The sequence below is a fragment of the Centrocercus urophasianus genome, unplaced genomic scaffold, assembly GCF_019232065.1.
Source record: "Centrocercus urophasianus isolate 14NV4802_14NV808 unplaced genomic scaffold, USGS_Curo_1.0 seq_18, whole genome shotgun sequence".
In the NCBI taxonomy this organism is placed as follows: Eukaryota; Metazoa; Chordata; class Aves; order Galliformes; family Phasianidae; genus Centrocercus; species Centrocercus urophasianus.
In genome coordinates, this window is record NW_024884733.1 from 7,911,114 (window position 1) to 8,487,829 (window position 576,716).

The 576,716-nt window shown below is 40.2% G+C and overlaps 12 protein-coding genes and 1 long non-coding RNA gene across 30 annotated transcripts in view; 6 read left to right on the forward strand and 7 right to left on the reverse strand.

The window, feature by feature from the left end:
* CFH (complement factor H) overlaps nucleotides 1–9,045 on the forward strand; it is a 32,618-nt gene extending 23,573 nt beyond the window's left edge. Inside the window, exons 16-24 of the mRNA XM_042819766.1 lie at nucleotides 567–743; nucleotides 2,886–3,092; nucleotides 3,586–3,762; nucleotides 4,406–4,582; nucleotides 5,589–5,765; nucleotides 6,338–6,520; nucleotides 7,241–7,441; nucleotides 8,212–8,399; nucleotides 8,665–9,045. Of these exons, the coding sequence (XP_042675700.1) occupies nucleotides 567–743; nucleotides 2,886–3,092; nucleotides 3,586–3,762; nucleotides 4,406–4,582; nucleotides 5,589–5,765; nucleotides 6,338–6,520; nucleotides 7,241–7,441; nucleotides 8,212–8,399; nucleotides 8,665–8,688 (1,511 nt within the window). The 3' untranslated portion in view covers nucleotides 8,689–9,045. The remainder of the gene's footprint in view (nucleotides 1–566; nucleotides 744–2,885; nucleotides 3,093–3,585; nucleotides 3,763–4,405; nucleotides 4,583–5,588; nucleotides 5,766–6,337; nucleotides 6,521–7,240; nucleotides 7,442–8,211; nucleotides 8,400–8,664) is intronic.
* Nucleotides 9,046–9,635: 590 nt separating this feature from the next.
* Nucleotides 9,636–19,066, reverse strand: LOC122160841 (coagulation factor XIII B chain-like). Of its 3 annotated transcripts, none has more exons than XM_042819763.1 (12): nucleotides 18,757–19,066; nucleotides 17,600–17,800; nucleotides 16,965–17,150; nucleotides 16,367–16,543; nucleotides 16,073–16,249; nucleotides 14,234–14,413; nucleotides 13,872–13,961; nucleotides 13,062–13,244; nucleotides 12,400–12,603; nucleotides 11,721–11,903; nucleotides 11,167–11,378; nucleotides 9,636–10,128 (listed from the first exon to the last, which is right to left on the reverse strand). In XM_042819763.1, the coding sequence occupies exons 1-11, from the start codon at nucleotides 18,836–18,838 to the stop codon at nucleotides 11,167–11,169; spliced, it is 1,875 nt and encodes a 624-aa protein (XP_042675697.1). In that variant the 5' UTR covers nucleotides 18,839–19,066; the 3' UTR covers nucleotides 9,636–10,128. The 3 variants fall into 3 exon arrangements, with proteins under 3 accessions (XP_042675697.1, XP_042675696.1, XP_042675698.1); XM_042819762.1 differs by lacking the exon at nucleotides 9,636–10,128 and adding an exon at nucleotides 10,188–10,340 and having other exon boundaries at nucleotides 18,757–19,065; XM_042819764.1 differs by lacking the exons at nucleotides 9,636–10,128; nucleotides 13,872–13,961 and adding an exon at nucleotides 10,188–10,340.
* A 2,368-nt stretch (nucleotides 19,067–21,434) lies between these two features.
* On the forward strand, nucleotides 21,435–30,988 carry LOC122160542. Of its 5 annotated transcripts, none has more exons than XR_006168857.1 (5): nucleotides 21,435–21,488; nucleotides 23,642–23,826; nucleotides 27,827–28,705; nucleotides 28,829–28,925; nucleotides 29,375–30,988. It is a non-coding gene; the product is annotated as an uncharacterized LOC122160542 (long non-coding RNA). The 5 variants fall into 5 exon arrangements; XR_006168860.1 differs by having other exon boundaries at nucleotides 27,827–27,960; nucleotides 28,598–28,925; XR_006168859.1 differs by having other exon boundaries at nucleotides 27,827–27,960; nucleotides 28,605–28,925.
* LOC122160540 lies at nucleotides 27,569–31,444 on the reverse strand. Its single transcript, XM_042819141.1, has 11 exons — nucleotides 31,370–31,444; nucleotides 31,207–31,247; nucleotides 30,794–30,856; nucleotides 30,441–30,533; nucleotides 30,237–30,366; nucleotides 29,876–30,141; nucleotides 29,567–29,621; nucleotides 29,340–29,442; nucleotides 28,823–28,883; nucleotides 28,249–28,326; nucleotides 27,569–28,013 (listed from the first exon to the last, which is right to left on the reverse strand). Exons 5-11 carry the CDS (start codon nucleotides 30,247–30,249, stop codon nucleotides 27,981–27,983), a joined length of 609 nt encoding a protein of 202 aa, XP_042675075.1. The 5' UTR covers nucleotides 30,250–30,366; nucleotides 30,441–30,533; nucleotides 30,794–30,856; nucleotides 31,207–31,247; nucleotides 31,370–31,444; the 3' UTR covers nucleotides 27,569–27,980.
* A 3,575-nt stretch (nucleotides 31,445–35,019) lies between these two features.
* ASPM (assembly factor for spindle microtubules) lies at nucleotides 35,020–66,216 on the reverse strand. Its single transcript, XM_042819142.1, has 29 exons — nucleotides 65,914–66,216; nucleotides 62,839–62,982; nucleotides 60,519–61,872; nucleotides 58,815–58,916; nucleotides 58,030–58,176; nucleotides 57,618–57,863; nucleotides 57,394–57,461; nucleotides 56,745–56,886; nucleotides 56,537–56,667; nucleotides 55,837–56,012; nucleotides 55,592–55,737; nucleotides 55,430–55,515; nucleotides 54,469–54,687; nucleotides 53,286–53,502; nucleotides 53,054–53,199; nucleotides 52,834–52,962; nucleotides 51,261–51,455; nucleotides 45,756–50,381; nucleotides 44,260–44,409; nucleotides 43,779–43,945; nucleotides 42,104–42,263; nucleotides 41,491–41,700; nucleotides 40,973–41,122; nucleotides 39,101–39,292; nucleotides 38,464–38,656; nucleotides 37,541–37,695; nucleotides 36,520–36,696; nucleotides 35,374–35,546; nucleotides 35,020–35,294 (listed from the first exon to the last, which is right to left on the reverse strand). The coding sequence occupies exons 1-29, from the start codon at nucleotides 66,214–66,216 to the stop codon at nucleotides 35,189–35,191; spliced, it is 10,410 nt and encodes a 3,469-aa protein (XP_042675076.1). The 3' UTR covers nucleotides 35,020–35,188.
* Nucleotides 66,217–66,808: 592 nt separating this feature from the next.
* Nucleotides 66,809–85,076, reverse strand: ZBTB41 (zinc finger and BTB domain containing 41). 9 transcript variants are annotated; one of them, XR_006168973.1, is made up of 13 exons: nucleotides 85,019–85,076; nucleotides 83,143–84,378; nucleotides 81,640–81,847; nucleotides 80,856–80,925; nucleotides 78,541–78,688; nucleotides 77,765–77,894; nucleotides 75,831–75,926; nucleotides 75,164–75,270; nucleotides 73,633–73,738; nucleotides 72,443–72,531; nucleotides 70,724–71,767; nucleotides 69,806–69,860; nucleotides 66,809–69,301 (listed from the first exon to the last, which is right to left on the reverse strand). XR_006168973.1 is itself a non-coding variant. In XM_042819818.1 (11 exons), exons 2-11 carry the CDS (start codon nucleotides 84,260–84,262, stop codon nucleotides 71,127–71,129), a joined length of 2,715 nt encoding a protein of 904 aa, XP_042675752.1. In that variant the 5' UTR covers nucleotides 84,263–84,378; nucleotides 85,019–85,076; the 3' UTR covers nucleotides 66,809–71,126. The 9 variants fall into 9 exon arrangements, 1 of the variants encoding a protein (XP_042675752.1); XR_006168974.1 differs by having other exon boundaries at nucleotides 69,806–69,863; XR_006168975.1 differs by having other exon boundaries at nucleotides 66,809–68,374; nucleotides 69,245–69,301; nucleotides 69,806–71,767.
* Nucleotides 85,077–98,694: 13,618 nt separating this feature from the next.
* On the forward strand, nucleotides 98,695–190,887 carry CRB1 (crumbs cell polarity complex component 1). The gene is made up of 12 exons (XM_042819750.1): nucleotides 98,695–98,834; nucleotides 122,791–123,378; nucleotides 130,461–130,656; nucleotides 131,812–131,951; nucleotides 132,257–132,436; nucleotides 155,421–156,374; nucleotides 159,587–160,137; nucleotides 160,555–160,720; nucleotides 162,989–163,892; nucleotides 165,382–165,510; nucleotides 168,453–168,579; nucleotides 186,246–190,887. The coding sequence occupies exons 1-12, from the start codon at nucleotides 98,759–98,761 to the stop codon at nucleotides 186,456–186,458; spliced, it is 4,224 nt and encodes a 1,407-aa protein (XP_042675684.1). The 5' UTR covers nucleotides 98,695–98,758; the 3' UTR covers nucleotides 186,459–190,887.
* A 5,915-nt stretch (nucleotides 190,888–196,802) lies between these two features.
* DENND1B (DENN domain containing 1B) lies at nucleotides 196,803–341,124 on the reverse strand. The gene is made up of 22 exons (XM_042818985.1): nucleotides 341,029–341,124; nucleotides 338,699–338,763; nucleotides 308,596–308,639; nucleotides 293,068–293,117; nucleotides 285,040–285,159; nucleotides 278,126–278,195; nucleotides 276,542–276,622; nucleotides 272,790–272,843; nucleotides 269,650–269,760; nucleotides 256,212–256,312; nucleotides 250,511–250,556; nucleotides 248,920–249,021; nucleotides 240,856–240,981; nucleotides 232,146–232,247; nucleotides 228,081–228,171; nucleotides 224,749–224,789; nucleotides 223,988–224,056; nucleotides 221,494–221,550; nucleotides 220,578–220,688; nucleotides 206,347–206,426; nucleotides 205,409–205,625; nucleotides 196,803–204,277 (listed from the first exon to the last, which is right to left on the reverse strand). The coding sequence occupies exons 1-22, from the start codon at nucleotides 341,043–341,045 to the stop codon at nucleotides 203,729–203,731; spliced, it is 2,304 nt and encodes a 767-aa protein (XP_042674919.1). The 5' UTR covers nucleotides 341,046–341,124; the 3' UTR covers nucleotides 196,803–203,728.
* A 32,929-nt stretch (nucleotides 341,125–374,053) lies between these two features.
* CUNH1orf53 (chromosome unknown C1orf53 homolog) lies at nucleotides 374,054–376,637 on the forward strand. The gene is made up of 4 exons (XM_042819443.1): nucleotides 374,054–374,104; nucleotides 374,282–374,536; nucleotides 375,017–375,118; nucleotides 376,408–376,637. Exons 1-4 carry the CDS (start codon nucleotides 374,054–374,056, stop codon nucleotides 376,477–376,479), a joined length of 480 nt encoding a protein of 159 aa, XP_042675377.1. The 3' UTR covers nucleotides 376,480–376,637.
* Nucleotides 376,638–384,356: 7,719 nt separating this feature from the next.
* LHX9 (LIM homeobox 9) lies at nucleotides 384,357–396,857 on the forward strand. Of its 3 annotated transcripts, XM_042819815.1 has the most exons (6): nucleotides 384,414–384,530; nucleotides 386,022–386,224; nucleotides 387,016–387,371; nucleotides 391,353–391,358; nucleotides 392,236–392,438; nucleotides 393,565–393,822. In XM_042819815.1, the coding sequence occupies exons 1-6, from the start codon at nucleotides 384,414–384,416 to the stop codon at nucleotides 393,820–393,822; spliced, it is 1,143 nt and encodes a 380-aa protein (XP_042675749.1). The 3 variants fall into 3 exon arrangements, with proteins under 3 accessions (XP_042675750.1, XP_042675748.1, XP_042675749.1); XM_042819816.1 differs by lacking the exons at nucleotides 391,353–391,358; nucleotides 393,565–393,822 and adding an exon at nucleotides 396,801–396,857 and having other exon boundaries at nucleotides 384,357–384,530; XM_042819814.1 differs by lacking the exon at nucleotides 391,353–391,358 and having other exon boundaries at nucleotides 384,357–384,530.
* An 11,308-nt stretch (nucleotides 396,858–408,165) lies between these two features.
* Nucleotides 408,166–409,945, reverse strand: LOC122160472 (heat shock transcription factor, Y-linked-like). The gene is made up of 2 exons (XM_042818973.1): nucleotides 409,433–409,945; nucleotides 408,166–408,528 (listed from the first exon to the last, which is right to left on the reverse strand). The coding sequence occupies exons 1-2, from the start codon at nucleotides 409,943–409,945 to the stop codon at nucleotides 408,166–408,168; spliced, it is 876 nt and encodes a 291-aa protein (XP_042674907.1).
* Nucleotides 409,946–444,389: 34,444 nt separating this feature from the next.
* Nucleotides 444,390–506,370, forward strand: NEK7 (NIMA related kinase 7). Of its 2 annotated transcripts, none has more exons than XM_042819533.1 (10): nucleotides 444,390–444,475; nucleotides 456,260–456,344; nucleotides 459,841–459,981; nucleotides 469,294–469,356; nucleotides 469,888–469,998; nucleotides 483,536–483,644; nucleotides 485,745–485,852; nucleotides 493,470–493,564; nucleotides 497,714–497,827; nucleotides 503,518–506,370. In XM_042819533.1, the coding sequence occupies exons 2-10, from the start codon at nucleotides 456,288–456,290 to the stop codon at nucleotides 503,626–503,628; spliced, it is 909 nt and encodes a 302-aa protein (XP_042675467.1). In that variant the 5' UTR covers nucleotides 444,390–444,475; nucleotides 456,260–456,287; the 3' UTR covers nucleotides 503,629–506,370. The 2 variants fall into 2 exon arrangements, with proteins under 2 accessions (XP_042675467.1, XP_042675469.1); XM_042819535.1 differs by lacking the exon at nucleotides 444,390–444,475 and adding an exon at nucleotides 444,488–444,525.
* A 53,472-nt stretch (nucleotides 506,371–559,842) lies between these two features.
* On the reverse strand, nucleotides 559,843–571,328 carry ATP6V1G3 (ATPase H+ transporting V1 subunit G3). Its single transcript, XM_042820202.1, has 3 exons — nucleotides 571,084–571,328; nucleotides 563,599–563,699; nucleotides 559,843–560,404 (listed from the first exon to the last, which is right to left on the reverse strand). Exons 1-3 carry the CDS (start codon nucleotides 571,163–571,165, stop codon nucleotides 560,231–560,233), a joined length of 357 nt encoding a protein of 118 aa, XP_042676136.1. The 5' UTR covers nucleotides 571,166–571,328; the 3' UTR covers nucleotides 559,843–560,230.
* Between the last annotated feature and the right edge of the window lie 5,388 nt (nucleotides 571,329–576,716).

A 576,716-nucleotide genomic window follows, 5' to 3' on the forward strand; every position in this document is an offset into this window, starting at 1 on the left:
TATATGTATGTATATATATATATATGTATGTATATACATATATATATGTATATATATGTATATGTATGTATATATATATAATTACATAGTCATGTGAACTAATTAAGGAAATCCTCTGAACATCAAATTAAATTTAGAAACTCTATTTAGTGAAGCAGACTTAATAGTATCTACTCTGACAGTGGAATCATCATCACTGTCACTTTTGATGTGAGAAAAGTTCAAAGATCTTATATTACTGAGTTTTTTCCTTCCCCTTTCCCACTCCTTCCCCAGTGAAACGGAAAAGAGAGGTTACCGGTTTATGATAGGAAGGCAATTTTGAGATAGAAAAAGACAACCATGGTGTATATTTTTCTGAGCACGCTTTCTATGTAAGCATCTGAGAGCAGCTCTAGTGTTTTTCAAGCAGAGCAAAATGATCATGGTACTAATTAAAACTTGAGACAGCTACTGAAGAGATGTCTACTGCTATTGTTTTCTTAGCTGTTGGTTACTACTGCAATCTATGACGAACTGTTACGCTTCATCTTCTGTTCTGTTATGAAATGAATGCATATCTTTAGATGAGAATACATGCCCACCTCCACCACAGCTGCCTAATGCTAAGAAGATACCGATCGGAAGAAATTACAAGAATGGGAGTAAAATAGCTTTTTCATGTCTGGAGGGTTTCCATCTCATCGGTGCAAGTGAAATAATATGTATAAATGGGAAATGGCAGTCACCACCATACTGCGTTGGTCAGTAGTATTTGTTTTTCTCTTTATTTTATAATGAACTTCTGTGTTGTGTACTTGCACTCATCATTAGCAAAAAGATGCTGTTGTTTTTGTTAGGACTGTCACAAACAGGTAATTGTACAGATAAGCAACGGAATGTAAGTTGGTTGAAAAAAAATGGAGTTAAACTGTTAAGCTGTAGGCTTTTTTATTCAGACAGATGTATCTGAGATGGCACATAACATTTTCAGGCAATTCCTCAAGAGCTGTGTGTTTATTTGTGTAGCGTACTTCAGTGTGGAGTGTCTGTTGAGCAGGAGCTTTTAAATTGTGTCCTGGTGAATCAATTGAGAATTTTGGATGGAGTGGTAGCACTTTCTTTTTTTCTGTCTTTACTCTTGTTTTTTTATTCTATTTTTTGTGTCTTCTTCTTGAAATACAAGTATAAGCAATATGACATAACTCTGTATGTCTGTCCTTAGGAATCACAGAATGTTTTTTGTTGGAAGGGATCTTAAGAATCATCAAGTTTTAACTCCCTGCCGTGGGCAGACATATCACCCACTAAGTCAGGTTCCCCAAAGCCAAATCCAGCCTGGCCTTCAGCATTACTGAGAATAGGGCACCCACCGCTTCTCTGAGCAAACTGTACAGTATCTCATCACCTCTATTGTAAAGAATTTGTTTCTAATATCTGATCTAAATTTCCCCTCTTTTAGTTTAAAGCCATTACCGCACTTTCATTATCTCTCCATTCTCTGATAAAGAGCCCTTCCCCAGCTCCTCCTCTAAGAATTGGAAGGCCATACTGAGAGCTCCAAGGAGCTGAACAAGCCCAATTCCTTCAGCCTGTCTTCACAGGAGATGCTGCAGCCCTCTGATTATCCTTGTGGCCTCCTCTGGACCTGCTCCAACATGTTCATGTCCTTTTTGTGCTGGGGGCCTCAGAGCTGAATGCAGTGGGCTGAATGCAGTAACAGAGTAGAGCAGGACAATCACCTTCCTTGCCTTGCTGGCCATGCTTCTTTTGATGCAGCCCAGAATACTGTTGGCTGTCTGGACTTTAAGCGCACGTTGCCAAGTTTTTCATTAACCAGCACCTCCAATACTTCTCTTCAGGGCTGCTCTCAATCTGTTCTCCACTTAGCCTGTATTTGTGCTTCATATGCTGAGGAATTTGTAGGCCAATGGTTAAAACATTACCAATACAGATAATCTCTTACGAGCAGAAGTTCATTAAGAGATAGAAGAAAGTGTCTTCAGAAGTGGATAGGAAATAGAAATACGGGACAAATGAGGTGCAAGATAGTGACTCATGTGCACAACGTGCCAAGTGAGTCTTTAAACTGAAAAATTTTGGTGCATCGTGCTGGTTTTTTTTCTCTGTTCTTGCTTGTGAGTTTCCACTTCTGCTGCTAAGTGGCAGACATAGAGAAGAATAGAGAAAAATGTTTGAGCTGTTCATAAAATAAATGTTCTGCAATAAAATTTTCAGTCCCAGTTGCTGAACAGGAAGTTTGATTATTATTAGATCCTTGTCTCGTAGAATTGAGTAGAAATGTATGCTTTCAACTTGATGCATCAATTAATAAATCTAATTTACTGGTAACTGAAAATGGATAATTTATGTTCACTCTGCAAGTGAATGAAGTATGAGCACAATCTTGACTCAGGAAGGCTTAGTAGATGTTTGATCCATTGTATATCTGGGAAAGTAGGTTGCAGTTCTTAATAAGCTCTGATGCTCTCCTTTTTTTTTCCCCCTCTTCGGCAAGAAAATCTCCAGGATATTGGTACAGTTTTGTGAGTTGTGGACAAACTTAACTTAGTTAAAATTCTAGAAACACACATTCAGTATCCCAAAAATGTGACAGTTTCTTTTGCTTCTCTGCCTAAGATTTTTAACCTGTTCTTGTTACTAAGTTTTAACTGTATCTTCTTTGTATGAAGTGGCATATGGCTCTAACTTGGGTGAAATCAAAAGACAAAAAACCCTTGCAGGACGGAGAAAGGAAAGGAGTTTTGCTTTGTGAACCATTTATATTTATTTATCTGTCTTTCAAGACACTTCATTTTCATTTGGATTTTTTTTTCAGTCTTAGACTGCATATATCTTTGTAATATTAATTGTTTTATCTTATTGTTTATCTTTGTGTTTTAAAGAAAAACCCTGTTCACCACCACAACTTATAGAACATGCTGAAGATTTCAGGCTGGTAAATCAAAACTTAAAACTGGAAAAAGAAGGGAAAACAGTTTATCTGTCTGGTGCTATAGTGAAGTTCATTTGTCAATCTGGATTTGAGTTAGAAGGACCATCAGAGATAAGTTGTTCAATGGGAAACTGGAGTTCATCTCCTATGTGTTCAGGTAACGTCAAATAATACTTTTCCTTAAATGTGCTTAGCAGTGAATTTGAAATACTTTTAAACTGGAGTTGACTAGTAACAACAGTTTAGTATTTTAAGTACTCCTGTGGTATTTTTGCAATCTTTATTGTTTATCTCTACCAGATAAGTCATGGGCGCATCCTTATCACACAAGGACCTGTTTTCTACAGGGTCCACTAGTGACTGGGAGTTGCTTTGATGCTTCAGCGATGGATATCACTTCTGTGTAGCAAGGGACAGAAGACTTTACCAAACTTTTCTGGCAGTGATAGGAAGAGAATCTAAATCTTTACAGTGACTAAAGTGTATGCCTATTTAGGGGACTAACATGGAAGTTTCTTCATGCTCTCTTCTATACAAAATCTGCTGTTATTGACTGTGCTAGTTAGAAAAAGCATCTGTTTGGTCAGAAAAATAATCTCATCCTGTGTGTATCATATTACCATAAGCATCAGATTTGCATATCTTTTCAGAAATGTCCTGTGGAAGTATTCCAAATGTTCTAAATTCTGCAATTGAAGGCAGAAACAAGGAAGTGTATGAGCCTGGCGAAACAATTCGCTACCAGTGTGATGAAGGATTCGAGGCTGTTGGTCTCCCAGAAATTATTTGCAGAAAAGGAAATTGGTCAAGACCCCCATTATGTGAAGGTGCGTGTTCTATTTCTAAAGTCTGTAATCCTTTTAGTCTTTTAAGACATTCATTAAAATAATACCCACCCTCACTACAAGTGAGTCAAAACAATAGAGTCAATCACTGGATTGATTTGAATGGGATGGTACAACACCTTTTGTCTGGTTCCTGAGAACCATTGAGTAGAACTGAAATCTTTTCCCCTTCTGGGCTGAAGCTAGTAGATGCAACTGAACTCGTTTCTTAGATCTAACAGATAGAAGGTTATGGAGGAAAGGGTGCTAACTGCAAAGGGATAACTGGTAAGCTAACGTACTTATTTTTACATCGCTAGGAATGTGACTTTCATTATTAAAGTTACCTTCAAAATATTAAAAAGAACACTCTCTGATCCTTTGGTGCACTATGCTGTAGAGCACCAGCCTCCATGTTCAGCTAATCTCTACAACTCCTTTCTGCTTTTCAGTCACTTTAGGCAAAAAGTATACTGTCAGGTGAAGCACTGCAGAATAAAGACCACAGTATCTTTCTTTCCTACCTGTGGAAAACCTGCCTTATGCAAACTGCCTGTCCTCATCGTGAATAATGCTGCCTCTGAACGCAATATTCTACGGTCATACATTACTGCCCGAGTATTCTTAAATGTGCCTCTCTTTTCAGATGTTACCTGTGAAGCCCCACCTGAAATTAATAGCGCTAATATTATCAGCACTCAACAGCGGAAGTATCTGCCTGGTGCTCGGGTACAGTATGAATGTGACAGAAATTTTCAGATTACAGGTGTAAATTATGTCACTTGTACAAATGGACAATGGTCGCAAACACCAACTTGCAAAGGTAGGAATCCGTGCTTTCATCTTGCCCCTTAGTATAGAGGAGTCGGTCTGTTTACCTAAATACTTGAAAACTTGATATTTTAATTTTGTACCACAGCTTTGTACCTACTACTGCTTTCTTGCACAGCACTTGAACTTATTGCTTCTGGAAATACTATGTACATTTTCATTGAAAGCAAAAACCTCTTAAAGAAAAAGGGCATTAAAAAAAATGATGATTTTTCATTTTCCACTATGATACTTGTTATTCCCCAAAATACACTGTGTTATTGGCCTTCTCTAGAAAAATATAACTGTCTGAATGGAAGTAGTGGGGGAGAGATCCAGCCATTTTTTCTGAGGGTCAGCTCTAACTGATAGAGATTCCACTAGAATCTCAGGATGTAAAAACTGCAGATCTGCTAGAGTCTTGAAATGGCAAGAGCGTTCCCACAAAAAGGCAATGTGCTGTCTTCCTTTACCTGCCAAAATCTGTGGCTGGAGGGTGAACTGCTGCTATTTGGCTTTCACATACTTCTGAGGAGTTGACTGCACGTATCTGCCCATGCAGTGCAGGCTGACGACTTCTTCCAGGGCTCTGCAGTTCATCAGAGGGCCAGCTTGGCTGCTACATCTGTGATTTTTCAGAAATGCCGGGGTTCTCTGGGGAGGGCTGTGGCTTAACTAAAAGAACTTTTGTGCCATAAGGTGTAGCTACAGAAATGCTGGCTTTTTTTAGACTCTCTCATTGACACTGCCATCTTCTGAGAGTCCACAAATAAGCGTTCTGCTGCTTCTGTCATTTGAAGTAACACTCCTGCCCACATTCCTGGTGTTCACAGTGTTTTACCCCAGTACGCTCTTGTGGCCAGGAGGAAAAATATGAAAAAATTATTGTGAAGGCATTAGAAGCTCTGGACAGAAATTGTGTGAGCTAGGGAGTAACGAGATCAATTCCCTTACCTAAAATAGGCATAGAGAAACACCTCAATGACTATAACTGCAACTGTACAAGTATCTCTTTTCAGATATGAGGTGTGGACCTCCTCCAGAAATCGCTGGTGGTAAAGTTCAAGGTGTTAAGAAGTCCAAGTATTTGCCTGGGGAGACAGCTAAATATGAGTGCTGGAAAGGTTTTCGTATGACTGGAGCTTCCACCATAAGCTGTCAGAATGGGAACTGGACAGAGCTGCCCACGTGCAGAGGTACTTTTCCTGTCTTTCCATCCGGTAGCCTGTTGGTGAGACTGCTATCGAGCTGGCTCAGCGGTATTTACTTCTCCAAATTTCAGTCTCTGAGCTGCAAGCAAGTGCAATGCGATGCATCTGACACGTAAGGACTCCCCAGAGCCCGAGGTCTGCCCCACCATTAACTGAAATTGTATCGTCCAGTGACATTTGTTCTAGTTTACAGAGAGGTTCACACTTGTCCCTGCTCAGGCATTACAGAGAGCTGGTGGGCATGCAGTTCTGCAGAAAGAGCTGTGCCAAACATCCTGCACTATTGTGTAGGACCAGTGAAAGATTTCCAGAAAGCAGCAAATGCTCCAGAGATGACAGATGGATGAATTGGTAGTTATGAGTCCCAGCAGTGGAAAAATGAGAAACTGTCGCTCTTCTCCATCTGCCAGATATTTGGTGTCAAGGTGGCAATTTTCTCTGCTTTCCTCTGAGTGTCTCTAAGTATGGGCAAGGTAGTTTACCAAAATATTCAAGGCTAGGCTGCTCCTGCAATTAAACTCTGATGCATTTTTCTCTAAGCGTTAACGTTCTTCCAGGAAAGAGTGGAAAATGTGGCCCACCTCCAGATATTGAAAATGGAGATATTCTTTCCTTCCCAAAGTCAGAATATTCACAAGGTGAAACTCTGCAATATAAATGCCCGAATCTCTACATCCTGGAAGGATCTTCGCAGATCAGATGTATTAATGGGCAGTGGACAAATCCCCCGGTTTGCTTAGGTAGGTTTAAAGCATGTGCTGCATGGCCAACAGCTGTGTTACTGCTCACGCTGACTTTTTCTCAGATCCTGAAGGTGTTTCCAATGCACTTCCCTTGTGAAACAGCACTTCTGCTGTGGTTGACAGCAACAAGTCTTCCTTTTATCTAGAAGGAATTTCTTCTCAATGTCAGCTTGTGTGGTCCCCACTGCTGCCTGCAGTCTCTCCTTGCCTCCTCTCACCCACAGAAGGAGGGGAGTTTGGCTGAGCTGCCCATGTGAGGAGATCTCCATCAGTGTGCCGGGCTCCCACGTTGAGGACACTGCCACAGTCTGCAGGCTGCAATGGGGAGGTTGGGTCTGTCTGAATGCGGTAAATCCAGGGGTGATGTGACCATGAGAAAATGAATTTAAAGACATGCTGGGACAAGGAGGATTCTGAAAAAAGGTACAGGAAAGCTGAATGCTGCCTGCTGAGTTCCCCTGCCCGAGGCTCTGCTTCCCCTTTGCCCCGTGTGACTCTCAGACTGAAACGGCCTCTCCGCAGCACTGCACGTTGATTCAACCATCACCTTTTTTCCCCTTCATTTTTGATGAAGATATCTTTCCTGTTACAAAAAGCAGAGGCTCAGAGCAAAGTCCTGGAAACATTTTATGATGTGAAGAACCTCTGTAGGGAGAAAAAAATTACACGTGGTGCATCTGTATGAATTGGTGACAATGTTCTCTTTCCTTTTCCCAGCGGCCTGTACAGCGGCTGAAGAAGATATGAACAATAACAACATTGAGCTGAGATGGAGGAACAAGAAAAAGCTGTATTCCGAATCGGGTGATTTTATCGAATTTGATTGTAAAATAGGAAATGTGAAAGACCCAACTTCTTCTCCGTTCAGAGTACAATGTATTAATGGCACATTTAAATATCCACGGTGCAATCCAGGACGTAAGTCTTCTCCATTTGCCATTGTTTGGCTGCTGTTTTTTGCATAGTTAGTGCAGAAACTGAAAGAGAAGCCTTTAGCAAGTGTGCCTGGGGAAGTAATAACAGAGAACCAGGGTGTGGGAAATCCCATAAAGCTGTAGGCCATGGTGGATTGCGTTTCAGGTGCTGCTGACAGGAGTATCTGAGAGGAAGGGAATCACCAAGTTGCACGCTAGGGTAATTTGTTCTTTGACTGCCTGTCTAATTCCAGGGAGGACTGAAGGGCTCGTGAGTTCCCTGAAAGTGATATCCCTGAAATTGTTTCCCCGACCGTGGTGGGACAGCAAACAATTTCATTGCAGTCTCTCCCAAGCCTGCCTGTTTAGGCAGGGTTTTGCTCCAGTGAGCTTCTCTCCTGGGTTGCTGCCATGCCGTGACCCCCTTTGTACCTCTGTGGCCTTTTCAGCGCCTCTCTGCTCATACCATGTTCTGATATGTGTAGAGACAGCAGCTCATGCCCATTGCAAGCCTTTGTAGGCTTCTCAGAAGGGAAATCTCTGCTTGTCCCCTTCTACAGTTTCTATGAGCAGGCCTTACTGGATCATTGCTAAAGAGTATGAAATGAGCTTTTTTCCTTCACAGCCTGCATTATATTTCACAAAAGGGAAGCAGAATAGGTGTTTGAGGCACTAATTGGTACCAACTTCTTCAGAGACTTGGCTTCCAGTGTGAGATCTACAGGCAAATCGTGAGAATACTTCACGTGGTTAGTGGAGCTTTTTGTTTTCCAGGTGACTGCACAGTGCTTGAGTCAGAAATGGATAAGAACAACATTAAACTAGAATGGAGAAAGCCTTACACCTATCGCTCTAAGGAACGTATTTCCTTTACATGCAAGTGGCTTCATAGGGCAGTTTCAAGACCGGAGAAATTTAACCCACAGTGTCTGGATGGAGTAATTGAGTACCCTCAATGCACAGTAAGTAGCTCATATGGGAGGACACAGGGGGCTGTAAAAGAACTGTAAGCAACAGCCAAGAAGGACTGTTGTAAACAGAGGGTCAGATTCCTTTAATCCCATACCAGCCTGCATCTGTCATGGAGGAGCTGCTCCTGTTCCAAGGGACCTGGGGAATTGAATTCAAGCAGGGAGCGTGGTTGGCAACTGCTTTTCTCTGCTCTCGGGAAACGTGAAAATATGTCAGCCAGATCTCTATTTCCCCTTCTGTCTCTTTACAATGCAGGAGCATCTGGATATATGGAAATGACATGACTGAGTCCAGCTGGAGAAATGAACTCTCCTTCAACAAATCCAGTGATTTGAGCTCAAGTTTTCCCAGAGTTTCCTGCTTTATTGTGCTTTATAGCTTAGACAGTGTTCTCTGCTGGAATGTGCTAATTCATTTTCTTTATACTATTGGATGATTTTGTTTAAATTTAACCATTTTTTGTAAATTTATTTACATTCTGTAATTGTGTTTACATTTCATCCACCTGAGTGTACTTACTTGCCTCTTGCCTATTCTGCATTGATCCCTGTTACTTTTATTTACATTTTCATCCTGAAGTAGGCTGGCTTCGGTGGCATATTGAGTCAAGAATTAAAAAGCCTGCAGGTAATTTGATTATCAGTGTGTTTCGCCTCATCTGCTTCTAGCTTTTTCTCCATGAACATGCCTGGAACTTAGCCTGGGAATGACGGCAGAGGCAGGGTGAGTCAGGGTGAGTCTTTTTTAAACAACTCGGGGAATCTCTGGATCACAGAACCCAATTCTCCTACTCAGGACCTGAGCTTCCATGTTATTTGGTGGAAAGGCAAGATGCTGGGATGCAAGTGACTAACTGGGATTTCTGGATGTAGTTAGGCACAACTCCTTCAGTCCAGGTCCTGAAATGAGACCTGCCATCCTTTTCATTTTTTGGTGAGCTTGCGTTGCTGTCCTGATGGATCTGATACGCTTGCACTTTATTTATTTTTTTGGTAATTGATCCAATGGTGACATATTGCAGCTGATGGATAGGAACAGCTAGTGTGTTTATGTGGCATTGGTGCACTGCTCGCTGGGGAGCATTTTTACTGCCTTTCTTGATAGAGCTTCATAGAAGATACGCTCTTCATTTTTCTTGAAGTTCACTTTTCTAAGAATTTTTTGAAAGGTAGTGTGCACAGCACACGCAGCTCGGTGCGGCAAGGGATGATTCTTTGACCTTGAGATGCCTTCAGTACAGAGAGATTTTTATTTAACTTCACCGAATTCATTCAGCCAAGCTCATGAAAATTAACCAACGCAATATGCTGCATTTGTGTACTGTTAATGGAGTCTCACAGTCTCGGTATTCAAGAGGGGTATAAACATGAGTTGAGTTCTAAGAAAATAGAGCAAGTAAGTAGTGCCTGATTTTCCTGTTGTTGCTTTTGCTGATGAGGGAAATTACAGGACAGCTAAAACCTTGCTTTAGTCACCAAATAATTGGACATGATTTCTTGGGATAAGATCTCAAGGGAACAAAGGCCTGCTGACTCCCCTTGCACAGACAGGTCTTTTGTTGCAGGAACTTGGAGAAGAGGGAATCTTTCAGCTGAAGACTGGGATGAATCAATGCTGAAGGTCCAATAGAACAGTAGGGCTCCAGGGTAGGGTGCAAGTACCCCTGCACAAGATAAATCCATTGAGAGTAGCAAGAAGCTATTAAAGCTTCTGTTTAGACTATCAAAAAAAAAAAAAAAAGAAAAAGAAAAGGAAAAGGAAAAGAAAAAGAGAAGAAATTGAGCTTTAATGCCATTTAATGTACAGATTTGACAGCGGTGATCTCACTCAGTTACTCTGTTAGAGGACCACGGATCATATAAGGCAGGGAAGTGTCCTGGGGGAAGAGCTGGTGCTCCATATTGCGGAGGGGTTCCATTTAGCTGTCTGGACTGTGGGAATGAGAGAGATAGACAGTGTATTTTAAACGTTCATATTGAGAAGAAGTGCATGTTGGGCTTGTTTGTTTGTTTGTTTATCAACGTTGATGAAGCCTCTTGTTTCAAAACCTTATCCAGATGACAGGAAAAGCACTGCCAGTACTTTCAGTGCAAAGCGATAGGCTACTGCAGCGCATTATTATTTACTTTATGTGCTCATCTTCGCAGCCTTACAAAATGGCATTCATCTGCCATGTATTGTTACTAAAGGGGATCTCTTCCTCCCCCCTGGCTTCAGCCAGAGCTGAAGATCTGGTAGAAAAACAAATGCATAACGTTGAATGCAATGACAGCAACAGAATGAGAAGAAATCTTGGCAATATGTGAGCAACATTAATAATAGTAACCAGTATTATGAAAACAGTCCTAGTGAAAATGCAGCGATAAGCTGAATACAGTGATATACAATTCATCACCTGTACTGCCTACACAAAGTAACTAAAATCCAAGTTCCACAAACACAAATACTCCTTTTGACATTCTCTTGTGTACAGATGCATTGGCAGAAGCAATATAAGCCTCATAGAATTCTTCTTCCTAACATTTGCACACACGGTCTGTTAATATTGCATTGTACTGCTGTATACTCAGTCCTCAGTCTATAGAACATTTTCTCATTTCCCTCTCTTTTCGACTCAGATTCAACAATGCCACTGAACACTCCTTTCTCAAAGTCAACTGTAGTCATCTTGAAGGTAGGAGGCCACCTTAATCAACACTAGATAAAGAACACATACATACATATCTTTCCAATACATTTTTTTAAAGTCATACTTACCTATTCTCTCCTTTCAACACATCTTGGATACACTAGCTGTCCTCTCTTGCACTGCACTTGAAATAAAGTCGCACCAGATTCTGCTCCAACATGATTCTGTTTGCAGTAAAATCCGACATAATCTCCATGATAAAAGTAAACTTGGCTCTCATAAAAACTTTCCAGCAGCACGTTATTTTTTTCCATCTCATTCTTTGACAAAGTGCACGGCTCTAACGAATAGAGATATATTCAGTGTTAAGAAAGCAATTATTTTTGAAATCAGATTATTGTGACTAGAGTTGATGCTCAAAAGGCAGGTTATTCCCCATTCTCTTAAGATATTATACATGAAATCACTGTATTTTTGGACACAGCTGGCACGTAAGATGTACTTAAAAAAAGCTTGCTTCTATTAAAACAGGCCATTCCTCTCTAACTGAAAAATGCAGTTGAGATCTTAATAATGTTCCAGCTGATAACACTCAAAATCTATAAATACTGAGCATCAATCTATAAATGGTTCACATCTAACAACCAGAAATAAATGCTCATATATATCTTCTTGTGCCTACCTATACAAAGTGGTGGTGAAGTCCACCGGCCTTCGGAACAATAAATTCTTTCAGATCCTTGCAAGAAGTAATAATCAGAGCAACTATACTGAACTGAAGAGCCATTGTCATATTGGGTCAGAGGCGGGAGAGTAAGAGCTCCATTTGCAATAGACGGTGGAGAGTCACATTTTTCCGTGGGAACTGGAATAATGTCAAAAATCTTTGTGAAAAATTCAGCTACCAAAGAAACTAACAAGTCAGCAGCTTTAAATTGCTGTCAGCACTACATAAATATCAACCCAGTTTATTCTCAATACTTCTACATTACGTCTCAAATCGGAATGAAATCTGAGTTCTTTCTAAACCATGAGAAACCCCTTGTATGCGGTTCAGTGTTTACAGCTGTCTTTCTACAGCAGAGCTTTCACTTCCCTCAGCTTGAAGAACAGCTCCTCCCTCCCTTCTATTGCCTTCCCACCAGAGGAAGGCATATTGTTTTTATTATGCTTGTATATATTTAACAACTATATTCAACACAAATTTAACAATTTATCTGTATTGGGTAAAGATATCAGTCAGATACTAAACTTTTATTACTATTTATAATACTTTCTAGGCCTGTACTGCTGAAGCAAAAGTTTCTGAATAGGTCTGAGATTGATGAAATCAAAAAGACAAATGGAAAGGACGGTTTTACCTTGCAAAACACATTTGGGGTATTTCAGCCTTCCACGGTCACACCAAGTTCTCCCAGGGGATGGCATGGTAGCATGGGGAAATTTGTATCCTCGCTTACATTCAAACTCAATGAGATCACCGTGTAGGAAGACGAATTCTTCCTGTCTCCATTTCAACTCTATATTGTTACTATTCATATCAGTTACATTAAGAATGCATGGATCTAGGAAATAAAAACAATCAAGCGATTTCTTAACTCCTTTTTGTAGGAGTTGGGAAAAAAAAAGGAAATAAACCCATGGTACTAAAATATTTTGGAATTCTGTGAGAAATAACATTTTGAATATATTAAAAAAAGGAAAAGAATACAAAAGTAAAGAAATGGACCAAAGTAACAAAACTAATATGCAAAAAAAAAAAAACCAAAACAACTCAGAACAGTAATTCCCAGAAAACACAAACTTCTGATACGTTTTCTACAAATATTTTTAAACATCTGGCACGCTTCATTTTGAAATAAATAACTAAATCTTAGACACGTTATTTATTTGCGTTATCACAGTAGATTAAAAACCTAAAGTAAATACCTTTTAACAATGGATCCTAGTGGAAAAATGATCATTTTTTTTACAGGAAGGAAAGAAGGATACATCTATTGTATTTTTTTCCTGCAAGGCTTACCCAAGCAAGTAGGCCGTTCTGTCCAGTTTCCTTGTTCGCAGTAAACAGTACTGGGTCCATCCAAAAAATGGTAACGCTGGCAACTGTATTCTACTGAGCTGCCATTTTTGTAACTTGGTAATAAAGGGCCAAGGAGAACACCATTTTTAATCACAGGTGGAGAGGTACAGTTTTGCTGTGTTTCTAATACAAGGTAAGAAGATACGTAATTAAATCTTTAAAATGATGTCAGCACTGTGAAGTATTTGAATAGCTATGGAGTTTGATCCAAAATTTGCATACAAATAAAGTGTCTGACAAGGTCCACAATTCCCCTACTGAAGTGCAGGCAATTTTTATTCATTCTACACTTCTCATCTATGTCCATTCTTAACTCCTGCTGGTTTACAGTCGGTACGGACTAGCTGTTTGGGTGTGCTGAGACCGTCTTGATTTGTTGCTTGAAATGTTAAACCCACATGGAGTTCAAAATAAACCTCGGTGAACTGTTAAATAGGATCAGCAAAATACTCCTGAATTTGCACATTCAGACAATAGAAACAGAAGCAATGCAAAGTGATTGCAGTTAAATGCTAATGCATGTAAAAAAAATTACATATACAGCACTGAAATATCGTTTTAGTTCACAGTCTCTGGAAATAAGAATGTTCTTTCCTTCAGGCATACTGCTAAAACAACACACAAAGAATACGCAAACATCCTCAAGAGTAAGGAATGGTAGAGTAGCAAAAGAGTAATAAGGTTAGTCATAAAATACCTGTAACAGTACTAGAGAGCATTGGATTTCTTATTAAATAGAAAAGCACCTACTCATTTCTTTACTGTGATATGTTTTGCTTGCCCTTATCAATGCATCTGCCTCGAATGCTGGTGTCTCAGATTCCCTTTTATCCATAGATCCTAAAATCACAGCAGAAACTTAGAACTGGATTCCTTGAAAATAATTCATTTTCAATTATTAACAAACAAACAACAACAACAAAACAAAACAAAAACAGAAAAAAAAACACTAAGAAATAATCTAGCTCATCCTCTCTTAATGTGCAGCACTTAAACTCTCAAGCATTTATCAGAGGAGGACAAATAGCTTTGAAGGTATGGAAACTGTGACTATTAAGAACATTAAGATACTGTTTAAGAATTATTTCTCTTCAGCTGCCAGAGGTACTAACCCATACAGATAGGAGGTGACGTCCATTTTCCTTTTTCACACTGGATTTCCCCAGATCCTCTTATTTCATATTCACTCTGACACTGTATACGAACTCTGTCACCATTGCGATATGTTCTCCTAACTGCGACAGTATGGGCGTGAGGAGGCAGTGGTGGTGGAGGACATTTATTTCTTACATCTGAAAATAAAAAGCGCATTCTTTTTCCCACTAAGCAAACCTGTAAGCAGAGCAATTCATTTAACCATATAGTGTGCGAGTCTATGTTTTTAGAAGGCATTTCTGGTTAACCAGAGGAACCTCTTAGCTTCACAGCTCATTTTCTAAAATGAAGATTTACAACAAAAATGGGATTTTACTTTCAGCAAATATAAAAGAGAGGTATTATGATATTGCACTGTTATAAACAAACTAGTAATCTCTTGTGTACTCAGTAAAATGTCCTTTCAAAGTATGCAGGTAACAGAGATTTTCCACACCCTCCATTAATACAGTACTTAACACAGCCGATGTAGCAATTCTAATACTACACAAGCAGTGAAAGCAGTGACTCATTTCCTATCCTCACATGAAGTTTGTAATCAGTATTGCCTCAAAACTAGATTTAGGCCACATTTTCATTTCTTCTGAGCACTGCTCTTTCTTTGCGCTCACCCAGGAAACAGTTCTGAACAAATGCAGGGCTGAGGAATGTACTAAGATGTCATTTTTTTGAGAGAGATTTTATTGCATTTTAAACCCAAGCATAACTGCTAGGAAAGGAACATAAATTTCATTTTTGTACCAATCACATTACTTTCTACAAGATCGGCTACGAAGGAGTACTGTGCTCAGCTTTGGGCTCCTCACTACAAGAAGGATACTGAGTAAATGGAAAGCTGGTACAGAGACTGGGAAACAAGACATATGAGAAATGGCTGATGGAATTGGGGTTGTTTTCTGGAGAAGAGGAGGCTGAGGGGATACCTCATCACTCTGTACAACCACCTGAGAGCAGGCTACAGCAAAGACATTGTCCGTTTCTCTTCTCATGTGACAAGTGATAGAAAGTGAGAGAACAGCCTCGAGTTGCAGAAGAGGAGGTTTATATTGCACATCAAGAATAATTTCTTCATGGAAAGAGCAGTTAGGTTTTAGAAGACACTGCACCAGGGACGTGGTGGAGTCACAGCCCCTGGAGGTATTTGAGAGATGTGTGGGTGTGCTGCTTAGGGACACGGATGGACATGTAGCGTTAGGTGAACGGTTGGACTCAACGATCTTAAGGGTCTTTCTTCCAACCTAAATGATTCAAAAACATCAATTTTATTTAAAAATGCACTTAAGACAGTAGTGGGGTATTTTGGGTTTTTTTGTTTGTTTGTTTGTTTTTTTAAGGAGACATACTTATATATTCTTTCTTCCTCAAGCATCAGACAGAAATGCTGTAAAATAACTGTTCTTAGTACCTCGAGAGGCATGCTCTCATCTCAGGAAGCCATGCTCGAATAATTCTTCAAATAATCTGAACGCAGTTTACCTTGAACTCTAAGGCTGAGCAGCTTCCCCTCTATTGCTTCTTCCTGCTTTTCCAAGAAACAACACATGAAGAAGCAGCAGGTAACAGTACCCTCTCGATTGTTAGATTCCACCTAGAACAGGCGGAAGCAGCTTAATTCCAATCGCCATTTCCTCTTCCCCACCATTTAGGCTTCGTGCTCTTCTGCTAACGCTTTATTTCTACTCAGGTTGTAAAACTGGTACAAGAGCTTATTTTTATTTTGTGTTCATAAAGAAGGCATTTCATTTCATGAAAGCGCGGGAGAATTTTACATATCACAAATGTAAAAATAAGGGTACCTTCACACACTGGAGGATCTGGATACCATCCAAAGTAATAACATTGAATCAGGTCAAATTCACGAAAAGAATAATTTTCCTCACAGAAAAAATGAACAACATCTCCTTCTTCATAGATTTTCTTCGCAGGATAGAAACCTCCATGTTCTATTACACCCAAGGAGGGGCAGGTTTTTTCTAGGGAGAAAACATAAAAAACTTTTTTATCCCAACAGTTTAAAAAACATAAATTTTTTATTCAGTTGTAGGCTGTGTCACATTTCAAAAAGAATTCATTTCAAGTCCACTACGTACTCGAGCAGTTTGGAGTAAGGGACCATCCATGAGTGAGACAAACTGCTTCTTCAGTAGTGTTTCCTCCTGCAGTGTGGTATCCCTCATCGCATGTATATAGCAGCACTTGATTCACTCGGAGCTCTCGCTGGGTCGTTAGGTAGTTGCCATGATGTAACTCGGGTACTTGGCATGACTCTTAAATGAATAAGACGTGTAATATTGCCGTGGGTTTTTTTTTTCCCTGTAAGCTTACTTATCTAAAATTTCCCTTTAAAGTGATTGTATCTGAGGCAGTCTTTGGAAATAATGAACAATTAAAAACGCAACAGTTTACATAGGTTTTCTAGCGTTCATTTGGGTGCAAAGTTTGGACAGAAATGGGTTTATTTGAAACAAAATTATCTCACCTATACCGATTCCACAATTTTATCTATACCAATTCACAAAACAAGCAGCGTGAAACATCTGACAACTTCATCGTATGAGGTACAGCCGGGAACTTACTTCAAGAATATTCAAATAACCTAACAAAGGCAGTTTGACCTTACAGGTACGGGAAAGACAGCAGAATTTTATAAACATATATGAAATAAAAAGGAGAGAAACACAATCCTACCAACTTTCTTAATACAGCTTGCCTGGGAAGACCATCCATCTGATTGACATTGTACTGTATCTTCAGTGCCACCGCTGGGAGTGTGGTAACCTTGATTACATTTGTATTGTAATTTCTCATGTATTTTGAAGTACGTTTCTGTACCGTAAAAAATGCCATGTTCCAGAAGAGGCTTATTACATTTTTCTAAATGAAAAGAGACGGTTTGGTTAGGAATAAATAACTAAGGTAATATTGTCTCTGATGGGCAAGAAAGTGGGGTTTTTAAATAATCTCCATCTCATTTCATTTTCTCGTTTTACCGAAAAGCTACTGCGATCATTGAACAGACAGTAGTACCACGGAATATGTCAATCTGGAGCTAAGGAGGTTCAGATGTCAATTATTCTTCCCCGGTTAAGTTATGCTAGGCAGCTTTCTTGAAATTCTTAAAAAGCATATGTGGTAAGAGTCCTTAGAACATACATTAGTGTTAAACAGTTCAACGTATGAATATACATAGCGGACTTCACCTCGACCTAACTTAGGCATTTTTATCTCTACTATTCTGCACCTTTTGTCCCCATAATACTTAGGAAACTGAGCTAAAATAGTTTTCTGCTAGAGGCAGTAATGAAATGAAGAAGCGAGCTCACTGTAGCATTGTGGCACTGGAGACCATCCTTTTGCTGTACAAATTATTCTTCCGTCTTGAGTCCCGGTTTCAGTTGTATAACCAGCCACACAAGAATAGGAAAGGCTTTTTCCTTTACGCGTAGGGAAATAGTAATCTTTGAAGCTGTAATAATATGGGGCAATCCTTCCATTTTCTACATGTGGCAAATCACAGAGTTTATCTGCAAAGACATAACACGTGTATTGCTCACTAAAAATCTCACCCCATCTAAGAACGTATTTGTTTAAAAACAGTTGGAGTGATTCAGGGTTACAAAGGGAACGAAACACTACTTACAAGGTGCAAGCTGTGTATTTGCAGTCACTGTTAAATGAAAATAGTATTATTCTAAAGTTATCATACTTACTATGCGTTTTTACTAAATCTCATCCTTGGCATGAAGAGTCTTACAACACGCACTGAAATTACAATACATCGAAAATATATCTGACTACGTTCTTTAGGTTCACAGAAATGCAATCAGTGGAATGAAACGAGCACCTTCTACTGAAAAACCATTCTGATGCACAGACCGAAGTGAAATGGAAACAGCGTCAAGAATTAGCTATGCAATAGCTGCTCATTCAGCACGACAAACCAACAGGAGGTAACACAGAAGACGACTCGCTGAAGGAAGGGCGGTTAAGAACAGAAGTCGCAGTTCAAGCAGGACGCATTCTAGACAGACCCAGGAATTTCAAACGGTACTGAAAACAGGGATAGGAAATGTGAAACACCACCCAAGGCTAACCTCTGCAGGCACCATTTAACTTCTGCTCTTGTGCTTGATGGTTAGCCAGAACAGCCCAATTACTGAGACATGCCAGCGTACATAATGTCTAGGAGGGCAAATTTCCATTCGTATAATGCCCCAAAGTAGCTCAGATACATTTCCCGAGGAAACTTTTCTGAATAGAAAGCTGGATCTTTCCCTTATACAGCATCAACGTGTGAATCTGTAGCTCTGACAAGCAGCAACAACCGATCCACGATTATCGGCCATCTCGCAACAGAACAGTATTTAAAAAGCAGTCTTCATTCTTAGTCAAGATACGAAAGACACCCTGCCTTAGAAACCTAAACTGCACGTTCTACGTTCAATGCATATTAATCAGCAAAAGAATTTGGTGTTTTTACCTTCTACAAAGAGTTTGCCTGAATTCATCATAACTAGGAAGAAAAGACAGCTTTTAAATCTCATCTTCATTACCGTCCCCATCAATAGTTTCCATCATCTGCAAAAACTCCCCGACTATCACTTCTGTAAATGATTAACTGAATTTTCAGTGCTACTCACAAACGCTGTAATGCCCAGAGTGGTTTGTAACTCAAGTTACTTCCCCGAAAACTTTAATTTTGTTTTAATTCTCCACAAACCACAAATAGACGTGCAGAACTCTGCTCCCACTGGACATGCTGTATATCAGTAAATGGGACTGAACTTGTTATATAACAGTTAAACTAGGCGACAAACCGAATGGAAAAATTTTAACCAGTTGAACACTGTTCCCATTAGAACCGCTTGAATTCCAGGTTTAAAGGGCATTCTGTTATCAGCTTATTATTTACCTTGGCTGCAGCAAGAAGAAATAAAAAATTCCCTCCCACACACTCCTTTGCATTCTATCTGTAATTCATTCTGGAGGCCCTAATATTTATGAGAACATAACCACATAGCCTCTGCTCTTTCCTGTCCTTATGTTCCATAGCATAGCCATCCACCTTTCTTTCAAGCAAAGAAAAATGGAACAACACTGTTGTCCAAAGAAGTTAGATTAAATTAGTTAGATTAAATGAGTTGTTTTTACAGGCGTTCTGTACTGTTTGTTGAAAGCAGACGAATGAGCCTCGACTTTAAGCTGTTAGGAACAAGGGTGTGCAAAAGCGTTCCCTTCTTTTTCTTATTCCTTTTGGGGAAGATCTCATGCATTTTAGAGGCTGAATTAATCTATTGATTTAAAAAGTAGCACTTTTTCAAGGGAAAAAAAAAGAGGAGCTATCAATTGGGTGAGCAGTTGCAACGAGCGTTCCTGTTCCTAATCTGAAAAGGCAGCTTTCACCTTTCTCCTCAAAGGTCATATAATTCATTTAATTTTCGATACAATTCCTTAGCTTGTCTGAGCTAGAAGTGTTTCACAGATGTGTGTGGAGCTGTGCTGGGCTCACACTGAGGACGTCGTCCTTTTCTTTAAATAAACCATTAGAATAATATGTTGGTTTAAAATACGTCACAAAGCCATTATTAATGTTATTAAAGGCTGGATGTGTTTTTAGGATGTGTTTGATCACTGTTGTCCTACTGTATGAATTACAGAATCACAGAATCATTCAAAATAGAATGCATAGAATCAATCAAATGAGCAACTGTCTGTGTCGATTTTCTGTTTGTACATTTTTTTGTTTTTGAGCAGACCAAAATCCAACAGTGTCTCACAACGCAGGAACAGAGTTCAGAACGGAACTATTAGTCACTGTTACTTTTCTGTCGTTCTTTCCATCACTCTCTTCAATGAGGTAACGGCGACTTTTTGTGTGTGTGTGTGTGGATTTAGTATTACATTATCATTTTTCATTTATTATAATATAAAATTAATACAGCTTATACCCGCTGAGTTTTTTCTTCAGGTACTCAGAGATCTTATCACATTAACCATCTTCCAATTCGGTTGTCAAAAGAAAGCACTGCTAGGTTCTGGTTGTTCACGCTGGCAACACGCCTTTGTGTTGTTCCAGGTTCCTTTTTGCATTCCATCCCACACAAGAGTTCCCAAGCCTGGGGAGGAAGCAGTACCACCATCAGGACTCCGGAACTGTGTCTAGAGCATTTCTAAAGTATTTGAGGCAGAGTAGAAACTTCCTCATCTTAAAGACTCCACGTATGTTACGTAATGTGGTCAGAAGACTTACATGATACATGTATGTTAGTTTGCTTTTGAAATCTCTAATGAATCATTTCCTTTCTCTTAATGCTACGTTTTCCTGTTGTTATGAGGTTCGTGAACAGGAAGGAGGAGCAAGACACAAATATTTTGTTGCAATTCTTTGAGATTTAGGGCTTGTTTAGTTTTTTTTACCTTTTGCTCAACCTTCGCTGTCATTGTGGACAACGTGTTCGACCTGATTCGGGTCTGATGTTCGGCTCCTAATAGCTCGGGGTAAGATGGCAAGTAAATCCAAGGACAGTCTCATTTCAGTGTAAATGCTTTTACTTGTCTTGGAGACCAAACAGTACCAGTGCACCAGCATGAGTTTTTGCTGTATGATTCCGGTCTCCTTTGTAATTACCACCGCGGTTTACTCGGGACCACGTCCTAGGGGAGCCCATCTTTGCGGAGCAGCCCGCGGGACTGGGGCCACGTGCTGGGTGTGACTGACGGGTGGGTGCGGTACACGAAGGGCACTTACATTACATTTCGGGTAGCTCCCTAGATCGCCTGGCGGCAGATCGCCCGGTGGCCTTCCGCTGTCCCTGAGCAGGACACGGTTTAGTCTGTCACGTTCTCGGTCACGGGCGCCTTTGCATAAACCGCTTGTGCGAGCATGCTGCGCGAGCCTCGCCGCTGCCGCGTGCCCTACCTGCGGGGAGGAGCGCCGGACCGGGAGAAAAGGACGACGCTGCGAGACTCAAAAGCCGAAATACTTCATTTAAATTACAAAGGAACAAAAAGAACGCGCAGATGACCCGCCCTTCACACGCGCCCGCCGCCAGCCCGTTCCCGCCGCGGAGCAGCCCCTCAGGCACGCGCACGGCTACGGGGCGCGCTCGGCGCTGCGGCCGCTCGGAGTCGCGCGAGGGGCGGCGCCTCGCAGTTGCCGGGAGCGGCGCCGCGAGCCGGGCAGGAGAGCGTGGCAGCGTCCCGTACGGCCCGGTAAGCACCGCGGGGGAGCTGGGGGGTGGCTGCTGTTTCTCGACTTGTCTTGAAGCGTGGAAAATAACCGTTTGGAAGCTTCCGAGCGCGTGGGGGATTTCACGTGGCCCTTGCGTTGTTATTGCTCGCGCTGAAGCTGGAGCAGCCGCAAGCCTTATTTCAAAGGAATGAGACCCTGCATTCAGTCTTCGCCTTAAACGCTAGGCCTGACGCTGTTTGAGTCGAAATATATTATTCCTACCGCTTTGGGAAATTTATCTGACGCTTGATTTTCTTATTTGAGTAACCAAAGGCATGGAGCAGTTTCCCTGCCGGTAAGGCTCAGTGGCTTCATTACATTAGGAAAACGTAGCAAACCAGAGGGCGCTTTAAGCATTCACCAGAGCTATGTATGTTTCCCAGGCGAAACTGACCAGCGACCTCCTTATTCCCTCCTTGTCCTGTATCGTTTCTGAGTCGTGAGAGATTTTTACAATGAATGAGTACTTAGGGGGAAATAGTAATATTTTGTTCTGTTACTTGCTGAAAGTAATAGTTCGACCTTTTGTGTGTGGCAGATCCCTGTGGTAGCATTTCTTTATCATTCTGCTTTCTAAACATGAAGGGCACAAAATGAGATCCCAAGTAGCCTAACGTAAGCTTTGAAAGCTGCTCGACTTTGTTAATCTCCTTGATTTGGCCTTGGAGAAGAACTGCTTGCACTCCAGAATGGCAGAATACCTGAAGTACCCCGCAGACATTGGTGTGGCTGGGTTCCGGATCGACGCTGCCAAGCGTATGTAGCCAGGGCATGCGAAGGCAATTGTAGATGAGCTGAAAGATCTAAATACTGAATGGTTTTCTGCAGGAGCCAAGCCTTTCATTTATCAGGAGGCAATCTTTTTATTTTCTTGAGTTGACTTGACATGCATATTTTTACAGGGACACTCAGTTCTCAGCATACGCTCAGTCCTCCAACTTAAAGCAGCATTTTGCTTCGGGTAGTGCCGAGCACCCTGCAGCCTTGATATGAAATGCTGTCGAGATTCAGTAATTGTAACTTGAATATCTAATGTGACTGCGAGTGTTCACTGAAACGAAAAATGCCTCAGTTTTTTGGGCCTCGTGGCACTCATCCACCTGGAAATTTCATTTGGGATGCAATTTGCGGCATTGAAGTAAACATAAAAATTCCGTAGACTTTAAAAAGATAAGAATTCAGACTCTGATTTTGAAATTCGAAATGTCTAAATGGTAACGGGAGGTATAAATGATGATGATGGTCTGAAACTGCATAGCCAGTATGACGCGGACACTCCCAATTTTTTTTTAACATGTTCGAGTCACCAATCCTACAAGGACCTAAAAGAAAGATAGCAGTCTACGGAAGCTGAAGATGCTCCATACATTTTATCAAAAGTGTGCAACCTATAAGATCTAATGTCAATAGTAAGATGTTCTTTAGCTGCATTAGCTAAGCAAGAAATGAGCTCGACCGCGATTCTGTGCGCTGAAATCAGAGGCAGTGATAAAACATTATGTCTAATGTGGGGAAAGATACCAGCCTATCAGCGACAAGATCTGCAGTCGATCAGACAATGAAAAGGAGTTCAGAGTCAAGGTGACCAGAAGCAGCAGTGTTGGAGTAAGCGTCTGGAAAATCTGTAATTGATACACTGAGGTGTAGAGAAAAAACTAAGTCACAGCCTGAAGCAGTAATCGAGCACCTGGTGCTCAGCAGGGCAGATTCAGGGGTGCTCAGGTGCAAGCAATGCAGCTGAGAGGCCTGCAGGGGTGGAGCCAGGATCCACCCCTTCCCAGACCTCATTTAAGGGCCAGCAGGGGAGGTGAGGGCATCACTTTCCAGAGATTCCTGCCTGCCTGAGCTCTTCTAAAGCTGAGCAGCTCCCTTCCTTTCTGTGTCTGCTGCATTTGAGTTCATTCTTATCTGCTTTAACCAAAGACTTTGCCACCCTGCTATTATCACCCTATTCTAGCCTTACAAAAGGGCAGTTTCAGTGGAGGGCAGTTACTGCTCCTATTCTCAAAGCAGGATGAAATGGAGCATAAAGGGAGAGGGATGAAAGGTCAAAGTAACAGCGGTGCGTTAAAGCTCAGGCAGTTACTTCGACAGCATCACAGCACCCAGTGAAAGGCAATCACTGCTTTTTCAGGTTTGTATTTATGTGGATGCCATTGTCAAGCACAAGTGGGATCTGCGGCAGCTCAGGCACCTGCGGGAGCTGTCAACACAGGGAACAGAGGGTTTCCCACTGCGCCTTACTCTGCCTGGGATTTCGGTGGTGGCAAAGGTCATCCTGGAAGTGCAGACACTGAAAATCATGGGAACACGTATCAGGTAACTTTTTGTGGTAGCATTTTGATTTTTTTGTTTGTTTTTATTGTTTGTATTGTGTAAAGATTAGAGTAAAGCCAAAGAACGGGAGTAGTTCATTGCGGGTTGAACGCTTAGTCACCTCACGTGCTGCAGTGGACATTGTAGGCTTCCCTTCTGGAAAAGCACCCGTGCTGCACAGTACTGTAGGTACTGGGAAATCACCGACCCTCTCCACGTGTTTACTGTAGGCTTGTGAAGGAGAGCTGGCTTGAACCGACTGAGCCCAAGCCTCTCGGTCTGTCAGCGAGCTCTTTTTTACAGCTTATAAAATCAGTTGTTCTTAGTAAGGAGATGCACAGAAATTTGAGAGCAGTGCAGGATACTCCCCTGGTTGTGTCAGTCCATTTGGATGTGGCACAGGTGATGGTTCTTCATCGAGGTTACAGCTCTGCATTCATCTGCTTTGCTGTGATGTTCTTCCAGTCACCGGGGACTTGCCTGACAGCCCTGGCTTATCTAATATGCTGGAGAGTAGCACAGCAGTTGCATCAGGCAGTCCCCTCAGGACCCTGGGGTGCATATTATCGTGCTTCATGGACCTGTAGGCATTCAGTCTCTTCAGGTGGGCTTGGACTCGCTCTTCTCTTACGGCTGGAGGGATTAGGTCCCCCCTTCACCAGCCAGAGGTTTAGGGACCTGAGAGATACAGAAAGGCTGACTGCCATCCAAGATTGAGGCAAAGGACTCGCTGAGCACCTCAGCCTTCCTTACGTCTGTCGTTGCCTTTTCTCCCTTCTCGCTTATCAGAGGGAGTACGCTTCCCTTGGCTTTTGTCTTTCTGACACAAAGAAATTGCTTTTTGTTAAGTCTCCTGCCATGTTCAGTTTCATGTGCCTGTCAGTTTACTCATCTCCGCCCATCTGGAAAGCATCCGTGTATTCTTTCCAGGTTACACGTCCCTGTTTCCTCAGCCTGTTCATTTTGTTTTCCTTCTTTTGCCTTGTTTTTTCCCCAGAAGGTGATTGCTCTGTCACACCCTGGTCTTGTGCCCCCTCTGCTTGCTGTCTAGCGCAGGGGCTGGAGAACTCTAGCACTCTCAGAAAGGCATCCTTAAAGAGTTCCTCTTATGCTTCTTTCTATCTCAGCATTTGCTAATCTATATGTATTTTTTGTCTTCCACACATGGTCTGCTGTATTATTTTCTGTAGTAATTTCATAGCCTCCTCAGCGTGAGGTAACTGAAAGCTCTGAAACATATCCAGTGTTGCAGAAATGGAACCCGTCTGAAGTAACGCTGCTGGGCTGGCATTATTCCTTCTTGGTGTGGGGAAAAAAAGAGCCAAGGAGTGTTAGAATTTTGTTTTTTTGGTAGATTTCATAATGAAGGGGCTTTTAATATCAGAACTCAGTTTCTACTTAGGTGGTATTGCTGTTGTTTATTGTATTTAGGATTCTATGTGTGTACTGGATTTAAGAACAATTGCTCAGAGGAGCAGTTCTCTCCTTATGGGAGAATCTTTCATTCCCTGTGAAGTCTTGACAGATAAGTGCGGTGGTACCTGGTCCCTCTGCGGCCACTTCTGCCAGGCTTTGCACTTGTAGGGACTCAGTTTGTACTTAATCACCTCATTGAGATTAAGGACACTTCAGAGGGTAAGATTTGTCCTCCAAAGGTGAACGCTTTGTCCACTTGGTTGAAATTCCTATAAGTTACTGGGAAGGTAGATGAGGTATTCTTCTAGACAGGGGAAAAATGTAGATCTGACTGTCTTTAGCTTGATAGAGAACTAAGCTGATACGGTAAGTCAGCATTTGGAAAGCCCCATTCAGAGTGCTCGCTTCAGTCTCCTTGCCTTTTGCGAAACTGGAGGAGAGAGGCAGAGGTTTGCTTTCGACACAGAGACAAAAGGAACGTGTACAAGTGAGTGAGTTTTAGCACAGCGGTGAAACATGTTTATTTCCTTTCTTTGCTCAGCAGATTCAATTTTTAGCTCCCCCCATTCTGTAGTTGGCCAGTTGCCCGTTCATGAAGTTATCTGGGGGCCACAGAGAATGATGCGAATAGAATGTTAAGTTCTGCCCCTGTAGGATATACACCTGGAATCACAATTAGAGCAGTCTGTGGAAGACAGAAAATACTGGCAATCTGAGGGGCTTTACACCTCACAGAGAACTTAATCACTTCAACACAGGGCTTCTGAATTTGAAATTAAAAGAGCTCAAATGTTCTGCAAAAGCATGTGGGAAAGCAAAGAGCTGAAACATCTCTTCTTTCCCCGGGTGGTTATTTAATTGTTAGCAATGCACTCTGTTCTTAAAAGCTAACATTCTACAGAGTTACTGTTAGCAATAAATGCTGCCTGGAGAACACGGTAATTGCTTTGCAAAGTGAAGAAAGCACGTGGGGCATTGTGATGGCACAATGATGTCATTAAACAGCCACTTATCTGAGCGCATGGTTACTTCCAACATCATGGGAGAGCATCAGTCTAATTCTAAGACATTTAATAGGGAAAAAAATTTATTCTCACGATGCCTGGAAAATCTTAAAGATAAATCCACCTTTCTAAAAACTTCTGGAATTCTTGACAGGCTTTGGAGGCAGTTTGTTTTTAAGTACACAGTAATTAAATGCCTTTCACAAGATAGATTACGGCCCTGTCTTGGAATTGCTCAAAGTGGGCCTGCAGTTTTTATATGCAAAACCTCAGATTTGACATCCTAACTCACCGTAAATAACTGAGATGAGGGTTCAGCAAGTCACACAAGGACTTCATGCATGCACTTATCTCCTTGATCACTTGATTTTATTAAACTCCAGTTAAAAACAAAATTATGTAACAGCATGCCAGCCTGGCTTTCACCCCAGCAGTTCCATCCGCCAGGCTCATTCTTTTTTCCTCAGGAGTCATTAGGCCCATTCTTGTGCTTTTTTGCTAGGCTCACAGAGCTTACGGGATCTTGTCTCTTAGAAACATAGTTGGAAGGGTAAGCACTTCCACCTGACTTATCTGAGGTTAGTGTGCCTAAGTAGTATGAATAGCTCATAGCATAAACAGTAAGTTTTTTGAGACCCCCTCTGAAACCTTGCTCTTTTCTTCCTTCTACCACTGGTTTTTGTCACATCAAGTACTTTAGAACCTGCAAACCAAAGTTAGTGAAGTCAAAGCAACGTACATTGTTACTGTAGTTTATTTTTGTTTTTAAAAAAAACATAGTTTGACATGTATCATACAGGCTTACAGGGAGGGATTTATCTTTTCAGCACAGCAACCTGAGTCAATGCATAAGCGAGTTTACCGTGTACAATTACAACACTGAAATATGGTAAGTGAAGAAGGTTGGAGTTTTATCATGCACTGTGTGAGTGGAAATCAGTGCTATGTATAAACAAAAAAGGAACAAGGACCCACTCTTTGTCCCAGAGCCCACATAAATTTAAGATTAGGGCTCCTGTTTGATTTTTCCGTAAGAGTTAATCCAAAAAAGAAAACCTTTTCTACTATTCACCAATGGAGGAATGCACATATACAGAGAGCCTGGACCAACATTTAATGCAATGGCAGAATCCAAACGCAGTTCCATTTCTTCTTGTAAAAAGGTAAATGTGGAATAGGACAATGTTGTTTGCATTAGAGTTTGGACTCAGTATGGGATGAAGGTTTGCAGAAGCTAACTTACTAAGATTTGACACAAAGGCCTTCACCAAGAAACATTAGTTGGAGTTACCTAGCAAGAAACCAGATAAGTTTCAGTGAGCTGATTTTATAGAAAGGAAACAAGGTTTTATTGCAAGACACTCAATGCCACTCTATTTTTGAGACAGCACACCTGCCTTCAAGCTCAGTAAGACTCTACCAAATTTGAGAAACACTGATATTCTGAAATTCAGCTGTAACAATACAAACACTGGAAACATACTTATGATTGCAGTCAGCAAGTAAAGCAAGTCTGATGAATTGTGGCTTTGAAGTAGATAAGTAGAATTTGTAATCAAGTCTTGCTTTTGAATCTTTTACAGAACACTCAAGTGGCCAATTGCAAGAGAGGGACTTTTTCCTCCCCTTTCCTGTTCCCCGTGATTAATAAGCTAACATATGTGGCAAGGGAATAAGGCAGGAGCACATGAAGAGCAGGTACATCCCTTTCTTTGTGGTAAGTGAAGATTTTTTCAGTTACGTTGAAGACAGGCAGGTACCTACTTCACCCTAAAAAAAAAAAAAATAAATAAAAAAATTCAGCTAGTTCAGTCTAATCGTTCCATTTTATTCTTTGGCGTGCTCATGGCTACGTGTACCACAGAGCACTTCTGCCTTAGTCAGAACAGTCTTTATAAAAAAAGTAACCGTACTGAGCTAATCATTCCTCTGCAAAATTGATGCATCACTTGCTTCCCACCCCACAGAAGTAAACATGGTTGCTACCAGTATCTTTGGGACATACCTTGAAATGCAAACAGAGTCGGTTACAAGTCCTCCTACACAGTTTTGCTTCAGCAAGGTGATAAAGTGAAAGGCAGGTCTACAAAAGAGCCTATTTTACTAATATAATTTTAAAACATACCATTTAAGTTGCACCAAATTGAGTTAGTAGGTAGGCATGTTGAGGCATTGCCTTAAATACAAGCGAAGTAAAGCCCTATCCCCACAAGGAGATAGTTCTCTGCATTTCTATGAAAGTAAAAGCTAAGCATTTTCATTTGTTAGTTTCCTATTACACTTTCTCCCCCCATTAGTAATTGGCAAAGGTCACCAAGAGCACCAATGTTACTCCTTTTTGACTGTCTGTTGAGGTTGCAGGTACTGCAAAACAGCTCTAGCACATACAGGACACATACTTGGATGGACACTCACCACAGGAACATTTCACCTCCAGCTGCTTACCCAAGCCCTTTCAGAAGGTAAAACCCTTTACACTCTGTAGTGCACATTAAGTGACTGCACAGAGCAACTTAAGCCCCAGACAAAGGCTTCATTAAACACACTTTACCCAAGAGGTAAAGTGAACTGTACTTTACCTTTAGGCAGAACACAGGGCCAAGAAGAGCTGGCTTCGCTAGCTTCCACCTCTCTTCCAGCCTAGAAGGATCATTACCACACAGGAGCCACTCCAGCACCCAGGTAGGGTATCCCCCCACACCCCCCCTCAGGGGGAGCCCCACCAGCCAGGGGGGCTCTTCCATGCAGGGTGAACCACCACAAAAAAAAAAAAAAAAAAAAAAAACAACAAACAAACTCAGTAACAACTCACCATCACTTCACAGAAAAATAAGCAAAACTACTACAGCCACAAAAAAGTAAACCAAGTGAAGACCACAAATAAGCCACCACAAACAAAGAGCAAATAAACCAAGTGACACAGACCACAACTCAGGTCCACCTTAACCTCACTGGCCAATAAACCACACTGATACAAAATTACAATCTGCACCTCCAGAGAAACCGCAACTTATATCAGCGCTCAAAGAATCCAGTGGGGGGGGTGCTACAGCTAACACACAACCTACAGGGCACGCAGCAACACCCAAGGCTTACCTCTCAGGACAGCTTCTCTGCTTCCACCTCTGCAGCTTCACAAGAGCCCAGCTACCAACCAAGGATGTTGAATATCCTCCCAGAACACCAGCTGCACCAGGACCTGAAGAAAAAAAGAGCTCTGCAGTGTTGGAACTCACCAAGGCAGACAACAGGTTGCCCCAGTACAGGAAATAGAACTAGGGACTCCAGATTCCCCACACAGGAGGACAGGCAGAACTTCTCACCTCTCCCTCCGTCAATTCCATCCCTCCAGGAGAGCACCTGCCACACACCACCAGGCTGAAAGGAAAGCACAGTGAAGCTTCGTGTCAAGCAAGGACCCAAACAGAAGGGGCTTTTGTCTGTTAGCACCCAGTCCTACCCTTCAATTCCATCCCAGGAATACAGGTCAGACACAAAAGGACACAACTCACTTCAGTCCATCCCTCCATAGCACCCTTCTCCAGCCCTAAACATGCAGGAAGGGCACCAAGGGGCCACCCAGGTGGGAGGCCCCACACCAAGGCAGACAGCACTCAGGTTTGAAGGCTCACATCTTTCATTCCAACGCTGAAGAAACCGCTCGCATATTCAGGCCAATCGCCAGCAAAAACGGCTTCACTGCTGCCCTCACCCCACAGCAAGATCAGAACCAGAGCTGTAGGACTGAAAAGGGCTCTCCGGAGATCACCGTACTCCCAGAGAAGGATGCTAGGCAGTCGTTGATCTCTCATCTGTTCCTCAGAAAGAAGACGCTCCCGCACCCCCATCGTCTTCACCGCTCTCTGCCAGACTCCGCAAACGTCCTGTCTTCCTCGACCTGCAGAGTCCAGAAGCAGATACGGCCCCGCCGGGGCACGTGGAACAAGGACGGTCCCCTCCCTCGCCCTGCCGCCCGCGTTCCTTTTAACTCACCCCAGGATAACATCGGCCACGAGGCGCGCGGCCCGCCCGCAGTACCTCTCACCCGCCGGGAACGCACAGTCTTCTTCGGGTGCCGCGCCTGTCATACGGTTCTTCCCCGCAGCGGTGAGGCCAACTCCAGCTGCGTGAAGAAGGTCTTACCGACTTTCTCGTCCCGCTCTGTAACGGACGCCCCTAGGACGTTTGCCGCATTACCCGCTGCCGAGCGCTCCTCCGCTCGCCCCCGGGCTTCCTCGCGTGAACCGCCGCGTCTGTCTGTCCTGAAAAGAACATCGCCAGCCACACGAGCTGCCGCGAATGGTATTCCTGAAGTTACACGTAACTGGGGGAGAGGAAGGAGTGCACGCACGGCCCCGTCCTACTCGCTGCTAACACCGGACGCGGGATGTGCTGAAGTGCCCTCGAAACCCTCTGCGGGGACCGCGGCGGCCCAGTGCCGATCCTTCTAAAAGGCTGTGCGAGAGCCCGGCAACGGCCCCGTGCCGAGCCTAAGAAATTGAGGTAGCCGAACAGCTGCGCTACGCAAAACCCGAGCGCAGAGCGCTTACCTGGCACCCCGAGCGCTCGCCGGATCGGGCCGACAAGAGGCTCCGCCGCGGCCCTCGCTCCGCCTGCGAAAACGTAAACTTAAGTGTTAGCAGCCCTTCGCGTCGCGTGTCACCCTCACCAGCACAAAGGCTGGAACAGTACGGCCCCGTCCCGCTCGCTCCCGCCGATGACGGCGGAAGGAACCGAAGCGACCGCCCAAAAACCCGACGCGGCTGAGAGCGCCGCGTCGGGACTCGAGGAAGCGAGCGGCGGCACCTCCCGAAGGTGCGATGGAAACCGGACGGCGACGGTACTCCGGCTCTGAAAAGCTGGCAGAGCCCGGCGGCAGTCCTACGCCGGCCCCAAAAACAGCGTTAAGGGCAGCCGGACGGTTCGCCGCCTCCCTCGTCTCGCTACCTCCGGAACTGCTCACCGGGTCGGGCTGATCCTCAATGCGCGCGGTCTCGCTGCAACCTGAAACAAAACAACAGAGAACGTTATGTAGAATCCCAACGTTTCCTTCTAAAAGCAGCCCCTCGCGTAGCACGAGGGGGGGAGTAGCTCTCCCCCCCCCCCGCAGTACGAGGGAACGGAACCTGCTCTCGCTCCAACCCTCGTGGCGGAGGATCTCCGCGAAGCTCCTCGTGCCTCCCAGCCGACTCCGGCGGAGCTTAAGAGGCTTTGCGGCGGGCTCCGCCCCCGAGCTCCCGACGAGACGCGGCTGTGCGCTGGCGGGCGCGGCCCCGCGGCGCCTGGCGCTCGTTAGCGAGGCTGGGTTTCGTTAGGGCCGGCCCGGGGCTCTGACGGCTCGACACGTGCGTTCCAGATCTGAATCACGGACTTAATTTGTGCTTCAAATTGCAGTTTGTTACGCGCTTCTCCTCGCCTCGTTGTTGGGTTTGTTAATAAGTTCAGTAGTTGTACCTAATTCAAACGGCTCGCTTGGAATTTGACGTGAATGACGTGACAGAATGACGCTCCGCAGAACGCCCCGGCCGTGACGGTTTGCGCTCCGGTTTCTCTCGCCCCTCGTCCACAATAAATGGCAGTGGAAATAAGGGACCGGCAACGTGACCGGTGGCCGCATGGGTTAGCGAAAACAATTGCGGGCTGGTGGATTAGAAAGGGAGCGTTGCAAACAGTTCTGTGCTGCACTGCTCCGAGTTACGTTCCCGTGTCCTATAAATCGGCAGGATGACTTTCTGTGAGATTTTAGCTATCTCCAGTAATGGACACAAGCGCTACGAAAAGGCTTCAGTGATGAAGTTCACCTTATGTAGCAGTTTCATTCTTACGTTAAACCCCAAGAGTGGGACTTTGTTCATTTGTATTATTTATATTTGCAGAACTGCAGATGTTTTCACTGCACACTGTTATAGATGTATTTTCACAGCCAACAGCGACGTTGTGCCATGAGCGAGGTGAGAGATCTCGCTGAGTCTGTGCGATATGTTGCGACGTGCTCTGGGAGAAGGAGCAGGGTTCGGTGACGGGTCATCTTGCAGCTGTGCAAAAGGCTTCAATTTACTCAAATGTTATAAGGGAATTGCCCTGGGAGACAAAAAGCATCGTAGCACAGGGCTTACAACTATTTGTGTGAGTAAACAACACAACAAACTTCGTTGAACTAGCTGCAGTACGCTGTGAGAAGACCTGGTATTTCTTAGAGAGAGCCCTTTGCTGGACTCAAGATGCACCTCGCATCTCTTTTCTAACGGTCAGATTGTAAGAAGATAGGAGGAATGGAACTCTGAGTTACGATTAACGCATGCCGAGGGTGAGTCAACAAGTGCCTTTCGTGTAATAGGTTGGTAACAAAACTTTGCAGATCAGTTTCTTCTCTTTGAATTCTTTAAATCAGAACACTGCACTACTGAATGAAAAAGCATGTCCCTGTTTCGAGCAGCAAGCGCTCCAATACTCATTTTGGTTAAATGCTTAATGAGCTTTGCTGTTCGGTTTCAACTCGTTGAATTCTTTAAATCGGAACACTTCATTACTGAATGAAAAGGCGTGTCCCTCTGTTTCCAGAAGCAAGTGCTCATTTTTATGAAGGGCTTAATGACGCAGGCTATTGAAGTAATTTAACCTCAGCTTGTCTTGGGACGTGCAAAATAACCGGCTCTGTTCTTGCTTCTGCCTCAGTAAATCACAGCTGTGTTCAGGTTGAGGACAAAAAGTATAGAGGGGAAGAGTGTGGCTGTACCTAGGTTCATAAATTCGTGATGATGAAGGCATAAGCAATGTGATACGTAGACACTGGTCTTCCCTTAGCGGTCAAAAGCCGCTCGGAAGCGCTGAGCTAATCCAGCTGCTGAGGTAGCTGCTTTGAAGTCGGTAAAGGAGAAGCGGAGCGCTGCTTCCCTTCTCTTTCGTGCGGACTGTTTTCCTCCATGCAATCCAAACAATACCCTTACAGGTATCGTCTGTTATACTTCTAGCAAGAGGTGGGCATAAGGCTGCTGTGTTGTTAATACAGAAATGACCGTGCCGACGACAAATCTTGACCTGCGCCTCAGTCAAAATAGTGGATCTGGAATATGCAGCACAAAGTTTTGTACCTGTGCTCGCTATGCTTGAAGCATTATAAATGGTTTCATAAATCTGACCATTATCGGTCAGACTAGGAGTTTGAGTGCATCTAAGTAATATACTACCATCACTTCCTCAATTTGTTTCAATTTACATCTGATGATTTTTGGACTGTATAAAATGAGAACGAGCTTCTTTGTGATATCGTAGCGCTTGGACGCTCGTGTTCAATTCCCTGTCTAATTACACTGACCCTATAATTGGAGTTTCACTAATGTGCCTGCTTGTAACAAATAGTTAGGAAACTGTTTTCATTTCCCTTCTTCCCTTGGATAGCTGCATTTTGAAGTTTGTAACTAAAATGAGGCAGATTGCATTCAATTCCATGCAGGAGAGAGGCTTTTCTCTTAGCGCTCGTCTAAGCAGGGTACCAGCAGGCTGAAAATAGCTTTGGGAGACAGAAATGAAATGCCAAAGGAAAAGAAAGCTCCACACTACTATTTCACAGCTTTACATCAAAACAAGCAAGTTCATATCGACAATTAGTACCGATTTTAAATTTTCTAATACGCAGTACTAATTACACTTATGATGTAAGCTCCTAAATGAAAGCGCTTGAGTTTCCTGGTCTCGGCTCTCATTTCAGAGCCATTTTCTACAGTATTACTTCATCACGGTCATAGACGTGCACGCATTATCTGATGGCCTGGAAGCTGCTATTGCAATTATTTAGGCTGCGTTTACAGTTACTTCAGGAACACGTTAGAAGGACCGGAAAGTCTGTCTTAGTATCGATGAAATGCTTTTCATTGGACTTGTCTGCTTACTTGCAATGTGCCTCTTTTCCACCTTTGCGCTTTTCTGCTTGGAAGGAAATGTGGCTGCACTTGGTAGAAACGAGTGAAACATTAGTAGTGATGATATTCTCTGTTCTGCTCGTGAGGCCTAGGCGAGATAACTTTGAGAAACTACATTCAGTTATTTGGGTACAGTGTTTCCGTTACGCCCTCTAAGCGGAACGCTTTGGTGACACTGATGTACGTTTATCAGGAAATAGAAGGGAATACAAAAAGACCGTGAGTGCCGCTGCTCGGGAATCTTTAGCATCAACATTCCACAGTTGAATTTTCAGTGTTCGCTTCTCAGCGTGTCAAAACATGGAATGCATCCGTCTGGTAACAGAGTGGGAGGTTATTGGTTTATGGGTTTGGTTTTCTTGACCGTGCTCTAAGAAAACGCAATTGCCAGGCATGGCAGAACTGAATTTCAGGGAGATGCGGTGATGAACAGCGTCTGTTCAGCTGGACGGGATGCACGCTATTATGTAGTGATGATATGACAGTAAAATCTCACAAAACTACCTCCCTTAAAATAGCAGGTCAGAGTTTCTTATAAGATTCATCCTTATAAGAACCCTTTGTTCCATCATAATCCTGTAGTTTGAAAAACAAATTTTTTAAAGGTTTCCTACAGTTACGCGGGATCCCTCAAAGCTCGCCAGAAGGCGATCTCTAGCCCCAGGAAATCACGAGCCACTTTTCAAGTCGGCACCCTCTCTCTTCTTCCCACACCCTTCTACTTCAGGGAGGCCAACATAACTGTCGCATGCAAACAGCTACGCAACAGTTGGTCAGGGTGAGAAATACCGCGATACTGGTAAGATTCAGAGCAGTACAAGAATGACACATCAGTGCAACAGTAAAATAGACAAGGACATATGATTTTATTGTACAATTGATTTTGGCAGGATTTCAAAAGCTATACAATACCAAAAAGATAATTACAAAAACTTGTTCAAGGGCAGCTTAACAATTATTTGTTCCATTTTAAAATCATTCAGCTGCCTGCTGCATACCTACTGTACAAATACGTTAATTTACATTTCAGTAGCAGGCAATGCCAAGTGTATCCATCACCATCACGATGGCTTGGAGCGGATCCACAACTTCTTGCATGTTGTCTTTTCTCAAAACCCAATCCGGTTTAATTCTGCGGAAATAACAGTGGTTTATCATTACAACAGTGTATTGCCACTGTAAAAACTGCAGACTACTTTTTAGACACATACCTTGAAACTGTCTTTATTCTTAGAGGAGTTACTGGAATGAAGGAAATTCCGCTAATTAAAGTGTTTGTCTTCTGTTTCACAAGCGTTCTCTCTGCATCCATTTTGCACTTACGAGCCGTGAGCTTATAGAGGCTTTGAATGCATGTAACAACTCTTGGCATGCTTCGGATTTCCTGAGAAAAGGTGAAAACAATACGTTGTAAATACTGCAAACTTAAAACTACCTTAAACGCAGAAATCTTTTTCGAAAACCAAACTTCTACCTCAAAGTACGGCAATGCTTTTTTAAAACCAGCACGCTGACTACTACTGCTATCAAAATATATACATGGAACACTACCTGAGACTTCAGAACATTCTATAAGTGCAATTCAAATGGTAATAATTTCTCATTTCAGGTAGTTTTGTTATGTCAGAGGCGCGTGTCTCTAACAAGAGGTACAGAGAGACAAATCAGTGTTTTTGTGCATCTTCATATCAAAACAAACTAACACCGTGGTTGGAAGTGACTGAACAACCAAAGTGCTCATATCTGATGGATAAACCTGAATAAATCTGATGAAGCCTATTTATAGCATGGAACCCAGACTGCTCTTGTTGGCCATTCCATCCAGAAGAATGAACGAATACACGTTGGTTTTTTGTCAAAACCAGGCTGTTTCTGTTACGATAAAGTACGTCACACAAAGGCATACACAGTATTGCTATTTTTTACTGGCAATAAAGATTTTAACTTCATCTGAAAAGTAATGGCAACCTCTCAGAAGTAGGGGGAAAAAAGTAAATTAATGTCTTCTATTTTTTTTTTTAACAACTAAACTTCATGTACTGCAAAGAAACTGATAGAAATTCATCAAAAAACTTTTTCATGTAACAAACACGACCTCATCATCTTGTAGATGTTGTGGGATCAAAAACTCGGTGTCATACTCTGAGTGACAAAGTCAAACGCTGCTGGCTAATGACTGCTTTTACCACCTTGAAATGCATTTTCCTGCCAATGAAGTTTAGTTACAACAGCTAAAGGGTATTAGGCAAGATGGAGAAGAAAAAAATCACCCACAAATACAAATGACGCCAAAACGTACAAGAAAAGCAAAAGGCAAGTGTAAGTCAAACTATCAAAAAGAAGATGCTGGGTCTTACCAAAGCTCTCTTTGAGTCCTTTGAAAGGATGGCCAACAAACAACAAGTCTTCGTGAAAATACTTCCTCCTTTTTCCGAAATTTTGTCCCCAGCTTTCCCTCTGTACATTTGCAGTAGGTCTAGTAATGTATCTATACAATTATCTACTTCATATACCGCTTGAGTGGTTCTTTCATACTGTTATATCGGAAAGAAATAAGAGGTCTCATATACACCGATCCTCAAATTAATTTCCCAACTAGAGGAAAAAGCAAAATCCATATTCTTCCCTTGATTAAGTCTGTGGCTTGTCTGGCACCTAAGTGACAAAAATCACTTTTGCGCGTTACGCTATTCTAACAGGTCACAAAAAGCTGCACTTTTTGCTTCCCAGCCCCTTAAGTAAAAATCCCCAGAAATGGATTCTACGTTTGACATAATAACAACAACAAATCAGTGTGGGTATAGAATACTTTAGGAATAAGTTTAGCTGCAATATTCTATTTTGTCCTGAAATAAGAAAAAAAGAATTTGAACATAAATGTCTGTAGGATGGATATGAGATTGAAAACCTATATTTGACAAGTTTACTTTTAATTTCAAAATCGAAACTACTCCAGCTTTATTATTTATGAAAATAATCAGTTCTGTAAATTATCTATTCTGTGATGTGGACATAAAAAGGTAGTTAACCTTCTGCAACATACACTTTTTTCTTTAAAAATTACACAGTTCGTACAAATCCTATCCCATTTGTACAAAATTTTACACATTTCCAACGTTTCGTGCAAAGCAGGGGATATCCTGCCACGTAATCTCTTAAAAGTAAATTTCATTACTTTCTGCCCATGAAAACGTTTTCTGTTACCAGATGTAATTATTATGATTTAATTTTCTCCAGGAAGTAATTACAACTCGGATATTGTTTTGTTCTGCAAAATTATACATTTTATTTTAAATCATTCAGAAATTTTGCAGAAAAGTAAAAACTGCACTGAAGTAGGCTGCTGCTTATAAACCCGCAAAAGAAAAAAAAAATTACCTTCGAAACATTAAGTAGAACTTGAACTGAATATCTGATCACATCCATGCATGGAACACTCCGGTTGCAGCTTCGAATCAGAACAAAAATCGTGAAGATCGCTCTGCTCTGGGCCATATTTTCACAACAGAGAGGGGAGAGCCTGGTAACAACCTCTACAACAAATTGCAAAAAAAAAAAATCTACAAATAAATTGCAAAAGACTATGAAGCGCACGCGATTCGTTTTGTAAGTAACTGGGCTTTCTTTCTATGTTTAAATTGAACTTGCAAGGAAGTAAGAACCATAACTTTGATTTAAGCAAGTATTTCCAGAACAGTTTTAGCGTTCCAGACTAAAATTTAAGCACACAAAACAATCCAAACAGAACATTTACTGACAGTAAATACAACTGACTTTACAGTAACATGTTACAAGGACCGCCTGTAAATCAGAGCTATCGCACAGGACTTCCTTTTCCTACAAAAGCCTTTTAATATTGCTCATAACACAGTCATCTAATTTTAGTCTTGAAAAACAAATCGCATCTATTTTATCACATACAACTCACTCGCTTTTCAAAATTATACAGAAAGCATAAATGTCATTATGAACATCTCCCAGCAGAAAAATTCCTAACTGTCATCCTGGAAATCTATTGGTTACACCACAGGCTGTAGTGACAGGACAAGAGAATAACAGTTTCAAACTAAAAGTAAATAGGTTTAGATTAGAAATAAGGAAGAAAATCTTTACTGTGAGGCAATGGAACAGGTTGCCCAGAGATGTGGCTCGCCAGAAGTGGTCAAACTCAGATTAGATGGGATTGTGGCCCACCTAATCTAGAGGAAGATGACCCCGACCCACGGCAGTGGGATTGAAACTTTGAAGTTCACTTCCAACCCAGACCATCCTATGGTTCTGTAATAAAGTGAAATACTGACCTAGATGCTTTAATGCTGCAAGAATGTAAGAAATATGTTTGTATTTTAGAAGATATTCAATAGCAGTTGAGGTTCTGTTGCACAATTTGTTTTCTTCTTTGCTCTTTCTGTTAGCCTTTTCCAAGCTGAGCCTTAAAGCTTTAGTTTTCGCTGTGTCATTATTCTTTCTCCAAGAGTATCCTCTCCACAATGCCTACAGAAAAGGAATTTCACAAAGACCAAAAAAAAAATTGTAAGTAAGTAGAACGGATAATAGAACTTCTACTAGCGTTCCAAATCAATGTTACGTAAGTCTAATCAAGTATTTAAATACTTTGGTTCTTCATTTTTAGATAATTGCCTAATAATCACATTCAGTGTTTAGTCTTCCAAACACTTGATCTGCAAGATGGAAGAGCAAAGCATACCAGCAGCTATGCAATATACCCCCAAAAAACACTGCCTCCTAAGTTACCTCAGACGGTACCTGCTTAATATTACTTCATGGTCTGCTTGTATTTAATTGAATTGAAACTGATTTGGCTTGTAATTTAACTGACAAATTCACAAACCAAAGTAAACTTTTCTGAGAAAACGACAAGAACAACAAAAAAAACAACGACCAAAAGAGATCTGTTCTCTTGTAAGAGGTGTTCACCTGGAATTTAATTACTCCAACTGCGATTTTTCTCTTACGCCTGCAGGCAAGGAATCTCCGTACGTGTCGCTGGATTACAGTTGCCGCGTCATTTCTGCGATTTAGCCAGCCTCGGATCGTACGTTGACATTGAATGATTCTTTGCAAATCTCTTTGAAGTCTTTTCTGTTGCATTTTTGCTCGGAACCATTTCTGTTTAAAATTAAAATAGCTTCATATTTAGTTAAGACCTCTCCCTAAACCCCCATTTCTCTTCCAAAACAAGCACTGTTTATGAAGTGAAAAATTATTGTAACATAACTTTTGACAAATACAGGCTCTAGAAATCCCTAACATTCACAACACATCTCAGCTGTGACTGGCCTAGTGGATGCAGAAATGTGTGATAAAATATCCTTGACTAAATAGTAGCTATTTCAGGAATCACGTTTCAGACTCCCCATTTATTTAACCCTGCACTCCTTCCATCAGTGGAACTAAGTAAGTGACTGATTTGGAATCCTGAATGTAATTTTTACTACGTGGCTATGCTGCACTACAGATCTGATTTTTTAACACTGCTTTTTAGAAAAGTTAAACTTGCTTATATTACAGACACTGCAACTTAGGCATGTTTAGTTGCCACTGACAAGTCAGAAAAATCTGACCAAACAAAGCACTGCTGATGACACAAAACTAACTGGGAGTGATTAATTCATCAGAGGGTCATGCTGTCAGTCAAACAAGCCTGAGCAGGCTGGGGATGTGGGTTGACAGGAACCCCATGAAGTTCAACGAGGAGAAGTGAAAAGTCCTGGACTTGGGGAGGAGGGACTCAGGCACCAGTACATGCTGGGAGCCACTCAAGTGGAAAGCAGCTTTGCAGAAGGGGATCTAGGAGTGCCTCAGGACGCCTAGCTGAATGAACATCATTCGGCAACATGTCCTCGTTGCTATGAAAGCTAATAGCACTGCTGGCTGCATCAGGGAAAGTATCACCAGTAGGATGATCCTTCCTCTCTACTCAGCATTGCCAGCCCACATCTGGAGTACTGAGTCCTATTCTGCACCCCCCAGCAACAGAGAGACCCGGTCATGCTGGAGAGTCCACCATAAGACCACCAAGATGATAAAAGAACAGGAGCACATCTCCTACGAGAGGAAGCTTAGAGAGCTGGGATGTTCAGCCTAAGAAAAGTGGATGCTAAGGGGAGATCTTATCAGTGTCGACATAAAGCTAAAGGTAGGGCGCAAAGTAGACCGAGCCAGGCTCTTTTCTCTGCTGCCCAGTGACAGACAGGAGAAAATGAGCCCAGAGTGGAACAAAAGATGGTCACTCTGAATGTCATGAAACGCTACGTGCAGGTGACTACTCGTTGGAACAGGCTGCCCCAAGAGGCTGTAGATCTCCCTCCTCGGAGACTATCAAAAGCCAACTAGACATGCTCCTGGATGGACCTACTAGGTAGAGTTGGACTAGCTGACCTCCAGAGGTCCCTTGTAATTTCAACCACGCTACGGTCCTGCAAATCCATCCCGAGGGCTGTTTTTTTAAGTAGATGCACTTCATGAGCATTACAGGTGGTTGTGTCTGATCTTTCTTACTTCCACTACACTAAGACAGCACTTAGATTATCTTAGCAAGACTGGGGGACAAAAGAAAACAAACTTTCCTATCCACCGTCAGCTTTGAGCTGCTGAAGCCTCTACTGTCTGCTAACACCCACTCTATTATGCTTAGCTGAGTATAAGCAGCATTGTTTAATAAATTGTCATCTCTATATTGGCTTTATTACTACAAATTAAGGAACTACTGTGTTGCAGTGCTGCAGCTCAGCAGTCTACATTACACAAAACTATTCATCCATAATTAGATAAATTAATTAGACTAACCTGTATTATAAGAACTGATGAGATGTGGTTTTCTGCTAGCTTATAGGCGAGGTGCATCCTATAAGCCCTTTGAATTTTAATCGCAGAAACATGATGATATGCAGCTGCTATAAAATAAAGTAGTCTCTTCTTTTGCTTCTGTTCCAAAAACTGTCGGAAGAAAATAGATCAAAGAGTATCATTAATTTTCATACCCAGAGACAGCCGATTTATGCAGAGAACATAGCACACAGCAATGTATTCAATGCCCTCCGAAGTCAATACCTCAGAACTAAGTATGCCGCTACCTTTCCTCAGTCCTGGGTCTCTAATCTGAACTGAGGCACAGCAAAGTGCTTGCCAGAACAGTTTCATTGTAGGCAACAATAATCTGACCCCCGGCCCACATAATTCTCAAAGCAGTCAACAGGAATCAGAGTTTAATGATCTGAGCTCTTTTATTGCCAGCCAAAATTAATGCCAAAATTGCTCCGGAGATACTTTACATCAAGCGTAGTTTTAAAGTGAAGTATACTAACCTTTTTTCTGACTAAATAACCCCGTATAAACGCTTGCAGTTTAATGACAGCTCTTCTGACTTTGTTGTATTTCATAAATTGAAGCCTGCCCTCTTGCCAAGCCCTCAGATGTTTTTGGATAGTCACAGCGGCAGCTTTTTGTCGATCAAGTTTCCTCCTCTCCTTAAAACGCCTATATGTTGCTTGGATCAAACATGCAGCTTCGTGCTTCTAGAAAAGATTTTAAAGAGTTCGCTGATAATTGAAATGGGGTTCATTCCTGTTGCAATCCATATATGTCTTAGTTTTATCTTAGGATGGAAATTTTTTACTAGAAATGAAACTTAAAAGTAAACAAATAGGAAGTACAAGCAAACGAACATCGCAATACTCTACGAAAAAAACCACTTTCACAATTGGGAAGGTCTTTTCCCTTGCCTAAGTGAGGTCAAGCTATTGCTTTAACTTAATCCTTTGTAAGCAAGAAAGCCAGTAGATCATTTATACATTTCATTTCTTTGGCGTAAGTGGACAATTCAATTGCTCAAAACCATCAACCTATTGATGACAAAACTCACTCAAAAGCAATGCAAACTCAACACAGCCATGACATACAGTGCAAGTGAAAACATACCTTTCTTAAAAGTCTTCTAGCCCTGTACTGTCTGTATGCCGACTGAATCTTGACTACTGCATTCTTAGTTGCCAGAAACTGAAGCCGAACCATTCTTGCAACAAGGGTTGCTCTCCATCTTCTTTGAATAGTAAGTGCACAGAACTTCATTTTCAAAAACCTGACAAGAAAATGCATTTTAGGTTTTTCTAAAAGTTGAGAACGCTTACCTTTTTAAGTGGAACATGAAGCTTCTGGATACAGGAAGCGAGGCAATGAAAGAGACAGCTTATGTAAGACATTGTATTCAAAGAACATGCAGATGTTCATGCTCTATTAAAAAACATGCTCTATTAAAAAATCCAACAACTAAATAGCAATCACTCACATAATGTCTTAGAAAACTTAGAAACACTAAATGGAAGAGAAAAAAAAGTTCCCTACATCAGGTTAAATCTTTTTATTTTATGTCCCATGCACAATGGAAGCCAAAAACCGGTCGAGGCATCATGGTGAAAAACACCAAGAACAATTCAGAGGACATAATTTTGCTGCTACTTAAAATAATCATAAGGACAATACGCGATTCCGATCTCTACATTTCAGACAGGAAACAGCAAAGTCAGGGAAGAATGACTAAAACAGAGAAGATAGAGCGACAGAATTAGACAGTAAAACTTAGAAGAACTGGGTGCTTCAGATGAGAGGCCTAGAGCAGGTTCACAAAATCATTTAGATGTGCCAAAAGCAAAGCTGTTTTCAGCCTAATCCTGCAACGCAAAAACAACTGGTTTAGAATAGATAGGTTCTGTTTTCCCACAGTAGGCACTCCCAGAACTTGCTGCAAAATGAGTCTGTGGAGGCAGCAGTGGGTTTAAAAAGGCAAGTTGACCCTCAACAGGTCAGAAGAAGGATAACAAAGAGCAAGGATAGCAAGGATATAAGCTTTAACATTCATAGTCTAGTGAACACTGATGCTGAGGGAGGAACTCAGTAACTGCTCAGGTTCACATAACTGTTTTTCACTGTTTCTGACAGGACACAGATCTGAATGGGATCAAACAACAGTCTGATCTAGTAGAGTGTTTCTTGTCAAACCATTCCCGTAAAATAAATGAACAGCAGTTTAACTATTTCAACATGCATTATGAAGAAAAAGTCTGTCCTATTATCCTATCCTGTTATCTTCATGCTGGATTTTTCATAGAATCATAGAATCACCAAGGTTGTAAAAACCTTTAGGATCATCCAGTCCAACCGTCCACCAAACACCAACATCTCCTGCTAGACCACATCCCTCAGTACATCTGAACGTTTCTTGAACGTTTCCAGGAGCAGTGACTCCACCGCCTCCCTGGGCAGCCTCTTCCAGCACCGTTTAAATGACAAAAACAAATTGACAATAAAAAAGATAAATAAAAAAGATCAAGCCCTACTCCATCCAGATCCCTAATTCATAACATTTAGGATTACGCAGTAGCTTCTAGTCCAGAAAAATATTCAAACAAAAGAAAAATCCTTTGCAAAAGAATAATTCCACTGACATCAACACGATTACACTCAAGTACATTATATACACACTTGAGGGACAACGTCTGAGAATCTGTAAGTGTTTGCCAGAGTGCAAAGCAGTACAAAGTAATAAGACAACAACAGTTTTTAGAAGTAGAGAAAACTATGTCAAATTGAGCATTACCAGGTCCTCTGCCGTTTTGTTCTGAAGTGACTCTTAATAATGCGCACAGCTTCTACCATAGATGCATATTCCTTCCGTGCTTTGCAGCCTCGAAACCAGGCTTGAATTAGTTGGGCTGCTCTCACTTTGTTAGCCAACTGCCTGGCTTTAAATCTTCTATATGAGGCCTATTAAATATAAAAACCAAAAACAAAAATGTCACCTCTATTTCTTTTATAACGGAGCAAACCAATTTAAAAGACAAAGTCCCTTTAGCACAAAAGGATTCCTATCTGTACAATATTAGAAGTAGCTATGAGTTCCTCATATCTGGAAGTTGTTTTCTAAGAAACAGAAAAAGCAGCTAGAGAAATACTACAAATGCCACTCACACCTGTACAAATTGTTATGTCACAAAAAAATAAACGCAAGAAACATGAAGGAAAAAAAAAAACAAAACCAACTCCTCCTCCTCCAAAACCAAAATACCTTCCTGGATTACCTGAATTTTGATAGCAGCTCTTTTCTTTCGGTTGAATCTTTGTTGTTCAACATTTCGCATCTGATACGCTCTGTAGCGTTGCTGTATTACTATGGCAGCAAACCTGCACTGAAGGTATTGTTGTCTCTGAGGAAATCCACGAAAAAGTGCCTCGAAAGACAAAGACAAATTTCGGACTATTTCCGCACTTGCACAGTATTGACAGGAAACACGACTGCGTATTTTTAAGTACTGCTATAGTCACTAACCTGTTTTTAAAATTAACAATACAATTAATTTTAAAACAGCTTTGATTCCCCAGTTAATTCTTATTTCTACTTTTTAAGCAAAAATCATCACCTTGTTTTGGACACACAAAGATAAAGATAATCACTAAAAAGCCACCACTTGCACCCTCTCCTCAAAAAGGGAGGCAAGGAAGGCACAGCTGTTTTCTTGTCTGCAAACAGCAGTGAGGAATTACGAGAGATTATTTCCTTTTCTTTTCTGAATTGAAACTCCCTTCATTTCAGTCATACCCTGAAGAAAGACTCCTTTCGTTTTCCCTTAGGGTAAAATAACTAAGAACACCACGAGAAGTCATGTAAAGCTTTTCTCAGAAGGAAAGACAGTGTTCTCAGTATACATACAAATTGTAATCAATATAAATAACAGGGAGAAACTTTCCCTCCTTTACCCTCAAAAACAAGACAAAAAAAAACATGTCAGAGATGGAGAGCAATTCTAACTCTTGATTACTTATTGCCAACCCTGCTGATATTTTATCCAGTAAAGAAGGAAGGAAAAAGTGTCAAAACTTCGCCTTCCTAGAGCACGTCTGAGACATCACAGACTGCAGTTTCACACCCAGTGTACCAGCTGTGGCATGCAATAAGAATGAAATATGTCTCCTCATATTCCTCTTCAAAATATTTTTATCTAGGCACCAAAATTAGTCTGGAGCTATTTAACAGGTATAAACAAAAAAAGCAAGCACCCAAAATCTTAATGTGGAGTATTTAGGAAGGCACAGGTAAATCAAAGTCTTGCAAATCACAGCAGTCACACCCCTCCTCCTTTACTTCACCTGATATCCAGTACTTGAACTCACTTATTTCAACACATCTAAATGGCTTTCATTTGCATTCCAAAGAAAATATTCATTAAGCTATTAATATTTCAGCAGGTGAAAGCCAGTTAGGACAAAAAGGTTCTTAAAAGAACAACGGAAACACACACAAATATCAGAGATCAAATTTTAAACAGTACCATTTTAGGGGAAACATAAGGAAAAAAGGAATATGACTTTTCAGACGAATGCCTCAGCAAGGAAAGACAAAACGGAGTCAGATTCATTTCCGAGCCCTGCTGTGGTTACCTTTACACACTTAATACACTGCAGAACATGATTCTGTTCTAAGATATATGGTTTTAAACCATCGTTTGAAATCGTAGCAGTTCTCCAAAACAAATAAGTAAGCAGAGAAGAACAAACAATATCATGCGTGTATAAGTACCTGAATTTTTATTGCGCTTTCTTTCATTTTCTGGAACCTCTTCCTTACAATGAATTTTCTGACGACAGCCTGCACAAGGATAATTTTTTTCTGGGTTTGCAAGTAGGTCATTCTTTGGCGTTTTACAATCAAGTGGGATCGGTACCATCGCTGTAAGACAACAGCTGCTTTTTTATAGCTCACATACTGTGATTTAGCTTTGTGCATTAAGTAACAGGCTTGTAATGTAACAGCTGCTCTTTTAAGTTGAATAAATCTTCTACGTTGCACAGCCATCTGAAGAAAAGACTGAATCTTCCTTGTGGCACGTATCTGTCTTGCTAGTTTTCTTGCTTTCATACCACGGTAGGCAGACTGAATAATTATTATCGCTTGCCTTTGAAGAGAATACTCTGCTTTCTGTAAACGAGCAGCGTGACACGCTCTATACCACCTCTGAATAGCAACTATTGAATTCTGAACGGATTTATAGCGGGCCCTAGCTCTCTGGCATCGAAAAGCTGACTGGATCGTTATTGCTGCTGCTCTTTTCACAAGAAAATGCCTTCTTTCCACACGCATTCGTAAGAATGATTGGATGAATAGTGCAGCAGCATTGGTTTTATGCAATTGCCTTGCCTTTTTAGCACGAAAAGAAGACTGAAGGCAAACGATGGCCTTCCTTATTTTCGCATAGTTTTCCATATCAGTTTCTTTTGCTATTTTGGCTCTGAACCTTTGCTGTATAACTCTGGCGGCCCAGCACAACTGTTTATAATATTTGTGCTGTATGTACATTCGATAATTAGACTGTATTACAATTGCTGAAGCATGCATCATTTTCAACTTCTGTCGTTCCTTCATGCCTCTGTAAGATGCCTGAATAAGAAGAGCAGATTTCTTAATCATCAGATATTCCTTTTGTTGATTCTTTGCTTTAACGTAGGAACGGTAGTAGTACTGTATAACAATAGCCGCAGTTCTCATCTTTTGATAAGCGCTTCTATTTCTGTGCATTTTATAGGCTGATTGTATTGTACGAGCAGCTAAATGCATGTGCTCAATGCTCTTGCGCACTCTGATTCCTCTGTACACAGCCTGTAGACGAATAGCTGCTCTGCGAAGATACAGATACTCCTGAGCATGCTGCCTAGACAGAATCAAAGCTCTGTATCTGCTCTGAAAGACAAGAGCAGCTGCTTTAAGAGAGAGAAATCTTTGATGTTCTCGAAAAGCTTTATAATTTTTCTGAACCACAGTAGCGGCACGGTGCATTTCTTGATGTTGTTTTTTCAAGCGCATGTCCCGAAAAGCCCTCTGAATACAAATTGCTGCTCTCTTCAATGAGGAGTAACGCTGTACTGCAATATTCCTTAGGTTATTCGCTCTGAATTTCCTCTGTATTAGCTGGGTTGCCCACTGAACTCGTCTGTAGCGGTGGTACTGCCTGTACATTCGGTAGTTTCTCTGTATTATAAGCGCTGCCTCATGCCTTTTCTTCAAGAAGCATCTTGTTTTCATTCCTCTATAGGCAGCCTGAAGAACTAAAACAGATTTGTATGTTTTTAAGTACATTTCTCTGACACGCTTCCCTTCCCTGTAAGCACGATAACGTTGCTGTATGATTACTGAAGCAAGTCTGAGAACTTGGTAAGAAATGTAAATTTTTCGCATTCTTAGCGTTGCTTGGATGACCGTAGCAGCTTGATGCATCTGCCTCATTTTTTGCCTTGCCAAAAAGCCTCTATAGGCTGACTGGATGATAACAGCAGCATTAAACAACGAGAGATATTGTTGACGTTGAATTTTTGCTAGTTTTGTTGCTCGGTATCTTCTCTGAATTACAACAGTGGCTGTTCTAAGGGAAATAAAACGTTTTCTTTGGAGAAAAGTTCTGAATCTTCTTTGAATAAGCTCAGCAGATTGATTCATAGTTCTTAAATGTCTTCTTGTTTTCATGCCACGAAACGCAGCCTGGAGACAAAGCGCAGCACTTCTCACAGTCATATAGTTGTGAACTTGCCTATTTCTCTCCTTACAAGCACGATACCATTGCTGAATCTGTCTGGTTGCCAGCAACAAGTTTCTGAAATCCCTCTGTTGTTTGTGCACTCGATAATAAGACTGTATCAGTGCTGCTGACTGATGCATCATTTTTAAGTCTTGTCGAACTTTCATGCCTCTAAAAGCAGCCTGAAGGACAATGGAAGACTTCTTGAGCTCCAAGTACTTCTTACGTTCTACTCTGCCTAAACAAAATGCTCTATACTGTCTTTGAATTATAATTGCTGCCATTCTAATTGCCTGGTATCTAATATTTATGCGATGCATCTTAAACATGGCTTGAATACGAATAGCTGCTTGATGCATAGAATGAATTTCTTGTCTGACTTTTACGCCTCTGTAAATTGCTTGCATTTTGATTGCAGCTGTTTTTAAAGATAAGTACTTTTGCCTTTGCCATTTAGCGTGAATAACTGCACGATAGCGCCTCTGAATTACTACTGCTGCAGATCTCAGTCTTACATAGTCCTTCTTTACCAGGTACGATTTGAAGGCTGCTTGTATTGTTGTTGCAGCTTTGCTTAATTCCCTCAGTTGTTTCCTCACAGTCATTCCACGGTATGCAGACTGCAAGACTAGCACAGCTGCCTTTGTCTTTAGATAAAGTGCACGCTGTTTTTTTTTCATACGGTAAGCTCTAAAGTACCTCTGAATCACCAGAGTGGATCGCCTTAGTTTTTTAAATTTTAATTGATTGACGTGCATTCTGTAGTAGGACTGAATAATTGTGGCAAGACTGTGCCTCTTTTGAATCTTTTTTCTCGCTGCTTTTCCCCGCCATATCGCCTGAAGACGTACTACACAGTTCCGCAGCTCAACGTACTCCTGCCGTTGTTTTTGGCTTATGACGCTGGCTCTGTAACGCCTTTGGATAGTGAGTGCAGCATGGTTCATAAGTCTGAACGTTTTCAGAGCCATGAATTTCCTGAAGGCAGATTGTATTGCAGTCGCAGCAGCACATTGTCTTCGAATTTGCTTTCGAACCTGGTAACCGCGAAAAGCTGCTTGCAAAGTAAGCGCAGCTGCTCTTGTTTTCAGGAAGGCCAGTCTTTGCCTGTTACTAGTCTTGCAAGTTCTGTACCATCTCTGAATCACAAGAGAAGCTTGAATCATTGCCTGATATTTTTTTCTTGTAGCATGAGCTCTAAAAGCTGTCTGAATTTTGACAGCAGCTCTGTGTTCCAGCTTGAGCTTTTTGCGTGCCTTATAACCCCTGTAGCCTGCCTGTATGCACACTGCTGCTTTTCTAGCTTGCAGGAACTCCTGCCTCTGACAGAGTTGCTTGTGGTATGCACGATAGTGTTTCTGAATGACAACAGCAGCACTGTACATAATTAAATAACGTGCCCTGGTCCTCCTCATTCTGTACTGTGCCTGGAGAAATACTGCAGTCTCCCTCCACCTTTTTATTTGCTTCCTGACAAGATAGCCTCGAACTGCAGCTTGAATTCTTATGCAGGCTCCCTTCAATTTCCTATAATCTTCTTTAAGTTGAAGAGCACATCTACGAGACCGATACCTTTGCTGGACATAAAGCGTTGCTTCCCTTAAGGCACGGTAATACCTACGAGCTTGTCTCATCTTTACACAAGCTTGAATTTTCACTGTAGCATTTCTCAAGTCTTTAAATCTCTTTCGGATGACATAAGCGCGGAAACTTGACTGAATTTTTATCACAGATCTCAATATGTGAACTTCTTTCCTGGCTTTCTTTCCTCTATAGGCAGACTGAAGGACAACGGCAGCCAGACGCATCCTCTGGAAAGATAAGGCTGCTTTTTTAGAAGTGACACGTGCCCTATACCAAGCTTGAATTACAGAAGCAGCGTTTTTCATCTCTTTGTATTTTTTCACCTGTTGGTATTTTCTCACGTGCGATTGCAATAAAGTAACAGATTTTTTTAATAGTAGAAATCTTAGTTTTGCTTGTCTCATTCTCCACAGTGATTGAACAACACAAGCTGCTTTTGTTTGCCTGTATAGCATACGTGCTTTCTTGCCTCTAAAAGCAGCCTGGAGAACTACTACCGCTGCACGCTTTTGCAAATAGTTCTCTCTCTCTTTTTTTCCTAATTTATAAGCTCTGTAATACTGCTGAATGATCACTATTTGTGCCCTGTATTCCTGGTAAATACGTCTAGCTATCTGACACCTGCACCAAGCCTGAATCTTGACAACGCTTTGCTTAATACGTAGATACTGTTTCATATCTCTGTGCATCCTATACCAAGACTGAATGACAAGGGCAGCTCCCTCTCTTTTAGTCAGTTTTGAAGATTGCCATTTTCTGAAATACCTCTGGAGCACTAAAGCAGCTCTAATTCTCTCTTGAATTTTGCGTTTTCTCCATTTTCTGAAAGCAGACTGTATAGTAAGTACTGAAGACCGTAAGATTTCATATCTTTGCCGATGTTCCTTTGCCAGTTTAGTTGCACGCAGACGATTCTGAATTGTAACAGTAGCCCAAAGAATTCGCTTATATGCAGCAACGGATAACAACATCCTTATCCTTGCTTGTACAAAAATGACATAGTATCTTAGCTGTAAATAACTTTTCCTTGCAGAGTATCTCCTCCAATAAGCCTATAGGGAAAAAATAGAAAATTTAGCACATTCTTAGTGTATCAGTATAGTAAATTAGCTTAAGTCTAAATTTGATGACTCTTGACCTCAGATGTTTTAAAGTTTCTGTATTCCTACTTAACCCACATAGTACTGGAGCAAGCTGCCCAGTGGAGTTTCTCTCTATGGAGACATTCAAAATCCACCTGGATGCTTTTCTGTGCAACCTGCTCCAGGGAACATGTCTTAGCATGGCAGTTGGACTGGAGGATCAGGAATCTCCAGAGGTCACTTCCTATCCCCGTGATTCTCCAATGCCCAGATATGTATATTAAAAACAAGCAATTTTAAATAGCTAATTACTTCCATCTTCGCTATTTTAAGCGCTTTATATTCTGGGAGAAAAAAAAAATTAAAAAAATTGCCCTGTCAACGAAAGATTACGTGTTAAAATATGTAATGCATCAGTGACTCTTTAACATCCATTCCAAAGAACCTTAAGAATGCTTTGGGTAACAGTGGGGAACATATACTCAGAAATAACTATCCAATCACTAGCTATGAACTGGTAACTAATTTCCGCTATTCTGAAAGTGCCAACTGCAAGTGTCATAACATTAGGAGACAAACCATCTCTAGCTTCAACAGCTGCAGAAAAGCAAAGCAGAATTATCTGATAGGTCCTGTCTGGTTTAAGGCCCAGTGTGGGCTTATTTGTGATATACCGGTATAAAATATTTACTGAGAAGGAACAATGAGAGATTTAAAGCCATATTACCATTTTGCTCTGAAAAGATATCTGTTGCTGTAAGCAGAACAAATGACACTGAGCAATACTGTTTCTTCCAGGTTTCAGAGGGTTTCCTTGCTGCTGCGTAATCTCACTTTAAAACAAATTACCTGAATTACTGTGGCAGATTTACTTCTGGCTTCCTCCCATTTTGTCTTTTTTAGATTTAAAAAAATCATCCTTGCTAAGTGTCTTCTCCAGTGCTTCTGGATGATGAGTGCTGCGTTGTGTTTCTTCACGAGGCGTCGGTGAGACAAGAAGTTTATTGCGTATTTTTGAATTATCCGAGCAGCTCTGTCTCTTTCCTACAAAGAGTGAATTTGCACTGAACAGTCAGGACTGAGAATTCTGTTCATATTTTGGATGCGTTAAAAAACTATCTTATAAAAATTAGGCTTGTCGATTCCACTGCTTTTCTTTATCCTATTTCAAAAAATTTTCTGAGACAGAATGTTTACTTCAGCACCAAGTTTTTTGTACACATATCTTTCTGCCTTGACAGTACATCACGTCTGTCAGTTTTTTACTGCTCCTCAAGTAATCTGTTTTTAAGCCTCGATTTTAGTTCTCATTCACAAGAGTTCAAGATATTCATAATAATGGTATCCAGCTATACTTAAATAACATAAAATTACAAAACCGGCCTCACCAGATCATGTCCATCTAGCCAGAGTTTTGTCTGCATAGACCGAGCAGTGTTTTTACAGTACCCCAGTGACAGTAGTAACAGACTTGTATACATCAGGGCAACAAGAAAAGGAAGTTGTCAGTGTAATACCTAAGTAAAAAGCCCATACAGTCAGAATCCTAACTAGTAGCCTATCTGTACTGCACTACAACAGAGCAGAGTTGCTCATACTGCAAGATTAAATTCAAAATAACATCTGCAGTGCCTGTGGGTTTTGTTTTTGACACCGCCCGCCCACAATCAGCTTTGCTATAAAGTATTTTAAAAGTTATTTATAAAGGAAACTCTTCTATCTTAGCATCGAGATTGATTCTTTTAATAAGGTAAAGAAGTTGGAGATGAAAAATTCCCCATCATATGCCACAGATTCTTAAATTCGGACACTGCTCGATTTTCTAATATCGATCTCAGATACATGTAAGGTGTTTATCAACCTTAATGGTATCAATAGTTTCACGATCATCACAAGTTCTGGCATAACTACTAGAAAAGCAAGAAACAAAATAATACACAACTCGACTCAGAACACTGTGGGGAAGTCTAGCAGTTTAGCATCTACAGAAATAGTAAAACCATGTGGAAGTTTAATTTTACAAGCCGTAAAGCGTAATTAAACAAAATAACAATGAATAGAAATTTAAAAGGAACAGCTCTTTTCAGTTCAAGGAAGCAGTGCAGCAACTTCACACCTGACTTCGGAAAAGGATTTAAGGGGAACTGCTTTTCAGTTAGAACACAAAATAATTCCCGAAGGACATGAATTTTTAAGGAGCATCCACTTCACTTAACATGTAACTAATTTAGAATGGTTTTCAACTAATCTTTAGTAGATTATGCTACCAAGAAGTCCATATAATTTGATAATAATATTGCTTGTATGAATTTTAGTGCCAATATTATTCCAATAAACCTGTGTACTCTCTTAACAGTGAATTTATATTCTTTACTTAGTACTTCTCAAAGTACAAGTTCCACGCATTGCACAGATAGAGTACCTGAAAAAGTTTCAGTTCCCTTTTCAGCCTGAATTTCCTCCAAGCAGACTGAATTAAACGAGCGGCTCGAGTTTCCTGCCGTAGATCTAGAAGCCGTGAGCACAGAAACGACAGGTAGGTAATAACAACCTATTCAAACACAGAACATAGCCGAGTTAAGGACCGAGTAAAGAGAGCTGGGCACATTTACATCAACTCTAACTAAAGACAGCTATCTCACCTTCTCATCAGGAATTGTATTTGACATGTCTGAGTGATGAATCATTGCTGGTATTCCACCTAGGTCAGAAACTGCGTTATTGATCAGCTGGAAGTTCTTCTTTTCATTTTCCAGCAGTTCCTTGTACAAGACTGAAGCAGTTACAGCTTTGCAAAGAGAAAATATTTGTCAGATTAGATCGAGCATAAGAGTAATGGATTTTACAAGTGCTTCCGAACATTAAGTAACTTACTTTGGTCAAATGGTCCTTCCACAACATTTAGAGAAGTATCAGACTCTGAAGAGGATGAGGAGGAACAATTCAGTCCCACCTTATGAGTTCTTGAGCACTCTACTGTTTGAGTTGTACGCTGGCACACAGCTTCCAAAGGCACATAACACGGGTGGTAATGATGAATTAAATGACACAGCACTCTTCCATCTGAGAAACAGACTGTGAAATTTTCCACCTGTTTAATAAAATACAGTAAGATACAGTTTCCTTGTTTTTCAATACCATTTCATTGATAGAAAATCCTACACCCAGTTTATATCTTGTACTTTTGAAAGTAATCAATCACAGAATGGCCTGGATTAGAAGGACCGCAAAGATCATCTAGTTCCAACTCCCTGCTGTGGGTGGGGCTGCCAACCAGTACATCTGGCCCTAGATGAGACATGAATTCTGATCGCTTATTTTGAACAGAAACTATTGCTTCCTTTGAACATTCACTACACATTGTCATATAGCTGTAAGAAACCTGCAACAAGTGCGAATTACTGTACAGTGAAACTTCAAGGGAAATGCTTCAAAAAGAAAGCACTGTTTCTACAGGAGGATCTCTGGAAACTTCTACAGATGGCTTTCATGTAGGTCTTCAGAGCAGAAATCAGGAATGAACTTGCATGAGCTTCAAAGACTGTAATTTGCCCTTCAGAGAGATTATCAGGTGTGACAGGATTCGGAGTGAAGTCAAGTGTCTTAACAGGGCTTCTCAGAGAGTTGTTCTCAGAGAGAACAGCTGGTAACATAATCCTTCTAAACAGACACCTCTGAAGAGAGGAATCCTTCTTGGCCTAAACGTTAGTTTAATTCTCACAGTTACTGTGAACAGTAAAAAATTTATGCACAAATACATTTAGGATGAATACTCATTTAAAAAAAAACAGAAGATAATAACAAAAAAACCCACTGCAACTAAAATGTTATTTTCCTAAAAGGCATTTTTATGCATGAGACTAGCGAGAAGGCAGTATGCTTTCGCTCATATTTTTTAAAAAGGAGAGCTGAGCTGCAGGTCAATCCACAGACAGATGGTTATTCCCAATCAGACTATGTAAAGTTGAGAAGGATATTTAAAACTAATTAGTATTGCCTGTAACGACGTTATTCCATAGCTTAAAGAATTCTGCTCTCTAAAGAATAAGCATTTTACCTTGATACTGTAAAATCCACAAACAGCATTAACCCATGCCATCAGCAGCTTCACATTTTCACCGTGACTTTGAGGTGAGGGGCTACTGGTGTTATCTTCTTGTATTCTGCAACAACTTGAAAAAAGCTTGAGAGCACCCAGCTGCATTTTTATCTTATGCGCATTCTTTAAAAATTTGATTTCTTCTTTTAGCTGTTCCACGTTAAGAAGAATATCCACCTATTATGGAAGACAAAAAAAAAAGAATTTATTTATGTAATCATTAAAACAGCTGAATGGATGCGGAAGCTGTAGGTATTGCCTTTTAAAGAAAGAGAAACTACTCTACTACCTGCCACACTAAGTCAGTAGTGATTAATATGGACTTGCCAACATAGGTGGCAACATCCTCCACCAAGTAAAGAACTTAAGAAGCAGAGAACTTAAACCCACGCTCAGCCTTTTCATGGCAAAAGGTTACAGAGCAGTTTAGCAGAAGTGGGTGCTGGAGTCGGGCAATGGAGCAAGCAGAAGACAGTAGCGAACAATGTTTACAACTTCATTAAATATCATTAAATACTCTATACTGCCTGTCAGACTAACCTCAGAAGCTAATTGAAAATTCGATTCTCCTCTCACTTTCCAGTTAATAAGATCTTACCAGCTTTTGGAAACCAAAGTTATTTTAGTCTAATTATCAATTCCGACAGCCTAACACCATATGCTCAGAAGTATCTGTGTGGTTTTTTTTCCTCCAAAAACTTTTATGACTGTATACAAGAAAAAAAACGTGCATAAAAATGTTAAAATTTACCGTTAGGGCTATTAGATAGCATTTCTATGGCACTTAGAATTTACAATGTAAATAGTTCTATGGTCTGCCTACACAGACAACAAATAGTTGCTAAAGGACTGATATCTTCATTACCTTTCACCTCAAATTAGTGGAAAAAAAAACCCAACAAACACAAAGAAGTAATACCTGGAAAGCAAAGACAATTTTCCACAGCAGAGCTAATGTTCGTTCCCTGTGTCTGTCCACAATATCCCTACAGTCAATTGAAGCACCTATTAAATAAAAGAAAGAAATAAAACATGCACTACTCCTGCAATGGGCTTAGAATAACTGATTTCTAGGCCTTACCACTGTCATCTTTCAAGTGAATTCCTCGCTGTTTAAGAACACTGAGAACAATATCAACATTATGCATCTTCTGTAGACGACTAATTGCTGGAACTCTCAGCTGTTTTGAAAGATTCCAGTCTCTGGTTAGAAGTTCCATTGCTCTCCTAACAAAGGGAATTTCACAGTTTAATACCTTAACTTAGCTCAAATAAAGTGTTTTATAAGGAAAACGAACAGTTCAAAATAATACGGTATCAACATACACAAGACGAATGCCACACTGTAGGTCCACAGCCAGATTTGTTACAGCAAAATCAAATTCATCAAGTGGAGTTTGAATATGGCTGACGGGTAGTCCCAGGAAACCAAGATGGCGGGAAAGATCACCTTCACCACTCAGGAAGTCACGAGAAATAGCCAGCAGAATGTCTTTACTTGTCTTAAAATAAACAAACACAGATATACGTTAGATACAAATATTTAAAAAGATAAATGTCTTGCACAGCTTGTCTGCGCAGTACAAAACTACAGGAAATTAAACGTAGCAAAGACATTTATTAGAGTCTGTATGACAGATGTTGCATATTCCCTTATCACAGCAAAATAACAGAAGAAAAATCAGGAAACCCACAAACTGGTTTAAGACCAGCTGCAGTACAGTACGCTAGAGCAATACTTAAGAGCAGTGCAGCAGCTTAGCTTTAGAAAAGGAAGCAAGGTAATGCAACGTAACAAGAGTCCTTCCTAAAGAAGCGACACAAAACATTCATAGGAAATCTTTTTCAAAACCATGAAGTCATGCACTGAGAATAAGAGCATAGGTAAAAGCACAAGCACGAAGAGCCAAGACTCATTATAGAAAAATACATGATATTAAAAAAACCAAACAAACATACGTTCACTCACAGAATGTTCACGTGTAGAACAATGCTTGACTCAGACATCAAACCATATCTCTCTTACCTTGAATTCTGCGTCCTTACAAAAGAGGCAAGGGTCATGGCCAATCAATCTGGACTGTTTAGCACGATCCAGAAAGCAAACTAACAACAGCAATTTTTTCAGTGTAAATTTCGACAAGGCTTCTTCATGGCCTAAAATGACAGAACTAATTAAGTGGCAGTTCAAAAATTAATTGCTAAGATGGCCTATTTTTGGAAAGACTAGTTACCTTCTCGGTAAAGGTGAGGCACAGTGGGATGTCTATATTCAGCTGCAATGTCAGGGTTCCAAAGCAAGCGATTAAGAATAAATACTGCCAAACCCATAAAATCACTATTGCTCTCCAAAGTTATCAGTTCCCCATAAACAGTCTAATATAAAGGAAAGAAGAAAAAAAACAAAACCATTAAAAATGGCCTTAAACGCTATATGCTCTTGTGAATGTCATACACTATGGAAATAGTACTGGTATTCTGTAACAGTAAGTGGTAGCTAGTCTTTAAAAATCATTTTTTAAAACAGTGACTAAAAGATTAAACGAAAGGAAATTTCAGAACATTCTGTCTTATATAAAAACATGTTTGAGAATTTGCACTTAGAGGCATCTTCCTATAGGTCACTGAGGAGTGAAACTAACTGCAACCTGCTCTTCTGTAATTAGTTCAACTTTCCTTGATTAAATATTTTCCTTTTTAATAAACAACTTTTAATGCAAGTTGGTTATAGTAAAGCAAAGGGAAAGAAAATGTGCTATAACTTAATCAAATCCACTTAGACTAATAAAACAGAAAATAAAAGAGAAACCTGAAACACTCTCTTCTAGAAAGCTTGCTAGATTTTCTAAATATTTTGATTACAGATCGTAGTTCTGCACTTACCTCCAGCCCTATACGCAGCCACAAGGGATTGTAAGATAAAAGCCAGTTAAGGACTTTCTGCCTCTCTCCTGCGAAAGAGCATTTTCTGATATTACATTCAGTAAATACTTCATATTATAGAAAAACATACTAACAATTGCTTTTAGTTTAAACCAACTAAGATTATGAGCAATCATTTCCCTACTCACAAAACAGGAGAGTGTGAAAATTTATAGTATTCTTACCTACATCTTTCCAAAGATGCCTGTCTCGACGAACTAGCAAACGTCGAGTTTCAATCTCAACCTCCAGCTTCTTAATAGCTTTAACCATTGCGTCAGATGTAAACAGGCGACAAGCGTCCCGACGCAACTTGTTCAGTCTACGACGAGCAGTATATGCTTTTAGAGATGCTTCCTCTTTTGTTGGTGCTTTAGGAACACTGGTTTTATGATGGTTCTCTTCTCCCAAGATAAGAGCAGCTGCATTTACTGTTTAAAAAGCAGGTAAATATAAGAACTGTGAAATAACAAGATCTACTCTTTGTATAAGAGCTAAGGTAATGCAAAGTAAAATGACAAGTAAGACTAGTGTTAAGATATTCATTAATATGAACAAAAAATTTGAGAACTTTAAAAGTGAAAATCCTGCACTTACCTTGTGAGGTGTTTGTTTTTACACTGAAGTCATCAGGGGTGAGCACAAAATTTAACCACCAAGTGAAACCTCGTTGTTGCTTCTCCTTCCAGCGTTCATCGTAAAACATGTTTTGAGCAGCAAAAGGCATTGGGTGCCTAGGAATGACTTAAAAGAAATAAATAAAATCAAAACGTCAGTCTCTCCTTCGATCAATATTTAAAGAACAGCAGTTCTTGAAATGTATGACAAGCAAGTTATGGAAAAGATTAATGTCTGATACTCCATCTAGCACTACAGCAAAAAAAAACTAGGTTTTCAGAATCTCCAGTGACTTGTGAATCAGCCACCAGTGAATAAATTTCAGTCACAAAACATGGATAAAGTCAGAGCACTGTGACAAAAACATGACTTCTGGAACATAGGTCATTTTTGGCACATATCTCAGGACAAAATCCAGTTGAGTTGTATTACCTTCAGGAACAACCATTTCATACACACGTTTTTTTTCTGACCAGATCAACTTACTAGTACCAGATTTGCTAAATCAATACAGGGAACACACCCATAAAGTACCTTTTGCATTTACTTCTTGTATTCAAAACAGGAGGAAAGGACCATGTGTTACAACAGGTTTCCTATGAGATGCATCGTAAAAGGTACAAAATTTTCTACTAGTTATTTAATTGTGCGTACAATCTTCTATTTCATCCCAACTCTACCCAGTTGGTCTCAACTACAAGCAGCAGCAATTGAGCAATTAGTTCAATGAAAATGGATTTACTGAATATCAGAATTCTGTTTACCTGTTTTCAGCGGTTTCACAAATGTCAGGTGAGACTGAGCCAATCCAGCAATGGGCTTGTTAATTCTATTGGTAGTTTTTGATGCTTTCTGAAGGGAAGAACCTAAAAAGAGCACACAAATATCAATTAAAAATGTCAGTGAAACTTACCATATTAGGATTCATAATTCTTGTAACAGCACAGAACTGGAGTAATTTCCCCCCAACCCATATAAAATAGCAGTAATCTGTCGATGATGAAGAAAGTTAAGCAGAGTATCTAGTCTACAATCAATAAGGGAAGAACTGTTAAGAGCATGGAAGGGTGATTTGATTTCACAGTTCTTCAGAACATCAAAGAAATGTACTGTTAAAATTGATCCTAACGGATCCTGATGGAGCTTTGACAGATGAAGTGACCTAGGGTTAAGAGACCTAGATTTTCTGAACGTATGAAAACAAACACTTTCAGAGCTAACTCTTTGTCATGGTGACATCAAATGAAGGATTAAAAAAAGTATCACGCTGCAAATGGACTTTGGTTCCCGGTTTACACCCAATGACAAGGTGTTATCTTGGAAGAAAAAAAGAGGCTAGTTTACAGACTGTGTCAATATGTTTAGCTGAAGTGGGTTTTTTTTGTGCTTATTCCAACCTCTCCTATTATTCTGATAAGTTTTAAGCATATTTTGGTTGTTAAGAAAAATGGGTTTCACGTGGATTATTCTGAGGCTGGTTGCAAAGGTAACTTTTATAGTGAAATATGATTTTTCTTTGTGAAGCAGCACCTGCTACACTATCTACACGTGCAATTAAAATAACAGGCTATATTTTGAAATAAACTGTAGTAAAAAGAACGCAATTCAAAAAATATGTCATCTACAATTACACCTGTGGATGAACAGAAATAATCTGGTGGGTAGCTTTGCTTTTTCCTGCTGGATGTGAACCTGGTGGCTTTTTATGAAGGCTGTCTTAAAGAGCCTGAACTCAAACCACATTACTGAAAGCCTCAAACTAATTCCAGATCACAGAATGGGTCGTCTGAAGAACTGAAGAAAACAGCATATGCTATTTTAATCTCAAAGCCATGATAATTTTTTTTCCTGGTAGTTATATTACAGAGACTGCAGGAAGATTCGCAAATGAAATGCTTCTTTTAGTTACCACTCCTCTCATACTCCAAAACGTATCTGGGAGCGGAACCCTTTGAAACCATAAGAGCACACTGAAACACAAGAAGTCAGCTTGCTCTGATCTTCCAGCAACAACATTGGTAAGCTGCGGAGAAAGCTGATATCATACTCAGTGCAGACAGTAAAAAAACAGGCAGCACAAGTAAGACCTAGGAACTATTTGAAAGTGCATTACAGCAGAAAGGGATTCAAATATTCACACTGGTAAGCGTACACCTAACAGCAACGTTGCACAGTGAGCAAGTTTCTAGTAAATTTGAATTACCATGCTCAGGAATTGCCAAATACTTTTCCAGTTTTTGTCATTACCAAGATTTAGAAAAGAATGAAGTAAATTTGAATCCAATAGTATAATCAAAGATCTAGTTTTCAAATTTGTACAGTGCAGATAATTTCTCAGAAAGAAATTACAAAGACCCACATTTCAGAGATACGAAATATCCTTGACTGTTGCTAGACAATTCCGTTTGCTATGCAAATGTTATAAACAAAAGCATTTTCCAAAAGTGATAAATGAAAGTACAGCTCACCAGCTTTCTTGTTCTGCCCTATTCTCTCTCGGGTTGTATGTTTGAAGGCTGACGGTCTCACGGTAGCGTGCTTTTTACTGTCCATGCTGGATGTAAGAGCTCTTTTTCTTTCCACTTCTTCCACGTGCACCGGGCCTACAACTCTATTTTTTTCCATAGATGATTCATTTTTCCTTTTACGACACAAAGACGTTGATTCAGTAGATGAGCTTATTTTGTCGCTGGGACACTTATTTCCAGCTGAAACTGGACCTATGACTGGAAGGTGTTCAGATATTTCAGCCTTTGTGTATAATGGCGCCATATTTTCACATGTCATTATTGCGCTATTAAGACATTTCTTAGATTTGGGCGGAAGCATTCCCATTTTTTTCCTCTCATCAGCATTGGGCTTACTTTTGATGACAGTGGCAGACAGAACTGGGCGCTTTTTTGGTTGCTCTATCTGAGAAGAGTGTGTTTGAAATTCCCCTATAGAAGGACAAGTGGTGTGATTTTCTTTGGATTTGTTATGATGAAGCCCTCGGGAATCTATGCTATGCACCTCAACGGCTTCATTTAACACACGTTCTACATGAACCTCTGTTCTTGTCTGTCTGTCTCCATTTTTTTTCCATTTTGAGGGGACACATTGCTTCACAACATAAGTCTCTGTTGTACAAGATATTAAAGCTGCCTCTGGTTTGGGAGTTTTTGACTGCATATACAATTGCATGTCTTTCACAAACTGATCAGGTGACAGAATTGGAACGGGTGGCTCTACTATATCTCCATCAACTTGATAATTGTCATTTACAAAAGAATCTGGACTTAAAAATCTCCTTGTACTTAAAAAGGGCACAGATGATGAATGTTCTGGAGTACAAACAGGTGAGAGCGTGCAATTAAGAATTACTTCATCATTTGAAATCAGTGGTTTTCCTAATCCAGGAGAGCTGCATGCACTTCCAGATTTCAGTTCATTGTGGTCATCAACTGATTTATTGAAGTTATGGCTGTCCATAACAGGAAATAACCCCTCATTTACGGCAGCAGCAATATCTGAGAATGTAGTAGATCTCCTCATTGAAAGGGGTGTGCCAGCAGTAGTACGAAGTTCCTCTAGCACTGGTACAATAGGAGAGATAGGCAATTTATTTTCTGAGCCAACAGGAGATTCATTTACTGGCGATGTACTGTTTTGCACTGTATTCTGATTTTCACATGATTGAAGTGGGCTTCTCAGTCTATCTGCCTCCTGGGAAACTTGAAAGGTTTTATTAACGTTTTTAGCTTTTGAATTTCTTTTATTAATTTTCCTTGGAACGGATGTTTCTGAACTGTTCTTCTTTTTTATAGTATCCCAAAGACTCTTCTGAAAAAGAACCATAAATAAATGTTAGTATGCTGGCTTTCCGCATACATTTATGCATAGAAGTGAACATTAGTACCTTCTTTTAAAGTCTAAAATTACAAAAAAGAATACCTAGGCATATGACACAGACTTGATGAAAGGGGAACATTTAGGCTAGCAAGGAGAAAGCTTGAGGGATCTACTTGCAGTTTTCTAACACCTAAGAAGAAGGTATTACAGAAGCTGTGAATGCCCCATCCCTGGAAGCATTTAAGGCCAGGTTGGATGGGGCCATGGGCAGCCTGAGCCAGTGGCTGGCAACCCTGCACATGGCAGGCAAATTGGAGCTAGATGCTCTTTAAGGTCGCTTCTATCTCAAGATATTTCTATGATTCTGAGGTAAGAACCTACGGTAGTACAGCAAGAGGCAGCAGGCACAAGTTGCTTATGAGGAAGATTGAATCTGTTTATGTATATGTGTAGGGGAAAGCATGTATCTTCATGATGAAGAAAATTAAACATAGGAATAGGATGTCCACAGTAGAGCTACAATCTCCCTCACCGCAAATGCTCAAGGCTCAACACAAGCTAGACTAAAGCTTTCCTTTAGCAGAAGATTGGAACAGAAAATTTTCACCACTTCCAATCAAAACCTTTTTGTGATTGCCATAAAATAAGCAGCTAAATACATCACTGTACTAAAAGCACCAACAAGAAGATAGTCCAAAAAAGAAGGCAAAGTCAACACATTTAGTCCAGAATTCACTATAATTTATTTCCATGATCAAAAATAGGGTTTTATTCTCTAAAGAGCAATACATCAGTACCTATTTTTCAAACCTGCTGAAAAAAATGAAATACAATGTGGCCTCCCACAAACAACAATTAAGAATTTTTAATCCTTCATTGAATTTTGACTAATGAAAACAGTATGTTTCAGCTACATTAAAGTAATGAAATTAGATAAGACAATAAAAACATACTCACCTTTTTTTTCACAGGTTGTTCAGCAACGCCCAAAAGCACAGCCTGATGCTTTACAATGCCATTGACAACAAATGTTACCAGTTCTCTGACCTTGCCTTCTTCTGACGGGGTCCATGTTACACAAACAAATATTCTTTGTCCTGACTAATGGAAAGAAACGCTTGATGTAAAGCGCTTATGTAAATTTTTTATCATCAAATATAAGAAAAATCAAACCAAATGAAAGCACAATATAGAAGAAACACACGCTTTGACACTGTGAAGTGATAATCCATCTCTAAATGTCAGTTGCTCACCCTTATATATTCTAATATATTATATTAATTGAAGTAAACAACCAAAAAACGTCATTTTATTCAAGAGGCATATAATTCTTGAAGAAATTACAATGGAAAGCAAGCAAGAACACACATAAATGTAAAACACAATAGAAAGGATAATACTAGGGTAAAGGTAGATGGAAGAGATTACATGATGTTTTTGCACATATTAATCTAATAAGGCCATTTTCTGAGAATGGTATTTGGACTTGTAATCCGAGGCTAAGTTTGAGGACCTTAGCCGAATGTAAACACAATCATCATTTTTTTTAAGTCAAACGATCTGCAGAGATATGATTACACAGACAAGTTCATTGAATAATTCATTGAATAAAAGCAAAAACACTGAGGGTCTGATCTGCAAATAAAGAAGAAAGCCACAGAGCTCTGTGTGTGCTGTAAAGATTGCTCATGCAGAGTGCCCTACCAAATCACTTCTGTGCAGGTATCCATACAAACAGATCAAAACATTTTTATACCATTGTCAAATTCAAAAACAGTGTGAAAGCTACCAATCTTTAGAGCATTTGAACAAGGAGTTCTGCCTCTTTAAGCAGATCCATTTCCGGAAAACACACTAATTCAACACATGCTTATACTGCAAGATCTGTCAACAATATGGCTGACGTGGTTGCTGAGCAGCTGTCCATCATATTTGAAAAATCATGGCTGTCCAGTGAAGTCCCTGGTGATTGGAAAAAGGGAAATATTACTCCCATTTTTAAAAAAGGTAGAAAGGAAGACCAGGGGAACTACTGGTCTCTGTGCCTGGGAAAGAGCATGGAGCAGATCCTCCTAGAAGCTACATTAATGCACACATGAGATAGAGGTAATTCGAGACAGCCAACATGGCTTCACTAAGGGCATGCCTGTCCAATCTGATGGCCTTCTATGATGGAGTGACTGCATCAATGGACAGGGGAAGGGCGACAGATGTCATCTATTCTGGACTTACACAAAACCTCTGACATGGTCTCTCACCACATCCTTCTCTCTAATTTGGAGAGATGTGGATTTGAAGGATGAACTGTTCAATGGATTAGGAATTGGCTGTCTGGTTGCAGCTTAAGAGCTGTCATCAATGATTCTATGTCAGGGTGGAGGCCGGTCACAAGCAGTGTCCCTCAGAGGTCAGTCTTGGGACCAGTGCTCTTCAACATGTTCATCAATGACATAGAAGATGGCACCGAGTGACCCCTCAGCAAGTTTGCAGATGACACCATGCAGAGAAATGCAGCTGATACATTGGAAGAAAGAGAAGTCATCCAGAGAGACCTAGACAAGCTGGAGAAGTGGGCCCATGTAAACCTAATGATGGGGCCAGGGCAATCTCAGGTTTATGCAAACTGGGCGAAGAAGCCCTTGAGAGCAGCCCTGCGGAGAAGGACTTGGGGGTCCTGACAGACGAGAAGCTGGACATGAGCCAGCAGTGTGCGCGTGCAGACTGTAAGGCCTACTCTGTTCTGGGCTGCATTAAAAGAGGGGTGGCCAGCAGGGAGAGGGAGATGATTGTCTTTCTCTGCTTGGGGAGAGAGGCCGCATCTGCAGTACTGCATCCAGACCTGGAGCCTCCAGTACAAGAAAGATGCAGAGCTCTTGGAATGGGTCCAGAAGAGGACCACTAAGATGATCAGAGGGCTGGAGCACCTCTCCTATGAAGAAAGGTTGAGGGAACTGGGCACATCTGGCTTAGAGAAGGCTCCAGGGAAACCTCATTGCAGCCTTCCAATACTTAAAGGGAATATATAAACAGGAGAGGGAACGGATGTTTACGAGGGTGGATAGTGATAGGACAAGTGGAATGATTTTAAATGGAGACAGAGGATGTTTAGGTTAGAGATTAGAAGTTTTTCACTCAGAGGGTGGTGACACACTGGAACAGGTTGCCCAAGGAGGTTGTGGATGCCCCATCCCTGGCAGCATTCAAGGCCAGGCTGGATGTGGTTCTGAGCAGCCTGATGTGGTTGTTGGCACCCCTGCACATAGCAGGGGGTTGAAACTTGATTATCGTTATGGTCCTTTTCAACCCAGGCCATTCTATGATTCTATGAATAGTTAATACTTATTAATTTCAACAGGATCTTTTAAATACTTCACAGCAAGATTTCAGTCTGCTTTTGTAAGCTTCTTGTTGCAGGTGATCTTCAGAGAGCTACCTTCTTCCCTCACAAAGAGTGAGTGGGCAGGTACTGGAACAGACTCACCAGGGAAGTGGTGGAGTCACCATCCCTGGAGGCCTTCAAGAAACTTTTAGATGTGTACTAAAGGACATGGTTTAGTGAGGAAACATTGGTGATAGGTGGACATTTGGATGTGATGACGTTAGGGGTCTTTTCTGTCTTAAAAGCCACATTCTCTGAAATCAACTATCTGTGCATCTTGCAGACAGACAGAATACATCCTACATTTTGACATAGAATTACAGTGAGGCCCTGGCACAGGCTGCCCAGGGAAGCAATGGAAAACCCATCCCTGGAGCTGTTCAAGGTTGGATGGGGCCCTGGGCAGCCCGAGGGCTGGCAACCCTGCAGACGGCAAGCAGATCGGAGCTCGATACTCTTTAAGACCCCTTCCAATCGAACCCATTCTATGACGAGTGGGAAAAGAAGCTCTTCCCTGGGCAGCACGAGTCCACGACTCGCAGGAGCACCTCACGCCGACCGGAGGCTCCCGTGAAGAGAAGCCCGGCCCCCCCCGCCTGCAGCCGCCCGCGAGCACGGCTCGGAACCCCCGCGTGCCCCCCGCAGCCCCGTACCTCCACAGAGAAGCGGCGGCGCTCAAGGCTGAAGCCCGTGGCGGAGGCCGGGAAGCGATCGACGAGCACCTCGACGCGCTCCGCATTGGGGTTGTCGATCTCCAGGAGCCGAGTACGCGAGGAGCCGACGCGCAGACTGCCGAAACTGAGGTACGGCGGCCGCGAGAAGTGGCTGAGGACCAGCACGGCGGGCTCCTCGTCCGAGTCATCCTCGGGCCGCGGTACGGCCCAGCGCCGCCTCCGGGGGTTCCCGGCGGGGCTCAGCTGCCAAGCCGCCGCTTCGGGGAACGAGCGCGCGGCCATGCCCGGCGCGGGTCACGCAGCGGGACCGGGCTGCGGCTCCCCTCACAGCCGGGGACGGGACGCCGCGCTGCGTCACCACCCCAACCGCCGCACCTCCGCCCGCCGGTTCAAATCCGGCGCGTCAGCCAATCGCCGCCCTTCCCGCCGCTCCGCCAATGAGCGCCGGGCGTTTTATTTAAACGGCCGACAGCGCCGGTCAGCGCGGCCCGAGGGAGGCTCCTCAGGGCGCCGCCTCGTGGGGGCAGGGCGGACCCAGCACCGGGGGTTAATTAAAAATGGGACAGTAACAGAAATAAATCGACAAAACATTACATTAAAGTATTCCCCGCTTCCTCCATACGAACAAACAGAAGCTTTTTTTTTTTTTTTTTTTTAAATAAATTTAATTTACAAAATATTTTAAAATAAAAAGTAACACACACAAGAGTGACAAAAACGTTGCCTCATCTCTGTTCATCTTCCAGGAGTTGTAAAAGTAAAAAGACACGCAGAGTGTTGTTTCCACACTGTGTTCCTACGCTGCTCAAAGTGAAAAGGCAGAAAGCAAAACAGAGCAAGCACCACTGCAAGAAGCCCTGTGAAGCGAGCAATGTTAAGACAAAAGAACTTTACTTTTCCATAACAAACAAAATTACACGTTGGACTGAGTACCCCTACATTTACAGTACACTTTCTAACTTTTCCTTACAGCAAATAATTTCTCCTAAAAAGACAACTTTAAAGACTTCCACCTAAATTACCAACCTATACAGACCACATTTAAAACACAGTATTTCATATACCAGTGACAAAATATTGAGCTTCTTTCACCTTATTGTTTCATATAAAAGAACCAACATTTAAATATGAGCAAAATGGAACCAGGGGATTAAAAAAAAAAAAAGTCATTTAATGCTTCAAATCCCTTTATACCAAACCATTTCTTACGAACTATGCAAAGGATCGCTATGGGCTTAACACAGTGACTGCCCTGCACTATGTTCTGCAAGTTTCTTCTTTGATGCATATGATGAAACAACCGAATCACTGTGAGATGATAAAATAAAAAAAAAAAAAAAGGGACAATGCACTAATATGCTATGATAAATGTACTACGTGTGGAGTGCAATCTAGTATGTGTGTATGCTCAACATAGGAAAAAAAAAATAACATTTTTTGCAATTGTTTTCATGGGGCAAAAAAAAAAAAATCGCCACCATTAACCTTCTCAAAATTCAGTCATTTTGCTTTGTGCGAGTTCCTACACTGATATAACTATTACCATTTTTAATTGAACTGAAGAGTCATTCCTCAGCGTTCCAAATACTCTTTCATATTTATTACTATGAAAATAAGTTTAGCTCTTTAATGACGGCAAGTCCATCTTTTGCAGTAGTGTTTTGGCCTGACCCATCTTTAAAAATAGCTACCCAAATAACAATGCGGACTGAAGTAGCACTAAATATTTTAAGGAAACCAGAACCTTACAGAAGATGTATCATCACCATTACAATTACTGATGCTCAAAAAAACAAAAACAAGCCATGACAACGATACCTCTGTAGGAAAAGTGTCAGTGCTCAAGCAGTAAATTTCAATATAAATAAATAAAACTGAATAGACAAACCACTTTAAGAAAAGGACAGCAATCCAGTCAACAGCTAAAAATTACTAAATTTGTCTAGCAAAATGCACATAATTCAGTGTTTACAGAATGAGTGCAGTTAAGTTCTCAGAACTACGTACGAGTTTGGAGCACCGCTGTGGAGTCCAATCCCTCTCCCCAAAGGTCAGCACGTGGAAAAGACCAACATCTTTCAATGTGCCACTCATCATTCTTTAGACATTTTGAGAGACCTGCTTCCTTCTTTGGCAATTAACAGTGAACTGAATCAATTACTGTCAGATACAACACAGCTTGTATTGTAAAAATGCTCTCCGGGTTAATAGGATATGACCACTGTTAAGAGTACACACACGTATTAAAATGGAGGTACGACATACCTAAGGAGTTTTGACCCACACAGATGTGAAGTTCAGAGCTCTGTCCTTCAACTCCAGAACAAAAGGAACCATCTGCCATTAGAGGTCAGCTACTTCCATCCACCACATGAAGTACCAGTCCATGATAATTTACACAGCTTATACATGAATAGATGTAAAGCCGTAAGAGTTGCAGCTAATGATATTAAAAATAAAAACAATGTAATATTTCCTATTTTTATTCACTGTCAACTGGCAACAATCAGCCTGACCAGCAGGTTAAAACATTAACTAGTCTGATTATCTGCAAACAAAAGAATGTCAAAGAACTAGTATATTGTGTTGTTTTTTCTTTTCCAGGAATGACTAGTATTTCTGGCCATCCAAACAGTGAAGACAGAGCTCGTTTTTTCCTGAAAAGTCATTTTTATAATCTGTTCCTTGTTGGGCATCCAAAAACATGAAGCCCTTCAGAAGATATTGACCTTAACTCCTTCTGAATAATCAACTAATTACAGAAAAAAGCCATTATCAGAATATACGTAAAAGGCACAATCACCAAAAAACAAAACAAATTAAAAGGACATTATCAAGTAAACGTGCTCTAAATTCTCTTTTAATATTTTACTGGAACACCTTGCAAAAGAACTGGACTTCAAAAGAAAACAAATTAGTTACCAACCAATTTTAAGTCAGTTTTATCAAAATCCTACATACCTACTTCTATAGTAGGCCAGAAGAGACAAGAAATAATAAACAGGCTTCTAACTATGAGAACTGCACTGACCCCACTGATGTCAGTTTACTTTTAATCGTACAATTACAAATGATGGAACTCATGTTGCACAACACATGGTAATATGACATATACATGTAAACTTGAAAACTACAGATAAAACAGTAGTTTCCAAGTCATGGAGTGTAAAGATGAAAAATGATTTGTTTAGGAAAGGAGATAAAGGTGGAGTTAGAAAGCAGGAAGTATAGTACTTGATAGTGTCCTTTCAGAAAGTGGCATTCAAAGGCCTCATTATTGCTGTATATTTGCCAGTATTTCGATTCTTACCAGATATATTTACAGCACGTCAGTCTGAACATTCCCAGAGCACAGCTCCACATTTTACTTCAGAGATACAAACATAGAACAGTTAAACATACATAGTCCTGTTTCAAAAACTGAACTTTTTAAAGTTTAGGACTTTTATTGTGCTTCTTTGGCTAAGTCCTATTTAAGTATCGGTAACACTTAAAATACTATAACTCTGCCACTACTTAACAGCTAACAGAAATCTTTGGTGTGTTAAGAATCCGATAGGGCACAAGCTTCAAAGTATGAACATTCAGGCAGCTCTGGCCCCTCTCCTGCAAACTGCTCAACACTGAAGTAAATGGGAACTACAATAATCTCACACCAAAGTATTTAAATAGGACTTGAAAGGTTCAGTGTTTACAGTTTACAGAAAAGGGATGATAGAAGAGCTTTTCAACACAGACTGGTTGTGTTCAGGTCACTGGAAAAATCCAACAGTTACAATAATTCATATAGATCCAGTTACCCACTTTAAAGATACTTTAATATAATAATTTAATAATAGCAGATTACTGGGGAGGCTGGGGAAAAATTTACCTTAGACTGTAATTCTTGTGAGCAATAATGAAGGTTATAAAATGATATCCAATATCTTCTTTGGCATAATTTTCACAATACAAACAAAGAAGAAAGACTTAAATTAGGCTTAAAATAGAAAGCTTAATGATCTTAAATTACACTAGATTAAATTATACTAGATTTCACGGTAAATTACACTAGACTTTATAGTTAAAAATAGGTTTTTTTTTTTTAACCTTACTTCTAGTAAAGAAAAAGCTAAAAATAACTGAAGAAATAGCATACTCTCTAGAGCTTGATTTTGCTTTATAAACAACACAAGACAGTGGAAAAAAAATCACTAGCAACTCACAAAAGATTTATGATTAGTGATTATCTCTTTTTTAAAGAAAACAATTGAGTGCTGTACTGGAAATAACTGTCTTTAAACTTCTTCATCACAGATAATTTGAAAATGAACATGGGGGATCCTGGTACAACTGATGCTCTAACAAGGATAAGTCATGCCAGTTCTTTATGACTGTCTATTGGCTACATGACATTTCTTTCAAACTTAAGAGTGTGGGACACACTTTAGAAAACAAACATGACTGAAAAAGAAAAATGTATACTAAAATTGCATAGTGCTAACGGCAGAAAATTAGACAAAAGTATTGTCTAAATCTTCATACATAAGTCAATATTAAGACCAAGGAACAAGTAACAGACCAAATGTAGGTAGCCTAATTATACTTCTGGTGTTCTTTACAGTTCCATGTTTTGTGTTCTTGAAATATCTAAATCACTTTCCAGAATTATCTAGCTCCCTCCATTAACTTAAAGGCTGCAGAGTCTTTAGAAATTTAAAAAGTCTCCAAAGATGCCTGAGGATTCAATTTTAATTTACACGTGAAACATAATTTGAAGTTTGTGTTTTGTATTACTGCCTACGCTTACCATTTCTAATGAATTTGATACAATCCTTTTTCTTCCAGTATGCTTTCTATTACACTTATAACTTTAACTCAGTGAGATGCTGAAAGGCAAAAAAAAAAAAATTTAAATTAATAGGCAGGTACATAATTACATTTTCTCAGCAACTATCCTTAAAAGATATTTCAGAGCATAATTTTTAAAAGACCATCTATAATATTTTATAAACTCTTAAAATCACAAGAAACACTCTCTGTATACATCAGTGTGCCTAAATGTTCAAATATCATGTAAACAAACCTGTTTTTCCAAAAACTATGCAGAAGACTCACGAGTCCAAATAAAATACAAAATATAAATCTTAATTGCCATATCAGCCTCCTGTTGGCTAATGGCTTAGTAAATTAGGTGGAATGTTATGCTCTGATCACGAATGTTCATTGTTTGAAATGTTCTGTACAGTAGGAGCTGTATCCAGCCCCAGTAAAGTTCCAAGATATGACTGGTCTCTAGGATCCAACATTTGCTCAGGTCTTACAGGATGAACAATATTTGCAGGCTGTGGAGTAAGAGTATATTTCTCTAGAAATGACAGATCTGTCGCACGCTGATAATCTGCCTGCTCATGCTGTGGAGGAAGAATGCCATGTGACTGAGTAGTATGCTGTACTAGATCAGCTTGAGGATCAGGCATCTGAACCGGTACCAGAGTCACTGGCACACATACTTCTGTAGATACATTCTGTAACAAAGTTTTGGCTTCCGACTGATATGTTTTGGACTGTTCCACATACTGTTTAGCCTCAGTTTGATAAACTTTGTCATCGGAAGTGTACTGTACTGGCAAAGAGACTAGTTTTTCTTCTGAAGATGTCAGTGCCTCTTCTGCTGCCTTTGTTCCGTGAACGTGGTCAATATGGTATTTCAGCTTGTCTTTTCGCTTAAATGTTGCATTGCAGTGTTGGCAATTAAATGGTCGAGCATCTGAATGAATAACCATGTGCTTTGTTAACGTCTTCTTAATTCTAAAAGACTGATTACAGATTTGACATTTGTATGGTTTCTCACCTACAAAGAAGCAAAGAAAAGATGTAAAGATAATTGACTCTGAATAACTCCACCTTATACATAAATAGATGAGCTGTACGTAGCATAGGAACCCAGCATAAAATGAGCGTGCTGAAAACAAAGAGCATATTTCAACAATTCAGAAATCAAGGGAGCCCTTGAAAGTTTGGAAGTTATACTGACAAACCCTTCTCCCAATATTTGGGATTTCTGTCATAAAAACAATCCGAATATAAAGCAAACTACAAAAGAAAAAATAGAACAAGCCAAAAAACCTGTCTTTCAACAGTTATAGCACCACTACTAAATAAGCTTAGTTTATACTTCACATTTTGAAAGGACGATGACTTTCTCTGAAGACATAAACCCTTCCACAAACGGATTTCAGATCCTTGTTCAGATTACCAGTAGAAACACAGTATTCTCTGTACCTCTAAACTGATCAGGCAGTCTGGGTGTGGAGACATACCACAAACCTGTGCTGAGAATTCTCAATATTTCAAGTTACACGTATTCAGAAGGCAGTACTCAGAAAGAGCCAACACATATGATGAAGAATAAGTGCGGCAGCATTCTGCTACTCTTACTCTGAATGCTTAACAACTGTAGTAAGTTAAAGCAATACCATTAATTTTGAAGTACAAAAATAAGTTCCCATGCATTTTTGTTTTTTACCTGAATGTGTCCTAAAATGCATTTCCAAACTTGATTTTCCTTTAAAAACTTTCTTACAGACTTCACATTGGTGAAACGTTGCTTTATATCTTTAAAGAAAAATATATATTTCATGTTAGATAGCTTTACTGTTAGTAGTTCTGGAAAAAACTATGTGCACAGTCCTTTCTGAAGTCTTTAACTGCAAAACAGATGGAAATCCAGGTTTCCAAACTTCCTTACATTCATATTATGTTACATTCATATTTTTCATCACCTGAGTGACAGTAAAGCCAATTAGCTCTCCCAAACTAAAACTCATATTCTCTCCTGGGATTGACAACTAACATTCAAGGAGCAAAGACTACTAAAACTTTTTTCCTTTTCCCAAATACGTCCTTCAGTACCATTTTTGACTAAACCCACTCGAGGCTTTCACTCTGGTACAATTATGCCATAAATTAATTATTAGGAATGGTTCAGCCTACAGGCTACCAAGAAAAACAAAAAAAGACCAAAAAACTCCTCACAAAAAAAGCATAGAATGATAGGACAATTTAGTGTGCTTCCAACATAGACATAAAGGCTTCCACACACTGCTGAGTACAAGCAGTTGAAATACATTATTTGAAAAACAAATAACTTCTGTTTACTTGGACATCTCTGAAAAGCTCATTTTTGGAACTCAATAATAATTTAAAAACCCTGCTGCATTTTAAATGTATAGAAATATGTAGGTTTTCAAAGTATTTACCTCCTTTCAGAATCAACAGTCTACTTCCAGCTTCTTAGATAGGTCAGAGTGGAAGTTATCACAGTGCTTAAAGATGTCTAATAATTCACTCTTAATTAGTATGTAATGATAGTGAGAAATATTACAACAAACCACTCATTTAGAATTTAGAACAACACCAAAACAACAATTATCTGATACATTTCTATGGAATTATAGTTTGATTTTTAAAATTTTATTTATTTATTTATTTATTTTTTTAACACTTCATTACACTACAAAGAAAAGGACTCACTTCAATTGCAAAGGCAATTTTCTGACATCCATTTCAAACTATACTGGTATCTTTACCAAGGACAAAGGTAATGGCCATAACAGACACATAGATAACTACAGTTCTGCACAAACATGCAAGTCTTAACAAAACCAGTTATGTTGCAGAAGCGTTTATGCAGTTATTAGAATTGCCAACACTTACTTCTGCCAAACTTTTTCTCCTAGATGAACGCTTTTATAATGAACAGTGAGGTGATCTCTACGGCCAAAACATTTCCCACATTCTTCACACTGGTGTGCTTTTTCACCTTTAAAGGCAAAGTTCAATACATTTTGGTTAAACCTTCTGGAACTTACTGACTGTCCAAGAGTTATAGTTGTAACAAATAGACTAGATCCACATCAAACTCTTCCATACCTTCCTTGATTTTTATACCAAAGGATTATCTGTTACCAAAGAACAAAGTTCAAAAAGTAGGATATTTCTATCAGAGCAAAGATTTTTACCATTTCTTGTTTGTGAGTATAACTGACCATACCCTCATTCCTACATACAAATTCATTTTCATGAGTTAAGGGACACTTCACCTCACTGTACAAGACGTACGAACGAATGACTAGGAATCTACTCTCTTCTTTACAGTTGGAAATGTAGTATATTCAATACCTCAGAAGCTACAAAAGCTTATTTAAACATATTTTCAGCCGCTAATTTTCAGAACTTAGAATTGCTTCACAGCATTTATCTTATTATCCTGATTTACATAGTTACCTTTTTCTTTTATTCTGCTGCTTAAAAGAATCTTGATTCTTTTTAGTCATCTTGAGATCTTCCAAATAGTGGCAGAATGTTTCTTCTCATGTAAGTAGGAGGAGTGTGGACAGTCAAAGAATGTAACTTTCTAGAGGGGGAAAAAGCAAATAGAGTAGAAAAGAGGATTTTTTTTTTTTGTACTCGAGTTTTCAAAAAAGATTTCTTTATTTTATAGCAAACATTATGATTTTGAACACTAAAAAAGAAGCCGTCCTTCAAAGAAAAGGCTCAGGAAGCTTGGACTCTGATCACTTTCATATTTTCATGCTGCCTATGAATTATTTTGCCTAGTAGAAGGCCATGTTCCCTTTGGACTCCATTTTAAGAAAGTGCCTAGTGAATTTTTGCTCTGCCTATACATTCTGTAACATTTCCTGACTTAATACACTTGGGAGATATTTTTATTTTTATTTCTATTTCTTCCTTCAGATAATCTCTTTCTGGCCGTTCTCAGGGTTGACAACCACCACTTTCCTTTCTTCCTCCTTCTCCACAACAGAGAACTTTAGAAACACCTCTTGGATGCTTTTACATTAAAGTGATCAGCGTTCAAACTATGATAGAGACTGTGACAGCTTCTTTGTTGTGGTATTAAAGTTTCACAAAATTGCTATTAAAAAAAAGAAATCTGAACTCATTAAAAAAAAAAATCCTCCTTTTTCACTTTTGCTTTTTTTATTATTATTATAGTTTAAAGCAATTCGGTGTTACATGTTTTTGACTGTCCCTTGGCTTTCTAGGTTAACATGGAGGAAACATTTAGCATATAAACTTGGAGAACACGTAAGGTTAACCCTACTGAAGCAGACCTTAAAGGCACTTGGTCAAAACCACCACATAGATTTACACTGAAGAGAATCTGTAATACGTTCAGTTGAAAGTAGCTGTTTCTGAGACTATCTTCAAAGCACATGCCTACCTGAGTGTATTTTTTTGTGTTTTGTCAGATGGTCATGCCGAATAAATGTTTTCCCACATTCTTCACATTCATATCTCTTGTCATCGTGATGGACTCTTAGGTGAAGTCTGTATTACAACGGAGACAAATTTACTTTCACGTCGCTGCTCAAAATTAAGAAACTTATAGTCATACGGCCACCAAACACAACTTTGTTAATATAATCCGTCCTGCTACTTCAATGCAGAATTATCCGAAAATTCATTTTTTAAAGCTTCTCGCAAATACCAGGAAATAACATTTAGTTGAAATATTCTTAATGACTCTGAAAAAGCAACAGAGGACAGAGCTCAAGTCTCACATTCAAAATTAATTAACACAACATTTCAGTCCTCCACTTAATTTCTCTCCGATTAACAAAGATTCAAGTGTTTTCACAAATGCACAGTACTCAACTTTAATGCAAAATTCATATGGGATTCTGTGCTGAAACCACTCAGATGTTTTGTATTTTAAAAAATGAATGATTTCTCACATATTATTAATGCACACTCCAAATTTAAGCACAATTAAAGCATGTACTAATGCTCTTAGAATACATCAGAACACGGTATAAATTATTATGCTGACAAAGTGAATAAATCACCAGATTAGACACTTCAGCAATGTATCTGATAAAAATCTGTACCTGTAAGAGCTTCCATGACGAAAACTCTGCCCACAAATACTGCAAAGATGAGGCTTCTCTCCACTGTGAATTCTCAGATGCTCTTTCAAAGTTGTTCTGTTTTAAAAAGGCAGTGGAATTCAATTTTAAGCAATGTCACTGCCACTTTGAAGTAAAATAGGTCTTCATTTTCTCAGTTTAGTTCGGATAGATCAAAACATACCCAAATAACTGTCTCAATTTATGCAAATACATACACGCATACATCCAAAGATAGTATCCCAGACCTCTACAGTTTGCTGAAGCAGCTGAGTTTGGACACAATATCACCACAGAAACAAAACATCATCCCAGCATATGCTTGGGCAACATACTTTGAAAAAAACATCAATTCTGACAGTATCTTCTAAGTAATATGTCACTATGTATCTCTAAGCTTTATTATCAAAATGGAAGGACATCCAGATCATGGAAATCTATTAACTTAATTCTTCACAGCACTTGTTTAAACGTACAGAGTTACTCTGTGTATATAGGTAAGTACATATGTTTGCAGGTTTATTTTACTATTGCCTTTGCAAAGAGCAAAGAACTACAAGTGCATGCCAGTAGCAATCCTTCTTCAGCAAAGGAATTGAAAAATAAAATTCAGTATACAGAACTGGTACGTGTATGAATTAAACAAAAAAGAAAATTCTTCCATCTATTACAGTTCCTACTAAAAATGTTATTAGTCTAGGATATTCTACATTTTACACAAAAAAGTTATTTCTAATTAAAGCAGTAATGTTTCAATATTCAACTGCATTGCATAACTTAAATGAAACTTGAAATGTATAAATATATATTGACTTTTTTTTTTTAAAAAAAAAACCAAACTCTTGCAGTTCAAATTGAACTTCACAGAATTGTAAGACTGTCTTTCACAGTTTGTTCACTGTTTCATTATTGCATTAGAATTTTTTAACATGTGTATACCCTACTGATTAAAGTACTAGATAACACACACCATCACAAAAATCTGTTAGGGACAAACATTCTTCTTGTAATTATTCCAGACAACTTTATCAGACATTAAGAAAATAAATCAAGAAAACAGGCTCCAGCATAGATAAACTTCGATCTTTTCAACAGATATTCTCTATGGAAAACTCACTGGAATCTTATTCACTGACATGAAGCTCGCTTTTTTCAAATGAAAAAAACACCAGCTGACTGATTTCAGAACCCAAATAAGTCACTATTTGGAAACGTTTGAAGATGACATCCTTTCATAGAAAACTGCACTGATTAATACCTGCACTGAAGCAATGATAATGACTAATGAAAACTTACATTTTTAAATTCATATACCTGGAACAGAAATGCATGTTTAATTTCGATGGTTTCCAAGTGGAAACAAGGCACTGAGGGACTGCGCTGCATTTAAAAGTTTATGGCATTTGCTACTACATGCTACTTATACATGTGAACAAAAATAGAACTTATTAGTCAACGTTTGGGACTTTAGTGTTGCCAAACAGCCAAACTAACAACATTCTTCTCCATTGAAACAGTAGCAAAGGTTTTGCAGTTTATTATTCCATCTTCCTTGAAACTCTTTGCAGAAGTCCAATTCCTTCTCAGCCACTCTCACCAGTGCTCATTGCCTTCCTGTCCTCATCACTGCATTTACCAAGAGATCTATGGCAGAAAACTCTTCCCAAACAAATGCAAGATGTTCTGGCAAATACAGGATCCCTAACTGAAGTGGGTGACAGGTAAAACATCTTTAATAAAATTCTGCTTCATAACTACATTACGCACAGTTGTCACTGGTCATCAGTAAATCGTGTTACCTGTGCCTCTTACACTGAGTTTTGACCTACTAGCCCTCTGACATGGCTTCCTTTACATTAAAAAGTCAAAGCCAGAACTTACGCTGCGTATTTCTGTAATGTCATGCACTTCCTTACCGTTCCCTAACAGATTTCCCACAGATGAAACATGTCCATTTTCTCTTTCCTCCGTGAGTACATTCTATGTGGCGTTTCAGATTTCCTGTATCATTAAACTGTCGCCCACAAATGTCACAGGGAAAAGGCCCTAATGGTAAACAGACACACACAGTATTGTTATCTGTCAGTTAAACCAAACAAGATACACACATTAGTGATTCGTAAAAACCCTGATCAATTTACAAATCAAAGAAAAAAATTCTTTAATGAATTGACTGATGTTTAGCACAGTCAGTGCAGTTTAATTAAACTTCCTTGAATTACCCCTTTATTCCTAATACCAGTTATTTTGAAAGTATCATGACTGTAAAGCAAAAATTAGAATGATTAGTCAAAACATTCAAGCTCACTTTAACTGCTCCAAAACCCAAATTCCCATTGCTATCACCATGTATTCCCTAGTTCCTAGCTGATGTAAATATCTGGTAGTAAGAAGAAGGTCTCTGGAAAACTTCAGAGAGAATCTGACTCAGCAGCCGAGAACCAATATAAACAAAACGCTCTTAAAACACAGAAGAAAACTTAATCCTCCCCCCCAATAGAAATGATGTAGATACAATACAACATCTCAAAAAGACAGCTGAACAGAAAGTTAAAAAAATAAAATCCAAAAGAGAAGGAATTGGAAAAGAAAGGGGTGGATGAATTAGAAACCAAACTGATCAGGACATACAGTGGTGGAGGAAGTTTTACTTTAAATCTATTGTTTACATGTCAGAAGGAGGTTTCTATACCGAGATGGAATTTTTCTTGATGTTTCAGTCTTGCAAATCGGGATTTAAAGTGCTCTTCGCAGTAGGTACACTTAAATGGTTTATCCTGAGAGTGAAGGATCATATGCTCTTCTAAATGAGGTCTGCGAGTGAAGGACTTCTTACAAATCTAAAACGATAATATATTTTATCAAAAATTCTTCCACTATCATCAGGATTTTTCCTTATTTATCAACTTTTAACAGTTTACTCCACCTGCTCTCTGCAGAGAAAAACCTGAGTCTACATAAATCCTAATATATTACGCTATGCAAATTAGGACATAGATCAAATGAAATCAAACTAACATATTGGTATCCTGTAAACAGCCACACACTCAGCCCTCCCCTCTTTCTACCAACTCTAATGTTTAGCACTCTTTTTCCTGAAAAGAAATCAACTCTACTAAAAAAAAAATTATATATATATATATATATATATATATATATATATATATATACACAAAACAAACAGTTTTCGTTTGTTTTCAGACAATAAAACACACACCTATGTGGGACAGTGATAAAAGCTTCTTCTGCAGCATAAGCCACTGTAGAACTAGTGTCATACCTGTTCCCTATTTCGACTGGGAAATTATCTGATAGCATGTTTTTAAAGAGAGAACACAAATCCCAACAGAAAAATATAACCTCAAAACATGCATTAGAGACACAGAATATACGCAACTTTAAAATAATCAAAGCCTAAAGGAGTAAGAATTATTAGCTGTTATTAAAGTAAAACTCACAGAATCATAGAATAGAATTATAGAACGGTTTGGGTTCTAAGGCATCCCGAGGATCATTAAGTTTCAATCCCCTGCCGCAGGCAGGTCCACCAATGTCCAGATCTGGTGCAAGACCAGGCTGCCCTGGGCCCCATCCAACCTGGCCTTGAACACCTCCAGGGATGGGGCATCCACAGCCTCTCTGGGCAGCCTGTTCCAGCACCTCACCACTCCCACAGTAAAGAACTTCCCCAACATCTAATCTGAACCTTCCCTCCCTGAGCTTGAAACCATTCCCCCTTATCCTATCACTGACTACCCTAGTAAAAAGTTTATTTCCCTCCTTTCTATGATCCCCTTGTAAATACTAGAATGCAGCAGTGAGATCTCTCACAGCATTCTCTTCTCCAGGCTGAACAAACCCAGCTCCCTCAGCCTGTCATTTGCAGGAGAAGTGCTCCAGCCCTCTGATCATCTCCGTGGCCCTCCGCTGGACACTATCCAATAGCGCCACGTCTTTCCTGCACTGGGGGCCTCAGACCTTGACACAGTACTCCAGATGGGGGCTCACGAGGGCAGAGCAGAGATAGGCAGTCATCTCCCTGTACCCAGTTGTACGATTAATTCCTGCTCTTAAAACGTTTCTTATTTAGGAGCAAATGGAATCTGTAATATGTTCATACAACATAACTTCGTCTGGAAGAGCACACCCTCAGGCAGCCATGCAATACCTCCAACCATGCTGCAGTCACTAGCAGAATGAACACTACTCATCCTTACAGCTAACATCTCCCAACCTTCTCCAGTATGTTTATAAGCCAAAGTTCATAAACAAAGCAAGACTAGTAATTATATCGTGTTACAGCACCTAGTATTAGACATACAGATGCTTACAGCAGCTAGCTGGACAAAAACAACTGTCCTGACCAAAAATGAACGCATACTGATTACCTTAAATACAGAAAACCACATTTAAAACCTTAAAACGTTATCTGCAGCAGATAGAAAATGAATGGAAATTCTGCACTTTCCTTTTTACAGTAGATATCATTTCACATACACACACTTTTGCAGAAAATGATGGAAAGTATCCTATGATTTTAAATCTAGAAATAGATTTCACACAAATTTACAATTCTCTTGACATGCATGTGCAGCTAAATGAAAAAACATCTCATACTTAACGTACACCTTCAAAGCATTCCTAAAACATATACTTTAAGGTCAGTGCTTGAAGTGTGTAATTAACAGAAGAACAAATACTCCATTGTTTAAGTATTCATAACTCTCAAGTTTAATCATCCGCAAATTGATGCACTTCATAAAAGTAATAGCTAATCACATGAAAAAACAGGCCCTTCAAACTATTTTAGAATTCAGCTTGGTGCTCTATTTAGACACAAACTGAACACAAAGAACAAAATTCAGCCTTTAAATCCACACATAAGGAAGAAGCTTATACTTATAAAGCTTGCTGAAATTTCAGAGAAACATGTACCTTATTTTCACTTCAGCATTCAGGTCACAAAACAGCTTAGTACCTACAGGAAAAAACTACAGTACTACTTACATCGCATTTCCAACCTTCACTCTTAGTCTTTTTAATAGAAAGAAATTCTTGCACATTCTCTGGATGAAACCTAGGGAAAGGACAGCAGCAGAAAGCATTCTTAACTTTGTAAGATGAAGATCACCCAAGTACTAAATATCAATTCCTAAACTCTGTATGCCATAAAAGTTGACCAAACAGCAGAACAGGACAATCATAATTAAGCAGCTCTAAAAGCACAAGTATCTTGAAAACAGTGCTGGCCGTAGACTCCTTTAGAATCTCATAGGACAATTGGTGATACAAAGGACATCTAAACTAGAACACTTTGTGGATATTTACAAAGAAAGAGAAAAAAGTGATACATAAATATGAACACCTTTAATTAGACTTGTCATAAACAATTTATTAATCTAAAAGAATTTGGGGAGAAATTGTTTATCCACCTATTATCACCAACAGTACAGTATCAACATATAAAATCAATGGCCTTTCATCCTTCCTTCAAATTAAAAAAAAAAACCAAACAGATAATTATGAAGACTTGTGTTCTGACTGACTCTAATAGCTAATCTGAGCATTCTAATACTTACCTAAAAACCTATGGTACTGTAATAGTTACAGAACTGCTGTGGAACTGCTATTTAACCAGTTCTCATGCAGTCTACGTGGCAAGTTAGTTTGACATTGCTAATCCCTAGGGCCTTTGAAAAGATACTTAGAATCAATTATATAAATAAAGCAAAAAAATGCTGTTTGCACAAACAATTCCTCAGAAACATGTGTCAAATTAGCTCATACTTGCCTCTTCACGTGTTTTGCTAACGTCTTCTTGCTTGCATGCAGCTTATTGCAGTAGGGACACTTGTGCTCCTTTTTATGAAAGTCTGTATCACTAGAGTGTTTCTTTCTGTGCACCGTCAGGTTGGACTTCGTTGAATAGCGCTGATGACATATATCACACTCAAAAGGCTTCTCACCTGTGTGTACACGAGTATGGCTCTCATATTTGCCTACATAACAACAGAAAAAAAAAATATATTTATTAGCATAAATAGAAGAGGTATCATGTACAGTACAAAAGCTTGGGGGTTGATTCTAAATTCTAGAATAATTCAGTCAAGGTCTAGGTACCTCCACACACATCTACAGATTTCTATTGGTTTACGCCACTGAAAGCTGCACGATGATCACTTATGGATTTCATGCAAGGTTCCTCCGTACACTTCCATCATAGCTATTTGTAAAACTAAGAGTAAAAATACAATTGCTCTGTATTACTGTTAAACACGTGCAAGAATTTTGAATCCCACCAGTTCAACCCTACAGCCTACTCTACTCCCCAAGCACCAGACATACTCAGTACTTTCATTACACTGACTGTGAAGTGCCTTTTCAGAACAAGAAACACCTTACCAGCAAACTGGTATTTTTAAAAAAGATATTTTCAAATAATAAAACCTGTGGAAATACAAGCTTACAAAGAAATACTGCATATATCCCTTGAGTTAATGTTATTTCTCTTTTTTTTTTTTTTTTTTTGAGCAGAAAACCTAGAATTTTTAGTCACGAAAGGGCAGAAAGAGCCTCCAATGCACGAAAATTCAAAACACACAACACTACATCTTCACAAGCCATTTATTTCTGCACAATAGCTTCTGAGTATTTAAAGAAAACATGTCATCTCAAGAAATTTTCCTGATTTCCTTTAATTTTAAGACATGGCATTTGAAGTACAGGTTAAGTCTTGATGTTCTAATACTGAACAGCTATTATTACGTAACTTTGGATTTGGGAAATTAATTTCACCTCAGTTGCAGTATCCCCTCTATAAAATGTGGATAACACTAAAGACACAACTGTTTATAAACTCAACTAACCAAAGTACTTTCAAAATGACAAGTTGCACAGAAGAGTCAAAATAATTCACAAGTATGTTTTTTTATGCTATAGTCAATTACAAAGAAAATAAACAGATCAGGACAACAAATCAGTTCTAAGAGTTGTATCGAACAACTTTTAGAACAAGAGCAAGCTAAACACACTGCTCTAAGTAGGAACTAACACACACCACAAACCTCCCGTTGTATAAACTTTCAAAATGATGAAAGAAACAACGAGGCTATTATAAGAAAAAAAGTCCTGCTGCTAGGAGGAACGGTCCTTTTCCCACTTACTGTGATCTAAAGGGTGTCACCCAGAACTTCTGATCTTCACCCCCTGTGAAACAGCTCTGTTTATCCCCTGTACAATTAGCATTCCCACATGGAATAATGGAAAGAGAGCTACCCAACTTGCATGTTCTTACCTATTCGATCAAACTTTTTGTCACACTTGGGACACTGCAGCAGTTTTTTGTTACTGCTCTGAACGATGACCGGAGCTAAGCCTTCAGGAATACTTCCCACAGAATCAGCTACCTCGGAACCCTCCTCAGTATCATGTTCTTTTTCACTTTGCTCTTCAGTGTCTGAATCTTCACCTGACATTTCTTCCTCCTGTCCTTCTTCATCAGCATTGCATTCACTTCCACTGTCTTCAAATTCACTTCTATCAGATGTTTCCTTGTCAGAACTGACTTTTTCCAAATTGCTGTCAGATGCATCATCACTTTCACTATCGCTATCATCAAATTTAACCGGACACTTACGGTTTCTCGTGGACCGTCGAGTGGAAAAGCCTGCTTTCTCAACCATTTTTAGCCCATGTTTTCTCTCCAGTGAAAGGGATCTGTGGGCTTTAGCCAAATGATTTTCCAAAGACTTCTTGTAACAGAAACTTCGACCACAGAAAGTGCACTGATGACTATTCAACAGTTTACCAGTCAGCTCGGTTAGCGTTTCTACAGGTGTAGGTGTGTCAGTTACCACATCGGACTGTATGCTAGAAACACTCTCGTTATTCAGCAACTTCACTGCATCGATAATATCTAAAAATTTTGCCGCTTCCAGAACCAGCGGAATTTCATTTTTATATACAAAGAACTCAGAGGTGTACAGAAACTCCAACAAATGCTGAAAGACAGAATGAGTTACGTGATCTAACGTGACGACGTCAGTGCTTGGATTTTTGCTTAAGCAGGCGTGAAAATAACTACTCCCAACAGCCACTACAACTTTGTGAGCACTAAATTCTTTTCCTTCTACGATTATGAGCAAATCACAAAATGACGGACGCTTCTGTCTATCGTCATTTAGGTACTTGAGCAGGTTTTTGTTGTACTGTAAGGAGCTTAGGAGCTTCCTTTGTTCTGACGAGGGTGAAAGTTCTGGGGCAGATTCAAGCTGATCTGCAGGAGCTGTTTCTGCAGACTTGGAGACAATTTCCTGGGCACAGTCTACTACAAGAATCTGATCTGAAGCAACTTTCTCATGGCCGAGGCGAACCTTTTCGTTTACATTTGCAGCGAGCCGTCTCCTTTTCTTCATTGCAGAAGCACAACTTTAAAACCAGGAGCTTCATAGGTGACTGACAAAGAATTCCCCTGGAGACTTGCTTCCACGCCAGACCTCCTCGAGAAAATTCCTAACAGCAATTTCATAATCTGCAAAAGAATTACAACAACAACATTTGGCACTCAGCTATAACTCCCTTCAGGTTCAGACCCTCCACACCGCACTCAGCTCTAAATGCACTTGAAGCACTTTCGGAGCCCGGACGGCCCCATCCCACTGCAGGCCGCCACACCGCACGGCTCCGAGCGAGCGCGCTGCTGCCGCCTATTATTAGAAGCGGGAGGAGACGCGGCCAGCTCGCAGCCTCGCAGACGCTTATAGCCCGTGAAATACTGCGCGACGGCAGCGCGCTATTCTTACCGCACCAAGTGCGCTATTATTATTACAGCCCCGCACGGAGTGCAGCCTCCAACACCGTCCCGCCGGGCGCGGCCCCGTCCCCGCGCCTGTCACCGCCAACGCCAGGCCGCTCCCCGCCTCGCCCGGCCCCACCCGGCCCGCCGCCTTTGTTCCCCTCCGGCAAACCCGCAGCGAAGCCCCGGTTCGGGCCGAGGTTCCTCGCCCGAAGGACGGCGACGGGGCCCTAAGGCACCGCGCCCGGGAGCAAAGAGGGCGCTTCGGGCCCGCCCCCCTCACCGGCTCTCCCAGCCCGCCGAGCAAGGCACAAAATGGCCGCGCCCTCCCTCGCCCTCCGGCGCGCCCCCTCCGCGCCGCCGCGGCCCCACGCACCAGCGCGACGCCGGGCGCTCCGTGGACGCGCTCGGCCGCTGAACGCCGCTGCTCCCGCACCGCACCACCCCGCGACCGCTTCCGCCGCTTCCGGGTCCCGGCCCAGCGCGCAGCCGCGCTCCCCGCGCCAGCGGGCGGGAGGCAGCGACGCTGCCGCTATCGAGCGTGCGCCGATGCCATCTATCGCGCGGCGCCCCCTGCCGGCCGGGCTGCGGTGCGCGCTGCTGGCGGCGCTGGGTTGGTGGGCTGCTGTGGGCGCGGTGACATCTCAAACAGCTGCTCCGACAGCGGGGAGCCCCAGCGTTCAAACACCGTGAAAAAGCGAGTGGCGTTCTGCTTCAACAGCTGCCCCGCGCGCGTGACTTGAAACTTCCACACTACAAATAGCGTTTTCTCTGTAACATCACTTGGCGGCTACAGCGTCTCCTACGCGTTCCTAAGCACTCCTTCACGGCTCTCCTGGGCTAGAAGCGGCGGGCAGCGGCTGGCTGCAGCTTGTGGGAGCGGCACCGCTATCACGAGCTACCACGAAGGAGACGGGGGCGCGGGATCCGAACCTAGGGCCCAGCAGCTGTCCCGCTCCGCAGCAGCTGTTCATCAGCCGTGGGTGGCACCCAGGAGCTGTGCTTGACCTTCCTACACTGCTTTCTTTCTTCCAATATAAATACCGGACATTCTCAAAGTATTCGTCACCTCGTGGCTGTTGTGCTGTGCTCGCTTTGTTATTGAAGTCTAGAATTATCCAACACTCAAATTCGTTTTTCACTGTAATTGTACAGTAAAGTCAGTTTTTAAATTATTTCATCTGTCAGTTCTTTCAAAGGCTGCTTCTGAAGTGAATAAAAACAGGCATCGTTAAGTTGTAAGAGCAGCCAATAGCAGTATGTTTCCTTGAGGAGTAACCAGGCCGGAGACTTGTGCAGAGCAGGTCTGAGCTATGCTTGCTTGTCAGTGCCTGTGGTAGTGGGATTCTGGTGTTTTTCAGTCTTTACTGAATTATCAAGGACCAGAATTTTCCATTCCTGTTGCCTGGTGTGGAAATATTCATGCGGATAGTCAACATCCTTATTTCTACGTAAGATTTTATATTTCTGCGTAAACCTGGGAGATGTTCCAATGGCAAAAAGTCAGATTGTTACTGGAGGTCATTTACAGTAATATTCTCATTTGAAAGCAATACTAGTGCCTGGTTTGAGAGGTAAACATAAAGAATTATGGCCAACCAAAAATACTGTGGGTATGATTCCTTTCACCAGCAGAATTCAGAGTTGGCTTCCAGTGTTCTCCTAAAAACAGAAGTTGGACCTCTGACTTTGGCCTAAAGTCAGAAAAAGTTCTTCCCATTCCACTTTAATAATTAAATTCAATGCCTTTAGCATGTGCTTCTGCCTTGTTTTTCCTCTAGATAACTACCTTCTCAGATATTGGTTGCTAGTATTATTCATTTTGTGCTGAACACGATATGGGTTCTTGGAAGTCTGCAGAGCATCCAGACTAATTGTCAGCAGAAGTTATGACTTAGCTGAAATATAGATAACACTTTTTCTTTCTTCCTGTTTTATGCTACCTGAAGGATTTAGTTCAAAGAAAATTACGCAGTGCTAAGTGATCCATTACAGCGGCTGGCATTGCTACAGTAATTATCTTCTGGAAACAAAATGTTCTTGAACTTTCAGGTCATGGTGGTACTTTCAGCATGAATTCTTTTACAGTTAAAATGGTAAGGGCAAAATTTAACTGTATTAATCCTTTTTGTCCCAATACCTATTCATGCTGAATATTCTTGCTACTTACTGGAATATTCACGTAGACAAAAAGACTGGCTTTTATGTTAAATAAAGAGAAACAGTGTCAAAGAAAAAGCATTCGCTCACGTCTGTGAGGCTGCGATTTGCAAATACACGCATAGATTTCTCCAAGAAAATAGTATTTTAATCACAAACATTCTTAAAATATTGGAAATTGTGAAGTAGCTTTGTGCAAGACAGTTTGACGTTAGAAGATGAAATTTCAGCTTAAAATACCTGTTCTTCAGCTCAAAATCTTCATTTCTAAGATACGAAACTATGACAGATACTTGAATCAAGTGCATTTTAAACAACAAGCGTAAAGAGAATCATCTCTGATTTCAAGAATCTAGCTGCAAGTTTTAAGACCTCACTAAGAAATTCCCATTTATTTCCAACATATTCTTTAACAGCTATCCACTGCAAATACCCAGTTATAAATCTAGCAGCATAAACATTCTAAACTGCTGCCTTCACTTTGGCTGTGACATTTATTTAGGCAAGTGCCTATTTCACTGGGAATTTTAGAGCTACTTTGCTGTGGGTTCACTTCCTATGACATTACTGAAACATGACCCAGACTGTCAGTCATGCTTTTTGTACCCCAGAGATGTCTTCTCTCCCTTCCTTTCAGCAGTAATGTGTGGGCTACGGGAAACCCACAAAACCTATATTTCCTCTAGTCTGAAATTTTTCTGTATTTTATCGACAGCCACCACATACACACAAATGTTTTAAATTAGTCTTGAAGTGAAAGGGTTATGAGACTGTCTAGAGACTCCAAGAGTTTCTCTAGCCAACAGTGCTGAATAAAGCTGGAATCATTGCCAAGAAAGATCAAGTAGGCCATGAAACTACCACCCCAATCTCTCAATTCAGGTCTCTGTGGGGTGCTAATCAACTGGAGGCTTGTCATACTGTTAGAGGTGTTTGGAACGCAAATCCAGTTGATCAGGCTTCTCCTCATCTCCTCTTCAAAGAGCAACAACTGAAATGTGTAGAGGAGGAGGTCAGATTTGCCTCCTACTCTATTAGCCTGCCTCACTCCATCCAAGGAGCTGAATCAGAGAAGGGCAGAGCAGTACCCCTGTTTGGGCTCTCTCCAGATTCTGCTGAGAAGGGAGACTTCACTCTCAAATGTGTTAGCAAAAGTATGGATTTAATAACAACGGACTTGGCTTTTGCTGTCTTTTTTTCTTTTCCTTTCTTTCTTTTTCTTTTTTTTTTTTTTTTTTTTTTTTTTCTTGTGAGGGGTCAGTGCAGTATGGACGTGGCAGAAAGCTATTACAGACCCCACCAAGCAGACTTCCTCATGGAACTCTGATCCAGCACAGACCTTAGACCATTATTATGGAGAAGGAACAAGAAATTCAGAGCTGTCAGAATAAGGCTGAAGTTTAAAGTATGTACTGAAATGTTTCTCAACATTAGGCTTGTTCTCAGTTTCTGTTTAGAGCTATGCTGTGGAAGAATAGTAGTTGTATACGTCAATGCATGACTAGGACTCATCATCATCATAGCTCCACTGTTGTTTACACTTAAGATTTGTATGTGGAACTATGAAACTGAGAAAACCTAAAGTCAGCCCATTGGAAAACTAAGCAACCAATGGATTCAAAGTCTACAGGAAGATTTAAGGATTTGCTGCATTCCATTTGCACTTTGAAAAATAGAAGCCTTAAGATAAAGAGAAATTACCTGTATATGTACTTGTGGCACTGCTGCCTTTCCCTGCTCCGCCAGCTCCTCTGGTGCCTGACAGCCTACAGGAAAGGAGGAGAGTTTGTGAAAAGCTGAATGAGAGAAAATCTCAGCAGAAGAAATACCTGGTATTCTCCTCTGCTGATGGAAAACTTCAAGCACTGCTACAAAAATTGCCGTCGTTTAAGGCTGTGGTCCCCATTCTGAAGCCGTGAAAAGAAGCAAGGATTTACATCAATTGTTTTAACCATGTTTTCAAAAGAACAAATTAGAGCTTCTGTGCTAATTCATCACTAGTATCAAAGTCTTATTTTCCTATAAGCAAGGCAAGAATTGGGGAGAAATGCAACAACTTTTATTAGTTCAGATAGTATACGTGACCATCTGAAGTAAAACCAGACCAGCTTTGGGTATATGACCTCAGGAAGAGTTAATGTGCTCCAAATTATCTTTATTTTTCCAGTGATATCAGCTGGATTAATGGAAGGTATTGCCTCTCCCTATAAACTTTGCTTTGTTTATAGCCTTGGACTGTCACAGCTGCAACAGTACTATCAAATTTCCAGTAAAACAAGCAAAACCAGACTTCACTCTACAGAAACAATCTTGGCTCAAAAATCCTTGCATCATGAAAAACTATGTGGTAAACAGCTTAAAATGTTTTCTGCATGTCTGACATTGCTGTGTTTTCATTGCCCTGCACAACTAGGGACCTGTAAATGCTGCAGGAATGCCCTGTGTGGTGAGGCCCTGATATAGTACAAGAATTTCAGTAATGAAGGGAAGCAGAGAGCTGTTGTCACTGTCACTTTTTTCAGTCAACCAGAAACCAATTATCCCTAGTTGACAGGCCCAATTAAATCATTGGGTAGAAGTGCTAGGTAATTGGAGTGGTTTTTTTTGCAGTCAGACCTGGTGGTGTTTGTTGGGCCATAGAATAAGAGTCAGAGCCTTTCTGGTCTCTGTCTCTCCATGCTGTCCATAGACATTGCTTTTCATCCCTAAGAAAAGTAGTTGCTTTTCTTTAAAAATTAGTAATCTTTTAATATATATATTCTCTCTCATTGTGGAAACCTGAGGGTCAGACTAGCCCTTCAGATTTATAGAGAACATGAAGTTAGGAGTTCTGCCAGGAAAAGCCTCATGTGAAGGTCTTGTGCTGATTTACACTGAGGATCCCAGGTCCTTTATCTAGTACTCTTGCAAAGACATAGGGAGTTTCTTACGTTACTTTGAAACTTGAGGGCATATTTAACACAGAATTAGACTGATGCACCGAAGGATTAAATATTTTACTGTAAGGATTCAGAGCTGAATAATTGAGTGTGCCAAGGCCAATTCTTGTTCAGATTATTACCGAGTTGTGGCCCTCCAGGGTCTAAAGAGTGCATTGCTTATGATAGCAGAAGGAAAAGGTACAGAACTAATTTTGAATAACCAAGTTTACAATAAGATTAAATTAGCCCTGTCTTTAATGTTATAAGCAATCTATCCATGTTAATGCTAAGTTTCACGTGAGCTAAATACCCCACATCAGTTATCCAGCATAACTTGTTTAGAGAATGTAGCAACACACGCAGTTTACTTATGCCTGGACATAAACATGTTGAATTACAAATAAAATAGTAATGCTTCTTTCCACAAAGCAGCTCTTTCACATGCCTCTCCATGATATCAGAACAGAATTCCTTTACAGTCTCCAAAATGACTTTTGCTATACAAGTAACGCAGCACCTGTTGTGCAATGAGAGCCAGCTTGTGGCTGCTTGGCCTGGATGTGACAGATGCTTTGTGGTATTTGAACCACTCAGTCACACAGTTGCACCACACTTGCATTGCCTGGCAGAAAACAGAATTTGGGGCAAAAAAAAGAGAAGGACAACAGTGGTATGTTGTTAGAAGTGCAGCACGTGAAACTGACAAAATTACCAACATTATTTAAGCCCTTTTGTCCCCTGATAATGTCCAATATGTAATTACAAGGACAGCTAGAAGTAAAATGTAGTCAGACAGGCCTATCAGCTCAGTGCTGACTGGGGCTTTTCAGATCCCTTCTTGTTTCCTTTGTCTTGAGCCCTCACATGGTTACGGTTGTCAGGCAATCCAGATCCATCTCTGTTATAGAAGCAAGGTGTTTCAAGGTGTAGAAGGAGATTACAGTGCTATTCTGTACTCTCCCTAATCACGATCCATATAATTTTTAGATGTTTTTTATATTGAATTATAAAGTTAAGGCTATGTATAATTTACAACACATTTTTTTCCCCCAAGAGAGATCCAATTCTAAAAACTGAAGAATGTTTTAGGATTATATGAGTGTTTCTAGCTATGTGTGTTCATTCACCCGAGCCCAACTTACATAAGCTATGATGCACTGCCAGTGCATTTACAGTCAGGATGAAAGGCTGCTGTTAGAAAGGTTATGCCTTGTATTACTTTGCTCATTATGATTTAAAAAAAAAAAAAAAAAAAAAAAAGCGCCACATAATGAATGTATTACATTTGTTTTTGAAGCATCACTAGGGTATAAGTGAGGATCCAAAAATCTAAAAAAGCAAATCAGCTTTGAGTCAAAAAGGAGCAATTACCATATGCATTGTGCAAGCAAGCAGTATAGAAGAAAAATGTTAATTAATTCTGCTTAGATAGCAATCCAATATGCATCCAGTAGTCAAAGCAGTTTGCACACAAAATCTCAACAGAAAAGGTATTTTAAAAAATAACCTAAACAAGACACATAACAGCAGAGTTTGTAAAATGTGAAAATGGATGCAGTAGCAGTATAATGGCATCATTCTGTCATTCCAAAGCACAACACTATGGAACAGTTCAGTAAGAATCACCTTGTTACAGTGACATTCCGAAATTAAAATAAAAATAAGAATGAAACAAACAAGAATGTACCAACACGGCATGCTGAGTCTAAATCCATTTCAGTGCATTCTGGTTTTCAGGATAGCTGTACATGTCTCTTCCGCTGTGGCTACTTATTTTCCCAAGGTTGATGTTATTTCACTTCAGAAAGCACACTTCCCCAGTAAAAAAGCTGATGGGGACAACCAGGTTTTAGTTTTATTTTATTAGGAAAAATTCACACAGCACTGTATCACTTCTAAATAAAAGGCCAGCAACATTTCTTCTGGAAGAGTGAATGTGAATTCTCTCAGATCATTTTGAAGTGCAAAATTTTGTGCAACACTTCTGTTGTTAACAATAGTGCTGTGTCACCAGTCCCACTCACTATGACTATACATGCTGTTCTGGGGGTGAAAGGGCTCACAGATGCCTGGGTGCCTTTCTTAAAGACACACAGCTAACGCCTTTCTTCTTATGAGCATTTTTTAAATTTGGCTTACAGTAGAGCATTTGAAGCAAGACAGGGAGAAGATACTTCCAAATAAAAGTGAGATGCTTCTCTTTCTTTCTGAAAATACTTTCCTGTTGTTAAACCAAAGAGTGAAATCTTTATTACCCTGAAAATATTTCACATAAGAAGTGATTTGGATTAACTGAAAGGTTTGGTTGGAAGAATCTTAACTTAGTTTTCAAATTTTTGAAAGCACTTGAAAAATTATTTTACTTGCCCAAAAGGGAAAAAACAATGAGACAGAAGGTTATATTTTTAAAATTGCCAAAACATTTTCCCAGATAATTCTGAATAGAAGACAATTAAAACAAACAAGCAAAACCCACCTCTTCCTTCTAAAAGGCTCCAAAAATCCCTCATCAGCTCTGCTTCAAAGACTGTATTGTTGAGAGAGATGAGCATATGTTCATACTGCTGCTCAGTTTTTGGAAAACAGCTCCCATTTACAGTAGCATACAGCCCAAACTCCTTGTGCTTACTTTTGTGCATAAATGTGGGTGGATACATTTTACTTATTATCAGTAGAGAACCTGTGAGATTTGCATCTATTTTGCCCACGTACAAAAGTTGTTTTTTTTTTTTCCCCGTTTCGAATTACAAGTGAAACAACTACTTTCAGAATCAGTGGGACTTCTGAAACGTAGAAGAATATAGTCTTAGATAAATGCCAAATAGCTACAGAATCTCTTACAGAATCACGTTAATCGGTCACAAATGGTGCAGTCTATCAGACCACTGGTCTGCACAGCTGCTAATAAACAACATGTACGTTAAGTTCTGCATGCATGGCCCTCAGAAAATTAATTCCATAGCTTAACGAGTTAGCCAGCTGCGATGATCATATCAAAATGCAATTCAGAGTAATAATTTACTTTGAGATATTGATTTCTCACCTTACTTAAAGAGAGCATTGTGTACAGATATATTTTAATAATCTACTTCATTAAATTAATACTGCAGTCTGACTTGAGTGGAGTTGGTCAGGGTTGACACGGCTCATTTGACCCCTTCTTCAATGGTCAGATTCTGCCATTCATCACTCATTCTGATTAATCTTATTTAAGGAAAGAGAGAGCTGTATGAGCTGTGTCTTTAAGCTACAGTTCATTTCTATTCTTTAGCAACATTCAGGACAACATCTTCAGAAGAGCTCAGCACGGAATCACACAGAATCACAGAATCACAGAATCACCCGGGTTGGAAGGGACCTCAAGGATCATGTAGTTCCAACCCCCCTGCCTAGCAGGGCCACCAAACACACACATTCAGATCAGGTTGCCCAGGACCCCGTCCAACCTGGCCTTGAACACGTCCAAGGACGGGGCATCCACAACCTCCCTGGGCAGCCCGTTCCAGGGCCTAACCACTCTCCTTGTAAAGAACTTCCCCCTAAATTCAGCACCTACCATTATTTAAGCATGTGAGTTATTCCTGAAGGTTAGCTGAGGACCTGAGGCAAAAGTCTTCAGAAGTCCTGTAGGGAGAAGTCCGATTTCCACAAAGCAGTGTGTGGTGAACACAGCTGCTAAAGTCACGGATTCTAAGACAAAAAATCTCTCAGCAGCTATTGGTGGCACAAAAAAAACATAGTAACCACAGCTGTTTTGGAAGAAGTTACTAATAAAAATGGTTGTTTTGTTTTGTTTTGTTTTTTACCAAAAGAAATCTTGATACCTAAAACAAGATCAAGTTCAGCATGTGCAAAGATATCAGCATATCCTCCCTTCCCCCCCAGAAAATTTAAGATGCAGTTAAGGGACTCAAGTCAGCAGCAAACCGCCTGGTGATATAAGTTGGCCTCTGGATACTGCCAGAACATAGATAAATTATAACAGTAATACCCACTCTTTGCCCCATCACATTCAACATGATGCTCAGAGGTCCAGCTGTGCCATCTACATCCAGGGGATATTTTCCTTTGAGTGGTATGGGAACAGGGTGACATCATGTCACCTACATGTATGTCCTCGTCACTGAAGTCAGAGTCACACTTAGTGAATAAAATAGGTGTGAAATATTCTAAATCAACACAAGTTTGGAAGCCAGAATATTTCATTTTTACCTTGTGAACAATATAATTCAAACTGACAGTCTTTCAGAATGTAGTTTGGTACAGAAGTGCAGCCATATAAGAAGTGCATTGGCATTAAGATGAATGCTGTCTTAACCAATACTTAGTAGGAACTTGATATCCCTTTGGGGCACTTACTACTACCTACTGTTACTACAATATTCTCCAATGCTTTAGCACAGAGGCCAACATTTTCAAGAGGAATTTAATACTTGCCAAGACCCATGCTGAGATACTTCAGAGATGCCTGCAGGGAAGTTTTGCTTTGCACTTTCTGGAAGTCACATCCTTCAACTGGTAACCTGTAAATTAAAAAGCCTCAAATCATCAGACATTTTTAAAAACGTTGATGCAAATAGGCAATACAATAACTGAATGGAAAAAAAGGGGAAAAATTGATATTAGAGATTGGAAAAAATTAAGAAACTTCTCTATTTCCCTGTTACAACTGACTCTCTTTGATGAGTACTGTGTTCTGCATTTCCATTGCAAACTGCACTACCTGCAAATTGCAGTAGCCAACATATCTATTCTGCTAGAGTGAAAAGCACAGAGGTAAAATATAAATTTGCAAACTATTTAGCGCTTAATATATCAGTGCTGTTGTAAAAACACTGTTTGCTTCATTTTTCAAGTACTCCTGTAACCGTGGAGCTCACAGGAAGATTATTGGTACTGACAAACTTCCTGATTAGACGGTCCATTAGCAGTAAGATACAGAATACTAATTGCAAATTTTCATCTGCGTTGACAAGGCCCGACCTTGCATTCATCTGCCAGTGAAACTGCTTCCCTGGTGGTATTAGCCACACGCTATACAATAAATAGATGTTATTTGGCAAATTTCATCAAAGATGGAGGTAAGTGAATCACACGCTACAGAGCTCCGCAAGTCCCAGGAGAATCCTGCAGTTCCTTACAGAATCGTTTGTTTTGGCTTAGTGTAAAATACTCAGGAGAGGTTCTGTATGTAAACAAACGAACAAACCAACCCAAATAAAGCAGCTTAAAATCCTCTCCAGAAATGCAATGATTTGAACAGCAGGACCTGGACTAGTGGCTGACCCAGAGCATGTACCGCTGCCAGCAACCACAGCTTGTAGTTCTGTGGCTGAATGCACTGTTAGAGCAGTGGCTGGATCATTGCTCCCACCATTTCTGTCACAGCCCAAACAAGATTTATCTGAGTGAATTGGCTTGACAATTCTGTAATCTCCAGTTCATTCATGTTCTACGTTAGCAGGTAGAAATCCCAGATTACTTTGCTGGAAAATGGCTATGTGGAAAACAGAAAAGCAATAAAGTGCTCATAACATTAAAACGCATATTGTGTTTAAGGAAGCAAAAGGCTAGGCAGAGCTTGCAAAATAATTTTGCATTGTAAAATACAACCCTTTAGTTTCAGCAAGCCATTTATAGTCTGCAGATTGGTAAAACAGAAAGCCCATGCTCTGCCTGGGCCTTCTGGTAGGATGTGTTCTGCTCAGGCCAAGGAGGAGCAAAAGAGCAAAGCAAGACTTCACAAAGGGGATAGAAAATAATGGTACATGCTAACAACAGAGAAAGGGAAGCTCAAAGCTAATATTCACAAACTAACCTAAGGTAAATGTAATCATAAAGAATTTATCTGTGGAAAAGCTTCTATGGCCAAAGAAATTTCCTAATGTATCTTAAAGACAGTAAACTTCGAAAGTGTTATGTGAAATTCACACACATAGAATTGTTCTTGATGCAAGATGCCTAATTAAAATGCAAATGAATCTGTAGCAGTTTTGTTAATGAAGTAAACAACTTCCTATTACAATGCAACTCTCTCTTTAGCCTTATTCATGTTGGTTTGTCCATTCATAATCATCCTAAGAACTGCAATCTAAACATAATGTAAGCTGTGCTTATTAATGATGGTATCAATATCATGAACAGGAAGATGGACTGTCAGATCCATTGTTCTAACAGGCTCCATTATCCTGAGTTCCCAAGAAGTTCATAAGAAATATGTTCTAATGCCCCAATCATGATGACAGTATCTATGCATGCTGTTAAATTCATACAGGGGGCACCTGCATTTAGCTGGAGATAAATATAATTCTACTGCTTTTCTCTTAAAAATGTGTGGTTTAAAATGAATCTGTTACAATGTACCTTGGACACAGCTATCGTTCTATAGATCAAATTCTGCTCATTTTTCTCATACGAGCGTCAAAGCATCTTCCATATGTTTATCTGAATTCAACAGGACAGCTTGAATGAGAGAATCAGTGTAGGCTGAGAAGTCTGCTAGTGGTTTGAAGGCCCAAGGGACATTCACAACTGAGTTGTGAGATGATTTCATGCCTCATGTTTCATAGATTTTTCAGAAAGTGAAATTCTACAAAAGGTGAACAGCAGCACATAACTGTGATGAAATTTGTCAAGTACTTAACAGAAGATGAAAATAAAAAGTGTGGCTGAATACTAGCAAGAAAACCAAAGATTCTAGTAAAACAAACAAAAAAACAATGACAAGAGCATATTATAAAGCAGAAGATTTTCTACATTAGGAATACAAAACTGGGAACTGATCTAAAACAGGCTGGAGCTTGTGCAGAAAATCTAATGCTGAGAAAATCACGGGATGATATGCGTAGGAAAGGACCTCCAGAGATCTTTGGTCCATCCACTTGCTCAAAGTAGGCTCAGCTCAAACAGTCTGCCCAGGAAGGGCAGTGCCACCAAGTTTTGCATATCCACAGCGTCTCTCTAGGCAACATTATCTGTATCATGGTTTCACTCTTCCATGAAATCATCCATCTGCTTCTGACTATTTACCTGTGCTTTCATTGCCAATGACCAAAAAGCACCTACTAAAAAAAAGTTCAGATTAATCAGCTACAAATGATTTTTAAATTTGCATCAACTACTTTCAAGGGAATTTTTTCATTTTATATGGAATATTTAGCTTCACTAGTTCTGTTCACTTTAGAGTTTAGATTAAAAAATACTGCAGCATTTTGCAGACTAGAAAAGATTAATTACTTAAGAAAATCACCTGTAATTGTATTTGGCACAGAATCACATTAATAAAAATTGCACTTTAAATTGGATGAGTAAACAGTCTCACCATCTAGCAGTGACAGGCAAAAGACACGCCATTAATTAGTGCTGCTGTCATCTGAAAGTTGAAAACTGTGCTTGTATCAGGCAACAAAAGATGTTAGGTGATGAAGTTTGCCTGCCAGAGATGCAGCAAAATATTTTAGAGGACATGACACTGGTGTGTATAGTCTGATACCACAGTGCACTGCAATTATTGTAAAGGAGCAATCAGAACAGAAAGGACAGCACTTAGGTAAAGCAGAATGTTCAACACAAGACCTTTTCTCCGAGAAAGTGGCACAGCCTACAACTTATTTAACTGCAGAATCTCATCAAAATGAAGAGATACTGAGAAAGTATCAAAAATACATTCGGATGTTACATCTCACTGCATGCAAATGATGTTCACAAAGTACCAACACCACAGAAATTCAAACCTTTCTCTTTCAGCAACTTCTGGAGGAGTGGTAAGTTAATTTAATCTGCTCATCATTAAACGTTGGGATATGAATTGCTCATCAGAAAGAAGAAAAATTTGAAATAGGCATTGAGAAAGGCAGAATGAAGTTTCAAACAGGATGAAAAAGCATCTCTTTTGGCATCCTCTTTTGGCTATCCTAAAGGCAACTCAGACTATTGAACTTAAACATCAGCATACACATTTACACGATATTGTTGCGTTCTGTGAACAAAGCTGCAGGTCAGCTGATGAGCATCAGACATGGAGGCACCTTTGAGCAGAAAGGGCATTGCCTGTGCCTGTGCAGTGCAGCAAGGAAGGAATAGCAGCCTGGGGGGAGGCTCCTGCTGCATCACTGGGCTGACTGAAGGCAGATGTGGCCAGAAAGAAGTGGTCTGGCCCCTGGCACCATCCCCTTTTCTTATCCATCTAACTCCGTCTTTCCCTGACTTTGCAAATGAAAGGCCTTCCTACTTCAAAATTACAGTGAGAGAGCAGGTCCTGATAGCGCCTCCAAGTTTTTATATTATTTTGTTAAAAAAAAAAAAGATGACAGAAGTAACTAAAACCAGCTTAAAAGACAAAATAAACAAGAAAATCTCAACAAAACCCCTAAACAAACTAAAAGCAGTTTAAAAGACAAACAAGAAAACCACAACGACCCTTCCCCTCCTCCCCAACAAACAAACTAACTAAGTAGCTAAGATTCTGGAAGAGAATCAAGTAATAAATGACTACAAAAAGACTGAAAGTGGGAGTGTTTCATCTTTTTACTTCGTCTGCTAATGAGGTATGACACAGAAAAAAAAAATGCAGAAAACACAAAGTTTTTGTTAGCAGACTTCATGTGAAAAGGCACGAAGGGTTTATACTCTGAATCAGAAGGAACGTGATGTAATGGAGCTTCAGCAGAAGATGATGCAGGAGGCTCTTTATCTTTCCATGCACAGAGTGCTGCCTGCCCTGCCAGCCACACACCGCACAGACTGTGACACTCCCGCTGCTGACAGCCGGGCAAGACTCCAGTCCAGCTCACACACAAATCTGCACCAGGTTTGAAAAATCACTCGGACCTGCTGAAGTAAAACCTTAGCAAGAACAACTGCCTTCCAAATCAAAGTCTGCAGGGAGCGGGCTGCTGAGGGCCACGGGCAACGATGGGCTGTGGTGGGCTCGGTGCTGCTGGTGGCACCTTAGCGCTGGAGATGAGGAGAAAGCTGTGAGGATCAGCACCAGCCTTTTGGAGAAGAGACAACTTGTCAGAGGATGTCCTATCAGGATGAACATGGCTCACTCAAGAATTAACTCTCTATTCGTCTTCTACCTCAGTTTTTTCCTGCTCCTCCACTTAAAAAGTAAGATTGGTTCTTTTTCTTATTGTTCTGACGTGTCCTCTGGGTAGACTGGAAGATGTGCGCTTCCAGCAGGAAGCTTCTGTTGTCAGAAGACTTTAAACATTTGATGGAGATGCCAAAAAGATTTGGTTCTAGAAAGCTAAGTTGCATAAATTCACTGTGCGTTGGCTTTCCTGATTTTCATACTAATATTTTGCCTTAAAAGAAGAACGAAGGCATTTTTTATTATTTTGTTTCACATACTGAAAGCATGGCAGTAAAATGTTCTGATAAAATTTTAGCTATGAAGTCTGCATTTTGTTACCATTCACCCAGTATACGTAAACTTAGCTGTTTTAAATACATAATATTTTACTACATCTGTACAAGTTACGTATTTTAGCAGTACACATTATTTTATAATATAAATGTTGACTTTTTGATTAAAACTCCAAAGGAATCAGTTGCTAAACAACTAATATATTTGAGAGAGTATGAAAACTCAACTACTTTTAATAGAGAAAATATTTACAGCAAACTTCCACAAAAAGAGAAGCATGCAAAGTGCTGAGAATGGCAGTGGGTTTCTTTGGCAATTTTCTCAGAGGGCTGAGAGATGTTGGCTAAATCAAATCCAAGGAGGCTAAGTGGCCTCAGCTGGTGTATGTTTATGTAAAGCAGCAGCTCTTAAACATGCTTAAAATGAAGACAGGCGGGATGCGTGTCTGTCTGAGGAGGCTGTTTGATTTGTGTATGCTGAATGTGAATTGCAATAAGACAAAGCTTTGAGCAGCTGCCATTAGACAAGAAGACTTGGCATTAGCGTACAGTGTTGTGTAATCTGGGTCACCTTCTGTTGCTGCATCACTCAAATTGTTACTTGGACAGTTTACAGCCTGAGCTAAATTAGAGGATGAAAAGCAAACAGATGCAGTTAGATCAACAGGCACTGAAAAAATACCTACTTTAAAATGTAGTAAAAATGACATATGAGATGTCACAGAAAAATGGCTTTATTCTTGCACTTTTCTTTAGAGATATACTGATATGAATCTGTTAAGCCAAAATGTTCTGAGTTATCTCACAAGAGGATATTTTCTGGAAAGAGAGAATAGATCCTGCACTAATAAATAGCAATTTTAAAAATCAGTCTACTATAAGATGAACAACTGGAAAGTCTGAAGCAAATTCTGCTGTCTAATTACAAGCAGGAACGGTGATAATTAAATTACATTTATAAACGAGGCATGGAATTTTGAACAAAATAAAGGCCATGGGAAGGAAGGTAACAAATTAGATGTTTATAAAATTGAAAAGCTCGCATTGAAAACATCAGACACAAAGAAGACATTGCTAGGATGTAAACAAGAAAAAAGCCCCCCAGGCACCAGTGAACAAAAAATGGTAACTACAGGTCTTGGCTTTAGTTGAGCTTTGCTTAACACAGGATATCAAAGGAGAGAAAGTAATGATATGTTGTATTACGCCTTTTCCTTAACACAGGAGCTGGCTAGGTGACATTTCAGAGGTGGCATGAGTTTTGTCTCTGGTATATGGCCATATGGCCAGTCTCCAGCTACAGGCTTTTCACTCTTGAGGACTCACTTTTCCCTAGGTACATTCATGCCTGTTGCAAACTGATGTAATACAACTTGATATACCAGCATAGAGCAGCTACAGCAGCAGCCAGAATCAAGCTCAGGAGCATCTGTATCTGTGCAGTGCACATAATCACCTTGATAGGTATTCTCTCTCAAGAATCTGTATGTTACATGAAAGTGCTGAGTTTCTGCTAATAAAAATTTAATTGGGAACAGACCAAGCAGGTCTATGCAGAAGAATTGATTGTTATTACTTACTTATTTAGAAAATATTATTTGAGAAGCTGAGAAAGGCTGAGAAAGATGTGGAGCAGAACAGAGATGTTTTTATGATGTGTATAAACATCATATAAGCTGTTATTTTTTAGATTTTTTTTTTGGAAGTCAATTGACTGGACTAGTTTTTCCCCCAAAAAATTCTAATCACAGGTGCATCTTAAAGTCTCTCATCATAATCTATTTTAAATGACTCTGGAAATAAATGGCATTTAGAAGGCAAGACTATCTAAAACATTTTCATATAGGTTTATAACATTTCTTCCTTCTCATCCACACTCCTGAGATGAAAAATGGTACACAGAAATGAGGTGTCCCATACAGATAGGACACTACAGAGTGATAGGTCATTTCATAACAGTTGCAATGAAATTAAAGCATTTTGCGGGAAAGCTCTTACATTAAGCCAAAATATTCTAAGTAATATAGCAAAAATATAATAGGTTGAACTAAAGAAATTTGAACAAATTATCCAATCAGAATAGTTCATGTGTACCCAGGTGTATATTATGAGAAAATGTTCTTTAATTTCTGTACAATATTAAGCATTAAATAGACTATAAGCTTTTATTAGAGACTTCTGGTTGCAAATAATGCTTCTATAAATGCTTCTATAAGAGCGCTGTCACACATGGTTCCTTTTGAAACCACAAGTTGTGTAAAAATATCTTACATTTATGTGACACAACATCAAACTGTACAGTGACAGGATTTCAACCTGGAAATCAGTCTTCCAACAAGCAATACAGTTTTTTTTCTTTAATTCTAGTTATCTAAAATGCTTTTAGAAAGGCCGCTCGTTAAGTTTAGCCTCCCAGAGCCCCAGCATGATGCTGTCAGGTGCAACAAATATAAGTTCCCAGAAATACTTGTGCTTGACAAAATAGAATTTTGCAGGGATGGAACTAAAGTCAGCTGGTTCCAAACCCATTCCTCTAAGTGAAGTTATCAAAAAGGGAAAGCAATATGTCCTAAGAAATACATTAAGAAGAAAGTTTCAGGTTTTACTTGTTCTTGTTTTATTATAGAAGAGCTTTGAAGTATGCATAGGAAAACCCAAGACTGAATTCACATCTGGATGTAGGCTTTCATGACACTGACTTGTCCCAGGTACCCCCAACAACAGATTAATAGATGTGAGAAGTAAACTGCCTTGTTGCAACACCTTTATTAGAGAGAGACACTGGCCTTCTTGTCTCTTAAGGACAGTGTAACAATCATAACTGTGCTAGTGTTTCAAATGAAGTGTCAGGCATAAACCCAATGGTGTCTGAAAGCAGTAATTCCTCCTCCTTAATTATACATGTATTAAAACATTTGACATTTAATTGTGATGCAGAATTACATCCTGAAATATCAACCCACTTTCTAAGGTATCACTATAAGATTCCTGTTTGCTGTGGTGTTAAAGAAAATAGGTTCTGGCCATCTTAAATTTCATCTTGTTAGCTTCTTGGAAGTGAATTTACACCAGATACAATTCCTGCTGCCTGATGCACCAGAGAATTGATTTAATTTTGCCCCTTTTTTCAGCTGCTATTTTTGTCCACTTTTGACAATCAATAAATCAGATTTATGAAAAAAGGAAGTAATGGTCAACTTCTGGATTTAAGGAAGTAATAGTCAAGTCCTAGAGAACACCACAATGCTGACTTATCTCTAATAAGGTTTTTTAAAGGTTCTTGTAGAGGAGAATGCATCTTCCTGGAAGTTAAGGTTCTCAAGCATCTCTTACTTCAGTTGGAATACTGATTAGCGGTATGCCTGGAAAGACTTTACTTTCAGGTAATGTCTAAAATGGCCATTGTGAAGTAGTCCTTCCCATTCCCTTAGCGTCAGAACAATGCTACAACCCCATAAATTCATTTGTGCCTTGTTCCCATGGTTATGAGTTCTGGGTACTGGATGTAAGCCTTCAATACACGTTCATAATTTTTCCCCAAAATGTTAATAAATTAGGAATGGAATTTCATCTGAGATTAATGTGAAAAAAACATCCAAGCTTTCTCTGCAATTCTTTTCTGCTCCCCAGGGATGCTGGCACTATGCAATTTTTCCCCGTGGACAAGTTCTTTTAGTTTCCTGCAACTATTCCCATTACTCACTAAACTTCCAATTAATGCTTAATTACTATGTTCGGAATAAAGCTCTTCATATAAAGAGATTTGTGGTTTTGCTCATACCACTAGTCCCTCCTGCACAATCAATGATGCAAGTAGCTTTCCAATGGATTATTGTTAAGATGCAGTCAATGCATTCATAGCAGATGCTGTACTTCTGCAGGTCCTCATTATTGCGCTGAGGAGTGTTGCACCAGGGCCACAGCCTCTAATGTCTGAGCACCAGCAGCACTACAGCTTTCCCCCTGTTCTAGCTGTTGTACATTGTTCCCATATTATGTAAGAAAAGGAAATCTTATTTAGAGGCCTGCTATCATCCTAAGTGAGATTAATGCCCTATCATTTTTCAACAAGGAAGTAACTTCTTCAACCTTGTTTCACTTGCATAAACATGACCTTAAAAACCTCCCAACCACGCTCATTTTTAAGCCTTTTAATTCCAGTTCTTACAGGCATCCTTAAGGCTAGATCTACCATTTCAACAACAGAGCAGCTTCCAAGTTGAATGCTCCCTGTGACCGATCTACTAGGGAAGGGATAGATGGGAAAGAGAAGAGCTTGGGCAAAAGGGTGTGTGTCACTTGTGCTCAGCTAGCTGCACAGACTCCACAGCTGATCTCGAAACACTGATACAGCATCACTGTACAGGAGAAACTGGTGCCAGGCACTTCAAGTGCCATGTGAACAGAAGACATAAACAATGTTTTAATAGACACATAAACTATTCAAAAGGTCCGCCCAGCCAAATTTTACAGCTACAACTAGTTAGCCCCAGGAGCACTGGCATGGGGATTTGGTGACCTTTGGTTCCCAGTTTCTGTTGTTTTTTTTTAATAATTTAGAAAGTTCATTAAGGATGCAAATTCAGATTAGATGTTGGGTAAGTTTTTCACAGAGAGGGTGGTGAGGCCCTGGCACATGCTGCCCTGAGAGCTGTGGTTGACCCACCCCTGGAGGTGCCAAGGCCAGGTTGGATGCAGCCTGGGCAGCCTGATTTGATAGCTGGCAACAACCCCTCAGCTAGGGGTTTGTAACTAGGTGAACTTTGAAGTTCCTTCCAACCCAAGCTGTTCTTTAATTCATTCTACAGATGTCCCAGATGTTATTTTATTGTTTCTTTTTTTAAAAAAAAAGAAGAAAAAAAAAGCTATCCTTAAGAGGTGTAGAGGTCTCTAAATCCAGTGTTACCATAGACACATAAGGACAGATCTGTGCTGCAGACTGAGAAGTCAGCCAGACTCTTCCAGTTCTGCAGTGGGGCAGGTTTTAGCCATGACCAGAACACAGCTGCCCTCAATGAGCTTAAACAGCATGGCTCTGTTGGCATCTCTTATCTCAGTGGGAGCAAGAGTGAGCCAACATCAGTCTTGAGGCACTTGGTTTTCTAAAATTTTTTAGCTTTATTAGTTAATTTTGGGATTAAAGTGCATGTTTCTGGTATAGGTGGATTGCTTCTTTCCTGCCTATTACCTTGTCTCAGTTACAGAACTGAGAGACAGGAATCTGCAGTCATTAACTACTGTTAGATTTTGGAACTTTTCCACATCTGTAATGATAGTATTTCTTTAAAGTACTGCAAAACTGAATTGTTTGAACAAACAGTCTTTGTGACCACATCAAATACTTTCCTACTGAAAAACTGTATGAAAAGGCAAATATATTACCACTACGTGATAACAGGAAAATGACATGCAAGACAAGGGTGAGCAATCAGTGCACCCTTCAGTACTGACTACATCCAGCTTGTAAGAAAGAAAAGCAATTAGGGAAATGCTGAAGAGGGACAGCAGAAGTAGGGAGACATTTAGAAAGATGTCACCTGTAAGAAAGGGTCATAGCAAGAGAAGCCTGGCAGAGGGTGTGATTACAGTGTTTCCTACACCAAAGACAATAGTAATCAACATCTATCGGCTGCTGCCATGACCTTCCGAAGGGCAGGCACTCTGCAGCCATAGATTCCACAAGCAGTGGTGAGATTGCAGTGAACTTTTCCAATTGCAGGATAATCAAATCTCCCTATCAGAGCTTTTTGATGAATAGATTAGATAAATATCTGTCAGAGAGTGTCCAGACTGCTGATTAAAGCTGATGTGACACAGACGGGGCAGTCAGCACCAACTTGGGTGTCTATAGGAACCCAGTGCACTACAGCCCCAGGACACAAAAGCCGTGCCATGGCCAGACCCAGCTGGGCACAGCTCCTGGACAGGGTGAGCAGATGGCACTGCACCAAGGATTAGTGCTGATCCAAGCAGGGGCAGCCCTGTGCCAGCCTAGCTCAGTGCACGGTCTACAACATCACTTTGAAATTTCAGCAAGGAAATAGTTCACTCCCAGCCTTTGAGATAGCAAGTATCTACTCTTAATTTTCTGGTATTTAAACTGGCACTTCAAATATCAAAAGCACTCATTTCTATGGGGGTAGATAGCCTCGGTGCTAGAAACCATACACTGTGACTTCCAGATTTTTTAATCAAATTTTTTATCCTTTTACTTGCAATTTAAGGACACTGAATAAATTCACAATACCATGCAAGGAAAGACTAATAAATAGATTACCAATAGAACATTTTTTATGGCAAGAAGCCTATAGAGGAATAGAAAACTGACTGCCCTCTGAACCTTAATTTTGCAGCTCCTTATTCCTTATAAATACGTGATTCAAGACCAGAATCTACTGCAGCAAAACAGATACCAGGAATACTCCTAGGAAACTCAAATGGCATTTCCTGACATGCAATAATAAATAATCATTCTGGAATTCTTCACTATGATGTTTCATTTGAGAAAAGCTTAATTTTTAGACAATAAACTCATATTTTTAAAAACTGAAGTTTAGAAAACAAACAAACAAATATATCTATTGCATCAGCTACCAAGCAATACACATTAGACTGTTCTCCTAAACCCTGGATACACATCATATTCCCTCCAATAATACAACTGAGAAACAGCAGTCTAAGTGCCTTTGATCCTACCACAGGAGGTTGCGGCCAGGGACTCAAGAGTATTTCTTTTTGTTTCCTTTATAATTCACATCCCAGTATTAAAAAATAAATAAATAAATAAAAACAATTTGATTGCCTCCATCTCCAAGCAACCCTAATTATTCCTTTTACTCTTTGCGGTGCTAAGAAGAGAAAGAAAGGCCCTGGTATTAACATTACTTTCTACAGAAAGCCTTTAAATGTAATTGACTCATCTGGAGTCACAGAGGGTAGGCAGCAAACAGACAAGGTATGGATATTATTTTCTAGATTGATATTACAGATTAATCCGTTGGTTTTAGAAACCAACATGTTTCACCAATCAGTTCCCACTGTAGTTTTCTGTTGTCTTTCAGCCATTCACAGTGCGATAATACGTGAAAGTCGACAGTCCAGCAAACAGCAAAACACTCAGATAAACCTTTTCCCAACGAGACTCTTCTGTTTACTTCATATTGATTATATTTTGTTCACCCATAAAATGGGTCAGCAGAAACCGCCCCAGCCCTTTGACAAAGACGCCGAGCGACAAGGCACTCTGCGGGCAGCCTGGCAGGCGGTGACGCACCACGCAGCTGCCACTGCAGCTCCACGGGGCTCCTGGGGGCCGAGGCAGCACGCTCTCCTCTCCAGGCATCAACAAAACAAGTCTGCCACGGTGGCTGCTGCAACTTCAGGGTTAGGGCAGCTTCTGCCTGCCTGAAATCTCATCAACGGGGACAGAAAGCAAAATATTTCTAAGGCTAAATATTTCTGTGGGTAGAAAAGGGGCATGGGATGCTAACCCGCTGTGTGCGACGTCCCTGCTCCAGCAGACAAGGCTCAGAGGCAGTGCCCAGGCAGGGCTCTTGCCTGGTACAGCCTTTGTTGGGAAATGCTGTGCTGGAATAATTGTGGCCTGGATGGATGCTTTGGGGAGAAGTCCTTGTTTTTTTTTCACTGCTCTTGCTTGGCTGCCCAAGGCTCCGAATACTAGGATCCTATTCCCTTAACCTTTCCTGGAGTAGAGACAGACTAAGCATCTTCAATTGCATTATTCAGGAAGTCTGAAAACAGGATGCCTTCCTTTAAAGTGTTCTCAATCACAGTGATTGAGAGCAAGACTGTGGGAAGCACACTAACTGGCATAGCCCAGCCTAAGGACTTGGCTAGGGACAGCAAGGCTTGAAATTCCCCTTACTTTATTTCTCAGAGGTACTGCTGTGTTTTCTCTGTTGTGGGAATGCCACAACTGCTCTCTAAAGTAGTTAAGCTCAGAACAGCTCTGATTCACATCCAGGCTGCCCAGGGAGCTATAGGAGTAGATGAAAGGCAGTGTATATTGCTCACACTGTCCTTGACAGCTTCCCATTCTCCCTTGTTGACAATCCTAGCAGGGATAGTGCAGAGCACTTCACTAGCTCTCCTTCCACAAGGAAGCCCCAGAATTAGATTGTGACATGAAAACTTTGAAAACAACAATTTGACAGAGAGTCAAGGCAAGGATGGAGAAAACTAGACAGCCATCAGCCTGTAAGGATCCAATAACTGCAAGTTAAGTAACCTCCACTAGTAACCTCCACTGATGAACTAATCACAGCACGGAATCCAGAAGTTCCATTATAAAAATCTGCTCTTGAGAAGACATCTGTATGCAGCAATACCCTGAAATGTATTTTACTAAGCTTTGTTACAATTTGTAGGTGCAACTGTAGCAGCGTAGCTATAGCTGGCCATACCTAAACCTGAACTGATCATAGTCAAGTGCCCACACTGCAGAAAAAAGAGAACAGGGTCTGTTATCAGCAACAAGTCTGCAGAACTATGCATGTAACTCTCTTGATGGGATAAAGAAGTATAGCAAAGCTGAGGATTACATGCATAGTGTAGAATATGGGCCACATGAGATGCAATTTGATTGCAATGGACAAGTCTATAGGTCATGGGGCTCACAGTTCTCCTTAGAGTCAGCTGACTCCCATAATTGCAAGAAGGCCAAAAACACTGGAGATGTCTGATATAATGTACAGCAGTGCAACTGTAGCTGCTCTTCTCCAGCAGCCCCTTGCCTTCCTTGGGTAGCTATGGTGCAGAGAAAGGATGCACCAAGCCAGAGAATGACATCAATGTATGTGAGATTACATCAGAGATATCAAGTGAGAAGATGCATGTGGCTCCTGTAGGCTCTGTCCCTACAAAACAGTACAGCCTACAAAACAGTAATTAAAATGAAGTTGAAATTAAAGCTCCACATTGTTTCTATCCTAAAATATTGGAAAATGTAAGAAATGTGTTGGTAGGAACAATAATCCCAAAACTCTTTGCTCACTACCTGTGTAGTTATTTGGAACATATATCCCATGAGAGCTGAAAGAAAATAGGTTTCTCTACAAAGCAACTGCAAAAAGAAAATAGCTGGCACACGTTTTGCAAGAAACACCATTTCAGACTTTCCAGCTGAACACATCCCTTCTCTCACATTAAACACTGCTGACATTTGTATTTCTTTATTCACTACTAATGGTACTGAACATTTTGCATACCTCAGTGTGTGTAAAAACGCCCTCTGCTTGATGTGACTATCTGTACTGTTCTCTCTTAAGTATGTCTTAAATGTCTGATTCAATTTAGTCTTACATCTACGCATTCTGGAACACGTGGACAAGAGCAAGAAGAGCAAGATGCCTAAAACTATTTCCATTTCTGTATTCAATTGGCTGTTTCCAAAGAACACTGAATTTCCCAAAGAAAAAGTAGACATCCCAGACCTTCTGCCTTTGTCCATGATAGTGAAGAAACAGATGTGTTTAGAGGGAAGTCTTGAATAGGATTAAACATAAGAAATGATTGGCTCTAAAAACCTTAAAGGAATCCGGATAGAAATCTTTTCATCAGACTGACCTAGTGATCCAACAAGTAATGGAAAGAAGGAAGAGGTCGTAACTCTACACATGTAGCAGAATTAGACCAAATGAATCATTACAGTCTGCCAGCCATATAAGAACCTTCAGATATTGCACTTTGTCTGGGGAAACGCCTGATGACATTCACATGGGCACTTTCTGTTCTTGAAGACCTCTGCAAGCATTCTTGCTGCCCAGTGGAAATGGCTGACAGTGGAGCTGCTGTATCCCCCAACCTTCATCCCTGCCTCCCAGTCATCTTACTCCAGTAAGAGTTGCATATGTTTTCAGTACTTCTTATATTCCACGTACAGCATCCAACAGAGCTGATTACAGTTCTGATTATTCTAGCTTAACTTTAAAAGCCTTCTGGCTTCAGTATAGATGCTGCTGTGCTGTACAGTAGGGCCTGCATGGCTCTGCTTTACAGCACCAGGGATTTGTGGCTGCTGTCAAGAATGGCTTCACTTCAAGCTGACTGAGAATGGTGTTCTTTGAGATACCTGAGATCATAAACAGCACTACATTATTTAATCTTCACTAAGGCTTAACTTGCTTGTGACAATGAGGCTTTGTTCATTAGATCTCAGCTCTTAAATCTAACTTTGAGGGAAAAATCACCACTACTACTAAAATCAGGAAGACACTGTCATTGCAATTCACAGAGATTTCCATATAACATGCATAGCAACCAGTTGGAAACATGTTTGCATCCTGAGTTGCATCATTTCTTCTTTGGGTTTGCATAGAAACAAGCCATTCTAGCGGAAACCCACAGGACAACTTGCCAGTGCTATTTAATTATGCCTCCTTGAGACTCGTGGTGTCATCTTTACTACAGACAGAAGAACTCTTTCCTTACTTTTATTAACCATTAACATCCAGGCAACAGAGGAACAGATTCTCCTGTCTTCTTCTAGCCCTGCACATCTTTTATACTGTGCCTCTGAATCAGGCTAAGGAATGCTGGTTCCTCATGGATGACTGCATCTTTTCTGCAATCACTCACAAGCACCAGCACTTGCATTAACCACAGGCATGAGGTTACGCATGCTTACAGTAAGTCTGGCTTCCGAAAAATAAGGAATTTTTAAAGAAATCATTACGGAAAGCTCACGCTGAGCTTTCTGCTCTAGCTGATACTTCTTTGAGCAAGCAGGTTGAACCAGATGACCTCCAGAAGCCCCCTCCAATCTCATCTGTTCCATGATTCTGTTCTGTGAAATGTTCTCAGTTTATCTGAGCCTGTTATTACAGTAGTTGTGTGTCAGTCATTTACGGGACTACATCAGAAAATGCATCCAACCAATTCTGGAATGACAATTACCATTCAGTAATTAAGAGATTATTAGAGCTTGTAGGAAGCCAGTTAGTGACAGAAAGATTGAGAGATGGAAAGTAAGATGGGAAAAGAAGAATTCAGAGTATATTTCAGATCCCAACTTAAAAAAAAAAAATAGTGCAAGAAAAATCAGTTACTAGCTTCATATAAACATCTCAGATCTCCACTGTGTTACCAATCTAATACAGACTTGGTGACAATACCTCTTCAGATCCACTGGAGAGCAATAGGAATACAAATGTACACCTGAAATAAATCCCCACAGTCAGAAACATACCCTGACATCAAGGCTGGCAGAGTTGAGACAGGGGAAGTGCAGAACAGAGCAATGACTGTTCAGCTGCCTCGGGAACATCTGCAAAACTTGCCACTTGCCTTTGAAAAAAGTCTAGCATTCTTTAGATCTTAACCTTGATGAGAGGTCCAGCGAGTCAGCCTTTCATAGTGCAGTCATGCCCTATTCCAGCTATTACATGCCTCATTTCTGTTAATCTTCTCTAATTAGTTCTGCTTCTCAAGTGAAATCTTGGAATCTTAATGTTTTCCTGTGCTAATAGCGAGGGCTTTGCTTTCATGTTCAAGATTGGACTGCCATTTCACCCCGTAAAACTCATTTGTTCTCCCAGCACTTGCAGTTGTACATTGAGTTTTAAGCTTAAACTCTCTCAAAGAATTTTCCTAACTTTCAAGTTATTGAAGTTGTGAACATGCCAAAAGCCAACACGCTCATGAGAGGGCAGAGGAATAGGTTCCTTTCCTCTCCTTGCAAATGTGCTGAATTTTATTTTTTCCCAAAAAAGAGCACTTTCAGACTTCTCCTCATGAAGGGTTTCATGTGTTTTACAAAGCATAAGCAGATTGAGTGCCACTACATGTAAACTGGCAGCATCTCAATTTTAGGAACGGAAAAGCTGAGTTACAGAAGGGCAAGGCAAATACGTCTCCTGCAGTGGGACAGCTGAGTACGGTCTCCCTGTTCCATGCTCTACTAATGTAGACCTTACATTTTTCACTTCATGTTATACACACATACCTATACATACAGAGGAAGGAAGACACACTTTTCCAGATTTGTAAGGAGCCTGAGACATCCACAGCAAATATATATAAAATGATTATTTATTCATTCTTACATTTAATACAGGCAAACCTAGAGTAGATTTTCAGTTGCTAACCGGAAGGGCTTCCTTTGTACGTCACTTTATTTGATAACTTTCAGCCTTCTTCTACAAAAGGATCAACACACTCTCTGTAGTCACTAACATGCCATCCTATAGACTTTGGTCTGGGAGTATTAGACGCAGCAATTTCTAGAGGCACATGATGGCTGAGGTGTGAGCACTGGCAGGAGAAGGCATCTGAGCCTTAGGCAAGAAAAGCTCTTCTCCAGCTGTTGTTCAATTCAAGATAGCAGATTATTTTCAGGTTAAAGAAACTTGCATGGGCAAGGGGGAAAAGTCAACCTTCTGCAACACATAACTTAGACTAAAAGCAGAGTAAGCAGCTTACTTAGAGTGTTGCTTCTGTTGCTATAGTAAAATTTGTAATTCATCTCAATAAAGTCACACAAGGTTGATGTTTACAGATTTAAAGCTGTTACACATAGCAAATACACAACACAGGAATAGTGTGACTTTAAAATAGAAAGTTTTTCCATGACTATTTTCAGTTATTTCACAGGATACAAGTAAAATAAATCTAACTATTCAACCTCTTCTCTTGAAATAAAATAATAACATGTATATGAACATGCTATTTAGAAGATAGGAAGTACCGAGCATTTTCACCTTCAAATAGTTCACTACTAACTCTTATATCTGAAGACAACACCCAAAATATTTTGAAGGGTTTGTAGCACATTATTCCCTGGAAGCTACTTAGGAATTGTTTTTATTTTTTAAATACCTTCAGTGGGATTTATCAGTGGGATTAAGAAATCACTAAACGGCCTTTTTTTCCCCTCAGAACAGAAATGAGACAAAGCACAGCACACACACACTACAAATTCACAGGCTCACTGTGAGATCAGTGCTTAACTTGGAAACTGCCCTGAAGGTGAATTGCACCTCACCCTGAAGTCTTTCAGAATTCCTGTTCTCTGGCTTCTAATGAAGTGTGCTTGTTACAAATCAGTGCAGCACATGCTTATATCAGAATGGCATCCTATTGATAGGGTATTAGGAATTGGAATGTAGTCTAGAAGACATGGGACAAGACATCCTTACAAATTGTTTTTTTTCAGTTTAACTGCAGGTTGTCAACCAGACACATTCATAGTGCAATAATCTAGAGAGCTCCACTTGTTTTTGCTCAAGGTAGCAATGGTTTTATCACCTAAGCATTTTCACTGTGGAGCACTGACAGTGCTTTCCCACCTTCAAAGCATCACCTCTATATATTTGCCTTGACACTGTCTTCACATCATCTTGATATTGTTCTGACACTTACAAAAACTCAATCACTGTAGCCAGCTGCCAAGAGAAGCAGAGAAGCATTAAAAAGATTGTTAAAAAACTGTGAAAGACAGCAGCTTAGAGAAAACAAGACCTTGCTTTTTCAAATTCATATTCCGAGTAGGTTTTAATAAAAGCTGCTTTCTAAAAACTTCAGCCAAGTCTGGCAAAAGCCAGCTCAAAGAGTGATGGACTCTGCAGCTGAAGTTCAGGTATTCCAGTGACAGCCCTCTCAGTGCTGAGAGCTCAGGTCCTTTGAGTAGCATCGCCTGGCAAGCACAGTGTGTTGAGCACTGCAAGGTGTTGACATGAGGATCTCCCCAGAAACTAATTTGCAGCCTTTTTTTGAGACAGTCAGGAAAGAAAGATGACAGCAGAAGAGAGCCTGGAGCATTATTGCCCTTTGCTACAAATAAAGCAGAAACGCACATTGTTATTTCACAACTTACAGAAGCAGCCTAGAAAGAAAGCATCATCTAGCATTGATTTAACAAATGCTTAATATTATGGTAGCAGGATAACAACATGCATGGAGTTAGGTTCAGTAAGAGTTACATGCTGAATAATCCAGGAGAGGAGAAGAAAAGCAGTCTCTGCTTTTACTGAAACTACGTGCAAAGAAAAGAGAAAAAAAAAAATTGAAGGGTAGGCATATAACAAGCCCTCCAGTGTCTCAGCATCTTTTGTACTCACAGATAAAGCCCTCAACGCTCACAGAAGGCAATGCTTAACCTACACACCTTAAAAACAAAAAACAAAAAAATTGTCACTATAGCAACTCCAAATGCAGAGAACATTAACTGACTTCTGCCAGCTCACTCCAGAACCACGCCGCAGACAAGTCAGCCACCACAGGCATGTGCAAAACACTAGTGCTCCTGCAGTTGAGCTTCACAGCAACTTGTGAACTGCTTCAGAGTTAGTAGGGACATGTTTGAGGTACTTGTGATGGGCTTTGCAGCTGAAGTTCAGGTGTTCCAGTGACAGCCCTCTCAGTGCTGAGAGCTCAGGTCCACGTGTGTATTTGACAAATAAAGCTTTGCATATCAGCCATTTGGCAAAATAACTACTGATATGAATGGGAATTCTGATCAATAGGAATCACATTATTCCTCCCTTAAAAAAAAATCTCTGCACATGTGCAAATTTGATACTAATCCAAAGTATTCATTCTTAGAAGAACAACACCTAGGTAACAAATTTCACTTTATAAATCGATATTATACTTGCACATATTCATTTTGAACCTTACCTGAAAAGTGTAGTGAAAGCATATCCAAGGCAAAGCAGAGCAGAGCTCAGCTTGCCAACGGGGCAGACTGCATCACTCTGCAGGTGATGCGCTACGCTTCCTTGTGCTCAAGGGAGGACAGAGCTCTCTGTGTTCTGTTCCTTTATTGCATCTTGCCTTCTCACCTTAAGGGAACAAGGGAGGGAAAGCAGTCTGAAGCATCATCTCCTTTGCTGCAGAGCCTCAGGCCTTTACCAAAGAAGCACTGTGCCAGTCAGCCCAGGTGAACCAGAAGCAGCCATGTGTAGAGAATAGCACTACAACCCCTGGGACAGCAATACTGGCAGCTAGGTACTGACTTCTTACAGAGCACTGGTGCTTTACCAAAGCCTCCCAGTCTGCAGGACTAGCCTGACGACGGATGCCTAAATGATCTGATACAGGCTTAGGCTCCAGAGCTAGAAGAAAGCTCAGCCTCCACCTCATTAGCTTCCTAAAGAACCAAGGAGGAGCAAGGGACTGAAGGTGCTAATTTGTAATCTGCTGACTGCCCTGCAGCTGTCTCTGTGTAACCACCCCAACAGGAACCTGTCCTACCTTGCTTAGGAGCTAAGCTTTCTGTTTCACAGATGTAATTCATAATTGCTGTACGTGGAAAATATAGCAACTACTGCATCAAACTATAGCAGGAATATTCAATGTTGCAGGATAAGGGAAATGTTAATACAAGGTACTTGCAACAGAATTTACAGAAATAAACCTCTTCCAGTCAACAAATATAATTTATGTTGATAATAGATGACAGAAACAAATCAACACGTACTTACAGTCATACCATGCTAAGAGTAAACTAGGCGTGCATCTCTACAAGCTGATGATCATAAGTTTGTGCTCATCTGCCGCAACTGCCAGCAATTTTGTGGCAATCTGCATATGTTCAAACACAATGAGTAAAGCACAGTTCAGACAAAAACAGGGCAGAGGCAAAATTAGTCTAAATAGTTATTAGCAAGAACAATATGCTTCCATTTATCCAGAGGTAAAATTCAGCTTGAAATGCAGTTATTCACTTAGTTAAGTGAACAAGATGACTTTACTAAGCATGTATCCCATTGAGAAACATGGCACACAGGAGACAGCTACATGCAAACACAACAACTTTTGAACTATATGATCCATAGTCTGTATGGATGGTGATGATCCAACTGCCCTGGCAAGCTGAAGAATAAATGCTTTAGTGCTTCCTTCCTATGCTGTTCTGCTTATGAACTCCCTTGATTACTAATGGAAAGATATTTGTTACAGAGGGCTACCATCGTCCAATTAATATCAAATTGTCTTGAAAAGACACCACAGTTGACCCTCTAATTAATATATTTTATACATTTTAAATGAGACACTGTTTTAGGAGCTCAGTAACAGTGCCTTTTTCTGTTCAAGGCTATCCATAATTAATAATCTCTCTGACCAAAGGAAATGAATCCTAAGAGAAAATGGCTTTTCAGAATTCCCAGGTGCCAAGTACTGAGAATTACTTTCCAATCTGTTCTGCAGCCTCGCAGCACAGTACGCTGTATGGTGCCCTTTGGGATCATAAAGCAAGGCCTGTCATGGAGCTCTCTGCCAAAAATGCTCCCGGTGAGAGCAGATATCCAGTCACTAAATATTTATCACAATTATTGCCATCAAATCTGTCATGTTTTCTTTTTCTGGGCAGCTCTTTTATTCTAAAGCACACCACCACATTAGGTTTGTTTAAACAATTTGCCTTTTAGTGATATTCCTCCAATATGAGGGGCTTATTGGTTAGACCTCCCCACAGAAGGCTCCTGGTCATGCCCTGGCATTGATTAATCTTCTGTTTTTCCTTACTGTTACAATGCAGCATCTTGCAAAGGTTTCAGAGAAAGACATCCCTAAATGCTGAGAGGATTTTCAATTCCTATCCTTGCTATTGCTCTGGCTCATGCTCCTTCTGTGCACGTAAACTCTGAGCCCCAGCAGTCAGATTTCCAGCAGGGAGAGTAAGCTTGGGGCCCAGCAGACAACAAGTGGCAGAAAACATCTGCACTGTATGTTATCATGTAGGAGTGAAGCCAGGAGAACTGTCCTCTCAGTAGCATATCTGAAGCAGTGTGACATACACAGCCATGAACTCTGAGAACATCAGGTGACTCAGCCAGGCAGGCAAGTGCTACTGCACAGAAACAAGCCAGAGCTGATGAGAGCAGAGGCTGTAACTGGCCTGGCAGTGGCACAAGCTCATTGCACTTCGCTGTGAACATCACGACACAGAGCAGACATCATGCTCTGCTCTGAAGAAAAAGGCAGAATAATGAGCTGCACAAATAGCCATGTGATAAAGCCAGCTCTTTATCTGTATGGGATAGTAGATGTCAAGACAGGGATTTCAGTCTAGTAAGAATCCTAATTTTCCTTGCAGCCTCCAAAGTCTCATGCATCTCTCTCTGCAGGAAAGCAGTTCCTGTTCTCCCTCAACCACAATATGAGTTTTATTTAATTTGTATCATTCATTTTTTTTTTTAATTTAGTTTGTTCACATTGCCTTTCCAACAAGTCCTACTAAGACCTGATCCTCAAGGAAGAGCCTGGCCAGAACTCTCTAGGACTGTAGTGTGAACAAGAGAGGGTGGTTGCTTTTAGAGAAAGCTGGAACAACAGCCCTACGGACTACATGGGGGTCCATGTACAGTTTTACCCTTAATCAGCAAACAGTTCTTGAAACCAGAGAGGAAACCATGGTAGTCTGCACAGCTAGACTAACCTGAACTTCCATTTCACGTAGCTCCCAGCCTTCTTAATTTCCGTTTCTGAACCTACTCTGGAATTGAAATATTTGTTCCTCATACAAAGCCATAAACCAAATTCTTCCCCTGTTACAAGTCAGAAGACTTTCAGGATGCCACAATATTGTCTGTAGCCTGTTGCTCTTGCAGGCAGAAGTGACCATGGCGCAGCACCCATGGTGGAGCTTCATCGCTATGTGAAACTGTAGCATTCTCACTCACTGGAAGCCTCCTTATAGCATCCTTCTATTGGGTCTGTGACTGAGTTTTACCTGTGAGAGGTCAATGAGGGCAGCTGGTGCAGATGATGACCACGTTGTTGTTCTTCACCAATCTCAGTATTGTGGCTTCGGCTCCACCAGTTGCAGCCCTCAGCACCAGAGCTCTGCAGAAGCAGAGCAGGTGGAGCCTCTGGTTGCACCCTTTACACAACTGTCTCTAGCCTGGTCAGCAGTACAGGAGTTGCCATTTTCCCCACAGTTTCTAAATCCCTGTTGGTGATGAACTCACACAGGGAAGAAATAGCTGATTTCTGAACCAAAGGGTTCTTCAGTAAATAACAGAAAGGGCAGGAAAGTGAACTCCTCCACGAGTTCACCACTCTGAAAAAGACGAACCGATTTCCCTGTGCTCTGTATTGAAATCAGAGTGCACAATACATCTAGCAAAACAATGTCAATCTGCTACAGATCTGATTGTTTTTTTAAAGTCTGGCCAGACTGGAGAAGCAGCATCATGATTTTGATACAAAAGTACTGTTACACTGTATGAAACAAACTGTGTGAGAAAAGGACTGTGAACACAGGGAGCTCAGAGGGACAGCACACACAGTTGGAGCTGATCTTGCTGTTCTGCTGCATTTTGCTGGCTTCAGCAAAGTTTAATTCTCAGCTGTGTTATTGAGAACCTACTGGAGGCAATCCCAGCATCCGCACACATCACTACGCAGCTTTGCACTTACAAACTTTAAATCATTTGCTTCCTTACGGACTTCAAAGCGGAGCACAGTAAGCCAGAACTGGAGAAAGGAACAGATCTATGAAAGACTTATGCATTTTGTCATAGTTTTTGCCCCTGTTCTAGTGCATGTTAAAAAACATCATTTTCTAAATATGCATTTTGTTGCTGGAGGTTTGGCTGTGCGGAAAGGATATGGCATGTCTGATATAATGTGCCTTGATGGCATCTCCTGGTTATCAGACGCTACAAGACAAGTGCTTATGGAGACCACGTTGAACTGGGAATCATCAGCATATGCCTATGTGACACACCTGGCCACACCATCTTCCCCATGATTTATCACCATTGTATGTTTGAACAATGAGCTCATACATGTCTTCTTGAAGCCAAAATTTAACCAGGATGTAAAGAAATGAAAATCAAAGATTCTGAATTGGTGACTAACAAAGTGAATGTGAAAATGTTACTTGCATGAAAAAAAATTTTTGTCCTTTGTTACATATTGTTTTGATGCATTTCTTACACTAAGGGCTTTAAACATATCTAATTTTGACTTGGAAAAAGAAATCATACCTGTGTCACTGCTACAAACATTTGCAGTCACATTTCAAAATCACAGCACCTGTATATGTTAATGTGCATCAAAATCATTGCTGTATGCATTTCTCTTATTACAAATAAAACAAAATAAAATAAGGGGCAATGGATTGGATAGTAGAATCAAAGGTAAAGAAGATGCCTCCTAGTGGCTTTCAAAAGCAAACACACAGGGACAGAATTTGAACCTGAAGTCAATTTTGCAGTCTGTGTTTTGCAGGGAAGCATGACCATGCTTCCTGCAGCCCCTCTGGGTTCTGGTGCTGTTTCCCTTCTTAGTTTGCTCCATACTTGCTTCCAAGGTGTATGCTTTTGCCTTCTTTTTTTTTTTTTTTTTTTGAAAGTTGTGAATGCAGGTGAATGCAGCTGCAAACATTGCTCTCATTTTTCCCTGGTTCACAAGACAAGTTTGGAAACATACGGCTTTGTGTCTCAAGGCATATGCTGAGAATGTCCCCAGCTTTATTGAAGATCCAAAAGCACTGCAAGCAGGAAAGGCACTGATTTCATCCCTAGCATCTAGTTAAAATTGTTTTAGATTTTGAACACTCCTGATTATCTCTGTTTTTTGCCTCTGAAAAAATAATAGAAAAGCTGATCCAAAGCTGGCTGCTGGGTTCCCTCCATCATTTACTGAAGTTGTTCAACACCTGCCCACATATCCCCATGCCCTTGTATGAAGGAATCCAGCACTATTGTGTTAAGAATAAATTCTGCTACATGAATTAAACTAAAAAAAGGTTTTCATTACTTGGCCACAGACTTGAATTGCACACCCATCTTTACTCTTCTCTAGACTTAGGAGACAAGGGCTTGCAGATACACTTTGAAACCGTGAAAGAGGAATGTTATATTCAACAGTGTGTACAGCAACAGAGATTGCACAGCAGCAATAAACTCAGTTTCTAATCAATGCTAACATCGTTCAGGATAGAAGTGAAGAGGAGCTTTGAGAAGAAAACATTTATCTCATTTTGGAGATGATTGGTTTGCCTGTTGCTGACAACACCTCACCAGCTGATGGGCTGCAGCCACCCCTCTCTCACACTAGTTGGACAGTGTGCCAAGCCAGTGCCTTTGAGAGAACACACCTTGCTGTGGCAGTACAGCCTGCTAGAACATACAGCAAACAGACAAGCAAGTCTGGGCTGGCACAACAAGAACAAGATGGCAAGGAAAAATGACAGCAAATGGTAGCATCCTTTGTTCCTGGGGAGCAGCACAAATCAGCAAGCATGAGCTTGCAGAAGTGATCAGCACAGAGACACTCATGTAAATAACATTCTCTGTAATTTGAATCACAAATAGCTTCAATCTTAAAGTGCTTCCTAAACAACATTTTAAAATAGGCATAAGAATAACAACTGAATAGCATTACAATATGGAATACTTCTCCTTCAGATATGTTATTAATTTACTTTTCTTGGGTTTTAGATACAAACGTATCTGAAACATTTTCAATATAAAATAGAACATTTCAATTAACTGCCCTTTTTCTTTTGTGCCTGTGTGTGGTGGCGGTTACCATGGTTATAACCATGATTCAAGATTTAAAGCCTGAAAGCGGTTTCTATAACAACATGCTAGGACATTTTGGACACACAGCTGAAGTCAGGATTAACTCTTTATGGCCACAGTGACAAGCTCCTGCTTGTTTGTTACAGGTTCCCTCCTACTTTCCCAAGGTATCCTTTCTCACTGAGCAGATGGAGCCATAATTCTAACCATGGATAGCACAGGGGAAGTCCTAGAGAGTGGCATTTCCATCCCCAATGAAGTTTGACAAGGAGAAACACTATCACGGTATCTACAAGCTGCTCATTGCTTTCAATTATTAGGACAGCAGACAAGCATATTGGGAGATGGGCTGCATAGGAATGCAATAATGTCAGTGCAATGTTTTGGAAGTTTGAGATTTCAGTTTGTAAATCAGAATTGTGTGGAAAGAAAAAAAGTGACCTACTCACAATCTTGATGGAAATGCTATTTTGAGGGCTAAAACAGCCCCCTTACCTAGCAGTGCTTAATCCACAATGGCATGTTTTTATGTCCTTTTCTTCAATATTTGCCAAATGCTGATCCTTGAATGGCATCTCTGCTTTTCAGTCTACAATGAATGTATGTGAACCCAAACTCTTACTCTTTAGATTATGCAGATGCATTCTCCTCACTGTTAGTTCTTCAAGATGTAATATATATGCGTATCCACAATTTTCTAAGACTATCCTTGCAAGCAAGTTATTGTCATTGTGAACTGTATTTTCCATTTTACAGTATACTGTACATAAATGAAGATATGCTGAGTTACACCAGAGTCAAGTGCTATTCTATGCAGCACTCAATGCTTTGAAATACATTTAAATATTTCTAGTTACAAGCTAACTACTTCAACGCCACACTGAAGTTGCAGATCTTGATATTTCATCAAAAGATTAGTTTTAAAATCTCAAGGACAAATTTTAAACGAGAAAACAATACAAATATGTTAATCCAGACGTCGAACTATCTGAGCCCTTGCTACCCTCATGTTATATTCAAAACTTCTTTCTAAAAAACAGTCCTCCTCAAAGCCCAAAGCACAGTATATGTATTGTTGATGACTATGGACATCAAGAAGTTACCATCTCCTCGTAGTATTTTTGTTTTCCTCCTTAGAAAATTGACTGCCTCTGTTAAGAAGCTCAGAAAAATCTCTGCAGCGTATGTAAAAAAGGCCCTGAAGCTGTTAGTGCTGAGAGCCTCTGTACAGCTTTAGAGTCCTCCCTTCAGGGAAGAAAAGGCACATTTGAAGAACAGCCTTGCGAATCACTAGGAGCCCCCAGGCATGATGAGATGATTAGTGATGATTAGCAAAGTGCAGGCATAACCGCACTGAAGTGAACCCAAACTCATACCAATGTGATTGGTGGTGATTGAAATCTGATTTTAAATGACACTGCTGATTAACATGTTTCACTAACTTGTGGGAAGAGTCACCTGCAGGAAGAACAAACCTTTGCTGAAAGACATTTCTGCTAAAAACAGATCAACATAGTTTGCAAGGTTTTGTTGATGCAGACTGAATGGCTGATTGCTAATCTGATTCACAGAATAGGGAAAAACTGGTGATTTACTTTAAATTGCACCCATTTAAGAAAGCAGAGCGTTTTGAAAAGCATGCAAGAAGATTCTAGCTTTGATTCAAACAGAACCTAGAAAAAACTCCATCCAATCCTCAGGAAAAATTTGAGATCAGGCTCCTCAGTATCACTTGCTTAACTGAAGAGCATTAGTCTCCTTGACAAGAGAGTAAGGAGCCAAATAGTTTCAGCTTTCTCACAACTCTGGCCCTACTTATTTTACCTTTCCCCCTAACTTAATTTTGCCCTACTGTGTTCATTTCCATGCAGTTCCAACATCCCAAACCACTCTGTATTACATCATAGGGTCATTGCCACAGGAGGTGCTCAAGAAACATTTAGACGCTGCAATAAGGTAGATGACTTAGTGGGTGGTAGGTGGATGGTTGGACCTGATGATCTTGGAGTTCTTTTCCAACCTCGGGGATTCTATAATTCTATGATTCCTACAGTTTCTGGTGTCTAAGAAAAGAGCTGGGGAAAAAAAAACGAACAGCAAAATCGTGCTTTTAAAGTACTGACTGGTATACGAAAAATTGAGATTATATTATCAAGAGCATCACTAACTTAAGTAAACTTATTCAAGAGGAAAAAAGAAACTTTCTTTGTCTTTCTCAGCATTTCTTACGTTTAATAACTCCAGTATTTCTAAAAGATGGAAAGTACTGACACGTTTCTGGCAGTACTGGTGGTTTCCCAGTAGATGGCAAGCTTTACTGCAAGGAATTTTACTGCCAAATGCCTCAGCTACATGAAAAGGATTTAATCAGTGAAATGCTTGGCACAAATTCCTCTAGTAATTAGATTAATGTATCAATGTTTATGAAGAGACTGATAATTAACTCAAGTGTCAGTCAACGTAAATCCAAAGTGATCAGCATTTGGTTTCTATTTTTCTGATGCAACATACAAATTTTAAGAAAGTCTGTCAGAACAAGTCACAAAGTGATCTTAATTGCGTAAGAATGAAAATTACTTTTCTGCCTACCAGAGCCATCACACATCAGGCTTTCCTGATTAACCTCGTGCAACTTTATTAAAAAACAAGCCTTTACCAAAACATTTATTTCCCTTACAACCTCTTCCGCAAAAGCAGTGGAAAATATTCTTTAATTATTTGCTCAGAGTCAGACTTCACATCAGACACCAACACAGCCTGCCACATCACATCACAGAGGTGTTTGTTTCCAGATGTTTTTATCTTCTTCTTCTGCTGTTTCCGTGTGGCTCTCAGTAGCACTAGGTTTCCAAATCCATCCTTCCACATCACTCCATAACAGCAAGGAAACTGAGTGTCCGCAGGGGAGATAGGGAGGTGCTCTAAACAACCTGTTTGTCACAGAGGGGAAAACAGGTGGAAAATAGATTCTTGAACTATGAATCCAAGCTTCAAGGATTTTCTGAAGCACACATGATTTAGTAACATGACTTTGTTAAAAAATAGTAACACATAGGATGCCGTTGTAAACTTCATACCACTCAGTTTGATAATTGCATAGCCGTTGATGACCACTTCTACAAGATATAGATTTGTGGTAAGACTTGCAGTTCTTTCTGGTTTACTGGGGAAGTCCCTCAGGACCGTTTTTCTTTCCTTTCTAGAGTCACTTCCCCTGAGAAATGATTCCAGGTGCCCACCAAACTCCTGCCAAAAGAACTCCACATGCATTACTGGTCACAGAGACGATATTTGCCGTTGTGCGGACATGTCACTTGAGGAACGCTTGGAGGAACTCTGCAATAACACCTCTGATCCTTGCTTCTCAAACCCTTGTCTTCAAAATGCTACCTGTTCAAGTTCTGCTGGAAACCTCAATTTCACTTGCGAGTGCCCGGATGGGTACAATGGGACCACTTGTGAAATAGCCATCAGTATGTGTGACAGCAACCCCTGCGAACACGGAGGCACGTGCCTCGATGGCCTGGCCAGGCCCACCTGCCTCTGTCGCACAGGATTCACAGGTACACGCTGTGAAATGGATGTTGATGAGTGCAGCTCGGAACCGTGCCACAACGGAGCTGTGTGCAGGGATGGGATTGATGAATACTCCTGCTACTGTGTCCCAGGCTATCAAGGCAAGCACTGTGACCTGGAGGTGAATGAATGCGTGTCAGACCCATGCCTGAATGGGGCAACGTGTCTTAACCTTATAGGGAGGTATTACTGCATATGTCCACTTGGGTACACAGGTAAGCACTGTTTTAAACAACCATTTATTTGTGTCATGGAGAACTACCATACTCCATGTTCTAAGATCTATCCCTATACAAACGCACACAGACACACATTTAGTCATACCTATCTTACTACATGGCCTTCAGCCTCAGCACCAGCGGCTGCATCTTACAGGCTACACCTTATCATAGTTGACTAGTGATATTACATAAAGAAATTTCACATCTTCTACAAGCTACAGAGCACTCTAACAAACATCAAACATCACAGCCCCAGTTAACTTTTGTCTTAACAGAAATATTCTCAAAATACAAGTCCTTTTTCATCTACAGACAAAACTTATGTTTGATAGTGATAAAACTAGACTTAATTAGACTTGGTTGATTTGCTAATTACAACAAAGAGTATTCTTAAAATTAGGCATTTGCTTTGTGGGAGCCTTTTAAAACATTCTTCTTTCATTTTCCCCTGTTTTCTGAACAAAGGTATCTTTTTCAGCAACTTTCAAAAACATCCAATTCAGACTTTCTTTCTCTTCTAAAGGATTTCCCTTTTCCACCCTCGCTAACAGGCCTCTTTCTCTTCTTCTATTTTACTGGACCTCAAGGCCAAATAGATTATTCTATCACTTTCCCTCAACATCAATGCTCAGAATGGCTATGCCTTTCTGGTTTCATTCTGGTAAGTTTTCCTAAGCTATATGTCCTACTGATGTCACATATTATAACTCAAATTTTCCCCTTGCATTATTTTTCTGATTTAGCCTGGCTGAATCCACAGATAGATTTCTTTTCTTTTTGCCAGAGGAAAAGTTTCCAAAACTCATTTCAGGCTTCTTTTCTGAGAAGGAAAGCAGCAATACTGCAGTGAGTTCCAGGCATTCAAAAAAAAGTATGCCTTCCTCTATAGAGTACATCTGCTGACCACTTCACTTGATATAGAAAATTGCAGCTGGACATTCTAGAAGAATGGACATTTGTCAAGAAGGAAGTTTATCAGTTTGAATCAAGAAACAATTATCCTTAGACACAATTCCTACTGTTCAGATTTTTAGCAGTTCAAAGTTGATGAAATTTTACATGGCCATATAGTGGCCTTCCCAGTTGAGTGAGAAAGCTTGGTATCAATGTGAGCCATGAGCAATGCCGAAAGACAGGCAGACAGAAAGACAGGCAGAATACAAAAGCCTAGAAAGATTTGCAGGATCAGAAATTGGTAAGAAAGTGAGGACTAGGATAAAAATGTCTTGCTGACAGAGAAAAATAGATATTTTACAGCCAAATTTTAGCTTTCCAAACAGAATCAGGAAAATCAAAAAAGTGCCACTACATCTGCAACAGCCATCCCTCCCCGTGCCCATAAGTCATACATATCCTGAACTCACCACTTACCTTATGTAGACTTAACCTTGACTAATTGTATTGACTTTCTCGCCCCTGCCTTACCAGAAACAGAGGATTCCTGTAGAACTACAACATCACAGAAGTTTACACAGAAGAAAAAGTGTGACTAGGTTCCCAAACCTGGTGTGATCAGGTTTGGGATAAATTCCCATTTTATCTGGTCCCATTTTTAAGGTTTCGGTGTGATTTTTCTTGCCTACTTCCTCTACCGGAGAGCACAAAATAGCTGCAGGGGGCTGTTCCCTTCAAATTTCAAAGATGAATTCACAGATAGGATAGCAAGAGAGTGCACAGTGAATCATTAAAGAGCAAAAAGGGGATGTGTTTTAGCAATAGATTGCCAAATAGGTAAACAAAGAAAAAAAGAATCACACAGCAAAAGAAAGGGAAAAAGAATAGCTCTTGCTTCAAGTGATTCAAATGAATAAGAAATAAGAGATGCGGTTTACAGCTCCATCCCAAAATCCCCATGCAGGAAGGGAAGTCAGAGGTAAAAAGCAGCTTTCCAGCTCTGACGCAGCTCTTGTTGGAAGCCGGCCCTCAGTTAGCATCCCTCATGAGCAGGGTGAATGTTGTTTGAAGGAAGCTTGTTACCTTCCTGCCACCCTGCTGCTACCAGCGGGTGTCTGAGCCCGGGCCAGGCGAGGGGAAAACTGCATAACCAGGGGAAAGCAGGAGGAAGGAGAAGCCTATTAACAATCAGCATGGCTACTCTGCAATGATTAGACTCAGCCCAGACCTCCTGTGGTATTCAGGAAACTGTATTTGTTTAACCTGTGCTGTCAGTGAGGCCCAGGCCTGGATTCGTAGACCAAGAACTCAGCTTGAGAGACAGAATCTATACCTTAGAGACAGAGGGAGAAAACATAATAAAATAATAAAAGCCCAGACAGAGAAGTAAAGATTTAGACCAAAATAAACTGCTGGAGGGAGCTCATCCTGCTGGAGTTGCCCTGCTTTCATCAGAAAATTCTGCAGGTTTCTAGGTGGATGCTGTTAGGTCTTGCCAAAAACGAGCAGAGTCACTCTGAGTGCAGAGCACTCAGAATAAGCAGAGTTAGGAGATTAGAGAGCCAAGGAAGGAAAAGATGTCTAAAACACAAAGGAGAAGGAGCTGCAGTGCTTTGACACATGGCTCTGAAGTCCCTCTCAGCAGCTCAGAGATGAATCACCACTGCTCCATACAGAAGTGGCAGGCTGCTCCTTTAGCAGTAAAACAGCAGCTTTTAAAGGCTACTTAACCAAATGATTTATCAGAAGCACTCTTTTTTGTTGTTTTCTGCACCTTGCTGTGAGTTGTGCTAAATGCACAAGCCAGGGGGATTATTGGATGAAAGCCCCGAGGTGTCCCCACTGGTAATAAAAACCCTCATTTACTCCACCGGGGGATCTTGCCAACCATTAGTATCCCAGCCTGACACCATGAATTACTGCGGGAAGTCATCCAGCCTCATCTCATTTCCCTAAGATGTTAAAAAGGTGATATCTCCTGATATGGAGGTAGAGAATGCACAGTAAATTCTACAGCAGTAATGTTAACCAAATGCCTGAGTTACAGGCTGCAGTTGCTACTTGCTTCGTGGACTACGACTGGTATTCTGTACAATTGCTATGCTGCAGCACTTCCTAAAATAGCTGAGAAATGTCACACATAATTCTTACACAAATGGAAGAGGTTAGAACACACCAAGAGCCCAAGACTGGAAAATTTAGCATGAAATCTGCAGTTTCTATGATAATGTTCTACATGTGTGAAATTATTTACAAGACATGTGTCATGCAGCTGTTAAATAATGAAGCCCAATTGCCTCGTCGAAGTTTTGCTGGCTACCTTAATCAAATGCCTCTTTCCCTCCATTGGCCTAATTACACTTGCTTTAATTCACCCCAGCAGAGCCGGGCGATGGCGCCTGTTGGCTGCCCACAGCCGGGGATGCTAATTACCAAGCTGCACTCTGCTTAAGGAAGCCAGTCCTCTCAAATGCTTTGCTGCGAACTACCCAGGACCTCTGACTGCTCCAAAAACCAGCCCGAGCCCAAGACAGTTCCCTTTAGCATAGGGAATGTGCTTCAGGGTCAGATGAGATAGGTGCAACAGACTACATCCATTCTTCGTGCAAGAAATTTTACTATGACGCAACTGAAACAGACTCTGTACAATACGAGGAAATTATTAACTGATGAATCCTAGTTCTCACTCAGTATTCTTAGCAGTAAATATGCACCATGCAAATATTTACACCAGATGCACTGTATGCCTTAGGCACTAAAAGAAACACTCCCAAAGCCTTTAGGCACCCAGTTGTCAGACTACCAGCATGAAACATCTATCCCACAAGCTGGTTGTTGGTACAAATCATCACACTGCTATTCAAACCGGTGCCATGCCAAAAAACATAGGAAAACTGCTAAGTGGCAAAAAAAATCTTGTTGAATCAAAGTGCCACTGCTGCTGTCCTTGTGCCTGCCTGCGCTCAGCCTCGTTGTGCCGAAACATCACTTCACACCTCACCCCATAAAACCAAACACTTCCTTCCAAGTAGGGATTCTTCTATGAGTTCTGCTGAAGGGAAGGTGCGAGCTCTTTGCCTGCTCTTTTAAATCTAGTGATTAGGAAAAACAGGAAGGCTATCTAACACACCCCATCTGGGTGGTGGGACACAACTTCACTCCATACAGATAGAAGAATTCTAAGAAGCCCTCCCCTTCCCAGGGTGCCTGAGCTCCACAATGCAGTGCAGGAGGGGAGAGGGCCTGGATTCCCCCCTTTGGTCTGCACAGGGCCCACACATTCCTCTGTCCAACCCTGCCCACAGGCAGTGAGTTGGAAATAGGGGCCACACACCTTTCACCTTCACCTGCCTTTTTTTTTTTTATTATTATCAAAGAAGAGCATTGCAGGACTTAGCTAGAAAGCAAGCAGTATAAAGTAACTGAAGAAACCACAAAATTTATAAACATCACTTATATCCATCTTCCCAATCTCAAGCACCGGTGTGGCTAGGTACACATGGCACTGCCACCCCTCCCTAACTCCTGGCCCTGTGGAGTGGCCAAGGAGTGCCTGGCACTGCCCTCCTTTCCTGCCTTCTGGCACATGATGTTTGGCACTCAGCATATTCATGACAAAACATAAGACTGAGGTGCAAACGCAGATCCAATCTTTTCATCTCTCTTCCTCGCATCTGAGAAAATCTGACAGCAGACTCGCCTGGGCTGGGAAGGAATCCCCGTTCATGCGGCACATCACATCGGCTGGGCACATCAGGGAGGGAAGTTTTCTTCTGAGGCAGCATTGCCGAAGGCAGGTTGCTGGGCTGATAGATTAAAAGACGTGAAGCACAAAACAGCGTTGAGCTCTCCTGCTAATCGCCACGGTCTGAAAGCCGGCCGGGCCGCGGCTCTGCTGAGCGGGGCTTGTTTTGTCACATGGCTCACAGTGCTTGCTGTGAGCTGTTAACATGCTCTGGCAGATTTACGGTCACTAGACACACTTCTGCAAACACATTGCTTACAATTACAGTGGATTCACAGGGCAATGACTACAGAGGGATCACTCACTATGTCTGGATGCGATGCGCATTACCATAAATCCACGCAGGATCACTGCGGTGCTCCCACTGGCAGCCAAATCCCCGAGGCACAGGCTGGGGGTACAGACTGGGAACGTTACCTATCTCATGCTTTATGTGCAGCCTCAAAAAGTTTTAAGAGTACATTTCATAAAATTATGGTAATTGTGCTTTGTAACTACCCAGGAAGATTTAAAAAGTGCATGTATTTGGATGAGAATTAAGTTTAAAAGCAGTGAAAACAGTTATGAGCTAACACCTTTCCAATTTGTCTTGATATTTTAAGGTATTTTCAGATATTTATCCATTCTGTGGATTTTTATTCTTTTTTAGATGAGCATGCTACATTCAGAGGGACAAAATAAATGAGATATCAAGAAACAGTGCTAAATAACAGTAATATCAGTGTTTTCAGAAGAAACAAAAAGTTCCTAGTTAAATGTACTAATTTCAGAACAGTACAGGAAAAGCAGCATCAGGAAAGAGCTAAAGATGAGCTCTTAAATGAACTGCTAAGATAGCCTCAATAAACAACCTGTGTTCATTGCATCTTTTGGAAGCCTGCCCTTCACTCGAGAGGGATGAAGTTCCAGCCCCCAGAGGGCCCAAAGTCCCTGCAGTTTCTCCCCTGCTGAAGATTCCCTCCCAATCAGGAAATGCCCTTGAGAACTGTTCACAATATTGCTCCTCCTTTGCTGCTGAAGGACAGACAGGCAGGTCAGCTTAAAAGCAGCTTTTTCACTACGATGTGCCAATGTATTTTGAGGTTGATATGGCTGCTAAAATAAGCTGACTTGGCAGGTGGAAGTTATTAAAATAAAAATCATTTCTTTTTACCCAATGCATGAAATAAGTAGATAAACATGCAGAATGCTGGAATGACCGAAGTGGGAAATGCAGGACATTAACAGGCCTTTTTTTTTTTTTAATCTCCTGAACTATAGTAGAGATAAGGAAAAGGAGCATGCATGTAACCTGCCAGCAGTCATCAAGAGCTGTGAACTGCCATTAGCACTGCTGCGTTCTCATTGGTTATCTCTGCAGTGGAGCTCCAGGACCACAGCCTTCCCAGCACCCAAGGCTGGGCTGTTTGCACCTTACTACGAGGAGCAAACGCACACTAAGCATCAAAGCACAGCTGACCAGTCAGTAATCTTGGGTTCAGCTACTGGTGCAGCTTTGATGATATTAAGTTGCTAATCACATAAATATGATAGTAGCATAGTAGGTTTGAATGAGCAAAAATTTGTTTAACTTGTTTCTGTGTTTGCGCTAACAATAAAAGGTCTGCTCTTGTGAATTATCACAGAACCACAGAATGGCCAGGGTTGAAAGGGACGTCAAGGATCATGAATCTCCAACCCCTCTGCTACATGCAGGGCCACCAACCTCTACATTTAATACCAGGCTGCCCAGGGCCCCATCCAATCTGGCCTTGAACACCTCTAGGGATGGGGCATCCACAACCTCTCTGGGCAGCCTGTTCCAGCACCTCACCACTCTCAGAGTAAAGAACTTCCCCCTGACATCCAACCCAAATCTTTCCTCCCTCAACTTAAAGCCATTTCCCCTTGTCCTGTTGTTATCTAGCCTTTCAGAGAGTTGACTCCCTTCCTGTTTGTAGGCTCCCTTTAGGTACTAGAAAGCTGCAATCAGGTCACCCTGCAGCGTTTTTTTCTCCAGGCTGAACAAGGCAGCTTCCTCAACCTGTCTTTGTAAGGGAGGTGCTCAAGTGGCTCTCCTTTGGACCCTCTCCAACAGCTCCTTGTACTGGGGATTCCAGACCTGGACGCAGTACTTCAGATGGGGCCTCACAAGAGCAGAGTAGAGGTGGACATACACCTCCCTGTATTTGCTGGCCACCCCTCTTCTGATGGAGCACAGGATACCATTCGCTTTCCAAGCTAATTTCAGGTTTTGGTGAATTCCCCCAAGCCTTGCGAAAAAAAAAAAAAAAAAAAAAAAAAAAAAACAACCACAAAAAAACAAAAGGCCGCACACTGAGACACTTCCACGTGAAACCTGCCGTTTCTTGGGAGAAATGACCAACCAAACACACACCAAAACAACAAACCAGCTCGTGAGCCTCGCGCTTACCCTGCTCCCCCCCTCTCCCCGCAGGCGCCAACTGCGAGCTGGATGTGGACGAGTGCCAGTCTCTGCCGTGCCAGAACGGCGCCACCTGCCGCGACGCTCCGGCCGCCTTCTCCTGCTCCTGCCCGCCCGGTTTCCGCGGCGCCCTCTGCCAGACGGACGTGGACGAGTGCGCCAGCAGCCCCTGCCTGCACGGAGCGCGCTGCGCCGACCTGCCCGGGGGGTGCGCGTGGGGACGCGCGGAGAGCGGGGGGGGAGCGGGGTGGGTCAGGGGAGGCGACCGCGCAGCCCTTTGCTCACTGCCCCCTCCCCTCGCTGGCAGGGCGGCAAGAAGTTAAAATGCCCTTGGCTCTGCGCGGCACAGCTCAGCCACAGCTAAGGCATCTGCGCGTTACCAACAGTGCTGCTGTCCTACAGCCGCAACACAGCGTCGTGCCAGGCACTATGAAGAAAAAAAAAATCAATGATCTCCCAGCTGAAACCAGGACAAAACGGGATCTGCGAACAGCAGATAAGCAGACACATTGGAGAAGAGGCAGACTGATCAGAGTAGCCATAGCAATAGGATCCATTAGCCCACCTGTCTGATACTTAACAGGCATGTAGAGCAACAGCTCCTGATGCAAAAGTACCTGCAGTCAGTTCACAAAAGTGTAGTAAATGAAGAGAATTCAGGGCAAGGAAGCTGCTTTACCCAACGTGACCAGAAGTTCACCCTGCACAGAAGTTAAGCACAGCCCAGGCAGCCGGAGCTGTGGTTGGCCTTTGTTCATTGGGATCAGCATATGATTTTTAAAGTCTGAAAATGTAATGATGAGGATGTGAATCAGAAAAATAACTTTCATATTGATACATTTTATATCTTAGATCCAAATGCTACCTGGACTGTGTCACCTCTAAATTTAAGCACAATCCACACACAAGTGACACGCTGCCCTGCCATATGTTTTCGCCTACTTACACTTAAACAGGACACTGAAAAGTTTGTACTTGACTGCCAGACCCAGGGGCCAGCAAATCCCAGGCACTTCATCAAATCCAGCATGCAGCTCCCTTGATGCATTTACTGCAGGTTTGAGATTTAGGTACTAAACACAGAAATTACCAAAGAAGTATACTCTTGCCTGTTGCTCAGGAAGATTCCTCATGATTTCAGATGCACAATTTCTAGTATTTGTATATATATTACCCAGTTTGTTCATGTCTAAACCCATAGCAACAGCATTGCTATCAAAAAGAAGCTAACACTACTGTTACCATTGGAACTACACAAGTAATTGACATTTCCGTATTGAAACCTAAGAAAAGCATGCGAGCTCTGGGCATGTTTGGGAACAGAGACTGGGCTCCTGCAGTGACTGCTTTTTCCTGTGTACAGGTACAGCTGCAACTGCACTGGCACCGGGTTCATGGGCCTGCACTGTGAGACGCATGTACCCCCGTGCTGGTCACAGCCATGCTACAACAACGCCACATGTGAGGACAGTGCTGATGGAGTCATCTGTCACTGCTGGCCAGGTAAGCCCCAGGTTCTCCTGTAACACCCCCTTATCCCTCTCAGTTAGAAAAGTTCACCTTTTTTGCAGATATAAAGCGTGAAGCCACATGGCCATAAAAGCCATCCACGAGCTCAGTGCCCGCTAGGCTCCGTTCCTCACCGCGAGCCTGGGGGAGGTGCTTGCCCTGCCTAGAGCTGTGGTGCTGGAACAGGCTGCCCGGTGAGGTGGTGGGGTCATTGTCCCTGGAGGCGTTCAAGAACCGAGGAGAAGTGGCACTGAGGGACCTGACCGGTGGGTCTTTTCCTTCTCTGCTCGCCTTTGCAGGCTACACCGGCTCCCACTGCGAGACCGACATCAGCGAGTGCAGCAGCGCGCCGTGCACCTCGGGCCGCTGCCTGGAGCGCTCCTGGGCGGCCCGCTACGGCCACGAGCCCGAGCTGCCGCCGCCCTTCCGCCACGACCGCGCCGAGGGCTACGTGTGCGTCTGCCCGCCGGGCGTCCGCGGTGAGCGCTGCGAGATGGGGAGCCGGGGCGGGAGGTGCGGGACGCGTGTCCGGGCGGCGCGGGGGTCCCTCTGGCGGCCGTTCCATGGGGCTGTGGGACTGTTGTTGGTAACCACGTTTGGGTTAAAACACGAACTTCTGTTAGCGGCACAAGTTTGAAACTCAGTGTGCACGGTTGCTGTGTTGTACGCGTGAAAAAAAAAAAAAAAAAAAAAAAAAAAAAAAAAAAAAAACTACAGAAACAAGCAATAACCAGAGAACATTTACCGAGTGGTGGTACCCGGGACCCAGTGTTCTCATCCCTGCACTCCTCCCAACACTCTACAGAGATGCACTGGGACTGCAAGGAACATTTCTCCCTGGGAGCACAACACCCAGTTTCTTATAAACGCAGCCTGTTATGTGGTGATATGCTACAGCTGATATTAAAAATAAATGGTGCATACAGCCATGCTCCTAAGAAGAGAGACTCAATCCTACAAATGATGACTTGCTGAGGTCTGTGTCTAACACAGCTGTACTGTTCAGCACAGCCACTAACACGCAGGCTTTGAGTTGTGCAACTCTGGGCCTAAAGTCTGCTTCTGCCTTTCCATGCCCTTACTCTAAACAGAAAACATCTGTAGCTAAACTTATGGAACCAGGCTTCCCTTCCTCATTCACTGCCTGCGCAGTTCCCAACCCTCTGCGTCCCGCTGGCTCGCATCACTGATCGCTGCAGCTCAGCAGACACAGCAGCAGACGAAGAACACAACTCGCATTCGGAAATCCCAACGGCTTTCTCTCCGGAGAGGCAGCGGAGCTCTTGGCTCCGTTCCGCTCCCCCAAGCTGTCCTTCCACGTCCCGTCACTGCGCGCTGCTGTTGCACCGCTGTTCTGCAGCGCAGCGCGGCGCTCCCAGCCGTGCCGGTTACAGCCGTTACCTCTCCGCGCTCCCCTTTGGACGCTGCTTCGTGCTCTCTGCTTCCTTCCAGGGACGCCCAGCTGCCGGGCTTCTTTTGCTCCCTCTCCTGCTCTTTAACATTTCCCCTGCTCTGTGAGACAGCTAGGGAGGTGGGCACTTCGTTAGGCTTAGTCCTTTATCCTCCAACGGCCCCATCTATTGCCCTCACCTGCATCGTTCTGGTCTGGTTAGGGTTCCGCTGCTTTCAGTCACGCTAGGGACTCTCTCGCTCCCCAGGAGTCAATGGACCCACGTGCAGGCAGGCTCTGATCAGTCTGAAAGACAAAGAAGTGTCGGAATCTGTTAAATCTATCAGTCTTAAATCCATTTTGTCAATAGCTAACCTTCTAAATCAAGCTGCAAAGCTCTTTGGAGATAGCATTGCTCCAAGTCTTGAGGACTCTGACACTTCTGCTAATGCTTTGTGCAAATGATTTCACCTGAAGCCTTTGTGTAAGTTCAGTTATTGATATCCCTGTTGGATGCTCAGTGTACAATTAATTAGGAAAAACAAACAAATAAACACAAAGCAACAACCCCAAAATAATTATTCTTGGCAAACAGTGCACTCAGACAGCTAAGGTCAGGAGCAGCCTTTAATAGAGGTGGCTCTAAAAGCTGCTGGTGAAATGCCTTTCATCACCTGGCTGCAAACTGATGTCAGGACAAGGGTAATGTGCTAGTGGTCAGCTCACTCGCTGCCTGCATGCATCTGTATGGGTTAGATTTTTAACTGTTTTCTTCCTAACCTCTGTGAAGTATGAGGCACTCAGGTAACAGATATCTGTAGAGAAAACAGCAGCATTGCTCTAGTAGGTGGTGAGCATGCTTGGCACCCTGGGCTGTGCAGCTGGACATGACCTGGCTGCTGAAGCTGTGGCTTGAATTTGTGGGTATCCATGAAGTGGTCACATAGGTGGACTAGTCAGTCTTTGTATGTCCCTTCCAATTTAACTCTTCTATTTCTAAGCAAAGAGCCAGTAAGATGGAATGGAAACATTCACTTCTGATGCTGAAAAGTTCACTTTCTCCAATTATAGCCAAATTTGTGATAAATTAAGCACATTCTAATGGGAGTTAAGGAATACAAAGGACTGGAGTTGACTGCAGGAGTATGGCAGTAGTATGATTCTGGGTAGCAGATGAATCCCCGATCAGGATTACTGGGTTTATGGGTGCTTATCTTGTGTATACGAACTAAGCCAACTGCCCTTCTGCAAGACAAAAAGTCAGATCCTTTCACCTGGGTATCAGCACATCTCATCAATGCCAAAGTCTTGCATTTCTGCAGCCAAGGGCCAGTTCTTCTGGCCTCCACATGTGAACATCCATATGTGTTTTAGGTGTAAAACTTCAGGTTCCTGCTGAAACAAAGATTTTCTTTAATATATGGCATTCAATATTTTATTATGCTTCCTTCCTCAGTAAAGCATTAACAGAAGATTCTAAGCATACTACGCTGCTCTGAGTATTGTGAAGAAATAATAATCCATGTGGTCTGTGTCATGAGGGCCATATCCAGAAGTCGCTGAAATCAGTGGAAAGGTGTCATTACATCTGGGGATATTTGTCGATTTTTGTAACGAGTATAAAATGGCACCGTTGTCTTATTGGATAAGATGGCACATTACTGTAAGTCAGTTGAAAAACTGGGCTGCAGTCTTCAGCCCCAAAGGCAGGAGATAATGGAGCCTATGTCAGGCATAAAGTATTGCCCCACCCAGCTGGGAGAGGGGAAGAAATACCGTCTGCTATTTCTTGTTGCAGATGGTGATTATTCAGCTGAACTGAAAAATAATCAGTAGACTACTAGAAGTCCTGAGAGGATCAAATCTGCCCCATTTGGTAACTCAAATAACTCATTTGCAACCAGACTTATTCATGCAATTTGATTCTAAGGAACAAAAATCCTGGTGTGGCAAATTTTTCCCAGCCTGTGATTTTTGGAGCCCATTAGATATTTGCCTTGTCCCACATCAAAGACAGAAAATTTGTGAGCAGGTTCTACAAAGGGTTAAAGTTCTCCAGCTCCCTTCTAAGTCGGAGAGTCTGGGGACGCTCGGATTTCAAGAGGTCTCAGTACTCTGCAATAGTAAGCCCAACATTTTTGATATTACCTTGGTCTGCTGGCCCCCTAGCACAGAAGCACTTTTAATAGACTGGGCTTTCATTTAAAAGTCTTGTGATTTGTTACTGCTGGCTACAGGCAGCAGTTATCCTGGAACTTCATCCTTTCATATTGTGCATATATTGTATTGCTCTGGCATCACACTTTTTAAAAAGAGTGTTATTTGAAAGGTCCAGCTTCTCACTTTCCTCATGAAAACAAGTGGGAAAGGAGGAGAGCAGAGCTATGAATTTGGTAGTGATGCATTTCACCAGGTTGTAATAAACTTAACACCGTGTCAGAATTAAGGAGTCTTGAACCTGCAGGCTCTGTCAAATGTCACATTCCAGCGCTGACTGGAACCCGAGGAGGGAGAGGAAGTAGCATGGGCTGCCAGGGGACGTGCCACCAGCAGGGATAGAGCTGCCTATGTGGCTGTGGGCTGCCAGGGGACGTGCCACTAGCAGGGATGGGGCTGTTCATGCAGCTGAAGTAGCAGTATGAAGGAGCAAAGCCACCAACCAGCCTGTAGGCAGAGTGCCTACTGCCTGCTGACATGCAGAAATGTGCTGGCTGACGAGGTTCTGATCACTTCTGGTGTGTTGTTATCCACTGTGGGCCAGCTGTGCCAGCAGCACTGCTGCTCACTTTGGCATCGTGAGATCCTAAGTGGGTTTTTTTGGCCTTTTTATTTGTCATGTTTTCTGTTTTTCCCTTGTAAATCTCCTTGGCCTTTTTCCCAGCATTTTGGACTGCTGCAAGAGAAAATGATACGATCAGACTGGAGTCATATGTGTGTTGAATTTCTGGCATAGATGTGGGGGAAAGAAACTGTCTCCTGGAGCCTGAAGATGAGGCAGATAAATAGCCAGCCAGTGCAGTGCAGCCAGAATACTGAACACTCAACTAACTAAAGAAAACCTCAACCTGGACACATGGGACTCGTCTTAAAAATGGTTCATTTAAACTCTCAGTTTGCACAGCCAGGGTGTAAGAAGCACAGGCATACACAGAGCATTAGGCTTCCATTTCCCTGCACATCTTCAGATGCTGCTGGGGGCAGGGCACTCAGCAGGTACTAGGGCTGTCTGTGTCTCAGCCAGATATACTTCTCTAGCCTCCTTTCTATGTGTGACAGTATTACACAAAACATAAATGATGTGAGTCTTCCAAAAAGGAAATCAAGCAGATAAATAGCTGTGTTCTCATCTTGTCCCCAAACTCCAGTGTTTTTCTCTATTTCCTCATCTATCCTTCAGCTGTTCACACCACAGCAGTCAAGCCTTCCTCCATCACAGCAGGTTAATTAACTGTGTTTCATGGGCCATCATCACAGTTTAAAAGGTTATTTTCTCTTTATTCTGGAGACAGAAGACAAGACTATTCAAGGGGCATTCACCAGCTTTCTTTTTCTATGTCCAAGGAAAGGATCAGGAGAAAAAAGAAAATACAAAGAAAAAATGAGACTCTTTTTTCACTGCAAGGAGACAAAAGAAGAGAGAAGCTGGGCTGGCTTGAACTGGAAGGCTTTTTCTTCTCCCTTCCCAATCCTCCTTTGTGAAAATAATCTTTAGGATCCCTCCTAATGCAAAATTCTTCAAGGTCCTGGGGCAAAGGAGACGTCCTTCCTGATTACTGCAGTTCTTTGTCTCTGACAGGGCTTTTCCACTGATCAGGAAGGAAAGCTGTGGGCTGCACCTTCTCCCAGTCTTTTGTGGGCCAAAAATGGATAAAAGCAGTTACGCAAACCTGTTGGCACTACAGCAGGTTAGGCCAGATTCCTTCCTGTGCTGTGGTCAGTGCGCTTGGTCAGATCAGCTTTGCTTTATGCCTTGTCAAACAAAGAAATGGTCCTGGAGACCGAGGTGGCACTTTTCTGATGTGTCTCAGAATGGCTTGGCAGTGGGGTTGGCAAAGCAGAAAGTCAGCTGGAAGTGCTGATGGAGATGATGGCTGTGCATGCAGGTTTACAGACAGCTGTGGTTGGGTGGGTCACAGCAGCACACATTTCTTCCAGAGTGAGAAAGTCATGGTCAGCACATGGGTTCTGTGCACTGCATTCATGATCTCATCCCCAGTACAAAGTCAGGAAGGTACCATTCTGGAATTGTAGAGAGGCTGTAAAGGGAGTGCAAACGTACATATTTTTCACCCAGACACAATTCATTCACTCTAACTATACCATTAGATCGCTGTGAAAGGATCTCTAAAAAGTGAGACCTTTAGGGGGCTTGCTGGCATTGATCAGCTGTGCAGCAAAATGGGGAAATATACTGCCATTTTCTGAGCATGGGAAAGTAGTTCCTGTTTACCTAGACCTAACTGCAGTTCTGCCCCATCTCTGTTTCGGACTGTGAACTCCTTTCTACACTCCTGTGCTCAGAACCATAGGAAGGAGGGATTTTCCCTCTCTGCTCCCCATCGACCCCTACAGCCCCAGCACTACAGGACCAGTGTAGCAACCCTGTATCAACACAGGATGCCCTCAGGGCCTGGCAGGCACTTGCTGCCTGTGAAAACCCAACAGGGAAAAAGACAATTAGCACTTTAAAGTACTTTTTCAATCTCTCCTAAGTCTCTGATCTTGAAAGAACATTTGGACAGGCTTTAATGATCCTGTCCTCTAATACTTTGTAACCTTTCTTCAATCTACAGCATCCTGGCAAGTAGCTGTTCTCATTTTCGTCAGAATTGATCATTTGAGTTTCCCCTCTCCTCTACTTTTGTCACCGAGTTCTTCTATCACCCCTTTTTTCCTGGTGTTTGGAACTGGTCAGGATATTCTCTTGAATCACAGTATGTATCCTTTAGCCCTGTCCTGTGCACAGCTCCAGGGAAAGATGCAGAGCTTTGTAAACAGTTGCAGAATCCAGGACACAGCGCATTCACAGCATCCTCACACCTTGTTTCACTATTCATCAAGCTGTTCTCTTTGCAGTATGCACTATTCACTTTTCATGTGCTTAGCTTCCCGCCCCAACTCATTGCACATGTGATGTGATGAGCATCTCGCTGGATAGCCCCCAGAAGGAAGTCTGAGGCTGCACTTTCAGATTGCACACAGCACCATACTGGCTGTAAGATGGAAGCATACCTCAAAACATCCACAGCATACTGGAAGTTTGGTTATTATTGGAGAAAGTTATGAATTTGCCGTTCTCCAACCTGTTTCCAATCCAGAACTCATGGGATATTCCTATCTGTAGCTAGTGCTGCCCTTAAGTCACTGCAAGAAATACCATTTAGGGCACGCAAGCATAATTTCCACAAGCTCCAACCATATATACCACCAAAGCAGCTAAGACTGACTTGTTTACTCACATCAGCCTTTTCATTATAGACTTCCATCTAGAGATACTTTGTGAAGTACCTTTTTTTTTTTTTCCCAAAAATTCATTTTATTACTTAATTTGGCTCTCTGCATGGCAGCAGACTGAGCAGCTGTTTAAATGAAACTGTTTTTGTGATGGTTACTTAGAGATTGTCATAGGTTAAAAAATTCTGGTTTAGTGGAAGACTTTGCAGAAAACAGATTGTGTAAGTCTGTACATCATGTTGCTGTCACTTGATCATCTTTCTGCATTTATCTCAATAATCTGCAACTTGGGTTTCACCTCACTGAAGTCTGACCAGTTCCCAAACACAAGCAAATTCATTCGTACAATTTCTGTGAAGTTCATGAGTATTATCTCCACTTTAGAAATGTGGAAAAAAAAAAAAGGCTACAGTCCAATATGATCATAAGCATTCAAACAATGCATTAAGGATGTATTTGTGTATGAGTATCAGATCCAGCTACCATATTTGATGCTAAGTTGACAGTGAAATAGTTTCAGGTTCTAGATACACACTGTGAACTTACCATAGGCACCAGCCATGCAGAGGTCCCCTATTAATGAGATAAAATGAAGCTTTGTTGAAAGCTTTAGCTTGTTCCTATTCTTCCTGCTGTAGGAAGGAACCTTTTTGCAGAAGAGTATTTCTACTGGCTGTGATCTATTAATGAATAATCATAGAATCGTAAAGGAAGGAAAGACCACTAAGATCATCAACTATCAATCCATCTCCACCATACCCACTATTCCATATCCCTCAGTGCCATATCCACCCTTTTCTTGAACACCTCCAGGGATGGTGACTCCACCACCTCCACGGACAGACTGCCCATGCCCAACCACTCTTTCAGAGAATACATTTTTCCTAATATCCAACCTGAACCTCCCAAAATGTTAAAGCTAAACTATCATCATTAATAAATGAGCTCTGGAACACTTTGTGGCAAAAATTTCCAGAACTAGCCCCAAGATCTGACAATTTGTTTGCAACTCTGAGAGTTATTCTCAGCACCCTAATATAGTAACGCATATTTTTTCACGAGGAATGAAAAAGACTCTCAGAAATAACTCTCCTTGTTGCAAGTTGCATTGGAAATGCAAAAAGATTTCTGCATTATTCAGAACTGGAAGAACACACAAATATCAAGGGTTTGTCTGTTAGTTAGAAATATAGAAAATGAAGTGCTAGAAAGCATCTACCAATGCTATTTTCTGAACATGTATACAATTTTATACCTTGAAATTTCACAGCTGACCCTTCATTACTATGATCTATTTTCTCTGGTTACACCGATATGTTAAACTGTATAATGTAGTTGGACATGATTGATAGAGCCTGGGAGCAGTTGATATTTTGAAATCTGGCACATCTCTCTGCGTTAAACATTGTTGCACATAAACACTTTTTAGCATGAAGAGCTTTCTTCCTCGAAGGGGAGTAGGAGGGGACGGATGGATTTTCAGCCATAAGCTCCCAGGTCTTGCAGAAAGCATCCTTAGATTTAAGGAATACTTGCAGAAAGTGCTCTTACTTTAAAAAAAAAAGAAAAGAAAATTACATATATAGAAATATAGGTAAAGAGAAAAAGACAGTTGTGTATTATTTGGCAGCAGGGATAATGCTTTTCAAGCACTCATTATTTTTGTGGCACTTATTCCTAATGGGTCATTCTATTATAGGACTGCTAAAAATAGTCCAAATATTCAGTGAGAATTTTCCTTCTGGGGATTTGTGCCTACTTAGTTTCTTTCTGAATACTGAGAATAAATTCTTCCTAGCCTTTTTAATTGGTACATCTCTGATATTTATAGTCTCCTACAAGCCCGTTTAGCCACCTCTTGGGTGAGCTTATGAACTCGCTCAGTTCCATCTTTCCCTGCTGAAGTCCTTGAGTCTCTCCAGCCTTTTTGTTTCTTGCTTGCTTGGCCTGAGCATAACAGGCAATATCTTATGCAGCCTGGAACCAAACACAGTATTCCTTTTGCCATACCCTTTCTACTACTGAAAATGCAGTAATATTTCCCTGTTACAAACAGAAACTGCCATGTATCTCCTGCTCTGTGTGCTGATAGAATGTAGAATGTTCTACATGTCTTTCAATCACTGGCATTACAGTTAACCTTATATGCTTCCTCAAATGAGTTTTTTCTTGCATACACACATAGCTCCCCTGTGGATGTATGCAGAGTGGAGACAAACACAACCACTACTGAAAGCAGAGTTTCAAGTATGATCTGAGTTATAACTGTGCACAAACTCTGTGAAACTAAAGGAACTGGGCAGACTAAGCTAACAGCAGAACTTTATGCATCCTCCTAAAAATTTGACTCTCCATCTCAGGAACTACTTTTAAGCACTATTGAGAGACATCAATTTGGTCAAATTATACTTAAATTACAAAGTCAAGCAGATGCACAACTTGTTCTTCAAACTGGAACAAGCTCTAAATCTACATGTATAGTCCTCACTAACCTGGAGAAAGTGTTCAATGAGTAGATAGTACAGAGAAAATCTGTGTTAGGGGACTAATGTATTTTACTTCCTCAATATATTCTAATTAAAAGAACATTTAAGGTCAAATGTCAAGTGATAAACAAAATGAACCAATTTAATAGTTCAACGTTTTACTCAATAGATGATTTTGAAAACAGCCTTAATTATTTCACCATTGTGAAACCCGTTAAAATCTAGTTTATTGGAAATACAGTAAATTATACAGCCAAACATTTAAAAGACATTACTTCTCTTTCCCCCACAACAGAGAAAATCAAGAGTGACATTAAAGAAGCTGAAGGAGTTCCTTTAGAAATAGCACATGGGCAAGTAATTTTGAATCATATGCTTGTACATGTAACAACATATGCATGTACACATGCATGTATGCACTCATACACATATATATAATTCTGTAGAGGCATACATTACAGCTCTTCAGAGTACTTCATTGCTCTGCTTAGAGCAAGCCTTTCTTTGATCACTAATTTAAAAGGTCCACAACTTTCATCTTTTCTATTTTGAAGTGCACAGTTTTCCGGCTGGTTTGTTTTGCAGCAAGAATGAAAAATTTGTCTTTACTCCTTTCGTCAAGATTTGCAGCATGCATGTTTATTAACAAGCAGAGTTTATGTTGGTCTTCATTACTAATTAATTATTTTAACTGCATGTCTTCTGACAATAGGAAATGTGTAATGTTTGCATGCCAAACCTGTATATATTCAATATGCCAGCAATATTGGCCCATATTCGGGAAAAAAATCAAGATGCTTGAGTAAATTTATTTCAGATTAAAGTATGCAGGCTGCCATTGTCTTGCTATGGCATTAAATTTAAATGGTGCAAAACCATCCATCACTTAATTCTTGTCAAGGTCACGGGTTTTATACAGTTCAGCTTTTCTCTTTACATGCTTGTTTTACATGCCTTTGAAACACAGTTTCTTACATGTTAACATCTCCAAATAACTTGTAGCAGAGAGATGGTATTCCAGTCCACCCTCAGTAGAGAACGTTATTTGGTAAACTGTTCTATGTACTTCCCATAAAATGTGTAAGTTGCTCTACTGTGTGAAAGTATGCAGTTTATTTGGACTAGCATCAGCATTTTAGTACCAGTGTTGCTCTCTGTACTCTGCCTGTACCTCTTAGCCTAAAAGAGACCATGAAATACTGCATACATGTAGCATCTGCTACACATTAACAAAATACTGGGTTTAGTTGGTATTTCAACACAGTCACTAGAGCCTTCTCTGAGAGATGCTATTGCTCAAAGTATCTGTGATGAATCCCATCACGCAAAGTCCACTCAGAACTGTAAGAGTTATAGAGAGAACAAGCACCTGGGTATTAAATACAGAAAAATAATTTGGTGATGAAGATCAGGGCTACTCTTACTTAAAAATTGCCAGTGTCTTGGAGGATTGGCTTTCACACAAGAGTCACTACATAATTTTTCATCTCAAAGTTCTGGGTTTTGCTGATTGCAGTAGTGGTCCTGCTGATGGAGCAATTTAAGTGAAAGTAGGCAGAGGAATTCCTCTCCTGCTAAAGGTTAAACACTCACCATGAATTCTGCACCCTCCTTTGACAAAAAATACGTTTTACCCCAGTGTTGTGCAAAATATTCTTGTTTTCTTCTTTATCCTTAAAACACCAGCGAAAGACTTATAGACCCTTACATAAGGTTCCCATAATTCCAGTTGCCTAAATGAAATCAGTTTTTAAAGCATAAAAGGCACCTCATCTAGGCTCAGAAATGTCAGTAGTAATTACAAACTTTGTTTCCAAATATAATCAATTCTTTATTTATGGTGTGAAACGTTTTCTACCCTTTTGAACTTTCACTATTCTAAGCGAAGCTATATTGTTGGCATGTTCCTTTAGAAGTAATTGCTTCTGGACTGAGAAATTGAATGTCAAGTTCCAACTTGACGTAAATTAAATAGGTTACATTAATAGTCTGGCCCATGGTAGAAGTGAGTGTTTTGGTTCTGGGTTTGACTTCAGGACACGACCCCTTGATCACACAGGTCAGCACAGATGGGAAATATTGAACAGGTACCCTAGGTTGACATGGGAAAGAAAGTGTCTTGTACTGATGTATCACAAACTGTCTGATCCATTAAAAAGAAGCAGTGTCAGACTCCACAGAGAATAAAGCTTTCTTGTCATAGGTCATTACGCTCTTAAAAAAAAAAAAAAAAAAAAAAAAAGAAAAAAAGAGTATTTGGAAGGAAAATCACAGTGATGGAAATCCTCAGGGCTGTCATGCACATATAATCTTCTAAACCATCTTGATTTAACACTGACAAGCCTACATACAGGATGAAGGGATTAAAGAATCCAAACATTCTTATATTTTTACACTACAGCCATGTCTCAGATTTCTCACCTGTACCTGTTACATACAACATACAGCATTTTACATTTAAAAGAAGGTTATCACTGTAGCTGGGTCTCACACTTCCGTGATCTGGTCTTAAGTAGACTTCTATTGCAGGCAGCCATGCCAGCAAGATCAAGCATTCAATGGTTCTTCAACCATTCATGGATAAAAACCATGAGAAGGTTAAGAGAAGCTTTAATTTTTTCTTTTCTTCATTTAATTTTGAAACTGGAAGACACCTCTTGAAATAATTTCATGCAACCCTCTTGCTCAAAGTAGGGTAAACTTAGGCACACTGTATCTGCACTGGGCTCTACTGTGAAGTCTTCTCCATTGCTTTCAGGTATTTATATGCACTGAGAAGATGCCCCTGAGCCTTCTCCTCTCTATGATGAACAACCTCAGCTCTCTCAGCCTTTTCTCAGAGACATATTTTCCAAACCATTGAAGATTGTCATTATATTTTGCTGCACTTGCTCCAGTATTTCCACTTGTTTCTTTATCTGGGGAGCTTGATGTGATCTCACTGTTGCCAAGCAGAGCCAAAAGGTCATCTCCATTACCTGCTGGCAACTCTTGTCCTAATTCTCTTGTCTTAATTAATGTCCTAACAGCCCAGGAGGCTGTTGGTCCTCTTTGCTGCAAGAGTACATTGTTGAATCCCATTCAACTTGTTAGCCAGCACTGCAGCCCCTCAGCCTATGCGTGGTTCAATGCATGAGGCTGCTCCTCAGCAGGTGCAGCGTGTTGTACTTTCCTTCCCTTCGTTGAACTTCTAGAGGTTCTGAAGGTTGACATTTCTTTGGTTTGAGGTTCTTCTGAATGGGAACAACAACCGTTTGATGTATCCACCACCCTTCCCGATTTTATATATGTGTATGCACATGCATATGTATATGTATGTATGTACGTATATATGTATACATACCCCAGTTTTAATCCATTTCCAACTAAAAACTCTCTAGTGCTTTTTCTTTTATCAGACTTGGGAGAATTATACCTTGCTGGCAATTAGTTATCACTGATGAGACCCAGGTCTACTGTCTTCTCAGGGAAATAAAAGCATGTTTGGACAATGAATAATAAAAATAAGCTGGTTAAGTGAACACCAAAATTAATTTTACAGGATATACTACGTGAAAGCTCTTTTATACAAATTGTTCCCTGTAGCAATTAGCTCTTAATTATTCAGGGCTTGCCAGTGGGAGAAACAGAAGTGATACAACCTAGTATTCTTATGTCTGCTCATTTGCACTGTTTCAAATAAACTCTTGCTAAAATAAGGCACAAACTGTTTCTTTTTAGGTACTCTGACCGATTTCTTCAGCTGTATGAAGTTTAAAGAATATAAGCAAGCCTTTTACTGATTATTTGGGTGTCTATACCTTTATTTAAAAAAAAAAAAAAAAAAAAAAAAAAAAAAAAAAAAAAAGAATTTATTTAGAAAAGGACTTCTGCTGATTTTTTGAAATACATGGATTAAGGAAAGCACACTTTCTCTGGCTGACACTGAACTCTGCACTTTCTATAAACACTCATAAAAGAAAAGAAGCCTAGTACAGACAACTAATTTGTGCTGATAATTAACTGCTGGAAGTAGATTTGGTGGATCTGATTCTGATTGCTCTCCCACTGCTGTGATTCTTAGAGTCTGGCTGTTTTAAAAACGCAACACTATTACAGAGTACCATAATGATCAATACTTTTATGGCTTTAGTCGCTGTAGTATGGGCACCATATTTTCTTTACAGAGAGGATGAAGAATCTGTTACTAGGCCTGTGTGTGAGGCCAGAACACTGTGTTCAGTCATTAGCTGTAGTAACAAATAGAGAAAATGAATTCAATGTTTTCTTTCAAGTATATCTGCAAAACAATAGGAAGACTAGCGATATCACATACCTCTAGCATGAACCTGGTGACCCTCAAAAATGATGGCCAAAAGTCCACAGCATGCTCATACAATTTTAGCTGACGTCCATCATGTTCCCAGTGGGATGGTTATGTGACCTGGTGAAAATGACTTGTTTAGGTGTCAGGCTCCCCAGGTTCAGGACGTATTAAAAATATATGAAATCTTAGATAAACAATTTGTATATGTTGTTTAGTTGAGTTTTCACACTTCAAAAGAACTAACATTGAATGGAATAAGAGAAATGAAAAAGTCGAAGGAGTATGATCTCCTGCCATTTCCATCACTATTGAATTTGATGACAGATAACAATCTAAGGTCTTCTACATCTACTGCTAGTCTATAGCAAGCCACAGCTATTTACACAGGAAAGGGAATCCACCAGGTAGAGTAATTGTCTTATAAAAAAATTGTAGAATTGGATAGTTTGAGGTAAAGTAATTGTTCTTCTGCGTTTAAAATGATAAGGATGTACAAATACATCCTATAGGAACAGAGAAACATAATTTTACAAACTATAAACAAAGATCATCTTTATACAATTTATACAGCTGTTCAGTCCACAGCTTAAAATGCACACAGTATGCACATGCTATGTATGTTCACACATACATAGTTCATATTTTTCTGTTCTCAGGTCTCCATCCCCAGTTAAGTTCTACAGGCCCAATTAAAACTATGATTTTCTAGCTTGCTGGCTTTTTCAGATTCTCTTAATATTGACTGACAATGAAGTTATGTAAATACACTCACTTTTGTGCATTGTGGAGACTTGTTTTAGCAATACGAAAAACCTTGCAGATGGCTGATTATTTTCAAAGCAGAGGCTGTGCCACACCAGGCAGCACAGTGGCTGTGCTTGCCCAGCTCAGTTAAAGCAAGATAGAAGCAGCCAACAAGAGACAAGGTAGAAAATCCCTCTTACGGGAGAACCAGTCACATTTCTCAATGGAAGTGTTCATCAACTCTTTTAAAGCCCTTATGTGTTTGTAAAGGTGAAAATTCATTTGTTTTCCAATTCCAGAGTGAATCATATGCTCCAAACAGATTTTTAAGTCAATGAAACATGACCTTGTATGATCTAATTAAACAACTCAAAGGTATTGGTTGCTTTAAGATCCCTCTGGATACACTTCAGTTCAAATGCACACACATCATCTGAATGTACAAGCTCGTAAGACTACAAAAAATGCAAATCAGACAATTAATGATTTGAATTCAGAAATCTTACTGCAGCAGTAGCCTTCTGAAAGCATGAAAAATGCCTGAACAAAATACACAGAAAACAGTCTGGAAATACAACAAGAAATAATTTTCATTTCCAAATATTTAATACATAATCAGATATACAATCATCAAATTCTATGAAACTCAGTAACCATTCCAGTTTATTTTCTGAATGATGTCCTGACCTTGAGTGGAAGCCTAGATTTCTAGCATTCTTGGCCACTTAATCTCCAAAATCTTACTTGCTAAGTGAGAAATTTGTTTCTTAGTATTATCCCCTATAATCTTTCTCCACTGAAATTTTTCTTCCTTCTTTTATTTGCCCTTCTTTTTTAATCTATCATCTTTCTTCACTGTTGCCTTTCACACCCTGTGCTGCCTGTCGCTGCTCTCCCATCAGCCCTTCCTAGCTCATGTCAATGAGCTGCATGCACGTTGTTAGTGCAGCCAGAAACCCTGCTCAGGAAGGATGCTGCCCGGGAAAACCAGGCTGCCACTGTTCCATTTTCATTCTTCCCTCCATCAGTCAACCACAACAGCAGCTGCTTCTTTTACTAATATATAAAGCTGACTAAAAATAGGGAAATTAAAGGAAAATGAGTGCCATGCAGGGACATATTTCTTCACCACGTTTCTCTTTACTCCAGATTCAGACCCTAATCCTACAATTGAATCCACATGGCCGGCTGTGTTAATCAAAATATGGGACGAAGGTGTAGGCTACAAGCAGCAGTTTTGCCATGCTGCCCTTCTAGGACATGGCCCCGTGCCATTCGCAGGCGATATTTTTCTGACCTCTGGCTGTGCTGCTCACACAGCCTTGCGTATGGAGCACTGCAAAGCAGGCACGTGGAAAAGGCTGCCTGATCTACTCAGAAACTAAAGCCAATGCTTAAATCGGTCGGCTGTTTCCAATATTTATAAAATAAAATAAACACACCAAATCTCACTAAACAACTAATCACCTTCATGGCTTTTTTTCTTTTTTTTTTTTTTTTTTTTTTGAATGAAAACTGTTTTAGGTGTGACAAAACATGTGAAACAAGTGGAAAAACATTTCCAAGTACTTCTGCTCTCAAAAAAACTTTAATGATTGAAGAGATTAAGGGATTGGGATTTTTAACTGCTTTAAAAAAGAAAGCATTTTTTACTGAAAATTCAAACTAATCTATGAAGGTTCAGGCCAGCAAAATTTGAAAGGATTAAGTTACAGCATGCCATACTGAATGTGGCACATTATGAATTCCATATTCCTCAGCTAGAGTGACAGATTTAATGATTAAGCCAAGTCATTGCACTCTATTTCTATTTTAATGTTTTTTTCCTAACCAGTATTAACTTCATATGTCCATTTCAAATGGCAAGAGGAAAAAAGAATAGTGAATTTGTCTGCAATAAAGGAATAACTAGGAAGGTCTTACAACTTCACAAAAAATGGAGATCTGCGTGAAAGTTATCACAATATTAGGATGCTTATTATCCTCCTGTTGTAAAGTATCCAGTTTTCCAAATGCTCCAGCTCTGCCCTGTATTCTGCCTTTCATTTCAAATGAGTATTTCCTGCTAAGACAGTAACAGAAATTGCCATAGTAGGTCAAATTACTGGTCGCATTAAGTTCAGTATCCAACTGAAGAAAAATAGGAGAATACAATCCATTTAAATACCCCTCACTTTCTCTACCATGATGTACATAAGAGAAAAACCTCCTTCCTGACCTCCATGACAACTGATTTATGCCCAGAAGCATGAATTTTAATTTGATGACATGGAGATGGTCAATTTATTGCCTTGTGCTTACTCACTGATGAACGCGCATTTCCTCCTTCCAGCAAAGAGTAATTATCTTTTTGCAATTATCAGCATAGCTATGGCAAAGTTAGAATTTCCATGATTGTCTGCTAAGACCTGGAGATCTGAAGATTATATGCACTGCTAGATCTTTTTGCTGGGTTCAGTGTTAATGAGCCCCCTCTAAAATAGTTGTTCCTGCCTAAAGCAGGACTTTGTAACAAGCATTTCCAAAACTGTAAAATGTAGGTAGAAGAAGCATTATTGCAGACTCTTTGTCTTCATCTTCCAGAAAGCATATTCTAAAGGGTATGCTACTATTTAAGTTTCTCTAACATTTACTCCCACTTTTATTTTACACCTAGATGTGTATACATACATCTGTATTTATAAAAAGTTGACACACCTACAGCTCAGTTGCTGGGATTTATTTTATTTAAGAAAATCACTGAGTTAAGGTAGGGAAGGAATAGATGTGCAGACATTGCTCAGCCTATCTATCCAGCATAAGACAAGCAGATGTGTCACACTGCGTGCTTTTGTTAACTAACCCATTTTTAAGGACCCAAACTAGATGCTATGGCCATGGCAGAATACCTTATGGCAGGGCTTTGCTACCTTACTAGCATTCGAAATATTTTCCTAAAGTCTGACTTGAATCCCCTTGATGCACTGTGACTTCCCACTTGTTTATTACGATCACAAACAATGTGTTCCTTTTTTATTTTTATCTCTTTTTTTTTGTGCTAATAAACTGTAACCACACCCCCTTTCCTTCTCTTGTCTTGAATAGGACGATTTTTTCAGTCTCTACTCACAAGCCATATTTTCTAAAACTATGATTATTCTCATTGCTCTTCCGTGAACTCTTCCCAATTGATCCAAATCTTCCTTGCAGTGCAGTAGAACTACCAGTGAACTTGATGTTCATGCTAAGCTATGACCAGGACATTGTAAACAAGTGTGATTATTCCACCTTACTGGTGGCTATTCTGACCCAAGACTATCTGAACTGAATAAGTCCTTCCACAGTCTAATCCAGAACTTTTCAGACCATCACTCCAATTTTAAATTCATCTACAAAGCCAATCCTTTTCTTTAAAATACTCACATTTTGTCTTTAACTCTACATTAACAGACAACTTAATAAGCAAACTTTCTATTCCATCATCCACATCTTTTATGAAAATTACCAGAGCAGATGTAGGACAATCTCAAACCATACTCAGCAGAACAACAACTAATTTCTGATTGGAATTAAACACAATTTTTACGCCCAATTTATAGTGGCTATATATAGATCAATTTCCTTGTTTAGCATATGAACATATCAAAGAAAATACTGTATTTATTACTCTTGTTAAAGACCTTGCAGCAATTAGAGTAAGTTACTCGACTCTACCATCTCCTTTAACTCACTTTTTCATGACACTTGTTCAAAATAACCTGCTAATGGTTCTGACATGGCTTCAGGCAGTTTGCTAAATACCCTGGTCTGAGGCTTTTCATTCTTGGAGTGTCAGCAACTCAATGTTGTCACTGAGCTGTAGTAATATATGTCTACCCCAACCTGGTGACAAAGCATATGTTCATAGTCTTACCTCAGAACATTTGTCAGTGTCATGTTGTAAAAGGAGGCTGAGAACTTCCAAATTTTTCTTGTTATTTCCAAAATAAAAAAGCATTATTAGTGCTACAGCTAGAGCTGCAGCACAAGACATCTGATAAGTACCTGCATAATAACTTGTCAACCTTTACTTTCTTTTGCTTAAAATTTAGTTACTTACCTTTCAAAGAGTCTGGATGACATTCCTACTCCATGATATTTGAATTCATAATATGAATAATCACTCTGTGTCACAGGCTGTAGGGAAAAGCAGTTTTCTGGGCACCACAATGGAAACAATCATGCACTGTAGATTAACCAAATCCAAAACTGTATCTTGTGTGCAGGTCTTCTGGTGAACCTAAAACTACATTTAACACAGAGTCAGGAATCTCCTAATTAATGAAGAAATGAGTTGAGGGAGGGGAAGGAGTTGGTAAATACCTGTTTGCAAAAAAATAAACATTTTCCTGGGAGCTTTCACAACTTGATCAAACCTTTGTGAACAAAGATCTGGACCACAGAGATAATTTCTCAGTCAGTGATAAAATTATTTTTATATTCTGGAGTAAATAAGTCAGAAAGAGACTTCAGGATTCATTGTTGAAGTTTTAAAATGGGAAACTATCAAAAAAACAGATCTGAATGCATAACTGGTCATATGTCAGTTGGATGGTATAAACAGCAACCTGGGAAAAAGCTATCTTGCTCTGGAAGTATCCCAGTAACTGCACAGGGTTACTGCTCTAGCAATATTTTATGCAATTCGTAATATAAATAAAGTGATATGAAAAAGTCTGTTGTCACAGATATAAACGCTTCAATCTACCAAGCTCTATAATTATTTTTCATTCATTAAATTAGGGCCAAATCAAAATGTCTTGCTCAAGAGCTGAAGAAGAGAAATATTTCAATAAATGGGTTTTTTTTCTGTCTTCAGCACATTCAAAAATCTGCAGACGCTAATTTCTAGTAAGTGGTACAATGAAAGTCAGTGGAACAAAAACACTTTACAAAACAAAGAAACCAGACAAACCGTAGGTCTTTTCTGTTTCCTTACGGACATAGACAGATTTCTGAATGACAGTGACTGCAAAAAGATTGGTCTGGTTTTATAAATCACCTGAAAACCAAAGCAAATATGATCCTTAAAAGGACAAGTCCTATCAAAGAGTGACAAATCAGTTTTGAATAGAACCTCAAAATGTGACTCTCATTGAAACACCACCAGAGTTCAGTGAGAGCATACTCAGACTGAACGTTCTGAAAAGGAATGTAAGTAGAATACATATCTGTTGCGTAAGCACTTTAATGAGTCTTACTTTAAGCCTTGTTGATCTGGCTTGGGCAAAATACACCATCAGACTACATCAGCAGGTACAGAAGTGGAGCAAGCTAATCCTGGAACAGACGCCTTTATACCAAGCACTGCTTTGAATTTTGCAGAAACTTACTTTGTGGACTGCATGAATGCTAAACCAATTTTTTTTACTTCAGAAAAAGATGGTTGCAACTAGGATACAGGTTTACATCACTTTAATGACAATGTTTACAGGTAAATATTTTCTTTTTGTACTAGTGCACTTAGGCTGTATAGAACACGTCACAGCTGTCTGTCCAGACTGCTTGCTTGTACTTGTGTGGTATTTATTAAGTGCCAAGGAACAGGAAAGAAATTTCTAACTAAAGGTGTGTATGAAAAGTGTAATTAGGATAACAGTTCTATATCGGTTTAGTAGAAATGAAAATTGGAGGTGTTTAGTAGAAAGCAGGCTTGAAAAATTGCTTTTGTCATTCTGCTTTGGTAAGAAAAGCTTTTCTGCTAAATTTGAGGCAGATAGTTTAAGAGATTAATAGGTAGAGAACAGCTACCCTGTAGTAGTAGTAGGTAAAACAAAGTGACAAAGCTATGAGTGCTGTTTTCGAACAGTCAAAGGGGCTGCTTCACCTCTGTTTTGAATGAAACTTTGTAGGAGGAAGAAATACTTATTACCTATAGAAATAGGATAAAAAATATTCTCAATATATTTTCCTATATTCACCTATATTTTCATATATAGGTGGGCATGTAACATATTTAGAAGAGAAAATGCTGAATGACTTCATTTTAAAAATACAAATACGTTTAGCTGAGCAAATGTATGCAACTCTGAAAAAACCAGTTCCTCACAGTTGCTTTTCAGAATTCATATTTTTACATGCTATCTTCTCCTCCAACCTGAGCTATTTGAACTGCTTATACAGCTCTATAAATATTGGCTAATCCTTTTATCTAGAGTGCTTTTATCTTGAGTGACAGTGGTCTTTGCTTGCATAGCAGTTGGCAGATAACAAGCAGTATCAACCACCCAGCTTGTAAGAACGGCTGATTTATTTATTCCTGATATGAAAAAAATGTTTTGCTTACTTTTTGCTGACCTATATTTATGTTTCCGTTTCTGTTAATCCTTTCATGAAATATCAGCCATTTGAATCTGTGTTTATATGTATGTACAAACAGTATGTATATAGGTACCTCCAAAATCATTATTTCACAACATGTTATAGATGTAATTACTTAAAAAATAAGCATTTGTATTCTGACACTGAAACACTTACGAAATTGCACGTAATGAAGTCATGCTGTGAAAGTCACTTTGCAGTTAGAAACTGATGTTTTCACATTCTATGGGAAAATAACACACCAAAAATAGCGTGTCTCCATTTTAAAAACTGCTGCTATGTCTTTGTTAGACACCAATATTCGTGTTATAAAAGTGTTATCTAAATTTAAAGACAGAAAGGTATACGATTTCCAAACAAGTTTAGCACATTCATTTAAACTTCTCATTAATTTTACTTCTAGTTTGGTGAGGTAGAGAATGACACAGACACTGAACTTTGCATTGGGCTTGGTCCATGCATGTTTCAGCTGCCTGTGGACAAGTCCCTCCTATAGCGTGCAGCTCAGAGCATGGGCTGCAGGCAGAAGTGCTGCCTTGCCGGGGCTTGGAATACTGAACAAATGCATGCAGAGTGGAACATGCAGCAGTAGAGTTGCTGGGCAGGCACCACTGCATGCCATTCACTTGGTTGATCTTTTTAAATGGTGGGTTTATATTTTTTGTCTATGAAAGGTTTAACAGTAGCCCCCAGTCTATAAATCCTTACATTCATTCTGATCACTCTGAGGCTCAATAGCAAACCTAAGTACCAACATGATCCTAGTGCTTTTAGGAATTAGTTTTTCTCTCTGACACAAAAACCCAATGAGACCCATATTTCTACAGCTGTCACAGTAAGACCGAGCAGTCTACAAGACCTGTGGACACATTGCTCTGGATGTCAAAGCAGGAGATGTACTAAAACATTGACTGAAACAGGAAACAGCTCACGGTGACTTCACTTTTCATATACCAGAGCAGTAAAAGCAGGACAAGTCGCTAACACAGAAATTGCCATAAACCGGGCAAAGCAGGCATTGTTCTGGCCCCCAGTCAGAACAGGTTTGGGAAGTGCACATCACTTTGGGAAAGTCAGTCCTGATGATTCATATTTCTGCCAGATGCCACTACACATTAAGGTATACAGACATCTCATGTTGGAATAAATATAAGCCTGGCTGGAAAGCAGAGAGACTGCTGCGGTATAACCCTGCTGTCAGACCAGGGAGGGCACGGTGGTGTTTGATACTCTGAGGCTTCAAGCGGAAACTGTGTGTTGTAATAAAAGAGAACACTGTAATGAGGAAGATCTCTGCTAAGAGGGCCTTTTACATATGTGCTGTGACCACTTCACTTTGCCTAATCTTTAAAACAATCTCAGCCAACTCTGAGTTCCCTTCTGGCTCTCTCATAACTTACCTCTCTCTAAGATGGGTCTAGTTACAGCTGTGATTGAATAAAGTGGACAGGCAGGGAATTAGCCTTCGTAGATAAATTTATCTGCTTCTATCTGAATCTATTCGTTGTGGCTGAATGCTGCTCTGTAATTTTCCATGAAAAAATGACTATATTTTGCTATAAAAATAAAAGCTCTGTGAATCTGTAAGTAAAATTAGGTGTGGTGCCTAGTACCTGGCTATGGCTCTGTGAGCCTCATCTTACCCACTGAGGTAACCTGCAGGAACCTCATATGGTGAGCGAGCAAGAAGATGCTGAAGGCAATTCTGCTGCAGGGACAGACATCATTGTGCTTATAAATTACTTTATGCTGTTGAGAATTTGCAGTTATCTTTCAAGCTACTATTTCATATTCTTATCTAGAACAGTGCAAATATTAAGGGTTGTACTTTGCATAAGTTTTCAAAAAAGCAGTTGGATATATTTTGAATGCTTTCAAGACAAGAAAGATGTTTTCTCCGATTCATTTCACACTTACTAGCACAACAACACATCATCAGTAGAGTAAAACTAACCTGTCTCACGATGGTCTAAACCCAGCTCACGTTCCCTATTAGTGGGTGAACAATCCAAGTGCTCCCGAGAAAAGTTACTATAGTTATCATTTTGTAGATGGTCAGTAGTCCAGATTAATAAGATGATGAGCAAACAGATTTGTCTTCCTTTGTGCAGCCTGACCCAGTATACGTACTTGGGTCACAACCTATCAAATCGCAGTGAAGGTAAGATGAGGAGCTCTACTTTTATCCTGTATACCAAAAGCCAAGCACCATCTGAGAGAAAAGGAAGTAGGAGGCAGCATCACTCATGCTTTGATTGCCATCCCTGGGGTATTTGGAGAGATGATTTGTTCCTCTTTTCTTACTTTACAGTTTGAAAATAGTAGGGGTAAAGAATGTTCCACTGGAGATACACAATACCAGGAATATTTTTCTGGATCACATTGGTTCAGATCCCTCCAACTGCTTCTCTCACGTCCTTCTTGTCTCAGTCTGAGATATAACTGATGGGCCAGAAGTCACCTCTGCTTTTCTTTTTCTTTAGGAGATATGAGATCTATTGTTCATTTGTGAAAAACTACAGTATGCATCTACTCCTGAAATGTGACAACTGCACATTCATTGTGGATGTGGTGCATCTTAGCCAGATCTCTGATAGAATGCAGGGTCAAGCTCCAGCACCTCCCTGCTCAATCTGTGAATTTCATTCTTAAGTTAAAGATGATTTAACAGAGCACACGTTCTTAAAAACACCGTTCTGGGCTCTAGTTGCTCAATCCAGAATCTCCAATTCTTTGTTCTTTAGGTATTCACTGTGATGAAGACATCAATGAATGTCACATGAACCCTTGCCAAAATGGTGGCATCTGTGAGAACTTTCCTGGGAATTACACTTGCCATTGCCCACCTGCAGACAAAGAAGGGATTTTTTACGGCGGCTGGAACTGCACAGAAATCCTCCATGGCTGTACTGATCAACAATGCCAAAATAATGGAATATGTATCCCACATTTAAAAAATGGCCATCATGGATTCAGCTGCATATGCTCACCTGGATATACTGGAATACACTGTGAAACTGTAACTACATTTTCTTTTCAAGGAAATGGTTTCCTTTGGTTGAAGAATCCCACAACCACTAAAGAGGAATTTTCCTATAATATAAACCTGAGGTTTCAGACTGTGCAACCGTCAGCCTTTCTATTTTATCGAGGAGAGAAAGACACATTTGTGAAGCTGGAGTTACTGAATGGCTACTTACATTTGTCCGTGCAAGTCAAAAACCAGCCACGGGCTCTTTTGCATATTTCACATAATGTCAGTGATGGAGAATGGCATTCTGTGGAGGTAACCTTGGCAAGAGCTGTTACTCTTAATTTACTTGACAGCTCTTGTGCAGAATCATGTGTCAATAAAACTTCTGCTATGATAGATAATGATCACGTGAGGCTTGCATTTCAGAGCACATTTTTGGGCAGCTTACCAGTGGGGAACATTAGCAGCAGCTCTCAGCTTAACATCAGTAATATACATTCTACACCTTCATTTGTAGGCTGTCTTCAGGATATTGAAATAGACTTGAGTGTTATTACTCCAGAGAATGCATCACCTGAATCCTCTTTAAACGTCGAGACAGGATGCAGGAAGAAGGACTGGTGTGAAAACCACCCCTGCCAGAACAGGGGCCGCTGTTCCAACCTGTGGCTGAGTTACCACTGTGACTGCTACCGGCCGTACGCGGGGCCGAGCTGCAGAGCAGGTAAGAGCATGTGATGCCGTCAACACTGTCAGGGGGTGTTGAAAACATAACCTGGCCTCGGGGGTGAGCCAGCATGACCCTAGGGATCTCTGGAACTTATTGCCCACCGGTAAGAAGGCACAAGGGGTTAGCAGTAGCACATGCTCATTATTTTCTAGTTATTTTCCAAGAAGGCTGCTTTTCAGCTTGACAAGAAGTCAGGCCAAACTGGGGGATTCTACTCATCCAGTTTTTAAATCTTCTTAGCACTCTTAGCACTCCATAAACTCTGGAAAACTGAAGTTCACAGGAGGTTATGCACTCCGAGTAAAATTTAGAAAGCAACCGAGTCACTTGGAGTCGAAGTCTTATTTTCAAAGCATTCTTTCAGAATTTTATCCTCTCTAGGCTGACATAAAGAAACTCATTTAAGGCCATGAAAGGCCAGCAAAGCACTGCAAGTTAAAAAAAAATACATACAGATTCCAATTTTACAAAATGAACAAGATTATCCTATTAACTTAATCTGATTAGCCTGAGGAGAATCCAGGTCCTCGGAGGCCGTTCCTTCTCAGCCAGGTCCTGCACAGCTCCGGGCAGTGACTAACGACGGTCAGTGACTAACGAGGGCTGTGCTACCAGAGAACTGCTGAGGGCCAGAGGGAGACGTGCCCATGTGTTAGCGAGCAGAAGAGCACATGTCAGAACACAGCCTCTTTGGCAGTGAAGCAGGGATTCAATAGCTGGCAGTGCCTGTAGCGCATTTCCTGCTACAAGTGATCGTTCTAAGCACGGGCTGAGACAAAGCGGGAGGACACCAGCAGGTCCCCTGCTATCCCACATCTGTGCTGGAGCAGCAGCAAGTAGCCCTCTGGAGCTGAATAAAGCACATCTCAGGAGCACCAACAGTGCTGTGGTCAGATGAGAACAAACAGACTGTACTGGTGTGGGCTGGCACAGCCAGGACAGTCCACTGCCTTACCGCAGCTGAATGGCTGGGCCCAGGGGCTTGCCGGAGGCACTGCTGCAGAAAGCTGTGGCTTGAAATGCACTTCAAAATGTTTAAAGACAGTTTCATTTTGTATGCTATACTTGATAGGTATCAATACTTTTCAATAGCGTTTTTTTCCCTTATTGCAAAATGACAAAGTCTGAGAGGTAATTGTAACAGACTTCTTTGAAGTCTAGCTGTAATTTATCCAAAGGTTTGGAAAGCAACTTTGGAGTATAGGACAACATCTGGTAAATATGTTGGCCTTCTTATATGAAGTGAAATTAAAACCAGTCAGGGCCAGGAGAGGCTTACGCTGGCATTACAACTGTTCAGAATGATTAGAAAGCCAGCTTTTTTTTTTTTTTTTTTTTCCTCTCTGCTGACCACAGCATTCTTTGCAATGTGTGGCACCATGCCACTTTGATACATAGGTTCTAGATATACACCATTTTTAAAAGATTGTGGCAGGTAGCTTAAAAAGCAGAATGGGGGAGACGTGTGGCAAAGGATAACATAAGAAATGCTAGCATCTTTTTGAAGAAAAGTTGCTGCCAAGTATTTAATTGACAAGAGGCAATATTTTCTGTACATACACAAAATAACAAACAGATGTTGACTCATTTTGATCAGCATCCAGATGTTGCGACCCAAGAGGTTAATGCTAACCAAGGTGATGCTAGCCATCTCATCAAGCAGAAGATCAGACTGATGATATATATATGTATATATATATATCATCTGTATATATACGTATTTATAAATAGAAATACAACAAAATGATTGCAAACATGAAATACCTTTTTGAGAACTAACGGTAACTAATTCCAGCAGAAATTTTATTTTTATCTACATGAAAACATAGTTCAGTCTGTAGAATGACCTTATCAAGAGGGTATATCTGAAGAAGCTTCATGCCTCAAAACACCCGTTGCAACAAATAATTATTTCTATAGGCCAGACTTTTCAACACATAGATTTAGAAACAGAGGTAATGTTACTCTTAGTACTAAAATTTTTGAAATTTGATTTATGAAACTGTTTATGAACAACGAAGGGATTTATTGCTTCCAAATAAATGCCAAATAATACTACTGTGCCACATGGTAGTGCAGTGTGATTATTAAAGGTCTGCTAGGATCTTCACATTCAGCACCCTATTTTCATGGCTTTTTTTAATGTAGTCAATTAAAAAAAGTACTGCTGCAGGCAGCAATTTGACCTATGAGGTCTCACTCGAGGAGTTTTACAGTGCAAAAGGGAACTGACTGTTCAGCTGTGTGAGTATTTTAAAAAAAAAAAAAGCTTGGTTTATTCTTTCTATGAATTTGATATATTAAAAAATCGCTCTTGAAAGTGTTTAGGCAGGAAGTCTATAATACCAAGGACAAGATCATGAAACGTGAAGTATAAAAATAGAAACACTTTGTTGTGCTTTAACGAGATGATTCATCAGAATAAAATACGCTTTGGACTACATATTTTATATCCTTACGAGTCTGAAAATCATTACTGAAAATAAAGAGTAAGGCAGAGACAGATGGTTTTGGTTTAATCATTTTAATTGATAAGCCCAAAAAAATAAAAAGGCTCACTCAATCCTAGCTCATTTTTCCCCATGACACAGTAGCATTATAAGCACTCAGAAGTGAGCAGAACTCATATTAGAACTTACTGAGTCTGTTGAAAAACCTGTGCAAGACAAAATAGGTGTGCTATCTTAAGTGTTATACAAGAGGGTTGTGCTAAGCAGCTTCTGACAATACAACATAAAAAATCAAGTTTTGATTCAAAAGATTTGAACTCTTGAAGTTCAAGAATTATGTAAACTTCCCTTGTCATCAGAGAATCAAAGGAACTAGCTTCTTTTCTAAATGATTTTTCTGATGACCAATCCTGGAAAATGTAGAAATTTGTCCTTCTTAAACTGTTTGCAAACACAGTATCGCATGGAGCTTGATAAAGGGGAAAATTGTGCACAATAATATAACATCTGGTCCTGTACTGGGGCCTAATGTTACAGCCATGGAAGCTGACAGGAGTTTTGGAATAGAAGCTATTTATGGCCAGAACAAGTCTTTATTCATCCATAAATACCAGCACATCTTACTGCCATAAGTAAAGTATATAATCAGAAGTAGCTATTTGATCATTATACTGGTTCCTTTGTCATTTAGCCCTGACTATTCTATTTTTCCTCTTCCTTTCCCTTTTCACCTTTTCTCCTGTTGCTAATCCCAAGAGTATATTCCAGGTCGATTTGGATCTGAGGACTCCTCAGGCTATGCTGCTTTTTCTGTTGGTGCTACTGAGAATGAAAATCTGAATATATCAATGTTTGTCCGAACTCGCAAATCTTCTGGCTTGTTACTGGCTTTGAGAAACAGTACCTGTCTCTATGTAAGAGTCTACTTGGAAGATGGGAAACTCACAATGTTAGCTCCAAATTCCATGAAGCTATTAGGGAAACATCCTATAAATGATGGAAATTTCTACCTAATAACATTAAAAATAGAACCAAATATGTTGGAATTATTCCAATCCTCTCAATACTTAGGCTTTATTTCTACTCCACTACTAACCACCCAAAGTAAGGACTTTCTTTACATCGGAGGCCTACCAGATAACAGAGAAACTGATAGAAATGGTGGGTATTTCAAAGGCTGCATCCAGGATGTAAGAGCGAATAACCAGCCGCTGGAATTCTTCCCCCTCACCAATTCACTGAATTCTTTTATCAACCGAACCCTGATCAACGTCACCCAAGGCTGCAGTGGTGACAATCTCTGCAAGGTAAGAATGACATTTGCATTTCATTTTCATGTTTTTGTCGTGGGGAATTAAAAGACAAAACAAAACAAAACAAAAAAACAACGTAATTTTTTGTACAATATGTAATGATAATGTCTTAGCAAAATATGTAAAAATGCTAGAAAGAGCAGATTTTGATATGTTTTGGTATAGCAAAGTAATGATAAATATGATGGATAGTATCAGCAAAATGTACTGGCATAGAAGAAAATGAAAATATTTTAAGGTTGCAATACTATTGTTCACAAATTATTAAAATGTTCTGTGCGGTCTTAGTACTAATTGCTTTCCATTGGATATAAACAGAATTTTCCTTCTCGACAAAAAGTCTACATTCCTAGAGTTGTGAGTCCACCAAGATTGATTCACGCTTTGGTTATCTCTTCTCTTTCCCCATAGTCCAGTCCTTGCCACAATGGTGGTGTATGCTATTCAATCTGGGATGACTTCACTTGCACATGCCCCCCTAACACCGCAGGAAAAGCTTGTGAGGAAGTTAAGTGGTGTGAGCTTGGTCCCTGCCCTCATGAAGCACAATGCAAGCTGGTGCACCAAGGATTTGAATGTAGGTAAATTTCAGTTATTCCTGTCATTTTTGGAAATTAGAAACAATTGATCAGTATTTCTTAAAACTAAATATTCACTTATTTAAAAATTCAGTGGTATTTCTATATTGTGTAGGTTGCTCCCAATGTAATGCCTCCTATTTTATTTTCATGGAAATGACAACAGCTACAAAGAGGATAGTAACAGAGGATAGTAACAGTATTTAACAGAGCAAATTCTTGCCCACAAAGCACCATTCTGCAACACAGTCACCATCAGTAGCTGTGAATTTTCACCAGTGATGAACAAGAGCCTGCATGATGCACTTGTGAAAATCTGTACCAGTTGAGGTGACCCACTGTCACTGCCACCACTGCTGAAATGCACCACCACTTCATTGCACTCTCATCAACTGTTTGGTCTCCATAAATGTTCAGCAAACATCAGTGAATGTCAGTAGGTGCCATTTTTTCCCTGCATGGAAGAATTCAGGGACACACCTTTGCTTCCTAAACACTTCCATATCAGATGCCATTTTGTCTGACTTCCTCTCTGCTGCTGTCTGTTGCACAGAAAAAAAAAAAAAAAAAATGTAATGGGATGTGGGCAGGAAGTTTCAACCTCTACAGTGATATTACCAATATCTGCCTCTGACATCACTAGCAAAAGGAATAAAATAAGAGGCATTACTTTCGGAGCAGCCCCGTATAATAACAGAAATAAAAATAACAATTGTAAGTTCTATTAATGAGAATATCCTGGCATATCAGCATCAGAAATTTTCAACTAGACCCAACGATGCAGGCACTGATGTTTACATAACCTTTGCTTTTGACATATCCACGAGAGCATGCCAAAGTTGTAGAACAGATTGCTACCTTGCCTGACTGTAAGGGTACCCTACATCCCTGCACTGCAAAGAGATAAGACAACATGCAGTGTTGGATCAACTTAGGATGTTCTCCATCCTCCTGAAGATAAAAGCTACATTACATAAATTGCATCACTTGATATTCTGCAATGTTTAATACCTTTGTAGAAAGTCACCTTAACACCAGCTGTACGGTTATTAAATTAGTATCTTGGCAAGAAGCAGCATGCCAAGTGGTCTATTTGTTTGAAAACTGATAGCCATTAACTGACTGAACATTAGCCAGCCTGCACATCTTTCCTTCTCTTTCTTTCTCCTTACCACCCTGAACTGGAGGAGAATATAACAAGCAAGTAGGGATTTTGAAGCCACATTTTCTCTTTTTGCTAACAAAGTCCAAACGATGCTATGAAGGAAGAGAAATATACACAGAGTCAGCTAGAATGGTTGATTCTTAGGAATGAGAAGGTTCGTCACCAGAAGATTACTATCGTGGGCAATTTGCATGCAGATCAATATGGTGCTGATTTCACTGAGATAGTTAGAATCAGCACTGCAGCACTTGTAAATATTTACAGCTGTAATTAAAATAATTATGCCTTCTCAAATACACATATTTAATGCTGGCATCAAATATGTTCTCTCAAAATTCGCTTTTGCATTTTAGGAAAACGTGAACTCCAACTATACAAAAAAAATCAGAGCAACAAACCAAAGCCTAATCATAAAACACACACACAAACACACACACACAAATCACACAAGAAGAAACAGAGAGAAAGCTTCTACAAGAAGCTGATGCAGGGAGAGTCTAATAACAACAAAAACTTATACTCAGTGGCACAAATGACGGTAAAAACTTCTTCCCAAATACTATCTAGAGAACATTGGTACAGTTACATTAAGTCAAATTTGTCTACGTTTGTAAGCCTGTGTAAAGCAATTGAGCACCTAAGGCAAACCAGTGCAGCACCACTGGCTGGTAACCTGGTCTTTAACTATTATTTCTTTGCTAAGTGCTTATTCTGGGCTACCCTCATAAGAAGAAGCAAGGTTCAACTGTTATCTACGCTTGCGTACTTAGATCAGCTCACTGGTTTTAGTAGACCTACTTCTGATTTACACTACAGTAAATAAGGCCAGAGTCATTGGGTCAGGGTCACTGTCCCCCTTCCCTCATTAAAGGGAAAAGAGCTGGAAGCTGTATGATTAGGATTTCAGGTAGCACTGCTCTGTAATCTCTGCAGCCATAAGAGGCAAGGATAACTGGGATACTGATGGAATTGAATTGCTTTTTAGTAGAAACAAAAGGATTTAAGTGATAGGGATCATGGAATCTTCATCTCTCTGAAGAGATACTGTCCAGGTGGACTGGTTTAAAGCTGGCCTGGTTTCTCAATTATTATCTTTGCACAGGTCTCACTAATGCAGTGTTTAGCGGCCGAAGCAGCGCTATATTTTACAGAAGCAACGGGAAAATCAGCAGAAGCCTCACCAATATCGTGTTTGGCTTTCGAACTAGGGACACAAATGTGATACTGCTGTATGCGGAGAAGGAGCCTGAATTTGTTATCATCAGCATTCACAACTCCAAACTGGTCTTCCAACTGCAAAGTGGCAACAACTTTTACATGTTGACTCTCACTAGCTCATTGACTGTGAGTGATGGGAAGTGGCACCAAGTAATGGTCTCCATGCTGGAGCCCCTGTCTCAGTTCTCAAGGTGGCACATGAACCTTGACAACAAGGACACTGCAACCAGTACAGCTGCTACAGGAAGTCTCAACTTTCTACGAGAGGAGGCAGATATCCATGTGGCTGACAAGGCTTTTGACAATTTGGATGGCCTGCAAGGATGCATGAGCACCATAGAGATTAGTGGAATTTATCTCTCCTACTTTGAAAATGCTGATGTCCTGACTAAAAAACCTCAAGAGGAACAATTTCTCAAAATATCTGCAAACCCTGTTCTTACGGGCTGCTTGCAGGAGGATGCCTGCAGCTCAGAGCCCTGTATGCACAGGGGGAGATGTGAAGACTTGTACACCTCCTATCGCTGCATGTGTCCCCCGGGGTGGGCAGGCACCCATTGCGAGACCAACATCGACGAGTGCTTCTCCAACCCCTGCATTCATGGAAACTGCACGGATGGGATCAGCTCTTATGAGTGTGTCTGTGAACCCGGCTACACAGGGTTGAACTGTGAAGAGGACATAGACTACTGCCGTGGCCACCAGTGTGCAAATGGGGCCACCTGCATAGATGGGATTAATGGATATTCATGTCTGTGTGCTGGTAACTTTACTGGAAAGCTTTGCAGGTAATACAGACTAGGTAGGTCCACATGAATTTTTTCAGGTCTCACCTGAGATTGTTATACTACTGATGCTTCCATTTTAATGCACATCTAATAAACTGCACATTACAGACCTGTACATTATAAGATACGCATCTAGTTATATACTAACTGTGGCTGTACAATTGATGTAAAAAGTCTGCAGTACAGAAAGCCATAGAGATCAGTTAGATATGGACAAAGAGAGTGGAAAAGCACCAGACAGGTTTCAGAGAGGTGGGGAGCAAGACAGAGCTCTGCTGCCAGCCTGAAACATATAACTCCTCACTGTCAGCATTACAAGTCAGCTGGACAGCTGAGGTAGATGCATTGCAAGGATTTTGAAAATGTTTTGAATCTCTGAAACTATGTTTTATAAGAATAACAGCAAACCAGTGAAAGTCTTAGTGGGTGGGTAAGACAAACAAGTAGAAAAGAGTTTGTAAAAAACTTTTTTTCCCCACCCATAGCATGTTTGTTAGGCGTGTCTTTTCCTTCTAGGCTTCTCTCAGCCCAGCAGTTCTGCTGGCTGTGGCACCACACTGCCCACTCTATGCATCACATCTGCTGATCTCATTGTACTGCTTACAGTTCCTCCCAGACAATCCACTTTGAGGGGAGCAAGCCCTCCCTTCACTTACCCTTCTCTTCTCACTGTATGTTTCTCCCTTCTGAGAGGGCAAAGATATTAAACAGCTAATTTCTACAGCTACCACAGCTAAGAATCTCTTTCCTCTAATTTAATTTTTAAGTGAAAGTCCCTAAACAATTATACCTTTTTATATTCTTACCTACTACCAGCAGTTAGTTATTTTCATCATACAGTCATGTTGGTCTGAATGTAAGGATTTTTTTTTTTTTAAGAGATTAGATTCAAGAAAAAGTGTTAGTTTTTCAAACATCCTTCTACTCTTTGCAGCCACATGCTGCAACGTGACACCCAAGCTGTTGTGACCCTGGGGTTGGTGGCAGAACTTAGTGCATCCTTGAGAAAGCAACTTCAAATTCAGGTAGTTAAGTAAGTGGACCCAAACACACTGTGCAGTCCTAGACACCAGCTCTGCCTTTGTGTAGTGTTGGCACCCACCCTCCACAGCCCATCCCTCACCATGCAGGCATGGCCAGCCCCAGACACCTGCCTGTGAGTGCACACAGGCACGGGGTTTTCCTACGAAGGAGAGAACCAGGGAAGCAACAAGTTGTGTGTGTATCTCCAGAACTGTGTGGTCATCCACGGGTAAAATAAGATGCCTCCCCTGTTTGCACTGGATGGCATTTGCCAACAGGAGCGCAGCTCTCACTGTTCAGATACTAGCAGTGGTAAGTTCTGCATTCAAACAACAAATTTGCAAGGTAGATCTAAACATTTTCCGCTAACGCAATGGACTAGACTCAGGAAAAGTGAGAACACGGCATTCAGAAGTGAACAAGGAGAGAGCAAATAACAGCTGTCATTGCCTTTCTATTTATCCAGGTATCGAAGATTACCCTATACAGTTTGTGGGAATGAAGACAGAAATCTCACCTGTTACAATTATGGCAACTGTACTGATCTTGGAGGCAAGCTGGCCTGCATGTGCCTGCCAGGATTTGTAGGAGAACGGTGAGATGCTTCACTTTATGGAACAGTTCTTACAAAAGTCATTCCAAGGGTTTGCCATCCATAGGGAAATTACTCTCCTACAGAAATACAGAAAAAGCTGGTTGTCAAGTGTAGTAGTTTGTTGCCCGAGGGCCTGAAAGTATAACAGTCTTACTTAGGCAAAAATTACAAATTAGCTCAAGAGGGGTCAGTCCAGTACAGCACCACTAATGCCAGTACAAGCCTTTATTTCTTAGTGAGTGTTGTACAACTCCTGCTCTTTGGATTCAATGCCAAAGTTGTATGAGGCACACTGGAATGTTATTTTTCTGTATATCTATAGGCACACATAAACATGTATATCCTATTCAAACATGTATAAAAATTAGCCAGAATACATGCTGACCCATAAATAAGCCAAGCTGTCCTATTTTCACATGTATCCATTGTAAATAAACAATCTATTCTCCTACAGGGATAAAATGATGTGAAATATGTGGAAGTGTTATTTTCTTTACCGAATGCCAAAATATGAAAAAAGAATTATTATTTGAAATAAAAGTTGAGAAATAATACTTACATATTATAGTATGAAATAGAAGGGGACATCCCAATTTGTATCTTGTAGCAGTTTGCTGCATGATTTCTTACCACTTGTTGATTCTCTACAAACACCTCTGCAGCAGGGAGGTCTGAAGGTCTCAGTGCATAAGGTGTTGTAAAAACATAAGAGGACATCATCCCAGTCATAGTATGGCCTGAAGTAATGGCAAATTTCTAAATAGTAAGAAAAGGTACACAGGACATAAACAGAAAACTAATGACTTTCGCTTGCAGTGCAATTAACATTACATCAGAGTGCAATATCCAAACATTCAGCAGGACCAAGCTGTGCTGGCTTTGCAAACACAAAGCAGTGTTTCAACAAATAGTTTTCATTCTTTCAAAATCTGCTTAATTCACTGACTTCGTGGAACCTGCACAGTAAACCAAAAAGGACAGATGAAATGAAAATTTCCACCCACTCATTGCACAATGTAGTTGGCTGACACATCTGCGCTGTACTCTTTAACTCAGCCAGAAGGCCTGCATGCCACACTAAAAAAAAAAAAAAAAAAAAAAAAAGCTAAAGAAATAAAATAATAAAATAATGAAAACATGTTCTCAGGCATTTCTTCAGTGTGTACTTTTTTCAGGACTTCAAGACAAGTCAAAGTGCTTTTTCCTTCTTCCTTCCCCTGCCAGGCAACTTGCTAAAAGCAGCTCTGGGAATGAGCCTTGCTTACATCCTCTCCACTGGCTGGCAATAATGTCTATTTTATAGTTCCCGTGATCCTCATACTGAGTAGCAGCCTTGCACCAATCGTACTGCACTATAACTGACAATCAGAGCAAGGCATTCTTCTCAAATGTCTAAAATTGACTATTTGTCCTCTTTTCCTCCAGGCTGACACATCTTAAACCAGGAATATTTCTGTTTGCAGAACTTAATACATAAGAAAAAAAATTTTCACCTCAATCAGTTAACATTTTTTCAGAATAATTTCAAATGTATCAGTTAACATGAAAATTCAAAACAAAACCCTTCAATCTATTTATTGATTAGAATAGTAAAGCAGGCATTTTGGCTTCAAGGCAGTATTTCATCCCTAAGAAAACTAATGATGTACAATTTAAAAAAAAAAAAAAGGGGGTGTACTTCTATGTCATTCAGTTGACTTGGGATTACAAGGAAAAAAATAGCAAATAATAAGGGGAAAGGAAAGCTTGAAAAGATTAAATAAAAGAAAATGTAGCTGTGTCTTCTATTTCACTGAAATCAGACAGTTTTCAAAATCACCAAAGAGAGTGAGGTTTAAAAGTCTTCCTGTACTTTGTTTTTCAGTTTTGCATGGGGAAGTTCATAGCTATATAATTTTTATGGATTTAATTAATACTTAATTTTCAGCTTTCTGATGTATGTAAAAATGTAGTTTATTAATCCATGGAACTTTTTCATGGATTAATAAAGAAAACCAGCTAAGCGTTTAATGCAAAGAGCAGCACATCTCTAATGTAACACTTAACAACATCTTGAGTGCTAGTGGATATAATTAAACAAAACAATTCCTGGAAATTTTCTGTGAATTTCACACGTCCTACTTCGATAGTAAATGTGATTCTTAATCTGCAAAAACACAGTATTGACCATTATCAGTACTTGAAAAAATGAAGGCAGGGAATTCAGGGGAAGCTTCGTCAGGACAGAGAATCACCAAATTGTTACCAGTTTTTAAACAGTTGCAAATGCTTTTTATTAACGGTTGTTGCCTTAAGAAATTATTAGAACTTAAATTTCCTTTCTCATCAGAATTACTGAAAAGCATATAATGATAAAAATTTAAGCTTTTAAAAACCATATTCTGCAACTGCCTTTCTTAACATTCTCAGTGCCCACACCCTCTCAGAGAGTCCTTATAGGAGATAGTGCTGGACATCTACTGACACTTCAAATTGAGAAAAGAAATGGGTGAACATTCCCAGGGGCATTCAGTTGTGAAATAATGTGCTTTTGTTTCACTTAGATCTAAATTATCGAGAAGGAAATTGTGCCCTCAGCTTGCAGTAACGATGAAAATGGACCAGCAAGTGCTCAGCAGGACTTGTGCTGTATCCAGCTCTAAAACCACACACCAGCTTTCATTTCACTTTGCTAAGCGCCGTTAACCAGGAAATGCTCCACAGAAATGAAATTTCTGGCTTAACTATCTATGTTTGAAAGTAACACAGGAAGTTCAAGATTTAAGAGAGGATAATCAAGTCATTAATAAGATTCTCTGAAGACCACAAACACATGTGGAAATATACTACAGATTTCAAATGGAGCAGCCCCCTCATTAAAAGTTTCTGAGTTAAAAATGTGCCAGTTTTATGCATTTTGTACCTGATTTCAGGATCTCACTTTTTTGCACTCTTCTCTGTAGGTGTGAAAAGGACATTGATGAGTGCAGCTCTGATCCATGCCTGAATGGAGGCCTCTGCCAGAACCTGCTCAACAAATTCCACTGCCTCTGCGACGTGAACTATGCTGGGGACCGCTGTGAGATCGATGTAAGCGACCTCTCCTTCTTTGTCTCTTTACTGTTGTGGCAGAATCTCTTTCAGCTTCTCTCCTATCTTATTTTGAGAATGGATGATGATCCAGCAGTCGAGTGGGGTGACCAGGAAGACTATTAGCAACCCTTTGACTCTTGGTTTAGCAAAACAGAAGATGCCTTGACCAAAGAGCTTAGCAAAGCAATGCAAGCATCTGAGTTTGAAAAATCATTTTATATGTTTTTTGAACTTATGTGAAACATTCAGTTTTATACAAATGTTCTTCAACTCTCGTTGTAACGTGGAAGCAAATCCTTCAGTAATATCATGTTACTTTATAATATATAAGAAAGTGAATGATGGGAACTTTGTGATGCAATGCTCAGGTCCGAGTTCTTACCTGTTTGATGAACTACTTTGGATCTGTGTTAGTGCTTTCACTTCTTCATATTAGAACAAGCGCTAGCAAATCTTAAAAAGTGTTTCAACCCCACATCAATAGACCATTTCACTACATGCACGCTGTCAGCACAAACAGTGGAGGAGATCAGAAAGTAAGACATAACAAGGGGAACTTTAAGATACACCTGTGGTAGCATTCAAGCACTATGCAATGACTGGCAAAGGTTTGTTGCCCTCAGAGAGGTTAATTTTACCATTAAATCTTACTGGTGTCACTATCTCTGCACCACATAATACTTTCATTGCTAGTTTTTGGCCATTTGGTCTCCCACATGCGATACCAAGTATGGTGCTTTTGGATAAATAACATTATGGATTAGCAATGGGGCCCCTTGTACATCCACTTAGTTTAGTGGCAATCCTGCACCTCTGCTCCATTAGCCTCTACACCTCCAGTGCATCACTCTGAGATAAATTGTGGCTATCTCATTTTTCATTAGAATTCCTCTGTCAAGTAAGGCCCAGGAAGTATATTAGATTTTGAAATTACAAATTTGCTGTATTTTCCAAAGATTTCTTCAAATTTCAGAAAGTCTCTCTGTCAGTAGGTAGACTCAATAGACTAAAGTACAACCTTTTGTTCCTTCACATGAAGTAACCAAGGTACTTCAGTTGAGTGGCTGTACATGGATTCTTTAAATAATGAAAATTATGAACACTGGGAGATTTAGAAAAAAAAAAAAAAAAAAAGGAAAGAAAAAATGTAGGAAATGTAAAATATCTGAATTTGTGGATGCCTTTGGGAGAGTCAACATAAATGAAGGACACTGCTAAATATAAAACAACAGTGAAAGTGATTTTTTCTGAACAATGCTTCAATGCAAAAAGCAGTTGTGAACTGTGCAAATATTTCTCTGGGCACTGATGATCGTATTATATTTGTATATATTCCATACTCCTTTTAGCCATCTAAAATAGAGATCTCAAATGATAGTGGCATGTAGCAAAGTTATAGGAAAGATTAGAGTTATTTGAAGAGGTTTTGTGACTCCAGAGAGTGATAAGTGATATGTTAAGGTTCTCATTTTGCTACAGTAAAATGCAGCAGAAGTCATTGCCTGAGAATCAAGCCTCTCTTTTATTTCTCATCTTTCAGAAGTGTCCCCAGATTGATTTTTTTTTTAACTTCATTCCAAGCATAATTGCAGCAACACTGGTATTATTAAATAAGGTTCCTATTTTCAGAAAACCCTCACATTCTTTTGTGCATTTGCAGCAAATACAATGATTCATCCCTGTGAAATGCCACACATTCCTGTATTGAGCATTTGCCTTAGTATGAAAACTTAAGCACAATATAGTAATATGATAACAGCTACATTTATTAGGATAATATCTTTGTTATATTTATCTTAAAAAGTGATTTGGGTAGTTTTTGTGTTTATTGCTCTTTACAAAAAAAAGTGCTGTTCACATGAAAGGTCCTTCCCTCTTTATAAGCAAGTAATTAACGTTGAAGAAAGCTAGAAAAAGTACATGTATTAACTCTATGCCTGACAAGCAATAGCTATCATTGCAGCATGCAAACCAACAAATATATCTGTATGGAGATTCCAAAACTTCTTCTATTCAATACCAGAAATGTGATGACTGCACAAAAGTTTTAAATGGATTTAAAGGAACATGTGAGCTTTCACGTACATTTAGAGTTTGTTACCTGCAGAGCAGCAGTTCAGTCTTTGAGTACATGCTACACAAATATTGTCTGTTCTTGCAATTTAATTCTTTCCTTCCTCTAATGCCTTGTCATCATGAAACATCTCCTGACTTCAGCTGTGCTCCTCTCCCCTCTATATTTCCATATGTTCAACTACATCATGTACGTGTACAGAACTTTCCTGTCATTGCACAAAATAAACCTTCTGCCTTTGTCTCTATGTCTGCTTCTCATTTCCTGCTGACAGCTCTGTCCATTTGCTTCAAGTGTGTTGTTTCTTCTGATATTACCACCTTACACACACCAGCAGAGGCTGCATTTCCCCATTGCTCTGCAGTAGTGCTGGCAGTGCCCGGGGCAGCTGTTCAGCTGCCAGTGCCTCCCCAGCTGCAGCTCTGTTATGTGTCCAAGGGCAGTTGCATAGCACAACCCAACTGACAAGACCCAAATCAGCAACTCAGAGAAGGAGCGCTTAAAGGGTCTGCAGGGCTCAAAGTGACTCTTATTACCTGCTTTCTCCTTTTGTACTGTCAATACTTACAAAACTGCTGGGTGTTGGAAAGCCTCTGCTAACATTCTGACAGGTCATTTCTTCCCTTTGAGTTACATCATAGCCTATAAGCTGGTTCTGACCTGTGCACAGATCTCTAGTTGAGAACGGACTTCATATTTCTAGTTTATAACATTAAACAGAAAAAGGAAACAAATTCCAGATTAATTAAAATTATTTTTTGGAATATATACTTTCACAGAAAGAGAAGCCATTTTAAAGGAAGCAGCTTTAGAAACAAAAATGAAAAAAAGCTTTGCTAAGCACTAGTTTTTTGTAAGTACATCCAATTGCAAAGATTTTTTAGGATCTAAGAGCTTAAAGATTTTAATGTTTAATATTGAGATATAGCAGCAAGATCTTCATAGATGAATGGAAGCAAACAAGCAAGTTCACTGTATTGGGAGGCATGGCTTGTGATTATGAACATTGACACTAGCAGTAATGGATCCCTCTATTTTGATGCTAAGGTTCAAATGTTTTTTCATCTCAGTAACTGTCATTCATAAATACGGGCAGTGAGAAGTAACAGTGATAGAGCTTGAAGAAAAAAGAAAGATTTCTGAAAAGAGAGGAAAGATAGCAGTGGTTGAGGTACTAAAAGGGGAAGCAAAAGTATCTACATCAGCTGTGGGAGGAGCAAAAGGGTATTCTTTAACAAGTGAGGGAAACCAAGGAGCAGTATTGCACTGGGGAAGTGTGCATAGAGAATGGAAAACTTAGAATTGCTGTACTGACTATAGTTCTTACTTCTGACCCTTAAAAAAACAGGTTCTGAGTGATGCTCCTCTGCTACTGCAATTCAAGTTCTGCCAGTAGCATTCTGTCTTAGCCAAAAAGAACCCAAGTGTTTGTGAAAGAATCCTTGATGCTGAATGCTTATTGAATTCTTTTAGTCCCAGATAATTTAATTTTTAAGAAACTAGATTCAATACACAGTTTGCTCAGTGCTATATGCTATGTGACTATAATAAGTTAGTGAAACAAAAAATATAAAAAAATATGCTTCAAACTCACAGTGAATTAAATCAGGTTTCCTTTTTTTTTTTTTTTCCTTTTTTTTTTTTTTCCCCATTGCAAATATTTTCCCTGGCCTGACACCCAGAGGTCCAGCTGGACGGACGCTCTAGTTCTCTAAATCATCTTTTAGCTCCTGAACTAATTTTTGCAGTTTGATGTAATGATTTTCCCTATAAATGTTTGCAATGAAAAGTTCTTCAAAATACTACCTCAAGAACCACTGGTTACTATAACCTGAAAAAATAGCCACAAAAAAACTCCAGCAGGACATCATTCTGTAACACTTAGACAACTATTACCTGCAATACATCTTCAGAGAGTAAAATAAAATAAATGGAAAGTTTGTGATCCTTTTACTTTGTGTTTCAGGAGTACTATGAGGTCCCATTAGGCCCCAAAGCCCATTCTGCCTGTGCTGTGCATAGCAAAAGGCATCCCTATGCTGACTGGCAAACAGCTCAGGATGTACTTTAAAATTGTTTTTTGAGCATTATCATCAGCTGCACCTTTGGGACAGCACTTCCTCACAAAGCATACCCTCTCCTATTGTACTTGTGAATATACATGAATATTGAAAGCAGTGCTAGATTTCACATCCCAGAATACAAGTTCTGCTAATGCTATGTTCTCTGATGTGTGCTGCTGTTGCTTCCAGCTGGTATCATTTGATCCTCCAGGGCACAAGGACAAGCGTCATGCACTGCAGGTTACAATTCACATTTAGTGTCATTAAAAATACACTGATAAGCATGTAAAGTATGTTCAATATTGAATCTGAATTCAGTAAAGCTCTCTCAGGCTTCCATAGAACAGGCACACAGAATTTTGATTGAATTGGCACTGCAGCAATTAGCTAATGTATTCATTAACTACAAGGCTTAGTAATGTGAACGTAGCAAACGATACTTAATTACAATAATTAAAGCCTAGTGATTCATGAATAATGCATTCTCTAACTATTTACTTATTCATCCTTGTGAAGCCATTAATGGATAATGATCATTCAAATAAAAGACATGGACATCAGGAATGTAATACCAAGACTAGTTTTTCTCAGTCTCACCATAGCTTTACCTGTTTGCCTTACGTACTTCTTCCTTGCCAATAGCCACAGAGATGGAAAGTATTTGAAGAGCTATAGAGGAATACCATCACAAATAGAGCCATACTGTCTAGTTCTCAGTCAGTACTCAGTCAGTTCTCAGTCAGTACTCTCATCAGGCTTGGAGAAGGTCCAAAGAGTCACATCATGCCAGAAATACAGGATAGATTTTGTTTTGTTTTTAAGTCATACTCACGTGCGATTATTTTGAGGCAGCATTATCATTTTTGTTCTTAGCCTAAGTTCAAATGCTCAACACTAGGCCAGTATTGCTCATCAGCTAGGCCAGGGATGTGGCAAAATGAAGCAAAGACAGGAAAGTCAACCAGATCTGGAAAGTGCTGCTGTTCAGGCTGAGGAGCTGCACTCAGCTATTGCTCCTCATGCACAGCAAGTGAGACACAGAGGAGGGCAGCACAGTGAGGGCAAGGCTTTAGCCACAGGGCATGCAGGCACTTACTGGGGTTTTGTCTTCCCCAGCGCACCTGCCTGCTTTCCTGATGCTGCTGGAGCTGAGACAGGCAGGCAGCAGGAGGAGGTGGGCTGCTGGTGAGTTGTTGCTGCGGTGCCTGACAGAGCAGCCCTGCACTGTCAGCTACTCAGAGAGGAATGCAGCACAGCACAGATAAACTCACTGCAGTCTCACGATTGTGTAGGTCAGCCACAAAGGCAGACTTACTGCTGCTGATGGTATGGGGACATTCATTCCTGTGCCAGGTCAGATGCAGAGTCAGAACAAACATCTTTAGATTTGTAAAATGAACGGTTCTGCTCTGAAAGTCATTGCAAATGTCACATTGCCATTTTTGTAGCTGTTTTTCTTCTTTTTTTTCTGGAGCTCCTTAATATCCTCTGCTACTTTCTGTTAGTCTGCTTTCAAAACACAGGATTGAACTAAAACTTCTAAAAGAGTATTGCAAGAAACACATTTAATATGTACCATAACATAAGGTACAGAAACATTAGGTTGCAAAGACGATAAGGTTATCTGATGTGTCTTAGCTGGAAAAGACAAGAACACTCCTCATGAGGCCGACATCACTGCATGCATCAGTGCAAAGCAGCTGAATATTTAATGTATGTGGTAAATATAAGCAGCAAAGGGAGCCCAGATGACATATGACAGCCTAACACTCCACAGTATAGGAATCGGCTCAAATAGGGTATTCACATAACACATTTAACGTTCAGACTAACATGTTTTGTCTGTACACCATCCTTTATGTTGCAGAAGCATTGTTTTCCTTTTCTCACCTTCTGATGTTTTCCTTGTAGACTCTCAGTCACATCACATGGGCATTTACTTCAGTCATTGCTCACTTCCAAGCACATTCGAGCACACCATGCCTGCATTGTTCAGATGCTAAATTTTACATGCTTTTTATCATATGGTTCATGAAAATTAATGTTCTTTTTTAAAAATTTTATTTTCCTCTCTCTCTTTTTTTTAATTATTTTTAAATTTTTTCTGGCTTCCAGTGATACTAGAATATATACTAAAAGTTGTTTCAGCTCTTTAGAACAATTAACTCAGAAATATGGGTGTGTGTATATATATATGTATATTTATGTATATATATATATATATATATAATATACATACATTTGTAAGAGCAGAAACAAATAATTCTGTCTTCCAGTGACTTTCAAACAATAATGCTCGATGTCACTGAACAGTCTGGCCAAAAGCAGACTGAAAACAGACAATAAAATAAATACATTTTAATTCCTTAAATCCAAGTTAGTGAACTCACTAGAAGTTTCTACAGTAAAACAAATTCCAGCCTCACCTTCAAATTGAAAAATAAAGCCTGGGCTTGTCCTTGACTGCTTTTAAAAAGAAAAATAAACTGGACAGAAGTTGAGGAGTTCATAACAGAAAAGATAATGTATATGGAGTTGGCAGCAACCTCTTGGGATTCAATGTTTGTCCTCTTCACTAAAATGAACAGAATTGAGAGATAAGTACAAAGCTATAAATGGGATTTATTGCCAGATTGGAAGGTGGCTTCAGGGGAAGCTTGTCCACCACCATTAAGAACTTTAACAAAAACCTCCTCACTTTTATTCAGTACTTAAATAGGAACCATGGCCCTTGGCTGCAACCACTACATTATTTAGACAGCAGCAGTCCTGTAGCACATTACTCCTATCTACATACTAGCTCAGCATAATAAATACATCTGGCAGAATAGTGCTCAGAAATGATTCACATACTTACAATTACTACAGAAAGGTCCATGGAGTTATGATGTTTCCAGATAAAGCAAGGGTGGCAGGCTCATCTGCCTATGCATCTCTTGGTGAGTTCTGCATGTGAAGTATGTTCTTGTGCAGAGTGCTTTTCAGTTCTTGTTATGAAACTCCATTCCTAATAGTGTCTGAAAATATTTTGCACACTTTATTAGAGTTCTTGAATATTTTTCCACTAAAAAGCAATAAAAAAATCCTATTCTTGAATATCTGAAAAATATTTTGTGTTCAAATGATCAGAAACACTTACATGTTTTCAAACAGAGTCATCTACATGGGAGGAAAAGCTTGTTACTTAAATATTTTAGATTCTGTGTACCAAACTGTAAAAACAATAGTCCTCAAATTTATTCAAACATTATTTATTCCCTTTTCAAGAAGAATAAAAACTGCTGTGGTACTGCTGTAACACAGTGGAAAGGACAGGGGGAATCAGCAACGGTGCCCTTTAGAAACCTTTGCAATTATTTAACTAGAGCAGCTTTTGCACCACTCCAAACTGCTTTGGTTGTTGGTAGAAAAGAAAAAGAGAATGGTAGCGTTAAGAGGATCTCAAGCACTATATGAGCAGGATAACCAATTATCTGTTTGGCAATGTGTTCTGCCTTTCTTGGATACAGTACAATGAACCTTAAAAAATTTAAAAAGTTACTGTATTGCCTTGTCTTGGCTGCTCAGTGCTACTAGACCTAACTTAGTTTCTTTAGTTAAAGTGTAACAAAGTCCATACCATTAAATTACAAAGGAGAATGAACTTGAGGTCCATTTCATGTGAGAATATACTAAATTACAACAGATTCTATTAATGTTAATATAAGTTAACGTGGAAAGTTAACCACACTGCTTTAATAAAGCACATAAAAATCATTTCCGAGGGCAGATGCTTCAGTGCTTAACAAGTCACATGTTGGCATTCAGGAATGAATTCCTGAGTACCCCATTTGTACAAACTCCTGGCTATTGCAGTGCTCAAGACAAAACCAATAACTCCTCTGAGCAAGGTGAAGTATGAGAAAGTCTTTAGTTTCAGTAACTCTATGATAGTTTTAAATATCTTTTGCTTATTTCTGAACACGATTAATTCCCCACCTTAAATAACAACGTTGTAGACTTCAAACTGAGCTCAGATGCCTGAGGATGGACAGCAGCACCTGCTCTGTTCCTGGAGAATGTCATATTCTCCTCCAAAATAAACAGTGTACAGGAACAATCCCAGCTTGCAACAGCTCCATAATATTCATTATATTATCAAAAAGACTACCCATCAGACTCTAGCTTTCTTGTTCAGGGCTGTACAAACACCAACATGTGGCAGACAGCCAAAGGTGGAGACCTGGGGGTAAGTCCTAGCCAGACCTCAATTGGTCTTGCTCCTGGTGGGAGTGTTAGGACCAGGGTAGAATGAGAGAGCCCTCATACAGCCATTAGAGCAAGGGGCTCCTGTAGTGAAAAGAGCTTGCATGTGCAGATAAAGGTGAATTTTGATCTGACTCTGCAGACTATATAAAATGCTTACTTTCATCCTGTACTGAGAAACCTACGGATCCAAATTAATCATCTAACTGAAGCAGAGCTGAGTTACTCACAGTCAATATGCCTTATGTTGGAGGACCAGAAATAAATGCAATTAGGTGAGCCAGCATATTTTTTCGTAAGAAGTATGAACTTCGAGAAAATCTTCTGAAAGTGTAGGAAATCTTTGAAGAAAGACATTAACAATGCTGCCATTAAATCCTAGCATATTAGAGTAAATTCGTCTAATGTGAACTACAATGTATTTTCTATCAGTTATCCTTAGGTGGCAGTAAGGTAAAAGCACGGAGCAAAAAACTTAAGAGAAATCTCTAATGTATTTATAGAGACCTCTCCCGCATGTACCGTGCTGGCTATAACATGAAAAGAGACTTCATAAACTTCTTGCACCTTCAGCAGAAATATAAAAAGCAATTACTAGATTAAGCTTCATCCAAATCACGTTCAGTATTGAATGCGGGCAACTATCAGTACAATGACCAGGTATTTCCCTAAGTATGCAGTACTAATCCAAGAGTCCCTAAGATTGGAATTTAAATTCGTGGGGAGAGACAGACTCAAACACTCCTGTCAACAATAAAGTACATGAAAAAGAAAAAAGGCTGTAAGAATATGGTAAATTCACTATCAAACATCTGAATCAAAATTAAAATGAGATTTCAAGGAGTGATTATTGATGTAGAGCTCTACAGATTTTTATAAGAATTTCATTTACATTTTCCAAGTATTGCATCTCTTCCAAAGTCTTCCTTGAATATAAAACGTACTGATGTAAGTCTTCTCTGATCATCATCTAGTAGAAAAAAGAACAAACACTAGGATATAAACATACTAGAAATTTTTATCAAGGAATATCATTAACTAAGTAATGTGACAGTGTCATGTAGCGTGCTAAGGCAAGAATTATGTAGCCAATAAAGGTCTAACTTATACCATTAATATTTACAGTTGGAAGCATGAGATGGCTGCAATCTAAGTGCTGCACCCAACAAAGGCTTGTTGTTGACTTGATACCTTCTTGTCTGACAGTGTGAAACACTCACATAGCTACTAACTTCATCACCACTTGACAGCACAATATTAATGCTAGGTAGCAACACATGGCTGTTTTGCAGAAGCTTAGCACCAAATAGGAGAAAGAAATTCATCAAACGCTCAGGAGATCGTAGGCCTAGCTGTGCAGCAGAAAAGTAGAGATGAAGAGTAACTGGAAATTATCAACTATAACAGTAATCCTCACTCTGTTTCTGCTTCACTGCACTCCATTGACCCCATTACTGTGCACCATTGGACAGAGTAGTTTCTTATTCCCATAGAAAGTGGGAAGAGGTAAGTCTGCCAAGTTCAGCACAAGTTGCACCAGTTCCTCCCAAGAGCTAGGAGTCAGGTTAGATGATCTTGCTTCACATCACAGCAGTTGGGTCCAGAACCCATGGCAGGTGGCTGCCCTGTGTGAGACACTATTCTTTGACAGTTGCTAAGTGGTGATGATCATAAGGATCTGATTTCAGAAATAAAAGAGCATCTGCCACTAGCTTTGCTCATTAAAGAAGAGATCTTTTACCTCAGCTGTTGTGAGCTGAGAAGCAGGGGTTCTGAGGAAGTAGTTCTGTGTTTGCAATTCACATTCTGCAAATCCATTAAAGTTAACTGAAGTCAATAATGCAGAACACAACCGAATCATGCCTAGTCAAAACAACAACCTCACCTCTTTTCCCCTAGAACTGTCCTGCTCTCATCTTCAGCACTGTAGCATCTTTTCTTATTCTTCTCCAGCTTTTGGGTCCCCTTCACCCACCTCACACTCTTATGACAGCAGGCACAGTCCCCAAAAAGCCACTACTGCTCATAGTTCCAAATCTCTTTTCAGGAGTCATTTCTACTGTGGCAACTGTATGGATGCAGTAAACTCAAACCAGATAGATGCAGGACAGTGACAGAAAGTTACTGCTTTCTGCAATAGCCTTTTGATTTTAAATATTATCCTAGTCCTCCTTGCGAGATGCTTGCCTGGTAAAGCTTTAGTCCATCATCAAGATTTATCTGTATAGAATCTACTGTCTTGAAGCTGTAATGCAGATAATCCCCTATGGAGAAACAACACCTGATATACTTCACTGTTAACTATGTAGAAAAATAATTATATATTATACTCCAAAGCATTTCCCAAGCTGGAAAGGGATGTTGCCCCCCAGAGACTGATATCTTCACAAAAACACTGTCATAGTATTTGTCTAGTCTGCCATTTAGCAGCTTTGGGACAAACTCCTCCTCAGCGAGATTTGCCTGGATTTACACCAGCTATAGATTTTCCCTCCTATGCTTTCAGACGGCAGCAGATGGCTAAGTTTCTGCACCAGAGGCTGTCAATAGAATTTTAAAAGGCATCTCATAACAACACATTGGAGCTGCACATTTAATCTGTGCTGCACCAGCAATATGATCTTAAAAAGAGCTGGAGTACACTTACAAAATTAGCACTGTCAATTGCTGCAGAAATGTTATCAGGGAGTCTTCTGAAAGCCCACAGCTTAATGACAGCTTACCTCCCAAACTGCCAGCCAAATCACTTCTCTGTGTGTAACCAATGCTCAGATGTCTAAGAGAAAAGGCATTTAATACTGTCTCACATGATGCTGATCCACCAAAATATCTAACGGAGATTTTAAGGAGCTGCTTAGGCACTTAAAGGTTTTCTTGGGTCCGTAGCTGAGCTCACATAAAGTACAGTGGTAGAAAAAGAAGTATTATTTCTTCTACCTAAGACAGACCATCTCAGACCTTTTAAAGACTATCATTTTTGAGCCTGGGCCACCTCCATTAAACAGTTGATATGCACCAGGCATCAATACTCCAAGGAGTGAAAAGAAAACGCAATTACTATACATAGTCTGTTGTTATGAGCTAGATTCCTAAAAGTAGGCATTTGAGTTTGAAAAGCTATATCCAAAAAGCTAATACTATATACAGAGCTACCACGGCCATTTGTGATAGCATCTGTGTAGAGAGTGAGTTGTTTTGGTCTAAATGCAGCATGGTCTCTATGTGATCCAGAAATGATCTTGCAGTCTGATGTGAAAAGGAGGAGGTCTCTGCATGCTGATCAGACTGTAAGATCAAGGCCCGTGTGATACCCTTGTTTTAATCAAAGGCTACTTTACAATTAGTTGCAATGTTTTTGAAATCTCCACCATCACTTTCCAATTTCTTGTTCCACTATAACTAGAACAAGCTTCCTCAGTACATTCTGTAGAGTCACAGCAGTGAGACTTCACGTGTCAGGAGGGAGGCTGTCAGAATTTCTTAGGAGGCACATAAATCCCTGTGAGTGAAGCTAAATCACAGATTTCAATCATCTCTAGCTTCTTCATTTTCTCACAGGACACCAAAGAAGCAATTATTCCTTAATAAAACTGATTGCATTTTTTCCTGATCCATAACTGCACAATCCAGATGATCAATTTATCATTGCAGCTGCTAAAACTAATTCTCTCTACTTTCGTGCCTTGATTTCATGAAGAGATGTCAGCCAACTAAAAGCTGACATTTTCCAGGAAGGAATTCATTCAGTCTGTCATATTTCAAATAAGACAAACCACTCAAACTACACTCCATAAGCAGATGTATAATAAATAAATAGGTGTTTGTGGGTTTTTGTTTTCAGACATAAATATCCACCTGAAAATGAAGAAATAAAATTTAAAAAGTTACTTACCTACAAACATTCATCTTCAGGGTGGGCTGTCTGTACTGTGGATCTTCTGTATATGTCCAGGTTGCTCATCCAGGTTTTATATTCAGAAATGGCTGTTCAATTACAAATAAAACTTGGGGATCTCGTTCAGGCCCTCCAGCAACGGAATTGCATTTTCCTGCAAAAAATATCTCAGATGCTGAAAGCAGAAAAAACAACAATCTATGAAAATTCAAGACTTTCTAGAAGTCTATGTACAGCATAGATTTTCAGAGGACTACAGTGATATGTGCGGGATGACAGGACGGTCTTCTCTTGGTGGATGTGCAGAGGGAGAAAATCCCAAGATCTGGAGAGAAAGTTATAGTCTCCTTGGGTTACCTTGCATGATGCAGGTATAATCTGCATGCAGAAGGCAGAGCTAAATGCAACCAAGCACATGGGACATGTGGGCAGCTTTATCTGGAGCTATGAGGCAGCTGGTTTCAGAGAGAAGCAGTCACACCTTTAAGCAATGACTCCAAGTCTGAATCTGTGCCTTCTATAAACAGCCTTCCTGTTCTTTCTGTTTGCTTTCATAAGGAAAGCAAAATTAGCAAGGAATTCTTCAGCAGTGTTTCTGGGTCAGTTTTCTTATCAAATAATCCTGAAGCCTGTTAGGCATCAGTTTTAAAGCAAATCAAATATTACAGGTTTAAAGAAAATAACTTTCTTCACATGGAAAATAATGGCTATCTAATATGATGGCCATAGAAAATGCATTTTTGAGGCTGATAAGATAAGCTGAAGTAAAGTGGGCAGAAGGAAAAGGAGTTGGAAGAAGTGGCCTCACCAGTGATAAACAGTGGAAGATCAGCCAAAGTGCACCACAAACACTCTAGATGCTGCCACCTATGTTACCAAAGGTACAGAATTATTCACATACCTGGCCAATAACAGTTACAAGCACACTCAACTGAGATGAATGCCCGCATGGACAGCAGCACAAAGAAAGCCAGGATAAAGAGGATAAAACTGTTAAAGGAAGTAGTTAATGGGTATTAATTTAAAAATTAGAATTGAAAAATAGTTTGTCATTCCCAATGGCCAGTGCGGTGTTTGGCTTAACTAAACATGAACTTCTTGTTTCTGTGTCCAAAATTTATTGGTTCAATTTTGTAGCCTAACAATCAGGACAGCACAGCTCACAAGACACAGTGGCTCGCGCTTAGCATAGACAGAACAGATACTTCTAACGTGATGCTAGGCAGAATACTAGGTACTTGCTTGTGCAACTGGAAAGCAAATAATGGAAAAGCAGTCTGAATGCATCATTTAAAGTATTTAAATTGGAAGAAAGTCAATCTATGGATTTAAAGTCACTTTACAGCTCTTGAAAAATTGTAGTCCCCCAAGCTGAGGTTATCGATGCATCTTATTATATGACTCATTGGATTTCTTCTAGAGCTACTGGGTTTCTTATATGAAATCAACCTTGAACAGAATTATTTGCTGATAAGGTGATTGTAAACCCTCACTGAAACAAATTCAGCATATCTGTGGGCTTTCTAAGAGTCATAATGGCTTTTTTTTGGCTACGCATTATTATCCCTATATACTTCCAAAACCTTTCAAAGTAGTTCTGACATGGGCTAATATGATTCAAGCCAATCATAAAGTAACCCTAATTACTTTAGCAAAAGGTTTTGATCTGGGAGCAGTAAATCTGGATGTCTTCAATCAGATGTTTTTACTGCAAATGAAGTGATAACCTCATGGCTGGTGTCAGGACTTGAGATCTGGAGACTTTGCTAGTGAGAGCTCTACTGCACACAAGCAATTGCAGAATTCCCAGAAAGCACCAAATGTGCCAGAGAAGGGAATTCTCAAGGCTGGCATTTCCCATGTTCTAAAATTTTTGATGATGTCTCTGTCTTGTAAAGCATCCAGAATCCATGCTGGAATGAGGCTGAGTAATTCTTAATGCCCAGCAGCAGACACACATCTGCTTTCAGTGCACAATGCACCATTCCTTTTACAGCCTGAAGACGCATAGCGGTGGCCCCAGTCACACTTCCTATGCCAAGCTCATGCACACATCACAGTGTCCCAAGCATCTTGTGCTATTTCACTTAGACATGAAGGAGTTGCTTCTTTGGCAGCACAGCTCTCTCCTCCCTCCCTGGCTCTGGCTCAGCACTTGTGTCTGGGACCATAATTCTCATCCCCCATACAGCAAGCAGTATTAAACTGGCTAAGTCATGCTGATATAAAACACACAAGAGGAAGAGGCACTGTGTATTTTGCTGGTTCCCTTGTGCTATTCCACTTGCCTTTGACATTTGGCACATGTGGAAACATTCATAAATATAGCAAATCTCCAACGTTTCACTCATAAAATAACTGTTTGGTAGACAACTTGTTTAAAGATAACCACACATACATGAGATTGGTATGTGCTACTGAGCTTTGACTCATGAACTGGGCATTTTTTATCCAAACAGTTCATCTGCAAAACAAGTCAAGGAACAAGCTTAATAATCAGCCTACCACAATCATCAAATGAAAATATCAGCACTACAGTGGAGTTTAACTGTATCAAATCATTTTATCTAAATACTCAAAATAACTTTGATTAAGCAATTTAAAAACTTAAATAGTGGATAAACTTTAAAATGAAATCAACAGTAAAAAAACAAAACAAAGCCAACACCTGTTTTTTCTTAAACTTCTTTTGTTTAGAAATTTTTCCATAATAGATTCACCTTACTTTTGCTGACATCCAAAACATATAGAACATGCTACATAAAATACCCTAGAGAGAAGCAAATTGGCCTTCTACTGTTAGCCAACTTAATTTTATTGGTATTACAATGACACAGGATGCCATCTTACCATCTGTATCCATGGCCGTTAAGGATACAGCTTTTACTAACAGGAACTATAGAGAGAGAGCAGGTGAGCTCACAACTGTCATTCATTGGTTACCTTTTAACAAGACTCATAGCATCACTCAAGTTGAAAGAACCCTCAAGAGATCTTAGCAGCAATTTGTTTCTAAAAAAACTGCTCAGTACATTATTCTTTTGGTGATCACCACCAAACACTGTGATGAGCAGATCCTTGAGCTATCAGAGACAGAGCTTGCCTGATGCTTTCTCCAGACAATTCAGTTCATCTCCCAAATTAATTGTTCAGCCATCAGTTACTACAGAAGCAGTTGATTTTGGCGGGACCAGACTTCAGAGCCTTCAGACAACTCTCCTATCAGTTCCCTGCTTTCCTAAGGGGTCTACCTACATTGTACACTTGGGCAGTGATCTGCAGGCTGATAAACCAAGGTGCAGAACTTGGACAGTAGATTTTTTGGATTAGTAGAAGCTATCCAAATGAATGCATAAAGGTCAACTTCTTCGTATTTGGAAATTAGAAGCAACATTAACACAGAAATAAGGTTAGACTGTGTACCTGATTATTTTAAAAGAAAAACAAAACAAAACAAACAAACAAAACCCACCTCAAAATATTTTATTCAGTGGAGCATGTTATTTTATTTCTAACATACTGGCTCAAGAGGAAGAATTTTGTCCAGCTAGTTATAGGCAATATGTGCACTTCTCAGTAATTTTTTCAAGTTCAAATCACTCACAGATCAACCCAAATGCAATGAACTCAACATAAATGAAACAACAGGAATGAGGATCATACAGTCTAACAGAGCAGAGAAATTCTCATATCTCGAACATACCTGCAGCATAATTTCAGAATGAAACATTCTCAATTTGGTACAGTTTAAAGAACAAATATGTTTAATGTCTCCTTCTTTTAGGACCGGATTCATGTGATCTGTCACTTGCACTGAATTATTTCTGTTGCAAAAAATGTTTTTAAAATCATTGGAAATGTATATGGAGTCATCAAGGACAGAGGAAAATAATAGCCCAACTGGTCATGTATTCCCTAGAGAGATTCCCGGAGCCAAACTTGCTTTCATTGTTACAGCAGGACCTTTTACATCAGCATGGAGGTGGAGAGAAAAGAGGCAGGATTGTTTTATGGTTCATCCTCTGGCATTGCTGACCTGAGCAGCATGAGCTCTAGCACTGCACACAGGGCACTGCCACACAAACAGCACTATCGACGGTGGGTCCGTCACTGAACATACATTCTCATTCCTAGGACAGAAATGGCACTTCCTTAGAAATGACGAGTAAGAAGGTCACTGCAATATCCTGAAACATGCTGTATCTCACTGGAAAATGGGCTTTGACCTGCTATTTTCTATTTCTAAATATTTGGGGATTTGAAAGTTCAGCCTCAAGCACACATTTATCTATGGCAGTTCAGCTGTCACTTGTAATACAAATCACAGAATGATAGATAGCAGAATCTACCCAGAAGTTCCATTCCTTCCAGGGTTATTCTGTCCACAGTGACCACTTAGCTACATCATCTGCATCTCTTCACTGGCTTTCCTCACCACAAACTATTTTTTTATAAACTAAAACCACATATGTAGATGTATATATATAACATTCATCTTCTATAAAATTTATCTGGTCTTAAACATTTTAGCTGGCAGATTTGTTTATGCGCGCTGTACCTTCTGACATTATCACATTTCCTACTGCCACATGAAAACAGAAAAAAAGACATAGCATCCTTACATTCATCTTATGCTGTACTGCCTGTGTTTCTGTAGACTTAGCTGCAAAGCGTATGTGCAGAAGAAGGGCTGGATGAATATTTGAAAACATTTGTGAGGATATACTGATATTCATTTCTCACTGAATAGATTTCAGCTGTGCTCATGTGCAGTCTCTATGTGCTTATTTCCAGCAAACATGCTAGTAGAAAAATTTACTGGCAGGAATAGCTGTATAATAGTTACAGTTTACACAAATATTTACAGTAAGCAAATTTTCTATATGCAAGTATTCACAGAAAGTTGACTTCTCCAGCAGGAGAAACAGGAGTGGGACTGTCTGTATAGCCAGCCAGAGTAGCTCATGTTTAACTCACAGTACTGAAAACTAGTAGTAATATATTCAGAGCAAAAGAAGGAAGATGAATTACTATTGAAGTGATTACATGATTTCTGAGTTACTTCTAAAGTCCACAAAACTGTAGCTCATAGACTATTTTCAAGCAGGAAGCTATCAAATGAAATGGGTCATTATGCTAAAATTCATCCAGTCCTGCCTTGTATGTTAAATACCCCATGATGTGTGTGTAATTTTCCGGAGTCCAATGAACAAAAACTGGAGAGGCTAATTTACTTATCTTTCAATAAATGGTGCTTCAGCAGTAGCTTCTTTATGCAGAGTTCTAGCCATAGAACGGTCTTTGTTTTCCTTCCACGGTAGTAGCTCAAGTGTGCCTCAGTACTCTCTTGACATAAATTATATTGCAATTATTTCAATCCTTCCAGTTGACAACTGACTTGATCTCCAACATATTCACCTCCCTTGGCTCAGTAACGCTGGCTTTATTGATCCTCTTCTTGGCAGTTGTGGTTTCAGTCATTGCTGCCAATAAAAGGTCGACCCAAGGAACCTACAGCCCCAGCCGGCAGGAGAAGGACGGCGCCCGCGTTGAGATGTGGAGCATTGTACAGCCACCGCCAGTAGAGAGACTCATTTAGGGGAAGGCTCTCCTCCATCTTGGAAGATGAATGGAAGTGGACAATGTACACAAGATAGATATGTTCATTTGCATTCTACTACTGGGAGCACCTGTTGTAAAAACTACAGTGACTTGGAACTTTGAATAATTTCCTTTTAAGTTCAGTAACATTTAAAATGTTCTAGCATTTAAGTGAACCAATGCCATTTATCACTATTTTGGGACATTTTTTCAAAGGACAATTTTTATTTGCACTGGAAACTTCCGCCTTGGTAATCTGCAGTAGGCATTACAGACAGTAATGGCTTCTGTGAAACTCGTAAGTGCCTGTCTCAGACTCAAAATGAGGAACAGTTTCTTGTTTGTGTTTTGCTTTGCCTGCCTAGCAATCACTGCTGCAGAAGACAATGCAGACCCTAATCAATAAAGTCATAATTTTGTTCTTAAAGGGTTTATCACCATAACTGTGTTTCAACATATATGTTGATCAGGGATTAAAAGGAAGCTTGCAAAAACTCTCCAAAATAAGTGTTTCCCATTTGGTTGGTTTTCTTTCCTTCAATTCTATCATTTTCTCTGCTGCCACTCTACCTTCTGCTGAAAAGAATTTCACTTAACCTCTCTGACAAATCCATGTTTCTCTGAATATAAAGGGTATCTCTTAAAATATCCAGCAGACAGAATCTGACCTTACAGAGGACATAAAACCAAAACATCCTAAACAAATTCTGCAAATCTAAATACTGCCATTTTCCCATTATGATATTACTTGATGCGTCATTTTATAAAATGATTGTATCTCATCTTGCCAACATCCTTTGGCTGCCAAAAAGGCAAGTGTGCTCAAAAAGTTTTCCAAAGCTTACAGAAAATACAAGCAGCAGCTTATAGGCAACACACTTACTTAGAAATGAAAGAGTGACTCAGCTCTGAAAACAGCCTTGGTGATTCTCATGGAGTTCAGACTTTCATGTTAACAAGGGAAAATAAATTTTTGTGCCTGAACGTTCCTCTTTTGAGACAGCAATAATACCACTGTAATCCTTGGTAGCAAAATGATTACAACTGCTTGTTGAAAAAGAAACAAATATGTAAAAAGGAGTGGAATAACTGCAAATGTTTGGAAAATATATTGTAATGAAAGAGTCTTGAAAATCTTCAAGAGCATTTAATGATTCGTGGTAGAGAGGAAAGAATGTGCCAAAAATACAATCAGGTTAAGGTTTTCCTGATCTGTAGAGGCAGATAACAGTAACTCATCCAGCCAACTTTCACATGTAGTGAAAAAATTAAAGCAATAAGACATGGCTCCCACACAAATTGAGCCAACAATGAAGAAGCAACAGAGTGGAAACTTCTTTATGGAATTTGTCCTTTCTGCAGCTCAGGTTATCTGTTCCTGCCATTATAAAACATTCCAGGAGTTGCATAATAGAGCACACATACTCAGCATCCAAGAGTTTAAGTGATTGTTTTAACTAATGATCAACTCATAATACATTTTGAATCAACCTCTCTGGGGACTACAGAATATCAATGTCAATCACATTTACTTCCTTATTAGCTCTGATCAGTAACTCTGACAATAAGCACATTCTGGATTTCTGCAGTCTTTCAAAACAAGGCACTATAGTAAAATGAGAGTGGATGGTGGGATTCAAATTGAGTGAGAAGAACAGGGTGCTAAGGTTGGAATGACATGACAGCATGAATGCACAACAGATTTTACTTGAGTCCAGTTTACAGCTTTACTATTGAAGCTTATGATTTTGAATGCAAGCACTGCTGTATAACTGCAGTTTAAATCCACAGTGCAAATAGCAACTAAGTAAAGAAAGAAAGTCAACAAAAGTTAACAAAATAGTTTATAAGTTAACAAAAAATATCATGGTAAAAGAGAGAGATTCAAGGAAGTTCTTTTGAAATATGGCGTTATATAAGAATGGCTGCAAATCTTTTAGTCAAAAATCAGCCCAGCATTTTCCCACTACTAAGGAATAATAAGGAATGCTATAAAGTTTGTGCAGCATTATCATTTCTTGAAGTGGATATATATTTGAAAAAAGAAGAGCTGGACTCTAAGAGTATACAACAAGAAAGACAGCAAAGAACTATGTTTGAGGATGTGTAGTGAAGCGGGAATATTTTGTACAGATACTTACACGTGTGATTGAAGCTCACCAAAAAAAGCTACAAGGGATACAAAGTCAAAGCAACTTTCCAGATGGTGAAGATGCATCATAAGCTGTGGGAACAAGAGTGTGAAAAAGAAGGGGAAAAAAGAGATGGAAGGGTCTGAGGAGAGAGCGCTTGGAAAGTGAGGGGGAATCTAGAAGTAGGAATTGGGAGCAAAGAGCAGCAGTGGCTTTGGAACAGTAAGGCAGATGCACAGAATGTGCTTCCACATATTTGCTTTATATTCCTGAATTTCTGTTCAATGATAATGGCTGTATAGGCTAAAAGGAGGAAAAAAAATGATAAAGATTTTCAAGTGAATAGCAGAGATGGGAAAAGAAAATAGAAGTGAAAGCAGTGGAGGGATGTAATGAAGATCTAACTTTGAAATCAACCCTTCTTTGAGCAGGAGGTTAGAGTAGATGACCTCAAGAGGCTTCTTCCAGCCTAAATTGTTACACAATTCAAAGAAAAAGGACAACAGAGAGAAAGCAGCTGAAGATGGAGGTCAGTCTGCATGAAGAGCTAATGTGAAGGAAAGCGTTATTGTTCACAGTGAAAGACACAGCAAGGAGGAGGAAGTGGCTGGAAACTCATTCTGCTCTGCTCAGTGGATGGACTTTCTGGATGAAATCTTGAAAACAGTGGGAAAACAATCTGTAATAACACATTCAGGAAAGCGTTATCACACAGAGAATCTCCAGGGCTGAGAAAGATACGCAGCAAAGGGTACAGGGAGGGGAAGAGAAGGAAGATGAAAGCCTGAAGAGTTTTCATAAAGACCAAAGAGAGTTCTGGAGAAATACATTACAAAAGAATTTAAAAAGCACAAAAATTGGAAAATTCTCACCGTGGAACATGAACGTGGTTTGTAGAAGGAAAATCAAGAAGGGAGAAAGCAAGAGGAAAAACCCTTAAACTAGGATTTGAATAAGTCAGGTGTGACTGACGTCTGTCTCAGTGGAGGGGAAATAGTGAAAATGGGAATGATGAAAATTTTTGCAGAAGTAAGAGGAAAAAGGGAATGAAAGCAGATGACACTTGAGGAAAGTGAAGGCAAAAGCTGGATCACAGTCTTTCCAGTACAACAAGGGTAAAGCTGGGCGTTCGTTACAGTGAGGTCATGGAAGAGGGATGGAGAGGTTGATGGAGAGTCAGGAAATGAGATCTACCCAGTAAGGCAGATCTATGTAGGATAAATTAGAAGGAGTGACTTCTATTGAAAGTGGAAATTAAAATGTGAAATTAATTGTTATTTATGATCTTAAGAGAAACAAACAAGAAAAAGCCCCAGCAGCACAAATTCTGTTCTAAATGTACTTTTTGAAAAACTGAATTAGAGAACAGCACTCCAAGAAGGGCAGGGAGTCAGACTCTGCAGTTGGAAAAGTCTCACAGCACCTGGAGAAGCAGAAAAAAAATCCCAAAGCTGTGGCTACTTAGCAAGCTGGAGTGACAACAGTGAAAAAGCCTGACCCTTTTGGGCCACATTTCAGCCAAGAAACAACAGTTAAAACAAAGGGGAATATACCACAGAGAGTGTCTAATAGAATTTTTGCTGAAATTTCAACCAAGGATTAAGCAGGTGCCAAGCTATTTACTGCTTCTCAGTCTGGGTGTATATTAAAATACATAGTGAAGCACACAAGGAGGAGCAATAACATCTAAGAGTCATTGAGAGCACCTGCAACTCCACATAAAGACCTAAAGTATTTCGAGATTTTCTAAATATCTCTATTTGATTCAAAAGGCATAAGTAAAAGAACTTGTTCATAATCACTTGCAGCCTATCCATTCAGGAAACAAATGCATAACATGGTCCCAAACCTTACACATTTTAATTTTCTCTTTATGTCTACCAGTCTTTTGTAAAGGAAAAGGTGCTAAATTAAAGCATGTGACCTGCTCTGTGCCATGTCCCTCTGAAGATGCACAGAAGCATGGAGAGAATTAAGCAACTGACTCCTCCCTTCTTTCACAGTCCCTCCTGTTTCCTCTTCAAAAGCTGTGACACCCAGCCTGTGAAGCAGCAAGGAGAGCCTTCAGACAGTTAGAGGAAAGTTTATGTTAGAAAGAATATAAATACTGTGGCTGCAATTTGGCCAGCTACAAATGATCACTGTGTATTATTATGTTATGTGCCTTCTCTCCATTTTATGTAAAATTAACTGTTCCTTCTCCACGTGTACATAGTATATTTATAGCTTAGGTGGTGTATATTACTACGTTCTGTGTACAATATAAAAATGACTAATAAATAAGGATTATATTGAGCCCCACGTGACCTATATTTTTTGTTTTATGAGTTTATTTAATCACGTACTTACAAAGGAAATTATTCTCACACCAGGACTATATTTGCAATTTTTAAAGTTCAATTTGCAGTTTGGAATCAAGTGATCAAGAAATATTTTCCCTACACAGAAATGAGGTGAACGTGCTTTGTGTCTCAGAGAACAGGAACTGCCCCCATTCTGTGTCGGCATCTGCACCACTGCCAGCATTGTGTTCATCCCAGGAAGAGGCACTGTGCCACAGCCCAGGGTGGCATGGATCAAAACAGCTTGCACAGAGCTAATTTACACAAGCCAAGATTCTCGTGCTCTGGGTTTTGTTGTTTCTTTTTTCTTGCTGTACTTCAAGCTCCCCTGCATCCAAACCTGCAGTGGCCCCAATTGCTCTGCTCTGTTCTATGAGCTATGTTACACACCACTACTTGTTTATAACTAACTGAAATAATATTTTGTTCTTCAGAAGTTTGAATAAAACTATACTTTTGTTCAAATGCACAAGTTATTGTGAGAGTGAGTACTCAAGTACGTCAAGTCGAGAAGTTTAAATCAGCAGTACTCCTTAAAGCCTGAACTGGAGAAACTCTCAAAGCTAATGTTCGTGCTTTGCCAATATTTTAGTAGCTGGACACAGAAAAACTTTGCTCTCCCAAGCAATTAACACTGTCAGCCGTAACTGAGCCTGCAGGCTTTTACAGAGGAAGCATTGCTTTTCTGTACTTTCTTGAAAACGAACGCTAACACCAAGTGAAGTGGTGCTGAAGTCTGGCTAGTGACTGTTGCTCAAACAGACGCTATTTGATAATGAACATAATCAAAGTTACAGTTTTAATTAAAGAACATAAGTGATACACTTTTAAAACAACCTTAATAGTGCAGGCCCACAGCAGAAAGCTTGTCTTCAGAGAGGAGGCAGCCAAGTCTTTTTTCCAGCCAAAAATTTCTGAGCTGTGTTTTGTATAACTTAAGCCCCAAGTCTCTTACAAGTCTCAGGGCAGGACAAGTCTTACATTTGTGGTGTCACATAATGTCAGGAATCACAAATTGGAGAATTTTGGTGAAGTTCCTTTTCCTATTCTATTCAGTCACCTCACAGCTAAGGAAAACTGACTCCTTTGAAAACAACTTGAAACCAGAGACGTCGTAAGTCAATAAAGTCAAACGAGGAGTAGCTGCCAACGCTGAAATTTTGCCTATTGCAAAACATCACAGATGGATGAGTGGATGGGGCTTTCCTGCCACAATGAAGCACGCGTAGGCTTCAAACTACAGGCATGTGTAAAGATAGAGCAAAACCTAACATTTATAAAACATACATCTGGTGTGTATTTACAGGGAGCAGAGTAAGGTCTTGTTGAAATTGCACACATGAATTTGATGTGGATAATGTCTGATACCCTACGCCTCACAGTAAAAGCATGCTTTAACCTAAGCCCCTCCATCTATAATGCATGCCATGAGGTGCGAAGGCCTCTTGCACATAGAAAAGTCAGAGTATGAATTATGAATCGAGGCACAGGTGGAGTCCTAAAGGCCAAACAGAGTTCTCACCTCAGTGGTGATTTTTTCTGGGTTTAGGTTCTTTCAAATTATATTTATGGAATAAAAATGTATTGGCGATTTTATACTGTAACCAATTTGAGCAACTTTTGGTTGTATTTTTGGTTGGTTTCACAGAAGTTGCTTTTCAGTTCTCTTTTTATTGGGCTGAAGGTTTTCTTTCCCTGAGATTGTTTGGCAAAGCTATTATATTTATCAGCAGTTCATCTAACGGTGTCAGATACCAGCAAGACTGGCACGTCCCAGTCATAACTTTAAATCATCTTTTTTGATCACAGAAAAACTACACAGGCCTTCATCTGGTTTTACGCTCTTCACGGTGCTGTTTAAAGCATGACATTTTTCTTAGCTCAATATTGTGCATGACCTTTCCGATTTCCCCCGTAGTTTCAGCAAAAGCGCAATTTTCATTGGCATGTATTGTAATAAATAGCGATGACAAAAATGTGTGTTTCCAATTTAAAGCCACTTAGTTTCATTTGGCACCTGGTGCTCGGCTTTACATTGCGATAGAAATTCAAAAACGTTGACAGCAACATAGGCATGGGAGGAGTGGGAGCAGACCGACATGGTGGCTCCATGCGGCCATCTTTGCTCAGTGCACCCACTAGGCCTGCCAGTCTTTCTGTAACTGAGCATGGTGACACCTTCCTTCCTTTAAGCATAAGCCTTTGATGCATAGCTGAACTCAGCAAGCATTTTCAGAATGAGCTGACCCAGCATCATGCATATTCAGTGGGAACCCCAGCAAAAGGAAAGCTGTCAGGGCTTTCTGCTTGAGAACTGTGCCCGAAAGGGAAGATGCAGATCTGTCCTTTAGCTATGCTACTCTGTATTATGGCCCATTGCCAGCAAAAGTGAATAAACCAGCCCGAGCCAAGATCATCCCAGTCCAAAACTATGGGTAATGGTGGATACCGTCCAGGAAAATACATGGCCGTACCCAGGATCTGCACTGACATGATCAGGTCCTATTTGTCACTCATACCTGAGACGAATTTTTCTAATATAGTCTGAGATCTAGAAATGGATTTTCAAATTTTCCAACACCAGGGAGAAAAGAAATAAGGAGAAAATAAACCAATTACACAAGTACTGGTCTGTTGACATTTAAAATGAGACAATGATGAGCATAAAAAATGGTTAAAAAAAAAATATCCTTGGCCAGCAACCCAAAGGACCAAAGACAAATCACAGAATAGGATGCAACTAATTAGGCTGAAATGCCAACAATGTTCAGGGCATCGTTCAAAGTATCCACAGTGTCAGACTGCTGCCATGACCCCCACTTCAAATATGCCAAGGGGAAAAGCAGGAAAGGGCTGAATCAGATAAGTTAAATACAAATATATTAAAATGACATTTTAGCTCTACCTCGCCATTTTAACATTTTCAAAATTGTTAAATAAGCATGTCGCCTTTTCTCAGATCAGGCCAAATGTCAGGCGTTTGTATGTATTATTCAGCTGAACATCTTAAGTACATAATCTTTCCCACTGCTAAACAGGTGGTACTATGTTAGCGGGTAATTTTCTTAAAAGGAACAGTGAATACAGAATTGCTGATGCTACAGAATGTGATATTACTGAATGCAGAGCCAGTGCTAGTAGAGAGCTGAACTGGGGATTGCAGGGATCCGCAATTTTCTACTGTATCTCTGACTGTTAAGGCTCACTGCAAGTCATTTTCACAGTTTCAGAAGTCATCTACCACACTTTAGTTTGAATAATCAAAGTTGAAATTCTTTCTAAAAAAAAAAAAGATCTGGTCTCCACTTTAGCCTTTGACCCACTCAGGCTTCCTATCCTGATGCACACAATCAAGCTTTAGCATGCTCATAACCCAGAAGAGTTTAAATCTGCTCTGCCACCATGTTTTACACTCTCTTGCATTGCCTTCATTAGCACAATTCTCTGCCCTTAGACGGGGCCATGGTCTGCCCCACAGAGCACCCACATAAAAGACATAGAGCTCACATTCCTCCCCCCCCCCGTCCTCTCCCCTCACAGTGCTTGCCCATGTTCATGGCTCTGCAGTAGACTTCTTCACCTGGCACTGTAGATCTCAGCCCGCAATGCTTCTTCATTGCCCAGGCTGCCCTACTGTTCTTCACCATCTTTATCTGCACTCTGCCAGCTGCTCAATCTGGTGCTTCATGGTCATTCTTCAGCCTTTCCACCACATTTTCTCCCTCTCAGCAGCTGATATGCAAGAGGTCAACTGGCCACTTTGATCATGCGACTCCCTCATAACACTCAATACGTCTAACTCAATTTTGTTTTGTTTTTCATGAATGTCTGAACTTCAAGCAGTACTCTCGCACTCATAGATGCACGTGAGCATGCACAAACATTCCTCTTTATCATTCAGGAAACATATTAAGACAAACCAAAGGTGACAAATTTGAAGTTACTTAATGCTGCTATAAAAACACTCACCTTGGGAGTGTGTGAGTTGAGCTCTTCCAGGAACTGTGCATACCTGAAAAACAAACTTCTGTTGACAAACTTCTGTTGTGTTTGGACTATACATGTCCATGATACTGAGTACTTTGTAGGACTTAGCAGTTAAAAATAGATAACGAAGCTGAAAGGAAAAAAAAGCCGGTGTTCAGTAGGTGTTTTTGTAGCCCATGTTTTCCCTTTAGTTTTCAGTATTTTTGTTGGGTTTTGTCCTTGCACTGTTCCCAGACTTGTGACAATTACCTGTGGGTAGACTTGAAAAAGAAAATGAGAGAAGCAGTATGCTGCCAGGACTCTAGCCCTTCAACTTGCAGAAGAAACATGAGATAGGCAGCAATGGAAAGGAAATGATATACAGCCCACAGCATTCTCCAAATGTAGTTCCCAGGCTTCCCTCTAAGAACAAGTACTTGTTTATGTTTTATATAGAATTTGTAACAGGATTTGGGTTTTAAAGCTTAAGAAGGAAGCTGCTGGCTTTCTTTTCTGATTGATGAAAATCTACAGACTGACTCTACTTTCCTTTAGCTGAATACCAGTGAACCCACAACATAACTTCAGGCATTGAAAAGGTTTTGTTGTTGTTACCGCTTGTCACATCAAATAAAAATCTAAATTCATGAATTTGATAAAGTTACTTTTTCTTTTGTGAACACGAAGCTAACACATAATGAGTTTGGGAAAGAAAATGAAATGCTTTGTCTACCATCCTGGTATGGCTGCAGCACTGCTGCATAAATGTATCTTGCAAAAGCTGCCTTTGGAGCATAAGAAGCAGAGAAATCACTAGTGGAGAGAAGCGTTTATGACTTCTTCTCTTAATCCAGTCCCAAACGTGACAGTACTTGGAGCTGCATTTTTCTCCCAAATGCCACAACTCTTCGCATGATACCAACTTTCATATTCGTGGTGGTCGTGTGCAACTTACACCAAAAAGACCTCTGAAGTAGTTCATTTTTCATTGACAGATATCTGGTATAGATTTAGTGACAGGAATAGAGTCCTGCTGCACCATCTGTGTAAAATTTCCCAACTTAGACTGGCTTGTTTTATTACCTGCTCTTCTTCAGTCCTTTGCAATGCTCACTTTTGGAAAAATCGTTACTCCCATTGAAAGCCAGCTGCAAATGCATCCTCAGAGCACTGAGATAACAGACTTTAAAAAGTGGGTAAACGTAACCTGAAAACAGTGATGCACACACATGCTCACTCTGCTTGTTTCTCTCTAGAAAAATTAAGGGCTTTAATTTTTTGTAACTTCCTCCATTGACTTGTAATTTGGATCTCTGAGAAGAAGCTCCTTTACCTCAGCCATCTGCTTTCAGAGCTGAACAAATACGTGGGCACACCTACTGGGAAAATGAAGAAATGACTGAAAGATGTGCCTTGCCTTACCTAGCTGTCACAAATCCTACATTACCATTACAACTCGCATCATCTGCTATCTAGAGGAAGCTGGTTCAAGTCTGGTAGCATGTGTTAAAATCACAGCCTCATTGTTTTCTATGAATGTAACTTGCATTTTTATCAGTTGCAGATTGAGTACATCAGTACTGAAATCACAGCCTTCACGGTTTTTCTGCACAAGACATCAGTTTGCCCTTAACGGTGATTTGCTCTTAATTCAGAAGAGTGAATCACAAACCAATTTTTAAAGGATGCTAAACTGCCGTTAGAATTACAAAGGACATCAGCGTTTCACTTTCACACTGAACTGTACTTAAAATTAGAATACACAATTTTCTCTGCATTTGAGAAACTGAAATAATGGATAAAAGCTTCCAATACAATAAAGTACTTTTCTATTATTCTACATATGTGTTAAGTATGAAAACGCTGTTGATGCTAATCCATCAAACAAGATCACCCAAGTTGTTAAATATCGATAAGTTTTATTTTATAATACAGTGTTGGGCACTTGATGGCAATGTGGACTTCACCAACAACTTCTACTGACAACCATAAACCTGGAAAAAGCCTGCCTCCTCCCCTCCAATTTAAACAAAACCAAACAAACTCACAGCTCTTTTCCTACACATTACACAGTGCACTACTAAGAGTAGTCTAAGGTCTGAAATACGATTCTTGAGATGATTTTGAACAGTAGTCCAGAGGGTGCAAAAGCATGGAATACATTTTTAGGTTGGGTTCCTGTTGTATTAACAGCCAGTGATTAACTAAAACGCTAAACCTGTTAGCATAATGCTGGTTAGGCTTCTTTATGCCTGCAAAATCATTAAAAATGGTCAATAAAACCTCAAAATGCACTGTATTTTATATCATTTCTATAGGTATTAAAAAACATAAGGACATTAACATTGATTTCAAAAGTCACTAATAAAATGTGCTGGAAAAATTAGAAGTGATTGGATATACAATGTGTCTCTTTCCACAATGAGAATTTCTCATCATAACTGAGACGGGTCTTAAAAAAGCAGACAAACACAAACGACCAGTTTGCTAAACATCTAGGCATTTTAAATTTCCTCCTCAAAAACCATAAAGTAACAGATGCAATGCTCTTGTGCATTAGCTGCACCAAGACTAGCTGTTCCACAGTGCTTTATTGCCTCATACAAGTAAATTAATTTAAAGAAGCTCTCCAGGGAAAACCAAAGGTTAAAACAAAATGTACATCAGTATACAAAGATATCAATTTACAGAAAATTAAAAGGATACTGGCAACATTAGTAGATTTTTAAAGTAATGACTTATGGTAATTAGGGATGTCACAAACTAAATTCATAATAACTATCAGGTCATCATCCTGACCTGTCCCCTCATTGGTGCTAATGAAAAGCAGTGCCTAACTCCTTGTTTATTTTTAACAATTATAAGAAAAAGTGATCAAATTAAAGTGATCAAAAAGTGATCAAACTAAAGATTACGAATTCTAATATTTAATCCTATCTCAGCTGAAGTGAATACAGTTTTAAGATTACCCACTTGTACATAAACACTGGCTCAAGCTTTATTATTTCTGTAGAATGTGACATCCATAATTATTCCTGGTCATTGGAAATATACATTTGCCTCATTAGAATATATTCTTCATATTTTTATCTTACAACCATGTTTCAGTGCTACATGTAAGTTTACACATTTTCTAAGAATACAATTTCAAAGACCTGCTTGAAAAGCAGATGTGCACATTCAAAACTACTAAACTACTTTGAAACAAGGAGAAATATTGCACAAAATTCACTGAAGATTTGAAAGTCAACACATTCCCCCTGAAACCAAGTAGCTCCCTTATTTTTAACAGAATGTCAATTCACGTAGAACCATAACAAACTCAATTTTCAAATGCTAATACTGTCACTGGATTCTAAATACTAATATCTTTAGTATTGACCTAGGGAATAGTATAAGTGAATCTGAGTACCCTTTACTATAGTAAAACTGAGGATAACTTTCAGCTGTGTCACCTGCTTCATATTCCAACTCAGCTGAAAATGGCAACCCTGCCAACTACCTGGCCCTCCACACCATGCTGGCCATGTACCTTTCAGGAAACTATTCAGAGGAAGTTAAGCAGCCTCCAGGAAAGTCCTTAATTAAGTACTTTCAGCTGGCCACCAGATGAAACTATGAAACAGACATTACAAAGCAAATCAAGGAAAGTTTTACACATAAATAAATACCATCCCTTTTTCATTCCTTTATTCTCATCCACCCTGAAGAACATGATATGGCCCACACCCTTGGGGTGGGGACAAGGACATATTCTGTCCAGCCCAGATTCTGTTAGCAGGTGAGCAACACTTGGCAGACACACACATCTAATAGCAGCAAAGACGACGTTACAGAAGACAAGTCACACATCCATCCACGCTGGTTTTGCTGGTGCATTCCTACATTCATACTTCAAAGATTCACTGTGGGAGCAGGCAGCTTTTACCACTCTAGGCTTTGCAATAATGAAGCTGCTTACCTCTGACACCATTTTTGGTAGCCCCAGTAATTTAGGCTGAAGTTCTAGCCTAGGCTGCAGTCTAGCCTAGTTCTGGGAGCAAGCTGACTGAAGTCTCACTGCACCTGGACGGAGGGCTGGCACCAAGAGATGAGAAAACATCTCTCTTGGGAATGAGGGGCAGCCCAGTCTCTCCCCGCAGCTGGGGAAGACAGCAATTCAGAGGCTTTCTGCTGGGCAGGGTACCACAGGCAGGATTTCACAGGGGTGCGTTTGCAAAAGGACCTCGCACTGGCACTTTGTTTATTGCATGAAATGTTTCTTCAAATTACATGCATAGAAAAAGGCTTTGAGATGCTCCTGGCAATTTGATTAGACAGTTGCACCGAAGAAAGATTGTTCTGTAGGACTGAATATGACTGATTGGAGGTTGAAAAATGGAAGCTGTTTCAAAAACCTGGCTTAGCTTTCTTTTGCCTAAAACTTTACACAGTTGACAAGAACACAAAGCTGTAACACGCTCATTCTAAAATCCAAAAAGACATCTAAAACAGATTTTTGAGCTCTAAAACATTTCTCTAACAGACTGGGTGAGATTTTCAGAAGCTCCCAGCATGTCTGAAGCTCCATCTGAAATCTGCATTACCATGCCTGAGAGAGCTACTGATGGGATTCTGAGGACCCCATCTTCCACCAAAGAGCAGCACTACCAATGAAATGCTAAATGACAATGAAGATTTCAGTCAAAATGTTATATGAGAACTTCTACAACAACATTTTTTCCTCAAAACAAGTCTAGTTTTAGGAGCCGCATAATCTCCAAGTCTGTGGGATGGGAGAGCACACCACCGCCTTCCCTCTGCATGCATAGAGGGTAGGCAAGAATCACCTTATTGCCCACAGTACTGCTCTTCCCTGTTTTCCACAGGGAAAACTGCGCTGTTTTCCACAGCGTTGCAATGCTATATGCATGGATGGGAAGGCTTTGACTGGGACAACATATTATTATCCATTCCAAGAATCCCAGAGGGGATTTATCCCATAGGCAGAACTATTTTTGCCTGTATGATTCGGTTGGAATCACTACAACTGGATTCTGAAATCTGGATTTCCATAAAGTCCCTCATGGGGACTCCCAGGCTCCGCTTCAGTATCTCACTGGAACAATTCAGCAATCTTTTTCTACCACGTTTTCTTTTTCCCTCAAAACAATACAGCTCATTTCAGGCAGACATCTATGTTCGTACTGTCTGTTTAGGTCAGAAATTTGTTCCTAAGTCTAAGAACACACTACAAAGCTTAACCACATAACCTGATATCTCCCTACAACACGAGGAATGGGAAGCTTTTTGAGATCTTGATGTGTTAGGAAAAAAGAGGACTCTGACAACCACCACAGGAGCTCTGACCAAACAGCATTCAATTCTCACCAGCAGCTGGTGAGGAACACTGATGATTTTCAATGACATTAGAACAATTTCCACAAATAAGAAGCATACAAGTCTAAAACTTGTAAAAAGTACTGGACCTGAACGACTTATCTAAATATAGAACTCAACGTGGTAATAAAAATACTGCATATGTAGCCAATAGACAGCTTTATATTAGCACAAGGACAGAGGAGAAGAGTGTTGAATCAAAAATATTATTTTGGACTTGTGTCTATTTGGTAACTGGTAATGGCATTTCAATAAGGCACAAATACTAGCCTTTTTAAACATCACTGATACTAAGTGGAAAAGATTCTGTAACGTTACACATCTAAAAAGGTACCTACAGTTAAATTCAATGTAGATATATAAGACTGAGATTTTTTAATATCTACAGGGTTCAAAACCAAAAAGACATTCCATTTAGTGACTGTAAGCACCCCGCAAGCTTTATAAATAGTAAGGAAAGAAAGCAGAAACATTTTGATGGCAACTGAAATAAAAAATAATTCTAAGTTAAATTTTATCTCCTATCTATTGTAACTCAGCTGTTTATTTCTTTTTATTTTGTTTTTTTTTCACTCAATGTAACAGCGAATTATTACTGTGATGGATCAATCTTGATCCACTAGCAAGTTTTCAATTTTACTTTCCTTGTAATAACTATGTGAATATTACCAGCCTCATATGGCTTCCATATTTTTTCCTCAAAGGGTGAGAATAGGACAATGTATGTGATAATAGGAGTTCAGTGCCTAACTCTCATGTAAAGTCAGCAGGATTTATTCTATCAGATAGACATTTTTGAAAACCATTTTCTGGCAGCATTCCTGGACCTGCGTGTTTGATTGATTTGAAAGGAACAATGGCCAGAAGTTCTGAAACTTTCCTGCATAAGACATCAATATTATCTTTAATAAACGAAGATAACAAGATCATCTTAGATAGAAGTATGGAGAGAAGCACTGCATTGGATGCAAAAGGCAAATTTTGGAAATTGTGAGGATGTGGATGAGAACAAGTGAGAAATTCTACAAGAACACAGACCTTTGCATAGGTTGTCTTCCCTTAGATGCGTTTAGAAGCACTACATTTGGACAATCTTTAGTACCAGTAAAGAACAATGTCCTCTACTGTGTCATTAATATCACCTCCCAACAAGCATCCATCTATCAAGTTTTCCTGCTGCTCTCATCTGAACAGAACCTGAGTCAAACACTCTGACCTTCCTGGAAAGGTTATAACAAAAATTATTTAATTATTTTAATTTTTAATTATTTAGCTTCTTTTGACTGTGTAAAATATTTTGCTAGATAACATTTGTACATGAAGTTTAAAAATCTATTTCCAGCTTACACAGCATGTTGTTACACATTACCATGAACCAAAGGACAGCGCACAGAGCTCAGCACATTAAACCTCTAACTCAGAAACACTGAGATTCTTCAGCAATACATATTGCAGATGCCCTCAGGAATGCTCATGCTCTAATCAGACGCAGACGTTTCCCTAAGATTTCCACTTTTACAACCTTTTACCTCCCTTGCACTGATTGTATCTGAAGCCTTATCCTCAACAAGTACTGAGTCTCCCCTTCTCCCCAAATGAACCAAAATTTTGGAACACATCATTGAAACTTTTGCTTTAAAGCTTTATGCAGGGATGCCTTTGCAGCTCTTCAGTAAAGCATCAAACGTTGCCTGTCTAATGAGATCAATCCATTCCCTTAGGTCAGCTGCCTTGCAATAAAGCAGTCAAGAAAACCCTTTCCATTTGTGCTGGCTAGAAGGAAAATTCATTCATAAATCTCAGCGTGGAGACTGATATTAAATTTTGCTACAAACTACTAGAAAGATATTAAAGCGCAATCTGATCCAACTCCTGACCTCATTAAGTTGCTCACTCAGGCCTACGCCGAGGCTATGACTAAACATTCGTGCCAAAATGAGAAAGAAAAAAACATTTCTGGCACCAGTTTAGAAGAGCGGGAGAACATTCGTCTCAGGCACAGCTCATTTTAAAACCCGCGTGTTACTTCTGTTAACTGCATCACAAATATCCTTCAAAGCTGACAATGGTAATCTATTGAAACTTGACTTCACACCTTTCCTATGCTGAGCTATCCTGGAAAAAAGAATGCACGTAAGGTAAGATGGAGAGGTAGAGAAAGAAAAGTGGCGAATTCAAAAACAAAAAAAAAAAAAGGGAAGTGAAAATGAGAGTTGCCCCATATAACAGGAGTAATTTTTGGACTTTAAATATGTAAATATTCTTCAGGAATGCTTCCAGAGGAAGACAAATACTTGTTCTAAATACAGTGTGCAGTATGCCCATTTATTCTCTTTCACAAAGTTTGTTAAAAAGATTTTTAGGTGTAGAAAATGGCTAAGATGAAAGTTGGGTATAAGCTGTCTTAGGTTGAATCAGCAATTTTAATTTTCTAGCGTTACATGACTTTCCCAGTGATGAGTATTAATAGTTTAACTAAATATGATTTCCAAGTAACAGCAACTCGAACTACTTTCAGAAAGTACTACGAATCAAAAGAAAATGTTGCAGAAGAGGCACAAATTAGTTTCCAAACAGTAATAGATTGTAGAAAATAACAATAATAATAAAAAAGGAATCTATCAATTCCACTTACACTTTCCTTTCTGAAAATTTGTAGATGAAATAGTCTACGTATGGAAATTGGATAATATGCCTTTAAAGTGTCTTAGTTGTAAACAGAAGTTAATAAACTTCACATTATAATTCAGCACTTCATGTACTTTACAGAAAAGAGAAAAGCACATGCTACCTTTCTGAAATCTGGAAGACAGAGCCACAGTTTAAGTTTGCAGTAAGTTCCAAGTTATAGTCACAAGTGATTCCTCAATCTAAAAAAACCCTTCCTTTTCTCCCTCTTTGCTGAAGAAAATTCTTGTCATGGAGTATCATTATTGCTGTTTTGTACATTTGCATTCATCTTCTAAGATAGTTAAACCTCTTCTCAAAAGATTAAGGCAATTATCATTCACTAAAAGTATTAACATTTGTACATTTCAAACAAATCTAGATTGTTTGGTTCGTTTCCTGCTTAATGGGATTAATACAGTACCTTCAAAACCTGGTTACCTATTAGGTGATAACTTTCCTGCTGCTTAGAGGAAGTAAACGCTAGGAAGCACCATACACCTGCTGTATTTGTAGCACAGAGACTAACTAGTACCTGATTTAAGAGTGCATTTATATATTTAGTTCCATTTTGTGGACCTAACTACAGCCAACAAAAGAACTGGGTAAACATAGAAGCAAATGTCCCAGTGGCAGAAGATGCATACTGAATTGAAGAGAATTGTTTTGTATAATTGAAAATCTCTTATTCCTTTTTCAGATTTTGGTTATCACGCTATATGGAGTCCTGAGTAGTCTCCCTTTAAACTTCTGATGGGAGTAAAATTCCTCTTGTAGTTCTCTTACGTTTTATTTCCACTGCTACTGCTGGATAAGCTATCCTTTGAAATATTTAAACCATAATGAAAAGCAGAATTCAGCTTACATAAAGATACCACTTCCTGAAGAAGCCCTCCCTCATCTGGAGTTTCACTTCCTTCCTTCCTATCTTTCTCCCAAGGGACAAGAATGGATGGATGTTGAGCAAGATTTGCTGCGAGTGGATCTTCTGAGGTATTGCTTAGTGTTTCATTCTGCTTCGCATACTTATAGCCCACTTTGAAACCTTCTAGAGAAGCAAAATGGTCACTTGATCGTACTGGAGATGGGGATGCTATACAGCCACTAGTGGTGTCCATCTTGTCAGTAACAATGGTTTTCTCTCTGTTTTCCTCTTTCAGGTTTGAGAGTGATTCTCTATGGCCACCAGAAGAAACTTGTTTTCTCGGAGATGGAGGGAGTTGTTTCCCATGGAGGACACTGTCATCCTGACCGAGATTCCAGTCTGCTTGGTCATTAGCACTGCTGCACAGTAGGGTCAGGTTGCTCTCACTAGGTGCATTCGACTTGTTCTGAAAGAAAGAATGTGTTTATATTTAATGTCACAAGAAACACTAACACTTATAAAACAGAAATGCTGTAATGGATTTTGTGGGCTCCTAAATCATGGATTGCCTTTTGGTTTCAGTGTTACAAAGCAACAGTTCCAGAAACAACGTAAGAGCAAGGTTGTGGGTTTTTTTTTTTTTTTTTTTTTTTTTTTTTAAGCTCTCTTTCCAGAATGCTGTTTTTTATCCAAGGGATCACCTTTTGTACAAAGATTCTGCATCCCCTGTCCTTTCAGTCTCTGCACAAGCAGTTTTGACAGTGAACAAAGACACTTTGCTGGTTTGTACCATAAATATGAGAAGGAGCTAGACTAAAACTAAAACCAGATGGTATTTCCTCTTTCCTTCAGTAATTAATTATACCAACTTTTAGCTAAACAAACAAAAATGGGCATTTTATTAATGTGACCCCTGCGTGACATTCATAATATCAAATTTTACAAGCTTTTTAAACATTTGTCAGAATTTGTTGTTTCAGTGACAAATCTCTGACTATCAGATTCCTTTCAGCAAAAATAAATGTTGGACAGCTGATATAAGCCAGAATTCAAAAACACCAGTATTTTTTCAGCTAACAACATGGCAGTGAGTTGGGAAGGGTTTATAAAGTTGTAGGCAAGAGCTCTGATCCAAAAAGTGGTTTGCTTGTGGATTCCAGGACTTCTGATGGCTTCGTATCAATATGACTAATTTAATGAAGCAATGTGAAAATGGAAATTCCTTCTAAACCGCATAACATAGATTAAAACTAGCTCTGGGAATTCAAGATTGGACAGCTAAATATAATACTAAATTATTTGATTAAGTAAATTATTACATTATTAACAGTTTTGTATGCGGTTACTGTTAGAAGGGAAAAAAGTCCGTTTTCCAGATGACTTGGTAAACTGAACAAAAGTGTAACCAATATCTTGACTCATGAAAATCCATCACAAAGCTACCAGCATGGGTGTGCTGTTTTGCAGCAGCAGAATGACATGCTAGCCATTGTAAGGACTATTCAGTAGTGACTGGTCTGCCTGTTGTTGATTTCAGCAGTGCAGGATTCCAGTAGAAAGGACTGTGGTTATGTTCAAGTGAAACCAGGAAACTAACCGTAGTCTTGTAATCAATGTCATCCATCGACCTAAAGAAGTCCAGGCTCTTTGCTCCTGAAAGCTTTCCTTGATCTGAACTGTGTGTGCTCAGCGTGTCCAAAATCTCCCCAAGCAAGTCCATTTCTCCTTGTTGCTGTGAAGTTATTCCAGTGTCCCCGGAATCATCACTATCATAAAAGCAAGCAGAAGCTTCTTCACTGTCTTCTGATGATAACCTAAAGACAAAATCTTTTGCATCAGTTGGGAGCACAAAAACTACATTATTACAGACACTCCTGAAAGTAAGTAGCAGTATACATTCAAACACTTAAGATGAATATAAGCCCCACTTTTCTTTGAGGTCAACAACCCTACCTAAAGATAGATGTACAGATCTACACAGAGGCAGTGGCCATTTGGTGATTCTTCACTTTGCTCTTCCTTAACCACTCAACTATTAAGTTATCCTTAACACGATATCCCAAACCTTCCCAGGAATTTGATTGTTATTCCAAATTTGGTTCCACTTTTGCCTTGTCTATACCTTATATTTAGGTAAGCATTGCTATACCTCTCTCCAGCTGATCTAGCCACATCTTTTGTTCTAGTGGCAAGGCTCTCATACTGCAACTCTTTTGTCACCTGAGCAGATTTACCCAAGTAATGCTTACCTGCAATTGCAAACAGTGTTTTTGTCTCTTATTTTCTCTTTCACTCACTGCAACAACCTTACTTCTGACCTCCACGCTACTGCAGTCTTTCCCTAGTGTTGTCTATTTGGAATACTTCTAAAAAAGCTCCTTCCATGGCCAAAAACTCAAGGACCAGGTTAGCTGAGGTCACCATGTTGACAAACAAAATTTCACTCTTCTTTGTATCCTGACCTGTAAAGATTCAGGATTATACCAAACTCTCCTAATCACCATACATACACACATATCCCAACAGGCCTCTTACTTGCTTGTTCTCTCTATTTCATCATCATCATCTTCATCCAAGGTAAAATCCTGGTTATTGAGGTGCTGGTTGAAACGTGTCTGGAGGATAGAAAAGTAATATTACACACTTCTTGTCTTTTTTTAAACAAAGGAAACAAAACTCAAGTGCACGCCAGCATTATTTGGAATCTAACTGCTACCACACTCGTTAAAGACTTTCAAAGCACCCTATAAGGAAAGGCACATATTGACCCAGTCTTCTAGAAGTTGTTATAAGAAAACTCAAAATTCACAGATGTAATCAGTTGAAGAGCTAGAAAACCATTTTTCCTCATGGTCTGTGGAGTGCATTATTATTTATGCAGAGCCTTGATTAGCAGAAGGCTGCCTATACAATGTAAAGCATCACTCAAGCTACTACCTATCCTTTCTCACAAAGACAAAGCACTGTAATTTACTGTTTTCCGACAGAAATATCTGCAAAGTTCTGAAGTTATTGTGGTCTACTGAGCATGAAGAAGAATGGATTTCTGAAAGTGGCAAGAAGCCTGGAGTCTCTTTACACAATTGAATTTATATTTGAGTGTTAAGAAGGATAGAGTAAACTACGTCAGCTTGAAAGCTGTACAAGGATGCCTTTGTGCAAGATACTTTATTTTAAATTACACTTACTTAAATTTAGTGTACACTCAGAGCATCCTATTAGAAGCCTGTACAGAGCAGTTAGCTTTAAATTCACACATTATCATACTGAGTAACCTGTTTAATCACATTTTCATTTGTCAAACGTAACCAGGCTGAAGATTCTTACTACACTTGAAAAAAAATCTCTATCTTGACCAGAATGTTTAAGTTAAAAATTTGTCAAACACAAGTGATAGTCAGAAGGTCTGTGCATCTCTTAGAATCATATCATATCAAAACCCCACAAAAAATTAACAGTGCGGACAATCCGTCTACAGAAGGGATTCCAAGCTTTGTAAGACTGGCTATAATTTAAAGACACATGGACGGAATTTGTGCAAAGGGAAAACAATGTTAGCTAACTTTAAGAAAATCATACACAAGTATAAAGAAGTGCTACTACCCACATCTCATCATACAGTTCACCAAATGCCTGCAAGCCCCTGGTGACAATAGGGATGGATGTTTGTAATGAGGCAGTAGAGGCTGAACCTTCCTACCAATATTCCACCACATTTTGTTGCCACGATGACAGATGGCAGCAGAGGGACTGTCTGACAAAATGGATTCCCACATAGAAGCGCATATGAAGCAAAGGAGTGCCATTGAATTCCTACAGGCAGGAAAAAAGGCACCCATTGATATTCATCAGTGCTTTCTGAATGCTGATAGAGACCAAACAGTGGATGTAAGCACTGTTAGAGTACTGCGACAGTGGATCATCTTCTCTGGTGCAGATGGTTATGTGTGCGGTGTGCAGACTCTTTTTAACTGCTGGTGAAAACACACAGCTACTGGTGGTGACTATGTTGAAAAATCATTTTGTAGCTGAGAATTTGCTCTATGAGATAGTGCTATTGTGTTCTTTGTATCCATTGTAGTTTCCATGGAAATAAATAGGAGGCATTACTCTCAGAGTGACCTACATATTTTACTGATAAACACCTTATAGAACACTCTCTGGTTTGACTTAGCTTAGCAGAAAAAACAAATAATGCTCAAACGCAATATTAAAATGTTTGGACCATTTTCTGAAGCACTATTTATTAAATATAAAACTGGGAAGGTTTAGGAAATGTTACAGATAAACCAGGTAAAACAGCTTTGAATGAGTAAGCCATCATAAGATATAACTTATCTGACAAAATAGTACTTTATTATTCGTTAGTACGACAGAAATAGGAATAATTTTAAAACTTTGAGCAGGAATGGTTTTACTATAATTATTTTAATGCAAAGAATCAAAATACGTAATAAAACATTTAGAAATAGAAATTAGAAATAGCAAAAAGACAGTTAATGAAGGCAGACAAGATCTATTAAACACAGCACAGATTGTCAAGAAAGCAAATTGCTAAAAGATGGCCCACTGGTCTTTCGGTAGCTACACACCAGGGTAGTTACCTGCAGTTGTACCGCACCATGCTAAGTAGAAGTATTTTATCTATTCCTTTCATTAGCAGTAGTCAATTAAATTTCCTTTGTAAATTCAAGTTATTTCCAGGCTCTGAGAGTTCTTTGAATTATTTCCATCATTACTGAAATCAATCACACTACTGCAAATAACTACAAGGAAGGTTAACTACTTTGCCTTAATTGATACTGTTAATTGGCTACCTCACTGATTTAAATTTTAGAGTTTGTCTTCACTGAGGCAATTAAAATAGTTTATTTCTGTAAGACTGGAAATTCACTACCTGGTCTGGAAAATTCTGACTGACGTGACATTCACTTACATTAAAGCTCTAACCCTGGAACTGACTTTTGGAGGGCAAAACCCTCTTTCACTTGAAATTTGCATCAGAATTAGATGCTGCCATCTTTTACCTTTATTAACATAAAGAGGAGATTTTTCAGGAAAGAATCTTTAAAAACGTTGAGAATTTTCTGAAAACCAAACCCTTGTTTATTCTCAGATGGGTTAACTCTGTCAGTTGAATAAATTCCTACAAGATAACTCCATGATATGCCAACATAGGAAGTAATTTTTCAGAGAGCTTTTTAAAAGTCTGCAAGTTTAACAATAAAAAAAATTGTGTCTTTGAAAAACAGGAATGAAATTACTGAAAACCAGCAAACAGCACAGACATAGCAGTTACACATATTTGGCTTTTTGAGGCATCTTAGGGTAGTATTACAGAAGCAAATTAGTGAAAGCAAAATATCGTATATGAAGAGTATAACATAGCAAACATCAAGAAACCTTTAAAAAAAAAAAACAAAATTTCTAGGTCCTGTTGGTCAGACTCTGAAAGGATTTCTGCTATCAAATTAGATGTTTAGGCTTCATACAAGAAAAAAATTCAAGATTAATCCAAATTAAATCAGATCCCTATACGGAAAGAAAATGTAAAAGGAGAAAGAAAGGCAAATATCTGTCTGTAAATAACAACATTCTCCAGAGTTTACAGCTCTGCAAGCTGGCCACTGAGACAACAAGCAACACATGTTTTTGAATAGGTGACTTTCCTCTAGGAGCTGCAATAAAAACTACTGCAAGGGAGGGGTATGTCCAGACTCTTTTGCAAAGAAAGAAAAAGAAAAAAAGAAACTCTTAATAAATTGCAAAAGGAGAACCATAAATCTTTTTCAGTGCTCCACTAGGTAAAGTGACATAGTACGTGCACCTGCAAAAGCTGTCAAAGTCATTTAAGAAGTCCTTCCATTACTGACGTACCCTGCTGTTTGCAGTTATTTAAGCTTTTAATTTGTCTTTTCTGCATTTTGAAGTGTGTAACCTTTTTTATACCATTTTATGAAAAAAGGACAGACTTCTGTTTCCTTCCTGATCAGCATTCTAATAACAACCAGACCATTTAAATTTATTACCTCAAGAAATGATATTGTAACACTCCTTTCTTGCTGCACCAGAACTTTATAAAGTCTTAATAGACTGCTGTCATGTTTTTTCTACCAACTGAAGAAACAAATTTCTTAAGAACTACTCAGCTATTTTTATTTGAACTAGTTCTGCTAACATAATAAATATATTATTTAATATTTCTACCTTATATCTAAATATTAGCTAAGATTCAGCCTTGGCATTTTACATTTTTCCATCTTCAAGCACCTTGCACCACAGAAACCCATCTCTCACCTTTCTCAGAATATAGCAGAGTTCAACACATGCTGTTTATCACACAACAAGCTCGCACTCACCACAAACCACTGTTGAACCATCTCCCAAGCCTGCATGCAAAATACAGCAAAGGATCAACCACAGTCAGCGCGAGATTATGTTCAGACAACACAGCTCCATGCAGAGCAATGGTTTTTTGCTAGTGATGTTTGGAAATTGCATTCATTCATTCTGGTGGCAGCATAAGACTGCAGCTGATCGCTCCTGACTATGGACAATGGAATGTTGTTGCCATACATTCCATTTTTCACTGGCTGCAAGCAATTGCCTTTAATCCCAAGTATATTCTTTCAATAATAAAGGTGATGCATTTGGCTAAAGATTCAAACCATTGGGTTTCTGCCTGACTTCTGACTTCAAAATCCCTTTCCACAAGTGGTTTGTTACCTATACAACTGCAACAAATGCTGATCACTGAAACCAGAAAAAGGTGATGACAGGATAAATGTGGGTAAAATCAAACAAGTGAGAAGGGGTCCTTATACTGTTCTATTCTGCTTGCTGGTAGCCTCACAAAATATACAACGTTGGCATAAAAAAGCAGACAAAATACAGGAATGTTAAAGGATTTAAATTTAAGATGGTTACATTTTTGATTGGGCACAAAAGTCAATCTTTGAAATACCAGTTTTTTATTTAATACCAGACCTTTCAGAAGCACAACTTTCTGGAATGAGTGCTTATTGATCAGCAGCGAGGCAGGAAGTTTAACCAGGCTGCTGCCATTAATTGTCCTCGACGTAAGAAACAAATAATCTTTTGAGTAATGGCAGCGCATATATAACTTCACATTTACTGCCTGCTCAATATATCAGCACGTGTAGAATTTCAAGTAAAGAAAAATATCTACTACACTTCAAATACATGAAGTACTGTTTGCTTTTTCTTAATAATTTTAAGATAATTCATTCAGTATGAGAAAGTAAAATAAACAGAAATCCACTATTACTTCTGCTTCAGTTTTTCATTTCACCTATCCTCTATGACACAGTAACAGAAGCAATTACAGTTTCACCTCCAGTAGGGAAGCAAAAGACCAGAGTGCCCAACTTTCCACTTAACCACAACCCACTCCTTTCCAGTTAAAGACTGAGAACTGAAGCAATGGGTAATGAAATCAAAGGAAGCATACTTAACCTTGCACTCCACAAGAGCCAGGACTGATAGGGAAAAGGGGAAGAACAGAGATAAAACATAAGTACAGTTACTAAACTTTCTCTTCCTAGTTGCCTTTCCTTTTTCAAGGGTATGGTACAAATAACCACTGACAAGCTGAAAGTAGTGCTTGGAATACCAATTAGCTACACCGCCACCAGACCAAGATGGATGCGAAATAAAATTCCAGGTGAATTTCTAGAAGTGGTCTCTTCAAAAATTCCTTGCATGCTTTTACCCATATAAAGTAAGATAACATAGTGATGCCGTGCTGTTTGATATATAGAAGTTGCCTTGAATAAACTAAATGGATACCATCTAAGATACCAAATTTCCTTTTATTAGTAAAGGTAGTAGCATTACATGGGACTTAAGGGTAGTTTTACAGACTTCTTAATGCAACATAAAAACAGCTTCATCTTTCCCAGGATAAAGACCTTCTCCGCTTCAACATATTGAGATGCATAGATAATGCATTTGAAAGATTGTGAAGTGGCTGGAAAACACACAACTGTATGCCATGAGACAACAGTGTCCTTGATTCTGAGATCCTGATAATTGAAATGGCACAGGAAAAGAAATCAACAAAGTAGGTCCCCAATGAGGAAAAGAAATCCTTTCTGTGGCAATAAAGAGTCTGCCACAGCAGGAAAGTCCCCTAAGTATGTTTAAAGACAAAGGCAACATGAACAGGAATATCAGCGCTGAGGCAGGATTTGTCACAGCAGTGACATCTCTCGAGAGAGATGGTCATGGAAAGCATGTTCTTATTATTTCTGTTCCAAATTCGGACCTTGACAAATTAACAAATTCTAAGCTTTCTACATTCATACTCCTGAACAGACGTTATTTGAGGATTTTACTCAAATAAGATACTGCTTTGCATTTTTACAGATTAAATACACTTCTGCTCACTTTTCTCAGACACAGTTGTTTATCTTCCAAACAACAAGTCTCCTTTTCTTTAATGAATCGGAGTGGTTTCTTTTGGGAAGCCCATGACATGTCCCACCCCTGTGCACCGACTGAGGCCCCAAGCTGCCCACAGCTGGCATTGTCCTACACAGCCAGCTCAGTCTCATCCCTCTCCATGGCACAGAGGCCATTCTTAGCAAAACTGGCCACTTGCAGCTGACATGGTGTGACATCTGGGCACACAGAGCACAGCAAAGGAAGGCAGCCTGCCTGAACTTGTGTTGGCAGCAAGGAAAAGCATTAGCCTTTTAAAATTGGACATAGAATCATAGAATCACAAGGTTGGAAACAACCTACAAGATCATCATCTGAGATTGCCAGTGCTATTTGCAACAACTAAAGGCAGCAGCTATTTTATCAACAATAATTCTTTCTGGTTTGGTGGGGATTCTTTTGTGAGCAATTTTATGAATGAGATTTACTGGCAGAATTTTTAGTTACAGAAATTAACCAAAAAATTCCACTTATTTTGTTTCTTGATAGTAACAATATTCAATTGTTTGACTGAAGGGAAGCAGCAGGATGGAGCACTGAGACCAGTAAAAAGATGAGGGGAGCACACAACAGAATGGAAAAATTAATCCATATCTAGAAAGGCATGTGAAAGGCAGGAAAGAAAGGGTGTTTCTGAGGAAGCATAAAAGCCCATAGACCAGAATGTAACACACAGTGTAGCTTCAGTGATTCAGAAGAGTTGCAAACACGGTTCACCTGGTTGGAATATGTTATCTATTTGATATCATTCTTATGCAGGTAAAACCAAGATTACTTGTTAAGCCAATCTTTTAGTTAAAACATATGACATATTCTTGCATCAGCAGAACTATCACATGGCAAAATCCCTTCTGGAATTAATCACGGCAGATCACACACAACTTTTCTCAGAGGAAAAATTGTCAAAAGCACAAACATGTTAAGACAATAATATAAGTGACTGAAGGTAAAATGCATTAAGCAGGTGTGATCCTCAACACAAAAGTCATGTTTTTTTAGACATAAAATTTAATGGGAAGCCTAAATATTACAAAAAAAAAAAAAAAAAGTTACATAAAACCTGAGCAGCACTGAACTCTGTCCATCAAACCTCCAGACAACTGAAGAGCCAATAGATACCAGTCACATTAAAGTACACAGTCACAAAGAAAAGTGATTGTGCCCTAATACAATAAGATTGACTCCAAATACATTTCTGCCCAAGGCTCCCAGCCAGAACTAGGCACTTAGAGGAGTCGACCCACCCACTTGGCACCAGTAAGGCTATACTGCTTGACACAAAGGATCTTTACAAGGCACCTAGGAACATGGATGGCACTCTGAGTTGGGTACCTGCACTAATTCCAGCTGCTCTCATGCCTAAATTACACAACAAGCAGCAGGAAAGTGGAATTACTGGGATGTAATCTCGATCCTACATGGGCTGAACTGCCCTTTGGCCATGCCTCTCTTACTCCACTTACTGTGGAAAAAGCACAAGATACCATTGCGAGTAACTTCGACATTTTAGTGAAGTGTCTAAAATTCTCTGGGTTTAATCCTGACTCTCACATTCAGAGACACTGAGATCCCTGCAGGAAAGGCTTTTTCTGTTTCTTCTACTTCTCCCTCCTTCAGCCCCCAGGGCAAACTTTACTTTCAATTGAACTTCTTTATTCATTTTTTTCCTTCACTCAGTTACAGGATTAGAGAGAGAAAGAAAAGGTTAGGGAACAGCCAGTGACAGAGCTGAAGCTTTAGATACAAGGTTGTGCTCTCCAAACTTTCAGGCCAGGAGGCAAAAGCAGTCTGGAAGGAACATAGGTGGACTGACCCCTGGGCCCCCTGCTTTGGACAGGGTAGGTCAGAACGCTGCCTGTGATTGCTCCTCAGGAGCACAGAAGAAACAGTAATTTAAGCAGAAGATAGTACTGACATGTTAAGATGTCCATAAGCTCTCCTGTTTGTGAAAGAGCGTTTTTCTTTTAGATTCTTCCATTTGTTTGTAGAAGAAAGGCCCTTCAAAAAGCTGCTCTTGTGTTTGCTGACAAAGTAAATTCTAGTAGTCAGATCTAATAGCCAGGAAAAGCATCTGCAAACTTTTTACTGCCTAAATTTCTCTCTTAGATAGATCAAAGTTAGATGCACTGGTGATATTGCCCTGAAAAATTAAGTGTTCCATTAAACGTCCCACCAGGCAACAAAAAATTCCAGAGCAATTTCCTGATCATTAAACTATCTTTCCTTTTTTTTTTTTTTTTTTTTTTTTTTTTTTTTTAAAGAATTTTCTTTTTTAAAAAGAATCATGGCAATTAGTGGAGAGATTTCTTGAATGTTCATTGAAAAATCCAAAGAAGGACAGGCAAGGATTACTTCATTTCATGTGTTAACAATGGACAGAATCCTGCCAGAGAGGTGCAACAGCCCTTTGCTGAAACCCATGGAGAGAGTGGGCACAGAAGAGAACAGGACTCTCACTAATAAAAACACCAAAAAACACTTTACAAAGGTATATATACATATATATATATATATTTTTTTTTTTTTTTTCTTTTTTCATTTAAATGTGTTCCCTGACTAAATGAAAATCAGCCACCATCACAGCAGAGGCAGTGACTGCTATCAGCTGGTGAGGGGAAGCTCTGAGCAATGTGGGGACACCAGCTCTGCTTGTGCTGTTCATTCCTGACAATAAAAGGATGCAAGACACATGGAAACACCTGAATCTTTAGGTTACATTAAACACTGCTAATATTTTAATTAATAATAATAATAATAATGCAAGGAAATGGTACTTGATTTCCAAATGATCTGCTGCCACAAAAAGCAAGGCTTTTATATGGCAAAGGATACACCCTTGAAGCCACGAGAGGGCACTCTCGTAATCTGCAATTTGAATTTTTGCTGCCTAGGTTTTCATTTTTAATTAAAAGGAAATCTGTTTCACAGAATGAAGAGATCTTATTTGACACACCAAGACAAAAGATTTTTGTCCAAGTTAAGAAAGCTCATGATATTTACAGCATTTTTAATTGTGCCAATTTAGCTGAAGAAACGGAATTCACTAACCAATCAAAGCTTATTCCAAAACCCTATTTCTCAGAAACAAAATGTAATTTCCTTTAAAAAATGTGTGTTACTGGTTATGAAATCTGTCTATTCGTAAATATTTTTAGTCAATAAGGGGTAAAGATACCTCCAGATATAAAACTAGTATTTTCCTTGAACATAAGGCATGGATGTGATCTCAGGCACATTAACTGAGTAGAAATAAAGACAAAGTTCTGTAATGAGAGCTACTATAGTTCTGAAATTATTATCGAGTTATCTGTGAGGCTTTTTTCCCCTCTTTTTTTCTTTTTCTTTCAAGTTCATTCTCAGCGTTCAGTCTCCTAATATAGAATACCTACATTCAGCACTACATTATCACAAGCATTCTCACTCCTCTTTTATGCTCTTGGAAAAAAACAACTCCTCAGAACAGCCCACTCTCACCATCTTTTTTCAGGTTAGGTGGGTAATCACTTACCGTAGGCCCTCAGTAGCTAACGATGATGTCATTTATTTTCCTGGTCATTGTAGGGGTATTGATAAATGTGGCACTCCTGAAGGTGAGGTTATTCTGAACACATCTTCCTCCTTGACTCTCAATGTCTCCGTTGAACTGAAGCCAAGTACCTACTCCAATCTCAATTATGTATTTTCTAGCTAATACACTACAACAAAGCTGTAAAAGCTACATTTGTCATATGCTAAAGAAAAAAAAGTTAATTCTGCTCTGGAATACTAAAAAGCAAGTTCAGACTTGCATGGCTTTTATTACCTCACGCAAAAGTGTTTTTTTTTTTTAAACTTTTTTAGACACTGCATTTAAATCTTGCAAAGTCATGGGAAGTCATTCTCTCGGCTTCTCAATATATGAGCATTTAAAGTAGCACTGACACTCATGGATTCCTGGCAAATCCACACTTCGAACCCAAATGCCCACGTTTCCATTACGTCTGCAAGCCGGTGTGTGCCTAACAGCCCAGGTATTACATACCTTTCCTTAGAGACAAGGGGGCATTGCTAACTTACTCATTATACCATGAACCCCTTCTTCTTACTCGGTTTTCTGCAAACCTGCAAGGATATTTTATTAGCCACTAAATACGTTAGTACTATTTACATCCTCAAATGCTCTGTTTTTAATAAGCTACCCTATCACCTGATAAAACAGTAAAATTACAAAGATCTTATTCATGAAATCAAATAGATCTTCTGGGCTCATAATAGCCATGTTGTCTTTTCAATTATTTACTTATTTTTTAGCAATTTTGCAGCACTCTCACTGCATACAGGCCCTTGTCTACTCAGAAATCAGCTTTACTTGCACATATGTAATGGAACAGAATTAAAGTAGATTATGCAAAAACTGAATTCTCAGCACCGTAATACCCCCTCATCAATAGTTACAGGAACACAGCAATATCATTGGCAAGACACTGCAAGCAGAGTTGAAGAGATCTCATGCTTGCATTAATTTTTATTTTAAAAATTTATAGCCAGTAATTTCTTAGATATACTTTTATATCTAATTAAAGTAGGAGATAAAACAGAGACTTATTCAATCAAGGCATGAAACGGTTAACAGTGGTGCACATGCCAAGGTTTTAATAAGGCTTAACAATAAAAAGCTTCAACCCTCCACTTTCCCTAGATTTTGTTGTGGTTTTCCCTTGCTTAGGGCAATCCATCTGTTAATGTTGATTTGCAATACAGTTAATCTCATACACATAGAAAAGTGTAGAACAGCTAACCTAAGCAAGAGTAAGCTCAAATGAATATTACAGAGATAGAACAATTCATCCTAGGCAAAGATTAATTGTGTGTATGTGCGCACGCGTGCACGAAGGCACACACAAGCATGCTCCTGTTATTTCATTTTTTTAGGAAAGACTTTCAAAATGCCAATTAGAGGAGGGAAGCTGATCACGAGCAATTGCAATAACACATTTAATTATTTATTCTCCAATTAGATTTTGACAGCTTTTTTACATGCTAGAATTTGCTTTGATTTGTTATTATATTTCTGATAGTCTATTGCTGATCTGGCAAAAAAAAAAAAAAAAAGAAAAAATAAGAGCACTGTGAGAGCAGTGCTATAGCTTAGTAAATATTCATTGTTAAAAACAGCTCTGCGCTGTGACCAGTGCTGGTATTCTCCCCGGGCCAAACTGGCCTTGTTTTCAATAAAACCAGAGAAGTATCCTTTCCCTGGAGCCCTGTTAGGCTGAGGCTGCAGTTGGAACTGTCATCTTCACACAAAAGCAAAGGGGCTGGGTTTTACAAACGCAAAGCTTAATTGGGAGATCTTCGTGGATGTACTCTTGACATTTATTAAAGCCTCATCAACAAAACAGGAAATAACCATACTAATTAGCAGACCCACATACAAACTACTATTTATTGGGGTAAAAGCATATTCAGAACAGCAGTCCCCAAAACCCTGTTGTGAACAAATATTTAAAATGGTCTGTCACAGTGAAGGAAACTTTTGCGTCATACACAACGATCCAAATGAACTATATTGTACAGTATCTCAGGTAAGTATTAGATGACTTTCATATGCATTCTTTCCAAGCAGCAGAGAATGAATGGCTCACAGCATGCATCTGACAGGTCAAGATCTAACAACAAATTCTTTATACTTAAGTTATTAAATGTTGTAAGATGGAAGAGAGAGCAAGAAAGTGCAGGGGTGCCTCTTCTTTGGAAGCAAGAAGATTATCAAAAAGCACTCTCTCTTCTGCTTGTTATTTGTTTAGGTTTAGGGTGGATATTCAAACAGATTCATGCTGCAACTTAATCAATACCTTGTCCCTGTATTAATCATCTATCAACATGCATGAACTGCCACATTAGCAGTACCATTATATTGCTGCTGACACTCATGGGTACCATTTTTAGAAATCTAGGTGAAAAGACTCATCTCCAGCATAGAGAGAGTGCTATAGATATAATATTAAGCAATAATAGGAGCAAAGAGACTCATTTGTTGCATGCCATAGGTTCAGTACCAGCTCTGAAACACTGGCTCTCTTGTGCACTTGTCAATGCACATATTTATATTTATTTGGATGTAAAGATTAAAATCAACACCTAATCATAAAAACAATGCATTTATTTCTACTTAAAGACTTACCACAGAACAAAAATTAAACCGAGTAGCAAGTAGTGCTGTTTTTTTGTTTTTTTTGTTTTTTTTTTTTTTTAAAAAAAAAAAAAAGTACTTGCCTTTACTTGCCTTTGGAGAGGAAGAAAAGGGGAACAGCGTAAAGAGGAGGGAAAAGCAATAGCGCAAGATCTGAGTTCTTGTGAGCGAGCATCGCTCGCTCTTCCCCTAATCCTGGGCTCAGGTGGTGTTGTGGACAAGAGCTGGGGAGAAGACCAGGGACATTCCGGTTGCAGCAGGGCAAGAATGCGAGGCTGTTAGTTACCACGCTTTACAGTAAACAAACCTTTTCTGCATCTATGTATGCATGTATGTATTTACATACATCTCTAACTATATATGCATAGAAACGTATGGAATGATATACCTTCTGTCTTCCTCTCAAAACCAGAAAATGTCTGATACGAATAACAACAATAACATTGAGGGATTTAGCAGTGTGCAGCTGTACGAATGATCACACACACACAGGTTTAATTGTTCTGTCAGAACAGACCCTCAAAAGAAATGTTAAATTGCACAGAGATAAAGTAATCTCTTGCCTCCTGCACTTAGCAATAGGCAGGACTACCACACTAGCAAATTACTGCACATTTTTGTAATAAAAACAGCCTATAAGAATTCGATGCCTCCAAGAGTGCATTTTGTGACATATTTACAGATACATACAATTGTAGATTCACCTACACTAATCTGTATTTTATATATATAATCTGTATATTCTATATACATAGATAATATATATAATCTGTATATTGCTTTATGCTGTACAAAAAGCTTTTTACTACCTCACATTATCAAATTATTTTGGTGCAGGGGAAAGAAGTTGCTGTATTTTAAAAGGAGTTATCTATTAGCAGCAAATATTTTAAGAATCCATTCTTGTTTTTAATACTACAGTACTAGAGCCATACGTATAGCACAGAATATCTTCTGTTCGGATACTGAGTGAAGAGAATGTGCTGCAGGCAAGTTTCTGAAAGAAGGGAGGCACCCCAGCTGCCTGTACATAAAAATACAGCGAGGGCACACAGTTTGACACTTTATCACTAGCTTGAAAGGGATCATGAAAGCATGCACAAACTAAAAACTGCCTAAATAATTCAATGCAGAAAATCATTGTATTATTTATAACCTCACTAAAAATCATGACTTAATGCTAACATACAATTTCAGCATTATTTAGCAATTATCTGCATCATTTTATGTTGAACTTCACTGACTTTGTATTCATTATGAATAAAACAAAGCTAATTTGAAACTCAATTGATTACAAGGGCAATTCAGTTTTTATCATTGCACTCAAGAGCAAAAAGAAAATGCTATTACAATCAGCTGGATTGAGTTTCAATACTTGGTATCTGAGGAAGATATATGTGTTAAAAACCCACATGTAAAAATTCATTGTGTCATTAAAAGCATGCGATAACATTGTAATACAAAATCTATATCCAAACATTAAAATACATACATATGCACATTTCTTGCAAGTAAAAAAGTATTATGAAAACTCTTTTCTTGATAAGTCTGGAATAAAATTGTCAAAATGAACACAGAGCCATTAAAACCCCTGCCGAAGTTGGGACGTTACACCTGTTACTGCAATTTGGGACTAGAGCAGACTGGAGAACAAAAGGATGAGATTGACATCGTATTAACTACTTGGCTCATTAATAAAATAACAAATTATAACTTTCTGAACAGGGCTAAAAGTCATGCAACTGCCAGATCAATTTATTACAAATACAATATTGATGTATTCCATTACCAGAAACTAAAATAGATGGCTTAACACAGGTCTGTGAATAGAGCAGAGCATATTTGCTACAAGAAACCTTTATCAGAAACAGATTTAAGACAAATTAAATCTCAGATCTATACTGATAAATCTCCCGGGTTTTCCCCTCTCAGCAGAGATGAAGTACGAATAGCATTTTTTCTCCTTCTGAGCAGTATGCTATGACAGAAGTATTGCTTTAAACACTGTGATTTAATCATGCTATTCAAACACAGACAGTGAAATAATCTTATACTCACTGATGCATTACTCTAACTGGAAAAAATTTCCTCACATGCATGTGAAGTAGGACAGACGTTTCAGGGCTCTTACCTGTGCAAGTCTTCGCTTTTCTGAGTTCTCTCTTTTCTCGCTATGCACTGTGTAGACCGGAGCACTCTGCACTGCAACAGCACCACAAGTTCGATAATCTTCCTCACTCTCCTATGCAACAAAACAGATTCAAATTCCTTCATTTATAATCATTATCTGCACATAATATGGTCCTCCATATTATGCATGCAGAAAGCATTCAAAATTATCTTGCCACAATCTATTACTGTCATGAAAATACCATCTGTAGTAAGAAAATCAAATTTAGCTATTTGTGAAGCCAAATTATCAACATCGTCATTTAAAAGATGGATTGTTCAAGTCTCTAGGAAATATTTTTGAAAGTTTTCTTAAAATAGAATAAAATATATTTTTAAAATGTTTCCTTCTCTCCACAGAAAAATCTCAAGTGGAAACAAAATCTTCAGTAGGAAAAGCAGCTGCAAAATGCCCAAAACGTCTTTTCTGATATTTCTGCAATGTTACTTTTGTAAAATGAAACTGTTCATTCATTTTTAAACATTACAATTGTTCACATATCCTATGAAAGCCAGAGAACTACACCTTCTGAAATACACTGCACTGCAAGGCTCTTCTATCGCAAATTCTCAGCTTGAAGCAAAGGCTACAATTGTGATATCAAAGCAATCAACTTTATGAAAACATACATCCTGTTAATGCATCTTTGAAAACCTCTGTTGTTCTATGATAAAATATGCAAACAATAAAGAGATTATTCAGTGGATGCATAGAATGACAGATAGTTGCCAGAGGGCTCGTTATGAAAAATGTATTGTTGAACAAAGGGCTAAGCATATTTCAAAAGTCATTAAAAACACAAATCTCATGTGATTTGTTAAGTATGTGCTTCAAGCATACAGGAAGCAAGGTAAGAGTGTAGAAGTGTATTACGTACCTTATGTTTCAACTTACTCCTCACTTCTTTTATTCCTTGCCTTGCGTGATTTTTTGCCTAGAAAATTAAAAGGCCGCATGTAACTCTGTAGCCATGCAACACACTTTATGATGCCGCACTTATTGCGCCTATTTCCCTTTTTACACGTGATGCTATAAAGGACAATTACCTGTTTCACAAATGTTGTACGCGCCTTGTCAGGTTATCTGATATATTCATGCTCTGTCGGTGTATATAGGGCTCTTTCAGTACATGCATGCCAATGCAGTGAAAACATACATGCTCAAAAATTCTCCGGTATTACGAAAGACAGGCTGAAAATGGCCTTTACTCACGCCTTTATTTGAAACGGTCCTTTAAATTTCAAAGGCTTTTTTAGCATTAAGGCACATTGGAAAAATGTTAAGATTTTTCAAGATGACTGCTACAGTGTTCCAGTCTGGCAACTTGCAGGGCAACATCAATCTTAAGAGAAATGAAGTGATTTCATATGCAGATGGAGACTTTGCCCAGTGTTGCTGAACAGAATAGTGCTGCTATTTAGGGCAGAATTGTGTATGTATTAAAATAGGCAGCTAAGGATCACTGTTGCATAGAAAACAGAATCAAGAATGTTCTTCAATAGAGAAATGAATTATCAATACAGAATACCGTGTTCTTATGGGGGAAAAAAAAAAGAGAGAGAGAAAGAGGGAGGGAGAAAGACAGAGGGGGAAAAAAAAAGGAGAGAAAGATAGGTGAGGGGAAAAAAACAACAAAGAAATCTAAGCCTAATAGAAAGTGTGTTCTTCTTACGTGGATATAGCTCGTATAGGAAAAAGCCAGAAAAGTTTTCAAGGTTGTCTTGAAAATAGAACGCCATAAAATACAGTTAGTGGCCAAAATATGCAGAAATCAACTATTTTTCTATGTTTTTCAGTACATGGAAATTTGGATGAAAAAAAATCATCTTCTTGATTCAAGAGGTCAGAGAGTTGTTTTCATCTTTAAATCATACATCTACAAGCTCAGTAAGAGCACAGTGGGATGCCATGTAGCAGATGCTAACCTGAGAGCCACTTTAAACTTTCCAGCTCACATTCACAGCTTTTGGATGCATTTAGGAGCAACTTTGTTCTAACTCTGAGGGGTGGCACAAATCACATTGTTTACTCAAGGACAGTTATCTAGCAACTAGGACATGCATATGCCATTTCTCTGGTGGTAGGCTCCACAAAGTGCAAGTGTGTGAGAAAATACACAACAATACTGCAGGCACACAGATCCTCAAAAAATTTGCCAGCTCCCTGGAATGAACAGAAGATCGATTTGAAAAAAATCTTATCAAGGATAAAAAAATCTTAACAAAATTGAATGCTGGGATAAGATTGTGCAATCACAATCTAAGCTAATGAAAACCACGGAATAATTTCCAGATAACCTGTTAATGAACCATTTCTTAAATTATGAATGAGTTCAAGATATGAAGTAGATTTATTTACCTGTTTCTCTCTTCATGACTGCTATTTTTTCAACTGATGTAAATTAAAAATTCTCTTTGAAAACTTTACTTAAAGTACACTGGTGTAGACTGATCATCTGATTTATTCAGCACTACTTATTATGCATTCGACTAATGGAACATTTGGAAAAGCAAAAAAGAAGCCAGAAGTCTTTTCTCGTGTGTTTAAAATCTAACCCCAAAATAGTTCCCATTTCATTTTAAACTATTGCTTTGCTTTGTTTTGGGGGATTTTTTCATGCTGCTATACCTTAACAATTTATATGCTTTGTTGTTTAGACAGGATTTTAAAACAAGATATTTTTAAGTTCAAAGCAATAAATCCAGCTAAGTGTGAGCATTCTGACAATTTTTAGAACAGCAGATGAAACAAAAGACAAAAGCGTTACTGATGCTTCACCATGTCTTTAAATAGGGCAGCACATACTGCCAAAGAGAAATCACATCTGTGTAAGACAGGACTCCATTTGTCCTGAACAACATTCTCAATTAAAAAGACTTGCTACCACATGTTAAAGCTATACGCTATATAACTACATACAGTGAGTCCATATTTACAATTAAATGTAACATTTATGAAATGTTTTAGACTCATGTTAACTTTGTAATGCATGACCTACGTCAGCAGACCACAGTGCAAACAAGGATTTCTATTTCCAGAGTCCATATTTTGATGACATTCTCACCATGAAAGAAAGACTGTGCATCAATTTGTTAAGTGATATTCAAGTAAGTATTATGAATGTGACAACAGCACAGTGATTCTTCGAAAATGTCTGATTTTATGTATAACCTATCTGGGAGATACCAAATCAATTCTAAAAGCCAGTGCTCACTGAGAAAATGAATGAAGCTGAAAGTATTTGGCAGGCTGAAGTGTTTCTCTACAATATATTTATAAAACATTTAAGTTTTTAAGTATTCAGGAAGAATCAGAGATGATAGGTAGAGAAGGCATTTTTACATATAATTTATTTGAAATAGATATCTTACAATTTTGTATGCTGTTTTCACAGCCGGAGTGGCTTTGGTCATTGCTGTGTTGATCAGTGCACCGCCTTTCTGCAACGAACAAAACATGGTATGTTAATAACATTTATGACCTAAGTTAAAAGTTAAGACAACAGGAAAATTTGAGTGTGCTGAAAAGAATTAACAGCTTAAAGAGGCAAGAACAGCCACAGCTGTGTTCCTTCCACAGCCTACTGTCTGCAGACACACAAGGGTTACAGTACGTCATTATCAGAGCTGACGCTTTTATCAATGCATTCTAACAGGATGATGTATTGTCATTCTTTATTCACTGCTACCATATCAAAATCAATTCAGAAGTTACAGCTATTTATCTTGCGTTCCTACCCTAAATTATGTAACTTCAAAATACTTCAACTTGAAATAACTATCATGTTTAATCACCTAAGAATTCTATTTATCTAAAATAATATATTTGACTAATCCTGCAGAATAACAGGGTTGTACCAAGTATCTTCTGTTAGTCAATTTGCACAAACCCATATTAACTATATGCTGTTTACTAGAAGTGAGAAGCTTCATATCAAACTGTACTGAGTCTCACTCCCACAGTAAACATGTTATATTTATATGTTTTCTTTCCAAACAAACAAACTTTTTTATTATATCCATATAAGGAAGAGGGCAAAGTTTTGAAGAAAGAAAGCTGTCAAGGATACATATTTTTATTTATTTTTATTTTTTTCCAAAAATCAATTACTTAACCAACAATATATTTGTACCTTCACAGTATACATCCATTGCTGGTAAGATCTCGAATTTCCTGAAATAAAAATATAAAAAAAAAGAAAAAAAACAAAATCAAATATATATTCAACATCTTAAATGTTTCAGCCCCCTTCAAAGTCCACATTAAAAATTCTCTTAGAGGATTACTCATTAATTTTGTTCTTTCCAGAGAGACAAAGAACTTACAGATAAGAATATGTATATAGTAAGGGGGAAAAAAAAAACTTATTTAATGTTTTCTGTTTTCTTTGTGAATTCCTACCTTTTCACAATGTTTTTTTCAATTCCAATTGAAGTGCAAAGAGAAATTAAAACTACAGAAGCATAACATACTGTTAAAAATTCTGAAAAGAAAACACCAAATTGAAGGAAAGAATATCTAAATGAATTGTGTTCAAGAATAATGATCCCACTGGGTAACCTTTCAAGTAAGACAATGACATGAAATGCAGATGGTTCCAACCCAACGAAAAAAGCACTCGAGAAAAGTCTGAAGATTATGTCATTATCATGTACTTATGCATAGGAAAAATCACTGCAACATGCTAACTGTATCTACCTTTTTTTTCTACAGGGGAAAAAAGAATAACTATAAGGCAAGTGATAGCTATTGGTTTATGTAGAGCTACCATGCCACCAAGCGCAGGGTTAAATTCTATCAAGCTCTTGTTGAAGAAATGAATACTATTTCCAAAACATGCTTCCGCTGAACACCTATCCCCACTCTGTGTGAGTTTTAGAGATGAATCACTTGAATACTCTGGTACTGTGAGTTACTGCAACCAAGACATTCGTGTTGACATGATGAAATTTTGGAGACTGGCAGTTTCTCAAGGAGCATATTGATATATCTGTGATGATACAGACTTCTAAAATGACATCACAAAACTTTAGCTTTGCAATAAATTAATAACGTAAAGCCTTGGTAGATTTATTGCATGAGCTAATGGAAAACCAAATCACACTCAGTTCCTAAAATGTGACTGAGAACTAACTGAATAAGAGGTATTCCCAAGTTCCTTTGCCAAGTGAGGTGGAGAAACTGAACTGTGTGCAGTTGTACCAAGCAGTACAACTTTCACCCATGACACTAAAATCCTCATAAGCCATTTTGACACAGAGAGACTCTCAGGAAGGATAGCATGAGTGAAAGCAAAACGGGCTTAGAAATGAGAGAAATCGATGATTATTATGATCTAAACTCCATTAAGAATGTCAAAGAGAAACCAAAAGCAAATACTACTAAGTTTTTACTTCTTCAGTTTGGCTCCCTGGAACTACCAGGGAAGGTAGTGTGAAAAAGCATGCAATATGAGAATGAGAAGATGTGAGCGTAAAAAAAGATGGCTATTGAGTGTCTTTTCACATTTAGGGCAATAAAATTTGATCAGCATACAGAAACAAATTATTTATAAAAATATTTTCCAATTTCCGGTATAATTTTCTCTATTGATTTAGTTATGGTGGCATATGTGGGAAAATGAAAACTGAAAAAAAAAACTTTTCCATTCGAATGTGCAATTTTAAAATTACACTTTCTCTAAAATGCATTCAACTCTCCTTCTGACAGCTTATAGCTCTCTAAAGTTCTATTAATTTCCTGAAGACTGGGTGTCATCTATGGGTCTTTTTTGTTGGTGTTAGTGGTGGTTGGTTGATTTGTTTTTCTGGTGGTTTTTTTGTTTTGATTTTTTTTTTGTTTGTTTGTATGTTTAAAACTTTGGACCATTTGATAAGATGCATGGGATTCAACCCTGTGAAAAGATCATAGTTCTACGCCATTAGCGTCAAAAATGTCACCTTCAATTGCATACATATTGTTAGCCCTGCACTTCATAATGATAATGAGACAGCAGTTATGTAAATACTGAATATATGCCCTAAGCAATTTGTCCACAACCTGGCAATATACAGCTCAAGAGACTTGAAAAGTCACCACCACACAGTGCAATCCAAGTGAGAAGGGCTCCTGAGGCCGAACACTCCTGCCCAGATGAGACGTGGTTCACAAGCTGCAGTACATGGCCAAAAATCAAACTTTCTCTCTGCTAATGGAGTTTTATTGAGGACTCTTGACACTTAACTGCAGTGAGCAAATAGACTAAATACTGACATTACCTATCTTACTAACAGATGCTCAATGGCTAAAATTTGTATATATAGTAGCATAAGCTATGCTGCATTGACAGAAAGGAAGCAAATCTCTGTTTAACTTAATCACACTTTAATCATGGAAAAAAAAACCAACCGTGCTAGACCATACAGCACAAGACTCAGAGGGAGGGAGAAGGCAGTGAAAACCTTTTAAAGGACACGTACTCTGAGTGTAATGAGGGCATTTTGCAGAAGGTGAGGCTGGCTCTGAACTAATACACCATCTCATGCTCTCTGCCCTGGGAACATGCCCCTGTAAGAGTGGTCCTGCAAAGAAAGCCCATCTGTCGCTACCATCTGCAACTCAATGGATTTGGTAGAGCCTCCATTTATCAAGGAAGCTTCTACCTTGCTTTCATAAGATAGTGCTCATGCTGTCATGCACGTTGTGATCCAATATTTTGAAAGCAGATATAGTGCCTCAAAAAGAAATACAGCAGATAGGGTATATAAATGTCTAACAGGGAGCCATGCAATAATCCTGCAATAATCAGAAATTGATTCAGCACACAATCTTCTATATTGGTTAACTTTGTAAGCTGATGAATGTGAAAAGCGTTAAAATAACTGTCAGTGAACACAACCGTTGGAAACATCACCATGAAAAATACTTTTTTAATGAAGAAGGCAAGTATTTCTATATTTCTTCTCAGATGATATACAGTTGTTCAATATCAAGGTTCAATTTCTTTTTCTTCAGTAGTACATTTGGTAGAGATAATTGACTTATCTAAACAAAAACCACTGCTTTTTGCACTGCAGAAATAATCAGATGTGAAAAAGTTGGGTAAGTTTTTTTAAAACCTAACTATCCAGAACACAATCAGCAACACAAAGATGAAGATTGTTTTTAAGAAGTTAGCACAGAATTTAACAGGTAGTATAAACGTGCAGACAAAATGCAACTGACATAGTGACACATTTGATCACATCTTAAAACCTGAGTATTGTTTTACTGGATTAAAACAAAATATCCTCTTTTGTTATATTGACACAACTAGATGCATACTATTATTCGTCCCAGCAGTCATTCATTGAAGGCTAAAACCTTTCAGGAATGAATGGAAATGTTGAAACAGTACAAACATTAATGACTTCTAAAATGTATAAGGGCATCATGTTAAACAGCTCTCAGAGAAAAAGCATCAAGTAAAACGCTTTAATTCTGTACCTCCACAAAATCCTCCTGTTGTGATTTCTTCTTCAAAGACATCAGAGAATCCCCTTCCTGCATTTAATTTTGATAGTCGACCATCAATAAACTAAAACAAAAAAAAACAAAAAAATCACACTTGGTTGGTCCTTATATTTCTTTACAATGCTATAATGGTATGTATGTATGTTATGATGGAATTTCTATCTTCAAGATAACATATGGCCTATGGATAATACATAATTTTATATGGATTTTTCAACCAAGAACAGCAGAAATGTCAAAATACTGTAAAAAATATCAATATCACTTACCTCCTTTGAATTTCTGCTACTTTTATTTATATTGAGTAAATTACATGTACAATTTACATTGTACAATTTTTAAAAAAATAAAACAAAACAATTTGTAAAATTTTATAGCCAGTGATCTTATAACAGTTTGTTCAGAGTTACTTTCAATTGCTTTCAAGCTCTTCTTGCTTTCCTAATGGCATTAAAAAGTTTTAGCATATGTTTATGATAACTCTGTATTATCATAATCAATTAAAGACAGACAAGAATTCCTTGATTTATGTTGGAAGTCCTAAGGTTACCCCTTATCATAAACAGAAAATGATAAACAAACCTCCCTTTCAGCTTTGCACATCAGTGGGTCCAAAGTAAAGCTAGTTGAAGTACACGGAACAAACAGCTGGACACATTTCACCACGTGAACTTCAAAGAAATGATAATCTACAGTGTCTAATCAAGCCCCACTAAAAATCCAATGGATATGTTTTACGGGAAGTAATCTTATGAGGACAGTAAGTGTGGGGACATCATAGAAAACTGCCTGTACTGAAAGAGAAGAGAATCACTGTGGCTTGTTTTCAGAAATGGTGGCATAGCAGCACGGATTTGATCAGCAGTGTACAAACTAACTTGAAGGACGTTTCACTCAAGTGCAAAAATGAAGTGGGGCATGATGCCAAGGCAGACTCTCCATCTGACTGAGCACAATTCAGACTGACACCATGGGATTTTTAAGCTCTAACACAAGTAACACCTATTTAGTTGCAACTACAGGTACATATTGCAATAATCATCCCTATGTACAGGTTGCAGTTGCATGAGTATGTGAATTTGAATCTATCTCTATGGATATATAAAGAATGAAATGATTCAGACAGGTCAGAAAGAGTCAAAAGAAGATAACTAATGATTAAACCTCTCAGAAGAAATGAATACATTGTTTTCAGGAATTAACAAGCTTCAAAGAATATTTTTAAAGGTTCAAAATTCCTTTCAGGAACAGCCCCTCCTTATTTATTTTGAAAAGGCTAACTCAAAACTGAGAGATAAAGGGAGAAAGCACTTTCCTAATTACACACAGTTCGCCTCCTAACAAGAAATATGAGTTATTCACTGTTACTAAATGGTACATAGGAACTGACCAAAATTAATTGTTTGGTTATGTCATATATTACTACAGATTATCCAAACAATGTCAATGACAATCTAATGCTTGTCAATATCTTCATGAAACAAATTACATTCTAAGAATAGAAAAATTCCAGCAGCAATAATGAGACAAGCACAAAGATAAGCAGTCCTTTTTCTCTTCTGTCTCAACTGCTTGTTTTTTCATTTCACTCCAAGTTGGCGTTTTTCCAAACAGGTTGGGTTCATGGTCATACCTCTTTGGGATCACTGGATTATTTCACAGTGAGAAGAGAGATAAGAACATCTTTAGCTACTGCTGAGAAAAAAAAAGAAAAAGAAAAAACAGCCATACTTTGAACTGTAAGGCGTTATCTCTTTGGGGAAAGTTATGAGTTCATTCCATACCATGGACTAGCAAAAGATTTATGGACATACTCAACATTTGGTAAAACTCTATCAACAGCAGGCTGAGACACTGGCTGAATTTTAGTTTTTAGAAGATTAGCTCAATTGAGTATTAAATGCAAATATTGAAAAATAGATCTATTCAAATAAACAAAAAAAAAAAAGCAAACACCAACCCCTGAAATTATTTAAAGGAAGTGATAACATTACTAACTGTATCAGCAATCAATACTTTTGAGTCATTTACTATTATGAGTTGCATTTAAATTACTAAATGAAAAAAATAGCATTTGGAACCATGCATGCCTTATATCACATTCTTCTCTCGTTTTTAAAGCCATAGTCCCTGGAAAATCAGCTCAAGTAATGCATTCTCTTACAGATCCAAAGACACTGTTCCTGACTACCACTTTTAATGAAAAATGCTAACTCTGATGCTACTCTTGGGTTTTATAGGACTAAAGAGAACTTCAGACTCCTTAAATGTTTTTGAATTCTAAAAGTAAAGGACAGACTGTATGAAACTGTGAAGGTTTCATACTGCTAAAGAGGGAAGACAGAGGATGCTATATGTCAGTCAAACGCATACATATACATAAATGTAGGGAGCAGTAAAAATTCCAAGTGAATCAACAGTTACTAAGAACAAGAACTTAGTGGAGCAAAGAATTTCCAAACAATAGCAGCTCAAAGTATATTATTCATACAATTATATTGTTTAACAAAGTATTCTAACATTAGTATTCATGCTAATTCTAGGAATGAATTAATAGTTTCCCTGGACACTCGAACTATTTGACACATGCTACTATTAATTCCTTATGCTTGAAGACAGAAATACAGCAGAAGCAAGTAACAGTACAACTCCTCGAAAAACAAAGGAAGCTGGAAATGATCCTAACGTGATTTCCTGGTAATTTGATGAACTTCCAAGAAGAATAGAGGTGGAGGGGAGAGAGAAGATTTAAAAAAAAAAAAATACCCCCCCCAAAAACAAACGAACAAAAACAACAATAAAAAGAACCCACAGCAACAAATGACGAGTTAAGCTTACTTGTCAGTCAACACAAAAAGCACCCAAACATATTTTACACACCCATTTTCTGCTTCTAAAATATTATTTACTGCTTAACAATTAGGCATTTTCAGGAACATAATAGAAACAGTTTATTCTGTTGAAAAGAACCTTTAAAACAGCTCATTTTCAGTGGGAAAAGCTATAAAAGATGCAGCTGGGCTGAGGATTAGCTGAAGTGGGAGTAACAATCGCAACAAAGAGAAAGAAAAAAAATGTTTACTATTAAACCACACACATCATCAAAATTGTTACTATTTCCTAATCCTTTGTAATATATTATTTCCTTTAGTGTGAATAAAATTAAAAACTAGCTGTAAACAATCAACTGATTATTTTTACTTGAGCATATTAAAACATAATGAGTAATTTCAGAGCCAAACCGACAAGCCCATACTTTCAGTGAAGTTAAACCTTTTCCCTACGACTGAAGACCTATCATCCCTACATAAATCTTTACTACAGACATTAACTACTGATTAGCAACAAGTATTTCTGTGAAAAATCAGGAAATCCTACATATAATGAATTTCTCTTATCTATTATGGTAATCTACCTTCACAGGGGTCCATTAGATTACTTCAAAATGAATTCTCATGCCTCAATCATTCCAGGCATTTGCAGGAAAATAACTACTTTGAGTCTCAGGTTTTCCTTAATCAGTTACAGTATGCTTCCTACAATATTGTTCTGCCCCTATGACTTGGGTTGGCAACAATCTCTGTATGCCTACTTCAGAAACCCTAGAAATGAAAGCCGTAATTACAGTATGAATCCAGTTTTTAAATAAAATGCTACTCAAGTCCAATTTAAGCGAGCACTTAGTTCAGATCTTTGGTCATGAGCCGAAGAAGCTGAAAATGAAGTTCCACCGTTAAGCTGGGAGATCCACAATTTCTGTTGCCTACATGAGTTGCTGACTGGCTCTGAACAAGTGCTGCCCCAGTTCTGCACCCTGGAGTTATTTTCCCCTTTTTTTTTCCCGCTCTTTTTTTTGTTTGTTTGTTTTTAAACTATAAACGAAATCTTAATAATAGAATAAAACTAGGATGACTTCCTGTACACAAACACTTCTATTTTATGAAACTCCAGGATAAGATGACAGAAAGGGATATATATTTAAATAGGGATGCATTTCCAAAGCAAATAATTCAATTTGGGTCTTTTACCATCTCATACCTGTTTAAACAGCTGAAGGTTAACAGCAGTTTCCAGGAACTGTTTAGTAGTACTGGAACGATGCTTCACAAAACTATTCTCACAGAAAGTTATAGGTTCTCCCTAAAAGAGTTTAAATGGAAAACATTGGATGTTAACTACAGTATACAAAGATGTTGATTTAAGATCTCACTAAATATGCATAAAATAAAAAAACAACAACATAGACAACAGCAAAGAAATCTTCATACATTTTAAATAGCTCTCAGAACACATGTTGCAGTTGAACCTTTTATTTATGAAACTTTAACGCTAGTCTACAAAAAACACGTAGCAAGGAAAAGGCAAGTGGTTTATAGTTGGCTCATATTACCTCTAAACTATTCTCCGTTAAATATTTCAAAAAAGTGGTTCAAAGTTTGAGGGATAGCAGGTCCTTTGCTTCGAATAGTTCAACAGTCATTACTCTCATTTAACAGGAAAATATTGCAATAAATTTAAATTTATTTTGACATTATTTCCACTATAACAAAAGTCGCAAGCATTGGCTTTCAGAAAAAAATCTAAATGGACCAGATTAACATTTCGTAAAATAAAACATGATCGCAACACAAGGAAAGCATATAGTCCATAGTTTACCAAGCACTCTAAAAAAAAAAAAAAAATTAATAAAAAAATAAAAATAAAAAATAAACATAAATAAATAAAATAAATAAAATAAAAATAAAAAAAATAAAAAATAAACAAGTACTCATTGAAAATGAAGTATCTGTTGAAATCTTATTAACTGTAAACAGCACCCATTTGAAAATAAAGACTCTTTAGAAACAGTTGAAGTGGCTCCTATGTTATCCCTTAATTAGATTTATAATTTGCTATCCACAGAGCGCACAGAGCACTGGAAGTTACTGACAGGCATTCTCTCAAATTGTTACTCTTTTCAATAGTTTGTGATAAATATTTGAAGCTGTTAGATTTAAATGAATAGTAATACATACATTAAGAAATTTGTGTGGCGATAAAGGCATTAATTGATTTCATCACAAATCCAAGAGGCCTCCCATCCAAGTATACAGAACAAAGAAGACACCAGTTCAGAAATGATTAGTAAGATGAAAAATTGGAGTCCAACAAAGTTACGTACCTAAATCTGGCTCTATGATGATTTACTACCCAAAAAACTAAATATCCACGATGGACTAAGACACCTCAGCCACTCAAAAGAAAAAAGAGTTCAAAGGCACCTCCTTATATTGATCTTCCTGACAATAAAATAGAAGTTCTGTCAGGCTCCAACTGTTAGCCACTTTGAAGACAAATGTATTCATGCCCATGACCACCACTGCTTTCCATCCCATACCCTGGTTAATTGTAATCACACATGGTACTTCATACATTTTCCTGCCTTCCTGGGACCTTCCATGATTCTAGAATACAACAGGGTATTCTCGGCACGTGACCTTTGTGAGTTTGGCAGAGTAGCTCTAAATCACTTTCAAATGCTTTTTTATACCTTGCATTTTCTTTTTAAATGATGTAAGAATGATTCAACGAAATCTAGCAGTAAAACCATCCTCGGGTCCTTTTAAAATCCTATTCTAATCCTATGAAAAGCTTCCCTCTTTTTCAATTTGCAGGGGCATGTTGCCATAGGTGAAATCAAATTCTGGATATCTTACCACAGCACTTAAATGGAAAGTATTGAGAAGCTGTAGAGAGGTTCAATCCTACTCAGAAAGGCATGTAAGTTCATGCTTAACTTTCCTTTAACTTTATGTTCTGACATCTTTAAGGAAACACTGATTTTAGAAAAAAAATCTCCCAGGAAGAGTTAGAAGCAATATTTAAGCAAATTTACTTAACACAATCCTTTCCCTTTCACAGAGTACCTGGCATGAAATGATACACAAAACCATCTCGATACAGCATCTCCATCACATCTCCAAGATGAGCATTCCAGTTACTCCACCTACTGCTTCCCCAGAGATAACTGGTGAACACTGTACACGTGCAGGACATGCTGAATCTGTCAAAGAGCTTGAACTGTTTGTGGCACTTTAAATAGCACTGCCTTCCTGACCCACTTTGCATTAGCTTTTCTTGAGCTCCTGAAGACTCTTGTCTTAGGAAGATGACCTCAAGCTACTTAGCAAATTCAAAGTGCTTCAAAACAAATGAAACAGTCTCCAGTGAGATATGGTGGTACAAGACATGGTGTTCCTGAGGGCAGACTCTCTTCTCAGTTCTGTTGTTCTTCCAAAAAAATTTCAAGGCAGCAAATTAGAAAAAGAATCCTTATTTATTTATTTCTTTACACAACAAATGATTTATGAAAATACAGAGGCTATGTGGGAGTGCAGAATTGACTTGGTGATGACTCACAACAGATTATGAAACCTTAAATTTAGAACCAAAGAAAGAAAAGGATTTAATTTTCAAGGCATGCTCTTTAGAAAAATTAAGAGTAAGCAAAGCCTTTACTGCTACTTTCCCCAAAGTTGTGGGAAAGACAGAAAGGAGAGGTTATCTCCCAGTAAAAGAGAAAACAATCCTGCTCTTGCCTTCATATCAGCCTAGGAAGAGAGAGCAGCGAGAGTTCTCCTTGGCAGCAACTCTCCAGCCTGAGCCATGTAGCAGAACACCAGGAAATGGCAGTTCAGCACACATTTTTAATGTATAGCTGTGCTAGTTTCCTAAATATTTCTCTTTATCAGTGGATACATCAGATATTTAGTAAGCACTCATGCATTGGTGCATTTATTGCCTCATCAATAAGGTTCAGAAAAAGAATAGCCAAGGCTGAAAATGTATTTAGATCTAATTTGGTTCAGATCCAAAAGCAATCCAATTATTGCAATCTACTGATAGTAAGGTTGCTTTAAAAACTTGATTTGATAGGTACAAAGCTCCTACCAGTTCATCACTTTAAAGGGAAAAAAAATCTCTTGAAACCTGTAGAAATTTCAGATTTCAGTTTTAGATTATCTGCTGAAACTTTATTGAAATCACATTAAATATCAAATTGTTATATCAAACTGTTAACACTTATTTCTTTCATTTGTTTCATACTCTGAATAAATACATTGTTTTCCTAATAAAGATTTGCCAAATCTTCAAGATTGTTACTCTAATCCTGAGAGGTTTAGGATTGCTATTTAAAAATGAAGCTATTAATCTAATATAAACAAAAAAGCTCCAGAAGTTTTTTGACACGAAGCATGTAGCATTCATGTTTCTGCAAATACAGCTGGGTACCGTTAGAAACTCTGAGTTTTGTAAGAATGCACCACTGATATTTAACTACTTCAGCATCAAATGGCCCCTTCCGTATTGATCTACAATGTACTTTCAAAACCAGTTCGATCAAAACCCAGTAGGGACTCCATACTGAAAAGTAGACAGCTAATACTCAGACCAAACAGACCAAACAGCCTATGCCCAAACAAGATATGTGTCCTTTTAACAACAGTTGCTATAGAATTTTCTTCCCCTTTCATAGCTTGCCACACACAGCAGGCATTTTTCACTCCAAGCTACATTTGCAGTTTAAGAAAGCTACTTATGCTGACCACAACGGAATGGGAAAGTAGTGATCTAAAACTGTGCAAGGGTTTTAAAAGGAAAGTTAGTGTAGATTAGAAGGTATGTTTAGCAAGATGTACTCGCATTTCAACTGTTTGAGGAAACGTTCATATCTTTTTAGAACAAGGTGACTCTTACACTGTTTATATTATTGCTATAATATATACACATGTCAACTCTTGCTTAATATAAAATGAGTATATAAGGTAAGTAAATATTCCTCAGCGTTGTATCGTTTATCAAAAAAGTCCATTTTTAAACATCATTCTGACTGTCATATGAAAATTCCTTTGTTTAAAATCAAAGAAGTAAAAAGATGAAATTTCAGTTGTTGGCCTGATAGTTAACCATCCAGAAAATAACTGAGTATGACTTAACTATATGTTCTACTCATGAAGGTACCATTTAAAATTACAAACAAATTACTGCAAGATTTGCCCATTTCTTGCCATCAAAGATTCAAAAGAGCTGGTATTTCTTGAAATTACAATTAGGCCTTTCTAACACTGCTATTAACATCTATGTTCAATAAAGAACCACTACAACAGTATGGCTTTTAACACAAAAAAAAGGTTCTTAGAGAAGAGACAATGAAGAGACATAACAGGTTTAACACAGGATGGTTCGGTATTTAAACACAAGCTACATTCTGACATTTTACTACTCTCCATTTCTCTACTGTAATTTTTATGCCTAACTTGGGGAAAAGGCAAACAAATCAATGCCCATTTCTCAAGGTAGTTGTGTCCTCAAAAGAAGATTTCATTTTGAAATTCGAATACAAGCAACTATTGCTTAAGCATTCTCACGCATTCAGGAGCACTCTGAATCTTAAAATATCCTTTAGTTCCCCTATCATAATACTTAATTGCATTATTCTAATTTCTATCATTGTAAATAAAATACCTGGGTCTGTTTGGAAGTTAATATAACTACTTAAAGTGTACTTAAAAAAATGCAGGCTAAAGCACTTGAAAAAGCATTCAAATAAAGCAAGGTCTGACAGGCTGTGCTATCTCCAATACGGAGGCTATCCCATCCCCTTAGAATGCCAATCAGACTATGAGCTCCTGCTGGCAAGAATTCCAAATCATGCCATTAGCCTTTGCTCTTCTTTTCCCAATTTCTGATGAATGATGTTATAATCATCATAACTTAAAACAAAGATATGCTGAGTTTATTTCTTTTGGTTTAACATTAATAGCTTTGATGATTTTTTCCCCTAAAACTGGAGAGGATTTTCTTGAACGACTATCTTTTGTTGGATAATTCTTGAAGAAAAGCCAATTCTTCAAAAGCAGAAAATAACATTGTTGTTTATAACCCCTAGTTTTCAAACAGGCACATCTCCAAGAAGATTTGTTTCTTTGAAATACATTTGAAATGTATTTGTCTTGTCATGATGGACTACATTTTTCTTGTTTAAATCATACCTATAATTCTTCCTGATGTTTGCTAGTTTAAGCAAAGCCGGAAAGCCGGTTTCTCCTTTTCCCAATGATAAAAGTTCTCTTTTATTATTCATTATTATTTTTCCTCTTCTAACCCCAAAATCTCACCTACCTTTTTCTTTCTAGATACAGTCAGTGAAATACTGCCTTTTAAAGATTTTTTTTTTTTTTACACCACTCACTGTTTTGTTATTTTTGACTATATTGCATATATTTAATGGAGAAAAAAAAAATCTAGTCTTTGCTTATTATCTACAAAGTTTGCATAAGTTCATGTGTAAAGTTCATTTTCCCTGGCCACCACACCATTGCTAAAATTGCTAAAATGTTTGATTGGTGTGGTTTACACCTGCAAGGCTGTCTGAAAAATACCTAGGAAGAATATGTGAAGTAAAATAGCTGGAAAGGAATACAATATTGCACATGCACTGATTGATAAAGTGAAACAAACAGTAGAATTGTAATCTTTGTAGAAGAAGAATCTTTATTGAAGCCAATAAAGATAAAAATCTGTTTTATTTTCTTTTTCTCTTCCTTATCAAAATCTTGGAATCGTGATGGGATGTTAAAACCGGTAATAAAAGCAATATTTTCAGACAATCCTCAACAACCACCCATGAAGTGGATTCCCTCAGAATTAAGGTAAATCAGAAAATGGTCTTCAGCTATTGTAGACATTTAGTAGTCAACGCTAAAATAAATAATATGAATAATAATAAAGAATCACATAAAGCTAGACATGCACACTCTGTGGATACCAGGTCCTTATCACCAGCTGTACTGACTTGCTCTACAGATCCACTCCTATTATGCAATGGTTGCTAAAGTAAATCACAACATATTATAAAAAATAATTTTGGCAGTTAGATTTGACTGATTTATCTTTTTTTAATTCAGTGTCACAATTAAATCACACAAAACATATTTCTGCTTTACTTGAAAACTTTACTGGATTGATATTTTTCTTATCATTTATTACAGACACAAAAAAAAATATTATCACCTATATCCATTGCACGTCATGTTTCCTGCCAGTATTCAAGTAGACAAATTTTCCATATGGTCTTTTGGAGTCCCATGAACTCCTTTCAAGACCCCTGAAGCTTCCCGTTTTCCCTTTCACCAATCACATTATTTTCAATAATTGCTAGACGTTTGTTCAAGACATATTGCTACACCAAGTAGAATCTGTCCTATGCTGAAAACAAACAGTTGCACAGAATGAGTGTTCAGTGTGATGAACAGCGTTTGGAATGAAGAGAAGTGTTGGATGAGTACAGACACTATCAAAGCTGTTCTTTACTCAAAGTGAATATTAATGACAGTTGTTTCATGTTTCAAGTTAAAATCATACAGAGCACCCTGCTGCAAATAAAGTAGTTCACTTGAACATACTTTTAAACTTATAGGCAAGTGATAACCATCCAAACATTATTTTACTTTTCATTAGGATGCTTATGATCCTAAAAAATGGTATCCTAAAGCCTCCCATTTCTTTATTCTGAAAATACAACAAGCTTATTTACAGCAAAAGTATTTCAAAATTATCTAGAAAATATTTTGAGTATATCCCTCACAAAGTTTTGGTGAGAATATTACTTGTGCCCTAAAAGAGTATAAATAAACTCTCTGAGTTAGATTTTCTTCATTAGATCTAGCACGACAGACTCCAAGACAAATATTTTCTTTGCAATAACAATTCACATGTCCTGAGTCTCATGACAAATGCTCCCAATACAGTCAAATGAGACTGGATTTCTTGAACCTTCTAATTTACAAGGCACTAAACTTAGTTCAAAAGGCTCATGTAAAATGAGCTGAACTATCACAGAACAGCTCCTTTTAGTCTCTACTAGTCTGGAGCAAGTTCAGCTCTTAGTAAGTTTTCCTATCGCAAACATTCCATAAAAAACTATATTAGTTAGTACAGTGTGAACATAGCCCAATTTTATTTTATTTTTTTTTTAAATTTTTTAAATATATATACACATGGTCTTTGGACAAGTTGATGCCAATCTAAGATATGCTGACACTTGCCAGCATACAAATATTAAAAAAAATAAACAGGCCGCAAGAATTTCATAAATATCTTCTATTATATGGAGTTGTTGAGCTAAAAAAAAATTAATTAATTCTCAAAAAAAAAGATGCAGAAACAAAGATAGTACAGGTCATTTAGACATGCGTGCCAAAAGAAGTGATGTATGATGCACTACTTCCAATACAACGCAAATACAGACATCTCAGGTACAGCAAGAGGCAAATTAAAACAAAATGGAAAGCAGAATTCAATGGAGATGCTAATCAGAATGCTGAAGAACTCACGTTCCATTCAACAAACTCACCATAAAGGACTGAGTCCATCCTGTTTATGATCAGAACTAAGGTAAAAACATCAGCCACACTGACATCATTTTGCTTGGATATATTGACTGTAGTTTAAGACAATTTTTGATGCAATTGCTTGTAACATAAGCTGACAGTGACCAATGTCTTAATCTTTGGACTAAGGGACAAATTAGATTACCCCTTCCTGCGCAATGCTAAGTAGTGCCAATATGGAATAAACTGTGTCTGTTTTGTAGAAAACATTTATTTTCATGTAATTCACACCGTGCTGTTCTTCAGCAGTTCTGAAAACAGGTAGAATAATTTAAGTATCATACGCAAACTGAGTTTTCATATGAAAAGAAAAATATAATGTCTGTCAAACAGAAATACTTACACTAAACCCTTAAACGCTTTCACATGGGTCACTTTTTAATCCCAATAGTTGCCTAAAACTTATTAGTGGCGTAGACAGTAAGGCATGGCAATAAAGACTATGTGAAAGAGAACCTCTTGGGTAGGAGGCAGACCCTATTTAATGCCCTAAAAACGATGATTTTTCACCTGCCAAATCTCAGTATTTGTCTGAATCATTCTGAACTTAGTCCAGCCTTGAGAAAAAACAAACAAACAACAGTAGAAAAGCCATGTTCTGAGACGTTGATTCAGTCACTGTTGATGCACTTTTATCAGATGGATGGAGTTTGTAAATATCACAGGAAAGTAATTCGAAATTAATCCACATGTTGTTCCTGATAAACAATTTTATCATCAGAAAGGCTCAATATGTGCCACCTACATATACCAGAAGGATGAAAGCCTGAAACACGTTAGCCATCAAAACTTCAGAAATACAATTTCTGAAGCACTCATGGGATGAACTGAGTTTTCCTTCGTACTATCTTCTCAGTGGAATCAAGGTAAGTGTATAAATGCAGAGATACACGTTTGAATCTTCATATCTGGCATCTGCTAGACAATAAAGAACTTCTGGACTCAAACACAGCAAAGTATCTGGACCTGTAGAGTGAAAAATGACTGAGTCTCTGAAAGGCACAGCATTTTCAGTTCTTCAGTACATTAAAAAGGTGAGCTGTAAACACTTTCATTAGTATAATCAAATTTCATACTAAATAAGTTACAGAAGTTACACGAATAAAGTTGACTCTGAACAAGCATTCATTTTTCAGTTCAATTCACCATCAGGAAATAGTATTGTCCTCTGAATTGCCAACTTATTTTGAGCTCAGAGTAAGGCTTAAAACAGTTGGTTTGAAATGTTCCAGATTGGGATAATATTTCACCATTTCCTTTGCAAAAGAATGAGCTTGTTCTCTTCTAAATCAATGGAATAAAAAAAGTTGTCTTACTGGTTTGTATCTCAGTGCATCTCTGTAGGATCCAAACAGTGATGCCTGTGCCCGAAGAAATGCCTTGGCTACTCCGTCACCCGTAGCTGTAGACTGCTTTTTCAGTTTATTTTTCAAGGCCGAGACCTGCATGACAGAGAAGAGCAGTTAAATTAACACCTCAGAAATTGGTACAGTGAGGTATGAACCCAATCAGCAGGCAAACCATGGTGTCTACAGGTCAGCCAAAAATTCATCCTCTTCCTTGATAGCTTATCTTTTTAACTGCAAAGAGCACCTGCTGGTCTGTTAATTGAAATGAAGGCAGGGGATGATGGTAGAGTGCTAATGCAAATTGGTTATGCTCTCTTTTTTCCCAAGGCCTCTTGACATAAATAAGCTTAATTATTTTACAGTAAACTGCATGTGAGCCACTTTTCTGCAGATCTTTTTCAATCATAAATCTTGTCTTCTCATTTTGAATAAAGACTGTGAGGTTTTCCTTAATTTATATTTCAAAGGTTTGTTTTTAAGGACTCCCAATGCTCACTTGCAATTCAGTTATTGAGTTGTTTTATTTTAAAATATCAAATTACTACCTTACATCATTTCTCATGCACCGTAGGAGTAGATGCTACCAGCATCTAACAATGGGAAAGGTTTGCAGAAATTCAGTGGTATATTGCCTTTTGAATTGTTCTTGAAAATAAAACGCGTGAAAGGGGGGGAAAAAAAAAAAAAGATAACTCTGACAGTGCACTTGTAGCTTTAAAAAAAAAGGAAGAAAAAGAAAAAAATCATATTTATTTTTGTGCTTGACTTTTTTTTTTTTTTTCTTTTTCTTAAGAAGATCTATCTTTTCTTAGTGTAGATGGCCATTACTTGGAAAAATTACAGAAAAAAATATTCTATCAATCTGGAATTGTTGCAGTACTCTTTAAAGGTATGTGGAATAACACCCAATTATAGTTTTATTTTCCTAATTACAACCATGAGGGATATCTGAAGAAATAAGCCAACTTCAATTATGCTGTGAATACAAGTTCCTGCCTCTCTTTGTATTTTGACACAACTGTAGCAGCAATATTTATGTCATTAAATGCTACACAAAGTAACACATATACTTACTCTTTAACCAGAACATTATGAGCACATACCATCAGCAAAACATCTTTCATTCTTTGAGAAATGTATGCAAGAATGAATATCTTTTTGTTTCTTTATGCAAGCAGTCACGACTGTTCTTGTAGATGATGATTATAATTGAAGTGTCAACCTAATTAACAACTAAACTTTGAATAATGCTAATGAGAACTGAACATGGCATCAGAGAAAAGACCGGCTCTACAGGTGATAAACCTTCACAGTAGTGACATTTTCCAGTGTAAAGTCACAGTTACTGTGATCTGATCAAAGAGAGAGACCCCCATTGGGTCCAATTATAACTATAGTTTTGAAAAAAGAATTACTGAGTTATGATGTTCATAATCTATGCAGAAAGGCCTTTACAGTATAGGTCTTTTCCCTATAGCTGTGATCTTTTCAATTTATATCCAAGCTCCACAGATCTAGATAAAAGTTTAGAGCCCGCTTCATTTAGCCCATGGAAAGCATACACCAAGACTCATTTATGTTTTTCCCTTACACCTCAAAAGAAATTAAAAAAAAAAAAAAAAAAAAAAAGAAAGAGTACAGTTCTTAGTACAAAATCAATTAGGAAGGTCAAGGTTGGAAAAACAAATGCATGTATTTTCTTTTTTTCAGGCTATATTGTTATATTAAAATTGTTAAAAAATAGATTTATTTAATTCTGGCGCAAATAAATGGGAAATACACTTTTTGAAGGGAAATCTACCCATCAGTGGTAGCTCAGTTTCACCAAAAGCAGAGAAAAGAATTCTCAGCCTTAGAGCACAAAGCATGCTTAAATTTGTGAAAATTTCCTTTTCCCTCTACTTTCTTGGAAGTCTACGCTATGCTAAATTATAACTTGCATACACTGATGCGAACACACGCATGTAGTGTCACCAACCAGCAGTACATTACCTGTGTCAGTAAAGAATCTTCTAAAGGATCAATATTAATGGAAACAGCAAAAATAAAGTAGTCAGTTAGAAAACAGACATCACTCCAACTTGTGTGAGATCACTTGTTTCTATGTTCATCAGCATTTAGTGCCTTTCCCTCCAGATGGATAAACAGTTGAACACTCCTCGTGTCATTCTTGGAGGCAGGGGCACAATGAACGCAATTAACAAAAATCAAGAAGAAGGAATGGGTGTATTTCAACTGAAAGAAAAAAGGTCCTATGCTAAACACCGAAAGTGATGAATTGGGAAAATTTCAGCAGGTGATAAGAGAAAGGAAGAAAAGAAAGGAAGAAAAGAAGATGTAGAAGAGGGAAATTATATAACAATGTGAGGGGAAATGGGCCTGTCTTATTTTTTCATTTCTGGCAGGACCCATATGCCCTAAAATAAAACAGTATCAGGATGCTTTAGGTGAACACATATTTACAAGAACACCAGAAAGCAAAAAATCTCCCACTTCACTGCATTATTAGTACATTATCAGTCCAATAGCACTAAGAACATTCCAATGGACTGAGCTTGAAGCAGAGGGCTCCAGCACAAAAATGTGCAAGAACACTGCACTGTCAGGAGTGCAATACTGAGCTGCCATCCTGGAGGGAGTTCTGGCCTCAGAACGATTACACTGGAGTTTTAAAAATTTCTCCAAGCCTGATTTCTCAAGCAGCGCAGCTGGAGTCCTTTGCTGAAGCACTCCTAAGCACCATCACTGCCTGCTTGCCCAGGTTTCCTGCAAGCTGAAGTCATCAAACATCCATATGCTATCAAACCACCAAGAGACAGCAAAGTCAGGCTGCCCCTTGGGGTAGTTACCTGCAAATCCTCCCAGCTCCACAGTTTAACCAGACAGTGACAGAGCAGTTACTGCACTCGGTACCACAGGTACAGACATGAGAATGGGTGCTTTGAACTCCTTGTAAGGGTTTGGTGCACAGCAGGTCTATGATCGCTTATAACCTAAAACTCCTTTGGGTGATGCAATAATGCCAGAATAAATCACTCCTAAAATTTCAAAGGAAATACACAGCAGTGGTACAAAGCCAAAATACACCCCAGTGGCAGCTTTACCATTTTTTTTTTTCTTATATATGTTTTTATTCTTTTACCTATAATTACAAATGCCAGACTTTTTTTCTCCCTTTCTTTCCATGACGAACAGAAAAAGCCTTTTAAAAAGTTTAAAAATAAAGACCTAGAAACAAATCACAGAGTTAGAATGATGTTAATTTTTTTTTTTTTTTTTTTTTTTTCTGGGAGTCACTTAATGATCTGTCTCAGAAATGGCATTATTAATTCACACTAGAAGCAAACTGTTTTTATCTTCTCCTAGCAACTGCTTCTCATAGGAAAGTGACTTCATTGGGCTGTTAAACACTACCAGTGAAGAGCAATCAGAGCTTTCAGAAGGTTTAAATCAATAGAATAGTTTTTCAGAGTTTTAGGAAGTCATAAGGTTGGTATGTGGTTTTGCTCTCATATGTATGAAGTAACTAAAAAATGCCAAAACATATTGTATCGCTCGCTGAAAAGAAGCCTTTTTCTTTTTTTAAACTAGTCACCATATATCCTTTAAGTTTCCAAACACAGTTACCTGATCAGAAACAAGTCATGACTAATCTCTGTTCAATATTCATGTGAGTGAAATAATAGAACAGCACAAAAAAGTTTAAAAGAATCATAAACTGATGCAACTATTAATCAATCCCTTCCTCCTGCAAAAGCTTAAGCATGCGTATAAATGTAAGCATGTATGGAAGTACTTGAAAGATTTGTGTCCTAATGCAGAGCCATGCACTGCACTTCCCGATGACAATCACACTCTGAAAAAGAGATACAGGGGTATTTCTTTAGTGTGTGACATTTGCCAGGCTATACATCATTTCTCAGTGTTCCATCAGATCAGGTGACTGTAGCACTTTCTGTAGCAAGAAAGTAAGAAGATGGTCGAGAAGAGAAACAAAAAAATTCTTAAAAGAAAATAGAATTTGAGTTTATTTATACCAATATTGTTAAAGAAAGGGTTTCTACATACTTATCTACACATAGAGCATCTCAGACAGTCCTTCAGAATTCAATAAAAATACTCTTCACCTATTCAAATGCAAATGTTTTCCAAAATAATTGCATTTTTCAATCTGATAATCCAGCTTCTAAAATTAGATCTAGGTTCAAGAGAATCTCAAGCACCACATTTGAGATTCAACATAAACATGTATTTCATACTATTTCAAATTTTGCATACTGCTTAGTTTTTATGAGACAGTAGAAACATTTTACCTATTTTCTCATGGAAAAGCATAATACATGATACATTTTAAAAGAGTCTTTTTCATTGCATGTTGATGCACTGAAGATGCTTTTCTCCAGCATCATATTTTCAGCAATTAGTCTCAGTCTCAGTAATTATCTTACAAAGCAACTGTTAAATTTTCTATGTGAATTACAGCCTACTTCTCAAACGCTACCTTTAAAACGGCGATGTTCATTGCCTAAGTTACAATGTTTAAATACTGTGACTTACCTCAAAACCAATACTGAAAAAAAATGCATTCTGAATTGTATCTTAGTGCGTATGTCCAACGTGCTATAAAGCCTATGCATCTTTCAACAGCTCTGTAGATTTTACAGTTGACAATATCTAACAAACACAGAAGATGCAATAAACCAACAAAGCCTACTGTTTTCTGAGGATCATATTTATAAAAGCTATGCTTCAAGTCTACAGCGATTTCAGTAAGACTTAGTTGCTAAACGTGCTATCCTCCACGCTCTGAGGTTTTTCCGAAAGAGCTCAAGTAGAGCAAAGGACTCACCTTTTTCAACAGTCAACTGCAAGCAGGTATTGCATAATCAGGCCCAAGGTTTACAAACAGCTACGCATCCATGGTCTATATCAATTTTTATACAAACGTTCTTTTGCTACCCTCTTACACTGTTAAGTGGTGATCAAAGTATTATTGCATTAGGAAATTTACTCTCACAGAAGTAGCTACTTATTTTCATCTATTTTTTGTTAAAAAACAATAGATAAATTCGCAGTGAAATGATAAAATTTAAAAACAAGTGTTCTTGTCAGAAGAGAGGAAAAAGAGGGTCTTTCCCCCTTCTAAGAAAACAAAGGATTCCTGAAAGTCTTGCACTGATTTATTTTTCCAATTTTAAATACCTTAGGAGTAGCGGAACTGCTACTGGCATGGTAGTATTTCTAACAGTCAATAAATCTAAAATATTATGTGTGAATATTGGAATGAAGCCATTAAGAAGATTACAGCATGCAACACAGCAGAGGGTCCACATGAAAAAAGGACTGGTAATTCAGGACAACTGTGACCACTGACCTCTGCACAGTCAAGACCACTGGTCAGTCTGACAGAATAATAGAGTTCACATGCATAGAAAGTCATCCAGCCTGTAACTATAATTTAAATACTTAAAAGAATGATTTAAAAATGCCTTTAAATCTCAGTTAATTTATTATGCAGCTTATTAGACAATGTCATATAGCAATATTTTTCTATCTTAAATTTATTTTTTAAAAATTCAGAAGGGAGCACTTCATAGACACTTTACTAAGGTAAACTATTAAATACCTATGGCACAAGGACGCTACCAGGCAAAGTGATCAAGAAAATAATTACCCAGTTTTCATCAGAGACAAGAAACAGTTTTATAAAAATCTTTGAGAATATTATGTTTCTTTTGTTAGACTGTTAATCTATCTGGAATCAATTTTTCAAAGGCATGGGTAGACTAGAGTTTCTTTTACATTTCCAGTTCTTCATCCCATTTTAACACCCTTCAGTGGTACTCCTGGTTATCATATTTTTTCATCAGAAGTTTTACCACCTTCGTACATAAGCTTATGAGTCTTATTTATATAGGCCAAAATATTTCATGTACGTAAGCATCTGACATTTGCTCTAATGTTTCAAGTCTAGCATGCCATTTTGGCTCTACACTCCTACCTCTTACAATTTTAACCCAGATGTTAGCAGTTGCATTGTCCCTGATGAATACAGAGGGATAAGCATTCTGCCATTTTTTGTGCCAAAGCCTGAGCTCTGTCTTTTGTTTGCAGATTTTCTAGCTATAATTTTTGCTTTCCATTAATTTTTAATTAAATTGTTTTATATATTGAAATACAGAAGGAGATTAAATTATTCAGAAGCTTCATTATAAAATCCTAAAATAACTTGTGAGTATATTTTGCATAAAACACAATACTGTTGTTTTGTTGTTGTTGTTTTCTCCCCAGTTTTCTTCAGTGAAGTCTACTGTATAGTCTGCACATTAGACAAAATTCACTAACAGTAGTTCTTTATATATGTATCCTGAGGAAGAAAATACTCCTAAAAGTACGAAGAACTGTAACTTCTACTTTTTTCATGCTAGCATATTCATTTAGAGAACACTTTGGTATGCATCTGTAAAATGAGAGCTTGCATTCAGTGAAGATTCATTTCCACTTGTCCAGAGGACCTCCAGCTACTCTAGTATGTGACCAACGATGATGCCTAATTCTCAATTCTACCTCCAGCTATTATTTGACAAGAGGCACGTACCTCCATAACATTATAACCTCAACCTTTTACACTGAATACAAGGTCAAGAAAAATCACCAACACAACGCAAGTTTACCCTCATAAAATACATATGCTCTTATAAAATACAACACATTCAAAACTCCTGTGCATCTATATGTACACACTTTTTCATACATCAACATAAAATTGCATAATTCCAGAATATTTTATATAATCAGTTTCTTATACATTACTGAACTGTAGTTGATACTGAATCAAGAGGAATACTGACCAGACGAGCTACACAAAGCCTACATTTAAATGCTATTATAATGAAAGGGAACTTACATCAATAAAATCATCAAGAGTTGGATTTCTGTTGTTTCAAATACATACAAATTATCAGCAAAAACAAAGTATGTAGTGACAAAAATAGTATGTTACATCAGTGCCTTTCTTCGATTATGACAGTTTGTTTTTATGATTTTACAATTTCAGAAAATGTAGCTCTTTGATTTCAAATTTTGATAAAAAATTCTTTGTGCTGACAACAGTTTGTGCATCTATAAGTAAATAATCAAAACAGCGATTTTAAAATAATTTTTTTTCAGAGCTCTGTTGAAGGTAGGTGAATTTTGTGACTATATAAAATGATATACAGAACATGTTCCCCTATAGGCAATAGGAAAAAAAGGAGGGGGAGACCCTCTGCAAGATCAAAGTCCAGAAAGAACTGGCACTTAATTTATCATCCTTTACAGACAAAAGACAGTTTTCGTCATTTCAAAAGGATCAGATGTCTTTTATGACAAACTGGGTTTGCAGTTTAATTTACAAATAGAATTCTAAGTAAGCAGTCTTTGCTCTGCCAAAGCAAATGACAAACAGTATAGGTTTTCACTCGTGCAGCCCTCAGCAGGATAGAAGAGATTAAAATAAAACTGAAATAATTTAGAGAAAACAAATAAATGTTTCACAAAGTTGAAGAAGATCAAAGCCTGAATTTTCTGACCCCAACTGTACAAGCATTTCTTATTATATTGACCAGTGCCATCAGATCATTAATTAAAAGGAAAACGCTGGCAGGTGGCAGGGAAGAAGAAGCCGATAATTGGCCCCCTTCTTCTTTTTGCCTTCAAAAACTCTCTCGTTCTTTTGCAAGACATGCCACTAGGCAGACAGAAATGCCTACTTTGTAATATAATGATTAAGATGAGATGAAGAGACTCTTGCGTTTAGAGCAGCTATGCCTAATGAATGCAGCTAGCTTTATAATTATGATCCTACTTTTACAATAAGGAATATGATGTACCATTCAACATCTCCTCAACTGTCAGAAATGTAAAATATCAAACAGAGGATTACATTTGCTGCTTTTTACCCCCCCTATTTCTTTTACAGCAGTTAGCAAAATCAGGCAAAAAAAGCATCCATACAAAAGAGAAACTCCAAGAAACATCTATAAGACTCACCACTTCACTGGGTAGGTTGCTCAGGTCATTAAAAGGGTTTTCTAGATTGTTTGTGTCAACGTTTAGCAAAACCACATCTTCCAGTGATCTATTTTTCACTCTCTGCAAAGAGAAAAAAATACAAAAAAAAAAAAAATTACTACAGCATCCTCCTTGAAGTGCCTTTTTACTGTAATAGCTGGAATAGAAATTATGATTTTTTGAAGAATAATACTGACAAAGACAAGGTTGAGCTTTCACATGTAATATCTGTAAATTAGACATAGGAGTCAAAGATTATTAGAATACTTTTCTCAGCAAACACTATGGTTTTATTAATAACCTCTGAAATACAAGAGTATTCAATAAATTAATTCCTGAAAACAGAGAATTATTTAAAACAGTTAAGCACAATATTATACATATATATACACACACCCACACATACATATCTTTTAAAAACATTTAATTCTTTCATGTTTGTGAAAATTAGATAGGATAATAATCATATAACCAGAAGAAAATAGAGCACAGTAATTATTTTCAGATTTATGTAAGTCCCATTCATGTGACCATGTGACGTCTACTATCATTTCAAAAGATACTCTTTTGTCAATGGATTTGACTAGCAAGTAAGAATTAAACAATTTATTCCTTTGAGAGAACAATTTTTTAAAAAAGCAGATAAAACTCTTTATGTATGGTCCTACAATAATATGCAATATTATGGGTCAGAAAATAATATCAGGATTTCGGTGATTTCATTTACAGAGTGTATTTGTTTTGTCATTTTCTGACTAAATAAAGATCCTAGTCAAGATATTACTATCAATGCACATAGATTATAGGAGCTTGGTCAATGAGAAAAGAATATCTGCCTACAGTTAGGAAACAAACTTGCCAGAGGTTCAGATAGGAGGAGAACCTTGTTGGTTTTGCAAATGTGAATTCTTCGTCAGAAATTGTGCTAGTAGAAGAATAAAACAGTTCCTGGATCAATTACCTACACTGCATGATAATCATACTACACATGTAGACAGACTGACATGTGTCATTAAACAGTAATTAATACAGACAAAACAATTTATTTTTCTATTTATCACTTGGGTGAGATCCATTGTTTTATTGTATGTTTAAGTATGAAAAAGCTTTTGGTTTTAGACAAAATTTTCTGTTTTCTAAAATAAAAGTCAAATGTTATTGGATGAATGCTGGATCCTGATTTACAGTGGAAGAAGAACGCAAGTCAGCTGAGGAATCAGAAGGATGCTGACTTTCACTTGGCAGTGACTCAGAAATAAATTTAATTACTATTACTGGAAAGATCTGAAATGTTGCTGAACCTCTAACAAAAACATAAAAAATAGTATCACTGAGATAGCTAACATGCACAGAAACAAATCATGATGTAGAGCTTGTATTTTTCAATTTAGTGTTTGAAAAGTATCATTTCAAATAGGGACAACTTCACTTTTTAAAACGTTGAAGCTTAACATTTATTATTCTGACCTAATAATAGGAGATTTTTTTCTGAAACATTTTCACTGACATTATTATTTATGGTACACACATCTCATGCTTATCACTACTCAGAAGTGTATAGTTAACTTACCTCTATTAAGCTTAAGTGGACGCCAATTAAATAAGGCATGGGTGCACTGAAGAAAAAAGAGAAAATCAAATTATTTTTTAGCTACAGCAGCATTTGTAGCTTTAAACATTTAAAAAGTTAGCTTATTTGGTCTCCAGGAAATATTCACTGTGTAAGCTTGTATTAAACGTATACAGGTGCTCTTGAAATTTTTACTAGCTGATAGAAATTACTATCATTATTACAGTGTAGTAAAGGTGACCACAAAATAAATGACATTGGTTCTAACTGAGGAATTAGGAATGAAATGGTGTGTAAGGCTTCATCCTCCTGCATATCTAACTTCAGTGACTACTATATGGCTACTATAGCGAAAGCAATCCTATCCCATTGGAGAAAATTGTCCACTGCCTGTAGTACAATAATTTTAAAATTCTGGAGAATGTGGTGCCAGTGAGCTTCTGCAGTGCACATATAATATCTCATGTAATATCTTATATGACCCAAGACAGCAAGCTTATTATTTCCAATTTGCATGAGACAAGTAATCATTCTTCACAGAGCCTCTGCAATGAGACCTCTTGCAGTATGCAAGCAAGAAAGTAAACTAATCAGATCAATTTTCACTGTTTTCTATAATGTTCTCTTTTGTCTATTAATCTGATAAAAAATATATTCACTATCTAGTGTTAAAAGAAAAAAATAATCATCATTGTGCTTTTTTATGCTCTGAAATTACTAAAAATATTCTCTCCAGAGAAGCGAGTAATAGATAGATCAGTTCAAGGAAGTCTGTAAGAAATGAAATACTAAGAGAGCAGAGAGAAAAATCAAGACTGAAAAATAATCTGAAAGCAAGACCACAGATATGAACAGTGTATCAGTCCGATCACCTAGCTGAGCTTAACAAGGCACTGACCACTCAGGGACCCAATTCCTGAAGCCCAGGAGGGGCTCCCCTGGGCCACTACCCATGGCCTCAGCAGTGCAGGTCCAGCTCTGCAAGAGAAGCAAACGCAGCTGGCTACAGCCATTGATATTGTAGAAAAAACTGGGCACACTATGGATTATCCAATTGTACTCATTAGGAATGTCTCACAAGAGAATATTGACTGAAACAAATGAAAACAAAACGATCTAAAAAGTAACTGACAGATCAAAACGAGTTTTCACGATATTTACACTATCAAAAATCAGAGGTTTGGACAGACCACAAAATCTCATTGCGTAAGGCTCTCAGGCAGTGGTGTGCAGACTTCCAAAAAGGGAAATGAAGACTCCCACATCTTTGCAATGTCTTATTCTTAGCCCGATACTGAAAATCTGAGACCGCTTCAGCCAGGCTAGGGCCTTATGCCTTCCAGACTAAACACAAATTACATGAAAACACAAATGGGTTTCTCTCCAAGAATGTGCTCGCAGAGCAGATGCACATACATTCATATGCAGTGAGGAGTTAGACAGCTTGAAGACACTATAATTTCAAGAGTGTCTGACACTAGGCAATATATTTGAGTGAACAAATGTGAGCAACTGTGGCTGGCGCGTAAGTGCAGATTCTTCTGCTGAATGCTGAGCAAAACAGATCTTCCCCAGGTTCATCACATCAGAGCACCTCAGTGTTACAAGTGACACAAACCGGAGAAACTACAATGAAAAGAAGTGCTATATCACCTATGTATTTCATGCACACTTTTCTAGCAGCTTCACCAGGCCTGTACTGACTTGTAATAGCTGATGATTTGCTCCATTAATAAACCTGTCATTAGAAAGGGTAGTGTGCAGAACAAAGCAACAGATACACCATTCCAATTTCAAAGTTAACAGAACAAAGCTAATTAGATAAACATATCTTGAAAATGCATGAAATAAAAAAAGCAGGCATGGGGAAGTCAACTTGATTTTCAGCAAAGAATTAGTTTTGTTATTGCTGGACTCCGAAGCCCTAACACCATACTTTTGTAAAATGCACATAAAGTTGTTTATTGTGGTACTACTGGGAGCTGCTATACAATTTTTCCACTTGCTAATGCATGTTGTTACAAAAAATATGATTAATCTACAGCATCATTTCCTAAAATAATTACTATGTTACACAAAACATGCATGTTAATTGGAAAATAATTGTCCTACTGTCATGAAAACAGACTTGCACATACCCCAACTCAGGAAATATCAAATCACATAAGAAATGCTACAGTCCTAGCTTGAATTTTCTAATTGCATTATATTCTCCACACAGCATCAGTAGAACAGACACTTTATCATCTACAGACTAAACTGTCATACACTCATATCAGCAACTTAGTTTGCCCAGAAATTACACAGAAATTCAATATAACGTGCTTTACCCTTTACAAAAATTGATTTTATTCAAATATAATTACTATAAGAATGATCAAACTTAATTCCTCTGAAAGCTCTCCTGAATGCCAGACCTTCACTGCATGAATGCAACTATATCATACAATGGCTTGGGTTGGAAAGGATGTCAGGGATGATCATGCTCCAGTGCCCCTGCCAGAGGCAGTGTTGCCAGCTACTGGGTCAAGTACTAGACCAGGCTGCCCAGGGGCCCATCCAACCTGGCCCTAAACACCTCTAATGATGGGGTACCCAAAACCTCACTGGGCAGCCTGTTTCAGCACCTCTCAGTGATAAACATCCCCCTGAAATCCCATCGTCATCTCCTCTCCCATAGTTTACAACCATTTCTCCTTGTCCTATCAATATCTAACCTTATTAAAAGTTGATTTCCCTCCTGCTTATAATCTCCCTTTAAACACCGGAAGGCCATAATGAGGTCTCCCTGCAGCCTTCTTATCTCCAGACTGAACAAACCAGCTCCTTCACCCTGTCTTCTTAGGAGAGGTGCTCCAGCATCAGCATCTATGCGGCCCTCCTCTGGACTCCCTCCAAAGCTCCATTTCTTTCCTGTGTTGGATGCCTCAGAATATCTTTTCTTCTGTATACTTCAGTATATTAATCTTAAAAAATACTTAGAGAACTGTATTTAGAAAACATGCTGCTCAAGAATACGTTGTAGGAAACTTATTTCTAACCAACCTGGATTACGTAACACTCCACATTGGTGGACTGTCATTACATTTAAAACCTGTCTCCACATGAAATTGCTTGATAGAACCAAAGAGGTTTTCTGATTACAAAGGAAAGTGGGTGAATTTAAGTGTTTTAGTGCAGATTTAACTCAAAGAGCACTTTGCTTTTCTCACACCCACAAAACGTATCAGCCAAGCAGTTTAATTGCTTAAATCCTAACCCCTATAAAACTGCATCATTTATCTTCAGGAAATTTTAAAACTGTATAGTTCAACTCATTAAAAACAAAAAAGGTGGATTTCTCACAAAACATGTTAGATGATTAACGTGCAAAGTACACTGCAGGATCAGGACCTTTACTTAGAGAAGTAAATTTAAATGTATTTTATCTTTGTTTAAACATGTTCATACTCCCATCAAATGGCCAACATTATCAAAGTGATAATCCTCTACTTTGTTTATTTTACTATCATTCCAGAACAATGCTAAGAAAATGAGTTAGTGGGAGACATCTCAAAGTGCAAGTTAAACAACATAGTCTTTAAGCAGAGAAATACATTATGTTCAAGAGGAAAAAAGGTTTTCATAAGAGAAATTACTCTGTCAAAAATATCAAAACGAAAATATGAAAAAAAACATTTAGAAAATTATTTCATTCACTTTCAATTGATCTCGGACCACACACTAAGTCTGGTCTAATGTATGTTTTGACTCTATAAATTCATCAAGTTTTTCTAACCTTGCATAGTATACAGCTAAGAGGAAAACATTTATTTCCTGTTAGACACCAGAGAAGTAAGAAAAAAGGTATTTTGTGCTTCTATTACACTATTCCAACCTATCTCTGAAAAGAACCATTCAAACCAAACTTGATCAGAGAATCGCAAAAACATAACAATCTAATAAAAGTCTGAATTATAGCTACTGTAGTAAATTCATCAATTGTGCATTTCCTTCTGTGAACTTCATGTTTCCATTCGAACAACAAGAAGAGAAGGAAACTTTTTTTCCACTTCTATTGTCACGTAGTAAAAGAGAAAAGAAGATATAAATGAGTTTTACAAGTTTAAGAAACAACATGCTTCTCTCTAATGAGTAAAAAAAATTCTCAGGTCATGCCATAATGACCTAGAGTCTCAAGTATTATCATCATCACAGGGAGCTGTATACAGCATCTAACATTATTATTTCTCAAAACATCATCTGTGCTTAGGAGGGCAAATAAAAAAATCTTTTAGCATTCAGGATGCACTCGGCAGGGTACAACTTAAATAAGGGGTGTTGATCTACCTTCTGAGAACAGCATTTACGGATGATACTGAAGAAAATAAAAAGCTTCTGGCAGTAAGTTCAAGTAATACAAAAACTAAGCAAATACATCCAAGCTATATCCCCATCTTGGTGCATATTATCAAAGCTAGGAGGAAAAAATTGGAACAGAGTTTCTCCAGAAGAAAACTATCATTAAAGATGAAAGGCTTAGCTACTGTTGAAAGCAAAGCATGAAGGGGTGTTTGTTAAAAAAAAATAATAATAATATACAGATGAAGTATAGGAATCATCCTAGACAAAGTTATACCATGGACAAACATTGAAAACTAGAGGAAAAATATCAAAGGCTTGAGGAAATGTAATGAGAATTTCTTTCAAAACAAGAAGTTCAGTGGAGTGGGTGGAGTTCAATCCAACATCAATATTTACAGGTTTCAGAAAAAAAAAAAAAGCCCTGCAAGCGCATAAGCGCATAAACATGATTTATTTCTGTGAAGAAAAAACGTTAACAGAAATACAAGAATTAGGCTGGTACGCATCTGACTTGGACTCAAGTTTTGTCTATAATAATTCTTGATCTCTAAAATGGCTTTAAACAGTTCATTTATCCACCACAGATTCATAGCATCTATTTGAAGTGAAGGCCTCCACGGAGAGATACTCTTGTATTAGTTCCCTAAGGGAAGCTCATTTGGTAACACTGGTACTACTGTCAACAGAAGTAAATCCTTTTTTAGCCTGAAATCTTAAAAACCAAATACCTGGAATTGAAAATTACCTCAAATTAGCCTGGTATAATGAGTAATGACCTTCCGAAAGGAAACATCATCCCTTAAAGGATCAGATGTCACTCAAAAAGTGGCCTTTTCCAGTGTTTTAAGTATAAAAAGGAGATTTAAAGCAAATTTGGCTAAGTGTTGAATATGATCCTGAACCTGGATGAGCCTAAAGCACAGACACGGAATTATTCCTTGCACATAAGAAAAACACTGATGCTTAAAAACACTAATGCTTAATTCCAGAAAGATCAGTCAGTGTTTTTTGAATGCTGCTATCAGTATCACCTATCTCAAGTTAATGTAAACATTAAATAAATGAAAACTATAAAACTGTTACATTTAACTTACTGAACATGACAACTCTACCAATGATACATGAACTGTTATAACAAGCATGATTCTTGGATGCTCTGTTGACAGTAATCAGGACAGCAATTCAAAAACCATGTAAAAGCATATTGAAATATCTCTGTTCAAGACACTGATTGAAGTGTTTTCATGTATCAGACCCTGCGCATTTAGTCACGTAAGTAGACCTCGTTCTCATGAGTTACTTCGAATTGTAAGACAGGTAAGAGTCTCAGAAGTGAAGATAACAGGTTATATCTTACCAGCAGTAGTCCAGGAGATGCGGAGGAAGCACTGGGATGTAAATGTGCTGCCAATACATGGGATACAATAATGCAGCTGATGCATGAACACAAGCAGTTAACTAAAAAAAAAAACAAACCGCACACACAGAATTAGCAACAAAAACTAAGATGAAGAGTAAACAGAAAATACAACATTTTAAAATAACTTTTGTATCTGCAAGAAACTTCACGTCCTCAAACCACATATGATAGCATTTTTAATTACTTTAATTGCTTAAATACGTATATGAAAAAACCTAATATATGCACAACATTCACAAGAAGTCAGACTGATGAGTCAAATTCCAAATCAGCTCTTCTCAGCTTATCTGAAAAAGATAAGCATGCAGTTGTTGATGCTTGTCATGATCAACAGTTGCAGGTACAGCCACACACACACAGCATGAGTGCAGCCCTGCTGCACCAGCTGGGCCAGGCTGGAAAGGCAGCATGGGGACTCACCCACCTTCCTCTTTGGAACAAGGGGAACTGATCATGCATGAAGCCACGCAAGTGTGCTGCACTCGAGAAGAATTCAATTCTAAATCTGTCACTCTATTTCCAAACTACCTTTGCAAAAATAAAATAAATCTAAACAGAATGTTCCTTGTGACGGTAATGCAACTGCGTTACAACTTTCAAAAACTTCTGCCTTTCTCCCCTGGTTCCTAAAACAGAAATTGGCAAGTCTGGCAGCCAGCACCACCAGAAGATGAAGAACTCCTTGACCAAGAAAGGAGAAGTTACAATCTGCTTCCATTCAAAATGGTCACGTAGGCACAGCTGGTTTCTGTTGGTTTCTGTACGCTTTTAGTTCGTTTTTCGCCTGTTTTCTGGTTAATTTTTAAACAAAGCATCACTATGGAATTGATGAGGAGCTAAGCCTTGTTCACTTCTTGAGCAAACAAAATAATCTGCAATACCTTAAGAACTTGGATTTCATCTCTCATGTACGGCATTATTATTAGGGAATCAGTTTGTTTTATTTATGTTAGTAGGTAACCACAGAATGAGAAAATATCAAAATCATGTTCAAAATTAGGCAGCCAATAACCACCACATACAATACTAAAAACAAGACGAAAATTATATACATATACACACACATTCATATACATACTCATATGTATAAATAAAGCCTTACACGAGATCAACTAGGGTAAGAACTGCGCTTGAAACAAAAAATAAGAAACTCAGCCATAAGATTTAACACAGTCTCTCACAGGTTTGGCAGGTCACACCCAGAGAGCAATTTCTGCTATTGATGCTATATTGTCCTTCTGCTTTCCTGCTTTACTTACCAGCATCGCTTAATGAAGGCTGAGCATGGAAGCACACACAAAGGAAATGCCCTACACAGAAGACTCCAAGCTTATAGAAGAAGACAAGACTGTCCTAATGTTTTACATCACAACAAAATTACTGTCTGAGGTTAACTTGATTATCGCTGCCCTTTATTAGATGTGTACTTTTACAGTAACAAAATGAAGAGCTAAAAATTAAATGTAAATCCTGCCTATGTAGCAAGTGCTAAAATATTATGGATTTTACAGGAAAAAACGTCCCTGTTGGTGAAACAGATCAGCAGTTAAAGCTTTCACACCCAGGCTGACTTAGACAGTTACTCCTGTAAATAAAAATTACGCTGTAATTTTGTATATATATTTTTACACTAAAAAGGAGAAAAAAATCATTAGAAGAACACCGCAGCAGAAATCAGGGACAATTACAATTTGTGCACCACAGTTTGCTCAGCACTCAGATTAATATAACACGATTAAATATGGAAAAGAAGAGGGTCTGAAAGCTCCTAAGGGATATCATTAGGGCAAATTGCCAAAGAATGAAACATGAGCCAGTCAGGAGAGCTGGAAGCTGCAGCAGTACCAAGGGACCTGAGCGCTCGACAGTTGGAGCTTGAGCGCGGTGTGAGCTGCGGGTTAAGGCGACGGGAGGCTGCTCGCTGACACACGGGATGTCACCATTGACCGGCGCACGGCCCGCGCCTGACAGCTCTGCTGCAGGAAGCCAAGGATATCATCATCCCCTACTTAAACTGGTCGGTTCGTATTAACATTTCGCTTCCTAGTTTCACAGCAAACAGCTGCAATTACTCTCCGTTCAGACTTACAAAAAAGGCTGTTTTAATAATTAGAGCTTGGTGACTAAGAATTAATTGATTTGAGGGATTAAATTAATAAACACTTACCCCTTCCCTACGTGGTGGGATTTATGAGCTTTATTTTCGTATTCTTCCCCTTCTGTGTTTAACTTCTACTACAAATAGTGTAAATCAAGCTCAATATCATGGGTTTTGGTCCTTTAATAATTCCATATTCACTCCAAGTAATCATAATGACCACATAATAGTCTTCACAGAATATAAATTTCAAATCACGACTACCTACACATGCTACCTATATATATAAAAATCAGGGTGTAATTCAATCACAGACCGAAATGAAGCTGAGCATACGGTTACGTGGGTGATCCCCCTGATGTATACATCTACCTCCTCCTCTTAATAAGTGTTTTTAAATTATGAATTAGCATGACGATACAATTTGAATAAAGAAATATTTTTCTGTCTTATGCCTGTATTGTATTTTAGCTCTTGCTTTAGCAGAGAAAGGGGACAATTCCATTTAAAATAATAGAAGTTTTATTAACTTTTGTTTCAGAATCTGTATTTTGGTGTAGCACTCAGACTGACATTTAGCATGTGAAACAAAAACAAAAAATAAAAATCAGCATTTCTAGGAGGAATGGTAAAGATTACTTATGCATCAATATTTTGCTCTAGTGGCCCTCACCCTTATTTCCTATAATTTTCAATCTAACGCCTCCTTTCCAAATTTCCATTTATGCTACTGCAGTAGATTTCCAAATATTTTAACATGGCTGGAATATGTTTCAGTTTCCTGCTGTACACAGCCCCCAAGACAAGTGGCTAAGGGATTCTGCTACTCTTCAAACCGTGTGACATTTTAAATACTGTGCCAACTCAGTCTTTAAGCAAATACTGATATGATAATTACCAATCTCATATCAAAACACATTTTCTGGCAAATTTTCTTTTTAAGTGTTTCAACAGTGAAAGGCACCAGCTATTTAAGTAACATATCTTTTTAACTGTCAGTTTCGCACATATTAAAAGAAGGAGATACAGAATATTGCAAATCTCAGAATAACGTTGCAAGTCCAAAGCAACCAGTTCAAGTGAACACACAGGTAGTGAGCTTCCAAATTCTTCTATCTGTGCTTGGAGGTCTACAGAGATGACCACTGGATTTGGGGAGAAGACATCTGACAGCTGCTATGCCTAGGAAAAGAGCCAAGCAGGAACGAGCACCTGCAGGGAGCCGATGTAGGAGAAGGGAAGGCAGAAAGCTCCAAGTGGAGAAACCAGCCTCTGTTACTTGACTGAGAGAAGCACATCTGGTGAGGCCTTTTGCAGAAAACAGTCCTTTGCACTGTTTATGGAAAAAGGTACTTGCATGGAGCCTGTTTGGTCATGATCCACTTTTAAACAAATTATTCAGAGAAGCAGCAAAGATTTGAAAAATCTCCTTTTCAGGACAGGCAGTTATTAACCTAAATCACGAGATTCTCTTCAAAGCTTTGTAAAACCTTTCCTACTTAGCCTGTGACTACTGGAGATTACATCAGCAGGGAACTCAGACTGCTTTTACAGTAAAACTTGCATAAAATTTGCTGTATTTATATACACACAAACACAAATCAGTGCTCAACTCTATAATATGCTAAACATTCTTAAATTTTTGAGAGCAGAATGTTTCTGCAGGGCCTACATATTGCAAATTTGATAGTTTATCATCTGGTTTGAAGCAGTGAATGACATTGGAATATACACCTAGAGTCCACTGCACTGGAGAATACTACCAGCATTGTAAGGTGCCCATTACAAAATGGGCTGGCGATTTTTAAATGAAGCTTTCGTCTTTTGAACTCCATGTGTCAATATTGAACAGAACTTTCAGTATATCTCCAGCATTTGTTATTTCTTTAGAGCATTTTTCTTTATTTCAAACAATTTCTTCCAGGTTGAAACTTTTATTTAATGTAATATTAAAAATGGGTTGAAACAAAGGGGTTTTAAATCACATAAACAACTTGAGTCCATTAAAATTTAATTTTGAATTGCCTGTGTTTTGAGAAGAATAAAATTGTGTCCCATTCTATCAGTTAATTTATTAACATTAGAGTACAACTGAAAATTTCAGCTTTAGGTCTCTTCTGGTAACTGTGGTCAGCATCACCATCTCAGCTTTCACCACATGGCCAGGAAAGCAAGCATTGTTTTTGCTAAAATTCTGCAGCGATTCCAGCACAGTCATTTTCCCTTTCTCCTCATTAAAAAAAAAAAATATATATATATAAATATGTCAGAACTAAGTGTGAGCAGATAATATGGTCTCTCCAAACAGTGGAAGAACACATTACAAAGTTTGTAAGAAAAATTCATTATTGGGTGACAGTTAACTGATTAATACCAACTACCAGCAAGGCTGAGATGATGCACAAATCCTCAAGAGACCAAGGAGTTCCCTTTCTCCTCACAGCACTGAGCTGCAACTCAGGAAAGACTGTTCAAAATTTACACAGTGCTGAACAGGAACAGTCTGAACAGCTTTAATTCAAGCCTTGATCAAAACAGGTTTACCCACTTCAGGACAGCTCCACCTTCCCCACCATGTATCTATAATAACTCTAGTGTGTGTATCTGCTACTCCAATACTCAATTTATTAATGAACTGTTGATTTTAAAATGAGTACCTTATTTTGTTAAAAAAAAAAAACAGAGCAATATATCAAGAACAAAGATTTTCCACTCATATTATGTTTATTTTACACCCATTACTTACACAATTTCAATGAATAATATGAAAAACAATTATTCTGTATAGAAGTATTATTTCTAATCTACTTCTTACTTCCTATAAAGAATAATTTTATTTAAAGCAGTTTCAGTAACCCAAGGTAGAAAGAGATGCAGAGCACAGGTGACAAGGCTTGCACACATTGCAGTGCAAAAGCTAGAAGTATGGAATTTGATTAGCAGAATCTTGTCTGAAAGCCAAAAATGGCAACAGAAGTTAGACAAAGTAAAATTAACCCATGACACTGTACAACCTTTCAAAATCTACAGTAAGTAACTAAAGAATTACTGTGATAAAACCATTTCCTGAAAAGCCTTCAAACACTGTCAATCTCTGTCAACACCATGTCCAGAAATGCCTACTGGAGTGCTCTCTCCCTCCTCCCTCACAGTGCCACTGGGCTAAAGAAACGTTTCCCTCCCACTGCCTTGACCACACATATGTTGAAAGATGTCAAAGATTCTGCTAACTCATCTACTTAGCTATACCTACAGCAATAAGATGTAGAGGGTCACCATTCCTAACTCGGTAGCTGCCATCAACCTGGACCAACTCTTACTGCACTTACCCCAGCACTCGCATTCATTAGAATTCCTGTGAAAGCAATAGGCTCTTTCTGAAGAAGCCTTCATCAGATGAAAGGAAGCATCTCTTCTTTATCAAAATCCCTAAGATCATCAACTTTGTCACAGGTGACCTCCATATCTAAATCTTGTTTGGTCAAGAATGAAATTAGGCCCCAATCTGAAACAGACATTTAATGCTTGCTAAAGCAAGTTTTCTCATCCACTTCTTGAATGGGCAGGTGAAGACTGCTGGGAATTAACAATGGGAAGCGAGCCCTTGCTTTGGCCATTTTGTAGTACAGAACATATAACCCTCCCCAGCTCTAAAGAATATATATAGTCAGACTAAATCATACACTTAGTCTATTCTGCTGGCACTGGAAAGAAGACAGAAGCCACTGATTAAAAAAAAATATATATATATTAAGCAGCAAAAGAGACCAGAGTGTACTATCCAAGCCATGATAACCAAAGCCGCTTCTCATGCATTTCTTTAATTTAGCTCCTGGCTAACAGTTTCCCATCTGCCATCCCCATAACCTCAAAGAAGAAAAAAGAGAAGGCCTTAAGTGAGCCATAATGTATTTTCCTCCTGAGGCCCCCAGCACTTCTTCCTCAAATAGAGGAGAGAACAGAGAAGCATTTCTAGACCACAGATGAAAATTTTAACTTCATCCATTGTAAAAATGAAATACAGAGAAGAAAGTAATATTAAAAGCTAGTCTCTGGTGTTTTATTTTAGTGTTATTCACTTCCTTTTATCCTTATTCTAGAAAAGGGAAAGGGAAGAGAAGAGTGTTGCTCATGAATTTGACAGCACTTCACATACAATCAATTTCATTCTTTTCTTGCAATTCTTGATTCACAAAGCAGCATTATGGCATCATTCCTGTGCATTAGTTTGTAAAGGAAAAGACTGAAGACACAGTTTGTTCCTTGCCTATGGCTTCAAGAATGACACATTTCTCAATAACAGAAGCTGAGCAGAAAATAAAATTGAAGTGGTAGTAGACATAAGAAAACTCGGTAAGGAATAGCATCATCAGTGTAAGCATACTATGCTTACATTGAGGACCTACAGGCACTTTTATGGATAATCTGAGGTACATATATGCACAAGTAGGTGTGGTTTGCATAGGAAGAACCACGTAACTATTCAGTTACTCAGTTTCACCATTCCAAAGGTTTTGGTTTTTTTTTTTCTTTGGTTTATGTTTTATGCAGAAAAAGAAATGTTTGGAAGTTAGTCATATCAGCTTTGATACCACCACATTACAGATTAGGTTAACTGACGCACCTCCTACTGATACTCATTTTCTCTATAACAAACTATTTATGCTTTTTTTCACCATGTTAATTTCAGTTCCCTCATTTTCTTAAGTATCTATGCATATTCTTAATAACTTGTTTGTTCTCATTTTAACATTCATTTCCTACCTGCTTTACCTCTTCTCTCTCAAAAAACGACAGAAGAGCATGTATCTATACATCTTTATGTCTTTTTTCTGACCATCTCATAACTCCACCTCTCTTCCCTCATCTATTTTATGACTCTCTATATAGGAAGAGCTATCCTCTCATAAAATAAGGGAGTTCTGCAAATGTTCCTTGCTTCTGAAAGAAAAGTTTCCAGGAAAATAGTTTTTATTAACATTTCCTCCCCCAGAGAAACTCCATGGTATGTTCTTCTGCCATACACTAATTAAGAAGCAGCAGGGAACAGCTTCCTTGTGAATAACTGACAGACAACTTATTTACTGCAAGACTAGAGATAACCACTATGTTATAATTCATCTCACCAACGGCGAATTTCAGAAAAAAAAAACAATAAGGCAGTATGTGAAAAAGCCTTGTCATAATGGTATACCAGAACAGAGAGCTAGCAGTACATTCACATACTCTTCTGTAACTCATCTTCATGTTTCCTCTTCTCACATGAGACAGTGCTGGTCATCCATAGCAGCATATGGACCCCTTCAATTCCCATTTTCATGCAGCCCAACCCACAGCTGTACATGAGATTTTGTTTGGTAGAATTTACTGGATTGCCAAAGTTCACATGAATTGCAAGAGAAAGAAACTCTTGCCTATATCTGAATCTTGCATTTCTTCTTTTTTTCTGAAAAAGTGAAAATTTTATTTTGAAATGAATGTATAGATCACTCTGTATGACAAAATGCTTTCCTTCCACAGAATTTGTATTTAAATGACAGCCAGTTTTTACAGTGCTGCGAGTTTTACACAAGGTGACAAGTAATAGCAATCTGCAGATTTTCTGAACTTCCAAAAAAAGAGTTTTCCAGTTCCTAATTCTTGCTGTAGATCCTAGCCACATATTGACATCTCCCTTCCCTGTTCGCATAATTCCACTGCTAGCAGCACACACTGATAGGACCCCAGCTGCACTCACAGCATCCACCTCTGGCCAACTTATCTCACCTCTGGCCAGTTCATCTTAGACTGCTTATACCTGAACTCTTAATTATTAAATGCCACCACTCCTTCTGTGCACAAACCGAATGATCTAATTGACCTAACGTTTCAAAATGAATTCTAACAATACTTCTGGGAGCTCAATAAGTATCAGCAGAATATCTGTGCTGCTTGGCAAGTTAGTGATAAATTCCTACCCGTTTCTATTTTCTAAGAGATAAATTTAGTCTTTAACACATTTCTGCCCACAATGTACTACCTCGCAAGAACTTGAGATAAGAATTTCACTTCAAGTCTATATTCTTTTTAATTACTCGGATAGCATTGTTTGAAATCAATCTATGAAACAATGTACATTTTCAGATAAAATTGTAACTACGCTGTAGTGCAGAATGAAAAAAATATTGTAGCTATAGGTGATTGAATTAGAACTGGGAGTATCACATCAGCATAAGGAAACGTGATGCTGTCACTAAGCTGTATGACAGTTCCTAATACAATGCCTTTGTTTTCCCAACCTGAAAGGCTTGTAGAGAGCCAATTCTTTCACTGTTTTGGATCTTTACTTTGCAGCAGAGAAACATCTCCATAAATAGTCAGCTTTGTACACCAATTAAAAACAAAACAAAAGAACTGTATCTTGCTAGGCTCCACACTAATGTGCACTGCATTCCTAAAATCACACCTCAGCTATCTGGCCCAGTCACAAAGCACTTCTTGGCTCATTTTTTAAGTATACCCAGCAATCTGCAACACATACACCACAAAGAAAATTTAAATGAAATGTGAGAAATAGACAAACACTGCAGTTGCCTTCTGAATCAGTTGATAGTATTGCTGTTTTGGGACAAACGGATTTTGGAATCAACTCTAGAGTCTTAGATTTTGGGTTAGATGTAAAAGGCGTGATATGACTCACAAAAATAACGTGTTCAAGTGAGAATTGCTTGGCCCCCCACTCAGCTGTTCACCTGCATCACGTTCTCCAAGGAGCATTCTCAACTTCCCATTGCTTGATTAACCACAGAGAGCACAACTGTACCCAAAAAGGCAGCGGAGGCAAAGAACACTACTGCTCAGACCAACTAGCACAACCAAGTGAACTGCACAAAGCTCTCTTCACATATAAGCAACAGTAAAAATACTACAACAAGCGTACATTGCACGGAGGCGATTTTCAGTGCTCTTTCAGCACATAAAAAAAGAAATCTGTCTTTTATTGACATATACATTCCTTCTTACAGGGAGCACCAATGAAGCCAGCACAAAGCAGAACACTGCAGCCACAGTGCTCTGACACATCAGACTCGTATTACCTAAAACAAATATTGGTCAAAATGGAGATAACGTTTAGACATTTGCTTTAAAGTGTAGCATCCTTTCCACCTGCCACTGTAGGCCGCAGAAGATACACTCTAGTTAACATATTACTGACAGGATGATGAGAAAGCTCCTGTCAGACACTGGCCAGCTGGGTGTTTGAGACAAAACGCACAGCCCCAGCTGACTAGTTAGAGAAAGGCTGGTGAGGTACAATTACAGAGGCATATGACAAGCTTTCATGCTTGAGTGACTTGAGAACCGATGACATGGCTTTAAACAGCAATCCTTCCTACCTCCGGTCACAAAACAGCAATAAGTCAACTGATGCACTGTTGTAAAATCATGATTTATTCCTTTGCTTTGAATACATGAGAGTATGGTATGATGTTCTGGTAGACTACCACAGCAGGTGCACTTGGGGCCTCAACATCTAGGGCCTGCCTCCAGCATGCATAAAATCAATGTTGTAGTTCAGCCTTTCTGGAAAAGCCTTCCCCAGCACTTTAATAATTTATAGTGAGATTAAATTAAAAACTTATTTGTACTGAAACTCTCACAGCTCCATGCACCTAACAAGAATACACGCAGATGTTGTGAGGAGTGAGGAAACAGTGCTGTGCAAGAATATACAGTATGGCATCTAGGAAACGTCTTCCTTTTACAGTTAAAATGAAACAACAGTCGCACCGCAAATAAATCAATTCCTTTGTTTCATTCATTCTTTCGTATGTTTCAAAGCAGATAATTTGTTTCTCTTCCTGAGTTTACCGTTCAAAAGCCAGAAATGGCAATTTTTGCTGCAAATGTATCTTACAGAGCATAATCCTCAGGCTAGCTGAATCTGTCTCACTCTAACACTGAGCCTAAAGCAAGCTGTGAGGTTGGTGATAATCACATTACTAAAGGGGCTGGAAAGTCAAGCTCATAAAAGAACCAACACTTAGGTCAAATAATGACCCAGAAGCTATTACAGGAAGGAGCAGTGGGAAGTTTCCACTTCTACCTTTGTAGTAATTGGTATGGCAAATAGATAAATATCTCCATCAAAGGAGTATTTAAAGGGATATACAGAGTTTAAAGACAGATGCAATAACTACATGGCAATTGTAAATATGAAATGCTTACAAAAGAACAAACAGCTGAAATAAAATATAAGCTGACAATTGAATCAAAGCCTCTTAGATAAATTGGTAATTATCTTTTTTTAAAAAATTTAAATTACTATTCAATAACTAAATGCAAGAAACTTTTTTTCTTTATTTCCCTTTTCCACTGAAGTATACCTTTTTAAAAAAGCATCTTTGCATCCTTCTTTTTCCCTTTTGTCTTTTCCCAGGACTGATCCTTTACTTGAAGTAACGAAAGCATGAAATTCACAGGGCAACAATGCTAAAGTTACAGAGTAGTCCTCTACCCCTCTCCCTACACTTCTCTCCTCCCCTCAACAAGGATGAGGAAAAACTAAGCGTGGCCTTGAATTATGCCTTTCTCTTTATCAGTCCCTGTTCTGAGATAGCGAACCAAAGCAGAAGTGATAACTGGAGGTGACATCACAACCCAAACCCCATGAACTGACATAAACACTTGGTATTCAGTTAACCTCAGAGATAAGGCACAACTCCCTTAACAGAAAGTTGCACTTAGCAAAGATCATTCTTTCAAAACGAGTGCTATATATATATCAAGCTGTATTTCAGGAATATTGAAGTGCAACTCTCACAGCACAACAATCTGCTGCATAGAGCTCGCATACATGCCATTTGCTTACCTGTACTGTATAAGGCATTTCAACATTTTAAAGAAGAAACGTGTAAAAAATATTGATTATTGATAATGATTCTTAGCTATTCAACTGAATTCTTCCAGGAGATCCTGAGAAGTGCTTTATTTGATTTTTAAATTCTACTGTTCTGTAAGGAAGGAAGCCTAGCATCACTCCTGTTCTGTTTATGAAAATGCTAAGCAGATTCTCTCTGAAACTCCTGATAAGCCAGCACTACTCACTTGTTTTATTACATCTCACTTCTGTAAGAAAAATTTTGCCTAGTCCTGTATTGAAAATGCTACACAATGTAGCAGCAATTTCATTTAAATTCAACTTACATAATATTAGAAGACTGGAAAAAATAACCAGAATGAAGTCATTTGGAATCTGAAAGTGGAAATAAGGTGGTGTACATGAACGCAGTGTAATTCTGGTACTATTTCTCCTGTTGTCACATCACAGGAACAGAGGCCAGCTGAGATGTTGAGCTGAACAACAATATGCCTTAAAAAGATCCAAATGTAGGCTGAGAGTACAACTGCAAATCCTGCGGGGCACATTGACACATGCCCACCTGCAGGACCCTCTTCCACAGGCACAGAGCTGCCATCATGATTCCTATTTTCTCACTGCTGGAGCAGTAAAAGGGGTTTGGCTGAAGCATCGTTACAGTTGAGGGTATTTTTTTTATGGCATATTTTTTTCTTTCATTTTTCATACCAAGATGTGTCCCAAACTGGCAAAAAAATAATAAAACAAATCAATTACATGTTTCCTTTTACTGCATTGCCTGAACTTGTACCAAGTCAGGTTCTTTGAAGAGGCTTTCCCTTGAAATTCTTGATGCCCACTAGGGTCACCTTATTACTCTACTGCAATGCCCAATTCTTCCCGTGACCAGTTCCACAGGAAATAATAGAAAGAATATGGAAATGTCATAAGATAGAGTAAAATCTTTGGTGCCTAAAAGATATATCACAGTACGTTAATTTAAAGACTGAATATATTCATTCACTACACATTTTACAGGTTTTACAGTTGTTCATTTGGCTTCTGACATATAATCATATATCAACCTCATGTTTCTTTCATTCCCTAATTAATAGACTTAATTATTTCCACATTCTGCAAATTATCATTAATGTAGTATGTGTTATATATATATAGCATATACTGTATATATTTGTTTATGGATTATATATACTGTATATAGCATGTGTACTATATATTTAGATATACACAATATTAAGAATCACAGTGAATATAATATATAAATTTATGTATATATGTGTTAATCAATTGCTAATATCTAGAATTGTAAAAACTGTCAGCCTTTCATGATGGTTCTTAATCCTCTGTTGAGTCTACTTTAGACTCAAAAGAAGTTAAAGGCTTTTAATCCACTATTTACAGTCCAACATTTCTCACTTCTTATACACACACATTTACTGGAAATCAGCATCCACATGTCTTGGAAAATACAAATTTTTAATACTATACCCAAACTTGTGTGTATATGCTGAAAATAATTGTTTGCTTATTGGGTAGTAGCATTAGTAGCATTTAGAAATAGAACTTTGGTCTCGCACCATAGAAACAACATAAAACAACGTGTTTTATGGATACTTTTGAAAAATATAAGGTATTTTTAAGGACTGATCTTAACAAGCCAAATAATTTGTGTAGCAAATAAAACCAATGACAAAAGTAGCTTGTAAAGCAACAGCCTCATAGTAACGCAAAATTAATATTTAGTATATATTCAAAATATAGGGGATTCTAAAGCCTCATTAGATTCTGAAAAGATTAGAACAAAATTAACACCTGAATATTTATATGTAGTTTCAAAATGAAATGCAACAGTCTACACAGGTAAAAGGAAAGAAAAAAACATCTAATGTGGCAGTAGTCTAAATCCTTTATTAATAATAAAATGCTATTTTGAGTTGTATGCTATTATAAGTCTGAAGAGCTGCTCCAAATCAGAGCTATTACAGTATGCACTCCCAAGCCATTCTAAGAAAGATGAATCTACCTATTACCAGGTTAGGATAGCAGCTATTATTATGGCCCCTTGATTTCTTTCAAGTAGCTCCAATGGAATAAGCCACAAGTGAATAATAAAGATCTTATAATAGCCCTTAAGAATTCTTTTTAGGCTAGAAGGCACAGAAATGAGCTCAGGAGAGTTAAAGAACTCTCATCTACTGATAAGGAAAATAATTAACCTGACTTAATGTATCTGAGTAGGTCTTATATAAATCAGACTTTTGTACTTCAAGAGCCAGACTAAAACCATATATCAGAAAAGTATGTAGATATTGTCTTATGAGTACACATGGAACATATCTAAAACCACAAAGGTCTGTAGGTCATTTTGTGAAACGCTCAATATATTCTACTGAAAAGGAGACGTGCGAAGTACTTACAGTGCTTAGTTTGCTCGAGGTAATAATGATTCTTCTCTCATGCAACATACTGGCATAAAGTTGCAGCATGTTGTTCACATCCACAGCAACAAAATACTCAGTGAGGTTTCTCTGTTTAAATAAATAAGATGTTAACAATATAGTGCCAATGGTAGCTAAGAAAAACATTAATACACTGTATACCAGAAAATTTGACCAATTAATTGGTAGAAAAAAAATATTAAGGAAATCTACATTAAAATGCATATGCTCTAAAAATAGTAAATAGAATTTTAAAGCTAGTGATGATCTAGCTTTGGAACAAGCTATTACTTTGATGATTTGAAGATTATTTGGTAATGCTTCTGAAATTAGAGTTGTCCACTTTCTGAATCTAAACAACCGAAAATATAGCACATCAATAGCAATGTATGCTAGCAACTGTAACTTCCAGCCAGGAACGGATCTCCCAGCACCACAGTAACTGCTCTGCCATAGTTATGACAATAAAACCACAATGTTTTGCCAGTCTCTCCCAAGATGAGTACATGTTATTCTACTTCAAGGAAAACAAACCAGCTTGTTGGGAAGAAAAACGTGCAGAAACAGCCAGCTGTAGTAGAAGGTTGTGAGCGTACCTCTATGGGATTTAACAAGAAATAAAGCCACCAGTACATTTTATTCATAGGTCAGATAATATAAAAGTGGGGGAACTGGAAAAAAAAAAAAAAAAAAAAAGGGGCTGTGTGTCAGGTGGGTGGGTCTCTGTGTTCCAGATGAACTTAATACTTCTGTGTGGCACAGAACCACAGAAATACAGGTTCTGAATTAGTCTGAAGACCACCCGCAAAAACGCATAGAGAAACAGCAAACATAACTATTGGGGAATAGGTACAAAAATATACCAATTCACCTCACAACATACAAAGTATATATCTGATTTCCTAATTTCGCATGTCCATTACCACACCTGCAACCAGAACCTCCATTGACCTCTCAGAAACAGCATACCCCTGAATGCTAACACAGGAGCCCACCATTGGCACGTACCAGCCCAAGGACAGGAGCCGGAGCAGTGAAACTCAGCTTACACTAGCTGTGGGGTCAGCAGAGACAGCAAGGGCTTTTATCCCAGAAAGGCAGTGAGGGCATGACAGAAGAATGAAGGCCTGAGGGCAGCACATGCTCCTGAGGCTCAGAACTGTGACACGGCCGCCACCAACAATGCAGGGAATGCTGTGTGATCCAGAGCCACTGCTGAGCAGCTGCTGCTCCAGTTCCTTGTAGGCCATAACTAGGGAAACCTAACCTGAGGGAAAACCTGGATGGTGACCAGGAGATTCAATTCCTTTTCAGATACATTTTAATATTAAATGAGAATTTCTTAGAAGAAATGACAGACGATCCATTGAATTAAACAGTTTTATGTAAACTCGTAAATGTATTATTAATTTAAAGACACAGAGCATGGAGTTACTCTGGGTCCATCCTGCATAGGTATTTGGAAGCTGAATTGAGAGTGTTAAGGGCCACAAATGCAGCATTTAGAAAGATTCTGGTCCTCCAAGCATCCCCTTTAATGGGTTGTCAGAAGCTGATGTGCAAAGGTAATTTAAGTCCCCCTTATCTAGGGCAGCCTTTATATTTTAGTTGATAATGACATGCTGATTCTGTTCTGCACATGCCGTGGTAAATAAGTTGGCCATCTTGTATAGAACAACATTTCTCTGAGAGTCAGTCACAGTTATGTCTGCATTAGAACTGAAAAGATATTGCTCCAGAAGTTTGTGAAAAAAAGAACAAGGAAAAGTTACTGTATTATTGATTTACTATATCTATCTCACCTCTTAACTCCTACATGTTCTACCCTCTGCCATTTTGCGGATACTGGAAGAGCGGGTATTTCATAAACAGAGTTAAAAAAACATTAATAGTATAGAAAGGCACTTTGACAATTACTTTACAGCTTTCCCCAGAATCAGCAGAGCACATCCACAGCAATACCACTGCAAGAACCTCACTCACCCAGAAACTCGAAATGAAACCTCCCCGTTTTCTTCAAGTTGAACACACTAAATATCTCCTAGCCTCCAAAGCTATGCTTTAGTAGGAGACCAAAGAATACGTTAGAACAGAAGATTTCTTACAAACAGCGGAATTCAATCTGAAGGGAGAAACATGAAAATAAACATCTAAAAACTAATCCTTGTCCTGACCAAAGAGCCACTCCCCACCCTGGGTCCTTTCATCTTAATGCAGCGACTTCCTACAGACCTCTGAGTTACCCCAAGACTCCAGTATCTCCCCTGGGCCCCTGCCACCAGCTCAGGACTGGGCTGAAGCCCTGCTAGGAATAACCTCCCACTACCTGCAGGTTTGAACTTCTCAGCCTATGCTTGTACGGCCCCATTGCCTTTCCTCCCCAACCTTTCCTGCATCCCAGGGACGATGTGTCTGTACTGCAGTTTACCCACCACAGCCACCAAAACATCTAACTTTCAGAAGAAAGTCACCATGTGAAAGTGTAAAAACGCAAACCTATAAAGCCTTGTTGAATTCCCAATTTAATGCAGAACTAGAAAGCAGAAAGTTAGGTAACCAATTAAATACCTTCTATCTAAACACATCATCTAGGACGTGATCTCACATTCTGCATTTGTACTGCAGCACTACCAAGAAATCAGCTTCTACAGAACGAAATCTTTCATTAAAAAATAACAGTAATTATTTCTGGTGTATGGTTACCATCCGCATACGAGCAGGTACAGTATGTTTTCCAAAAGCCTGAAACAATGCCTTCTTAAATAAAACTTAACTGCCTATCTTGATAGCTAAATTTGCAGCTTAGCAAAGCAGCATTTAAAGGGCAGATATTCAAACAACACTAGCTATGTAAGTAGAATGTTTTGCATATATAACCCCCATAAATGCAAACAAAGTAATTATGAACAAAAGGCAGACAGTAATGCTCAAAAAATGTACAATGCTTTAACAATGCATGCAAGAGTAACTTTACTAGCTAAAGGTTATAATAATAGACATCAATCATATTCTAAAAACAGTCACAGAAAAATCCACCTATTGATAAAAGCAGAGCACAGCCCTATTGAAAGAATGAGGCTTATACATCCAAATTTCTTAAAAAGAAACTGCATACTTACACTTTCAGGGATTGTTGGCAATCCAGTTATATCAGGAGTAATGAAATACAAGTGCTAATCAATGGGGAAAAAATGAATAATTTATATACACAGCAATCAAAATTATTTTTAAAATATCTCACATTTAGGATTTCCAACCCCATCTTTGTTTAAGCAAATAGCCAGGTTTCCAGTAGGATTCTTACTATTACCAGACAAATAACTAAGCAAATCACATCATGAAATCACAATTTCTGGCTTAATACAGCACACAAACCAAGTGAACAAAACACTGTGGTGCTGTTAGAATGCAATTAAGCCAGGTTTAAATGTCTCATGTCAGAGTAGCTTCAGCACTGGTTTTAAAAATTTCAAGCACAAAAATAAATGTTAAAGAACAAAATGTAAATTTACAACGAGTAAGGAAAAATCATTTCCATGACAATTAATGAGAACGGTAATATTATTGCTTAATATGCCGTCTTGTCTCTTTCCAAACATCTTCAAATCCAAAATGTGCTAACAGAAATCCAAGGTCTGACAGTTCGACATTCCACAATCATTTATGAAAAACATTCACAATTTTATAATCTTATGTTTGAGGCCAGTTAGAATGTAAACATAAAATGCACTAAACTGAAAACAGATGTAGTTTAAATTGTTCTCCTTAATCCAGCGCTTTTAGTAGTCAAATACAGATTTAACTCCATAATTTTAAGATATTTTTCATAATTAGTCTAAGACTTGAAGGACAAAAAACCTTGAAGCAGATATTAAGTAAATGTGATAACCATTGAATTTTTAGCTTTTGTTATTTTAAGGCTTTTTTAATTTTTCTTAAGATCTCTGCTTTTATACTGCATATTTTTTACCATTATTAGCAACACAAAAACAGTTTAAGTCAAACTTGAAAAAGATACAACAGAACAAAAAAAGAAGTCTAAGATAGTGTCTGGTGTTCAAGCAAAAAAATATATTAATACAATATAGTCTGTGTAGGAAAAGACTCTTATTAAACCAGTTTGATACATTGAATAGAAAATTTTCTCCACATATTAGATCAATTGGCAATAGCTCAAGAACAAAAAAAACAAAAACCATCACTAACTTAAAAAAAAAAAAAAAATAAATAAAAAATCAGTGCATCTGCACGAGACATTCCAGGATTTTATTTTTTTTTTTTTTTAAAAACATCAACAGGAAAAAAAAAAGTCAAGTCTTTCCTGTAGTCAGGAATAGGAAAATACTGAGATTAATGCAGTACATTCTTAAAGAGAAGAGTACATTCTTAGATGAGAAAATTGTTTTCTATACTTAATAAGAGTGCAGAAAATTTAACAACACATTTTCTGATTAATGGATTTAATAACTTGGACTAGTAATTATTCATAATTAAGAAGTTAGTAATACTTCACTCACTGAACAAAAAAGGAAGTTAGAGCTATGAGAAGCAAAGATGCATTACTGAAGCCATTAAGAACCATAAAGCAGCAAAAATAACATGGTATGGAGTCCTCGCACATCTTTGAGAACTCTCTTAGGAGGGTGCGTATGACCATGAAAAACATACTAAATTAATAGTTGCTGTCTCGTATAAAGTCTTCTGTAAAAAAGGAAAACTAGAAAATGCAAATTTCGTTAAGTTTAAGTGTTTGATTTTGGTTATACTCTGAAATTACATTGGTTTAAACAGAAGGTCAATAATGCTCTTTTAGGCTATAGACAAGAGCAGAATTTCCAAAAGGTTAGTATAAATAAGCCTGAAATCAGAAAACATATCCTATAGCAAGTAATCACTACTTTAATTACAATAGGTTTTAGATAGTGCCTTTTAAACTCACCGACACAAGGCAAGGCTCTTTTTTCAAAACTTGCTTACTCGCAAAAATCATCTCTTGGTTCTTATGCAATATGAGAGAAAGATTGATTTTTTTTTTTTTTAGCTTTTCAATAGAGCAAAGATGATTCCAATGCTTCCCATGTCTAAAATGTGTTCTGAGAATATGCTTTATTTTGTATGTTTCACCCCCATCTAAATTCATGCTTAGCTAACTTTTCCAACAAAAGAAAAAGCACTTTTGTTGGCCCTCCATGGGTAAAATGGAAGAGACAGAAAGTTTCATAGAATCAAAGATTGCTTGTAACAAGACAGAAGTGCAAGGAGAGAACATGGTTCTTAAATAGATCAAGGCATTTTGGTGTCCTACTTACTGAAATTTACTGTGAAAAACCATGTATCTGGATACTGGCATATTTTATGCATGATTATGTACACGTAATTTTAAGTACCATCATGGTCTGCCATTTAAGCGCCAGTTCAACATCTAGGAGCCTTACTCTGCATATCTGAGTATTTGGGGAGATGAATCTTTTTAATTCTGCTTCATGAAATTTGATCTAGACTCATCCTGGCACCATGAAAGACAACCTCATGCTGTTATTCCTACAATTATTTTTCAGACTATAGCTTCTTTTAAGTCTATGACCGCTGACTGTTCCACTCTTGCCTATTTACAATACACAAGAAGACAGAAAGAGACACTGATATAAAGATTGACACACAAAGTTAGAGTTGAAAGTGGCCACAAACATTTCCCTACTCCCTGCAGCACTGAGCTTATGAAAATAGATGCCTGAAGATCCAAAACACATTTTGATTCAAGGGAACCTACTCCATCCTGCTTTTCCCTGCCTGAACCCACAGTACTTGCTCATCTGTGCCTGCAGCCAAGCGTTTGGCAACCAGCCCACATTTGGATTATCATTGTTCAGCTAAAAAGATAACAAAACTCTTTCATGGAACAAACTACTGGGAACAAGAGACAGCTGAGAAAAAATGAATTCAAACGTCAACTAATATTGAAATAAAACCAGCAAGCATCAACTTAATTGCAAGCAATTTGTCATCCCAATGTTGCTGGTTGTATCCTCCACTCCAAAGTTCACCACAACATTCATTTGAGATAGGAAAGCTCTGTACAAGATGAAACACAGCACTGACAGCAAAGCTTTCCAGGAAACAAAAGGAAAAAAATCTTAAAAATTTATGTCCTACTGAAACACAGGAGGATTTTTAAAGGATGTTACTAAGTGTTTTACGATTTCTAAATTAGAATTGGTTATAACACTGCAGTTAGCAACAGTAAAATATTATTCCATATACCAGAGGGTACTACTGTAGGCTCATATAATATAATATTATGTCATTCTGAACAAATTATTTTAATTTCTGTTACATACTGAAAAATAACATTTGTTATAAGGACAAAACAAATATACGTATGCACATACATACACAAATACACTGAAAAAAAATCAAACTGTAGCCTCAAAAAACAGCTGTACGTTCTGGTGAGAAACACCATGCAAGACTGCAAGGCCTTCAAGACACAGTGGATTATTATTGTTTGAAGAATGAAAATACTAGGACTCTATAGACAATTGAAAAAAATGTAAAATCATCTGCAAGAAAGAACAAGAAACACAAAGTAGTAGTTCTAGCAGTACTAAATCCCACAATCCACCTCAGTTTCCTTTTTCATTCACAGAGAAAAATCCAATTTGTTTCTTTTTGACTGACTTTAAGACAACAACTCCAGATAGAAAGAAACTATTCTGCGCAGAAAAAAAAATATCAAAGCTTAAAAAGATTATCCAAGCCAATTAATGATGGAAAGCCATCTAAGATTAAAGTTTACAAAAGGATTGTTTTAACCATAATTAGGCATTTTGGATTAGGCAATAGAATTAGGAATAATGCAGAGAATACTTACCACACTTAAACTGACCAAAGCATTTGCCTTTGGCACAGGATGGCTATACAAAGATTTTAACAAATCCTTTGAGTCATTTTCCTAAAGGGAATATTTTTTAAAAGTAATTAATCATTACATAAAAGAATTATTACAATTTACTACATGTCAAACAACTTATATCATACATATACACATTTAGTGAGAAAGACAATTGCAATTTCCCATGAAGTAATTAAATATAATTTAAATGAGTCAAGCCAACTTCATTTATGTTAGAAAAATTCTTATATTTTTCCTCATGTACTCCATAAATTAGTTATTTTTTAGTTATTATTTGCAACTGAAAATAGCATTAAAATGGATATTTAGACTTCCTAAAACAGTTAGCCATGGTACTCATCTAACAAAAAAACCTTGTTAAATGTGCAGCTATGCTTGAATTGTACACTCTTGGTCACACAGTGCCTGGGAAAGCATGACAGCCTCTTCAGTATATATGGTATGAAGCAGTACAATGAAGCACATACTTCTACACACTGCTAAAACTTTCTGATCATCAATACTGAGATTCTCAGTATACAGCACAACAAGCCTCATCTAGCAACTTAAAGTGATTGTACAATGCCAAAACCACTGAACAGTGGAGCAGAAGCAGAGGAGAAAATGATTCCCATCTTCCTATTGAGGTCAAATACCTCCTTAATAACCATTTTACTGCTATAGTGAAATAAGAGCCAAATACAAAGCTCAGTTTAAAGATTCAGACTACTAGTGATTAAACTACACATACAGAATACATTTAACTAATCCAACATCTAGAGTAATGTTTCTATTTATTACATGAAGTCCATTTACTGTAGTGCATAACAACTGCTTAATAAATAGTTCATCTATTTTTTCAACATCAGCTTTTCCAATCAGCATATGGCCATCCACTGATGTTTTTCCTTTTTTAAATTTCCATCTTGTAGTCTAATGCAGTTAAATCAGAAAGACATGGCTACAGTGTTCTCCATAAAAACAGATGCCACTACTTCCTTCCCTGTATAATCCTAGAATACGTTTAATTGCTCATGAATATGCAAACTAAACTATCATGATTCTTCACCAAATGTTGCAAGCAATTTTGTCTTGCTAGTTGAGATGACAGAATTACGAGAGGTAGTTTTTAGTTAATGTGAAGGGTGAAACAGTACATCATATTTTATGCAGTTCTGAAAAAAAGTGTTTGTAACTGATAATCAGATAGTTCCAGAAATCTACAGTTTACAATCAATGCATCATAGAGTTCTCCAGTGATGTAACACTTTGCTCACACTTCACCCAGGACTTGTTTATACCAAGACTGACACTTCAGAAAGGTAGATTCTCAGCAGCTTTCTAAGATTCATGTGATATTCAAGTGATAGTTGTGGCCCGACATTCACATTGATTGAACTCCAGTATAACAAGTTTAATGACTTTTACTTGCACTAAATTTTACTTAAAATTAAACAGTGAAGAATCACTTTATGGCACTTGAAGTAGTGACCATTATTTGGTACTGTTACTGCTGCAAAATCTTTCACACAAAGAAGTAGACTACGTAAAATGTAAAATTACCTGCTCTTTAGCCAAATAATCTGCCAGAGTATTTAAAAGCTTATAGTATACTTCAAACCAGGGTAGGTAACTAAAAAGGGAGAGGAAAGAAAGAAACATTAAGATATCAGTGTACTTTTCCACTGTTTATGAAACCTACCATAAAATGACTAGTACATTTTTGCATTTTTACATGTAAATAAAATGCTTATAAACCCGTTTCTCACAAACTTCAGCTTAATGGTACATCACTGATAGGTTGTAGCAAAGCTCTACTCCTTTACAATCTATCTACTAACCAAACCTATTCGGTAAGACTTGGGTTTTGCTTTATTATGAAGCTGACACCTCAGTACTTCAGATCTATTATGTATACCAATTCACTTTACACAGTAAGGTGGAAATCTACTTTAAGTCCCATGTACATGTAGATTAGCTTATAATATTCTTGCTTCTCATTACGCTAAATGCATCCCCCAAAAAAATAATCACTTTAAGCACTGTCAAACAGCTTTAAATCACAGTCCCATTGTCTATTAAAGCTTTCAGTAGTTGTGCTGGTAATTTTACTTGCTATTTTGACATTCTACACTCTGCTGTGCCTGGGCAGACTGCCACAAACCATCTACCTAGGCAGAGCCAGTACCCCATATCAGGCAAGTCGTGCATCGCTACAGAATAGCACAGATGCCACATATATACAAGAATATATAAAGTCTTCCCTCTATGAAGCCATTTCTATACATAGTAGCAATTTCTATAAACAGCTGAGCATTTACTGATACTGCAAGCACAATAACACCACTATTTCAAAGGCTCCTACCATAAGTCTGCAACCCATATTTGTGCAATATTTGATTAGTTAAATAGAATCCAAGATAAATGTGACATTACTGAACGGTATGAGAAGAGAAGCTCAGTATCATTATTGCCTTTTTTTTCTGTCATCTATTTACAGATTATTTACCTTTAACTGTGACATCAGAGCTTTCCATAGTCTCTACTTAAGCTTATGATACAGATGCAATATGTAGTTTACCAGACATTGCAAGTATAAATTATTCCTTACTTACAAATTAGATACCTTCTAGTTTCTTTCTTAGAGTTTTTTCCACAAATAAAAAACACATTACTAAAACAAAAAGCATGATTAATATGGCTTGTTCATATTTTCATATGGGACAGGAGAGGAAGTAAAGACTGAAAGATTTTTATTTCATTTTATACCTAAGCTTTCCCTAACACGGAAGTGGAATCCACCAGGGGAAATCTCAGATGTTTCAGAAGCCAAGGCTACTTTTGTCCAGTGAGCAGAGCAAGGGGTTACACTTCCTTTGCAATAGCTCCATTCTCAGTAAGCAGCTGGTAAGGCTTTAGAAATAGACTCTAGTTCTTAGAGTGAAGAACAAGTGGACAACCACACCTCCATACTACCACTCACTGCTTCTGGGCCTGAACATTGCGCATCCTTGTTGCAGTAGCTCCTAAACCTACTGGTTTTGGAGTTTTATTCCATTTGGAACTCCTGACCTATGACCTTCTGAAATCACATTTCCCTCATCCTGGACATGAAAACAAAACTGCTGGGCACAACCGCCAGGATCCCTGCAGACATTGCAGCTAGCAAACTGCTCTGCCAGCCCCCAGCTGCAGCAGAGATCAGAGCATAGCTCAACCACTTCATCCAAGTCAAACTACAAGGTGCAAACTGCAAAAAAACCTTTATAAGCATAGATACAAGAATAGTTTACATCATTTAAACCCTTCCAGTGTTTTGCCATCACCTGAGCAGCAGCAGGCTATATCATCCAAGCATATCATTTTTTTTTGTCATTGTAGAATATTCTAAAATCTTATCTGATTGTTTGTTTTTCATAATGAACATTTATGACCAGCGTGCTATAAATGTTAATATTTTATTGAAGTAGGAACAATATTTCTGTCATGTATCTATGATCTTGGCTCCCCTCTTATTGCAAAAACTAAAATTTAGTTTTTGAATAGATATATGAGGCCAATTTCATCACCTGAAATTAATGAACCCGAGCACAAAACCAGGGAAGGGTAAGGCATGCTGACCCGAGTACTCTTACATGAGCTTGCTCTCTTAGCAGGATGAGGGAGATGATGCACATTCAGATGTACACATAATCACAGACACACTGTAAAAAAACCAGACTGTTTGCACATAGTTTAAAAATACCAACTTCCTTCTGAGGTGAAAAACTAGATAAAGAATTGCTTTAAACCTTTAAGTACCGTAGATACTATGTTAATATAATCTCAGCATGCTACTTAAACTTGAAAATTTAAGACAAATCAAAACATCGACAGCATGAAAGCAAAGACCATCAAGATCTGATTTCATCAAATAAAAAGAACATAGATTCTCAAATGAGATTACTGCTTTCTCATTGCTCTCTAATTGTACACATTGCCTTCACAGACAGCACGTTACAACTAATACTCCTTTGAGAAACGAATGTACAAGACAAACGTATGAAAACCTCCAACTCCTATAAAGTTGCCTTCACACAACAAAGAAGAATATCAAAATACACACGACTGTTTTAAAAGATACCTATTTCCTGTTTTAGAATACAGTGGTCTTTAAGAGTACAGCCACTGCCTGTCATGAAAACACAAGCACGAGATATTTCATGGCTAATTAGAAACATACTTAGCATTTTCTTTTAATCCAAATGAGCCACAAGACAGGAGCTCAGACTTTACCCAAAGTCGTGCATAACCCTTGTTGCAGTAAGTAGGCTTCCACCTCACTTGTGCTTCTGCTATAACTCTGATAAAACTTTTACATTCATGAGTCAAAGGTTAAATAAAGGAAAGGAAATGTTTTCTGTCAAATAGTCAGGTAACCACTAACAGTCTTGAACTATCAGCAGGAATCTAACTTCTAGTAATCAAATAAAACTAAGGAAACTGCCTTTCCGTAGCTAAATGTCTAATGTCTAGGGGCTACTTTTCTGTCTGGAAAATTGACACAAAATGTGTAAAATTGAAACATTCTGCTTCTAAGGGATTTGCCTAAAGGAAGAGAGAGAAGGCTTCAAGAATGGCCTGAACTGAAGAACTACAAAGAGTTACCACATAAACCTGTCTTCTTTATTATAGCATTTCATTTGGAAACATAGGTGACAATTTTACAGTCGTAAAAATTATTGAAATCTACGACTGAAAATTTTAATGATGCATTTTGCATTTCTCTAGGTACATAAGGTCAACTTCACATTCAACAGTTTCAAGATTTTTAACAAAGAAAAGATCAGTCAAGTTACATAAATTACATATTAAAACCATTCAAGTAATTCAAAATCAGTTCACTGTGAAGTCGAAGCATTATTTCTACTACAAACAGCAGAGATATAAATAGCAGATACTTAATTATTTTGGGTATTGTTTCTATATAAAATTTCTATTGCGCCACTTCAATTATGAGCTGCCAAAATTATCATATGGAAAACTGAACAAGAAAACATCCAGTACGGTATATAAGAACAAAAATACATTACAATACTCCTGTTGTGGTACCCAAGTTCTTAGGGGCTACATGAGCTCAATGGTTTGTGGAGAAGGAAGTGGCACAGCAGGACTCACACCCAGAGCTTCACACAAAGTAGCCTCGTCATTTAAAAATAGAGGAAACCAAACAAGTCAAAAGAGTTGCAAAGGAATCCCTCTACATTTCTGAAGAACGATCCAAGATTTGTTCTCTCACCTTATTATGATTTTGCACTCATTTGCACATTGAATTTGGCAAATACAGACAAATTCTGCTTGACTGTTTTTGACCATACCGTAGCACTAGTAATTTCTTCAGATGGAAATGCCTGGGATAACCACATCAGGTGTAGTTGTTTCACTGTATTAGCACTTACTCTGACCTCAGAGAGAATTCTGTTCACATTCTGTGTATATCAAGTGTACAAAACCACGAAGCATCTACAGTATTCCTGTATCTACAACCCAAGTAGATGTTCTGCTTAAAATTCTCCAGTTTAATGTAGCACTACATGGCGGAAAATTCAAAAATTATTTCCTTTAATTAGCATTTCAAATAAGAAGGAAAGAAAATGAATTATAGAGAGATAAGCTACAAGACCTAATTTCACGAGCAGCTTTTATATTGATTGCATACAGTTTCAGGACAAGTAGTCTTTTCTTCACTTTGCAGTTCAAAACCCTATACTTCGCCAGCCTGGCAAAGGTTAACACATGAATTGATACCACCCACAAAAGATATTCACAAGAGACTTGCTGTATTCTGTTCTCTACTCATCAGCCTACCCAAATTTCTATAGAATTTCTTTCTCATCACTGTGATTAGCTTGTTCCTGCCATTCCTTTAAGATATTTTTACTTGGATTTTAGTTTCCTACTACTATCAGTGAAGTTTTTTTATACTCAACTGCCTCTAGTCTGTGTTAAAGCCTCAGCCAGCAGTTTAAGTTTGCTTTGCTTGTGTAAGTATCATCCAAGAATCACACAAGAATCACAAAGTTGGAAACGACCTATAAGATCATCCAGTCCAACCGTCTCCTCATCACCATTGCCACACCACTAGTACTAAACCATATCACGCAGCACGTCATCCAGACGCATCTTGAACACTGCCAGGGACGGTGACTCCACCACCTCCCTGGGCAGCCATTCCAGTGCCTGACCACTCTCTGAGAGAAGAAGTTCTTCCTTATGTCCAACCTGAACCTTCTCTGATGCAACTTGTGGCCATTGCCCCGTGTCCTGCTCGTTGCATGGGAGAAGAGACCAGATCCCTCTTCACCACAGCTTCCCTTCAGGAGGTTGTACAGTGCAATGAGGTCTCCCCTGAGCGTCCTCTTCTCCAGACTGAACAATCCCAGCTCCCTCAGCCGCTCCTCATAAGGTTTGTGCTCCAGACCCCTCACCAGTTTTGTTGCCCTTCCCAGTTTAAACACAGTCCTCTTCTTAGTGGAGATACACAATATGTGTATATGTAGATGGGTGGTAGTTAGATATGGCATTTTTGTATGCCCACATTTGTATGTTTATATAAACTTCAATATTACTAGACGTGTGACAGACACGTAGTTTGAACTGTTCTTACAGAAGTGTCTTTGTGTATATACATACTGAATGTACATTAATGGTACTTTGAAATATGGAAGAAGCAACTGTGCACACGTGTACAAAATCTTTACATATTAAGACAGCAACCCTTCATTTAAAGGTCTTTCATATTGGTTAATTGAAGATAAATATGAACAAGGCAGAGACAGAATAAATACCAATAGGAGTACGCTAGCGGGTCTTCTTTCACTCGGTCATTCCTAACAAATCTTGGAGAAACCAGACCAGATATGAAGACACTTCAATGAAAACATTAATACATTCTTTCTATCCAAGAAACGCTATTTCAAATTAACATATAAACTGGAGAGAAAAGGGCTACCAATCTAGAAGTACAGTTCCATGAAGCTAATGCTGTTATGCACTCAATGTTGCATTGTAAATTTGAAATTGTCACAATAAAAGCAATAAAGGCAATGTTTTGATTAAGATTCAGTGAAAAATTATAGCTTGCCACTTTTCATTTTCCTACTTACTCCTGTCAAGTAACAGACCACTGGCTAATCTCTAACTGATGTATGTCTCTGCGGAAATGTTAAAAGAAATACCTTAGTTTACACCAGCTGAGAACATGCACCTTTTTCTTTGCAGTACTACAGACAGTAATTAAATATGCACACTTGAGCCCCATCCCTGGATGCACTCAAGGCCAGGCTGGACATGGCTCTGGGCATCACAGTGTAGTGGTTGGCAATCATGCCCGTGGGCAGGAGGGTTGAAACTATATGATTGTTGTGATACTGTTCAACGCAGGCCATTCTGTGATTGGTACTGCAGCATTAGAATCTAGACAGGCAAGGTTAGGAGTAAGAATCATAAATTCTGTTTCTAGCTTGATGAAGGAAGAAAAATTTAACTCAAAAAAAAAAAAAAAAAAAAAAGCTAGAAGCATATGCATACATTCTCTACAGTGCTTAACAAGACACATCAACAAAAAATGCCACAACAAAAAGGGTTAAGTATTTTATCCTCCAAATGCCTGAACTAAATCATTATGCAGCATTATTACAGAAGTATTGTTGGAAATTAATTGGCTCCATGTGATCCCTCCCAAATTTTTTCCTTTACCCCAGAAGAACCACTGCACAAGCACTCCAAACAATAGATTGGAATCAGTTTAAAACTCTGGATGTCAGAAGGGTTCCAGAAAAGATGCCCCCATTTCCTCCATAGGTACTGCATGCTGACAGATTATTACTTGAATACTTGAAGGCAATTTTGCTTTATAATAAAGCACAATACAAAAAGACTTTAGCTTACCTTTCCCCCCCCCCCCCCCCTTCATCACTAAACCTATTACTTTACAGAAAAATAAAGAATAACCAGAAAGAAAAAAAAAAAAACTATTTAAATTAGGTCAATTTCCTAATTCTCAGTGTCAATTCTGTACCACAGTGCCATGCTGTACATTGATGATTCATCTCATTCTGGAGTTTCTTACATGTAAAAGGTGGAAGACACCTGAAAATTGCTTCCAAGTACAGGAATATAGAATTGTGTATTTCATCATGAAACTGACTGGATACTTGCCAAAGACTCCATTAAAAATTAAAAATATCCACATAATGCTCAAAGCCTGCAAAGCTAGAGTGTAAAATTCCTGTGTTATACAAATTGAAACCATCGTATGGAACTTGGGACCACTTTTCATCTGAAATCAATGGTAACATCATTGAAAAGAAGCAGTGCACTGATAATAGTAAATATTTATTATTAATAACTGTTGAGAAGAAGTATTAACAGATTTGAAGAGATATTACATTTGTCCTATATTCACTTCTCTACTCCATTTTTCACATGCAGCTTACCTCAGAATACAGAGGCAGACTTTGCCTCCAGACGTCAAACGGCAAAATCCAAACCGTTGCTTACTTTCAATGTCGGTGAGCACAAAAGTGAAATGCTGTCCAACTTGGTTTTGGGACACCCTGAAAAATTAGATACGGATCATAAGAACACCAGATGATAGAAAACACTAGCAGTGTTTTCTAGTCACTAGTCACTGCTCTCCAGCATTTTCATGCTCAAACCTCACTGCTCTTCCTCTCAGATTATCCTTTCCTTCCCTCCTTCATCCCACCTCTTCTGCAGGCACCGAAGAGCCCCATTCCCTCATTCATCCATGACTCCTGCTGCCATCTTTGCACCACCCAGACCTGGCCACCTCCACTTCAGTGAGCCCACGCTTCAAGGGCTGTGTGTAGCTCAGACCCCCACAACACAGAACAGAAGGTGCAGGAGTTATGGAAGGTACAGAGTAGGGAAAATAAGAATGAGAGAAAGCAGCTGCTGAATTATAAAGACAGATTTAGAATGGTTGGGACTTCAGTTTGGGGAAAAATAGAAAAAATACAACATTACAAGATCATAGAGACAGAGGAAGAGATCTGTTCATAAAGCAAAGCACATTGCAAGCTTAAAACTGGCTTTTCAGTCTGGTCAAACTTGGGTGATTTTCATAGAAATCATGAAATGCATTCCATATAAGTACTTAAGAACACAAACTACATCTTAACCTTATTCACGGAAAAACATACTGCACTTTTTCAACAATTCCCAGAAAAAAAAATAAGCTTTAGGTAGACTCAGCATTTTCAATTAGGAGAGGTAATGCATAGCATAGTCAAAAGTAAAATACAGCAAAGTTTTAATGGGCACTGTAGAAGTTCTGGAAAGGCAACACAGCAGTTCTGACTATAATTCTACCATCTTATTTTCTCATTCTTACATCATCTTCAGCAGAATGCCTAAGCACCTGCTAGAGAGCAATATGGTTAACATATGTCACCTGTGGCTGAAAAAGAATTCCTTCAGAATCTAAGAACCATCTTTCATCTCCCACCAAGTGCACTTTTTCCCCAATTATCCCCTGCAATACGTATATTTTTAAAAAACCTTCAGCAAAATAAAAAGCAAAAAGTTGCCCATGGGAAGGAAAAAAAGGTAGGAGATCGAAGGCAATGGGATTTTTACAATGGGACACATGCAAATGCTTAATTGATGATGATAAGAGCTCAAAGATCGGCCAAGTGATGCCACTGCCCAGACTCTCCGAACTCCCACTTACTTCCATTTGGACACATCCCTTCCAACCACAGTGATTAGCCTGAAATAAAAGCCTGCCCTGAGCACAAATAACAGAACAATATATATCTAGTCCAATGTGATCATTAGAAATCCACCATCATTAACAGACTTTAAAGAATAAGTTTGGTAATAAAGCTCAATTCATTACAAGTATTTTCCTCAAATATCTTCAGTCAACTGAACCAACCTAGTATGCTCTTTACTTTTAGTAAATGCTTGATAGCTCTCACTCAATTTTTTTTCAGGTTCTTTAGGATAACTAGGATGCTGCCTGCGTATAACATATGACACAACAGCATCAGTGACATTGTCTCATTACTCCTCTGCCAATAAAGCCATTTTCTATCCAAGTCTCTATTACTCTCAGGAATAAAGAGGCAAATCTCCACTGAAACCCTCAGGTCTGCACACAGCCAAGTGTTGCAAAGTCCCTCAGCAGCAGCACTGCCAGCATCCTGTGCTCCGCCTAGGGTATAGTACCTCAGTCTAACATGTGATGAGCTATTTACAAAAGCTGTCTTAATAGATGCCCCACTATGCAGGCTTTGCTTTTTATGTACTGTGTACACACATGCCGTATGCCTCTGCTCCACTATTGCTTAAAAACAATTCCTTAGCCTAAAGAATCTAACACCAGTAAGGAGCCCTTCCTTTCATTTATCTCCTCCTTTCCCAACACTGGAAGATGACAAAGGAGAATATACTGTACTGCAGTTAAAGCACATGTAAAAATTTCAATGCATGAGACCAAATATGATTTAATTCTGAGATTTTATTAAAAATAGCACAGGCAAATTATGGCAGTCCAGCAGGAGGCAATCCCAATGCCATCTCACCACCTCCAACTCAACATTTTCCCTTCAAGAGAGACTATGCAGCATTTTCACAGTTGGTGTGAGAACAGCCCAGCTTGAAAGCTGCATCCCACAGACTTTAGGAGGAGCTGCAAGCAGCACATTCTGGATGCTCGAGATGAGAAAAGCTCCAAGGCTGAACCTCCACAAACAACCTAGAAGTTTGCATTTGGTCTCATTTGCTTCAGAAGAACAGCTAACAAAAGCCAGAGACCAGTCATTCGCAGCATGTTTTCTAATCAGAGTTTCAAATACTGACTTCATTCTAGGTTGCTACTTCAAAAGCTCCATGCAAGACCTGAGGGCAGCAAGGAGGCCTGCTTTTTTGCCCCTCTTCAGCAGAAGTGAAAGTGACTGTATGCCAGCCATAGAAGAACAAGCTAATGATGGCTGCGTATTTCCACACACTGATTGATATTGTCAATGTCTGAACTCAACACAAAACATTCAAGAAGCACTAGCACAATAGTTTTAATGCACCCGTTGCATATTTTTATGTGCACAAGTTTTAGCTATGGTATTTGGGTCCCATGTCTCTGAAGCCAAGTTGTGACTTCGGCCACACTACCAAATCACAGCAAAGATGCTTCTACCAATTTTCCTTAAGAGGAAAATCAACGTAGATAAATGCAATTCCTACCTACCAGAATTTCCCAACCAAAATGTTACCTGTACTTTCCAATGGAGCACAGGATCTATTGAACAAGATAAACATTTTTTTTAATTTATTTTTTTTTTAAACAGAACTCAGGCCTGTGGATTACTTCAAAACAAGTGACCTGCTCACTTGCAGGGAGACAGCACAGGCACGCTACTGCAAACTGTTGCTGACCTCCTCCTCCCTCATTCCTCTGTCTTGCTTCCCCCCCCCCCCCTTCCTTTCAGCTCCTGCATGGCCTGCTTACATTTAATCTTAGTTTAACAACAATAAATCACCAGTAGCAAAGAATGTGTGTAAACACTTATTAACTGTGCAGACTACAATGGGCTCTTTCAAGGCTATTACAGTTCACTATATGAATAAAAGCAGTTTTTAAAAATTTTCTAATATCAGCAGAATACAGAAAAGGCTCTTTGGTACGCACAGAGCAGGTAAAGAGCTGTTTTAAAGAACTCTGTTTACACTATAGCCATTGTGCAGGCTGCATTTCAAGGCTGCCTTGAGAGAGCTGATTAAGGCAGGAATTAAATCTCTTCTAATGAAAAACAACATGTCTAACCATCACATTTATCCTTAATTCTTAATTAGAATTGCTCTTCTTCCAAATTTATCTGCTTAGGAGACACAGTATGCTTAAAATGAATCGCCCTTCACACTTAGGAATTCCTAAAGGGCTTTGAACTTCAGAGAGATTTTGTTGTTTCCAAACAATGAAAAACCATGCATGGCAGAAAAGATTTCAGTCAATATTTTTTAAACAAAACAAAGTTACAGGTAACGTTAATTATAATGTGTGTCACACACATATGCTTGACCAGCAAGGCACAGTTCTTACTCAACTCACTAACTCAGCTTACTCAGTTCTTAACTACAGGCAACTGCTACTGAAAAATTTCAGTGTATTTTTTCTCCAAATCTGACACTGAAAAGTAAAGCACACCAACCACTGACCCTAATTCTCCCCAAATCAGAGAAAAAACGAGAAAGAGATTCAAGCTGGAATTGATGTAAAGGTGGAAGCACCAGCTGATGGGGTGGAGTGGGGACTCTGCAACCTCAGCTTGAGCCATTTTCTTCCACTGATTACTGTCCCCAACAGCAACTATTGTTTCTGCTTCTAAACTCACCCTGTGATCATGACTCCACCACTTGGGTTCCTCCTGCCGTTACACAGATTTTTCTCATATGTAATATAAATTGTAGGCATATATGTGTATAATACAGTGAGATAGAGTGAAAAAAAACTCAGTTTTACAAGATTACTACTTCATTTCAGAGTTTCTAACTCATCCTACAGATTGACTGGAATGACTCAAGTGTTCAGGAGATGTTTTAATTTATCTATACAGCTTGAAACGTTAAATATATTCTTAGCTAAGTACTTTCTATTCTCATCTGTTGACTTTTTAACTAAGTATTTCTGTCAGCCACAAATCATCTCCACAGCCAGAGATTGCTACTCAAAAAACCAACAGAAATGGTTTAGCCATTGACTCTAATAGTTTGAGAGCTAAATAATAGGCACAGTAGTTCACGTACTTGAGCAATATTCTACACCTAACGAGTAATCTTCCTACAGCACGTGCAGCAGAGCCACTTATGCTCTGCAACATAGCCCTTACCATGTGACTGGGTGGGCACAGTAGGTGAAATCAATAAGGCACTTATCTCCATATTAGTCCTACAGACACCTTCCAAAGTCTTGGCTACAGAGGGACTACACAAACAACAGAAGAAATACAACCTGAAGGGGAAAAAGCAGAGGAGGAGAAAGGGAGATCAGAAGTATTTATGGAGGGAACAAAGGAAAGAGAATCAAAGTGCAGAAAAACTGAAGAGTCAAACTGTGACAGTGAAATTTAAGACTGATTTTGAGTTGTGACTGAGAAGAACATCTGCATGCTCACTCAATTATCCAACAAAATTACCAACACAGCTAGCGAGTGAGGTGGGGGCTCTGCAAGTTACACGAGTTTGAGGTTGAGAGTGAAAATACAGATCACTGAGGGGAAAGAGGAAAAATAATCATGTAGCGTTTGCATGAAGGTTACAAAGAATAAAAAAGACAAGGTGTTTTTCTCTGACACTTAAAAATCAGCTTAGCAAATATTAGAAGGAAGTGATAAAATCTCTACATTTTTTAAAAGTACAATCCTCCTGTTTCTCACAAATAGAAACAGAGAAAGGAATTCCACAGCAGAGAAAAAGCAAACTTATTCATGACTATCAACAAATGAACAGTTTAAAAGTTGTGCAGTTGTGTAATTCATGAATCCTAAAACAATTCAGTTGCAAAAAAAGATGTAGGCTCTCGGGGTAAATGCTCAAGAACTTCTATGGCAGAATTCAGTACTTAATCCTCTTTAGCACAAAATGTAAGCTATACCGGGTTAGTAACAAAATTATGTGTTTGCTTTCTATTTATATACATGTATGTATATATCTCAAAGTTTAAGTAATGGTTAACACATCACGCCATCCACTGTGCCTTTTTGGCTTGACTTCCAGCTTATATTTAAGGGGAGTTACCCACAGATTTTAAATTACCATTCACAGTATGCAATTGTGATAATTAAAACAAATAGTGTACAGCTACTTCATACATCCAAATGGAAGTCTGTATTTCTAGTGAGATAATGTAAGCAGTATCACATAGAATCAAATCTAGATCTTAGTCCATGATCACCGCATAGTGAATACAACAAAATCAAACACATTCTCACTTCATCCACTTTTCAATTCATTCACTGATTGAGTACAGGTGAGGCAGAGGAAAATGTGACGATGGACTTACCACTGGGATTTGACAGGGCTTTAATTACATTATTTTCATAATTTCAAGAACATTGATTTATTATTTAAATGAGTTTTGTTTATCTATTTAATAAAAAGGACACTGTTGCCTGAAACTCCGCTGCATGCAACAATGCCCAGAAGCAAAGTATGGAACGAAGTCATTTTTTTTTATTCCAGATACCTCAATCACTAGCATCAGTGGAAATACCACTTCTGCTCTAGTCTTTCCTAGCTCTTACAAGGATCACAAAGTGCTCTCAGTGGTTTATATACTGATAGATCTCACAATACAGTTTGAGAAACTATATTCCCTAAAGTACAATGAGCTCAACCTGTGAAATAGAAACTTGGCTTTTCTCTTCAATGAAAGCTTTCTGTACAGAACTTGCCACTGAAGCAGCCTGTAAAATACTTGGGGGCACTCACTGTATGGTCTGTGGTTGTTCTCCCTGCGAGAAAATAAATGCTCAGCAGACAAGTGAAAAGCATATTTATGGCTAGAAAAAAACTAGGTGTTTGTCACACCTACAGCATTCTTTTAAAAATAAAACAAACACAGAAAGGAGTTACAGCAACATATTTATCGATACTTGTCTGCATTGGTCCCATACTTTTCAAAACAAAAATATCCACCTCCAGGAAAGTAAAAGACAACTATACAGTTTTTGTATTGTTTATTTTCAAGTGGCAACATGCCTTTACAGTAGAAAATGTCTGAACTGAATAGCATAAGCACAACACAGCCCTAAATTATTCCTCCCAAAAAGTTAAGAGCAGCAGACACTCTTGCATGGGCATCCAGTACTTCTGTCTCTTTGCCCACGGCAGTTCAGCCCACCTCCCCTGCCCAAGTACCTTCACTTCCCAGGACCCCACACTGCCTGTACTCCCTCACAGGTCCCAACAGCCCAGCTCCCAACCCCAGCCAAGGAGAAGCCACTTGTATAGAAACTGGTTTCAGAGGCAGCTGCGTGCAGGCTGAGCAGTCAGCAGTCAATGGAACGTGCACCTCAGCTTCCACAAATCACCCCAGCTTCTGTCCAACTGCCAATGTGTATGGATATTATATAAGTTTCCCGTCTGAGAGCACTGCTCTTTGGTCAAACATGGAGGTGAAAAAGTACTTGGAAGCAGAAGGACAAAGGGCAAACAACAAACATCACATAACTTGTATCATTTTCCCCCCCATCATTTGGATACTCAGTTAAAGTAATATATTCCCACAGAATTCTGATTAAGTTTATCAGCCTCATATAAGCAACTAAGTGCCTTCTGAATGAATAAACAGAAACAGCTAACACTGAAGTAGTTATTTGAAAATAATTATTTGCTGCCACTGATAAAATTCTTGCCACTGGATGGCAGCAGCGGAACCTCACCTTTTTCTGTTATCCTCAATTTTTATTTTCATTATTCATCTTCTTTATCAGTTTTACACAGATATACTGCATACGTCTCGAGCACATTAAGGACTTCAGTGCTTTACAGCCAACACGAACAGCACTGGTTAGGTCATCAAAACAGTTTGAAGGGCAGCAAGTTTAGCCAGTTCAAAATGCAAACAACTAAACATCTATAAACGGCTAAATGAGCCTAGTTTTCTTCAGAGAAGTTGTGCTTATGACAGTCTGTACGTGCCATGTTCTCCTGTAAAGCCTCCCTCCCTGCCTTGCACCACACTACTGACACTACACTGCCGATCGCTGTTGCAGGGCTCTCGCTCACAGCGCTGCCAACGCTGCCCTGCAGCCGGCTCAGCCTGCGCTACAGCCTGCAGCTTTCTTCCTTATGCAAATCACGCTTTTAACTCCATCTTTGCTGATTCGGACAACGTGAGTTTTAGAAGCGAGCGTGATAGATTAATTACCATTAATCAGTTTGACAAGTTCAAATAAGTGTTTTAATTAATAAAACTTTTATACAAACCATTTAAATTATTGCATCATTACATGGATGCCACACTGTAATGGATACCAGAAAGGTAAGATTATTATGTATTATTAATTAGCTGTTAAGTCTACTCTAAGAAAAATCAGCTGCACATTCAGTTACTTCCATGCAATTAAAGTTTTAATTTCTCTGAACTCAAACTACACATTTTCAGTACTGGTATTTATATCCTAAAGACTTGTGACTTTTTTATGATGGTTGCTGCTTGAACAAAACTGTATTATATGCTGATAGTAACACAGAGGTTGTTAACAATTATACAGGAGTATATGTAATTTACAGGAGTAAATATAATCAAGAGGTGGAATATTGCTCTATCCTGAAAGACATACCCTTACAACTCCAGAAAAGTTGTATTTTGCTGTGATGTTCATCCAGGGGTGCATGTTTCTGTACTGTATTTTTATTTGTCCTTTAAATATTTCCCTGTTATCACACTAAATACCCTTTCATATAAAATGTTTAAATAAATGATAACTGCAACATACCTTTCGACATCAAAAGGAAAGCAGAACTTTGGAACACTGTTCAGCACTTCCTGTAAATGCAAGGGAAACAGGGTTAGGATTTTGAAAAGGCTTTTATCTCTGTTTGCTAGCAGTTCCCCTGAAGATTGGTTTAAAACAAATATCCAGAAATATTCATAGAAAATAATAATAAACTTGAGGAACATATGATTGCAAAAAAAAAAAAAAAAAAATACAGTACACGTTCCTGGACTGAAATAATTGATTATTAAAAAGGAATTAAGTTTGTGCTTCGGCAGATTGCAAAGACAATGCCGTAGAAGCCCCAGGAGGGAAAGGCCTGGCCTGAAGGGTATTAACACCCTTCACATCCCCGCTGGGATTCCCCTCAACAAGGCCATATGGATTTTACAAGAAGCACCACACCATATGGGTAAGCCACGTCTGCTGCTACTTGTACCACAGACTAGCCACAGGGACTTCTGACAGATCCTGGCTCAAAAATACAAATGTTGTTTCAATTAAAATGCAGGCAGAGAAAAGGGAATGAAGTTGGCAGCAGAACGAATTACAGAGAGGTATAACGACTCTATACATGTCTCATGGTCAAATGCTGAAAATCATGGAAATCTTCTGCTGGTCCAAGAGAGATATTTATATGATTAACCCTTTGGTTTTCAAAAGAAAGCAACTCTGTTCATAAAGGGAAAGGGAGGGAATCTGATGGAGCTATGTTTGTACAATAATATAATAGCATTGCTCTCTCTCACAGCATTTACTAAGTTGTTTAGTGACAAATAAAGGTATAAATTATGATATGAAAATGCTCCCAAGCTAGTAAAAATTTTTCATTAGGTGAAAAAGTGATTTGCAGGTTTAGCAAATCTGTTAGCAGAAATTATTCAAGCGATCTTACAGGATCCCAGAAATAGCAGTTTTTCCCAACAGTCATACTCAGCCTGGGAAACAAACCTTCTGTGGCACACATGAGCTAAGAAGGGACAAGAGATGGCATTTGTATGGGTCAGCACAGCTACAGGGTTCTCTCTTTGTATGAAACCAACAACATGACTATACTGGCTACACTGGAGCTTATAAAGGCATCCTGTGAGGTGCACACACTCAGGAAAAGGCAAGCAGACTGCAGAGATGCAGATGGGGTTAAGAACTGGATCAAGGATGTTAGTACTCTCCTGCTTGAACACTGTTCAACTGTGCGCTGAGCAGCCAGCTTCCATTAGGGGAAGCTATGTACTGAAATTCCCACACACAATGACTATTTGCTCCAAACATCTGCCTGGAACAGTTGTAAGTGTAAAACACAAAGAACCCATGGAAGTTAATCAGCGAGAGCTGAAAAGTCCAGGGAAAGAAAGAGACAGAAATGAATCCTTCAAATACAACACACATTGTTAGCTGCAACATCTTAAAGATACACGATGCTCCACTATGTGAACTAGTAGTACAGAATGAAGAAATCAATTTTCAAGAGTTTCTATGTCACGGAATGGAGCTCAAGAAATCTTTCAGAATCCAGCTTTCCCAGCACAGGAAAGGGGTCTAAGCACACCGTGGTGTGCTTTGGGAAGGGGCCTCAGTATCTCAACTCAAATTCTCCTTCCAAATCTGCACCTATAATCACACTATAGTAAGTTCTTTTCTCCATACTACTGAGAGTTGGGCTTGCTGCCTGTTGATCTCAGAAACGATTCAGAACAGGGTACAGAAACATATTCACTCCAGCCTCCCAGCGCATCCTCTCAGAATAAACGATCCCACAGGAAGAACCAGCCCCAAGCCCAGGGGCAGCTCAGCAGCCCAGCCGGTGACCCGAAGACGACGCGTGCCTCCGGCCGCAGGACAGCGAGGCCTCACGCCGCCCCCGGCACACGCTCAGCTCCTGCGGGGCGGCCCCACTCGCTTCCCAACTGGCAGCAGCATCCCTCAGGGAGCGGTCTTTAAACCTCTCCACTCTTTAAAATTCAAGCAGCCAGCAGGTCTATAGACTGGTGTATAAACAGCACAGACAAAAAAAAAATCCTCTCCCAGCTTATGTCAGTGACAAAGCAGCTCAGCAGTTGACTGCTTTTCCCCTGACAGCATAAGCTGGGTTTACACAGATCAATGGCTGCAAGTCCTACCTCACTTCCAGGGCTCTGCTTTCCCCCTTAATTACAGGTGTTAGTCAGATTTTTAAAATGGAGGAAAAATAAGATGCCCCCAAGATGCTTCCAGACAGATTTAAAATGCAAATGGCTGTTATTCACATATCCACATAAGCAGTCACTATCGGTGTACAGTTCAAGTCAATAACCTTTCTATTGAGCAGAATTGAGCTCTGCTTCCTAACAAGTCATTGTCTTCACCGATCCACAACTCAGACAGGACTCACTCTTGAGTCAAAACGCACATCCTCTGAAAAAGCATAATGCATTTATCATCTTTTATTTTAAAAGCTTCATAAAAGCATGTGTTAATCTCTGAAAACAAAAGGTTGTCAAATCTTCAGAAAGCAAGCTATCCTCCATTCACACTGCCTCATGATTAGCACCACTCTGGGCTCTCACAGTGTCAGTTTCAGAAAAGAAAACAGCCACTGTTTCAGGAAGGAAGGTGTGTGCAGAGGAAACTAAAAAGATGCTGTAGAAAACAAGTTAAAGAGCACATATTTGCTTTGAAGCACTGAGTAAACACATACAGTCATATACACAATTGATTTTAATTACTAAGTCAAAGGATTGCTATCTCACTCCTTACACAAACTCTAATGGAAAGAATAAAACCACAAAATCAATATCATACCAACTGTAGTTGGTATGATATTGTTTCCCTGACGCAAAGCTTAAAAAAAAAATGGAAATAGTATTTAAGAAAATACTCATATCTACAGCATATCAGCAGCAAGTTGCTCTCTCACACATTCACGGTCCAGTGGGTTTATTAATTACTGCACCAATTGCTCTACACAGTCCAAGCCTGTTCCTACACACTGATTACACACAGAGATAATACAGACACTTACAGAGTCAGATTTATTCAGCTTTCCTTGGTTTGTTTTATACCCAAACAGCAAGGTCTGTGTATCATCATTTTGGAAGCAATGGAAAAAGTAGTAGACGATGTTTCTAAAATCACACACCATTTTCCTAGAAAACAAGTCCTAGCAACTCAATCTTACCCTTATGCAAAATTAATGGATAGATTACATTCCAGATACACACCTTACTCCTCACTGAGGAAAATCTCATTTTCATTTCTAATACCATACTCAACTAAAAGAAAATCTTCGGAAGTTCATAATCAGAACTGCAAACAATTATTTGATTCATGCTCTGCAGTCGTCAGCTAAGAACAAATTCACCTTTCCCTGGCTGCAATTTCAAAGCACTGGAATTTCAAAACTTGGTACCCTTAACACTGTCAGGCAACAACAGGAATTCTGCCCCCCCCACCCCCACCCCCCCAACAGGCCTTGCTTAACTCAGTGAAGCCACAATCTCCATGTGTTTCCCTTTCTATGTTTTCATCCCACAAAGCAGAAAGGACATCACACACACAGAGGTTGCGTCAGGTTAGAGAAGCAAGCACATACGTGGCTCTGACTGTTAATTTGCTAAGTGGAAATGGAAACAGATACCTCAGGCAGGTCCATTTGCAAACATGTAGCTGTGTACATTGTAAAGTACAGTGAGTTTCGGAGGGTATCTCACAGCAACTGAAAGTAGAAGAGCTGTCTCTTTAGAAAGATTTCACCAGTCTTGATGTATATTACAGAACCAGCATATTTAGTGCATCCCTACAAAAGTATGAGTGAGTTCATGAGTTTTTTTTCCCCCCCCACTTCAACTTACACCCTTCAACGGGTTCTTTTTTTCTTTAAATGCAGACAAAGCTTGATGAATCACCAGAAATGAAGCTGACTACAAGATACTACACTACTGAAATATTTAATTATTGACATTTAATATAATTAATTTCTAAAATTAGAAGGACAGAGGAACTACTCTCCGCAGTAACTTTTTGTGCTTGCAATATTTTGCAGTTCACATTTAAGAGGAAAGGAAACTTGATTTTTTTTCTTGTGAATCTCTGTTAAGGGATTGAAGATATTCTCCAGTTGGAACATTTTAAGATATTCAGAATACTGAATCACTTCAGAAATGGCAATTTAGACACTGCCTTTCAGAAAAACTCCTGCCTCCTTTCAACTATTTCTGCATTTATCTGCAGTATGACACCCACCCCCAAGCAGTTAGATCCCCACCTAGATCTGTTCTACTTATTGCATCAGCACCTCTCAAGAAGGGGACAGTCTCTTTCTAAGATTATGTCACACCATGTTCACTCCATAGGTGTGTCAGCATACCCAGAAAGAAAAGGCCTAAATAAGATAGGTAGTATGCAATAGAATTTGAATTACGGAATGACACAATCCAGATAAGATGCACAAAAACATTCACATTAATCAGTGCTCAAAAAACTACTTGTCCTTATGTCTATTATCTTGAATTCTAAGAGGTCAAATAGTCATCAACCTAGATAAAACATTTTTGTGCCTTCCCCCCCCCCACTATCCTTTCTCTTCAAATGTTTTCTTCCTCAATAACTTCCTAGTTCTTGTCTCCTTATTTATCTACCTTCCTTCTTTAAAGACCCTCCTCCAACCCCACAAAAAGGGGAACTTCTCTTTTTTTGTCTTGTCTTTGTTGCATATACTTTATTAAACACTGTTTGTCTTTCTTTCCTTACTGACAAAAAACGACCTGCTATTCTGCTTTAGTATTTCATCTAATTGTCCTTCAAAACTCTTCCAAGAACCTCCTATCCCTATTCACCTCTCTCTCAATACCTTCCATCCAAGAAGAAAGTCTCTCTTACCAGTTTCCATACTGCAATCTCCATGTTCATCTCCTAGCATCCTCAACCGACTTTCTCCCCACCATTTGGTACCACAGTTTTTAGTTATCTTATGTCAGTTCAAACATACAAACAAGTGATCTACTTGAGATTTAAGACTGTCATAACATATTTCTGACTCAAAGCAGCGACTTCAATAGGAATATTTAAATGCTTCAAGTTAAGCACAGATTTAGATTCATTCTTAAATCAAAGTCAGACTGCTTAGCATCTTGCAGCTTTGAGCTCTTCATCATTATGGCTCTACTAAGGTGAAATTCTAATGCTCCTACATAAAACAGTCCGTGAAGAGGCAAGCTGCTCTGTCCTCACAGCTGACTTTTCCTTTTCCTTTTTGTGAAGCTGCACACACCCACAGCAGGGACCCATGTGAAGCTAGCAGCAGTAGTTATATTTCAAAGACTTAGCTGTTACCACTGCTAAAAATCTCATCAAAAAGTAGTAGCTACAATAAAGTAAGGCCCAAACGGTTTGAATAACAAAAAATTTCATCTTAAATCACATTCACAGAAATCCAAGCTTAAAGTATGGAAATTACTAGCAGGCCTCCATAACTATTTTTAACCTTTATGTGCAATATGCATCATCCTGTTGATCGTCTACTAATTTCATAGGGTAAAAAAAAAAATTATCAGCTGCTTTCAGAACATTCCTCTTACACACATAAAGGAATGAATACAAAAGACAAATGCAAATGGTTTAGGGTGGAGGTGCAAAACCTTTTTGAGAAATAATTGAGAAAATGCACCTTAAATGTACAGCACTTCGTGGTTGCATTCAACTACATGGATGCTTTTTATATTTCTTTTCTGAAAACATTGAACTGTGAAACTCAGTAATCTCCAGTTTGAAGTAATTCAGCTACCACTTCTACATTCGTTAAATGAAGTGTAAATATGACTCAGAATTTACAGGACTTCAAAGTTTCTTGTAAAAAAGAGAATGGAAAGCACTGTATGATTCGTACAAGGTCTCTGAAGCACAAGCAATATCGTTCTCCAACTTTCACACATCCTTTGAAACAAAGTTTTCCAGGCTAAGAAACAAGTCCCACTCTGTACCTTGGAAAGAACAAAGTAGTTAACCTTATTGGTTTTCTCCTTTGGAGTTCTCAAATTTTCCTCTGTGTCTAAAGGCAAATTATGAAGAACTCTCTGCGTAAGAGATATTAATAATTAATAGCTATTACTAATTGGCTTGCTAGTTGTAATTATAGGGTAGGCCCATGGAAGTCATACGCATATAATACCATTCCATTCACAGCATAACACCAAGGATGAGTAAAACTGTTTTAAAATGGCAGGGTAACCCAACTGCATGACACAAGAACTTCTGTGCTACATTAAAAAAAAAAAAAAAAACAAAAAAAAAACCACCACAACACAATGGGCAATCCCAGCTCCCTCAGAACAAATCTGCTTTTTAAATTGTGATTTTTAGATTAAGTTGCAGATAGTGTACATTTTTGGCCACCTAATTCAATCCAAGCACAGTTGATCTGTATTGAGATTCTAGTGGGTTTAGAGCATCCCTCAAAGGCATTTTATAGAAGGAGAAAAGAACAAATACATTAACTAACTCTGGTACTTCGAAAGACGTTACCACACTGAGAGACTGAAGAATAAGGCTTCCTAAGGTTTCAGAACTGAGATTTTCACTGAATTAAAAAAACCTTGGATTCTCCACTTATCTACACAACAAGGTTCAGGAACAATTAACCAGTTATAACTAAGTCATATCTTACTGTCCACTGTAGCATACAGATATTGAGAGTGCAGTCACAAATAACAGAATAGCCAAGACAATAAGAACTTCAGCACAGATTAATTTACCCACTTAAAGAACCCTAAATTTTTCTGGAACTCTGATTAGAAACCTAAAAATCAACAGCATTGTTCTTCTCAAAGGTAGTTCTTGTTCGTGTAAATATAGATTAAAATATTACCATCTATCCAATAATTGGTGATGAAAGTGAGCAAGAGAAATATTTCTGCATACATTCTGATGTTAGGTGTGTAACAGTTGTATGGCATGCACCAACCAAATGCATGGACAGGGAGACCATGTTAGAGAGCTGAGAAAATTGGAAAAGAAATGCGCTCTTCCATCTCCACTCTTGAAATGAAATACTATGGAGGGTGTATTTAACTTTTAAGATAATATTCATTATCTTGAAGTTCATTGCATTTTGTACAAAAATGACACAAGTATGACAGAAAGTTTTCTATCATCACATAGTAGGGAATAAGATAAATGACATTTTATTAGTATACAATTTCAGTGGCAGCATCATTACCTAAATGCTCAATAGACCAGCTGTCTTAGACTCACAGCAAAAAGGTGATGCTCTTCCAGGATCAGAACTTCCCATCTTTTATTTTCCTCCAAAAAAATTACTGCACAGCACAAGTTATGGTGAAACTATATTTTTCTTTGTAATTCAGAACCTTAGAAGGAATTAATACAAAGTATTACATAAATGAATGAATGATCTTGGCATAGCATCCAAATAGAATATCTGTAGCAGTGACTTATGCTGATAAATGATGTGAGATGTTCCAAGAGCTAAACACTTGAGCGGGCTCTAAATTTAAAGCACAGTGGAGTGCTCACTGCTGTGTAGTAGCGGAAGTAGATGAACCACGTGGTAGTGAAAAGGGTAGTGAAACCCATTTGGCACATGGGCTGAATTTCTTAAGCTAGAAGGATCTTCGGCCAAAAGAAAAGGAACTGGGAAAGGAAGTCAGTTTCTAAGGAACCACTGGGAGAATTGTTTCATAATTACTATTATTTGAGATATTTTCATGAAGGAAACATACTTCTCATTTTCCAGGTCAAATTCTAAGGCTTACTATAAAACAGCTTAACAAAAATCACTAGTAGCAATGAAAGACAATTGCAAGAAAAAGTGTTACTCAGTACAAATCCAAATGCCATTGACAGCATCAAAAAACAAAAGAGAAGAAGCAACAAAACCACAAGAAGGAACAGAGAAAAAGCAACCAAAATATAGCATCTCTCTTGTAGCACCAGATACAGATGGATCACATAGAAATAAAAGCAACTGACACACAAGTACATGCAATTTTCCTCAAGGAAATGAGTAGTACACATTCATTTCATTTCACCTGTGGCTGGAAGTGCCTGGATCATTTGAGTCTGGGCCATTGCACCTTTGCTATAGTTCATAATGCAACACCATCAGGTCATCATTTCCTCAAGTGCACACAGACTTGGTCAGCTCAGCCAATGCCAGCAGCACAGCAGAACATCACCAGCAGCTCTGAGGAGAAAGCAGCCACATCCAACAGCTGGCCAGGAAACATAGGCTGTCCCACGCAGGAAAGTCACTGCCTGCTTCCCTTACACGCAGGACAGAACCATGAGTGCGCAGGCCTAACCCAAACATTCCCCACACCACACTTGCTTGTTCCTACTGAAGGAGTTCTCCCCAGTTCCTGACCTTAACTGGCCTAAAGCTCTAGAGCTGCATTGCACTTCCCAGCGTTTCCTCTAACAGTGGCCTTACCACTGAAGGACACAGGACAGACATCAGGATGCACTATGACTTCAGAGATGATTATTTCTCAGATGTGATCTTCTGTTACCAACTGTATTTCTGCTAATAACTGTACACAGATTGACTCAGATGAAACAAATTGAGGTAAGAAAAAGCAAATAAGAAGTTCACTCATTCATGTGCACTATTTCACAAAGCCTTGCAAATACACACGTAAGAAAAGAGCACAAGACATAATTCTTATATAAAATTTTAAAAAATATTGTTGACTTCCATTCTGAGCACCGGCCTGGAACCGCTTCACCTTTCCTCATTCCTTGCCCATGGCCCCAGAGCTGCAGCCTGGACCCCTTCAGTAGCTGCCCACCAACAACCCTCCCCTTGGTCTTGCTGCAGACAAAGACAGTGACCAGCCTCCTTCCTTGAGACCAGAGTGCACTGGTTCCTGGATTTCATCACACTTAGGTCACAATATTTGACTCAGACACCTTCCTAATATAAACACAAAGTAAATTGAAGTTATTCCATTTCACAAAATGTAAACTGATTAGTTTAAGCAACACTTCAAGACTTAAATGCTGAATTCAAGAACATGACATCCAGTACCTACTATAAAAAGAGACTGAGATAATTAGGACGGTCCTCAAAGAGCAGCAATAAGCTTCAGACAAAAACAATGCTGAAAGTATATGCTGAAAGAAGCACCATAAGGAAGATAAAATGCATCGAGGGAACTAAGCAAGTAGATGAGAGAATATAAGTAAGCATATAATGCAAAATAAGGTGACAAGATTGGAATATTCTGAGGGCAACCGAGGCCAGTCAACAATGACATCATACATGACAGTTTGGCAGCCTTTTTGGAGGCTGTTCCAAATGATTGTCATCACTGTTTCAGCCATCAATTAATCTTTTCTTCTTTGGTTTGGCACATCACTGAAGAAGGCAAGAATAAGCCAAATCACTAACAGTTATTTTCAGTGGGCTGATAAGCTATATCTGAATGACAGCCAAATATTAATACTATACTTATTTAAGCAAACAGAAAGGAATATTTTTAATAAAGTGTAGCCCCCCAATATCACAGCTGTATGATCAAAAAATGGCTAACGTATGCATACAGTCTATTAAAATGCACATAATTTGTCTGAAAATGAAAACATATCTAACAAGTAATTCCATTCATCTGGCCCTTTTTCACCCAGCCTTAAGATATACAAATGCATGCCTTTTCACCAGAACACAGCAGCTGGGAATGAAAAGGAAAGCATTCAAATGATCATTTTCACATCATATTCCATCGTCTTTTCACCAGCTTCTCCCCAGTCTTTCTTTGAGTCCCATTCTGTTACAAGAGAGCTGCTTTTTAGATCAATTCATATTTCCATAATCCACACTGCTGTTTCTCCCTCTCCTCCCCAGGGTGGACTAACCCCTGCATCCAGAACTATGGTTTACAACTGTCATTAAGACCTGTAACAATAACAAGATAACAAAAGAGCTGGTAGAGATGCAGCTAGCCAGTACCATATGCTGATCAGCATCTTGAACTTAAAAGCTCCATGAAACCAAACTGCTACAATCCTGACAAGTATACTTGATGTTGCCACCTGTTCTCAGAATTTCAAGAAAGTTCAGGTTTTCTGTGTTGGGCTGCTATGTTTTTAAAAATAAAAGTCTCACAGTAAAGACGTATCCTGTCTGTTGGGATGGTTTTTTTTTTTTTTTGGTTGTTTTTTGTCACTCAGGAATATTTACAGTTTGAGAGATGCTGAAGTATCAGCAATTTTGGGTGTTCCCAGCATGCCTAGATGAGTGGTCACTCCGAAGAATATTTATCAGAACAAGATAGATATCTTCCATTCAAACGTTTTAGCTGTTCACTTGTATTTCTAAATACACCTCAGAATGTTTTCCTGCTGGTAGTCTATCTACTGATTCACATATATGGAGATCATTACTGCCATACAGACACAATACTCTGGAGAAGAACGTATTTTTCAAACAGGAAAAATGAATGTAAGAAAGTCTCAGGAAGTTCTTTTAACTTGACAGAGCTCACTTGCAACATGCAAAGTTGCCATCAGTTGGGTTAATCATTTTCCTGATATTTACAGGATTCAAGTCCATAGATACTCTAAAATAAGCAAGAACTTGTAATGTTTAGACAAAAAAGTACTTGTGAAAATTAATAATCTACGTAATTGATTCCTCCTTTCTCATACCAGCGTACCCAAATACTAACTGCTTATTAATACACAAGCAGCAAAATCTCCAAACCATTTCCATGATTTACTAATAAAAAAACAAGCACCAAACTAATTAACATAAACATTTGAAACGTATTTAGTACCTCAGCAGAATAACAGAACAAAGCCATCAAATGCAAGGAGACCATGATGTGCATCCCCTAACAGCATGCTTGCAGCCTTGAAAAGAATGTCAACGGCCTCACACCTGCTGGGCTGGCGCTGCTCTCTCAGGACAGCATACAGGAACACAGAATCATTACAGCTGACTTCCACAAGTTATTCTGGCCCAGACAATAAGACTTGCTGTGATTTAGTTTTTTAGTAAAACTTACGCTATACTTTAAATCCTTCAAAGAATAATACAGTATTTTCCATGATTACCTCGCTCACAGAATTTCTATCATACTCCATGCAATGGAATTTTCAGTCCGGCAATAATCTGAACACTTGGAATCTGACCAGACATTCATTTAAACTTGCCTTAACTTTCAGTAGTTCACACACACACACACACACACACACACACTCAAAGCAAAGTGTGAGATTTCTTCAGTTGAAGGAAGACTAAAATATAACTTTACAAGACAAGAGTTAGCCCTTAAACAACTGGCATTTACAGACACACATTTATAAGTAAAGATATTTATACAGTAATTTGCATGGATTATCTGATTTACACTGGATAGATTTACATGTATGTAAATCCAAATAAAAGGGTGTTCAGTAGCTGGTTCACCACAGGATAAGGAATAAGGCTTATTACTCACATTTCAGCAATTACTTGTACATAATCAGCTATGACAAAAATAAAAACTATGCATTATGATATAAGATATGAGAGAACAATGCAAGGATACATACAGCAACTTTGTAGAAAACAGTACAGACGCCTTGGATGAGATGCAATATTCCTAACCCAGATGGATTACTCATCTGCAGGGTATGGGAAAGGCCTGACACAAAAAAGCAGTTTCAGCTTCCTTACCTGAGAAGCAAAGGGTGGGAGCAGAAAGGATGAAGTCTACAACACAGCAATCTAATGCAGAGCCTCAGCTCTTTATTAATCAACCATTCCTAGCCTTATTAGGGAAGTGAGCTCTAGTTTCCTGCTATATTAGCTATTAGCACTGTCTTCTTAGGTGTGACTTTTTTCCACCAACAGAGAAGTCACAGACCAAAGAAATTACTGTGCTATTATGAAGCTTGAATGAGGAAAAAAAACAACCACTCAGTGAAACAGTTTTTCCTATAAACCATATACAGATTCTGGCACTTACTGCAGATAGACATCATTTTGGGAGAGTAACCAACAAGGTTAAAAAAAGCTACTGCATTTTTACACAGCTAAAACAGTTGTAAGCACTACTGCTGCTAAGAAACATTAAACCTCAAACGTCTTACAGGTTAAGACGAGATAAAAGGATGAAGCCTAACGTAAGAGGCAGAAAACCCTGGCGTACAGATTTTCCTTAATCTTTGTCCATCTTTCAAGAAAAATAAACCTATTTTTCTTTTTTAAATTACACACAGAAGCTTGGACTATCTCCCATATGACAACAGTGAACTGAATTCCTCATTACAACAGGCTGTCAGCATGCTGTTCCTGGTACTACCAAATGCACCGTGCATCGCCTTTAAACTGCCCTCGGCTGCCTCACAGTTAAGGATTGGTCCCCCACACTGGTGTCTACAGTCACAGCTGCACACACCACTTACCTATCAGAAACATACACTGCAACTGAAAGAACTCCTAGCATATCCCAGCACTTTCGGCACTCTTCTTTTGACTTTTCCTGGTGCCAGTACTACACTTTGCCCAGAAACATTTTAACTCAAAGAAGTTTCCAGGAGCTTGAGTATTTTTATTTCCAGAAGAGTTACAAACAGAGGCATACTGGCAGTGTCTAGGCACATCAGACATCAATAAGGCATTGGCTACCACCTCTAGTGCCAGGTGAACGCAGCAGCATTTGTAGATCTCAGCTGTGTTGGGTGACATTTTCTGCACAGTAACACTTCATTTTTAAATAGTTATGAACTATCTGATTCAGGAAGCAAGGGGGTTTTCTTCTCTTTTGCTTTTCTTGTAATTTGGTCTGCTTCTCTAAAGCACGTTAAGAAGTACCTCATTTCTAAGAATTCATTTTTTTTCTTCCAGAAATTGTAATGTTTTAGTTTTCTCTGCGTAGGCCTCCTTATGAAAGTGAGCCTGCAGAGCTGAAATCAAATACTGGTCTAACCTGTTTGAATAAACACAAAAACTACAAGACTAAAACAAATTCATCTTATCATGAAAATGCCACTCCAAGAGGAGTTTTGGAAATGCAAGACACCTGTAGGTATACACATGGGAAGTATAAAATATTACATTAAACAGCTACAACCCAACATCTCACATAGGGGTGAGGACTAAGCGTTCAAACTGAAAACCTGTATACACTCAAATCAAGAATCCTCCATTCTTCCTACAACAATAAGATTATTCAGTATTTCTTCAGTGTTTTCCAACTTTTGTCTAATGCCAGTGCAATAGTAACCTGCACCTCCATCATTCACTCAGCTTTTGGCGTATGATAGCATATCAAGATCTACCGTACACTAGCCACAAGAATAAGGCAGATATAGGAACAAGTAAGCACTGGAAAGTTCTGAGAGGCATACTGAGAGGAATAATGTGGGAAAGAGGAGGAAGAAATCAAAGTGCATAGACAAGTTTTCTTTGCATTGTGAAAGCAACAAAAAGGTGACATGATAAACTGTAGAAAAACGCAGGAAGAGAGGAAAATATTTTGCCCACTGTTATCACATCACTGTGCAAACAGACAGCCCTTGGATTTAGGAAAGACGATTCTTTGGGATACATCCAAAAACTAACTCATGCATCTTACATTTAAAATAGACACGACAGAAAAATAGAGTTGAGAACATTCTCTTTTTTTCTTTTAAATATTCTGCCAAACGTCCATTGATATTACTCTTGATAGTTTTACTGACAGCCCGTTTACAGAAAACCATGATATCTGTGGATGCACAGATCTCCAGTCCAAAACTACAGAGTTCAATATGCACACAAGCGCACAGAACAGCCTACTGACTGCGCTCCATCTTTCAGCTCAAGGGTTCACTACATAAGCTGCAATGCATTCTGCTCAAATCCAGCAATTCCAGCAGAAAAATTTCCTTTGTAAGGAAGAGGAGAAAAACATACTGTTTTCCAGGAAGAGAAGCAATCTACCTGAAGTACTGGATTCCTGATACCACTCAGCATGCAGCACAGGCTTTTCTGAGCTCAAAGGCAGATCACTGCCTGAGGACTCTTTTTTTTTTTTTTTTTTTTTTCCAGATTAGGTATGTCTATTGCACCTCCATATGATTCCCTTCCAGTTTTTAGTGGGCTTCATCTTCTAATCATATTTCTACACCAGCAGTTCTTTGAATAACCTTCGACTCACTGAATAAGCTCCATTTCTCTTTATACATACTTTTTTTTTTTTTTTTTTTTTTAAATCAAGTCTATCTTAAGCAACACAAAAAGAATAAAACAAACCAGAAAAGAAGAATTTAAATCACAATGAAGACAATCCTCCTGCAGCTAGGAAAATTATCAAAACTCACTGAATGTCAAGCTAAGAACATACTAGAGCACACTTTCCTCATATACCATTTATCACTATCTTACAGCTACACATTTCTGACTGATGCTATTCCCTAACCAGACATTCTACCTTCTGCACTTGTATATTTATTCCTTTCCATCATGAATCAACTTATGGCTGGCTATATAGAATCTTGTATTATTGATTAAAAAAAAAAAAAAACACACACACAAACAAAAAAGTCAACAATTAATCAAGATCTAGTGTAAAAAATTGATGATCTTTCAGATCATCTGTTGCAGGGACACTAGCAATGAAGAATATGTTGGATTTGGTATCAGTCTAAAAGAAATGCAAATGCAAATACAGACACATTCTAATTCTTTTCATGTGTTTTCTTTAGAAAAACAAATACTTCCATTGAAGAAACTCATCTCCAAGTTTTTCAAATAATAAAAAACTTAGAATCATATAATCATAACATAGAAATTTAGACCACAGAACATACAAACTTAAGAGTTTCTTTTTTTTTTTTTAAATACAAGTATTTTGAAAAGTCTAGGCAAAATAATCCTAGTTAACTGCATTGCTGTTATTAGAACAGTGAAATAATGCATCTGCCCTGCATGCATACACTTTCCTATAAGGATTAATTCATAGCCAGAAGCTGGGGCACTCGTGCTATCCAATTCAGTAAGTGTAGAGCACTGACTTTTATAAGGGGCTGACAATTTATTCTTTTTTTAAACTAAGTAATTATGGCATCTCTATAATAATATCAAATATGCACCATTCTGCATTGCAAAGGATTAAAGGGAGAAACGGTTCTGACATTAAAATGACAAAACAAATCTTATGGAGGACTTCAGCTTTTTTGCCTGCTTGTTTTGATAGGGTTCTTTTGACACAAGTTCATAACAATATTTGGCTTCTTGATATTAACAAGTTTTGTCTGATACATTTCCCCCATTTTTAATATTAGGACAGGTTAAATAAGACCACACTCTCAACAGAGACAGCTTGTAAAATGAGCTATCTAAAAACCAGGGTGATAGAAATAGTAGATAGATAGAATAGTAGAATGCAGAGCTGGAAAACTGCAATTGAGTATTCCTGTCACAAAGGCATTCTAATCACTGAGCCACCAGTTGGGTGAAGACTTCCTTACCGCTATCATTAGCATCTGCCTTTCTGTAGCTGAATAGGAGAGCATTTTTATCATTATTCTAACATTAAAAAAAAAGTTCAATCTCATGTTTCCAACCTGGTCTCCAAAGTCCTCCGGGAACTTCCACAGTACCACTGGATCTGTAAATAATTGACAGACAGCATTAATCAGAGGCAAAGGAACAGAGTATTACAGTCAGAGTACATTAATATTAAAGAGAGGGTCAGCTTAGCTTCAAGCTCTGAGGCAAGTACAAAAACGTAGGTGAAAACTACGGAAGATGCTGGATTATTAAAGAGGCATTTCATATTTATGAAACTATGTTTATTGTTTCACACAGGTGAGCAGGTTGTATAATGTACCAAACTGCTCCCGTATTTAACTCTTCTTTTCAACCTGACCACTACAGTTTTTAAGCCCATACTTAATTTTCACATTTTAATTTAATTAAGAAATGAAATGATACAAAATCTCATCCAAGCATCGAAAAAAAAAAAAAAAAAAAAAAAAAAAAAAAAAAAGTGATGTACTATGAAGAGGAAAACAAGCATCTCCATGAGGTACAGAATAGGGATCTTTGCAAATCTAAAGCACACCCAAGACTCAAGGAAGAGATTGGAGAGAAGACACATTTGAATATTTTTCCACTCCGAGCCATTTAAAAAACAGCATTTAGATTATACCTTAAAGCTTCCGTTAATCTATTACGATTGCTTCATGTTTACTGTTAATTGTCAAAACTCTCACTTACTGTTCAGGCTATGCATTAACCTGTAATTAATATTATTGTCAATGCACCTAACGCAGCAATCTGAACCACAACTTCTCAACCACTGAATTATACACTTGATCCTCCAGACGCTGCTCATCTCCTGCAATACCAAATCTTCCTCATGCCCTCCCACTAAAGTGCATCACAAACACACATGAAGCATCCATTAACACAACTAGCTGTTCCCATGCTGAAGTGAAATTACCTGCTTCCCAACAGTGTGGCACAAGCCACAACACCTGGAAACTGGGTGATTTCTGCAACTCCCACCAGTGCACGTGCGCAAGCCAGGTGAACACTCCAGACCCTCTCAGTGCTGTGGGCAGCAGCCCCAGGTTTCCAGGGGCAAGAAACAGGGCAAGCCCTGAGCAAGAGGAAACTGCCTGGTAGCCCTTGGGCTACAGCAGGGGGGGGCTGGGATTCCCATCTTTGGAAGAGCAGATGTCTGTGAGACACCCAGATTTCTATTTCTCACATCAGTCTCTGCAGCTAGCACTGCCCAATCAATCAGAAGCCTTCTGAGTGCTGCACTTCACATCAGATCTGGAGACTTCTCCACTTCTGGCAAAGTACAGAGGTTTCCACTCATCTTCATCTACACACAGAAGGTTGCTGCTACAAATTGAGGCTTTAAAGGACAAATACCCTACATGATATTTTCATATCCCGCTGCCCTGCTCACAGCTGCAGTGCCCACACTTGCCAGCTGCAGAGGACAGCAGGCCACAAGCATCCCCCCCTTGCTCCAGGTCAGGTGCCAAATCAACAGCGTAAAATGCACTTGAAGATGATGTAAAACTTACCTCAACCAACTCAACCTTACTTAGACTGAATTTAGATTTTAGATTTTAGTAAAATTAGTAAAAATCTGTTTCTGCAGATCAAATAGTCAAATAGCAGTCAAATAGTCACATTTTTAATCCCAAGAGCAACAGAAAGGTTCTACAGTCGTTCTTTATGAAAATCCATGTATTTGGACAATTAGCTTTCTTACATCTACAAGGGGGAACAAAAACTTCTGGGGAAGATTAGAAACAAGAGAAAACTGAAGAGCATTCCATCTAAAAGTATACTAAAAGAATAAATACAGTTCTCACTTAAAACAGAAAAGCTTTTCCCCTTACTTTTCTTGTACGTAAATAAGTCACAGACACATCTGGATAATAACCAGGCTGAGGGCCTCAGCGTTAGTGAGCTCATTTTTGTTCTGACTTAGCCCCATGAAAAAGAAAATTATTAGATGTAAATCATCTCCTTGCTCCAGATGCCATGCAATCACTTTTCTTCTGCAGTAAACCAGGCCAGGAAGCCCCCCAAGCTCATGCCAACCATTGAAACCTTTTCAGGTCTGCACCAAATAAACTGGTATCCCCAAAACCTCCATTTGAGAGCAGAATCAAGAAGGAAAAGTGAGAGACAAAGCATTATGGGGGACAGAAAGCTACAGCCACAGAAATCCAGTTTGGTCTGTGGTTGGTCCTATTGGTTTTTACCCATTCCTTCTGCCCTGATCTTCTCTACCACCTATAGCAGTTTCTATAGAGAAACACTGAGCTATTCTCAGCCAATAGGTGTGCTCACAGGGAGAAAGGCTGCCGAAACATTGCCAGCTGAAAGCTGTGTTTCTTAGGCACAGAGCAGATTGTTTTGGCAGGTGCTAACAACATTTCCATAATAAATAGTTATTGAATATTTTAGCAACATCATAATGAAACCAAAGGTGAGTTGCGGGGGATTTTTTATGCTTTCGGTTTGCAAAACAGTTATCGCATAAAATTCAAGAGAAATTTGGCGATTCCTTTCACTTCTCAATGGAAGCATAACGTCAATCTTCAGAAAAGGAAGTAATCACAACACTAAAACCTCTCTGCTTGATTTTAGAATGTCACAATCAGGAACGAAGAATAACCTCAGAAATTTCCAAAGCTTGGATCTAAGTAACTATTTTTGGTCAGAAAATAAGTCATGTCTCCACATCACAATGACATGCCTGTGGAGTGAGCAGTGTCTCACTGGAGCACACTGTGCACACTGGCAGCAAGGCCAGCAATTCTGCTTACCTCTTTGGGAGCCCTAATTGCTATCAGACACAAAATCTACGGCCACAGCTCACTGTCCTCTCCTTTTGCAATCTTCATTTCACACGAGGGCTCCCCAGTGCTTCTTGAAGTAGTTAAAAACAAGAGCCTGAAAGTATATTCCACTTCACTGAACTGAAGTACAATGTTCATTTTCACTGTGTTCTCCTTTTACTTTCAGGCAAAAAGGCATTATGCATCACATCAGTACAATTACAATTGGGTAAGTCAACAGAAAATAATAATCAAGATAACATTCTGCATGGTTCCTGAAAGCACAAAACAGGCGACACTGAAGAAAACAGTCCTACCTAAACTCAAGAAACTCATTCGGTGCTGCATATCCAGCAAAAGCTATATTCCAAGATTTGCCACCTGCCCCAAGCAGAGTTTTGTGGCTGTTATTACTGGCATTCAGCTGGTGATTTTAGCGAGTACACATAATACTTCTTTTTTAGAACATCTGGTGGGGCTTGTGCCTCAAAATTCAAGTGACTGCATTCTGTCTGTTCCTTAACCCTCGGTAGCACCTCCATCATAAAATCCTGAAGCTTTTTAATTTCCCAAGTCAGAGACTGGGCTTGTTTTGGAAGCTGATGTTAGTTTCTGTATTCGGAACCAGACTCGGACAGCATCTGACATCTGTGTCAACTTTGCACAAGTGCCACAGAGGAATAAACAAAATGGTACTGATTTAGAAATAAAAAGATAAAGCAAAACCCAATTCTGCAACTTAATGCAGGTTTACAAAGACTGAATTATTGTTTCCCTGAGGATTACTGTCCAGATACCCCATCTGATCTGGCAATGTTAGGTCACAATTTTATGCTCATTTTACGGGTGAGAGGAAGAGAATCACTCAGAAATAGATGTTGCTGCAGCCAGCTGAGGAACAACCAAATTTCTCCTTATTCCCCACTTTTGCCAGACTTCTTTGGAGAAGCACTTGGCACCATTTTTGCACAAGTGTGCTGGTAAGAACAAATGGTTGGCTGTACACATGAAGTGTATATACGCTGCATGTGTAAGCATATACGACAGTTCTTCTCAGGTCTGCTGCACCCAGACTGACTATTCTTACACCAGACCACACTCAGCATAAGCTAGGAAAACCTGAGCATCCTTTGTTTGCATCACCCACTCCCTGGTGGGGTCCTGTAAGAGCATCACTTGGTGCACTGAGTGGCCGTGCAGTGCATGGTATGGTAATAGAGCCCACACAGCTGCACACTGCATTCACTCATTCCATGCTACTTCATAAATCGTGAGCATCTAATGGAATCTTTATGTAGTTACTGAGAGGACAGCTCCAGCCCTCAGCCCTCCTCCAAGGTGGAACACCACTGCAGCAAGGCTGCAGGAAGTGACACAACACAGCCTCTGATTTCTGAAGTTTTAATTAAAAGGTCATGAGTTGCAATCAAAATTTTGCTATCATAAAATTTCTAGTTCAGCAATGCTAGAGTAAAGTTGCATATAATCTCATCTAAGTTTGAGAGGAGAATAAGAAATGCTGGCAAGTTGTTTCGGCTCCAGAAAAAGCATTTAGTTTGAAAAACCTTGACTCACACATGTGCCTTACCTCCAGGTTTAGTTTAAAAACGTGAGAAAAGGGATCCATTTAGAATAGGTAACCTAAAGTCTTTAAGATAACTAAAAAAACCCCACTGAGCTACAATACCTACAGCAAGCTTCAGGAAAAACCTTGTCCTCATACAATAAGGAGACTACTACAGTAGGTTACAAAGAATTCACTCTAAGTATCAAATGAGGCTTCAGTCAGTTCAAGTACATATGCTGAATAATAACCACAGAACAACCTCCCCTCACAAACACCTATGCAAATAAATAGTTTCAGTGAGTAAATTTGGGTTAAGCATATACAAATAAATCAGATGTTGAATAATTCCATCTTAGAAGCTTAATAGAAAGCATTTTAACTAAGAAATATAACAATAGAATAGATAATATCATACCTACTGTGAGCCCAGTACATACAGTTAATTTGGTGAGCAGATCACACCCTGTGCCTCCTTACCATCCATTGCTCTCATCAGACAAAATCTACCCTCTCCACCCTGCCAAACCAGAGCTGGGAAGCATGGCTGGTGCTGAGGTGTCTCCAGCTCTTGGGCCCTAAATGCCAGAGTTCAAAAAGCATTTGGACACCACTCTCAGATGCATGGACTAACACACACTGCTTGGAGCCAGGAGTTGGACTCAATGAACCCTGTGGGTCTGCTCCACTTGGATATGGGGTCAGTAGATGTCTAAAGTCATACAGTCCTGCATTTAAAAATTCAGCATTAGAAAGAATGCTATATGATTATTTATTTTCAACCTCTCTGCTTTCCCAGGCAATCTGTTCCAAAGATTCCTCTTGAGTATTCAAAAATTCTCAGTAAAATCTAACCGGAATCTTTCTAGGTGCAATTTGAGGCCATTATTCCTCATGAAGAATACTATGCTTTCTTCTTCCAGAGATCTGTCATGCTCTCTCTTCCATAGTCTTCTATTCCCATTGCTAAGCAACCATAGATTCTTTTATGCTTTCTTCATAAAATGCTTGTTCCCTCCCCCCCTCACCCCCCCCATAAGCTACTAGTCTCACCCTTCTATGTACTGCTACCAAATGCCCCCACATCTCATAACTTTCCAGAACCTTTTCAACCAAGGTTTGGATCAGAAATGAACAGAACAGCAGAATTACTTCACAGCTACTCTAGGATACATTGCCTTTTTTTTTTTTTTTTCCTCCTGTTTTATCTAAATAAACTGCAGCAATACTTTTTGTTTTTCAAGCATGATATTACTCATTTGTGGTCAGCTGTAATTTGATATATTTCCTTACTGAGAACTGTTGCACCATGAGTTGTTCTGCTCCTCATACTCATTATTTCTGTTGAAGCACAGTATGTTATACTTGTCCCAACAGAACAGCATTACATCCTAAATGCAGCCCTCCAATTTCTCTGTCGTTTTGAATTATCAGTACACTCTCCAACATCCCTATAACCTCCAGTAAGCCTTGATGTTACAGGAGGAAATGCAATACGGGTTAAATCACTGGTCTGTTTCCCTGCAATAGTTCTGAAGTGCAGAAAGACTTTCCTGAATCCTGGAAAGCAGAAGAACAGAACATGCTTAACAGTAATGAAGGGAAAAGCAAGCTCGCCAAGCACTCAGCACAGTTCTAGTTACAGTACCTCATGCTCAGCCCTGAAAACAAATATGTTTTAGATATGGCCGGGTATGACACAGAGCTCCCAACTTTCAAAAAGGAATTCAGTCTAAATTACCATAACAGTTTGGTACGCTGCACCTTCTCTGTCTCCTTACAAAGCCAATAAGTCACAGAAATGGGTAAACAATGCAGTGCAGGTACAGCGAGGTCCTCCGTATCACAGCACTGCTAGACCAGAGCAGATGTCTGCAGCTGAGCTTGAGGGATCCTGCATGATTACACAGAAATCTATGAGAAGACACATGTAGCCATCTAAACTATCTGTATCAATAAGTAAGTATGCAAAGGCCATTACAGACTGTAGGAAAAATCATTTTGTTCCCCAACCTCGTAGTACATAGCAGTGCAGAGGACTTTCTGTTTTGGTCACATTAAGTCCTGTGTCTTTCCCAAGTGATCCAAGTTTAAGTCAGATACAAATGTAGTGAGTTCTCAAATTTAGCAGTCATGAATCAGTGCGTGTTGTGCCCACAATAGACAAGCCTCTAATAGCAGCTCACCACAGTTCTGCTCCTCTCCAAAGCCTGTAAGGGTAGCACAGAGAAGAGATTGGGCTGGGCAGCATGCTTCTCAACCTGGAACAGCAACCAAAGGAAAAGCAACGGTTCTGCAAACACTGAGACATTTTTTTCCAATCCAAATCTTCCACTATGTTCACATGAGCACTGCTGTAAATTCTCAGTCATGAAAATTAAATGTAATCTAATTTTGATGATAACATACCTTTGCCAGCTTCAAGAGAGATCTCTCAGTAAGCAGATGTGCAGCATGAGCGAAGCAAGAAACAGCTAATCCTCCCCCCACTTTTTAAAAAGAAAAGCATTTTTACATTATCCTTGTAATTAGGAAAGCCATTTTTAGTAAATTTTAATTTTTGCAACAAATCTAAAAAATATCTAAGTAATGATTCTATGGCTGAGTAAATCAGAAACACAGTGTATTCAGAACCACAATAAATAAGAAGAGGCAAAGCTTACCGAGTGGTAATTTTCCCCAACGTTTCAGCAGTTAATATAATCTAAAGAACGCTCTTCAACATCATTAAGATCATAGATTATAAGCATCATCCAAAAATACAACAGAGTAAGCTAATTAGCACACATTCTTTTTGGTAATGGAACATAAACTACAAACACATGCTGAGAAACATCATCTCAGGTAATTCTCTTGATAACAACCCAGAATAATTTGAGACAGAAAAACAGACTTGAAGTAAAAATGAAACAGATTAATTAAGTAGTTCAATATTCTGCCTGGAGAGGCACAACCTTCATCCCTGTGGGTTTTGCAGAGCAGGATAGGCAAAAATAGGCATGTCTTGGGACAGAAAGATGGGGCTAGATGACTGCTCAGCATCCCTCCAGCTGTATTTTCTCTGATGCTGTAATGATAATCACTGGGGAAAAAGCCATCCGTTGAGAGGGGAAAGAAGAGATGGGGTCAAGAGACACAGGGCTGGGAAAATACTCAGGGAGAAAAAGGCAGGCAGCAAGGTAAAGCTTATAGGAGACAGAGCTTTTCAGTCTAAAAAAAGTTCTGGGTTGATTCTCTCACATGAACACAGGAGTGCAATTAACAAAGTTGAATATGATTTATCATGATCTCAGGGAACTGCTTTATAAACATACCTGAGCTATGAGCACAACTGGTTTTGACAGAAAGTGTAGTTGTCAGTAATAAAGAGTTTTCTGAATTTGCAATGCCACGATTTTTCCAAGTCAAAAGGCTGCCACATGCTTAGAACAGCTTGACAGTAAGTGGCAACAGTAATTCCAATGATGCTTTTGTATCAATACATTATCTCACAACTACAAGTTACTCAGAAACAAAATAACAGATGAACATGAGGCGCAATGCAAGCCTCCCCACACATGAAGTCTGATGGAGAAAAAGAGCATTCGCGTGGAGAGATCTCCAGAAAAAAACCCTCTCATACAGCAGCTTCCAATCCACTCACCAAGAGCTCTGCAAGCACAGGGCTGGAGGGCAGCAGAAACGTGGGGTGCAGCTCAAGGACAGTATGGGGCAGCAGTGCTCAGCCCCCACTACCAGGGGCCAGCTGGAGCCAGCAGCTGCAGCCAGCGAGTTGGGAGACACTGCACACATGATGAGGGAGCTGCAGTGTTTTCTGAGCCTCAGCCATCAAAAGAAAGAACAAGGACAGCATGCATTGAGGAAACTTCATAGGGGAGTAGAACTAAGAAACACTCGCTAGCTTCCACAGCACTTGAAACCTGACAGATTAAAGACAGCATGCAAATGAAGGTGCCACTAGAAAATACTTGAAAGTATGCTCCTATTCAGACCTCATAGTCTGGGTATTTTTTGCTTATCAAAGAAATGTTGCGGGGGGGGGGGGGGGGAAATTTTCATCGGAATGCTGTTTCTTCTCACTCTGTTTCATAGAGGACTTCTTATAGAAGCAACCATACCCATAGCATCTTCTCAAAAAAGCAAAAGAAAACCCACTTAGAAAGTTGTATCAAGTTCTACTTCCCCCCCTTCTCCCCCCTCCTTCAGCTGCTGATCTTTATCCTCCAAACTGCCATTGCTGTGCCCCCACAGCAACACCCAGCACTGCTGCAAGCAGCTATGAGCCAGGTGCCAACATGGCACACCCAGGTCACACTTCCACACACCACACCTGCTGCCTTTTGCACCTATGTGTTAATATATATGGAGATTTTTCCAGGTGTTTAAGCGCACTCAGGCCATGCTCTCAGCAGCACATTCCACAAGGTGCTGAGTTCTGCCCTGCCACACAAGGTCCAGCACCTCAGCTCTGCCCAGCCAGCAGCTCCTGCCTTGCCTCCCACTGACTACAGAGCCACCCAGGCAGCACAGGTACCTCACTCCCACTGGAGATAGAGAAGACTTGTTCAAAGCTGACTTCCAGCAGTTCCTTTTAACTTCTCTCATGGAAACTGAAGCGTTTTCTAAATGAAAATAACATCAACTAACACACACTAAGCACTGTCCTAGGGAAATATGGAAGAAGAAGCCAGCAGCCTCCTGCAGTTGCCTCCCAGCAGTTGTGCCTGTAAGCCTTTGCCAGCATGGTTTGGTACCAGTGACTCCCAGACAAGTAATTACCAAGTGGATAAGATGGAAATCCCTTCCTCCCAGTGGGGAGCTTTTCCTAAAGTAGCTGCTTTTATCTGTAGCCAAGCATGGGTTAGGTAGGCTTGCAAGTAAGTTGAAAACTTTATCATGATTTACAATAGTTTCTCTAGGACTTACACTTGCAACATACCCCATACTACAAGTGCACCAAATTACTCAGTGATTTCACAAATGGCTCAGGATTTAACAAGGTCTTTCGTCAGATGAGTATCTTACTAGATAGCTTCAAGACAGTGGGGTCACATCTGCAGGAATTCAGAATCTTGTTTCTAACAGGATGGGAAAACTCACAACGCACACCCGCTCCACTCTGCAAAGCGCCTGCCCTGTCAGCTCCTTGGCATTTCCTCAGCACTCCCCACCAGTACTCAAAGCATGAAATAAGATGGTTTTTTTTTTTCCCCCCATTTATGATCAGATTGATGGCCAATGTCTGGCCACCACTCAAACCTCCTCCAAAGCTGCAGGTCAATCCCTTTTTACCCAAGAATTTGTTACTTCTGAAGGACAGAGCAGAAAGTCATTTCAGCTACCAGGAATAGAAAGAAAGGGTCCTCCAGGCTGCAATGCTATTAGCCATGCTTCAGGATAAGACCTTAATCAGGGTGAGAGTTCACTGCACAGACAGTGCACGGATCAAGTGAATATGTCCAGCTTCCATTTGGCCTTTTTGCAAAATAAGCAGGGCTTTCTTTTACCTGCTAAGTCCTTAGAATTGTGGGAACAACTGCATGTCATTTGGACCTGCAGCATCATTCTTGCTTTTCCCATTTTTTCCATGTAATCTGAGTGAATCGCAGCTCACATCATTGAGGATCTAAGAACTTACTGAAGTGGTAGCAGAAGAACAAGAATCATGCCTTAAGTCACTACTAACATTCAAGGCACATTTACAAAAGGTGTTTCTGTTCTTCTGCCATAGAGTCTGTATTCAAAATTGGACAGTGAGAGATGTGGTGTAGTGAGCTCATGAGATGAGCAATAACTGGAAACAGTAAGGTTCAGGGCATTCACATTTGCAAGTTTTACATCCAGCTCAGATTTGAAAGTAACTCTGCAACCCCTTGAAAACAGACACTTCATGCATCATCTTGCCTATTTTAAAATGAAGGCAAAGAACTTGAAAATACTGCGGGCTATGTGGTATTACTGCTGCAAGCTTGATATTGAGATAGATCTAGCAAAGACCCTGTGCCTTCTCACCAAACAACAGGCCTACTCAGTGAGCTAGGCAGCAGCAAGACCCAGCATAACAGCCACACTGCTCAGCTGTGGCACTGCTGGCTGCCCAGGCACACACAGTTTTGCCTCACATTAGACTTGCTGTGTGCAATCTCCACAAACTGCACGCAGAGGAAAACAAGATGACTCCTGCTACATAAGTGAACCATATCTCCAGTAGTTTATGGATGCCTGGGTTACTGCTTCCTAACTCCCTTCAAGCACAGATTAGCAAAGAATTAAACCAAAATCTCTGTGATTCTTCTCCTTCCCCCCTCCCCCCCCACCCTAAAGAAACAAGAGGGCAACCTCTGCTTAAAGAAAAAAAGCAGTGTGCCTGGAAATTCCCTCACAATAGGAGAAGGTGTCATCAGCACCTCTGTTTGTTACTATTTGTGCTACTTCCTGCTTGAGCAGCACAGCAAGGTTCCTCCTATGTGCTCCTGGTGAAGAGCAGGCAGGGCAGAGCAGAGCAGCACCCACAGCTCAGGGCTGCCAGTGCCCCACTCCTCACACACCTGGGTTCGTGACCCCAAACACATCCAAGGATAGCTGGAGTAATGGAAGCTGCCATCTCAGTTTTACAAGGCAGCCACGCTAGAAGTTTAATTGAAACAATCATAAACATTCTCATATACACAAAGCTCTAAAAATCCTAAGAATCATGTCATTTAACTGCTACCTATATCTTGTATACAAGCAGCTCACAAAGTAGTCAAATAGGCGTTTGTTAGACCCTTCTGATTCAGTATTCATTTTTATCTTTATTGCCATTGATACATTAGAACAGGGAAAAAAAAAAAAAAAAAAAAAAAAGGAGCACTGGTAAGTATTCATCTTTATACTTTTCCCCTTCACCCAATCTTATACCAAGCCCATTTTAATACCATTGTGAGAAGAAAAAAAAAATAAACTCATCAGTCACCTGATGGAGTAATTCAAAACTTAACCAAACAGAGCTAATGGGTGAGAATTGAATTGAAAACACCTTGCCTAAGAAAGCAATTTCTTCTCTTCGCACTCCTCAGAAGCTGTGGGTGAGTGCTGTAATCGAACTATCAACAGCAAGGGGCCGTCTGTCCCACAGGCCCTGTGCAAGCAAGAAGCAACAACAACCGAAACGCAAGGGCTGGCCCAAGTGCACTCAGCCCTGCTCCATGACAGGCAGCACACCGCTGAAAATCAGTGTTTTGACGTTTTCCACATACCCATCTTTAAAAGTCAACACTGAACTTTGGAGAAGAACACAAGGCAAAAAGCAGGTTAAGGGGTTGTTACACAGAGATCAGCATTACTCCTGCAGCTAACAGGCCTGCAATCAGCTGAGATCTCGCTCTGTCATGAAGCACTCACAGCTCAGCAGCCAGCAGCCAAGGCCAGGAAAAACAAAATAAAAATGAAAACCCCTTACCACCCGCACTGAAGCTACAGGTCTCCAGGATCACTGTGCACAGCTACTGAAGGTACTTCAGCCATTTCCAAGCCACTTACAGATAATTGCCAACCCTGTTTTGTTTTGTGTTTTTTTTCCATAGGTAACAAAGAAAATGTTAAGAAAGGCTCCCCATGGAAGTCACCCAGCCAGCAGCTGTGCATGTCTGACTCCGCGTGAGCAGCAGCACTGGAACACCAGCACTGGGCAGTCCAGGGAACAGAAAGAACTCTAATACACACTTGTCCTACATGGGGTCAGAGCCCAGCACCTCCTCTGTAAACTGGGCTTTTCCAGAAGGCAGCACCAGAGCTCTCTGCTTTGAGCAGTTTGCATTATAACTAGCTGCCCTAGAAGTATAAGAACATGCATCAGGAGAAACTTCTCCAGCCCAGGCAGCCTGCCAAGCAAACAGCTGGCCCTCACTGAGCAGCAATTCAGGGCTGGCCAGCTGGGCACAAAGCAAAGCACAGTGCCCAAAGCCCCTCAGAAATGAGAGCAAAGACAGAGGCAATCTGTGCACATGGAGAAGCACTGACTACACAAAGATGGACATCGACCTGTTGGGGCTGTTTCTACATCTTAAGTAATGGAAGCCTTTATTTTAATTTCCAAAGAGGATGTCAGTTAAAAAAGTGACAGGAGGAAGGGGAAAATATACATAATGCATAAATATGCACCAGATATCTACTAGTCAAAACTCCAGCACAAAAAAAAAAAAAAAAAAGATATTAGTATTATTATTGATGTGAAAGAATAAGGAATGATTTCTTCATAAATCAATAACAGCATATATTAAGGTTGTGTCTCTGACAAAACCATCAATTTACCCAGTAAATCTGACGCTAATATTTCAGAACATGCCTATATATCTGCATAGCAATAACAGCCATCAACACACAGAATGCACAAGGAGCTGAAATGCATTACCCTGCATACGGGTACAGAAGAGGCTTAAATTGCTTTTAATTATTCCAGGAAAAATAATTATAGGAAAATAGTCTGCACCTCATTTTCCAAATTCAAACAGAACACTGGAATGCCACCTGCTCTCAAATGCATGGACCTTTTGAACTTCTGCTGCTTTTGTAGAGGTAAAAATGGCAGTCATGTCAGCAGAGAACATCATTTCAGTCCATCAGATATGAAAAGCCCAGGTCGCAGCAAATCATATCATAGGCTTATTGTTGAAAAAGCCACAGAACTAACCATAGCAAGACAAAGTGCAGAGTACAACGGGTTCTTTTACTTCCGCTAACCAGCTACAGAAACAGCAAAGGTATGCCCAGCAACAGCTCAGTCCAAAGTACTTCCCTAAAAATTGAGTTATTAAACTGTTCTGCATATTTGACAAACACTGTAGTGTGATGTTGGTAAACCCAAACAATTTCTAAAGAATGCAAAGACGTGTCAAGTCACTGAACGAAATAACTTTCAGAGGCATTTACCCCCAGTATAATTAAAAGGAAGAAAGAAGAAAGATGCCTGTGACATTGCAAACCAAAGGGCTGAGCCTTACTAAGGGTCAGAGGAAGCTGTGCCCAGGCACAAGTGACACCCAGCACTCACCACCACGCAGCTCAGGGTGCTGGGAAGGCAGCTGCTGGCCAGGAATGCCAGGCCTTGCTGGCCTCTTCCTTCAGTGCAGGAGCCCTAAGCTCTCCAGGTCATAAGCAAATGTTTGAAGATGTGACACATGAAGAGGGTCAACAACAAAGCTGAGCTTAATCCCTTTGTGTGAAACAGGAATTGGAATTTAACTCTTATATAAAACATGTCTCTGGCCAGTGAAGTATAAAACTTCCATCAGCAGGGCATTATGCCCTCCATGCTTTTTGGCATGCTGGGAGAGACAGGAGGGAGGGAAGCCGTGCTTCCCACAGGCTGGACATAGTGAAGCACAAGGAATGGCTGTGTAGCAGGCAGGGAGCATTAAGGCACCAATCACTGCTGGTATCTCTGCCAGACCATCTAAAGAGCAGCGGAACCAATTGGTCCCAAACAGCAAAGCTGGGAACACATGGGGCTTAACTATAGTTAACACGACTCCCATCATTTCTAATTGGATTGCAACTGGAGTCCCAGCACTGATAATACCAATGTGAGATCAGAGGAGAAAGCCTGCATGCTCCCTTTGCGCGGAGATGGGAAGCAGCTCCCCCGCTGCCCACCAGGCCCTGCAGTCACAAGCCGACCTGCAGGCATTGCACCGCGAACATGAAGGGGCCAGAAGCACTGCGCTGTTTCATCAGTTCCAGAACATTCCATAGGCAGAGAAAATGGTCACAAGGCTGGAGAGCAGAGCAGTAGTGCTTTTACATCTTGCTGGTGACTGGATTTTCACATGGAGATGTCTCGATCAGGCATCTGAGAACAGATGTTAGCAACAAACTGCAGCAAGGCACAGCTAAGCTGGTGCACATCTCCACCATCACTTGTGTCCCATTAGAACTCATGTAACCATTCCTGACACTCATTTGCTTGACCCATTTTTGATAAACAAAGAATAGAGTACTTGAAGTACTTTTTCCCCTTGTTCATCCCATTCTTCCCCAGTCTCTTATTCTATGGTCAGAGGTTAAACTGCTGACCTCTCACCTCCAAGGCAAGTTTCCCCCCCTTCTATAAAAGGTTTTTCACAGTGTGCAGCACCCGGATTAGCCCCTATCCCCCAGAACAAAAGCTGTGCCTTTGTATGGCCGGTTCGGGCACCGAGTCCGTACATCAGAGGAAGCTGCTCCTGCTTCCCATTCACAATAACTATATTGTGAGGCCTCCAACACCCCGGCTCACAGCGTCTAGACTTTCACCCAACCAGCCGGCAAAAAGAAAATCCTGTAAAGCACTCAACTGAAAATTAACTATGGTATCCTGCAGGGAACCTGATGAAGACGTTATTTGAACATACGGTAAAACTTTCCATTGTTTAACAGAAAGATAAGAGAAAAACTTTGAGCCTTAAGCTTTAAACAGTTGTAGGGATCAATTCACTCATGGGTCAGTAACTGCATTTTATTAGCAAGCAGCTATTGCTTATGCATGTCTTTAAAATAATACACAGATTATTAAATTATATCCAGCACCTAGCATATGGATATCTACAGAGCCTAGCTTAATATTCACTAGCAGCACTCCAATAAAAAGCTTAAGACATGGGAAGACAAGTGTGTTCTCTGGACCAGACCAAAAGCATTGCATCAGTATTGCCCACAGTCTCAGTTCTCTTCAGCAATTAAAAGAACAGAACTATTTGGACTTTGCTATACAGAACAGCACTCAGCACTACTTGTCATTGTGTAAAAAAAAAAAAAAGAAAAAGAAAAAAAGAAAATCTATGGAGTACAAATAAACCATGGCATTTTCTGGGAAATAACTGCAGTGTTTTTTCATATTTTGTTTCTTTATAACACTTCCATTTCTATTGCATAAATAACACAGACACAAGAAATCTGCTGAAGTGGACTAAAATAAATAGAAGCACACTCTTAAAAAAAAAAAAAAAAAATACAAGCAGGCTGGGAAAAAAAACCAAACAACTATTTCTGAATAGCATTCAAACACAGAAATGCATTTGTGATTCTTTGAAAACTGGAAATAATTTATTACTGCAGATAAATTGGGTTTTTTGCATCTTTGTGGATCTCTTTTAGCCTCTCTTGAATGTGTATTCCAGAAAGAATTTACTGCACTTTGATAGGAGAACAGTCAACAGGATACACATCTGCATGACCAGTTTTAGTAATCTATTTTGGAAAGAGATGGAATGCCCCAAAGTAAGAGGCAGATGGATTGCTGTCTGGTGCAGGTTGTTTGATGGGGGTTGTTTGACTGTACAGCATCACACTGCTGCCATAGGAACTGAGAGCACAAAAGTGCTCAGGTACCACAAACATGGCAGGGAGGAGGAGGGCAGGAGTGGGCTGGTACCCTCAGCTGTGGACATAGGCACTTTGTTGCAGACAGGTAATCCTGCTTTCAAAAAGGGCTCACAGGTTGGAGCAGCCATGTCCAAGCTGTAATATAGCTGTCACTTCTGGAGGACAGAGATCACCATGCCATGGGAGAAGTTTTCCAGACATTTCTGTCAAACTGGGGCCATGCTCTACACCACTGAACTGCAACTGCATGGCTTCAGCTGCTTTTATTGACTGGCACTGTAACAATATTCATAGAGAGACATAACACTCATAGAGAGACTGTGTACACACTAAGGAAAAAAAAGGCCCACAGAACTCACATGCAAAGAAAAGCAACTTTTATTTTTTCAGGTGATATGAAGCAACACCTTTCAATATCTAGACAGGGGCTTGAAGAAAGAAGGGGACAAACTCCTGAGAAAGATCTGCTGTGATAGGACAAGGGGAAACACTTTCTAAGTAAAACAAGGGAGACTGAGGTTGGATACAAGGACAATTCACTATTAAAATTCATCTTTAAGCAAAGCCAAAACAAAAGCCGAGTTTAAGAATAGATTTGTTTTCCTTCAAATTACACAGCATCTTTAACAAAAAGCCCCAGTCACAACTTCCTCCCACATACTCTTGCATCCAAAATTAAAACCAAAAACATGAAGACAGAAAAACGAGGAACCAGCTGCACTACGATACGGGGACACTCCACCAAGCTGCTGAGCAAAATGCTTAAACCTCATTTCTGATGTGATAAGGAACATTTCTTCAACAGAAAGTTATAAGTCAAACATACTCTTACTGAAGAGCCACCCTGCACATATGATTTGGTTGGCCTACTTTGTCTCTTTCTTTATCCATATGTTGTTAAGCATCGGCTTTGCTTATCTTCAGAGATAGAATTACTTCAGTTGCTTTTTCACACTTCATGTTCAAGCATGTTATCTACTTAGATGCAATTAATTATACACATACCATGCTAGAAACATCACAGGTGTTTAGGTGAATTTAATTGTCTTACCTCTAAAATCCTTGTCAAGATTGACAGATGCTCAAAGTATTACTTAACTACCATCTCTTTTGGGGCTCTTTAATCATTTTAATCTCAGCTAGTCAGTTATACTCTCTAAAACTGCTTATAAAAGCAGAAGTTAGAATTCTAAATTTACAAAGACATAATACTTTAAGCTCTGGTACAACACAAGTCATTCCAAGCATTGCAAGGCCCCCTAGCTAACTGTAAGAAGAAAAAGGTTACTGAATACAGTTCTTCAGTAAGCCCTGAACACCTCGAGTTTTCCTGTCACACACTTGCATTTCAGTTTCCAAGCAAGGAGAACCAGCCCAAGCCACTACTCCAGGCCACTTTCAGGAACTGTTGCCTGCAGTGTAACTCCATTGCCCCAGCACAGCATGTGGGCAGCAACAACACCAGCAGCTGCTTTCTGCTAGCTCAGAGAGCAGAGCACAGGAACACATGCTGCCAGTCCCAGAGAGCTACTATCAAGAAACACATTGCTGTTAGCCACTCAGTGCAAACTCAAAGCACCTATTTCCTGGAAAATGCTATTCAAAGATGTAGCACTGCTTTTCCCCCTTTTCATCTGAAATTTCCCCCTGGACGCATGTTACCAGGGAAGCTTATTGAGTTTTGACTCTAAACTATGGGATAGTGGCTTTCTTTCACAGTATCATTTGAGTTGGAAGGGATCCTTAAAAGACATGTAGTCCAACCCTTCTGCACTGCACAGGGACACCTACAGCTCCATCAAGTGCTCAGAGCCCATCCAACCTGACCTTGGGTGTCTCCAAGGACAGGACATCCACCACATGCTTCAGTGCCTCACAACCCTTACTGTAAATAAACTTTCCTACCTCTTTTTTCCTCTTCTGGGGTCACTGATGCTTGCACCACCACCACTCCGTAACACATACATTTTACTTCAGTCAAAGTGGGGGTGAAAAAAAAAAAAATTGCAGTGAAGATCAACATCAGCAGTGTTCAACAGACATATAAGATTATGCCTGGCCTTCACAATGAGTGTTTTCTTCCTTTCCCCACGGGTGTTGCTAAGCCAAACGAAGACATCAATCTTCCCACATGCAAGGAGGAAGGAAGGACAATAACAGGACACTCAAAAAAAAAAAAAAAAAAAAAAGAGAGACAGCTCTGTAAAAATACTCCAAAGTTGGAAGATTTTGTATCCTATTAATACTTACTCAGGTACCTAACCCTACAAGTTCACAAGGTATTTCATCCATCTCTTATAAAATACTTCTCCATTTATTTAATACCCTCCAAAAGCAACGGTGGTCAATGCCCTGGGTTACACGGCATTCTGTACCACTGTGCCTTGGGGATACATCATGAGCTTCCTGGGCACAGGAATCATTCGCTATTGCCCACAGCAAGGACTGCAGTTTATGATACATAAAGTAGATGCTACCCAAACACCTGCATGTAAAATCAACACCTGTAACTTTTAACAGGGTTGTACATGCAAGCACATTGTTTCACTGCCATGCATTGCATTTGAATATAATAATTATGACACCTGAGAATTTCAGATTCTATTGTTGAACAAACCACTTTCCCATCGGTGTTACATAGTAAACATTACCTTTAGGAGAGCCTAATGAAATTGAAAATATTTATTTCAAATTCATCTCCTGGCTATTGGAGCTGAGAGGAAATCTGAAAACAGTCTTCCTCTCAGCCTGAGCACACGCATTTGCAACACTTACATTATCCCACTATGTCTAGTTGATACACCGTAGAGTTAAAAAACCTCCAGAAATCTTGGTGAATAAAAGTGAGCATTATGGGGTAATTAAACTTTAGAACTATTGATTTATGTTTCAAATGTACTTTCTTCACCTTCTATGATGTATTATGTTGTTGTAATGGATCACTAGCATTCTGCCACAGGATTATTAGTTGAGGATAACACATCGCAAATGCTATAATTTCTATTTGATTTTCATACATGACATGACTTTAATATCCCCGTGAAATAGATTAATCAAATACATACTGCTGGGACTTCAAAAAAGATATATATTGGGGTTTTGAAACATCCATCAAGAAAGGTACTTCCTCACTTCCCCTAACACTTAGCTGCTTCCTCATCTATCTCAGGCCAGGCTGTCTGTATCTGCTCCATGACTCATGTTGTGTTCTGACCTGCTGACACAGAGCGCCTGCAGTAACTGCTGTGCTAAGGAACATACACTCCTCCACATCTCCAAAGCAACATTTACCAAACATAGTTCTAAATATATATATAGACATAATTAAAAAAAGAAAACAAGAAAGAAAATACCCAAGACATACTGGTCTTACTGCATGCAGAGCGTTTCAAAACATCACTCCATTTGCAGCCATTGTCTGTGCTCTTCTGGCACATTTTGTCCTAGCAGGACTTTGTGTCTCACTTGCTGAACAAACGCTTCAAAGTGTGCTGACAACTAAAGCACACTGCTTGTGCTCAGCTGGGTAACTCCTAGGGCTGATGGGCCCGGGAGCAGAAGTAATACCCATCAGCACCACGTTGCCCTGTTATATTAAGATACAAGAAGAATGTACAGGATGCACTTCTGCTGGCTTTTAAGGCACAACATGAGCCACTACAATCTGACTCCTACACTGCCCCATTAAATTCACACAGCAAACCAGAACACCCATACTGAGACCGTGCAGCTCCTGTACACAGACACATTTACTCAGCACAGACCCCACAACCAGATAACCATACAGCCACAAGATCTCTCCAGGCCACACTTTTCTGAACTGACTGCAGACACAGGCTTACTGTGATCCTGAACACTGACTCCCTGCAGCTGAACGACAGGAGGTCTTAAACATGAGACAGTACATGAAGTGCATCCTCTATTAAACTGAAAAGCCAACAGGACTGCTGGGTAACACTGCTGAAGAGAGCACTCATCACAAAACATCTCCATCAGGTTGCAGGATAGCACACAGAGCATTTTGCAGCACACAGGAAAGCAGTGCCAGTCCAAGCTGGGCACAGCAGCCTGCAGGCAGCTCTGTTTGAGCATAGCTGTCACCAGAGGGGAGCTGCAGAGAGCAGTGTCCCATAGCTGGCACCAGCTCACCTCCTGAGCTGGTTCCAGGGGCTATGAAACTCCCAGTAGCTTACCTTTACTATTGTTTTATCTGGTTGAGCTCTTCATTCTTTCCAATAACAGGAGCTGAAAGCATTTCTGTTTTGCTCATCGTTGAATAAATAATGCAAATTTTCTCCAAGGACTGCAAGGTCTGACAAATATCATAAGACAAAGCTTTTTTTTTTTTTTGCTGAATCTGCCAGCACCTAGCAATGTCACACAGAATTGTTTATTGCAGAGGAAGATAGTCACCATCACTGCTTGCCAGAGAACTCAAGGCATGCTGAATTCTTTTTTTTTTTATTTGACAATAGAAAATGCTTTCAGCCAGCAATGTATGTTTTTCAACCAGGCATTTAGAGGCAGTTAACCCAAGCTCCTTTTTCGTGGCTTTTTTTTTTTTTTTTTTTTTAAATTCGCATTGTGTTTCCATAGCACTGATTTCTATCATAATAACCCAAATGCAAGCAAATACATTATAAATAACTTCCTATAAGATGCAGCATATTGCATCATGATGTGCAATTCTTTTCCAGTAGCTTCCTTACTAGCTACACACTTTACTTGAGCTGACTTGTCTCCCCAGCTGATACATCAGCATCACTAAGGCAGCTCTTGCAATGCATTGCAGGGCTCTGACCCCACACAGAAACAGATGTGAGCATGTACCTCCAATACACGAGGCAGGCCCACCGCCAGACTAAAATGGATTTACTCATCAGCAACTGAATATTCAGCAACTTACCAATTTAATTTTATGCGTCCTGGCATACAAGCACTTTCTCATCACAGCTATCTGGGATGCGACAGGACAGCTGAAGTAGCAAACAACTCACCAACTCTGAGGAAAGGAAGTCCCTTTTTGTCAGGCAGTGTCCACAGCAGGAAGAAGCTATCCAGAAGATGAACTCTTCCCTGGACAAAGTCTTTTTTCAGAATGTCCCATATTATATGATATCATAAATTGTTTTCAGATCTATAAGTTACCGCATGATAACAATCTGGTATCGTTACACAGGATCTTGTATTTTCATGTTGCACGTACAATTTATGTCCAAATGCACCATGCCTTATAATCAGCCCAAATGACAGGGGCCCAACTTTCCGTTCTGTTTCCCCCCAAGGAGATGAGCTTTACTGCATGAACAGAGAACTGGAAGGCTCCAGCTATGCTGTTGAATCAGTCTCCTCAAATAATAGACAGAAGTTTAGCAAAGCACAGAGACAGCTCCAGCACTCTGAAGTAAGCACAGGTCCAAAAGCCATCACAGAAACATGCTACGGGAAGCTGGCAGGAGACAGCAGCAGCAACTCAAGCATTTTATTTTGTTTGTAGATCTGGTAATATGCTTATTTTTAATAAATAAACTCAACCACTTCAAATGAATGCTGGGAGATGAAATAACAGCCACTGGATAGCCTGGAAAGCCCAGCAGCTCCTGCTTCCTTAACACATGTGAGCAGCTTCCTGCTCATGCTGTACCAGCTGCTGGGTGCATGTTGCACACAGATTCCATTGGCACAATAAGTCCTCTGTATGACCAGCATCTCAAGTCAGATAAATAAGAATTTCTCACTCCCTATTAGAATGTAAGCAAAATTAATCACTGTTGCTCTTTCCCCTTCTGAGCTTGAGGAAAAACACAACAGTGAGCGGTTACATCTACAGCAAAATACTTAGCTATGATGATTATTCCTTCATAATGGTTAAAACTTGAAATTAACCTTGCAAGTTAGTGAGACGTATCTGAAGTAAACATAGAACCCCATGTGATCTTTTCAGAAACAATTTTGCACTTTCAGCCAGATTATAATCTGCATCTGAATACCCACCCAAACTTGAAAATAAATTAGACCTGCGTTCAAACTGCAACAGATGTCATTCAAGGGTGTTCTTCAAGTCCCTTTTCTAATTAAGAGTTTCATACTTGGACAGTACCATTCATACGAGGATTGCAAGGTCTGCAGATGAAGACAGCTTGACTAAGGCGCTGCTTTGGCTTCCCTAGCTCAGGAAATCCAACACCACACCTCAAATCTTGTTCAGACCTTTTCCCCTCCTTACCGCTTCTGCTTTTTCTCTTCCTTTCATATGAAGTTCACCATCAAGTTTTTAAATCTCTTCTCCTAAACTAGAACCGTAAGACATAAGAAGCCTTCGCCTGCACAATTTCTTTAGTTCCAAATGTAGAACCACAGCTCCAGAACACACAGAAAACATCAAAAGCAGATAGAAGTTACTGCTTAGAGCATTTTATTATTTCCTGTCACTTAGACTCTCCCATTTCTAGTATGTGCCAGTAAATACCATGCTTTTACCTGGATCCTGGAGTTACTACAAGGCCGACTACTATTAAAAAAATAGTTTATTTACACACTGATTGCCAAAAAAAAAAAAAAAAAAGTGCTATGCACAGATTACCTTACTACTCAGAGTTATTTTAAAGAATAAAACTAGCACTTCCCTGGGACAACTTACTTCAGCTTCAGAGAGTTTCCTTTGTTTGGGGGCTGCTTGTTCTCAAGCTTTCTATTAGCAGTCCATGTAACAGTTGTCTTCATTGTCCTGATCACGTTTTGCTGAATTTACAAACAGAATGATCTTTCCCAAGCTATAAGATGAGCATGTACACACTGCATCCCCTACTAGAGTTACAAGTGGAAAAGAAAAAAAGAACTAAAAAGAACGTAGCTGTGAATCAAAACACAAACCCCACACCTCAGCTTTGTCAAGTCACTGCTAGAGAGAGGTGGCGTATGGCTTCGCAAAAAGCATTACAAACCTTGAAAGCTTAACCAATTCACAAAGGTTTTTAGAGATTTCAAATCCCCCATAGACAGAAGACAAGCCATTTAACTCCATACAAGGACAGCTATCAGTAGAGCATATCTTCTCAAGAAAAATGACAAACTGGTGCAAGCAGGACTGCACAGCGCGTGGGAGGGCAGAGGCACGCTGACATGAGCCCAGAAAAATCTGTGAACTCTTAACACTTGTGAATGCAGGCAATTTGAAAGCCTGCAAACTGCCCCCTAGGCAGCCGTCTGAAGCAGTGAAGTACCAAAATGAAACGAAAAATCAAAATTGAGAAATGCAGAGGAGTTTCAGCTTTTATACTGATGGACTACATCACGTAATATGATTTGCCATTTGGGGCTCATGTTTACTTTCAATACTATATGTCAAATCCACTGCATTGTATACAAAGTTCTTACAGCACATAAGTATCTGTGCCACCACAGCTGGAGGCTGCCAACTCCCCCCACACTGCCTGCAGCCCCAGCCCACCCACCCGCTCCGAGAGCTCTTCTCCTCAGCAAGGCATACAGGCAAGAGGAGCACGTTCTTGACCTGCTGCCGCGCTCACCATTCCTCCACCCACATGTCCATATCTCCACCCACCTCCACATTACGCATACATTCAAGAATCTCTTTAAGTTGGCAAAAAAATTCTATAGGAAATGAAACACAGAACAGCATTGAGCTTCCTCCACGTTTTTGCTACTGTGAGAGGCACAAGGTTAGAGTAACTAGCCCTCCTTTTCTCAGCATCTGAGGAATGAAAGAAAAGGAGAAAAGACATGAAAACACCTATCTTTATCATAGATGCAATACCAAAGTTGATTTAATTGCTTTTGCTCACAATTCTACAACACCCACTCTTCACTAGTGACAGTCCAAGCATACACAAAAACACTGTTCATACTCTGAAGAGCCTTCAGAGTAAAAGGAAGAAATTTGAGTCTAACAAACTTATTTAGACACAAGCTGAGGGCTTTAAATTATACAGAAGATTGCCAGTTGTTAAACTTTTACAGACATTCCATGCACGTACATGAGGGAGCTTGAGCCACACTCAGGCTCACGTACTCTGGTTTTGCTAGCACTGACAAAAAAAAAAAAAAAAAAAAAAAAAAAAAAGCCCCAGCTCCATAATTACACCTGCATTTGCTCTCTAAACAACTGTATCATGCTGAACAATGGACTGAGCAACACTCTGGCCAGTCAACAATCCTGTGGAGAAAGCAGACTAGATGAAGTGCCCTCTTCCAAGCCTCTTGGGCACCACCACTGGAAAATTTCAACAGCCAAAATAAGAAAGCATTATGTGGAAGTGGCACTAACATGAAAATCCAACACGAGGTTACCAGGGTCACAGGGGTGGTTACATTTAATGAAATGGCTACGGAGTACAGAAAGAAAGCCTTCAGTTTTCACATCCAAAAGCTGCATTTGGAACTATCATCAGATAGCCCATGCTGGAAAACGGTGCTATACAAATTAAGCATCTTTAACGTCTATCAACATCAAGTGAACTCCAATGTGGTATGAAATATTTGAAAGTCCAAGGCTACAAATAAATATGAGCCTTATAAGAAAGTTTACACAATTCATAGCAATGCATATTTGCTCTCCATAATCTCTTGAAAAGCAAAACATACTTGAACAATATTAGAGAGCCTAGCTTTGGGTAGACCAAAGCAGTGAAGAGGGTTGGCAATGCAGAAAGAATATATTAATAAAAATAAATGCTTTATTAAAAAAAAAAAAAACAAACAAAAAAAACTGCAGACTTCTTGATGCATTAAACTGACAAAATTATCTTTCTAATCAGGTTCAAGTGATACTCTGAAAAAAAAAAAATAAAAGAAATACTGCAAAGGAAAAGAGTTATCTGATCAGAACATTACACCCACAGGCTTACAGTGTTTGTGGTTAGTAAACACCTCTCTAGAGTGAAGAAAACAGCTACTGAAAACAAAAATTAAAACAGTGCTTGCACTACCACAGTCCTGCAATCAGTTGTGGAAGGCACTTAATGAAAACCCTACCCAAGTAAGACAGGTTACCTACAAATGGCATTGCCAACCACATTAAACTTATTCTCCAAAGTTGGGACCTTCGTGGAACTACCTGTCATATTAGTGCCTTATAGATAACCACTGAAAACCCCATACAAAGAAATCTGCATCTCTGTTGTAGTTACTGGATTTCATTCAGATAGTTCTTGACTCTAGCAGTATAGAATTAAACCCATTTCCATGTCATTTCCTTGAAAATTAAGCAGTAAGAACAACAACTAAAGAAAAAAGAACATAAAGATCTTGCATCACTAACACTTATTGTCATTCTGGTACAGGCAAGGAGTTATTCATGCAATTCACCACTAACTATCAAGGCACCTTCTCCAGAAATCGTGCATCTAGCCCTAGAGGTATAGGAGGCACCACAACACTGAAAGAGGAAGTAGAAGTAAAGCAATCAAATTTCAAACCTTGTTCAAACGAGGTTTAACAGAAAACAAACCACTATTTCTAAATGGTTTTCAAGTAATACTTGAACATCTTCAGTCAGGTCTAAAGAGTCTGGACTCAGACTGAGACTGTCAGTGCCTTAATTCCCTGAATCTTAACAGCACATTCTCAGCAGAGCCTTTTCAAGCCTAGAATTCTGTTGCTTTGCGTACGTGCTATAATTGAAGAAAATGGTGCAGCAAACTGTGCTCTTAACCACATAAACCAAAACCAGTTTGAGTCACTCGTTCTTGGGAAGCCATGGACAAAAATGCAGAAAATTTTCTGTTCAGAGCAGCTGTTGCTTAGAGCCATCTTTCTACTTCTAGGTGCCACTTGCATTGTCTGTGTTGGGCTTCTGCAAGCCAGCTTCAACTGAGTCAGTAGAGAGTATAAAATTAGTAGTATTATCAACTCTAAACTCTAAACTTCTCTTTATATATATTTAACCAAAATAAAATTTCAGTTGTACACATGCATATACATTCATATGCTTATCTATGCATAAAGATACAATATTCAAAATATAACACTGGAATTATTACTCTGGGCACATTCCATATAAAGAACTCTGAAACATCCATTTCCCAGAAGTGATTTACTTCCCACTACGGAAGGACACGTACTAAAAATGTAATGATAAAAGAAAAAAAGAAGCTGCAGGCTGCTTTGGTTAGCTAATGCCTAAGCTCAGGTGCAGTAAAACACTTCAAAGAGACAGGGCAGCTACAGAATGATCCTGCTTTACGTGCAGCTGCTGTACTATCATGGACCAACAGCCTCACACGTGCCTATGCACTCCAGAGAACTATGAGAGTGCATTACTTCTGATTTTTAGGAAGTACCATTCAGTCCAAAGAGCAAAGATTGTGTAAATTCTTTCCCCAGCCTAGAGAGAGCAATGCTAATCTTAAAGCACTCTAGTTTCTATACCTGCTTCCAAGTGGTCCTTAGGCTCTGTCAGACACAGTTTAACACAGAAGGCCAACTGCTGATGTTAGAACACGCAGATATTTTACCTGTTATTTTGCTTGTTGTTCCCCCAAAGAAAAGCATTAATGAAAACTTGCAGATGCCTGGGAGACCACACCCAACCTTCTGCTGTACGGCACTACCGATACTGAAGGCCAGAGCTGTGGCTGAAGCAGCGGGCTGTTAGAGCAGCTCACCTCCCTGCCGCACAGCAAAGCACGGGGAGCCGAGCTCAGCTCACTTCAGACTTCTCCCTAAGCTGCCTTAAGCACTCCCTAAAGAAGCCAGGCTGCTCAGTTACTATGTTTCAACACGCCCTGAATTGAGGATTACAATTCTGGCCATGCTGCAGAGGACTAGCAGCTTTGACATGAGCTACAATGTGACTTTCTCAAAGTCTAATTTCCCCCCCTTGGAATACATGCTTCACCATTAAGCTGAAACGCAACTTTGAAGATACTTAGAAGCAGAGTAATATCAAAAGTGAAAATAGAGTAAGCACCACCTCCTGAGCTGGTAAGGGAACCATGATCCTGAGCTGGTAAGGGACCATGCTTTCTTCGTGCTAGCAGAAAGCATTAAGCTCTCCTAATAAACTTACCTTTTTACTGTAACACAAGCAAAGAACAAAGGTTATAACAACAGCAAAACCCACACTACTAGTTCAGTGGAGCCCTCAGTCACAGGAACACATATTTAAGAAGCCCTCTCTCATCCACAGCTCCACAAATGAGAAAAGCTTAGAACCAGTAAAATCGTTCAAGTCTAGCAATATTATTGTGTTCCCCCACAGCATAAAGAGGCAGAGCAAGAGAGAGCAGCCCCAAAGCATCTTCTGCTCAGTCAACAACACGGTACTGAGAAATATATACTCAACTAAGTAACTCCTACACAGCAGAAAGCAGACAACAGACACCGAAATACTCTAACTAATGCCACAGTAGCACCATTAAGCCTATAGCCAATAGCTACATGCCATATGTGGAGAGATACATATATATTAACCTACATCCAAGGCCTAAACATCTACACCAAGTAGAAAGTGCTGTAAATCATTAGTGGAGTGATTTAAGATCACATTTCATAGTAAAAATAAACACTGCTATATTTCATGTATGCAAGATCCTTTAGAGCAGGAAGAGCCCTGGGACATTGTCAGATCTGGAAAAATTAGCATTCTTTGAGAGCTCCGCTTTAATTAAGAAGTTACCTAAAATTACTCTTCCAAAGAGCATACTAATTTTAACCAGAAAATTCTTCCCCGTGTCAATTAACACTGGCTTACTGCATGCTAATAAAAACATCATCTTATTAACAGCTTCACAGTCAGGAGAGCTACCACCATTTTTATTTGTTAGAATAGTTATAGGCTGGCAAAGGGAAATTAAAATTCAGGAGAATGCATATTACAGCAAAGCTGGAACAGAAAAGGCTCAAAGATACATAGGTCATGTTAAGGTCTTCCCCTCCACTAAGTCGGCTTCTCCTGCTGCTCGCTCATGTGGAGAGATCATCATTTTATGGCTGTAATATTTCCACGGCAACACTGATGACAGTGATGTCGCAAACTCAGCCCTGACATAGCTCCAGGATCAAGCACAAGAGCAGATGGGATGCGAGGGAGAAAGCCCCTATTTAAACACAAATCTCTTTCATAAGAAATAAAGGCTCGAGCAAAGAAGCAGGTGACTGGATCACATCTTCAAGTATGATATATTCAAAAGATTATCCTAGCATGAAAATCTATTTAAAGGCAAGACCTACAATGCAGGGTAACTGTCAAATTTGTAAGGCCGTCTAATAAACCAGCGCTGAAAGCTCCCTGTTTAGCATGACCAAGCCTCGTGCTTTGCTTCCGAAGGGGCAGTGCAGACAAAACATTTGTATCCCTTACACTATCCCCTTCAACAGTTAAAACATTAGGATATATTGATATCATACATTAGTGTGCTTGCACTACCTCATGTAAATGTAACGTCAGGCCTTCACTGGGAAGTTCATTATCTGAACTAGATATAAAGTGAAATAAATTAAGAATTCCACATGGCTCACCAAGTACACGAGAATGGTAACCAGAACATTCCACCAGCACGGTCTGGTTGGCAAAAAGAAACCACACATAGGTCCTCATCAGAGGACTCTTACAAGAACCCATACAACCTCCAGGCTGCTGAAATCCTACGAACCTCTCTCTGGTCACACAGCACAGACTCAGATGTTACTGGCATCCCTCCTTGTGCCCCCCTCCCCCCCCCCCCAAGTAACCAGCAGGGCTGAGAGAATGGTGATCAAAGGTGGAGTAAGAGATGAAGCACCCACTCACAACCACAAAGGCAACCCCGAACCAGATCAGCTCATGGCCACATGCAGGCCCAAGCTGTTCCATGAAGGGCAGTCCACAACCAATACACCATGCTTGCCTGGGCAGACAGGAGGACCAATCTGACCCAGAGCTCACAAGTAATAGAAGGCAGTTCCACACAGCAGTTGAGGCAGAGGGTTATTGGTTCTCAGGAAGGAAAGGGCAAAAGACAAGTAAAAAAAAAACTTCAGGAAGAGACTGAGCCTGAGTGAGACTCCAAGAAAGGATGTCAGCTAAAGGCGCTCTGCAAGAAGCAGTGTTGCTACGGGTACTAGATGGGGACTGTGAAAGCAACCTGTGAACTTAGCAAGGTAAAAAATTACAAAAGGAAGCAAGCGGAAGATGACATACACCATGATACAAAACACAACACAGGAATGACCCAAGCTGAGGAGGCCAAATTAACTCCCCCAAACCATGGATGTGCCAACAGCAAATCAGTAAGGCGGGCAATAAGCAGAAGGATGTCGCTGACCATAAAAATGTGGAAATAACTGAGGGTTGCAGCAGGACAGAGATGTTATTCCACAACTAAATGAGAACAGTATTATGAGGAAGAGAAAATGAAAGAAAGAGCAGAGAAACTTGAGACAACAATAATAGATAGTATACAATCCAGCAGGTACAGAAAAGCCTGTTGGGACTGCTAGGAAAAGAACTAAACAGCCCCAGCTGTTTTGCTTCAACAGAAACATTCTTCATAGACACATTAGGCGGGTATCCTTTACATCACTAATGGAAATGCTGGCTTGAAGGAAGAAGAAAAAAGGAGTAGCTTGGTGTTATGTAAGTGTAGTATGCAAGGGCTTCTGTTGGCTTCTAACTCAGTGTAGTGAACTCCGGAAAAAGCATCCATTAGCATAGCAGGATAATAATACACGGAATTTGAAAGTGCAATTGATTGTACTTACAAACATGATTAAGACACAACTGTCACAGGCTAACAGGACTACAGCATGACCCCAACAAGACTTCTCTCCCTGTGTTTCCAAAAGGCCAACAACCTTGGACAATAACATGAACAGAATTCCCCCAAAGCAAGTTACAGAGGTCACTTCCATTTCAGCACAAGCAAGCTCTTTAGAGGAGATGCAAAACGCCTCCCTCAGATAAATCCCACAGTACAAGAGCTCTTCACCGCACACCTGCAGAGATGCAAAACCAGTGGCTAACATGAGCACATGTCAGAACTCACTGCTGCTTACATCATGTATTGTGCCAAAGCATCTACCAAATGCAAGCTACAGAAAAGGTTTATTCCTGTTATCCCAGAGAAAACTTACTTCCTAGTACAGCTCTGACTAAATGAACAGTCCACTGACAGGCAGGGGTCAATTTCTCTGATAAAATGAAGTCATAAAATCCGCATTTCCTTAATAACTGTACCATTTCCACTTTGAGCCCAAGTTTCGCAAGTTAATCCCTCAGAATAAAAGTGCTTTACTACCAGACAACCAAAAGTGATCGTACAACAATAAAAAGATGACAGCAATAAGTTAACATATTAGTAGATTAAAAAAATAATATGGCAACCACAGTCATTTTCTAACACAATCCAAAAGCAAAAGCATTTCATAACATTAAACATAACTGGAGAAAAAAAACAAATGAGCCTTTTCCATCTCATTTCTATGATATTGGCAAACACAGTACATTATTACCTTCATTTTCAGATGCTTGGCATTTCACCTTCAGTACCAAATCAAAGGTACGTTCTGGATTCTCCCTAGAAAAAGCAAACAATTACTCACATAGCTGTTCCAGGCAACATAAATCATTTTCCACAGCATAGCAATCAGAAAGATCAACAAGGTGGAAAGGTGATACAAGAGGCTCAATGCCAAAGGGACTAATACAATAAGAAGCTGTTACAAGGAAAGAAGAAAGGACTGCTCACCCATCTTTAAAGATTGAGCGCCACAAAGGAAAACTCCACAAGAGAAGGACCTCCAACCAGAGATCCTTCCCCAGTGACAGTCAGCCCTTAAATGAACTCTAAGAGAGGTGCAGCCAGGCTCTATCCCCTCCAGTCACGTAGGTGAATTACCTTCACCTGTGCTCCCAGGGCTGACTGGGTCCTTTCCCCAGGTGCTCAGTCAGTAGTTCAGGTAACTCAACAGTTACCACACATACAGCGTTACATTTTTTCTATTCTATTTGTCCAGGAAACATTAAAATAAAAGTCAATAAAATTAGAAACCGCATTGGTTCCTCCTTAGAAATAACAAGCTATGCTGCCATGTACAGCCTTAAAAAAAGAAAAAAAAAAACAAAGATAAGGAAGATAAATACACTGATTAGCTTGTCTAATGATAATGCCACTGCCTTATACAGCAAGACGGTTTTTTGGAGTTTCCATCATACCACCCTTAATCCCCCAGCCACCCCTGCAGCAGCCACCCACCCGCACACCAACGCCTTGCAGCAGCACACACCCGACAGTAACAACTGCAGCGCTAATTGCAAGGAACGCCCAACCTAATCCCAAACCAAGCAGTTATTGGAATAGCTCAAACTGCCGTGACCGTACTATCGAGCTCCCTCTCTACCCAGCGCACTGCTATTTATATTAAAAACAAGTGGTATAACCGCACCCATATCAATTAGCTATTTAACCACATTAAAAGCTCACACTTGAGTTCCCTCCATGAGTAATGCCCCACTGAAGTCAGCTAGAGTTGGAGGCAGGTGAAAAAAACCAGAATTTGGGCCTAGGTTTCTGGAACTCAAACTGAAGGGTGCAGTGAATTAATACCCTGTTGTTTCTTTAAAGGGAGTTCTGACTGAAATTCAGGATTAGAGGGGAAACCTCAGCTGTCACAAATTAATGGATTCAGGCCACGCTTTTACTGACCTCAGTACCATCTTCAACTAGGATATGCAGTCAGAGTCTAACTGAGGTTAGAGAAGCATAACCTGCCTATAGACTTGTGTCATTTTTTAAAGCATTTAGTTGAGAAAATCACACAGACAGATCCTGCACTGAGCTACCGAAATGCAAGCCCAGGATCTCAACACTGTATTCCAGTACTACAGCCAGCTCTTGTCCCTGCAGGTTTGCGGTGGAACTGATGAGGCCTGGCTGTCTGGAAAAGCAGCCACAAGACCCTTCCTTTAGGAGAAGTGACGTTTCCCCACAACGTTACCCAAGCTAAGGTCATTTACCCCTGCCTTGTTTCCAGGCAGCCCCACCACAGCATGCCAGGTGCAGGAGGCAGGGCAGCACCACCACGCAAAGCGCAGCCCAAGGGATGCAGCAGCATCTCATCCACACCAGCTCAGCCTCCCCAGAAAACCACTGCTAAGTTTACTCTTCACATCCCACTATGCTCAGAAGTGTCAAAAATGTGTTAGAGTAATCTGAGAATTGTTAGACTGCCGTTTCCTTCCCCGCTACTACTCTGTGCCCACTCATTCGTCATCCCCCCGCATCCAGACTGTTGTCAGTTCATGAATACGCGTGTAACATCTCTCAGTTCCCGCTTAGTGAAGGGACGGCACCAGGGCAGGGAGCGGAGAGGCAGCACGGCGACCAGTGCCCGTTTCTCGCCCGCCGCACACACCTGCTGCAGCGCAGCGCCGGCACAAAGGCCGAAGCCGCAGAGCGCATCGATCTCGGGCAGCGCGCGGGGCCTTTGTGCCCGTACAGCGGCACGCCGCACCACCACCGTTCCACGGCCGCTCGCGGCGGGCGGCTCCCGAGGGCACGACCCGCCCCCGGCGGCCGCCCGCCCGTCCCGGAGCCGCTTCCCTTCGGCGGCCGCGGCGGGGCGAGCCGGGGGCAGGAGCGGGGCGGCCGCCACTCTACCCTGCTGCCCTCGCCCCCAGCTCCCGGCCCCGCCGCCTCCCGCCCGGCTGTCACTCAGCGGCCGCGCCGCGCCCGGCCCCTCGCGCGCAGCCGGGTGGGCTGCCCCGCGCCTCCTCCCCCCCCGCCCGGCGGCCCGCGAGGCCTACCCGCTGCGCGGAGCCCCCCGCCGCCGCCCCCACTCACGTGAACCTGCTGTCCATGGTCACATCGCGGGCCCGGGCGGCCGCTCCGGCGTCCCCCGAGGGAGAAGCCCCGCGCCCGGCGGGGAGGAGACGGCCCTCTCCCTGCGGCCCGGGCCGGCTTAGCACGGAGGGCGGCGGCGCTGCTGCGGCGGGCGGCGGCCCATGGCTGCTCCGCTCCCCCGGCTCGGGCCGCGACTGCACGGAGCGGCGGCACCGCCTCCTCCCCCTGTCTCTCAGTTCCTGTTGCCGCGGCTCCGGCACCGTCTGGGAACCAGGAAGCTCCGCGGCCGCCCGGGGAACCACCGAGGCCGCCGTCGGCCGGATCTGCGGCCGCCTCGGCGAGCGCAAGAGTCCCGTGCCGCCCGGCCCCGCGTGCGGAGCGAGCGTGCGGAACGGGCTCCGCGCGGAGCCGCTGCGCTCCGGAACGCTGCCCGGGCCTTTGCTCCCGTGGGCAACAGCCGCCCGTGGGCCGGCGGACGGCAGCGCCCCGAGGGGAGCCCGGGGTCGTGCTCCGCTCCTGCCCGGCTGCCTTCCCTTCCTTTCCCGTCCCTTTGAATTCGCTCCACTCACAGGAAAAATTAATTTCGTCTTGCTAAAGGTCATAAATTTTAATTTAACCCTCGGTAATGTGCTTGGCCTTGCTTTTTACCGAGTTCTAAACGCTCTCCAAAACTGCTGAAGAAGTAATGCAGTGGAAAGAAGTATTGGAGAGAACGCACGGCCCTGTAAACACACATGAAAAGCTTTATACCCCCGGGCGCTCCCAGTAAGTTTGGAAAGGGAGAAAAATAACATCCTCCTTGAGTGCGTTCCAATCCGCGTTTGCCTGCGATGCTCTGAGAGTCAAACTCCCACCGCCGCCTCTCCCACAGCAGCCAGCAGCACACCACCCGCAGCCTGACCACAGGCACAGTGCTGCTCACTGCACTGCTCCCCAAAAAGCAATCCCTGCACCGGCAGTTGAAAAAAAAAAAAAAAAAATAGGGAAAATTCGGGCCAATTCTATATTAAACATATAAAACAGCATTAATGTGTTACTATGGCTGAAAAAAAAAAATAAAATAAAAATTTAAAAAAATAACCAAAAGCCAGGAAATGACATGCACTGGATTTTCCAAAGCAATATTGTCTTGGCTTCGTTACACTTCCTACACACCTCACAGGATATAGACTAAATAATAAGAAAACATAGAAAATGTGCAGTGAAACCAACTGGAAGTTCCAGCAGAAATCTCAGTGTGGGGATTCCCTTGATTTTCAAGCACTTACTTTCCAGCCTCCATTTTACATTAATTCTTGGCTACCTCTAACAGACAGCATTTGCAACAACCGCTAAAGTACGTGAAGGGCTCCAGGGTTTTGCATCCTTAACAAATCATCACATTTTTCATATAGCATCTTGTTTTCAGAAAAATCATCACCCCAGCACCGTACAGGAGAGGCCCTTGCAGCAAGCAGCTTTGGCACATGGATGTAAAAATCAACTTCTCAGCTAGGACTAGCAGAAGTCTACTAGGACTCTGGACTCTCAGGCAAGGAGATAGGAGGTTGGGAGACCCAGGCTGAGACTCATGTGCAGATGCACAGGATGGCCACATCCTGCCCAGAGGGAAGTGGGAATGGAGAGGACTCAAATCTTGCTGCATGTGCCTCTTGCCTCCCTTCCACCCTCTGTCTTAGCCCCTGTGCATCCTTCAAAGCTTGCAGAATTTAGAAGTTACTGCTGCCCAAAATAGCCAACAATTTAGCTCAAACGAATTTGGGTCTGGTGATTACTGAAACAGTGAGACATTTTATTCACAGAGTATCTCAGTTTTGAAGTGTTCCTACTACAGACTGTTTTCCAAGACTTCAGTATTTCAGATAACATTAGATACTTTTTAAGGCTGTTTTGAGTTTCCTTCTCTCTCCTCCTAAGCTGCTGCTGGTTCCAACAGGAGAGGCTGAAGGCCTGTTGGGCACCTGCGGTGAGGCCCTGCAGCTATAGGATGGGTGTCTGTCTGCACAGATATGATTGTCAGACCTCTCAGAACGTATCTTACTTTAATTGGGAAGAAAACAGGTAGGGTTTCTTTCCCAGAGTAAATAGGCTCCTTGACACTGAGAGGAAAATGACTGCACCTTCAGAAGACACCACTCTGCCTCATGCCTTGCCTGCCAGAGCAGTGAGAGTAGGCAAAGTTCACCTGCCAAAGAGAGGGCATACGAGACAGACCACTGTGGAGATGAGTCTCACGTCACTCTGACCCATTTTTTCAGACTCCTTGAAAGCTGAAGGAGGCATCTATGCCCAGGTTACACTTGGGTCATGTTTTCAAGACTGTCTTACAGGCACAGCAGCTGGAGAGTTACTTTATTACAATTACTTAATGAAAGACCATGTTTTAGGAGAAGTGCTGCTGTTCAAAACCACCTCTTCCTGCCTTGTTTGAACCCTGGGAAGGGTTGAGGCAGAAGAAGAAACCAAAAGAAAATTTGAATAGCTATGCAGAGAACGTATGACTGCAGTATGCTCTGAAGTTCTGAACATCCCATTTACTTTTCTTTACATTTTTTTTCCTTTCCAAATTAGAACACAAAACCAGCGATATTCGGGCTTTTCAGAGTTAGCATTCTATCAGGTAACCCAGAAGATACAAAGCATTTTCCTTTATACTTTGTATAACTTTATAATGGCTGAGCTCTCCTAAGTTTGCCTTAAAAGGTCAGCATAGGGAGTGCTGTAGGAGGACTTGCAGAGGGTGGGGGAGGATGAGTATTGATTTTATAGGTACGAGCAACTAAGCACTGTGATTTAAAGATACAGATTCCTCCTCAACCTTAACTGTAGTTACCTAGTAGTGAATACTAATTATTCATGTTCATAGTGCTGTAATGAAGAGGAGTAGCCATAAAGGTCATGGATGTATAACTACATATAACCACAATTCAGTTCTTCCATGCCCTCAGAAAAAAAGAGGTGCTGATGTAAATCAATTTGGACCAACAAGACTCAGTTTTCTCCCAAACTAATTAATGCATCTCAATAAGAAAGAGCTTGCCTGAAAAACAGACAAAAACCCGGTTCATCTGCATCAGATAAGGAGAGGATGGATATGAGTCAGGGTAGCTCCCGCTCAAGGATCAACATACCCAAACTTAAAGTATTTTAGTTTACAACTAAATTCAATATGGAAACAACAGGAGATATAGTTGAAAAGCACCAAACAAAATTCAAAAACAAGCATCCACGTCCTCTCTAATATGGAGCACTCTGCCATTCTCTGTCAAATCAAAACCACATGCCTTTGGGTCTATAAAAGTTGTGCAGAGTGCTGTTTGGATCTCAAAAAGGGATATGAGAAACAGACAAGGAATGGCCACACATTGTGCCACTTGGGAATGGAGCAAGTGAGAAGAGCTACGTGAGAACCCCACCACTTTTTTAAAGCTGAAATCATTACATACACAGATTTGGTGATTTTATCTTGGCAGGGTAAAGAGAACAGAGAGAAGGGAAGAGATCACAGCCTGAGGAAATAAGCTCTCTGTTAGACATTTAGCATGGGATGAATTTAATTCTCCCAACATGAACTGCAAGCAAGTGTGCTTCATGGGAGGAGCTTGTAGGGAATGAAGGGAACAGGATTTTCCCTACAAACTATGGCAGTCCTGTGAAATGGCAGGGAGGGGGGTAAGGATCACTGCCTGAATCCCAGCTCTGTCAGGTCAGATTTGCCATCCCTAATGGCTTCATGATTTTTTTTTCCCCCCCTCTATCCTGTTCTGAGTTAAAAGAGAGCTCCCATCATCTCTTATCACCTCCCTAAGCCAGAACACGTGTTTCATTACTCAAGGGATCTGAAGTATTACAGAAGTCTTCCTTGGTTAGGTACATTTCATTCAATAGTAAAACATTACTACTGAGAAAAAAAAAGAAAGAAAGAAAGAAACCCTTCCTCTTAAGTGCTGCTGAAACCAATAAAGGGATTTCTTGCACAACGCTGTTAGCAGAGCTTGTGAAAAAAAAAATGTCCCCCCTGAGAACATCAACAAGTTTGTCAAAAGTGGCAAAACAGAAAAGATAACATTTCCCATTGTATGGTTATACCAAAACATTTCCTGACACGAATTCGTATGATGAACAACATGCATCTTGCACCAAGAATTCTTCATTTGCCACAGAGCCTGCCTATGCAGGGATCTCTTTTAGTCTTCGTGCCGTCACAAGGATTAACTCGTTTTAATGCTATCTCATCTGCTACCAGTACATTTCCTAATGATGTCATGATCTCATCAGATCTCACAGACTTGGAAAGCATCTCTTAGAGCAGAGTACTAAAATCACACAGAGAATGCTTTTCATTTAACGGGATCAGATGTTATTTTCTCACCCCTTTGTCTGAATCTTGTTGCATACCCATCCCAAATTGTACATGCAGAGACAACATGATCTCCTCATGCAAAATCCTCTAAACCAGCAAATTCACAAACTGATTAAAATTCTTAGCCATAACACTAGTAGGAGACAATAGTTAAGAGAAAATATTGTACTGAAGACAAATTTAAAAAATCTACATCAAATCATTTCATAATACAGTTTCTTTAAAGGCAGGGATGCCAAAACCCAGTATTTGATAGTGACCCCCAGCAATGCTACGTTCAAAGCCTGCTCAAACACGGCTGCTCAGGTAAACAGTCATTAATTAATCAGTGAGCACCCAGGGAGAGATCACTACTTAGATAGGAATAATGACTCCCTGCTTTGTAATCAATATGCCCTAATACAGAGCCCAAGAAAGCAAATCTTCTTAATCAGGCCAACTGATCTAACTGTCAAACTCGCCATATTGCATTAGCAGGCCAGTTTAAAATGAGTGCTTTCACTATGACTAGTTACAGACAAAAATCACTGCTTAGCAGCAGTCTGACCTCTATGCATTTTCTGCCTGTCGATATCATTTCTTATGATTCTGAAATCATAAGCTCGTACTTAAATTGTAATTAACAAAACTTCATATTGTAAGTTTAACAGAGAGGCTGAGGAAATTTGTATCAATGTACACTCAGACCTGAGTTTGAAGAGCTAAGATGCTCAAAAGGTTAAATGTTTACAATATAGCTATATTAACTCAATGTTTGTTTGCAAATAGTACTTTTAAATCTTCAATCTGATCTTTATTACCTTTTGTTATTAGCCCCACTGTCTACAGATGATGTCATGTGCATGTCCAGTAAAGCATGAATGTTTTAGTGGAGCAGTGGGGTCAGACAGTACTTTTCAACAAGCACATGTGGTGTAGAAGGAAATCACTTATTCTGGTCATTCTTAGCATGAACATATTCTTGCTGAATTAATTCAATTTTTCTCTTTAGACAAGAATATTTCCTCACATTTTTTGCATGTGTATTTTAAATATTGTGGGTTGTTCACTACCTGATTAATCTGGCACTACCATGGAGAAAGGTATTTTTTGCTGTATTTGAAAACTGTTTTTATAAAGTTATATTCAAGAAAGGCACTCTTGTCCTTGGTTGAAGAAGATCTGGCTAGCGATCATCTAGGCAAACTCAATACAAACAAATCCATAGGCCCTGATGGGATACACTCACAACTGGTGAGGGAGTTGGCAGAAGTGATTGCTGAACCACTCTGTCTTCTTTGAAACATCACAGAGACTAGGGAGTTTCCTGAGCAAATCTAATGTTACTTCAGTCTTCAAAAAAGGCAAGAAAAAGGAGCCAGAAAACTACAGGCCAGTCAGACTTGACTCCTTCCCTGGGAGGGCAATGAAACAGCTTTTTCTGGAGGTCATTTCTATGCTAGTGGAAGAGAAGATGGTTATCAGAAGTAGTGAACATGAATTTACCAAGAAGAAGCCATGCTTGATCAATGTGGTGGCTTCTACAAATTCACAAGCAGGATAGATGCGTAGATGAGGTGAGAGTGACAGCAGTTGTGTACCTTGACTTTGACAAGGCTTTCAACAGTGTCTTCCACACCTTCCTTGTAAATAAGGTTATGAAGTGTGGAACAGATGAGCAAGCGGTGAGGTGGATTGAGAAACGTTTGACCAGCACAGCTCAGTGAGTTGTGATCAGTGAGGCAGAGGCTAGTTGGAGGACTGTAACTAGTGACATTCCCCAGGGGTCAGTACTGGACCTGGTCTTGCTCAACATCTTCATTACTGGCTTGGGTGAAAGGATAGAACACACCTCAGCAATTTCTATAATTATATGAACCTGACACCTGAAGGGCGTACTACCATTCAACAAGGCCTAGAAAGACTGGACAGTTAGGCACAGAGCAATCTGATGAGGTTCCACAAGAGCGAGAGTAGAATCCTACACCAAGAGAGGAATAACCATGCACATAATTACAGGCTGAGGGCAACCAGCATAAACTGGAACATGGGAAGTTCCTCATGAACATGAGGAAAGCATCTTTACAGTTAGGATAATGGGGCACTGGAACAAGCTGCCCAGAGAGGCAGTGGAGTCTCCTTCTAAAGAGATATTGAAAACTCACCTCGGTCCTCTCCTGTGTAACCTGCTGTAGGGTACCTGCTTCAGCAGGGGGTTGAACTCAATCACCACAGATCCTCTTCCAACACCTCCAATTCTGTGATTTGGTGAAACTTACTTCTTTTAGCAGCCATAAAAAAATTCTGCTTTAATTTGAATGTGGCCTCTTGCAGTAAGGCCAAATGTACACAAGATTAGGAACTGAGCTTCATTAAAACTCACCTAAGGAATGTGTAAGATATTTTAGATACTGTTGTATCTACAAAAAAAAAAAAAAAAAAAAGCAGTAAATCAGATAATTCCAAATATTAAAAGAACTGTTTCCAGCTGCTTGTTTATCATGGATTAAGGCCTTCTGTATGCAGTCACATCATTATGAAAACCAGTATATTGATGTCTGTTTTGTATGGAAATTTGTTACACCAAAAAAAAAAAAAAAAAAAAAAACTGTTTTCCAGATGCACAGGCAACATTTGACTTAAATAGCCAACCAATGTGGCAAACTGTTACATTTATTTGCATACAGAAAAAAAATCATAAGCACTCTAAGGCTTTCCCTATAGAATGTCCAGCAGTCTCTCCAGCCTACATGCTAGTGTTGTAGCAGACAGAACATAGAGCCCACGATGCCTGTGTCTCAGGTGAGATACTTGTGTTTTGCTTTAGGTGTTTTATTTGTAATTAATTGCATCACATAATTTAGCAACAAGGCTTCTTCTTAGGAAAAGCAATCTTTCCTCCAGTAACATAAACATAGATAGTTTCCGTGAAGACAAAATCATGACACCGTGTAATCTGTGTCTGAGAAGACTTCCTGCATTTCTGTTGCTGTAACTCTTAGTCATGCAATTGGATCACAAATAAATCACTGGAATATGACATATGTCTTTTGTGGCTTTCTTTATACACGCTAGGACAACCAACCCAGTTATCTTTATGCTAAGATAACTACAAACAGTTCAGACAGATGGCTTTAGATCCCTATATACTTATCCCTACATATTTATTTGTCATCACTGAGATGGCAATGGATCAGATACCCAATTCTAAAGCACAGCAGATGTGAGCATAATCTCCAGTAGTTAATTAATACAGTAAACTGCCACGATTATCTGGATACTTACTGATGATTGAGGTTAATAGCTGGCTATAATAAGATGGTCAGAAGGGCATGACAGCTCAAGCAAAGCAGAGCCAATGGACTTCCTTGGGCAGCAGATGATAGTACTGGAACAAGTCCAGCTGCTTATTCAAACCTCTGGAGCTATGGGTCCAATTTAAGAGCAGAATAGCAGTAATATTCTACACTACTTGACATTAGAGAAGATATGCTTGAGAGAATTCAGAAAGATGGCAGCAGATACCTCAGTGCAGCCAGCCTGCTCGCCATCTTGTAGGGCTTCAAGTCCTCACTGTTGGGAATACAGGCTGCTCAGCAGTTCTCAAATGTCATTGTAAGTCTCACACAAAAATCAGGCTGTTTTGTTCTCATGGGCCCAGACAAGCATAGAAATTAAATCATACTGTTCTTACTTACTCTGCACAAAAATTCTCCATCTGTTGCTTTTCTCGATCATTCAATTACAATGTCATTTTCTTCATATTCTACTATATTATTAACAGATGCTGAAGCAGAATGCTTATGTGTTCCTGGGACAGTTAGAACTATCACTGAGTGAAAACATCTAGTAATACTTAAGCTCTCATACCACATCAACACATCTCCCTGCCATGTTAAATGCCACAGGTGCAAAGGGACCTCCAGAGGTCACCTCATCCAAGGGTATGTTTTCGTGGAGCAACTGCTCAGGGCCTCATCCTGTTGGAAGCACCCCAAGAGGCAAAGATACTGCAGCTCTGCCAGGTTATCCACTGAATGCTTTATCACCTCCACATGAAAAAAAGGTTCCTGTGTCACACTGGAATTTCCCATGTTTCAACTTACGTTCATGACCTCTGTGCTCTGCTCAAGAAAGTCTGGCTCTGTAAGACCTGCATCCTCTCTTGGTCGCTGCAGATGGCAGTGAGGTTCCCCCACAGCTTCCTCTCCAGTAGGAAGAACAAGAGCAGCTCCTGGAACAATGCACATGCATCACTCTCTCAGCCCCACCCTGCTCTGCTGACCAGTTCAGAAACAGATTCTGGTCACTTCTTCCATGCCTGATCCAGACCCTCCAGACCCCAACACAGACCTGAAGTGGCAGCGAGCAGCAGGGCATCATCTCCCAATCTGGCCTTCCCCAGCACAGCCCACTTTCTCATTCCTGAAGTCACACAAGTGCAGGGCTTGGCATTTGCATCCCAAGTGAAGCTGAGGTACAGGCTGCACGGTCAGACCTCCATAGCCCTACAAACACTTCAGGAGAAAGAGAAGATGGAACTCATTGCACATGCTACAGCATCACGCAGCAGTACATAGCAGAAACTGTTGTACAGCTGCTGCCAACATACCAGTGGGGACTGACACAGTGAGACCAAGTCTTCATGGCAAGACATTGAGATGTCAAGAAAGCAACACCCTTCTACATCCTGCATGAGTTTCTAGCTCTGAAGAATTAAGGTCACAACATCCTTCTCATCACTACCGTCCTTGAAGCAGTTCATCTCTAAATGAACTATCCAAAACCAGCTTTAGCAGTGCATGACAACTCACCAGCTACATTAAAGGATCATCTTAAAATGCTTTTTTACAAGAACCATTTTTTTTTTTCTTTTGCAATATCCTAAAAAGCCCAAGAAACACCCTAGAATCTTGTCCATATTACTACTGCACTGTATCAAGTGGTCCAACATCATGCTCATACTGCTCTACAAACACCTGAGCTCCTTTGATGCTAGCTGTTACACACAGTTTTGCGTCCAGGCTTTACCTTATTTCCAAGGCAAAGAATTATTTATGTGATTTCAAAAAGCATTGTAAAAGCTCATCATTCAGAGCCTCACAGTTTGCTCATCTCATCTGGCATTGATTATTAACATTCAGTTTGTATAAGTTCATCAGGGCTGGGCCTGCTCCACAGAGTATGGATCAGTTGATCTGAAATCTGCCAAGTGAAAATATTTTTGATAGCTTAATAACTATTCCCTGTACCACCACTTACACTTAACATAAGCATGTCTATTAATGACTCACGACACCACGATTTCAATCATTCGTTCCACTTTCCCTATTGAACTACAAACTATTTGCACTCCATTTTTTCCTCAAGTAACATATACTGTGCTTGGCAAGTGGGAAGACAAAGAATAGTTTTACAAAACAATGTGTCATTTTTCTTTCTCAGAGAGTACATGAGCCACTGGCAGACTCACGAGATCTAATCCATATGAGAGTTCCTCAAATGTGTTACAAAATGCAGGCAGAATTTTGCAAAAGAATTTTTTCTTCAAATTATAAACTTGGAATAACAATTAGGTCTCATCTATCATTCAATATGGTTAACAAAATAATTAAGAAATCTGAGAGAAAAATTCATTTATCTTTCGTTCCATAATAAAACTGAAGGATACTCCCAGTCACTAGATCAGCGAATAAAACACATCTGGAACTGCAAGATCTCCTTCAAGAGCCTCTAGCTTTGCCTGAAATGTGGCATACTGCAATTCTGATGCAATACCGCTTGTTTTTGGTGTATTCAAACTACATGCAGTGCAAAATGCCCTGTTATCAATCTTGTCATGTCACATAAGCTATTTCATAGTGGACACAGGAAGAGACGCTTGAAATACTCAGTAGAGTCCACAAACTGATCCAAGTGCTTACACATCTTCTGCTGCTTTTGAAAGACCGCCTCCGTTACATGTTATCAGTGAGTAACTTACATCTCTTACCATGCGGTTACAGATTCATATCAGCCAGTAACCCAGGCCTACTACGGAAGTCAGTGGGTATTTGTGACATATTTGGACATTTTCAGGAGAACCAATGCAAGTCACCTTTATCCTACAAGGAGATTCATATCCCCCAAACTGCGTGCTGCCCCAGAAACACAGCTAAAGGGGCACAGCACTGCAGACTCTGCTACCACAGCTGCATTTCTGCTGAACTTCCCCAGAAGTTACCCACTGACACCAGCCAACTGACTCGGGATAAGCAAGGGGCTTCAGATAATTCCCTCCCCCATTTCCTGGCAACTGTTTCCACAGTCAAGCATCCAAGAGTAAGTATTTGCAGAACCAGGCAATGGAAGTATCTGCCAACAGAGAGGCTTTTCCTTGATGCTGTAAAACCAAATCTGCAATCTCCTCCCAGCTCTAGAAGAAGCTGTATTGAAAACATATGTACTACAGCAGTACTGCAAGGCAAATAGTATACTGAGCAAGTGGGACAGCACAGCTGACCTGCAACCTGCTTATGAGTTCTTTCTCTGCTGCCTTGCTTCCTATGTTGGCCATTTGCTGTCTCCTTCCTCTAACAGAGGGAACTTGCAGGAACATCACTGTGAGAACATGTGCTTGGGGAAAGAAAACAGAGTAACTCGTGGGGAATTTGTCAAAGCTTTCTGACAAAAAAAAATGGAGTCAGTACGCTTTTATATGGCAAGAAACAACAGCAATATATGCAGAAGTAGAAAATTCACCACACTGCAATTTTTTTTTTTTTTTTTTTTTTTTTTTTTAAAATGAACTCTTCTGTCCTTACCATGATTCAGATTTCAGATTTCACTATTTATTTCTACGTAAGGAATACTCACAGTCTCTAAGTGTCTTCTCTGCCTGTAGTGTTAATAAATTTACCAGAGAAAGCCAATCAGCATTTCATGCTTCATGGAATATTTTCTTGTTGTTCATAAACTGTGCAATCATTTTGTGTTAAGAGGTTTATACTACTACATTTCTTCAGCCATCTTGACATTCAGAGAATGAATCTTGATTGGACTACATTCCATTCAGCCTTACCCAAGGCATCCCATTTTGGGACATTTTTCCCTAAATATTGACAGAATTATTTTCCTCAGTGCTTTTATTTCTTCCATATTCTTCTGTTGGTAGATTACTCCTGCAGGTAGTTCCCTGTCCTCAATCTGCCATCAGTGTTCCTGCCATCACTCTTTCAGGGCACAGTAGAGGAGAACACAAAGGTCTTTTTGTCAGGTTTCCAAGAGACAGTTACCTTTACCCCATTCTTGATGCTCAGAATGCTACCCCTGGCCTCCTAGCTAAGGCTGCCCCACCCCCTTCATATTCCACGCATCATTTCACTGCACAGAAATTTCTGTCCTCAGAGTTTGTCTTGAATCAGTTTTCGCTCACTGTATCCTTGCAGACTAGTCCTGGGGAGTGAAACACTTCACCCGTGACACTGCTGTTACACAGCAGGGCTGCCTTCCCCAGTGAATCTGATGAATTTTAAGATGAGGCGGTGGGCTGTAAGCATTCGTCTCTGGTCTTTTTGTGGGCAAAGGTTTCTGATCAGATTATGTCAGCAGGGAATCACAACCCAAGCTCCTGCCAAAGATCATTGATGGTTTGTTTCCTAAGCACTAGCACCAAAAAGAAAAAAAGAAAAAAGAAAAAACCCAAACCTAAGAGGTCAACTGTTATATTTGACCTTTGTTTGCAACAGAGAGAGCATTCCAAACCAGAAAGTTGCACATGGCAACGCTCTTCCCATCCTCCACACCTTCAGACACTGAAGTGTTTAAGCAGCAACAGGAAACTGTTTGTGCTCAGATGCGCTTTGTTACCAAATGAGTCACTGTGGCCTTCCTCTTTCTCCTGACACAAGTTTGTCTGCTGTTTTCATGGTTTTCACTTTGCACACACAAGCGTGTTTTAACATCCACTTGTAACACTGATAATATTACAACCAACTGTTATGTTGACCCTTTGTCTATTTCTCAGAACAGTCTCGTGGTTTTTATTTATATTATCTTAATTTCAAGGTAACAGGCTGCACTTAGAGGCAGGCCAGAAAAATGCTGAAGACCTGTCCCCAGATCTACTAACCCCAGATCACTACCATCAGTCTATCTTCCCAGGAATCAGGTGTTCCATGCCAGATGATGTTTTGGCTCTGCATTTTAAGCTTCCAATAAGAAACTATAGAAACAATACTGACAGTGATCTAGAGTTAAAATAATTCAAAATGTACTTTTTATAAGATTTCATATGTGCATTTTTGTACAGAACCCAAACGCTTACTGGGTCAAGGCATGTGCCTATTCAGGAGCCACCACAGTATTGTTGAAGAACTTGGCAAAATTCTCAGCTCTACTCTAGTTTGTAGCTCTTTTCGCCAGACTGCTCTGTCATTTTCCAAGAAGAGTATATTTCTTGGACTCCTTGTCCCAACTGGCTGAGTGGATTCTATGGCTCACCCTTCCAAATCACTGTTCCAGCTCATTGATGATTCTATTCAGTACTGGTTACACACGATGTTGCTGAAAAATCAACTTTCCTTTGAAAAGCTGTGTGTTGACCAGTATTTTTAGTTGACAGATATAGTCAGCAAAGCTGACAATTCCCACGTTTTCTTCTTGTGTTTTCTCCACAGAAGGCAACGAGCTGTTTTCTGCAATAAACTCTTCTGTTTTGCCCATACTTATGGCCACAATCCACACTCTAAATCACTGTCTACATTGTTTTAACATAAATCCTTTTTCAAATACCCTTCTAATTCAATGGCATGCTGTAAATCAAACACACACTATTATAACTGCCTTGAGACTCAACTAGAGCTCTTCAAATATACTCTTTAAAAGCACTGAGTTTATGGCAGTCTTCAGGGTAAATTTACAGCATGATACACAAAGACTAAGTCACAGGATGAAATTCTGCATGCAGAAAAGCTTAGTAGTTTGCTCTTCCCAAAAACACAGGTGGTAGTTCACTTCAGAAATATATACAGTCCCACTGCAGTTAATGGAATTACATGCAAGCTTATGGTCAAGTACAAGCATAAGTACTTTCAGGAATATCTCCAGTATCCCAATTATCCAACATAACTACACACTTAGAATCTTAACTTAAGCATTTATCTTGGCTCAAGAGATCGGCTCCAATTAGGCACAGTAATTAAAGTTTTTTCTAAGTTGACCAGGGCAATGCAATCATACGCAAATCATCCTCAAGGGCAAGTTCAGGTGCATCTCAGCTCACTTTCACTGTTTATGGTGAGGAAGTACACTACAGGTCTGCAGAGATGGGTAAAGAGAGGCAATCCTGCCTGGAAATCTGGACATAATTCCCACTCACCACCCAGCCTTTGCTCCCACTCTCCAGTGGCCACACAGAGGAGCCCATCACTGCCAGACAGCCTCCAAGTCTGGATTTCTCTGCTTCATCTGCATGCCCGAGGCTATGAACCCTTTCTACCCTGCTGATCTGAATGGATATCAAGTTGACAGCCATGATGAAGACCACAAGCAGCACGAATAGCTGTCCTCTTTGTTTGATATAAACTAATATATTAGATATACTCCAAGAGATTTCTACCACTGCACAGGAGCTCCACTGTAAACCTGCAGCTGCATCTCCACATGTATAATCACAACAGCAGATCAGTACTAACCTTAAGCAACAGCAATAGGGAACAAGCATTCTATGCTTCAGAGCCCAACATTCTGATCATCTTGTCAGCAATCAGTCTCTGTAAGAGACAGTGCATATTAAAAACACTAAAAATGTTAGACTGGCTAATATTTATACAGAAGTTTTGCTGTACCATAAGCCAAGAGAAAACATCTCAGTGTACATGCCTTCCAAAGAAGTCCCAAAGGAGGAGTCCAGATTGCAATTCATGTCTACGTTGCCTGATTTTTTAAGCTCCTCATCTGCTGAATTCAGTCGCCTGCAGAAACTAATCCCAACATGCTACCTTTATGAGATAGCAAATATTACATTTTATTCACCAAAAAACAGAACATGAAACAGAGAGGTTAAACTACTCATTGTACAGAGCAGGGCAAGATGCTGGCAACTGCAGACCAGACTGATGCCATTTCTGCGCCAGTGTTTCAGGTCAGCATTAAACTCCACCACAAAAAAATTACTTTTTTTGTCTGCAAAACAGCTTATTTTAATTCAACAGAACTTAGGTAAATACTTAAGTAACTTCTCTTGCTTTTCAGTGTTTAGTAGGTCTTTCCACTAGGTCAATGGTTTAAAACAGTTCATTAACACCAATAGATTTTAAGTCATTCGAAGGCCACTTCAGATCACATGCAGAGATGACTGGTGATGGCTGGAGGCTGGAGGCCTGACTTCACTTCCATAGATAACTTCTGGCAGTACATATTCACTCCGCAGTCAGCAAGGCTGCACGTCCGACAGATCCACTTGATTGCCATGCATAGAAGCACAGCAATCAAGATTAACTTCTTAACTGACACTAAACACCCAGGTTGTAAATCAAGATTCCAGTGGCTTAAATCAATGCCTGTCTTTACTGTCATTTGTATGATATAAGAAATGTAAAGAAAAACTTGCTAAAATGTGACTAAACACAAAATCTTAGAAAATCCCAAGTTGGAAGGGACCTACAAAGATTTTTGAATCCCGTCCCTGGCTCCACAAAGGGCCACCCAAAACCGAACCCTACGTCTGCAAGCATCGTCCAAATGATCCTTGAACTCCAACAGCTTGGGGCCCTGGGCAGCATACTCTATGCTCACCGCCCTCTGGGGCAGAATCTTTCCCTATCTCCCACCTGATTCTCCCCTTCAAAGTTCCATGTTATTACCTCAGGTCCTGTCTCTGCCACCAGAGAGCAGAGATCAGTGCTGTCCCTCCTGATGACGTATGCGAGATACAGTTATTGAAAACCTAGGGAACATGTCACCTTAACTCAGCCACGTACCTACAGATAGTGTTTGTCAAAGAATACTATTAAGAATTATCTACCAATGTTGAAATAAACTACGAAAACATAAGGATACCAATTGAAATTGAAAGTTTTGTTTAAACAAAAGTACAAGAAGTTCTAGAGAGATGACCAAAATAATCTGCCATTGAAATCCATTCTCTCATTATGAGAAAGCAGATAGCAACAGAACCCTATGAAGCGCCATCTTTGCTTATGAGAACCAATATTTTCTTCTAGTGACTGGTCAAAGTTATTCCTAAACATGGCAGCTGACCAATTTCTTCATGAAATCATAATTGAGTTGACAAACAAGGCTATATTTACCTTCACATTTGAAAAGTTTTTATAGAAAAGTTGCACATGCAAAACCATTTTGAATTAATTAATTGAAAGTCAAATGGAAATAAATTAAAAATGGTTAAGTGGAAATTGAAACAAATGTAGACCTATGACTTGTATTTCAAAGGAGCAAACTGTAAGGAAGAGAAGCTAAGTAAGCTGTCTTGAAGAAAGCAAAAATACATAAAGGAGTTTTAGAATCTGCTTAAATGAAATGTGCTAAATCTGAGTGGAATTTGTAAGTGGGGAAAGTCTAGAAAGGGGCTTTGTAAGTAGTCAAAACAACAACTAGAACCACTTACAGGTGGTTCCATACCAGGTGAGGCCCTTCCAGTAGAGACAGATCAGTAGTCCAACTGCTGTGAGAACAGTTGATCAAGTTTCCCAACTATCCTGGAAATCAGTAGTAACGACAGCTATTACCTTAATTTCTATAACCAGCAACAAAGCAGATGGGTTAAAAACAAACAGGCTTCATGTAGGTTTAAAGAGAAAGTAAGTTTTCTTGAACAGATTTGAGTGCCCTTGCGTTAGGGGCTGAGGGAGCAAACCCATAACTAGTTCTGTTATCATCTACGAAAGGGTAACAATTGTTGTTGCTTGAGATAAACAGAGCACAAAACAGCAACAGAAAGGGTCATTCCAGACCTCCATCTCAGGCTCCTATCTTTAGCCTATTGCTCTGCCCTACATTAAATACCCTAATAAGTAAATGCACTTTCCTGCAAGTTTACCAAGTTGTACAATACATCCTCAGGGAAAAAAATAACCGAGTTCTTGAGCTTATTTTTTTCCAGATCCAGGGATTGAAGCCATGGCATTTGGACGAAAATATCTTTATGCTTGCCCAGTTTTCTTCTGTGGAGCCAAAGTGTCTGATCCTGCTGGCATCCAGCTTCAGTTCTGATTTCAGTCCAGTAACCTGGTAATTCTGGACCATCATCTTCTACACTGCAGAATATTTTTTTTTATGCTCTCCATAGCCAAGTTTATCATTGCCACCTCTCATGGCACACAAGTGCTGCTGACTGGGTTAGGCTGTTCATAACACTGCTTTCTGGCCTTTTCATCCCTCAGTTCACATAACTGACACATAACTCCTTTATTTTCCCAACTGCACAAAATTACTCTGAGGAATCACGTCATCTGTTTCAGTCATCCTTGCTTTTTGGCAAGTATATTTCAATATCCATTTCCTGATCCTATTCCTAAATAATCATAAATAGAAAAATGTGAGTATAAACATGCCAGTATGAAGTCAATGCCAAATGACTCTGATGTCTCCAGTGTCCTATTTAATAACAACCCAATCAACATTTCAGATCTTACGCAAGGTTTTCACATTTACATTGTCATGGGGGACTCTGTGAAACTGACCACTGTGTCTGCGGTTGTGTGGCATGCCAGCCCGCCCAGCTCAAAGATCAAGCTTGGGATTTCAGGCTCAGCAACTAGAAACAAGGCCACATTTTCTAGATTGCAACACAAGCAAGTAAATACAAAACTGACACAGGTAAGCACTTCTTACCCCAGGGTCTGACAGGAGAACCAGAGACAGATTCTTCCAACTAGGAAAGGAAGCAGCCTGCACAAGTACTGGGCTTATCTATTGGGTTATCACTCCAACAGAGACGGAAATCTCCACATGGCTTGAGAACTACATGCTTTTAATCTTTCCTTAAGTCATCATTTACTTTTTGTTTTAGCATTTCACTGGCTGAGTGACCACTTCCTTTTGTCACTACATACAGAATTCATATTCCCAAAATCTCTCATTGCTTAAAAGGAAAAAAAAAAGGCACCTACATAGCGTAAGTGGCTTTGTATTTCTCATGGCCACTAGAAAACAGGAAAACAACTCTGCACCAGCAAATTGCTGTTAATTCTTATGAACCCCAGGTGTCAAAAGCCTGACAGTTTAATGCACGCCTCTGATTTTACAGTGGAAGGTTTGCATTGCATTCAGCAGTTTTTTTCCACAGATTTAGAGGCCCAGATTTCACCTTCCATATTACCAAGGATTCTTAGCACACCTACACATACCTTGCAAGCCAGCATCCTTTCAAGTTGGTAAGGATTACAAGTGATTTTTATGAGTCCTGGCATATTCTCCAATTAACAAGCTTTTCAGAAACCTTAATGTTTACCAATCGGGATCCTTAGTAAGAAGAAAGCTCAAAGTATCATGACTTCAATTAATCCCACCATGGGGAGGGAAGAGGAGCCTAGCAGCCTTGTGCTAGCACTGGTGTTCTGGTGAGAAGAAAGGTAAACTGCACCTTTCCTGATAGTGAATGAGCATGTTCACATGGAAGCAGCTTATAAAAACAAGAGGATTTTTGTTAGCTTGTTTAACAGAGCCAGCACCCACCCAGCGAGGCAGTTTCCAGCACTGGCAGAGGAGCAGCAGGATCACTTCTCACAGAGTGAGGAGAGTTTTCCACAGGAGTTGGAAGGGACTAAACATCACTGCTGAGAACTGTGGGCTTGAAAGGAAAGCAGTAGTTCTATTGGTAGTTTCTTCATAAATTACAGTGCCCAAGCAGTAGCTGAGCTGCTGTTTTAAGAGGAGCTTATTTTGTATGTGACTAAAACAGTCCTCAGAGAGAGGAGCCCACCCAGGCACTTGCTGCAAGGGAAAGGCCCAGCAGTACCGCCCAGAGCATCACCAGAACTCCACTCTGGCATCACCCTCCAAACCAGTCTCCTGAGGTCCAGAGAAAGGCATAGACATCCCTGCTACCAGGCTGGGCCCAGCACAGACACATACAGCCCAGCCCCTGCTTCAGAAGAAGCATACACTGGCCAAAAGGAGGCTAAGCTGCACGTATAACACAGCAAAGCTGAAAAAACGCTGTATTTCACAGGCGTCTTTGAAATTTCACCACTTAATTCTGTTCCAGTGCAGAAATGTCACAGTCAGTTTCCTACATACCGGCTGACAGAGCAAGGAGCTGTGTAACTGCCCTCAGGGCAGTGCCTGGATGTCACTGGGCACCAAAATCCCATCTCAGCAGGCTGGGCACGGCTGCAGAACTAACCTGCTGCTGCCATGTCACCAAGGGGGCTATAAAAGGTGCTCAGTACCACTAGCACTGTAAAAACTGCTGGTGGTTTTAATAGTGATATCAGCAGCAATTTTCCCCCAGAATGGAAAATACAGTTGAGATTTATCCCCAGATGTCCCTAACTAAACATTAATTTGAACATCTGATAAGCTCTAATTCATTTATTGTATGAGAGCCCTGAATGCACTACCAGGCTGGGCAGCTCCCCTCCTGCCAATAGGCAGCTGCCAGCTGCCACAGTGCAGTGTAATTGTTTTGCTCAAAGCACTGCATGTAACCCACTGTTCCTTGTCTCCTTCAGCTGGGAGCTGGACCTAGGAAAAAACATTTCCTGCTAAAAATCTGTCAGGAGAGTGTCTAACCACAAAAAAAGCTCAGGTTCCAGAATTTTGAATACTTTGTGAAGTTACATTTTGTATGGGAACTGCTGAGTCACGGCCTGAACCTCTGATTGATCACCTGAGGTGAGCCATGAGTCAGCCAGAGGAGCACAGGTGAAGGCAATTCAAAACCTGTGCTCCACCCCTCCTGGACCTATTTAAGAGCTGGCTACCAGAGGGGAAGGATCTCTTCTGGAGATCCCCTCTTTTGGTATCTTCTGGTGAGCTCAACCCAAGGGTAAGCTCTTCCACTTATTCTCTTTTGTGATCGTTGTCTGTTTTGCCTTACTCTCTTGATTATATTGCAATTATAACATCTTGGTTATACACATTTATACATGGTGGGTCCCTGAAACTACTTTTTTTTTTTAATAGTGCAACACTTAATGAAAAAGCTCCAAGGCTGTTGCTATAGAGCTCCTAGATCACCTGTAGCTATAAGAGTGAGCACCCTGTAATGTGTAACAGATGCTGAGGCTGTAATCAGTTTTGCCCAGGGCTGGGCGTGCCTTAAAATGTTGGGTTCCGTTTTTGGCTTCCTTGTTTGGTAACTTTTTTTAGTTTTAGAAGGCTTAGCAGTGGTTCAGGGAGGATTCTAGCACTAGTGTTACACTTTTTATTTTTCAACTAAACATTTTTGTCTAGCAGATCTTCAACTCGACTATGAAGCAGAATAATCCCCATTTCTACTAGCTCCATAGCTGTGTCACTGGCAGGCTGCGATTCATCTGCCCTTCCCATGGACACAGAAGAAAGAAGGTTACCTGTCCACCCCACATTCAGCTGAGATGCAAACCAGAAGCCAGGGCCCTCTACACTCACCTTCTATTTTTATTAATAGAGCAGAGATCCAGTGATGCTGTATAAGCACACATTTTATCTATCATTCTGCAGCATTCATTAATTCCAGATGGGACAGGAATTCACCTTACAGATGAAGTCTGGCATCCAAACCTTAATCTAACCTGGACAACCACAGCCCAATATCAACCATTCTCTATCTTCCAACATTAAGTTACCTTAAATGCTTCAAAAAGCTTCAAAGCTTGCCAGTTCTAGGGCTGAGCAGATTTTGCCAGACTATTTTACAGATGAGAATAAAGGCACAGACATGCAGCATCCAGTTTCTCAAGGCACTCAGCTGCCTCCGCACACAGGTAACAGCTCACCATTTCCAGGGAGTGCATCCAAACAGATTCTCTTGGAAACACTCATTTCCTTGATGATCATTGCTGTGGAAGATCACTCAGAACAGTTGTTTTTGATTTTCTTAACAGCAAAAGTTCACTTATATTTTAATCACTCCTGAGGCAACCTTCTGATTTGATTCCAGCCTTGACTAAACAATCCAAATCTGGAGGCATTCAATTTCTTAAGTAGTTACTATAGCACTCAAGCTCACTGCAGGCTCTCCCCTGCATTTATTGAAGAAAATCAACATTCATAAAGGCCCACAGAAAGAAAAAGAGAGAAGGAGGTCAGCTTCTTGGTTCACTCTTTCCACCAGTGGCAAGGACAGCCTACAAGCACATTAGACTGGACTCAGAAAACTTGAGTATCATTACCTCAGCCTGAAGCAAGCCAGAGCTAGCTAATTCAGAATGACTAACTGCTCCACAAAACCCCAGAGATCAATGACAGAACGGCTAGTGAGAGTCAATGGGATGATGACCAGAACAGGCTGTCAATAAGCATCAACCCCCAAAATACGTGCTCCTATCCACAAGTGCTTCCTGTAAGCATACGGAAGCTACCAGAAAAAAACACCTTCAATAGAGGTCTCAGATTCTGTAGACAAAGAGAAGAGTTCATCCCACCAATAATCCCATAGGTATTTTCTCTACACAACATTAATGACAAAGGTAACATTACAGAATCACAGAATCACCCGGGTTGGAAGGGACCTCAAGGATCATGTAGTTCCAACCCCCCTGCCTAGCAGGGCCACCAAACACACACATTCAGATCAGGCTGCCCAGGACCCCGTCCAACCTGGCCTTAAACACGTCCAAGGACAGGGCATCCACAACCTCCCTGGGCAGCCCGTTCCAGGGCCTAACCACTCTCCTTGTAAAGAAGAACATTAGAATTTTTGGAGTCATTACTCAATTACAACACTAGATTTTGTGACCTGCTTGCTGAATGCTAGGCATCTTTACAGCGTGCCATGCTGAAGAGCCTGAAATCCCTTCACAAAAACTGACCAGCCTTCATAAAGCTTCAACTCCTGGCACATGTTGAATTTTACAAACATTTTAAAGGAGATCACCCACTGAAGTCTATGATTAAAGTTCATCACTCACCACTGTTAAAACAGCAGCACAGCTTACAAACCTGCTCGAGCCCCAAGACTTGAGGGCTGAAACAAAGAGAAAAAGGGCACAATGAAGCCACTGGAAGCCTCCATTTCCTCCTCTAATGGGGAGAAACTATTAAGATTGTTGGATCAGAAAAGCAATAATTCTTACAGAGAACATAATAATCTCACATTACTACTATTGTTTACCAACATATTCTGGTAAGTACATTTTTTACACTACATACATGCCTTAGACAAATTATTCCATTATGTATGAAAAAGTGTACTTTTGACATGTCTTGAGCCATTTAGAAGTTTTCCTGCTCTTAAGGAATTCTAACAACACTCCTTTAAAGCATGCCAGGAGCATGTAAATGATAACACAGACTGAGGGAAGGTCTGAAAATGCTCATATGGAGAATTTCCTCAAAATTTTCATTAACTTTCAAAAGCAGGAGTTTGTAACAGATAATGTGTATCTAACCTTCCAGTATTACACCATCTGACAAAGAAAAAGCATCAAAATGATTTCTGTCTTCAGAAAAACTATTTGAAGCATCACTGCAACAATCAGAAAGATCAGTACAATGGAATGATAATACAGAAAGAGTAATAAACAAGGGGACAACACAATAGGAAGATACTACAAGGGAAAGACAAAAGCACAACTTGCCCATTTCCGGATACCTAGACTCACAGTTGAAAACCCCACAAAGAGGAGCTTCCCTACAAAGGGGAGACCCTTCCCTGCTACCAGTCAGCCCTTAAATGAGCTCTAAGAGAGGTGCAGCCAGGCTCCACCCCTTGCAGTCACACAGCTGAACTGCCTTCACCTGTGCTCCCAGGGCTGACCAGATCCTTTCCCCAGGTGATCAATCAGTGGTTCAGGCTATGACTCAACAGTTACATACAGTCACTCATAAGTCACATTTATTTCCCTTAGTGAGTGACAGGAGTCATAGACAGGATCAAGTTGAACTTGTGAGCCCTATTCCAAGTTTCATCTTGCTTTCTGTGGAGAGCCCTTCTAGACCTGCAAGCCAAGTTACAGTCTTGTGTTACCATTTTCTCTAAGATTTTCACCCACGGGTGACCAAGAAAAATCAAAACAGAGCAAAAGGGTCCCTAACATAGTGTAAGAAGTAACGCTGCAGCAAACAAGGTATGAAAAGACATTTACAGGCAGAGTAATTGGCCAATAGAAAACATATCTCCAAACAGTGCTTTCCAGCTACCTAAGCCCAGCAACTCCCACAAAATGGTTGTACGTATAATCTTCAAGAAGCACTGACAAGCTATTTCTTTTGCTCAGAATAAGTTTTAAACATTCTACAACTCACATCCTCTTTGCAGCCTCTTTTCTGCTCACTGTTTGCTACAAGAGATTCTCCCTTTCTCTGAGCTGCAGGAAGAGGCCGGAACTGCTGTGCAAGAGCAGATACGTTTCAGTTTGGGATATTTCTTTGATAGTAAAAGACAAGCTGAGAGCACAGACAATCCCCAGTATCCCAATGAATTAACATCAGATGACTTTGCACAGTGGCCATGACAAGCAATAATTTGACTCCAACCCATGTAGAAGGCCTAATTCTGTTCAGGCATAAATTGGAGCAACTCCACTGAAGCACATCCAATTTGCTGTAGAGATCAGCAGTGCAGCCACACAATGTGCACCAGCAAGGGACCCCAGCAAGGTATGGCAATGCGTACAGACACGCAGACTCTGCTCTCTGTAGGAAGCCTAAAGTGATGTGAGAAGATTCACCATCTCTATCACAGGAATGGCACCACCCATGGGTGACAAAATACCAGCCCAGCTTCCTCCCACAGCAGCAAGTCTCTCTGCAGAGGAAAAGCTAGGTTGTAATCAGAAGTTGTCTTGACACCACTCAGAGCTCCCGAGCTGAGACTGCTTCTCCCATGCAGCTCAAATCTGCAGCACTTCCCCCCCCATGTACTGGGTGCTGCAGGTGTGCAGCCCTCAGTCAGGATGTCCCTCTGCCAGCCTGGGCCACCACAGCCCTGCTGCTCCATGCCATCTCCTGTCCAGCAGTGATGCACCCAAGGCTGAGAGCGGCTTGGCATGCTTTAAGGGACGTTGGCTATAACCCCACCAGAATAGGAACACTCTCAATGGCAGAAGACATGTCAAAAAATGCACTTTCATTTTTTGGTCTGCTCCTGCGGCTGTGGTGCAGCCTCAGTGTATCTGCAGCCCCAGGAACACTGGAGGGAGAAAAAAGGGACACAGAAACCAACAGTTCAAGTCTGTTGTATACAGAGCTGAATTTCTCTGCCATCCTTGCTCATTCCCTCTGGACACACATTAACTTACCAAACGCAACAGGATACATTTACATTTTGGCAAAAACTCAAAGGCAATTGGGTTGTCACCTACGTCTGCTATGACTACAAAATATAAAAAAATTACATGTGCAATTTTCATATGTAAATCATTCCCCACATTTCATTAATCTGTTCCTAAAAATGCTGCCAAGGAAGTGGGATGTCTGCTTAAGGATAGATTCGGGGGGGGGATAAATTAATTGTTATTTGATAGAGAAATTCTCCCTTGTTTATCTAGCAGTCCTCCCCTAGCCACTGTGCACCATTAGCAGATTTAATAACTTTTAATCAGGCTATCACGTTATTGTATTTCTGCATGAACTGAAAAATGCTTAATGGGCTTTTATTTTAGAAGCAAAAAAATTCCCATTACAGCAGATTAATGCTATGAAAAAAAAAAAAATCTATACTAATATCTCTACAATAAAGGGTATGAATTAATGGATAGATGACCCAGTTACAAAAATGTGGAGGTTTTAGAAAATTCAATACGATGTATTTTTAAACCTCACACTGTAAAGTCTTTGAATACACTTCAACAAAGAAGCCTTCTGTTATGCAAAAATGTTGTACATCCTGGCATAGAAGCACAAATTTAATTTTAATTGAAAGAAATCCTGCCATCCTCTCACCTAGGAAGCAGGCTTGTACTTTGTAATGCAGGCAGCATGCGCCTGGATGGGCAGTATCCTCTGCTGCCTGCTTGAGCTTCAGCCCAGCAGCAAGCAGAGGCTCTGCAGCTGTAGCAAAAGGCAAATGGCTCATGGTCATCACAGCCAGCATTCTTCCAGGGTAGCCAAGCCACTGGCACTGCCACCAGAAGGAAAAGCAGAAGGGGAATCACGGTCAGTGCTCAGCACTTCCCACCGCTCCCACAGCAAAAGGAAAATCATGTGAAAAAGAGCATCGCCATCCTCCCTCAGCCTTCACCCACACTACAGCTTCAAGCACAGCAGTTGTAGTTTCTGTACTGTGTGCCTATAAAAACTAAGATGAGTGCAAGTTAATCCTCAATAAGAACTAAAAAAAAATAACCAAGAAAGACTAAGAGAAATACCTACATCACAAGAAAGTATTATTGATTAAAAACTTCTCCTACTGTACAAGTTCTGCTTGCTTATCGAATTATTCCTCCCTCCTCCTACCACCCACCTTAAGCACAGCCAGGCAGCAGCTACCATCTTCTCCCATTGCTACTCCAAGTACACTCATCACTACGCCTGGGGAAGCTCTGAAATAACCATCTTCAAAGCAAGATATTTGAGATGAGAGGTGCTCAGCTCACAGCTGGGCCTTGCCATGTCTTAGCAGTAACACCTCCTTACATGAAACAGAGTCTCCATCCAGTGTGTAGGTTTCTCCAGAATGAAGGATTTCTGGGGAAGACTGGAAGTAGACAGGAAAAAGAAAGCCAAGTTTTTTGAATCATTCCCTGTTTTTTTTGTCTTATCGTGCCATCACAGTGAGTCAGTAGTGCTGAGTTTTGTAGATAATTATGTCCCATCGCATCTCTTTGGTCATTACTCAGCTGAGCTTTGCTAAAATATTTAGGTAATCATTCTCTATCTCTATTAAAACAACAGATGGAATTGCCAACCTTCAATTTTATGCTGGAATTCGGGAGCAATTTATTAACAGCTCGAACTCTGTTCTCTTGAGGGTTTAACGTGATGGTTGAACCCAATTACATTACAGTCCTTTGTTCACCAAGGGACATATGTAACATGATATTAAATGTGAAAACTTGTGTCTGAATAATACAGTCTTTGTGATACAAATTGACAGAGTATACAAGCTCAGATTTAAAGCACAAACTCTTCTTAATTCTGATCCTACATCATAAAAATTTAGGACCAAACCCACTACTGTCAGCAGATGCAGGTAAAACCATATCATATTAGTGTTGATTCATTGTTTTTCTTCATCCTCTCTGATAGTCAAACCTTTCTGAAATCCCAGCCATACAGTCCAGAGGCTAGACTTTGATTTCCACAGACGAGTGAACTTTTAAGTCTGTACACTCCTCCATCTTGCATCAGTCCCAACACTAGAGCCTATGGGAGCCCCTACACACATGCACAGAACCCAGCCTATCATCTCAAGCAGTTCCAACGTAGCATGGAAGACTCCCTTACACAGCAAGAAATCCTACACTTGGCTTCAGCAGCTGTGTGTTCGTCACAGAATTTTAAAATCACTCCTAATAAGTTCACTTCAACTGGGTAACATCACTTCTTCTATTATGAATCTTCCCTTTCCTCCTTGCTGAATGCTACCAGCCTATCACACATGTTGCTGTGCCCCTTCCCAACCTTCCAGTGACAGGACACCAGTCCTGTGGCAGCCCATCCACCTCCCCTCCACTGTACCTGTGCTCCAAGTGTATTGCCATTGCCATGCTACTAACAGACAAACAACAAAAGAAAGCAAGTATACAGGTCAGTGAACATCAGAAAACCAAGCAACCTCATATGCACAAAATGTCATCTGCTAAGGAAATGCTGCTTATTTTGAGATAATTATATTTTCATTCTAAGGCTGAAGTGCCTGGCTGAAACACAGCCACAGAACAGCTCCCTAGAAGCGCGGGGAGCAAAGTGCATTCTTTTTAATGTTAAACTATAATTACAGAAGCAAAGTGGTATGTTGTGAAACATCCCATGCACATAAATGAGGCTGTCAGTGTACTTTGTGCACAACAGGAGGGACGAGGAAGGTGGAACTGCACCCCCTGAACTGCAGATTCCAGAGCCACAGGTAAGTGGGCCAGAAGTGGCCACAGTCCATGCAGAAAATAATCACTTTAAAAGCATAAATTGCAAGACAGATGTTTCACAGAGATTAACTGTAGTTGAAGACTACAAGAACTTGATTCTAAGCCAAGCTGGCAGCTCAGATGTGGGAACCTACAGTGCAGGTAGCCCAACATGGAACAACTGATCCTGCACTCAAGAGCAACAGGCTGGAATACAGCCAGTTTCCACAGCACTTTGAAATGTCGTTTCTCCTGACCACAAAGTCCTGCTTGGATTCATATTAGTTAGGACATCTTTTACCTATCGTATCTAGGGAGTAAAAACAGCGTGCACAGCTCAGTTTCTGGAAAAAAATCTAGAAAGTATCCACACTTTTTCATACCGAGAAGAGCGGGTTTTGGCTATTTTCCCCACTTATTTTTAACCTTTTAGAATAAGTGTGCTGTTTGTATCCTTCAGATTCCTGAAGATTGTCATATTTTTCAAGCACCTGCTCAGAAAGCCCAGCAACTGACCCCATCCAAACCCTTGGAACAAATGGGATTTGATTGCGTTGTTCCAAGTACCTTCATGCCCCAGAGGTTCCCTTTGCCTGGAAAATGCTTGCTTAGGAAGGTTTTTCCTTTCCAGTTGTATCACTGGTATGTACAAAGCCCAGACAAAACAAGAAGAAGGATATACCATTTCTCCTATTCACCCACTTGATACCATCAGCCTTTTTCTCCCGTCAAAACCCAAGCACAACAGTGCACTTTCCTAACTAAAGGCATTTCACCTCTGAAAATACCACTCAGATGTTTTTTTTTTTACAATCACTTGTGCAATTTTAACTGGACTGAGACTAAGTCTTCAGCCTTACTTATTTTGCTGTGCTTTTGGTGTTCTTGTGATTTTGCACTGCCCTAACCAGCGCTGCAATTCTAAGGCACGTAGGAAGACATAGGACACTTAATCTGCCACATATTATGATAATAGTCATTTACTCCTACTTAACTAATTCTATTCTGTTTTTCTAATGACAGAGAAAAAGCAGGAAGGTCACAGATAGTTACAAACAAAATGTTGTTCCTTGGTATCCATTTAAATCAAATCTCACACCTTTCCCTAGGGTATGAGGTCTTTAAACAGTTACAGGCAAGCACAGGCAGTTAGGAAGGCAAGAAAAAGGTAAGAGATGCACTCTGTGCTCCTTAAGAAAACAACAACATTCACCTTGCTATTACAGACTCTTCTTTCCTATGTTACACAGTACTATTGCTATACAAAAATATTGTTGGCTGCTGTTGGTTTTTTTTTTCCACATACACAGCCAGCAAGAGAGCTCATGATGCATACTACCCTGGAGCACTACCCCAAGGAAAAAAATATTTCTGTATCAAGCTGGCAGTTTTCACATGAAATCCATACACCACTAGCACATATTGATCCCTCTGAGTGAGAACTAAGTGAATTTCACTGATCCAGGCAGGCAGGTGGCTTATCATCCCATCGGCAACAAGGAAGGGGAGAAAAGCTCTCTGGAGACCAGGTCTGGAGCAGGGGCTGCAGAGGTTAGGAAGACAAGGCACTGGATTAGCCAAGCTAACGGGGATTTCTGTTACTAAATGGCTCTAAGTGTAGGGGAAAAAAAAATCTACTTTCCTTAATATACTATTGCCAGGTGTAAGCAATAAATATCTTAGTCTGTTAATGTTTACACCAACCATTTAAATCCTATGAAGAGGATTGCTTCCAGCTCTTGCCAAGCCATAACAAATGAGGGCTGAAAGAAAGCTGCTCCATGGCAGACTATGAAAGCACTGGGCTGCTGCTTGGCACAGGCTGAGCAAAGAGAAGTATAGGAAAGGCTCCACAGTTATATTTCATAATTCCTTAGGCTTCAAGAGTGATATCCCCTTCTGAAGAATGCTATGTAAAAATCGATTCAATCACCATATTATCAGTGAATGCTTGAAAAAAATTAAATGCAACCGCTCTCAAGATAAGAAACTCCTCAAGATAAGAAAGCACAGAGATTATTGGAAGGGTTATGTAGGAGCAGAGGCACCCTGGCAGGTCCAGGAGCAGCTGCCCCACACTGGGAAGGAGCAGCAAGAGGTGCTGCTCGGTTGGGTACTGCACGGGCTTGTGCCATCTGCAGGCAGCAGCAGCAGCTCACATGGAAGAGCTGACTTGTTTCACGCTTCTTCCAACCTTTTTCCTTCCCAATTCCAGCAGAGATTGAGGGTTTCAAGAAAGGTAACCAAGAAGCATTAAGGGGAAGACAATCTTATAAGGTGGAAACCCATTAGAAAAGACCTAACTCCACACAATCAGCAGGAAGATCTCAGAAGTGCTCAAGTGTGAACAAACTGCTACCACACCTCAACCTACTGCTGGAGGCAGCAGCTGAGAAGCAAGAGATTTTAGGTGTGATAGAACAGTCCTGCCTGCTTCTGCAGAGCTTAAAGGGCTCAACAGACAAATGTACACTCCCATAGGCTCCAAGAAGGTGGCTTCAGCCAACAGATACCAGGTTACATGGATTATATCTCTGATGTATGTACCACTAAATGATATTCCCAGCCTGGCAGAAGTCAGTGCTGTCAGAATTACCCTATCTGATAAGCACAGTTGTATCATTTTATTTGTCTGCATATTAGAAGAAAACAGATTTATGTTACTTTAGGCTGTGGTTTAGGAAAATAAGAAATTTGACACTAGTTTGAAGTAGACTGAATTAGGTTTTTACTAGGTTACTTTTTTTTTTTTTTTTTTTTTTTTTTTTGCTTATTTTAGTCCTAGAAATTGTCCTAGATACCTATGAAGTACTGCATCTCTTCCTTCCTTCCTTCCTTCCTTCCTTCCTTCCTTCCTTCCTTCCTTCCTTCCTTCCTTCCTTCCTTCCTTCTTTCCATCCTTCTATCCTTCCATCCTTCCATCCTTCCATCCTTCTTAACTAAACTAAATTAAAATTATGTGGTATCTGTAAGTCTTCCACAAGTACCCCCAAATTATTTTTTTTTTCATTTACTACATTTAAAGAAAAAGTCTTAAAAGATGACTTTTTTCAGCTAGGAAATAGAATCTTCATCCAACTTGCAGATGAAAGAGTCCCTCCTCCAAAGTGGAGCCCTCTACATTCCTTTGTTCCTTATACAAACAAAACTGCTGACTCCTTGCAAAGAAATGGGTTGCAATGGACTCTCTCCGTATGTTCTAGGGAAAAAGCAATGAATCACAGGAGAAAGCAAAGGCTGAAGCAAGTCACACTGGATGCTACTGTATACAGCATTTCAATTAGTATTGATACTATGATTTTGTCTGTTGTTGACTGCACACGCATACATAACAAATTACTGCAATCAGCAACTGTTGAATAAGTGCTTCTTATTCATCAGCTACTCTTTGATCTAAAACTGTATTTTCCTATTAGCGACTAGGCACCATAAATGTGCATGAATTCAAGTGACACGGGCAACAAGCTTACATAACACAAGGAAAAATCAGGAGAGCAAAAAAGAGCAGCAGTGAGTGAGCATGTACTGAGCGGCATCTCCCTTCACGCTCTTTCCTTTTCTTGATTGCTGCCTGCAAAACCGGCAGTGGGAGAACTCAGTGCTGCACTGACAGCTTCGCAGCCCCCCACGATGCTCCCCTGTATTGTCTAGCACAGAGAGCTGATATGGTGAGAAGGTTCACTAAAAAACTTAGCCAAACTTCCTTATTCTTTTCAAAGAAAGGTTAGTTCATAACAAAACTCGGAGTCTATTAAAAGATGCTCAATAAGCTCTATATGTTGTGTATTCTCCAAATGACTGTCACAGATGGTTTTCTGTCTGTAACTGTGATTTGAAAATACTGATCTGTCTTCCACAGAACACGTGAAAAAATATAGAAAGAAGTCAGTGCCAGCCACTAGAAGAGAACAGGCACCACCGAGCAAATTGCAGAGCTGTGGGGAGCACTCCTATTACTCAGGGCTAAAACCCCCAGCAGCCCCAGGAAGAAGGCCGAGTGATGTAAAAGATGTCACCATGGCTCCAGTGGGGGACTGCAGGGCTGGGAGGGCTGCAAACTGAGGGGAAAACAATGAACAGGAGGTAAAAATGCTTAGTGCTGTGGCTTGCAAGTCACATGTAAGAGAAGCCCATAAACAAACACATACAAAGTCCAGGTTTTCTGTGCTGAGTCCAAAGGGGCCAAGTGGCAAACAAAGACACATTTCCATTGAAATGCCACAAAAGAAACCATGCAGAGGACATTATTCTTGACAGGTGATGCTCATTTCTAGTCCCCCCAAAACGTGCTGTCAAGACAGTGCGTTCTGCAATGCGTCTACATAAGCTCAACATCTCTGTGTACACCAAAGCTTTGAGGATGTAATTCCCCATTGTCTCCTCAAAACTTCCCATTATCTCAAAGGAACCATTACACTGCGATGGGGAGTTTATAGCCTGACAATCTCCAGATGCTCAATAGCAAATATGACCACTGGCATTGCCCTCATCTCACTGCACAATCCATCACCGTGCTCAGACACACAAAGCCAGCAGGAGGTACCGTCAGTTGAGAACGAACTTTGGCAACTCCTTCCCACCAAAATACACATTTCAGATTTTGTGACGCTTCACCTTGAATTCAGTCGAAGCTGACTTCAAGACCCTCACTGCAGAAGCCCCAACAAATGCAGGATTTCCCAGCCAGCCCCAGATCTGCTGGTAGGACCTTCCACGTGTTGAGAGCGAGCAGCCAGCATTGCCCATCTGAAGCTCTGTATCTCAGTAGCACTCACTGGCAGTTCTGTGAGAGCAGAACAGTGTCTGCCAGTTGCAGACATTTCAAGCCAAGTGGACGACAAAGGCCTTGCTCACCAGTCCCTTCTTACCCACTCAGAATGTAGGGCAGTCTTGAATAAATAAATAGCACTGATTGCTCATTTCAAATGTGTTGTCTTTTTTTTTTTTTTTTTCCTTGAAAAATGAGATATTGTCAGCTGCTGCTGAAGTTTCATGAGACTAGGATTAAAGAACTGGAACCAGCATCTGCAAAACAAGCCCTGTTTCATTGCATTGGTTAACTGAAATGTACAGCTCACCCAGCTGTGAAATGCACTGCTAAGCTGAGAAACAACACACCTTCCATTCCTGAGATTTTAGTAAATACAGATTTCGTTAACTTAGTATTGGTTTTTATGGTCAGAAGTGCTAAACTGCATTGTCCACCAATTAAGTCTGTAAGAACATAATAAGCAGTTGTTATCCTGCACTCCTTGTCCATGGTTCCTCCTCAGTCATCATTCAAACCCAACTGAAATATCTATCCTGAATACCACTATTATTTTTGGGGGGGTAATTCAAATAATAGGATATGAAGGGCTTAGATTTAGATTCCCAGTTAGTGGGAAGCTCCCATTTCCACAGCCATCAAGAAGCAGTTATGCTGGACACCCAAAGGCTGCTGCAGAGCTGTGAGGTCAGTAAATGACATCTCTTCTTCTGACATGGTACGTGGGACTGAGCTTGGTGAGGCCTTGGGCACATAAACACAGAGGTGGCACATTCAGTCATACATGAAGATTTAAGCTTCTACTGCACTAAGATTATGGCATTGTTCGGCTGCTGGCTTCCTGGATTGTTTTTCTTGAGTGATAAGGGAGTTATTGTATGGAATGTAAGGCAGACCTAGGAAAAAAAACAAGCTCCCAGATTGGGCGTTATGTTTGTGTACACTTCTGGATCCTGGAAAGTACCACAGAACATTACATGCACTTAAAAATAAAACTAAATTTTGATTTAACGCAGTTACTCCATCCTAAAAATAATTACTTAGAATTATTTACTGCTGCTGAGAAATAGCTTTTTCCATAGACACAAAGGTGGAGCTAGTAATGCACTGTCTTTAAAACTAGCCTACATCTCTCTTGCCCTGTGCTCCTGAGAATCACATTAGTATTGCAGTGACTTCAGGCAGCACTCATGTCCCCTGCAGCAGCATGTTTGGCAAGGAGACAACACACTGAAAGCAACATACTTCGGGCGTATGCCTTGTGCCACACACAAGGGGAAAACATTTCTGGAACTGGCCAAGTCATAAACGGTAACAAACCCTGCTTCCATGTATCCTTATATCCTGCTGTGCCAGCTGGGAAAGTGCAGCCAAACTCTTTGATGGCTGGTATTTCAGCTGGACTGCCCAGATTCAGGGGAATACATGACTTCATATCCAGTTTTTCTTTTGAACAGTTTGTGTTGGGGTCCCACCAGAATTATCATGTCTGGAAAGGCCAAAAAAGGGTGTAAAAAGGCGAGTGCTGCCTGGAAAGGAAATGGGTAAGGAAGCAAGAGGGGAGCTGGGACCTCGGGGCTGGAGAGATGGGACATAGCACGCAAGACTGGAGAAGGCCGAGCAAAAGGCACAAGGCGGGGAGAGGCACCGGGCTCCTGCGCTGCCGGTTTGCTGTCTGCTCCTCGGAGACAGTGGCCAGAGGGAAGGAGCTCGGTGAAACCAGGGCCTCGGGGCCAGAGCTAAGCAGCCCAGCACAGGAATATGGGAAACCGCAAGCGCTTGGTGGTGACTGGGCTGAAAGCACGAGGAGAGGTGTGAAAGGCGAGAGTGCGTCACAGATCTCAAACACCACGTGCAACCTGAGACCGTGCTGAAACACGGAACGGGAACGATGTGACCGTCCATCTGTACACGTTACCCAAACACAGGGGCACAAGGACACACTGCCACCAGCCTTGCCTGTGCCGTCCCCAACGAACTCCTCCACAGCTCTCGCAGCCGCCACCCGCCGGGCACAGCCGGGACTCGGGACCGGCCCCCACTCGCCTCCCGCCCGCCCTCCCCGTGCCCGGAAGCGCACGGCGGCCGTCCCTGAGCGCCCGGCCCGGCGCGGGAGCCGCCACGGGAGCCGCTCGCAGCGCCGCGGCCGCCGCCGCCCGCCCGCCGCCTCCGGGGCGTCCCCCGGCCCCACAGCTGACGGCGCTGGAGTGGCGCATCGTGGAGCTGCACCGGGAGGCGGCTGCGGTGAGAGCGGGGCGTGCTCCGGGACCCTGCGCCGGAGGCTCCGGGCGGGCGGCGCTGGGGCCGAGGGAGGCCGCGCGGAACGCCGGGCCCAAGAAGAGCGCTGCCCCAGGGCAGGAGCCGCCCCTCTCGGCAGCGCCGCGCAGACGCCGTGGGGGCTCCGCGTCCGCCCCGCGCCGTTCCGGGGCCTCCCGAGTGCGGCCCGGCCGGCGGCGGCCGGCGACGGCCGGCCCGGGGGGCTCTGCATGCGGGAGCGTGCGGCGCGGGGCCCGGGGCTCGGAGCGGGCGAGGCTGCAGATCGAGGAGATCTTAAGCGGTGAAAGATGTTAGACACTGTCCGATAACTGCGTGAGATGGTTTACACGTAAAATGCGAGAGGCTGGAATTCGGAAAGGGAAGAGGAAGTAGCGCAGAAAGGGAAAGCAGCCGAAGTGGAAGCGCTGCCTGTATCCGGCCCGGGCTGAGCTGTGTGTCTGTCCCCAGGCGGGCCGGCAGACCTACGTGGACCCAGCCACGGGCTACCAGGTGCTCACCGAGGCTGCCCACTTGCGGAGAGGTAAATGCTGTGGCTCTGCGTGCAGACATGTGAGTACAAGCCGTGTCCCCCAGCCCCGCCTGGGCGCCGTCCCTGTGACTTGTATGTTACTGGTGCTCGGGCAGCAGGAGTTGGTAGCACATCTTGTGTGTTCTGCCCTGCCTGGGAGAGGATCTCAGACACGTTAAGTCTAGGGAAGGTTATTGGCAGAGAATAAAACTATTGGAGCATTTCCCATTGACATTATCTCTTAGAAATAGCATTAAGTGCCCTGCACAGGAGTTATTTGACTGACTTTTAGTTTATGGAAGTTCTGTACCCTTTCACAAGTCCCTCAGCCAAGGGCAAGAAGCAGCGTATCACAAAGCCTGTGTCCAACAAGCATTCCCATTTCAGGGATGGGAGATGGGGTTTGTCTCAAAGATAGCTCTGTTTTCCAGAATGTTGTTTCAAACTTTAGAAGCTATGTTTTGTAGCAAGATGGAGAAGTGACATAAGGTGCAGGATTTGGTAGAACAGTGGCTGAATGTCATTAAGCAATAGGGTCCGTCTGATGAGAACTGTGGATTTACATACATAGATCCAAGGAGCGCCAGTTCTGTCGCTTCCAGTACAGACAAGGCCAAGGCCACAATCATCCCCCAGGCAGGCTCTGGTTACAGCTGTGCCTGAACTTTCATGTGGGTAGCACTCAGGGTGCAGTATACACGGGGCTGGCCATGGTGCATTTAACCTAAAGATCCCTCTGAGAGCAGTGGAGAAAGGGAGTGAGCACATGTGATACACAGTTCAAATATGTGGAGCTGACTGTGGCTCTGCTTTAGCTTTTCCTTTTTAAAGTTGCTGCCCGAGTGGCAAAGACTTGTTTCTTCAGTGAGATCTCTCTCTTCCTATAAGGGAACTGTCAGGACACAGGGCTTTGGGGACAAAGAGTTTAAATTGATCAGAACATGGTTACAGATGTACTGAGAGCCCGGGATCGTGCTTTCTCCCCTCTGCTCCTTGTGCCGTGCTGTGCTCTCAGCTGAGCTATTCTGGGAGCTGCAGTATGCACAGCATTTCTGCAGTTACATACAAAATAAAGAAGTTTAAGAACAAAAGATTGTTCTGGACAGTCAAACCGGAATGAGTTGGAAGGATACATTTAGGAAGTGGTTTCTTGGACGCTAATTAGGACCATTTGCTTGGGGTTGCCATTATTTTCCTTTTAGTCTGGAGGGCACAATAGATCAAATGATTTATATATCATTAACAATTCCTGTTAACCATAAGCCGAGCCGGGCTTTTCCATACTGATTACTAAGTAATGCAATAATGGCTTGTTTTATTTCTTCTGCAGTGTCCATATGAGCAAGTTAACGTAAGAGACCAGTCGAAAAAGAAGCGCTTCAACTCTTTTTTCTATGTGTGACCGTGAACGCCTCTGCACTCAGCGAGAACGGCTGCAGGACCTGAGCACACCTTGTAGCTCCACGTGGCTGCCACCACCAGCTCACTGCCATGCGCCGTGCCTGCAGCCGGCACACGGTGACTGCGCTTTTGTTGCAATAAAGCACCAACTGAATGGTGTGTGCGTGTGTTTTGGCACAGCGTTATTGATCACCTCTCCTCTTTCTTTTGCACTACAAGTAATGGGTTCATCCATTTGTTGGATTGTATCTGGTCATACCATGAATTTCACTTGGAAGGAAGCCGGGAAAGCAGGTGTATGCAATAATTTACATCCCTTGGGTGTATTTATCATCACTATTGCGTACGGTGCAACATGTAAGAAATACTGCTAATTTGGGTACACTCTGGAGTTTGGGTTGATTTTTGGAGGGGTCAGGGACAGCGATACTGAACTGTGTGCTGTGCTGCCTGAAGGCAGTGCTTTCACGGACAGCTGCCGCCAGGGGCGATTTGCTACTAGGGCTGAGCCCAGCCCGCAGCTCCCCAAGGATGCTGCGTCCCTACCGGGTACCGGGGAGCAGCAGACCGGGCCGGGCCGCGCTTCCAGCTGGGTCTGACCTGGGGCAGCCCTGGGTTTCCCCACACACCCATGCTGAGCTGAGCGCCTACCCTGAGATGGGGTGGGAGGAGGACCGGCTGGGCAGATTGGACTGTGTTCTTGAATGATTTACATTCTTCGTATTTGATTGAACGTCTATCTGATCAGTGTCCAAGTTTGTAAAAGGCTTTGGAAGACAGAAATGTTCTGTTTGCAAGCATAATACGAAGTGTAAAGTATGCTACACAAATCTACGAGCAGCCGGGAGGTGCCGAGCCCTCCTGCGCGTTGGACAGACCCTCAGCGGGCGCTCCCCCGCCTTTGTTCCGGGCAAAAGGCAGCCCCTCTATTTCTTACTGCAGCCACTGCTATCTGCGCTGTTGCTCTTACTGCCTGGCACAGCATCTCCCTCAGATCAGCTCCCAGACCGAGCGGCACCGGGACGCGTCCCGCCGCGGTGCTGATGGGCGGTGGCGCTCCAAGAGCCGCGGAGAAGCCCAGCCCCAAGCGGCCCCGGCCCTCTGCCCGGACCTCGCGGCTACGGAACTGGCCGGGGGGCACGACGGGCCGCGCTACGCGGAGAGGCATTTTTCATCCGCGTACTTTCTGACGAGTCGGGAGGTTTCGTTTGGGCTGGAAACTATTGTCTGTTCTCGGTGTCCTATTTTGCTCCAGCCTTGGCTCCGGTTGAACGAAATGTCTCGAAGCCAATTCCAAAAAGATGCTCGTACAGGCTTCCAGATGCTAAGATTTAGATCATCTGAACGTCAGCGCAGCCTTCTGGTAACAGAACACATCCAAATGGATTTCGTTTGTATATTGACGTCCATCAGACGGGAAAGAAGTGCATTTTAGAGCTGAAGTCTGTCCCGGCCGTGTTAGCAACGGGGCTGCAGGCCGGGCGAGGCGAGCCCGGACTCCCAGGGGCACTGGGGGCTGTGCTTGAACGCGGGGCCAGCACCCTCGGCCCGCTTCCCGTCGCCAGCGGGATCCTCCGGTGAGGGGCACGGCGCTGGCAGCAGGTGGCTCTCCTGGAGCCCGGCCCGTGCCCCTGCAGCAGGGAGAGGGTCGACGCCTCGGGCGCTATAGGGAGCGGGGCCGGGCACCGAGCCGCCACGCAACAGCCGCCCCGCCGCCAGCCCGGGCTGCTCTATACCTAGGGCCGCCCCGGCTTAAACTTCCCACTGAGGAGCGATTTACCGTCACCCGAGGGATCAAACCGGCCATGCCCCGCAGCCGGCACAGCGCACCCTAGATCACCTGCGCACTGGGCACGCCCTGCGGGGCTTTCTCCGCTCTCCTTCCGCTAGCAGCGCTGCCCCCCTCTCCCCTTCCGACACCTCCACGAGTGCTTCTCCGGGCGCGCTGTCGCTCCGCGGGACCCCTCTGCTACCCGCGGGGCGGAGCGGGCTCCGGGCGCGGCTCCCGGAGGGGCCCCGCTCGCTGCTTCCAGGGAGCGGAGCGCTGCCTCCGCCCTCCGCCCGGTTCCTTTCCATGAGCAGATCGTTAGCATCCCTTGCCGGCTTTCCTTCTTCTTCTTCCTTCTCTTTTTTTTTTTTTTTTTTCTTTTTTTTTTTCCCCCTTTTCTTTTTGTATGAATAGATCACCAAGCTGGCCACATCGACCTGGCGGTCACACGGCTCAGGGGAGAGGAGCTGAGACTGTCACAGGAGCTCAGAGAAAGCCCCGGGGAAGGCCGGGCGGGCATCAAACCGCGCGGAGAGCGGCTCCGGGTGTCAAACGCGAGCCTCGAGCCTCTATTTTTCTGTTGTTTTGAGTCGGTGGATCAATTGTCATCGGTCCTGTCACCTAAGAAGCAATGATTCCGATTCAACTTGGCATCTGATTTTATTCTAATGGGTTAAATTGGGTTCACTTTTTCAATTATCCCAGGTTTGACTGCGTAGTATTGCATGACAACTCACAGTTTCATCGGGTTTGGCAAAGCGAGCTTGCTCCGCGAGTACGTATATCATATCACATCAGATCAGGCTGAAGTTTGCTGTTTAGCGATTCCATTCTCGAGTCGCTTTTTGTAGAAGTGGGAAGGGTTGCTGCAGTCCGCGGCTGGTTCGGCACGATTCGGGGAAAAAAAATAATGCAGCGAGATGGCAACAACACGGGGTTCGCCGCTCAGCAGTGAATTAAGCACAGAACGAAGCAAGCGACACTATGGGGAACCGCTCACCGCAATATTTTTAGCAGCCTCTCAGCCCTCGCCTTTTTTAAATTTCCTAATATGCTCTTTGCTTTATTAGTTTTATTTACAACCGGCTCCCATTAACACCTCACCTGATTACTGAGGAGCTGAGACAGCTAAGCAGGAAAACCCAGCAAAGCGGCCAAAGCTGGGAGGGAGACGGTTTGGTTTTCATTCGTTCTTTTTATTAATACTTGTTTGTTTTGTTTCGAAGTAAATATTTTGAAGCGGGCAGCAAAGAAAAGGCAGGTAAACGCTTGTGCTGCGGGGGTCAGAGGTGAGAAATTCGCGTCAATTCCGAATCAGAAGCGATGTAGCGAGGGGGAGAGAGGCGAGAGGGGGAGAGGGAAACAATCCTTCCACGCAGCAGCTTGTTTATTTTAATTAACGTAGGGATCCTCCGCCAGGGAGAAGGACCCACCTCCATCTCGCGGCTGAGCACCGAGCCTCTCCCCACCCAGACCCCAGCCCTCGCCGCTCATAAAGGAGGGCACAGTTTGGGCAGAAGCTCCTAAGGTCGCAAGGTAAGGTCCTGCATGAACCCCTGTAAGCGGTGCGGCGATTCAGACCTCACGATGCCATTTGCGGGTGTTCCTTTGCCGTCGTGTTGTGTTTTTTTTTTTAAACCAACAGCCCAGAATGGTGGTTACCCCAGGTGCTTTCGCAGTCAGCGTTCGGTGCGGGTGTTTTAATCCTGACAAACAGTAGTCTGGGAAGCCCGAGCCGTTCTTTTTAATAAATACGGAGCTGTGTTCTGTATTCCTTTTTCTTTCTCATCTTATTTTTTTCCTTCCTACGAAAGGCTCCCCTTACCTGCCCGTGAACGTAGCCTTTAGGAGCATCCTTCCCAAAAGCAGCTAAACACTGTACTTTCCGACGGCTAAATTACACCCGGAGTGCGCGTTCGATGGGGGTTACCGTTAAACCGCGGAGGAGCTGCCGGCTGCGCTCCGCCGCGGTGAGCAGAGCCGCTGCGCGCACATCGCGATCCGCAGCCCTGCTCGCTGCTGCCTGGCCGAGGGGATGCGTCCCTGGCAGTGCCACGCTAAGCTCATCGCGGTCGGTTATCTCAGTATCACCTCCTTCGGCAAATGAATACGCGGCTCAGTGCGCGTTTTCGGATTACCGGGCGCTCTGAGTTTTGCTTTTTTCGGCCCGATGCTCTGTGCTGGTAGCCCCACACGTGCCCGAGCAGCGCAGGCCCGGCCAGGAGCAGCGGTGCGGGGTGTCGCGGCGCTGACCCCGAGCGGCTCTGCTCCGGGGGTGCGGGACTGGAGAGAGGCGGTGACGGTAGAAGTTATTACGGACGCCAGAGGGGAATTTGAAACAGTACCAAGATATTACATATATATATATATATAATGCAATCAATTTAAATGCAGAAAGCAACCTTGGCTACATTTGGTATCACCTACGAGAGAGTCGACTTTACTCCAATTCTCTGTTTGTGTGCCCGATTCCACGGGGCGACGAGGCGGAGCGGCAGTAGCCCCGTGCCCCGCAACGAGCTGGCAGAGCAGAAAATAGCGATAGGTTGTGAACCTAGACCCGGCTCCCAGCGCCCGGCGCGGGCAGCAGCACTGCCATTCGCTGTCGCCGTTTCTGCGTTCGGATCCTCCGGACGCGATGTGCCGGGCAGTGCCAGCGGGGCTCGGGTGCCAGAGCGGGACAGAGCCCTGTGCCCTCCCGCGGCCGTGCTCCTGGCGCTGGCTCGCCAGGAGGGGGGGCGGGCTGAATCAGACTCCTTCTGTCCCCTGCTCCCTCCCCGCCGCAGTGCCCTCCCCTCTCTTCTAATTATTGCTGGTTAATTATTAATTCGCATGTAGATGTTGTCCTAAATTCCCCGAACTGAGCGCAGGATCGTTCACGCTGTAATAGGCTTTAGCTTGGAGCCCGTGGCCGAGAAGAATGAGAGCTCTATAGCGGAGCGGTGCCGGCATCGCGTGCCGCAGCCCGCCCGGAGCGCAGGGGGACTGCGGGGGGGGAGGGGGGGTCGGGGGAGGGGGGAACTGATGGCAAAGCCAGGCCGGGGAGGGCGGGCCGAGCGGCTGCGGGCTGTCCCGGGCTGCAGAGTCCCACGGCCGAACCCCCCCCTCCCTCCATCTCACTGTTCGGGACTTTTGCAAAGGCCGAGCACGTACTTAAGGGAAGGAAAAATCCTGCACTGACTGAAACACCTCGAACGTTGCCCATCTGATGTCTTCCCAAAGCGCTGCTGCACCCGCAACGAGGAGCTGCATTCGGAGGCCAAGTGCTAATGCGAATGGCTTCATAGGAGATGAAGACCTCGATTTGGGCTTTAGATGCTCCGTTGCGGGCTATCCTACCCAGCTCGAAGGGCAGCGGCTCCCACAGAGCCCGGCCCGGGGCGCCCTCACCACCCGCCCACAGCGGAGCGGTGCCAGGACAGCGATCCCGGTGTACCGGGAGCTGCCGCTGGCTTTTGGAAACGGAGAGCTCACGTCTGATGCTAGCAACAAACTTTTGATGTCCCCTTAAGTAAGCAACACATTCATCAGTAAGCGCTTTAGAAACCTCCGGCCTCCGTTAGCGGAGCGGCGGATCCGTAACGCTACCTGATGGAGCAGAAAGGAAGGGCCCTCTCATTAATTAAGCGCGCCCGCCTGGAGGAGGTTCCGTCGTTCCTGACATTGCTTACAAGCCTGCCCAATTATTCCTGACGGAGCCGCCGAGCCCGGGCGGAGGTGGCAATGCGGTACCGACGGGCTCGGCGCTTTCAAGGAGCGGCTCTCGGCCCCGCACCCGCGGCACGTCGCTGCCCAGAGCGCCCGGACCGGCAGGGACACGCAGGAACCGCGCAGGGAGGACGGGGTTCGGGGATGCCAGAGCATCGCCTGTGCTGCACGGCGCGGGGGGAAGCGCGGAGCCAACGCAAAACTGTTCTCTGCTCTGGGGCAGGCAGCGATCCCCACAAAATAGCTGGACGGGAATAAAGGAACATTTCGTTGGGAGAAAAAAATAACAAACAAACAAAAAAACAAACAAACGAAAAAAAAAAAACGCTAGCAGCAAATCAACCCAAACCCTGAACGTGCCACCACAGTGCAAATATTTAACGCAATGACTAAACTCGTCTCTAGAAGAGATGTTGCCCTCACCGCAGGCGCCCGCCGGGCAGGCGCAGGGCTGCGCGCAGCCGGACGGCCGTGTGCCGGCCGAGAACTCCTACCGAGGGCTCCCAGCCCTCTCCCCGGCGCCGGCCGCCCGCGCTCCCCGCTCCCTCCTTCCTCCCGGGCCGCTCCGCTCCCATGAAGTGGCTGCGCGGCCCGGCCCGGCCCGGCTGGGCTCTGCCGCAGGGCAGAGGGGCACTGAGAGGGAGGGGGCCCGGAACGGCTCCCGGCCCCCGGATCGAATCACCTCCTTTATTTTTTCCTGATGGCTCATTGTGCTAATTGACTTGTTTTCTCCAAGGAAAGCCCATTTCTCCCTCCTCCTTCCCCTTCTACAGTTTTTTTGTTTTTGTTTTTGTTTTTTTTTTTTTTTCTTTTTTTTTTTTCTTTTTTTTCTTTTTTTAATTTAATTTTTTTTCTGTTTTTTTCATCTTCAACCGGGACTGCTCTGCAGGACTCCACGGCTGGTGGGGGGTTTCTGCCCGTTTTAAGGGAGATTCCCTCACCCCTTTGAGCTTCGTCGATTTTATAGCTATTACTCTTATTAAAACACACACGCACATACAACGCATTGATTTCCATCCAAAAGGGCTAATTACATTACTTACAGTAAATAGCAGCCCTGCTGTCCGGAGTCTAGTGTGCCAACAGAGAAAAAAAATCCCGGCTTATTTCACTTGATTGACTTCATCTTTGTGTGAAATTGTGTTTTATGAGCTGTATTCTGGCACTCGGAGGAATGTAGCAACATTCAATCTGCAAATAACATTAATTTTAGCTACTTAGGGAGAAAGAGAAGGGAGGAAACCCGCCTCCTGGATCTTGGGTTACAGGGAAGAGGTGACTCGAGGAGCCCCCGAGGATGGCTCTGGGATGCTTTGCAGAGGAAGTGGGGGCTGGGGCACTCCTTGCAGCGGCCGCGCTGGGGCTCGGTGTAGAGCGTCCCCCAGGGAGTGGGGAGCGCGGAGCTGCCGCCAGGAAGATCCTTCGGTAGGGATCGAGGTGTCAGGAAACAGCCGGCAGCTGTTCCAGGGAAAGGCGAGGAAGAGCAGTGTGAAAAGTAAGTAGGAAAAAGGGGAGTGGAGGGGAGGGAGAGCAGGAGAGAGATTAGCCAGGAAGGAATGCGCCTCCCGGACCCCTGCGCGCGATGACCGCTGGCAGCCGGAGTGGCGAGGGACGGGGGGAGGCGAGGTCCCGTTTCGGCTGAGGGCGGGGGGCCTCCCGGCGGCGGCGGGGCGGGCTGTGCCCGAGAACCGTTCGGGACCCGAGCGGAGCCCCCGGCTGCCGCCGCTCTCGGAGCCCCGATCCCGGGCGCGGAGTCCCCGCTGTACGGAGTGGCCCCGGGGAGCCCGGCCCCGCCGCCGCCTCGCGGGACTCGACGTTTGGGGGAGGTAATAAAGCCCACCCCACCCACAGGCCCGGCTGCGATGTTTGTCGCTGCTTGCCCATCACTAGGGGTTGAGAGGAGTATGACAGGTCTTTGTTGTCTGAATAAAAATCAGTGGCGGCTCAAGGGAGAGAACTCCTCCTACTAAATTATCAAAAATGGGCTGGCTTTAGTCTCTTAACAAATTGGACAGAGCTCCGGAAGGCAGCAGTCCCAAATCCAACCTACAGGCACTGGGAACTTTAAAGCAACCAGGGACTGCTTGAAAATAGCACTTCTTTTTGCTTTCTTTGTATTCAAAACTATATCCTCTCCCGACCGGTTCTGCCGCCCCAGGTCCGAGTCTCTCCGGTCAGGAGCCCCGGCTCTCCAGAACAGTAACAGATCCTTTAGCTCGTTTTTCTTCTTTGATTTTTCAAACTAATTATTATTACGTTTTCTTCCCCTTGTTTGTTTTCCGCACACCTTCAGGAAGCCCTCGGTGCTTGAGCAAAGAGAAGCTCCTATTGCAACCTCCTTCCCTGTGCCGTGCGCCTCGGTGTAAACATTTCGGATGATCTAAAGACTCTGGGGTCTGTATATGGAAATAGTGGGGTGCAGAGCAGAAGAAAATACTTGTCCTTTCCGTCCCCCAGCCATGCTTTTCCACGGGATCTCCGGAGGCCACATCCAAGGAATCATGGAGGAGATGGAGAGGCGATCCAAGACCGAGTCCCGCCTGGCTAAAGGGGGACAGATGAACGGCCGAGAAACGGTAAGAAAGCAGCCGGCCCTCCCGGAGGGGGGATCCCTGCGAGCGTGGGCCCGCACGGGGCAGTTCGGCCTCGGAGAAGGGAGCTTGCCTGCCCCCGTCCTGCCCTGCCCCTGTCCCGCTTGTACAGCCCCGACACTGTTGCTGTAGCGCAGGGCGCTGCGTGTGTAGGGCTCCGTTAGTCGTTTGTTTCACAACTGCTGCCGCGTGTGCTTTCTGGAGTAAGGGGCAATGCGTGAAATCGCAACAGGGACTTTTGTAAAGCCGCTGCAGCAGCAGCCCGGTTCGGCCGCCGTGCCCGTGGGAGAGGGGCTGCAGGCAGGCTGCGAGGCTGCTCGCACTCCGTGCCCCCCGGCACCTTCGGACGGACCCGCAACCCGCGGCCGCTCGTTGCTCGTAACCATTTTTGGTCTCGAGTGCGGGACCGGTACGGAGGTGCTGCTCTTTCCGAACGCAGCGCCGGCCGGTTATTCCGTTTAGTAGCATCTCCCCTTTCTAGTGCCGGGTCCGAGGTTTTCATTAATGTCACGGCAGATGGAGAACGGGATCCCTTTCTTCCCAACTTTGTGGGGCTTCCGCCCTCCGCGCACGAGGAACAGCGCACAGAGTAGCGGCCTGCAGCCCGCCTTGCCGCTTCAGCCGCGGGGTCTTCTCCTCTCTCTTAAATAGCTCCCGCTTTGTTCAGCGAGAATTTGCAATGTAAATTCCACTCGCTTTTTCAATTGCTGTAAAAGGGAGCGAGGAAAACGACTTCAGATTTAAAAAATGAACGCGGAGTCGCAACTTTAAAACGGTTGCGACTTTCGAACAAGAAGTTCGGGGCGTTTTTTTCCCGTCCGTTTCTCAGCAGGCGCCTCTCGCAGCCTCCCGGCCGAGCTTTTGTTGCCGCGGTTCCTCCACCCGCCTTTGTCCCGAGCGGCGCTCCCGGAGCTGCCCGGGAACCCGCACCGCTTCGGGCCGAGAGACGCGCGGTGGGGCTGAGCCCGGGCCGCGTCCCTGCCCGGCGGGGCGCTGAGCGTCCTCCACCACTGCCCCTCGCATCGCCACCTGTCACCTTTCTTTGATTTCTGCTTTAAAGTGTTTGGTTTTGCCTAGCACAGGGTCAGGCTGTTCTAAGCATGGAGAAAATTTACCAGAAAATTGATTCAAGCATGCACCCTCTGCCATAAACTTCTAGTGTGGCAAAACGGTGTTTCTCTACTTGAAAACGTCATTCTTCGGGAGCATTCTAATATCAGAATGTGAAAGCGATGGGGAAACTACTGACTTAAACTTCAGAAACCCTAAGAATCTGCTTTTCTCCCCTCGCTGCGGCCTAATCAGCAGCTTTCACATACTGCAAAGACACGAGCTGGTTAGGAGCGGTGTGACGAGACAAACGCGAAAGCTGAACCCCGGTGAGCTGAACTTGGTGGCCCGGGCCCGAGAGGGTCCCTTTGTGCAGCCCCAAGGCCGCCCCGCTCCGTGTCTGATCCCTGCGCTGTTGTTTTGCAGAACATGCCCCCCATGAGCCCAGAGAAGCCTGCTTTGTGCGCCGGGTGTGGAGGGAAGATCTCAGACAGATATTACCTGCTGGCTGTTGACAAACAATGGCACCTCAGGTGTCTTAAGTGCTGTGAATGTAAACTGGCTTTGGAGTCAGAACTCACCTGCTTTGCCAAGGACGGCAGTATTTACTGCAAGGAGGATTACTACAGGTACAGCAATCAGTTCTCACGGGTTCAAAATCACGTCCCCTCCCCAGGCATTACGAACCGAACCGCTCTTTTCTTCCCCACGGGAAGCTCGCGAAGTAGCTTTTTGCGGCCAGCTACCCCCTCACGCGTCCCCTCACAAAAGTCTCGCGCGTTTACCCACCGGGCGGGCGGCCGGGGGAGCCGAGCACGTGGCGGCACGGGAAGGGACGAAAGAGCCGAGCCTCGGGCTCCCGCCGCTCCGGGTAAGCGCAGGAACGCAGCCTGCGGCCCGGCGGAAACTTTCCCTCCGACCGCAGCGCTCCGCATCCCCGGCGCGGAGCGGCCGAAGGGCGGCGGACAGCGGCGAGGCCCGCACCGTGCGGAGCCGTGCCCCTCGCCCAACCCCGAGGAGACGGCGGCTGGGGCTGAGCGGGGGCCGTTCGCTCGAACGTTTCGGCTCCCCCAGGGAGCCTCCACTCCTCCGCGGCCTTTCTGGTCTCTAAACGACCGAAAGGATGGGGCCGCTTCGTTTTCTCCCCTCCCGCGTTTCTCTCCGCGCTCTGGCGGCGGGGAGCTTTTGCTCGCCGCAAGATCTAAGCGAACAGGTCAACCGGGCGGAAAACTCTAGGCGTTTGCCCGACGGCAGCGGTGCCGGGTGTCTGCGGGGACTGCGGGAGCCGTCCCGGGGCGGGGAGGGACGTGCGCGGCCCCGGGCTCCTTGCCGACCTCCCGCGGCAGGAGCGAGGCGGACAGCGCCGTGGCGAGGTCTTCCTTGACCTTTCTAGTTGATGCCCACCGTTCGTTTCCCTCAGAAGGTTCTCCGTGCAGAGATGTGCCCGCTGCCACCTTGGGATCTCAGCCTCTGAAATGGTCATGAGAGCCAGGGAGTCGGTTTATCACTTGAGCTGCTTCACCTGCACCACCTGTAACAAGACTCTGACCACGGGCGATCACTTTGGCATGAAGGACAACCTGGTTTACTGCAGGGCCCACTTCGAGTCCCTTTTGCAAGGAGAATACCCCCCTCAGCTGAGCTACACCGAGTTGGCAGCCAAAAGTGGAGGGCTGGCCCTGCCCTACTTCAACGGCACGGGCACCGTGCAGAAGGGGAGGCCCAGGAAACGAAAGAGCCCTGCCCTGGGAGTGGACATCGTCAACTACAACTCAGGTGGGCAGCTCACCCGGCTTCCCCCCCCCTACCCCCCACCCCGTCCTCGGCTCGGAACGCTCTCGGGCTTCCCCTGGGCCGGGTGGTGTGTGGGGAGCTCAGCCGGGCCCCGGCTCGCGTAACTATTGGCAAATCAAACCAACGGCTCTCTGAGGGTTGGAGTTTTGCAGGAAAGCTAACAGCAGCCCTCCTCAAAGGCTGTCTGTGCCCATTAATGTCAAACACTCAAACTTAGCCGCTTACCAGGGTAAAGACAAAAACAACAGAAAAAGCAGAGAAACACCACACCTTTCTCTATAGAAACCTTGGAGATACCGTTGCCATTATTTGTGTTTCATTAATGAAAACACTTCACCATTTAGATTTCAAAGTATAAGAGTCCAAAAGGATCAGAAGAAAAAAAAAAAATGTAGAGCAAAAGAACGCTAGAACGTGGCCAGCACGATGTGCAGGCAGTCAGAGCAGGTCTCCGATTCATAGCACTGAACTCTCCAGGCGAAACAATCCCGATTTACTGGCACATAAACAATCAAACTGCACAAGAGGCCAACGAATAAATGTTGTTCCCCATAACGAAGCCTTAACAAATGTAATTAACAGGAACGGTTTCTGCTCTCTTAACGGTAGGAAAGAAACGAGTGTCGGACTCTATTAAATTTCCTCTCTTTCCGCCACTTCAGTACCCACGCCGTGCCCGAGCACCCCGTGCTAGGGGCTGGAGGGAAGGGAGATTTACGCTCTATCAGGCGCTTTAAGAGGAGTTTCGTTGGAAGCCGAAAGTAGAGAGGACAAACCCGAACAGAAAGCCCCCGCCTCCCCAAAAGCTTGGGGAGGAAGAGCAGCCTCCGGAAGGGGCAGCGGGCAGGGAGCGGGCAGCGGCTGCCCCAGGCGACGCGGCCAGGGAAGCTCCGCGCCGGTTTCAGCCCCCTCCCTCCGCCCCAGTTCGGGCCGCTGCTCGGAGATCCGTGAGCAGCCCACGGCTCCCCCCGCGCAGACTGCAGCCCTCCCCGGCACGTCCTCTGGGGCTGCTGTGAGACGGGCCGCGGCTGGGAACGGGGTGGCTGTGCGAGGCTATTTCATCTCCTCTGATGCGTAGACCTTGGAGCTGGGGTAATCACTGCGCTAATTGTTCCTTGTTAATTGAAGATGACATTGGAATCCCTGGCTGCGGAGCGGTTTCCAATCAGTCCTGAAAGCTGCTAAAGAAAAGTGAACCTGTGGCACAGCCCCGGTTCATTCAGCGCCGGCCCCTGGTGCGGGGAGGGGGGGGGGGTCCCCGTCTGCCCGCTCTCTCGAATTCTCAGTTGGCCACCCGAATTCCCCAGGTCCCCAAACAGAATTATTTCTACGGATAAGTTATCATTAGAATTAGGATCAGAAATGTTGTGGGTATGATAAGACACCCCTGACGTACTCAACAGAGACGTTACTTGTGAATGCGGTCACAGTTTTTGGGTGCGAGTCCTGAAAGTCTCCTTCGTTACAACCACAAGGGTTAGAAGATTCACTGACTGCAAAGCGAGATTAAAACCCACTGCCCACTATAAAAATATAGCCCATTTCATTGAGGTCTCACCTAATTTTGAACAAACAAACAAAGAAGACCGCTCTAATTTGATGTCTTACGGTTCATGTAGATGGCTGAGGAATTTGATCTGGTTGGGCTGTATTTTTTGCTTTAAGCGTTATCTAGCAGTGTCCAGTACTTACACACGGTCTTGAGAAAATACAGCCTGCAGCAAAAGCATGCATCTGGTGCAAACGAGTCCAGCCCATTGACCTGCTGTGCTGCAGATCCAAGGGGAGGAAAACAAGCCTCTGACAGTTATGAAATGAGTTGCAGTGGATGGAACTATTTCTTGAAAGAGGAGAAAGATAAAGTTTCTCAATAATTGGCAGCCACTTCCTACACGCGTTTCCCATCCTTTGCCCTGCACTCTGGCATCCTCCCTTCCACATCCCATCTCCCAGGGATAGCAGCCTGCTGCACGCCCGCACAGCCCCGCATGCCTCACACCCTGCAGCCCCCAGCACGTTTGTCCTGGACCGTGTGCTCCACGCCAGCCGACTCTGCTCATGCCGAGTGTGCTCCTACAGCTCCCTGCTTCCTGGGAACAGGGCACTTCCCTCCCCAGGTAAAGCGAGGTCTGACGAAGCTGGCTGCATTGGGATGGCAGGCCGTTACAGAAACAAATCAGATTTCTAAAGCCAACCGGTGCAGCTGACCCTGATTAGGCCAACAGCCCCACAGAGCTGTGTGCAAAAATCCGCATAGCCAAAAACAGCCCCCATGATCAGGCTCAGACCTGTGCATGAGTTTTGTTGTGGAGGAGCCAAGCATGGGGCTAGGGTGGGAAATGGGCTTCTGCTGCGGCACCTACAACAGCTTTTCTATTTTGCATGTTGTTTAGCAGTTTGATTTCTGCTTCTCAGCTGTAAAGTGGAAACAACAATAAATAACTCAAAATGTTGTGAGCTAAAGCCATTCGCGCTTGTGAACTGTCTGCAATTAATGTGAAAAAATGGAAGAAATTATTCAAAACTACTTAAAACATTCAAAGCTTACTCTATATTACCTCTTATATCATAGAATTGATATATATTTTGAGGCAACTGTGTTGACTTACAGCTCACAGGATATAGAAATGAGAGGGTGAAGAAGATTTACCTAGGAAAATATTTTACACAGCTGTTGCTCCAAGAGCTGCTTACTTTACTTCATAATAAATATGTGTGTGTGAAAAACTAAGAAGAGTTCACTTGAAAAATTCTTGGCAGTAGGAAGCAAAGAGTTCTAGCTCTTTCCAAAGCAAAATTAAATTAGCAACTCCCTGATCCCATTGCAATGAAATAAGCAACAATATCTTGCCCAATTTTCTGCTTTCTCCTGGTTCTCCAGGCAATGGTATTAAGTTCTGCAGGATGATGTGGCAAAGCCACACAATGCTGTTTCACCCGTGTAAAAGGGAGATGGATCTGATCACTGCATGAACAGGGGTTGTCTGAGAATGCTCCGAGCTCCATTCTTACTTTCTCTTGAAAATGAAAGTCCAAACAAAGTAGAGCACAGATGAAAAGAGAAAAAAAAAAAAAAAAAAAAGCAGCAAGCAGGACAGAGGAGCGTGAGGAAGTTTGCTTTGCTGCCATACCCCTGAATGATCCAGGAAAAGAAAACACACAAACAGCTTACAAATGTCTGATGGAAAACCTGAGGTTTGAATCTGGTGATCTGCTTTATGGCAGCTGATGAGTTACTGCCCACACAATTTGGCTAAAGGCAGTGTGACTACCTGTGAAAACAAGGAGTAAATGTAAATCCCAATCTATCCTGAAATTGTTTTTAAGGTAAATTTCGACTCCTGGTGCTTTCTGAAGTGTCAGTTTGCTTTGTTTGAAAGTGCAGATAGACTTCTCACAAAGACTAGAAGCAAATCTAACTATAATTAAATATTCACCTGATTTTCTGTCAAAGCGTTGTCTTAACAGTGTCTGTTCATGTTGACTTGTCTTATAATTCAGAAGAGAAAACACCTTCAAGAAGCTTTCTATTTTCTCTTGGTTTCAAGTTGGTTTGCCTGTTTTTAGCTCTGTCAACATCAGTGTCTCTCTATTGTCTTCTCCGTCTTTCTCTCCTCTCTTTTTTGAGAAATTGGGATCAGCTTGCCCTAGTAAATAATCCTCTATCTGAGAGCCAAGAGCTGTTCAAAAATTCAAATGATCAAGTAATGAATCTTGGTCTAGTTTACACACATTCTGACTTCTTTTCAATTCAGTTCAGTCATTAGTACTCCTTGCTATGATTATGTGTTCAATCTTCTCCTGTTTAAGTGAGCTATCATTACAAAGTGGTATCCTGAAAGTAATCCAATTGTTTTTAAGCCAAAGAGAAAAAAACAGGTGTTTTTCTTCTTCTTCTTCTTCTTCTTCTTCTTCTTCTTCTTCTTCTTCTGTTTTTTCCAATATTGTCGTGTCTTTCCCCAGTGCTAAGTGGTGATGCTACAAGTCCATGAATAGCTGCCACTCTAGGGTACAAAATCACATCCAGAGAAGTGTAATCTGGAACAAAATAGTCTTTCACAGATGCTTTGGAAATCTGGAATCAGAGAAATTGGGGAAAGTCTTTTAAATTTTGGAGCCACTATTTACTTGGTTGCTTGCAGGAATCTCGTTAATCAGTACCAGCTAAGAGCTGCTGCTGGGTGGGACTGAGATGGAGGGCCTGAATCAAGCCTTGACCAACTACTTTCTAGAGATGCTTTACAGAGGAAAAGTTTCCAAGAAGTTTACTTAAAATCTCAGGCAGAGTCCAAAACCATTTATTTTATCAGCAAAGAAATCCAGATTTTCTGCTTTCCTGATCAACTGTCATAACAAACTTTCCTGCTGTACATCTTTTTTAAAGGTACTTGTGATTTGGAGGAAGGCTTAGGAACGTTCAGAATGCTGGCTTGACCTTTATTCTTCTCTCAAGCTAAGAGTGTTTCAACGAGTGAGATTTCAAAATCTGAATGAGATTTCAAATGACTCTTTGGATGCCCAAAGCAAAACCATCACCACAGGGAAAAGACTTGTTTGAAAATAAATGCCAAAGAAGAGATAACTTTCTATGCCTGCCCTTAGTAGGTAAAGGCCTAGGGGACATAGCATGTTTTAAGTATAAGAAAAGGTCATCTTCTAGTTCTTTTTTGTCTCATCTAATTATCACATCTATACTTAGTCTTGCACCATGTTAGCGCTTCTTTTCTTTCTTGCTCTCTAGCTTGCTTCCTTCCCCCCAAATAGTACCTTAGCCATGATTGTTGCCTTGATTCCTTTATCATCCACACGGCACAGCCACTAACTCGCTGCTTGATTTATCCAACAGGTTGTAATGAGAACGAGGCAGATCACATGGACAGAGACCAGCAGCCTTATCCCCCATCCCAGAAGACAAAGCGCATGCGCACCTCCTTCAAACACCACCAGCTTCGTACCATGAAGTCCTACTTTGCTATCAACCACAACCCAGATGCCAAGGACCTCAAGCAGCTTGCCCAGAAAACAGGCCTGACCAAGAGAGTTTTGCAGGTAAGAAGCCACCATCGCAGGCTTGACAGAATTTTCCCCTACTGCTGCCAGTCGATAGCATTTCCCATATGTGTAACAAGAGCAATATATAAATACTTTTGCTAGTGTGTCCCTAGTGGGTGTGCAGAGGGGTGTGGTATTACATGACGGGAGTGCCAAATGTATACCTGAAGGCAGCCAAATACTGAAATGTGATTTATAAGTAGTTGCATCCTCAAGATGAGGAAATTGTCTCCAGAGTCTATGACCTGGGGGACATCCTGGGATCTGTAGTCTCTATGTGCTGACCTTATTAAGGACAGAGGTAGCAAATCTACTCATTTTACACATAGTGGGTGAAGCCCTTGGGCTCTTGAGAGGCAGTTAACGTGGCCCCTCAGTGAGCAGATCCTCAAGATACAGGACGCAAACTTTGACCAGTACGATCTTCCAGGATCAGCCTGTTCCCTTTTACTACCAAGGGCCTCCATAGCAAAGTTACTTCCCTGTGAAAGAGCTCAGCAAATGACATTAACAAAATCTGCGTAATGGTGTGTGCTAGCTCAGAGAAGTTAAAGTGAGGTATGTGTTGCAAGCTGTGTGCAGAGAAGGGCACTAATCTAGGGACAAAGAGAATCTATTAGCAGTGATTGCTTATCTGTATTCCAAATCACCTAAAACACTTTCAGTGAACCCTGCCAAAGAGAAGGACTAGGTAACCGATATCAACAAGCTGCATGACAGGGACAGTGTAATTTCCCCTCCTTCCTTGTCAGTCTTTTAAAATGATTAAGATAAACTTTAAGCCTTAGCCAAAATCTGCTCGTTCACTCTTTGCCTTCATCTTTGAGTCTCGACCCTAAAACTCCCCAGGCGAAATGAGCACCAGTGGCCATGCAAAACGTTGCCTCTGTCGGGCGAGTGAGCGAGCAGATTTCCCAGGACTTGGCACTGGGCCTCGGGCCTTGTGCAGGGCCTGCCTGTGAGCCGGTGCCACCAGTAGCAAGCCAGGCTGTAGAGTGATGTGGGCAACTTGCCACGCAAATCAAACATCAAAAAGATGACGTAAAAGCAAGAACAAAGACATACAAACAATCAAACAAACAAACAAGCATCGGTAAAGAAATCCATTGGGATTGGTTTGCAGGTTTGGTTTCAAAACGCAAGAGCCAAATTCAGAAGGAACCTTTTGCGGCAGGAGAATGGGGGTGTCGATAAAGCGGACGGCACCTCACTTCCGGCACCGCCCTCCGCAGACAGCGGCGCTCTCACTCCACCCGGCACTGCGACCACTTTAACAGACCTGACCAATCCCACTATCACTGTAGTGACATCAGTGACCTCTAACTTGGACAGCCACGAACCCGGGAGCCCCTCACAAACTACCTTAACGAACCTTTTCTAACATTGCCGTTTTTTTTTTTGTTTTTTTTTTTAATATTACTCTTCTTCTTTATTATTATTATTATTATTATTATTATTTTGATTATTTTCAAGCCTTTTTTTTTTTTAAACAAAATAACAAACCCACAAAATATTTGGGAAAATAAACAGCTTGATGTGTAGCATCTGCAGCCACTTGGCAAATGAGTTTGAAGTAATATGTTGCTATAATAAACGAACATTTATTGTTGATAAATTGTACTCAAATTTTTTTAATTCATCAGACAAACGAAGAGAAGTTCTGAGTCATTCTAATAAGTGCCTCTTAAAATTGTATGTTACTTATTTCCACAATCTTGAAAAAAACATGAATACCACTACGACTACAAAGCCCAAAAGTTTCTTTCCTCTCCCTGATAATCAGCTAAAAGTCAGTATAATCATAGACAAAAGAATGCTGCTTTCACGATTGTATGTTCACTTCCAGAACCCGAGATTTCCTTTTATTTTTATAACACATCTAAAAGTTTTGTACGATTTATTTTTTAAATGTAGACAAATAAATACAACATGGATTAAATCGATGACGTAGCCAGACTGCAAGTCCCAGTGCTTCTTTGCAATGCTTTAGGGCCATGGCCGACCTCCTGGGCACGCTGGGAGCCCCACGGGGCCCAGAGCTGCCCTTCAGCCCTGCACCCGGCCCACACCGAGGGCTGCACCTGGTGGGGGCCTGGAGTGGGGCCCATCCAGCACAGCTGAGGATGTGGGTCTCCGAGCTCACCTCTGCGAGTTATGGAGGGCAAGGGTGGGAAATGCCCTTGCGGAATGAGCTCGCTGCTGTTAAGGGTATTGTTAGAGCAGAGCAACAGCTCGAGGTGGGAGTCCCTCTGATCTGACATATTGCACAGGGAGGGGTTTTCCTTCTGCTCTGCAGTCAAATGGCACAGGTTAAGAATTAAATTAAAAAAAAAAGGGGACAGTTTGCTGCTCGGCCTCCGTGCCGTACTACTAAAGCAAACAGGGGTCGTCCAGCTACTTTAGCGAGCACCGAAATGATTGCCAACGATGCACAAGCATGTGTACTGTTAAAGGAGCTTTTGATAAATCACAGTTTTTCAGGGAAATGGAAATAAGCAAAATATAATTTATTAAGATGTTTAAGGAACATGATTTTAGTACGATTTATTCATTACTATTTTGAATTTACTGTAGCTGTTTTCTGGGATTGTATCAGACTCTTTGTTTAACACACAAACTTAAAATCTTTAGTTCCTTGCTATCTTTAACATACGCTTTACCTTTTTTTTAACTTTGTATAGAAGGAAAAAAATGTTAGCAAAAATTCTTACGAAATTGGGAATTGGCAGCGGATAATTTTGAAGCAGATAAACTCAGAAGCCTTGTGGATGCTGATCTCAATACATTTCTTAGTTTACAATAGCAAACTTTCTTTTTTTTAATTTTATTTAAGCTAAAAGTCTGAATGGTCTGGGCAGTGGTGAATGTTCATTTGTATCCTTTTATTGTAGTTGAACACCAATTAGATTGTGGAGAGTCTCAGAAACAAAACCGAACAAAAACCAGTCAAGATCTATGTCTTGCTTTTAGTGGATTGTTAAGAATAACTTTGCACATATACCCCACTTTTTAGACACCATCAAATCTCTTTTTTGGTGGTCAAAGTGGCTATTTAATATATTTTAAAGGTGTCCTTTTTGGCTGTATAAATGTGTGGTTACATATTGACAGTTCACTGCCCACATTAAAGTGCATTATTGTAATTTTTGCTCAGGGTTTTTAGAAAATTAGCACAGAAAAGTAGCTTATTTTTAAAAAAAAAAGATGATGGAAGAGATGTTAACACTGTAATAGAGGAAAGGTGTGTTTGCCATTATATATTTAGCAAGTATGGTTATCATCTTCTACGGATATTAAATCTTGACTTTTCCTATTTCTATTATCTTATGGGCATTTACCACTAACCAGACCAAACAACCTTGGTAAGGCTGAGATCTTTATTAATACACTTTTACAGGTAAAAATATTGATACTTATAAATTTTGTTCTTTGACAGAACAATATATGGTACTAGAGATCTACTTTATTAAGTAGACTAATTAAAACTCAGTTCTACTACGTGCCTTATGATATACCTTGGGAGTAAGTTTGTGAAAAATCAGGATATATGTGTTGTTTGTTAAATTAACTGTTTTAAGCCCTTTTGACACCTCACTAGTTTTGTACTGTTTTACCTCTTATTTCTGAAACTCTTTTTATGGTGTATCCTGTTAGAGGGGACAAACATGTCATAGAAAGCAGTTGTGCACTCTTTCAGATATAGTTGATAAATCCAATAATCTTATATATTGAGCTTCGTGTTTATAGTACAGTAAGTGGTCTAGCAAAATTGTCCATGTTTCTTTGTTTATTGATAAATGCATTGTATAGAAACTATTTCCCCTAAATATTTATGGACCAAACAATTGTGATATATCCTATTAAATTTGTGTGAATAAACCATTTTGAATCTAAGGAGTTATTATTTCCCATCAGTTTTTACTATCATTATTTTTTAATTTAAAGCCTACATGTTCCGGAGTGTCTCTTTGCTTTTACGGTACCTGCGAACAATTGGTGTTAAACATGCAAACACGGCCTTTTAAGTATTCTAAAGTAGGGTCCCTTCTTAGGTTTTTGATTTCTTCCTATTCAATGTATGTGCTACTGCTGGTGCAATTTAGATGTTAGCCTCTTAACCCCCTTTTTTGAACATGCCAAGTAATGCCCCACTGATTTGATATGGAAACTCCAGCATAGGCTTCTAAAAAAGTCAGAAAGCTAGCAGCTAAAGTAATTGCATGACGAATATAACCTAAATAATATGATGAAATGAAGCAAGATTTAATGCTAGGTGTATTGAACACAAACTAGAATTGCAGACCCCGAAAAGCCAGGTTGCTCTGTAGTTTAATAAATTGTCACTATGATTTCTTTCAGGGAGAACAAATCATGGGGCATTACAGCCAAACATCCCGACGTTTGAAAATTCCCTAAAGTATTAAAAGAAGGGGAAAAGTTTGATCGGAAATCCACTGCAGTGAAGACAAAGACAATATTAGGTTATGATAATCATACATTTAAAAATCTATCGAGCCAAAAAATAAAAATAAAAGACTTGATGTCATTTCCTGAATGTTAACAAAACATATGTTATTTTATGGTGTCTAATTAACAGAACTGGAGGCTTCAACAAATTGTGTGGTATTAAAAACAAATTTAGAGAAACTATGTATAAAACCAGAGCAACCTGGCAGCAATCTACCCAGCCCATATTCGAAGAAAACTTTTCTTTAAAAATATCACATTTGTCAAGCACAAGTACTTGTAAAATAAAATCTGAGTGCATTCATTCCACTTGCTTGCTAGTGTGTACCAGTCATACCTGTTGAATGGATTTTTGTAAATTCAAAGAGAACTTTTCACTCATTCCAAATCATAGGAATCAAAACCCAGTAACTTTAGTACTATTGTTTCTGAATCCTTTTTTTTTTTTTAATGAGACAAATCTGCATGCACTTTTCCATCTGTCACATATAGTGTACATTTCTGTATGATGAATTTCTCTTTGATGTTTCTTGTATAATAGCTTTCATTAATAAACATTTTATTTGATGCAAACATAGTTAACTTTATGTAAACACTTAGCTAATTGTTCCAGCTAATTTAAACTTTTCTTTTGAAAAAAAAGCAGTAGAGCACAGTTCCAACACGTTATATATATGAAATCAAAAAGAATGAGGTAGCAATACTGTTACACAGCGAAAGGTATTTCTTTTGGTGTTTACCTTTTATTTTTTTAACCCGCTGTATAAAACTGACACTTTTTTTTTTTTTTTAAATCCCATCGGCATCAGCAGTAAAACAACCCCGAATTCTTCTTCCATATCCGAAAACATAGGCAGTATGTAAAACTCTCAATGACTTTTAGAATACATGGATATAATTTGTGGATCCCTGAGCTGTTTACAAGGTCACTATGCAATGAGCAAGTACATTACAAATAGTTGCTCCTGAGATTCCCAGTCTAAAAGGCAGATGATTTTTACGAGGCGACAAGCAAGTGTGACAATAACCAATTATTAGTAATGAGGCTTTGTAAGCGTTAAGCAACTATTTGCAGAAAGATTTTTAAAAAATATATTCCTATTTAGCTGTATAGCCAAAGCGTATGTTAAACAAATTAACATATAAAAACTTGCCAGAAAATCTTTCATTAAGATGACATTTTTATTATATACTAATGAACCCTATGTAAACAATGTAACTTTTATGAATGATGGACATTAAATATTTCACTTACGTGTATCCTCAGCATTTTGCATGTTTTCTTAAGCTCTTCCAGTTTCTGAATTCTAAAGAGAAAACCATACAGTTATTAACAACATAAGACAAAGTTACATACAGATTACTGCAGCGATCTGTGGAAACTGGTAACCAAGAGTGTTCTAACGGCAATAAAAAGGTATCATTTATTGGTGGCAATTATGGGAAGTATTGTTTAAACAACAGTTTTATAGTCTGTTGTAAAGTTGTGTTTAAAAAGGTTAGCATGGAGGACTTAATTCAAATCAGCTTGATCAGAAATTTAAGTATACTGTGAGATTCTTAAACCGAGCCTTATGTGCATTTATTGCTGCAGAAAAGGAGGCCATGCAGAAAAGTGATCATTCCTATCTCAGCCATAATGTGGTTTCCCTGTGTTGTCCACAAGAAAATATTACGAACATTAATTATAAAACCCAGTAAAGATCTAGGGTGGTGTTTAGGGCACTGAGAAAACTTACTCTTGCTAATTTTTCTTTTGTAAATCACTGCATTCTTTAGTCAGTTGGAATCCTTCTGTACCATTTTAATGCTTACAAACATATTTCCAGTCTGAATTATTGTCCATGTGCTGCTTTTCTCATTTGATTTAAATTAGAAAAATAAATGAATTGAACGCTCCCAACGAAAAACAAGCTCCACTGAAGTAAACGGCAAAATTAGATTAACTGATTAAAGTGCAACCAGGGGAATTTTGTGTCTCCTTGATGATTAACGATATCAAGGTTTCATTTCTTAACAGTGCTATTGTTTGTCTGGGGATAGTCCTGCATTTAGTGCTCTGATTCGTATGAGTAGCTGCATTTGCCATTCCAAGGTTTTTTGCAAGATAACGATATCTGTCCCTTGCATTTAGAGAGTAAACATGTTGAAGGGGCAGCATTATACCGGAAAGAAAAGTAAGGAATAATTTCAAACAAGATTTAAGAGAATACAAGACAAACCTGAGCTTTCACTTGTCAGAAGTGAAGTGTGCTAGGGTTCTTCCTAGTGGATGCATGCCCACAGCTAGATGCAGCATTTCATTTCACTTCTGGTCTCAAAAAAGAAGTCAAATTGTGCACTCCTAGAACATCTGACTCAGAATTATTCACTAGAGGAATGGTTTGCAGGGCTGGGTCAAATGACAGAAGGCTGACACCAGAGCTCACTGGAATCAGTGAATTTTCTCTCCCTGATCCTGTGGGCTTTGAGCCAGGAGCTGAATGAACATAGAGACTAAATTATTCTCTTGCCTCTTAAGAAAGCATAACCTTCAGAATGAGATAGAATATATAGGACAGCAACGCTGCTCTGTTCTTTAGATTTCATTCTTGAGAGCTGCTAATGCAAGCACCTGGCACATGCATTCAATTGACTTCAAAATATTTCTTCCTCCTTCACCCAAATACAGGACACAAATTATACTACTGGAAATTCCAGAAGCTATTATAGTGTTGGAGACTTTATTCAGTTATTCTGCAGTGCTGAACAATTCTCCTGCACTTCTCAATTGACACAGACTTATCTTGACACATACCTATATACATATCCTTGTCTTGCCTTCAGATAACTAGTACTTTCATATCTATTTAAGTCACTCAAACCTATAGGAAGTAACTCTCCAGGCTTACACGTTCTAGCTAAAGCAGTTGTCATAATTTTTATTTTGTTGTTCCTCCAAACTAAAATATTTTATCCGAAGCAATTTTAGGTTTTGAAATTGCACTTTTTTTGTATGCCTTTTTTTTTTTTTTCCATAGCTTTGGTTCAAAAAACTAGTGCTTGAAACATCTACATGCATGGATTATTTTGCTATACAGCTTTTCCTGTATTACCCAAAAAAGCAAAGTCACTGGAATCATTGAATTTGTGGCCTGCATGTTTCTCTATAAATGTTTTACTCTTCAAATAGTTTTAATCATAAAAAATGATATTAAATGCATTCTATTTTTTCTAGTGTGATAAATATTAGAAATGATACCTTCTTGGCTGCACTCAGCTTTGGAACAAGTGTGTTTCTGCTTTTGGAAATGGAATTGTGAGCAAGCGTCCTTTGAAATTTCTGATACTTGCTGCTGTTAGGAACAGAGGGGCTAGACTGAAGTCCTAATCTAGCTTAACAAAAATCAGTGCTATTTTCTGTTCTGCCCTCACTTCCAACTGGACTTTAACTGACGCTAAGAAAAATGTCAGTACTTATTTTAGTGCTTGAAAATAAAAGTAAGATGTTTTCTTTTGTACTTCGGTTATGCACTTCAATACAGATTTCTGAGTCTGAACAGATGCACGGTGTCTTGAGTATATGAGACTGCTGCATACAGCAGATAAATAACACAGGAATGAACAGCCTGAGAAATGGTTATTGGACTAGAAATGTAAGCAGTCACAGTGGGAAATGTGGTGATTTATCATCTTATGAATCCTTACTTCACCCTTTTCCCTCAGGAATTTGTACTCAGCTGAGTATAAATGACCAACTCACTTTCTGTGACCATACATAACTCAGTGCTATGACTGAGATGCAGTAGAGAACAATCCATAACAAGAAATTCTCAGGAATAATTACCTCAGCAAAATAACAAAATATTATTTATGCAATATCCTAATGACAGTAAATAAAACACAAGAGCAGGAAAACTGACAACGTCAGTATCATATCTTAATAGGATGATTTGACCAAACAAATGTATATCTCATCACTCCAACGAAGTATGCAGTCTTAGCAGAAGGGGCAAGATAAGCTTAGAAACTAGCCAAAAAGTATTCACTCACAGGTGAATACTTTTCATCTTCAAAGGTACTCTCATAATTACTGGTCATGCAGCTGTTGCAATTGAATAGACTGTATCTCACATCTTCTTTTCTGGTTACCCAGTGCAGTATTATTTGACTTGATGAAAAAAAGTGGGCTTTGGGAAGGCACTGAAATGGACACTCCGAAGTGCATGAATGTCACTGTATGCCTGCAAGCATGTTTGATAGGAAATACTGCACAATTCAGACTCTTAATATCAGTCTTAAAGAATTTACTGCTTTCTTTTTGCTTCTTATTTATTTTTATTTGAAAATTCCTTTCTTTTTGAGTGTGAGGCTACCTGAGCCTTCACTATATTAACTGAAATAATCTTTAACCATATTTAGTAATTTTTTTTCTTAATAATCAAACCCTTGGACAAGTTGCTTTTTTTTTTTTTTTTTTTTTTTTTTTTTTTTTTTTTTGAATGGTGTGGAATGTGAATCACATTGGAACAAATTAAGAAGTTACTGCTACTTTTTATTGTGAACTATTAGAAAGAGGTTATCATCTGCCCAGGAATGCTTTCTGAGTACAGCAATGATGTAATTGTTCCAAGTGAGTTAATTTCTTCTGCTATTTGATGTGCCACAGAGCACTAGTGACACTAAATAGGTAATAATCAGAAATCAGTGCTTCAAAGCACTAGCCTAAAACTACTGCAATGGTTGTGGATGGACTCAAATTGACAAGCTCTCAAAATCACAACTTACCACTGAAATGGAGGTGATAAAATACAATATGGCTTGGAGTGCTTATATCATTTACAAATGACACCCAAGTACTGAGATCCTGCTGTCTCATAGCATAAGTACAAATGTAAAAATCTTAAAAATTGGGTTCTGCAACTTATTTCAAACTGTATTAAATTCAGTGTGATTTCAAGAACTGACTTATAAAATCTGGTGAAATCAAGAGCATTATGATTAATTTCCTTGGATTTCATCATAGAGTCTTTCAATGTGCTTTTTAGCCTCTAGCAAAACTGAAAAACGAAACAGAAAAAAACAGCTGTGCAGAACTCAGATTCAGTTCAGAACAGTTCTGAAAATGCCCAAAGGTTTTGTTTGTATGTAACGTTTTATTTTTTTGTGATTATTAGAACAACAAAAGGCACCAGAGGAAACTAGGCTCCCCAGGAACCAGTTCGGACAGGCCTCTCCCTTCACACTCCAAAGAATTTTGCTGTTAAATATTTTGTTACAGAATTTTTTTACCTCAAGTCGGTTGAATCCTCTAATATGTATGTATATTTTTCAGTGTACTTGAGTATTTGTGCATCTGTACCATTTTTACACAAGTAATCCTGTCTGCGCAGGATCCCACAGGCAGTACCTCAGCACCACAGGTCTGTGACAGCTGTTGCCACCAGCACACCCTAAATGGACTTTACCTTATCCCAGCTGCTTTCCTCACACAGCCTTTGTTCAGAAACTGTCTCTTCCATAGGATGAAAAAAGAAGCAGCTCCACAATGGTAGAAAGTAGAAAATGAAGCACTCCTGAGTTGTGTTTCCTGCTCTTATTCTGCGTCTTCACACAAACCAATGCCCGCTGCCTGTATCTCCCTTTCCCTACTATTTCCATGTCAATCAGAGTATTTGGGAGGCAGACTATGTATTAAGCCAAATTTCACACACCAGCAAAGGCCAAAATCACCACCCACAGCCCAGGCGCCGTTGTAGCGCCTGCCTCCTCACTGCTCGCTGCGGGCTGCGCTGTGCCTCAGCCTGCCTGTGGCTCTGCCTCCAGCACGACTGCTGCCTGGCGACTACGGGGAGAGGCAGACTTTAGGTAAGAGAAGGAAGGCTTAAATGGTTGGGTCAGTTCTTTTTCCTTCATGGCTCCTTTCTGCAGCTCGAGTCCCCTCACTTTCCCTCTCAGGGCAGCGCTAATGAAGCTGACGAAAGCTGCTTCAGGAGGAAATGCTAGAAAAGATTCCTGCCCCCTGAGGTCCCTTGGTGTGCTGCTGGCTGCCCCTGGCTCTTCTCCGTGTGGCACTGGGCCAGTCACTGCTGAGGCCAGCTGGTGTCACTTGGGGTCATTCTCCTGAAATTGCTCTGATGAACGGATTCTTCTTCATGTAAAACACAAAACAAAACAAACAACTTCAAAGGTACGAAGTATTTTGAGTTTTATACTGTGAGGAAAAAATTATCCAGTTGAGAATAAAAAAGCAGCTACATGCTAGTAGAAGAAAAAGTCTTTTTTTCCCCAAGCCTTTGTCAGTCACTTTCTGCTTAAAGCTTCATAGTTGCCCAGGAGATAAGGAAATACAAGTGAGATGCTAAATGAGGAATGCTGGAACGCACAGAGGTGTCATTCAGCGAACATTAAACAGTTTCTGGGATTATGCCCACTGAGTAGAAATGTTGTGAACTGAACAATGGCAATTTAGAATGACTTGCAATAAGTAACACACATTTTCTTCTCCCAGTGTTATGTGATTCCACTTTGGCTGGGAGAAAAGCACCTCCAGCGGACTGAGGGAAAACCCTCGCATGGTGCTGACACACTGCAGTGCTCACACATGAGGCGTACTCTCCAAGGCCAAGGCCACGTTGCTTTCCAGGTGTCACTCAGGTACCAAGAAAACCCAAGCCTGAAGTACATTAAATATATTTTTTAAAGTTCACATACTACTAATATTAACTGACAAAAGCAAGGAAGTGAAGCTTTCTTTCTGTTCTAAACCTTTGAATGGTTTGCTGGAAGCTGGGTAAAGTTGTTGGCCTTGTGCAGCTTCATGAAACACGCTATAATACTAACACACAGCAGAAGTCTCGTATGGAAAAACTAGCTTATCTTCCTTCTTCTTCTTCCAACTTGCATCCACATGCTATGACCCCGATCCTGGAAATATTTATGCGTTTCTTTAACTTATTCTGTGATACTACTGAAATTTATGTAAATGGAATTATTTGCAGTACTAAGGATGAACAGAGGCATAAAACTGTAAAATCAGTTTAATGTTTTTAGTTTATAATGTTTAGTTTATAATGTTATAGTTTTTAGCAACCCTGTTTCTTTCTAAAAGAAAAACTCTCCGTCGTGTTGCTAGAGTACTGGTGCTAAATCTGCATAGCTGCTGATTTTTGCTTTGTTATCAGTTGCTTAAATTCGCTTAGGAATTAGCACTAGCATAGTTGGAAGCTGCTGTATAAATGGTCAAGACTACAAATAGTCAGAAGAGGAGACTATAACCTGAATGTTTTGCACATACATCACTGTCATATATGTGAAATACATTCTGTACGTATGTTCTTATTTTGCTGACTGACATACACTGATAAGGCCTAATTCTGGTATTCCAGGATACAGCAGGCATTATTTCATCTATGCTTCCAAATTATGTTGCTTAACATTCACCACAACTTTAAAGTAGTTGTATGAGACAGATAGTGATAAAAGAATGAAAAGATTTTGGGATTTATTGCTGATGTTTGAATACAAAGCACAGTTTTTATTTATTTATTTATTCATTTATTTTTGTCTGAGCATTATAAAGAATGGGCAATAACCAGCCTTGGCAGCTTTTTGAATACTGTACAAAAAGGTTGTGGTTTCAAACTGAAGCCAATATTTCTGTGTTTTTTTTTTTTAATCCTCATTTCCTTGCTCGCAAGCAAAAGGAGCTTCATGCTCCTTCCCTTTAGGTAAACACATCCAAGCAACTCAAGGCTTCTGAAGGGAAGCAGCATCCAACAATCTTTTTACAACTATGCTAACAGCATGTAAAGCACAGTTCCACCCTCCTTGTGCAGTTCCACATGGTCACCTCAGTAGAATAATGGTTTGCCCAGAGCATGAATTCCCTTGGGTGGTGACTGTCAATTGACTCCAACTGTAAAATGCAGAGAGAGCAAACAGTGGTGGGAACACATGCTGATATCCGCATCACTGCTTCCCTGCACAACGCTGATGCTGACATGTGTCAGGATGCTGGCTACCATCTCCTCCCTGGCTAATAGGAGAGTGTGTCCTAAGGTGCTTCTTCACCTGTAGTACTAATGGCAGTCCTGTTCACAGAGGCTTCTTTTCAGATCTTCCAGAAAGCCTTTATTTTTTTTTCCTTTTTTTCTTTTTTTCTTTTTTTTTTTCCCCTGTGTAAAACCATTTGGATAACTGACCAGTTATTCATGTCAGAAGCTGTGGCCATGGAGAGTATATTTTGTAACATTCTACTTACACTGTCACATACAGATGAAATTGAGAATATGTGCAGAATTATTCTGACCCTAGTACAAGGTAAACTCGAATCCTCTGTGATCTGATATGATAATGACAGGAAACTCAAACAGGTAAATATCTGACTTCCCCAGGAGGAAGTGCTGTATGCTTGAATTCAGGTGATGGTGAGTAATGAGAGGAAGTGTTCAGAGGCTCAGCTCTGCTGAAGATAGTCCTGTCCAGTGTGCAAGTTCCTTTGTGGTAATGTCAGCTAACTGTGAGCATACACGTACCAATGCCACTCCTGTCATTAATCAAGTTAGGCAGTGATTACACTTGAGCAACTTTCATGACAAGCGGGCCTATAGACTCCAATCAGCAGATCCTCATCCTGGTTTTGCACTATGTATTGTTTGGAAGGGAAATAAGATCATAGGTGAGTGTCTGCTGTTACACAGAGAAAGAAAATGGTTGGAATTATTCAACATTGCTTGCAGCAATCCTCAAGTTCAGTAGCTCATGAAAGGCAGCAGTGCAACAGGCACTAATCAGGTGTCTGTCTACTGCTCTGAAAGGCAGGGAATTGTTTCAGTTCTCTCATTGATGCTGGGAGACCTCTCCCGTGCATGTGGGTGTTTCTATTCTGTTGCTACAGTACATCTATTATCATTAATTCGACATTATTGAAAGTGAAATCCAGTATGTGGATATTTTTACACGCTTAGTACAATAGCAAATGTATCAAACATGCTTAAAATTAGTGCATAATATTGAACTTTTATACGGCTTGTTCCCTGTGCACTGATACTGCACTGTTCTTCTCTGATGGACTTATTTGACTGGAATACTCACTGTGTAGACTCCAGAAAGTAAAGGAGGGAGTCTGATACACAGGTACAACATATGTGCACTAAGCACATATCTTATAGCATCTTCTTTCCTCAGAGACCTCCAGCTGCAGCTGTGAATCTTGAAACACTTTTTCCTATTTTAAATTTGCCAGTAACTGTATCACTTCAGTAAAGCTTTGCCCAAATTCACACTGGAATTGCAAACAGGATCAAAGTCTGTGGCGTAATTAAACCCATCCCACTCACAAGAATTCAATCACTTTTCCGAAAGCTACTTCGTATCTACAAAATGAGTTCGCTTGTATGTGCTATTGTCATCTGGTTCCCATTATCTAAGCTTTGAGACTTATATATGAGGAAACATTAAGTAAAACATTTTTATTAGACACTTTTAAACTACACAGGAAAATTGAGAAAGTATTCAGCAAGTAGGGCAGTAGGTTAAGTGAACTAGTTTTACCTAAGGCAGAATTTGCACCCTAGATCACATGGTGTGACAACGTGGCTGCACAATTTCAGACATAGCCAGAAACGACTGCATCCAGCTGTGTGGTAATAGGTTAGACTCTGGCTTCGAAGTCAGAGATTCAGTAAGAGCCTAAACTTGGGTTCTGTGACCTTCAGTTATGCTCTGAAGGCTTGCTTTCTCCAGAAGTGTTTCTGAAGACCTGGATGATAGCTGTATACATGCTACAGAATACTTGGAATTAAAATAGTAGTGTTGGCATCATGTGCTGCATGGGCTGTTAAATCCATATCGCCTCCTAAGTCTACAATGTGGGCTCTCTAGATTTAGTGATTCTTCACATTGTTCCAATTCCTGCTTAGTTGTTCTGACGTGGGCGTCTGGAGCAGCCATAAAAAACGTCAAGCTTCTTATGGATGCTTCACAGTCCTATAGCTGTGATAGATGCAAACTTTTATTTCCTCCACTAGAAAGAGTTCTCATTTGCCAGCAGAATTTCAGGATGTATAAAAATGCTGTAGTTTTCTGTATTTTATCTTCAGAAATATTTATCATGTACTGGTGTGAAGAAAGAAGTCCAATTGGCCAAGGTCAGTCCGAGTTCCAAAGAACAAAGGAAATGGAGCATGGTAGTGGGGAATATGGACTATTATAACAATGCACAATTATCTATACTTAATAAAAAAAAAAAAAAAAAGAAAAAATGCATTCTCATGTGACATAGTAGAACTGTATCTGAATATCAGCATCACCACGCAAGTAAGAATTAAGATTTTTTAAGAGCTTTTTAAGAATAGTAAAACAACAGCTTTAGCAAATGTGCTAGCACACTGGCAAGTAAGCTACTGCTTCCTGTGGTTCTGTACTTTATACATCCTCCTCTAAAATATGGCCAAAGGCCTCTGGCTCATTTGATTAGCAGTTGCTCAACTGTCTTGGTCTATGGCCATGCTTGGTTGTGCTCATCAATGGGGCTCTGCAGAATGCAAAGCAAGGATTAGTTTGGCTACAGGCTAACTCTTGTATAGTTTAAGTCAGCCAGAATCATGATGACTGGCGTTCTGAATGTTGGAAGTTTTGACACAAGCAGCTCAAATGCCCTTGGTTAATTATTTTTTTTTATTGATATTTCTAAAGCACCCATCTGTGTGGTATCAGTGCTCACCTCTCTTATGTTGGAGCAGGATTAAACGAATGTTTGCACCAAAAAGCTGCCCACAGCTGGAAGCCACTCATTTGCAAGAATCTCACTGAGGTCAGATTGGTAAGCAGAAGGGCAGTGCCAGGCACGTGTTGCTCATAGGTAGCTAAATTTACCTCAGTGACCACCAGGGACCCTCACAAGCTGAATGGCTCATCAGAGGCCTCCTGTCCCTGTGCCATTATGGCATCTACTCAGAGAGGAAGGGCAGAGAAGGAAGGGGATCAAGCATTTCAGACAGCTCCAGCTGCCCACTGGCATGCCCTGTGCTTGCGTCATTCCTTGGAACAGACTTGCTTCAAACAGTGCCTGCATAGCATTTAGCAGGTCTTCTAAAACCTAGAGGGCAGGGATAACAATGGTTGTTTTAAAAGGATCAGAGAAATGAAAACTGCCTGAAGACATGCCCCCGTCCTTGGGCACAGGGAGAGTAACTGTCAAACTGAAGTAACAGGACAGGACAACTGGAAAATATTCAGAAAATTTATTTTTGGAACTGCTATATTCACTTGATACTTAGCATCTATACTTTCTGAAGAATAAATTGTGTTGACGTCCAACCCCATCACCTGCAGCTCCAGTATCCGGTCCCAGCCCTGGTAGAAAAGGGCCGTTTGGTATAGAAGACACAGTGTGATACAGAGAAGCAGCAGATGAAGCAAGAACAGCATTGTGGATGCTACCAGGGAGCTCAGTGCCCACTGACGCAGCAGGGCCTGCTTTTTTCTTCAGAGGGCTTCTGCTCAGGTGGCCCTCCTTCAAATCCAGGTTCATCAAGAATGCACCTGATGCTCTCTTTTTTATACCAGTACTACGCTTGAATCTTCTTAGCAGATGGGGATAATCTCTCTTGAAATAGGGGTTGTAATAGTAGAGAAACTACAAAATGCAAAGGGGAAAATTTACTCACCACCATTTCAAGATTGGAAAAGACAAAGACACAATAACTGGTAATTAGAATCCCAGAAACAAGCAGAGAGGACTCTCAGGGGCATTTTAGACATGAATACCTGTGAATAAAATGTTATGGTACAGTTCTGTTAAGTACAAGGTCTCTGAAATTAATGCCTCCTGTTTATTTCATTGGAAACCACAACAGATATAAAGCACAATAAAACTATTTGATAGAATAAATTCTCAGCTACAAAACACTCTTTCAACACAGCCACCACCATTATCGGTGTATTTTTTTCCTGAGATGAACAAGAGCCTGAGTGCCACGCTTGGAGAGATCTGCACAGCTGTCCAGAACCAGGCCTTCATTCATGTCTCTGTTGCTACTGCTGAAACATACCATCCACCAACACGCTGTGCTGACATCCAGCGTTTGGTCTCCATAAAAGTTGAGCAAGTGTCCATGAATGTCAAGGGGAACCATTTTTTCAGCCTTTAAGAACTCAGTGACCATGTCAGATGCCATTTTGTCAGACTGCCCGTCTACTGTTACGTGTCACATAACAAGAAAGTTGAATGGAATATCAGGGTGGGAGGTTCATCCTCTACTGCCATACGATGTAAACCCACTTCTGACACTACGGGGCAACCTAATTCAATGGGAGACATTACTTTCAGAGCAGCCATTGTAGTAACCACCCTTGCTTAAACTCTTGCCATTTGAGAGCAGCAGAGAAATGTAATATTTTCAAAAGCATAACAGTGGGTTTAGAAACCCAAATACCACCAACTTTCAGGCATCTTATTTATACTGAGTGACCACCAATCCCCAATCCCACTAGTCCCAAGAGTATTTCATGGGTAGGGGGATCCCAGGCGGACTATGTACCTTGCTAGAAGTGGAAACTGCTGCTTCGTCTGCTTGGAATTTAGCACGTGAAGCAGATCTTGGCAAATCTCCTTCCATAATGAAGAATCCGTGAAGATGAAGTTGACGAATGAAAGTTTTCATGCTGCCAATGCTGAAAATTTGCAGACATCCTCTCCTTGCCAGCACTTCCCTTTTGAAGAGTGTTTCCTCGATCACTATAGAGTTTCCATCATCAGCCCACGAAATGGACTGAAAGTACTTGCTTTCAACAATTTCCCAGAGTTTTTTCAGAAAGGAGAAGGATGCAAAGTCATTGGCTTTGCCAGAGCACTTTTCAGGGAGATTAAGAGGTAGTCTGTTTGAGGAAGCTTCTTCACATGAACGTTGAGAAGTGTTTTCTGCTTTTATAGATCCTAAGGCAGCATCCTGAGCATCTGCTTTACCATGTACTTGAAGGACAGAAAAAGCTGAGGCTGCCGAGTTAATGTCCGAAACAGAAACACTTGGTGTTTCTGATAAAGATATCTCCATTTTAATGTTTAATTATTTAATGATTAATTTAATGATCAATTCTTCACTCAGGAATTTCTGTCCGTGTTTCTCCAGACTATGAGGTTTGTCCTGCCATCAGCAGGATGAAGCATGTGGCTCCCGTGGTGTGGAGAGCAAAGAGAGGACTGGGACATTCAGAAACATCACTATGGTGACTGTGCTGCACCACAGTGACATCACAGACAGGTGACTGCTAGCAAAATGTGTCAATGACATACTTGTTAATTAAGGAAATATGATTCCAGACGTTTATGCTGCCTAAACCAACAGGCAAACAGATATTTATAATTTCCCAAAGGAAGACTTATTCATTAATATCTTTGTTGGGCACATTTCTGTAGGGACTTAGTTTCTGCTTGTGAACCTTTCTAGAGCTAGTGCTCCCTCTTTGATCTGCTTCTAGACAACTTTATGCAAACTTGATAAGCTTTCAGTTTTTACTGAAGATCTCTCGTTTCTGTAATCTAAGCTTTTGATTAAGCAGTACCTCTTTGAAACCAGTATGCTTGCCAATTTCTGGTTCAGATTTAACAGGATGTTACCATCTTCATCTTGGCATATGGATGTTTGATTTGAGAAGTATGCTCAGATTTCCTATCCTAACATCTAATGTTCCATTTTCAGTCTGCACTGCAACGAGCTGCTGAGTAGCCTTTGCTACTGGCGGAGCTCTTATGTTAGCCACACACTGCTCTCTTGCCGAGGTTTATTGAATGGAGCACTGGTGATGGGACTCTTGGCTCTCCTGAGCTGGAGCAAAATAGACAAAAGACATTCTTGATGAGGGCACTGAGATCTTTCAGTATGGAGAACAGGCTCAGGGGAGACCTTATCACTCTCTACAACTCCCTGAAAAGACGTGGTAGCGAAGTGGGGATTGGCCTCTTTTCCCAGGTGATAGGATGAGAGGTAGTGGCCTCATGGAGTTCAGGTTGGATATTAGGAAACATTTATTCTCGGAAGGAGTAGTTAGGCACTGGAACAGGCTGCACAGGGAGGTGGGGGAGCCACTGTCCCTGGAGGCATCCAAGGAAATTCTAAATATGGCACTGGTGGACACAGCTCAGTGGGCATGGTGGTGATGAGTTGATGGCGGAACTGCTTTTTTTCTAACCTTAATAATTCTATGATTCTTAATAGAATAAATTATGCTTGGAACTAACTGTGAAACGATGACTCATCTCCAGAGTTCCCATTCTGTCAGTGGCTGCTTGTAACTAAATATTGGCAATGTCTCTTATTTTCTTCGAAAAAAGCAAAGTCTTCTCAGTTTACTTTCAGTCTGACCATTCACATAAAAATAACATTAAAAACTATTTCCAACAGAAATCCGTCAGGATTTAATCCATTCTTTTAAAAGGATCTAATCCTGTAAAGCTCCAGATCAATTACTCTGGGAGCTAAAGCTATCAAAAATTGTGGTGTTTCTTTTATTTTTTTCAAAAGCAGGATAGAATACATTAAATTTTCATCAGATATCTGGCCAACATTCTATTTTCATTAAAAATGTGCTTTATTTACCGGAGGATCCAAATAAAATATTGCCTCCTGTTATTAAATGATAATTCGATAAGGAATTTGAGTTTTTAGAGGAAAGCAGAGCGTCTCTTTCTATTAGACCCTTTGGGCAGTGGCATAATATTACCACTAATGGTGGTTGCCTAGGAAAGTTTGAATAGCAGTCATTCTCATAACGGAAGAAGTACATCTGAGCACACAGCTACCCTTCATTAACACCTTTTTAATCATCCCAGTGCCTGCAGGACAGCACATTTTATATTACTCTGTTAGAAGTGATGGACACTTACAAGACAACGATCTGCAGCTCTATAAAAAAAAAAAACAACAAACCAATTTCTATGTTCTGTGCTGTAATTAGGCAATTGAGCACAGTCAGCTTGAAGGAAAAAAAATCTCCCATTTCTTACTCCGTGAGAACTAAGGCGTCTCTACCACTAGAGGGTGAGACAACTACAAACCAAGTACTGAAGCCTAAGTCCTTTCTGAGGAGGGTACAAATCTAAATTAACACGAGGACAGTACCTCAGGTGATACTTTGGTTATTCATTTTCAGAAAGGTGCATGCTGTGGACATAGTAAGTATTTTTCTGTTGATTTCACATGCTTCAATGCAGAGCTGAAAAGAAATATGGGAACAATCTGTCATAATGAACAACAGTGGAACAAAACTTACTGTCTAGACTATAGATTTTGGGTCTTGAGAGGCAGAGTTACAAAAATAAATTCTGATCTTGATTCAAGTGTTGAATCAACTGTTCTGCTTCAAGAAAGAACTACTTTTGGCTTAGAATGCCTCCCTCCCTTGTAGTCAGAAATCTGAAAAACAGTTCTCTGCCTCGTTCCCTTTGATCAATACCGTCTATACTGAAGGCTTTCTTAGTTGTTTTCTTGCAGTTTGACTTCTGCAGTACTTTTTTTCCCTATCACTATGAGACGGTCTGATGCAGTTGCCCCGTGTATCTTTCAAAATCTTTGTTTAGTGCAGTTTAGGATGGCCGCATGTTTTGTAGTCCTGGCAGAAAACTGGAACTAGTTCCTACTAACATGCCCCGTGTTTCTTGACAAAACATTTTACAAATAAGTTTTGATGCCTGCAGTCTCTCAGAAGATATATTTCTCTGAAGGCTTCCCTGACACCAAAAGTATACCATTCACTTTCAATTGATAAAAGAGTGATTGATAACTCAGAGATTATACAAATCAATATGCTGTTTCTTCAGGAACAATGTTTTCTGTTTTAAAACAAAAATGAAGTCCCACAAGGTGCAGTAACATCAAGTTATTTTTCTGTTCTCGCTCTTACAAAGGTCTCTGAAGAATTCCAACTTTAAATGCTTTGACAGTGCCTGTGTCTTGCTGCTATGTTGTTGTTTCTTTGGCAATGTGAAGGTCCAAATTCAGCCTCCTTCTTTTTTCCTGAAGAAAGACTTTGATATTGAACTTGCAAAAAATACTACAAAAGTTTTGTGTGAGGTCAGGAGAAACAAAACCAAGAGTCTTTTTAAGCAGTAGTAAAAGAGACAAAATCAAAGAAGAGTACTGTAGGCAGTTCTAAACTATTGCCTGGGAGACTTTAGTAGTTCATCTGATGTTAAATGAAAGATGACTGTGACAAGAATTACAGTGACATTTCGAGATGCTAGTTCTAGTCAGAAAAAAAGCAGCATCCACCTTTGTTTAGGCGATTACAGTTCAGTGCAACAGATGGATCAGAAATTGGTTGTAAATCACTTTTTGTGATTATCAACAGCATTTAATTTTTAGGGAAATTAACTGGTGAGTTTGTGAAGTTACATGTTGGATTTTGCATTTTTCGGGCCTGAAATCTTATCATGCCTGGTTTAGCTGCCTGCCCGGATGCTTATTGGCTGCATACTTATGACACAAAACTAACCCTTGTTGGATCTTCTCAAAGTAAATATCATTAGTAAGCCAAAGTTAGATAGAAACTTGCTCTGCTGTTTATATGTTAGTTTACTTGTGATTCTTGCACAATATTTACATAATTTTAGAGAAACTACAGAATAATTTTCCTTTTTTTTTTAAGGTATATATAATTGAGATAATGTTGGCTATTCTTCATTTTTCAAAGATTTGAAGTGAAACAAATGATGACATTCTCTTGCGCTGACATTAAAAAACCCTGGCCCTTTTCTATGGGCTCTTTTCTTTCAGTGTCCTAAATACCATAGAAGTAATAGAGCGTTTATAGTTGGAGGCAATGACTGCTTTCTTCATTTCAGAAGAGATTTTGAACCCCAAACCTATCCAGAAGCTTTACCGGGAGGTAGAAATCAAATCATATGGAACAATGTTCAGCTAGAACATTGTTTTGCTACTCTAGATATTACATAAAGTACAAACTGCTAAAAAGTACTTAGTAGCTATTTAAATATGCTGCAAGAATATGTATCACACCAATTATTTTACTTTGTAATTTTATTTTATTTTGACAGTGGAACATAGCTGTTCTAGCTCGGAAAAACTGCAAGTCTCTCCTGCTTTTATCTCAAATTGTCACAGCACCAACAGTAGATGTTAGCTGCCTACTAGTTTCTAAGGCTCAGAGCCACGCCTGGTGCCAAGATAAATGACTTAAAAACTTACTATCAAATTCAATCACAAAACACTGTTAACAGAAAGGCCTTTTCAGTTGAGAGGCAAGAGTTGTGACTTGATCTTAAAGAAAAAAATGAGATTAAAAAGCCCGGTCTTGGTTGCAATTTCTAAGGCATTGCTTTTTTTCTCCCTATCTCTTCTGTAATGAAAATACTTGAGGCAGCAAAACATTCTTTTTTTGTATGATGCTTGAAATTGGTTAGGAGAGGGCTGGTGGTGTCTAACTTGATTAACAGAAAAAATGGTAATAAAATTCCTAAAGGAAAAAGGATGCTTGAGAGAGAAGAGTGCTCTGGCATGGCTCATTCTTATGATCTAGTTTTGGTATTATTGGTCTACTCGTTCTGGTGCTGCAGTAGAGCTCTGCTCATATGGATAAGTGATGGAGGGGCTTTGGGCCTCCAGCAGAGGAAATGATCTCCCCAAGACTAGATCTGACTGAATGCATCTTTTCACTGCAGCACATCTTGTGGAGCCACAGCGTTCTACATTTTTTCAGCCCTTTTCAAACTGGTAAACTAAAGCTGTTTATATTGTTTTGGGTAGCACTGTCACAGCCAGGAGAAAACAGCTGTTTGAATGCTGTTTTCCTTTCATCTGGTGTCCCCCTCCACATGGACTCAAGCTGTCTTGGAACAGAAGGGCTGCTGCTTTGGTGCCACTTCCCTGCTCTGGGGCTTGGGGAACACTTCTTACCCTGTCTGGCTTGCTTCTTTCCTGCCTGTGTGGCTTGGCCACCAGAGTTTGCCGATCTGATATTCTTGTCCACAGAAACACAAATAGGAGTGGCAGGTAACAATGCAGTGGATATCTGTTACTTGTTTCAAATGCAGCTGTCAGATAAAAGCAGAGAGCGCTATTTTGCAAACTACCCATCCATACAGGCTTCTACAGGAATGAGAAGCCAGAAAAACCATACCGTCCATTTTAGAGACCTTGCAAATAAGCATAATTTTATTACACTTGCATGTTTTAGAGTATGACAGCAATTTTAGGCTTGAAGAACTTGGTGGTAAACACTCTAATTAATCACTCTAACAGTGTTCAACTTTCAAAGTAAATTATTTGCTTTAAAGGTTGAACATGTCATATGGCAATAGCATCTATCCAGCAGCTATGAAATTTCCAAGAGCTCGGTGGAGAGAGAAAAATCTCAGAAATAAGAAGATAACGACCGGGACGACAAGAATCAGACAAGGTGGGGGAGGGAAGAGGGGAGAGCCTCAATCCTTCAATTTATCACATATTTTTGAGTCATATTATAACATTATAAAAACATACACATCATATAAATAGTCTGGAAATATGCTTTAGTCACTGACGTATACAATTGCCAGAAGCAAATAGATGGTAAAATAGGTGGTAAAGCAGTGGGCCAAATTCTCACCAATGGTTACGCATGATGAACTTCAAAATCTATTTCTTCTCATTTGTTTGTTCTTTTAAGGCATGACACTTGCATGGTAACTGTTGAGTCATGGGCTGAAGCACTGATTGAGCACCTGGGGAAAGGACCCCCATCAGCTCTGGGAGCACAGGTGAAGGCAATTCAGCTGTGTGACTGCAAGGAGTGGAGACTGGCTGTGCCTCTCTTAGAGCTCATTTAAGGGTTGACTGCTACAGGGGAAGGATTTTTTTTGGAGTTTCCTCTTTGGTGAAGTGTTCTCCTGCAGGCTTGGACTCTTCTGATGCAGGTGAGCAATCTTCTTCTTTTCCTTTGTAGCTCCTTTCGACTGTATTGGTCCTTTTGTCATTGCAAATCTGTTGTAATGGCTTTCCAATAGTGTTGATCTGTCTAATTACTCTGATACTGAAGCTCACTGGACCAAATTCTTGCTCTCATTCTGTTTTATTCCTGCCTGATGCAGGCAGAAGATAGAATTAAATAAGTAGTTAAGAAGAGAAAACATTTCTAGAGGTAAGTCTTCCCACTATAAATAAGACATGCTTCTGTGGTTTTTAATAAAATTTAGAAGCATTCTATTCTCTCCAAATCAGTAAACTGTTAACTCTGGTCTGACTTAGATGGAGAGGAAGCATGTTTTGAGCACTAAATTTTGAGCTTAATACAAAACTTGATGAATTATTAAGTAAAAAACCTGAAATATATGTAAGGGTCCTTTATTAAATGTTGTGTACTATGTAGCAGTCCTGGAATTAGATGTGTGCTATGTAGCTGTTTTAGAGCTTTTTGCAGGAAGCAGATGTTGTGGCTGTAATGTTATGGTTTACTGATGGTAAAATGCTAGTGTACTTAAAGAAGACTCTTACCCATTATGAATATGAGTGAAGGTATAAGAAACTTAGGAGTGTGAATTAACAGCCTGTAAATACCTGATTTGTAGGAATTAAAACACTGAGATACACAGGCTGCCTTCTCCATGAGGGAGGCATCTATTCGTCAATCCGTTTTTACAGCATTTACACATAATTAGCAAGATTTAAGATTCTGTTTTCTGCCAGGCAATGAATACAGATGTCATGAGGCAGACAACTGAAATTGTGCTTCTTACCCAGTTCAGCCCAAGCACTCAAATTTTGTGAAACAGAAAAAGTTTTTTTGACAAGAAGCTGTGGTAGCAACTTACGGAAGATGAAGTGCTACTCTGTTATTATTAACATATGGAAGCACTTTGTGACTGCACCTTCTGTTGTTCCCAGCTGTGGGGACTGGACCCACTCGGGCACCAGAGCACAGCACACAGTGTTGAAGCAGCCAGACAGGGGTGGTGGGTGGCTTTGTTTCCTGCTGCTTTACAGGAAATGGTATGAGACTTTTTTGCAGTTCAGCCCTGGAGTTTCCATAGAGCTCAGGTCATCTCTTGCCTTTGTATGATGACAGCTTTGGCTTATTTTTCACAGAATCAATGACTTGTACTTCTCCTGTGCATGGGAGGTAGCAAGGTCTGCAACAGCTAGGGGTAGATGGAGGGAGGGAAGGAAGGACAGACTGCTGCATCTCCATCATAACAAACTGAGGGAAGTGGGCCAAAACCTCAGTGTGGTTAAGTTTCCAGCCCTGGGGGTGCAAACTAAGTTGTTCAATCTCGTTAGTACCAGACAGCAAGTCTGGAGAGCACATTGCTTGATACCCTAATGTGGAAGTAAATCGATCATTCAAACGAGAAGCCTTTCTCAGTGTGCTGAGAGAGAGTTTTTAAAAAGACTTTGAAGTGTTCTGTGCAAGTCTTGGCATAAATTTATTCTGTGCAAAAGAATTAAGTGATTTTTCTACTGTTTTTTAAACTTCTAGTTAAATGTATTCAAGCTTCTTGAAAGAAGGCAGTCTGCATATACATTGCTTCAGTGAACAGAGCTCCTTATGTGCAGATCAGCTATGAAGCATGCTGTTTCTTTATGCTGCACAGAATTTGAGAATTAAAAATAAAAGCCACTGGCAGATCATGAGATCTGGAATCAGTATGTTCTTTTCCATCACAATTGGGATGACCCAAAGATAATGAAGTAGTAACTCAATTAGTTGACTTCATTTTTATCTGTGATTCATTCTGTTTGGTAATGCTTTTCTACCAAATATAGGCATTTTGTAGTTCTGACTTTTGGAAATGTGAACTGAGTCTATTGTCATCTAAAGGATACGAAACAGTTGAAATATGGCAACTAATAGTGATGAGAATTGGAAGTACTTTTTCAGAGAACAATTCTATAATGCAAACGGAGATTTCTGGGACTGACTTTAAGGCCTCTGGTTGGAGAAGGGAAACCACTGCATAATTCTTAGTAGGCAGCCATTGCATGTAATTGTTAATGAATGAAGAAGCACAGATGATTTCAGTCCCGCTGAGTAAAATGTCTCAGAAAGATTGAAGGTTAGTGGCAGCTTTCTGCTATGACTTACCAAAGTATTTTGAGTAACTGGGGTATAGTACTTCTTAGAGATGAGTGGAAGGTGACACAAAAAATGGTTAATTGAAAAAGAAAATAAGTAGCAAACAGATAAAGCATATAAATGTACAGAAAAACAGTTTAAAAAAAGAGAGAGCTTTAGATTATCTGCTATTTAATAACTGGAAATAAGTTTGTTTAGGACTGCCTTCCTGTGTGAGGTGTACTGGAATTGTTTTTGGGAGGTGTAGACAGAGGTCATGGAAGTCATAAGTGAATAGAACAGAATGGGAAGGAATAGTAGTAGAGCAGTCACCACTTTCAACTGCTGTGAAGTGTGCCCTGAATCTGTCAGCAAGATTTCTGTTTTTGTTTTTGCAAAGGAAAAGTATAGCAAAACAGATCAAACCTAACACTTTTTGTCTGGGTCCCCATCATTCACTAGAGGAAATGACAAACTCATGTTAAGAGATTTTTATGGCTATGCCTTCCCCCTTTCCCCTCAATTCTGTTTTATTCATTAATTGCAATTCCCAGTTTTTGTTCCAAGCATATTAAAAAGGATTAGCACCTTTTCATTCCAATATTCTCTCCTACTTGCCTATAGTTATCGCCACCTTTTTATAATGGTTGATTTTATAACCTTTAGATCTGCTATGGTACTTCACTGACTGTACTTTATAACACCACTGTATTTTTCCTTACAAAGGAACTCAGTTTTGTTTTCAGTTTCTGATTTTTTTTTTTTAATATAAATGATCTATGGATTCATTGGACTTGATGGCCCACTTCATGAACAGTCTTCAATTGCAGTTAAATCTAAGGAATTTTCAAGGTTCAAAATTGGTGTATAAAGGTGTGTACAGAGGAGTGGCTGGAACAAGATTACAAAGAGAAATTTTCAAGGAAGAATACATTTAAATACAGGATCCCAAGCAAGTAATCCTATAGAGTAGTTTTCCCATATAAAGTAAAAAGCAATTTAAACAATCTATGAAGATATGAAGAAAATACAAGAAAAGTAAATGCTGTTTTTTTTTTTTTTTAAAGAAAAAAAAGCCAAGTAGCATAATAGGTTTATGTGGTTGACATGATTGTGCTGTCAGCATGGCTCTGTTACTTGTTTCTTGGCCATACAGTGGTGTGGAAATTCAGTGTTATTGAGAGAGAAGGTGACTTCAAGATAGAATTCATCTGCAACCCTGCCAGATGTTTTCCCTTTAAGGTAAAAACCTATTTTACCTTATGTGTTCCAAACAATGCAATTATGAAAACTTATCTGTCAAGTTTTGGCCACAATGATGCCTAGGGCTCAATGTTCCTGTCATTTTGGAGTCAATCTTATTACTGTTCACTTTGTTGTCTTTTCTCTGGCCCTTCCTTAATTTTTCCTCTGCTTGTGATTAGGCTATTTCAGCTATTAAAAAAAAAAAGTTTATTCTAATACTGGAGCTACTAAACATCTTCAATGAAACACACAGATATGGTATTGTACCACCTTTGTTTCTAACATTCAATTGAGATTTACATGGGTTTGCACTCTACTCCCCACAGAGAATTTAATGAACAGATATGTTTTTAACAGACTTAGCTGTCAAGTATAAATTCTGCAAAGAATCTTAGGATAAGAAATTTGTTTTGGAAGATGGGTCATATTTCAATGTCGTGGTTAGATTGAACTCTAAACTTGAAGCTTGACATAGCACAACTAAATCCTCACATCAATGCTTGTCAGTCATACTATACCTGTTTGTTTTTTTTTTCCAAAAATACAAAAATTCAGAAAATGCAGAAATACAGCTGTAACCCATGGAAGATAGAGAAACACTTATCTGAAGAGGATCTATACCAGCAACTCCAGGATGTGGCTTATGAAATATAATTATACCCAAAGGGAATAGATGCATTCATTGGTACCCTATGCCACAAGAGTTAGCCATCACAGTGTAATAGGTGCATTACCCACCGTGTCTATTTTGGAAGAAATGGAATTACAAAGAATATTTGAGCCCTGTTTGCTTCTAAACTTGGGGGATGAAGTTGTCTTCAGAATATAAGAACCAATTTAAAAACTTGGTACTGGTGGAGAAAGAGCAGTCATTCTTCCAAAGTATTCTGAGATGTCCTGCAACGCACAAGCCTTTAAGGGCTGACAGGCACCCTTACTGCCATGCACGATCCCTCTTGCTTTGTTAGATTGGTATTATTTCATAAGAAAAGTGATTAGATGGGCATTTGTTTGGTACAGATTTATATTTGCCTGCCTAGCATTGCGGTTGAGACAGTTTAAATTCCTGCTCAGCCTACTTTTCTCATCATTCAGAAATGTGAAACCAAATGAGCTTCTCCAAGAGAAAGAACTGCATGCAGCATCCTCTCTGTGTTAATAGCCTGGTAAGGCTACCGGGGTAATAGCTGGGGACTAAGTCACTGTGACATGTCTTTTACTACCAGATATGCCTTAGATGTGATTTTTGCTTTTGCACTTTCTTGTGCTACTGGTTTTTGACCTTAATGTTCTTTTAGGGTGTGTCTTTGTTCCTGATATATCTCCTGAAAAGGGCGGTTACAAAATTTCATTTGCTGTTTTAAGTGTTTGGCTTAGTTCATGTTGTGAGCTGTAAATCAGGCTGTGACTACAAATGAAGGCGACCTGTTTCATGGATCTATTGTTCTGCACAGAATGAAACAAAGGCAAGGGTGTATGAAAGGCAAATTATTCTAACCGAAACAACTTCTGAATACTACTTTTACAGAACGCAAGTACTAACGGTAGGAATAGAAAAGAGAATTTTGTGATATCTGTTTAAGAAGAGTTGTATGGAAGGTTTTTGAAAGTGAAAATTAAGTTTGGCAGAAGATCCGTAAGGCTCAGCTACCTGCTAAAGGTGTCAGCTCTTAATTTTACATCTGTTGTTGATCACACCGCAGGACTTGATAATCTGTTTATGATTGTGTCACTGCTGGGAAGAGGTGATGTTAAATTGCTGTGTATAGTCAAGCAGGGGACTTGCTCTTGCATGTATTTTTGATGACAAACAGTCCCAGGGATGCATTGCTGGTGCACTACACCAGTACCCTTACAGGAAGGAATCGTGTTTAGTTTTGTTATTCTTTGCTGCCTCAGGCGTAAGCTTCTATGATCTCTCAAGATATTTTAAACGAGGTGGAATTATTATCATCTAGACCTTAAACAAAGGAATAATTTCATCTGTAATCTCAGTTTTGTGTTCAGAATTGTCATTTTGCATTTGTTTAGCAACTGAATTAGAAGAGAAGCCAGGTCAAGGAGAGCTGCTGAGTGCTGGCACCCAGTGCTCATGTGAAGTAAGGCTTTAGTGCATTATAAAAATGGTGTATTATCTGGGCTGCTATCCTCAGGATCCTTCCTCGTGAAGGGGAAAATGTACTGAACTCCATTCTGAGCATGTTTGTCTCTTTTCAAACCTCTCAGCCCCTGTGCTCTGTTCCACAGGGGGGTTTGTTCCCAGCAGCAGCATGTATTTTGAATCTTGGGAAGGCATGTTGAATGGCCATTACATTTTACTGTGAAAATGTTTGTGTAGTGGCTGTTTATGTGAAGTGAGAGCTTCACAAAAAGTTAAGGTAGTTCCTTTTTTGGCTCGAAGCAATGGCAATAGAGCTGGAGTTGCAGATTTGCTAAAACACTGTGGAAGGATGATTGTTCTGAATTTGCTGCCACAGGGACAGCATGTAAGCACATACAAAAAGCCTACCTTTGCTAACTGCTCACCCCTGGGAAGGCAGCTGGGAAGCAAAAGAAGCAAACCTGTAGACCCTAAGTGTTACCTGTGAGTGGTTCAGGGTTGCCTGCAGTTCTGCTTAGAGGAGCTTCCAGGAAGGGGCAGCCTCATCTTTGCGCTGAAGCAGTTCATCTTTCTTTTGGGCTGTTTGCTCATCCACAGCTCCTTGATGTCCCCTGGGTCTGCTGTCCACTGGCCATCACATTCTTTAGAAGCAGTTGTATCCGGAGGTGTGGAACACATCTGAGTTCCTGTGGCACTGCAGGAACACACGTACTGCAAACATCCCACCTGCCAGTGACTGCTGGTGGGCAGAGCTGCAACCACTGCTGCAGCTCTAAGTTCTGCTGCTTGGGCTGAGCCAGCTGCTGTAGTCTCCAGGCACACGTGTCCAAAGTGAGTGAATGTTTCATAGTAAAATATGACAAGTCTACTTTGTGGTCTTTTAAAAATATTTCTGGCATAGCAAAAGCAAGAAAGATGGGAGACAGGATTTCATATGGGATTACTTGGTGCTAGTACAGCATTTTCTCCTTGCCAAGTTTCTGGTTAAGTTGGAGCGTGCAGTATTATGATGAGGCGAGACACTCTTTAAATAGAAAATAAATGTTATTGCCATCTGCAGAGCAATTTGATGAATCAAATGAGTTAATGAACTCTTTTATTGGTCTTTTTTGAATAAACAACTTCATACGGGTTTTACAAATCCAATGTTGGATTTTTTTCATATATCTACCCTGACAAATTATCAGAAAATTAATTGTTACATGCTTTCTATCTTTGGTATACATTCCTTTCTGATGCTTTGCTCTGATTTGATATGTATCTCAAATACTTGTAATGAGATTTCAAGAATACTGATGTGATCTTACAGAAATCATTTGATGGGGAAATGCATATGTGCTAGTCTGCTGCCCTATGTCAACTATGGCAACTGTGCTGTGATTGATCAGCAGATAGTGGTCTGCTTCAAGCATGCAACCTTTGAACATCAATATAAGTATGCATTGGGCAGCGAAGATACGAATCTAAAACCTAAAGTCTATTGACATAAACTGTGTGCTCAAGAACAATGGGAATACTGTTCCAAGTGTGGCAGAGTGTCAGAAAGATGAAATGGCCTGGAATACACCCAGATCTGTACTGTCTGCAATCAGCTGTGGCATGAGACAAGTAGACTGCCCAGGTTTCAGTTATTGCCTTTTAATGGAAGGAGTCTTTGGCTGTGCACTATTAGCCCATTGCTGGGGAAAATGCCTTGTTCTAACATGTATAGTACCTGGCACAAAGTCCTGATCTCTTTTTTTGGACATGTAACATGAACAAGATTCTGCTGTATTCCTATGAATGTTTTAATCCTATTTATGTGTGCCAGTCATTCATTTTGAATAGTTTGAGACATTTCAGGTGTTGGCATTTTTATACCAGCAATCAAATGTAGCAAATATCATACTTTATCACCAGAAACCACATATCTTACTCAAGTTTAACAAGTAACTTCATGAATTAAAACAAGAGCTTATGCTCCCCAGCAGCTATAAACATCTGTTTAAACATGTTAGGGATTATTAGTGCAGTACCTCAACCTTGTTAACTTGAAGTGTGAGCCAGGTCTGCAGTCCAAAGCAAGCATGGGAACTGTGAGGTAGCAAAAGAGGGGTTGGGGGGCGTTTTCTAGCAGAGTGAAGATTAATTGGACATATACAATAACTACACACAAGCTTTAAACTTTCATTCAGATCTAGTCCAGTCATAAAAACACAGCTGTTCAAGCTAACAAAGCATTATAGGTCTAGACCTGCAAATGAGCTCATGAAGAGTATTAGAAATTAAAACCTGTAATAAAAGTCTTAGAGCACATTTAGTTGTCACATCTGTGCTTCCACTGAAAATAGGTCTATGTTAAGTGTTGGGCTTTGCGGCTCATTATGAATGCTCTCAAATCGTAGGACTGAACAATAATCAGTCTTGGGTCCTCAAGCACCAATATAATGTCATGAGACTAAGGAAGCTGAGAGACAGTCAGTGAGAATGATTATCTTATATGGAAGGATACTAAGTGTTTGGGTTTTTTTATCTTATAAGAGAAGATGTGAACACGATTCTTGTCTCATCCTGCTTCCTCTCCAGTACACTTCTGTAACTTACCCGTAACTAAAATGCATTTGCTGGTCTTTATTCAAGCAGAATCTCATGGTGGTTAATGTTTCTGAAACTGGTAGGTGCTCCTCCTAAAACTTGTTCTACCTAGCCTCAATGGTTTTGTTCTTTCTCCGCTCTTTTTGTGACTGGGGACCTGTGTTCTAAGGACAGCTGCTATGCAGGTGATGTGTGGATATATCTTTCAACTCTGTAGCTCTATCCCTTCAGCCAAACTAAAGCATTAGCCTTTTCTAACACAATCTTACGGTTGTTAGGATTTTAGTTTGTGTCAGGTGGCTAAAATCAAGCCCTTAGTATTTTCATCATACTGTTCTTCTCTCCATTTTTCAATGACTAGAAAAATTAACCTTTGGCCTGTCATTAACCATTACACAGCAATCACTGTCTCAGTGTTCCTATGCTAGACCTCAGTGATGGACGAGTCTTGCACATCTTTTCTCAACTAACTGAAATTTTTATTCTTTGACAAAACTGAAACTTGCAGTTAAATCCCTTGATTATGCAAATACTTGTTGAAATTCTGCCTTTCTTACATCTGTCCAAGGAGCTGCTAAAAATGTTTCTCTTTCTCATGATTCTGATCACGTTGCACAATTCTTTGAACTTTCCTTATTTCCTGTGTTACCCCTACTTTACTTACGAACTGCTTCCATCACTTTCAAGTTCTTGCACTAACAGCAAGCTTGGTTGGATAATTCTCAGCACTGTAGGATATCATGTAATCATTTCCTGTGACAGAAGCAGCCTGTTAATTACATGTAAATGAATAGATGTAGCTTTTTTGGTGTTTATTTTAGTTTGTTATCCAGAGTTACATTTTAGGAACTCTCATGTTCTGCAATATGATAAACTTAAAACAGGGTGGGTGGAATAATGAGAGAGGATTGATTATTAGTGACATACTAAAAACTGGTAGCTAGTTATGGGAAGAGATCATGAGTATCATTAGGGTACCAGGTAGTGAGAAAACATTAGAATCTAAGAACCTGAAGGAAACAAGTACTTTGCACTTAGTGTGTGTACTGTGAAGCTGAAGGAGCAATCAGACACTGAAATACCAGCAATCCATCACTGGTATCTTGTAAAGTGCCAGGGGATAAGCAGACAAATCAGTGCCATAGAAGTATGCTTAAGCCTTTTGCTAAGGAGGAGATTTTGCTGCTGGGTTACTTATTTTTTTTCTTTTGAAAGATTCAGCATATCCTCTGTTTTGTGGGAGATCTGTTCTGTTTTATTCCTGTTATATATTCTGAACTGAAACTTTTTCTTATTTGACAAATAAATCACTAATGTCCCAGAACAATAAGCAACCTCTGAAATTGTGCATTTCATATACAATGATAGGGAGTACAAGTATTTGAAAGGACCAGAGTTGAGGAGACTTTCGTGGTTAATGTAAATGCCCCTCTTAAAGTGAAACTAGTAAATGTAGGACCTCCTCATCCAGATGTTCTACCCTGCAGTTCTTCAGCTGAAGCTTTTATTGAGGCCTTTCTACTGGGTAGGATTGTGCAGGAGTTTAAGACATTTCATGAAAACTGCATTTATCAACAGTGCTCTGGTGGAAGTCACGTAGAAGTTGTCTGAGAATTGTAAATTAATCCTCTTGGTCTACTTCGCAACTTGGTTTGTGTATTCCTCACTGCATCCCTGAATTGAATGTTTTTGTAGTAGAAGATATATTGCTTTTCCCTTTTGAAATACTAGTATTCATATTTGCTAAACACAAAAACAGACTTGATAATATTGCTAATGGCATTGCTGCAAAACATCTGTGCTCCGCCTGCAAGAGTGGTTCTGACTTGATGTCTTCTAGCTGGAGTCAGTATCAGGAACTCATGACAGCTGGGAGAATGTGATCAGCTTTCTTCAGGAAGACAATTTTCAGCCTTTGTGCTTTCAATTCTGAAATGTATTTGATAATAAAAATTCCACCATATTCTGGCTATAAACAATGAACTGATAAATGAGTATGGATCACCTGTTAGCAGAGGTTGATTATATTGCTGATATTCAAAGAAAATGGAAGACAGTAAGGTTGATCAGCCACAAGAATCTCAACAAGCCTGCTTGAAAATGGGTTTTCTCTTACCATTGCTTCTGTCATATTTACTTCTGAGAAATCATATTTAAAATAACAGTACAGATTAGGGAGGCAGCTATTCTAACACAAGTTTGAGAAAAAATACAGAGAGTGTGGCTACTCTCCACACAGTAATAGGATAGGGCCAAAAATTACAGAACAGGTATCTAAATTATACTGAAGCACAAGAAAAGTAGTGAGTTGTCACTTGCTGGGTTCAGCTGTGGAATGCTGAGAACCTCCTCTCTGTATCATGCTTGCACAGATTTGTTTGATTTGTGCCCATAAATTCAAGATAAAAGATTAATTTGTCTCTCAGAAAAAAACAAAGCAAGGAACGAAAATGTAGTTGAACATTATTCAAAGAAGTTATTAAAGGCAAACAGGAAAATGGCAAAAACAGTGTCTTTAGCAACGCATTTGACAATTCTGAATCTGACAGATATAGGTTTTTTTTTTTTTTTTTTTTTTTTTTTTTGAAGCACTTAATTTGCTTCCTGCTTGGTTTTGAAACTTAATAATCCAAGCACATCTGAAAATTTAATGACAGATTTTTTGTAGTCTGAAATTTATATTCAGGAAAGCAGTGACAACCATTGAAGTGCAAAAGTAATACACCCAAATTCTAGACCTGCAATCAGGTAAATGTAATGCCAAACATGTGAATCGGTGTCTGGTAGGAGTCTTTCTGATGTTTTGATCGTAGTGATGCAAAGTTATAAAAAATAGTTCCTAAGGAAGTAGCGTTGTTAAGGAATTGCGAAAATGCAACCAGTGATGAAGTGTCAGGGACGGCACAAATATTCAGCACTAGCCACAGGTTTTAGCAAATTGTTCAACCCTACCAATCTTGCTAATGACTAAAAAATGGCAGTTCCTGCCTTCTGACAACCCTACATGCATGTTCAGACACCAGCTAACATACTCAAACAATCCCTTTTGTGCCCTTAGGCTCCATCCTTCCTCAAATCTCTCCTTCACTGTGATATCTACAATACATCTGTCAGTTATTAGTCTGATAGAGTGATATTGTGTACTATCCTGTGGATCAATAATCTGTCTTTTTTCTTCCAATTACTCATCTCCTTTTCAGTATTTTCTAAATTTACAGCAAGGACCATTTTGGTTGTGTGTAGTTCCTTGCACAGTGGTCCACAAGAAGTACTCCCGGTTGCCATAGCAACATAATAGCCATCAAAGAATATTGCAGTCTAAAAAGCATGACTTAAAAAAAAAAAAAAAAAAAAAAAACATGGTGTAACAACTTAATGGAGGTTTCCTTGCTTGGAGAGCAAGGAAAACCACTCTTTTGTCTTCTGCTTCTGTTAACCATCAACCCACTTGCATGATTATCAAAAATCATTTCTGGATTTTCAATGGGATTGCACAGGTTGGATCTGATTAGGTAAATTAAGCAGAATTTATAAAATATAAGGAAAGCAAGACTTCCCTGCATGCATCAGGCAGTGGGTCTGAAATAGGCAATGTAGCTGCTCAGTGACATGTTGCAGGATGTTCTAAGGGATACCAAATTCCCTAATTCTGGTGCTAAATAAAAGGTGAACAGAGAAACTCCTATGGAACAAAGTATAGCTACTGTGGAGCAGGAAGGAAATGAGAGAAGTAGGGACTTTGTATCAACAGAAGTGGTATTTTCTTTTCTTTTATCATACACACCCCAACAAACTGCTTATTTCTCAGTTGGCTGTGGCCCACTTAGGAAGTCTAAGCTGCTTGCATGTGAGCTTCATATCACTGCTTATCTTCACGGATTCTACCCATGTTAGCTAACGTAACTAAGAACACTTCCAAATATTGTCAACTCAGAGCAGAGGCAGCCTAGTAATGTATTGCTATGTGCTATGGTACTGCAGGGAAAGCACTCCATAGAGAAGACTCGAAAGAGAATATAGTAAGGCAGGTGAGAACAGGGTGTGTGTTTGCACTGCAAACCTAAAAACAAGGAAGATGTGGCTCCACTAATGTAAGACATGGCAACTTCACTCCGTGAGATCAATCTTCTATATAATTGTAATGTTCAATTCTGAACACTGTATTTTTTTCATTATGGTGCTCCTAACAGTGTATGGATACACGATGGCTGGTGACAGTATGCTGCCCCAGCTGCTAGCTGGATGATGTGCAGCTTATTTAAAACTATTTGATGTATGTGAAAAATATTGCAATATTTTGATCAAGTTCAAAAATGACTTTAATTTCTATGCAATTGCAGATATCCAAATAAAAACTTGCGTCAAGATCCATTTCTATGCAGTGTAAATGCAGTATTTTAAATCCTAAATAGTTTCCTAACAGTGTTTCTGTTCTTGAGATCCCTGCATGGTTCACATGTTATAGCAAGTCTCGAATAATATCCTGTATAAAAGCCCTCAGTACTAAAAACCTGTGAGCATGCAAAGCTCCAGAAACTTAGTTCAAGCTTTTTGATGTTTGGAATGTGAAATTAGAAGAGGAATCAAAGATGGAATGAAGTGACATTAAGACTTGCTCAGATACTGTAGAAGATAGGACTGCATACTACCCATCCGCAGAGATCCTCACAAAGGGATAATCTGAAACATTTAGGTATAAGCACACTTAAAACTTAATGCAAGATTCAATTAGCCTGTTTTGTGCATTGCTGTGTACTGTGGTGGAAATCTATAGGCTATTTCATCTGTTGGCTTGATAACGAGAAATAACACAAACAAGTGATTTAATATTTTTTACAAGCCTTGCTGATACTGTTATAACTTGCTTCACGTTCCTTAACATTTCTATGTGCTTGAAAAAAAATAAAAAAATGCTCTTTGATTTAACAATGACATATTAGAATCTGAAGCATGTGAAACATGTTGGTGTTTTGCAAAAATAATTTTCCTGAAGGTTATTCTGTGCTTATGCTGTCGTCAGTGCTATGAAATTATACTTTCTTCTTTGTCTATGCAAATTCTGTACTGAGGCTTTATTTTTTCTTCTGTGCAGTTTGCACTCATTTTCATATATCTGTCATCAGAGCATTAAAAAATCATAAAAAAGCTTGGCGCTACAGTGTATTTTCAGCTTGCTTTTATTTTTTTCCTTGTTTAATTCAGAATCGATGTTTGGAAACATCAAAGTTTCCAAGAAGAGGAAGGTTCATTTTTGTATTTAGATCTTTTTTATTTAGCATACCAGCAACTATTTGATGGCAGCCTCCTGCTTCCAAGCCTCAGAGCTGTGCACATCCCTTTGGGTTTGCCAAGAAGGCTGAGGCTCATTGTCTCATGTTGTAATGATCACCAAGTGATGGAGCTTTTTATTTAAAAGTAATGTGGATGAACCCTGCTCCTGCCCCTCCTGCCCCTCCTGCCATCCATGGATGGCCAACACAGCAATGTGTTTTCTCTGTGCACACTCAATATTTCTGTTGGGCAAAAGGACAGAAAGAAGAAAGGATATGTCCCTGTAACTCCTCTCCTCATGTGTGCAGCCTTTCTCTGTTGGCAGTGGTGGAGCAGAGAGAGGACCTCTCTGTCTGAGAAACACAAGCCAGTGTGCTCCTGGGCATGTTATTAGCAGTCACTTGTAACACCTGGATGAGATGTTTTCAGGATGCTGTTCTCTAGCCTCATAAGTCTTTCTAATTTGATGTTATTTGATGTGAAATGTGTGTAAGTAATGTTAATTATGCAATAGGTTTTGAAGAATATGTTTTGATTGTACAGAGGAAATGTCAGTCCCATTAACAATCATTACCTGTCAGAAAGTAGAAGAAGCTTCGAATGAATGTTAATTCTTTTCTTGTATCTGTGCAGATGCATACCAATGTTCCACACATGTTCTGTTGATTTGTACCCCAACCACGAAACCTTTTCTCTCCAACTTTTCTCTATTTGAACTGAGTCCAGGAAAGAGAATGGGGCTCTGATTCCAGTCCTTCCGTGAGTCAGATTGGCGCGAATGTTCTTCAAACAGAGGTTTCAATTTTTAGCAAGCGATTCATCTGCTGAAGTGCTTCCAAACCTTGCTCCCAATGGTCTCTGGGATTTATTAAGGCAGTGGCAAGGGTTCAGGAGAGGGAGTTCAGAGCCAGCAGTCTGTGAGGAAGAAACTCATTCTGATTTGCTTTGTTATATAGGCTAAGAAAGATGATTTAATAACCACTTCTCATCATAAACTCTCCTGTTATTTTCTTGTCTTGAGTATCATCCTATCAGGTGAGTGGGTTTTTGTGAAGCACTATGAAGTTTGGCCTGTGTCGCAGGAGCAGCCTACTACTATTGATGGCCATTCTAATTACTGCTAAGATTAATTAACTGTAAGGCTGATATAGGATTATAGTAGTGGATTTCAGTCTGGTTCTGTTAAGGGTCTGCTAAACGGAGGGAGTTTGAGTACTGAAGTTCATAAGAGCCACTGAATCTGGGATCAGTGACCGAATGGCATCACAGCACACAGTTGCTTTAAAAGCCTTCACAACGCCTGTATTTTAAATTCTTAATTTATGATGCCATTACTCGAAGTAGAGTCCTACTCATTTTTGATTTCCAGACTTAAGTCTTGCGACAGGAACCCATACACGTACTTAGATATTTTATGTATTTTTTACTTTTGCTGCTCCCTTTCATCCAAGCATTCACTCACCTAGTAACACTGGTGGTCTCTGATCTAGGTCAATGAATCCTCCTTGAAAGTGGATGACAAGGAATAGCTTGCAATATTCCACCTGAGGCTGCATTAACTTATTAAAGGCTATTGCTACCACCTCTGAATGCGCTGTTCCCCATGCATTCAGGCTACCTTACGACTTCCTGTGCTGCATCATTGTGTTGGGTGACTGCCATTCTGTAACCAAGGGACAAACTGAAGCCCTTTTCCTCCTCAGGTAATAGCAGCCACCAAGGCTCCTCAAGATTTTATGGGTGTTCTTGGTGTTTATACCTCCCATGCCAGACTACTGAGTCGTATCCCCTTTTACTGAGTGTTTGTTCAATAGAACTAAGAGTTTTCATGTATTCTTTTTAGGGAGAAAATAAGCGGTGAACTGTAGTTTGTGTGGGGAAATAATTAAAAGATATTTGAGAAAACAATTTTATTCTGTCATGCTTGCATAAAACACATTATTAAAGGCTGTGTACACTGTCCTTTTCACTGACAATCAGGACCAAGTCAGGAAAATCAGATTTTCAGTGCCAAATTGTCTTTCTTTAAATTTATTGTTGCAGGAGAACGTGCAAGCTGAAAACAAGGCCAATTCTTCCATACTTCAATTGTTTTGAACTACTTTTGTTTTGAACTGTTGCAAAACATAGTACTGGGGAAGAGGGCATCTTTTAGATCTAGTAAAAAAATCTGACCTGTTTTCCCAGTTTCAACAGGAATGAGGAATTAGACAGATTTTTATGATGCAGTCTGGTTATAGTTAGTAAGGAATGATAGGGGAGGGAGCAGATATAGAAAATAATAAAGCAGCAGTGATGCTGATGCCAAGCCATGTTTTCATAAGAAAAAAATGAACAACAGATTTTTACTTTTTCTGAATTGGCAGCTATTTGTCCTCACTTGTGTGAAATACTGACAATAGAGAATATTTTTTTTTCTGGGCAGATTAATGTACCTTGTTTGGTTTCTTTGGAGTTCTATTCTTTGATGTTTGTATAATTAAGGTTTGGTCCACGTATTTAGAGCCATATTTAGTAAGTGAATAGGCTACAATTATCTTTGGAGACCAAGGTTTTTCAGAGTACTTAATTGTCAGCCTATAGGAAATCAGATGGAATAAGGTGTTAAAGAAGAACAACATGCTTTGTGAACATTGTCATTAGTGAACAGCAGGGGATAGTCAGTCTACCTATACGCATTTCATTCTGCTGCTTGGGTCTAATTGAAATGACTTTTACTAGGGGAAAAAAAGGCAAGCGAGTGGCAAGAGGAGTAGGAAAGTCACTGTTGGTTTAATGTGAATTAGATATTGTGGAGTGAAGATTCCATTCATAAATATTTTATTAAGGAGTGTGGACTGGAAGCCTCCAAATCCATTTTCAACTGCAGTATTATGCCTCATAAAGCAGTCTGTGGAAATATCTGGAATAAAACTGTGGATCCACTTTTTCCCTCATAAAGGAAAACCCTCTGGAGGTATCTACTTTCCTCTGATTAGAACAACAAATCCAAGCAATGGGAGACTTGTAAGGTTAAAAAAAGAAACAAACATAAGGCTTTTAGTGTTGGGTCTTGAATATTTTTGCCCATCCATAGGAGTGAAGTTCATATAGCCAAGGATGGTGCGTTTTGAATGTTTAATTAGAATGTTTAGTAACACATGTCCTAAAAATCTGCCTATGATTTGTAATAAGTTGGTGTGCCCAGGCTCATCTAATAGCAGTGCAAGCGTAGCAGCATTGTGCTACTCTAATCCTGTCATCAGTAAATGACATGCAGATTATACATGTACAGATGTGTGTGACTCTTTAAAAGAGTATCCAGCTTCTATGTTATCATTAAATCCCGCTGTAAGAGATTGTCATAATTGCATATGACCTGTGTTCCCGTCTGCTGTTTCTATCATGTGGTTGGCTACTTTGTCACTATGCTGCAGGTACTTTGGTATCCTGTAAAATACACAAAACAACATTAAGTTTTAAAATGGGACGTAGGGTTATTTTCTTATGTGAAGCACTGAAGCTACTATAAGTCCTTGCAGGATTGCCTGCTCTGGGAACTCCAGAAATGAAGTACAGAATATGTAGCAGTCTGTGACCTTAAATCATCTATATCTGGAAGAAATAATTAATGCAAGTACATACTCTAACATAGCATAGGGCAATAATATTAAATACTTAAATTTTTGAGAATGAAATAGCTCATGGGAATCCTTGAGATAATAAAAAGTATTTTGGAATGCAGTGAGTATAAGACTTATAGAGGAGTGATTAATACTCCTCAGGCAAAAAATGAAATGATTCCTGCACATTAGCCTTTAGGAGCTGTGAATTGTAGAGCAGATAAGGAGATGCTGTAAGCATTTAAGTGCTTATGATCTGGAGAACAAAGATTTAAGATCTAAAAGATTTGTTCACTAAACAATAAGGCACTGACTTGTGCAGGTGATGCTATGTTACTGCAAGAGTTGAGAATTACAATGGATTTGCATGAACTTTAGATCTGGGGAATGATGGAAGACTTCTGCTAAATGTCCAGTGTCACTGCTTGTGTCACTAGAACATTACTTCAAGTAATTGCACAAGAATAAGTAATTAGGACAGGAAATGTGGTGCCAGGTAACAATCAAATTTTTAGGGGAAACACTGGTCTACAGAAATGAATGAAAATTCCCATTAACTTTAATGTTAGTTATTTAGTTTTGTTTTCAGTATTGATTGACCTGCTGTGCTAATTACAATTACACATAGGATATTGTACACAAGTATGTAAGCAGATACATACATGCATACAGGATACATAAATACACTCAATGAATGTATACTCTATACTCAATAATGAACAGACAGGTACTCTTCTGGAAGGGATATAAATCCTGTGCCCAAATCAAACATGTGGATTGTGCACTGGTATGTAAATCAGGTCCTCAGTGCTACGAATGAACATACCCATCAAGTGGAACTTCTTTGTAGGCAAATCGGTGTGTCAGTCAGTCTTGCTCTCATTAAAATAAATCTAGATTTACAGTAAGTGATTTTGTAACAGATTTTATGAATTCCATTGTAATTATGAGTGCAGTGCTTTGCAGTGTGTTTATTCAACAATGTGTGCATGTTCACAAGAAAGGTCAAAGAAAGGTTTATTGCTGAAGCTGTCATTGCTTTTCAGAAACGTTTATCAAAAAGTTATGCCCAGCAAAACCGTGCAGCTTGCCTTTTGATGTTTTTGTCTGATGGAAAAACTCTTGTGAACATATCTGGAAAGAGACCATAAAATAATGCCTTTACATTGGCCTTTTAATTAACTATTACTAAAACCCCACTGCTTTTACAGTTCAGTAACTTTTTTTTTTTTTTTTTTTTTTGGTGGATGGTGCACTACGCTGGTTGCCACTATTAAAGCACATTCTAACAAGCATCCTCCACCCAAAGGGAGCTGCAGGGAGCAAGAGAAATCCTTCAGTTATCATTTAACTAGCTGTATATGCACAGTTAAAAAAAAAAGAAAAGTACAGAAAGGGCACTTGCAAATTTTAAGGTTGGTTTTGTTATTAAACAAAATATTACTAATTTTTAGAGGATGTGTACTTCCTGAGAAATCGGAACCTGCTGGGTACAGACACTGCTTTTTAATGCTACATCCCTGAAAATAATCCTGAGTTGCCTTAACCAGAATGCCTGAGAAAAGGCAACACTTGTGCTGGAGCTACTACTGGGCATCATACTGTGTGATTAACTTCCATTTCATAAGGAGGATTTATGATTACTGCAGAGATGAGCAGGGCAGCTCCTTGTTGGCCTGGTGTTTCCATGGTTTTACAGCAGTCCTTCACATTCTGCTTTATAATGACAAGCAACCAAATAAAAACTGTTTCCAGTTTTTCCTTAGGGGAAAAAAAGAAGTTAAGGAGTTTTCAAATGTGTTAAGAACTGGAAGACTTCAAAAAGAGGGGTGGAATTCCAGTCCAAAGACTGGTAGAAATGCATAACTTGGCAATAAGTATTTTGTTAGAGCCCTGCAAGACAGCAGTTAATATCAGATTAATTGCAAATCAATTGTTTGAAATATGTTGTCTCTTCTGGGGTGTTTGATTGCTCCCAGATAATGAGCTTGGGAAGGTATTCATCTCCCCAAGAGAAACAGAAGTTTCTGTAAACTTGACTTTAAGAAGTATTGCTGCAGGCAGTGTAATCTATACAAGCAAATAAAGCCCAGGAGATGGGTTGCCTTCTGGCAGACTATTAGAAAGAATTTTCTTCCAAACATACAATCCTTCAAAATAACAACTATTATTTTTAACTGGGAATATTTCCTGTTTGAACTAGTGTTTTCAAAAGCCTTGGAATCAGAGTAACTCCTATGTTTAGTCCTGCTTTATGTCAGTGCCATATGACTCACACCTCTGGGAACATAATCTGCCATAGCTTGGGTCTGGTACTGACTGAGCCTTGTGCAAAGTAGTGCTATCAACCTGGTCACACTCCCCTGGCTCTGAGGGGAAAACAAAATTAAAGATGCAAAGAAAGACCAACAGGTGATTGCAGAGCTCCCCTCGTGGGGCAGAACTGCAGCAGGTGCAAGAGGGCCGGGCAGTGTTTCAGTTGCAGAGATGTGCAGAAAAGGAGTCCTTTGAGGACCAGTCAGCTGTTCTACAATCACTTTGGACCCTGAAGAATCTTTAGGAATAAATAAAAAATGTAACCCGAAGAGCCATCTTGGAAAAAATGCTGTTCAGAGCTTGAATGTCTTTTTTTGTTGTTACTGTTGGGACAGTGGCTGGAGAACAGATTCCTGCTGTCTGCTTGATAGCTTCCATGGTCCTGCAAGGGGACAGCAAGGAAGTTCTCCAAACACTGTAAGCTTTCCTACATGACAGCTTGAAAAAAAGATAACTGAGTGCAACTTCTCTGAGAAGCCAGTAATAATGATACAATGCCTACCTCTTAAAGGAAGAGCTCCAGTTATATTTCAAGAAAACTCTTGTTCTGTGGGTGAAGCTACTGATTTCCCCGTACAGCTGAGAAAATCCATTACATTAGAAATGTAATTGTAAGGCATTAGAAAAGGGCTAGCTGGGAGGAAGCAAGGGAGGTGACTCCACACTTGCTGTCCTTCCAGCCAGCAATCCACTGAGAACTTGCAGTGATCTACCCAAATCTGGCCTTTTCATGTTATGAGAAGGAACTTTATATCTAGTTTCTGCTGTTTAAAACAAAACAGCAAAACAAACAAAAAGCCCAAAACTGAGAAAAAACATCAAACCTGTTAATAATGGGTAATAATTTGAAATACTGCATTCTCAGCACCATCACCTAAGTGAAGAATTCTTTCCTAACATCTAACCTGTTGATGCAGCCCAGGTTATAGTTGGCCTTCTGGGCTGCAAGAGCACGCTGCTGGCTCATGTTCAGCTTTTCACCCACCAGGACCCCCAGGTCCCTCTGAACAGGGCTGCTCTCAGGGCCTTCTCCTCCCAGTCTGCACACATACCTGGGATTGCCCCAACCCAAGTGCAACACCTTGCAGTTGGCCTTGATGAACCTCATTAGGTTTTCATGTGCCTCTTTTTTGAGTCTGTCCTGCTCCCTCTGGATGACATCCCTTCCTTCTGTGGCGTCAGCTGTACCACACAGCTTGGTGTCACCTGCAAACTTGCTGAGGGTGCACTTGATCTCATCACCTGTGTCACTGATAAAGATTCTAAAGAGTATCAGTACCCCAGTTTGACAGGATTTTCTCATTTATTCATTTCAGTGACAAGGTATGTCTGTGAGAATATTACGGTAGAGGAGTAACTTACCATGAAATATAGCAAGTGACAGTTTTACTTTTCTTTAGATGAATCATTGCAAGTGTTTTGCGTTATCTGTTAAGTACAATAATTTTAGAAGTCTTACACTGTGATCCGGATTTCTTGGTAGAGGGAATACAGCAACTTTGGGACTGGATTCTACACAATTCCTTTTGTAAATGGATGAATATTTTGGAAAAAAGTTCTATGTGGAAACTTCAGCGGTTCCGTAACTTTTTGATGTAAAATTCTGTTTTGGGGAAGCTTCTATTGTAGGGCTGCAAGGATGATGGTGCTCACTACAGGGATTAAAGTTTTACACCTCACAGATTATCTATAATATCCCAGACGTGACGTGAGTGCTATGTATTTATTTGAGACACTTAGCAAAGATACAGCTGATTTTCTGCTGACAGTTGGTATTCTGAAGTATTAAGTTCTCCATTTAGATGTAGTTATCCCATTACGTCTTGTTATTTCAACCCGCTTTTATGCCTTTTCCTTTTTTTAGGACATGTTCTATCAAAAATAAATAATTAAGCCACAGATGAACTGTCAAAAGGGAACATTCATATTTTAACGCAACATTAACATTTTGGTAATTAACATGGCAGTTAATGCTTTTAGCAGATGTAACAACATTAGACTTGTAAATTTTAATTAAAGCTAATGGTTCACGATAGCTGTAGGGATCAGGCATCCTCTCTGGATACTGAAAACACGTCTAATGTGATTAGAAATACTAATTGAAGAAAAAAGGACTGCAATAGTGATGACTGTACTTCCTTATCCTACTGAATTATTACAAACCTGCAGCAACTTTTAAAATACATTTGTAACAGGAAGATTGAAGAGTCAAATGCTCCCCTTGAAGAAATGAAAAGGGGGTCAAGAGAACATTAGATATTTTCTGTGTGTTAGAAGAGGGAAAATTATTAATGAAAGCCACTTTTCCTTCCTTATTCTCCTGAGAGTGTATTCCCAAGAAATACCATAAAGTTATTTGGTTACATTTCACACCCCTTTTGGATTTAATTAGGAACTAATATGTTAGTTTTAATTCCCTTGGAGGCTTTGAATTCCAACGGCAGGCACGGAAGCAGGACTGGCACTGGGAACTGTGACTCTGGTGGATGTTTCTCAGCTTCACTGCGCGTTAAAGATTGGTAGCGAGTCCTTTTCACGGCTTGTTGAAACATGAAACATTTTAATAAGCACAGGGAAAGGATTAGTTTTACTAAGGGTAATTACAAGCTGCTAGCCACCTATAAAATGCACTTACATTTTATTGTAAAATGCCAGCAATATTTATTTCACTTGTTATGTGGATTTTTTCTTCTAAATCTGGCTCAAAGACTACTGAAGTTGGTGGGAAAAATCTCTAGTCCCTATTCTAAAAAAAAAATACTATAGAAAATCATGTCCTTTCCACTGGGAGTTCTGGCTAATAAGGATTAAACACTGGAGCTTAAGTTTGCTTTTTTGACTGACAATAGTTATTTTTGCTATAAATGTGGTTATTCCCCACTAGTGCCTTTAGCTCTGCTTCTGTCAACACCCTTCCAGCATCATCATAAATTATTATTCATTTACTTTGCAGCGCAGGCGTGGGCTCCATTCCACTAGGCAAAGTGCAAAGACATGGTGAGAGACAACTCCTGTTTGGTAGAATTACACTCTAACTAGTTGTGACAAAGGCTGAGAGGAAGGATGCTAGGAGAACTAATGCTGTTTTCTCTCCATTTTATTTCTAGCTGAAATAGGAAACTTGATCAAGCTTGTATGGAAAGACTGAATAAAGCTACTTGAAGAAAGCTTATCAAGTAACGCTGCAGTTCAGAACACTTGCAAAGATTTATATTAGTTCCTGGGGAAAGAGCCTGCAAGAGAAATGGAAATCTTTTTATCTTGCATTGGTACTAAATATGAAAATTAAATGGTGTTTAAGTAATTACAAACCTTAGGCTGTCTTTTCCAAAGGTGTAAATTTTGTTCAATTCCAGTAAGAAAGAAGATCTCAATATGTATTTTGAATAGCTGTCCAGCTGTATCACCAGGCATGATGCAGTGGTTAGCAGTAAGTCTGAATATTCTCCTTTATAACCCACTCTGCTTTTTAAATAGCAATACCCCTATCACTTGCTGACTATATTATCTGATGAGATAAAAAAGCCAAAGAAGAACAGCCCTAAACCAAACTCATTGACATCAGTCTGATTTTGCCAGCTTTACAGGTGGACATTTGGGATGACGTTGTGACCTCCCTGAGGAGAACAGCAAAGCTTCCATGAGGTCAGTGGCTTCATGATTTACTTGTATGTTAACCAACCAGGAAATGCATTATCCTATCAATCATTTTCCACTGGGAAATACCATATGTTTTACAGAGCTTGTTCTAAATTTTACCTGTACTATCATTTTCATAAATATCTTCCATGAACTCCTCAGGGCTTTGACATTGAGGTGTACAATGGTGAGGATGGCTGATGTACCTAAGAATTTAGTCGGGTGGGAGGAGCAACAAAAGTTAAGGTTGAGGTGTCAGTGCATTCTCTGGACACAGCGTCTTAATGTTTAGACACCAACGAAGCTAATGTGATTCAGCACTCGGGTATTTATTTTATTTGGCATAAAATGTTGCAGATCTGGATTTTCATTAATAATTTACTATAACTTCATGGTAATAATGACTCAAGCAGAACACATTTTGCGAAATCTATGACTTAGTGAAAGAAAGGACAAACTTAGGTGATTTTTTTTTTTTCTTTTCTGGTTAAAAGAACATTCCTGGATCCAACAGCCAAGGCCCAACTCTTCCACTGCATAAATCAGTGTGACTTCACCAAAGTCAGAGCAGCCACACTGACTTACACTAAGAATCTGGGCCTTGGTGACACCAAGTGTATTGTTTATAGTTTTTATTGGCAAGTGCATGTTTATAGACTTTGGGACAGTTTCTAATCCTGTGTCATATCGTAAACACTACTGCCTCATACAAACAGACATAACAGTTATTTGAAAGTTGTAAGGCTTAACAACTTCTGTAAGAGTTCCTTTTATATGAATAACACAAGTTTCTGGTTTTCAGTGAAAGAGCTTCATGCACATAGGGCTGCTGCCGGACATGAGTTAGGTAATTTGTGCTGCTGCAAGAAGTCAAAGCAGCCAGGCTCTGGCATTCAGAGCAGGGCAATCAATTCATTTCCAAGGTAAAAAACATACCTAAAGGGAAATACGATGTTGTCATTGCCACAGAATTCCTGAGACCAACAATCTTGTGAGATTCAAAACACAAGGAAAAAAAAACAACCACTAAACAACAGTAGCTTGATGCATTAGAGGACACAATGATTATTTCTAAACAGGAACAGATATTCCAAGTAAGAGTTATTTAGGCTCCCTGTCAGGCCTTGCTATTCTCGCCAGGACCTGCTTAAAAAAAGTACTCTTTTGGCTTCGTTGTTTGAATCTCATATATCAGTGCTTTATTTTTGTGATATTTCACAAAAATATTTTGTGAATTTTTTTTTTTTAAACTGGATGGAAGTATTTTAGATGCTATTTTGGGTAGTTCTCAATCTGAAAGTAGAATAAGGTTCAGTTCACTGTTCCTTTTAGAGCATGTACTGTCTGTGTGGCAAAAGTTTTCTGCATGTGACAATTATGGAGAAATCAGAAACAGCACACTGCATTAATAATGTCTTGGGATCCTAAATGAAAGAAGGACTAAAATCTTTCAAATTAGTTCATTTAAAATTTAAAACAATAATTTGGTGTGTGTGTGCAAAGCAGGAGAATTTAGGTGTTTTGTTTGCTCACAACACTATTTCCTTACTAAGCGAAATTTCACCACAGCTTTAGGTTCCTTAAACTCAGTATTTCTCACACTTGTTTATACAGCCCTGCACAGCAATACTGTTAAGTGTCCAGAGCTCTTTGATGGCCCTTAAACCTGAGTTGTCAGCCTCCACGTTTTAGATTTATAACTGCATGTTCCATCATCCTATGTTTTAAAAACTGTAATGGGTAAATGAAAAGGAATAACTATTTGCATTAGAATGGAGTTCATCTCCTCAAAATGATGAGCAGAATCATCTTTGGAAAAAACAGTTAAAAGCAATTCAATCCTCCTCAGTATTGTCCAAATGCTTAAAGGATTTGGAGCAAAAAGCATTAAGTGATTGTGTCCATAGTTCTCTGAAGTACCTGCATTTCTACATTACCTCCTGTACAATTTTTTATCACTGGCAAACTCGGTCATCTTGTGTTTTCTCACCCTTTCCCCATTCCTCACCCTTCCAAAAGCTTCAGCATGTCTGTGTGGTGTGACAGGCTCCCCAGCAGGAATGTCTCATGAGACTTTCTGAAGCCACCAGGTTTTTTTTTCTGGCCTTATCTTGGTTAAAACTTTGTCTTTAAATCACAAACTTGGCCTCACAACATCTACCACAGCAGGTTTCCTGCTTCTGATGTTTTTGGAAGAGGTTTCACAATTACTTTTTATACCATTACCAACATTTTCCTTGAAATGCTTTTGGCCTGCTTTTTACAGTTTTACGTTTAGATTGCCAGAGCTTTTGCTACTTTCTGTTTCCCTCATCTGAACACAACATTTTAAGAGTGCTTTTTTACTACTATCCGTTACTCTCCTGCAGAGCTCCACTGGTCTTCAGCCGTTCCTTCCAGAAGCTTCGATAGTTGATAGACACAGTTGATAGGCTCAGCAATCCTAACGCAGGTCACTTTCCCCTTTGGCTCTTACTTTTAATTTGCTTCTGACAAGCTTACTTGACGTCTTGCAGCCATCTTTTCAAAGTTCACTGTTCCTACGGTAAATTTATTTGTTCCCTTTCACTTCTACAAAGGTGTTGAATTTGAATGTATTGTGATCAAGATTCTAGAATGCTTCTTTGATACAGAAGCCTTCTGCCCTACTTCATTCAAACCAAGAGGTCTCTGAGCTTCTCTAATGAATTGAATTTAAAATTGGCGTAATATCCTATGGCAATATTTATCAAGCCCAGAGAGAACTGATCTCTCTTCACTCTGGCCATCACACCTTTCTAATTTCCCTGCCACAAAAAAGGTAGATACATGAGCTTTTTTACCATTAGTAACAAAGAACCAGGACAGAGGGAAACTTTAAGTCTGAAAATTCAGGCTTCAAGGTTTTAGAGTGAACAGTTGCTCCTTTTGATTAATTTCCTCTGGTTTATTGATTTGAAGAACCTGAAGAATTGTTAACCATTGAGCTGTTATGTTACCTCTTACATCTGTGACCCCAACGACATCTATTCCCAGCTTTTCTGCCCTAGTGAGCTCTTTTGCCTGAAATTGTTAAAGTTTTGAAATCTGTATTTTTCTTGAGTCTAAAGTTTATGCTGTTAATGAACATCTCAGGAAGCTAGATGGAGGGAGTCCTAGATAATAGGAGTAGCAGGAAGCACATAAGGAATCACCTGGGGAGCAGGTTTAAATGTTTGAGTCCTTGCTTGACTTAAATGTCATTGCCTAAAAGTCTCTAACTGCTTTTGAGTCTGGTAACAAAATCCTGGCAAAGACCACCGTTTCTGGTTCAATGATAATAACACACAACACTGCCATTGCAAATAATACCTTTTATGATCATGTGGTATTTTAGATAATACCCTGAATGGTAGCCATGTTTATAGTTTTTATATATACCATTGGATTTCAGTGACCAGAAAAAGACTCATGGAGCTTTCTTAAGTTGATTAACTAATTAACAATACTGAGGCTGGTGAAGCGCAGCATCAGTGACAGTGACATCTGCCAGTAGAGCTTAGGAAGCATCTGTAAATGAGAATCTGCAGTTACCAACTGTTCAACATTGTTACATATTTCTCTACCGAATTCAACAGTAAATTATGAATGTGCATTGCTACAATATCATTTCTTGCAGACTGTTAAGGAAGATCAAAATTAACTCCCAAATTAGAATTAGTGAGGGGCATCTATAACTCTCCCATATATATTGTAGAACTCACATGTAGTATGGTAACTAGGGAAAATATGGTTATTTATGATCATTCTGTAATTCGCAGGATCCTTCTCTGCCATCTCTACAATTCTCTCTTATTTAGTGATCTTTTTCCTCAGTATGCAAAACCAGTGCACTTAACTTGCAATTTTAACCTAAGGATAATTAAAAAATAGGCGGAACAAGATGGTACTAACATACCAATAAAATACCAGTCCTATGAGAGCCCTTTATCTCCACAAACATTACCTAAGGCAAACTGCAGGGACCAAACTTATCAACTAGCACCAGTATAGGGAGTTGTATGCTAAACTCCTTCCTTCTGCCTCTGGCCTGCTTGATTCCAGGTGTGGAGCATTTGCCACACCTCCAGCAGCTGGTAAGGCTTAACCTAACAGCTGTGCTCTTCCTCTCAGATCCCTAATTCCAATGTCTTCATCTGTTTTCTCTAAGCCTTTGCTAGCTGGTTAGTCAGTGTCCCCTGCAGCCTCCAAGAGAATCACCAGAGATGAGCCTGCTCCTTAACAACCCCTTAGGCTAGTCAATCTTCCAGAGCCTTTTCTGCCTTTCTGACTCTGTACGATGGCAACGCTCCATTACCAGGAATGTTAGATGGGTTTATTAAAGTGAAAATGTGCACTGAAAAGCAAAGGAAAACATCCCTTTACAAGTAAAGCTTTGTACAGCACAGGCCTGAAGACTGACTTTGATAGCACATGGCAGGTTTGTCACCCTGCAAATTTTAAATTTGTATTTTATTTAAAATAAGTGCAGTATTTTATTAACGCCCCCCCCCCCCTTTTTTTTTTTTTTTTGTAAGGCTCTTTTTGATGTCCATGATGATGTTTGGCTCACTGAAGCAGCATATTCAGCTTTAAGTCTTTGGGTTCTCAAAGCACCAAAAAGAAAATGGAAGTAGACATTTTATAACCAAATGAGGCTAGAATACAGGAAAGAGAAGAAGATGCAACAGTTGGCAGTATCAGGCTAAAACAGTGTTTGGGTTCAGGCAGCTGAACGGTGTAGAAATGCAGTAACAGTGGCTACAGTGACATAACAAATGGAGAAAATTGAGGATTAAAAATGTAAGTGCAGTGGATATAAAAATAACATCTTGCTCAAACAAAACAAAAAACCCACGTGGATAAAGCATCAGATGACATACTGCTATGATAAAGAGGAAATGTGCAGGATCATTAACAAATGTATTAACATCAGTGAAATGAGACAGCAAAGAAAAATGTATTTTTTAACTGTGAGAGTTTCTATCCCCGCACACCCCACAGCTGTCTCAGGGCTGAGGTCCACCTCACAAGCAGGCTGTACTTTTGCAGAGAGGTGAATGGACTTTTTCCAGACACACTGGCCCATACCTTACTTGTTCTGCAAGAGACTTCGATACAGTACAACTTAAACAAAAACAGTTGTCCTTTACATACGGTTTCTTCACCTTAGGAAGAAGCTATTTGATCACAGTGCCGTGTAACCTTCCTTGAGAAATCGTGCGGTATAATTTGTACTCTTTCCATTGTGCGCCAAAGCAGCCTGGGCCGAGGCTTCCGGCGGGTGCTGCTGGCTGATCGCAGAACCAGCGCCCTGATTAGACAGGCCTGCGCTCCTACTGATGCTGTTCTGCTGCGCGGCTTTGCCGGGCGAGCGCCGTGCCTTCAGCGCCGCTGCCCACCGAGGTCCGAGCGCTCCGTGCCTCAGAACCTTCGCGAGCCCGTTACCGCTGAGCCGGGCCGAGCCGCACCGCACCGCACCGCACCAGTGCCGGCGGTGCAGAGCCGCCCGGCCGGCCGTGAGGCGCCCGACGGAAACCGCCGCCCGCCCCGCCGAGCCGCCGCCGGGCGCCCTACGGCCACGGGCGGCAGGGGGGCGGCGGGGCGAGGCGGAGCCCGGCGGCCGCCCCGCCTCCATCCTCGGGGATGCCGGGATGTTTACGGGCCCGGCAGGAGCGGCGGGGGGCGGAGAGGAGGTCGGGGCCGCAGCGGGCGTCCGAGCCGGCGGCCAGCAGCCCCGCTAGGCGCCTGCCGCGAGCCGCGGCCCGGCTCCGGCTGCCGAGAGGCCGGAAGAGGTGAGGCCCGCCCCGCGCCGGGAGCAGACGAAGGCAGTGGCGGGTTCCCGGTGAGCGGGGCGCCGCGGGGCCGGGGCGAGAGGCGCGGGGCTGAGCCCGCCCGCCCGCCTGGAGGCGCTCCCCCCGCTGAGTCGCGCGGGCGTACCGCGGGGTCCCGCCTCTCGCCGCCTCGTATTGGTCGGTGGGGCTCGTTCTCGCGGCGCTGTTGGGCGGCGCGGCTGCCGCTCCCTCCGTCGTAAGGGGAGGGAGCGGTGTGGGCCGGGGAGAGAAACTTTCTGCGGGCGGGGGTGGGATGGTGGCGGGCAGTAACCGGCCCGGGGCTGCCTTCGTTCAGTCGGCGCCTGCGGGGCGGCGAGGGGCGTCGCGGCGGCTCTTGAGGAAGCGGCTCCCTGGGGTCGTGGTGGGCCGAGGTCCCGCAGCGGCTCCCGGGTTACTCGGGAGCCGGGGAGAGGCGGGGGCGGTGCGGCCCCAGGCGGGGCGCCTCGGGCTGGACTCCTCGGGTAGTGTCGCGGAAGGAGCAGCCGCTCGTGGTGTCTCTCGGCGTTTCCTTGCGGTTGCCCGTCCCCTCTCGCCTGGCTCCTCTCGCCTGGCTCCTCTCGCCTGGCTGCGGGCCGTGTCCGGCGCAGGTGCTGTGCTGCTCTCGGCCTGCCGGCTCCGCCTTGGGTTGGCTGCGCTGTGCTGAGGCTGCCGGGCGTGGGCGGCGTGGCTGTGTGAGACCAGGAGAAGCAGGCCTGCTGAAAAGCGCTGGGAGCGGGGCATCCTCTGTCAGTATAAAATAATAATAATAAAAATTAGATCGGTAAATATCTTTTCCCCGTGGCTTCGTGTTTACCTTGCACAGTGCCCGATTTTGGTTCTGCATGCACCTGTTCCGAGTTTTGGCTTGTGTCTGTACAGACTGTCCCTTCAAAATAGATGCTCTTCTTTGGAACTTGAGCTTTTGCTTTGCGTTTCATGAGAGGCATCAATTCTGCCTTGCACGACGTAACTGTCACAGCACTGTTTTCTCAGATTGAATGGTAGCGTTATTTTTCAGGTCATGCATGCGTAGTAACTTCATTGACTGGATGTCTTTCCTATACGTAGTTATGTGACTAGTCTGAAGTTACAGTGGACAACGTATTGCTCCATAAGGGAGGCACTTCAGTGAGATAGATGTCATGTGGATATTTGCAACTCCACTAAATTGTAAGACTGAAATTTTAAAACATGTTCCATTTGTTGCTGCTTTGGAAACAGCTTAGAGTTGCAGTACTATAGAGGTGTCTGCATTTAAAGCTTTTGACTCGTGCTGCTGCGAGAGGGATGAAATGCAGTAGAATGCTCTGATTAGTTCATGTGCTCTAGAAAACAGGAGAAAAGAAGGGTAAATTGTTTTTTTTTGTTGTGGAAAGAGGGAAGTTTGCAAGTATCATCAAGCAGCTTTAAAGTAAGAATTTAAAGCCCTGCAGTGATATATATTTGATACTGGAAGGAAATAACACAAAAGCACACTTGCAAGTTCTTTAATTTCAAAGTATTCAGGATGTTTTATTTAGAAGTATCTGATGTTTGGGTAGATGGATTTTCAAAGCATGCTCAGAGACTTTCAGTGGAAGGATAGAGATACTGCTTTTATGGTAGATACCTTGTATTCAACATAAAAATTAAAATAAAAAAATGGATGTAAAATAAAAAAAGGAACTTTAGTCCACTGAAAATCTGTTTTTGATTGACTTACTGTTGTGCCTTCCAGGGTCTACAAGAAATAGGCAAATGGAGTCTCATGACTGTAGTGGAAATTCCTTCCAAAGAAGGAAGAATAAGTACAATTTTAGAGTTGTTTAGCTGAAGACATATGAGTATATGAGAAACTCATGTGAAAGATTTATCCTAAGACAGTCAAAAAAGAGTACATGAAGTCAGTCGGTGGTTTTGCTATAACATGTGGTATCCTCTGAATTGTCAGAGCCTGAGGTACACCTGTATTTTCCTTTTATTGTGCCAAAGTTGAGCTGAATGTAGTTAGCCTGCTGTATTTGTTCATGGAGATGCTCTGGGGAGGCAGTTTGCCCATGCATGTGAAAAATGCATATTTAATAGACTGAGTATAGGATCTTGCCTTCACATTAGTTCTGCATTTGGTTGTATCGCTGTAGTGGAAATGCTAAGTCATGGCCTGAGATGGTGATTGAGCACCTGGTGGGAAGGCAGGGCCAACCCAAGGGAGCTCAGGTGCATGCAGTGTACCTGGGTGACTTGGAAGGGTTGGAGCCAGGATCTACTCATTCCCAGACATCATTTAAGGGCTGGCAGTGGAGGGAAGGGCACCTCTTGCTACAGATCTGTGCCTACCTGAGGCCTTTCAAAGGTAAGCAGTTCTTTTTCTTTGTTTCTGCTGCATTTGGACACACCACCATCGGTCCCTTGTTGTCTTTGGAAGATTGACAGTCTTCCAAACATCTGTGCTGAATGGTTGAATTCTCCTGATCTTGGTAATTTTTTGGGGAAAAGGTGACCTGTAGTAACTTCTAATGTTCATTATTTGCAGCTTATCCGGAGGTCCCTTCTGATTCCCAGGAAGTAGTGCTTAGAACTGACAAGGAGGGGAGATATCCTTGCAAAGGTTAATGCTGTGAATAGTCATAGGAGTTTATCGGTGATTAAGTTCAAGAAAAATTGTTCAGTTCAGCTGTGTTGTATACAGTGTACACCAGAGATGAAAATAATGTTGGAATTCCAAAGTGGTGATGGGGGCAGCCTTTAGAGCACTCATTTCCTGTATTTATCTTGGTTTGAACCCTGCTGGCCACGTAGGAAGTACTTCAGCCTTGCAGTGCAGTACAGCATCACTCTCCGTTGCCTTCTTAAGAAACTACTGAAAGGATTGTTTTTGTCAGGCTGTCTAAAAAGCAGAACAGAAGCAATACTGCTAGAATATGTACCTTTTCTGTTAAAGATAATCCCATGTGTGTCTGAAACGTAAGTGCAATTCAGCTTCCGTTTCTGAAGTTAGAAAGCAGTGTATTTCAAGTGCCATTATTGCCTATGGGGCAGGCAGAACACATGTGCTTACGTATGGGAGTTTGTTAGAAAAAAAAACACAAGATTCTGAAAAGAAGAACTTGTAGGAAAATAGTATGCATGTTTGAATCTTACTGTGCATAGTTTAGCTCTCTGATACCAGTGACTTCTCACTGCTGATTATAGGTACCAATTCAAATAGACTATTTAATTCATGTGGCATTTGGGAACTTACATTCAAGGCTCTTTGCTTTAATCTGCTTGGGATGATTTATAACACAGTTATTACTGTTATATTTAGTAGCTGGACGAGATTAATTGCTTTACATTGCCTTGGAAGTTCAGCATGTGGCTGAGATGTTTGTCTTTGGGAGAAGCGGAGCCAGCTGCTACACTGTTGATGGTCTGGTCCTTTTCAGTTCATTTTAATCCTCTGTCGCAAAGCTATTGATTCCTTGAAAACTGGAAGGCAAAAATATCACAGGTAAACTTCATGTTCAATCTATAATAAGGAAGTAGAAGCTTGCAGTTTGAAAAGGCATAGCGTTTGGCCTGTAGAGGCCCTTCTTCTGTACCCTTTTCTTCCTCATCTGAAAACAGATCCAAAAAAGGAGTTGTCTTCACAGCAGTGAATTTCCAATACTTGCCGTGAGTGGAATTCAGAACTCTGTGTTAGGTGTGTGGGCTGCTTGTGAGGTTCGTGGACACAACCGGGGCTCGGGAGCAGGAGCTGCGAGCAGCCTGTGTACACCGCACTGCACAAACAATTAGTCATGGAGGAGACTCCAGAAGCAGCAATGGATCTTGCAGATTTTTGCTGGCGGAGGTTAAATGTAAGATACAGAAACAGCTGTGAAGCTTTGCATTGTCCTGCAGAGGTGAAGTGTCTGGCTGCTGGTGCTCTGCTTCTGGGCCTGGGGATCTCACACCAGTCACTGCAGCTGTGGGAGCTGTGGAGTAGGAGGCGGTGTGAGAGGATCCTGAAAAACTTCTTGAGTCTGGCTGGTATTCCTGCTCCCATTCTGTGTGCTGCTTCATTTCATCGTCTTGGAGGTAGCTTAGGTTTTAAATTGTGTACTGAAGTTATGTTTTAAAGAGAAAGGGCATCTCATCACCCTGCCCATGTGTTGGCCTGGGGAGGGTTAGGTTTTAAGGGTTTCCAATCACATCTTAACTTCCTTTCTCTGAAAATCTTGTGGTTGTTTTTTTTTTTTTTTTTTTTTTTTTTTTTTTTTTTTCAGTTGGACTTGTTACCATATGTTTTGTTTCCTGCTCCTGCATACCTGCATGGTATTTTGCAGACAAAACTCTTGGCTTTCTACTGAATAACTTGTGTTCTCTCTGTGTCGGCTGCCTTCCTGTTATTATGTGTGGTTTTTTTTTGTTTGTTTGTTTTGTTTTTTTAAATCATTTGATACTTTTTATCATCTGTACCTAAGGCTGAACTAAAATGAAATGTGAGCTAATGCAGTTACTCACTGTTGCCAGAAGGAAGATGTTCATTTCCCTCTGATCTCTCCCTTGTTTCCTATCTCTGCTCTTGCTCAGCAGACCGAAGGCTCTGGCAGCCTCCCCTGTGCCTCGTTCAGCGTGTGTTGCTTGTGGAGCGTGGGCCTGGCTGCATTTGGGGCTGAACCAGCTCAGCAAACGTTCTGGGGTGGTCAGGATGGCTAAGCAGGATCGTGTGCAAAAGAAAGGAAGACCTTAAGTGCTTGTGAGCTGTTAGATTGGCTTTGTGCTTGAGGAGTAATTTGACCAGAGGTTTAACTGATGTAAGTTAGGGCTGCTCTGTCCCCAGCTGCATCTTCCCGTCTCTTTTCTGCTATCACAATTCCGTCCTTGTGTCTACAAGGGGAAAGATTTGAAGAACTGATCTGGAGAAAAAATGGAGTTGCCTGACAGGGTTGGTTTGTGGCTGGTCCAGTAAAGGAACACTGGTTCCTCCCAGGGCAGGGAGCAGGGCCTGGCGTGTGTGGCTGAGGGGAGGGAGGGAGGTGCCCCAGGGATGGCTGCTGTCCCTGTGTGTGCCAAGGGCCTGTTCTGCTGGTAGTGGTGTGGTCAAGGGCCGTGTATGAATTGAGATTGCATCACAGGGAAAACATTTGAAGGCAATGAAGTATTTCTTTGTAACTGGCTACTCCATATGAGGAAATGGCAGTTGGATTTCTTGGTGGGTGAACAGAGACCGAGTGAAAATGGAGGCTCATCCTCAGTCGGTTGTCATGAGATAGCCAACAGTTGGAAAAAGGGCGAGTCAGTGCAGTGCTCCCTTTGGGAGCAGCTGGGAAGATAAGGAATCTGCCTGCCTGACACAACTGGCAAGGAGAGGGAGGAGAAAAGAAAATCCTTGTTACATTGTGCCAGTGGGGGGAGAGGAAGAGAGATGGGCCTGTGAGGTGTGGCCTTTCTTCTGGCTACTGACAGGGAGCTCCTGGGGGCTGGGCAACAACAGTGGCTGGAACCTGTGCTTTCAGGGTTAGAAACAAGAGTGCCTGATGAATCTGGGTGGATGGATGGATGATAGAACTGTATGTGATCACTTACTGTATTTGTTGATTTTTTTTTTATTTTTATTTTTAAGTAATTAAAAAGATAATTTGTGTATGCTGGCTTCTGCTAAAATTGCTGTTGCTAAAACCAGCACTTAACCCAGCTCAACTGTGCATGTTTGACTGCTTCTGTAGAGCTTGGAATGGGCAGCTCGTAAGGAACGAAATATTTAAGCCCAAATTCATTTTGTTGATTGCCTTAAGTAAAAATAAAGAATAGTTCCTTCCACATAGGTAGATAATTAATAAGTACTTCTAACTTAACAAATGCTGATAATTAGTTTTGTCCTCCACTTTCAAGTTTGTCCTCACAGAGCTGCCATCCTACGGGGAGAGCTCAGTTGATAGTATATTGAAAATATAACTCTTTCAGAAGTACTTTGTAAGGTAATCCTGCGTGTATATATACATCTATATTCAATCGTATTTACCACTTAAGAGGTCACAGTTTTTCTTCTGATACTGATGCTTTTGCAGAGAATTTACCAAGGAATATGGTTTTGTCACACTGTAGACATTTTTTATGTTGTGAAACAAATGTTTCATTTTAACGACCATTAGCTAGTAATAGTAATCATTCTGTATGTCTATACGCATAATTTATAAATGATTATGGATAGAAGTGTATGCGTGTGTATTTATGTTATGATGCATATGCATAATGTGTGTCTCTGTGTGTTCATGTATATAATGTACGTTAGTTGGGGTAAATTACAGGCTCCCCCTGTGCTCATGATTAACTTGCTCTTCCAGTGTGGAGTTGACTTTAGTCCTTGCTGATTAAGGCCTTGATCTTCTTGGCAGAGTTTGAATGAGTGTCAACTTAAATGCATTTTGCTTTATTAATACTTATATCCAACTTAGCAAAAAAAGAAATTGGTGTGGTCAAATATTTATTCATCAAGTGAATGAGTAGTTCAAATAATCTGTAAGCCATTAAATAAATGATAAGCATAGAATATGCATGTTGCAGACTGTATGTTTGTCGTACTCTGTTAATAGTAGCAAACCAGTGAAAAGTACAGTGAGTTTGAGCTGGGCAGAGCAAAGGACCTGGAAAAGAGGAGTGGGTGATGGTAGAACTGTTTATTGCTAATTATTTAGTATTGTACTTGTTGTAAATGCTTCTAATCTTTCAGATGCTTCCTAGGGAAGTAGGAACATATGAAAAAGGTCCTAGGGAGAATTAGTTAGCAATGGATGCGTGCAGTGTCACTGTTTGTATGTTACACTGTCAGCCTTGGAAAATTTGCTGTTTACTGAAGCTGTCTGAGCATAAATTTGTCCAGAAGCCTAATGAGTTTATTGCAAATATGAGTATATGAAAACCCATGTTACAGGCAATGTTTGTGTATTTTGGTCTTTACAAGAGGAAGTGCAGAGTCCTCAGTGCAGTTGAATGGTCCTTCTGTACTGTGAGCACATGCCCACCTTCCAGTCCCCAGCTCTGGCTGTGGGAGTGCAGCCCCCTCTCTGCTGTTCAGTGCCATCACACCTTGTTCTTCTGGTGCCCGAGCTAATGCTGAAACTTCTTGTTCCAGCATCACAGCCTGAGCTTTCAGTTTGGCTCGGGGTTGTTAAGTTCTGTGTGAGCCTGGCATCAGCTGCCCTGTGCAAGTCTTGCGAGCCTTGGCTGCTGTCCAGTAGTGTTCGAGCAGGAAACAGGAGATACTTTTTTGATTGTGCTCTGTTTGTAAGCCTCAAGCATAACCAGCTGCAGTGGAGCAGCATTGATTGGCTTTTTTCCTTTTTTTTTTTTTTTTTTTTTTTTTTTAAGCGTTTCAAGGGTTCCAGTATATTTAATAATTTTTAATGCTTTTTTAAAGCTGACCGTGCAACTCTGTGAGTGGATAGTGTAGTAGCATGTGTATATATAACTGAATTTCATTTTCTTGACCTATGTTAAGAATAATTTAATGAAAAGACACTAGAAAATTCATTAAGATCTCCTGCATTTCACGTTAAATAGACCCATATTAATTATGATTCTTAGAATCCCGGTGGTATGGAGGTGGTTGAATAACTTCTTGAAATGTATGTTAACACATTAGGTTTCATCTTCCAGTTCACTATTTGGAGGAGAGGGAGGGAAAAAACAAACAAAACCTCACCCAATCTGAAGTAAGAAAGCAGACCTTTAGGTAAACTGCCAGGGTGTTTTCTTATGCCTTTTGGAGGTGGAACAAGGACATGAGGGCTTGGGACACATCAGCGTCCTAAGAGCAGCTTGTGAGAGTACTGCCTGTGTGCTGCTGCACTGTGTCCTCTGATGCTGTCAGCAGTAGGTGGGTGCTGAGGAAGGCGTGCCTGTGTGGCTGGCCCAGCAAGGTGCAGCTGTTTGGAAATCTACAGCCATTGTTTCCAGAGTGCTGTTCTTTGGTTTCAACCGGGCTGACCAGTTTAGGACACTAAGGTTTGCCATTTGAAGTGCTTACTAGATGCAGAGGACTCCAACTTCCGGATCTAAAAGTAGAGTGTATATATGATGTTAAATGGACCTCGGCCCTCCAGAAGCAATCATCCTTTAGAAAAACAAGCAAACAAAACCGAACAATGAGTAAAACTAAGGGAACTTATTATTAAAAAACAAAAAAACCAAAACAACAACAACAACAAAAAACAAAACCAAAAAAACCCAAAACAACAACAACAACAAAAAAACCCCTAAAAAATACCTGCCTTGATTGACAGTGCAATCCAGAGTTAAGCAAAGGACATGGCATCCTTTTTGAAAAGAAACTGAACTAACTGTACCTGACCAGCACGTTGTGAGCAGTGTAAATTTGTGCTGCCGTGTTAGCAGTTACGTGGAGTACTTAAATCTATGACTAACATTTTCCACACTCATTAATCTTTTGACTGAAGTATATTTATATTTTTCAAGTGTAGATGTTGTTTATTCTTTGACATCAATTACTGAATGTCTCCAGGTAAGTCCAAAACTGAAAAATCATGGTCTGTAGCATGTAGTAATGGAAGCCACGTATTGCTATGGCTGATGGTGATGTTTTCTACAGGAATGTGGTGTATTTTTGTGTTGTAGTGCTGCCATCTGTTAAGACAAGGACGTTAGTGTCTGAATTCTGGCAAATACATTTCAATTTTTTATGGACTTTGAGCTATGAAAATAGCATTTGAAAAGGCACATTTCATGCAATTAGGTGGTGTGTAGCACTTGGTCTCCTGAGATAACTTCTCCCTGTTTGTAAAGACTTAGTTGTGGTGAAGAAAAAAGTTGCAAGGATTTCACGTTTTTCCCAGATAGCTTTTTCTTTTTTACAAGTGTGAATTAAAAAAAATCCTCCAGTGTGATGTAGCAGAGAACTGTGGTTGGTGCAGAGGGGCAGGCTGTCTGCTTTGGTTTCTTTAAGAGTCGTTGGTAGTCTCACCTTTAGTTAGAGGCTAGGGCACACCAACTGGAAGAGTAGCTGTGCCATACAGCATAAGACATGTACTGCTGAAGCAGAAGGTGAGGCTGTATGTGTGCCTTCCTGCTACACCAGCTATTATTTGCCTGCAGTTTTGTTTAATTTCTCAGGAACTCTGGAGTATTTATTAAAATGGAAATTTTCAGTCTCCCTCTTGGTCTTGCCTATGTTGTTTTCCCGTATTTACATCAGTTCAGTCTGAATCAGCTTTCCTGATTGTGGGTATTTGTCTATTGCACTGCACACCATTCCCCTCTTCATTGCACTGCATGACATTCAGCAGTGCTCTGTCACCCCTGGCCTGCTCTTCTGAGGGTGATGAAGACTCTTTAATTGAATACATCTTTATAAGTCATGTGGTGAAGACGGGGAGGCATTTACTCCTGCATGATTAGCGTAAGCACATCTGGAAATATTAGTCAGATTTGGTTTTTTGGGTGCTGGTGGTGTAACTGCTTTGCCTCTCACTTCATCTGTTGGTGGTTTTCCGGGAGCCACTGTGTATGGAGGTGGTAGATTTGCAGAGGGAGATCCTCATGGGACATGCTTCAAGAAGAGAATGTTGTTATGTTTAAATGCTTGCATTAGTGTTTTAGTTTTGAGTGCTAACTACTTGGCAGCATTTTCAAGCATCATTTCACTAGTAAATTATAACATGAAAAAACATCTTTGGAAAAATAGAAATTATCATCTGTAATTTAAATACAAATAAGTATTACTCTGTTGTGGGTTGATCGTCAAGGTGAAAGGCATGCCTCTCTGTGAAAACAGTCTTCAAGCAGCAAAATCCAATTCTTGCCTGCATTGAGAAATGGTACAAGAGATGAGTTTTGCACCCTTACCATTTTGTGTGATCAAAATGCCAAATTACTCTAAAATGCAAATCGGTCATGCAGTCAAAAAATAAAAATAAAAATGTAGAAGGACTTCCGTATATGGGCATGAATCACTGATCTCTGCCTTTCCTCTACAAAAGCAACAAAAAACCTCAGAAGTTAATATGTCTTCCTTGCTTACTGTGATAGAACACGTTTGTTATCTTTTCAGTTCTTTATTTCATTGTAAAAGCAAGCAGTGAGGTGCAGTCTTGTGCTAAGTAAGTTTTTCAGCGTGGTTGTGTCACCGTGGCAGGGAGGCTGCCAGGGGATGTGGTGGAGCCTGGAGGAGGCTGTCAGCGCTGGCATCCTGCAGCTGGCTGGGAAGTTGCAAGTTGCAGAGTTGTGCAGCATCTGTCCACCAGCTGTTTTCTTTTTTTGTCTCCTCTCTATTATTTTTAGAAATCTTCCCATTTCTACTTTGTTTATTTTGCCTCCTGCATCAGTTTGATCACACGTTTTCTGCTGACCTGCCTGAAATTGCTTCTTTGGATTTCTTTTATCTTTGTATTAATTACAGCTAATAGGGAAACCAAAGCCCCAAACTGTATCCTTGATGAAGAAGTACTATGAATACAAAGAGGAAGCTGCTGTGAGCCCTGATTGCTGGGAGTGGGTAGTGGTACTGAGATGGGTGGGATGCCTGCTTTGATGGGAGAGAGGACAAATAGTGATTGGCTGTGTGTGTCCTGCCTGCTGCTCAGCTCACTGCTGCGGTGTGGCAAGAAACTTTGCAAAGCTGCTCGGTGATGACTTGATCCATTAGCTGCGTGAACAGGGTGATGCTGTAAGAGTGATGTTGCTGTGAACATGAGTGGTTTGTTAGGATTTCTTAAATGTTTTGCAATGAGCTTTAAAAAACTTTGTCTAAGGTTCCCTGTTTTCTCTTGGGAGCTATTTCACTCTTATAATAGTGTCAAAAGGAATTACTGGGAAGATTTATTTTGTGTCTGTGTTTTAAAGGAGATAGTAGCTTGCATGCTTTCATGCTGAACTTCAGTTTAATGCTAGGTGAAAATCTTGTGTGATAGTTGTAGAATAAGGTTTGTGGGACATTAATAACTCTGTGTGCAGGAAGGCATGCTTGCAGTGTTTGAAGTATACAGATTTATCTGATTAAAATTATCGTAGGAATTTTCCTGGTGGTAAAGATTTAAGAGTTACCAGCAATGAACTTCCAGGATTGGAAACAGGAAGTAAATCAGTTGGACACCAAAAAGCTGGAATAGTTTTGCAGTCAGATGTCTCTCTCATTAATCTGGAAGCCTTGCCAGGTTTGATCAAGTGGCAGACAGCAGTGCTTTGTGTTTGTGTGTGTTGAAACAGTTGTTGAGGGGCTTCCTTTTGTAAGACTTGATTCCATTGCTTGTGTTCAAGGCTGCTGGTGAGGTTTCTGTTGTATTCTGTGATTGTGTTCTTCTGAGCAGAGAGAGCATGATGCTCCTCGTAGGCACCAGTAAAGCTGGATGCTGCACCTGCTTCCCTGCCTCTGCTTGCCTACCATGTAAAATCTGTGGATGAATTAATAGAGCTTAAATAGCATGTGTGCAGTTGTAACTCTTCTGCTGGTCTGCTATCTCCTACTCTTCCTAGAGGTCTGAGCTGCTGGCCTCAGGTGTTTGTAGTTTGACAAGGGCCTGGTGCCTCTGAAGAGTGATGAGTTGCAGCTTCCATCAGACAGGGCCTTTGCATGGCTCTGGTCTTCCAAGTGTTTGGAGCCTGTCCAGTGTGTTCACATATGTTTTATAGAACAGCTGAAGACAAGTAAACTTCCTTCTCCAAACTGCAGAACTGGAGTAGTTAGATGTTGGTAAACTAAAGAATGCTAATGAGAATATTAGTTCTTCAATTTTACTGCTGGCTTTGTTGTTTGTAAATTACAGCATAATTGGATTACAGTGTAATGACTGTTTATGTTTCTCTTTTCAGGCCTTAAAGGACACTTTTGCCTGATAGAATGGATGAGCAGTCACAAGGCATGCAGGGGCCCACAGCTCCGCCATTTCAGCCACAGGTATCTTTTTTTTTTTTTTTCTGAACAGTTACTCAAGAACAGAGGCTAGCAGTTCTTATATAGAGAAATTAGAAAACATTATTCCTTGCGGAGAGGGAAGGAAGGTTTGAAGAGGTATAATGTAATTTTGGTGATCTTGAAATACAGTTGATAGTCCTGTGTTTGATAGAAAACTTTTTTTTCTTTTACTGCATTACCACTCCACTACCATGGAGTGGGAGAATGAGGGAAAGGTAAAGGCAGTAGTTTTGCTGGGAGGTGATTAAGTGTCAAACACTCCATGCTTCAAAACGAGGACTGAATTACTTTACTTACTTCAGATATATCTTCAACTTGCTTTTCTTACATCTCCCAGTGATGTGAATTAATGCCTTTCCCTATTGAAACCGGGCAGGAGAAATTCTCAGCAGATGTAGTTCTATTAGAAAGAAGATGTGTAAGAAATGTAGTCTTGGAATATTTGTTGGTAGAAGGAAGGATAAAGCTGATCTGTTGACATACATTACTGGGATATTGCTGTTTGACAGTTTTAGGAGATGTTTGTACGAGACTGCAAGAACCTGTGGTGGTGAAACTTACACTATTTACTGTGGCAACAATTCAAAAATAAAAGCTGTACTGTTTTTTTTTTTTCTGAAGCTGAAGCCCATGTTTGTAGTTCTCGTTAACAGCATAGATTATAGCCAGTGAAGTACACAAGTTACCCTATGACTACAGATATTCCTGTGAAAATGCATTTTTGAGGACTGGTTCTCTTTGGAAATACTGCTCTCACCTAGAAATTCAGTTTAGGAATTCATGCTAGTAAAATAGCTTTTCAGTTTTATTGTTACAAGGAGTGTAATTGGTCTACGTGAAATAGTTTCCCTCTTACTTGATCATTGGAATATTTGAATTGCTGCGATGAAATTTTTTGCATTTAAGCTGAATCTGCAAATAATAGGAAGTCTTATAGAATTTGTTTATTTATTGTTCAGTCCAGATCAGTCTTTGTCTTGCTGTAGTGCTCTGCCACACACAGAAATGGAGCAGTGTTGAGGAGCTTGTAATAGTCACAGGATCATGATTAAGGTTGGAAAAGACTTCTAAGATCATATGGTCCAATCATCCACCTACTGCCTATATTGTCCACTAAACCATGTCCCTTAATACAGCATCCAAACATTTCTTCAACACCTCCACCGCCTCCCTGGGCAGCCCATTCCAGTGTCCAATTGCTCTTTAAGCAAAGTTTTTCATAATATCCAACCTGAACCTCCCCTGGCATTATTTAAGGCCATTTTCCCATCTTGCTGTTATCTTGGAGAAGAGGCCACCCCCTACCTTGCCACAGCCTCCTTTCAAGGAGTTGTTGAGACCAGTAAGGTCTCACCTGAGCTTCCTCTTCTCTGAAGGATGTTGAGAACCTCTTGCAGAGGCTTGCACACCAGAGGAGCTGGTGTGGGTTGTTCACTGGGCGCGCTGTACGATGTGAGAGTTGGTGAATAAAGACTTCACTGTTTTTTTCAGTAGTCTTGGATTTTTGACATCTATTTTATTGTCTGCCTCCCTTGCTCACTACTGGAGTTCAGTGATACTTTATGGGTAGTTAGATGCTTTTGAATCATTGAGATGGCAATTGCACACAAGTGCACAAGTTTGAAAAAATACCATATTGCACATCTTTGAGAGCTCCTGTCTAGCATAGTGTCAGAAGTTAAGTGAATCCTTGCGTTACCGCGGCCTTTACCCAGGTACGCTTTGCCTTGCTGGCAAAAGTGTGTGCTGGTGCTTTTCTGAGGCTGAAACAGGTCTGAGTGCTAAAGTCTCTGCTTAAGGTTGTCTTCAATTATTTGTCCTACAAATGAGCTCTCGGGGCCTTGAGTAATTAGTGTATAACCCTGTTTCGCTTAATTCTTTCTAGCAGAAAATTTTAAACTGATATTCTCCCTACTTGCTGCTATTTCCATGCTCAAGGTTATAGCTGAGAAATTAAATGTACGTAAGAGTACTCAAAACAGAAGAAAATATTCTTGCAGTTTTAGTACACTGATTGGCTTAAGTTTAGAAAACAAACTGGAGATGAGGAAGCAACTCATAGATTATTTTGATGTTGTAAGACAGATTATCTCTTGCATGGGAGTTGAGATATTCCAAGCGTCCCCAGATTTACTCAGTGAATAAAATGTAATGTGATCATTAGTGAAGTGTGCATAATCTGCTCTGTTATGGTCTCAGACTGAAAGAAGTCTTCCTCCTGCACAGGCTCATTTCTCTACAAATTGCACTGCGGACAGGCGAGACCCAGTGGTGGTTGGAGATGTGCAGCTATGTTGCTTCTCATGTCAGCTCTCCACATCTAAATTGTATGACAGGACAAGGGAGCAGATGAGACAAGCTGTCACTCAGCCACGCTGCCCTTTGAAGAAAGGCCATGGGGGGGAAAAGGTGCCGCAAATGGGCTGTGAAGTTTACATACACTGCCCACTGTTAAACAGATTACCTCTAATGAAGTGTCTAATGCTCAGGCCATATCAGCCTAATCCTTGGTGGCAGTTCATCCCTCAACTGCCAAAAAACACGGCCCTCTGGCCCTCTCTCGCCACTCTGGCCGCCAAGCACAGGGAGGTGCCCGGTCTTAATAAAGCAAGACAGTGTGTGATCTGACATGCAAATGTAGGTCATTGCATATGTAAATGTGTGATTACAAACCTGCATGCCAAAACACATTAGTGAGACTTTGCTCTCAGCATGCGGTTGTCACACTGCCTCAGTGGTTCACGCTAATATTTGTCAAGTTACTGTGCAGACAGAGGCTGCGACTCCCGATTCAAATGGGAGGTGCACAATACTTTTCAAATAAAGCCTGTTTTAACACTAGCTTACAGCTCTATGTAGAGAATTTTAAATCTTAGCAGTGTGCAACTTTCGATGTTTTCCCTAAAAGCACTACAAAGACCTCATTAAGCTAGGTCTTTTGTTGTAGAGTGCATTTGTGCAGTTATGCTACACCACTTTTGTCAAAACAGGAGCCCTAATATTTTGACTTCTGGAGCAACAGAAGTATCTATAAAAACATATTGTGTAGTTACATAAGTGTCTGCATAAGTATCCTGTTATGCAAACTGATCCCTTATTGCTTCTATTACCTGTTTAAATATATTGCAACACTTTTAAATTCTCGTCAAAGAAAATAGTAATGAATGCTTTCATTAGAAAGAACGTATCATAGAATGTATTATTACTTTAAACAGTTTAGGTTCTAATATAATAGAATAAAGCAAATTTAATTATTCAAACTGTATATTTTCAAACAGCTCTTTACACCTTCTGTGATTACAGAATCACAGAATGGCCAGGGTTGGAAGGGACCTCAAGGATCATGAATCTCCAACCCCCCTGTCTTACTGAATTAAATACAACACTTAGAGCTGTGTGTTTTTGAGGATTGGGATCTCTGTGTAGCTAGTATCTGTTTCTGCAAGTGATGCTAACTTCTTTGTAATGTTTGTTCTAGAAAGCCTTGCGACCTGACATGGGCTATAATACACTTGCCAATTTCCGAATAGAGAAAAAGATTGGCCGTGGCCAGTTCAGTGAAGTTTACAGAGCAACCTGCCTGTTGGATGGGGTACCAGTAGCACTGAAGAAGGTTCAGGTAAGGATTGCTTTACTTTTAGTACACGTCAAGTGTAAGCCTCGCAGTGATTTATAGGTACTCAAAAGTATACAGTTAAATTTGAAAGGCGTACGTTGTTTGGTTGTGACGTTAATGAATTTCTAAATGCTTAACTTCTAGATACTAGAAGAATCTAGATAAGAAATCAAGAGCTTTCAAATTTTATGACAAGACTCAATACAGAACTATGCAGACTGAAAACGTGATTCAGTGTTGCTGAGAGCTGGTGCTGTTTGAAAGTCATTTTCAGGTAGCAATCATGCTCCAAAAGTGCTTAAATCAAACAAGGTGTATACGTAGTCAACCTTGTCATAATTGAAATGAATTCTTGTTTCAAAAGACTTGAGTATTACATAGAACATAAATGAACCGGAAACTGTGCTTCAAGACATAGCTCAGTGCTTCCTTCAGACTGCAGGACACAGCTGACTTTAAATTAATCTTTTCATGAATAATACATCGATGTTCAGGACCGTAGTTAATAAATAAATGCAACTGCACATTGGAGTTGAGTGAATTACATTGGTCAGAATTTGTGTGTTCTTAAGGGCCCAAATGTTTCCATGATTAAATGCTTAAACAGTAGTGCAACAGCAGTTCTGTTGGAAAGGACGGAAGAGCAGCAAACTGATAAAGTTACTGATGCCAGGAAACATGATGAACACGTAAGTCTTAGCATAAGGCACTAGGAGGCCTGATAGTTTGTTCTTGGTGGATAGTTATTTTTTTTAAAAAGTAACAACTTTTATGTGATGATTTAAGTGGAAAAAGTCTTGCTTTTTTTATTGTTGTGCAAATGAAAGATAGCTTGATCTGAGGGTTAAGTATTATTTCTAATGTGTTTTGTTTGGAGTGGCTTATTGATCTTTATTCTAAAACTGTTCCCCTTAAAAATACTCTACTGGGTTTTCTTTAAAAATTCTTTGGCAATTTGTGTAATTTTGAAATTGAAACTTAAATTGTCATTGCAGTACTGATCTCTTGAGAGATATCAAGCTTATTACTTGAGGGAGGGTTGCGATCGTCCCAAAGGACATTTAGTTACATTAATTTATTGCCAAACAACGTGTGTCAGGTTTCAGAGACCATTTTCTAGTGCTTTTTGGAATGTAATAGTTTTTATTTTGCTGTGCTGTTGCGTATGCTGTAAATTTCTCTGCCATATCTTGACTCTCTGTTCCATTCCCATGATTTCTTCTGCTTTGCAGAACTGTGACGCAGGGTGAGAATGAGCGGTCATTTAGAGGGGGGGGGAAAAAAAAAGGCTTGTTTCCCCCTTCTGGGAAAACTGCCAGATATATACCACTTCAAAAGCTGAAATACATTCTAAGAACTTTGATCAACAGTCTTAAAACATTAGGCTAATTCTTCCTTCATTTTCAGTGCATGAGAAACCGAAAAGGTCAAATGTGACTTGAAAAGCATGTCAATTAAGGAGGATGTGAATGCCATGGTGCTTGAAGACAGTCATAAAATCTAGCCTTTCACTGTTAACTATGAAATTTTTGTAACAATGTTTGCATTAAGAATACAGAGACATTATAGTGTGTACTATTAATGATATTTCAAGTTAGTGTATAAAGCTGAATTTTCGTGTCAGAAAAAAAATAAATAATTGTCTATGAAGAAGACATCGTGCTGTCCTTACCTAGGTGATGACTGAACTATGTAGATTGCTCTGAAAGTAATGCCTGCTATCAGTTTACATGGAAATGATGAGAGAGAGCACACTTATACTACTTGATAGAGCTAATTCTCAGCTACAAAACATTCCTTTCAATACGGTCACCACTACAATCTGTGTGTTTTCACTGGTGATGATCAAGAGCATGCATGCTATGCCCTGCTTCTGAAGCACACCATCCACCACCTCACTTTGCTGCATCCACTGTTTGGTCTCCGTGAAATGGTCAACTAGCATCGATAAACATCAATGGGTGCAGTTTTTCCCATGTGGAGGAATTTGGTGACAGACCTCTGTTTCATATGCACTTCCATGTCAGACGCCATTGTGAGACGTTCCATCTGCTGCCTTCTGTCACATGGCAATGAAAGTGAACAGTATTGGTGGGAAGGTTTGGCATCTATTGCAATCCCACCGCTAGCTGCCTCTTATTGCATGGGCCAACACAATAGAACAGAAGGCATTACTTTCAGCGCAACCTTTGTAGCTTCTCTGCTATAGAAACCATCTAATAAATATCTAAAAGTAGAATTGGTGGCTAGTAAGGAATGAGTCAAGTGTTGCAGCTCTTTCCAAGGGCTTCATCCTAGAGTTATAAGCATCCAATGTAAACTGTGCTTCCTTCAAACTGCATCCTGTGAATGTTCCTGAATAGTGCACAGCAGGAGGGCTGATGCCATGTGATCTGTAAAATCACTTTCCATATGAGGGCTGGGTCCATGTAGAAGACAGTTATTTGAATGGAAGGTGTGATTTAGGTATCCCGTAGGGGGAAGCAAAATAAATATTAACCGTATCTTGAATTGTTACCAGCAGTTCAAATGTTTGGTGATAGGTCAGATGTGTCACTGATCGTTTGGCATGGCTGTGTTGGCTTGTGTAGTTGGTATGTAAAGGGGTTCTATTTGGACAGGAGACCAACTTGTTACTCTGCTTCTGTGGCTTTCCTTAAGATTTTCCTAGAAATGCTATTTTAGGTAATCGCTGTCAATTCGTTATGAAATGTGTTTTTAATAGTTCTAGTGAGAAGTGATTGCTTTTTAGAGGATTTCCTCTCAGTCTACTCTATGATGATGATGCTTTAAATTTCAGTCACTTATTTAAAATTAAAACACCACTTTGGTGTTTCATTAATGAAAGCTTAGTATAGACCAAGTGGGAAAAGTAGAACTTATTTTCATCAGGAGAGACATACTCTGTTTCTCTGTATTTTAGACCTGTGCTTGGTTTTTCCACTTTCCCCCATTGAGACAATATCTCTTAAATCCTTTAACTTTGTGTTTAGAAAAGCAAACAAACAAAAACCAGATGGAGATCTGGGCTTTCTTCTACTTTTGCCATTCTTCTTCCTTTTTCATCTCACATCTTAAGTACTGCGGGCCTGCATTTCTGACTTTTGCAAGTCTTGCACCTCCAACCCTGCTTCATTTTCCTGGCAAGGCTGAGTCTATAGTTAATCCCTTTCTGTGGTTCTCTGTTTGTCTTTGCCCACAAACTCTTCTCTAACTTAGACTTAGCCTTAGAGTTACTGGATCTCAGGATGCTATTTGTTCCAATAAGACTGCCAATTTTGATTATTATTTATTTGTTTTTAATGAAGCTTTCCAACAAGAATGTTTATTTTCTGCTATTGAAATTTTATTTGGCTGCAATATGCACAATGTTGATAAATGTTATACTAATGTTATATAAATGTTAATCTATGAAACGGATATTCGTAGAACTCTGTGTGCAGAAGCATGCGGTGGTAACGTGCTGTGGGAGAAAGGACAAGCAGATGGTGACAGAAACCACTCTCACTGAAATCGTTGTTGCTTCTGAGTCCAGATGCTACGGAGTAATAGTATTCTTGGTTTGGTTTTCAGCTGATTCTGTAGCAGTGTGAAAACTGTTGAACTTGCAATTGCTTTCTATTAACTTAAAAAGACAACAAAATGTTGTGTTTTCTTCTGGTTGTACTGTTTTTTGTTTCATTTTTTGGTGTGTTCTTGGCCTCTTCATAATTAGGAGATGGTTTATGTAGTAATCTGGTTCTGTCTTTTTCAGTGGATCCCTGTTTTTGAGATGCTGTTGAAGTATTACCAAAGTAAAACTAGAATTACAAGACAAATCTTTATTGCTTCACTTTCTTTAATGTTGAAGTAATACTTTGAACCGAACAGAAATTGGTGAAGATCAGCCACATGGAAGGTTTTGAATGCAACAGTCTAAATTTGAAGAGCTTCTTGGTAACTTTCCAGCCTGATGTTTGAAGTGGACTGAACGGGCCACGCCTGATGGGGAAGCAGCATGTGTTTACTACTACTGTAAATAATCCTGACCAGAGAATCATCACAGCTACATTGTGGGCAGTAAGAACTCCAGCTGTCCCTTAGGGAAGGAAGCAACTGCTAGGTTCTGGAAGAAATCTTGTTCTTGAAGGACAAAACCTACTCAGCTATCAGTGATTTACAGATGATGTTCTACAGGCGGTGTTCTACAGTTATACTTGCTTTAGCATCTCTGATCTTTTTGTCTTCATTCTAGCCAGGAGCCTACAAAAAATACTCAAGAGCCAAGGCTGGAAATGAAATTTTAGAATGCTACAGAATGCCAAAAATGGGAGTCAGCGAGGAGATGATGGGTTCTATGGCACATTATAAACGCAGTCTTTGTCCCACAGGATAAGATCTTGATCAGTTAAAATGGTTACCTTTTCCACTTAGATTTTCCCTACTGCTTGACATACCATCTTTTCCTTCAAGGGTGTTAGGCTGGACTAACTTTTTTGACAATCCTTCTCAGTGGTATTGGTCTTAGTAAGATGCTCCAGCTATTTCAGCCCTATTGGAAGGGTCTGTGTGTCTGTAAACCTTTGCTAGTCTCCCCCTTTCTTTGCTGTTTGACTAAGTCTCTGTCCTTAGAATGGCATATCAGTTCTCTTGGTGATTGGTCAGTACATTACGATACAGGCAGGTCTGTGGATGAACAGTTGGTTTTGCTGTATGGGGATGTGAACTGTGAAACTAGCATGAACTTAAATATAAACTGCTTAAAATAGTATATTTTAAGAATGTAAGTGTCTGGGCAGTGACTGTAAGGTTATATTTGCTCAATGTGGTATTTTTAAAAATAAACTTTAGCTACTCAGAATATCTCCTGAAACTGAGTTTCAACAGAATTGCAGATTCGTCACGTTTCTGCCTATGCTGTTCCTCCTTCTCTTCCCTTTCATTCAAAAAATTGGAGACCTCTATATTAGAGGTGTAAACAATGCATCCTTTTATCCAGCGCCTAACATTCATTATTGATTGTGCGTTGTCAGTGGATTGCTACTCCAGGCCTGAATTAGAGATAATTAATCTTAGGAAAGCACTTGTAATTTCACACTTTATGGAGCACTATTGTCTCAGCACAGCAGTGGCAAAATACTGTAATGCTCGTTGTTGCTGTTCAGTATTCTCTCTTAATATTTATGTGCATTTGAGTCTTTATTTTGCTTGTTTGTCTGTAGGTTTATGTTGCAGCAGAGATGTTTGTGTTTTGCTTTAGAAATACTTTTAAAGTATTTCTATTGTAAATCAAACTTGATACAAATGGGTTAAGTAGTCATTTAAACAGTGAGGCTAAAAATCCCTTTCTTAGTACTGGAGAGGATTTCTTGCAGAAGTGATGAAGGAGCAAGCATTCCTCTTCTAGAGCGGGGGGGTGAAGTAGGCTCCCATCTTATCGTGTTTTGAAAGTGGTGCTATTTGAAATTGACACTGACACATTCATTTTTACTTGAGAAGTTGAGTTAAATTGGTAGTTGGTGATCGAGCAAATACAGTCTGCACTTAGAAGCTAAGGCTTGATGTTTTCTCTTGTGGCTGTTGTGAAACCTTCTCCTCGCACAGAGCTTTGAGCAGCAGTAGGTGCGTATGTCAGCCTGCATGCAAGAAGTGGACTCAGGAAGCTGATTGCACGTATTGCAGCCGCCTTGTTTAGTTTACACATCTGCCTAGGGAACAGTTTGTGTTCTGTGCCTTAAAATAGATCACGAGTGGTTCTGTAAGTACTGGGATCTCCTGACAGCGCTTACTGCTGATGCTTCTAGAATGTGGAAGGAACAGTTTTGGTGAGGGCTTGAAGAGGTCCTCTCGCATTGCTCCACCTCTGTTTGCTGGAGTGCTTTCAGGAATTGCTAAATAGGGTACAGCCCTTGTCATAATGACATTTTGATGATGCTTTGTGAAAACTGATGCATTGGAAAAATATTGATATGCAGAAGTTGTATTTAATAGGTTTTCCACAGCAAACATTTAGTTACTTTGTAGAAATGTTAATCTTACCATAGTCCTTGAAAATGAAAATGAGGTTAAAATAATACAAATTCCATCTACCGTTGTGGTTACACTTTGTGCCGTTTGGCACCTATAGCCTTAGTTATGCTAATGCTGATGTTGTCAGTGAAGTCAAGAGCTAGTATTTATTGTTAGCCTAACAAATGCCCTGATAATCTAATCAGGATGCAGCAGGATTTATTACTGACCAGCTAGACTGCATGTGTGAGCACTGCGTAATTACTACAGTAATTACTGCTGGCTCCCAGCAGTCCTGTGCAAACCTCCTCAGAGACTTCCACCACAAGTGCCCAGAGCTCCTTGCTGGGAGGAGGAGGATGGCTGACAGTTCCTTCCTCCTCAGCACGTCTCCACTATGCTGGATGCTTCCAGGCTGCCTGTCATTAATGTTTTTTGATGGTCCCAAAGATTAATCACTTTAATTTTGTTAGATCTTTGTTGTGCAAATCTGTCACCTGGCTGTAACAGTGCAGGTACAGGGAAGACCAGTCACTTACCTGCTGGGTATGTGCTGCTATAGCTAAAAGAGAGAAAATAAGTTAGAGCTGAGAGAAGTGATACCTGTGTGGTAATCTGTCTCCTGCAATTCCTGTAGAACAGGTGCTCTGATTCCTACCAGGTGCCTCATGTTATTTTTGACTTGTGCTTGAAAGGATGTTCTGAAGCTTTTAACCTCTTTCACTGGGGCTTCTGTTTTCTGGCGTGAGATGTTCTTCAGTGCTGAATTACCTTCTGATGTTGAAGTGCAGAGGGTTTTTGTTGTGCTCACATGAAGCTTCTCTTGAGCTAACCTGGCTCATGGTGGTTGTTTTTTTGTTTGTTTGTTTGCTTAGTTTTTGTTCTTAGTCTTTTCATTGGAGGAAGTTAATATCTTTGCAGTCGGATTTCTGCATTTCTAGAAGGTGATTCTTATAGTCCTTTGGGGTTATGTCTGGGCTTGGAATGTTGAATAGCAACATGCAGAGGTTTGGCAAAGAGCTGGTTATCCTACATTCATGAACAGTAAATTGAAGTGTGTGTTTCCAAAGCAAACTTAGTAGAGAGTATTGATGCTTGATTGCTTAGAAATACTCTGCACCCTGAAAAGAGTTTATGAAGCACGCTCATGGTAAAAGGAGCAGAAATGTCAGATAAGGAATTGAGTGAGGAATTGAGTTTTCTTGAGAGAGTCATTAGTGGATGCAGACTACCTTTTTTCTTTCTTTTTCTTCACACAGTGACAATCTTTGGGTTTTCAATTTTGAAATTGTGCTTTGAATAATTCCTCTAAGCATTATGAGTAGATCTTGTGTACAGTTTTCAGTCCCAAATTCTGTTTGCAGCTTTGATTAGGGCTCCCCAGTGTGTTGGAGTTCTCCATGCCCACATCTGGATCCCTCCATCGTTCTTAAGACATGTTCTTAACTCAGTATCTAGAACTTAGCCAACAGAATCACAGAATTGTAGGGGTTGGAAGGGACCTCTAGAGATCATCGAGACCAACCCCCGTGCCAAAGTAGATTCCCTAAACCAGGTCGCAGAGGTAGGCGTCCAGGCAAGTCTTGAATAACTCCAGAGAAGGAGATTCCACAACTGCCCTTGGCAGCCTGTTCCAGTGCTCCATGTGGAACTTCAAGACATGCACCTGTACTGATCCTCTTTTACATCCCCTGCTACCCAGTATGCTTTAATGGATTGTTTTGAGGAGAGATGTGTGCATTTTTCCTTTCGCTAGTCTTTTAGTTTGCTGGGAAAGCCATTTATGATCTCATGCCTTCCCAGTGACCCACTGTAAATGAGGGTCACTAGAGGGTCACATGTTTCTCTAGTATTTACAAGCTTCCTAGGAAAGTTATTACAGTCCTTCACGACTGTAGCAAATGGTAGGATTGTTGGCGTATTTCAAAATGATTAAAAGGTGATGTTTTTTTATTCAGAGTTGCGATCTATAGCAGATGCAGACGATTTCATCTCTTTGGCTAGATGTGATCCTGACCTTAATAAGTAAACTCTGTTGTCTTTTCCATGTGTTATTTATCTTCTAATACTTGTACCTATAGCTTCATATACAGTACTCTTTCCTGTTACATCTGAAGTTGCTTTATTTCTTAGTGTTAGCATTGCTTTCTTGTGACTTACCCTGCTGTTTCTGTTATGGCCTCCAGAACCTCCTCCTTGAGGAGGAGCTCTTGTTACATGCAGCTCAGTATATTACCCACTGTCCTGGTGTCAGTATACAAGTAGTTGTGAGATTTTTTTTATTCGCTTTCTCACTTGGTAGTTTTCTTTCCTTCTCTCCCGTTTCTTCTTTTCCATCTCCAGGTTTGGCATTTCAGTAGCGCTTTTGTGTGGGTGTTGTGTACTCAAAGGACTGTTAGTCTGTGTCTTTGTATCTGGGATTAGTTGTGAGTTGTGTACATGGAAGTTTTCAGGTGTGAAGATAGAAGGAGCTTATGTCAAATGTAAGCACTAGAATGTGCATAAGGATTCTTAATGGCCAGGAAAAAAATTACCTCTTGCACAGTTAAGTTAATTTAAATTTTTGTTCAGTTTTGTTCACAATTTACTGTTCAGTAAAGATGAGATTGATTGCAGAGTGATTTGAAGCAGATGGGAGGTGGGGAAAAAAATGAAGAACAGAGATGCTGAACTGTAAAAGGCTGTAAGAGTCAAGGTGACAGATAACGGTTTAGAAAAAAGCGCTGTAGTAAACAAATTACAGAACTCAAATCACTTCTTCCTTTGCTGAAGGGCAAGAAATGGAAGAGAAGGAATCAGAGGTGACAGTGAAGTTTTGATCCTGAGGGAACAGAAGTGTATGCTGTCTTTAAAATGGAGACAGAAGGCTGTAGCAAGCGACTAGGGAAGAAGGGCTAGCTCAACCTTAGAAAGAATCAGTTTCTGATAATAGTGTGGGAGGTATGGGAGAGGAAGCTGACATCTGGATTAGAACTGACTTGAAGGATAGGTGCTGAATTATTTCCATGTATTTGAACAGATGAGTAGAGGTGGCAGCTAAGCTGGCAGGAAACTTGTACTTTCAATGTACCTGTTTCCTACAGTGGGGCTGCAAGAATTGGTAGAGCAGCAAATCAGTACTTGGGGAGTGCGATGTTAACAACTGCGCAGAGAGCATTAGGAGTATTTCTGATTGCAGTATTACCTTTTGTCATGTATGGAGCGCGTAACTTGAGCTGCTGTGCAGATGCTGTGAGTTTAAAAAAAAAAAAAAAAAAGAAAAAAGAAAAAAATCACTCAGTGTCCTATTTAATCAGTTGATGAATTTATCTCATCTCTTATGCACAGATATTTGATTTAATGGATGCCAAAGCCCGTGCTGACTGCATCAAAGAAATAGATCTTCTAAAGGTAAAAGATTAGTTTTAAAATAATAAAAAATTGCAGCTATCATTGAAGTACATTTTTTTTTTTCCCACAGATATATTTGAAAGTGTCCACTGCTACTTACGTAGAGCTTTTATAAGTCTCACTTCAGGAATCTTTAATTGCTTTGAGAGTTAACATTGAGAAGTGAATCCAAGAAAATGATGTAGCTTTTCAAGTAGACATTGTTAAAATTACAATATTCTAGATAAGTGTTTTGTGCATAGTGATTTTTAAAAAATGACTGTTTCAGATGGCTTTAGCAATGCTGTTGCATAGATGCAATTAAAGAAGTTGTTTTCTTTCAGTGTGACGTCAACCTAAAATGGCCACAATGTTCTTGCAGTCTTGCATGTTCTTGCAAAGTGCCTATCAGTCAATGCTTCTTATAAGCACAAATGTCTTACTGTAGTAAATTTTAGGTGTCTTTTTTTTTTTTTTTCCTAAATAAGAATGTTAGATTCATAAGAGATAAGACATGGCACTAAGATGTGTGTTATAAATCTGCTTTCTTAGCAACTGAATCATCCAAATGTAATTAAGTACTATGCATCATTCATTGAAGACAACGAACTGAACATAGTGTTGGAATTAGCTGATGCTGGGGATCTCTCAAGAATGATAAAGGTAGGAATTAACTTTTTTTTTTTAATTACTAAAATTTACTAATACTGAACTTCTTTGGTTGTTCTTTGTCTGATCATTGCTGGGTTGAATGTGGTTAAAATAGCAGGAAATGTGGAGAAAAGTGGAGTGTTATTCTGACCTTTGTTTTTTTTTTTTTTTTTTTGTGCATACCCTATATTGATTTGCTTGGAAGTATGTTTTTTTTTAACACTACTGCTCACAATGTAAGTGCAGGTAACTAGACTTCACTTATAGCTGGGGAGAGGAAAAACCTTAAGAAAAGCACTGTCACCACCTTTCTGAGCAGTACCTTTTGATGCCTTTCCTGATTTCTGGCACAGTTGCATTTTTCTATACTTCATAATGGCCGTGAAAGCAGAAAAGGCTGGTGTCAAAAGGAGTAAGTAGTTTCTTCTTTATCTTCAGCTCTGACTGCCAATCACTTCAGCAAATAAAATAATGATTGAAATGGAAATGGCCACATCATTTTCTAGGTCTTAAATACTTATCTTGAGACTAACGAATGTTTTGAAAATGTATTTCATGATTTGCTTGAAATCATGTGTAGTGGCTGTGGATTATGGGTTAAGTGCTTTATTCTGTTCTACTTAAGCACTGGCTGATTGAGAATGTTTATCCAAGTTGTTTGAACTTCATGTGCTGAAACTTACATTAAGTTTTAACCAGCTTTTTTTATCTGATTGTCATCTGAAAATCATCTCCCCTGCTTCCCTACCCTTTTTCCTTTGAGTCTGAGTTTTACTGTGTTCCCTTGGTGCACACACAAGAAAGTATACCAACATTATTGTTGTCAACACAGCGTAACACTGGGAACGAATAACAGCAGTCAGTTACTACTCTCTCAGCAACATCTGGGTACACGGCAGTGTTCTCCTGTTTCATTGAGAACCTACATGAAGGGAGAATGTTATTTTCTTTCTTAATGACTTACATGCTGATTTCTTTTTCTGTGAACTCTGGAAGAGTGTTGTCTTCTAGATTGATAGCTGTACAGTGGGACAGTCAAAATTTGGTTCTAAACAGGTAGACAGTATTCTGTTTTTATATATATATATATATATATATATATGTATTCATATGTATACGAATCTGATATTTTTCTTTGTCTCATGAATTATTAATTTTGTGGGGTTACATTTCATAAAACATAAAGGCAGGTTTGTCTGTCTTTTGAGTGTTCAGTTTTGACACAACAGTTATTAATATGAGTATTCCATGAGAGATTGCCTTATGGCATGTCTGGTCTTATGACCCATTGAAGCTTTTTCTCCCCCTTCACTTTATTTATTTTTTTTTTTTTTTGTTTAAATCCAGTGTGTGAATAATGTCTCCTCCGGTGCAGTTGGCCTCATTACCCCTTGTCCAAGTCAGTGGGTATTTCATACCGGCTCGATCTTGGAGGCAGTTTGTGATTGTCCTCTTAACACAAGGATCATGTTTAATGTAGCAAACTTAGATTGCTGTTTGATGTTAATGACAACCTATCAGGCAATTATTAAATATGTATGAGGTGTCACAATGCGCTCAGTCTTCATATTGCTTATGGAGAAAATGAATTGGTAGACTGGATGATATCAATGTAAGTGTGGGGGCTTCAGTTACAATGTCTTTTGAACAAAATATTGTAAAAATTGCCCGAGAAATAAATAATAGGTAATGATGTGGAAAACTTTCTAGCATAATGTCTGCCTGTCATGTTACTAAAGTAAATATGTTGTGTTATTAAGCAAGCAAGCCGTGCTTCGGTTTCCAGTATTGCTAGACTGCTGCTCTAAGTTTGCAAGAGGATGTAGAGGCACCCCAGAGGAATGTTTGGGTATTTGGCTGCTGTGTGATTTGTAGAAACAGGGGTGGAACATGTTTTTTATAATTGTAAATGACCGTGGCTTGAATGACACTGAAACTAGTGTTAACATGAGGAAAACTACTTAACTGGTTTACTTGGGTATTTGTTACTACATTATTGGCACATCAGAGAATGCTTGCAAAGCTGTGGTGGCTCAAGGGCACCTTAATGAATTCTTTAGTTCTTCCCTTAATGAACTAAGTCCTCCCAGTCCAGCTTTTGTACTGTCCCTCTTGTTACCTGTAAATAATACTCTCTTTGTCCCCATTGAGTAGACAACTGAGGAAAATCACTTGATGCATTCATACTGGGGACCAATAATGGATTCTAATAGAATTCATAGAATTTGATGTATGGAGGAGGGAAAAAAAACACCTCTGCATTGGCATTTACAAATCTCATCATGAAATAAGGAACATCACATGAACATTCGCTTTTCTCCCTCTACCTCCTCCCCCCACTCCGATTTAATCCAGGAATTCAGTAAGAGCTTCGCTTTATCACCCTGCTCTCATTTTCACACAGATGCATTTCTGTACAGCCTCTCTTCTCAAAAGTAGAAAGTCCAAAAGTGAGAGTTTTTTTTATCTTAGTTTTTAATGGCCACATTCTTGAACATGTCATGTTAGTAACACGGGAAGAAAATCAAACCCTGTCAGTTTGGGAAACAGTTGTTTGTCTTAGCATTGGTATTGCACTGAAACTTACACAGCTCTAAGCTGAGCAAGCCTTGTGTAGGCAGGGTGAAAGGAGGAAGAAGTCCCGATCTTCTGTGTCTGTAAGATTGACTGCTGGATAGCGTTGCACTGAAGATTTTAAAAGTAAGTAATTAGTAACTGCTGTGTCTGCTTCCACTTCCTTGCAATCTACTGACTGTCAGTGCCTGTGATCTCTACTGGGGAGTGTGGCAATCTTAAGATAACACTGCTCCCAGAGTTAAGGGTAGTCACAGTCCTGTTATTACCATGTAACATCACCTCTTGTTGTGGTATAAAATAAGTTGTAAGGCAGCTTTGGGGCTTGATCTCCTGTTCTGTTAGTGACTGCACAGCACAGTGACAGGGTTGTTTTGTGGTGGCGAAACTGTGGACTTAAGAAAAAATAAATTTGAAACCACTAAAAAAACAGCTGCTATATATTGGATAAGGAAAATACCATTAAAAAAAAATAAATGAACCTAATGGCATTAGCCAAGGAAATATATCAGAATGGATCAGTATCAGAATATATCAGTAGAAAATAAAGAAAAACGTAACCAGAACTGGGGAGCAAAGTCTGTGCTGATGATGCTAAAATGATAGCACTTGAACAATATTGAAGAATAATTAGGATATTTTATTTAGAATTTAAGTAAAGAACTTTCAGCTCTGCTTCCCTTTTGTAGATATTTTTAGCTATTTTCTGGCAAAAATGTTAGTGCTCCAGGAAAAAAAAAAAAAAAGCGAACTTGTAACTGAATATATCATTCTGATCTTCAGGAAGTTAATCATGTTTTGGGAACAAGCATGAAAGCTTTCATCTAAAAAGCTGAAAACATTAGCAGCTTTCTTAAGAAATAGAAAGAAACGGAATTCTACCGAATGTCACCTGTGCGCTTCACCCATTATTCAGTTGTATTTTTTTCCGCGTAACATTTAAAGAAAATAAACATTGCTATCTAAATAAAATAAACAAATATTTTAAAACATAATAAAGTTCTTTAAAACAGTATGAGCTCCATACTGATTTCTCAGGTTTCTGTAGTTGGAGGCAGCGTGTTCTTTGTCCTTGACCAAATGTGTGTGTGTGCATTTATATATTTAATAGGACAATCAAAACAGTGACAGTCATAGGTAGCACGTCTGAATTGCTGCTTGTGGAGTTGCCGTAGCTTCATCTGTGTTTAGACTTTTTTATTTGTCTTGCTGATTATCATTTTGACGTTTCACCTGTTCCGGTTATTTTGGTCTTTGCTATGTGAAATTGCATCAGGCAGGTTCTCTCCTGGGATGCACACCTTTCCACCTCTCCCCATGCCAAAATATATCGGGAATGAACTGTTTTGGAACTTATTTGCAGTGTTAAGGGCGTACCTCAGGCTTTTTGGTACAATTCAGAGCAGAGCTGGTCTGTTACTTTGCTTCTACAGCATTATGGGCCAGCTTTCATTTCAAGAGGAGCAGAATTGCTGCTTCAGTCACGGACAGCTCTGTCAGCCCAGAGTGCTGATGTTGCTGACGTGAAGCTGCTGCAAATCCCCATGACTGCAACCATGAATGCTGTATGGTGTGTGGTTACCAGGGTGAGGTGATGGGGAATGCTGATAGCACATGCTAGTGATAAGTTGATTTTTTTTTTTTTTTTTATTTTTATTTTTTATTTTTTATTTTTTTTTTTTTTCTTAATTGCAGAAGTGATAAATCTCTTTGCTGTGCTAATTGGAGGATTTAGGGGAGTGTAAAGCTGGGATAGCAGTTGTGGAAGGAAGTGATGCAGGGTCAGAACAAAGCAGATCAGCTGTTACCTCTGCCCAGGGCACGACCTAGTGTCTCAGGAGACTGTCAGCTACTAACTGACTAGATGGGTTGGCTGTTGCTTGTTTATACAGAGTATTGATTGGCAGTTGCAGCAGTTGTAGGAGATGGTTGGCCTCTGTGTTTGGCAGGCTGGTGGGACAACAGTGCTGTTTTCAGTGTTGTTTGGGTGGCAGTGCTCCAGCTGCAGCATTGTGCTGCCCACCCAGCTGTGTGTGAACATGTTTCGTTCTGACAAATCAAAAACAAGTTCATACCAAAATGTTCCATGCCAGCTGACTGTGTTTCCAGAAAGTGTGATTTAGTTGAAGACTAAGGAAAAATCCATGATTCTGCCCAGATGTGATGTTTATTTGTTTTAAAATCTAGTAAGCATTTTGTCTGAAATGCTGTAGCCCCTTGTGAATTGAATCAGATGTAAAACTTGAGAAGTGGGTTTTTCTTACCACAATGGCCGTGAAAACTCACCTGAATTCAATTCTTACAGAAGAGTTTGTATGTGCTTTGCAGAAATGCTGGGTCACAGCAGCCAAGGTGGTGATGTCCCTCCATGGAGAGCTGCACAGACCTCTTGCATCTCCTAGTGCTGACAGCATTGCGTACCACCTGAGTGAATGAATGCTTCAACCTATAGCATGGGTGACTGAAATGAAATTGCTTTGCCAGAAATAGCTTTTTTCCAGATGTTCTGGACAGGCTAAAACTGCACTATTTCTCAGAGAGTACTTATTCTTTCTAACATAAAGTAATTTGAGCTGAACGTGGGAAAGGCAAAAGACCAGGTGGAGAGGAGAGTTGGTTGGGAAAGCAACCAAATTCTCCTGAAGTGGAGAGAGCAACTAAGACTGAGACTGGGGAAGGCAAGTGAACTGGGAGCAGCTGGTGAGCAGTTCTTGGGAAAAGGCAGACTGGGCAGTTATGATGGCACAAGGCATTAGGGAGATACTGTTGAGTATGTCAGTGGGAGTGAGAGTGATGTACTGGGAAAAATGGGACTCTGGAGTTGAACCCAGTCAGCTGAGTGAAGGAGTAGCGTGTTTCCAGAGAGTAGGACAGGCTGGGCAAAGACCCTGGGGATACAAACAAGTTGTCAGCAGACAGACAGCCTGGCTGGGGTAAGTTGCCTGGCTGGGAATGGGCAGTGATTGCGTACAGCAGAGAAAATGGGATGAAGAGATAGAAATGAAGAGACAGATCTGAGAGGGATGTGGAGAAGTGGCAGGTTGTGCAGGGGTTACAGGTAGTCCAAATGTAATGGGGGCATGGGGAGCCTGCTCTGCACTGCCACCTGGGGAGCAGAATGGGCCTTCAGGTGAGGAGCGTGGCTGTTCTGCTACTGCTGGCAAATGTAAATGTTTGCTGGTGGTGCCCAGCTGTTCCCTGCTGAGGGGTGATATTTGCTGTGCGAGTTGCTTGGTCAGCTCCTACACTAGCTGTGGCTGTAAAAGTGCCAACTCTGGTGAGCTGCTGTGTGATGAAGAGCCTGCTTTTTTGTTGTTTTTGTGTTTTTTGTTTTTATTTTAAATCGAGGGCATTGCATATAACCTAAGGAAGCATCATGGAATCTGCAAAATCAAATAATCAAAGCTAGAAAACAATATGACCTATATTTTATGCTCCAGCAATTTACAGGTTTAGCTTTTCCTTGATGCACCACTATTCAGCGTTACAGATGCAGCTACTGTTAGAGAGAATTGTGGTTGTGTGTAGTGTGTGCTGTAATGAGTTCTGTGTGCGGCCTCCTGTGCTACAGTGGTAGTTTCCAAGTCAGGGAATTCAAGGAAAACAGAAGTTTTGTGGTTAATACAGTTGAATGCTTTCCAGAGGCAGTTCTTTCTCTTGGCCTCTGGTGCTGCTGTTCATAAGGGATACTGTATAAACTGCTTGAGCTGCTTTTGTGATGGGAACTGTAATTGCTTGTTCTGTATTTCTGATAATCAAGGTAGAATTGGGGTTTGTTTTGTATAAGTACTGAATGTTCTCAGCTCCATCTGATCTGAGCAGAAACTGCTTTGAAGTTGAGCTGTTGTGTAAAGTATGTCAAAAAGTAGGTGCTTAAGATTGGTGCTAAAAGTAATTAACACTTTTGATCTTGATTCGTTTCTTCCTATTCTAATCAGTAAAATAGAGATGCTACCATCTTATCATCTTCCAGGCCAGGCTGGATGTGGCTCTGGGCTGCCTGGTCTGGTGGTTGGCGACCCTGCACACAGCAGGGGGGTTGGAACTCGATGATCATTGTACTCCTTTTTCAACGCAGGCCATTCTATGATTCTGCGATCATTTTTAAGGCCGTATGTGAAGATAACTTTCACAAAGTTTGTTGTATTACTTTGATGCACCAAGGTTGTATAGCAGGAAGCTTTTTTTCTCAACAACAGAGTTTGAATGACGCACTAAATAAAGCCTGCAGATGTGTTGAACTTGCTTATGAACTGAGTATCGTGAATGAACAAGAAAACGGTCTTCTGAAATAATGGTTAAAAACCAAACAGCACAAAAACTGGTAACTGCAAATGTTCTTGAGAGGGAGAAAGTATATTGGCTTTAATTTTTTGGGTGGTGTGTTTATTTCCAAATGCCTGACATCATGAATTGGACATAGTATTTCTGTAAGTTGTTCTTTTTTGCATGTTTCTGTACTTCTTTTTCACCATACTGATTTATTAAGATTGGCAAACAGCAGTTTTAAGAAGTGACTGCAGGTTGTAGTATTTCTGTTTAGCACATGCTTTTGTTTTATGGTAGAGAACAGATTAGCATTCTCCTGGAATTATGTCATTGAGAAAAGCCTCAAATATTCATGTATTATTTTCTCCATGTTCTTTAACATGGAGTTAAAGTTCTTTGGTTTTTCTTTTTTTGTACTTCTGTGCATTCGTTTTTCAAAATACTATTAAAATATAGAGAAGAAAAAAAAAAAAAGCAGAGCCCTGCTGAGGTAGGAAGTCTGTTTCTGGTAAGCTCCTGCTCCACATGCGTGTGTATTATGGGGTGGTCTGGCAGGTGCTCAGTTAGCAGGAAGGGGAGCAGCAGCTTGCCACCTTCATGTAACCTGTAGTGTGTGCTGCACAGGGAGAGCTGCTGTCAGTGTCTGCGCTGGGACAGTAATTGGGCAGATTTTCTGCTAAACTGGTGAGACTACCAGCACTGTTCTGTCTTAGCAACAGTCCCCTTCACAGCACACGTCTGAAGCTGTTGTGTATGCTGGTGGTTTTCTCAAGGAGTGTGATAGTATCAGTCATCAATAAAAAGTTAACTGGGTGTCAAATGGCATGAAGCTGTTCAGGTAGGTCTGACTGGAGCAGAAGTGCTAGGGATGTTTCATCTCCGCCTTTGCCCACTGTTATCTATCAGAATTGCATGTCTCCCTGACTTTTCTTAAGAGAGAAGGGAGAATTGAAAGGTGGTAACTAAATAGATTTTAGTGTTCTTCCTGTTTGAGATGCCCTGCGAGCAATACTTTAAGACTTTTTCTTTTTTTTTTTTTTTTTTTTTTTTAGGTTTTCACTGAGTTCATTTGCAAAACTTGCAGTGTCAGTGTTTGTGTAACTTGCTGAGCATGGAAAGATTTCAGACTTGTCTGCTGTAATTGTAGTAGAATGAAGAAAAAAGGAAACCTTTGTATTTACTGTGTAACGCCACTGCTTTTTATTAGGAGGTAGAGATAATGATTCAAACACAAATTTCACTTCTTCGTGCAGTAACAGTTTTCCCAAGGGTTTTTACTGGGGAGAAATGTACGTAAACAAATACTGCTGGATTTAAACATGTAGGTACGTGTTTCGAGAAGCCCTGCTCAGCAGTAACTGCAGAGACTATGAAAGTGATTCAGTACTGGAAATTTATTTTAGTGGCTCTGCAAGTAGACCTGCTTACTGTAGGTGATCTTTATCTCTGAATGCTGCAGCTTCTTGGGGTTTTTTTGTTTGCGTGAGCAATAATATTAGGTAGAGCACAGTGATTATAGATAGACTATAAGGAAACATGAAATGAATCCTTGGAAAGGATTGGATGAGTACAAATATGGGTTTGTAGTGGTTTTTGTCCAAACTCACAAGGGAATTTAATCAGGAATCATATTAGCAGTCCAATTAATAGATGATTAGCATAAAAATATACAGTAGAAGTGGAAACACCTGAATTTTGACATGTGCTTTTTTTGTGCTAGATTTGTTGTTTTTTTTAAGTTCTTGTCCTCGTTTTTAGCTGTGTTTGAAAGGAGAATGTGTTTGAGAAGTTGTTTCTATCTCAATTGTGTGGGTTTTCGTTTTTGATATTGTTATTTCTTTGAGAGGAAGGACCTGTCTAGTCTGGCATTCTGGTGAACAGAGCTGAAAGTGGCTTTTGGAACACCGCTTTCCTGCTAGAACCATATGACCTTTTAAATAGAAAATAACTGAGGTAGAAACTCCATTTCTAGAAACATGAGTCTCTCAGAAGCACGTAGATGTTTGAATCAATCTTCACCCTTCTATTGTGACACAGCTACCCTAGCCAGTTCTGATTTGTCTGTTGTATTTACACAGTGAGACTCCTGCCCGTACTTGTGGGATTACCTATCTCAGCTGCCCAGCCTGCCACTTCCACTGTTCTACAGGAGCTGACAGTGTGCCCAGGTGGCCAAAAAGGCCGATGACATCCTGGCCTGCATCAGAACTAGTGGGGCCAGCAAGCCTAGGGAAGTGATTGTCCCCTTGTGTGTGGCACAGGTGAGGACTGCACCTTGAATGTGATGTTCATGTTTGGGTCCCTCACTACAAGAAGGATATTGAGATGCTAAAATATAGGCTAATTAAGATTGGAAAAGACCACTGAGATCATGTAATTAAACCATCAGCCTATCACCACCATGCCCACTAAATCATATTACTCAGTGCCTCGGAGTGCTAGTGCACAAATGTGTCCAGAAACTGGCAAAGGGACTAGAAAACAAAGATTAGGAGCTGCTGAGAGAACTGGGGCTAGGGGAGGCCTAATCATTGCCTACAGCTACGTGGCAGCAGGTTGCAGCAAGAAGAGTGTTAGTCCCTTTTCTCAAATGACAAATGACAGGGTACGAGAAAATAGTCGCAAGTTGCAACAGGGGAGGCTTCGATTGGGTGTGAGAAAGAAATTCTTCATGGAGAGGATGTTCAAGCGTTAGCACCAATAAAGCAGTGGAGTTGCCGTTCCTGGAGGTATTTAAGAGATCTGTCGATGTGACACTAAAGCACATGGTTTAGTGATGGCACTTGTGGAGTCAGGTTGGTGGCTGGATGTGATGATCTTGAAGGTCTTTTCCAACCTAGATGATTCTGCACTTTAAGAGAATCTTGAGGAATCGCGAGCAGAAGTTGCCTAGAGCATGCCCAGCAGAAGAGCAGTGAATGGTCTTGGAGACTAGTTTCACATAATTTAGGGGCAGAACACTTTTTAACATTGACTTGACGAAAACTGTTCACACGATCAGTTTATTGTCTTTTTACAAGACATGTTCACAAGCCTCTTGCTTTCTAATTCAGTCTAATTGGGTTCTTAAACCCTCCTGTTTAGTGAGGTCTGAAGCAACCTAAATCGCGCCTTTAAAATTCTTTGACACACTAACATCAGAACTGAATACTTCTTCTGAAGTATGGCTACTGATATCGAAGCATACCTGAAATCTGCACTTATGTTGAAGTCATCTGTTCTCACTTGTCTTTGTTCATCTGCAGGAAATTCTTAATTTTCTTACAAAAACGAAGCGCAGTTGAGCACACTTTCGTAAGTGTTTATTCTCTGAACTGCTCTCACTGAGCCTAGATAAGACCGTTTGCTAGTTGCTGTTACTTTAGCTTTTGGAATATGACCTTTATAGGATCGTCTTTAGAAACTCAGTATAATATACTTCCATGCTTTTGTACTGACTCTAAACTTTTATTCCCCTTCTATGCTTTGCTTGATTTTTTTCTTTGTCTCCAAGAAACTGAATGGCATATGCTGTTTATGTGCAAGGTAGCTATATTTAGCTGGAAACATTTGGGAGTATTCCTTTTTTTGCTTTTAGCAGTTTGTTAGGGAAAACCTAGAGAGTTCCATTTTTCCCATGATGAAACTGCTCAGTAAGACTTTTTTTTTTTTTTTTTTTTTTTTAAATAAAGAAATAAAAAAGGGAGAAAGTGGGGTGGAGTGGCATGGGAATGTGACTGAAGAATCTCCAGATGTAAATGCCTACGTTAAAGCTCTTTTAAGGTATTTGAGTAATAAATCTATGACCAGAAAAAAATAATCCTGTTTTATGAAATGACTGAATTGTGGGTTTATCTCTACAAACGTTCTGAGAAACCTTGTAAGTAGTTCCGTGTGATTCTGTTCTCAAATGTATAGATGTGGGCTATAGCTTTTGAGATGAGAAATTCTTACTGGGGGGGCAGTCTGCTGCCTGAGTGTGCCTTTGCTCTCTATTGACCAGGTAAAACAGATGCTTGCAGCAGAGCCCAGGGTTTTGGTGCACGTGCACCAGTGGTTCTCTTTTTTGCTGTCTCTGCTATATTGAGAAAGTTCTTTCACCTCAAAGGTTTTAGGTTGTGTTTTTTTACTTAATTTGTGCTACACCCTGTAAGGTGTGGTTGGAGAGGCAGCAGGGCTGCCCTCTGAACCTTAGGTACAACACAGAACAGCCTGTAGACTGTTGCTGGTAAGAGCGCTTCTTGAAGGCTTTGTGTCAGGCAGGGTGTTTTCTACTGAGGTGAAATTTGGGCGGGTAACAGCAGTGTGTGTGCTGAGAAGGGAAAAGTTGAGGCTTATTTGCATATTTGGACCTTAGACTTAGGAAATGACAGCACTGGGCAGTAAGCTAGTTTCAATAGTAAACTGCCTGTGGTGCTGCTGTGCTCAGCTGCAGTGAAGGATGTTGATCTTTTGCTGATGTGTCTTCTGTATTTTTGACTTCCCTATACAGAATGGCCGAGCACAGAACTGTTAGAACTGTTTATCATTTCATACTGTTTACTAAATAAAGGAGAGCAAAGGATCTTACTTAGATTACAGATAGCACACGCAATAAATTTCATTATGCTGTTTGGTGTAAATACATTTAAATTTGACCACATATTTCATTGATTTATGTTCCTTGTTAGAAGGTGAACTTCCAAGCAACAGTGAGATCCTTTTTCCCAGCTCTGTTTCCTGGAGCTATACAATGTGTTTCAGTTGCTAGTTTTGTAAAATGTATGTTCTTCGTAGTGGAGTCTTTTCACCAGTGTTCAGTCAGCTTATCTTAAAGGCACGATTTTATTTTTCAATATATGCAAGTGAAAATGCCTTTTTCTTCTTGTTCAACAGTGCTGGTATCTTATATCGGTAAAGACTCAATCTACAGGGCTAACAAATTATTATTGGTGCTTTCAGAAAGAGAAGATATTACAATTGTACAGGATTTTAAGCTCTTTTGTAGGATGAGACTGCATCTTAACAACTTACTGCACATCAGCACTGTGGGAATGGAAGCAGGTGATTTGGTGTACAGTCAGCTACAGCATTACAGTTGGTGGCTGAGTACAGCTGCTTGTCCTGAAAGCCATCAGTGTATTTCTTTTTCTTTTTTTTTAAGTACATAGATAGAGAAATCCATAATGGAAGATCTTTTTGTTTCAGTCATGTTGTGAGTGGTGTTTCATCACTGCTTTTACTTAGGTTTCAGTTAAAATAAATAAATAAAATGGGAATGTTAAAATGAAATAACTAGTTATAATAATTATGGTAATTTCAGAATGCATTTTAAATCAAGGAACTTTGCTTTCATGTGCATACACTTACATGTATTGTGTACGTGTTTGTAAATGAAAAGAAACCTGGTCTCCATCTTCCTGTTGACATCAAACAATCTTCTGATATGCAAATCCTGCAATGGGGAGAACAGATACACAGGGTTTGTTTGGATTCAGTCCAAGACTGAGAAAATTATATTTAAACAAGTGATTTATATTCTTTGCCTCATTTAAATGAAAATGCATTTTGAAATAATCCCTGTAACTAGCACCACTTTGGTGAAATGTTGTGATCCTTTGTACGACTGATGCATTTTACAACAGCTACTTTAGAAACGCTTTTCTTGTACTCGTGCCCGTCTCCGTAATGTGCAGATGCGGCTGTCAACTTCTCAGTGGCACACTTTAACATTGTATATGAAAATATTTTTATTTTCCCAGGGTAATAAATGTTTGTCGTATCAACTTAGGGTGTGTGTGATTGTGACATGTGTGTATACAAGCTATTAAAGTACATGTGAGTGTTTTTATTTCCGTGTAAGTTAACTAATGCTGTTTGTATATTTTCTTTGTCTGCATACAATCTGTTAGAATAAGGATTCTGTTGAAAAAATGACAAAGCGAGCAACAGTTTACCAATCTTCTCACCTTTAGCTGCAGAAATTACAATGACCAAACTTACATGAGGTAGTGCTGTCTGAATTGCAGGTTTTCAGTAGGCGTTTTTGGAGGTCTGTATTACTTCAGTTGCTGAGCATTATATCTGAAGATGTGTGTGGCAGAGCATAATTGCACTTCCTGTAAGTTCTAGTGGGCTGTTGAACTGTTACCAATTACTGGCGATGGTGGCCCATAAGGGATGGGAAATATTTGAACAAGAGTTGGATTGCAGTGGAATTTTCAGAAATGATTGGTACTCCTTTCTATTTCGGCACTAGATAACCTCATTTGCTCTAATGTGATCTTTCTGTGATTGTGTGCCACCGTTATTTTTCTGCCGTTTGGAAGACAGAGACATGGAAGTTGGTGTGAGGAAGTATTTCATTCAGGAGGTTCTGTGCACCTCCCTTTATATCAGACCTTTGTTCTGTGGTCACTTACTCAGTGCTGGGCTGTTCTGGTCGCATTTCATTCTGCGTTGAGAATTGTTGCATGCCACACAAATCCTGTTATTAACTGGTCCTTAATGTGGAGGGCTGGGGGAGCAGCAGTTCCATTCTGCTGATGGCAGTTATGGTTATATGTGTTTACTGATTCTAAATGTGTAGACCGATGAAAGATGCTTTAATACTGAGGGAAAAATCTTTCAGTAAACCTTTTAAATTGCTTTTGTACTTGATTTTTAGATAAAGGATTTTATACTTTTGTTTGTTCAGCTGCTTTATGCAATCTGAAATTCTGATATTCGCTATCTTTTTTTCTTTAAGCATTTTAAGAAACAGAAGAGGTTGATTCCTGAAAGAACTGTTTGGAAGTACTTTGTCCAGCTTTGCAGTGCGTTGGAACATATGCATTCTCGTCGTGTTATGCATAGAGGTAATACAGGATCAAAGATTTGTCTTAACTAAGCCTTTTACAGTGTGGGGAATTAAGCTGGTTCTATGCAAGTTACACTGAATAAAATCACAGTGGAATCATCCGCAGCAGCTGACACAATGTATGTTTTTGTAATGTTTTGTAAGGAACAGCCAAGTGTGGCAGAAGTCATGCGTTTCCTTGGCTGTGGTGGGCATTTGTTTGCAGCAGCAGCTTGTGATACTCAGCGTTCAAAATCGGTGCTAGTTCTGTAACTAATGGAAACCTTGCTGCTGCTGCCTCTTCTCTTGCTCAGTTCATTTTGCTGGCTCATGTTGTCTGTCCTCTGTTTGCCAGTTCTCTCCTAAGTATACTTACCTGCATTCTCAAATAGCATTTTCCCCCTCTTCTCTGCTCCTCTCTGATCTTTGTGGTCTCTGTGTCAAGTAGTGTGTCCCAGCAGCTCCTAGTTGTCAGTTATCCCTGTCAGGTTCTTAATCACTTTTACCCATTGTAAGCCTCTGGATGGCTGTCTGTCTCCTCCGTATGTTGTCTTCATTTTGCTTTCTAAGTCCAAGTCAAAGAAAACAAATTGTAGTATAGTGGGTTCTCAGATGTACTTTTTTTTTTTTTTTTTTTTTTTTTTAATTTGCCTTGGAAGTCCTTCTGTTTGTGACATACAAGCTGTGTATGGACTTGAGGTGAAATTATATGTCCTTACTTGATGTCTTCCTTCTCCTGGGATGCAGATAGCTGCCTAAAAGCCCTGTCCTTCTATCACTGCTGAGCTGCGTCACTTGCAGCCAGAGTTGCTGTACCTTTTAGCAAGATGAACTTAGATGCACAGGACCTCCTTCACCAGATGGCTTTCCCTTGTGGTTCTTCTGTTCTTCCCTGTGCATTTCTATGGGTATCTGCAAGTGCAAATTTTAGAGGGGGGATGTAAAGCTGTAGATTCTTTCTGTAAGTTACAGCTATCTTTCTCTAATGCTTTTATGACTAAAATAGTTCACTTGAGTTTATTTCAGCTCAAAATAAGAGTTTCTTTAAACTGAAATACTACCTCTAGATTTTCTTGCAAATCTATAGATAATTATACATCAAAACCAGAAATGTTTTAAACTCGAGCTGATGTCTTTATTGACCTGTTTTGCCCAGCATGGCTTAGAGTCCTGAAAATTAAGTCAGGGAGTTTAACAAAATTTCTTGTCTTCCTTTCTAAATCTGAGAACTTTACCGCTTTAGAAACTTGGAGTGCTGGCATTTGAAGGGTTATTAACAGTCACTTTAACTACACCTGTATCTTATGCAAACTGCAATATCCTCACTCTTCCATGATTTTAAGTTGTGAGCTGCAGTGTGTTGTGCCTATGAGCTTGGTAAGAGCTAAGGACACTTGCCAAACAAGCATGGGGCTTATTTAGAAGGCTGGCAGGGTGGTAGTTTAGTTAAAAAAAAAATAAAAATCTTTGCTCTTGTCTCTAGAGGATTAGATGAAAACTTAAAGAGAATATTGCTTGTAAAAAACAAAAAAACCAAACTGTCTGGGGAATACATCATTATTTTTCTTTGTTTCTACTTGATTAGCCCAATTCCACTGAAGAATTCAAATAAACATTCTCCAGAGTATATCTTTTTATTTTTTTTAATTTATTGTTAATGTTGGCTGTTAAAGAGTATCAGTGAGTTCCTTTGTTCGGTTAAATAACATCTTGCTGCTGCAGATAATCTGGCGAAAGTGACAAAAAAAATGTTCATGGAAACATTTTCTTCTGTGATTTTGATCAAAATGAGAGTTTTTATGGTTCTAATGGAGTTCATTGAATAAAGTTAACACAACTTACTCATGTATGTTTCTGTGTTTATCGGGTGAGTTGTGTTATTGTTTTTTAGTTTTGGATTTTAATATTTTTTATTTTCTTAAATGTTTTGCTTGCGTGCTGTTTGGACAACTAAAATGATTATTGTGAAACTGGGAATAAGAGATTCAATTTTTCTGAGCAGCGCTGTCAAATAGTGTTGTCTATACTGAAAGATGTCATTCAGCTTATTATCAATAGAGCGATAGCTTTTTCTGCTACTTCATAGTGTTAAAGTTCTATTTGAATTTATTTATTTCAGATATAAAGCCAGCTAATGTGTTCATTACAGCTACAGGAGTAGTAAAGCTTGGAGATCTTGGACTTGGCCGATTTTTCAGTTCGAAAACCACAGCTGCTCATTCTTTAGGTAAGCTTACACATACACATACACATACACACACACATACACACACACACACACACACACACATACACACACACACACACACATACACACACACACGCAAAAACCCTCAAACAAACACTCCAGTATATTTTCCAAGCAAAAATTTAATTGAAGTTGTTGTATCTTTCAAATAACGTATGAGAGCATTTGGGGTCTGGAGTGGCTTCCGAGAAAGAAATCTTTGACAGATGCTTTAAATACAGTGAATGAACAAGTGATGGAATCGAAGAGGTTTCCTTAATTTAAGATCCTGTTCTCTTCTGGAGTAGCAGCATCTTTTTAGGTTTAATGTTTACAGTCTGCTTATGTAGTTTTGTAGCATCTTTAGCTTTTTGTCCCTGCACTGCTTGCTTAATGATTGCTGAATTCAACCTTGGACACTGACTGCAGAGGGTGTGAAATGAACTTCCAGACGCAGGAAGAGCAGCGCTATGGGTGGTAATGTCTATAATTGTTTCCTGATCATTTTAAAAGACATGGAGGCAGACAGAAGACCTTATCAGCAGTGGAATACAGATAGGTAAAATCAAATCAGATGCAGCTCAATGAGATTTTTTTTTAACAAATGGAGGTGATTATTCAGTGATGAGGCTTTTGGTTATTTTTGTTTCACGAAAGTGCATGATGAGGCAGATATCTGTTCTTGGCTTTCTTAAACTTTAGTTAATAATTGCAGTCTCCGTTTTAAGTCCATCAGAGGCCCCACAAAAAATTGTTTGTTCAGATGCTGATCATTCTAATTAGACTATGAAATACTATTTCTTTAGTTAAAATGTACCATATTTATTTTTATCTTTTAATTGAGCAATATTCAACTAGTCCAAGTTACCAATACAATACGGAAAAAAGAGGATTGATGTTCACCATGTTTGTACCACATCTGAGATGCAGGTGATGCTTATGCTAACAACCATAGTTGTTTTAGAAAGGAATTTTTAAAAAAAGGTTTTTCCTACTTGCCCATCTTCCAGGAGGTCTTTGGGCATGCCTTTATGCCTTCCAGTTTTTCTCTGCATGGTCTGTTCCGATATTGTTGTAGTTCAAACAAGGTCTGAATAGGTCTGAAGTGAAGCTTTAACAAATGTGCCATCTTGCATTAACTGGAGAAGAGGTAAAGAGGCAGAGAAGAAGTCTCGAGCCTAGGCAGGAAATGTGTTTGGGTTTCACATAAAAGTTCAGATCCAACACTAAAGATCTTAGGTGAATCTGTGGCACAATGCATGATGGAGAAAGTGCTGCTGCTGTTTGTGCTACTATGACAGGTTGGTGGCTGTCACTGGCTGCAGTTCTTATTTGTCATAGTTGGGCTCCTTCTACTGCCTGTTAATGAAACAAGGGCATTAAGAGCAGCATGAAGAGGGAGCTGCTCTTGTAGTGCATTTTGCAGGCACCTGAAAATCCTAATTGAGGTAGAATTCAGCGTGAGGTTAGGAGTGTAGACCTGTTCTGAGGTAGAAGTCAGGAAGTTCAGGAGGAGCCATCTGCTTCAACCATGGCTTATTTTGGCCTGTTGCAGGGGAGCGGTTGCAAAGAAGAGAGGTTTTTTAAAAAAAAAAAAAAAAAAAAAAACAATCTGAAACCACCCAAATATCTTAAAATTCATCTCTTATGAATACAGGATCCATTCATATAGGGAGGGAGCTGGGAGAAACAAGCAAACAACAACAAAAGCCATTGTTTCCTAATGTTGTGTTCTGCCTCTTGGTAGAGGAACTATTATATTTACCTTTTCCTCATCTCTTTTCCCATTTTCCCCCTAATTATGAGCCAGTATAAGAATTCAGCCTAGAAGAAAGGTTTTGTTGAGCTGTGACTTAGGTTACAATGGATACAGTCGCAATGATTTATAATGTCACTTAGAGAGACTGTTCTTTCAAATTATTTTCTCATGCAGTTTCTGATGCTGGTTTTCCTGAAATGTCTTCCGAAGCTGCATCTTTTTACAGTTCCATAAACCTTTGGTGCACAGAAAATAGTGAATTACAAACATGTGTAGCACTTCATACTTGTTTACTGGCTTTATAAAAATTTCAGTAGCAAACTAGATTCGGGCTTTCAAAAATAAAGAAATGTACTAAAATTTTCATTAGCTTCAGCTTCTCACTGCTAATTATGAATAATACTGGTTAATTAAAATACTTGCTGATAATCTATTTGATTCAGATGAGGAAAAAATAAAACCTGAACTGGACAGTGTTTGTCAGTGTTCTTAACTCTTTCTGTACAGCCTACCAAAGCAGTCTGTTATGGCTTGTGCGTACCTTATTAATAATAAAAATAATAAAAATCTTTCCTATGAAAATGCTGAGGAAATGAAGACGTTTAGTATTGTTGATTTGTTATGAGCTTGACAAGTTCCTTAGCTTCAGAAATCGTTACATGGAAAGTAGTGTCAGGAAGAGAATCCAAGTAAGAAAGAAATGTACAGTAAGTCGTGTCCTTATACCTTTCTCCATGATTGTGGGTTTTTGTTGTGGGTTTCTTTTGTGGCTGAATGCCGGGCCTTATGCCCTTTGAAACGGCAATCCTCAGGGCAGTTTATGGAATTACTTGGAAAATGTAGCTTTTAATTTTGTTAAGCATTCCGTGGATCTAAAAATAGTCCATATTTCAGTGGTTCACTTTATAGGGAAAAAAAAAAGAATCAGTTCTCTGGTGTGATAGTGTTAGATGACTGCACAGTATGCTGTCACTACTGCCATGATGTGAATACCTTCTTGCAGGGCAGAGAGACAGATGTGTAATCCTCTTAACGTCGCTGAAAATGACGATCAGTGGCTTGGCAACTTGTCATTTCTATAGTACCTGTGTCAATAGCATAGAACTATGTAGGTTGTTCTGAAAGTAGTTCATATTTATGGCTGTCCCGCTGTTGAAACTCACCACCCCTTGCCTCACTGCTGTCACATCCTGCTTGGTCTCCAGACATGTTCAGTAAATGTCAGTGAATGCTGATGGGTTCCCTGTGTAGAATTCAGCGGCACACCTTTGCTTCCATGTCGGGCACCATTTTACATACTGCAACAGCATGTAATGGAACATTGGTGAGAAGATCTGACCTCTGTTGCCATGCCACCAACATGAGCCAATGGAATAAAAGAGGAGGCATTACTTTAGGATCAGCCCTTACGTGGTATGAGAAATTTAATTGTAAACTCATGCAAGATATTGGGAATAAAAAGCAACAACAGACCAACCGCCTTGTAAAAATATTAGGAACTGTTCTTAGGTGTGGACCTCTAACTCAGCAGAGTGGTCAAAGCCTACTGAGGTGGTGGCATGCAGCACCATTTAGCTGTGAAGCTCACTTTCATATTCTAAGCCACACTGTTCTGACAACTTGCACCATCTTTGTGCAGGAGCACTAGCAGGGGACATCTCCAGCTGAAGCATCACATTAAGAAGCTGTATTAAAACAGCCCCTATTTTATGTACAAAAACCTGAGGTCTCCTACTGTAATCTGAAAGCTGAAGATGAGTTGTTGTGATGTTGTAGTTCTGCACTATAAAATAATCCAGTAATGATTTCTATAGTTGGATTATTTGCATAATATAGGCTAGGTTGCAAAACTGCTTTGGATGAGTGTGCTACTTTAGACCTCATATCTGTGGTTGAAAAAGAGCTTTAAGTGCACTTTGCCTGCCCAAGGAGGTGGTGGAGTCGCCATCCCTGGTAGTGTTCAAGAGGTGCCTGGATGAGGAGCTCTGAGATCTGGTTTAGTAGCTTGTGGTACTAATAGGAATGGGAGGGTGGTTGGACTAGATGATCTTGCAGGTCATTTCCAACCTTGTAATTCTGTGATTTAAAAGCCTACTTTATCTATTTTTAAAGAAGAAAGAAAAAGAATGTATTATAAAATGCCTGTGACTTCCAGGACATGAAGTTTTGTTTATTATGTTTTATTTATGTTTTGATTACTGAAATTAGTTTTTTTCCGTCCATTCAACTGAAGTCTTGTTTTGCAGTTCTGTCAAATCACTGCAGTAACTCTTGTGGTTTTCAGCCCCCTTCCTGAACTCAGATATGTTCTCCAATGAGCAAAATTTCATTATTAAGGACAATGGAGCTTATCTAGTGAACATCTTCTGAATCAGCTGTTACATTGCATTGTATAAATAATATTAGCATGTGCTGGACAGATTTTTCTCCCAGTTAAAAAAAAGTTTGATAGTATTTGGAGCCAGTTGCTGTATTTGCTTCACCTCCTCAACGCATTTATTTTTCAAGTGAACACAGTCTCCTTTAACTGAGATGTTAGAATCAAGCATTCATGCAGGTGATAGGCTGTTTGTCATAACTCCCTTGTTCATAAATGTTTATTTGCCTCTGATTGCTCCAGCTTCCTTGTCCCTCATAACCGCTGTTTCTGTTACATCCCCCATCTCGATAACAGTAGGCTTACATCAAGAAACATTTCTTGAGATCAGCAGCATCTTTAAAGGCAGGGAGCAGCAGGGTCTGAGGAAGCAGTTCATCTGGTCATTTTCAAGATGACATTTAAAACCTGTAGTTTATTCGAGATGCAGAAATGCAGTAAACACAGTATTAAAGTTTGCAGGTTTCTTTTTTAGAAGCATCGGCACCTTAATGTGTTACCTCTTCTTTTTCTGCCTGTGATCCCACTTGTTTCTTCAGATCACTGAAGAAAATTACATCTTTACTGTATAGTAATACTGTATTTTACTTAACAGGAAAAAGAACAACCCACAACAATGATTGAGGAAGGAAAAATAGCATGTAATGAAATGAAGCGGTCGCTTGCACTTCGTACTCAGATTGCTTGCTGTTCTGAGGCATTGTAATGCCTTCAGTAATTCCTGACTGTCAGAGTAATGAATCTTTTGTGCCGTGTTCTCTTCAAAACAGTTTACAAGTAGTAATGATGTCTAGATCTTCAGGTTGTTTTTGTGGTTTCAGTGGCTACGTAACTGTGATTTCTATTCCTTTCACTTGTTGGTCATTGGGGGCTTCAGGTTGTGTTGCAGTTAAGGTGTTACACTAGGCTAAACGCTGTAAAATGATAGCATTTGTTCAGCCTTTTCACTATCATCAATCTTTCACAGTCAGATCAGACCCCTAATGTATCAGCAGGCTTCCCAGAGCTACTGGTTAAAATTACCTTTGCTTTTGGTAAGCTCTGAACCTTCAAACCTTCGTGTTTTCAGCTGCCCCCTGTGGATCGTGTGAAGCCTCTTTCTGGCACATTACTCACTGCCAGTTCCTGGCTGATGGCTCAGCGCAAGGAAGGCACTACTTCTGTAACCAGTTAGGAGCCAGATTACTGTTACATTTGTTCTTTATTAGAGGAATTCTGCCAGGAAAGCGTCTGAATGCACTAAATTGTGCATTAATTAATAGGTGCAGAATGCAGCAAAAAATTTTCAAAGGTTCCCAGGCTTACAAGTCCCTGGAGGAGGAAAAGCAAGGTTTCCAGGGAGGAGTACAGTACAGACTGCAAAGCTGTGAAAGCTGTATCAAGCCAAATGTGATTTAATTAGTTTCCAGTTTAAAGGTAGCTGTCATTAAACATCTCTTAAACTCCCAATGCTGATACGTTGGAATAGCTGAGTGCTTTGTTTTGCTTTTAGAAGCTCTGAAGCTATATTAGTGTTGAAAACCATCCATCCCAATGGCTGTTCTTTCAGTGGGAGAGTGCCATCTCTCTAGGCTGTTTGCCTGTAGATAAATGCCAGAATCCCCCGAGAGTGGATGGTTTTGCAGCACTCCATCAGTTTGAGTTGCCATTCCCCACTCTTCCTTGTTTTAAGCTCTTGATGTCCCTTGGTCTCAGCCAGCAGCTGTGCAGCACGGCCTCGCCAACACAGAACTTGAGGCTGCGATACACCTGCTCTCCTGGGACTTGCATCCTCTACTTGTGAAGGTTTATGGAGCCAAGTCAGCACTAGGGTGCAGTGCATGAGCTCTGTCCCTGCCTTTGTGCTGCAAGGTCAGTTCTCAGTGACTCTTTCACCAGTGCGCTATGAGGGGTGTCAGTTGAAGTTGCAGCTTTCCAGCAGCAGTGGGCAGGGCTGTGGGAAGATGGCTTTGCATTTCCCAGGCTGAGCTGGGGAAGTTGTTTGTTTACTTTTTAGTTTTCCTGCTCTGTTTGCCCTGAGAAAGTGTAGTATGCTTTGAGATGTCAGCCTTTATAAACAGTAGGATGTGTTGTCAAAACCGTGATCTTTTGGAAATGATTAGAATATAGTTATTAGTCTGATTAAAGCTCTAGTCAGATCATTCGGATTTCGAACTATTACAGATTCATTACATGTCATTCACCTTGAGTTAAATTCTGACTAGATGAGGCTAATTCAGAAACTTGTAAAGATTGGAATCCTCCTGATGTGTGTTAAATAGAACAGTGCAAGGTTATAGCATTTGTTTCTGTAGGTTGCAGTAAGAGTGTTGATGTTAATTGCTGGCTGTGTTGCCAGGTGGTAAATTGGGAAATAAGGTCAATTTGTACCGAGTTCACTTGGATTTCAACATCAAGATTTGGTGCCTATGGAAATATTCCACAGAAGATTAAAACCTTTGTAGCTGTATTCTTTTTGCTTTTGGAGAGTAGTTTGTTTTTTGGAGATGGATGTAGGGAGAATGTTTAGAGACCGTGCATGAAAGCTGCCACCCAGGTAATTTGTCACAACTTCTTAAAAATTATTTTTGTACTGATCTGTTACATAAGAAACCAAAGCTCATATTTTGAGGTGTTTTTTTTTTTTGAGAATTGAAACATTTGTCACCATTTCTGTTTTTCAGGTAGCTTGTGGCACAGCTGGGTAGGTGCTAATAAAAAGCAGGGGGAGAGCTGTCCTGGAGCATCTAATGGAGATGTGCTCTGAGACAGAGCAAGGAAACGCTGCTTTTCAGGAGCAGCCCATGTGCCCCTGCGGCCTGCAGCTCTGAGGCAGGATTATGCCAGGGCAGCCACGGGCTGGGAAGATGGAAATGCCTTGCAGAGCATGCATCTGTGGCAGGTGGCCAAGTTGCTCCTCAGCCCCTTGGCTTCTGCTGGCCCCCAGGTTTTCCAGCCTTTCTCTTTGGGATGCTGGATGTCTGGATTTCAGGGCTCGGTTTCAGATATTCAAGTTAAGCTGTGCTTAGTAGTTTCAAAAGCAGCCTTTTCTGGTTTATATATTCTCCAAAGGAAAAAAAAAAAATATCGAAGCCCACGGAAGAGAATTTCTAGCTGCTCTCATTTCTAGCCAGCGCCAATGGGTTCAAGGGGAGCGAGGCAGGGAGGTGTGTGTACTATGCATCTTCCTGGGAGAAAATCCTCACTCTGGAAACTTTTCATGCTTCTTTAAAGGTATAACTTGTAAGTATTCTGCAACTGAACATTTCTGAGAATTAGATATCTGTAGTGAAAGTAAAGCTCCACTGGATGAAATTCCAGTCTAATTTGTGGATATTTCCACCAACTGAAGAGTTGTAATTATGAGCTGAAATTGCACGTGTACTAAAATGAAAACTATGCAAGATAATTTAAAAAAAAAACCCTACTTTCTCAATCAGGAAAACCATTTACTGTTGTATAGCAAATTTTTATTCAAAAATACTTGTGGTTTTTATTGCAGTTGGTACACCTTATTATATGTCTCCGGAGAGAATACATGAAAATGGTTACAACTTCAAATCTGACATCTGGTCTCTGGGCTGCCTGCTGTATGAGGTAATATTGATAATAGAGTGATGTAATAAGACTTTCCCCCCTGCACCCTTCCCCAGTATACTGAATGCTGTTATAAGATCTATTTTTTTGCTGCTGAGAAAAGTATATAGTATTCTAGAAAAGATGTTTGTCAGCTCTTAAATATCTGCCTTAATAATGAAATTCTTATGGTAACTTCTACATATGAAATAGTAGATTTGTGTATTATTAGAGACTGTCCTTTGGCTGGGCTTGCTACAAAGATTTTTTTTAGCCATTTCTTTGGGTATAACTGAAGGGTTAAGAAGTGAATAACGACAAGCAGATGTAAAAATTCTTTTAGATGCTTTCAGTGGGCTGTGTGGATTTTATGGTCTGAGTAATAATGCTCTGAATAATAGTGGGATTGACTTAACTATGCGACTAATGCTTTTGAAAGCTAACATGTAATTTTTTTTTTTAATGATTTGAAACCTAAGTAAAGAAATGAAAAATCACGTGGGCTACTTACTATAGTTATATCTGCTAACTTGACTTAACTTTGGAGTTACTTTTGCTGTGCAAAAATCAGTGTTTTTTTCCTAACTACTTCTTCCCATATAGCTAAACCAGAAGTATGGGGTAATTCCTCCACTAACACAGTTGGGGTTGGTGGGTGATGCTTCCATAATTATAAATGGTGTTATATTCGTTACCTTCTGGGGAAATCAATATATAGGGCAAATGCAAATAGAGGAAAGTGTGAAGAACTGGTAGGCTTCTAAGGCAACTACGTCTTCAGAGTACTTGCGTATCATTTGTTGATCAGAAGGGCGAATAGCCATACTGCAGTCCTGAAGAGTTTTCAGATCCGTGTGTGGCTGTTGCCTGTAGATCTCTGGGACGATCTGCGAGAGTTAAGTGTCACACTTGCCCAAGTACTGGTGAGTTAAAATCAGGTACATAATTCTGTGTTCAGGTTCCCCAGCACTGACTGTGCAACTGCCATTTTCATGTTCCACTTTATACACTTGCACAAGTAGGAAGACTAAAGGTAGCACAGAATTGAATGAGGATTTTTAAGTATTGCTACAGGTTTTTCCCCTCAGTGGTTTCAACGTTGTTTTTGTTCTAATCTAGAAGGAAGTGAAAATCTCAGGGAATAAATTACATATGATAAGCATGTTTTAGGGTTATTATTTTCTTCTACATTCCATGAAATTTTGTGGAACTGCTGGACAGAAATCAGTACTCGTTTTCTGAAATTTCTTTTTATTTTTCCGAGGTTTTTTATTTGATGCTGGATAGACCATGTTAAAAACCTATGTAAAAATGAATTTGTTCTTTGATCTAGAGAATAATTTCAAAATAACTAAATATCTTAATTTTATTTGCTAGTTCAACATTTCAAATGCCTTTCTGTTCATATTTTTTGATGTTTCATCAGGGTGGCGTTTAAGTTGACGTGGTACTTTTTTTTCTTTAAGAATAGAACAATTAGAATTCCTATTGATACGTGTTGTGTAATTATAATATATGGCAGTGTCTCATACTACAGATCTTTATTATGTTTTTAAAATTTTTGGGGATATGTTTATCCTGTTTAGTTCTGCAATACCCCATATTTTATTTATTTTTTTTGATGTTTATCACTGAGGTGTAATTTTGAAATTCAGGTATACTAATCTCAATATATGCTAAATTTTTTATTATTTAAAAGAAGTTGCTTAAGGTTCTTCAGTCACGCATGGTCCAATACATAGGATGTATATTACCAGTTTCTTTTTGCAATGCATGTTTTATCTACTGCTTGCGTTTTAACACATTCTGTTCATTTTGCTATGTGCTCTGTATTTTCTCTAGCTTAATTGGAGAAAAGCTGTGGCATGTTTATCACCTGAATAAATGCTTAATTGCTGATAAACTCTCTTCATTTAAGTTTTCACTTGAGATTAGGCTAATTTGCTAGAACATATAATTTTTTTTTTTAAAAAGCATTATTTCTAACCCACATAACAGTATGTTATTCAGTGCTAGCTGTGGGAGCACAAAAAAGTATATTTTAGACTGAATTTTAGAGCCCCTGGTAGTTTTGAAACCTCAAAAACACTACCACTGGAGTTTTAATTGATATGCAACAAAGTAGACTTTACTAATTAAAATCAAGATGCTGTGCTTTTGCTACATGGACCTTTACATGGAAAAGTAGGTTTTACACATTTCCTTTTATTGTTCAGCGTAGCAATTGCATCCTTACAGGGTTGTAGGTTGGTGGCTTACAGTTCAAAAAAAAAAAAAAGAAAGAAAAAAAGAGGGAGGAAAAAAAAAAGAGAGGAGAGAGAGCTGCCACCAGCCCTGAAGACAGACAGTGGGCTTTCGTCCCTCAGACACCCCCAGAATACTAATCAGGAAAGTCAGACCCTGGAGGTCAGGGAGCAAGTCAATCATTCTAGCGATCGTCTCAGTGTGGAGGATCAAATTAGCCTGAAAAATTCAGCTGCTGGGAGGAGAGGGCGAGCAGCTGTCAGGGGCAGCAGCGAGATGCACTAATGAACCAGATGAATAGTGCAAAAGCTTGAAAATAAAAACAGGACAGTTGACATTTTTCATCTGTCAAAGCAGGAGATGCATGAAAATATAGTATTCCTGTTTTAACTCCTTAGGGGACATTCAGAATTTTTTTTAACACTCTGCAGCATTCAAACAAAAGTACTTTTTAATGAACACCTAGAGTACAAAAATGAGTATCTGTGCATTTATTTAGAATTTCTGCATGCATACAGACCCTGCAGTTGATTTTTCTTTTCTTTTTTCTTTTCTTTCCTTTCTTTTTTTGGTCTTTAGCTTGCATTTTTAACATTCTTTTTAAGGTAAGAGACAATAGCATGTAAATCCCAAAATTAACAGCGTTTTGGTAATACGGTTATAAAATGTTTGGGCGGAGCATAGAATTGAACTGTTAGCATTGTGTTCGCTTGGGGAGCTTTAATACGATTTATTCTTACTTGAAGTTTGTATGAAGAAGTACTAAACTACTCGTGAGATGTTTTATTAGATACCAGGCAAAGGTTAGAGAATTCGGGCGTTTTTTTCACGTGTATTTCCCGGCGATATTGGTGCTTAGACATGAAAGAGTTAAGCTGATATATGGAAGACCAGAAGACAGATGAGAGCCATTTTCAGCTTGTCCTGTCCCTGCTGAAGCTCACTGAGTAGCACAGCATGGACTAGCGTGTTTCACACACACTCTGCCTGTCTGGGGAATGTACACATTGTCCTTCCAAAATCAAACTTATTAGCACATGTAGAAAAGGGTGACTGACTTTGGGGCAGCGCTGTGCTCAAAGCAACATTCGTGCTGCTGCGGTTCAAAGCCTTGGAAGGCTTTGAACAGAATGGAGAGTTTTTAAATGAATTTTAAGATTTGTAATCCTGCTAGCCATAGCATTGGTTTCCACCTTAAATGTCAAGTTTTAACGTTGTCTGGAAGTCAAGCATAGGCTTACTAATACTGCTTAGAAGATGGTTGTTTGTGTAGGCGTTCTCCAGTAGCTATTCCTACATTCTTCTATTACAGTTGTAAAATACAGCTATGGATGTCCGTTCTGTACCTCTAATGATGTTTTGGGTGGCAATATTAATTTTTGAAATGATGTGGAATAACAAATTGAATTATGAGGGTATTTTTGTAACCTTTGTTAGCTCTTTTAATTAAGAAAAACCACCCCACAAAACAATACCAGAGCCCTGCAGCACTTTACCCAGGTCTAGCTGTGGGATGCTGCAAAACCTGCTATTGTTATCCAGCATTCTTACCAGGCAGTATTGCTTTAGATCAGATAATGTTTTTCTAATAATTGATAAGTTTTCTTCCAAAAGAAGAAAGTCCCCCTTCTGTGGTGCAAAGCCTTTCCTATCTGACAGCGGTAGGTGGAATTACCCAATTTTTCCACATACGTTATTGATACAGTCGCTACAGTATACAATTAAAGCACTGTAATATTAGGATTGTGATAGGCACAGCACAGAGGAAGTATGTGGACTGGTTACGTTGATAGTTAAGGAACTTCTGATTTTAGCTCTGTGACAGGAATTGATTAAAATTTGCTTTTGATTTGCTAGTGTTGCAGGTTTTATGGCAAAAAGTGCACTTAAAAACACAAAAGAAAACTCTACATTTTCCTTAAACAGATGGCTGCACTGCAAAGTCCCTTTTATGGTGATAAAATGAACTTGTACTCGCTGTGCAAGAAGATAGAGCAGTGTGACTATCCACCTCTCCCTTCAGATCACTATTCAGAAGAAGTAAGTAATTTCCTTTTCATAGGCTCATTTTAGTGCTGGCACGCTTCCAATGTAGTGATGAACTTGTGTAGTTTTATGTTATTTGCAGACGACGCCTGTAAGTGTTTGCTCGTTGAACTTGCTCAAGTGTTTCTGTCAAAACATTTCCCTGAAATGGTGTAAAATTTTGGGGGGATTAAAGGTGGAAACTTCATCCTGTTAGCTTCTTAATTTCATTGAGCTTCTTTACTCAAAAGGAAATACACAATGATATGTACTACACGTCATAGTGGGATTGAGTCTTATGTATGTATTATGCTTTTCTAAAAGCACAACCATACACGTTTACGCTGGGCAATCAGTGCACTGACTTTGTTTCTCTAGAGGCATACATTAAAATCGATACAATCTAGCTCACTAGTAAAAATGAATTTAGTTCCCATTTATCTGCATTATACAACTACGAAGTACTGTTTGATACAATTGAATGGCAGGTCTTTTACAAGAAAGGGTGGGCACTAACAGTAAATTTCAGAGAAATGTAGCAAGGCATAATATAACTGCATATCACAGCGGGGTATGTTTTAAGTTGATGCATAGCAGTTCTTTACTGTCATTAATGCATTTAAGGGGCATACTTCCTCTTTTTTTTAAAGCAATAAAATGAAAAGAAACTAAATATTTTTCTTAAAGTAACAAGAGTAAAAAACATAAATGTTTGCTTGTTAATGATCTAACGTGCTAGTTTTGAAATAACTTTCCCACTTTTAAAAGGAACAGGGTGAACTGATAGAAGCTGTAAAGCAAAGGATGCATATTAGTAACAAATTCTAATTGAATTCAGTCTATGTGAATTAAAGGTTACTTGGAAAACGCAAATAAAAACCAGCACTGAAATACCTTCCAATAAACAGAAGGTTTTGTGCATTTTCACTTGCAGAATAGGGATTGTAATTCTGAACCTTGAATTTTTTGCTTTCAAAGACAGTGATTGGACTATTAATAAAAGATAACTGCCCAGTGTTTTGTGTTGTATTTACAGTGACAATTTTTCCTGTTTACGGAAACAAAAACTGGACTTACAAAGATAATTCCATGACTTTGTGAAGGATGGTGATTTTGATCTATTGTGTAATATGTGCAATAAACCTCTTTGTGAGTTTACCAGTTAGTCATTTTACCTTGGCCATTCTTAATTACTATTTATTGTAGACCATAGATATGGCAGTTCTTATAACTAACTCGAGAACTGGAGGCCTAGAAATACAGTAGGGTGTGAACAATAATGCAAAATGATAGCAAGAATGTCAGGGGCCGTTCTTTGTTGTGTCATTCATGCTGTCTTCCTTTTTCCATGAAGCGCATGAATATTTCACATATCTGCATCCTCATCCTCTATTCTTCTTGACTAATTTTCAGACTGTCTGCATTTGCATTTCACATGGTAGCTGATTAGGAGATGCCGAGTGCAGCAGTGAAACCTCAGCAGGCGGTTTCCATGGTGACCTTCAGCAGGATTTTAATGATGATACCACTAGTGGTTCGTTGAAGTTGGCCTGCCTGCGGGGCTACTTCACTGCAGCTAAGTGTGAAGTTGGATATGCGGATTTCCAGCCAAGGGGCAGATATCAAAGCCTGGCCCAGATAGAAGGTCTTGGAGTTGGGACAGGGAAAGAGGTTCCACCTTTTGCTTACCTCTGTGTAGCTTTCAGTGTTGGAAGCAGATGCAAAGCACAGGTTATATTTTCTTCATTTGAAAGCAGGCGTTTACTTCTATGCTTTGAGTAAACCAGGTAGTTATAAAATTCACCAGCGACTTTAAAATATAATGAGAGATTCAGAGCTGTAATAGATGTGGAAATAGTAACTTAAAAAAAGTAATCAACTGAGCTATAGAGATGGCACTGAGTGCATTTCTTTTGTTCCACTGTGAAAACTTGCATTATCTACAGTGTATGCAAAAAAACCCATGTAGGTTTGCTAGTTACTGCACCAGGTATAATTAAAAAGAAGAAAAGTCTTTTCTGAAAAATGCTTTATTAGCACAAACAGTTAAAAGGAAAGGAATGAGCAAGCATTGTCTATTGAATAGTTTTACTCTCGTAAATGATCTGTACTGGGAAGCTAGGGATCTACTCTTTAAGCAAACTGGGGGCACATTCTGAGCAGTAATGTTCAGGAGCTTCTATAATCTATATTCTATATCTATCTATCTATATAATATTCACATATTCAATAATGAAGAATTTTCTGAAAGAACACTTCTATTGAGCATTCATGGCTGTACCCTGTGATGTAGGATGTAAACACATTACAAAGTATTAGGCAATTGCTTTTTGGGGTAAACGTAAGTAAATTTTAATGAGATAAATTTTTGATTAGAAATCCTAGTGTTTTCACAGACTTTGTTGAGCAATAAGAGTTATTATCCAAGATTTTTGAATGTTTTAACAACTTCATGTATCACCGTTCTTGAATATTCCTTAAGAAACCCTGATGTTCAGGGTAAGCAGTATTTACAGAAATATGTTTTACTGTAGGGAGTTGAAAGCTGGGGCTCCCTTGCCGCCCCCAGTCAATACTCATAAAATCCTGTCAGCCAATATTAGCATTCCATTGCTTTTTATGGTGGGTGAAGTCTTTCAGTCTTCCCTCTGAGGTGCTTTTCCTCACAAGTCCATAGCCAGGCCCCTGGTCTAGAATTACTGTGTGGGTTGCCAGCATTCCTTCCAACACTGAGTTTCAGGAAGGTCTCCTATTCAGAGTAAGGTTGGTGAGTTTATTATTATTATTTTAGTCATCCAAGAGTTCTTATACGAAAAGTTTTCTTTCTCAGTTGCGTGACAATGCCAAGTACTTGCCTGTCACAGTACTTAGTGTTCCCCCCTCCCCTTCTCCTGACTTGAGCGATAATTGTTTATTTCATAGCTGAAAAACCTGCTAAAGTTAAAGAAAGTGTATCCCACTGCTCCAGTGTCAGGCTAAGCTCCAGGCTAAACACAGTCATTGTGCTAAGTGCACAGAGGAGGTTAAGAACAGTAAGCAGCCAAAGAAGTTTGCAGCTTGGGGATGTGGGGATGCAACAAGAGCTCCTTCCAGCTCAGTCGTAAGTCTGTTCTGCCTGTTGGCCAGTTTGTGCTAGTTAATACTAAAAAAAATTACTCTGTCTGTAGTGGTAGTCTGACTTGAGAACCCCAGTGCCTCTTCCTGTGGTACTGTCATGCTTTTCTGCTTCATGAGAATTTCATTAGCACTAGAGAGGCTGACAAGTGATCTCAGGTTCATTCAGATAGTTACTCATGTAGGTAGTTAAGAAGTAATACTATGGCCAAGCATTAGCAGCCAGCAGGAGCCCATTTTCAGTTGTGAAAGGCTATCTCCATGTGTAACTATTTTCTGCTATGCTCTCTTACAACTGAAATTCTGGGGAGGGGAGGGAGAAAGAGATTTAGCAGTGTTAGCAATGAGCAGCATTTAAGTAGTAAGACTTACAGCCACATTGATGACTGCCATTTATTTGACTGTGATATAATTGCAAGGGGTTGTTACCCACTGATAGAGCTCATCTCTTGTACTGTGTTGAGAAAAGCATTTCTAAATAAACAGATTCACGGCTGTCTCTTGTTAATAACATTCTCATAAACCTTTTCTTGCATCTGGACAGCAGTAGCTATATGATCACTTTGGTTAGGGTTAGTAAATCACAAGTTGCAGTCAAGGCATCATGAAGATGGCTCTTTAGGTGTGCTTACAAAGATGAATAGGGTATGAAAGCCTTTCCTAATGCAATGATGCCATTTTGCTCGTGTCTTTGTAACCGTTGAATCTCTATGGCTGTCTTTTGAAGCTCTATAACAGAAGTAACAAAGCAACTCTAAAGGAAGGCATCCTGTTTAATGACTTAATTTCAGACTCAAATTATTTACTAGTTTTAATATTTTTTAAAATGGAAAAGATCAGTTTAGAAAACAAAATCAGTTATCGTAGGCCAGCAATTAAAAAACTTGAAGTGGACTAGTGAAGCTAAATACAACTTCTCAAGCTTTTTGCACATTAATTTATTGGAGGATCTACTTGTATTGTTCTACCTTCAGCCAATTTACTGGTAAAAGAGAGAATCCTGTTATTCCTCTAATGATAGCTTTATAGGTGTCAGTCCTTCACAATCTTTTACTAAGACTTTATTTACTCTATGCAGTTCTACTGAACAGATGGAACTCTTCACAGATAAAGATACATGTATATGTACAAGATTCGATGTTGTATTCCCCAGATAAATTACATTTATATTTTCTTTCTAAAATGTTTACATATTTGGTGCTAATTTCAGGATTGGGGTTTTTGGATGTTGTTAAGTGTTTCCTGTTTGTCATGTAGGCTGTATGAGCTGTTGCACAGCAAGCTGTTGCTCTGCTAATATACTGTGTCTGCTGGTAACTGTCACCCAGCTGCTGCTTCTCCAGGAGCTTATTGTACTTCTTCTATTACATTTTGGCAATTATTTTTTATGGTAGTTCATAATTTCCAGTGTTCTATTCCCCAAATAATTGGGCGTTACTATGGACTAATAATTTTTCCTGTCAGTGATGATATTTCTATTTATTGCCTGCCAGAAGGAATGTGGTAGCTTTTAAAATCCGTTAGTCAGATAAACTTAACATATTTGAGGTTCAAATAGCAGGTCTGTTTCTGGATCTGGCCATCCATCAAAAGGAGAAATATTAAAGTAAAATCTGCAATCTGATCGCTGTCTTCAGAATTCATCATCTCATATATAAGTATTAATTTCACTTCACTAAAGAAGCAGAGTGTTTTAGTGACAGTTTTTGTATTATTAATTGTGGAGGAACCTGTACAATGTGTGCTGTTTGCAATTTCTGCAAACAAAGTTGTAAATAGTTGTATGTAATGTTTCTTCCTTCAACTTCAGGACTTCCTACTCTAGTGCATTGAAATTCATCTTCAGAAAAACTGAGAGTATAATTAGAATTTAAAATCCTTCTTGATCTTTTTATACAAAGCAGGAAGGGAACTCTCTGATGGCACATTTGAATATGCTTGTCTGTGTTGCCTTTGAATAATCATGGTGATGAGGTCACTCTGTTAGTTGCAGGAACTAGGCTTTCTCAGTAATCACACCTAAGAATGCTTCTGTGAACATATTAATTGTTTCTTCCTATAAAGAAGAATTAACAACTTAGCCCTACAAATAAAAACCAGGACTTAGTCCAAACGTTATTTACTTCAGCATCATGTTTCCGAGGCCAACATAATGTGATATTTCCTCAAAATACTTTCCCTACTTTGATTTTTAAGTTCAGAATTATACTGAGTCAAAAGTGGACGTTTTAAATTAAGAAGTCTTCACCGGCTTTATTAGGGCTTGCCATTTAAATGATGTATAATGAAGTTACATGAACATTTGAAGTTATATGTTGGAAGAATTTGAGCTTAGGTCTCCTCATTACTTTTTATGTTCATATTTTTTTCTGGCAATAGTATAAGATGTTTAAAAAAAAATGAATTGAGTTTTGCATACATGCTTGCATGAAACTGTGTGCAGTATGTGTTGAGAGAGAGTGCTGAGTGTGTTCATACAGAGTTGCTGTGCTGGGCTAATTGTTGCCAGTCTTTTCAATTTGAATTTGAGAATGCGTAAATACTACGTGGCAGGATTGTTGGCTTTCTTACATGTTATTTTCCTCTCCTAGCTGCGACAATTAGTTAATATGTGCATCAACCCGGATCCGGAGAAGCGACCAGACATAACCTATGTCTATGATGTAGCGAAACGTATGCATGCACACACTGCGAGCAGCTAAACAGACATCAGATCCCGAAGATCAGAAATGTTCAAGTATTTTAAATAAATCATCCCACCTCTTTGCATTACAGAAATGTAATTATTTGAAGCTTACTGTTGTGCTTTGTAAACCCATTTATATACGAACGTCAATGTTTTATTTTATTTTTTACTTTTTACCAACTTGCAGTTTTAACAGATTTAAATATGTAAAGCATAACTTCAAAAGATACTGAGAGCTGCTGTTTTCCACATTAAGTGAGTTCAAGGATGTTTTCTTTACCAATGAATGGGTTCAGTTGGGCCTCAGTTCTAAAACACGGTTGCACTTTTGCACAGGATACAGATATTAGGCTTATGTATAAGCAAAATGTCTGAATCTCTCACCTTTTTAGTAATTTATAGGAAATATGAATCTGCACAGTTATGTTTATTTTAATCTTAGTTCTAAAGGGGTATAATTATTATAGAAGGTTACTGTATTTTATACCGAATTATAGTTTGCAGTTCTCAGCACGTGAGTAGACAGATGACATGATTAGTTCTGTGCTTGCCAAACGTGACGCAAAAATAGTTAGTGGAAAAAAACCATACACTGAAATTGTTTTAACGTCCCTTTTCATTTTGCTATTCTGTCATAATGCACATAAAATGTCTGTTGGAGGTTTTATGGGAGAATTTAAGGTGTTGATTCTGCAGTTTGATCATTTTCAATAGCCTTGTACAGCACAGCCCTGGGGCAATGTGAGTGTGCATAGCTGAGTGTTAAAACCATGCAGATGCTGCTTGTAGCGGATAGTGTTCTTTTGAGGCTAACATGTATTAGAAGATCTGATTAAAAGATGCGATCTTTAAGTTACCAGTTTCTATTCCTGTAAATGTCACTGTTTGTAGACTTTTGTATTTAAAATAATTTGACCTTCCAATACTGTATTTAAAAATGCTTTTAAAATACCAAAATCTTTTTGGAAAATATATAGCTGTGTACTAAAGCACAATATATTCTTCACAGATATCAGATTTTGTATATCGTATCCTAAGAAGTAGCTTTATATTTAGCAAAAGTAAATTTTAGCATTTATGTTTCAAAGAAAGTTGCCACTTATTTCGGAAATAATTATTGATGCAAAGTACTTCATTATTTGAAAGGAGATTCACAGTATTGTGTTAAAACCTCTCTGGTGTGCTTAATAATGTTTTCATTGTTAAAGGAAAAAGGGAGTTCAAAAATAGAGATAGGTCTCAAATTTCTTGAATATCAAGACTAAACACTTTGAGAATACACAACTGTCAAAACAGAGTTCTTACCAATGAGATTGCTAAGAAGTTGCTACTGACAGTTAAACCTTTTTGTTATGTGGGTAAAAAGAAGTTAGTTTAGAGAAAATAGCAATACATATATCCACACAACACAGTTCCTAGATGTAGTCAGTTCCCTACACTTTTTGTTCTGTTGTTTTTTTTCTCTGTGCAGCGTTTTATTAGATGTAATGCCCAAAGAATATCCAAATGTGGGAAATCTGGAGTTAGGTCAGCTGTGCTTAGAGTAGGTGGTTGGTTTTTTTGTTTTTGTTTTGTTTTGTTTTGTTTTGTTTTTTTTTAAATTAGAAATACTGTGGAAATTCTGTATGCTAAAATGTAGGAGTTTTTAAACAGTGTGTGCCACGTCTTCATCTTAGTACATTGTATTTCTGTTGTTGTTTTAATTTCCAAACTTGGTAGGACAAGTCTTTAATTTTCCTTCTTGCTGCCATATTTACTTGATTCAGTCTTGTAGGACTCCAGTGGAACAATGTACAGGAAGAAAGTGTTTCAGAAACCTTGGTTTGTGTTTAAAAACCTCTGTATTTCCATTTGTGTATTATCTGATAACTGTGTTTTAAACAAATGATGGTTATATTCTAGTTCAGATGTCAGAGTGAAATGGTTTGTATTGACAAAGGCAGCACAGTACTTGCTTGACTGCTGCGATTAGTTTTTAAGATGCACAAGTATTCCAGTCGTTCTCTGAAATGGGCTAGAATATTGCAAAGTCACTGACAAAAAACCAACTCAATCAGGCTATCTGCATCTCATATCATGCATCAAGTATTATTACTTTGCCTGAAAGTAACCAATGATAGATTATTTTTTTTTTTCATTTTCTGGAAGGATATGCGGAGTAAAGAAACGATGAGTTAAAAGTTAGCAAATGTTTCATTGGTGTGGGTGTGGATTTTTTGTATTGCTGATTAAATTTTGTGCTGAGTAAACGAAGTAGTTGTTTCTGTTTTTAAAACTGTAGAATAAATGGTACAAATGACTCGGGTACCGAGGTTTGTATTTGAGAAGTCTGTATGGGTTAACAGAATTGCTGGTGTAACTGAGGTTCTAGAATCCATCCCATAAGCACCTAGTAATGTATGAAAACAATCTTGTAATAATTCCATGTGTACTGTACATTTTATAAAATGTTTCCTGTTATAGAAATGTCATTCTATTTTTTATCCTTTGTTGTTGGTGAGGTTTGGCACTATTTATTTAAAACTATGCCATTACATGTTTGTTTTCTTTAAAATGAACCTGTTATATTTCTAAGGAGAATGGTCTGACTTACACCCCCTTTTATTTCAGTACTACTACAGTATTAATGTGTTTCATGACTGAACTTTGTGCTTTGAATGACATTGCATTAAAATCTCATCTACTATCTTGAAAGCTCCCCTGCTGTGCAGTAGCCTAATAAAAATAAAGCATAGAGATATCAATTATAGTGTAAAAATAACAGTGCTTCTGTGATATTTTTCCCACTTTTCTTATTACAGATATGCTACAGTAGTTGCTGCTGGTCTTGCAGTTCACTGTTTCCAGTATTTAATTATAGGTGAGTGTTCTAGAATTGTAATGGTAGAAGGTGCATTCAAAAACTTTGTCATACCATTTGTCAAAAATTGCATCTAGAAACACTGCAGAAGATCTTTTCATAATGAATTATAAACTGTGCTTTTATCTAAAATTACTCTGAAACAATATGGAAATACCTAGAAGGGCTAAGAATAAGGAAGAGCTCCTATTTGTGATGCCAGCTTTTTTGAGCTCCTGTCAGCTCCTGTTTAGAGAGCATTATTTTTTTTTTATGGAATTTCAGTAATTTTTAGTGAATTTGTTTGCTCACAATGAATAAGTGGGAATCAGTAAGGTATCTATAAATCATGTGCTGTGCTTTTTTTTTTTTTTTATGTCTTTGTTTTGGTAGGACAGACTTAACGTATTTTTCCCAGTTCTCTTCAACTTCAGTGATCCAGTTACTCGTTGTATGAGCAGGCAGTAGAAGTATGTGTTCTTCTTGTAATGAGCTGAAACTTTAAAAACATGCCAATATACAGGAAGATGAAATACAGCATTAGATGTGTCTGAGCAGGCTAGTGTTTTATTCATGCACACGATTAAGACAGCCATAAAGAGTGAAATTGTTGACAGAGTCTTGGAAATGGAAAGGGGCTTCTGTTGCCAGTGGTTCTCAGCTATCTCTGAATGGGACCCAAAAGTGCAGTGATGTTTGCTTTCAACAAACCATCCGCTCGGTCTCTGTCTTGGCTGTTAGCCAGCGAGAACAGAATCTTAATGGCTGAATTTGAATGCCAATGGCAATTGCTGTGTCAGGTATTTGTGCTTTTAGAAACCGGAGGTTTATGTGAGAGGAAGACAACAAGGGCCTTCAGCTCCTGTTTTGTGGAGGGATAATTCAGTCTGGAAGTATAGGTGCTGAATAGCAGAGTTGAAATAGCTTCCCCCCCCCCCCCCCCCCATCATTTTAATACCATTTTGGCAATCTGATGTTTTTCCAATCCTGCCACGTCCCCGTATCAGCTAATAGCCAGTGACAGTGCTGATCTTCTGGGTTCTGATCTTTGGTTTGGTCTGGATGAATAACTAAATTTTCCTGCTGAGATCACTGAAGGGGGGAAATGCAGGTGCTGGTCATACCCAGTGATGTGTTACTTAATTGCCAAATGTGACTCAAATAGCGATTTTAAAGGATTTTTTCCAGTCTTCACTCCTTTCCCCAAGTCTTGTTCCTCAGGTTTTTGTTCTTGATTTTCGTATTCATTCATTGCCTCTGCTTCATCTTCTCTGTTGTCTCTTCTTCTCTCTTTCAAACTTGAAGTTCTTTTTTTCCAAATGGCCAATAGTTCCGTTTTTTCTTTGTGACTTTGCTAAATTCCACCCATTCTTGCCTTTTCAAATTTTATCTGTAACCATAGGCAAGCTCACTGTTGTTTTTTTTTGTTTTGATCACTACTTAGCTCCATTGTTCTTCATTCAGTTTTTCTAGCTGCCACTTTGATTTCTTGTTTTAGACAGATGTTTTCACAGCCTTCATCATTCCCATGACCTCATCTTTACTAAATACTGTGTGCTTTATTATCTCTCATTTTTAAATTCCTTTTCTCTGATCACTACCTGCTCTCTTTCAGCATATCTGTCTTTATCTCTCCTTTACCCTGTCACTCACTCCTTTTGGGATCTCCAGTCTATTAACCTTTCTGACTCTTACTTTTCTCAGCTGCTTCCTTCCTTCAGTGGCCTTACCTCTTTTGACTCACTGGTCTTTATTTTCATCTCTGTCTGCTTCTCTGTATGTGGTTTCTTTGGTTGCTTCTCGCAATGCCCTGTCTCTAATACCTTCCCTAGACATCTTTTCATGTTATTTCTTAATTTCCATTCTTGTTTTCCTGAATATTGCTGAAGAGTGTCAGCACAACAAAGCTTTGGTCTGAGCTCTCCCTTACCTGTTCTAATTCTCCTTCCAAATGGACTTTTTAACCACTTGGGTCACGTCTTTTTTTTTCTTGGTGAGTTTGCTTCCAGGTTTGCTTTTCATTTTAGGTTTTATGTGTTTGTTTTTCTTCTTCCCCAAGTTGTTCTGCTTTCTTAGAATCTGTTTCTGAACCAGGCCTCTGCCTCTCACCTGTGAGAGTTTGTCCCTTTAATTTCTTTAGCTCTTTTCATTTACTCTTTTCTTGATCGACTTTCATGAATGACTCCTTCACTAGCAACCAAATTTCTTCTGCTCTCATCTTGAAGTGTGGCTCCCCTCAACTACTTCTCTGTTTAATATTTTTTTCCTTTGTTCCCCATGTAGCATCCCCTTATTTTATGTACCTGAATGTCCTCTCTCTGTTTTTGTTTTCATGTCTTTTGTTTTGCCCTGTGATTCAAGTGTCCCAAAGATCCAGTGCCCCCTTCCCCAGTTAGGTTCTCTCACAATTTAATCCCTGGATGATTTCTTGACTCTTTGGCCAGTTTTTAACCTGTTGATTCAAAGATCTAATTTTTATTCCAAACTCCCTCTAGACATTTTCCAACGTCCCTGATGATTTTATTTGCATTTCTATCTTCTCAGACACAGTCTTTCTCTCTCTGATATGTCTGCTGGTCATATGTCTCTCAAGTCAGCAGTACCAGATTCCACCTCTCTTCACTGTCTTTTTATCTTTACCATTGTAACTTCCGTGTCATTTTGGACTTCTGTTCCTCCCTTCGAAGTATCAAAATTGTCAAGAGTAAACAGTGGTCCTTGGCCTTTAGCTGTTTCATGTGCTGAAGAAGGAATCTGTGTCATTACCAACTGTTTTGTGTTTTTATGGCAGTTCAGTTTTGCAAATTTGATCCTGTTTTACAACTTCAGAGCTGGAACCTCAAAGGTTCTTAAGTTTGGGCCATGATTTTGTTTTCTACCACTTCAGTTGCAGGTTTTGTCTTTCATTTCTGAACCTTATGTAACTCTATCTTGTTCTATTTCTGCACGTACAGCTAACAGTTATTCTCTTGTGTTACAGCAGCCTGGTTGCAGTGCATTTACCTTTGTTTTTAAAGTAAGAATGTACTTCAAGCTTCACTGGCTGGGTGCAGTGTATGAGTGTATGGTGTAGTGCTCCTCTTCGACGCTGTCCCTCTCTTACAGGGGTTTCTCTTAGTTGCTGTTCTGTGTTGTGGGTGTTGGTGGTATGGCTGAAACTTCCCTGCGGTTTTCTGTGATATTTTGTTGCTGTGTGACAGCAGTGGGGCAAAATGGCGTCTGACATGAAAGTGCGTATGAATCAAAGATGTGTCACTGAATTCCTCTACGTGGAAAACATGGCCCCTCTATCAGATAGTATCATCGTGCTCTTCGTATCTATTATGTCCATGGAAGTAAATAGGAGGCATTACTTTTGAAACAACCTATGTAGTAACTACTTATTTGCACCATAGTAATTCTTTACTTAGAGAGGATCAGTTTCTGGTTGGCAAAAAGCAGGTTCTTTTATAGTGTGTGTTGAGTTCTTGTTTCTTTTTTGTTGCCAGTTTGTGTAATGTCATACTAGTGTTGAATTTGTTCTTTTACAACTGCTTTAGTAATGTGTGGAGGCCTTACCATTTTTGTGTGATAGAAATCTTTTGATGTGTGGAAATAAAACCATAAGAAATTAGGTACATTGAGTCCTTCCTTACAGTTTCACTGTTGTGGTACGAGGGAGAGGTCCCTAGTCCAGCCTCCTGCTAAGAGTAGGATCATTGCTGAGTTTGGAACAGGGCTTTGGGCTTCAGCCATTAAGGTCTTTAAAACCTCCCAACCACTTGGGAGGTGGGTTGTAAATGTCCAGAGATGGAGATTGTGTAGCTTCTCTGAGCCACGTGCCAAAAGCTTATCTAGCCTCACCATAAGCGTCGTTTTCCTGAGTTTGTCACACTTCTCAGTTTCAGATCTTGGCTGTTTGTTCTCATACTATTCTTCAAATGTTATTTGTACTATAAAACAGGTAAGTCAAATACTGAAACAAATTGCTTCATTTCATTCAGTGGTATTTCATTTTCTCAGATGGCTAACAAATGTGTGTGTAGTTAATATGTATCCTGCATGACATGTACACTGTATTCATTTTACTGGAGTGTAAATAAAAATTTGAGGCAGTAAAAATTTGAATGTTCTGTGACATTTACTACTTAGATGCCATCAGTGCTTAATTTCTAAACCTGCTAGATGTTTCCCAACAGAGTATTGTTCTGCCCATCTTGGTGAAGCAGGGGATTCAAGATCCTGGGTGTAACTTGGTGTTTCTGTCTTCTGGAGCATCCCTCAGGAGAGGTAACTGACCACTGGTAGAAAGAAAGAAGTCAACGTGCATCTGAATAATTATTGATTATGGGGACTCTACTTCTCTATCCTTAGGTGCTGGTTGGAAACTTGCCTGAAGAGATGGATCAAATCTGAGATTTGGGGCTGGAATGACTTTGGGGTGGGTGAAGGGTGGTTTTCAGGGGAGTTTTGGCATATTTTCCCAGGTGTTCAATGGGATAGCAACGCTTGAAACTTCTGACAACAAATTTCTTGGAAGCAAATGAAAAGTATGATGTATGCTTATAAATTTGACAGGAAAAATCACTCTTAATGAGATAATTTCCTTAAAACAATAATTCCTTCTTGATCTTAGGAGATAATCTTTAAAAAAAGATAGATTTATGGGGTGGAGGTAGTGTCTGTGTGTCACGTTTGTACTGGAGCTTTTACTTAACAAGGTATGGACTAGTTGACTTGATAGTGGAGCGTCACAGCTGTCTGGCAGCTGGGGTTCTTTTCTTACCTTATTCCACAGCCGTGCAGCAGAGGTGGATGGACAGGAGGTGTTATCCCAGCATCCACTGTGCAGCATTTGCTTCCAGGCAGGTACTGGTCTGAGGTGAAGCTGTATGTGCCCCTCTGCTTGCCTGCATGAGCCGTGTAGGTCAGAACCTCTGGTTGTGAGATAGAAGAGAGTTAGAGGGACCTTGTCAGCATGCATTTCTGTGTATGTCAAGTTGGCTGCGGTGGAACTTCAGCTGATGTTCAGTTATTTGTGGTGACTTGGTGTGGTTCAAAAGCTTAAAAAATAAAGGAATTGCAAATGTTTCAGACCTTTACTCTTATGGAAGAGTATCTTTTAAGGATATATAATTATGCAGTATTCATTATGTATTCATAGCAATAATACTTCTTTGTTTGCTTATTCTAACACAGTTAAATTAGAGCATAATTTTTCTATACTGTGATCTATCAGAAGGATTAAAATAGTTCCTTCTGTGCTTTCTCTCATTGGAGAGGAGGAAACTGGATTCCAAGTCTATTGTAGAAGTCAGGAAGACCCTGCTGTTGCAGCTGTAAGGGTTCCACTTGTGGCTGGTGGGAGTTTCTTCCAGGGCAGAAGCTCTGCTAGACAGGTACAAGACAGCTTTCTGATGATCAGTTTTAATGGGCTTTCAGGGAGAAAGGGCTCTTAAAGCATTCACACTGCAGTGAGCTTTCTAGTGTTATGTGCTGTGCCATAGCAGTAGACTTTGGAAATATGAAAGTCTCCAGCTACAGCCCACTCTTAACACAGTTAAGAGTTCAAGGGATGGCTGCTTGTCCTTTATTTGGAGCAGGTTTTTAAGAGAGGCTAAAATGTAGAATGACTGAGAAACCTTTCCTCAGATGGGGGTTTTTGTAGGTAGTTTGCATGGGCAGTTGATTAAATAGCAATTTGGTAATTTGATTAACAATGAAAGGTTGTTTGTTTTCTGTAGTCCAAGTGTTTGTTTTCTATGTCCAGGTGTTCCAATTCAGGGCTAGTTTGATTTTAGGATGACTTAAATAGCTCAGTCATGGTATAATTGTAGACATAGGACATACCTACAAAATCTGTCCTGTTTCTGTACTTTCCTGTGTTATTTTTTTTTGTTGCTCTTTTTGAGAATTTTTTTGCTTGCTTACAGAAGTAGAAAAGATGGAGAAAGAACACTCTCTCATGTATTGCCAATTACTTTATCATCTTCACTGGAACTGTACTTACAACTGTGCTGTGTCCCACTTTTGAATACTCATCTGATGAGTGTGGAAATAGTCTTTAAATATAGAGGAAAGCAAGATAAGTTTTTGGAAACCAGCACTGGAGATTTAAAAAAAATTTACATCAAGTAAAGCGATAATTAGTTGCTTTTGTTGCTTGTCTTTTTAGTTCTACATAGATAAATGGATGAATTAAATAGGAGCTTGAATGTATGATGTTTCCCTGTTAGTTTACCAAAAACTTCTTCATTTAAAAATATACTTAAAACCCCCTAATGTAAAATGATAATTTTATATACATTTGTGTATATGTAGTAGCAAGGCTTGCAAAGTGCTGCATGCTCCTTTATAGAAGGGCTTTGTAAGTTACAGTAGTGACCCAGATGTACTTGCTGTTCCTGACTGCTGCATTGTGCTGTTGTGAATGTGTTCATGTTCTCATGGTTAAAATCTAAGGACTGATCTTTACGTACATGAAATGTAAGGCTTACACCTTAAAATAAATAAGTAAGTAAATAAAATCCTTATACTGCAAAAATAAGGCAATTATTTGGTCTTTCCAGAATGCTGTTTCCTGTGTGTGGGTATCAGTGGTAAGCATGGCTGTTAGCACGGCTGGTGCTAGTTTGAGCATCATTAAATGGAAGCCTGCTGACACTGCCCATTGATCAACCAGCCTGCACAGGGCCTCTGGGCCACAGCATTTCCTCCCCCATTGCTTACTTCTCTCTGAGGATAACCACTTGGAAGAAATGACCCATTTGCCTGGAGTTTTCAGAAGCAGTGGGCAGTTCAATGCAAGTTGTCAGTTCGTGCTATGAGGGCTAAGGGTCATGCAGGTGACCCATCTCTGTCATTGGCTTTCTGTTGCTGCAGCGTTTGGATGTCCCTCACAGCGAGGCATTCCAGACAAGCCTTGTGAAACTCCAGCAGTGTGCATTATTTGGAAAGCAGTCATGTCACAGAGGGTTGGTTTGAGCCATAATGTTTTTCTAAATGTTTTTTTTTGTTTTTGTTTTTAATAATGAAATGCTTAGGATTCTAAGCAATGTATTTGTGGAATTATATTTTTAATGAAAATTCTTCTTGTCTCTCTGGACCTGCACTGGTTGGTGATGATAGTTTTAGATGGACAGGAACAGGTGACGTTCAGTTAATATCCACAAAATGAAACAAGTTCTTTTGAAATTCTTCCCATTTTGTTGTTGTTGTCAGTCTTGGCTTGTATGTTCTCCTTAATAGCATTGATGAATCTGAAAACTTATGTAAGCTTTCATAAAGACAGTTTAGATATTCTAGTACTGTGTGATATGGGAACTTCGTGTGTATTTTGCATTAATGATTTATATTTCTTTTCTGTGAGAATTTTGAATTGGATGTGATCAGAATTGATTAATAGAATGGAGATCAAATGCCATAATCCTGATCAGAATCTCACTGTACCAAAATGGCACATCTATATGAGAACATTGTCTGTATGGTGTATAGTCCATCATCTAATAGAAGAGCCTTCGTGGTGTGCTGAACTGTGGCAGTGGTTTGCCTGCAGTAGAGCACCTTCCAGGTGCATAGCTTCTGCCTGCTTTGTGGGCTTTTCTTGGACTTCTCCCCATCTTGGTTCTTGCTGACTGGTCAGTTCTGACTATCTATAGAACTCTGAAAAGAATGGTATGTTATAACTGAATTTTATTATACAGTACTGGAACTGAAATTTCTGTTTTGAAGATGCCATCTTAAAACATTTCTTCCTTTTAAGCCATAAGTTCTGCCATTCTCATAGACTCAAAATACGGTCAATGTTATTTCTTAAAGTAACTTCTTAGTTTTATCTAATAAGAAACTAAAGTACAAATTCTTTGTTTGACTGCATTAAGTGCCTCAGAGTTGAAATTAAATGGAATCGATTGTTTTCTTCAGACCTCTCAATATTTGTCTTCATATTCATTCTTTAAGGTCCTAACAAAGTTGAAATGCGATATTTCATTCCTGACATTTAATCCATGAAAATGTCCTTGGAGAGGCATGATTCCCTTAATATAATGTTTGTGTACCTTGCGATGAGTGTACACTGCTGTAGAGTAGTATTGGAATTGTTTTTGCTCTGCTGAAGGATGTGAGTTGGAAGCATGTACGTGCCTCTTTGCAGACCATTTTATGTAATTGCCATGTAATAAAAATGTTCTAGTCTTGGGGCTATTTTCTGTTGAAATATTTATAAAAAAAAAAAAAAAAAAACAACAAACAAACGTACAGAATCAAACTGTAACACAAACTAACATTGTGCTAATTGGATCCACTGTGGTTAGTTTACAGATGGATGCAGGTAGTATTTCTGAGCTCACTCCTTGCAGATACTTCAAGGTACAATGGGTGTGTAGGTCTGTCCTGTAGTGTTGGTCTTACTGTTTGGCTACTAGGATACTGACTCCTGAATGAGCAGTTTTGGAGAGCTGTGGTCATCTGGCTGAGCAGTGTGTGCCAAGGACAATTTTTGCCTGACACACAAGTCGGCAGCCAAAGCATATTGAATGTGGAAGTGCCATCATGGGGGCTCTGTCAGCTGTGCACCAGCTCACAGGTCACTGTTCTGTTATTTGCAGAGTAAAGCACTGTAGGTGTTTTTTATGTACATTTATATTTTTTTTTCTTATGTTGGGATTTTTTCATAAGATAAGCCTTAATTGAAATGTTCTTTTCTTAAAGCTGCAGTTTACTAATATAAGCTGTAGCAGTGCACAGGGTTAGTGGTGTTGCTGAGGCCAGTAGTGACAGCAGAAGCATGGGGTCATCTTTGTAGGAGTTAATTAGTGGCTGCATTACCCACTTGTGCAAGAACTTTGAACAAGAACTCTGTTAAGAGCCATAAGAAGTTATTACTTTGGACTCAAACACTTCTTGTAAGCTTTTGGCCTACTTTGGAGCAGCATGCAAACATACTTCTGTTGAACAAATGTTATCCTGACAGTTCAGAAAGGGAAGAGGAGAAAAATTACTTGTATCACTGCAGTGACTCTATGTTTCTAAAACAGCTAAAAGTCCTAAAGGTAGGTGAGGTAGGGTATCTGTTTTATTGGATCCTATGGATGCCCATATTTAGACACAGTAGATGATCTGATGATTCACACGCGTTCAGCATTTAATGTTTGGATATGGATATTGTAGATGCTCTTAAACCAGAGATGCGAAAAAAATGCTTGAAAGCTGTTTTTAAGCCTGTTTTTAATTCCTTGTGGAGGAATGTGAACATTTTCTACCTTAACAGCTCTCGGTATGCAGACCTGCTTAATTTTGTTTCCGTTTTATTTTTCTGTGCAACTTATGTGATAAGCATTTCCATTGTACACCAGGCAGGTGTTCCCAGATGTAGTGCTTCACAATAAATTGTGTAAGTGAGCAGGAGTCATAGAGGAGTCCAGCTACTTTGGAGCAGCATGCAAACCCTGCAGATTCTGCCCTCCTCTTATGTATTTGTAGCTTTGGTTTCTGCTGTTTCTGGAGCATAGCCAGTTCCTACAGTGCTTCTGGGGTTTTTTGTTTTTTTTAGTGTCCCCAATTTCTGTGGGATTCTGCATTTCACACCGTGCTCAACTTTCATTTCTGCCTTTTGCCTCGTGGCTCTGCTCCATTCTGTGATTTTTTTTTTTTTTTTCCTGTGCTTTTTCTTCGCTTTGACAAGCTTTCCTTTCAGTGTTATGCCCTTTTCACAGCATCTGGCTTGGTAACCTTGTACTTGGTCTCCTAGTAATTTTCTGCTTTTTTCTCATGTGCTTGTGTGCTTCTGCTGCAACTTGAGGATGAGATGGCTTTCGTGATTTCTCTTCACCTCCCAGTGAGACGTGACAATCCCTTTCCATTCTGAGCGTCTGGCAACATCGAGAACTACTGAGTTACAGTCCCAGTTCCACAGAAGTTGAACTGGGAGCCTCGGTCACAAGTGGGTTTTTTGTTACTGATCTGGGCCATGAAGAGTGCATTACAAAACATAGCATGCACCTGAAAGCTATCAAGGAAATTGAGAGCCATGGTATGCAGGACATGGAGTGGAAATATTTGTCTGGGTGGAGATACCTATTAGGGCTCAGCATCAGGAGGAAGAATACTTGTACAGCATTGCAAGTTACAGAAGAGCTACCCAGTGGATAGCACCTTTTGCAGCAGTTGTTGTCATGTGGCGAGTACTGGTGCACTTGCTGTCAGTATTTTGTCCATTAATATTCACTGCAGAACAAAGCAAATATTTTTCTTTTTTCTGAAGGGAAATTTTGTTGATAGATGTGGACTATAGAACAGTTTTTCTACGGTTATATAAGGTATATTTCTCTATGATTCAGGGCTAACCCTGAAGAACAAATGGGGACCCAAGCATAGATTTTATTCCTTTTTTTTTTTTTTTTTTTTAATTTTGAGACACTTCTTTTTATTGTTGCCAGCAAAGATAACGGCTTGCTTTTGTAACGTCTGCTTATTAAAATGTGTTGTTTCTTCTGCTTTTTTTCCAAAACACAAGACAACAGGGTGAAGAACAACAGTGTTTTGCAGAATCATATTTATTCTTACGTAGATATAATCTTCCACATAGACATTTAATACACATACGCTGAAATGCCTTTAAATTCTTGAATCTGCATATGAGATTTATACTTGCTCAATCTTGCTTACTTTTACAGGTCAATATTTCTCCATCTATTCACTAATACAAAATGACTTTCTAATTTTCTATTTCCTTTTTTTCTCCTCCCCAGTTTCCAGAAATGGCTTCTTTTGATTTCTCAGGCTTGATGGGCCACTGGCATTGGCAGGTGGTGGAATGACACAAAGCAATATGATATGCCAAAGTAGTTGGGCATCACTTGTCATCGTGTAGACAAGTGAAGCAGAGGAAATAAGAGAATACATGAGTCTCTCAAATATACAGGAGGCAAAATGGCATTTTCCATAGGATAGAAATCTCTTCCTGTAACTGCTTCCTTCTGTCTTCTCCCCAGAGCTGTTTGGTTTCTCTTACTATTTAATCTACGCTGTATTTGAAGTATTGTGAGTATTATGGCTGAAACATTTTACCTGTGATAAATAATTCCATGTGTTACTTAAGATTGATTGCTTTCTTGAATGAAATATGAGGCACTACGCATGCAGATGATGATTAGTGCTGTGGCCTCTAGTAAATGCAAAGTAAATAAGCGTATGTATTTCTACAAAGAACAGCTCAGTTCAGAATGGTTTCCTAGATGGCTTGTTTTTTTGATTACACAATATGATTCCAGTACTTAGTTTCAAGCACAGGGATAACTTAGTTCATATTGTTCAAAAGCACAAATGCTTGTGCATGGATTTAAAGAGAGCTATTAATGAATAAGTTTCTCAATTTTTGATCCCTCTAGAACTGCATGATAACAAATCCTTAGCAATTTATTCCCCTGGACTACTGTATTTTTTTTTTTCCTGAAGTTATGTGGTGGAATAGCCTAGCTCACCTAGCTGGCTCAGAAGCTCCCTTGCAGCTTGTTCTCGTCCTGTGAGCTGCTCAGATGATGAGCTGCTCTTCTGCTTCACACTTGGATGAAGCATGCTAAGTTGGGATCTTGAGATAGAGCAGGATCCATGTCTTCCAGATGGCCTCTGCAGTGTTAACTCTGCAGGCTGACTCTTGTATTTTGGAATTTGCTTTATCTGATGTAGAAGCTTAATGTTGAAAGTCTTTCTACAGGTATATCTTTCTGCAATTAACTCATAAATTTGGGAACAAAGTGAAGTTGGATAAGAAAGCAGTATTTTCCATGATTTTGGCTGATGTGATTGCCAAGCTGCTCTCAGTGAGATTTGAAAAATCATGGCAGTCAGGTGATGACCTTGGTGACTGGAAGAAAGGCAGTATCATGCCCACTTTTAAGAAGCGGGTCGCAGCAGGTTTGGGTTGCATTTTTCCATGTGATCATGTGGTTGTTTTAGGCTTTGGAACAGTGTTAGCAAGGCTAGCAGTCACAGAGGTATACTTATCTGATCGCTAACACTGCTTTTTAAAAATAGTCCTTTGCAGCAGGAGCAGCTGTTAATTGCCCAGATCGTGGACAGCCTTCATGCAGTAATGTATGAATGTATAAAAAAAAAATACGGGTATTTTTCCATTTGTGTTTTTAAGTGAAGCTTGGTTACAAAGAGTTTTCACAACACAGTCAATGTGTTGGTCTTTGTGGCTCAGCTGCTTGTATATTGCCCATGCTGGAATTTCTTACTGCTTGCTTACTGCTGCAAACCTTTGCTGGTCTCATTTAACGTTTTTCAATGCAGCTTGAGCTGTCCTGCTAGAGAAGGAGGAGGAAGCATGCAGTGCTCCAGCTTAGTTGTCCTGGATGCTTGGAAGGCACCACAGCACAGCGTCCCACCCCATAGGCTGCCAGCCCCCCTGCTGCCTTCCTTGAGTGGGAATGCTGCAGCCCCCTTGTACCACCAGCCAGGGTCCTGTGGGTGGGAACAGCAAGCACTGCATCTTCCTCTGTGAGATGTTTTTCCTAGACGTGTTTCGATAGCAGGCTTGGGCACACACAGGGAAGTTTTTTCTGCTTCTCATGCTGGTCTCATTAGGCAGTCAAGGAAAACATTTCTCATCAGTGTCTTCCCAACAACTGCCCAAATTTATCCCTTAATTGTGAGGATTTGTAAGATACAGCCTTTCCATATGTGTGTACTCAGCCTGCTAAAATTTGATGTTTAAAATATTCTCAAAATATTGTAAGCAAATAAATGGAGAACCACTAAGGTAATATTGAAATAAACTAGGAATTAAGCATTAGAGAACCCCACGTACCAGTGAGGAATGGATTTTGTGGTCTCTTTGTACTGTTAAAATTTCTTTTGGAAATGAACTCCCACTGTCTAAAATACCATAACGTTTTACAAGTTTGCAAAGGATGAAAATGTTCCCAGATGTTAAGTTCAGGGAGCTGTTATCAGATGCAAGTGCTTGCTAACCTCTCTTTACTGCTCTTTACCTCCTCTCTGCTCCCCCAGCCCAAGTTTTGCTCAACTGCCCTGAAACCAAACCGCTCATCTGTTGTGCAAGTAAAGCAGCATTTCACTTCTGTGGAAGGGAGAAGTCTGCGCATCGCACTGCGGGTGGTTAAGTTGGTGGTGGGGCGGCTGACCAAGCTTAGCAAAATGATCAAACTAACTCCTCCAGTTAAGTAAGGTTTACTATTAAGTGCACGTAGTATAAGCAGAAGAGAAGTTAGTAATAGCTGACTTGAGCATACTGAAAATCTGTTAAGGGCAGATGAAAAGGATTGCTAATATCAGGCAGTCTCACCTTAGTGCTACTGCTACACTGCTGTTTTTGCCGCAACACCTTTTTTTTTCCTTCATAATATGATTCAACTATATAAAAGGTTTATGGATTTGAAGCACATCAGAGGTCATTTCCTCCTGTGAGTTGCTAATCAGTGCTGTTACTTTCATATATGTAGCGGGAACTTTCAGACAAAGGCAAGATTAGTGGCTAAGCAGACAAAGGGAAAATGGAGGAAAATAATAGCAGTGGCAAGTACATGCATCAAGTAAGTGTGGCCCAATATTTTTATGGCCTTTTTGATAGATTGCTTTGGATGCTTCTGGGCAACATTGAATGCAGCATTTTTTATCTCTATCCCAGAAGGATTATTCCAGTGGTTCACCTTAGATTCTGCACAGAATATTACTTTGATACTGTAATAGCTTTGGAAAAGCTGTCCTTTGATGTCAAGAGCTGTATGGAACTGTTCTTTTGATTAAGAAACACTTGCACACTTGAAAAACCTAATAATAGATTTAAAAAAAAAAAAAAAAAAAAAAAAAGAAAAAATGATCATCAATTGTGCTTTATTAAGTTAGATCTATAGGAGAGACGCAGAATGCATGTGCATCTGTATCCCCTGTCTTGTTCTGTTATCTTTCTGTTGGAAACCCTCACAGTATGTCTGTCTCTGGCTTGAATAGCCCCAGAGCCTGCTTCTTTTCTCCCTCCTAGTTCTAGGACTCTTCCCTTTCTTCTGCTGTTGAATGCAACCTGGCTGCCAGACAAGTTATTACATTTCCCCTTCCCTCATACTAGTTTGATTGACAAGGATTTTTTCTATATGACTTTAATGTAAAATCTAGCCCTGTCCATATTGGGAAGATTTTTTTACAAGCGGTGGGCATAAATGAACTAGTGGAAAGACTTCAGTTCATCCTTCATTTGCAGTCAGCCCCATTCCAGGGGGAGCAAAGCACATGCTGTGGTGTGAAACTGCTCGGCTCCTGCTGGATCACACTCATTTACACAAGAGCATGTAGGAGTTACTAAGTTAATTTGCCAGTTGAATGGGTGTTGGGGTTTGCTCTGAGAACATAGATTAAAGCTCTTTTAATATTATCTAGTGGGATTTTTCATATGTTATTTTTCCCAAACTTATTCTGGACATATGCTATTATATTTTGCAAGTTTATCCTTTAATTACTTCAGGATAAACTTTTAAGAAAACTCACTGGCCCTGCTTTAGTAGGAGAATGGTTGCTCTACCCTTAAGCAAGGAGAATGCTGTTTTTATTCAGCATTCTGCAGGCTGGCTGTTGGTTATGGGGCTGTGGTACGTGAAATCCAAAGCACTGCCTGAAAAGGGTTGCGAAGTACCGGGCCGTCATTTCAGTTTTAGGTGTAGTACATCAAAAATGGCAAACTTGTTCATTTTAACTAAGGAAAACGGAAAATTTACGCAAGTGTCAGCAAAGAAAAATCAGGATGGAAACAATCCTGGTGAACAGAGCAGAAAAAACAACTGTAAAGATAAGGGAAACCTTTTGTTGTGGTGGTTGTGTTTCTAACTTTACATGTGTATCAGAGGAGTGTTGGATGAGTGCTAGGGGTGTCTGAGGGTGCATTTGAGTGCTGGGTTTTCAAACACCAAAACCTGCTTTGCAGCCTGAGGTTTTGCTGAGCACTGGGCAGCAGTATTCATGATGGTTTTGGTGGTGCATAGCTTGATTTTAAATTTTGCAGAACCCTGGCTTCTGTGGAGGGAACAACTTCACATTAGACGTACGTGGTTTTCTTAATATTACACAATTAACGAAGGACTTTCTGGCTGGATTTTGACTGAATTAGGAATGTTTTTGAGAATTGTGTAACGCAGTGTTAATGCTTAACAGTTGAGAGCATCATTAAATGTTTACATAACTAAAAGCAGCCGCCTAAATCTTACGTTGGAAATGGTTGTTGTTCATGGTTGAGCAGAGAAAACAAAATAAAAATGTAAAGGTTGTAGGAAAGAAATATTGAGAAGCTTTCGATATTTCTCCTGGCCTAACAGAGGTGCAGTATAGAGTGGAAGAGTAAAATGAATGAAGGAGACCAAGGCTTTGAAGGACATAATTAGTTTGAGAACAATCTCAGGCCACAAAGAATAATTTTTGCAGCCCTATTGACGCACATGACAGACGATCCCAAAACACTGCCAAAAAAAGAACCAGGCACAAGGCTGCATGGTAGAGCAGGAAAATATGTTTGTTGAAAAGACATCAAGCCAGAAGCTCAAAGATTATGAGGAAATCAGAAATCCTAACTAGTTGGCTACTTCATCAGTGAGGATTTTACCTGTACAAAAACACAGGGACATAAGAGCTGTAGGTCTAGGAGACCACCTGTAGCCTCGTGATACTGGTGTGTTTGTTTAGCTGTAAGTGCAGATATAACTGCAGAAGTTACCATCCTGTGAAGAGCAGAGACATAGCTTGTCTCTATGCATGCTGTCAAATGGAGATGGGTGTAAGTTGAACTCTGTTGACTGTGTGTTGGCTGTTCAGGATTGAGAAGCATCACTGGGAAATGTTTCTGTCTCTAGATTTATGGCAGCTTGGTGTGTAGCACTGCAAGTGACATTTTGCTATTTGTGATGTCTCCCTGCTGCCCCTGTTCCTAAACCTGAATGTGAACTCCCAGCATTTAAGAAATGTCTGATATTAAGAATGTGATGGAAGGGTTGTTAGTGACTTTTATTTCACATCTAAGTGTATTGCTTATCCTTTCTAATTCAGCCATTCGCAAAACTTACCTGTCAAAACTTACTATCGTAGCAATGCTAATCAATATGCCAATTTGGAGGTGTGTTTAAGTGATATTTTTCATTGGTAAGTGTTTTCTTTCTACCAAGAGCATCCATATTGATGAGCGTAAGCCTTAAACTTCCAGCAAGCCAGAGGTGAATGAAGCAGAGTTAGGTCTGCGTCTGGTGGGAAGAGAATTAACCCTGACATGGACCCCTGCCCTGTTCCAGGCGAGGAACAAAGGAGTTAGCCTGAACTCACACGCCAAAATTAGCAAACACAAGTGGGTACTTTATGATAACTTGGCTGCTAGTCTTCCTGGAAAAAAATCTGTGATACCCCTTCAAAGCAGTACTGATACCTTCAGCCCCCCGCTGCACCTTGCTCCACAGCACGAGGTGGGTTTCTTATCGAACTTTGTTTTCTGTGCTCTCTGTGCATTTGGGATATCTCTTTTGTTCCATTTTCAGCCCACACGCTGACACAGCTCTCCCTCTCACTGTCTTTCCCTTATGCTGTTGTTTAAGCATGCTGTAAACTTATTCATTCCCTAAAGGCAAGAGCAGCTATCTGAGCAACACTTTGTCAGCATAATACATTTACAGGATGCATATTTATGAACCTTTGAGCCTTTATTGTTCCAGAGGGCAAATAAAAAACATGAAAAGTAGCAATATAGTGTTTCAAAGGTCCCACAAGGAAGACAAAAGTAGTTGGAAATAAATTTAGGAAAAAAAAAAAAAAATTCCAGAACAGAACCTTGAATTAGCGCATACAAAATATAGGCTGGTTAAGACTATTCCTTTCTTCCATCTATCCTGGACTCTCCTAATGCAAGTTTGGAGAAATTTTAAGCTTGAAAAATGTTTTCGAGCTTTAGAAAATAGCATAAATGAAATAAATGAGATGTAAAATAGTAATAAACCAGAGAGATAGTTAAAGCAGCATGTTTTGCTCAATCATAGTAAAATAAATTCAGCTTTTAAATGGAAATGATCGCTCTCCTTAGAAGCTGTGAGATCACTACGGTATGTGCAACAAAATTACTGCAGAGAAAAAATAGCTGGAGGAAGCTGAAAATCGATAAGATGCTCTAACTGTTATTTTAATTAACTCTGGGTTCTTATTAACTTCACTGTGTATACCTCAGGTTTTAAAATGAACGGGTTGCTGCTCATTATTGCTGATAATAAAATAAAGCTGGTTAGCTAGTGTTAGTATTTTTAGATGTATTTGTTAGCTCAATTACAATTAAAGGGCTGTTACATCAGTGCTTCTGTATCACACAGCCTCAAAGTTAAAAAATGTGGTGCTTTCTCCCTGCCAGAACAGCCCTCCGTTCTAAAATGGGAGATGTGAGCGTGGCTGCCTGCAGCTTCATTCCTAGCACAGGCTGAAGCGTGCCCAACAGCAGAGTGCACAAGAATTTGCATTCACAAAATCTAGATGTACTAAGGAAATAGCTCCAGCAAACAGGAGAAAGTAAAGTTCCTAACGGCCAAAAAATGTAGTAAGTGCTGACTTTGACCTCTTCTACTGCAGTGGAGCTGCAGCAGTATGTTTTTCTTCTGGGATGAGAGTTTATAATTGTGCTTTCTGCTTTGAGGCCCTGAAAGCACTGTGTGCAGTGGGAAGAACTCAGCTAAACTTGATCTCTGTTACTCTCTTGGTCCAGGGAGAGCCATAGAGCTCCTGCATGTGGAGCAGTGCTGAGCCCTCCTGCCAGAAACAGCTGCAAAGCCTCTGCTGTAAGGCACTGGGCACGGCAGGAAGCTTTGTGTCCTGAATCTGCCTTGTTGTCACTGGTGGAAGTTACCTGCCAAAGGGATGGTGGGTCCTGGCTGGATCAGTTGTCCTGGGTGCTCGCAGGCACTCTTATTCCTAAGGAGAGGTGTCCCAGCATGTGTGTGTGAGCTATGAGCTGGGGGCCGGCTGTTTTCTCGGAGGTATTGGATCCATTCTAGTGGTGGCACACGAGGACAAAGGGAGATTGCTCCTAGGTAGGAACTCTGCACAGCGCACTGCTCATGTGGGCAGGGAGCGCCTGAGTGCTTTGAGTAACTCAGTTTTCATGTATTTAGTGAAGTTATTCTAAGTAAGCTTGTGTATGATAGTAAATTGGGAGGAGCTGCTGACTCCCTCTGGGAAAGAGAAACCTTGCAGAGAGATTTCAATGGATAAGAGTGGCCGTACCAACCATGTGAAGTTTAACTAGAGCAGATGCCAGCTGTGTCCTGGAGAGCACCAGGCTCAGCACTGCTGCAGGGTGAAGGAAGGGGTTTTCCCGCTCTGCTCTGCACTGTGCAGCCTCGCCTCAAGCACTTGGTGCAGTGTGAGTACAACAGTGTAAGAACATAAAGCTATTTCAGAATGTCCAAAGGGGGGCTGTAAAGATGGAGAATGCTCTGGAGGACAAGGTGTGTGAGGAGCAGCTGAGGCTCCTGGGTTTGCTCAGCCCAGAGCAGGGGAGCTGAGGGGAGGCCTCATGGCGGCTGCGGCTCCTCACAGGGAGGGGAGGGGCAGTGCTGAGCTCTGCTCTGTGACAGTGACTGGGCCTGAGGGAATGGAGCTGTGTCAGGAGGGTCAGGGAAAGGTCCTGTACCAGCAGGCATGGCCCCAAGTGCCAGAGTTCAAGGGTCGTCTGGTCACCGCTCTCAGATGTTGGGTTTGAATTTTGGGTGGTGCCGTGTGGAGCCAGGGGTTGGAGTTTCTGATCTTTGTGGTTCCCTTCCAACTTAAGATGTTCCAGGATTTATAAGTGAGCTCCAAGCAAATGCTTGGTATCCAAAGTGCCGCTTCTTTAGAAAGCTGGGAAGCGGAGGGTGATGCAGGTGTTTATGTTCTCTGTGGGGCCTCTGATGCCCACCCGTGCTGTGCAGTCAGCAATGGTGCCCAGGATGTTTGCAGGCCTGCCTTGTAAGCATAGTTTCAGTGGAATGAAGTAGAATCCATGAATGGAATTTGCTGTAGAAGACAGATGAAGCTGTGGGGAAGAAGGACGGCTTGGAAGGTGAGGGGGACAGAGGAAGGTGCAAGGCTGGAGAACTGTAGGATGCTGCTGTAACTCAGGTCTCAAAGCAAAGACCTTGGTCAAACCAAACCCTGTGGTAGCCATCAGCACCTCACCGTGTGTCTGAGATGGGCCGAGCAGTGCTCACTGTGCCTGGGCTTCATGTGGGGAAGCTGGGCCAGATGAGGCAGTAATAGGGAATGAGGAAGAGGAATAGGGAAGCCCGCAGCACACTTCTGTGGAAATGAGGTGTTGTCAACCATCAGCGTGACAAACAGCCCAGCTCCAGAAGGACAGTGTGACACAGGAAACTGAAACAAGGTGAGTGCCTGGTTCCTGTTGTTGTGCTGACTCCTACAGGCCCTGTTTAAAAAATTAATTAATTAAAAAATGAATATATATGTATATATGTAGAAAGACCCAAACCCTGGCTTTGGTGATTCAGTTTGCAATAAGAGTGGAAGCTTTGCTTTTTACTCCCACTCTCATTGCTCAGGACTGTGTCTGTTCTTAACAAAAGTGGAGGCTTTCTAAGAAGTGGTGTGAACAGAGAAATTTTCCTGCCTCTATGAAAATCATCTGAAGTCAGAGGTAATTGAATGAAAAACGAGTGAAAACTCAGTTTTTCTGATTCCCAGCTTTCTAAGCTTTTCAGAGTTTATTTTACCAATGTGAAATCAAACATAAATTATTTACATTCTTTGACTCATTGTGAGAAGGGCTGATCAGTGAAGAGGCCTTCAATTCTGAAAAAAAGACAGTCGTGGATATGCTGCTGCCTGTAAATTCCCTACAGCTAACAAAAGTGATGGAATGCAAGTATCAGGCGTAGATTGAAGCAGGACAAATGTAAAGACATTTGAATCCTTTAAATATATGGTGAGTTATGTTAATGGTCAGTATTTAAAATCTAGTGAAAGGAAAAATCTATAGGAGTCTTTCACTAGGAGTTGCACAGTGCAGTTTTATAGTTTGAGATGACGTGAGGCTTTGTTAGAAGAAGAGATTGCTAGCCATAAAAAATGAGAAGGAAATATATTACATTTTTTAGATATATGTGCTAAAGAAATTAGAGTTGTCATCTTTGTATTTTTGTTTTTGGAAAAAAACTGGCATAAATATGGGAAAAAGGCTGTATTATATGCAAGGATCCAGGTAGCCTTATTATCTGGGGTGGGCTTATTTCTTTAAATTTTGGTCAAATTTAATTTAAGTAAACAAATTAACATTTTGAATACTGTGTTGATAAGCAAGTTTTCTGAGGGTCAGATCCAAAAAACTAAGGCCAAGAAGCAGGAAGAGCAACACTTTTCAAAGGATTAAGCTAGGACAAGCTAAGGCTTTTGAATTTACCCAATATTTGTTTGGAGGGCTGCTGTACTATGCCCATATTTAAAAGTTTAGCATTAGGATTAACATCTAGGATGGTGGCGTTGACAGATCTGTTGGAGCAGGAGCTTCCAGTGCTGCCTACTGTGGCTGTATGTCAGGTGGAGGTGCTGCTGTGAGCACGTGCCCACGTTGGTTGTGACACTCGCTGTGTGTGGGAGCTGCCCAGCAGCTCAGTGCCTGGCTCTCAGCCTGCTGGGAGCCATGGCTTGTGCCACCCTTACTCTCTCCACTTCTGCTTGTGCTGTTGAACTGAAAAGTGACCTTTATCAGCAAAGTGTTTTCTGCATCCAGCCCCTGCCAAAAGCTTTTTTCTTCTAAAAAGAGTAAGTTTCTGTCTGCTCATAATTTAGCAGTGGTGGTTTGATTGTACAAAAACATGTAATTGAGAAGTTGGTATCAGAGTTAGGCCAAGCCTTAGAGCTGCCTGAGTAATTAGCCAGTGCGCTCCTCATGTGTTACATGCTCCTCTCGGAGGCTGCTCAGAAGAAGTGGGACCTGCCCAGCATTAGCAAGGATTTCCTGGAGGCTGCATGCCAGATCAAAGGCAAAAAAAACTAAAAGAAAATTAGTTATGAGACAACATCTTTGTTTGAAACAGACTGTGCCACTTTTGCTGAGGACGTGGTAATACGAGATAGTCGTAATGTTTTAATGATACTATGCACCTAAGATAATAAAGAGTCTGTAAAAGTATGTCTTGCCCTATAAAACCATTTTCCTTGCAATCCTGGTACCAAGATAAATGACAGCCTTGAATGCTTGTCTGCTCGGTGGTCTCGGTCCTCTGGAGTGCAGCTGGAACTGCTGCACCGGGAGGGTGATTATTGCCGATCGTCTCTGCTGTGCATCTGCCTTTTTTTGCCTTCTTTTTCCCCTCGTTAGGTCGGTGGCTGCCTTTTTGTCTCCTTCCTTCTCATTTTTTGTGCTGTAGGGGTAAGTATTGAATGGACTGAGGAAGTGTAAGGATGAACATCAGTAATCCTGATTAATGTCCCCGGAGTACCACCAACAGGATAGACTTCTTCTGTGCTAGGAGATTTTAGAGAATTATTGTTAAATTCTTTTTTTCGAGGTGGGTTAAATATAATTATGAAGATTAGCATTTGTGTTTGGGGGGCTGTTGCTAATTCAGCTACTTAAAAGCAGAATGAATTTGGTTAGAGGGTCGAAAACCTTTAGTTGAAGGCTCTCCATGAGCGGGTCAGTAATACCAGCCATCGGCTACACCAGGAGCATTGTGCTGCTTGCTTAATAATTAAATGAGCTCCTCATTTCAGTGGCAGTATCCACCATAAGCTAAACCCAGTGAGCCCACCAGCTGTGTTCTTGCTCTCAGAAAGTTACCGCTATGATGCTGTACTGAATTTCTCCCAGTCATCCCAGTCTTATTAACGCCTCAGTGTGGCATAAAGCTTCATTCATTATTCATAATAATCCAGTCAGAGGGCACTCTGAGACCTGATAAATTCTCACCTAAATGACAACAGCTGACAGGGCCTAGGGTTTTATAGCCCTTCTCTTGCCATAGCAAGGTGCTGTGGGCAAAGGTCCAGAATGATCCTCTACTAATGACCAGTGTGATATATGAGCAGCTGCTGATTTTCTGACACGCAGTCTACTCTGCTGAGCATCCAACCCGCCAGCCGCCAGTAGAGGAAGAATATCTGACAGGCGATATACTTCAAGAACAGGTCACAAAAAAAATCTGACTCAAGTGGGAGGGAATAAAAGGGTTAATCCTGTGCTGGAGCACTGCAGCATCAACAATAACAAAAAATATCCTGGGGGCAAAAAAAAAATCAGAAGTCTGTAAATTCTGGCCGTGCTGATGTGGAAATGAGCATGTGATCCTTATTTCTGAAAACTCTTCCTTTCTGGCACCCAGAGGGTTGAATAATCATGACTTTAGAAGCCTGTAAATTGCTTTATAAAAATCAATAATCATCTGCTGAAGGATATTAATTGCACTTTCTCACAAAGGGAAAAAGCTTCATAATATTTTACTGGTTTTTAATGGGCTCTTTGATACCGTAGGAGGTAAGTGAAAAGCCACTTTCTTTTGTTCAGGCACAAACCTAGCCTTTCAAAGGAGCATATATACCTATGAGTTTTAACTTCTCCCTTGTGGTGTGGGCTCAAATTAAAAGCAGGTGGAGGCCTTTTATTTTGCCCTTCTGTTTTACTTTCAACAGTGATCGATTCTCCATTATATCATCGTGCTTTCCCTAAGAAATGTTGATAAATGTCTATCGTTGGATTGCCATGCAAATTGAGTGGTTAATTCTGGAAGTTTGAGTTGGGGCTTCATTTTCCTGCTACGCCTCCAAGTGCTTGTGAAAGATTCGGGACTGATGGTGCAAAGTCTGATATCTTCTGCTTGTTAAAATAAGTTTAGCGAGTGCTTATTTTTCAGCATGCTTTATCCTTGCTTTGGTAGAATGAACCTTTGATGCTCTTTAAGGGCGCTCCTGTTGCATTTCCCACATCCAAGGGTCTAGGCCAGGCAGTTGAAGTTATTCTGCACATGGGCTTTGCTCATTAGGAATTTCTGTTCACTCCGTGTAGCACCAGTCAAGCAGCAAGAACAGACAGCTCTGGCTTGAAATGATGGAGAGATAGAGGAGAAAAAGTGGCCATTGCATGTCTTAAATTGAAGGTCAGAAATTAGATTCTGATGCTGTTCTGACCCTAATCTTTCTGTGTGTAGCACCACAGTAATGAAGAGAACCATAAGATCACTGAGTACCTCTTTCCTCCTGCTGATGCTGTCTTATTAATTAACAGAAATGAACTCTGCCTGGTCCCTGGAATGGTATCAGGCACCAGATTAAAAGTCAGGTTGGTGGCGGTGGGTCAAGTCCTACACCAGTTTTTATGCTTGCCTTGTGTACAGTACTTCAGGGTTGTCTGAGTACTTCAGTGCTTAGGTGACTGGAGGAAAGCAGAGTGTGCTGCAGGCAAGGCAACCTTGGGAGAAGAAAAAAAAAAAAAAAAGATGACTGCTTAGGTTCCTGATGCTACAACCTCCTGCTTTCAGTGAACCCCACCAACTCTAAAGTTTAATACTGCTTTTGTGTGGGAGCCACTTTTGAATGCATTATTTCACTCTGTGTTGGGTAGAAACCTTGACTAGATGGAAACAGGGTCATCTAAAACTAGCTGTGAAAAAGCTTTTAACGCACTTAAAACCTTTGGGGCCCCAAACCCCTTCCCACCTACGTCCGTGTTCTAGGACTGCAATGCTTGGACATAGTTTTGGGGACTGCACTGTGAGGTCTGTCAGCCACAGAAATTCTCTATTTACTGGAATGATGGGAAGGCTTTATTTTTGTGTTTGAAGTCATGCTAACAGCCTTATTTCGACTTGTTTTGAGAACAAGTATTTCTACTAAAAGTGACACGGCCTATTTACAAAGAGGTGTGCCTGAACTATATGAAACCTAAACATGCTAGAACTATATGAAACCTAAACATGCTACAAGTTTAAGCTTTGTTAATGTGCAAGAACTGTGTGTGAAGGCATTCCTGGAATCCACCGTGGTTACCAGAGCGACCTGTGGCAGTAACCAAAACATTAGTCATCCTCTCTGGCTTCCTGTTGGCCTCCTCAGACACTTGTTCCTTCTTTACATTATTTTCCTGTAGAAATAAAAAAGATTAAACACTTGCTTTGGGTGACCCAGACTGCTCAGAGTATCAGCCTACTGAACACAGCGTGACATACAATTTGTCAGCCGAGCTGTTGGATTTTGTAGTCCTCCTCTGTTGTCTTCACCAGTGCCCTTTTGTTTTGGTTCTTTCTCTTTGCTGCTGCCCTGGAAGAATGCAGCTGGTCCATGAGTTCTTGCTTTGAGCAGGAAAGTGATGTGACAGTGTTCTAATGGTGTGGTGTTTTGCTTGAGCTAGAGTAGAAAGGTATGTTGTGGACCAAGTGAATACCCTAGTTGCCTACTGTTGAGCTTGTCAGGTTGCCTCAAATCTGGCAAATCCTTATGGAGAATCCTTACGGAGTTGTCCATCTTTCAGTCATCTCCTAAGTGTTTGACAACTGCCATTTTGGATACTGGATTAATTATAACATATTTTTTCAAATACTTTTCTACTCAAATGTGATTGTGATTTTTATTTGTGTGTTCCCTTCTATCTGCTTTAAGGACCTTAGAAGCCTTGCTTTAGTTCATTCTGAATTTTTGTGTCATTAAAAACATGGGGAGACAAAATATGAAATAGTTCTACAAATGGCCTAAAAAGGCTTGCAAAAAAGCAATTTTAGCAGAAGCTGAAATGGACTTTTAAGCACATTAAAAGTAGCCTGTAAGTTTAAAAATCAAGTTGTGTATTCAAATTCAGTTTAATATCTTTGAAAACGTTGCCCTAAGAACTTCAGTTTTCATGTGAAGTAATTTAATAAAAATCAATGAAGTAGAGGTGAAGAGGAACCTACTCAAAGAGAGAGAGAGAGAGAGAGAGAGAGAGAGAGAAGGCACTTCCATCTTTAATGCTGTCTTCAGGGCAGAGATTTCTGTCCCTCCCTGGAGGCATTGCATGTACTGTGGTGCAGGAAATATCTCACTGTAATTCTCTAATTCTTCAGTTCCAGCCAGGATCGGACTTATGGTAGGAATCCCTGCAGAGATTTAATGGTAAATATTTAACAAGGAGAACTCAGCTTTCCTTCTATAATCTTGTATTTTGTAAACTGATTAATTTAATAAGGAAAACAACATTTCCATTTGGCTTAAGTCCTCAGCTCCTCACAACTGGGACTTCTGTTCCTCAGCTGTTTCCATTCCAAGGCTCTCCCGGTACACAGTTGGGTTTGCCTCTGAGTGGAAAAGAATTTATTTGACAGGAAGCAAGCCTCACAGCTAGTCCTCTCACAATTAAAGGGACAAAAAGAGCTACGTTAACAAGTTGTAGGTAGTATTTTTAATTTTGTTCAGCTGTAGAACTCCTGCAAGACTAGTCAGTCATCTAATGCAGTTCATGATTTGCCTGCAAAACTAATTGCAACACAGTGGTTCCCACGTTGGCGTGTTGGAAGTAAAATGGAACAAGTGCCATGCGGGGTCTCATAGCATTGCATGACTGCTCATCTTCATTCAAACTGAAGCATTTGAGTGAGACTGGCATGCCATCAAAGAGATTGACTGTTTCTGAATGTCCCCAGCTCTCCTTTCTGTATTCTCTGTGTGGATTTTTGAAGACATTTCCATTGCTCCAGTCTCCTCATCTCGGTGGTTAAGAGCTGTAACTAGTTAGGAGACTAGAGAAATTCTTGGCACTTGTAGATTGTTTTATGCTGCTTAAATGAACAGTTTCGTTGGTTTCTGAGAAGTCGTTGCACAATTTGCATGCACAAGCTCTGCCAAAGATGAGCACTGTAAGCAGGACAAGCATCATATCGTTTCCAGATCATGGCGTGCTATGCAAGCCCCAGTCCCTGCCCTCAGCTGGAGTGAATGTGTGGGTACCAGTGGGCAGGGAGCTTACATGGACACCAGTGGATGCTTCAGCACAGCTAAGCAAATCGATCACATACAGATCACAATATACTTAGAAAATGCCTTGTTCTTCTCTACTGCATGGAAGAAAATGCAGAATAAAAATAGAATTCAGTAGAATTGCTGTAGGTTGACAGCTGGTCAATCCAAATGGGTACTTCTGTGACTCTTGGTCATTAGCAGAGATGGGATTGCTTGCAGTAGGCTCTGCAGTGTCAAGAAGTGTGACTATATATCTGTACAATTGGATACGGAGATGACTCACATTGGTGCTTATGGGGGGAGTTGTGTTATTTTCTGTAGTGCAGTACTGCACAGCACTGTGATTGCAGAGCTGTGTTTTTCATGTGGTGGGCGAGTGGGGACTTTTCATTTCACATTCTGGGAGATAAAAAGAAAAAAGTGTTTTTTGACAGTTCAGTGGTTTGTCTCCAGGCACATTGGGTGCTGATTTTCATTGCAGTACATCAAGGCAACTGTCTGATCTACAGTCCAAACAGAAATCCCTTCAACAACAAACCACTAATATCACATGTAGTTTCAGTTGTTCACACTTTCTTGTGCTCTGTCTTTCCATTAAATCTCACTTACCAAATCCACTGCCTTGGGCTAACAGTTTGTAACAAAGCTCAATCTGTAAAACGTCATACGTAAACGGGGAGAGAAGGATTGTAAAAGAGAAAGATGAAAGCATGCACTACTCCATCTCTTGCACTCTGAGTCCCTCACGAGGTTCCCAGTCCATCAGGTGATGAGGAGGGCGTGTGGTCCTTCATGCCTACCAGCCAAAGGACGCGGCGTCGTGGCTGGCAGTTGATCCACAGAAACCTACCCCTGCTATTGTGCCTCACTGAGGGCTCTCTTCCTTGTCTTCTTTGCCCTGTAACTGACAAATTAAGCAGTGGGTGTTTGTGTTGAGATTGGAGGAGTAAAATGTGCGCGTAGTGAGGTAGTTCTGTGCTCATCCCAACCCTATGTCCTCAATCTTTATTTAAGGTTATAATTTAGGACAAAGAGGGTATTTGCTCTCATCTAGCTCATCTGATTTAAAAGGAGTGGGATCTGTGGGGATTATCGGCTTGTGACAGTACAGCTTCGTACAATGAAACAAAGTTACTCAGAAGACAAAAGAAGTGCTTGCTTGAGATACAGCGCACAGTTTTGCGTCGCCGTGTGCATTCATGTGTTGCACCCTGGGGCACATCCCATGCTGCTCTGAGCGCGGGAATCTTGTGTGTTCAAGAGCAGCAATCCTTGCTGTGATGATTGTTTCCATTAACGTAGGCCTACCCGCTTGCATCTGTGAGGGTGCTCATGAAATGCAGTATGGCTAAGTAGGGCTGGTGCTTTGTTTGACTGACTAGAGCTGCAATTGGAAATCTGAGAATGGGAAAGGATGGGTTGCTTGGTAGTTTGGACTTGCTTGGAAAGGGGGTGAGAAATACAGAAGCAGACAGTCTTTAGGGCACCAGTTTAAGTTTGTCCCAAGTCAGCCATATCGGTGCATGCTTCGGTGTCCATTGGCTGAAGTATTTCCAAGTAATTTGCTGAATCAGAACTGCAGGCAGTGTCCAGCCATTGATCCCATAACGAACAATACAAAAGCAGGAAGTTGGGCAGTTCTGAGGGGCTTTCTTTGTAGGAAACTTTGCATTTTTATGGAGCTTTCATTTAAAAATCTCAGCAGGCTAAGTTACAGTGACTAATTAAATTTTACAGCTACCTTGTGCGCTGAGTAAACATGGCATTATTTTTTTATTATTTATTTTGTGCTTTAATACAAAGCAAATGTGGGGTACAGAGAGGAAAGGATTTTGAAATGTGGCCAATCAGCTGGGGGATTTTTAATCCCCTGCTCTGACGCCTGGATCAGCATTGCTCTTTTGATAATTAGCCTCACATGGATGGTTTCATCTTCACTGTACTGTAAATCAGAGGTGAATTCCTAGAAGACAATGGGGACAGATGTAAATCCGACCCAGGCAAGAGTTAAGCTGTATTATAAATACACCAAAATGTTTAATTTTACTTCTTTAGTCCTGGTCTCCCTAAAATGACCATATCTTGCACAACTATTTAGCCCCTGGGATACAGGCAAGAGTAGCAGATGTTGGGGAAACATTTGTGCTATGTTGGATGTGGGTTGTACCTAAAGATAATCTGTCCTTGCTGGCTGCTGAAGAGAACAGGTCCAGTCTTTTTTGCTCCCTGGAGCTGGGCAAGGGGGGGGAAGGGTAGTATCTTTCTCTGTGCATGAGAGCTCCCAAGTAATGCGTGTCAGAGGAAGGAGGGATAGAAGCATCTTTCAGCTGAGCAAATCCTGGGTGTAGAAGTCCTTAAATAGTGTGTGCTCTTCCCATCTCAGAGAAAAGGCAGCAGAATTAAAATTAATAATGACAGTAATAAAATAATTTGCAGAAAGAAGATAGTGAAAATTTCTGAAATACAACTGCTTTTTTTTTCTCCATGTCCTTTTATTTTCAGATGAGCATCGTGTTCAGGTGAGAACACATTTCTAGCAGTGGGAGCAGTTCTGGTGCTTTGTGCTAATTAATTAAAGAAACAGCAGATACTTTAAACGACCATTTTGCTTCTGGAATAGAACTTTTCCTACATATCATAGAATAGTTTGAGTTGGGAAGGGATCCTTATATCATCTAGTTTAATTTCCCTGCAGTGAACGGGGACACTTTTGACTCTGTCAGGCACTCATCCAGCCTGACCTTGGGTATCTCCCACCTCTCTGAGCAACCCCTTCTGGTGCCTCACCGCTCTTAATGTAGAGAAACTTATTCCTGATACCTAGTGTAAATCTCTCTTGTGGTTTGAAACCACTTCAGTGTGCCCTATCACAACATACTCTGCTAAAGAGTCTGTCCCGTTCCTTCTTGCAGCCCCCTTCAGATACTGATATGATATCGAAAGTTTGCATGGATCCAACTCTGGGTGCAATGATGGAAGAAAACTTTTACTGAAGGCTGCTAAATGAAAGGGCACAAGGGCAGTTGGAACCTAGTATTCAACTTTGTAATGAACTCTGCAATGTCCTTGCCTCCATGAGTGTAGGGTCTTAATTTTAGCCTCATCATTGCAAGGAACAGCTTGAACTGAACTTGCATGATAGAGCTGTTGGTCTAGAGTAGCTTTATTTTTCTGTTACTTGCTATCTGCTCCTGCTGGCTCCATGTGTGGAAGATGTTGAAAACGAAAGACAGGCAGGGTTCTGCTCCAACGTGTTCTCTTAGTTCGGCTGCAGGGATCTTTCAGGCAACTGTAGACACCTCTCTGGCTGTTTTCAGCTGATGGCCAGCAACTTAGTGCAGCAAATTGTTACCCCTGGTGGAGCCCCAGGATATTCCTATTCTGCAGGTGATCTTTTTCTATGCCATCTGAAAGGAAGCCTGGCACAGCCTGCTGTGCTGCAAGAACTTGTTCTGGCTGAAAGCTCTTCTGGGCATTATTTGCATTAAGCTCACTGGAACAACATACCTGTCATCAATGGTAGTTTCTGTGTAACTCTGCCGTGTCTGTACCCAGGCCAGCCTGGCCTCAGCAGTGTGCCTGAAGGCTTGTTTTCCCCACGTTGTTTGACTTTGAAGTACTTCCAGGAAGATCCATCTGCTGTGCCAGAGGAAAAGCATTTGGGATGATGGAAAAAGGATTTTGAAGTGCATTAAGAAAGGTGAGACCTTTATTCATGCTGAGCGTGGCTTTGTCAGCATGAAGAATGCTCTTTATGTTCCATACTTGGGTGATTCTTGTGGTTGACTGTGGGAGATGGTTCCATAGTGCTGACAGTGGCTGCCTCCTGTGCTGGATGAATACGTGATTCCATCCGTTTTCCCTACGAGTGTGCTTAGGGGCTGAGCCTGGAGAAGTGCGATTGCCATCATGTGGCCAGGGGAGCCCAACAGATTTATGAAATCCAGGTTTCCCAGGCAGCTCCAGGAATGCCATGCCAAACCTTTTCACTTGCCTTGATTGGGCTTTGGCTGCTCTGAACCTGGCACATGGTGCCATCTGCCCAGCTTGTTGCACGTGAGAGGATATAGAACTGCTCTGGGAAAAAGGGACATATGGAAGAGAATAACTGGTGAATCCCAGGAAAGAGAAGTCACGGGAAACCACCTAATTACCAGCACTTAATAGCTGGTGAATCAACAGTGAGGAGCATGGTCCTGAGGTCCCGTGGTATAAATGCGTGATTACGTTAACGCCCCACTGCTACTGGGATACTTTTGTGTGCTCAGGGCTTTCTCTGTTATTGCTAGAGGCCTTCAAATCCCAGATAGTCAAAATCTCTATTCAGTGCTGCCTGCTGGGCGTTTAACAAGGGTCCTTGTAAGGGGATGCGGTACAAGCACAAACATGAATGTAGAGTGCAGGGGCCAGCGCAGCACGGCGGGCTGCAGGGCAGCCGAATGCAGGCAGCCCCAGAAAGGCAGGGAAGAGCAGACAATGACCTTGTGCCTCCGGGCATTGCTTCAAAAGGTGTCAGCACCAATTAAATTGCAAAGGCTCCTCCAGCTTCTGAAAAGTTATGGAGGCAGCAACAGCAAGCATGTAATCCAAGGAAGGACCCGTGCACGGCTCCTGCCTGCGTGGGACCCGATGGCAGAGCTGCACTGGCATGGGCAGCACTGTGAGTGCCTGTGTGGGGCTGGCTCGGGGAGAAGCACCCGGCTGCTGAGCATCCCCCAGCCTGGGGGTGATGAGGCTGAGAGCTGTATGCGATGTCATCCCTGGTAAGTGTGCTCCCTGTGGGATCTGAGCATTTCTATTACAATAAATTAATGTAATGCTAATTAAAACAAGGAATTCACATTGTTGCTTTAGTTGTAGAGTGAACTCCTGAAGCATTGTTATGGCCATTCAAGTGAGTGATGTTAAATATTAAGTCATCTTCATAGATATATGCAGCAAATCAGAGTGATTTATCTTTTTTGTCCTGTCGGTGCTAAAGGTGGTACTTTGCCAAATACCCCTTGGTAGTGTGATACATTGTTTAATGAAAAATTGGCTTGGGAGGAGGAATTGGAGCTGGAAGGTTTGGGAGAGTTCTTGCAGGAAGCAATGACAAAGCTAGCGGTGTGCCACTGCCTTGTGGGGAGCCTTGTCCAGAAATGCAGGTGATTCAGTTGACCATTATGCAAAAGTAACAATGGAAATTCCTGGCATGTCATCTTTCTAGTGATAATTTTTTCTCAGACTAAGTTTCTGGTTGGTGTTGGCTGTTATTGTTTGTCTTCAACTTTCCTCATTCCTGAATGTTCTGATACCTTTCGAAAACCAAAGAGCACTTTTTGGCAAGGAAAAGTCAGAAATATTCTGAGTCTTTTTGTCTGAGTATCAGCTCAGTTTAGCAAATATAATCTCAAATGCTGAAATACTTGAATGGAAGAAAAGACCTTTGTCTGTCTGTGGTAGTGCTGAGCCATGTGCTTTCTGCCCTTGGGGACTAGCTGCCGGTGGGAGTCGGGCCCTGCTCTTTGTAGGGAGATCTCTAGGATTTGTGGAGGAGCAAGAGAAGGTCTTGGGACTGGCACACGAGGTTCTGCCTACTCTTAGGAGGTGATGATCTCCATAATGCTGCTCAGGGGAAAGGCAGCAAACAAAGGTGGGAGACCTGCTTGTGCCTGCCTCCTGGAAATAGGAGCGTGTTTGATATTGGTGAGTATTTCTGCATAGATAATGAGGAAAGATGAGGCTGTACTGGGAATGGAAGGGAGCGGCTGTGCTGGAACTGCCATGTCTGCACTCAGCAGAGGTGCTGCTGCGAGATGCTCCCCGTGGCTGCAACTCAATCAGAAGTGAGAGGGATGGGAGAGTCGCACCAACTGCAGCTGGGGCTGCAGAGCTGCCTGGTGGGAGTGAAGAAGCATATTTTCTTCCCCCTACCCTTAAAAAGGCTTATTGCAAATTGTTGTCCTTTGGTGCAAATGGGCAGAATGCATCCCTGGTATTCTGCAGTGGCTGAAAGCCAATAAGGCCACAAGCAGGGCTGGGTGCTGCTGAGATGTAGGGGTGGTGCCAAAACAGCAGCTCATGCTTTAGCTGTCCATATGCAGCTCATAGCAACCTCCAGTGTGCAGTAGCCAGGGATTAATGAGCAGAAGGCCACCTGATCATGGCAGGGAAAATGAACAAGGTTTTGCTTCGGTCTGGAGGATGCTTCCTCAGTGTAATGCTGCTCTGATTCTTAAAAATTTGTTTTTCATGCGGAACGAAAGAACTCAAAAACAAGATATTTCCGTGCTGTGTTTTGCTCTATAAAACATCCACATAGCAGAATAGTGAGAGTACCCTTGGCTGTAGGTAAATAACACAATCAGCATTGCAGCTGTTGCCTGTTTGCACCCACCAAAATGAGTCATGCAAACAGAAGGAGAAAAGAGTGATTTCAAGCAGAGAAAAACAAAATTTGCTTCTTGAAAGAAATGTCACAGTGCAGACATTTCTTTAGATGTAGCCCAGTCCCTGCGTGTCCCTCAGCCCACGGGGGGAGGAACGCACCGCATGCAGTGCTGAGTAGGGCAAGCGGGCCCTCGGCTCCTGTGGGTCGTGGGGACACTGGCTGTGTGCAGCACGGGAGGTGGGATGTGGCTGAGTGTGGCAAGGGCTGTCACTTCGGGGGATTGCCCGCTTAAACAACAGCCTCATCGTTTGTCTTAGGAAATGATCTGAGACAAAATATTGAATTATTTAGAGTACCGCTGGGAGACGGCATTGATTCCTTGCTTTATCGGAGAGAAATAGCTGCTCTTTTGAGGCTTGATCAGAAGCCTGGAGAAGTCAGCGAGGATCTGTCCATTTAGATGATGCTTATTCACTCATTAACTATTTCCCTTTAGCTGGAACAAAGCAATACATCCTTTCTTTGCAGGATGCTCCATTGGTATGTGAGAGAGAAAAACATTCTGTTCCATTCTCCTGAATATCAAATCACTTATGGCCCATTGAAGTAAGTAGCAAACACCTTTTTAACATCACTGGAAGTCAGATTTAGCCTCTGTGCACTTGAAATTCTTGTGGTATGTACACAGCTACTTGTGTGAGTATTCCATATGTGAACTTGTGAAGCTCTCATTTATTCGTGAATAATTGGGTTTTTTTGGTAGAAAAAAAGAAGGATGTCCTACTTGTTACAGGCTTTCACATGTGTTTTGTACTCTTTGCTGCTGAAGGAAACTGCTCAATATGCTTTCTGTCATTATGAACACCTGTTCCATTCTTATGAGTGTTGAGATGCAGCACAGACGTTGGGTGGCATGGTAATTTCCTGTTGTAATGCTTTTAAGGAAGTAGCTGAGCTAGGTAGGGCTGCTGCATAGGAGAGCAGCTTTTCCAAGAACTTCTTTCAAAAAGAGAGAGAGAAGTTATTTTGTGAACGTCTAACTTGTATTGCTTCCTTTCATCCTGCTGTGTGTTTAAACAGCCACTAAAACGCAGCACAACTGATGTGCATGTGTTCACAAAGGAGCTTAAGAGTGGATCATTAATCCATTCTGTTGGTCACCTTTGTGACCGTTCAAAGAATTCAAAGATTGCCTAACCTGAATTTTAGCAGCAAGGTGAATAACAGAGAGTGCCACGCTTCACTTGTGGCCTCTCATGTTGCATCTGTGTTGAGATCAAGGTGAATCCATTGCTTTGCACCCACAGCAGATCTGCTTCTGAGATGCTCCTGAGGCTAAGGGAAGTATCGCTCAGTGTAACATACGTTAAGAGATGACCATTCTGGTGCATGGCTCAGTGCTGAGCCTGAGGGGCCTAGGTATATGTACCAGTTATGCTCTTTGGATCCCAGCAGCCAAACTGCTTTCAGCAAGTGGCAGAGTTGCCCTGGTGTGTGGCAGCCAGCCAGCACTGTGGGATGGGGACTGACTGGTGCAGCTCTGCGTGCTGGGCTCATGGCCCCACGTGTGGGAAGAAAGATGCTGCTCGGAATCGCATGCTGTGTAAACAGTGGTAAACCACAAACCTGTGTGTAGCTCCCTATTAGTTTTTTTTGTCATGCACTGTTTTTCACTGAAGCAATTTTTTTCACTTAAATAATTGAATGTTTCAGTACATTTTGCTTTTTATCTTGAAGGAAATGTTTTCAGCTATATAATTATCCACTCATCCAGAGGGACTCTAAACAGCAGATTTATACTGCTCTCAGTATTGTGATTCAGAAAATGAGCTGTATCAAATGGTAAATGTTTCAAAACAGTGAAGAAATGATGAAAGCCAAATGAGCTTTCCAGCAGGGATGGGGTGCTGTGTGAATTGCCACCTGTGAGGGCACCTGCTTTGGGAGCCTTCTCCACAGTCTAATGCAGGTGAAGACTTGGGCATCCCTTAATGGAAGAAGGAGGAAAAAAAAAAAAAAGGAAGTGTTGTTTTTTTGACAATTGGATGCCTGCCTACAAGTAGACTAATGGACAGACCAGTCTGGGCTGAGGTTAGTTGTGTTTTTAAGCTGACTGAGGTAAGAGTTGAAAGAAAAGTAGCAGAGTGTGGTTTCAGAAAAATGCCACTCAGTTTCGTAGCCAGAGGGTTCCTGTCAGGGAAGAGGAGAAATAATAGCTTACATAAAACTCTGAAATTTTATAAATATTTACTAGTACTGAAATATCTGACAAAATCGATCACTGAATTGGTAAAAGGAGCAGATTTAAGTCTTGGTACATGTTCTATTGAAGGCAGTCTGATTGCTTATATTGATTTCAGGAAGGATGAGAGCAATCATGATCTTGTCAAAGATTTTGAACAAGAAATCAAGAGATTACAGCTAGCAATGCTTCTTACTGTGCAGTAAGAGGGCAAGCCACTGAGGCTGTACTATCAGGAGACTTGGCTGAAAAATTCTGGTAGCCGTTTGTAGAATTTATCAGCTCCACTGTTAGCAGGCTGCATCCCTCAGCTAGGAGTTATCCAGGAGCTTGTTTCATTGTTTGAATGGGATTTGATCCTGTAAAAGCTGGATCGTATCTTCTTAGCGATTATATTTTAACAGTTTGCCAACATGCAGGCAAAGTATTCTTGAGACAACTAAGGATGGATGGAGGATTAGAGGATAACTAATAGTTGAAAACCTAATCTTTCTGAGATGTAGTTATTTACGTGAGGGAAGTGAGCAGGATAGAAACTGTGTTAATGGACACAGTAATACTGAAGATGTTTAATTTTCTTTAAAATAATGAAATCCTTTTGTAGAAAGTTCTGTAGACTTGGAGAAAGTTATTTCTCTCAACACTGCATGCTTTTTGATCTTCAAATTTAGAACTTGCTGGCAGGGGTGTGATTTCTGTAGTTGCTGAAAACCAGGTTCTGTTTAACTAAGCAATAGTTTAGCAGATCCGTAAGAATAGAGTTTAATTCCATGAACAAGGACAAGAGTGTTACTACTTCAGAGCCTGGTGAATTTGTTTTCCTGTGCCATTGCTGTGTAAGCCATCTCTTTCTCTTGCTTGCAGTAGAGATGAAGGAAAGCAGAAAACAAGGTGAGGAATATGGTCTTGAAGGCAGACTTTAATTCTGAGTGATTTTATTGATTGTGGTTTATTATTGCCTTGAAATATGAAGGTAATAAGAAGATGATGACCTTAAAAAAAACAAACAAACAAACAAACAAAACTCAACATCAGCAACAAAAACAACATGTACGTAGGTAACTAGTGTAGAATCGAAGCACATCTACTGAGAGCCGTCAGGGCAGGCTGAGGCGGAATGAGCTCAGTCATCCCAGCTCTGCTGAGAAGCTTCCTTGCAGAAACTGGGTCACTGATCGATCTCCTGATGGCACAAAGGCAGCTCCCTGATTCTTTTGCCTGCAGAACTTCTCCTTCCAAAATAACAAGTTCAGGACAGTCAGTGCAGTTGGAAAAAAAAAAAAGCATCTCTCGTTGGTTGATGTTGTAATAAATATTGTAGAAAACAAAGATAATATCAGATCCGTGCAGAGACGCTTTTCTTAAAAATCTTTTTATTTTTCCCTTTATTTGCCTGTATTATAGACTTCACAAAAAAAGTGATGAGCCCTGGCTACATGCCCATCCTGTCAACCATAAATAGATTTTTTTTTTTGTTATCAATTTGTAAGCTTAAACATCTAGCAAATGAGCTGAAAATTAGATACTGATGTTACTAGTGAGTTCTCTACATTTAAAAATGGTAAGATGAGAATCTAACTCGGATGTGATAAATTGCAATTTGTTTTTGAAAATGTTTCTCCACAGATTTGTAGAAATCAACTCTTTTTGGTTACCGTTCTGATTTTAAAAGAAGATAGTACTATTGTGGAGCAGTTAATTACTTCAGTTCCTTTCTATGTAGATACTATATGAATTTTCCTAGCAAGGGTTCTTTCATAAAGATGTAAAGACATGTATAATAGACAAAGCCATAATGATTCAGCTTTTTTGTGTGTGTGTGTGGAAAAGAAAAATGTATAGGGGAGGTTTAAACAATCTCCTTAAAGGAGTAATTGATGCCTCAGAGTTTACAGTCATGATTATACTGGCAAACAGTGGTTATCTTTCTCAACTGAGCTCATTGTTTAAACAATTTTTGCTCAGTCATCCCTTTATTTTCTGACAGGCGATCGCTGTCATCAAGAGTCTACAGGTAATTAAGAAGTGTTGAGATGACTTGGTCTTGGAAGGTATTTCATAATTGTGGATGTGCATATATCCCACCTCCCATCTTTGGCAAGCTCAGCCTAAAATTTTCATCATTATTTGTTGATGAATAATATTGCAATTAGGTTGGGTCAACACTGCTGGACCCACTGCAATTTTCAAATATATGACTAAGATTTTTTTTTTTTTTTTCTGCTAGAGTCCATTTCTGGAAAGAGTTAGATCATTAGTGGGCGGAAAATGGCATAGCTGCATTGAAAACAATTTGCACTAATTGATTAACTGGCTAATTCAGTTTCCAGTCTTGGCTCTCACATGTACCAGATGCAATATTATCTCTCAATGTAGCTCATGGTGAAGTTTTTCTGAAAGCACATCCCTGTGAAATTTCTATTTGTGCTACAAACTCAGCATTTATCTATCTATCTTATTAAAAACTAAAATAAAGTGGGGCAATCCCATCCCACATTCAGGGAAGTGTCCTACTTCTGGTCTCCATGCCAACTCTCTGGAGAAGTGTCTACTATTTTGTACCATCATTACGAGTACATTCTCTTGTTGCTGATAATAAACCCGCTCTCCTTTCTGTCGTCCCTGTCTATTCATTTAAAGATTGTTTCATTTTTACGACGCTATTGTTATTCTCACCAGCTTGGCAACCCTGGGATAATAGCATAAATCAGTGAATTATTATTTTTGTTTAAGGCATTTCTAATTTTTAATTAAAAAGAAAAGTCAGACTCTTGCTGATCACCTACAGGACTGTGACTCTCCATGGTTACCTGTCACTCAAAGAGATCTAGCTCTGAGGAATGCTAATTAGCACTGTTAAAGCACTGGTAATTGAACTGTGGAGACAGCCTGCAGAAGGAGGCTGTTTGCATTCAGCACTGCTTTGCCATTTAAATGGACTAGTGCAGTCATGAAGGTACGTGGGATAAAAGCAAAAAATAAAAAGCACTCGGGCTGTAATTTTTCATTTTGACTTCAAAGTTGTTTACCAAAGTGTTTCCTAGAAACTAGTACCTGAACCAAAAACCTGTCACGCTTAGCAGCTTCACTGACAACCTAAGCCTAAAAAGTGCACGATGCCCTCCCTTCATCTCTTACTTATCTTGATGCCTGGAACAGCCACTTGTAGCAATGGAGCTTAAAATGCAGCCAGGATGACCCACGCTGCTCCCTGTTTGTTGCTGAGATTCTAAGCAAGACATTAAAAAAGGAGAGAGCAGCAAGTTTAAAATAAGCTGCTGAAAAACCCTAAAGGAAAATTGTGTTCAGATGCTGCAGATGATGACTCTTTTCCAGATATTTATCTGACTGCCTGTGCTGTGATATCCACATGCCCTGAAATAACGCACTTCCCATCATAATATTTTACAGGTTTGCCAAGGTGAGGCTGAAAGTCTCTTGGTGCAGCAGAGAAACCTGAGCCTTAAGTTGCAAGGGCAGCTTTCTTGTCTGGCACCTTCAGATAGGCTTGGATTTAGTGAGAAGATAAATACATAGCAACTCCTGGAGTTGTAATACATTTTGAGAAAGCAGCACAAGCAGGCACCCCAACAGTGAGGTGGCCATGTCACGCTGATCTGGTATGGTTTTGTCATCTCTTTGTGCAATCTGTTTTCCCATTGTACTGTTTTACGTCTCAATTTGTTTTCTGTGCCTTCAAAGAACTGCATATTTATTTAGGTTGGTAAGTATGAGTAATCTGTTCCCTTTCTCTGATATGAAGTTAGTTACCTCGGTTCTTAAACTGCAGTGTGACAAACCCTTGTCATAGGTGCATTTAGATACTGTGAGAATAATGAATACTGTTTTTGAAAGTCGATAAGGTAAAAAATGAACTGTGGATTTTTTTTGTTCACAAGATGTGTGTATTTTTTAGTATCTGCAAGGTCATGAATTGATCATTTGATTATGCAGAATGAACGTGTGCAGCATGTGTCACCTGTATGTAATTAAGTTGTGAGTGTCTGGGAGAGATGCTAGCTTCAACATTTCAGAATACTTCTTGTGTTAAAATGCAAATGTATGATAATACAGAGTGCACTGACTGTTATATTGACCAATGAACTGAAGTAGAAAGTGACTTCTTCAGGACTCCAGGATCACATAGCCTGTCCTAGTTATGGGGAGAAGAACACAAACTTTTTCTGTTAAGTATGACTTACTCTTTCTGTTATTCAAAAACCCTAAGGGGAAGAATAGCATCCTAAGGTGTAGCCTCAAGTTTTGTGGCAGATTGCTGGTGTTTAAACTGATTTGTCTCACACCACTACCTTGGGAGCACTAGGTTTTTTTTCCCTTACTTGCATGCTGGGTTTCAAAGGGTACAGTCTTTCTTTTGTTTATGTCAAGCTGTTATCTGCTTAGCCTTTATGCTGCCTGTGGTCTTTACCAGGCGTGAGGAGCTGTGGTAGGTGCTGGGTTGGAGTCTCCAGAAACATGCGGGCTCCCAGGGCCCTGTGGCTGGTTGGGGTGTGCTCTGTGAAACAGGTTTCTGCAGCAGCCCACCACATCCCAGAGCATCAGCACAGCTCCCTAGGTGGTGGTGAGTGTTTCAATATGCAGCACGATTTTTGAGACAGAAACACCTACCAGCAAATATGTTTTAAGGAGGTTTAAGCCAGATAGTAGATAGCGTGTCCCACTCACCTAGTAGGCTGAGATACTGTTCTAAGGTCTAAGGACATCTGAGATGTCCTGCCACCACAGTGCATCTTTGCAGCTCTGTAATGTGTTGTGACAAAAGAGAGATCTTCCTCTGGGGCTTCAGAGGAAGTTCATTCAAATGTGTCTTCATTCTTTCTCACCTGTCTCTGGAGAATTACGTTGGTTAGATTCACACAGAAAAGAGCTCAGTTTTGCTAGTTGTTTCTAAATATGCAAACCTATTGCAAGTGTCAGGATCAGGTATGCTGAGCAAAAGAAGACCTATTTGTGCAGGGTACACGGCAGGGTGTAGCAGTGAAATTAGACACTGACTGTGAAACTGGCATTTTTCCTCTCTTGCCAGAAAAAAATCTTGGTGTTACCAACAGGCACAAAGGGAACAAGAAGTGACTTATCTGGTGTCACTCAACATGTGAAAGCCAGGTGATGGTTGTTTTGTCTGTGTTCCGTTTGTTAGCCCACAGCCTACAGTGAAACAGAGGGGAAAAAAATAGCTAGAGATACATTACTATTAGCATCTACAGAGAAGTCTTTAACTTCTTACATGTCGTTCACAAATAATTATGTCCTTTTATGATTATGCCAGTGTAATAATTATATTGCATTCAAAGCTACTTAAACTGATCTGCAAATATTTCAGTGGTAGGGAGATTCATCAGTATGGCTGCAGAGGCTTAATGTTCAGTCACAGCCATGTAACCGCATGATTAAATCTATCCTATAGCCCATAGACAAGCAGAGTAGTGTAGGCTCCCTGTAATCACACACATCTCAGAGCACTGGCTTGCTTCCTGTGCCAGGAATTTAAATTTGGATTTGTGGTGCTGCAGGCTGCGTAGACAGAGCATTGCAAGGCTCAATTTCATACATGCTGCACTGGGCATGGTAGGGTGTAGTGTTTAATGAACTGGGCCAAGAAAATGCATATGATATACTTTAAAATGAAAGTTAGTATAAAGGCATAAGCCACCAGTAATTTTCAGTATTTTTTATATCAGACCTGTCCTCTTTCAGCATAAGGATTGCAATGTGTCCATTTCAGTCTGAAATCATAGAAGACCCTGGAGGCTGGGTCGTTTGCTCAAGTAATCTAAAGTTGTTCCATTCTTGTCAGTGCAGTTTTGCTCTATTGTCACTTGATAATATTTTCCTTCTATGACAAAAGATCTACAAATTCTGCATTGCTGCAAGTGAGCAATGAATAATCATACTGTTTAAAAAAAAAAAAAGGCTTAATAAAAACACTAAGAAACCTTTATCTGCTAAGTGTAAACAAATTAGGTTTGCTTATGTATGTTGTGAGTGTATTTATATTCTCTTTTCATTGGAGTTAGAAAAGCAGTTTGAGATGAACTGTTTCTGAATGTCTGTACAGGCTCCACTTGTGTAGCCACACAGCACTGGTGCAGCCCTGGTGGAACAGCTCTGCTCTTTCAGTGGCGTTCTGCTGACACCTGGCAGACTCCAGGGAGGCACAAGGCTCTGTGTTTGGAGAGGCTATTGCCTTCTATGCCAACATGATGTAACTTGTCATCCTGCTCTTGTGTAGTCTGCTCCAGCAGAAAGAAGAAAGTGCCAAATTTAGGACAAATGCATCCTTTTGCTGCTGCTTTTTGGGAGCTTAATGCCGTCCATAAACCCATGGTACTGAGTCAATACACCCTGATGAGCAATTAGCTGGAGCTGTCAGGCAGCCTGAGTTTATCATGGAGTGCTGGGTGTTATGTGTTGCAGCAAGGGTGCTGTTGACCTTGTGCACTACCTGCTGCATTGTGTGATGCTGTGTGTGGTGTGCTGGGAGAGGAGACCGGCCCCAGCCTCTCGCTGTTCTGGCTCCCCTGGGGGCTCATTCCCTAATGAAGTCAGCATGAAGAAAGCTGTGACTTCAGTGGGTGCTGGACCACTGGTGCAGCTTCACTGTGCAAGGATATTTTGTTCTTCTTTCTGTGCTATTAGAGCCAATCTTGCTGCATCACCTTTAAGGTTGAGAAATTTAGCTGTTTGATTTGAAGATGATATTTCCTCTTCCAATTATTAAACCATTCTTAAAATTATCTTGGAAACCAATTTGCAGTTGGGTCTCTGGAGCTCTAACACTGATGGTGGCACAAGGAGCCTTATGTCAAAGATGGATGTCTACCTCCTGCACAAGGCTTGAGTGGAAAATGATAATAAAACACTTTTAAGAATGCATTTCACGGTTTATCCTTAGTGTGAATTGCTTCTTACACTGTGAACTTTTTGGACTGTAGGGCCAAGTGTTTTCCTTCAAGCCTGTCCTGGGGTGCAGCCAATAAAGGTCTCGGAAGGGAGATGGCAAAGCTTCTGCTCCGAACTTCAGAGAATGTGAAAATGGAGCTCTAATGAGGACGTCTGTCCTATGACAGCTTTCTGAGCAAAACAACAAACTGGCCATACTCTCACTGAGCATGAGAAACCCTTAGGGGATGCTAATGTGGCATGTACTCACTTCCTGATTAACTGTACCTGCTGAAAAAAGCTTTTTTGTTCTGGAGATCTTATGAATTGCTCCAGTCTGAAGGATTACATTACAGAGCAGTTCATGAGTATGGCATTTCCTGGAACATATTTAAAGAAATATGGTGCAAGTGCATATATTGGCATACGGTCCTCAACCTTCCTGTTAATGAAAGATTACCAAAAACAGAAAAGCTCTACTGAGGGGGGGGGGTGGAAGGCAACACAAATCTAGTAATTATTTGTGATCTGTTTAATATGGAATATTTGATAATGTGCACTGTGTCAGTATAATATTCTTCACTTCCGAGTTTTGAATTTGAATTGTTGTTACACAGCTATGGATTTTCTAAGTTAGTACTGACATTAGCTCAGAGTTAAATCTACAGAGTTTGATGCTTCTTTGCAAGGAAATGTGGAATTTTGTTAGCCTGAAGATTATCTGCAGCTCCGTAGTTACACAGTTGGAAAACGTCTTTTCCTCTCAGGTTGAATTCATTAGGCTCTGGGGCTCACCTGTGGTATAACTCCTTCAGTCACGTGAGTGTATTTCCAACCTCTGGTTGTGCTACAGCCCAGTCAAACTTTGAAGATAATGATTTCTGTTGTACCATTGGATGTATGCACATTTGTTTCCATCTTCTCTGAATGGTGGGATGCACTCGCATTTGGATCTGCTGCCAGCTGACTTATTTCCTCATTGTGCCTTGTGGAGTCCCGAAAGGAGTGTAATTTCAAATGGTGAGTGAAGGAGAGAGGTGTGAGTTTTGTGTTATTGATCTTCAGAGATGATCACTAAATTGCAATGAAGACCTGATTAATTTGGCCTTGTTTTCTTCAAGAAAACCACCCACATTATACTAATAGAAAACCACCCATTACATTTCTACGTATGTCCAGTTAATTTCTCCCAGAAATACTTAGCTCTATAAGGGCTGCTCAGCAGTGCTTACGGTAAGCTCAGTCATGGCTCCCCTGTAATAATACAAAAGCTGTCTAAACAACAGCCAGCTGCAGGTGCACATAAAATCAGGAATATCAGCAGTTCTGAGAACCAGAGAGTGATGCTATAGGCCTGTGTGCTGTGGAAGGAGCATGGTGGATGCAGGGGTGGCAGCAGAGTGGTGGCTGCCCTGTGCTTCCCTTTTGGAAGCAGCAGCCACAAGGAGCCACATGCGTATTTTGGTCACTAGCTTTTCTTGCTAAGTGCAGTTCCTAGTGGTACATTGCTAATACACTGAAGCACAAATAACTTTTTCCCAAAGCTATGTTGAAGAGAATATTTTCCCTTTTAAACAGCTAGCTTTGAAAAGCTTTTATCCAACTTGAAGCTGAGAGAAAATAGTATAGATGCCTGATTAGGAAGAAAGTCTACAGGGAAGCAGTCTCATATTGATAACAAATGTGAGTGATTGCATAAATTTGTTGATATTGTTGGTGGCCACTTCCTCCCTGTCACTGCACTGTGTATTGCTAACCCTTGTTTTTGTTTGTTTGAGCTGAGCAGAAGTTGCACATTGCTGTAATTCAGTCTGATTTTCAAGCAGGTTGTTTTTGTTTCATAACTTTGCTGTGTGGCTTGAGGTACTGCTGAGCCTTCCCTGGCTCAGCTCTGTCCTTGCCTGTGGAAAATATGGCTATGCAGGTGCTTAGGCTGCAGCTGAGGCTGTGTCTCTCAGGTGAGAATCATGTCTCTCATTGCCTCCTTCTCATGCAAAAAAGAAAATTTTACTAGTCTGTGTAAGCTGGAGAAGCAGGCTGAGGAAAGGGTTGGTCACGCCCTAAGCAGCCAAAGGGCACACGGTTGTTTTTCAGCCCATGACAGCAGGCCGAGAAGCGGGCGTGCAGCCCAGTGCCTGGCTGTGGGCCCTGCTGTCCTGCAGCTGTGTCTGCAGGCTGCCCCTCGGCCTGTGCCTGCCAGGGCTCCCCAGGGGCAGCTCCAGGCCCTCGTGCGTGCCCCTAGCAGGTGTTGCAGGGAAGCCTGGACTGTCCCAGCCTCTGGGGAGAGTCATTCTTTGATTCAGTGCTGTAATTTAATCTCCACTGTTCTGCCTTTTTCCTGAGACTATGGCTTCTGACAGTGCAGTTGCTGCCATCTCAGTCAGGCCCCCTCACACCTTGCTCCAGGGACAGGCAACAGACAGCCCTTCTCCCCCTACAAGCGGGGCCTTTGTGCTGTGCCATTGCTGAGTGCTGACTGGAGGCAAAACCCAAGCTGGTGTTGCTCATGCTTAATCAATGGTGTTACTGCTAATGGTGCTGGTAATTCCTGAGCCGTGTCTGCTAGGTAGTCTGGGAAAGTAGTGAGGGTTGGCCAGGTAGAGAAAAGGCTTGTGAGCCCCAAGGGGATAGATGCATGGCACCTCCTCCATGGCCTGAGACCAGATGGCTCCATGCTGTGTGAGCCTGGCTTCTCTTTTCCCTCCTGTGCTACTTTGCTCTGTCTTCAAATGTCGCTTCAAATGTCGTGGTTTGACTGTTGTCTGAACTCTTCTTCTCTGTGGGCAGTATTTCTGTGTTTCGTGTGGCAGAGCTATTGCTTCTCAGAGCAGTGCTTCTATTGCTGCAAGTTTTTCTTACTGCTCACTGAGAGCAGAATATATGGAGCTGGAGGTCCGTAGCATTGAAGTTATTGTTACAGTGCTTAGATGATGTCCACACATACTAGTTACTGATCCTACAGATTTCACTGATGTGGTTTGTGCTGCTGCAAACAAGACAGGGAGAAGTTCTACTAGGCAGCAAAAGAGAGAAACCTTAAGTAACAGATGGGTGGACAGGATTTTCACACTGTTCATATGTATGGGCACGGAAGGCACACATTCGAGGCAGTAGATTTTTGATGGGGCTGAGCACATCTTGCGTCTCTTACTTGCTCCTGTGCATGCTTCTCTATGCTGAGCACCTGCATGGACAGCCGTACAGCAGCGGGGTGAGCATGAGGAGGTGCCAGGCAAGTGCTGCTGGCAAACCAGTTGTCCCATGACACTGGTTAGGGTGAGTTTGGCCAGGCCAGGAGTGAAGGGGGGCAGCCAAGTGGGCTGAGCCGCTCCTCTGATCAGAGCTTGCCTTGCTGGCAGGCAGGCACTGCTGTGGTGGTAATGACTGGCCTCATGTTGTGCTCCTTGGAGTCAAAGGGCACTGCAGAACAATGTGGTAGGGGCTGCCTCTACAATTCCAGGTACAAGTGTTGCAGTTTGCATGGCAGAAAGTGGCTTGTAAACTTTTCTCCACCTCTCTGTAGTCCACCTTACAGATGCCAACAAGCTGCGGTTAGCTTACGGAATGCTGCAGTATCAGAGCTAATGGGGCTTTGCCCATAGAGCAGAAGTCCCAGGTGAGGTCAACCGGTGGGGCTGGATCTCCAGCCCTGCCTGCTGGTCTCTGTTCTTGCAGGTGGTCGTTCCTGACTTCTTCCAGCCAAGGGGAGACCTGTTCTGGTGATGCTGCTGTTCAGAGCTAGGGAGGATGGAGAAAAGGTTATCTTTCTTGTTTTTAATCTCATAGGAAGTCATGAGGCAATGTAGGTCAGTGACAGGGCAAGCTGGGGATGCGTTAGGCGCAGCTGCTGCTTGTGTCTCAGTGCATAACGCAGCATGCTGCATGGATTTTATTCTTTTGGAAGGGTGACATAAGGAGAAAGGTGCACCCTCCGAATTTAATTCCTGGTCTTTGTGTGTCAGATTGGGTGTATGCTCTTTTGGTGGGATGAAATGTTTCTTCTTTCTGGTCTCTATCCTGTACGATGAATTCATGGTGCCATCTACTGATTAGAGACGGAATTAGCGCTGAGATCGAGTCGGGAGGAGAATTCGCTGTGGGCTCAGCTTTAAGAGAACATTTAACTCTGTGATTACACAACAGCTGTAAAATGTGGAAAGCACCAAATACCTGGGTTTGATTATTACTATTTATTTCCTGGAAATTTCAGCGCCTCTGAATCATACTGAGCACTTTGGGGCTGTGTGACTCAAGGAGATTGAACGGGAATGGTGCTTTTGAAATCTCATCTCATGTGAGCAGAGGAGCCCCACGGATTCTTCTTTCTCCTCGTGCTTAAAGGTCTTTTTACTCCTCTGCCACTCAAAATCAGAAGTAGTTTTCAAAAGTCTTGGGAGCTTTTGGGAAAAATGGAAAATTGCATTTTTTGTTCATTCTTAAAAAGTAGGAGTAACAACAGAAAGATCAAGATTTCATACTTTGAATTTGTTTGTGAAACAAAAATAATTTCCCCCTTCATCTGAAATCGACACTGTTACCCAATGTGATCACAAGGCCAATTCTGCAATTAAAAAAGCCAAACAAATGACTGGAGAGGGGGAAAGACTGATCTCAGCTCTCTTCTCAGATACTATTTCTGAATTTCAGTTTTCAGAAGACACCAAAAATTTTTGTCTAGAAAGTAAATAATTCACTGGTTCTGCAAGCGGAGATCATCTCTGCTCCTGCAGATCTCTCCTCCAGCTTTAACTGCTGTCTCATGCTATTAGTGTCTCATGCTGTTCTGTTCTGACTGCTCCTTCAATCTCAAACTGTCTATTTCTTGTAAAGCATTCTGCTTCTCTGCTTCCCATCCCCAAGCAGATGCATAGCATCACCAACCTGAGAAACCTGACAGTCAACCTGAGTGGAAGGCTACGGGGCTTGAGTTAGAGCACATCTTTATCCCCAGGTGGCACTTGCCTTCTGAAGCGCTCTCCATGAGGAGTAAGTAGCAGAAAGCATGTGAAAAAAATGCAAGCAAGTAGAAACATCTTTTAAAAAAATGTGAGTACTTCATTTGAATGCAAAACAGCTGAAAGGCTTAACTGAGATGCATTGGCTCTGCTTCTGAAATATCTAGTTCATTTTCCTTCAGAAGAAATTCAAAATGTAGCCTAAATGCAGCAAACTATTTTCACATACAGCTTTAAAGCACAGCCCCTTTTCTGTTCTCTTTCTCTAAGCACAGTGATTGCCTGTAATAGCTTGCTGGTGTTCCTAAGGTTAATAGATAAAATAGATAAGAGATAATAGTGTTTCGTGTAGTAGCGCTTTAGGGAATACTGTGAATATTGAGGTAATTGGGAAGTCTGTAAGAAGGGGGGTCACTGAAGAGGAGTCAAGCTAAGATTAGAAAAGCTGAGCTGCAGAACTCGGGAATACTTGATAAAGGTCAGAACTGGAGGCCATTGGATCACTCTCTCTTGAAATACTGAATCAAATAAAAAAAGACAAGGGCAGAACTAGAACAGTACCCTTACTTCCGACATCTGATTATTTATAGACATTGTTATTTTATTAAGATTAGACAGCAGTAGTCGAAAAGCAGTAGAGTGCCTTCTTTGTATATACGGTGGATTAGTCTGTCCACCAACAGTACAATGATATGCTTAGAAATGAACGTGCTGTAATTAAACATGATACATTATAGGTTTGTTGAGAAATAATTTTGATAGTTTCCACCCCTGATTGAGCAATTAGACTCAGCTTTGTGCAGCCTGTTAGAGTCAGGTGGTAGAGAGCAATTTACAAGTTCAGAACTGGCTCAGATTGTGCTATGGATGGGCAGCCAGTGTTTATATGAAGACAGCTTGGAAGTAGGAGGCTCATAATTCGTAGTCTGGGTCAGGCTTACTAAATTCAAGCCTTTAATTAAAAACAATGCCTGATCAGTTTGATCTTACTTAGTGTATGTTTCTAGCCCTTCAGAATGAGTTAAAATAGAATGAGATGGTTTTAAGAGTGTTGGTGATAGTGCTCCGACATCTGTACTTCTTTGGTGCAGTAGATACGTGGATTTTCAGGAATGACCCTGTGAAAGGGAGATGAATTCAGTATGGAATTGAGATGAATTCAGTATCGTGGGTTACAGAGGGATGATTTCAAGTCTGCTAATCATGGCAGCACGTCTGTGTGATTCTTGGAAAACAGACCTTCTCTGCCTCATGAGTGTATTAGAAAAAAATACAGAGTACTACTATGGTCGGCAAAAGCTACTGCAGTGCAGGGGCACCTCTAACAATTTATTTAGGGCATTAGCCGGAGGTTTTAAGTCAAGAGCTGGACCTCCTTGCTAACCCATGTCATTGCAGTGCACTTCCTTTAGTTGGTGAGTCTGTTAAGACTGCTCTTTCAATTCCCAATTCTTTCACGGAGACACTGAATTCTGAACTCCAGTAGTAGCCTATAAGGTCAGCAAACGCTTCAGCTTGTACTACTAATGTTTTGGCTGTGCAGACATTTGTAACTGTATCAGTGCCAATTTATTGGATGACTTCTGAACTTTGTTGCTGTTAGTACTCTGCAAGACTCCAGACTCACAAGAGCAGCAAAGCGGAAGCGAAGCAGTGTAACATAAACTCAGACAAGCTCGTTATGTTATGCACCTTCAGGCTGGTCCTCACCTCTCATGGACCCGAGGTTTACAAGGCAAAGGAATAGTTAAGAGTTGGAACAAGTCGCAAGGGGGTGAGAAAACAAAGAGGCTCATTAAACTTTATGCCTGCATCTCACCTATAAACAGCAAAGTACAGTTTTTGTTAGTGCTTTGAATTTTAATTACATGCTGCCTTGGCTAGTGCACGTATAATCTCCTCTTTTTCCAGCTGATATTAGAGAATGAATCTCAAGTTTAATTGAAAAGCTGCCAAAGGTTTTGGGAAAAACTGGAATGTTTGTGTGTAGGATACATGTTTGCAAACCATTGCAAGGAAAGATAGTTTCACTCTGAAGCTGGTCAGAGATGCAACTCTACTACCCACAAAGTAATTAATAGCACGTTAGTAAACATGACTGCATTCTATGTTTGCTGATGAGTCCACATGGTTCTGCGAGGAACATATTTCCTCTAGAATGTGACATCTTTCTTAACCACCAAAGAATATAAATATTGGTCTTAGTGCTTGAGCAAATCATCTCAAACAAGTGAATCACAATTTTAAAGCACCATGTTGTACTCCAGCATTATTGAATTTCTGTATAGATCAAAGCTGTGACAGATGTTCATGTTACATTAACCATGGTGATATCATTTTTTTCAGTTGAAACAACCAGTATCCTGAGGAGCACTGCATTGAGTTCTGTGGTAAGTTCTGCTTCTTAGTTGTTCTCATTGGAAAATAATACAACACCATAATTTAAAGCTTGATCTGACTGGGAAAAAAAAAAAAACAAAACAAAAAACGAAAAACAAAACATTCAGGTTTTCTCAGAAAATGTTAGTTTTATTGAGACTTGAAGTTTGCTTTAGTTGTGTGTTGTACTCTGTAACCGGTTTCATTGACAGCACGCTCTGCTGTTCTGGGAGTCGAAACGGCCGCATATATTAGTCCAGCAAAAGTAGTGACTGTGGACATGCTTGCTTTTCTTGTGCTTTGTTAGTCTAGCCATCCCCTCCAGAATAAGGTGTTTTACTGATTCTGGGTTCCAGTGTGAGAAACGCTACTAAGGAGCAGCAGAATTCTCTGGGCATTCTGGAGCAGCAATGCCTGTTAAGTGCCTGAGCTATATGCAGATGCAGAGCTCAGAAAAAATGCTGCAAAAATGAGTTGATTGCTGCTTCACTGGTATTACCCCACTTGTGCTGATTCACAGCAGTTGACAACTGAGTCTAAGATGATCTTCTTACAGGGGTTCTACATAGCCTGTCATGGTATTTAACTTCAACCAAGCTAGCTTTCTTTGGAGAAAATTGCAGTATTTCTAGAAGCAGTGTGGAAATTCAGTAAGAAGTTGGGAGTCTGGTATGCTTGTAAATAAAGTGTTTGGGTGAGAGAAGACTTTCAGGAATTGCCCTGAGTCAGGTAACTCCTTTGCGGCCTGTCTGTCTTAAAAGCAATGAGGAATCTCAGTAAGTTAATAAGCTTGCAAGTAATCAGATTTTCCACACGCAGTCATGTCCTGTAAGTGCAATAGAGTGTATTAATAGTACTCCAATGTAACATTTTCCAAGTGTTTTGTAGTACTGCTGGTTGGGTCATGTACTTCTAACAAGCGTTAACATTCCTCAGGGAAGACTTAGAGTTTGAAGTGCCTTATTCTGCCATAAAATGAGGAATAATCAAATCTGTGAAGAAGAGGCCACTGTGAGGTTGGCAGGAATATGTGTCACTTGTGTATTATATAGTAGGCATTTCCTCTTTTCCTTCGATGAGTTGGAGGAAACCACTGTGAAGTATTTGTATTGTATGCACAAAGAAGAATATAGCATAACAAAGCATTCATGTTTCTTGCTTAATTGCCATTTGCCTGTAGTGTATTCTGGAACAGCATAAGGCTGGAATCGCTGCTCTTACACCAAAATCTTTACCAGGTTTAGACTACAGCTGCCCACTGTCTACACTTTATGATAGCATGCTGTGATGGTGCTCTGCTGGCAGGCAGCAGGTTTCCATGGCAAGAACGTGGTTGGAGAAACAGAATTCTTCACAACACCTCTTCAGGTATTTTCTGAGACCCTGTTTTCACAGTTATTAATGAAAAAGAAACTACCAAGCAAGAATGCAATCTATGACTTTCTGTTGTGCCATTTGTTAACATCGTGCCACTTTATTTGGTAATTGCATTAGTACATGCCAGGTACGAGTTCATCAGAGTGCTGCAAGGGCTGGGAGCTCCTTGGAGCTGCAGGGCCTCCTGGGGGGGGGGGAGACATCAGGTTAGGGATGGCAGCTGGGCTCTGTTACACCTCCCAGCATAAGCATACAACCCTGTGCATGGGCGGGGGATGAACTGGGAGCACTAAGCCATGGGAAGGGTCCAGTGATGAGGAGAATGGAAGTGTTGCAGGCACCACCTAACTGATGTTGCATCAAACCTCAAGTGGTGATCTATACTGTCATTTTTGGTCATCCCTAGTAGGTCACTGATGATACAGAGTACCCAGTTATACTTTCTATTTATTTATTTGAAATGCTTTGAAGAGTATTTTTAAATTAAACCTCATTTCTTCTATTTTTCTTTGCACTGGAATTACTGCGTGCCATTGTTCTAAAACTTGAATGTTGCATACAAGATATTTGTGCTCTTGTAAATTCTGCAGATATTTTCTTGGCTTCTCAATATTCCATTGATGCAACTCTTCATTTAAAAAAGAAAGGTTCTTGCCAACTTACATGAAGTCTGCTTTGGCCTTTACCTCCGCACAGCTACAAGCAGCAACACAACCACACTATCCCCATCCAGAAGTAGGACTTAGTTTAAATGCACAAAGTGCTCAAAGCTCAGATTTCTCTCTCAGTAGCAAGCCACTAAACATAATGAATTATTTTCATTTTCATGAGTGGTAGCTCTTCATAGTGGCCACAGTTCAAAAATATCACATCCAGGAAGCTTAAGCACTTAAGATCCAATTTCCCTCTCGGGTATGGAGGGTAGAGAGGGTATGGCTAGGTCATTGCTGCACTCACAGTGTAACTGTGTAAGAGTTGGCATTGAACAGACTGGGTAGGCTGGCATGAGCAGCCTCGTTTGGGCTTCACAGAGCCTCAAGTAGTCTAACTGTTTGTCTGTTCCCTGTATTTCAGATGAGTTTTTAATTTAGTTGGCCATGTTGACATTAATAAAGCATGCAGAGAGTGGGTCTGGAGGAGATGTGCACATAGAGCTGCATCTTCCCCTCCAGACAGCAAGTCTCCTGCTCCTAGTGGCCTCTGCTGTGCCACTTGTGTTTCTGCCAGGGGGCTGCATTCATGGGAAGATGTCTTTTAGAGAAGATGTGTATGTGGCCGTTAGCTCTGGAAGGGTGCAGAACAGCCCTGAAATGAGGTTGAGAGCTTCACAAGAGGAGCAGCTGGTGACGGGGGAGATTTTCACAAGAATGGGAGAAAGGAAGTGGGCAAGTAGAGCAGTGCTGATAACATCAAGTGCTTGGGGAGATCATGCAGTACAGTGCTAGTTGGACTGGCAGTCAAACATTTAGGTGGAGAAGAACACAACTGAAAAATTTAAGAAATAACTTCTTCTGCCCCCAAAATGTTGGTACAATTCTGTAAGGTAGGAAGAGGGTAAGGAATCAAAGGAAAGTAATTTCTTTGCTATCTAGTCACATCCTCCCACTATGTGGGAATCACTGCAGGATCTTGTGCCTGCTTGCTTGCCACAGGAATAATTTCTGCACCTAATTATGTTGAGGCTTCCTACTATCACTTACTCCACACCTCAAAGCCTTAGCTTTTCAAATAAATTCTTTGTTCAACCCCTGTCTCTGCTTTGACTGGCTTAGCCAAATTTGGAATCAGTTTGCCAGTCACCATCTTTTTCCATTTTAGAAAAGTCAGGTTACTTGGCAGTAACTGCTAAGGGGTCAAACTTAAGCCAGTCATCTTGACACTGGATGTTCCTTTAGTGTGGAGGATACTTTCTTAGTGTGTAGTTCAGGCTGTGTTTTGGCTTATGTTATTTCCTTTCAGAATGATCACTTTCCAATATTAATTTAATTTCACAGAAAACATATGCTTCACATCTGAGCACCGTGCTGGGACTGCAGTGCAGGCTGGAGGTGTGTGCGCTGAGGCCATTCCAGCTGCATATGCCTGTAGAAGGGTGCAGCACTGACTCGGGCTCCTGGGCTGGAACTGGGGCTCCTTCATCCCCTCAGTAAGTCAAACTCATCACAACTTGATTCCAAGCACTCCTATGTGAATGAGCCTTTCAGCTGATGTCAGTAGCATTTCTGGTCTCTTTCCCATTCCCCTTTATCCTTGTGCTGTCTCCAGAGAACATAATCAAGCATGGGAGCTTGTAACAGTCAGGGCTGTGAGATTGTGTAGCATCAAGCACGGCCTTGAGGAGTCACATTTGCTGACATTAAGTTGACTACAGCTTTATGGTCATTTTACACATGACAGCATGTCAGCTGTGTAAACCTCCCAGGGACAGAGATTGCCTATGACTAGCTGCCATGAAATTGAAATGATTTGTCTATGTCTGCGTGGAGTGGAAAATGTGGCAATTGTTTGCTAATCTTCTCAATTTCTCAAGCTTGTTTTCTAATCCAGTGCAATTTTGTAGTGAAGACAAAGCATTTATATGGTTCACAATGCAGGTGTGTGCCAACTCCTCCCAGCTCCATCAGTTCGTTCCCTCAGCCTGCCATCAGATTTAATGGGCTTCAACTTAAAGCAACCAGATCATGTTGTTTTTTCCTAACTTCAGAAAAATTTATATCAAGGGAAATCTGTGCCACTGTGGAGAGAAATGTTACTCAGGGTCACTTCAGGTAAAAGTAAGTGAGCCCTGACCGACTGGATTTCCACAAACGTGTTGTGGAATAAGGGACTAGTTAGCGTAGCAGAGGTATGGTCTGAGCTAATGGATTCCTGTGCTTTTGGTGTAAATGTATGGGTAATGATGGGCATGCTAGAGTGCACCTTGAGCGTAGGCAAATTTATAAATGATTGCTGCTGTTGTCATTTTTCAGACTTAAAAACCCTACAATAAAGCCCATGATGTATTTAAATAACAGGGTGATACCTTGAATATGGCTTTTTGAACATAATTCTACCCAAGATGTCTATATTTTGCTTTAAATTAGGATTAAAAAAAATGAGAATTATTCTGATGTCTTATTTTTCACCAAAAACTGGCAGCTCCTATATATTCCAAAATTGGACTGCTCCTTTATATTCCAGAACCTGACTGCTACATATGTCACAATCTAAATAGAAATGCTTTGTTTTTATTTTTTGTAGTATTTTATTTCATGTGACTTGAAGTATACTAAAGATTGAGATAAACAGACATTATGCAACAACCTGTTTAGTACAGAACATTTGATATGAAAAAGACTCCCACTGAAAAGCTGCTGGTGTCAAATAATCATTTCTTCTGCAGTTATTGACTTGCACCCATCCAAATGACAGGGGCTTGGCTGTCAACAGGGAACAACACTATTCCAACAAATGGTTGTGAAACTCTGCATGGTTGTTATCGCATCAAAACCTTTGTGGAACTGTACGCTTCTGGCTTCAGTGTTTTCTCTCACACATTCAGAAACAATAGAGGAGGAACTATCTGTGGTTATTAAGAAACAAGGCTACTTTTTACAAACAACCTTCCCTTAGATATAGTTGATCTTAAGCTGCGTATCTGAAGTTCTGGTGGACTTCAGGCTTGACATCATATGTTATGTTCAGAAGCTTTTTCATCATGCTCTCCTTGTTCTTCTGGTAGCTGCTGGTGACGTTTCGGATGGTTTCTGTTGTTTGCTCTTCTATTTGAGCGGAGAGGTTACCTTGGGAGCCCATTACCTGAAAAAGCAAAAGTCCTCTAAGCAAGGCAGACATTATGCATGACTGTGTTTATTGCACTTCTCTTTATTGTCTAGCATAAACATAATGCAAACACGTCACACTGTTTTCTAACAGTAAGGGTATGATCTAGGTTGAACCGTACACATGAAAACAGAATTAAAGGCAACTCTTTCATATGCTCATTAGCAATAGGAATCTCCCATGTAATGCAAATTTCCCAGCTCCCTGTGGGAACAATGCTGTACGTGTTTTGTCTTTTAACCATTCATTTTATTCATTTTCTGTTTTAATGACTAGTCAACTAAGTTTCAGCACTCCTGTGCCTCATTTGGCCTCATTCAGAATGAATGCGAGCACAGCTAAGGAGCAAAACTATGGGAAAGCCTTCCCGAAACTGCATTGTTAGAGTTTCAGAGTATTTGAAATGTCTTCAGCAGCTACCGATGTATAACCCTCAACAGGCCTCAGACAAGGTCTTTTAATGTTACATTTTCTTATCTGGCAAAGTACCAGACAGCTTCTGGCACAGTTAATATCAGGACGTTCGCTTAGAATTTAATTGACTCTCCACTCGCTGAACATTTTAGCAAGGTTATGTTATAAACAGATGCACACGTTCCAAATCCGTGGCTTTGTTCCTCCTCCCCCACTGCCCCAACATCTCTCGCATTCTTCCCTTATGGAAAAGTCCTTCAGATACTGAGAGAGGATTTTGTTTTTAGCTGGAGAATTCCACGGGGAAGAACGGAAGACATTTCTGCACACAGAGTAAGAAAGTAATAAATAACATATTCTCCTTGTTCCTGCCACAGTTCTCTGGGGCGGACTAGCAGCTGGACTAACCTGTGATGGTAGTAGGGGTACATAGAGGATGACCTCAAACAGGAGGAATCATTAGTTGTATTTTCCATGTGACTTCTGCCCAACTTAGTACTTGAAAGAAGGAGAGGCAGCTGAACTATGATCTCCTTTTGCACAAATCACGCTTGCAATTATCTGTACCTGGCAACGTAGTAAGAAGTTTGTCTGCAGTCCAGATGTAAAACATTTTCTGATTTGGAAGAAATACAGGATGTAGACACAATTGTAAACACTGGGAAAAGAGTATCATTTTCTGTAGTAACTATTTTTAGTTGGCATTTTATTTTAGCTTTTAGACAAGTTGTAAGGGTCTCATGTGGGAAAGATTGTACAACTTAAACCAGATTTATGAAGCTGATTTTTTCCACTGGGGAAAATAACTTTCTAGAGATCCCAGATGGTTGCATGTTATCCAGCTACTAAATATTTTTGCAAAACCTCAAGGAGAGGATTATAATAAGAAGAGCATCTCTAAATCAGGAACCTGCTCTCCTGGTTTGTGCTAAATACTGATCTGAGATGGTTGATTCTTAATCTTATTTTTCATCTTTTATTTCCACTCCACTTCTGAATTCGTTCTCTTATCAGGATCCAGGCAATGTTCAGTTTAGTTTGTGATTTCTTCTGACCTTTATAGTCTGTCCATCATTTTGCCCATGCTGGTTTTATGTTAGAGGCATTCCAAAGTTGCTGATGCATTACTCTGTTTCTGAAAGCACAGGTTTGGAGCCAGCGTTCACAATGCCGGAGTTCAGTGACCTCAGACCTGAGTGCAACACCACGAGCACTACGAAAACCAGTTTGGGTTCTGAACTTCAATTTTGTATGTCTCTTTTGAAAAGTTGTTATTTCTGAAAACAAAGTCTTGTTGTTCGTCACTCTAACCTCATATTAATCATGACCTTTTTTTTGTCATTGTTCATTTTGAACTGGTGCCGAACATCTCATGGGACAGGAAAAATTACCCCAGTAAGGTCCAGCAACACACAGTAAGATGAGAAACAGCATTAAGTGAGACTGACCAAAAATTATATTAGTGTCTGCATACACGAGCCAGCAAACTGAGCTGGGTGTCAGACCTTCTTGGGTTGCCTCCTCACTGCCTTCTTAGTGCAGGTTAAACGTGATGACGTTGCTCTGAGGTAGCTAAACGTTCAGCATAATGGGGCCAGGGAACTTGAAGCGGGACTGCAGTAATCTTACACAGCATGCTCTCATTTGAGGAGCAATAAATGCTCTGGCCTGCTTGTGTAACATGCTCAGGTGTGGAACAATGGCCTCTGCTTGCAGCTTGAGTTTTTGTTTATGATGAAAATATTGAGTGCACCAAAACAAAGTTTTTTTTTCTCCTCTGCTGTGTATGTTAGACTAAACCAGGAAGTTCCGTTTGGTTGAGAAGTTTAAGACATTTAGATGCATTTTTACTTTGTTAGGATCAGTAAAAATCTGAAGTTGTTTGTATAAGACAACTCCACCTGGCCTGGCAGACTGGTAGTGTGTCTGGAGGCTGACAGTGCATACAGGAAACTTGGTGTGTATGTTCTAAAAATTATGATCTCTGCTGGGAAATGTATTATGTGAAATATGTCTGAAATAATATATTTATATGGCAGTTTTTATTTGACCTCCTTGGCTTTTTTGTTGTTGCTGTTTTTGAACAGTTTTCTTTCCTTTGAACAAAACAAACAGCAAGGAAACAAGAAGAAAACCATGAGGAAAGTTGCCAAGCAAAAAGAGAATAGTTTGTGAAATATTATGAAAATGGCAGAGATGACAGCAAGATGCCATAAATTTATGAAACGAACTGCAAATCAGATATGGAAATATCCAGACAGTTGTTTCTAGGAAGATGAGAAAAACTCCAAAGCTTGGATGATTTCAGTTCATCAAAGATGCACTGTTCTATGCAGTTAAAAAGCTCAAGTGGAACAGAGGGAGCTGATCTCTCCACAGAAGTGGAAGAGGGATTTTTAACTGGAACATCTACCTTATTTCAACTTCCAGTTTCGGGGCAGAAACGAGGTCTTTCTGGAACACTCCTTTAGGAGAACCTGAAAGTATTGTTGCTTAAGGGAGAAAATGCTTTCCAAAGGGCAAACGTGAACTGTAATACAGAATCAGGACAATTTCAGTAGTTAAAATCCACAATATCAGGTACAAATGCATTCCAATCCTGTGAAAGAAGTCAAACTGAAGTATATGCACAACATAGGTGAGGCCCGTGTGACAGGTGTGTTTAATCAGCATGGCCAGGAGAGTTTATGAGTGTCCACATCCTGCTCTTTGACACAGTTTGGTTTACTGCAAAAGCCCTTACAGGTCTCACTTACGTTCGTTTGCTTGTTCCTGAATTCCTTCTCCCTCTGCAACCGGTAATGGTCTATCTCAGCTATGGCTTCTTCTTTGGCCTGCTTCAGTCTCTTTCCCTTTCCTAACAGAGGGAAGAAATGCAGATTTATGTCACAGTCGTCACATTATCCCAAAAGGTGCATCTCCCACCTTAAGAGGTATTTAACTTGGGTAGAAGTTTCCTGGACCAAGTTTTGAGCAAGGTGAGCATCAGTGGCATCTGCACAGAATTGGTAGAAGAGCTGAAGGGATTTAGTAGGGCTCTTCTAGAGTGAAAATACCTATCTTCTGAGATCAGCTCTCTGCACAAAAGCACACATCAAAATGAAAATCTTGCTGGTTTGCTAACAAAAAAAGTCCTTTTGCAACTACACGTTTTCTCATAACACAAATGACTTTTTTTTTCATCACAGCTTTGTGTTTAAATAAATATCTATCTTCCCTTCATCAGCAATAGCAGCAGCCAGATAACAGATTTTAGTTGTCAGTGATTGGAAAAGACATTATTTTGTGAGGTTTTTCTGCATCGATTGGCTGCCAGGATCCCTTCATCCCACACCAACTGGGTTCTGTTTAATGCTGGCAGATTTCCAAAGTGCTGCAAGATACATCTTAACCATTACCAAACTGAGCTGCAATCTCCTGGCTCTGTCCTCTTTGCCCCCACCCTTTTTCCTGAACATCTGTTAAATGCAGAGGTGGGTGATTAAGAGTAAAAGGAAGCTGATAGTATTCTCTACAAATGTGCAGAAAACATCGAAGTTATTGTGAAGTCTTCCTTTCATTTTATTTTTAAATAGGATGATGAACTTAAAAATGGCATTTTAGGCAGTAGTGAAAACTAGACTTTTCCCCTTGGGAAGGCTTGTGTTTACAAGCTTAATTTGTTCTTAGGTAAATATTAAGGGTATGTGAAATGAAACCCATGTAAGTTATTGCAGGAGCAGGTAAAAGGCACGGCCTGGGTGTCACAGCGATGTTAGGTCAAGGATGAAAGTGGAGGGATTGATGGGCATGTGATAAGTTTTTACACAAGGGAAGTACTGAGCATCTCATGACAATGCCATGGTTACACGTTGTGTGCATGCTTTGCATGTAGAAACTTGGAAAAGTTGTGGATCTCGACATGATTCTGCTATGCTACTTTCTGCAGATCCTAACTGATAGGGCAGCAATCCTCTTGCATTGAAAGTTGATGCATTAAGTTTAAAGCTGCTGACACTGATGCTGATTTGCTGTTTTTATTTTTTTTATTTCTTTGGTCTCTTTCTCCTATACATCTAGAATGTAAGGGGTGGGAGAGGATACTCTTGCTCAACTGGATAAGAAATCCCTTGTTTACTTGCATAAATGAGGATAATGCAAAACTGGACAACTGAACATGTTTGCTTAATCTGATGCATGAAATGCCCTTTCATTAATTTGCTGTGGCCACCTACTTGATGTCACTGAGAAATATCAATACTTTCAGAAAGCTTTTAGTTTGTTTTTAAATCTTCAAATACAAGTACACTGAAAACAGTATCTTTTTGGAAAGCCTGAAGAACATTCCTGAACCAAGCTGGGGAGCTGTGCATTCCAATTTCAGACCTGTTTTTTCCAGGTGGCTCTGTCAGATTGGTTGCACCTGTGCTGGGCTTCTGAAGCCTTATCAGGTGTGACATGTAGCAATCTGTCAACTGGGCAGGGCACAACAGAGCCGAATGTGAGAGGAAGGCCATTGTTTTTGGTATGTTTCTGACTGGGCAAAATTCCCGATCCAGTGGTAAAGTATTTGCTCAGCTGGTGGCCCCTTCGGAAGCTTTATCTGCAGGACAGTGAGCAGGAGCAGAGATTTGCCTGAAACATGGATTTCTTTTTGAAGTTCTGGTTCTCAAACCGTTGGATTTCATGGACGGACTTGTTGTGGGTAACACAGAGAGGTGAGGTTTTACAGCAAGAAGGAAAATGGTGGGGAGCTCCACAGCTTTACGGCCTTTCAGTTCATCAGTGGTGTACTCACCTGTGCAGGCTATTACTCATCTCAGAGTTCTCCTGCTATGAAAGTAATATAGTTTGTATAGAGGAATAATGATGTATTTTAATTCCCAAAAGTTCGAATTTACTTGATAGGAGCTGATACCTTCAGCTTCTGTGTCACTTTATGGAGTGTTGGGATCATTAACTGACAGACTCATGTAAAAGCCTGATATCAATCTGGAGAACAAAATTTGGGACCAGATGAGAACTTTGTTTTCAAATTGCTCTTCCTCTCATCTCCAAATTTAGAGCTGTTCAGCTTAATATAGAGGTTTTCCTTTAGAAATGGCACTGGGAGGAGATTCTCTGGAACTGTGATCAGAGGGAGTGACTAAAATGAAGCTCTGCCAATTTTACCAGCTGAAGAATTGGATCTCTATAGTAAATTAAATTATTTCAAAAATGGTGGGATTTTAATTTCAAATTCCATCTGGGGGGCCATCTGTACTAAATATGTTGCATATTTGGCCACGAGATAGATAAATGAATCCATTTAAAATGCATACAATAGAAAGAGAGGCTAACTATAGAAGTGCAGTTCATCCACCTCTCACAATGCAGCTGGGGAACCAAAAAGTGAATATATACATACATGTCGGTTCCTGACACTGGAATAACCACAATACATAGGGTGTCACTGGAGACTGATAGCCACTGTTTTTTTTTTGTTTTCTTTTTTCCATGTTGCCTTTAGATTGGCACAGCAGGAACCTGCTGCTTCCTATTTAATTAAGTGGAAAAGCTGTGAGTAAATTACTGCTAGTTCGAGAATGTTGTGGACAGAAGCAGCAACTGCCAACATATGCGATAGTGCATATGCTGCACCTGATTAAGTTAAGCAGAAACTAGAGCTTAACCTGCTGTTTCACTAGAGGCAAACCAAAATTAATTAATCGGTCTGTTATTAACCACTTGTCTGCTACCTTAGATGTACAATAAGGAATTGCCTTTTCCAGGTCTTACTGGACGCCTAGGTGGGATTCTCTATCATACAGCTGAGCTAATATTAAACCTTATGTCCTCATGGGTGGCAGAGCACAGCAATTAAGCCAAGATCATGCAGAAAGTGGGCTAGAGAAAGAGGAAGGATGGGCAAGCCAACCTGTCTTTCATAGATTTACCCCAGGATTGAAAAGGTGAGGTGCAGAAAGCTCTGAGTTTGAGGAGAACTTTGTCCCAAGGGACATACAGTGAGGGCCAGGTCTGATGCTGCCTGTTTGTCCTTCCTTCTTTCTCATCCTTCAGGACAGGGAGCAGCAATGGAGCAGAGCTGTCCTGGCTCCATTTCGCACTATGCCCTGGATACCTGAGGGGAGGAGGGGGAATCAGCAGGCTTCCAAGCTTCATGTTAAATCACTCTAATCTTAACCATCTTTCTGTAGCAAGTCAGCCCTGTATTAGATATTCTCTTACACAATCCGTGGGAAGGAACTAGTAGCATAAAGAAAGGTTATACCGTTCTTTATAGGTATTGCCACAATGTTAATGAAATAACTCTGGTTAAATTTGGAGCAACCAGAGTGATTTATTTATTTATTCAAACATCTTGCAAGAGAAAGGCAGTAGGAATTAAATCTTTCTGAAAATTTTATGTTCTAATTTGCTTAAACACTGTTATCTTGCTTCCCCAGAATTGACTTGCTAAAATCATCTTTCTGTTTTCAAACAGATCATCTGGGCTTCTAGCTAAATTTCTGCACAGAAATGTCAAATGAATAAGCTGCCAAAAATTAATGACGTTTTCTTTATATAAGACTGTTTCTGTCGTTTTCTGCTTTGTTTTTTGTCTGCTAAATGGGATTTAGGAGTGCTCATTTTAAAGATTATTTTGCAGTTACAATAAAATGCAGTAAAACCAGCTGATCAGTGTATATATAGCTTTTTGCTAGTTAAAATATGTTGTGGGTATTGTCCAAGTGAGCATGATGGATGTAATTGATATCATTCTTCTTAAGTGTTATGTTAATATTTGTGGGTTTTTTTAACATGATTTGATTTCTTGAAAAGTTTCATACAGGCTTCCATTGTATTGGAAACTAGAAATTCAAGCTAAGACATAAAATTCTATAGGAATCCAAGTTTTGTTAAATCCAGTGTACATGACACATTATTTTCCCTTCTTTTAGCCAAAAGGGTTTTCAGAAATTGACATTTTGGTTCTGAGAATTATAAGTTATTTCAGGGATACAATTTATACTTAAGGAAAAAAACAATAGACAAGGCAGTGCAGTGTACAAAAGGATAGAGAACAGCAAGCTCTTTTTTGTTCACAATTAATGGATTGGATGGTTTCAGCCTTGCATATGTGTATTTACCAATTGACTGTTAATAAATTGTCAGGTATAAATGACATCAGTTGATGATATGGCAAAGAATGTGATATGGAAGGCGAGATAAAGGATATTGAGCAAGAAGAGCTACGATGCTACACTTTTACTTTACTTTGTGGCTGTAATTGTATTTATTGGTGAGCTTCAGTAGTCCAAGTAGATTTTGCATTACAAACAGCTGCACGTATTTCAGTAACAGTCAGGGCCATTATCTGCTTATGTATGATTCTCTGTGTGTCCATTCTACATTTTGTTCTGATTATGTGAGTTTCAGCAGTAAACATGACAGTTTTGCAGAAGCATACTTTTGGTAACTGCATTTCCTTGAAAATGACTTGCACTTGTGACCTTCGAGCAGCCGGCCTTTCCTTCTTCTCACTTTACAGCATAAATAGGATAATCTGGTTTACTCAACCCATGGTGTTGTGCAAAGACTGTTTGCAGTGACAAGGAGGTCATATTTAGGGTTCAGCAGGGGCAGGGCTGCTTGGCACGGGCAGGACGGGTTCAGCGCTCTCAACCAGAGCTTTGAGATGCCCGGCCAAGAGCAGCAGCTGCTGATCCCAGCTGGTCTGAGGTGGGCCAGGGCTGGTGCTTCTGAGGTGAGGAAGAACACCTTCACCTTGCTTCTCCAAACGGTGTGTGCAGGTTAACTGGTTGCACTTCCATATATTAATTCTGTTTGATGTTCCTTGTATTTTAGTCTCACTCAGAGGCAGACTTTGCAGTCATTAATGTTGATTCAACTGCTGAATCACTCTGGGAACAAGACTGCTGAAATAATTCTCGTTTGGCACAACAGGATTTGGCAGTAGGAAAACCTCTTCAGTCCCTGGCTGAAGTTATTTAGGCCATTCCTGGTTTACTTAGGCATGTAAAAGTGGCACAGTGACATTGCCACGAAAACCTGAAGTGAAGGACAGCAAGGAGAATTTGTGCTAGCAACAGCAAGAGCGTGAGAGTGGAGATGAGTTACAGAGAAGGAAGTCATACTGATGAAATATTTGTATTCTGTTTTTACTGAAAACAAAACTTCTACAGCTTGTTTGCTGTAGCTGCTGAGTAACTCCTCCCTCAGCACTGCAGCACTGGTAGGCATGGGCAGGGGTTGAACTCAGACTCAGAGGGATTTGGAAGGAAGCTTATCTAGAAGAAGCCCCATGTTTATCATGAGTGCTGTGCATGGGGCTGGGTTGCTGACAGAGGAGTGTACTTGTAGGCAGAATGGAGTAAACCCAGCTTGGCTTATATCTGAACTCAGCAAGATGCTCATTTTGGTCATTACTTGAATGCTATAATGATACTTTTTATTTTGGAGACTTCTTAACTTACAGAGCTTCTTTTAAACTGGATGTTTCAGAAAAAGCCAAATTGCCTTTTTTTGTTGTTTAAAAAAAACCTCACACAAACACACAAAAATGTAAGTGATGTCAAGCTGTCACAGCTAAAGGACTGAGTCTGCAATTGGTGTTCAGACCTTACTCATTCCCTACATGTGAGGTTGTGCCCTTACAGATCACCCAGTTTTTTTGCCCTGGGGAACCATGCATGTCCTCTGCCCTGCATCAGAAGGGGAGCAAATCTCATTGAAAGCACCTCAGCTGGCTGTAGAAAGGTTGAATTTCTACCTAGTTATTCCTGGACTTCAAGTTTGGAATAGCAACCCCAAACACCCTTCTGGTGAGCCTTTTTTTTTTTTTTTTTGTGAAGATGGGAGAATGCTGTTGCTTCTGCATGGCTGCAAGGCATGGGCGGGCAGCAGCTGGATGCTCAAGGAAGGGACAAGACTTTTCCACTTGTCTGCTGTACAAATCAGCACATCACACAATGATGCTGATTGATAGGTAGAGGGAATATACAGATTACGTAGACTATTTTTCTTTAGCTTCTATTTTTTCTTGGAAAACAAAATCCTTTATCACACTATCTTGCTGCACATGGCATCATTCTTCACTGGAAGAGGTTGTCCAGAGAGGCTGGGAACGCCCTCTCCCTGCAGATGTCCAAGAGCAGGCTGCACAGGGCCTTTGAGCAACCTGGTCTCGTGGGAGGTGTCTTGGTCTATAGCAGGGGGTTGGAACTAGCTGATCTTAAAAGCCCCTTCCAACCCAAACCATTCTATGATCTTCACCCATTTTACCTCAGTGCTGCAGGATGCCATTAAGCTTCCTGTTTCTAAGTCAAGATTGTTATGTGAAATAGCATTCATCTGTCATGGCCAATGCAAGTTGGTGACTCATGTAGTTGGAACCTACGTTCAGGAAACTGTGGCCACAGTATTTTGTGTTAAAATCAATAGGAGATGAATACAGAAAATGATGGATGGAACGGTATTCTTGCTTTCATGATTACTACTTTTACTGGAATTATTGAAGTTTCAACTTTTTTTTATAAGTTGAGATATTGCTTTTATTTTCTTGTTATTTTGTTGCTTGTATTTGATTAGAATATAAAGGTTTGAATTTATTCTTGGATACCGATTATGCACACTTATACAAGATATGCTTATGCTAAACAGAATGTTTGATCCCTTGCTGGTAGCTCGTAATAAGACCTTATAAGAAATGGTCTCAGTTCTTGTTATTGTACTGGGGCTTTGATTATTTCTATCCCAATTTATTGTCAAATACTTTTTGACACCCAGTTGAGATTAAAAGGCAAGGTGCTTGTTTTCATAAGTAAAGAGGAACACTGAAAATGTGTGTAAAGCAAAATACATGGTCTAGAGTCTCATTCTCTGGAGATGGCCACCAGAGGCATGTAGGCTTCTAGTTTAAATACCTAAAGAAGGAATGACCTTATTGGCATAGAGAAAAAACAAGAATAAATCTAGCTGGCAGGATGAATATAACAAAGAAAGCCTTGTTTAATGTAAAGACACACACACACACACACACAAGCACATGCGTGCACAGAATTTAAGCCAAGTATGCATCTGGGTAAATGCCTGCTGCAGTAAAGGCATGGCACTAATGCAAGTGAAAGGGAAGTGGTACATAGGAAAGAATAGGTGCACATCTGCAATGTGTGCAGATTTAATAATTTTTTTCCTTGAGCCACTGTATTTCTGAAAAGCTTACAGTAGAAAAAGAGAGTAAAACCAGGCCACATGCTTACTCTTTTTGGCTTCCTCAAGCTTGTCCTTGGCACGTTTTTCTGCCTGCAAAAGCTGCTGGATTCCTTGGGACTGGCTGGTCATGCTGGTGGCCGAGGCTGATGTACTTCTACAGGGCTCAGGGCTCGGAGGGAGCTTTATACAGCTGCCAGGCCCTTCCCTGTGCTTTTTTCTGTCTGTCAGTTATTACAACAGCCTTCCAGATTACACCAAACCAGCCTGCTCTGTCCGGATTACTTCTGCTAAAAAAGGCTGCTGGTGTAATTGGAGAAACAGCAACTAGATTTACAAGGAACTTCCCTCCTCCTTAGGATCACCAAAGTATCTGGTTCATGCTCTGGGAAAAGAGGAGAAAAGCACTCCAAGTGGCTTGTGATTGTATTTTTTTTTTAATCTTCTGTTGTTGAAGTGGAATATAGTTAAACCTGATGAGAGGAACTAAGGAGAAAAATAATTTTGGCTCCTGAAATTTGCTTTCAATAAAACTTCCCATGAATGTAAAGAATCAGGCTTGGGCAGTACGTAAATAGCTTTGGTTGAATTGGTTGTAGGCTTCTGTTTCACACTGCTTCCTGAAGGTAGACTCTCTTTTTTTCTTTTTTTTCTTAAAGCAAAACGTTCATAGGAAATGAGCTCATCAAGGACTGTGGGTTAAATAGGCATGTGCTGTGTAGGTATGATTTCCTGGGGAGCTGAGTGCTGTGCTGGATGGCTGTGGGCTCTGGGAAGGTAGCTGCTGGTCCATGTATTTCCCTTTCAAGCTGTATGAACACACAGAGCAGTCAAGCAGGTGGGAGCCTGGCTGTAGTGCACGTCCATTCCCCGTGGAGGGAAGGTGACTTGTGTGCTGCTGCACGAATATTTTAAATAAGAATTCAAGATATATTAAAACAGAATTGAATCCTGCTCTTAAAGGTACTTCATGCATTACACGGGAGAGGAGCACATCAAGATTTGTAATGGAGATCTGTGACGACCTTCTTGCTCACTTCATGCATTCTGGTTTTTGTGAGGAAATTGTTTTGAAGGCTTTTTCTTCCCAAGTGGTTGTAGGTTTGTGGGAAAATGGAGGGAGAAGCCTCTTGCCCTGTTACTGCCTTCAGCTGCGCTCTGAATGATGGTAGCATTGAGAAAAGGAAGTTTTTTGCTTTTTGATTTGTGACCCAGGCTCTCTCTGGGAAGGTCTGAGCACTTATGTACTCCTTATGGTTTGTTAACAACCTTCATCCAGAAACCACGTGAGATGTCTGCCCAGCTCTAGTGCTGACATCAGAGATCGGCTCTCTATGCAAGGGAACAGACATGGCACTATTTTTAGAAGATTTTAATGCGTATCCTTGAAGCTTGCTTTATTCAGAAATAAAAAAGGAAGTGGTAATCAGTTGTACAGAAAATGTGCAAGCTGCAATGCTGGGAAGCCCGTTGTGCTTCTGGAGCTCAGCTCCAAGTAATCTGACCAGCAAAGAAAAGCAGAAGTGGAAAATGAAAGTATTAGGGAAAAGAACTGGTTAACTTGGGATGGGAAACTTGGGTGCAGAACTTGAAAGCAGCAGTTACTTAAAAATTAAGTGGGAAGCAGAGATGTTGTCAGGCTTTTCTCAGACATCAAAAGTATATTCAAGGCAAAGGGTCTTGCCAAGCAAATCTCTGTGCTACAAGAAATGAAACAAAGCTGCTACCAAACTAGGCTGTTTCACAGCTTCTGGAATTAACTAAAAGAGCCAGGAGTGAGCTACTTCTGTTTCTCTGAGAAGTTCTCAACACTGTATTTGTGTTACGTGGACCTCAGTAATGGTCTGCGTACTGGTATTTAAAATCTGTTGATTTTAATATTTCGCAGGAAACAGTTACATATGAAGAATTTTTATAGGAAAAATTTCCAACTTTGAACTGGTTACCAAGCTCTTCCATCATTCAAAAATGCATGCATTTCTAAAGCAGGCCATTTGGGCTGCAAATGTCACATTCACATATTTTAATGCTCATTCTAAATTTAAAAAAAATCTCAGTAATTTGCCCTATAGTTAGTTTTTGTATGTCCAAGTAAGTGGATGAGAAGACAGCATTCCTGACAGAGCAGGTAGGTACTGGCATGTCTCCCCGGGGGGGAAGTTTTGACTGATGCTTATATGCAATTTGTTGGGCTCCACGCACACTGCCACCTAGTACTCATTTTGAAGCTCGTCTGGTGATGATGACAGACTATTTTGACATGGCACCTTATGCATATGCCACTTCATGGACAATTCATTAAAATAATGTAGGGTGAGCCACTGACTGACCAGACTCCTACTTCATCACCCAGACAAATAAGTAACTTTTCTGTGCTGTAGTCACAGGCCTCTTTTTTTTTTTTTTTTTTTTTTTTTTTTTTTTTTTTTCCCCTCAAGTCAGGTCCAGACTCATTTAATTAGAGAAGAGAAGCTGATGTGATGACTGATGATGTGGGCAAAGGTGTTATGAGAGGGAGCGAAGGCAGAGAGGCTTCTTTCAAAGGTGTCTCCATTTCCCTCTTCTGCATCTCATCCAGCTCTCTCACTACTCAGAGTTTTGTGAGTCTTCTCGGGTTGTTCTCACTAATATAAAGGAAGATTGGCACAGTTCTGGTATTCTTGCTCCCCCAAAGCAAAACTGTGGCTCTATGTAATGATGAGTCTTATGTGGCATAAGAGACCCTGCAGACACCTTCCTGCTCAGCTGTAGCTTGGCCAGCAGAGACACTCTAAATCAGCCATTTCTACTTTAGATGAAGGCTGCTGTTTTCTGTCTGCAGTGGGAAGGTTGGTGGCAGTGAGTAAATTCACCCCAGGTAATTCAGATTTTTTTACTTGGAAAAAGGTCTGCTTGCTATGACTCAGATTGATCCTTACCTTGCGCGAATATAGCAGCTTCTCAACACATCTCCCACCAAGCAGTGTTTGCAGCACCCTTTTATTGTGGTTTGCATGTGCGCAGACTGTTCTCTGTAGGACAGCAGCAGGCAGAGTTTCCGCTGAAACTCTATTCAAGCTGAAATTCTCCCATGCATTGTCTGTGTGGTTGTATTTCCTTAAGCATGCACATTTTTGTAACTTTATTTTTTAATTATTAAAAATACTGTTTCTAAGTAATGCTGATATGAGTACTAAGTAGCATTCTTTGTTCAGGCTGTGGCTTCAAAGCAGTGACTGATTCAATGCTAAAGCATTAAAATAGCAGCGTGTCAGGCAGGACAGCTGGCACAGAGGCTTTTGTGTATCAGCATGTGCACCTTTTGTTTCTTTGCTCTAGACAGGTCTAAGTAAAGAAAAGAAAGCACTGTGCACACCTGCATAACTTACACCACACTGAGGTCTGCTTTTCTAGTGAAAATGAAACATCTTCAACTGGAGCAAGAGCTATCATGTTGAGAAAGAACAGATAGTGCACAGTTCTGCTGCTTCTGTCAGCGTTAGCATCAAAAGGACTTTGTGTATAACTTAAACTGTGTGCAACAACTATCACATGCCTCTCAAAATTATGTCCTTTTCTTTCATAGTTAAACAGCTATATTTAAAGAGATAGTTTTGAATTCTGTATGAAAGCTATAATTATGTCTGCAATTTGGGATTCTCTCTACAGAGGTTCCTAACAGTGATGCTCTCGCTCTGTTAACTTCAGTGCAGTTGACCTCAGCAGCCTAAGTTTCATCTGGAAGCCTGAACAAATATGGGAACAAATAGGTAAGCAAAGATACACAAAGATTAGTGTACTGATAGAAGCAGTTTGCTGCCATAGTGTCTGGCCAAGTTGATTGACAGAGACCCAGCTCTGACTGGCTTAGCAGCCTCTGTATCCTATATTAAGCTTCTACTTGTTAATCAGCCCGTGTTTTTTCCTAAATTTGGCTGATGCAGTCCAAATACATGTAATTATGTTTGCTTCTTTAGTTGGATGAGCATTCAGAGAAAGCCCGTGTGAGCTATTTAATTAGTCCTTTTAAAAATCTCTTGAATTGCAAGGACACCAATGAAGAAGAATATATATATTTTTTAATTAATCATATGATAACTCAGGTACAGTACATTAAAAAAAAAAAAAGAAAAAAGGCAACTCTAGTCACCAGCAGTTTGAGATAAATTTATAACCTGATCATTGGTGTGACTGTGATTATCACCTTTTTCAGCCCCAACCAGGTTACTCCTCCAGAGTAGCATGGGGGAGAAAATGGAAGGAGTGAAAGCAAGCGAACTCATGGGCCTAATACAGACCCATATACTGTATTTATGAGTCTAAATACAGTTTAAGAAGTGAAATAAATGGAAAACCAAACAAACAAGCAAAGAGCAAAATCCAAATATTGCAAAGACAAGTCAGTCACCACCTCCCATCAGCAGAGTAATGTCGAGTCAGCCCCTGAGCAACGGCTGCTTTGGAAAGAGTGTTTCCCGAGTTATTTCTCTGTGCCTTGTGATATGAGGTGTAAGGTATCCCTTGGCTTATTCCCAGCAGTCCCAGCTGTATTCTCTCACTTCTTGCTCACCAGCCTGCTCCTTCTTGGGGCAGAGTGAGAAGCAGAGAAAGTTCTGATAGTGTGCTCTCACTGGGTGTGTTATCAACACTGTTTTGGTCACAGATGCCAAACACAGCAGCAAAGAAGGCTATTGGAAAGAGATTAACTCCATCCCAGCCAGACCCAGCTTGCAGTTTCATTTCAGATGTTTTCTTCCCTTCCCTTCCTTCCTTCCATCTTTTCCCAGTGCAGCTATCTACTATTTTTTTTCCTACCCTTTGGCACACAGAGCATGCCGCTTCTCTTACCACATCCCCTTGATGACTTTTTAGTAGCTGCCTTTTCAAAGAGAAGTTTGCAGCTCCACCAGTACATCTCTGCAGGCAGGCTGGGAGGAGAGGGGAAGTGGGGAGTCACTTAAATATATTTTTGAACTTAGTGTAGGCTAACCAAAAACTCGCATCTATGTTGCAGCTCAACATTCACTTGAAGAAAGAAATGTAATATATCAGAAGAATTCAGTGCTATTTACAGTTGCATTTACTGAACTGCAAAAAGACACCACTAAGAAAGTAATTCAGCTTTGCTTGCATCCTGGTGAAGCTGAACCTGTAATCTTCTGTACTGTACTTATGTGCTGCAGCTTCATATATAGCTCAAAGGATACTTAACCAATTTGCTGACTTTTGACGAGAACTTTAATTTTGTACTTAGTCATCTCATTGTGTTTCATTCCAGCTTTGGGCAACACCAGCTTAAACTGAAAATGAATAAAGGGAATAAGAAGACTTTCCTTCCTTCTAGTGAAAATATTAATACTACAATAGGAGGACAGAAGGCTTTTTTTTTTAGTCTACATAAGCAAGTGAACGTTTGGAAAGGTAAGGCACAAAATCTGTAAAAACGCTGATCTGATGGCAGTCTGTCTTTAAGACCAAAGTAGACATTGCCTAGTTCTTACAACATTTCCTGATGTTTTTCCTGATACTTTCATGAAGAAGATGGGATTTTTCTCATTTTATTTAAGACTTGCTTATGAATTAGTGTTCCTGGCAGGAAAAATGTACGTATACTTGAATACTAGTATACTTATATGTTGGCATGCAGACATTTGCATATTTAGATTTAAATCTTTACTATTTCTTCACCATTCCATACCTTCTC

Bases quoted from the DNA above. Each gene is read 5' to 3' on its own strand.
- LOC122160841 (XM_042819763.1), bottom strand. From the start codon at position 18,838: ATGGGGACGGTAATGAAGATGAGATTTAAAAGCTGTCTTTTCTTCCTA. The intron at 17,151-17,599 runs GTGAGCTCGCTT...CTTTTCATTTAG, and splicing joins TCCAGTGCCACAATGCTACA to AAAAATGTAATAAGCCTCTT. The intron at 16,544-16,964 runs GTAGGATTGTGT...TATTCATTTAAG, and splicing joins AAGCTGTATTAAGAAAGTTG to AGTCATGCCAAGTACCCGAG.
- LOC122160540 (XM_042819141.1), bottom strand. The intron at 29,443-29,566 runs GTGAGAAGTTCT...TTTTTTCTTCAG, and splicing joins TGGAATTGACGGAGGGAGAG to GTCCTGGTGCAGCTGGTGTT. The intron at 28,014-28,248 runs GTATGTCCCAAA...TTTTTTTTTTAG, and splicing joins GACTCTGTTTGCATTTCAAG to GGTGAAGTAGGTACCTGCCT.
- ASPM (XM_042819142.1), bottom strand. From the start codon at position 66,216: ATGGCCGCGCGCTCGTTCCCCGAAGCGGCGGCTTGGCAGCTGAGCCCC. The intron at 58,177-58,814 runs GTAAACAGAATT...ATTTCTTTTAAG, and splicing joins TGTGAAACCGCTGAAAACAG to TCATTCCTAGGCACCCAATG. The intron at 56,887-57,393 runs GTAAGTGCAGAA...CCTTTATATTAG, and splicing joins GGCTGCGTATAGGGCTGGAG to ACTGTTTATGGGGAACTGAT.
- ZBTB41 (XM_042819818.1), bottom strand. From the start codon at position 84,262: ATGAAGAAAAGGAGACGGCTCGCTGCAAATGTAAACGAAAAGGTTCGC. The intron at 78,689-80,855 runs GTAAGTAGTACT...TTATCGTTTTAG, and splicing joins GTGAAGGTTGGAAATGCGAT to ATTTGTAAGAAGTCCTTCAC. The intron at 75,927-77,764 runs GTAAGGAAGTGC...TTTTTAAAACAG, and splicing joins GGGAAATCTGTTAGGGAACG to AACAACTTTGAAAGAGCATC.
- CRB1 (XM_042819750.1), top strand. From the start codon at position 98,759: ATGAACATGGCTCACTCAAGAATTAACTCTCTATTCGTCTTCTACCTC. The intron at 156,375-159,586 runs GTAAGAGCATGT...GCTAATCCCAAG, and splicing joins GGGGCCGAGCTGCAGAGCAG to AGTATATTCCAGGTCGATTT. The intron at 165,511-168,452 runs GTGAGATGCTTC...TCTTCTCTGTAG, and splicing joins CCAGGATTTGTAGGAGAACG to GTGTGAAAAGGACATTGATG.
- DENND1B (XM_042818985.1), bottom strand. The intron at 224,790-228,080 runs GTACAGAATTAA...TTTTTATTTCAG, and splicing joins AACAGGAGGATTTTGTGGAG to GAAATTCGAGATCTTACCAG. The intron at 220,689-221,493 runs GTACGTAATACA...TTTGTTGCATAG, and splicing joins GGAGTAAGTTGAAACATAAG to GAGAGTGAGGAAGATTATCG.
- CUNH1orf53 (XM_042819443.1), top strand. From the start codon at position 374,054: ATGGGAAACCGCAAGCGCTTGGTGGTGACTGGGCTGAAAGCACGAGGA. The intron at 374,537-375,016 runs GTGAGAGCGGGG...GTCTGTCCCCAG, and splicing joins TGCACCGGGAGGCGGCTGCG to GCGGGCCGGCAGACCTACGT. The intron at 375,119-376,407 runs GTGAGTACAAGC...TTTCTTCTGCAG, and splicing joins GTGGCTCTGCGTGCAGACAT to TGTCCATATGAGCAAGTTAA.
- LHX9 (XM_042819814.1), top strand. From the start codon at position 384,357: ATGGAAATAGTGGGGTGCAGAGCAGAAGAAAATACTTGTCCTTTCCGT. The intron at 384,531-386,021 runs GTAAGAAAGCAG...GTTGTTTTGCAG, and splicing joins AGATGAACGGCCGAGAAACG to AACATGCCCCCCATGAGCCC. The intron at 387,372-392,235 runs GTGGGCAGCTCA...TTTATCCAACAG, and splicing joins CATCGTCAACTACAACTCAG to GTTGTAATGAGAACGAGGCA.
- LOC122160472 (XM_042818973.1), bottom strand. From the start codon at position 409,945: ATGGAGATATCTTTATCAGAAACACCAAGTGTTTCTGTTTCGGACATT. The intron at 408,529-409,432 runs GTACATAGTCCG...TGCATTTTGTAG, and splicing joins CAGTTTCCACTTCTAGCAAG to TTTCTCTACTATTACAACCC.
- NEK7 (XM_042819533.1), top strand. From the start codon at position 456,288: ATGGATGAGCAGTCACAAGGCATGCAGGGGCCCACAGCTCCGCCATTT. The intron at 483,645-485,744 runs GTAATACAGGAT...TATTTATTTCAG, and splicing joins TCGTCGTGTTATGCATAGAG to ATATAAAGCCAGCTAATGTG. The intron at 497,828-503,517 runs GTAAGTAATTTC...TTCCTCTCCTAG, and splicing joins CAGATCACTATTCAGAAGAA to CTGCGACAATTAGTTAATAT.
- ATP6V1G3 (XM_042820202.1), bottom strand. From the start codon at position 571,165: ATGACCAGCCAGTCCCAAGGAATCCAGCAGCTTTTGCAGGCAGAAAAA. The intron at 563,700-571,083 runs GTAAGCATGTGG...TCCCTCTGTTAG, and splicing joins GCTTGAGGAAGCCAAAAAGA to GAAAGGGAAAGAGACTGAAG. The intron at 560,405-563,598 runs GTAAGTGAGACC...TTGCTTTTTCAG, and splicing joins TCAGGAACAAGCAAACGAAC to GTAATGGGCTCCCAAGGTAA.